Genomic DNA, 509,254 nt, shown 5'->3' with positions numbered 1-509,254 from the left:
CATACGACAAAATAACAACTGAACTCAGATGTCCAAGTCCGATACCACCTTACATACATGTGACAAAATAACAACTGAACCCAGATGTCCAAGTCCGATACCACCTTACATACATGCGACAAAATAACAACTGAACCCAGATGTCCAAGTCCTATACCACCTTACATACATGCAACAAAATAACAACTGAACCAAGATGCCAAAGTCCAATACCACCTTACATACATGAAACAAAGTAACAAATGAACCCAGATGCCCAAGTCCCATACTACCTTACATACATACAATAAAATAACAACTGAACCAAGATGCTAAAGTCCTATACCACCTTGCATACATGCAACAAAATAACAACTGAACCCAGATGCCAAAGTCCTATACCACCTTACATACATGCGACAAAATAACAACTGAACCAAGATGCCCAAGTCCCATACTACCTTACATACATGCAACAAAATAACAACTGAACCCAGATGTCCAAGTCCTATACCACCTTGCATACATGTGACAAAATAACAACTGAACCCAGATGTCCAAGTCCCATACCACCTTACATACATACGACAAAATAACAACTGAACCCAGATGTCCAAGTCCCATACCACCTTACATACATACGACAAAATAACAACTGAACCCAGATGCCCAAGTCCCATACCACCTTACATACATACAACAAAATAACAACTGAACCAAGATGCCAAAGTCCCATACTACCTTACATACGTGTGACAAAATAACAACTGAACCCAGATGTCCAAGTCCTATACCACCTTACATACATGTGACAAAATAACAACTGAACCAAGATGCCAAAGTCCGATACCACCTTACATACATGTGACAAAATAACAACTGAACCCAGATGCCCAAGTCCAATACCACCTTACATACATGCGACAAAATAGCAACTGAACCAAGATGCCAAAGTCCGATACCACCTTACATACATGTGTAAAATAACAACTGAACCAAGATGCTAAAGTCCTATACCACCTTACATACATACGACAAAATAACAACTGAATCCAGATGTCCAAGTCCGATACCACCTTACATACATGCGACAAAATAACAACTGAACCCAGATGTCCAAGTCCGATACCACCTTACATACATGCGACAAAATAACAACTGAACCCAGATGTCCAAGTCCTATACCACCTTACATACATGCAACAAAATAACAACTGAACCAAGATGCCAAAGTCCAATACCACCTTACATACATGAAACAAAGTAACAAATGAACCCAGATGCCCAAGTCCCATACTACCTTACATACATAACAATAAAATAACAACTGAACCAAGATGCTAAAGTCCTATACCACCTTGCATACATGCAACAAAATAACAACTGAACCCAGATGCCAAAGTCCTATACCACCTTACATACATGCGACAAAATAACAACTGAACCAAGATGCCCAAGTCCCATACTACCTTACATACGTGCAACAAAATAACAACTGAACCCAGATGTCCAAGTCCCATACCACCTTACATACATACAACAAAATAACAACTGAACCAAGATGCCAAAGTCCCATACTACCTTACATACGTGCAACAAAATAACAACTGAACCAAGATGCCCAAGTCCCATACTACCTTACATACATGCAACAAAATAACAACTGAACCCAGATGTCCAAGTCCTATACCACCTTGCATACATGTGACAAAATAACAACTGAACCCAGATGTCCAAGTCCTATACCACCTTACATACATGTGACAAAATAACAACTGAACCCAGATGTCCAAGTCCCATACCACCTTACATACATACGACAAAATAACAACTGAACCCAGATGTCCAAGTCCCATACCACCTTACATACATACGACAAAATAACAACTGAACCCAGATGTCCAAGTCCTATACCACCTTACATACATGTGACAAAATAACAACTGAACCAAGATGCCAAAGTCCGATACCACCTTACATACATGTGACAAAATAACAACTGAACCCAGATGCCCAAGTCCAATACCACCTTACATACATGCGACAAAATAGCAACTGAACCAAGATGCCAAAGTCCGATACCACCTTACATACATGTGACAAAATAACAACTGAACCAAGATGCTAAAGTCCTATACCACCTTACATACATACGACAAAATAACAACTGAACCCAGATGTCCAAGTCCGATACCACCTTACATACATGCGACAAAATAACAACTGAACCCAGATGTCCAAGTCCGATACCACCTTACATACATGCGACAAAATAACAACTGAACCCAGATGTCCAAGTCCGATACCACCTTACATACATGCGACAAAATAACAACTGAACCCAGATGTCCAAGTCCTATACCACCTTACATACATGCAACAAAATAACAACTGAACCAAGATGCCAAAGTCCAATACCACCTTACATACATGAGACAAAGTAACAAATGAACCCAGATGCCCAAGTCCCATACTACCTTACATACATACAATAAAATAACAACTGAACCAAGGTGCTAAAGTCCTATACCACCTTGCATACATGCAACAAAATAATAACTGAACCCAGATGCCAAAGTCCTATACCACCTTACATACATGCGACAAAATAACAACTGAACCAAGATGCCCAAGTCCCATACTACCTTACATACATGTGACAAAATAACAACTGAACCCAGATGTCCAAGTCCTATACCACCTTGCATACATGAGACAAAGTAACAAATGAACCCAGATGCCCAAGTCCCATACTACCTTACATACATACAATAAAATAACAACTGAACCAAGGTGCTAAAGTCCTATACCACCTTGCATACATGCAACAAAATAATAACTGAACCCAGATGCCAAAGTCCTATACCACCTTACATACATGCGACAAAATAACAACTGAACCAAGATGCCCAAGTCCCATACTACCTTACATACATGTGACAAAATAACAACTGAACCCAGATGTCCAAGTCCTATACCACCTTGCATACATGTGACAAAATAACAACTGAACCCAGATGCCCAAGTCCTATACCACCTTGCATACATGTGACAAAATAACAACTGAACCCAGATGTCCAAGTCCTATGCCACCTTGCATACATGTGACAAAATAACAACTGAACCCAGATGCCCAAGTCCTATACCACCTTGCATACATGCAACAAAATAACAACTGAACCCAGATGCCCAAGTCCTATACCACCTTGCATACATGCAACAAAATAACAACTGAACCCAGATGTCCAAGTCCTATACCACCTTGCATACATGTGACAAAATAACAACTGAACCCAGATGCCCAAGTCCTATACCACCTTGCATACATGCAACAAAATAACAACTGAACCCAGATGCCCAAGTCCTATACCACCTTGCATACATGCAACAAAATAACAACTGAACCCAGATGTCCAAGTCCTATACCACCTTGCATACATGCAACAAAATAACAACTGAACCCAGATGTCCAAGTCCTATACCACCTTGCATACATGTGACAAAATAACAACTGAACCCAGATGCCCAAGTCCCATACTACCTTACATACATGTGACAAAATAACAACTGAACCCAGATGCCAAAGTCCTATACCACCTTACATACATACGACAAAATAACAACTGAACTCAGATGTCCAAGTCCGATACCACCTTACATACATGTGACAAAATAACAACTGAACGCAGATGTCTAAGTCAGGATACCACCTTACATTCATGCTACAAAATAACAACGAACACCAGATGCCAAAGTCCGATACCACCTTTCATACATACGACAAAATAACAACTGAACCCAGATGTCCAAGTCCGATACCACCTGACATACATGCGACAAAATAACAACTGAACCAAGATGTCCAATTCCAATACCACCTTTCATACATGTGACAAAATAACAACTGAACCCAGTTGCCCAAGTCCCATACCACCTTACATACATGTGACAAAATAACAACTAACCCAGATGCCCAAGTCAGATACCACCTTACATACATACGACAAAATAACAACTGAACCCAGATGTCCAAGTCCCATACTACCTTACATAGATACAACAAAATAACAACTGAACCAAGATGCCAAAGTCCCATACTACCTTACATACATGTAACAAAATAACAACTGAACCCAGATGCCAAAGTCCCATACCACCTTACATACATACGACAAAATAACAACTGAACTCAGATGTCCAAGTCCGATACCACCTTACATACATGTGACAAAATAACAACTGAACCCAGATGTCCAAGTCCGATACCACCTTACATACATGCGACAAAATAACAACTGAACCCAGATGTCCAAGTCCTATACCACCTTACATACATGCAACAAAATAACAACTGAACCAAGATGCCAAAGTCCAATACCACCTTACATACATGAAACAAAGTAACAAATGAACCCAGATGCCCAAGTCCCATACTACCTTACATACATACAATAAAATAACAACTGAACCAAGATGCTAAAGTCCTATACCACCTTGCATACATGCAACAAAATAACAACTGAACCCAGATGCCAAAGTCCTATACCACCTTACATACATGCGACAAAATAACAACTGAACCAAGATGCCCAAGTCCCATACTACCTTACATACATGCAACAAAATAACAACTGAACCCAGATGTCCAAGTCCTATACCACCTTGCATACATGTGACAAAATAACAACTGAACCCAGATGTCCAAGTCCCATACCACCTTACATACATACGACAAAATAACAACTGAACCCAGATGTCCAAGTCCCATACCACCTTACATACATACGACAAAATAACAACTGAACCCAGATGCCCAAGTCCCATACCACCTTACATGCATACAACAAAATAACAACTGAACCAAGATGCCAAAGTCCGATACCACCTTACATACATGTGACAAAATAACAACTGAACCCAGATGCCCAAGTCCAATACCACCTTACATACATGCGACAAAATAGCAACTGAACCAAGATGCCAAAGTCCGATACCACCTTACATACATGTGACAAAATAACAACTGAACCAAGATGCTAAAGTCCTATACCACCTTACATACATACGACAAAATAACAACTGAACCCAGATGTCCAAGTCCGATACCACCTTACATACATGCGACAAAATAACAACTGAACCCAGATGTCCAAGTCCGATACCACCTTACATACATGCGACAAAATAACAACTGAACCCAGATGTCCAAGTCCTATACCACCTTACATACATGCAACAAAATAACAACTGAACCAAGATGCCAAAGTCCAATACCACCTTACATACATGAAACAAAGTAACAAATGAACCCAGATGCCCAAGTCCCATACTACCTTACATACATACAATAAAATAACAACTGAACCAAGATGCTAAAGTCCTATACCACCTTGCATACATGCAACAAAATAACAACTGAACCCAGATGCCAAAGTCCTATACCACCTTACATACATGCAACAAAATAACAACTGAACCCAGATGCCCAAGTCCTATACCACCTTGCATACATGTGACAAAATAACAACTGTACCCAGATATCCAAGTCATATACCACCTTGCATACATGCAACAAAATAACAACTGAACCCAGATGTCCAAGTCCTATACCACCTTGCATACATGCAACAAAATAACAACTGAACCCAGATGTCCAAGTCCTATACCACCTTGCATACATGTGACAAAATAACAACTGAACCCAGATGCCCAAGTCCCATACTACCTTACATACATGTGTCAAAATAACAACTGAACCCAGATGCCAAAGTCCGATACCACCTTACATACATACGACAAAATAACAACTGAACTCAGATGTCCAAGTCCGATACCACCTTACATACATGTGACAAAATAACAATTGAACGCAGATGTCTAAGTCAGGATACCACCTTACATTCATGCTACAAAATAACAACGAACACCAGATGCCAAAGTCCGATACCACCTTTCATACATACGACAAAATAACAACTGAACCCAGATGTCCAAGTCCGATACCACCTGACATACATGCGACAAAATAACAACTGAACCAAAATGTCCAAGTCCAATACCACCTTTCATACATGTGACAAAATAACAACTGAACCCAGTTGCCCAAGTCCCATACCACCTTACATACATGTGACAAAATAACAACTAACCCAGATGCCCAAGTCAGATACCACCTTACATACATACGACAAAATAACAACTGAACCCAGATGTCCAAGTCCCATACTACCTTACATAGATACAACAAAATAACAACTGAACCAAGATGCCAAAGTCCCATACAACCTTACATACATGTGACAAAATAACAACTGAACCCAGATGCCAAAGTCCCATACCACCTTACATACATACGACAAAATAACAACTGAACTCAGATGTCCAAGTCCGATACCACCTTACATACATGTGACAAAATAACAACTGAACCCAGATGTCTAAGTCAGATACCACCTTACATACATACAACAAAATAACAACTGAACCAAGATGCTAAGGTCCTATACCACCTTACATACATGCAACAAAATAACAACTGAACCCAGATGTCCAAGTCCTATACCACCTTACATACATGCAACAAAATAACAACTGAACCAAGATGCCAAAGTCCAATACCACCTTACATACATGAAACAAAGTAACAAATGAACCCAGATGCCCAAGTCCCATACTACCTTACATACATACAATAAAATAACAACTGAACCAAGATGCTAAAGTCCTATACCACCTTACATACATGCAACAAAATAACAACTGAACTCAGATGTCCAAGTCCGATACCACCTTACATACATGTGACAAAATAACAACTGAACGCAGATGTCTAAGTCAGGATACCACCTTACATTCATGCTACAAAATAACAACGAACACCAGATGCCAAAGTCCGATACCACCTTTCATACATACGACAAAATAACAACTGAACCCAGATGTCCAAGTCCGATACCACCTGACATACATGCGACAAAATAACAACTGAACCAAGATGTCCAAGTCCAATACCACCTTTCATACATGTGACAAAATAACAACTGAACCCAGTTGCCCAAGTCCCATACCACCTTACATACATGTGACAAAATAACAACTAACCCAGATGCCCAAGTCAGATACCACCTTAATTAAATACGACAAAATAACAACTGAACCCAGATGTCCAAGTCCCATACTACCTTACATACATACAACAAAATAACAACTGAACCAAGATGCCAAAGTCCCATACTACCTTACATACATGTGACAAAATAACAACTGAACCCAGATGCCAAAGTCCCATACCACCTTACATACATATACATACATGTGACAAAATAACAACTGAACCCAGATGTCTAAGTCAGATACCACCTTACATACATACGACAAAATAGCAACTGAACCAAGATGCCAAAGTCCGATACCACCTTACATACATGTGACAAAATAACAACTGAACCCAGATGCCCAAGTCCGATACCACCTTACATACATACAACAAAATAACAACTGAACCAAGATGCTAAGGTCCTATACCACCTTACATACATGCAACAAAATAACAACTGAACCCAGATGTCCATGTCCTATACCACCTTACATACATGCAACAAAATAACAACTGAACCAAGATGCCAAAGTCCAATACCACCTTACATTCATGAAACAAAGTAACAAATGAACCCAGATGCCCAAGTCCCATACTACCTTACATACATACAATAAAATAACAACTGAACCAAGGTGCTAAAGTCCTATACCACCTTGCATACATGCAACAAAATAATAACTGAACCCAGATGCCAAAGTCCTATACCACCTTACATACATGCGACAAAATAACAACTGAACCAAGATGCCCAAGTCCCATACTACCTTACATACATGTGACAAAATAACAACTGAACCCAGATGTCCAAGTCCTATACCACCTTGCATACATGTGACAAAATAACAACTGAACCCAGATGCCCAAGTCCTATACCACCTTGCATACATGTGACAAAATAACAACTGAACCCAGATGTCCAAGTCCTATACCACCTTGCATACATGTGACAAAATAACAACTGAACCCAGATGCCCAAGTCCTATACCACCTTGCATACATGCAACAAAATAACAACTGAACCCAGATGCCCAAGTCCTATACCACCTTGCATACATGCAACAAAATAACAACTGAACCCAGATGTCCAAGTCCTATACCACCTTGCATACATGTGACAAAATAACAACTGAACCCAGATGCCCAAGTCCTATACCACCTTGCATACATGCAACAAAATAACAACTGAACCCAGATGCCCAAGTCCTATACCACCTTGCATACATGCAACAAAATAACAACTGAACCCAGATGTCCAAGTCCTATACCACCTTGCATACATGCAACAAAATAACAACTGAACCCAGATGTCCAAGTCCTATACCACCTTGCATACATGTGACAAAATAACAACTGAACCCAGATGCCCAAGTCCCATACTACCTTACATACATGTGACAAAATAACAACTGAACCCAGATGCCAAAGTCCTATACCACCTTACATACATACGACAAAATAACAACTGAACTCAGATGTCCAAGTCCGATACCACCTTACATACATGTGACAAAATAACAACTGAACGCAGATGTCTAAGTCAGGATACCACCTTACATTCATGCTACAAAATAACAACGAACACCAGATGCCAAAGTCCGATACCACCTTTCATACATACGACAAAATAACAACTGAACCCAGATGTCCAAGTCCGATACCACCTGACATACATGCGACAAAATAACAACTGAACCAAGATGTCCAATTCCAATACCACCTTTCATACATGTGACAAAATAACAACTGAACCCAGTTGCCCAAGTCCCATACCACCTTACATACATGTGACAAAATAACAACTAACCCAGATGCCCAAGTCAGATACCACCTTACATACATACGACAAAATAACAACTGAACCCAGATGTCCAAGTCCCATACTACCTTACATAGATACAACAAAATAACAACTGAACCAAGATGCCAAAGTCCCATACTACCTTACATACATGTAACAAAATAACAACTGAACCCAAATGCCAAAGTCCCATACCACCTTACATACATACGACAAAATAACAACTGAACTCAGATGTCCAAGTCCGATACCACCTTACATACATGTGACAAAATAACAACTGAACCCAGATGTCCAAGTCCGATACCACCTTACATACATGCGACAAAATAACAACTGAACCCAGATGTCCAAGTCCTATACCACCTTACATACATGCAACAAAATAACAACTGAACCAAGATGCCAAAGTCCAATACCACCTTACATACATGAAACAAAGTAACAAATGAACCCAGATGCCCAAGTCCCATACTACCTTACATACATACAATAAAATAACAACTGAACCAAGATGCTAAAGTCCTATACCACCTTGCATACATGCAACAAAATAACAACTGAACCCAGATGCCAAAGTCCTATACCACCTTACATACATGCGACAAAATAACAACTGAACCAAGATGCCCAAGTCCCATACTACCTTACATACATGCAACAAAATAACAACTGAACCCAGATGTCCAAGTCCTATACCACCTTGCATACATGTGACAAAATAACAACTGAACCCAGATGTCCAAGTCCCATACCACCTTACATACATACGACAAAATAACAACTGAACCCAGATGTCCAAGTCCCATACCACCTTACATACATACGACAAAATAACAACTGAACCCAGATGCCCAAGTCCCATACCACCTTACATGCATACAACAAAATAACAACTGAACCAAGATGCCAAAGTCCCATACTACCTTACATACGTGTGACAAAATAACAACTGAACTCAGATGTCCAAGTCCTATACCACCTTACATACATGTGACAAAATAACAACTGAACCAAGATGCCAAAGTCCGATACCACCTTACATACATGTGACAAAATAACAACTGAACCCAGATGCCCAAGTCCAATACCACCTTACATACATGCGACAAAATAGCAACTGAACCAAGATGCCAAAGTCCGATACCACCTTACATACATGTGACAAAATAACAACTGAACCAAGATGCTAAAGTCCTATACCACCTTACATACATACGACAAAATAACAACTGAACCCAGATGTCCAAGTCCGATACCACCTTACATACATGCGACAAAATAACAACTGAACCCAGATGTCCAAGTCCGATACCACCTTACATACATGCGACAAAATAACAACTGAACCCAGATGTCCAAGTCCTATACCACCTTACATACATGCAACAAAATAACAACTGAACCAAGATGCCAAAGTCCAATACCACCTTACATACATGAAACAAAGTAACAAATGAACCCAGATGCCCAAGTCCCATACTACCTTACATACATACAATAAAATAACAACTGAACCAAGATGCTAAAGTCCTATACCACCTTGCATACATGCAACAAAATAACAACTGAACCCAGATGCCAAAGTCCTATACCACCTTACATACATGCAACAAAATAACAACTGAACCCAGATGCCCAAGTCCTATACCACCTTGCATACATGTGACAAAATAACAACTGTACCCAGATATCCAAGTCATATACCACCTTGCATACATGCAACAAAATAACAACTGAACCCAGATGTCCAAGTCCTATACCACCTTGCATACATGCAACAAAATAACAACTGAACCCAGATGTCCAAGTCCTATACCACCTTGCATACATGTGACAAAATAACAACTGAACCCAGATGCCCAAGTCCCATACTACCTTACATACATGTGTCAAAATAACAACTGAACCCAGATGCCAAAGTCCCATACCACCTTACATACATACGACAAAATAACAACTGAACTCAGATGTCCAAGTCCGATACCACCTTACATACATGTGACAAAATAACAATTGAACGCAGATGTCTAAGTCAGGATACCACCTTACATTCATGCTACAAAATAACAACGAACACCAGATGCCAAAGTCCGATACCACCTTTCATACATACGACAAAATAACAACTGAACCCAGATGTCCAAGTCCGATACCACCTGACATACATGCGACAAAATAACAACTGAACCAAAATGTCCAAGTCCAATACCACCTTTCATACATGTGACAAAATAACAACTGAACCCAGTTGCCCAAGTCCCATACCACCTTACATACATGTGACAAAATAACAACTAACCCAGATGCCCAAGTCAGATACCACCTTACATACATACGACAAAATAACAACTGAACCCAGATGTCCAAGTCCCATACTACCTTACATAGATACAACAAAATAACAACTGAACCAAGATGCCAAAGTCCCATACTACCTTACATACATGTGACAAAATAACAACTGAACCCAGATGCCAAAGTCCCATACCACCTTACATACATACGACAAAATAACAACTGAACTCAGATGTCCAAGTCCGATACCACCTTACATACATGTGACAAAATAACAACTGAACCCAGATGTCTAAGTCAGATACCACCTTACATACATACAACAAAATAACAACTGAACCAAGATGCTAAGGTCCTATACCACCTTACATACATGCAACAAAATAACAACTGAACCCAGATGTCCAAGTCCTATACCACCTTACATACATGCAACAAAATAACAACTGAACCAAGATGCCAAAGTCCAATACCACCTTACATACATGAAACAAAGTAACAAATGAACCCAGATGCCCAAGTCCCATACTACCTTACATACATACAATAAAATAACAACTGAACCAAGATGCTAAAGTCCTATACCACCTTACATACATGCAACAAAATAACAACTGAACTCAGATGTCCAAGTCCGATACCACCTTACATACATGTGACAAAATAACAACTGAACGCAGATGTCTAAGTCAGGATACCACCTTACATTCATGCTACAAAATAACAACGAACACCAGATGCCAAAGTCCGATACCACCTTTCATACATACGACAAAATAACAACTGAACCCAGATGTCCAAGTCCGATACCACCTGACATACATGCGACAAAATAACAACTGAACCAAGATGTCCAAGTCCAATACCACCTTTCATACATGTGACAAAATAACAACTGAACCCAGTTGCCCAAGTCCCATACCACCTTACATACATGTGACAAAATAACAACTAACCCAGATGCCCAAGTCAGATACCACCTTAATTAAATACGACAAAATAACAACTGAACCCAGATGTCCAAGTCCCATACTACCTTACATACATACAACAAAATAACAACTGAACCAAGATGCCAAAGTCCCATACTACCTTACATACATGTGACAAAATAACAACTGAACCCAGATGCCAAAGTCCCATACCACCTTACATACATATACATACATGTGACAAAATAACAACTGAACCCAGATGTCTAAGTCAGATACCACCTTACATACATACGACAAAATAGCAACTGAACCAAGATGCCAAAGTCCGATACCACCTTACATACATGTGACAAAATAACAACTGAACCCAGATGCCCAAGTCCGATACCACCTTACATACATACAACAAAATAACAACTGAACCAAGATGCTAAAGTCCTATACCACCTTACATACATGCAACAAAATAACAACTGAACCCAGATGTCCAAGTCCTATACCACCTTACATACATGCAACAAAATAACAACTGAACCAAGATGCCCAATTCAGATACCACCTTTCATACATACGATAAAATACAACTGAACCCAGATGTCCAAGTCAGATACCACCTTACATACATACGACAAAATAACAACTGAACCCAGATGTCTAAGTCAGATACCACCTTACATTCATGCGACAAAATAACAACTGAACCAAGATGCCAAAGTCCCATACTACCTTACATACATGTGACAAAATCACAACTGAACCCAGATGCCAAAGTCCTATACCACCTTACATACATACGACAAAATAACAACTGAACCCAGCTGTCCAAGTCCAATACCACCTTTCATACATGTGACAAAATAACAACTGAACCCAGATGTCTAAGTCAGATACCACCTTACATACATACGACAAAATAGCAACTGAACCAAGATGCCAAAGTCCGATACCACCTTACATACATGTGACAAAACAACAACTGAACCCAGATGCCCAAGTCCGATACCACCTTACATACATGAAACAAAGTAACAAATGAACCCAGATGCCCAAGTCCCATACTACCTTACATACATACAATAAAATAACAACTGAACCAAGATGCTAAAGTCCTATACCACCTTGCATACATGCAACAAAATAACATCTGAACCCAGATGCCAAAGTCCTATACCACCTTACATACATGTGACAAAATAACAACTGAACCCAGATGCCCAAGTCCCATACCACCTTACATACAAGTGACAAAATAACAACTGAACCCAGATGCCCAAGTCCCATACTACCTTACATACATACAACAAAATAACAACTGAACCAAGATGCTAAAGTCCTATACCACCTTACATACATGCAACAAAATAACAACTGAACTCAGATGTCCAAGTCCGATACCACCTTACATACATGTGACAAAATAACAACTGAACGCAGATGTCTAAGTCAGGATACCACCTTACATTCATGCTACAAAATAACAACGAACACCAGATGCCAAAGTCCGATACCACCTTTCATACATACGACAAAATAACAACTGAACCCAGATGTCCAAGTCCGATACCACCTGACATACATGCGACAAAATAACAACTGAACCAAGATGTCCAAGTCCAATACCACCTTTCATACATGTGACAAAATAACAACTGAACCCAGTTGCCCAAGTCCCATACCACCTTACATACATGTGACAAAATAACAACTAACCCAGATGCCCAAGTCAGATACCACCTTAATTAAATACGACAAAATAACAACTGAACCCAGATGTCCAAGTCCCATACTACCTTACATACATACAACAAAATAACAACTGAACCAAGATGCCAAAGTCCCATACTACCTTACATACATGTGACAAAATAACAACTGAACCCAGATGCCAAAGTCCCATACCACCTTACATACATATACATACATGTGACAAAATAACAACTGAACCAAGATGTCTAAGTCAGATACCACCTTACATACATACGACAAAATAGCAACTGAACCAAGATGCCAAAGTCCGATACCACCTTACATACATGTGACAAAATAACAACTGAACCCAGATGCCCAAGTCCGATACCACCTTACATACATACAACAAAATAACAACTGAACCAAGATGCTAAGGTCCTATACCACCTTACATACATGCAACAAAATAACAACTGAACCCAGATGTCCATGTCCTATACCACCTTACATACATGCAACCAAATAACAACTGAACCAAGATGCCAAAGTCCAATACCACCTTACATACATGAAACAAAGTAACAAATGAACCCAGATGCCCAAGTCCCATACTACCTTACATACATACAATAAAATAACAACTGAACCAAGATGCTAAAGTCCTATACTACCTTGCATACATGCAACAAAATAACATCTGAACCCAGATGCCAAAGTCCTATACCACCTTACATACATGTGACAAAATAACAACTGAACCCAGATGCCCAAGTCCCATACCACCTTACATACATGTGACAAAATAACAACTGAACCAAGATGCCCAAGTCAGATACCACCTTTCATACATACGATAAAATACAACTGAACCCAGATGTCCAAGTCAGATAACACATTACATACATACGACAAAATAACAACTGAACCCAGATGTCTAAGTCAGATACCACCTTACATTCATGCGACAAAATAACAACTGAACCCAGATGTCCAAGTCCGATACCACCTTACATACATGCACCAAAATAACAACTGAACCCAGATGCCCAAGTCCCTTACCACCTTACATACATACAACAAAATAACAACTGAACCAAGATGCCAAAGTCCTATACCACCTTACATACATACGACAAAACAACAACTGAACTCAGATGTCCAAGTCCGATACCACCTTACATACATGTGACAAAATAACAACTGAACCCAGATGCCCAAGTCCCATACCACCTTACATACATGTGACAAAATAACAACTGAACCCAGATGCCCAAGTCCCATACTACCTTACATACATACAACAAAATAACAACTGAACCAAGATGCTAAAGTCCTATACCACCTTACATACATGCAACAAAATAACAACTGAACCCAGATGTCCAAGTCCTATACCACCTTACATACATGCAACAAAATAACAACTGAACCAAGATGCCCAATTCAGATACCACCTTTCATACATACGATAAAATACAACTGAACCCAGATGTCCAAGTCAGATACCACCTTACATACATACGACAAAATAACAACTGAACCCAGATGTCTAAGTCAGATACCACCTTACATTCATGCGACAAAATAACAACTGAACCCAGATGTCCAAGTCCGATACCACCTTACATACATGCAACAAAATAACAACTGAACCCAGATGCCCAAGTCCCTTACCACCTCACATACATACAACAAAATAACAACTGAACCAAGATGCCAAAGTCCCATACTACCTTACATACATGTGACAAAATCACAACTGAACCCAGATGCCAAAGTCCTATACCACCTTACATACATACGACAAAATAACAACTGAACCCAGCTGTCCAAGTCCAATACCACCTTTCATACATGTGACAAAATAACAACTGAACCCAGATGCCCAAGTCCCATACCACCTTACATACATGTGACAAAAAAACAACTAACCCAGATGTTTAAGTCAGATACCACCTTACATACATGCGACAAAATAACAACTGAACCCAGATGTCCAAGTCCGATACCACCTTTCATACATGTGACAAAATAACAACTGAACCCAGATGTCCAAGTCCGATACCACCTTACCTACATGTGACAAAATAACAACTGAACCCAGATGTCAAGTCAGATACCACCTTACATACACACGACAAAATAACAACTGAACCCAGATGTCCAAGTCCGATACCACCTTACCTACATGCGACAAAATAACAACTGAACCCTGATGCCCAAGTCCTATACCACCTTACATACATGCGACAAAATAACAACTAAACCAAGATGTCCAAGTCCAATACCACCTTTCATACATGTGACTAAATAACAACTGAACCCAGATGCCCAAGTCTTTTACCACCTTACATCATTCGACAAAATAACAACTGACACTAAGATGCCCAAGTCCGATACCGCCTTTCATACACGCGACAAAATAACAACTGAAATCAGATGCCAAAGTCTGATACCACCTTTCATACATGCCACAAAATAACAACTGAAATCAGATGCCAAAGTCTGATACCACCTTTCATACATGCCACAAAATAACAACTGAACCCAGATGTCAAATCTGATACCACCTTACATACATGCACCAAAATAACAACTGAACCCAGATGCCCAAGTCCCTTACCACCTTACATACATACAACAAAATAACAACTGAACCAAGATGCCAAAGTCCCATTCCACCTTACATACATGTGACAAAATAACAACTGAACTCAGATGTCCAAGTCCGATACCACCTTACATACATGTGACAAAATAACAACTGAACCCAGATGCCCAAGTCCCATACCACGTTACATACATGTGACAAAATAACAACTGAACCCAGATACCCAAGTCCCATACTACCTTACATACATACAACAAAATAACAACTGAACCAAGATGCTAAAGTCCTATACCACCTTACATACATGCAACAAAATAACAACTGAACCCAGATGCCCAAGTCCCATACCACCTTACATACATACAACAAAATAACAACTGAACCAAGATGCCAAAGTCCGATACCACCTTACATACATGTGACAAAATAACAACTGAACCCAGATGCCAAAGTCCTATACCACCTTACATACATACGACAAAATAACAACTGAACCCAGCTGTCCAAGTCCAATACCACCTTTCATACATGTGACAAAATAACAACTGAACCCAGATGCCCAAGTCCCATACCACCTTACATTCATGTGACAAAAAAAACAACTAACCCAGATGTTTAAGTCAGATACCACCTTACATACATGCGATAAAATAACAACTGAACCCAGATGTCCAAGTCCGATACCACCTTACATACATAAGACAAAATAACAACTGAACCCAGATGTCTAAGTCAGATACCACCTTACGTACATGCGACAAAATAACAACTGAACCCAGATGTCCAAGTCCGATACCACCTTACCTACATGTGACAAAATAACAACTGAACCCAGATGTCAAGTCAGATACCACCTTACATACACACGACAAAATAACAACTGAACCCAGATGTCCAAGTCCGATACCACCTTACCTACATGCGACAAAATAACAACTGAACCCTGATGCCCAAGTCCTATACCACCTTACATACATGCGACAAAATAACAACTAAACCAAGATGTCCAAGTCCAATACCACCTTTCATACATGTGACTAAATAACAACTGAACCCAGATGCCCAAGTCTTTTACCACCTTACATCATTCGACAAAATAACAACTGTAATCAGATGCCAAAGTCTGATACCACCTTTCATACATTCCACAAAATAACAACTGAACCCAGATGTCAAATCTGATACCACCTTTCATACATGCGACAAAAAAACAACTGACACCAGATGCCCAAGTCCGATACCACCTTACATACATGCGACAAAATAACAACTGAACCCAGATGTCCAAGTCTGATACCACCTTACATAAATGTGACAAAAAAAACAGCTGAACCCAGATGTCCAAGTCTGATACCTCCTTTCAAAAATACGACAAAATAACAACTAACACCAGATGCCAAAGTCCAATACCACCTTTCATACATGCGACAAAATAACAACTGAACCCAGATGTCCAAGTCTGATACCACCTTACATAAATGTGACAAAAAAAACAGCTGAACACAGATGTCCAAGTCTGATACCTCCTTTCAAAAATACGACAAAATAACAACTAACACCAGATGCCAAAGTCCGATACCACCTTACATACATGCGACAAAATAACAACTGAACCCAGATGTCCAAGTCTGATACCACCTTACATAAATGTGACAAAAAAAAACAGCTGAACCCAGATGTCCAAGTCTGATACCTCCTTTCAAAAATACGACAAAATAACAACTGACACCAGATGCCAAAGTCCGATACCACCTTTCATACATGCGACAAAATAACAACTGAACCCAGATGCCCAAGTCCTCTATCACCTTACATTCATGGTACAAAATAACAACTAACACCAGATGTCCAAGTCCGATACCACCTTTCATACATGCGATAAAATAACAACTGAACCCAGATGCCCAAGTCCTATACCACCTAACATGCATGCCACAAAAAACAAACTGACACCAGATGTCCAAGTCTAATACCACCTTACATACATGCGACAAAATAACAACTGTACCCAGATGTCCAAGTCCGACACCACCTTACATACATGCGACAAAATAACAACTGAACCCAGATGCCCAAGTCCTATACCACCTTAGATCCATGCGACAAAATAACAACTGAACCAAGATGTCCAAGTCCCATACCACCTTTCATACATGTGACAAAATAACAGCTGAACCCAGAAGCCCAAGTCCCATACCACCCTACATACATACAACAAAATAACAACTGAACCAAGATGCCAAAGTCCCATACTACCTTACATACGTGTGACAAAATAACAACTGAACCCAGATGCCAAAGTCCTATACCACCTTACATACATACGACAAAATAACAACTGAACTCAGATGTCCAAGTCCGATACCACCTTACATACATGTGACAAAATAACAACTGAACCCAGATGCCCAAGTCCCATACCACCTTACATACATGCGACAAAATAACAACTGAACCAAGATGCGTAAGTCCGAATACCACCTTTCATATATACGAAAAAAAACCAACTGAACCCAGATGTCCAAGTCCGATACCACCTTACATACATGTGACAAAATAACAACTCAACCCAGATGTCTAAGTCAGATACCACCTTACATACATACGACAAAATAACAACTGAACCCAGATGTCCAAGTCCGATACCACCTTACATAAATGTGACAAAATAACAACTGAACCAAGATGTCCAAGTCCAATAGCACCTTTCATACATGTGACAAAATGACAACTGAACCCAGGTGTCCAAGTCCCATACCACCTTACATACATGTGACAAAATAACAACTAACCCAGATGCCCAAGTCGGATACCACCTTACATACATGTGACAAAATAACATCTGAACCAAGATGCCCCAGCCAGATACCACCTTTCATACATACGATAAAATACAACTGAACCCAGATGTCCAAGTCAGATACCACCTTACATACATACGACAAAATAACAACTGAACCCAGATGTCTAAGTCAGATACCAGATGTCCAAGTCCGATACCACCTTACATACATACAACAAAATAACAACTGAACCAAGATGCTAAAGTCCTATACCACCTTACATACATGCAACAAAATAACAACTGAACCCAGATGTCCAAGTCCTATACCACCTTACATACATGCAACAAAATAACAACTGAACCAAGATGCCCAAGTCAGATACCACCTTTCATACATACGATAAAATACAACTGAAACCAGATGTCCAAATCAGATACCACCTTACATACATACGACAAAATAACAACTGAACCCAGATGTCTAAGTCAGATACCACCTTACATACATGCGACAAAATAACAACTGAACCGAGATGTCCCAAGTCAGATACCACCTTACATACATACGACAAAATAACAACTGAACCCAGATGTCTAAGTCAGATACCACCTTACATACATGCGACAAAATAACAACTGAACCCAGATGTCCAAGTCCAATACCACCTTACATACATGCGACAAAATAACAACTGAACCCAAATGCCCAAGTCCAATACCACCTTACATACATACAACAAAATAACAACTGAACCAAGATGCCAAAGTCCGATACCACCTTACATACATGTGACAAAATAACAACTGAACCCAGATGTTTAAGTCAGATACCACCTTACATACATACGACAAAATAACAACTGAACCCAGATGTCCAAGTCCGATACCACCTTACAAACATGCGACCAAAATAACAACTGAACCAAGATGTCCAAGTCCAATACCTCCTTTCATAAATGTGACAAAATAACAACTGAACCCAGATGTCCACGTCCTATACCACCTTACATACATGCGACAAAATAACAACTGAACCCAGATGCCCAAATCCCATACCACCTTACATACATGCGACAAAATAACAACTGAACCAAGATGCCAAAGTCCCATACTACCTTACATACATGTGACAAAATAACAACTGAACCCAGATGCCAATGTCCTATTCCACCTTACATACATACGACAAAATAACAACTGAACTCAAATGTCCAAGTCCGATACCACCTTACATACATGTGACAAAATAACAACTGAACGCAGATGTCTAAGTCAGGATACCACCTTACATTCATGCTACAAAATAACAACTAACACCAGATGCCAAAGTCCGATACCACCTTTCATACATGCGACAAAATAACATCTGAACCCAGATGCCCAAGTCCTATACCACCTTACATTCATGCCACAAAATAACAACTGACACCAGATGTCCAAGTCCGATACCACCTTTCATACATACGACAAAATAACAACAGAACCCAGATGCCCAAGTCCAATACTACCTTACATATATACAACAAAATAACAACTGAACCAATATGCTAAAGTCCTATACCACCTTACATACATGCAACAAAATAACAACTGAACCCAGATTTCCAAGTCCTATACCACCTTACATACATGCAACAAAATAACAACTGAACCAAGATGCCCAAGTCAGATATCACCTTTCATACATACGATAAAATACAACTGAACCCAGATGTCCAAGTCAGATACCACCTTACATACATACGAAAAAATAACAACTGAACCCAGATGTCCAAGTCCCATACTACCTTACATACATACAACAAAATAACAACTGAACCAAGATGCCAAAGTCCCATACTACCTTACATACATGTGACAAAATAACAACTGAACCCAGATGCCAAAGTCCTATACCACCTTACATACATACGACAAAATAACAACTGAACTCAGATGTCCAAGTCCGATACCACCTTACATACATGTGACAAAATAACAACTGAACCCAGATGTCTAAGTCAGATACCACCTAACATACATACGACAAAATAACAACTGAACTCAGATGTCCAAGTCCGATACGACCTTACATACATGTGACAAAATAACAACTGAACCCAGATGTCTAAGTCAGATACCACCTTACATACATACGACAAAATAACAACTAAACCCAGATGTCCAAGTCCGATACCACCTAACATACATTTGACAAAATAACAACTGAACCAAGATGTCCAAGTCCAATACCACCTTTCATACATGTGACAAAATAACAACTGAACCCAGTTGCCCAAGTCCCATACCACCTTACGTACATGTGACAAAATAACAACTAACCCAGATGCCCAAATCAGATACCACCTTTCATACATACGACAAAATAACAACTGAACCCAGATGTCCAAGTCCGATACCACCTTACATACATGTGACAAAATAACAACTGAACCCAGATGTCTAAGTCAGATACCACCTTACATACACACGACAAAATAACAACTGAACCCAGATGTCCAAGTCCGATACCACCTAACATACATGCGACAAAATAACAACTGAACCAAGATGTCCAAGCCCAATACCACCTTTCATACATGTGACAAAATAACAACTGAACCCAGATGCCCAAGTCCCATACCGCCTTACATACATGTGACAAAATAACAACTAACCCAGATGCCCAAGTCAGATACCACCTTTCATACATACGACAAAATAGCAACTGAACCCAGATGTCCAAGTCCGATACCACTTACATACATGTGACAAAATAACAACTGAACCCAGATGTCTAAGTCAGATACCACCTTACATACACACGACAAAATAACAACTGAACCCAGATGTCGAAGTCCGATACCACCTTACCTACATGCGACAAAATAACAACTGAACCCAGATGCCCAAGTCCTATACCACCTTACATACATGCGACAAAATAACAACTGAACCCAGATGCCCAAGTCCTATACCACCTTACATACATGCGACAAAATAACAACTGAACCAAGATGCCCAAGTCCTATACCATCTTACATACATACAACAAAATAACAACTGAACCAAGATGCCAAAGTCCGATACCACCTTACATACATGTTACAAAATAACAACTAACCCAGATGTCTAAGTCAGATACCACCTTACATACATACGACAAAATAACAACTGAACCCAGATGTCCAAGTCCGATACCACCTTACATACATGCGACAAAATAACAACTGAACCAAGATGTCCAAGTCAATTACCACCTTTCATACATGTGGCAAAATAACAACTGAACCCAGATGCCCAAGTCCTATACCACCTTACATACATGTGACAAAATAACAACTGAACCCAGATGCCAAAGTCCCATACCACCTTTCATACATACAACAAAATAACAACTGAACCAAGATGCCAAAGTCCCATACTACCTTACATACATGTGACAAAATAACAACTGAACCCAGATGTCCAAGTCAGATACCACCTTACATACATGCGACAAAATAACTACTGAACCCAGATGTCCAAGTCCGATACAACCTTACATACATGCGACAAAATAACAACTGAACCAAGATGTCCAAGTCCAATACCACCTTTCATACATGTGACAAAATAACAACTGAACCAAGATGTCAAAGTCCTATACCACCTTACATACATGTGACAAAATAACAACTGAACCCAGATGCCCAAGTCCAATACTACCTTACATACATACAACAAAATAACAACTGAACCAAGATGCCAAAGTCCGATACCACCTTACATACATGTGACAAAATAACAACTGAACCCAGATGTCTAAGTCAGGTACCACCTTACATACATACGACAAAATAACAACTGAACCCAGATGTCCAAGTCCGATACCACCTTACATACATGCGACAAAATAACAACTGAACCAAGATGTCCAAGTCCAATACCACCTTTCATACATGTGGCAAAATAACAACTGAACCCAGATGCCCAAGTCCTATACCACGTTACATACATGCGACAAAATAACAACTGAACCCAGATGCCCAAGTCCCATACCACCTTACATACATACAAAAAAATAACAACTGAACCAAGATGCCAAAGTCCCATACTACCTTACATACATGTGACAAAATAACAACTGAACCCAGATGCCAATGTCCTATACCACCTTTCATACATACGACAAAATAACAACTGAACCCAGATGTCCAAGTCCGATACCACCTTACATACATGTGACAAAATAACAACTGAGCCCAGATGTCTAAGTCAGATACCACCTTACATACACACGACAAAATAACAACTGAACCCAGATTTCCAAGTCCGATACCACCTTACCTACATACGACAAAATAACAACTGAACCCAGATTCCCAAGTCCTATACCACCTTACATTCATGCGACAAAATAACAACTGAACCAAGATGTCCAAGTCAATTACCACCTTTCATACATGTGGCAAAATAACAACTGAACCCAGATGCCCAAGTCCTATACCACCTTACATACATGTGACAAAATAACAACTGAACCCAGATGCCAAAGTCCCATACCACCTTTCATACATACAACAAAATAACAACTGAACCAAGATGCCAAAGTCCCATACTACCTTACATACATGTGACAAAATAACAACTGAACCCAGATGTCCAAGTCAGATACCACCTTACATACATGCGACAAAATAACTACTGAACCCAGATGTCCAAGTCCGATACAACCTTACATACATGCGACAAAATAACAACTGAACCAAGATGTCCAAGTCCAATACCACCTTTCATACATGTGACAAAATAACAACTGAACCAAGATGTCAAAGTCCTATACCACCTTACATACATGTGACAAAATAACAACTGAACCCAGATGCCCAAGTCCAATACTACCTTACATACATACAACAAAATAACAACTGAACCAAGATGCCAAAGTCCGATACCACCTTACATACATGTGACAAAATAACAACTGAACCCAGATGTCTAAGTCAGGTACCACCTTACATACATACGACAAAATAACAACTGAACCCAGATGTCCAAGTCCGATACCACCTTACATACATGCGACAAAATAACAACTGAACCAAGATGTCCAAGTCCAATACCACCTTTCATACATGTGGCAAAATAACAACTGAACCCAGATGCCCAAGTCCTATACCACGTTACATACATGCGACAAAATAACAACTGAACCCAGATGCCCAAGTCCCATACCACCTTACATACATACAAAAAAATAACAACTGAACCAAGATGCCAAAGTCCCATACTACCTTACATACATGTGACAAAATAACAACTGAACCCAGATGCCAATGTCCTATACCACCTTTCATACATACGACAAAATAACAACTGAACCCAGATGTCCAAGTCCGATACCACCTTACATACATGTGACAAAATAACAACTGAGCCCAGATGTCTAAGTCAGATACCACCTTACATACACACGACAAAATAACAACTGAACCCAGATTTCCAAGTCCGATACCACCTTACCTACATACGACAAAATAACAACTGAACCCAGATTCCCAAGTCCTATACCACCTTACATTCATGCGACAAAATGACAACTGAACCAAGATGTCCAAGTCCAATACCACCTTTCATACATGTGACAAAATAACAACTGAACCCAGATGCCCAAGTCCTTTACCACCTTACATACATGCGACAAAATAACAACTGACACCAAGATGCCCAAGTCCGATACCGCCTTTCATACATGCGACAAAATAACAACTGAAATCAGATGCCAAAGTCTGATACCACTTTTCATACATGCCACAAAATAACAACTGAAATCAGATGCCAAAGTCTGATACCACCTTTCATACATGCCATAAAATAACAACTGAACCCAGATGTCGAATCTGATACCACCTTTCATACATGCGACAAAATAACAACTGAACCCAGATGCCAATGTTCTATACCACCTTACATACATACGACAAAATAACAACTGAACTCAGATGTCCAAGTCCGATACCACCTTACATACATGTGACAAAATAACAACTGAACCCAGATGTCTAAGTCAGATACCACCTTACATACATGCGACAAAATAACAACTGAACCCAGATGTCCAAGTCCGATACCACCTAACATACATGCGACAAAATAACAACTGAACCAAGATGTCCAAGTCCAATACCACCTTTCATACATGTGACAAAATAACAACTGAACCCAGTTGCCCAAGTCCCATACCACCTTACATACATGTGACAAAATAACAACTAACCCAGATGCCCAAGTTAGATACCACCTTTCATACATACGAAAAAATAACAACTGGACCCAGTTGCCCAAGTCCCATACCACCTTACATACATGTGGCAAAATAACAACTAACCCAGATGCCCAAGTCAGATACCACCTTTCATACATACGACAAAATAACAACTGAACCCAGATGTCCAAGTCTGATACCAACTTTCATACATGCGACAAAATAACAACTGACACCAGATGCCAAATGCCAAAGTCCGATACCACCTTTCATACATGCGACAAAATAACAACTGAACCCAGATGCCCAAGTCCTATATCACCTTACATTCATGCGACAAAATAACAACTAACACCAGATGTCCAAGTCCGATACCACCTTTCATACATGCGACAAAATAACAACTGAACCCAGATGCCCAAGTCCTATACCACCTAACATTCATGCCACAAAATAACAACTGACACCGGATGTCCAAGTCCGATACCACCTTACATATACTAGTATACGACAAAATAACAACTGAACCCAGAAGCCATAGTCCGATACCACCTTTCATACATGCCACAAAATAACAACTGAACCCAGATGTCCAAGTCCGATACCACCTCTCATACATGCGACAAAATAACAACTGACACCAGATGCCAAAGTCCGATACCACCTTTCATGCATGCCACAAAATAACAACTGAACCAAGATGTCCAAGTCTGATATATACCACCTTACATTCATGCGACAAAATAACAACTGAACCAAGATGTCCAAGTCTGATACTACCTTTCATACATGGGACAAAATAACAACTGACACCAGATGCCCAAGTCCGATACCACCTTACATACATGCGACAAAATAACAACTTAACCCAGATGCCCAAGGCTGATACCACCTTACATAAATGTGACAAAATAACAACTGACACCAGATGCCAAAGTCCGATACCACCTTTCATGCATGCCACAAAATAACAACTGAACCAAGATGTCCAAGTCTGATATATACCACCTTACATTCATGCGACAAAATAACAACTGAACCAAGATGTCCAAGTCTGATACTACCTTTCATACATGGGACAAAATAACAACTGACACCAGATGCCCAAGTCCGATACCACCTTACATACATGCGACAAAATAACAACTTAACCCAGATGCCCAAGGCTGATACCACCTTACATAAATGTGACAAAATAACAACTGAACCCAGATGTCTAAGTCTGATACCACCTTTCAAAAATACGACAAAATAACAACTGACACCAGATGCCAAAGTCCAATACCACCTTTCATACATGCGACAAAATAACAACTGCCACCTGATGCCAAAGTCTGATACCACCTTTCATACATACGACAAAATAACAACTGACACCAGATGTCCAAGTCCGATACCACCTTACATACATGTGACAAAATAACAACTGACATCAGATGCCAAAGTCTGATACCACCTTACATACATGTGACAAAATAACAACTGAAAACAGATGCCCAAGTCCGATACCACCTTACATACATGCAACAAAATAACAACTGAACCCAGATGTCCAAGTCCGATACCACCTTACATACATGCCACAAAATAACAACTGAACCATGATGCCCAAGTCAGATACCACCTTACATACATGTACATCTATAAATGATAGAAGAAACGTACCACACACCACACGGGTGCCAATCAGAAATGAACTATAAATTTACAACCATGCCGATAAACGGACCAACTACAGCAGACGATTATATAGAGTGTGTCTTTGTATGTTGTGATGTTACACTATTGTTTCAGGTCAGGATGAAGGTTGGTACTCATTAAAATGTTAAAACTGCTGCATTTGTTTGCACCTGTCCTAAGTCAGAAACCCGATATTCAGTGGTTGTTATTTGTTGATGTGGGTCATAAGTGTTTCTTTTTTTTATATGACCTTTAAAAAAAATTTGGAGGTCGTATAATGCTATGATGTCATGGTCTTCGTTGTCCTAAGACACATTTGGTTTCAGGACAATAATTTTATTTTAACTGAATGGATCTTGATGATATTTTAAAGGAAGATTCAATGCCAAAAAAAAGGAAGGTTGGGATTGATTTAAGGGGTTATGGTACCAACAGTTTAGGAATTAGGGGGAAAAACAACACCCAAAACAAGCATTTTTGTAGTTTCCAGACAACTTGTCTATAATTTGTGTGTGAGTGTATGGATCTTTCTGACATTGTACCACAATTATATGACATATCACAAAAATTTCAAATTTCAAATTTTTGGAAAAGTTTCATGAAGAAATCTCCAATTGTACAGTTTTTCACAATAGATTTTTTAAATCTTTGACCACATTTATTTTGTGTCAAAAACATATATTATAACAAAATGTTTATCACAATCCAAATTTAGACAGTATAAAGCTTGAATATTTTGTCCATATTTGCCTGAACTGTTTAAAAGGGTTCAACCTCTGCGGTGGTATCAGTGTGCTCAGGAAAAGTGAGGCCTTACTGTAACCTGATAATGGTTTACATTACAAATTGAGATTAGGATGGAGGGTTGTCTCATTAACACTCATACCTGATAATGGTTTACATTACAAATCGAGACTCGGATGTAGGTTTGTCTCATTAACACTCATACCTGATAATGGTTTACATTACAAATCAAGACTTGGATGGAGGGTTGTCTCATTAACACTCATACCTGATAATGGTTTACATTACAAATCGAAACTTGGATGTAGGTTTGTCTCATTAACACTCATACCTAATAATGGTTTATATTACAAATTGAGACTTGGATGTAGGATTGTCTCATTAACACTCATACCTGATAATGGTTTATATTACAAATCGAAACTTGGATGTAGGTTTGTCTCATTAACACTCATACCTAATAATGGTTTACATTACAAATTGAGACTTGGATGTAGGTTTGTCTCATTAACACTCATACCTAATAATGGTTTACATTACAAATTGAGACTTGGATGTAGGTTTGTCTCATTAACACTCATACCTGATAATGGTTTACATTACAAATTGAGACTTGGATGTAGGTTTGTCTCATTAACACTCATACCTGATAATGGTTTACATTACAAATTGAGACTTGGATGTAGGATTGTCTCATTAACACTCATACCTGATAATGGTTTACATTACAAATTGAGACTTGGATGTAGGTTTGTCTCATTAACACTCATACCTGATAATGGTTTACATTACAAATTGAGACTTGGATGTAGGATTGTCTCATTAACACTCATACCTGATAATGGTTTACATTACAAATTGAGACTTGGATGTAGGTTTGTCTCATTAACACTCATACCAAATCTTCTTATATCTAAAAACACTTAAGAATGTTGGAAAATTTGACATGAATGCAGTCAAGTTTGGTTAAATTAATAGTATCATAGAAAAAGAGCTACTGGACATTAAGCAACCAACAATCAATCTATCAGAGAAGAAGATTTATGTAAAAGTTACAGACAACGATGGATGCCAAGTGATGAGAAAAACTTGGTTGGCCAGGCAACAAATACAAATAAAATGTCTCATACGATAACAATTTTTATTGATAATGATTTCTTCTGAACATAATGACATTGCACAATTGCCCAAGGATGAAACTAGGCACACTTTTTCTGCCAATTCTATATTGTTATAAAACAATCAAGGTTATGTATCTATTTACAAATTAAAATGATTATAGACTAGAAAACAAATGGTTCAATACATAAAACAATCTGTATTAAAATATAAATGATCTCATCTTAAAATTTATCTATAAAATTTAAAATTCATTTAACAAACTTTGGATAACAAATTCTATCTCTCACAATAAACAATAACACAGTAATTGGAATAGTTAAAATCAAAGAAGCTGAAAGTATTGTTGAAAGATTGAATATATAATAATGTGTGGTAAACACTTCATATCCATATTGTATATACATTTACCAGATGGCATGAAAGCAAAGTTACCATGGAAAATAAAGTTAAAATGTTCATCAAAAAATAAATATTCTATATTTAGAATTATTTTGTTTTCCCCATAAGGCATTACATCAAAAAACTTGGGTAACAGAAAACTAGAGGTTCTAAAAAGCCTGTCGCTCACCTTGGTCTATGTGCATATTTAACAAAGGACACAGATGGATTCATGACAAAATAGTGTTTTGGTGATGGTGATGTTTTTGTAGATCTTACTTTACTGAATATTTTTGCTGCTTACAATTATATCCATTCATAATGAACTTGGCCCAGTAGTTACAGTAGAAAAATTTACAAAAATGTACCAAATATATGTAAATTGTTAAAAATTGACTATAAAGGGCAATAACCTAATAAACATTAAGGGGTCAATTGACCATTTTGGTCATGTTGACTTATTTGTAGATCTTACTTTGCTGTACAATTATTGCTGTTTACAGTTTAAATCTATCTATATTAATATTGAAGATAATAACCAAAAGCTGCAAAATTTGGTTAAAATTACCAATTCAGGGGCAGCAAGCCAACAACAGGTTGTCTGATTCATCTGATTTTGTCATGATAAAATTGGTCTGAAAATTACAAGGCAGATTATAGATCTTCACCGAAAGAACAATTTTATCCCCTTCAGATTTACTCTAAATGCTTTGGTTTCAGAGATATGAGCCAAAAACTGAATTTACCGAATCTACTATTTTTAGCCATGTTAGCCATCTTGGTTTGCGGATGGGGTCATCAGGCACATTTTTCAAACTAAAAACCCTAATGATGATTGTGGACAAGTTTGGTTTAATTTGCGTCAGTAGTTTAAGAATTTTATTTTGGGGAAAAGCCAACAAAAAATTACGAAAAATTGTAAAAAATTGAACATAAAGGGCAATAACTCCTTAAGGGTTATCCTATACGATACAGTTTTGATCCCATATTTACATTTTGATAAAAATTTCCATGAAGACTATTTTTTACCTAATTAAATCAAATATGTAATAAAAAATATACCTTCAATTGCTACTTCTTGAGTAAAATGCGGTCGAAATTTTGTATATTTGCTCAAAATTCGGATTGTGGTCGTATTTTCACTTTCGAAAGAAAGACATAACTTTTTTGTTTTATAAGATAAACACAAATTGTTTTTTGTTAAATAATTTGTAATTTCTGTATTTTATAAGAATCCTAAACATTTATACATTTTTTATTCAGAAAGAACTCATATTTATCAAATGTGCATGAATGTAGAAAAAAACATCCTTTTTGCTGTATATTTATTCAATTTAAAAAAATTGCACTATGTATTTACGTTTTTATGAAAATTGGCTCACATAATCTTCTCGTGCAATTAAACCAAATGGCATTTTCTAAAAAACGGGTCCATAAACTCGTCTTCAAGTTAAATAAGTTTGAATGATAAAAATCAGTCGAAAACTGAATCTTTTCCCAATAAGTCATAGTTTGACGTAGAGAAAATAACAATTTACGTTAGTAAGTTAAATAAGTTTGAATGATAAAAATCAGTTGAAATCTGAATCTTTTCCCGATAAATCATAGTTTGACGTCGCCAAAATAGCAATTTACATTGGCAACGTTATTACCTCCCCTGTAACTGTATCGTATGCCCTTAAAGGCTCAACTGACCATTTTGGTCATGTTTGATTTATTTGTAGATCTTACTCTGCTGAACATTATTGCTCTTTAAAGTTTATCTCTATCTTATAATAATATTCAAAATAATAACCCAAAAACTGCAAAATTTCCTTAAAATTACCCATTCAGAAACAGCAACCCAACAACAGGTTGTCTGATTCATCTGATTTTGTCCTGATAAACAATTTAACCCATGTCAAATTTGCTCTAAATGCTTTGGTTTCAAAGATATAAGCCAAAATCTACATTTTACCCCTTTATTCTATTTTTAGCCCTAGCTGCCATCTTGGTGGGTTGGCCGGGTCACCAAACACATTTTTTAAACCAGATTCCCCAATGATGATTGTGGCCAAGTTTGGTTAAATTTGGCCTAGTATTTTCAAAGAAGAAGATTTTTGTAAAAGTTAACGAAGATGGACGACAGACCACGGATGACAGACACCAAGTGATGAGAAAATTTAGCTTACTTGGCCCTTCAGGCCAGGTGAGATTAAAATAAGTTTTGTCTCTATTTTTAAAATTGTAGCTCCACATTTAAATTTCAGGTGTTACAGTCTTGGATGGAGATATATTATGTCACAGATTAATCTATTTAAAGACTCTTTTTTTATTAAATTTTAAAAAGATAGAAAAATAAAGATGTCCTCCAGTTGAGATGAATGAATATATAATAGACATTTTTAAAATATCTGCCTTTATTTTTATAAGCAAAGAGTAGTCATTTATCTATTCACTTGAATCTGAATTATTTAATAACTGTCCAAATTGGTGGAGGAAAATAATATAAAATTAAATCCATATAATTAATATGATATCTGCCTCTAGATATTCATGAAGAAAAAAGATAGAGCACTGACTTTTGTTTAACATTATAAGAAAGAACATTTAAATTATTCTCCAATCTTTTTTATTAATGCATTATGATTGCATGAAAAATTTCCCTGTTTTAGCAATTATGTTTTTTTCTTATATTTTTCGTATTGTGCATTATTTTTAGGACATAATTATATCATGTCACACATGCAACCTGTTCTTTGCACAAGAGTAAAGCCTGTCAAAATTCAAACTTGCAAAAATGGTTGTAGGAAAAATAAAAAGCTTACCTTTGTGGTAAACTTCCTAAATATGACTTTTTTATAAACCAAATATTATTTCTTGACTATAAAGAAGTTTTAGTTAAATCTTTATATTATTCATCTTGTAAATATGTAAAATAAGGCTTCTTGCATGAATAAAAGTTATAATTACTCTTTTCTGTTATAAGTACAGCACCACATAATATGACATGACCTGAATATATTTATAGTATAACTAATCGCCGTATTTGAATATCAAAATTTAAGACAACGCGTGACCGAACGACGCATGGATTAAACGAGTGCGCAGCACGAGTTTAATCCATAGCGGCCTTCGGTCACAAGTTGTCTTATTTTTGATATTCAAATACGGCGATTAGTTATACTTTTTATTACATTGTCAAATGGCTTTTTTTATGAAATTAATGTAGCAAATGTAAGGGACTATATGTTTTTCCTACACATTTACAATTTGTTTTGATCCGACGTTATCGACGTCTTGACAACGCCTATTGTTGTATGACGTCAGAGAGTGAAATAACCACGTTTATTTCACATGTGAAATTATCGGTTTTTATTTAACTGGGAAATCAATGTAATTTATTGCAACCAATGTAATAATTATAGTATAACTAATCGCCGTATTTGAATATCAAAAATAAGACAACGCGTGACCGAACGACGCATGGATTAAACGAGTGCGCAGCACGAGTTTAATCCATAGCGGCGTTCGGTCACAAGTTGTCTTATTTTTGATATTCAAATACGGCGATTAGTTATTCTTTTTATTACATTGGCAAATGGCTTTTTTTTTATGAAATTAATGTAGAAAATGTAAGGAACTATATCTTTTTCCTACGCATTGACAATTTGTTTTGATCCGTCGTTATCGACGTCTTGACAACGGCTATTGTTGTATGACGTCAGAGAGTGAAATAACCACGTTTATTTCACATGTGAAATTATCGGTTTTATCTAACTGGGAAATCAATGTAATTTATTGCAACCAATGTAATAAATATATATAAACAAAAGCTTATTCCCTCATCAGTTCACTTATCTCAAGTTTTATTGGATATGATCCCAACCAAACAAAAACTGAAACCAAAATTTTTCTCCAATTTCTCATGTGAAAAAAATAATATTGAAATAGAAAACACATTTTGATATTTCATTTGATCACTGGGTTTTCACATTTAATGAAATACATTAGAAAATGAAAAGGTATTATACAGAGCAATTGTTTTAAATAATATGAATCACTTTCCGATATCCAAAAACATTGTGTGCCAAAGCATAATTACACATTGAATATATTTGTTTTCACATGAAAGATGTATATATATACATGTATGTATAAAAATTCGTAATTTAATATCACTAAAAACATAATCTTCTGTAGAGCTGTGCTTAAGATTTGCACCATTTGCATGCATGGTGTAATTTTTGTTATCATATACCAACTAGCTGTTTCCTTAATTTTCCCCAATTTTTCTTTGATGTAAACATTGCACAATTCTCTACTTTAGTGACCTCTAGTTGTGTTTATCAAAAAACTTATTACAGGTACATACTCAAATAATCAAATGCATTCTGCAAAATTTCTTGTACAAACTACAAAAATTAGTGGTTCCTTGGACCATGAGAAATCAACTAAATATTTGGTCCAGTTTTTAGTTAACTTACAAATTGAGCAATATAATTATTTTTTGGGTGCTAATGAAATACAACCTAGTGAAGCAAATAAATACAGAAGATTATAATATTGGCACAAATTGATAATGAGAATAGCGTTTTATAAATTTGATACAACTAACTGCTTTTCTTGATTGACCTTCGTTAGAAAAGCTCTAAACAAAAAAATTAAACCCAAGAATCTGAATTTGCTAAGAGTTACATTGGTAAAAATTTTAAAAGGTCACATGATGGTTTTAGCCATTTCTTATCTTCATTATTTTCAAATCATTTCAAGGCTTAAAACCATTAAAAGAAATCAAAGTGCTTGTGAGCACTGAACGATACAGAATACTTTCATTTTGCAATTTTATCAATTTAAAATAAAACAGTGAATTGTATTTAGCTACTTAATTATATATTAGAGTTTGAGTTATCTTCCTTTGTTTTTGATTGTAATTTGTAGTTGATCCTATTTAGAAAGCCATGTAATTCTCAAACAAAAACTTTTCTTGACAAGTATTGTAATTCAAATACACTTTTAAATATCTAAGTATAAAATCATTTATCAATTGCATTACATCGACTGGGTATAATATATGGAATGAATACTTCACTGCACGGTTCGATAGTGACAAACCTTGGAAAATATTGATAGCAAGTCAACACCATAAGAGTTTAGATTGCATTTTTATTCAATCTTAACCCCTAAAAAATTACTTCAAAATAAAGTCTGTCATTAATCAAATAATGCTGAACTTTTTATGTAATGTTACCTCAACGTATAAGCTAAGAGTGAAATTTCTAAGAGCACAATTATTTGTTTACATTTTACCAGCAACTTTTTTTACCCTTTTAACCTCAATCTATGATTAGAATCTTGTGTGTCTTCTGATTGAATGATATAGAATTGGAATTACTTTTAATCCTAAGCTTATACATTTATGGTTTAAAAAAATCAGAAAAATAAATTTCATACTTTACAAAGTATAGAAAATATATTCAATTTTTGAAGGAGCCTTTGAAAATTGCCTTTTTATTAATTAAAAGAAAAAAAGAATAGGCTGTACAAAGCTGTCAATTCTTGTAACAGGAACTGCTATACACTTTTTGTAATTTTTGTAGTCTTGAAAAAATCAAATGTGGAACACCCACGCCACCAAATGGAAAATGCATTACAAATAATTCTGTTCTTGTAACCTTTTGTTTTGAAACATACAAGATAGGGACACCAGCAAATCATTTAAAAAAGAATAACTTATAAAGATGAATTTCACAAAACTGTGAGCTACACCCAAACACCATTTGGATTTTTGGAAACTGACAATATTTTGCTTAGAGGACTGTCAATCATCTTCCTCCCTACACCAAGATTTGGTGATTTTCTTCCTTCCAGTACTTTTAAAACCACTGAAATTAAAACAAAAAAAATATAAAATAATGTCCTTTGTCACATATACATTAATGTGCAGATATTCTTTTAATTTGAAAATCTTGAAAATTTATTGCAAATTTGTTTCTCAGCATTATATGGTCACTATATGTTTTATTTAAGCTCTTGCATTTCACACACACAATATTAACAAAGGGGTTACCAAACAATGTACATTCACCAAACAATGTACATTCACCAACAGTCAGTGTGTTTTATTTGCCACTTCTAAAACTGTCTTTCTACAGAAAAAAAGTGTGGATCGATATCTACAAGTGCATGTTAGAGCCTAGTTTATAAAAATCTTTTAAAGAAGGACAAATTAAGTAGAAAATGTTTCATTTTTCAACTTTGGTTAAAGCCTAAAATAGTACATTTCTAACCAAATCCGATGGCACAATTTAGAATAATTTCTTACTTTGTATATATATATATATTTCAAAGTCATTTTAAAGACACATTTAAATTTTGCAACAAATCATGTTCACAAAACATTTACTTGATGTTTATGGTTCAAATTTAATTGTATACCTCAGCACTTGTTTATCTATTATAAAATGTATACAGTAGTCATGCATTACACAAATATATTTAAGTTATGAAAGCAGGAAAATTGAGATATTATGTTCGGATATATACAAATGGAAAAGGAATAATTTAGACACAAACCATGCATTAATTTAAAATCTTGAGGTCATGTAATACATTTAAAAACTTCTGTTCTTGAACATGTCATAAGGGAGGATAACAATCAACACTTTAATCAAACCAGTCAGAGTTGGAGTTAATTTAACTAGTCAGAGTTGGAGTTAATTTAACCAGTCAGAGTTGGAGTTAATTTAACCAGTCAGAGTTGGAGTTAATTTAACCAGTCAGAGTTGGAGTTAATTAAACCAGTCAGAGTTGGAGTTAATTTAACCAGTCAGAGTTGGAGTTAATTTTCTAAAGATGTATTAATTGACAAAATGCAACAAAAATTTCCTTACAAAGAGAACAGGACATGCAAGTCACAATGTGACTGTTCTAATAATTGTTGTCTCACAGTAATGCTAACCAATGCATGAACAATGCTTATTTGTACCAAAAAGCAAGAAGCTTTGATTTGTTGTTGACAAGAAATATGATACAGACAGATTGACAGAGGCAAACCTGATATAATTTGTTTGTGGGTTTTAAATTTGTACATGTATTTTTAGGAAGGCATAAAATCATATAAGTATACAATTTACTATATCTACTTCAATATCAACCAAGAAAATTATCACACACTTCAAAACAGCAGTTCCATCTATACGCAATGATCTGAAAGTTTTAAAACAACTTATATTTCATACATGAGCTTGTCTCGCTCAATCTTATTGTGTTTGTCCAATATAGTAGCCATCTTAAACAACTAGTCTTAAATCCTAGGACTAACCTAAAATCTAACACTTGATGAAATCTTAAGAACTGATTGGAATAATAAGACATATTGACTGTGAACTCTGTTCTGGAAATGTAATTAAAGAACTTGGTTTGTATTTCCTAACTCTGCTCTAAAAGCTACTTATATTCAAACTCTTATACATGTTATATGTAAAGAGTTGTTATTTGCATCTAGAAAAGTTTCTATTTTGTGACAACATTGAGCTGTTGACATGAAGTGTGTGATATCTAACCTAATATACACACCACAAACAATTGACTAACACCACAATTACCTTTATCCTGGGATACCCTAACAAAACATAATGATTTCTTTACTAAAACATGCAAACACGGTTTCTACACACTCATAAAACTAAAATAAATAAGGTTTAAGGTTCTTAAATGAAGGAAACATGCCCTTTTTTCATTTTAATGCTGTTTTTTCTCTGATGAAACTAGCATTCTAAAAAGCATGCATGAGAAACAAAATGAACAAAACAAAACTTTAATGGCATTTCCAATAATGCAGTTTGAATAATTGTAACAAATATATTTGTCATGCATTACAGAATATGGTAGTACATGATCTCAAAAATGTACGAGAAGGTCAATTTAAAAGCAAAATTGTTTCTAAAATACTGGACAATCAAAGTTTTATTGATTTCTTTTTATTTGTAGATTTATTATGATATTTCTGTCACTTTTAGTTTTTACAATAAATGCCAAAAAATGCAAAATTTAGGGAAACACAATTCTGAGGGCAACTACTCTTATAAAGGAGTTGATCAACAATTTCCTTTATATCTTTCTTATCATTTTTTGCTTTTTACTATTTCTTTCAATCTACTATGATTTTGAAATTAATGGTTGCATCTATAACATATAAGGTATAAAAATCATCAATTAATGGGCAATTGACAGTTTCATATATTTCAATGTTTTGTAGATTAAGAATAATAGTAAGAAGTCAACTAACTATTTCATTAAGTCCACTCTTTTTTACTGCACAGAAATCTTCAAGCAAAAAATAATGGGGAAAATGTAATAAATTATAATTGGTTAAAAATTTTGTTTCGCAATTTTTTTTTTGACATCCTTTAGTTGTATTATTTTCTAGGTACAACCCTGGTAAATACCTGGAAAAAGTTTATGTTCTGTAAAAAAAACAAGTTCAAATGAATATCATTTAATTTATTACCCTCTCCACTGTCAGATGGTTTCCCTTTATCACTCCCCATTGGTGTGACTTGTTTAAATTCTCTCATGTTGACATCTTTCAGTTTTTTCTCTAATTGTACTACATCTTCCTTTTTTCTATCCAACTCTTCACTCAATTCTTTCAGATCATTTTCAATTTTGACCATCAATATTTGATCTGCCTCCCCTGTATCTGACAAGGTTTTTATTTCAACTTTTACTTTCTCTACTTCCTCTTTTAATTGTTTTTCTTCTAATTCTTGTTTTTCCTTCTCTTCTTTCAATTCATTTTTCTCATTTTCAATGTCTTTTTCAAGGGAATTTAATTTATTTTGCAAATTCTTTAATTCTGACCCCACTTTTGTAGTCTGAGATTTAAATTCTAAAATTTCACTTCTAATTTTTGCTTCTGCTTGTCTCTCAGCTTGTACTAAGTCTACCCATTTTGTAGATTCTAATTTCGAAAGTTCAGTTTCAAACTGTTTTCTCTTTTGTTCCAGTTTATTTTTGTCTTCAGCAATCTGTATCAGTTCATTTGCCTGCTCTACATCTTTATTCTCTAACGTTGTTATTTCTGTAAATAAAAAGAAACTGATCTTTGCTGCACTCTAAAAATTGAGGGTTGATAAACCATGCATACAGTAATAACATGTGCACATGATTTTTTTTTATATGTTGTTGTTATATCTTATAATCAATTTTTTAATCAAATGTAGATCTAAAATTTTGAATAAAACAATCCTAGTCAATTAAGATTGGAATTGAGTGCATCCAAATGAGCAGTTCGAACTCACAACCTCAGTGTTGACAGAAATAACTACTTAGACCACTTGCGGTTACCAAGAAATGAGCAATGTATACAATGTATTAGAAAAGTATTGTTTTTTGACCCATTTTTCCAAAATGGTCAGAGCCATAATACCCAAGATCAATCCCAACCTTCCTTTTTTGGTATGGAACCTTGTTGTAAAATTTCATGGAGATCCAGACTTATACTCTTATTACTGTCCTGAAACCAAAAAAATCTTTTTTTTGGGGGTCATCAATGATGCTAATTGGCCATTAAGTATTAAACATTTTTGGTCATAGTAATATCTATGTCTTGCATACAGATACATTCATTACTGTAAGTCATTATAATTATCTGTCTATTCTTGTCCTGAAATTACAGTGTTTTTATATCACAGTAAGCCAAAGTTTTTTGTCATATATTTTCTTTGACCATATGAATCTATAACTGATTTGTTACTGCACATGACTTCAGTAATTATTGTTTACTTGAATTGATGAATGGAACATGTTTAACCTCACCACATTATGTATGTATGTGCCTGTCCCAAGTCAGTAGCCTGTAATTCAGGGGTTGTCGTTTGTTTATGTGTTACAATTTTGTTTTTCATTCCTCTTTTTATATAAATAAGGCCGTTAGTTTTCTTGTTTGAGTCATTTCAAAGGCTGTTAAAGCTGATTATGCAGTATGGGCTTTGCTCATTGTTGAAGGCTGTACCGTGAGTGACCTATAGTTGTTAATTTCTGTGTCAATTTGGTCTCTTGTGGAAAGTTGTATCATTGGCAATTATACCACATCTTCTTTTTTATTTGTACACATGAATTTTAGTAATAAGTCCGTACCTGTATCTAATAACTGATTTGAACATATAAAGTAGTTATTGAGTGTATACCATAATACTCAGTATAGCAAGACATTTTTGTGGAGGATTTAATTTTGTTTATTTGGTGGAAAGAATGTATCCACGAAATTTAACCTACATATAATATCACTTCCATTTACTTGAAACCATGAAATTAAATCCCCCATAAAATCATATATAGAGACACAAGAGTGCACACTGAAATGTCTCGCCTTCTTTACTAATCATTGATATTATGTTGATACTCCTAAATATAAAGCTTTATTACGACTGTCACATAAACTTAACATTAACCAAGAAAACTAAACATTAATCAATGAACCATGAAAATGAGGTCAAGGTCAGATGAACCATATGCCAGGCAGACATGTACAGCTAACAATGCTTCCATACAACAAATATAGCTGACCTATTGCTTATAGTTTTAGAAAATAGACCAAAACACAAAAACTTAACACTGAGCAATGAACCGTGAAAACCAGGTCAAGGTCAAATAAAACCTGCACGACTGACATATAGATCATAAAATATTTCCATACACCAAATATAGTTGATCTATGACATATAGTATTAGATAAAAAGACAAAAACTCAAAAACTTAACTTTGACCAATGAACCATGAAAATGAGGTCAAGGTCAGATGACATCTTCCTGCTAGACATGTACACCTAACAATCATTCCATACAACAAATATAGTAAACCTATTGCATAAAGTATGAGAAAAACAGACCAAAACACAAAAACTTAACTATAACCACTGAACCATGAAAATGAGGTCAAGGTCAGATGACACCTGCCAGTTGGACATGTACACCTTACAGTCCTACCATACACCGAATATACTAGACCTATTGCTTATAGTATTTGAGATATGGACTTGACCACCAAAACTTAACCTTGTTCACTGATCCATGAAATGAGGTCGAGGTCGAGTGAAAACTGTCTGACGGGCATAAGGACCTTGCAAGGTACGCACATACTAAATATAGTTATCCTATTACTTATAGTAAGAGAGAATTTAACATTACAGAAAATCTGAACTTTTTTTTCAAGTGGTCACTGAACCATGAAAATGAGGTCAAGGACAATGGACATGTGACTGACGGAAACTTCGTAACATGAGGCATCTATATACAAAATATGAAGTATCCAGGTCTTCCACCTTCTAAAATATATAGCTTTTAAGAAGTGAGCTAACACCGCCGCTGCCGCCGGATCACTATCCCTATGTTGAGCTTTCTGCAACAAAAGTTGCAGGCTTGACAAAAACCACGAAATTTTAACCCCATGAAAATTAATGTATCTACAGTATATAACTGACTTGCACAATTGAATCTATTAATTATTGAATACCTGAATCTATCACTTCAAGCTGTGATTCCTGATGTTTAATTCGCTCTTGTTGTCTCGTCACAAGCTCTTGCATTTTGACAAACTCTGAATCAACTTGACAAACTTCCTTAATTGGGGAACTTGCAAGTTTCCCCCCAGGCATATAGTATTCTTCAAGCACTTGATCCTTTTTTTTACCAGAGTACAAGTCAGGGAAATTGCTATCTAAATCATATTCTACGACATCAGAACTTTCCTGTTCTGGGCTATATACACGAAAATCTAAGTCTCCATTAACTAAAGCTTTTGGACTAATAGGAGATTTTTGACGAGGAATAACTGGTGAAAATGCTGATTGTCTATTTCTATTATACAATGAAAGACTTGGACTTTGTCCCCTTGAGTCTGTTGGTGAAACAGGCGAAGCTGTTTTATTAGGAGAATTTCTTGCAGGACTACTTCCTGTGCGTGTGTGCACTGGTGAGTATTTGATTTGATGTGGTCCTTGATTAGCAGATTTCTCTAATTCTCCATTAAGATGTTTGTGCTTTCCTGATATGTCGTTTTTCTCTCCATGATGAGCATGCTGATGTGTATGATTAGCAGATCGATCTAAATAATCAAACTTGTGCTGATTTGCATAATGAGTTGTCTCCTCCTGAGGTATATGTGGGTGAGAAGGAGGGTAATGATGCTGTGCAATCTGAGGCTCTGACACATTTTGATTCCTCGAAATATTTCTAACTTGGCTGTATGGGTGATGACTTGCCTGGTGAGGCGCTGGGGGAGGTGGGTTAAGTATCAATGGGGGTTGTCTATCTACTCTCTGTTTTGATGAATTCATAAATCTGTCAGTTGGGGAGCTCTGTGTCAATGAAATATCACCGATATTCTCCTTCTCTGAAATGTTTTGAAGCTTACATGAATGTTTCTGTTGTTCGTTTTTCCGTTTGACAGATGGGTTTGTAACATTATGTGCACCACTAAATGTTAATGATCTACGAACTGGTCCATCCTTTTGAACCGGTGGGGTAAAATGATGTTGAAAGTTTTCTTTGGATTTCACCTGGTCCTTTTGTAAATCCTTTTTAGTCTGATCAGATTGCTGAAGAAGTAGCTGCACTTCATTAGCATACTCTCCCCATTTTTGCAAAACCTTCACCGGGAATTCTGCTTTGTTAAGAGGGCGCTCACTGTCCCTCCACTTTTCAATCAATGTGAATGTTCCGGTTCTTCCCATAGCATGAGCTAGTGCTATGACAATGTCCTGACAAGTTGTATTTTCAGTAACACCACATACAATTCTGGGAATACCATCCACTCTCACTTTTAACTCCATTTTAAGAAATAAAAAGAATGTTTAAAAAAGCCTATGTTACTTAAAGTTACAGGTGTTAAAACAACAGTTAATAAAAACACACCAATTATGTAAATTGTATAATCAGGGATAGTTATATTGTATCGAAACAAGTAATTCCTTCTGCAATAATTCCTTGTACAGTTTTCTGGAATATGATGTTTCCATAGCTTTAATGTCCCAAACTGTTTTACTCAGTTAACATAACTCTGCCTTGATTATCTAGAATAAAGAAAACATACAGGTTTTAAATGTCTACCCCAAACAATTGACAATACGATAGTTATTTTATCTGTTCATATAAAGTTACCTACTTTCAATGTCAAATACCTTACATATTATAATATATATATTTTGTGTATTTATCATGAATAAACAGACAATATTCTAAGCATGTCTAAAACAGACTGCCAATCAAGAATAAATAGAAAACTATGACTTAACTAGATATGTACGTAACAATTAAAACCCCCTCCTGACCATAAGAAACAATTAAAATCCCTCCTGACCATAAGAAACAATTAAAACCCCTCCTGAAAGAAAGAGAAACACCACTCCGACTGTATGTACAACTAAGATTAGATAGAGGAGCACCACTCTAACTGTATGTACAACTAAGATTAGATTGAGGAACACCACTCCGACTGTATGTAGCACTAAGATTAGATAGAGGAACACCACTCCGACTGTATGTACAACTAAAGATTAGATAGAGGAGCACCACTCCAACTGTATGTACAACTAAGTCAGATAACTGAGAGTACTCTCAGATCTGTAGTTTCTTTTTGTTGTCGGGATGTACAAGTACCCGGCCACGTCCACTTGTATTTTTGTCCATCTAATGAGTTAAGCCTTTTTCAACTGAATTTTATATTTGGTTCTTATGTTGTACTGTTATACCACTGTCCCAGGTTAGGGGAGGGTTGGGATCCCGCTAACATGTTTAACCTCACCACATTATTTATGTATGTGCCTGTCCCAAGTCTGTAATTCAGTGGTTGTCGTTTGTTTATGTGGTACATATTTGTTTTTCGTTCATTTTTGTCGAGGGGCTTCGACTTTAGTTGAAAAAGCGAGACTAAGCGATCCTACATTCCGTTGTCGTCGGTGTCATCGGCGGCGACGTCCACAAATATTCACTCTGTGGTTAAAGTTTTTGAAATTTTAATAACTTTCTTAAACTATACTGGATTTCTACCAAACTTGGACAGAAGCTTGTTTATGATCATAAGATAGTATCCAGAAGTAAATTTTGTAAAAAAATAAATCCATTTTTTCCATATTTTACTTTTAAATGGACTTAGTTTTTCTGCAGGGAAACATTACATTCACTCTGTGGTTAAAGTTTTTAAAATTTTAATAACTTTCTTAAACTATCCTGGGTTTGTACCAAATTGGACAGAAGCTTATTTATAATCATTAGATAGTATCCAGAAGTAAATTTTGTAAAAAAAATAAATCCACTTTTTCCGTATTTTACTTTTAAATGGACTTAGATTTTCATCCAGTTAACATTACATACGTGGAAAGACTGCAGTTAAAGTTTTTAAAACATTTATAAGATTCATAAACTATGCTGGATTTTTACCAAATTTGGACAGAAGCTTCTTACAATCAAAAGGTTGTATCAAGAGGAATATTTTTATTGATTTTTTTTCCTCATTTTTGTTGAGCCTGCGATTTACAGCAAAAGTAGGCGAGATACTGGTTTTTGCGGAACCCTTACAAATTTTTTTATATAAATAAGGCCGTTAGTTTTCTCGTTTGAATTGTTTTACATTGTCTTAGTTGGGCCTTTTATAGCGGACTATGCGGTATGGACTTTGCTCATTGTTGAAGGCTGTACGGTGACCTATAGTTGTTAATTTTGGTCTCTTGTGGACAGTTGTCTCATTGACAATCATACCACATCTTCTTTTTTACATATAGATATATATGTAAGCTATGCTAAATAGGCCCTACATAGAGAAAATCAAACTCCTGATACACAAATCAAATATTGCAGGCTGAAACAAACAAAAGTCTAATTGTTTTGGTGAATTATTATTTTTAATTTGCTACCATATGTCATAAATAACAATTTTGACATCAGATGACCATGAGGGCATTCCACTATTTTGTTGCCACAGACATTTCTACCCACTTGACTTTTGTTTTTGACTGATAACTGGACACAAAATAACATTCCTTATAATGCTTGTTGTACTGTTTATCAATTTCATCAATAAATATTCATGAAAACAATTTTTAAGAACATAGATAAATGATATGATAATTGTTTGTGGTGAGAAATATATAAGTATATAAATAACAAATCAAGTATTCCAAAATTTGTGTGTGAAGAATATCTCACATTTTACAATTTCTACAAATAATTGTTCAACATTTTGAGAACATTATTTCTTAAATGGAATTTAAACAATTAAACTTCTTATTTTTTCATTGTACAAAACAACCACATGTTTTGTACTGAATAGGTATTAAAACAGATTAAACAACATTTTATAATATTCTGAATTTATTTTTTTATTTAAAATAGGCATACTCACAAGGAAATGTTCCTAATATCATTCCATAGTATAACAACAATAAAACTTGAACAACTCTAGTTTTAGTATATCTTTTATCTTATCCCTAGATTTCTGCTCAATATAAACTTCCTTCATTATCTAAAATTCTATCCTAATCACAAGTTAACTTTTGACCTTACAACCTTTTATCTCATAATAGTGTAAAATTATGTAATTATTATTTGACAAAATGCAAATGACAAGGAAATGACAACACAAAAATGAATTTGACAGTTACTATGAGAAGGGCACCATATTATAAGATCATTACAGTATATCACACAACATTTATTAGTTTGAATAATTATACTTGACTTCAAAGTATATTCCCAAAGAAACTAATGTTTAAATATACCGGCTACCTTTTTCGGGGAAATCTCTAGAAATGGTATTAACTGATTGTCATAACCTTTAGGTTACAAGCTCGTGATTTTGAATCACTCTGGCTATTCATTCACAAACCTTTAGGTTACAAGCTCATGATTTTGCATCAGGCTATTCATTTACAAACCTTCATCATCTCTTTAAACAGTTGGATAATTGAAGATAGAAAAAGTTTCAAAGAAAACATTGTTTTTTATTTATTCAATATATACCTAAAGGTTTGTTTCAAAATACTGAAACAGTATTCCATGTCATAACATCATATATAAATATATTATATCCTTCTACCAAAAAGTCTTTTTTTTTCACTAAATACGGTACTTTAAACTTTATAAAGAACATTTTATTATCTACCCTTGAAATCCATACTAGTATTAAATAGCCTACAAGCCTATTTAAACATTTCAATGATCACTATCTATAGTTAAAGGATCTGTCATTTAATATCATAATATGAACTGTATAAATTTGAACTGCCGATGTCTACAATACCCCACGTCACGTGAACTGTATAAATGCAAACTGTAGATGTCTACAAAACCCCATGTCACGTGAACTGTATAATTGTGAACTGTAGATTCTACAATACCCCACGTCACATGAACTGTATAAATGTGAACTGTAGATGTCTACAAAACCCCACGTCACATGAACTGTATAATTGTGAACTGTAGATGTCTACAATACCCCACGTCACATGAACTGTATAAATGTGAACTGTAGATGTCTACAAAACCCCACGTCACGTGAACTGTATAATTGTGAACTGTAGATGTCTACAAAACCCCACCTCATGTGAACTGTAGATGTCTACAATACCCCACCTCGTGTGAACTGTAAATGTCTACAATACCCCACCTCGTGTGAACTGTAGATGTCTACAATACCCCACCTCGTGTGAACTGTAGATGTCTACAATACCCCACCTCGTGTGAACTGTAGATGTCTACAAAACTCCACCTCATGTGAACTGTAGATGTCTACAAAACCCCACCTCATGTGAACTGTAGATGTCTACAAAACCCCACCTCATGTGAACTGTAGATGTCTACAATACCCCAGGTCATGTGAACTGTAGATGTCTACAATACCCCAGGTCGATGTGAACTGTAGATGTCTACAATACCCCACCTCATGTGAACTGTAGATGTCTACAATACCCCAGGTCATGTGAACTGTAGATGTCTACAATACCCCAGGTCATGTGAACTGTAGATGTCTACAATACCCCAGGTCATGTGAACTGTAGATGTCTACAATACCCCACCTCATGTGAACTGTAGATGTCTACAATACCCCAGGTCATGTGAACTGTAGATGTCTTCAATACCCCACCTCATGTGAACTGCAGATGTCTACAATACCCCACCTCATGTGAACTGCAGATGTCTACAATACCCCAGGTCACTACTAATTAGCACAAAAGCCATTAATGTTTTAACAAATCATTAAGACTGTTAGTAGTATCCAGTACATGTAACAATTAAGATATTTATTTGATGTCAAAATTGGTGCATATAAACAATGATATTTATCATAATTAGATTAAATTATACATAAATGATTCAATTAATCATGGTAACAATGTTACATGTACATGCACATTTTGCTGTGGTTTTCTTTATACAGCAAATGTTAGGGGTGACATTCAATCACCTTGTCAAATCTCATCACAGTTCACATGCAATGGAGCAAAACATCTGTCAAACTGTCAAATGTTAAAATCAGTTCAGTAGAAAATAATCAAAAGGTTGCCTTTTAACTGCAACTATAAGCAACAAAAATATGCCTCGCTGATTCTAAATATTTTGACTATTTTTATGTACAAATCAAGTACCAAAAATATATTTCTTTGATTCTTTGATTCCAGAGAATGACTGTCCACTCAAGCCCATATCCTAGCTCAAATGTTAATATACTAGTATTACAAGCGCATTACATTTGCACACTTTTGGGGGAATACATTTTTTTACGTTTGTGAGCAACTTTTGATTACATTTGCAGGCATTCATTTTACAGGTTACAGAGGTAAAATTACAGATAATTCATAATTAAGACTTAATTGTGTGTATCTATAACTATCATCATGATAGTTTCATATAATTGTTAATTTAAGTTTATATATCAAATTCTAAAAAGTGAGAAATTCTGTAATTAGCTTAAGACATATGTAACCTAACTGTGAATATTTCATAGTGAATAATTATAGAAGTATACTATTTCCTAATTTTACTGAAATAGTGAAAGGAAAAAAAAGCATAAGAGTATAAGATTGTTTTACATTCTGAATACACAGAAAGATTTAGTCGTAGTTAGTGAGGTGTCTTTTGTTATCTTGATTGAAAAATTCTAAAGTTTGTTAAGAAAATACACAAACTTGCATTTTACCCTTATTTTCTATTTTTAGCCATGTCGGTCATGTTGGTTGGCAGACACATTTTTCAAATAAGATACCCCAATGATGATTGTGGCCAAGTTGGCTAAATTTAGATATATATGTTAAGTAGAAATCTGTTAAAATCATTTCATTACCTTAATTCACCTGATAACAACATAGGTAATTACCTACACAAATGTCATGTTACTTTTGAACCTCCACATTGAAATGACTGCTATTTTAGAAATCCTGTATGGTTATAACAGAATATAATTACAACTTAGTGTCATAATTCATTTAGTTTTTAGTATTTTGTCTACACAGTGTATTATATCTCTTACATAACATTCCTTTGTCATCAAACAACAGTCCATATATAAGTTATGGCCAATGACACTTTTGTGAACTTTTGTCTCCATAAATAGTAAACTCTTGATAATTATTACAACAAATATTTTTCAATAACTGTTTCATTTTCTGTTGTTTTATATTGATTAAAAATATACATGTATCTATATGTTTCTTTACCTTGGACTAAGAACAATAGTAGTAGTATATCAATAATCAATGTGTAAGTCTGAAGTTTATGTTTACACAGAATGTAATTATATTTACTTTTCACAGTTTTTTTGTCTAGACCGACTCCTACAAAGTTATTGTTATGATTTTGATATTTTGTTACAAAGACATCCAATCTGCAATCCCAGGCAGGAGGATTTTTTTTGGATCGGTTAACTAAGATGACATGTTATCTATTTTCTGCACTATTCAAGCAAGATTTTTCATTTTCATTAAAGCATTAAGGGACTGATTATTTATTTTCACAACAATATTTAAAATATTCGAAAACATACAATTTTTAAATTATTTGTTTATAAATTATAAATGATACATGTATAGTTAAGTCATCATGTACCATTTAATCAGAATTAATCATCATCCTCTGCAGAAATGAATCTTCTATATTCCCAACTGCATATACATGTATTGCTTCCATACACTATATTAAAGATTGATTGTATCTACCCTATTTTAAAAGTATTGGCAAACATGGTAAGCGGAGCGGAGCGAGGAAATTTTTTTTTAAGGGTTTTGGAGCCACTGAAGGCACAAGAAGCTTTAGAAGAAATAATGCAAAATCATGCTTTCTGGGTGTTCCCCAGACCCTTTCTTATTTTTGTTCTCAAAGCAAAATGTATATATTCAGTGTAAGACTTAAGTTTTTAGGGACAACATCAATAGACCAATATGCATGATAAAGCAAAAATGTAATTCACATAGTTGAAGTCTGGGGTTTGCTTCTGTTTTTTAAACTTATGATCAAGTTAATAACAAAATTACTAAATTACAAAAGGAATGCAACACTAACAGAATACAGAAGGGCAATCAATGAACAAAAGACAAATAAATAAGAAACATTGATCAGGAAAACAGAACTTGTTTCTTGCAAGGCACTCGACGTGAAAACAATTTGATATGGAGCGTTTAGAATGCTGTGGAGGTCTGTCTCCACAAATCACATTATAATAAATCAGTTGACTCACGGTGAACAGAAGACCAACCGACTAAAATGCTGTGGAAGTCTGTCTCCACAAATCACATTATTATAGATCAGTTGACTGTGAACAGAAGACCAACCGACTAGTATGCTGTGGAAGTCTGTCTCCACAAATCACATTATTATAGATCAGTTGACTGTCAACTGAGTGTCATGATCTCATTCTGTGGCCAATATTCTGACACTTTAATATCAGTTTATAACCATTTAAACGACAAAAAAAAATTAATCAGATGATCAGGACATCAGCTTTTTGTTGGATACACAATTGGAAGGTGATTAAAATATTAAATGCTGAATTTAATCATAACCCATATCTAACAATTCTTTACTGTTTTATCTCCTTCCATACAATGATCTACATTTGTTACATTAATATTTATATCCTTTTTTGTTACTTTTGGCAAAAATGTGACAAATCAACTGTTTTAACTCATTTTACTCCTTATTTTATTACCACTTTATAACAACAAAACTTACAAGATTTTTTCATGCCATGAAATCTACATTTTGTGTGCAAACTACTTTATATTTACATTATTTCTGAGTTTGAAATTTAATCAATTTAAATGAAATAAACAGGGACTTATTTCCTTTGGAAAAGGTCAAAAGTGTAACTATTATGAAACTTAAGTCCACAACCTTTAATAAACATATGTAGGACCTTAAATAACCTGTTTAACTCAACTTTAAGTGACCACAAGAAAAGATAAAATAAATACATTAACATAAAATTGGCCATAACAACATACTGATTAAGCCTGTATTGGTGTATTTAATAAACACTACAATATTATTTATTGTCAATGCAGAATGATATGTATTTTCAATAATTTTGGCATCTGATTTTTCAGCTATTTGACTATATGTTATTGAAAAGTATGATAAACACATACATTGTAGTATTCATTTTTTTTAACACATCTTGGTGTAAGCAGAGGCAGATTCAGGGGAAAAGGAGGGGGGTGCCTGGCCCCCTTTCATGGGGAAAAAATTTGGTTTCTTATATAGGGAATCACTGAAGCGTGACTAGAGTGGGCCCCCTCTTATGAAAAATTCTAGATCCGCCAGTGGTAAGGCAGGTTGTTACATTATCTAGAATGTCTAGGTTAATATTTTTCTGACTAATCCAAATCCACCTTCTTCCAAAAGTTCCCATTTCGATAGATATAAGAATAGTATGAGTGCCAATGAGACAACTCTCCAATCAAGTCACAATTTGTAAAATACTGGTAAACCATTATAGATGAAAATCTAGTTATAACTCTTGAGATTCCCCTCAACAATCTCAGTTTCAACAGATCTTTTTAAAATTAAACCATTATGACCAGTTGCAATCAAATATTCAATACACCTATAAAATATGTGTAACATAATGACTTATAAATTTCATTGCATGTACAGAAATGGCAAAAGTTCCGAGATTAAGACAACAACTGTGAACAAATAATTAAGGTCAACAAAATTACAGTTTAAAAACAAAACTTAACAAAACATACCTATTCTCCCTGGTATGTGCAGAAGTATTACCATTTCATTTTGCATCAAGGAAAATTACAAAAATGTCAGTAATTCATATATATAAAATTTTGCTGTAATTTAGGTTATTCTATAACAGTGCAATTGTATAAAGCCAGGTGAGAATGTTTTATTATAGCAAGGAAGTTAAAATAATATTTGTGAAAAACTTCCTCTTGAAAGGCAATATCAATGTAATTCTGTTTAAGATACAATATTTGAAAAATCTTTTTAAGTTACACATTAATAAAGTTTTAATTCAAAGTTGTTCATGCTTATATAATAAGTTGGTTCAAAGTTTTTTTTTCATCGCACACTCACTGTCTGATCATGACTTAATTATGTCTTTGTAGACCTTTGTATGCAGGAATATAACTTATAACAATCAGGTTTTGTAATTACATATATAATGCATGAATAAATGAAGGTGATTATGAGTAAAACAGCAACCCAATGCTCAAGTTTATATGACAACAAACAAGAACACACTTTTAATCAAAAGTACTGAAGTACTGAACATTGGATGACAGCAAGTTCTTGTGGATGGTCAAAAGCACTTGTTTCAGAAAAAAATCCCATCAAGTTAGTTTACACTGTAACAAGAGGCAGATAAAAAAAAATTATGATAGTTTACACTGTAACAAGTGGCATATAAGTCTTTAGACTTTATTCTACCCTCAAATTAGTTTACACTGTAAAAAGAGGCAGATAAAGATATAAAAAAGAAGATATCTGCCAATGAGACAACTTCTCATAAGAGACCAAATGAAGAATTTATAGTACTCTCTAAACAGTTTTCACTGTAGTGAAAGGCAGACAAATAATACAGGTAAATCTTTTCAATTATGTAACTAACTTCCTAAGATTTGTATTTTTGCATCATGATTACCGTGAGGGAATTGCCTAGATTTCCATTACGTAACTTTCTTGTTGGGTTTGTAACCAATCTATAAACATGATAAATATGTGGACATTATATCACATCTTCTTTTTATATATTAGTTGTCGGACTGGGTTTTGGTTATTAAGATGACCTGACTGGTTCCCTGAAATCCTTCGTTCTATTTTTCCGCTTCAATTTAACGGGTTTCCGTTTGGGAACAGTTTTTACGTACCCATATTTTTGTTTATATTGTAGGGGAAAGGATATAGACATGGAATTAAATGCAAAATATTATTTGTCGCCAACTGGGCGATCAGGATGATAAATATACTTGTCCGAAAACCTAGTAGATTGGGCGATTGAGCAACTGTTAAGTTTATAAGTCTCTGTAGTCAATTTAAGTTATTGTCTGGAAAACCAGAAAATCCTTGTTTTTGGCTCCTTAATTGTCCCATATTTCTAAACAGTTTGGGTCAATCCAAAAAAATCAATCGCAATCTTCCTTTTGTGGTATAGAACCGTAATTGTGGTACAATTTCAAAGAGATCCATAAACTTACTCTCAAGTTATTGTCTGGAAACCAAATGTCTTCGGTTGACAAAAACATCATTAAAGGACCAATTTTTGAAGTCCTGAATAAAAAATTTGATAACTTTATTTGACTCCTTTTAGAATGAATATTATTTGTTTTCAGAAAATTAACAGGGAAATTTACTCACTCTAGGCCCTTCTCTTTTTATGGATAAAAATAAAATTGAGAATGGAAATGGGGAATGTGTCAAAGAAACAAATAGTTTGTTTTTACCCATAAAATGTTTCATACATTCTGCCTGTTTACATGGTGTAGCTAAAAAAAATTCCAGACATTTTAAATGGAAAAGTTATCCACTATATATATTCTTGACTATTTTCACATTATCTTTCAATATTACCAAGCAACATAAATATATACATTTCATAAATTTGCATAGATAATTTTTATACTATGATAGAATCAAATTTCATCTCTTATTAAATCATCTGACCCAGACATGTTATGCATGATCAACTTAAGTTAAAAAGTTAACTACATGACAACAAATGTTTTATGAACAAAAGTTTTCCTTTTTTTACATAAGAGTACAAATGCATTAACAGAATGTTAATTTTCCTTAGAATTGCAAATAACTTTAAAACTGCCAGCACAGAACAGAAATCAGGTGTCCATAGAATGATGAACAACTGTAAAACTTATATCATCACATAACTAGAATAAGTTAATTAATACAATGGTGAACAACACAAAAACTAATATCATCACATAGCTATAATGTGTTCATAGAATGGCAAGACCTCCTTACACTGATATAATAAACTGCAATGTGTTCATAGAATGGCAAGACCCCCTTACACCATTATAATCACATAACTACAATGTGTCCATAGAATGGCAAGACCTCCTTACACTGATATAATCACATAACTACAATGTGTTAATAGAATGGCAAGATCCCTTACACTGATATAATCACATAACTACAATGTGTTAATAGAATGGCAAGACCTCCTTACACTGATATAATCACATAACTACAATGTGTTAATAGAATGGCAAGACCCCCTTACACTGATATAATCACATAACTACAATGTGTTGATAGAATGGCAAGACCTCCTTACACTTATATAATCACATAACTACAATGTGTTAATAGAATGACAAGACCATCTTACACTGATATAATCACATAACTATAATGTGTTCATAGAATGGCAAGACCTCCTAACACTGATATAATCACATAACTACAATGTGTTAATAGAATGGCAAGACCTCCTTACACTGATATAATCACATAACTACAATGTGTTAATAGAATGGCAAGACCTCTTAACACCGATATAATCACATAACTACAATGTGTTAATAGAATGGCAAGATCCCTTACACTGATATAATCACATAACTACAATGTGTTCATAGAATGGCAAGACCTCCTTACACTGATATAATCACATAACTAGAATGTGTTCATAGAATGGCAAGACCTCCTTACACTGATATAATCACATAACTACAATGTGTTCATAGAATGGCAAGACCTCCTTACACTGATATAATCACATAACTAGAATGTGTTCATAGAATGGCTAGACCTCCTTACACTGATATGATCACATAACTACAATGTGTTCATAGAATGGCTAGACCTCCTTACACTGATATGATCACATAACTACAATGTGTTAATAAAATGGCAAGACCCCCTTACACTGATATAATCACATAACTACAATGTGTTAATAGAATGGCAAGACCTCTTTACACTGATATAATCACATAACTACAATGTGTTAATAGAATGGCAAGATCCCTTACACTGATATAATCACATAACTACAATGTGTTAATAGAATGGCAAGACCTCCTTACACTGATATAATCACATAACTACAATGTGTTAATAGAATGGCAAGATCCCTTACACTGATATGATCACATTACTACAATGTGTTCATAGAATGGCAAGACCTCCTAACACTGATGTAATCACATAACTACAATGTGTTCATAGAATGGCAAGACCTCCTAACACTGATGTAATCACATAACTACAATGTGTTCATAGAATGGCAAGACCTCCTTACACTGATATAATCACATAACTACAATGTGTCCATAGAATGGCAAGACCTCCTTACACTGATATAATCACATAACTACAATGTGTTAATAGAATGGCAAGACCTCCTTACACTGATATAATCACATAACTACAATGTGTTAATAGAATGGCAAGACCTCCTTTTAAACACTGATATAATCACATAACTACAATGTGTTCATAGAATGGCAAGACCTACTTACACTGATATAATCACATAACTACAATGTGTTAATAGAATGGCAAGACCTCCTTACACTGATATAATCACATAACTACAATGTGTTAATAGAATGGCAAGACCTCCTAACACTGATATAATCACATACTACAATGTGTTCATAGAATGCATGACCTCCTTACACTGATATAATCACATAACTACAATGTTTTAATAGAATGGCAAGACCTCCTTACACTGATATAATCACATAACTAAAATGTGTTAATAGAATGGCAAGACCCCCTTACACTGATATAATCACATAACTACAATGTGTTCATAGAATGGCAAGCAACCCTTCAACTTGGTTTTTTTAGGAGCCATCATGTTTTTATACAAGCAGCTGGTCAGTAAGATAGTTTGAACTGTGAGTCAATCCTTAGTGTACAAACTAAGTCCATATGAACAATTTTTAAATTATAACTTCACAATGTTACAATAATCAAGAAACACATTTATCTTCATACAAAAGTATATTTTTGTTCCCAAATCTAAAAAAAAATTCTTTCAACTTACACATTTATGTTTTTATTGCTTATATCATTGTTGACTAAACTCCTCGTATACAAATGTACAAAGCAATGTTAAGAATCCTCTAAAAAACACATGTTTGCCACACACATATGGTCAGATTACAAGACAACTGGATAAAAATAACACAGGTATATAATATCTTATGTCATTTTTTGCAACAGTTATGAAATAATTTATTACATTATGTTTTATCAGCTAGCTAGGTCATCTTTTTTTGCAAAATAGTAGCATGAAATTTTATACTGAAACCCTTTTGAAATGTTTATAACTGTAACAGTTTTAAGGGATAAACAAGTTTTGTTTTTGTGTATTTTTATTCCAGCAAAAACTTGTATTCTAATATGCATATTTAGGTGTGGTTAAATATGAAATGTATATCTATTATTTATATTTTTAAAGAAAACTAAGCATGCTTCATGAATAATACATTCTTATACATGTATTTCACAAACTTTACTGCATTCAACATGTTAAAGTGATTTTCCCTAACTATTTTAATATAATTTAAATTTCTACATATGTTACATGTACAAATGGCAGGTAGTTTCTACAAATTAAGAACTTTACTAAGTTCCTCTTTTAACCCATATAAACTAGCAGAAAACTACCCTTCCAGATCATTGTTGTTGCAACAGCCTGTAAAACTGTTAAAGGTTTCACATATTTTGTCTTAAAGAGAATTGTTGCATGAATGAATAATTGAATGTGTGGAAAATCAAATAAGGAACAATAACAAAACAATAAATAAGGAATGTGTCCCCATGGATACAGATGATGCCCCCGCTTGCATACAACCTTATAAAGAACATTAGATAACTCAAAAACATAAAAAGTGACACTGCCCAAATTTGTAAATGATCTGAATTTTTATGGAAATGAGCAATGTGTAAATATTTCATATTATTCCATATTGGTATTATTTTAGCAGGTTTCTCTATATGAATTGGATTTTGAATACAAAAGCATATTCACCTGAGAAAGTGTTATTCACCTGAGAAAGTGTTATTAACTGCGCTAAACGTCACGCGCTTTTACATGCTACGTTATGGTAAAATGTTTCCTGTAAAATTTGTTTTGGTATATGTTTGTCATCAAATTCATTTCCTTTCCTCCGAATATGAAATAAAACAATTACTGTCTTTTGTTTCGGTAAATATAGGGTTTAATTGACTTTTGAAAAACTGATATTCACTTCGGCCGTCGGCCTCAGTGAATATCATTTTTTTCAAAAGTCAATAAAACCGCATATTTACCTCATCAAAAGACAGTAATTGTATAACATTTGATTGATGCAAACTAAAGTAAAAGAACAGAAACAAAAAATTCAGCATTGTTTTCCATACGTAAAGGGGCATAACTTTAGAACTGTAGACATGACACCACCAAAATTCGGACTTAATCTGTGCTTTGTGGTTATGGATTTTTAACCTTTCCTAAGATAACATTCCTTTTTGATAAAGTTATTGTGTTATTTTTTTTTTAATCAGAATAAAATAGTGAATTGTCACATACAATATATTAGTAACATTATTATAATAACATTCACTACTTACACTTTTACACAGTATTTGAGTTAAAATCCATAATTTCCCAACCTTAGTACATTGAAAAATGTCCATATTTTGGCCTGAAGGATCACAACCAAGTTTATTTTATATCATTAATCATTTTAGGTCACAAATTTGATCTATACTGATTAGTTCAGCAACTCTGTCGAAAAATCAAAATAAAAAATAACCTTAAGGCACATTCTTGTTTTCTAGGTTAAATATATAAATGTAATTAAATATTTGGTAGGCATTCTAACACTGCTTTTTCTTTTCTTTAATGCAGCCACATTGAGTGATAGATCCTAATATAGTATACAAACCCTTATATAAACACACAGGGTCATTCTTAAGTATTTAATTATTTTATTTAAATTACCTTGAAAGTCATGTATTTCCTGTTCTTTGTTTCTTCATTTTAATAATCCTTTAAAATGATCTGAAAATTATAAAATAAAAGAAAATACCATTCAAAATGCCAGCTTTTGAAAAAATCAATTTCCTGATCGAATGTATATAAAAAGTTAGATGACAGTTTAATAACTTTTATTCCTTTAAAGACACATTTATAGTCAAATGACAATACATACATAAGGTGTCATATAAAATTTCCTTGTGACCTTGAGGTAATATGTGTCCATTACAAACATATGTTTTCCTTTCAACACATTTTCTATATTTTATAGCATTTCAATGTCAACTTTTTAATACACAATAATTCTGCTTAAAGATTTGATTAATCTAACAACTGAGTTGTAAGCCAACTGCATATAGATATCAAAACTCCATGCTACTTAAAGGGTTGACAACTCCAAACTCATACCAACCTTCATGCAAGGATTTGTACAGTCAATCCTTGTTTTCATGCAATCATAATTTTCCCAATTTTGCATTTATATATATAATCAATATCAGAAGTTAAAATATGCTAAAATATATTTTCCTTTGTTTTGTAGAGACATTGGAAGCCTAGTTTTGAGGTTGTAGCATTAATATAAGATAGGATATATAGGAAGAAGGAGTAGACCTAATGTTTTAGATGTACTAGTAATTAATTAGACAATTCTACTTGAATTAATACACATGATTTTCATGATTTGAATTATCTGAAGTATTTTGGGGAATATACAATATGACTAAAAAACTTTGCATTAATTTTTTTTTTTTTTTACTTTGGTCCAATGCATTTGATATAAGTAATTTGTAAAATAAAAATGATATAAAAATGTTGATAATATTTCATATTTCATTAAAATATTGTAGATTATTAAATAAAAAAAATTCCTTCAATAAATACTTCAGATGTCACACAAAAAGAATCTTTTTTTTTATAATTTGTTTATTTTGTCATACAAACACTTTAAAGATTAAAACAAATCAAAGAATTCCCTCTCCAGACTGCTTTATCAAGTTTTTGATTAATCTGACAGATTTGCCTGTGTGAAGTACTGATATGGAAGTTTTAACATGCTTAGGAATTGAACTTGTATATAAAGTTTAACTTTTATTGATAATAATATACCAAAGCATGTTCCCAATATTTTCCGCATGCTGTTTTGGAACATTGGGATGGTGATTCATTTTGGTACAAGACCTTCCCACTCTCTTTAAAAAATTACCAAGTTTACAAAGCCTTATAAGTCACTCACTTCCTTATTTTGACAGTAGAGACCTATTGTGATATAATTGAGAGCTGTACAAGAACAATTAAAGAACCATTCTGATTTCCCCTGTGTTACTCATATTTCATCTATAAAAGAACAATTTAAACTAACTATTTTTGTTTTTTCAAACAATTTTTAATTATCTTATAGAAATGAAGACAATAGAACAAAAATGCAATGCAATTTTCTTTCAGAATTAATTTTTCCAAAGGGCTTCACTTAATCATCGTATTTGTTCAAGACATTACTAATATAAACTGGTGGTATATATGTTTCATAAAATTTTATCAAGAATTGTAAACATGAGAGCATTAATAAAATTGAGAATGGAAATGGGGAAGCAATTTTCAATATAACTAATACTTCTTAGCTCTATAGCATAACTCTTGTCATCATTGAGTGGCACTGATTTTGAAACTTGTCCAAGACATTGCTTGTACAAACCTATGATATAAGTTTCATAAAAGAACTAGAACGAATTGAACACATGAGAGTGCAAACGATGCAATTTTTCATATAAATTCATATTTCCATGGAGCATAACTCTTTAAATTAAATTTATCAAAACTTCCAACAATGAATAAAACCAATACCCTGAAAGTATTTCAGTTGAAAACTACTATTAAAGCTGTGAATCAGTAAATTTACAACACTATTAAATCCAAAAACCAAACACAATAATATACCTGTACTTGTCAAAGTTTGTGAGTGGTATAAATTAATTTTATTTCCATATGATCTTGCTACATTTCATCTATGTAGATAATGTAAGTCCTTTATCTGATTAATTATTATTAAAGAAAAACCTGCGTTTACTTCTGATGTTCATCTCTGAACCCTCCACTTTTTCCAGTTTGACTTTCAGTCATCCTTCTCAAGTTTCTACCTTTATATGGTTCAAAATATTTAATAAAATTGAAATCAAATTTCAATGTGTATTCCTATTTTGTCCTTTAATGTCTAACAGACAAGTTATCCATTCCCTTCCTATTGTTGTGGTTACATTAAATCATCAGAAAACCTGTGTCTGCATAAGTTATCTTTTCTCTGATACACACCATAAATGATTAGTACACTTAATTAACTTGTTCTGATAAAAATGTGCAATTAAATTTGACAGCAATGACAGAAAGTACATGTGTTTGCATAATTTATGGCATCTATTCATACAGGTAATAAAATCTTAATTAGTTTTTTCATGTGAAATTATACCTACCTATTTTATCAAAATGAAATGTGTATTCCTGCCAGGTAAATTAAAGTGGTTCAACACAAAAATTGAATCATTGTCAAAATACTTGCACATGACTAAGATCACCCACCAGATGTCAACTAGCCTCTGTTGTATGACCAAGTCCATTGTGGGAGTTAATTACTTGTACTGTTCCAGAAATCATGTTCTACACTTGTTATTAATATATACATGTATGAAGATAAACAACCCAAAATAAGTCCAAAATGTATAAATAAATCAGTCACAAAGACTTTCTCAAGTCCTAATTTTGCATTTAAACACAAACCAACCTGAGAAACTATTGTATGTTAGTTTACGGTTTGGTTCACATGAATAAGAAGCCTCAATCATGTATATATGTTATTCATACAATTTATAAATACCACATTCCGATTATTACGATAATTATACCAATCATTACAACAGGGCTTTTATCATTTGAATTTTTTCTTGTAAATAAGTCAGCAATAAAACTTATGGTCATTGATTTGATGATCAAAGAGTTTAAAGATCATCGATATATAAATTTACTATTCCATGAGAAGTCAATTATATTTATTATTTAAGTACATCATGAAAAATACTCATTGTAGAATCCTTCAATACATTCAAATATATTATGCAGTCTCACTGCATGTAATAGCCATGGAGATCAAAATTCGGCTAACTTTTCATGTAAGTTCATCCATCAAGTTATTCTGAAATTCTATATGTACTAGTTAATAATACATTATGAACTGAACCAAGAGAAAACAGAAGTGATATTATTTTCACAAAAAACTTGTGTAAAAGAATTTTCGAATTGTCACCTGTTATTTAATGGAACAATAGTAAGTGCTGCATCTGTCGTCAAAAATCTTGGTGTTAATTTTCATAGAACATTAAGCATGGAAAAGCAGGTCAATGGCATCACAAAGTTGTGCTACTTCCAAATTAGGAACATTGATTGAATTCAGCAATATATCACAGAGGATGCCTGTAAAACTTTAGTCTGCTTGCTAATGTCACTTTACGTCTAGACTATGGAAACGCTCTGCTATATGGAGTAAATGCCTGTTTAGTCAATCAATAAGTTACAGCGAGTACAGAATACGGCAGCCAGGCTCGTTATACGTTCCGAGAGACATGATCATATAACACCAGTTCTATATTTGTGTCTCTTCATTGGATCCCGGTGCAGTACCAAATTCAATATAAACTTCTTTTGTATACTTTCAAAATCCTACATGCATGGCCTAGTTTAGTTTAAACATATTTTATTGTTCCAAAAAAGACAAATGGATTAGACACAAGTTTTTCAACTTAGTAACGTCTTCTCTGCATGGCCTAGCACCCGTCTATCTTGAGGAACTCATAAGGGCCTATCAACCATCAAGATCTCTTAGTTTGGAAAATGCAATGCAGCTTATACAACCTCGTGTATGCACCAAAATCTATGGAGAAAGACGTTTCGACAAAGTTACTGCGAGCCTTTGGAACAATCTTCCTAGCCATCTAAGACATGAACACTCAATCGAACTTTTTCAGAAAAATTTGAAAACCCATTATTTTAGACTCCCTTTCAATGATTACATTTAACTTTTCATACTGACAATGACTTTTTTAACTTTGTTCTTTTCCTTTTATTTCATTCTTATTGCATTGATTGTTTTAATGTTTAACACCTCTTATAACTGCATTGATTGTTTTATGTTAAGCGCTTAATTAAAGTAATTTCAATTAGATAATGCGCTATATAAATATTGTAAATATTATAATAATAATTATATCTACATTTGCTATTTTATTGTCAATTACCAACACATCCTTTTGTCAATCATATTTCAAATACTAATTTATCATTGATCAGCTTCTGTTAAATCAATTCATTAAATAGAAAGATTAATGGTGCATATAATTAACAAATAAAACTCTTGTAAATGAGCCAAACACCCGATATATCAGATGTAAAGTAGTTATCATGATGCTTCAAACTTGGATGTTTGTTGTTAGATCAGATTAGTACAATTATAACAATCAATACATATAGGAGCTTTATCGGGACTCCGGGATCAGGGATTTTTAAGCTTGGAATTCGAGATTGACCCTTCAGGGATCCAGGAATTCTTTTTTTACTAATTTCAGGATGTTGGGATTTAAACATATATATTTTAATTTCGGGACCTCAGGATTTCGTTTTTTTAAGCCCAGGAATACAGGATCAGGACCCCTCCGACCCCCCTTTTCATGTACATCATTGTAACATGTACAAAATAGGTACAAGTTTTAATCAACTAACAATAAGACATTCAAAAACTGTACGGGAAATAGCTGAATATGCATATCATGTATCATTTTGTTGAGGCAAACTAAAGTTAGAGAACAGAAACCAATACACTGTATTATGATGTATGGAAGTACCAATGAACCAGGTAAAACTTGTAATGCCCCTTTGCTCCGCAGGGGCATAAAAATCTCTGCAACTATAAACTTAATATTTATGTGTGAGTTATCTTTTATGAAATTTATATAAATTGTTAATATTTGTTTTGTTCAGGGTATATTCCTGTTTTCTTTAGAGTATATTCCTGTGTTCAAAAGTACATACCTTCTCTCAGATTTGATAGATTCCATGTCCAGTGGCCAAAATCAACTGAATCTACATAATCAACTGTGGTCAGTTCATCTTCATAGAGTACGTCCTTTACAGCCAACTCATCTTTAATTTATTGCCTCTTAACTTTCAGGTAAAATCACTGTACAAATATAAATAAGGTATTAAAAGGTATGTGACCTAAATACTGCACAAATAGTGTCACATGTATTTATATCCATGTATGATAAAATAGAAACAGATTAAGGATAGATACACACATAAGCTTAAGTTCTTATCTTCTTGACATGGGTACTTTGTGGTTTACATTGCAAACTTTAACTGCTTCCTAGTTTTGTTTACAGTTAAATTCAAACCATGTCCTTTAAACGCAAATCAAAAGAAAACAAGACATGCTTATCTGACTTCTGAGGGTTTTATATAATACCAAAGCCCTCAGTATTGAAGAAAGCTGAAAAATTCATGACTAAATGTTCTACGGTAAAAATCTACAATCTAATAAAAACTGTGAGCTGCTCACTGATGGTACCCTTGCTGCAAGTGGATAATTTTAATAGTGTAAAAATATGGAAGTGTTACATTAACCGCAATACAGACAGGATTAGTGTTCAGGGTCAGTTGACCCTGTCGTGATATAAATAAATATTCTAGATGATTCTTAAAACCATTTTCCTCACACATTCACATAATAAGTATGACTCATGTATTAATTGACTGCTTTATAAAAAGACAAACTCATTTTTTTCATGATAGACTTTTAAGGGAAGAAACTAGCCCCCTACTAAAAGAAACACTAAATTTGGCAAAAACTTTACACAATTCAGTTAATTATTCTTGGTACTCCTATATCATGTCAGAAGTCAAAATGATTTAGAAATTGTTAACCAAAATAAGGATAAAAATAATAGGCTAATACATGTATACAAACAAAATTTAAAAAACCTCAATGAAAATTTATATAATGATAAAATATTAAATTTACAAGAGAATAGTCAGATAGTAACTCAAACTTTTTAAAACAAAAATAAAAAAACCTATAACTTTGAACCATACCTACTTTCTCAAAACTTTGAACATAGACAACTAATTTGTTAATTTAGAATATTTAAGTGAGATACAGGAAAATTTAGGCTATGTAAGCATTGTGATGTACTAGATGATGAGTTTCATATCTTTTTTAAATGTAAAATAAATAAACAATTAAGAAAAGAATTTTTAAATGAAAATAAATATAACTAGAGGCTCTAAAGAGCCTGCACATGTCTCACCTGTATTTACTGATGCTTTGGAAATCATGAATAAGATATCATTAGATACTATATATAATACTATCTAAGATAATAGCAAAAAAACTGCAAAATTTCCATAAAATTACTAACTCAGGGGCAGCAACCCAACAACTAACTGGTTGTCAGATTTGTCTGAAAATTTCAGGGTAGATATATCTAAATCTGATGAACATTTTTGCCACCAGTCAGATTTGCTATATAAATGCTTCAGTTTCAGAGATATAAACCAAAAACTGCATTTTACCCTATGTACTAATTTTAGCCATGTCTGCCATCTTGGTTCGTGGACAGGGTCATCAGACACATTTTTTAAACTAGATACTCTTATGATGATTGTGGACAATGAAGTTTAGTTACATTTTGTCTTTATAGTTTTAAAAAGATTACAAAAATTTAAGAAAAATTGGTAAAATTGACTATAAAGGGCAATAACTCCTGAAGGGGTTACTATTTTGGTCATTTGACTTATTTGTAGATCTTACTTTGCTGAACATTATTGATGTTTACAGTTTATCTCTATCTATAACCAGAGGCTCTAAAGAGCCTGTGTCGCTCACCTTGGTCTATGTGAATATTAAACAAAGGAAGCAGATGGATTCATGACAAAATTGTGTTTTCGTGATGGTGATGTGTTTGTACATCTTACTTTACTGAACATTCTTGCTGCTTAAAATTATCTCTATTTATAATGAACTTGGCCCAGTAGTTTCAGTGGAAAATGTTAGTAAAAATTAACAAATTTTATGAAAATTGTTAAAAATTGACTATAAAGGACAATAACTCCTTAGGGGGTCAATGGACCATTTCGGTCATGTTGACTTATTTGTAAATCTTACTTTGCTGAACATTATTGCTGTTTACAGTTTATCACTATCTATAATAATATTCAAGATAATAACCAAAAACAGTAAAATTTCCTTAATATTACCAATTTAGGGGCAGCAACCCAACAATGGGTGGTTTGATTCATCAGAAAATTTCAGGGCAGATAGATCTTAACCTGAAAAACAATTTTACCTAAGTCAGATTTGCTCTAAATGGTTTGGTTTATTTTAGTTATAAGCCAAAAACTGCATTTTACCCCTATGTTCTATTTTTAGCCATGGTGGCCATCTTGGTTGGTTTGGCGGGTCACCAGACACAATTTTTAAACTAAATACCTCAATGATGAATTTGGCCAAGTTTGGTGAAGTTTCAGAGGACAATATTTTTGTAAAAGTTAACGACGACGGACGACGACGACGAAGCCGGACGACGCCGACGCCGGACGACACCGGACCCCAAGTGATGGTAAAAGCTCACTTGGCCCTCTGGGCCAGGTGAGCTAAAAAGGGCACAATGTCCTTAAAATTACCAATTATGGGGTAGTAACCCAACAATGTGTTGTCCGATTCATCTGAAAATTTCAGGCCAGATAGATCTTCACTTGATAAACAAGTTTATCCCATGTCAGATTTGCTATAAATGCTTTGGTTTCAGAGTTATAAGCCAAAATCTATATTTTACCCCTATGTTCTATTTTTAGCAATGGCGGCCATCTTGATGGTTGGCCGGGTCACCAGACTTATTTTTTAAACTAGATACCCCAATGATGATTGTGGCCAAGTTTGGTTAAATTTGGCCCAGTAGTTTCAGAGTAGAAGATTTTTGTAAAAGTTATTGACGACGACACCGGACGCTACCCAATGCCTTTTAAGCATGGGCCAGGTGAGCTAAAATTAAGGGATTTTGGAAACAAGGGAGAGGACTTAAACTGTTTTCAAGTACCTATGAATTTTGATACCTTTTTTGAAATTCTCCAGACACAAAATCTCACAAGCTCTAATGCCCGCGATTTCGCGGGTGTGTTCTAGTAATTATTATAAATAAGAAAAGTTCTACAACTCTGGAATGTCACATTAGATTTTTTTGTTGAATTAAATGCAGAAAATTGATGCACCACGGTTATGCCAAAGAAATAAACAATGTCCTAACAAACAAAAAACAAGGATTTATAGCACTTAAACACCTAAAGTATACATCATTGCAGGCAAACTGTTTAGTCAAGTATTATTTTGGTATTGAATACTGGTACTAAACAGTGCTATACTTAAGAACTCTTTGACATCTATACTATTTATATTTTAAAAAAGAAAAAAACCTTAAGGTTGTTTTTTTTCTTCTAAATCTACATTAAATATGAACGTATATTTGTTACAAGTATTAAAATGCTTACGAAAGAGCTTATTCCTAAATAAATATCTTACATCAAATATGACAAGCCAAATGAATGTTTCCCTCTAATAATCATATGAAATAATAACAACACACCTAGAAAAACTGTTGTTACTCCAAATCCATAAAAGAAACCAGCCGTTTGAAAAACAAAACCTTAAAACAAACATAAAAGTTTCTACATCTCCATAGAAGGTTACTGATAATCCTATTACAATGTATTATAAAGTGAAAAGTATAAAATCTTCTAATAAATCAATGACCTGATATTACCAATTGATTTTGTCATTTATTACATAATTAATTTTCAATTGTTCAGCTTACTAGCGAGCTGTCAGCTTTTTGACTACAATATTATTTAATCTTATTAAGTTAATCCAATTAAAATTTAATTGGATATTTTTATCCTTTTTGTAAGGTGATATAGAACTATATAAAGTTTTATCATAAAGTGCTTTCATAATTCAAAACAAAAGAGTGTCCACCATGCTCTTGCACTGCACTATTATTAATATAGTAGAATAGAAGGATGAACTAATTGATGAAAATTATATTTGTACATGTAACTGTTATATGCAAATACATTGTAAAATTGAGAATGGAAATGGGGAATGTGCCAAAGAGACAACAACCCGACCATAGAAAAAAACAACAGCAGAAGGTCACCAACAGGTCTTCAATGTAGCGAGAAATTCCTGCACCCGGAGGCGTCCTTCAACTGGCCCCTAAACAAATATATACTAGTTCAGTGATAATGAATGCCACACTAATTTCCAAATTGTACACAAGAAACTAAAATTAAAATAATACAAGACTAACAAAGGCCAGAGGCTCCTGACTTGGGACAGGCGCAAAAATGCGGCGGGGCCAAACATGTCCGTGAGATCTCAACCCTCCCCCACACCTCTAGCCAATGGAGAAAAGCAAACGCACAACAATACGCACATTAAAATTCAGTTCAAGAGAAGTCTGAGTCTGATGTCAGAAGATGTAACCAAAGAAAATAAACAAAATGACAATAATACATAAATAACAACAGACTACTAGCAGTTAACTGACATGCCAGCTCCAGACTTCAATTAAACTGACTGAAAGATTATGATTTCATTATATGAACATCAGGCACAATCCTTCCCGTTAGGGGTTTAGTATCATACAATCATAACATATATGAGAAGAACATAGCCCGTGTACATGCATTAATATAATATACATTGTATAACAACACACCAGAGTACATGTATTCTGATTTGTATCCCTGACCATAATATAATGGTTATTACGATGAGGTTGAATTCCCTGTCATTTATTTATCATCTACACATGATCTTGTCTCAGAAAATAAATATATCTACCGGTACATAAACCCCACTTTCAGGTATAGAGATGTGATTTTTTTTCAGAGACAAGTGCTTGTGACCATCCTGAAGAACTTGCAGTCATCAGATGTTCAGTACTTCAGTACTTTGATTATAAATTGTGACTTGATACCATTGATAGAGAGTTGTCTCATAGACACTCATACCACATCTTTTATCTCTAACTTGTCTCATTGGTGATCAAACCACATTTCTGTATTCCTTTTTATTAATACTACATTTTGTCCATTATTGAACATGTGCAAACTCACTCAGAAAGTCTGAGGAAAATTAACTGTCAAAAAAACATTTCATGAAACAAGCAGTTACATCTACTTAGTATTTCATGGAACCTGCCTAAGATATATATGATCACTGCAATACAATGAAAATATTTGAAAATCCTTAATAATTCTAATTGGTTTATGGGCTGTTTTTGTTAAAGATTAAAACAGATTAGAGGCTATATAGGATTATAATGTTTGGAATGTATTTTAAAATATGAACAAGTAATGTAGTCACATTTTTGAATGACAGCCAATAAAATCATAATCTGACTGGCAAACACTTGGGTTTTCAAATAAAATGAATAATGTATATTATTTCACTGCTTCCAATCGCCTCTGACAAAGAGAATAAAACTGGCAGCATAATTATAAATGTGGCTTCACCTGGAGCCCAGGACATGCTTCCTGAATAAAAATGCCAATTACAATCGAATCGATATAGAAAAAGTATTCGCATAGATCAACAATTAAAGCCAGTATTAATACCTTATAACCTGTCATAATAGGCGAAACATGAAGATGTCAATGTAAAGCTTTAATCCGATCATCACAGTGCCAGAATACATGTATATATCTTGTTTTTCCCTTTTTTCATGATTTCACACATAATTTCTCCTGACCACTGTCAGACATAAGGCAGTGTTCTCCCCAGGCCCTTAAAGGACCACGGGCCCGCGATGTATAATTTTTGACCGTGGTGCTATCGATTTTGCCGCGATGTATAATTCTTATCCGTGGTGCTAAAATTTTCAGGTGAAATTTGACCAGTTTAAACCAGTTTAAACCTAGATTGTTTATACCACGTGATCAATTTACCTTATTGAGGTCAACCTTGTTGATTGGAATTAATAAATGTTACCAGGTTACATACACTTGTAACATAATTGTTTTGTGTCTTAATTAAGATTTGATAACTTTATGATCACAAATAACTATTCACTCAGCTTGTCTGACAAAACAGCCTTTGGACATGTATCTGAGTAATCTCGGTCTAATATCACATGACCCAATTAATTTAAGTAGATAATTCAAGTTTATTTACAATTAATTGCAATCTAATTTATAAATCAAATACATGACTGTACCTTCAAACTGAATATCTTTATCCCAAATTAATGAATAAAAGATGTAAACAAGGTTCACAAGCACATGTTGAATCTATTTATATCTACTTCCTGTCATTTTGGCGGGAAAAGTAGGGAGACTTTGTTATTGACATTGAATATGGTTACTTAGGGATTTTTTTTTAAATGAATCATGACAAACAAAGATAAAGGTTTTAGTGCAGCATTTAGGTTTTACAATGTATCTTACCACCAAACACAAGAAAGGTTAATATTTACATGAAATTTATATTTTATTAAATATGGCAAAATGTTCAAAAGTTTATATATTTTTTTAGCAGAAGTTAAGATAGTAACTGGTTCAAATATAAATAAAACAATATAAGTTCTTGTAAATTTTAAGTCTCCATAAGACAGAAATCCTTTCATATATATATACAACAATTTTCTTTCTAGAAACTAGAAAGTTTTTTAAATTGAACTCTTAAATGATATTTTATTTTTATTGATCATATATCTATTTTATAAAAGATTAAATAACTATAATTATTTTATAGTAATGAATCATGTTTTATTCATTTTAAAAAGATATTCAAGTATACATGTTGTTTATTGATTTACTTCTTTTTTACCAATAATTTTATAACTCAATGTCTACATAACACATGTACAGTACCATAGTATTAAAACAAAACAAAAGACTTAAAAACAAAAGTAACTAGAAATATAGGTAAGCGACGCAACGCGACACCACACATTATACAATTATTTTACCAAGAGCACGCGTTACCCTGGTGCTATCCAAAAATCCTGGGGAGAACACTGCATAAGGATCATCATAAGGAGTTAAAAATATGGCCGTGTTTACACCTCAAAATTTACAATGAGTACTGACAAACTGATAATGTAGGAAAGTTTTCAGGCATGATAGGAACTTGAAATGTAAAAGTTATATGAAGTATGCGTTTCAGAAAATTCAAAACTAACCAGAATTTTGATGTGCAGTTTTTTTTCAGCTTGCAGATGATAGCAAAATAAACTAGAGGCTCTTAAGAACCTGTGTCGCTCACCTTGGTCTATGTGCATATAAAACAAAGGACACAGATGGATTCATTACAAAATTGTGTTTTTGTGATGGTGATATGTTTGTAGATGTTACTTTACGGAAAATTCTTGCTACTTGCAATTTACAAAAATTTACAAAAATTTACCAAATGAATGAAAATTGTTAAAAATTGACTACAAAGGGCAATAACTCCTTAAGAGGTCAACTGACTATTTTGGTCATGTCTACTAATTTGTAGATGTTTTTGCTGAACATTAATGCTGTTTACAGTTTATCTTTATCTATAATAATATTCAAGATAATAACCAAAAACGGCAAAATTTCCTTAAAATTATCAATTCAATGGGGGCAGTAGCCGAACAACCAGTTGTCCAATTCATCTGAAAATTTCAGGGCAGATAGACATTGACTTGATAAAAAATTTAACCCCCGTCAGACTCGCACTTAATGCTTTTGTTTCAGAATTATAAGCCAAAATCTACATTTTACCCCTATGTTCTAGCTATGTTTAGCAATGACAGCCATCTTTGTTGGTTGGCTGGGTCACTGCACACATTTTTTAAACCAGATACCCTTATAATGATTGCGGCTAAGTTTGTTTAAATTTGGACCAGTAGTTTCAGAGGAAAAGACTTTTGTAAAAGATAACAAAATTTACAAACAAGAGGCTGTCACAACGACAGCAAACCGGATTTATTAACATTTATTTGTGTCCTGGCAATATCACAAGAACCATTACTGATGAATGGTGAAAGTGAAAATCGTCAATATCAAATTTGACCTCCATTTTGTCATCAGTATCAACATATTAAAATTTGAAAAGCTTAGATTGAATGGTTCATGAGTAAATGCAACAACCTGAATGGAAACGCCATTTTACGATCTTTCAAGAACCATAACTCCTGAACGATTAAAGTCAAAATCGTCATTATTGAACTTGACCTCTATTTTGTCATCAGTAACAACATATTAAAATTTCAAAAGCTTTGGTTGAATGGTTCATGAGAAAATGCACGGACACGACGGGAAAAACCATTTTTCAATCTTTCAAGAACCATGTAACTCCTGAACGGTAAAAGTCAAAATTGTCATTATTGAACTTGACCTCCATTTTGTCATCAGTAACAGCATATTAAAATTTCGGAAGCTTTGGTAGAACAGTTCATGCATAAATGCACGGACACGACTGGAAACTCCATTTTTCAATCTTTCAAGAACCATAACTCCTGAACGGTAAAAGTCAAATTTGTCATTATTGAACTTGACCTCCATTCTTTCATTAGTAACAACATATTAAAATTTGGGAAGCTTTGGTAGAACAGTTCATGCGTAAATGCACGGACAACTCCATTTTTCAATCTTTCAAGAACCATAACTCCTGAACGGTAAAAGTCAAAATCGCCATTATTGAACTTGACCTTCGTATAGTTGTCAGGAATAACATATTAAAATTTTAAAAGCTTTGGTTGAATGGTTCATGAGTTAATGCACGACAACATTTGATTGCCGATAATGACCACAAATGGCAAAATTTCCTTAAAATTACCAATTCAGGGGGAGCAACCCAACAACCAGTTGTCTGATCTGAAAATTTCAGGGCAGATTGATCTTGCCTTGATTAACAATTTTACATGTGTCAGATTTTCTCTAAATGCCTTGGTTTCAGAGTTATAAGCCAAAAATCTACATTTTACCCCTATCAGTCAGAGCTCAGACATAAACAGGTCAATTTCTGTATTTGACTTAAAGAAGTCAAAACATGTATTTATTATAAAAATGTGTTTTCAATTTTAGACTTATCTAAGTCAGAAAATGACAGACTTGTTTAGGTCTATTTCTGTTGATGAAAAAACTTAATTTTAATTTGTGACCAAAGTACACCACCTATGACAGCAAAAACCTGTCTGAGAGTTCACAAGGACTTAGCTATCTATATTTAATTATTTAATTGAACATCATATATTAAACACAGATGTTTTACCTCATTAAGTGAGGTTCCAGGTGGTTGCATTGTAAGGTTAATTAACATTATCTCCGATTTTTTAGACTCTCATTCATATTTTTCTTTAGAAGACAAATTTAAAGCATTAATTTGTCTTTCAATGTAGTCATTATTTGATTTAGATGCATGACCTTTTTATAAATATGCGTGGGTCTTAAAGTTAACCAATTTTGGTAACTTATCGATTTGTAGGAGTCAACATTTGCAACTTGTTGATTCTGGTCAATTATTTCTATCTTAACAATATTTGACTTATTAAAGTCGTATTTTGTCTTGCATTAAAGGGAGACAAATCCTAAATCTTACAAATTTAGACCTCTATGAGTCAAAAGCAGATTCAGACTTATTTATGTCTGAGCTCTGACTGCCTATGTTCTATTTTTAGCCATGGCGCCCATCTCGGTTGGTTTGCGGTGTCACCTGACACATTTTTAAAACTAGATACCCCAATGATGATTGTGGCCAAGTTTGGTTAAATTTGGCCTGATAGTTTCAGAGGAAATTTTTTGGTAAAAGATTACAAAATTTATGAAAAATTGGTAAAACATGACTATTAAGGGCAATAACTCCTTAAGGGGTCAACTGACCATTTTTGTCATGTTTACTTATTTGTAGATCTTACTTTGCTGAACATTATTGCTGTTTACAGTTTATCTCTATCTATAATAATATTCAAGATAATAACCAACCAGGTGCTCTGCTGGGTGCAGCTTTATACGACCGCAGTGGTCGAAACCCTGAATAAGGGCAAATTTGGTCCTAATATTCAAGCTTGATACTGTCTGAATTTGGATTGTGATCAAATTTTTGACATAATATAGGTTTTTGTCACTATATAAATTCAAAGATCTTACAAATCTATTGCACAATACTGTGCAATTGAAGATTTCTTCTTTAAACTTTTGAAAACAAGCAGTGTAAGGGAGGTTATCAAGTAATCAAACATAACAGTATTCTTTAAATTTTAATTGCATTACCTCCCTTACACTGCTTTTAAATTGTAACCAGAAAAACCCTTGTTTTCCCCTTTTTTTGCCCCTAGTTGCTTAATTAGTTGAGCCATAACCCCCATAACCATCCCTTTGTAGTATGAAAACTTGTGGTATAATTTCAGGAAGATTTATACAACACAAGTTATTGACTGAAAACTACAAAAATGCTTATTTGGGCCCCTTTTTTGACCCCAAAAATTAAATCCAAACTAAATCAAAGCCTCTTCATTATTGGTTAGGAAACACCCCATTTTATAAAGGCTGGATCTGCCCAGGAGTGAGGTAAAAAATTATGCTTTTCTTGTCAATATTTTTGCTATTCACAACAATTTATTGTCTTGGGTTATAATAGAAACATTCAGTTTATATTAATCTTATTGGTGCAAACATTTTTTTCAATATTCAGATTTCAGAAGCAAATGGTTTTTTTTTGTTTTTTTTTGAAAACTAAGAAGTACTCCATTTATATGTTGTTGCAACCTTAAAGTATGCATATAGTTCTGTCACACTGTGATTTAGTGAAGTTTGAAAGATTTAAAAAAAAATATCTGGTGTGAAATAACTTCATGAGTATCAATTTAATTGGCCCAACTTTACTGGTGAATTTTCCAATGCTTTATTAAACATATTCAAAGGGAGTTAGCTTAAACTTTTTCCCATTGCAGTCAGTTCACTTTACATTGAATATGCTGCCAATGATAATTTCTTTTTTCAAAAATTACATCACACATTTTGGCTTATTGTAACTTTGGCTGTTACCTTAGATTTTAAGAAATGATATATGGACCATAATTTGGTATTCGGTCTTTGGTTTCTTTTTGTATCTTTTTTTATAAGTTCTAAAACAACTTTTATTCTGTGGGTTGTGTTGGTGTTAGAATAGTATTAATGGAACAATTGAGTTTTTCAAGAAAAAATTAATACATTTTGATTCACCGTTTACGTGACAGGAAACCAATCTTTATTTTCTTTTTTTTGCACAATATATTTCAAAAGACATAAATGAACACCATTACTAGTGTTACTTGCTTCATGTTTATATTTAAAATCTATTTTCGATGTTAGATTAAAGTTTTTTTTAAACGCGACAGGAAACCATAAGAAACCGAAAGCATTTTTTTAGTTTTATTTTATTGCAAAATCTGCTTAAAATAATCTGAACAGTATACTTTTTCTTAAAATCCATCATTAATGTAACAGTATTATAAAACTCCTAAATATGTGCTTGTTTTGAAAACAATTAGTACAATTTATTCAGAAATTTCCATATTTTCTTCATTGATACAGGATACAATAATCGTTGTATCTTGATGTTTTAGCCAAAAAAATGTATTTATATTTGGTTTTGAAATTCCAGTTATATACAATATATTCCAAATCATTGGCAATGTAAAATTCTTTAAATCCAGTAAAAAAAAAAACTTTGAACTTGGAATTAAAATCTTTAAAATAGGCACCATGTGATATTTGTGACCTGTACACCATCTACTTTAGTGGGCTAAAATCAATAAAGTACTTCCTTTCAAGTCATGCATGGTAAAAGTTAACTTCTCCTTTGACAAGTTTATTGCATTTCTGAAAAGTGTTTGCAGAACATGAATAAAAAAAAATAATTAAAAATTGTGACAAAGATACCAAATTTGTACATTCCAAGTGTAACGGTATTATAATTAACATGATTAACATGTATTTTTTATTAAATTATCTTAATTCACCTAAAATATCCAGTAATATTTACTGCTGAAGCAAAATCAATCCAACGAGCATCGGCACAATGATAAGAGACGTAATTTCGATTGAATTTTCCAAGGACCCTTTACATCATTATCAGGAAACGAAGTGTGTTATAACATCGTCAAATCTGAAATCGATTTTGTCAAGTCATTGAGCATTTATTTTCACACAAGATCGATTGTAACATTATGCACATAGGAAAAATAATAGACCCCCGGCGCAATTTCTTTGAAAATTGTATTTTCCTTTTTGTAACAAGACGAAACAAGTCTACAGATTATGTTTGCTAACATCCCGTTGGAAACAAAAACATTGTTTAGACCTAGTATTTCGTATATCCGGCCGTAAGGGCGTGATCACATGTTAGTCACATGTTTCACGTATGACCGGAAATGATTAGAACTTAACGACAAAAACAATTTTAATAAAAAAAAAGGAAATAACTGGACTTCTGTTTCATGTGAAATGTAACGCATAACGATAACGTCATTTTCTAACTTAATTATTACGAAGAACAAAACTAGAATGTAAATCATCTCTGATTTACCTGTTTGAACATCTCGCGAGAGTTCATATTTGCATATTGATATAAAGAATTCTGTTACAACAACATGAACAAAGCAGATTACATCATCTAAAATTTGCGTTACGAAATCGGAAACGAAAGTAACGCCAGTGTTCTTACACCTGCTACAGAAATACTTATAGTTCTCTGCATTTTCTTCTGACTATTCTTATTAGTCGATGTTCTTTATTATTTGAAAGCAAAAGTTACGAATTTGCCGGTGACGATTATCTATAAATCAGTCAGCATTATGCACTTCGGAAGCGAAAAGTAACGCGAGAAACGACACAAAAATACGGTCGTATAATCTTTGAAATTTGTTAATTTCAATTTTTTTTATAGGGAAGAGTAGCATACACTTGTATGTTGATAAAAATAAAGGCATCTTTAGATGTAGTTACAACTTTTCTTACAGAAATACACATTTTTATCACTTTTCTATCGTTATAGGAAACGAGCCCAATAGCAAATTATGGTCCATATATGATAACTATTTCATATTGAAAATATAAACTACAATTCAAAATTGGCTCAATACTTAAAAATATTTCCATATTTCATCTCAAAATGTTTTGATCTTTTAAACATTAAAAGTTGTATTCTTCCATGCCTTGTTCAAATTTACTTCTTGATTAAAAATCTCTTTATTTAAGAATTGAATGCTTCTTTTTGTAAGGGACGACATCAAAAGATCAATGTAAGATAAAAAACTTAATTCAAATAGTTCGGGGGTAGGGGGTTGAACTGCTGCAAGATGTGGTTATCCGACATTGATTTTTACATATATCTATACGGGTCAATCAATTTTCCCCAAATCAAGTTAAGAGGGGGGTGGGGGGTAGGTGAAAAAACTATGTGAATTAAGTTTTTTATCCTTCATTGAACTTTTGATGTCGTCCCTAACTTTATTGGGGTGTAAAAGTGTTGACCGAAGTACATTTTGGAGTGGTCTAATGAAAGTAGTTTTACTCTTTTCTCTCCTGTAGTTTCTATTTTCTTTAGAAAATTGATAACGTTTTAACTTCTTTTAAAATTACTGCAGTATGAAAATTTACAAGTTAACAGCCTTTCTTGTTACTGTATATGTGCTGCTTATATATATAAACATTGTAGCACTTCACAGTGACTAGATAGGGTTGCAGCTTTCAACATTTTTTTGTAGCATATGCAGTAATAAACACTTGCTTTCAATCTCAGAAATTTTGCTTTCCAGTCTTTTGAAATGCCTGTTCAACATCATTGAATAACATTATTGTTATGAAGTCTATGTGCATCTTTACTGTCAAATTTATTATTCATTATCATTATATGGGATTTGTATCTTATTTTGCAGTTAGCTAAAAAACTTATATCTTGTGGTAAACTTTCAATATTAGGAAAAATAACTCTGTAAAAAATATCTATCAATTTCAAGGAGAATACAAAAAAAAATAGAACACTGAGACAGATTGTGTGCAGATGTCAATTGTCCATCTATTGTCCATTTAAATTTATACTACTCACAACATGTATTATATATTTTAAAAGTGGAGATTCTCAAACCGCTTTCACAACTTAGTTTATTTTGGCACCCTCTGCAGGAACAAAAAAAAATGAATAGCAAAATCTAGTAAAGTTTATAATTTTCTCAAACATAAAAGCAATTTAGTCTTAGATGCATGATTTTTTTTATTAGTTGTTACAAGTATTTGTATACTATACAAATCCTTGGTTGTTATATATAGTGGCTTTGAACTAGCTGTCAGATAACTGCGAGTACTCTCAGATCTGATCCTAGTGTCTTTTATTTGTCGAGATCTACAAGTACCCGGCCACGTCCATTTGGTGTTTTTTTTCCATCTGATGAGTTAAGCCTTTTTCGACTGATTTTTATAGTTCGTTCTTATGTTGTACTGTTATACCCAGATTAGAGGAGGGTTGGGATCCCACTAACATGTTTAACCCCGCCACATTATTTATGTATGTGTCTGTCCAAAGTCAGGAGCCTGTAATTCATTTTTTTATATAATTAAGGCTATTAGTTTTCTAGTTTTAATTGTTTTACATTGTCATATCGGGGCCTTTTATAGCTGACTATGCAGTATGGGCTTTGCTCATTGTTGAAGGCCGTACAGGGATCTATATTTGTTAATGTCTGTGTCATTTCGGTCTCTCGTGGACAGTTGTCTCAAAGGCAATCATACCACATCTTCTTTTTTATATTCAAAATTTATTTATCTAGTTCCTGCCATCCCTTAAAGCTTTTGTGGTTGCATAGTTTTGTCTGTACTCGAGAGTAAAATTTTAGTTGTAAATACGGCCATATTAGCCTAAAGATTATGATGAACCTTAATCTGTGGGTCTCCTTGGGGTCTAAGGCTCTTAGTGGGACGCGGGATTGTCTATTATTTGTAGGTGTGACCAGGAACATATATGTTAGATATACTGTTCCCAGGTGTGACACATGAAACTCAAATTATTGTGCCGTGAAAACGGGAAATGAAGTCTAGCGGGACATGGGAAATTACAAAAAAATGAGAATTGCTTATGTACATAGTGTAAGCTTGATACGGGAATCTGACAAAACAGTTTGCAGGATCCGGGATCAGAGTCCCCCTAATCTGTTAATGATACCCTATTAATGATAATCCATTTTGCATGGTGGTAACGATAATTTTTCGATAATATATATAATAACCACTGCCACACCGTAATCAAAACCTTGCTTTTATTTTACTTACTTTTGTGAGTACGGTTATTTCTATACAGATAACTATTTATAATTGTTCTCACCTGTAGGCTGTATATAAAAACAAGCAGGGGGATATATGCAAAGGGAAAAGAAAACAAAATATTATGCTCGAGACATTTCATTCGAGACCCTCTAAATTTTTCCATACTATTAAAAGGACAAAAATCAAAGTTTGGAAACACAATCAAAACTATTTTGTCACATAAAAAAAAATCCATCACCTTTTTTGCGGCATCTTTAATTTGGTGTGGGCAACGTTCAGTACAATTCCCAAAATATATCACCAACCAAGAAAATATACTATAAATGTACAACGACAAATTATAAGCCCAACTAGTACGGACAAGTCAAGAGATGTTCCGAAATCTGTAAATATTACCTTTTCCACCTGGACATATAGTTCCTATATAATAATGTTAACAGGGGCGGATCCAGGATTTTGGAAAGGGGGGTATTACAATGATTTTTATAATTGTTACAATAATGTAAACAGGGGCGGATCCAGGATTTTGGAAAGGGGGGCGAAGTTTTTAACCCAGCAGGCAGGTTGCAGTCTGGTCTTGAAAAAAGTATTCAATATATCAGTTCGGCGAAACAGATATGACGGCCAGACATGCAAACTCTTGCCACAAAATAAAATATGCCTGTTTTTATACGCCCGTCAAAATTTTGACGGGACGTATTATGTTATACAAATATCCGGTGTCCGTCCGTCTGTCTGTCCGTCTGTCTGGCCGGCGTAAACATGTCGCACCGTAACTTGAGAACGACTTATCCAAATTTCATGACACTTATTATAGTTGTTTCTTATGATAGTCAAATGATCTGTATACTTTTTGGTGAAAATAAGATTAAAACTTTTTGATTTACAGCACTTTGTAACTAAAACAGGGGGGTGATTTTTTCACATGTCGCACCGTATATCAAAAACGATTTTTGATTATTGCTTAAAACTTTACACACTTCTTAGTTATATTAATCTTAAGATCTGTATACTTTTCGGTGATGATTCAAAATTTCATTTTTGAGTTATTGAGTATTTTGTAAAAAAGGGGAAGGTTTTTTTTTTACATGTCACGCCGTATCTCAACAAAGGTTTATTATAATTGCTTAAAAATTTACACACTTCTTTGTTACATTAATATTAAGATCTGTATACTTTTTGGTGATGATTCAAAATTTTATTTTCAAATTATTGAGTATTTTGTAAAAAAAAAAAGGGGGAGGTTTCTTTTACATGTCGCGCCGTATCTCAAAAACAATTTATGATTATTGCTTAAAACTTTACACACTTCTTTGTTATATTACTCTAAAGGTCTGTATACGTTTTGGTTTTGATTCAAAATTTCATTTTAGTGATATTTAGATTTTTTGTAAAAAAAAAGATGGGAGGGGGAGGGGAAATATGTTCCGCCGTATCTCAAAAACAATATATGGGTATTGCTTAAAACTTTGTCAGAAACTATTTATGATTGTTGCATAAAACTTTCACACAAAACGACGGGCGTATCATGCGCTCATGGCGCAGCTGTTTATTATTCATCATGTTCATTGAATGCTTAATAATTCTGTTGGAAATTTTCGTTTCTAATAGCAAAAATGTGGACAAGATTTTTGTTTTCAATCCAAATACGACCAGAATTTTTGTTTGAGGCAAAAATCAGAATCAATTTTTTCTCTCCAATATCTAAGACTTGTCTACTCAAATCAAATTGTTCGTACATTAGACTAAAAATGTATGTAGAGCTTATACTGACTGGGGATCATTATTCAGTTATGTTATTTTAAAATAGGCTGGGACGTTTGGGGTTAAACATGTTTTCGTAGGTGTTTAATATTGATGCGGAACTTTTTTGTCATGAGAGTGTAATAGTCTGTATATATAGAGTATTACTTTCTGTTTGGTGGAATAATGAAATAGAAGTCAATACGTTCTTGCTCAATCATGTGTCGCTTTGAAGGTGTCATGATTATCATCCTCAGCAAAAGCAATGTGTTACTGTAATTTGAATATTAAAATGACTGAGCGACGATTTTTTCGATGCACTGGTCAACTCCACCATAGTGAATCATAGACACATGACTTTGATAATCAGTAGATTCCAGCGAAAAATACCTTTATAATTAAAGAATTGTCGCGTACAAATAAAATAAAGAGTACACGGGAAATGGCAAAGTTCACGAAGTCTAGTCTGATTAATCATTTTACAAAAAAAAAAAAAGTCCAAGCAAAGGGGGGGGGGGGGGGGCGTACGCCCTCTACGCCCCCCTCTGAATCCGCCACTGACTGTTAACATAAACATGATAAATCATAAATATGAATTTAACTATTTCAATCCTTAGATGTTAATCCACAGCCAGAACATAGCCATACACATAAAAAGTCATAACAATATATCTATTATTAACAGGCAAATATTTCCAACGTCTTAAATAAAACTTCAAGGCAGATAGATATTGACTTTATTAACAATTTAACTCCTTGTCAGATTTGCTCTAAATGCTTTGGTTTCATAGTTATAAGCCAAAAACTGCATTTTACCCCTATGTTCTATTTTTAGTCGTGGCGGCCATCTTGGTTGAATGGCCAGGTCATCGGACACATTTTTCAAACTAGATACCCCAAAGATGATTGTGGCCTAGTAGTTTCAGTGGAGATTTTTGTAAAAGATTACTTAGATTTATGAAAAATGGTTAAAAATTGACTATAAAGGGCAATAACTCCTAAAGGGGTCAACTGACCATTTCGGTCAAGTTGACTTATTTGTAAATCTAACTTTGCTGAACATTATTGATGTGTACAGTTTATCTCTATCTATAATAATATTCAAGATAATAACCAAAAACAGCAAAATTTCCTCAAAATTACCAATTCAGGGGCAGCAACCCAACAACAGGTTGACCGATTCAACTGAAAATTTCAAGGCAGATAGATCTTGACCAGATAAACATTTTTATCCTGTCAGATTTCCTCAAAATGCTTTGGTTTTTGAGTTATAAGCCAAAAACTGCATTTTACCCCTATGTTCTATTTTTAGCCGTGGCGGCCATCTTGGATGGTTGACCAGGTCACGCCACGAATTTTTTAAACTAGGTACCCCAAAGATGATTGTGGCCAAGTTTGGATTAATTTATCCCAGTAGTTTCAGAGGAGAAGATTTTTGCAGAAAAGATTACTTTAATTTACGAAAAATGGTTAAAAATTGACTATAAAGGGCAATAACTCCTAAACGGGTCAACTGACCATTTTGGTCATGTTGACTTATTTGTAGATCTTATTTTGCTGAACATTATTGCTGTTTACAGTTTATCTCTATCTATAATAATATTCAAGATAATAACCAAAAACAACAAAATTTCCTCAAAATTACCAATTCAGGGGGCAAAAACTCAACAACCGATTGACCGATTCATCTGAAAATTTCAGGGCAGATAGATCTTGACCTGATAAACATGTTTACCCCCATGTCAGATTTGCTCTAAATGCTCTGGTTTTTGAGTTATAAGCCAAAAACTGCATTTTACACCTATGTTCTATTTTTAGCCGTGGCGGCCATCTTGGTTGGTTGACCGGGTCACGCCACACATTTTTTAAACTAGATACCCCAATGATGATTTTGGCTAAGTTTGGTGAAATTTGGCTCAGTAGTTTCAGAGGAGAAGATTTTTGTAAAAGTTAACGACGACGGACGACGACGGACGCCGGACGCCAAGTGATGAGAAAAGCTCACTTGGCCCTTCGGGCCAGGTGAGCTAAAAAAAAGTAAAACTGTATGAATAAGATTTGATGATAACAATTACTTCCTTATAACAAGGATTTGTTTAGTAATACAAATCCTTGCTTATAATCAGCAATAATTTTGTCAACAGAGTTATTAACTATATCATTAGTACCTAAGTGAATAATGATATGAGAATATCTACCCTTAAAGGGAAAATTCGCGATTTTTTACTTATGGTTTAAATATGTTCATTATAACATAATATATATATTCACAAAGTTTTATCGCTATATGTGCAGTAATAAAGGAGAAATTCAATAATTAATGAAAAAATATTGACTACTTCCTGTAGGTCGTGACGTTTTCTCCTGGTTTTTGCATGCCGGGATTTAAAATACAATCATTAAAAGTCTTGGTGTTTAATCATATTTTAACGTAATCGTAAGCGCGCAGATGACTTATGCTATATCTAATAACCATCCGATAATAAGAGAATAAAACGCACAGACGTGTAGTTGTACACATTCATGAGATAAATTTTCTATATTTACCGTATATATTTCGATTTATTTTTGTAGACAGCACAAGAAATTATTATTATTATTTTTGCTTTAATATATGCTTTTTCAGACCGATAAAGTGAATAAATTAAAGTATATAACTTAAACTGTTAAGACAATATATATAGGTTTACGCTTATTTGCGTTTTACTATCTACGGTGCTATGACTATGGATATACGATGTGTGTATTATTCTCCGACAATACCTGTGAAAGGCCTGTATAAAGGTGAAATGTCAGATCGGTAATAAGCTTGGCCTCTAGGGCACACCGTGCCAGGTGTGACTGTCTATTCGAACCAGTGAATTATACGACAGGAGGTCGTGTTTAATACACAAATTTAAAATACATTTTCAATGTGTTGACAAATACAAGTGAATCGCTGTGGAATTATTTAATTATATTTGGTGCTACTATTTAATTTGAATTTAAATAAATTTCAAAACTAAGAATGAACCGGTTAAAGTCTGCAAATTAAATTTAGTTGTCTGAATGGATGATATACACTTCTATCATTTATTCGGTCTCTAAAAACACCGCAAAGGACCTCCTTTGTGCACAAAGGAGCACTAAGGACATCAAAGAAGTTTAATAAGAGCACAAAGGACCTTAATTTCCCTTTAAAGCATTAAAATATTATAATTTCTGAAGAAAAATGTAAAAAAATTAAAATAGTTTCAATAAAAATTGCGATTTTTATGATGTACGATTTGGTATAATCACCGGTATCGGTATGGAACCGACTTTATATCCGGGCTATATGATAGCTCATGTATATGTGAATTTTTAAATAGTTTTAATATGATATTAATGATAAAAACGTCATTTATTATTTTTAATATTTTGTTGTAATATTTTTTAAGAAAAAAATATGTATTAAGTTAAATTGGTATTAAAGTTGAAGATATACGAACTGCACAGTCATGTGTTCTGTAATGGGTACGGATATGCATAATATTACGACCCTTTTCTATAAGATTTTACTTATATAGTAATACATTCATGAATTAGAAAATATTGAGAAAACACAAACATATGATATAAATACAGACTGGGTAATAAACCGAACAAAAATAAAGCAAACATTGTTGGTCAAGATTTCGACTCGAGCATTAATAAGGATTGTTTCATGAAGACTTGATAGCACTTGGGATGAAACAACGTTATAAATTCTTTACAGTTAATTATTAGCGTTAAAAGACTGTCTTTAAAAACAATTACATTCAGAAAATAATAAAATATGTATTTTTAAATTATAAATATATTTAAAAAAACAAAAGAAAACTATAGACATATGCACAATAATAATATACCTACGGGTCTCGAGGCCAATACAGCAAACCTTGAATCTATACCAGTGCCAATACATAAACAGCCAGTTAAAAACACTATAAAAACATAGTGTATTTTGAAGTTTATGAAATACGGATTGACAAATTTAAACTAATTACCTACCTTTATAATTATTGCCATAGTATTCCCTTTGTGCCTTTAGAAACGTTTTCGTCATAGCAATACTGACATATTACCATACAATAAGAAAGCTAGCTGATGATGAAATATGAAAGCAAAACATCGGTATCCTTACATAATTTTCGTAGTTTTGGTAAGTCTGTTATCTTAAAATATATTACAACAACAAAATATTAAGAATAATAATTGACGTTTTTATCATTTATATCATATTACAACTAAATAAAATTTTACATACATGAGCTATCACTTTCCCGGATATAATGTCGGTTCCAATCCGATATCGGTGATAACATCCAATCGTACATTATAAAAATCGCAATTTTTATTGAAATTATTTTTATTTTTTTACATTTTTCTTCAGGAATCAGAATATTTTTATGCTTTAAAGGGAATTTCAGGTCCTTTGTGCTTTTATCAAACTTTTTTAGGGTCCTTAGTGCTCCTTGGTGCTCCTTTGTGCACAAAGGAGGTCCTTTGCGGTGTTTTTAGAGACCCTCATTTATTTATGTTTTATAAAAAGGGAAAATAAAACTAGTTTGACAAAAGCAATTTATTTGCCTAAATAGGCAAAATATATACGGGAACACTTAAATTTAGACATTTGAAAGCCATGACCAAATGAAAAAAATTTACCTGTATATTAGTTTTACTTCTGGCGTTTGGCATTAGATTTTAGCTGATACTACTATAACACATTGTCTCAGACTTTAGGGGCTTTTTGAGGTCGGAAGGGTTAATCCTATGAAATAATATAGATTATCTGATATCATTTGGATAATGGAAGGAGCTATACTATAAAAACACATAAATTTATTACCAATACACTCGATATCAAATGTTGTTAATTTTGCTGATTCAGTTAACTTTTACTTACTTATTTTTTTTTTCTCTTTTGATTTGAGCGTACTTGTTTTTTATATGACAGTTTTTTTTTCAGTTCTTTTTTTCTCGTTAGACGCAAGCAAACTTGCGCAGTATATTCTACATTTGTATAGTCCGAAGTTTACTAATTGGTATTCTTATTCCACATGTAAAATAAATGAACTATTATGAAAAAAAACCGGCATTCATTTTGAAATAGCACTGTTTTCTGAAGTCACATACATGTATCTATGTGAGGGTAAAAACGGGACGAACTGATTAATAAATAACGGGACCGAAAATTGTATATAAAACGGAAGAATAGGTGCTGAAATGTAAATAAAAGTAAAATTGAAATTAGATAACATGGGGATTTGGTCTATACCAGGAACATATATACTGTTCCCAGGTCTATACCTATTCTTATAACCAATCTTAAATTTTGTTAAATTCTGTACACAGGCTGTATATCACGGACAGTTTTCTATTGGTATGGTATATTTTTATAAATTTTACCTGTGCGCACCTGGTTCGCTCGCGATCACGCACGTGATTCATTGACCTTGTTCATTGTGTATTGAATCAAACAAGCCTGCCAGGAAGTCGACCGTTAGAATACCCGAATATGTCACTTTTACAATACCCCGGTAATTACCATGATGATTACAAGAGGACAAGTTTTAAAACGTTGGTCAAGTTAGGTAAAAACCCAAAATAAACTAAAAATATACGTTAGAAACAAGCATTTAAAAAAAAAATTTCAAAAGAGATAAATCTCATTTTATAATTCATCCACAATAAGTATCTCCCAACTTTTTTTCACTTTATTGAGACTACTATAAAATTATTATAGCATAATTCCTATACAATATTTGATACTGTATCTCGGTGCCAAAAATGTAAATTTAATGACGAGCTAAAACCAATATACGATCTTATAAATATGTCATCTACAGCTTTTTAATCTGACTTCAGCATTGGAAGCTGAATATTATTTAACCCTCTAAAAAAATTAAGATGTCTTGTAAAGTATTTTTTGAAATATTCTTATCAATTTTAGTGAAGCATTACTTGATTTGATGATCTTGAAAACTATGTAGACTTCTTCCATTACTTGGTCGGGTAGAAAATCCATCAGCTTGACAAGTCATTTTAACACTGATTAACGGACATGTCATGCTGCGTACTAGGACTTTGTGGTAATTAGATATCCGTGGTCATTAGTTTTCAAGATGGCGTCTTCCCGAGAATTGAGAGTCGATTTTAAAAATCTAATAACTCACTCATCTAGACGAATAAACCTTTAATATTTTGGGAATATGCTTATTTATTTAGGATGAACATAATATCAAATTTTTATTTTTTTGCGAATTTTCCCTTTAATCGTGTTTCTTAAAGAATTTATCCTGTTTCCTCTGATCGCGACCAAATCCATGCAAAATATATGTCATCCCAATATTCCCTTATTATAGAGTCTGTAAACACCAAAACCTTCATACGATACATGTAGTTTTCATCCCGTATTTACATTTTGATAAAAATTTCCATATAAGACTTTTTTTAACCTGATTAAATCAACTATGTTATAAAAAAATATACCTTCATGTGCTACTTCTTGAATAAAATGAGGTCGACATTTTGTATATTTGCCCAAAATTCGAATTAGTGGCCGTATTTTCCCTTTCGTAAGAAAGACATGACTTTTTTGTTTTAAAAGATAAACACAAATTGTTTTTTGTTAAATAATTTGTAATCAGTTCTGTATTTTATAAGTATCCTAAAAATTTAGACATTTTTTAATTCAGAAATAACTCATTTTTATCAAATGTTCATGAATGTAGAAAATAACATCATTTTTTGCTGTATATTTATCCAATTTAAAAAAAATTGCACTATTTACGTTTTCATGCAAATTGGCACACATAATCTTCTCGCGTAATCAAACCAAATGGCATTTTAAAAAAGAGGGGTCCATGAACTCGTTTTTAAGTTAAGTAAGTTTGAATGGCAAAAGTGCCGGGCACCACCCCTCCTAAAACTATATGATGAATATGAATTTGGATTTCTTCCTAGCTGTCTTCAGAATGACAGATTTCAGTTTTCTCTGAAACTGTGCATAAGAGAATTGTACCAACTTCGAATTCTTACTTATAACAAAGGAGGGGGTCATTATAGATCCCGACGCAACGTTAGATATTGCTACTTCCACAAAAAATAGCGCTAAGTAAATATTTGACGGGGAAATTTTCTTTAAAGAAATGCTGAAATAAATATTTCAAATCATATATGAAAATAAAGATTATAAGGTGCCAGCTTAAAGACGCCCCGGGTGCGGGAATTTCTCACTTCATTAAAGACCTATTGCGGTGACCTTCTGCTGTTGTCTGTTCTATGGTCGGGTTGTTGTCTCTTTGACACATTCCATTTCACATTATGATAGAGAAAGAATAAAAATATAAAATTCATAGGCTTCGGAAGACACAGATTATTATCAGAAAAAAAACCCAACGTTTACTAAGCGGTGTCCCTTGTAACAAACTCGAAACATAAAACTCGAACAATTCGCTAAATGTTCACGGAACTCTTCGAAATTTTGCATGAACGTTCTATGACGTGATATATTTCAGTATTGATTTACATGGATGTCTCCATTTAAAACTTTTGCATAGATATTTTGAACAGAAATAAATTGAGCTACATCATCAATTCAAAACAATAGGTTTACAATGTCTTGCGGAAATGTTCGAGTTAAACTTTCATGCCATCACAAAACTTTTACGGCCAAAAACAGAGATTTGATTTCATGAAGATTTCTTTTAGGCTTTGATTACTATACCAATAAAAAGTACTTTAAAAGTTCCTTCCTCCACTTAATGTAACTTGGCCTGCTTTCAACAAAATGAAATCGGATGCATATATTACAGAAATGACACATCTAAAAGACGATAAAAAAAGTAGTAAACTTCAGTATCATAACTATAAGCTATTGTATTGTCTCGTGTACCACTGCTTGAATAAAATCATACTCGGGTTGAATATTTAATGCAGCAATACCATACTTTTACACCATAAATATAATTCTTAATAGATTCTACAGATTTAAAAGACCGACTGAGAAATTGTGCATAACAACAAATAGTATCCAAATTATTCGATCTGATTACTCTAAAGAATTCTAATGTAATGACTATAGCCTCTGAGTATAGAAAAAAGACTAAACGGTGGGGTGAACACAAATCAAAATCAGTTAACCGAGAATATCAAACGAATGACCAAAGGGGAATAACTAGAACATTATTCGCATCATAATTACCAAGGATTTGTGTAATTACTAATATTTTTTTTAGAAAAAACAAAATATGATACAAAGGATATAAAATATCTATAAATATTTACCAACTGTGATTCCGGTAAGATATGTTCCCATGAACATACATAATATATTAGCAAGTCAGTAATAAATTAATTGAATCATGATCACTGAAATTGGTGAGGGTAGACTTTTTTGTTAGAATATTTTGGAACTTTATACACACAAAAATGCAAATGAAAAGGAACATGCATGAACCAATCTAATTAAAATATATATCTCTGATTTCGTTACATATGAGATCAAACAACTATATGTAGTATAACCAAGGATTTGTATAGTAATACAAATCATAATCCTTGGTATAGCATAGTATAACAAAATCAGAGATTTACATTTTTTAAATTAGATTGATGCATGAACAAAACATGTAAATGTTGAATATATGACGTTCTTTGTGATATGTTGGCATATGATGGAGCCGTTTTGATGCACATAGCAGTCCCATTAATCTGCAAATAATTATCTCCATCAAAGTGAAGTTGTTTTTTTTTAGTACCAGCGTGAGCATTTTGACCAGGCCGCTCAGTAGCGTGTGGATAATTTACTGGTCTGGAATTTTAAACTTATTTACATGCATCAATGACATCTGCATGTGGCATATTTGTGTGGAGGAAGTTACTATCCATAGAAACAAGTGTTGTGTCGGTGGGAAGTGGATTTAAGGCCGGCATTTTTCTAAACGGATAATCGATTGTATCTTTAATGTGAGATGGTAAGTCTTCAACATGTTGACGAAGATGAAAGTCTGCCAGGTCACGTTTGGATTATCTGGTTTCAAATATTCAACAGTTGTGCTAATATTGATTTATAACACAATGTTGACAAATGTTATATGATTACCTACTATATAGGTCTGTTTCTTTTAGTTCTATGATACATCGTCGTCAATATAGTTTAATTTAATGCAACTGTCATACAAGTGAGAGGTTTAGCTAGCTATAAACCAGGTTTAATCCATAATACATAAGAAGATGCCAGTGTTATCAATTAATTTGACTGCTTTTGATTTTATCATCTGATTAGCAAAATTAGTTTTCCACAATTGTTCCTCGTTTTTCTTTCAGTTGTTTAATGAGGGAGGATAGAACCTTTATAGGGAGTACGGGACCGGGTGTTTTTAGGCTCGGGATTTCGGGATTGACCCATTCGGGATCAGGGAATTCTTTTTTCGAATTTTGGGATGTCGGGATTTAAATTTATTTAAATTCGGGACCTCGGGATTTCGTGTTCCCAGTTTAATTAAATTCAAAGTTTTTAGAGTGAAATCCATGGTATTCAATAAATACATAAACACAAGCTTTATTGAGATGTTCAAATCGACTGATTAACAAGATACACACACGCACATGCATGCATTTTTTTTAATTAACTGTATTTAAACTTAACTATTGTAAAATTTTAGCGATATCTGTAATTTAGTTCTTTTTTTTTAGTTCGATCAGGAACATATGTTCCCAGGTTCGATATTACTTTTTTCTCCTAATAGTTCAAAAGAAACAAAGAAAATACATGGTTCTTTCGAAAGCAGATTGTAAGCTTAAATGAACCCCATATTTAATTTTATTTTTCAATTAAGTATATATATGATAAAGCTTATTTGTAGAAAACCCTTTTAAAAAAAAAATACACCCGCGAGCCTGCTTAGTTCATTTGTTTCGATTTGCCCACTGGTGACTGAAAGTTGAAACAATTTTAATATATCTTCTTGCGATTGTAGCCATATTTGCATGCAATGATAGGTGAGTTGCCAAACACTGGCCAATTGCAAAACAAGAAAGGTAAAAATAGCATTTCCTGTTGTGTACACACCTTATGATGACGTAATTCACAGAAGGTGTTAGAGAAGACAAGTGAAAATTGTGTAATTATCATGATTATACATTTCAAATTCAATTATCACAATATACAACCCCACAGAAACATAATATTCAGTAACTACCGTACAAACAACTTGAATCAAATTATTTATTAACCTAATTACACTGTTTTATAGATTATAGGCTTTCAGAAAACAGAACTAAAAAAAAAAATGAATGAATATTAAAGACGTTAAACGGTTAAAATAGCTATATTTTTTCTTCTATACTACAGGAAACTGGCTTAATAGAAACCCAATCTTTGTGCTATGTTGATAATTTCATATGTTTACATTAGGTAAAAAAAGAAGAAGAAAAAAAAACTGCATTTAAAGGTTCATCTGAGACTAATATAACACTGTTATCATGGTTATAGTAGTCTCAGGGTTCATCTAGACCAGAGACATAATAATATTATAATGTATTATATGTCTCTGTCTAGACTATACACTTTAACAGATATAATAGCTGTGTTCATATCCTAATTCGATTAATTACAGCGCTAGCGTTCCCTTACTTTAGTCTTTAGTTGTCCTCCAGCTTTCGAGACGCGACGGCCATACTTCCATGACGGCCCTAGGATGTGTCGGCCATACCGTCATATCGTCCATGGGACATATCAGCCACACATTGTGAGACGTATCGTCCACACTTTTATTTTTTTTTTATTTAGTTTATCATGTTTATTACATAAAATATAATACAAAAAATAAGTATTTGTTCATAATAATAACATAAATATGATTGTGTAGTACTTTTTTTCTGTACAGAAGATTTTATTTATTCTTGTAAGAGTTATCTTTGCTTGATCATCGTCGCTCGTGTTTACAACTAAGTCTTGTTGCGGCCATATTATGTAAGTATATTGATTATTTCTTCATTATCAGTTATTATATCTGTAAAAATTAAAATATATATTATTCTAAACTATAAAAATCTTCTCATCTCAGTCTTGGTGAAATTAAAAACAGGACTCAGTGTAAAGGTTAACTCTAAGGAAGGCAATTCATCAAGTTCGAGTTATATTTGTCATGATCATCAGACACATTGTTTAATAATTCTGATTTTTTTTACTTTCTTATAGTTTAGAGTCATTCTATTTGCTGAACATCTTTCCAAGACAGAGACTACTGCAGAATTTTCCAATAACATAACAAATTACCCGTAAAATCTGACAGGAATGTGCACCCGATTGGCTAATTACATGATAAAAGATGGCCAGTTTCATTTTTATCATACTGAATGTTCTTGTTGCTTTGTTCATTGTGTTGAATTGTGTTGAATACTATTTGTTGACAATTTAAATGTTCTCATTTTTGTGCATTTGTTGATGGCTAATTGTATTATGGGCAATCATACCAATATACTCTAGTATAAGAAACAAAAAGATGATATTTTTTTTTAAATATATTTTATTTATTCATTCAGTCATACAGATAAACAAATATACACCAAACATATAAACCTTCTTCATACATACAACATACATAAACCATTCATATATACATTTCGTTCATACATGTAGGACATTCATCTTATATACATTTTTTAAATTAACAATCTCATACGTTTTCTCTCATATGCTCTTGTCACTCATTCATTTATTCCACTGCATACACATGTCTCCCAATATTCAAACATTTATATTCACACTTGCACATATATAACCTATATCATAAAGCACTAAAATACATAAACATGCAGTTATAATAGTCACAACATAAACATGCAGTTATAAAAGTCACAACTGAAACAAAACCCCTAAAACATACCAAAATGCACTATATTACCATCATGAACTCATTAAAGTTACTATTTTAACAAAGCACTAGTATACACATAATAAGCACAATCAATATGTTCATCAAGTCACTACAATTAACACTTAATCAGACTCGTAGTCGGAATCTTCAGAGTCGGACTCTGGGAGGGTCTCTGGTTGAGGAACAGGTGGTGCATACAGATAGCCTACGGAACGGAGAAAGTCGGATGTTCTGATACTGTCTTCCTCGTACTGGTCCCACAGTGAAGTTAGACGGCCTTGAAGCTGCTTGTATGTGTCTCGTCTCTGGAGCCTAAACGAAAAACATATGTATAAAAGTCGTGAAACAAAATATAATTGTGTATTTTTGCACAAAAGAAAAGTAAAGAAAAAACGTCAAATATAATATTAAATTATAAAAAATATTGTCAAAATATATAAATTCACATTAATATTTGTAACATTGTTTGATAATTGGCAATCACATAAACTAATTAAAGGATTAACACCTCCGTAATTTGTTTACTTTGCATTAAACAGAGACACGCGCCCAATGATTGGATTAATATGATTTATGATCGGTCTTTTATAGGTAATCATACATTGTCATAAGTATAACAGTTTGAAAACAAAATGTATCAAATATGACCGAAAGTACGAAATATGATTCAAAGGAAAAACTAAATTAATAATAAATTTGTAAATACCTGTATTGCAAAGCCTGTGTTGCCATTTATCACAATCTTCACATTGGAGAGCATGTTGTCTTGGTCGGACTTGCTGGTCACATAGCACACAAGGGTACGACATGATGAACAGCAATTTCCCAAATGAGTGCCACCGACATTTCTGGTTACTTTTATAAAGCAAGGTCGGTACATCAAAAAGACTGCTCAAACAGCTTGTATTTTTACAAGAATTTCACTACCAAATGTATGTTTTCACTCCGCTTGAACTCAGCTTGGAAGTTGTGTTTTTATAGTGATCTTGAATTGTATTTCCTTTACAATTTCTTGACAAAAGCATTATTAATACTTGTGTTCATCAAAGAGGTAATAATAAGCAATCAACAATCTTCTTAAATTTCCAACTTAATCATTACTTGATTTCAGCTGATTACCTTGTTTTATATTTCAAAACTTAACTCATTGTTTTAATTATGACCGAAATTAGTCTCCCATTCGGATATAGTCATTAATATTTGTTCAATTCGTTCTATTTGCTATACGCAAGATTTCAAATTCAATATTAACTTTGAGCCATACGGCTCATCAGTATAATCAAGTACATGTAGTGTATACATATGGCATATTACAAACAATATAAACAATATGTATAATAAACAATAGGTGACGTCAGAAGTTTCATCAGACAATAATTCTATTAATTTAAAAGTTGATGGCCTAGACCAGTAATATTTTTTAATATATTTTTTTCGCAAATCAGTATATCTACTACATTGAAGGATAAAATGAAATTCATACTCTATTACTCCTAAATCACAAAAAATACAATTTCTTTCATTTCTATTAGTACCAAACAATCATTTAGAAAACAATATGATATTTTAATATTTTATTAGATTAAACACATTCATTTACGTAAATATATAATGAGTAAACAAATGATATAACAAAAATTAAGATGAAAAATAAAGTAAAAACAGTATAGTTTATTTAAAAGTTATAATAACCATCTATAAGTATCAAAATAATTCATCTATAACATTTAAAAAAAAAAAAAAAAAAACCATGGACGATACGTCTTTACAAAGTATGGCCGTTTTTGTACTATGGCCGTTTCATCTTTTCGGGGTATGGCCGTTTCATCCTATGGCCGTCATGGTAGTATGGCCGTTACGTCTTGCATCGGTCCTCCAGACACTAGCTGGTCAGAGGAGTGATTGTAATTTAACAACTGGATTATTCTGTTTACCCAGGCAATGCCAGGCCGACAGAGTTTGATTAAGATTTCATGTGACTGTTTATTTTTACACCACCTGTCACCGTCACCGTCCTGTGGTGAGGAAAGAAAATGTTTTAAAAAAACACAAAATAAAAACAACTTGTATATATCTATGTATGTGCTATCAGGAGTTAAAACTAATTAAATAGAATTACACAGTTTTGTCTGTATTCAGAGAAAATTTCATGGTTTATAAACATAAACACAGCCATTTTTGTGGAAGTGTATAGATGAACCTTAACAATGTAAATACTTCACATAGACATGATAGATATAGGAAGATGTGGTGTGAGTGCCAATGAGACAACTCTCCATCCAAATAACAATTTAAAGACAATAGACAAAACTTTATTAATAAACCCAGGGGTTAAAATTTTTTGTTACAGTTAACTAGCCCAGGACTTATGGCAGCAGGTTTTTACTAGCCCTGTTGGAAGAACTTGCTAGTCCATCAAAACTGACCTGCTACCCCTAGTATGCCTTAAAAATCAAGAGTTTGCTGCATAATACAAAGTGGGTGTCCTTTGTTTTGAAGGAGACATTATACACTGTATTTAATATTTTTTGTTGAATTGCTATTTATTGTTGGTGCTTAACCTAACTTAGTTGTTCCCACATTCAAAGCAGACTTTTTATTGGCATGCTTTGGGCAACTAACGGTAATATTCACCGAGCATTGTCTGTTTTTTTTTTTCATTAGCAACAGCCAACCTTCGAGGGGAATCATTGTATCCCAGTTCTGCCAAATTCTCAGGAAGTAAATGCGTGATTTTTTGGCCAAATTGTAAAGATCAAAGAGAAAAAAACAAAGGAAAATGCCGCCAAATAAGCATGAAAATGTGTGAGTCTCGCTCTAAAGACTTGGAAGGTTTACTGTCTTGGATACTATAATTTGTTTCCCACTTTTCCCGGTTGTATTTTTCATTTTGGGGGGGGGATGAATTTTCAGTCTCGTTACCCCCTCCATCTACCATTTTTTGTTTTGAAACTGATGAAGTTCATAGGGTGTGTGCGACTTGGCAGCCCTGCTGTCCTGGACACTCTAATTTTTTTCCGCTGCTTTTCCCTATCGTATTTAGCATTTTTTGGGGATGAATTTTCAGCCTCGTTACTCCCTTCATCTACCGTTTTTCGTTTTGAAACTGACGAAGTTCCAGGGGTTCCCGTACTAAAATATTAAGAAATAATTTGTTGCATGGTTTCGTGCTCAAGAGCTTTGCGACAAGACAGGTCATTACCGATCAATACATCATATCCCCAAATACCGTTAATTGAAAATCTCGGCATAAGCAATGTACAATACCCCAGGCTATGTATGGTATGAGAAATCGATATTTAAAGTACGAGACATGATACTGGGCCACCCAGAGTTATTTGTTCTGTTTTTAAAATATGTACAACAGGACCTGTACAAACCAGTTCAAATTCTTGGAATCCCTGATTACTTATTAATTGAATCGGATTGGCTAACATAGAATAGTAATGAAGGAATTTTCCACTTTTGGAAACGTCAAGATTTTTTTGTTACTAGTACGTCGGGCATATCGGGTTACACATTTTAATTGCCCGAGGCATAAATGATCTAGTCCCGGGCGTCGGGCTAGTGGATTTTTTAACCCCTGAAACCTCAGACACATAGGTATAAAAGTAAACCATTATCATGATTATAGGTCAATGTATGGCCTTCAACATGCATACTGTCCATCAGAACCTTTTTATCAATGTTTACTATAATCCTTGCAATCTTGGTAGTATAACCAACCCTCAACACAAGAAAGTATTTGAAATCAATATCTCTATTTTATCATGTTTATTGAGTTATATAAATTAATGATTGTCCACTGGATTGCTCATTCATACTTCATTGTAGCAGTCAGGATATTTATAGACCTTATTGCTATTCTAAAATCTGCGCCTCTTGAACTGTTGGCGTCACACAACTATCCCTGATGTTCTTCTCATATATCATGTATATGTTATTATAGTAACACAGGCTCTTTAGATCCTCTAGCATGTCTAGTTTTTTAATATCCCTGCTGAGAGGTGATAATCAGGGAATTTAGTTTTACTCTTACATTGTATGATGGTTGTAACTATAATAGGGTTATCTTCATGATGAATTAGGGTAATAACTCTTGCCAATTGTCGTTATCAGTTATTTTTGGTGCATGAAGATAAAATGTAAACATTGTTTGAAATGATAAAAAAAAACAATAGATTTTAAAAAATCAGGTCAGTGTTGATATTTCTGATTTTGATATTTTTGATCTGTTTACTTATGCTGCTCAGTACGTAGTTGTGGTTCTTCATTGATTGATAAATGATGTAAAAATTTATGTGTTTCTATTTTAAAATTTCTTGATTTACCATCTACATGTGATGGTCATTTCCTTTTTTAAACGTTGATACATTAATTAACTAACTTACCAAAATTGAGGTCAGATTTGATTAACGCGATTCCATCTTGCCATTCTGGAGTACTATATATAGCTAGTAAAGGTCCCTTTTAAGTTGCATCAGTTTGAAATATTTATCATCAAAACTGAGGTAATGATTTCCCTTATGCCAGCTGGCTGCAGTTTTTTTGTCTCATAGTTAAAACAGTGACAATTCAAAATGCAGTGGTCACCAATGCCAACCAAAAGAATTTTAACTTACTTCAATCTAACAGCTGAATAGGGAGAAGTGGAGACCCAACAGAGGATCAATTTAAAATGCACTATTTTAATCAAATAGAAAAAAGCCAAATTGACTGGTATTTGAATAGTATATATATTAGCAATCTTTTTTTCAGAATAAATGTGAAGGCAAAATATGTAGTATGGGCAATGGACACAGTTTACCTGATCCTGAAAGAGTCTTTAAAAAACTTCATTCACATATTGGTATTATCAAAAGGATAGCACATCTCTCATATGAAGATTTTCTCAAGTCAGTTTTAGAATTAAATGAAATGTAAGTAAATTGTAAAATAGATATTAATCTGTACAAGAAATGAAACATTAACTGAACTAGCTGTTTTACAAGGACATAAAATGATAAAAACAGTCAAAAGTATTTTAAGTGTACTGGCATGATCACACCAACCAGTCGATATTATAATTTTGAAAGTATTGTACAATTGTACAGTATGACTCTCTAACATACATTATGATTTGCTGTGTGGTCAATTTTTATAGACTCTTATATAATTTTCTGAATGACCTGTATTTGGTAATAAACATAAATCATGTAAATAATCCGAGCGAATTATGTATTTCCTTCTTTTCCAAAGATCTGATTTGGTTGTTGTCACTCTCATCATTCTGGAGTTATGTCTCTTTATAAGTAAAAAAATGCTGAATTAGCTGTTTCACACTCTTAACTTTATTTATCGTGCCATGCAAAAAAAAATTAGATTTTTTGAAAATTAGATGAAATGGTTTTGTGCAGGAGAAAATTTTACAATTAACTGTAATCACTTTTTTGTTCTTCAATAACATATTGATGATTTTAAATTTAAATGAATGTCTTACATAGTAGATTTTCTTAAGGAGTTTCTTGGGAGTCAAACAAGAAATTGGAAGACTTTATAAGATAAACCATCAGTAAATTATTTTACATAAATACATTGTACTATATATATGTTGTGATGTGTAAATGAAAACAAAACACAATAGAGCATCACAAAAAAATGAACAAGGTGATGAATAATGATATGATATTTGTTTTCCAGAACCTCTTCATTTAGTGACCAGAGAGGTAAACAGTTGAAGTTTTCTGTACAAGATGGTACAGATACCTCAGTGTTCTGGAAGACTACAGTCAGGATATCCTGTAAAAAGGTTTGACACCATCATCCCATTTACATCTCACATTGTACATGTTTACTTCAAAACAATTTAATGGGCTTCGATGGCCAAGTGGTCTCAGTAGTTCTACTACTGTAATCACTAGCCAGTCAATACTGAGGTTATGAGTTAAAAATCCTCTCATGTGGGTTCACTAGATTCCAATCTTAATTCACTAGGATTGTCAGTTTTTCTATTGAAGGTCAGTGGTATTCTCTTGGCATTCCAGCATCCACCACCCATAAAAACTGACTGCCACAATAAAGTCATAAAGTGGCGCTTAAAAGAGAACACCAACAATTAATCAACCAACAAAACAATGTTAGCCATTGGTCATTGTCAGTAAAGAAGGAAACACAATATAGCCACGTTGGTAAAATTGTTGAAAAATATAGGATTAGATTTTACAAAACTAGTGCTCACCTAATTTTGAAATTTGTTCAACATATATTGCTTTATGAGTAGATAGATTGATTGATTGCTTTAGGGTTAGAATAGTGTTACAATGAATGTTTTTTAGATGCATCACTTATTCATCTCAAATCCTTTTCAAGTATTGTAAAAAGTCGAGTGTTAACATTGTGTGTTAATTTGTGTCACAACGTTTTTATACGACAGCAAAAATTAAAAAATTTTGGTCATACATAGGTATCACATTGTTGTTGTCGTCGTCAGAGTCATTCAAAGACGGATGGTTTCCAGATAAATATAATGATTTAATCATGTATCTAGATTTTTAATTTTGGGTCCCGTTTTTAAATTGGTCTACATTATGGTCCAAAGGGTCCAAAATAAAACTCAGTTTGATTTTAACAAAAATTAAATTCTTGGGGTTCATTGATATGCTGAATCTAAACATGTATTTAGATTTTTGATTAATGGCCCAGTATTCAAGGTGGTCAAAATCAAGGTCCAAAATTTAACTTTGTTCACTTTGATTTAAAAAAAAAATTGAATATTAAAAAAGAAGATGTGGTATGATTGAAAATGAGACAACTCTGCACCAAAATGACACACACACTGTACAAATGAATATATGGGGTTCTTTGGTTTGTTTAATCTAACCATGCATTTAGATTTTTGATTTTTCTGCCCTGTTATCAAATTGGTCCACATTGAGGTCAAAAGGGTCCAAAGATAAACTTTGATTTCATAAAATATTGAATTCTTGGGATTCTTTGATATGCTGAATCAATCCATGGCCATGTATTCATGTATTTAGATTTTGGATATTTGACCATAATAGGTAAAATTAATTTATTTTAGTTCATTAGACCACATTCATTCTGTGTCAGAAACCTATGCTGTGTCAACTATTTAATCACAATCCTAATTCAGAACTGTATCAAGCTTAAATATTGTGTCCATACTTGCCCAAAGTGTTCAGGGTTCACCCTCTGGTCATATAAAGCTGCGCCCTGCAGAGCATCTGGTTTGATTGAGTTACCAAGCCTTCAAATTGATATCTTATAAGTGTGTCTTTCTATGTTGTGATGTTATACTATTGTTTCAGAAAAGGGAAAAGATTTGGTACCATTTTAATGTTTAATCCCACTGCAATTTTTTGCACCTGTCAGGAATCTGATGTTCAGTAGTTGTCGTCTGTTTATGTCACTAATAAATTTTGGGGCCATTTATAGCTTGCTGTTCCATTTGAGCCAAGGCTCTGTGTTGAAGGCCCTACCTTGACCTGCAATGGTTTACTTTTATAAATTATTACTTGGATGGAGTGTTGTCTCATTGGCACTTAGGGTATACCACATCTTCCTATATCTAATATAAAAAGTTTTTAAAAAAAATGAATTATAGAAAATTATCTATCCTTTACTTCAGTCAAATAATTTTTTGTTGGAGTGATTTTTTCTAAAAACATTCTAATTTCCAATATTTATTAGTATTGTTAGATAGTGTTGATAAGCCTGTTGTTTTCAGTGTTAGACATCTTCACTTCTCCTTGTGTTTCCAATGTTTTTATTTTTGGTAAATGTTAATGCAGTTTACAGTGCAAGACATTATTTAATACATAATCAGTGTTTATCATGTTTATACGCCTGACAATTTTATGTGATATATGAACGAAGTTATGCCCCAAAGTCTACCCAAATTATTTTGCCAGGAATTCTACTCAAACCAGTTCTAGGCAGCCTTTAACTTGCAGTGAGGTGAGAGTTGTAGGCTTCACTGTGAATTTGAGACGAAATACAATAATAAAAGCACTGCTTCTTTGCTTTTTGCTGAGAATGTACTGATTTAATGTCATGAATGGATACCTTTATTTGTTTTATTTCTATTATATGTTAACACTAATAAAAGTCAGTTTGGTTAGTTTTATATATTGATAACAAAATCAATGTTTATACTGATACATATATTTACGTTAATTTTCCAGGTTCATGCAATCAGAAATCATATTCTATCAACTCGACTCCTAACCTTAAAACAGTACATAGAAATATACAAGGAAATAACAGAACAAGTATCAGCCTTGCCAACAGATAGAAGTCGTGTGGATATATGTGCTTCAGTCATATTTGAACAGTAGGTATTAAAATATAGATTCATAAATGCCAACTTATTGGGCTCAATTATGTTTAATTCTTGTATGGAAATATTCTGAGGGCAATATTTAGAGTCTATCTATAAAATCTATCAGTTAAATATTTAAATGTTTTCAATATTTTGCTCCAGAAATTTTAATTTCTTATAGATGGACTTAATTATTTTGCATATAGTTTTGGAGGAAAAATGTTTGTCCAACTTTCTGGGTTCTATCAAATTGTTCAGGGCATATGATACAGTTTTGATCCTATATTGAAATTTTTCAGACAATTTGCATAAAGGCTATTTTTCGCATGATTAAATCAAATATGTAATAAAAAATATACCTTCATGTGCTACTTTTTGAGTAAAATGAGGTCCAAATTTTAAATATTTGCTAAAAGTTCGGATTTGTGGACGTATTTTTCCTTTCAACAGAAATACATAACTTTTTTGTTTTAAACATGCTGTTTTTTTTTAAATTATTTTGTAAATTCTGTTTTATATAAGTGTCCCTTCAATTTGTTCAATTTACTATTTACGTTTTCATGTAAATTGGCACACATAATCTGTTTACCTTATCAAACCAAGAGGTATTTTAAAACAGTTGGGTCCATGAACTCGTTTTCAACTTAGATGAGTTTGAATGATAAAATATCAGTCGAAAACTGAATCTTATCCCATTAACCCTTTCATGCCGAATGTATCCTTTTGGCACACCCACGCGCATGCCGAATGTATCCTTTTGGCACACCGGTGTAGATGCCGAATGTATCCTTAAGGATACATAGATTTCTATTTTTAGACGGTCACAGTGCAAACAGTAAAAATAATGTTTAAACATGTTTCTTGGCCCCGTTGCTCCATGGATGTTATGATAAACACCAAATGCATTCGATATTTTAGTATCGGGCGTAAAAACACTGTTAAAATATGTCTTTTTCAAAGATTGTTAAGAAAAAAAAACCTCGTGAAAAACAAAATGGCGGAATCATAAACAATCGTGGTCAGGAGTTTCATTTCGAGTTGAAACATTTAGAAAACTTAACCTGCGGTCATGAAAGTCGTTTAACTTGTACAAAAGTAGTGATTGTCCGTATATTTTGGAGTTGTGAGAAAGTTTATATTTGTAAAACAACCTGAAATCAAAACTTTGATTGTCGCCATCAGGTGTACGACTGTAAATTATTATTTCTCGTTGCCGTTTGACAGTCAACCTTTCATTACCAATTGAGTCGGAGTTTTTTATCATCGTTTTAGACACTCTCATGAGTCTGTAGTGCTACGGATTTTATTTCTTTTCATTGAAAGGCTGTACTGCAGTATGTAGGTCGACAAAACGAAAGTCAACTTTCATTAAAATAGAACTGGATATTGACAAAATTGACAGCTGAGTCTATATAAATAGTGCGGTTCATAAACACATGTGTTGTTACATCTCATAGCTTTATTATTTTACATAAAAGTGGTTTCGAAAGATGAGACAATATTCTGCAATCTTATTCGTATTTTGATCGAGTGTAAATTAGTTTCCATGGTGTATCTCGTCTTGTGACAGAGGTTTTTAAAAGTCTTGTTCAGCATACAAAATTTTAAAAGTTGTTTTGAAAAACAATGTTGACAGAGAGTAAAAAAAACCTGAAAGATGCCGAGATGATTATTTTTATGTACAAATTGTTTTCTTTCTCATTTAAAAAAAAAAGAAAAACATTGTCAAAGGGAAGTGAAAAAAAAAATATTTGTTTTAGAAGGGAAGGGAAAATTATTTTTTTCAGAATTGGAAAGGGGAAAAAAAAAAAAAAAAAAATTGTCTCTGCTGAAGGGAAGTGATTTTTTCCCAAAAGTGAAATAACAAAAGGTGTTGTCTGCTGTTTCTGATTAATCTTGAGATGGCATCATTTATTATTGTAAAATAATACTGTTCCTGTATGTTTCTGAAAACAATTACATGTAATAGGGTTAAATTTTTTGTTTTGGAAATTATGAGGAAGAACTCCCTCCCCCCCTCATGTTGCACACAAAGTTTATAATAGTATAACAACCTCAAGTAATTTTTATTCACTTTTTGACAAACCATTCAATTAAATAACCCAACAATATAAACAGAAAATTAAAAAAATAGTTTCCATTGTCCTCACTCAGTTTCAAAATCAAAATTTATGATATGAATCCTCCTATTCAACGAGTATGCAGCATTATAAACTAAAACAAATTTCATGGCTTCCAAATGTTATTACAAACTATATCAGCTCCCTGATGTAGCTTTCCATCAATGAATTTTAAAACTGCATTTTGCAGTAAAACATGTACATGATGTATTTTAATCCCTTTTTGGCACTAGTTTTCAACGACTTGAATCTGTGTGTACATATCATGAGTTTAAATAAAACAGTACTCAGTAGTTGTCTGCATATATTATCTTCTTAAAACACCTCTACTGCATGTGATTAATAATTTAACTATGATGAAAATAAATTTATAAAATATTAATTGGCAGCTTTTGGTATTTATTTGTGCTGCTTCAACAAACAACAGTTGATGTATTTGTCAATTTTATGTTATCTTATACATCCTAAATTGTGACTACATAGTTCAGATTTTAATTTCAACAATTTAAAAAAAATAAATTCACTAGGCTCTTTATCTTGAGATACAGTTGAATATTTTCTTATTTGTAGTACATTTATTTATGCTTTTTATATTATACAACCCCCATGACCCAAATCAAATATGTCATAGTTTGACATCGCGAAAATATCAATTTATGTTAGCAACGTCATTACCTCCCCTGTAACTGTATTGTATGCCCTTAAGTCTTTGAAAACCATGATAGATAAAAAAAAATCTGATTGGTGCAACATTATATAAAATAGAATTTAGAATTGAAGCAGGGAATATGTCAAAGAAACAACATCATGACCAAAGAACAGAAAACAACCCAAGGCCAACAATGGGTCTTCAAAACATCAAGAAAATTCCACACCCTAAGAATGGCTTCAGCTGGCCTCCAGTCAATAATGTTATACTTGTTCAGCTTAATGGACACCACACTAAACTCAAATCCTCTTCTTATATAGGAGTTATTGATTCAAATGAATATTGTCCTGTTTTTGTCTTATATCTTAAAAAACTGTAAAAGATAGGCTCAAACTGTTTAGAAGTACTTTTAAGAAGAATTATAAAAAAAAAATTCTCTTATGGTTGTGACCTGTTATCTATTTCTAGCATGTATTGATATATCTCATATCACACTGTACTGAGTGTGATATAAAAAAGTGATACGGAAATCTGCATCAATTTGATTGGATTATCCAGCATCTCAAGTCAAAGTATAACATTTGCATTGGTTATTAGTTGGTTCAATGGTGGCTTTCAAATGTTAAGACAATGTACATTGTGTCCATGGCAATAGACATTGTGATTTTTTCAATAATATACAAAGCACTGGCACATTTCACCTGACAATCTTCTTTTTGTCAACAAATTCTATTATATGAATCTGTAGCATACAAATAGTCTTAAAATGTCTGATTTTAAAGTATTACACTGTAAAAGGACACATGACCTCATACTGGAATGTACAAAAGACTAGATCAACATTTTAGGAATTTCGATTTACACATTTGGAGTATTGACCATAAGAGAAATAGGTTTTCTATTATATGACTTGTGAAAATTAGATATATCCCTTGATATCAACTCTTGTTATTTCATTTAAATAGTAATAATACACGCTCTTTTATTATTATATTGAAAATTGAATAACTCATGTCCATCTAAAGCTAATATCCCTTTCTCACTCTTATGAAACCTGCAAGTATCAGAAGCATGTTTATCTATAACATCAGTAATATTTGTCAGATCAGGAAATGACGCTGAGGAAGAGGAGGAATGTTGCATATGTATGGAAAGTAAACCAGAACTGATACTCCCATGTACACATAGATTCTGTGAACAATGTATAAAGGAATGGTAAGTACTGTGAATTCATTATTATTTGTTGGACACCAATTTTTCGTGGATTTGGTTGGTACAGATAAACCACGAAATTAAATATTCAGCGAAATACAAATTTCCTATATAGGCTTGTAAACACACTATGGCAAAACCAGAAGTTGGTTTCCATTCTTCTTAGCTTAGATTGCCTCAACCAACTGGTACGAAACTTATACACAATGCTTATTACCACAAAATACAGATCAGGTATGAATTTTGGTGGGGTCTATTAAACCGTTATACAGTTACGGTGGCCCTTTACAATTGGGCAAATTGCAAAATTTTTCGTTTTTGTTCTCTAACTTTAGTTTGCTTTAAACAAATGGTATGAAAGTTATTCACAATGCTTATTACCACAAAATACAGATCAAATAAGAATTTTTAAAGTGTCAATTTTATTGTTCTAGCGACATATCTCTTTACAAAACTAAAAACTGCTAAATATTTCATTTCCATTCTCTAACTTTAGTTTGCCTCAACCAAATGCTATGAAACTTATACAAAATGCTTCTTACAGCAAAATACAGATCAATTATGAATTTTGGAGGTGTTGCTTTAAACATTCTGGAATTAAGATCCCTTACAATCGGAATAAATTGCTTCGATGAGCGCAACTGGATACAACTGCAGATGTCCAACCCTGAAAAGCTGGGGTCAAAAGGACACAATATTCATGCTTGATACCGGTCTGAATTTGGATTGTAATTAAATTTTTGACACATAATAGGTTTCTGACACAGAATAAGTGTAGTCAAAGAACTGCAAATTGGTTATATGATTTGAATTTATATTCTATTTTTTTGCTTTTGTGTAATACGCTATGCTGTTGAATATTAACCCCCCCCAAAATTTTTCTTTTCATTTCTGAAATCTGAAATGAGAAATATTGTTCCCCTCTCCAATTTTTTTTCACTTCCCCCTTTAACTTATTTCAAAAATAAGTTCTTTCCCGCAAGAAATGATCAGTATCTAAATTCAAATTTTTAATGGAGTTTGCCATTTAAATACATCATAAAAGTTTTAAAATATAAAATGGCAAACACAGTCATGGCTAAAATTTCTAGTAATTAATAGTAACTGCTAAAAATAAATTGACAGCTAACAACTTCAGGACAATCATCATTTCTTAATTCATAATTTACAAGCAGTGTAAGGGAGGTAACCAAACATTGTTATTTTAAATTGATTTTCATTACCTCCCTTACACTGCTTTTAAATTGTCTCAATTGTCCTTTAACCAAAAAAAACCTTGTGTTTCCCCTTTTTTGCCCCTTATACCTAAATGGGTTGAACCATAACCCTCCAAAGTCAATTCTTACCATCCCTTTGTAGTATGGAAACTGTGGTATAATTTCAGAGAGATGCATATGTTACAGTGAATTTGTTTAATCAGTGATTTTGAAAAATCCCTGGAATAATTAGTGATTATGTAAAATCACTGACAGTGATGTCAGGGATTTTAAAAAATCACTGAAAATATTGCTAGGGGTTTTGTAAAATCTCTGATTAAAGGTTTAATCTTGAGAATAGAAATGTATTTTTCATATTAAATACAAAAAGACCAATGATTTTGAAATATATTTGACTAATAAATAACTAACTTAAAACTATTTTACAGAGATTATAAATGATAATAGAAATTTACTTATTTTTGAATGATGAATATTGTTTTAGTACTTTTTTTTGCATCTCTACATTCGGAAGAACTTCATACATACAAATATTTACTTTTAATTTGATAGATAAAAAATGGAAAAAGTATAAATACTTTATGAAACATGTATCTGGTGGATATGATGAAGTAAGAAATTCAAGTACAAAACAAACTTTTGTTATCTCTACTTATCTGTTGTCTTTTTGTTTTACTATATTATTATTTTGTGGATATGAATGACTTTTATAAGCTGCACATTAATAATACAACTTATTTGCTCTTTATATATTAATTTCCATGTCACGATAAGATATGCATGTAATCGCAATCAAAGAAAATTTCGGGCCAATCATACCAATATTTCGGACCTAATTTCTATTTCAAAAAACAACGGCAGACATTATCTGTTAATGTTCGTTACCGGTTAATAAGTTAAATAAAATTTTGGAGGATTGCAACACAATTTCATATAGCAGTCCTAAGTATGAAATTGTTCAAATTATTATGGCATATTGTTATTCTAAATTACTTCCCAAAATTGATCGCCCTGAAGATCATAAAAAACATTTTATTAAAATTAAGTATGTCAATAAAGGCTTTGATTTTGTAAATATTGCCGGTATATTTAACGACCATTCTGTTAAAGAACAAATTCCTGGATATTTTGACAATACTGAGCTACCTCTTATTTGTTATATTTACAAGAAATCTACCCGGAAATTTTTGTTTAATTATAGTCAATTGTGTAAAGATGTTAATATCAGTGAAAATACACCTACTTCATGTAATTGCAGTAATTCCGAATATATTTATGGACCCATTTCCCATGTTATAACAGGAGATCTTAACATAGTTCAAGACCGAGAGTTAAAATCATTCCTCAGTAAAGGACCTAAATATCGTCCCCCGTCAATTATTAATTGGAATGAGTGTCGTAATATCATCCACGACTCACTCCATACTTACTGTATGAAATGGATAAAACGGGAAAAAGCTGACAAAAAATCTTTGGACTCTTTTTTTAATTCAGTAATGAAGATAGTTGATATACGTATTCAACATTTTAAAGAACATTTTACTATAAACAATAACAACAATAAACCTATTTCTCGTATCAAACATAAACTAAAAGAACTAGCCAAGGAATTTGTTTTTGTCCCGGCAGATAAAGCTGCTAAAAATATTATTATTGTTTGACGTAAATTTTACATTGAGGTTCTGAAAAAGGAAATCACCAATTCACCAACATTCCAACTGACTCCATTTTCAGAAAACGAAATCTGTAACAAACATAAACTTTTAGGCACCGCTTTACAAGCAGAGCCAAATACAATGAAAGTCCCAACTATGTATTGGCTTCCGAAGCTACACAAAACCCCTTACAAATATAGATTTATTTTGTCTTCAAGCCATTGTTCAACTACTAAATTGTCTATTCTTCTTACCAGCACACTTGGTACAATTAAAAACCTGATAATAAATTGTTCAAATAAGGCCTTCGAAAATAGTGGAATAAATTACTTTTGGAGTGTCAAGAACTCGTTGGAAGTACTTGATAAATTGCATGCTTATATTGGTGATTTTGCATCTGTTCAAAGTTTTGATTTTTCTACCCTGTATACCACATTGCCTCACATTCTCATTAAGAAAAAATTCACACACCTAATTAAATGGGCATTCAAAAAATCAGAATGTGAATATACATGTTCAAACTCTTTTAGGTCATTTTTTAGTAGCAATAAACAAAACAACTATGTTAATTGGACATGCTTTGATACTATATATGCCCTTGAATTTTTACTAGATAACATTTTTGTTCGCTTTGGGGATTCCGTATATCGTCAGATTATCGGAATTCCAATGGGGACTAACTGTGCACCACTTATTGCGGACCTGTTTTTGTATTGTTATGAGTTACAATTTATGACAAAAATAAGCAAAGACCCATCGAAACAACATCTGATAAACAAATTTAATAATACTTTTAGATATTTGGATGATATTTTGACTCTCAATAATGACGACTTCAGTATGTATATTAATGAAATTTATCCTGTTGAACTTACTTTAAATAAAGCTAATACTAACAATGACCACTGCCCTTTTCTCGATCTTGATATCTATATCACTAATGGAAAGCTGAATACTAAAATTTATGATAAAAGGGATGATTTTTCATTTCCTATCGTTAATTATCCATTTTTAGATGGTGACGTTCCCTTGTCACCATCTTACGGTGTTTATATATCTCAACTTGTACGATTCGCTCGTGTATGTAACAATGTTTTAGATTTTAACGAGAGAAATTTATGTATTACTGAAAAATTATTACACCAGGGTTTTTGATATCACAAACTAGTCAAAACATTTACTAAATTTTATCATCGGTATAAAGACATCATTCGTAAATATAGCTCAACATGCAAACTTCTAATACGTTCAGGTATTTCACATCCAATTTTTTATGGTAATATTCTTTATAAAGCACAAAGGTGTCAGTATTCACCTCAAAAACTTACAAAACCTTTGAATAGACTTATTAAGAAGGGATATAATTACGATACTGTTGTCAAGTCATTAAAGATTGCATATTTTGGCGTTAATATTGAGTCACTGATAAGGTCTTTGCATCGGAACTAAACACATTTATTCTAAAAACAGTTGTTGGCATGACACGGGTTATGTTCTTCTCATATATGTTATGATGGTATGATACTAAACCCCTAAGGGGAAGGATTGTGCCTGATGTTCATATGATGAAATCATAATCTTTCAGTCAGTTTAGTTGAAGTCTGGAGCTGGCATGTCAGTTAACTGCTAGTAGTCTGTTGTTATTTATGTATTATTGTCATTTTGTTTATTTTCTTTGGTTACATCTTCTGACATCAGACTCAGATTTCTCTTGAACTGAATTTTAATGTGCGTATTGTTATGCGTTTACTTTACTACATTGGTTAGAGGTATAGGGGGAGGGTTGAGATCTCACAAACATGTTTAACCCCGCCGCATTTTTGCGCCTGTCCCAAGTCAGGAGCCTCTGGCCTTTGTTAGTCTTGTATTATTTTAATTTTAGTTTCTTGTGTACAATTTGGAAATTAGTATGGCGTTCATTATCACTGGACTAGTATATATTTGTTTAGGGGCCAGCTGAAGGACGCCTCCGGGTGCGGGAATTTCTCGCTACATTGAAGACCTGTTGGTGACCCTCTGCTGTTGTTTTTTATTTGGGCGGGTTGTTGTCTCTTTGACACATTCCCCATTTCCATTCTCAATTTTATGTAATATTTGCCAATGGATCATTGTGACATAGCTTAAACAAATACATGTCAAACTCTTTCCATATGTGTTTCTCACCCCCCTACCCCCTTCTTAACTTAATTTGGGAAAAATTGATTTACCTATATGGATATATGTAAAATCGATTTTAGATTAACAAAACTTGCAGCAATGAACAAGCCAAAAAATAAAGAACTTATATTGTTTCTTTTCTGTGGGCTTTTAGTAAAAGGTTTAAAAATTGGTTCCATATGTTACATTTTAATGTTTCCCTCGATTATTGAAATGACTTTTTTGCTCTTGTTGTAAATACTGATTTTTCTACAGTTTGTCATTTGTTAAGGGCATACGATACAGTAGAGATCTCTGGTTGATTTTTTCCTAAAATTTTGATAGTAGGTCAATTTTAATGTGTACTTTCCAAATATGAAAAGAAAAAAGTACCTTCATGACTTACTTTTTGAGATAATTTGGATTGAAATTTGCATATTTGGGAGAAAATTCCAGAAAATCCATAAATAATGACTTTTAAAGAAAGTAACAATACTTTTGAACAAAAAGTCATAACTTAACCGGGTTTTTTGTAAAACGTTCCCTTGATCCATGGCATCTACATCACATGCTGAAACAAGTTAAAGGTTAAACCAAATTATCATTTTCCGGAATAAGATTGATATATGCAAAATTAAGAAATTGATAAAATTGAGAATGGAAATGTGGAATGTGCCAAAGAGACAACAACCCGACCATTGAAAAAAACAACAGCAAAAGGTCACCAACAGGTCTTCAATGTAGCGAAAAAAATCCTGCACCCAGAGGCGTCCTTCAGCTGGCCCCTAAACATATATATACTAGTTCAGTGATAATGAACTCCATACTAATTTCCAAATTGTACACAAGAAACTAAAATTAAAATAATACAAGACTAACAAAGGCCAGAGGCTCCTGACTTGGGACAGTCGCAAAAATGCGGCGGGGTTAAACATGTTTGTGAGATCTCAACCCTCCCCCTATACCTCTAGCCAATGTAGAAAAGTAAACGCATAACAATATGCACATTAAAATTCAGTCCAAGAGAAGTCCGAGTCTGATGTCAGAAGATGTATTCAAAGAAAATAAACAAAATGACAATAATACATAAATAACAACAGACTAGTACTAGCAGTTAACTGACATGCCAGCTCCAGACTTCAATTTAACTGATTGAAAGATTATGATTTCATCATATGAACATCAGGCACAATCCTTCCTGTTAGGGGTTTAGTATCATACCATCATAACATATATGAGAAGAACATAACCCCTGTCATGCCAACAACTGGTTTTTGAATAAATGTGTTTAGTTCTGATGCAAAGACCCTATAAGTGAATCAATATTGACTCCAAAATAAGCAATCTTTAATGACCTGACAACAGTATCGTAACTATATCCCTTCTTAATAAGTCTATTCAAAGATTTTGTAAGTTTTTGAGGTGAATACTGACACCTTTGTGCTTTATAAAGAATATTACCATAAAAAATTGGATGTGAAATACCTGAACGTATAAGAAGTCTGCATGTTGAGCTATATTTACGAATGATGTCCTTATACCTATGATAAAATTTAGTAAATGTTTTAACTAGTTTGTGATATCGAAAACCCTGGTGTAATAATTTTTCAGTAATACATAAATTTCTCTCGTTAAAATCTAAAACATTGTTACATACACGAGCGAATCGTACAAGTTGAGATATATAAACACCGTAAGATGGTGACAAGGGAACTTCACCATCTAAAAATGGATAATTAACATTAGGAAATGAAAAATCATCTCTTTTATCATAAATTTCAGTATTCAGCTTTCCGTTAGTGATATAGATATCAAGATCGAGGAAAGGACAGTGGTCATTGTTAGTATTAGCTTTATTTAAAGTAAGTTCAGCAGGATAAATTTCTTTAATATATATACTGAAGTCGTCATTATTGAGAGCCAAAATATCATCCAAATATCTAAAAGTATTATTAAATTTGTTTATCAGATGTTGTTTCGATGGGTCTTTGCTTATTTTTGTCATAAATTGTAACTCATAGCAATACAAAAACAGGTCCGCAATAAGTGGTGCACAGTTAGTCCCCATTGGAATTCCGATAATCTGACGATATACGGAATTCCCAAAGCAAACAAAAATGTTATCTAGTAAAAATTCAAGGGCATATATAGTATCAAAGCATGTCCAATTGACATAGTTTTTTTGTTTATTGCTACTAAAAAATTACCATAAAGAGTTTGAACATGTATATTCACATTCTGACTTTTTAAATGCCCATTTAATTAGGTGTGTGAATTTTTTCTTAATGAGAATGTGAGGCAATGTGGTATACAGGGTAGAAAAATCAAAACTTTGAACAGATCAAAATCACCAATATAAGCATGCAATTTATCAAGTACTTCCAACGAGTTCTTGACACTCCAAAAGTAATTAATTCCACTATTTTCGAAGGCCTTATTTGAACAATTTATTATCAGATTTTTAATTGTACCAAGTGTGCTGATAAGAAGAATAGACAATTTAGTAGTGGAACAATGGCTTGAAGACGAAATAAATCTATATTTGTAAGGTATTTGGTGTAGCTTCGGAAGCCAGTACATAGTTGGGACTTTCATTGTAAAGCGGTAGCTAAAAGTTTATGTTTGTTACAGATGTCGTTTTCTGAAAATGGAGTCAGTTGGAATGTTGGTGAATTGGTGATTTCTTTTTTCAGAACCTCAATGTAAAATTTACGTCAAAACAATAATAAGTTATTAGCAGCTTTATCGGCCGGGACAAAACAAATTTCATGGCTATAGTTCTTTTAGTTTATGTTTGATACGAGAAATAGGTTTTTTGTGGTTATTGTTAATAGTAAAATGTTCTTTAAAATGTTGAATACGTATATCAACTATCTTCATTACTGAATTAAAAAAAGAGTCCAAAGATTTTTTGTCAGCTTTTTCCCGTTTTATCCATTTCATACAGTAAGTATGGAGTGAGTCGTGGATGATATTACGACACTCATTCCAATTGATAATTGACGGGGGACGATATTTAGGTCCTTTACTGAGAAATGATTTTAAATCTCGGTCTTGAACGATGTTAAGATCTCCTGTTATAACATGGGAAATGGGTCCATAAATATATTCGTAGGTACTACAAAATAGGAAGTAGGTGTATTTTCAATGATATTAACATCTTTACACAGTTGGCTATAATTAAACACAAATTTCCGGGTAGATTTCTTGTAAATATGACAAATAAGAGGTAGCTCAGTATTGTCAAAATATCCAGGAATTTGTTCTTTAACAGAATGGTCGTTAAATATACCGGCAATATTTACAAAATCAAAACCTTTATTGACATACTTTATTTTAATAAAAAAAAAAATTATGATCTTCAGGGCAATCAATTTTGGGAAATAGTTTAGAATAACAATATGCCATAATAATTTGAACAATTTCATACTTAGGACTGCTATATGAAATTGTGTTGCAATCCTCCAAAATTCTATTTAACTTATTAACCGGTAATGAACAGAGTTTTGTTAACAGATAATGTTTTCCGTTGTTTTGTGAAATAGAAATTAGGTCCGAAATATTGGTATGATTAGTCCGAAATTTTCTTTGAATGCGATTTGTTCTACGGCCGTGAGAACGTTTTTTACAAACAGTTTTAGAAACTATATCCAAAATGTTAACAGAATCGGTTCTAGATATATTACCAATTCCCATGATATTATCATTAAGACCGAGAGGGTAGACTGTTTGTGATTTTTTAATCCAATTTAATTCAATTATTTTCCGTGATCGTACAAACTTTGAATGAGATTCACCAGTCTGCTTATTTACTACTTTTAAAGGTTGAACTGCTAAATATTTAAAAGGATGGTTGTGCTTCTTAAGGTGTTGGTAAATGATACTTTTGAATTTATTGGGTCTTTTAAAATGATACAGATGTTCTTGAGTGCGTTTAGATAAATATCGTCCAGTTTCTCCTAAGTACTGAATACCACATCCCGGTTTGTTTCATGTGAGTAAATAAATAATACTGTTTGTTTTTCAAGTTATATCAGTTTCAAAATTCAAAGAAAATGTGCGACCATTAACCGTGGACCTTACCGTATTGTTGGTGGAAAGACGGGGACATGTAAGTCATTTTTTGGCATGACACTTATCGATAGAAGGTTATAACCACGATTTTTATTGTTAAAAATGTTAGCGATGGTAGTTTTTTTAGATAACTGATTTTGAAGATTGAGACGTGTAGATACCCTTTGAACAAGTTTAGTGTTTAATATTTTTCCATTTCTAAGCTTCATAATTGTTTTTTGGTAGTGAATTATATTGTAAAGGAGCAAAGACTGGCGTCCAGAATATAAACCAGCATACAATAATTTGAGCTATGTAAAATTGATTAATCTGTTCGGCTAAAAATGTCAAACGCTATCAGTATTAATTACCCGAAAAAGATATTTTTGCGTCTTTTCGGAAGTGCAGATAAAAATTGATCGTTGATTTTTTTCTTGAAATTTTGGTGGAGTGTTCTTGAAACAGTACTTGATTGATTGCAAAAGAAAAAAATATGGGTCCATGTGCTTTATAATTTTTTCATTAAAAGCTATATACCTTAATTTTTTACGACGTCTGTCAGTATGGCGCTAAATTACGTTATAAAAAAGTTGTAATCGCACCAACGTCGTGTTATCATTCCCGCCGTACACGACTATGCTATCAAGTATATGAAGATGTTTTCCAAAGCGTTGATACTTATCATAAAAATTCATAAGATGCTTATTCGTAAAATCGCTAAACATTTGTGCTAAACATGAGGCTAAACATTTACGAAACGGAATTTAGACAGGAACCTTTTCATAATAAAAAAAAGGATATAAAAAGGATCCCAGCAGATTACTTTGTCAGATGTACGGCAAAACAGAAAAATCGTATAGAATATATACAGGTGCAGCTCTGTCCGACATTAGTTTTAAATTGCTTCATGTACCGAAAGAGGATAGCCAACATTATTGCAAAGGCCCTGACATGGCAAAATGTGAACCAACTATAAATTAAGTGAGGTGATACTATTAATTAACAACCGTATAACCTTCAACAATGACAAAACCTGTCAGCTTTAAAAGGCCCCAAAGTATTTGGATTTTTTTTCTTTTTACATTCAAAAGATAATCATCTTTCAAATTTAGATTATAAAGAGTACTTCTTGTTCTATAGTTTGAGCTGTTTTGTGCAATTTCATGTCATAATTGCCTCAGTCGACTGAAAATGAAGTTATAGTATAACATTTCATAGGAAGTACAGCAGCTAGTATTAGAGAATAATATTCAAGGATGTATTTATCAATAGATAATTTGCATTACCTTTCATACGGCGTAACTGTATGAATACTGACATACTTGTTTGTTTAGAAGTAGAGCTATATTGAAAATACTTCATTTGTTCTTCTGTCTGATCATCTAACTATAATTGTGTTACTTTTCTCAGAAACAACGCTACTGCATGACTTCATATTTGCTCATCAGCTTGACAGCGACGAGTTTTAACATGTGTATACTTTTTGATCTCATCTGTCTGTCTGTCTGTCTGCAATTAGTGTACATTTGTCGATACTTCAAATTATATCTCTCAATACATTGAAGTATACAAAAGGGAGATACTTATACAAATAAGAAGACGTGGTATGATTACCAATGAGGCAAATCTCAACCAGAGACCAAGAGACCAGATTATTGACTTCATTATCAATGAATAAAAATAAATGTTCTTGTCATGAAAAATATTGCACAGCTGTACCCCACACCGTAGTAATGACTTTTGTGTATTGATTTCAAATCTTCCAACACTAGACACGATTCGGCCACCCTACGCGCCATATATTTTGTTAAATTAAATATTTGCCGTTGGACGTTAAGCAGCTATTAATAGATATAGGAAGATGTGGTATGAGTGGCAATGAGACAACTCTCAATCCAGATAACAATTTATAAAAGTAAACCATTATAGGTCAATTTACTGCCTTCAACACGGATCCTTGGCTCACACCAAACAGCAAGCTATAAAGGGCCCTAAAAATTACTAGTGTAAAACCATTCAAACGGGAAAAGCAACGGTCCAATCTATATAAAATCTATACTCATAATTAGCTATTGCAGTTTTTGGTCATGTTTGTGCTGATATCAAAAATAGCACGTCTTTTTGTTCCGTAATATGTCTTATTTGTTAAAATGTTATTCAGCATGTTACAGTTTAAGCAACGAATAGTAGGATTGCTCTGAAATCTGCAATTTTTCTTTCTCTTAGTAAGTTGAGCAGATTCCGTTTGGCCGAACAGTTTTGGCAGTTATTCAGTGCTTTTGCCAGACTAAAAAGCTTGACAATTTTTATTCCGTCTTTCCATGTTATACTGTCAGAACTCTGTTCTGTGTCTTTTACCTTTTCTTTAATTTGTCATGCAAAGTTGTATTTGATTTATTTTTGTTCATCTCCAGTATTTCCTTTGATCTCACTGCTCTTCAGTGGATTTGGCCATCTTTTAGAAACGACATAGCCGCTTTTAAAGCAGGTACTTTTTTGAAATTCGCGCAACCTGATTATGACGTCAGTGAATATTCCGCAATATATCACTTCATTTAAAGCGACGTCGCGAAATGTTAATGTTCTTATTAGAAACATCGCGAAATTACAACATTCTTGTAACCATCGTCTCGAAAACAACACGAAAAGTTTTGAAAACATTATTTTCTGCCCCTGCTACTGTATAATATTTCCTTAAGGGGAAATTGCTCACTAAGTAAAAACTTAACCTCAAACTTGTTGAATGTTACTGCTGTTAAAGAAATTTTAATCAAAAATAATTATTTCTTTCACAAATTCACTGAATTCAATCAGGGAATCTGTAAAATAAATCTTAATTCATTCAGTGATTTTATAAAATCCCTGGTCATAATCAGGGATTTTATAAAATCACTAATTAGTTCAGTAATTATACAAAATCCCTGAAGTTTCAGGGATTTTACAAAACACTGATTTTACAAATTTGCTGCAACACATACACTTGAACACAAGTTATTGTCTGGAAACTACAAAATGCATTTTTGGGCCCCTTTTTTTACCCCTGATTCCTAAACAGTTGGGACCAGAACCCTAAATCAATCATAATCTTTCTTTAGTGGTTATAAACCTTGTGTTTAAATATTATTGATTTCTACATACTTATACTAAAGTTATTATCAGGAAACCATCTGTCTTCCGATGACAACAACATGATCGATACCAATATACGACCAAATGTTTTTATGCCCCACCTACGATAGTAGAGGGGCATTATGTTTTCTGGTCTGTGCGTCCGTTCGTTCGTTCGTCCGTCCGTCTGTTCGTTCGTTCGTTCGTCTGTTCGTTCGTCCGTCTGTCCCGCTTCAGGTTAAAGTTTTTGGTCAAGGTAGTTTTTGATGAAGTTGAAGTCCAATCAACTTGAAACTTAGTACACATGTTCCTTATGATATGATCTTTCTAATTTTAAAGCCAAATTAAACTTTTGACCCCAATTTCACGGTCCACTGAACATAGAAAATGAAAGTGCATGTTTCAGGTTAAAGTTTTTGGTCAAGGTATTTTTTGATGAAGTTGAAGTCCAATCAACTTGAAACTTAGTACAAATGTTCCCTATGATATTATCTTTCTAATTTTAATGCCTAATTATATTTTTTATCCAATTTCACGGTCCATTGAACATGGAAAATGATAGTGGGAGTGGGGCATCCGTGTACTTTGGACACATTCTTGTTTAATTAATGCGGTGGTATAAAAATAGCTGAATTTTTTTTATACATAGTACTTTTACTTATGTTTTTTGTATACAGGAATGTTACAAGTAAGACTTGTCCAATCTGTAGAGAAAGAGTAAACAGTGTGGAAGATACTTGGGTATTAACAGAAAAACCAGATACAACAGAATATGAAAAAGATGTGAAAGGTTACCTGGTCAGTCTGGCAGACAGAAAAGATTCCTGATGACGTTGGATACTGCTGAATACTTATTGTGATAAACAGTAGATTTTGTGTGTGTTAGAGATGTTACATTTGAAGGGTAATATTGTGTCTGATTGTATTTAATCAATTTACCAGTTACCAAAAGACTATTGTTATTCAATTAACTGATTTATTAATGGTCTTCCAACTAGCAAAAGTTTGCTGACTGCACTTATTTAGAAATAAAAAGATATCAGACGCCAAGCTATTTATGATGTACTATGATTAAATCCAAATATAAGAAATAAAAGATATGATACATTAGTTAGAGCCATTGCATAACGAGAAACTTTTGAGTCATTGTTGCTTGCATTAATTATTTTCTTACATTGACAGATTCCTAATTATATGCTCATTTATGGGATGTATTATGGTATACAGTTGTCAGCCCGTCGTCAACATGTGGAACATTAACTCCCTTTCTATTTTTATAAATTTTAGATTTTACATTTCTGAGTTGCAGGGTTTCATTCATGAAAATGGGGGGATTTTCCAGTTTTCGGACAATAACTCAAAAATGCTTTCAGCAATTCTCATGAACCTTTGGTGAATTGTTTATATCTATTGATGTATGCTCCTGTTGGATTTTTCATAAATTTCAAATATGACATTTAGAAGTAATTAGACCTCATTCTTTGAAAATGTGAATGACTTATTATGCTCATGGCACAGCTGTTTATTTTTATCTTCCTTTCCAAACACAGTACAAATATGAATAAAATTTTCCATAATTTATAGCAATAATTTAGTTTTTGTAAATAAAACTAGTTAGTCATACTCTATATACTCCAGAATGTTGGTATACAAAGTAAATTACAAGGGCGGATCCAGCCATCTTAAAAAGGGGAGGGGTCCAACCATATGTCCCCATTTAAATGCATTGATAGTCTAAAAAAAAGGGCGGGGTTCCAGGGGCCGGATCTGCCACTGATTTTATCTGTTATATTCCATCGGTTGAAGCTTGTTTTAGTTAAAACATTAAGCATTAACAAAACAATTGTGAAATTGTATAGATAAAACCATGAAATGAGGCTTTTTGATATATTACTGATCATCATATGATAGGTGATTTAGCCTTTATTTCTAAACACAATCTTGTTCTAACTTGGCATATATAATTGCTTGATTTCAGACTTATGTCTATTGTCATAAATTTTCCCCAAAAAAGATTTTCTGAAATTAACAGACTAATTTAAACAAAGTAATTTACCTAGATGATCACCATACATTTTTGGTTACTGTACCTCAGCTATAGATTTGGACAATTATTTGTGTTAAAATTGTCTATTTTATGTGTTCACTTGATGTATCATGTATGTTACTTACAGGAATATAGCTCATTTTTTGCATAGACTATAACAACGATCCATATTCTTTTATTATATACAAGTATACTAAGAAGAAATTCAAATTTTTCTTAGATTTTCAAATATTCTACAAATTAATTTACAGTTTGAAGAGTTTAATGACAGTTATTTCATGTAGTTCATTAATACTATCAGCCGTCTTGATTTTGTCATTTCAATAATTATTGAAGACCATATATCGATGTATAAAAATTATGCAGATAAAAATAAGTGGTCATATTTGAGAGAACTATTTTCTTAAGAATATTTTCTCATGTCGTGCCAACATCAACATAAAAGTGCAGGAGGAGTTTTTATCCTACTCACAGTGTGTGTTTATCATAGAGAAAGACATCATGTTTTATTTATGCAGTTTTGTATTGAAAGATTTGTTTTTCATACAGTACAACTGCTATAATTATTATACCCTCACATGTTTTAATACAAATGTTTTCTAGTATAAGGTTAGTACATGAATATTTTAATGTAAATTATGATTACATATTTCATGTTTATTTTGATTAGAATTTCTTGTTGTTGTTCAAAAAAGAAACTTCATACTATTATTGATACTGGCACATGCATATAGTTTTAAATCACATGGCCATAATTATATACTTTATCAATATCCTGGTGTCCATTGCCTGTCTGTTATTCATAATTAACTTTTCCTTTTAAAGTTTTAAAAATAGTTTGCAAAACTGCATTTGATGAACCATTACCTAACCTGTATTATCAACAACAATGGTCTTACATCTGGGAAGGGTTCGAAGAGTTTGAAAAGTCCAATACCTTTTCTAGTCGTATAAGAAAACTGTTCTTTGCCATTTAGGCCAATAACATTTTGAACAGTACTTTCTTTGTTAAGCTACACTTGAAAATGTTCTTTTGAAATAGTTTGAAAGTCATTAGCATTATGTTTAATAAAGAAATAGTAAAGGTTTCCAGGGAAAGTTTTCTACAGATGCTCTTTCTTTATCTTAAAAATAAACCTCTGTCCACGTTTGATAATCTGATCTTGACAGGTACTTATTGTCTAGATTTTCCGAAATTTAAAAAATAAGTTGATTTCATTTCTCCCTTGAAAAAGTGAATTGCTTTGAATTCGTTCAAGCATGTAGCTATCTTGATTAATTTCAATTAAAACATAGTTATCTGACATTCAGCATTACAGAAAATGTATTAATATAAATAAAAAATAAAAAAAAACACCTAGTGAGGGCAATCCTCTTCACTTACCCAATTAAATCTTTAAATATGTAAAAATGTTCAGTGAAATGAATATATAACAAAATGACAAAAACCTACCTGTGTGTACACATAAACAGTTCTATATAATTCTGATTGTAAAATGAAGTTTATGAATAAGTTGTTGATTATCCTGCATGTATTGTTTGAAATTCACAGACTTGTGTAGTTCTTTCACTTTTTTTCTGTTTTTTTGTCGAATAAATTTGTCCCAATCCAGCAAGAATGTTCACATTGAACAAAATGTATCAAAAAATTTACATTACATTTTAAAATACACTCCTCACAATTTTTGTTCATATTGAATCAATTTAAGAATAGAGGAGGAAATTGTATATTGAAAGAAAAAAAAAGATGTTGATAAAATGTTACAATTAATATAATAGGCAAATCTAGAACAGAGTTTCAGAAGTCAAAATTTCTTTTCAATTTTAAAAAAATGTAGATGTTAAGCAACTTAATTATTCTAATTATATCAAGAACTGGTATCAAAAATAGGTTTCAAACTTTTTCAAATAAGATCCATAGTGGGGTCAAATTTTTTTTCTCGGAAATGCTAAATGTCAGGTTTAATTCATTTTTTCTGCAAAGAAAAAGAAATCTATATATACTGTTCAGTTGTTTTTTGATGCCATATTCAGTTTGATCAGATACAGATTGGTGTCCATATATATAAGTAAGGACCTGACTCATTGTCTATTTTTATTTTAACAAAGATCTGGGGGCTGGCCGCTGGGGGCCATGGATAACTACATGGTAGCAGACTCTTTTCTATGAGTTGTGCTTCTGAGTGTCTGTATGCAATAAGTGTACTTTTTGTTTTTAACCTTTAGACATCTGCTAGTTATCTTGAAGATGTGTTTGTGAAGTTTTCATTGACTTACTTTTTCTTTGTTATTGATCTATTTTACAATTAAAGTTTTTGTGACTACGTTAATTCTAGTATCATGTACACATATCTGTGATAATTGAATTTGTAGTTAATAATTTGCTGTAACTGGCATTCTTTTTGTTGTATTTATTTATTTTGTGTCTCAGTACATGTATATGCATTTTTCATTGGAATATTAAATATATTGTAATTCACATTAATTAAACAAATAGAATTAAAGTTTCAGTATGACTAATTTTTTCTCTTTGGTTTCTTATATCAATATAGGAAGATGTGGTGTGAGTGCCAATGAGACAACTCTCCATCCAAATAACAATTTATAAAAGTAAACCATTATAGGTCAATGTACGGCCTTCAACACGAAGCCTTGGCTCACACCGAAAAACTAGCTATAAAGGGCCCCAAAATTACTAAAACCATTCAAACGGGAAAACCAACGGTCTAATCTATATAAAAAAAACAAGAAACGAGAAACACGCATAAACCACATAAACAAACGACAACTAATGTACATCAGATTCCTGACTTAGGACAGGTGCAAACATTTGCACCTGGATTAAACGTTTTAATGGTACCAAACCATCTCCCTTTTTCTGAAACAATAGCATAACATCGCAACATAGAAAAACATAAGATAAAATATCAATTGGCAGGCTTAAATCAATCAAAAAATGTAAATTAACACACTATGAAGGAATAAATTTGTATCGAGTATAGTTTACAATTTGAACCTAGTTATACAGGGTTTTCTTATCAAGTTGAAAAATATTTTATTGAAATTGAAGGATGGGGACTATCACCCCAACAGTATGAAACAGCCTTATAATCATACCTAACCATAAAGGCTGTTGTCATAATCTTAAAAAAAGTATTCTCCTGAAATTACTGGGTTTAATGTAAGAAAACTTTACCTGAATATTTTGTATCGAGTATAGTTTACAATTTGAACCTAGTTATACAGGGTTTTCTTATCAAGTTGAAAAATTTAAAGATAGAAAGCACTATAAATAGTAACAAGAGGCTCAAAAGAGTTACTCAGGTCATGAAAGATGTTCCATTTTTATACGACCACAATTTTTTTTTCTTTGTATATTTGTATTGCATCGTCTTTGTTGTTGTCATCAGCCTTGTCTTAAGACATTTGGTTTCCGGACAATAACTTTAGTATATTAGACAATAGAAATCTATTAAATTTAAACACGAGGTTTATAACCACAAAAGGAAGGTTGGAATTGGTTATGGTCCTAACATTTTAAGAATTAGTTGCCAGAAAGGGGCCAAAATGGTTCATTCTCATTTATCCAACTTTTTAAAATTATAGGTAGTACAGGTAAAAAAAAAAGTTGGATAGATGAGATCAAAGGTAATTAAGAACAAAGGGTTTTTCAATTAGAGTTTGGGTTAAATGACAGGTAAAAAATAAGACTGAAAATTATACCAGGATTAAATTTTCTGTAGTATTATTTAGCATAGCATGTTAAAATATGCAACTGACATTAATTTTAGTTAATGTAATGTAAATCATTTGAAAGTATTTTAAAGTTTTTTAACCGTTAATAAATGGGAATTGGACAGAAAACTATGAGTTGCACTTTTATTCATGAAGAGATTTGTCAATGAGATAGAGTTTGTTTTGTGTAATAGATCCTTTTCGTTCATTTGTTTTCTGTTCTTCTGACCAAATGATCCAAATGGGACAAAATATAAGTTGATTACGTATTACTTCACAAAGACTGAACTGAACAAAATTCACGCAACATATATATTTATAAACAAAAGCAAAAGCAATTCAAGCACAATGGTTATAAAATGTAATTAGAGGAAAAACAAATGCGTGGATAGGCTGATAGAACACAGTGCGTTGTCATAGAAGGGGATAAGTCTGACTTCATAAATGTAGCGTCTGGAGTCCCACAGGGATCTGTACTAGGACCAAGCCTCTTCCTCTTTTACATCAATGACATGCCGGAAGACGTTTCATCAACAGTGAGGCTATTTGCAGATGACACCATTGCGTACCTCACTGTATCATCAGAAAGCAACATCCTACAAGAAGACCTAAATAAGCTAGCAATATGGGAAGAAAAAATGGATGATGCAGTTCCATCCTGACAAATGTGTTCTTCTGCCAAATATCTAGGAGTCACCAGAACATCTGATCTAAAGTGGGGTGCTCATTAAAATAACATCTGTCCGAAAGCGAATAGGACAATAGGATTCCTAAAATGATATCTAAACATAGCTAACAGTGAGATCAAGGAAAAGGCATTTACAGTTTTAGTAAGACCAACAGTTGAATATGCGAGTTCATTTTGGGATCCTCACCTACAAAAAGACAAGCATAAACTATTTAGGATTTCATTTAAATGTTTAACAGTATTTCGTTTTTTATTCTTTTTTAAACTTATATAAAACTTATATTGGTAAATCTTTCAATATATTTTTCTTTTAAAGATTTTAAATAGGATTTCATAAAAAGGTTTAATAGTATTTCATTTCTTTTCGTTGTTGTATTTTTTTTTCTATTCTATTATTTTCACCATTAGAATATATGTTTTGTATCACATGTATTTGTCTGCCTCTTGTTTAAGTGTAAAACTGTCATGAGAGTTTAACGAAAGTACATTGTACAGATTTGTACTTCCTATGTTCCTACACTCTAACAAGTAATGTTAATTGTAAGTTGAATCAGGGTATAATTCCATTTTTTCTATAAATGAACAAATCATATACTTAAAAGAAAAAGAAAATAAAAAAATGGGGTCACTGTTCTGACGCTCACACTCTGGCTTCAAAGATATATAAAATCTCAAATGAGGAAGTAAATGTTGATGCTGAAGATAAACTAATACAACCAGACAGATTATTAAGATATGTGAATTCTCACTCTTTCCAAATACCAGCATGCAAGACCAGCACCAGGAAAGAGTCTTGACTCGTTCAAGAGCCTACTGCATGCACATTATATTTCAAGTCCCATGTTTTTATTTGTACCATGTATAAATATTATATACAGCACAACATTTTTCTTTTTTGTTTAAATCATTTTTGGACTTGTTAAGTTTGCAAGCGCACACTAAACAGTAACAGGATAGTCATCCTAATGACAGTGGTCACTTAGTGGTAGAAGTATAAGTAGTTTCATAAAATGTTTATATAAAAATATTACTGATTTGTGGGTTTCTTCTGTATAAATGATGAAACATTTATTTACTATTTAAAGTATACTAAATTTTAATTAAAAGTAAAATGTAACAAGTGTACTATCGCCTATTATATATATTATATATATTTTAAATAATATAAAAACATACAGGAACAAATTTACTGTCAAATTTTAGAAAGACACCTTATTATTACTAAACAAACAACCCAATAATTAACAAAAATAAAAAGTTGGCTAAATGAGAATACCTTATTTTAAAAAGTTGGATAAATGGGAAGACACCGCCAAAATATGCATTTTTCGAGTTTCCAGACAATAACTTGTGGAACAGTGTATGGATCTCTCTGAAATTATACCACAAGTTTCAGTACCACAAAGGGGGATAGGATTGACTATGGAGGGTTATGGCTCAAAACTTTAAGGAATTATGGGCGAAAAGGGGGGAAAACAAGGGTTTCCTGGTTAATGGACAATTGCTTAAGACATCTAAAAGCAGTGTGAGGGAGGTAATCCAAACACAACATTTTTGATACCTCCCTTACACTGCTTTTAAATTATGTATAAAGAATTGTTGTATTGTCTTGAGGTGATTAGCTGTCAATATATTTTTAGAAGTTACTTTTATTTAAATGCTGATTAAGAAGTATTAATTTTAGCCATAATTATGTATGTTATTTTCTATTTTAAGACTTTTATGATGTATTTATGGTTGCAAACATCATTGGAAATTTGAATTGAGATAATAATCATATCTTCAATGAAAGATTTTTTCGGGGGGAAAAGAAAAAAGGGCGGAGGGGGGGGGGCATTTTTTTATTTTTCACAAAAATAAAAGTGGGGGGGGGGATGAAATTTTTTTTTTGTGGGGGAGTGGATCAATTCGCACAAGCATGTTGTAATGCACAAAGGCAAAAAAAAAAGGGTGTAATTTTTATTATACAACCCACAATTTTTTTTAGGATTGTATAATGGTATGATGTTGTTGTCGTCTGCTTTGTCGTCCGAAGACACATTGGTTTCCAGACAATAACTTGTGGATAAGTGTATGGATGTCTCTGACATTGTACCACAAGGTTCCATATAACAAAGGGAAGGCTGGGATTGAGTTTGGGGTTAATTGCCCCAAACATATAGGAAGTAGGGGCCAAAAAAGGGCAAAAAGAAGAATTTTTCTAGTTTCCAGACAATAACTTGTGTTTAAGTGTATGGATCTCTCTGAAATTATACTACAAGGTTCCATACTACAAAGGAAAGGCTGGGATTGAGTTTTTGGGTCATTGCTCTAAGAGGGTGTCAATAAGTTGGTGGGGGGATTTTTTTGTTTACAATTTTTTTTTAAGGGATTCATATTTTTTTCAAAATTTTTCAAATTTCGAATTTTTGAAAATTTTTCAAGAAGAAATCTTCAATTGCACAATATTGTGCAATAGATTTGTAAGATCTTTGACCATATTCATTTTGCGTCAGAAACCTATATTATGTCAAAAATTTGATCACAGTCCAAATTCAGACAGTATCAAGCTTGACTATTGCCCCAACTGTTCATGGTTCGACCTCTTCGGTGGTATCAGACTGTGATCAGCGAAGCATTTTATTTAAAGTTAAATGGTCGTTCTCTTACAGAAAATGTGTAACATTATATCCTTTCCTCACTGTTTACTATATTATAATTTCGTTTAAGGAACCCTTTTGTCCTATTAGCCTTTTGACATGTTGTTTAAATGAGCTCCCCACTTTCGATCAGATATTTACCATGGAGGATGTAATTAATGTGTTTAAGGTCCTTCTTTTTTTGTGATTTTCAGAATAACACATGTTCTTGCATGTGTTTGTGCTGTATTTTTTTCACGTAGTGTTTAAGCGATATTTCTTAGCATTGCCATAAAGCAGGAGGTTTTGCATGCCTTTGAACCCGGTTTAAGTCACCAGTTTTTATACGACCGCAAAATTTGAAAAATTTTTCGTCGTATATTGCTATCACGTTGGCGTCGGCGTCGTCGTCGTCGTCGTCGTCGTCGTCGTCGTCCGAATACTTTTAGTTTTCGCACTCTAACTTTAGTAAAAGTGAATGGAAATCTATGAAATTTTAACACAAGGTTTATGACCACAAAAGGAAGGTTGATATTGATTTTGGGAGTTTTGGTCCCAACATTTTAGGAATTAGGGGCCAAAAAGGGCCCAAATAAGCATTTTCTTGGTTTTCGCACTATAACTTTAGTTAAAGTTAATAGAAATCTATGAAATTTTGACACAAGGTTTATGACCACAAAAGAACGGTTATGATTGATTGTGGGAGTTTTGGTTTCAACAGTTTAGGAATTAGGGGCCAAAAAAGGGCCCAAATAAGCATTATTCTTGGTTTTCGCACAATAACTTTAGTTTAAGTAAATAAAAATCAATGAAATTTAAACACAATGTTAATGACTACAAAAGGAAGGTTGGTATTGATTTTGGGAGTTTAGGTTCCAACAGTTTAGAATTAGGGGCCAAAAAGGGACCCAAATAAGCATTTTTCTTGGTTTTCGCACCATAACGTTAGTATAAGTAAATAGAAATCTATGAAATTTAAACACAAGGTTTATGACCATAAAAGGAAGGTTGGTATTGATTTTGGGAGTTTTGGTCCCAACAGAATAAGGGGCCCAAAGGGTCCAAAATTAAACTTTGTTTGATTTCATCAAAATTGAATAATTGGGGTTCTATGATATGCCGAATGTGTCATGACTGTGTATGTAGATTCTTAACTTTTGGTCCCGTTTTCAAATTGGTCTACATTAAGGTCCAAAGGGTCCAAAATTAAACTTAGTTTGATTTTGACAAAAAATGAATCAGTTAGGTTCTTTGATATGCTGAATCTAAAAATGTACTTAGATTCTTGATTATTGGCCCAGTTTTCAAGTTGGTCCAAATCGGGGTCCAAAATTAAACTTTGTTTGATTTCATCAAAAATTGAATAAATGGGGTTCTTTGATATACCAAATCTAACTGTGTATGTAGATTCTTCATTTTTGGTCCTGTTTTCAAATTGGTCTACACTAAAGTCCAAAGGGTACAAAATTAAACTTAGTCTGATTTTAACAAAAATTGAAATCTTGGGGTTCTTTGATATGCTGAATCCAAAAATGTACTTAGATTTTTTATTATGGGCCCAGTTTTCAAGTTGGTCCAAATCAGGATCTAAAATTATTATATTAAGTATTGTGCAATAGCAAGTCTTTTCAATCGCACAGTATTGCGCAATGGCAAGAAATATCTAATTGCACAATATTGTGAAATAGCAAATTTTTTTTTAATTAGAGTTATCTTTCTTTGTCCAGAAAAGTAAGCAAGAAATATCTAATTGCAAAATATTGTGCAATAGCAAGATTTTTTTTAATTGGAGTTATCTTTCTTTGTCCAGAATCAACTTAAATCTTTGTTATATACAATATACAATGTATATTCACTTTTTACTACCAACTGATAAATTAAAATAATCTTTAGTATTCAGTGATAACAAGCAGTTTTTTTACATCTTAATATTTTATGATGTATTTAAATGAGTAGTTATTGTTGCAAACTCCGTTAGAAATTTTATTTGAGATTAGTTTTGGAATAAGGGAAAGGGGGATGTGATTAAAAAAATTGGGTTCATTTTTTCTCATTTGAAATTTCATAAATAAAAAATAAAATTTCTTCAAACATTTTTTTGAGAGGATTAATATTCAACAGCATAGTGAATTGCTCTAAGAGAAAACAAAAATTTTAAGTTCATTAGAACACATTCATTCTGTGTCAGAAACCTATGCTGTGTCAACTATTTAATCACAATCCAAATTTAGAGCTGAATCCAGCTTGAATGTTGTGTCCATACTTGCCCCAACCGTTCAGGGTTCAACCTCTGCGGTCGTATAAAGCTACGCCCTGCGGAGCATCTGGTTTTTCTCTTAAAATGTCCTGTATCAATGCATGAATATGGCAGTTGTTATCAAATAATTGGTTTCTGGGTGTGTTGGCGTATGTTTTTGCTGAATTTTGGTGTTCCTGTTGTTCCTTTCTTTTCGTCTTATAGTTGATGTGTTTACCTAGTAGGTTTTTCTCATCACTTGGTGTCCCTTTTCTGTGGTCGTCGTCCGTCGTCCTTAACTTTTACAAAAATCTCCTCTGAAACTACTAGGCCAAATTAAACCAAACTTGGCCACAATCATCTTTTGGGTATCTAGTTTCAAAAATGTGTCTGGTGATCCGGCCAACCAACCAAGATGGCCGCCTTGGCTTAAAATAGAACAAAGGGGTAAAATGTAGATTTTGGCTTATAACTCTGAAACCAAAGCATTTAGAGCAAATCTGACAAGGTGTTAAATTGTTTATCAAGTCAGTAATTATCTGCCCTGAAATTTTCAGATGAATTGGGCAACGGGTTGTTTGGTTGCTGCCCCTCAATTGGTAATTTTTAAAGAATATTTGCCGTTTTTGGTTATTATCTTGAATACTATTATAGATAGAGACGAACTGTAAACAGCAATAATGTTCAGCAAAGTGAGATCTACAAATAAGTCAAATGACCAAAATGGTCAGTTGACCCCTTAAGGAGTTGTTGCCCTTAATAGTCAATTTTTAAAACTTTTCATTAATTTGGTTTTTTGTAAATTTTTAACCGGATTTTTGTGACAAAAATGTCGGTTATTGATTTGGGGATGTACGACGGGCGGGCGGGCGGGCGGGCGGCAATCAAATGTTGTCCGTGCATTAACTCATGAACCGTTCAACCAAAGCTTTTAAAATTTTAATATGTTGTTACTGACAACTAAATGAAGGTCAAGTTCAATAATGGCGATTTTGACTTTTACCGTTCAGGAGTTATGGTTCTTGAAAGATTGAAAAATGGAGTTTCCAGTCGTGTCCGTGCATTTACGCATGAACTGTTCCACCAAAGCTTCCCAAATTTTATTATGTTGTTACTGATGACAAAATAGAGGTCAAGTTTAATAAAGACGATTTTGACTTTTACCGTTCAGGAGTTATGGTTCTTGAAAGATTGAAAAATGGTGTTTCCATTCACGCTGTTGCATTTACTCATGAACCATTCAAATTAAGCTTTTCAAATTTTAATATGTTGATACTGATGACAAAATGGAGGTCAAATTTGATATTGACGATTTTCACTTTCACCATTCATCAGTAATGGTTCTTGTGATATTGCCAGGACACAAATAAATATTAATAAATCCGGTTTGCTGTCGTTGTGACAGCCTCTTGTTACAAAATATTTTCCTCTGTAACTAAAGGCCCAAGTTTATTATAGACAGAAAATTGTAAGTAGCAAGAATGTTCAGTAAAGGAAATACAAACACATCCTCATCATCAAAACACAATTTTGTCATGAATCCATCTGTGTCCTTTGTTTAATACATGTATGCACATAGACCAAGGTGAGCGACACAGGCTCTTAAGAGCCTCTAGTTTTTTTTTTACTGTTATAATTATGTCTTTTGCTGTTTCAAAGTTCCCAGTATTTTGCATCTCTGTTTATATTTGGAGCCCGTAAAATTCATCTTTACTGGAAAACGCATCTTTGAAGTGCTGATTTAATATATTAGCTTTATCCAATGAATCTTCGTGAAGTAGGCCATCTCAGTTCTGATGTCAATGGTAGTATGTTATTTCCATCTGCTGTTTTTTGCGTTTTTGTATATGACGAGAAGTACAGTACTTTAAGAATATCTCAAAATGATCATGAAAAATAAGGGAATAAAATCAGTCACTTATGTAGACTTGAAAACACAATTGCTGCATATCGAATGACAGGATTCCTATTTCGAAGACAATTGCAGGATAGCTTTTTATTATTAAACTTCTTGAGATTGGTGCATAGAAAACAATAAACCAAAGAGTTTCATTGATAACTTCTTTTAATCAGAGACATATTAAAATATAATCATACTATATGTCTATGGTTTTCATAAAACTATAAGTTTTAAATATACAATACAATAGTGTAACAATACAATACAATACAATATTTTTATTTTCCAAATTAAAGGGCCCATTAAGAGCATAACATTAATTACAACATGACATAAACATTACAGAGTGATAAAGAAACATAAAATAATAAAATAATAATTCAAATGCATGAGGAAAGAATCAGTGGTATAACTGCCACTGATAAGTTCATGTTAACTTATCTGTGTTGAACTGGTATATGATCTTATTTTTTCTTCAGAAAACGTTGATAGAGTCAAACCATCTGTTAGCGTCATCTACACATAATTAACTTATTAAAGGAGGCTTCATTCAAATAATGTTGTTCTACCTGTGAACTCTGAAAAGATCAAGCGGGCAGAAATATTCTTTAATGACAAAAAAGGTAGGTTTTTTTAAAATAATTTATTGTAAAATTGTTGTATTGTCTTTAATTTTGCGGTAAAAATTTTGATCTTGAACATGTTGAATGTGTATACCAAAAAAAAAAAGAAGATGTGGTATAATTTCCAATGAGACAAGTCTCCACAAGAGATCAAAATGACAAAGAAATACGCCTTTATTACAATTGGCATCTAATCTTTAACTAAAAGAAACACAACTGGTATTGATTTTTTAAAGTCATATGAAACGAGTGACTGGTGAAAAATAATGTTTATCTAATTCTTGAACCAATGCATGTGTATATCATAAACTTAGTCTTTTGTGTACGAATTTATCTTTTTTTACGCAAACATATCGTATAATCGTCGATTTTTTTTTCTCTCTCTGACTGTTATGAGATGAAAAAATAGCCGCTCATTAATTGTCGTGTTTTGAAGCTGTAGTTTACCGATTGTCACCTTATAGTAAACAATCAACAAAGAAGCTTGGCTATTGAGCACGTGTATAACATGTACAATGTACAATCAGATAATAGTTTATTTTAGTGACAGATCCATGCGTATTGCGATCACCGGATTTTTACGAGGAGGGTCACGCTAAGATCACTTTACATACGGATAATATGTCGGCGAATTGCTTCCTGGAAGCAAGCAATTTAAAATAGTAAACTTCTTGTGAATGTGGACAGATTTAAGAACTTTCTTCAGAAAAAGTATATGTACATAAGTTTAATAAAGAAAACTATCCATTTAGTAAAAAAACCCAACATATTTTGTTTTTAATTTGAGGTTTCATATGACTTTTAAAAAAGCACAAATTATACTTTGACCTGCAGCCTTTGTAGGAAGATTTCACCAGTGTTCTTGATTAATCCACGGTGTATGTATCTTTTCATGCAAAAATTAATCAAAGTACTGAAGTACTGAACATCGGATGACCGCAAGTTCTTGTTGATGGTTAAAAGCACTTGTTACTTGTATCAGAAAAAAAAATCACATCTCTATACCTGAAACTGAGGTTAATGTACAGAGGAAAAATATTTCTGAGACAAATTCATGTGTGGATGATGAATAAAAGACAGGAAATTCAACTCACCGTTTTGGAAATCAAGGCGACAGCAATACATCGGAATGCCCTCACAGACATCGCGATGACTGAAATATAGTATTAGGCACATGTCCGACTTAAATGGCATAAGCTAAGAACGACCATTTAACTTTCAGGTAGGGGTGGGGTTGGGGTATGTTTTTAAAAATATTCTGATCCCCAATTTGATGAAAAAATATTCTTTTAACTCAACCCCCCCCCTTTAATTTAAATGGTTGCTCCCTTTAATATATTTAAGTTTCCATCAGGTCGTATTACCTACGGAATTCTCCGAAGATCATCTAAATATCTAATAAGAGGGCGTTTAAAAAGTTTTAAATATCCAATGATAGAAGTATTAAAACTTGTTCAAATAGTAAAAAGGAAAATCACAAAAAGGAAAATTCAAAACGGAAAGTCCCTAATCAAATGGCAAAATCAGAAGCTCAAACACATCAAACGAATAAATGAACTGCCGTATATTTTCCTGACTTGATACTGGCATTTTCTTAAGTAAAAAATGGTGGATATAACCTAGTTGTATAGCTAGCTAAACCTCTCACTTGTATGACTGCATAATATTCCATTATATTGACAACGATGTGTGAACAAAACAAACAGACATAATTGGTAGAAATGTCAAATATAGGGGTACATCAGTCAACATTGTGTTATTATCTTAATTGGTATAAAAACAAACAAATATGTAGACAAACATTTACCATGCCCCATAACACAATGACGAGATACATTAGTACAAAGCCACGTTATATTAACAAAGAAACACATAAATGAATATAGACAAAGCATATTAGCAAAAATAAAAGATAAGAATACAAAAATTATCATAGAACAATAACACAATGACGGGATTTATAAGTACAAAGTCACAAAGAACACACAAAAGGCAAATAGACAAAGAATATAAGCAAAAATGAAAGACAAGAATACAAAAAATAGAATAGAAGTTGAAAAATAACACAATGACAAAAGTACAAGTACAGAGCCACATCAATTGAATACCACAATGACAAAAGTACAAGTACAGAGCCATATCAATTGAATACCACAATGACATAAGTACAAGTACAGAGCCACATCAATTGAATACCACAATGACAAAAGTACAAGTACAGAGCCACATCAATTGAATACCACCAAAAACACACACAACAGAGAAAGTAATATTCATAAAGATGATGAACAACGTCAGTACCCAGAATCTTTACTTCAAATCCATCGCGTATTATTTGTGAGGTTGATACAGAATATTAATAACAAGGTCTTGGCACATTCCGATGAACTTTTCTTTAGAAAAAGGACGACTTTCTTTGACATACCCCTGGTTTATCAACTTTCTGCTCAGACACTGGTTACGTTTTACAAAGTCTGAGTAGTTGCGAATAAGTCGGAAAATGTGTATCCCATATTCAGATGAAGTTGGTATATTGCTATTCAGATGGGGGAACTTTCAAAATTAAAATTGTCTCGTTTGTCATAGATTGTGGTTCTGAAATGACCGTGTATGTCAAATTCGAGGTACAAGTCTAAACATGAAGCGGAGGAAACCGTGTATGTTGTTGATAAAAGTTTGAGGAACATTGGATTACAATTTTTGTTTTCAGAGATTCAATTTAAGTGCTAATTCTGCGTACTGACTTTCTTCAAATTTTGATCTTGCTAAAATTAATAAAGAGTCCGAAGTTTCATCATGATTAGGACGTAACAAGCTTCTACTGCAGTGGTCTCGAAAAATAATAAATATATAAAGACAACATGCATTGTCATGTATATTTCCTTGAATCCATTTTATTATAAATTACTATACATTCGAACTTAAAGTGTCTTTTCAGTGGTGGGTGAAGAGAGAACAATAAAAGAGACGAAAATATCAATGGTTTGTACATGTCGATAACAGATCAAAGGTTAACCGTTATCGTACGCTTTGTTTAAAATAATATGTAAATAACGCTACATGGAAATAAACATGCTAATGCATGTTGTTCAATTTTTATTATTTATCACCGAGACAATTAAATTGCGTTACAATCTGATTGATTAAATCAAAGTACTGAAGTACTGAACATCGGATGACCGCAAGTTCTTGTGGATGGTTAAAAGCACATGTGACAGAAAAAGATCACATCTCTATACCTGAAACTGAGGTTAATGTACAGAGATTTTTTTCTGAGACAAGTTCGTGCGTGGATGATGAATAAATGACAGGAAATTCAACCGCACCGTAATAACTATCATATTGTAGTGATACAAATCAGTATACCTGGGACTAATACTAATATAATAATAGTCCCAGAGTATAATCTGGTTTGTTGTTATATATTATATTAATATAACAGTTGCATGTATATATAATTTTCATCCATTTGTATATCATTCTATTCTACTATTCTAATAATAGTGCAGTGCAAGTGCATGCATGGTGGACACTCGTCTGTAAAAAAAGCCATTCATATTTTCAGGCAAAAAAAAATTACAGAGTTACCGGTCCTTGCCGGGAGTGTCACAAAACGTTCTTGAGATATTCTTCCGAAAGCTTTAACACAATTTTTCGGTACGTGTGCATAGATATTGTCAATGATTTTTTACTTATATATATATATATATATATATACAACTCGTCTAAACATCAACCCAACAATGTTAGATCTGTAAATTTGCTTTCGCAAATTTTTGGTTCTTCCCTCGCCGGGATTCGAACCCATGCTACTGTGATATCGTGACACCAAATCGCCTGCACTGCAGCCGTCCCGCTAGACCACACGACCACCTGGGCTCTCAAAAAAAAGAGCTTTCGGTGGGCATGTGTTACCTTTCCACGTCAGTTTTAATCTAGCGGCGTACTACAGTACATGATATATAAGGCATGAAGATGTTATTGTTACAGATCAGCTAAATTATCTATAGTAAAGGATCCTACAAATTAATGTAAGATACAGTCACAGAAAATAATTATATTCATAAGTACGTCTGAGTCAGTGACAACCCTACAACAGATGTATCCATCGGATCGCCATCAATGATGGTGATACATGGCTGTGTACATAATGTATATACAACTCGTCTAAACATCAACCCAACAATGTTAGATCTGTAAATTTGCTTTCGCAAATTTTTTGTTCTTCCCTCGCCGGGATTCGAACCCATGCTACTGTGATATCGTGACACCAAATCGCCTGCACTGCAGCCGTCCCGCTAGACCACACGACCACCTGGGCTCTCAAAAAAAAGAGCTTTCGGTGGGCATGTGTTACCTTTCCACGTCGGTTTTAATCTAGCGGCGTACTACAGTACATGATATATAAGGCATGAAGATGTTATTGTTACAGATCAGCTAAATTATCTATAGTAAAGGATCCTACAAATTAATGTAAGATACAGTCACAGAAAATAATTATATTCATAAGTACGTCTGAGTCAGTGACAACCCTACAACAGATGTATCCATCGGATCGCCATCAATGATGGTGATACATGGCTGTGTACATAATGTATATACAACTCGTCTAAACATCAACCCAACAATGTTAGATCTGTAAATTTGCTTTCGCAAATTTTTTGTTCTTCCCTCGCCGGGATTCGAACCCATGCTACTGTGATATCGTGACACCAAATCGCCTGCACTGCAGCCGTCCCGCTAGACCACACGACCACCTGGGCTCTCAAAAAAAAGAGCTTTCGGTGGGCATGTGTTACCTTTCCACGTCAGTTTTAATCTAGCGGCGTACTACAGTACATGATATATAAGGCATGAAGATGTTATTGTTACAGATCAGCTAAATTATCTATAGTAAAGGATCCTACAAATTAATGTAAGATACAGTCACAGAAAATAATTATATTCATAAGTACGTCTGAGTCAGTGACAACCCTACAACAGATGTATCCATCGGATCGCCATCAATGATGGTGATACATGGCTGTGTACATAATGTATATACAACTCGTCTAAACATCAACCCAACAATGTTAGATCTGTAAATTTGCTTTCGCAAATTTTTTGTTCTTCCCTCGCCGGGATTCGAACCCATGCTACTGTGATATCGTGACACCAAATCGCCTGCACTTTTATCTAACGACAAAACATTTTTGTATCACTAATATGTGGTTTGAAAAAAAAATATTTTTAGGATAATCCATTGAAAAAATAATGTTATTTTGCACTAGATAATGTCCGCAGATCTATAAATCTTATAGATCGGTTGAAAACCCAAAATTAATTTGCATAATGGAAATTTAGGCGATAGCAATTCATCGGAATGAACAATTAGAAAAATCATGTAAATATCAGTACTTAAAGGTATTTGTTTTGCGTCTGGCGCAAATGTAAAATTTAAATTCTGGTATCTATGCCGAGTATAATTTCAGAGCGTGCACCAAAGACTTAGTCCCTGCAAGACATCTCGAAATCTCCCTTTTATCCATAACCAAATTTTTGAGCACGCCAGAATATCGTTGTAAAATCATAACATTAAAATGGGTATTTTTTTTATCACAGTAAATAAACACCAGAACGCTTAATTGTATCAAAAGCATGCAACTGGTATAACACGACGATTCCCTGGTAACTATAAACTCGACTTTGTCTTTTCTAAATCAAATCACTGCCGTATTCACTGTTGCATTGATGCACTCAGTACTGTTATCTAACACAAGATGAATGATCCCAAAACAATTAATTTTCAAGTCAGGGATAATACTATACATACAGATTAACTTCAAAGTTTCAGTGTTAATTATGATATTGATTAACTTTGTTATATCGTCTGTTGTTTATCAAAGAAACAGCTCTAGTTTTTTTTTTTTTTTATCGTAATTTGTTCTTGCTATCATTCGACACATAAGTAACAATTTGGGAAAAGATCGAAATGTCGTTAGGGATCATAGTTTTGAATGTTGATAGTGAAATTAACAAATGTCGGATCTAAGAGAAACAGCTGATAATTTGTAAAACAAATCTTTTTATGTTTGTAAATGAACTTTCTTGACGGCTTTTGAAAACGCGTGTAATTTATCATCCATTACTTGGTTTTGTACGATTCTTCTCCCAGAGGTCAAAGCGCCGTACACCTTGTCTACACGCACTCGAAATATTCGATGTATTTTTTATACGACCGCAAAATTTGAAAATTTTTTCGTCGTATATTGCTATCACGTTGGCGTCGTCGTCGTCGTCGTCGTCGTCGTCGTCGTCGTCCGAATACTTTTAGTTTTCGCACTCTAACTTTAGTAAAAGTGAATGGAAATCTATGAAATTTTAACACAAGGTTTATGACCACAAAAGGAAGGTTGGTATTGATTTTGGGAGTTTTGGTCCCAACATTTTAGGAATTAGGGGCCAAAAAGGGCCCAAATAAGCATTTTCTTGGTTTTCGCACTATAACTTTAGTTTAAGTTAATAGAAATCTATGAAATTGTGACACAAGGTTTATGACCACAAAAGAACGGTTGGGATTGATTTTGGGAGTTTTGGTTTCAACAGTTTAGGAATTAGGGGCCAAAAAAGGGTCCAAATAAGCATTATTCTTGGTTTTCGCACAATAACTTTAGTTTAAGTAAATAGAAATCAATGAAATTTAAACACAATGTTAATGACTACAAAAGGAAGGTTGGTATTGATTTTGGGAGTTTAGGTCCCAACAGTTTAGGAATTAGGGGCCAAAAAGGGACCCAAATAAGCATTTTTCTTGGTTTTCGCACCATAACGTTAGTATAAGTAAATAGAAATCTATGAAATTTAAACACAAGGTTTATGACCATAAAAGGAAGATTGGTATTGATTTTGGGAGTTTTGTTCCAAACAGAATAAGGGGCCCAAAGGGTCCAAAATTAAACTTTGTTTGATTTTATCAAAATTGAATAATTGGGGTTCTTTGATATGCCGAATCTAACTGTCATGACTGTGTATGTAGATTCTTAACTTTTGGTCCCGTTTTCAAATTGGTCTACATTAAGGTCCAAAGGGTCCAAAATTAAACTTAGTTTGATTTTGACAAAAAATGAATCAGTTAGGTTCTTTGATATGCTGAATCTAAAAATGTACTTAGATTCTTGATTATTGGCCCAGTTTTCAAGTTGGTCCAAATCGGGGTCCAAAATTAAACTTTGTTTGATTTCATCAAAAATTGAATAAATGGGGTTCTTTGATATACCAAATCTAACTGTGTATGTAGATTCTTCTTTTTTGGTCCTGTTTTCAAATTGGTCTACACTAAAGTCCAAAGGGTCCAAAATTAAACTTAGTCTGATTTTAACAAATATTGAAATCTTGGGGTTCTTTGATATGCTGAATCCAAAAATGTACTTAGATTTTTTATTATGGGCCCAGTTTTCAAGTTGGTCCAAATCAGGATCTAAAATTATATATTAAGTATTGTGCAATAGCAAGTCTTTTCAATTGCACAGTATTGCGCAATGGCAAGTAATATCTAATTGCACAATATTGTGAAATAGCAAATTCTTTTTTAATTAGAGTTATCTTTCTTTGTCCAGAATAGTAAGCAAGAAATATCTAATTGCAAAATATTGTGCAATAGCCAGATTTTTTTTTAATTGGAGTTATCTTTCTTTGTCCAGAATCAACTTAAATCTTTGTTATATACAATATACAATGTATATTCACTTTTTACTATCAACTGATAAATTAAAATAATCTTTACCATTCAGTGTTTTTACATCTTAATATTTTATGATGTATTTAAATGAGTAGTTATTGTTGCAAACTCCATTAGAAATTTTAATTGAGATTAGTTTTGGAATAAGGGAAAGGGGGATGTGATTAAAAAAATTGGGTTCAATTTTTCTCATTTGAAATTTCATAAATAAAAAAGAAAATTTCTTCAAACATTTTTTTGAGAGGATTAATATTCAACAGCATAGTGAATTGCTCTAAGAGAAAACAAAAATTTTAAGTTCATTAGAACACATTCATTCTGTGTCAGAAACCTATGCTGTGTCAACTATTTAATCACAATCCAAATTTAGAGCTGAATCCAGCTTGAATGTTGTGTCCATACTTGCCCCAACCGTTCAGGGTTCAACCTCTGCGGTCGTATAAAGCTACGCCCTGCGGAGCATCTGGTTTAAGCATAACGCGGTCACAGACGACGTATTGTACTATATATTCTGTTTTAACACATATGTGTTACAAAAACGTTGGGTTTTGCATTTTCAATAAACGCAAAATTGTCCTACTCATATTGCTGCCAGGGGCATTGGTTATTGTGACCCGTTTAAATGACGAGATGCCTTTCCATCCTTTATATCGATGGCGGACAATGATGATGTTTGTATTGTAAACTATGATTATTCTGTAACAATGGACACTAGTAACAATATTATCGATTTAACCCCAGTTTGCCAAATTCTTGCTTTTGCGTATCATCAATAATTCAGATGTTATATTCCGCTGATCTACGAAGGCTACACAAAGAGCAGGCGACGCGGTCAATGATCACAAGGAGTTCAAGCCCTCGTTTGGGAGAAAATCGGCATGAATAATTCGAGTTATATCACCATATTCAAAATTAAGGGGAAATGTTACAATAAATGTGTATGCAGTTATCCTGGTATCATCCCTCCGCTTAAGCCTCGTGCAGAAATTGAAGTTACAAGATGAGACCAGGGCAAATATGGAAGAGGGCATCTTATAATCTATTAGTAATAACTGTCTACACATGACTCTTTTATGGCACGCCGTTTTTATATTTATTCAAATTCGAAGATATCTTTTTATTTAACAAGATATCTTATTAAGTATTAAGATATCTTTAATTTTTATAAGATATCTTATTTAATTTGAAAGTAAATAAGATATCTCTATTAGTTTATAAGATATCTCTATTAGTTTATATAATATATCTCTATTAGTTTATAAGATATCTCTATAAGTTAATAAGATATCTATATTAATTAATAAGATATCTTATAAAGTATATAAGATATCTTACTTCTTTATAAAGATATCTTTTAAATACATACTTTATAAGATATCTTATTAATTAATAGAGATATCTTATAAACTAATAGAGATATCTTATTAACTTATGGAGATATTTTATATATTAAATAAGATATCTTTATAACCAATTAAATAAGATATCTCTAAAAGTTTATAAGATATCTCTATTAATTAATAAGATATCTTATAAAGTATGTATTTAAAAGATATCTATTGTACTCTGATTCCAAATTACATGACGCCATTGATTCCTTAACGGCAATGAGGGTATTTGTATAGAAAATTACGAGAATTTTGCTAAAATAGCCACTAGTAACAATGTCGAACTATCTAAATTGTCGATTTAGTTATGGCAAAAAAATCGCTTTTGTGAATTGCCATATTAAAAATTAATGGGAAATGTTACAATAAATGTGTACGCAGTAAATGAAAAAGACATAATGCACAATGTGATACTTTTTTTTAAAGATTTTACCTGTTAGGGATAATTAGAGAGTTATAATTGAACGTTTTTTTCTGTTTTCTGCAGAAATCAGATACGACGTCGCGTACGGTGTTGGTGTTGGTTACGTTATTTTGACGTTATTTTTCATGCAATTGCATAAATAACGTCGTACTTTTTTCTATTTCGTGCAGCTCAATCATACAGCATAATTTATATGAGCGGTTTGCTTGACTTGCTACGTATAGAACCGAAATGCAAAAGCGGCACATATTTTTTTTTAAGTACAGTTAAATTAAAACGGAAAATAATATTCATTTACATTAGTATCCCCTTGGAGCAAAGATATTTTCTCTTTCTTTTGATTGAAACAGGATATTTTTTCTTGATACTATCATCAAATTGAAAACAACAACATATATTAAAATACAATGTACAGGCGAATGTGCACCACAATCTAGACAAGCTAAAGAGAAAAATCAGTTCCTACTGCAACTTTATCAACAGTATTGTACTGATTGTGCATGGGTTTTGTCTTCCAAATCTCACGCATGGGTCTTTGTTTTTTTAATAAAAAGTGTGCAAACAAAATAAAAATTGAAACAAATATATAAAGCAAAATGCAAGGATGAACTTAAGGATGTTTCATTAATACTTGTATGTGCCAATCGAAATTGATAAAGAAGCATGCCAGCATTTTTTATCCTTGCATGTTCCTATGTCCCTAAAAACACACTATCCATTCTTTCTGATTTGAAAATGTGCAATATAAATTGATCCTTTTTCTATTTTAATCGTTCGTTCTAAGACACCAGGTCCCCGCATGTACTGAATAGAGAACATTCAAACTAGTCCCCCAAACTACCTCAAATAATAGATAAAAGGGGAGGGAGAGGGTTTCAGAAACATTAAACCTGTTAAGAAAGTTTTGAATAAGCATTCAATGACATATTTGTCGCTGGACGTCAGATAAACAATGAATCAATACACAAAAAAAATCGCCAATTTGGGTTACGCAATGTTTCAACCAATCTCATTATTATAATTAAATCATACTATTAGTAGAGAAATTCACAATTTGTTATTTCTAATTGATAATTTGTTTTATCATATACTTAGACTAAATAACAAATGATTTTTACTGTATGATAATAACATCAAATTTACGTAAATTCCATATTTTTCGAATTGGTGCTTAGCGGGCTGATATGAAAAGTTTATCACATGCTTCGATTGTTATCACATGCCTTTCCGTGACGTTATCACATGGCATTCCGGTGATACTCGGCAAATTCCGGAAAATACACATCAATGCTACGATTTCAGTGAAAAACTTTACAAAGTAGTGTGCAAAACTATTATTTGAATACTGGAAAGTAAATTGTGTAAAATAATAATAAAAAAAAAAAAAAAAAGTTATTAAATAATTGCATTTTTTAAGTTTTTCTGAAACATTATTCAGAAAGTTACTTTTAAAAAGTTGACTTTTCCAAAGAATGTTCATTAAGTATATTGTAGAATTATTTTTTTGTCGATTCGTCCATATCAAAATGTGTTTTTTCTCTGTTGATACTTTTAATATGAAATTTTTCTATCATATGCCTATATGATAGAAAAATTTCATATTGAATGTATCAAATTTTGGGTCCGACGTCCGTGGACTTTTTACTCTTTGAACTTCTTTTCGGGAACCATTTTCTATCATATGCCTATATGATAGAAAAATTTCATATTGAATGTATCAAATTTTGGGTCCGACGTCCGTGGACTTTTTACTCTTTGAACTTCTTTTCGGGAACCACGTTAAAGGATCAATATCTGAATCTTTTATTTTTCTCTACTGTTGAAGCATATGATAAAAAGATCATATTAACATGTCATTTTTCATATCGCATGTAAAATCAGCCCTCGGTCAATATCAGCCCTCGAGCCATGCGGCTCTAAGGCTGATATTGAACCTAGGGCTGATAATACATGCGATATGAAAAATGACATGTAATAATTTGATAATATCAAATTGATAATCTGTTATCTCAAATTGATAATTTGTTATATCAAATTGATAATTTGTTATATCAAATTGATAATTTGTTATATCAAATTGATAATTTGTTATATTAAATTCATAATCTGTTCTATCAAATTCATAATTCGTTATATCAAATTGGAAAAAGTTAATTAGCATGGCACGTAAAGGCTTCCGCAATTTTCGACGTTAGGCACTACGTGTCAAGTTTAGAACGTAACAGCAAAACAAGTAAAAAAGCATGGTGTGACATTATGACTAGACAAAATTAGTCGCTGACTGTGTCGTTAATACTTCCGACATGTGATCGAAAATGGGTTAAAAAAATCCCTGAACAGTAGATTTTAATGTTTTATAGTATTTTTTGTGCTATTATAATTTCAAATTCCCCCCTCCAAAACTGTATAATATAACTAAACATACTTGTAACAAAAATGTAAAAAACGGCGTTTTGTGACATTTTGACTAGACAAAAATAAAAAGATCGCGTTTATTTTTTTTTTCTCAATATTTTCTCTTAAAACTTCGACACAACTTTTTTTCCTACACTTAAAAAAAAGTTTTCACGTTTGAATAAAATTTCATATCGTAGAAAAGACTGCAACTGCCTATTACTTTTCATAAGACACTTAACTAATACGCCAAAACGTCAGAAAACGGCGAGTGTGACATTTCAACGGATTTAATTAAATAAACAACTTAGGACATAATTTAAACAATACTTACTAATTGAAGACATAGAAAGTTGTATATTTATTGTATAATTTTGACACAGGAAGGGTGGATATGTAAATTGTGGTTTGGATCTGTAGCATTCGTTCGAATTTTGAAGAGCTCCAAAAAATATGCGAGATTTGGGTTTTGTGACAGAAATACAAATTTCAAAAAATCATTAATTCTGCCACGATCTTTTGAAATGTTGTAACACACAACTTTTTATGTTTTTTCCTAATTATATAAACGGAATAAAAAGATATATCATTTTCGGAATAATCTATTTGAATTACCTTTAAAAATCACTCTTAACTTCACCCCTATCCATATTTTTTCAATTTTCGGCTTGACCACAAAACATGGTCATTCAATGACACAAGTATACACATGGACTATTCAATGACACAAGTATACACATGGACTATTCAATGACACAAGTATACACATGGACTATTCAATGACACAAGTATACAGTTAACGTGTGATAAAGGTTACGAGTGTTGAAAAATATGTTCCTTATCTCCAATTTTAAAGAATTATAAGGATTAAAAGGAATTTGTTGGTGTATAAACTGGACCAAGTAACTAACAAACATATCAGAAAAGTCTGGACTATTATTTGTTTGTGAGTGACTTGGTCCAGTTTATACGTTTACTCCTATAATGTTTTAATAATTGAATTTTGTCTATAGACATGACTTATATATTGGTATTTGTTCTATTCACTGTAACAAGAAATAAGTTCTCTCTACACCGTACGTTAATAATATAGATAAAGGCAACAGTAGTATACCGCTGTTCAAACTCATAAATCCATGGACAAAAAACAAAATCGGGGTAACAAACTAAAACTGAGGGAAACGCATCAAATATAAGAGGAGAACAACGACACAACACAACAATGTAACACACAGAGAAACGGACCAAGCATCAGACAAAATCCCACGAGAATAACAAATATAACATCAAAACCAAATACATGAATTTGGGATAGACAAGTACCGTGACACGTCTTATCGCAATGTGAATTTACACTTAAAAATAAGAGGAAACAAACAACGCAACGTTAAAATGTAACACACACAGAAACGAACTATAATATAACAATGGCCATATTCCTGACTTGGTACAGGACATTTTTAAAGGAAAAATGGCAGGTTGAACCTGGTTTTGTGGCATGCCAAACCTCCCCTTTTATAGCCATGTGAAATATAACATTAGAATGACAACTCAACACCACAGGACTACAATATAAATAAATTGGAGAATACAATTGACAAAGAAACACACGAACAACAGCCAACAAAAGGCAACAAGTTGAAAATTTTAATACGACAGAAGTGCATTTTATCCACACAAGATCTACTAATGATGCCCAGATACAAAAGTTTGAAATCCGAAACAAGTACAAAGTCGAACAGCATCGAAAATTTTAGGTGCACAATTAAAAAAACAAGAGACACAAAAGCATCAGGTAGCACTCCACAGTTAGAAAATAAAATTAAAAATGAGCCACAAAATGTTTTATCATCTCCTATTCCTGGATTTCTAATACATTAACCTAACTGTTTGTGTTGTACATGTGCATATGTATGTAATCAGTATATTCCATAGATTTGATTTTCAAAAGTTAAAAGAGTGAAAATTAATTCCTTTTATGTGTATCCATGGCAACATTCTGCATTTATTTACCATAAAACATTGCAAAAAGGGGGGTGGACATGTCACATATATATCCCCCAAAATTTGGATCAAACTAGAATTTCAATGCCTTTCAGTGATACCTTTTTAGAAACTGTTTTCATAAATCTTCATAATGATCAAATAAAAAATGGGTGTCTTTCGCCTCATTTTTTCGTAAAATCCAATCACAAAGTTCGTGCGATAAAAAGTTGGAAAAAAACATTACAATAATTGCCGGACCAATGTATGGTAGGGACATGCAAATACGGACTGTCATACAGAAAACAGCCTATATTACATACATTACATAATCTTGATGTTCATATAAACCCAATACAAAGGCTATTTTAATACTCAGCTATCCAAAAATGAATTTTATTGCACACTAGCTCTCATATTTGAAAAATCCACAGGGGCCAAAATGCACCTAACTGTTGAGTGCTACCTCAGACAAAGATGCAGACACAGGTCTATACAACATCAACGAACCGATAAACAATATTTCCGCGAATCACGCACGATATAAAAAACTAAATATGGAACAAACACGAATATCACAATAACCCTAAAATAAACTCGGATGATCCATGAAAATAAGCAGTCCCTCCCTGTTTCACTAATGAAAACAGTAATGCTATTCGTCATATTGTTGATTAATTCTTAGATTAAGACATTACTGTTGCTGACATTACTCTGATAAGAACGTCAAAAAGGGATTGAAAAATCTTAAGTGAATAATTTGTTCTGTTTCATAATACTGTCTTTGTTTTACATCATTTCCACCTTCATTCCAATGTAACTGGGCAGACAACACTTCATTACATCATCAGCTTTATCAGCACCTCTGGTATTTGAGTTATGATGAAGCATTGAAACAAACAAAAAATCAGGCAATTAAATATCTCTCACTGCATAAACTACTGTATACAAACGTATAAATATGACCTTAACATAAGGTGTTGAAAACCAATCTTTAACTAACATGGTAGTAAAACAAATATGAAAATAAGAAGATGTGGTATGTTTCAGTTTGTTATAAAACGATATTGTATGTTGAACTATATATAATGGGTTGTTTTCAAATGAAATCAATGCACTGATGTACTGTTCACTCTAATATCCGGAGAATGTACTGTTTACTCGAGTGGTCCGATGAATGTAATTATGTACTATTCACTCGAATGGTCCGAAAAAGGCACTCATATACTGTTTCCTAGAAAAGTTCTAAACATGTAATGATGTACTGTTTACTTGATTGGTTCGAATAATGATTATGCATGTTGTACTAGTGCACTGTTACTCTCATATTCATGATTTTTTTATTCAATCATTTTTTTTCTATTTACATACTTGTGTTTTTCCTTGAATAATCATAATTATTGCGATAATTGGGACATTGAATTTAAATACTAGTAGTTTGAAAAAACGAACGAAGTGACCTTAATTCTTTCAAATAGTTTGATTATAACATTTCAATCTATCACTAGGCTTTCGAACGTCATTTTTAAAATAACGTATTTATCTACTGTTTGTCTATGGAACTTTGGCTAATTGATTGGTTGGTTAAAAAGAAACTTAGTAATTGTATCTGTTCTACAAACAGTTACTAATTGAATTTATTTTCTTTACGCATATTGTTTGAATATTGGTGGATAATATATAAGAAGATGTGGTATGCGTGTCAATGAGACAACTATCTATTAAAGTCACAATTTGTTAAAAAAAAACATTGTAGGTCAAAGTACGGTCTTCGACACGAAGCCTTGGCTCACACCGAACAGTAAGCTATAAAGGGCCTCAAAAATGACTAGTAAAACCATTCAAACGGCAAAACCAACGGTTAAATCTATAATGTATATACAAAACGAGAAAAGAGAAACACTTCTGAACCACATAAACAAACGACTACTACTGAACATCAGGTTGCTGGCTTAGGACAGGTGCAAACAGATACAGCGGGTTTAAACGTTTTAACAAGTACGATTCTTCGCCTTACCCGAAACAATAGTGTAACACCACAACATAGGAAGATCAATTGAAATGGCTTAACTCAGTCAAAAGACATGTAAACACAAGTGAATATTCACTGAACGAATAAATTTGACCTATAAAACAATGTAAATACAAAATCAAGAAAATAAGGGGTGAATAAATAAAGGCAACAGTATTATACAGCTGTGAAATGTTAAATAATAACAGAAGTAAACCATAACATTGTTATTTTTCTTTGCCAGCCATATTGGGCCTTTCTTCTGGCGGTCGACTTTTTCGACCCTTAGTGAAACCACAGGCGTTTGAGACATGTACATTTTACTTATTGTAGCTGAAATGATAATGTCTTCTTGCTTCTAAATATATACGATCTTAATGTTATTGTAAGATTGTACCAATAGAAGCAAGAACACATTAAATATATATAAAAAAAATGAAAATACCCAAGAAAAGCACGTCAAGTTACTTTTACGTAAAATTTACCTTTATATGACTTTTATATTTGGGAACTCATAATTATGCGACATCTTTACAGCGTTAACCAGGTGCTCCGCAGGGCACAGCTTTAAACGACACAAATGGTTGAACCCTGAACAGTTGGGGAAACTTGGTCACAATATTCAAGCTTGATTCTGTCTGAATTTGGATTCTGATCAAATTTTTGACATAATATAGGTTTTTGTCACCAAATAAATGTGGTCAAAGATCTAACAAATTATTGCACAATACTGTGCAATTGAAGATTTCTTCTTGAACTTTTCAAAATACGAAATTTGAAAAATTTTGAAAATCAAGAAAGCCCTTCAAAAATTGTAAACAAAAAATCCCCCCAAACTTTTTAAAACCCCCTTGGAGAAATAACCCTTTAACTCAATCCCATGCTTTCCATTGCAGTATTGAACCTTGTAGTACAATTTCAGAGAGATCCATACACTTAAACACAAGTTATTGTCATGATTGTTTGGGAACTAAAAAAATGCTTCCTTTTGGCCCTTTTTGGCCCCTAATTCCTACATATTTTGGGCAATTAACCTAAAACTTAATTCCAGCATTCCCTTTGTTATATGGTACATTGTGGTACAATTTCAGAGAGATCCATACAATTACACATAAGTTATTGTCTTGAAACTAGAAAACTGTTTGTTTTGACCCCTTTTTGGCCCTTAATTCCTAAACTTTGTCCCCATAACCCCTAGAATGAATTCAAACCTTCTACTTGTGGTTTTAAACATTGCGGTATGATTTCAGAGCAATTGAAATACTTCTACACAAGTTATTATCCTGAAACTAGAAAAACGCTTGTTTTAGGCACCTTTTGGGCCCCTAATTCTTAATCGGTTGGGGTTATTATCCAGAAACCAATGCGTCTTCGGACGACGACGACGACATCATACCATTATACGATCCCAAAATTATTTTGGGGTCGTATAACAAGCATCGGTTAATTATCACTACACGTGTGCATGGTTGCCGGACCATATGAGTATATACACATCTAAAAGTATTTCTTCTGGGGTTTGGTAGTGTCTAGCTGTTATGTCACGAAAATAAATGTGATAAAAATCAGTCTATATAAAACTTCCAGCGAATAAGAGATAAATAAATCTCAGTTTTGAAGACCACTAAATATATGCAAGGAGGTTATATGATAAAACATAAATATTTACTTCACGGCCGGAACAGACATGCTTTGAAATGCATGAGTATATTTAATTTATATTCCAAAGTAATTTACAAGATCTTTGGGAGTCTGTATATATACTTCTATTGAGACTCGGTATACCCATTCCATACGTTTGAAACCCCAAGGGTGACTGGGGTATAGAAATATGGTCACCTGGTCTTCTCCCGACCGGCAGTAAAACGCTTGCTGAAGTGGGGCGTCCGTTTGGCTGTGCGGGATGTATCAAATTTGCAGTCACGTCCGTCAGAAGGGGACGTTAAATCCGATGCTTCGTGTAAAGAGAGTGCCACGCTCTTTGCACGTTAAGAACCCTTGCAACAACTCTTTGAGGGGTCCGTAGGTGGCCTGTTGCAAGGCAAAATTTCTGTCCCTATCCAATAAACCCTCATTTTCCAGTGGCAGTCCAAATTTCCCCGACCATCATCCTAGATGGCCTCTATTACAACAACCTACCTATTGTATTTATTGTGAACTTGTTCTCGTCCTGAATATGCATGAAATATTTGCCACTGGACGTTAAGCAACCAACGATCAATCAATCAATCCATACGCTTGACCCTACCATGAAAGTATTATATTGACAGTCAATATAATACTTCCATGATTCTACATAACATAGAAGAGGAAATTCTTATTTATATCTGATGGCACTTTATTATAAGACCAACATAGCTCCAATCGTATCTTGTTCGTCAATTTCAGAGAGGTAAAGAGTATTTTAAGAGGCTTTTAACCAGTATAAATATTTATAGCTTATACTGCATGCGAGGAGTTATTTATATCTTGTCCACTTGAATTAACAAACAATTTAACAGTTTTGTTTGACATGCGTTAATTAGAACCAACATAAATAGAAATCATTAAACGGTACCAATTTTATTGCACCAGATGTATTTCGACAATAAATGTCACTCTCAAAGCAATAACCAGAAATACATTTTTTTTTAAATCAGTTTACAATGTAAATTTTGATATATTTTTGTTGGTTATCTTATTTAAATGTCAAATATTACTGTAGCAAATGTATTGGCAGCATATTTATCGCGAATGCCGTCGTTTTCGCAATTACGGTTGCACGCATGTGGGGAATAAAATTGTTTAATATTTGCGGGCATAATTTTACAGGTGAACTAAGGTAAAAACTACTTGATATGAAAAAAATACAAATATGACTCTAACTTGCAAATTTTCATAATGATTATAGTATTAATGAATGGGTTTTTTATTATGGCCCTGTTATATGTCCAAGGTCTGTAATAATGGTCGAGGAAGTCTGTAATGGCCCGAGGCAACGCCGAGGGCCATTACAGACATCCGAGGCCATTATTACTGACCGAGGACATATAACAGGGCCATTATAAAAACACCCATTTCTTAATACATTTATTAACCAACTGAACAAAAGTGTATGTGTTGCTGCCAACTTAGTACCCTCTTACTCTTTTAATGACAGTTTAGTTTGAAAAAAAATTATTTGTACTTCACCATGATAAAGCTTTTAAATATACCAAATATCCAAGATATTAAGTTGAAAGAAGTTATGTGTTGAAAAACAGGATGAACAGTGATCCCTTTATATGGTTCTTTAATGTTGGTTGCTGGTTACTAAATAAAATAAAATACAAAAAGGTATTATACTCTTTACAACTTAATTTTATTAACTTTATTAAAAACCCTAACTGGGCTTAATACAGTCAAACTGGGCATTAATACAGGGCCATTACAGAAAAAACAGGGCCATTACTGAAAAACAGGGCCATCACAGAAAAAAACAGGGCCATTACAGAAAAACAGGGCCATTACAGAAAAAACAGGGCCATTACAGAAAAACAGGGCCATTACAGAAAATATGTAATTTTTAATAAACAGTCATTTTTGGCTATAATGTACTTAGTTGGTTAATAATACTATATTATTAACTGACTGTTTCTGTATTGGCACTGGTATAGATTCAAGGTTTGCTGTATTGGCCTCGAGACCCGTAGGGTCGAGGGCCAATACAGCTGTCCGAGAATCTATACCAGTGCCAATACAGAAACAGCCAGTTCATTACACTTTTATTATATAATCCGACTTTTCCGATACAGACTTGTTCTGAATGCTGTATTACATACATCAAATGTGAATATAGAGTCAATATTTCCAATACGGACTGACAATAATGTGAATATAGGGCCAATATTTTCAATACGGACTGGCAATGAATCCTGCATTACATGCACAATATATATTTACATGTAATTCAGGATTCATTGTTGACATCAGTCCGTATTGGAAATATTTGACCGGGCCGAAAGCAATATAGATCACGTGATTTTTATGACACATGCCGTTTTGGTAGTGTTAGGGCTGTTTTAATCGTATTATTTAATAAATATGACTGAACTTGTTAACTTTCATAATAAATATAAATTATCAATTTTGAAAATATTTGTTGATTCAAAATAAAAATAAAATGATTATAATTTATTATGGTTATAACTATTCCATAAACAGGGGGTGCATTACGGTGATCAAGGCCTGAGAGTAATTAAGCAGAGCCTGCTTTTCAAATTACACATAACGAAACCCACCACAAACAGCGGGTGAATTAAGGTGATCAAGGGTACGTAGATCCTGCTTACACAACACGAAACCCATCATAAGCAGGGCGAATTAAGGTGATACAGGGTTAGCATATCCTGCATACACAACACGAAACTCATCATAAGCAGGGTGAATTAAGATGATACAGGGTTAGCAGATCCTGCATACACAACACGAAACCCATCATAAGCAGGGCGAATTAAGATGATACAGGGTTAGCAGATCCTGCATACACAACACGAAACTCATCATAAGCAGGGCGAATTAAGGTGATACAGGGTTAGCAGATCCTGCATACACAACACGAAACTCATCATAAGCAGGATGAATTAAGGTGATACAGGGTTAGCAGATCCTGCATACACAACACGAAGCTCATCATAAGCAGGGCGAATTAAGATGATACAGGGTTAGCAGATCCTGCATACACAACACGAAACCCATCATAAGCAGGGCGAATTAAGATGATACAGGGTTAGCAGATCCTGCATACACAACACGAAACTCATCATAAGCAGGGTGAATTAAGATGATACGGGGTTAGCAGATCCTGCACACACAAAACGAAACTCACCCGCATTGATGAATTGGAAAGTCAAGTTGACAACGCAATCATCTATAGAGATGATGACATTTAAATCAGTTCTCCTATTGCTCAATTTCTAGTATGTGTTTAACCAATTTTTGAAAGTTCAATTGTAATAGATATAGGTAAAGTGTGTTTAGTTGATACTGTGTTTTTGTCCAAATACAATGACTAAAGTAGGGTACACAAAAGAGCAACCTAAATTCTGGAATACAAATACTACCGTGCTACCTACAAGATTTTACAAAAAGTTGTGTAAAATTTTAATATTAACGAAACGAGAAAGATGAAATTTTCATTTTTTTCAAAGGAATTTGGCAGAAAACTCATGAAAGCAGATAAAATTAATTTATGAAACCTAAACACGCAATTTCCAAGGTGTTTCCATATCGTTGGAAATTATCAATATCAGGCCAAATATTGAAATAAAAAATAGGCAGTTGCTATCATGTGTGTAGTTCAGTTACCCTACCTACTCTACTTTTTTTTGTCTTAATAATAGCCTACATACATTGTTTTTGTGTGTCATTTTTTTCATTTAGCACTGTGAAAGTCATCTAATGTACGAATTTGGATGACTTTATATGGCAATTTAATTTGCGGTACACGAAGACAAAAAACAACATCCACAATTCATTTATATTAAAGACGTATAAATAATACAACAATACTATGGTAAGAATCCATGGATGGTACCCGCGGGATTAGAACATTTTTTTGGATTTGGTTTAATAAAAAAAAAAAGAGAATTACCTTATTTTGAATATTTTATACTGCCTTTTTGTAGAGAGCACTGACTAAATGAAATCTCTGTCATTTGTCGTTTTTCGCAACTAAAGTAGGTACCAGTATAAATAGATTTGAATGTGAATTAGAATTGCCTTCCACTGTAATTTTTTTAAACATGTATTTTATTTATATGCAAGTTTTATTTTGTATTAATATGTATATTCTGGGACTATGAGTCCCAGGTTTATGCGGACAAATTATTGATACGCACTGTCAAAAAAAAATTGCGCCAACCAAAATATAAATAGTAAACTTATGGAATATGATATATTATACAAAGGATTAAAAAATGTATTTAGTATTTTATCTGTTTTTCAGTATTTAATTTTAAAGTGGGTCGAAGTTAATTGCCATTAGCAATTATTAATCATAACCTAGTAAAATCTAAATAAATTTGTTTTCAGCATATTCAAAATGTACCTTCCTTAAACAGAAGACTGGGTTCTAACTTCATATTGAGATTATAGTTATCGCCAAAACCCTTAACATAGACCTTGATTGCCAAAACCCTTAACATAGACCTTGATTGCCAAAACCCTTAACATAGACCTTCATCGCAAAAACCCTTAACATAGACCTTGATTGCCAAAACCCTTAACATAGACCTTGATTGCCAAAAACCTTAACATAGACCTTCATCGCAAAAACCCTTAACATAGACCTTGATTGCAATTAATAGATCCGAAGTGATGAAGAAATTTAAAGCCAAAAATGTAAGTTTGTACCTTCCAAAAAAAAATTTACGAGATAAATGCAGTTCTACCAAAGATTTGTAGACACATTTAATATGTACCCGCAGTAGAGGATATGAATTAAGGGATCATTGAATTGTAAACATGTCCGTTTATATTTCGGTCCGTCTTCCTGAAACTTGTTTCTGTTCTCTAACTTAAGTTTGCCTCAACCAAATGTTATGGAACGTTTACACAATGCTCACAATCACGAAGCATGGATGAAATTTGAATTTAAGTGGCGTCATCTTTACCTTTTAAAGTTATCGTTTCCGTTCTCTCATGCACTTAAGTTTTTTTCCCACTCCATGCAAATTGAGAGCCCTCACCTAGCACGTTTGTTTGATTTTGCAATTACGTGCATAAATTCAGACTTTCATCGATTTATGATGTCAGCAAATCATTGAAAATGCATAATTTTGATATTGTTATCAATAAACATGTTACAGTATTGATAAATGATTTTTAAATCCCTATCCATTCCAAGCTAGTGATTGATAGCTGATAACGATGTTAAAAGTAAGAACATGGTTTTCATGTCAAATGTGCTGTTCTGGTACTTAAAAGTTGCTTTTGACATCTGTAGTTCTCGTTTGATGATTTCCATGCACAATGTCATCCAAATAAAGGAAATAAGATGATTGTTGTTTTATGTATCATCTAGCATAGTGTTTATTGTTTTGCTTAAAAAAAACTGAATGAACTTTATTGGCTTATGATAGATTTTATATATCATTATAGTTTAAACAATTAATAGTTATATTGAATATCTCGAATCTTCATGATTTTGTACTTTTTAATCAATCTTTTCAGAAATACTGTTTAAAATTATTATTCCATGGATCAATATCGGTATAAACCATTGAAATAACTGAAAAGAGACGAAGAGTTTTGAAAACGTCATATTGAGAATATTTTACTCCTCGGATATGCTTTCAAGATTTAAGTTTAATGGAACGTGTTTTGTAGTCTTTTCTTGTAAGGTATAAAAAGTATGGGGCGAAATACACCAGAGGGACAGTCAAAATCATAGATAGAAAATAAACTGACAACGCAAGGGCTAAAAAGTAAATAGACAAACAGAAAAATAAAAGTACACAAGGTACAACACAGAAAACTAAACACTAAGTAACACGAACCCCACCAAAAACTGTGGGTGATCTCCAGTGCTCTGGAAGGGTAAGCAGATCCTGCTCCACATGTGGTATCCGTCTTAACTTTAGAACCGTAAAATACTACAATACAATGAGATATCCAATGTTCTACAAATGTTCATACTTTTTTTTTATAATTTCCAATCCAAGAGAACTTTTGTTTATACTTTTTACAGTCTAAGTTGTTTTAAAAATAAATACTTATGTGTTACGCATACTCCAACAAAGTATGAGACAGTTTTTTTTTTGTCTTTATACCCATACAAAACAAAATTCAAACATATCACTTATTTATTTTCAATGTTTTATTCGAGAACAAGCTTTTTCACCTTTGCTTACATATTTTCATTGATCACCAGCACCAGTCTGGATTAATCAAAACTGTAGCAAAGAATATTCTGTCACAGGACAACCTTACCCACTGTGGTGAGGATAGGTCTTCATGGTAACAGCGTACACACAGCGTAACAATGTAGTAACATAAATATATATACTTTTCAAACTCACCATAAACCCCAATACTTGTTTAGAGGAGTGCGTGGTAGAATTTGAATACTAACAAAAGTGATAGCATCCATACAAACAGAATATATATGCAAGGATTCAATTTGAAATTGTAAATTAAAAAATACTGCAACTCTTTGAAATTATGTTAATCAATGAAACACGAATGAAACGATCTATTGATAAATGTATATGATCTATAAGCAGATTGCGATGTCACTTTGATGTAAACATGTCGTATTAGTTATTAATATATTTGACCAACTATTGCCATTTGACACAGTTTTTAGGTAAATTTTTCAACATCTATTATTGTCAGAAAGTTTGAAGGGTTAAAACCAAACATATCAGACACAATTCAAATATGTTTTTTTCACATTTCAAATTAGACTAACATATGGCTTGTAAAAGTTTGGTGGTTGTAATTTTATTAGAGATTTATAATACTTTGTAATTTCCGAATTCCCGGGAGAAAACACACGCTCTCCTTTAGGACAATTTCAACAACATTATATAGATTTGAAAAAGACGGACATAATTGTTGTTGCCTACGTGCAATCCAACAAGTTTTTCGCTGACTGACTGTTTAAATGATTATTTCGTGACTTTGAATATGAATGAAGGCATTATTCTATAAAAGATATTGTCAATGCCATTCTGTTGAAACAATTTTTGTATAGTCAAGCCTGATTGTACATTGAAAAGATATGGTTTGCCTAAATAATTTTTATGATACTATTATGTAGATCCCTCACTTGTAATTATTTTTAGATACAGTTTTGAATTGCAAAAAAATAATGGTTATTTTACTTTTAAGTTTCTAAGTAGAACGGCAACGATTGAGACAAAAAAGTAATAAGATTTTTTGATTTTTTTGTTTCAAACACTTTTCAATGCGAAATATGGAAATGATATCTTGCAGCTAATTTTGTAAGATAAAAACATGGCTGGTGTATCAATGGCTTGCAAGTCCGTATTCCAGAAACTCCTTAGCTAGGAAATCAAACAGACATATATATATAACTCTTCTTTCTACGATTGCACGTGCTTGTTTGTTGTAAACCAAGCAGGACGATTCTTTTATTTACTAATTTCTGTAAAACTGATTACATTAAGCTTCATTTAGTTCAATTCATAAAAAAACAATGTCGAGTTATATTAAAATAGACAGGTAACACATTTGAATGTTGAATGTTTTTCGCGTTCTGATTCTCTCCATAGTACTAAGGCTTCTCAGTTGTGATTTTATTAATATGTAAGTTTTGGAAAGAGTTACTTTTGTAATGCCTATTTTTTAACATTTGAGAAAGAAGTGTTTTAAAGGTTTTTCCAAGGTTAAACAAATCAGGGTAGGGATAACAGTAGGGAAATACGTTAGGGAAAACAGTAGGGAAATACGTTAGGTAAAACAGTAGGGAAATACTATAGGGAAAACATTTTCCATTTTGTCTTGTTGAGACCTTTATATATAATAGATAAGTATGTCATTTTGTCTATTGACGAAGGTCTTGTGGTGATCTATAACTGCTTTAATCTGGTTCAGTTGGATTATTGTCTGACTGACATATTAAAAACATCATACATTTATGTCAGACATAAAAATGTAAAGTATATTTTAAAAGTGCCTGCACACTAATGTTAATCACGCGCTTGAATATCATCATTCATAACAGCCAATTACATATTAATTATACCATTCGTATAAAAAGGTAAGAATATTTCGATGTTATAATATAGTGTTGGCACCTCTCAAGTTAAAAGTCATAAATACATTAGCAGCAGTGTCATGATTTATTGTAAAATGCAAAAACTATTGTAATCAAGATAAACTACTAGTAAAATCATTACCCAAAATCTGATTCCAAGTAAGTTTATTGTTTGTCGTAAATATCTATAGTGTTAACTTCGGTGCAACTATGTTCATGTAAATAACTATAGTGTTGAATTCGGTGCAACTGTGTTCATGTAAATAACTATAGTGTTTACTTCGGTGCAACTGTGTTCATGTAAATAACTATAGTGTTTACTTCGGTGCAACTGTGTTCATGTAAATAACTATAGTATTTACTTCGGGGCAACTGTATTCATGTAAAATGTAAATAACTATATAGTGTTTACTTCGGTGCAACTGTGTTCATGTAAATAACTATAGTGTTTACTTCGGTGCAACTGTGTTCATGTAAATAACTATAGTGTTTACTTCGGTGCAACTGTGTTCATGTAAATAACTATAGTGTTTACTTCGGTGCAACTGTGTTCATGTGCAACTGTGTTCATATAAATAACTATAGTGTTTACTTCGGTAAAACTGTTTTCATGTAAATAACTATAGTGTTTACTTCGGTGCAACTGTGTTCATGTAAATAACTTTATCGCACCGCGGGTAAAATATCACATTGTGATTGGTTTAACGCCGTCACGTGGTGACCCTCTATGAGACCGTATGGAGTTAGTAGTTTTCATAGGGGGTTCATGACGCGTTAATGGTGACGTCATCTATCGATGTTGTGTTTCATTGTTTATTTTTCAACGTAACGCAGCAGAAAAAGTCCAGCGTGCGATAAATTCGTTATACGGTTAACTACTGACCCCCTACGGACCATAGAGGGTGAATAAAATCCATAGGAGGTTCGGCCACCGGCCTCACCCCCTATGAATTTTACTAACCCTCTATGGATCCGTATGGGGTCAGTAGCGAACCATATAACTTATAATAGTGTTTACTTCAAAGCAACTGTGTTCATGTAAATAACTATAGTGTTTACTCCGGTGCAACTGTATTCATGTAAATAACTATAGTGTTTACTTCGGTGTAACTGTGTTCATTTAAATAACTTTAGTGTTTACTTCGGTGCAACTGTGTTCATGTAAATAACTATAGTGTTTACTTCGGTGCAAGTGTGTTCATGTAAATAACTATAGTGTTTTCTTCTGTGCAACTGTGTTCATGTAAATAACTATAGTGTTTACTTCGGTGTAACTGCGTTCATGTAAATAACTTCAGTGTTTACTTCGGTGCAACTGTGTTCATGTAAATAACCATAGTGTTTACTTCGGTGCAACTGTGTTCATGTAAATAACTATAGTGTTTACGTCGGTGCAACTGTGTTCATGTTGCTTAATCTTTATAGAAATAAGGAGATGTGGTATAATTGCAACGAGAAAACAGTGACGATAGTTTAAATAATGTGGATGTAAGGAACTTTTGGTCACAGTGAGTCATTCAACAATTAACAAATCCATGACAGCAATAAAAGACTCCGTCTTAACAACATGTGAAACATTTGAAACAATTTATACGAAAAGAACACAACCTTATTTATAATAAAACAATGTACGAAAATACAAATATGACTGAATTACGAAAGACAATGACAGACACAACACACCCATATAAAAGTACTCGCAGTTACTGAGAGCTAGCATCACAATGATAGACACAACACACCGATATAAAAGTACCCGCAGTTGCTGAAAGCTAGCATAACAATGACAGACACAAAACACCCATACAAAAGTACTCGCAGTTACTGAGAGCTAGCATCACAATGATAGACACAACACACCGATATAAAAGTACTCGCAGTTTTTGAAAGCTAGCAGCCCAATAACAGACACAAAATACCCATTTAACAGAACTCGCAGTTATACTGAGAGCTAGCATCACAATGATAAACACAAAACACCGATATAAAAGTACTCGCAGTTACTGAGAGCTAGCATCACAATGATAGACACAACACACCGATATAAAAGTACTCGCAGTTACTGAAAGCTAGCAGCACCATTACAGACACAAAACATCCATATGAAAATACTCGCAGTTACTGAGAGCTAGCATCATGTTTTTCATCTTTGGTGTTGATGCTGGCTAAAGCTAGACACAAAATACCGAATAATGCAAAAGTATACTGAAAGCAAGAAACCTTTGTAGATTTCGGAAAAGAGCAGGATAATGCGGATAAAAGGCAGCACTCGCACCCGCAAAGTGGAAAGGGATAAAAATAAGTTGCAAAACTTGTTTCCAATCCACTATAAATAAATTTGTTAAAAACTCAAACAAGCATCACAATTATAGACACAAAACACTGATATGAAAGTAATGGCAGTTACTGACACCTAGCATCACAATTAAAGACACAAAACAATGATATAAAAGTACCCACAGTAACTGAAAGCTTGCATTACAATGACGGACACAAAACACCGAGACAAAGGTACTGGCAGGTACTGACAGCTAGCATCACAATTATAAACACAAAACATCGATATTAAAGTACCCTCAGTTACTTAAAGCTAGCATTACATTGACGGACACAAAACATCGAGACAAAGGTACTGGCAGGTACTGACAGCTAGCATCACAATTATAAACATAAAACATCGATATTAAAGTACCCCCAGTTACTAAAAGCTAGCATTACAATGACGGACACAAAACATCGAGACAAAGGTACTGGCAGGTACTGACAGCTAGCATCACAATTATTAACATAAAACATCGATATTAAAGTACTCACAGTTTCTGAAGGCTAGCATTACTATGACGGACACAAAACACCGATATACGAAAGAGTACAGGCAGGTACTGACAGCTAGCACACAATAATATATACAAAACATTGATATAAAAGTACTCGCAGTTACCGAAAGCTAGCAGCACAATTACAGACACAAAACACTGATATAAAAGTACTCACAGTTACTGAGAGCTAGCATCACAATGATAGACACAATACACCGATATAAAAGTACTCACAGTTACTGAGAGCTAGCATCACAATGATAGACACAACACACCGATATAAAAGTACTCACAGTTACTGAAAACTTTCATCACTATGATAAATACACAATCAAATTGAAATATAGATCTCTGATTACGTTATACTACATATGAGCTTATGTTGTATAACGTAACCAGATATCTATATTTTAATTAGGCTGATAAACACAAAACATTGATGTAAAAGTAATGGCAGGTACTGAAAGCTAGCATTACCTTAATAGACACAACAAAATAAAAGAATCTCTTGTGGAGAATTGTCTCATTGGCAATCATACATTCTATTTTATATTTGCTCTGATCTAAAATACTAATAATAATGACTAAGTCTTAAAATGAAGCTATTTCGACAGTTTTACACTAAACTGTTGACCTGTGAAGTATTGATGCAAGTACGTAGGACAACATTCAAAACTATGAATATGGAAACCTGCCAGACAAATTAATTGTCTAACGAACATCCGAGGGATATTATTTGGTCGAATTATAAGACATTTGTTTTTTAAAATTTTCGAATGCAAGGGTCGAAAAAGTGACACTATGATACCATCACGTTTGCTTATTTCTGATCAACATTACGGTATTGAACTAAAACTTCAGACATTTATTACTTGATCACCTGTTTGAAAATGAGCCATAATTTTGTTGAAATCGAAAAGTAAACAAATGGAGCTTTGATACTGTGATTCAACGTTATCTAAAAGATTTTCGTTTTAAATGGCCCTAGTGTGAAACTAATTTAGAATAAATTGGTCCTTTATCTTTGAAGTTTGTTCTTATTGGATTGATAAGAAAACTGGTTTTGAAGGACATTTCATCGATTTAGGACGACTAATTTTGATTGTGTGTAACCATCTTTTAGTTATAGTCAATGGTGATCATCTTTTGTTCATTTCACAGCTATACCTAGTCTATATCTATGTTTTGAGAGATTTAGGATGTCAAACGTCTTGACTGACAGCTTTACCTAGTCTATATATCTATGTTTTGGGAGATTTAGGATGACAAATGTCTTGACTGTCCTATTAGGATACATCATATTCCTTCGATATATGTTTTAGTTGAGACGTATTTGTGATACGTTCCATTCCCTTCTAAACAATATTAGGTTTGACCAGGAAGGCAAAGAAAAACTATTTTTATGTATAAGTTCATAGACCGAAACAAATCTTTTCAGACAATTAAACTCGTCAAATCATGTATAACACACAAAATTTCTTATGTGTCCACGAAAACATTTAGTATTTATAACTTAGAGTACATTCCTAAGTGCTCTATTAAATGGTAGTTATTTGCACTGTTGTAACTTGCGAACGTGAAACAAAACATGAAGTACCTAACATATCATAACTATCATAACTTTGTCTGCGTTTTAAATTTAGCTAAACGGTTGTATTGTTTTTTTTTATCACATCAAATTTGTCGTTTCATTAAACAAAGATCCTTGTGTGTGGCTTCTTAGACTGGAGTTTACTATGATTACAAAACCATACATTCTAAAGGAAATGAATCAAACGGTATATCAATTGGAAAAATCTAAAACAAAGAACAAACACGGTATTGATATCTATTATTGGAATACACGGACATTGTACATGCCACAAGAGACAAACAACGACTGGATATCAAATGCAGTGCTAATGTGAAAAACATGATTGCATTGGTATCTTTTTGTTTAATAATGTATCAACAACCCCTATATGTATAGATTATTACATGGCATTTTTCATATTAGACCTTTATCGGCTTTAGTTCATGATATCAGCACAAGAGCCGCAAAAGACATTTAAATACAAGAAGAAAGTGCAGTTGAATTCAACAATAAAAAAATGTAAATCAAGAGATGACTAAAGCATCACAAATATGATGAACAAATTGGTCAACCAAAGATAATAGGAAACAACAGGGGCTGCTATTATTCAACAGAGTTTTTGAGAGTCAGATAAAAAAAATGATATATATATATATCACTTTTAATACATTAGAAAAAAATCCTTATGATATAAGTTAAAATTTAAGATAGTAATCATTTTCTATTTCTACAGTTCAGTGATTACTATGACTACAAGTGAACTGATTTTGACATACCTTGTGCAATCTGTTAACTAGCGACGTATTTGTTACGTTATATATATTAACAATGACTTCATGATTGTCACAGTTGCCGGATTTGTAATAACATAAGCAACACGACGGGTGCATGACATATGAGGATCAGGATCTGCTTACACTTCCGGAGCATCTGAGATCACCCCCAGTTTTTGGTGGGATTCGTGTTGCTTAGACTTTAGTTTTCATGTTGTGTCCTCTGTACTATTATTTGTCTGTTTGTCTTTTTAGTTTTAGCCATGGCGTTGTCACTTTATTTTCAATCTATGAGTTTGACTCTCACTCTGGTATCTTTTGTCCCTCTTTTTTAGCACCCTTTATTTCATCTCATTTAATATTTTTTTGTGCATACAAAATGTAAGAAATGTTATAGTAGCTAACTGAACATAAAAAGGGTCAAGAATGTTAAAAAAGTGATGTGCAAATAAAAACACAAAACAATGGTTCTTCTAATATAGACGAGAGTGGGTGATAGGAGAGAGTGTGTGATAAGAGAGAGAGAGTATGTGATAGGAGAGAGAGAGAGTATGTGATAGGAGAGAGTATGTGAGAGGACATAGTATGTGTGAGAGGAGGAGAGTGTGTGCAAGTGAGAGGACTGACTTAGTGTTAAGGTGTGTTTTAGAGATAGGAGAGAGATATAACGACGATGGTGGAATTCTATACTTCCATTCAAAGCCATATTTTGTAAATATTATAATGTCATTCTATTAGTGTAAGAAAAATACATTCCATCAATTGTAACTGAAATCTGTTTGTTTGTCAAGGTGTTTTCTTCAAATGGGTTTGGTTGGATACTGGATACAATTTGCTTATGAGCAATTGGTGGTCGAAATTAAGAAGTATTTCGAAAATATTCCACGAAATGCGACTAAAACCGTAAAAAGTAAAACAGTAAAAAGGAACCGAGTACAGAATTACGTGTCAACTCCAAATAAAATATCAACATTCAGACTTAATTAACCGAAATTTAGTTTGCTTGTTACTTAAAATATCTTTATAAAGTAGGTTGAATTTAAAAAACAGACTGAATCTTAAATCTGTTTGCATAATATGTTACCCTTTAATGTTATATGGATCTTGATGTTATCAGTATTTACTTTTTGCTAATGAAAAATAAGATCACTGCAGCAATTCCTCTTTTCCACTGATATAAAAGATATAATTTATACTTCTAAATCTAACCGCTTCTCTGAGACTTCTAAGGTGATTTGTCAAGATTAATACGCATGAAATTTGTACTTTACATTTGCTTGTGATTGATCTTGGAAGTCTCTGATGATACAATTCTCCACTTATCCTAACTTCCGTCGATTTAAAGCTTGACATATAGTATTAAAACTTGTTTATTATTGAAATATCTCTTTTCGTTAATTTGACCGTTTAATTCACGATTACCTTACATTTCCTTTCATGTACAATCAATGAATTTTAAGAATTTGTAACTCCTTTCTTCTTTTAAGGAAGTCTGAATAGAAACCTTAAACTCCAAAATATCAAGACACATGTAAAATGTGTTTTTTAAAGAATGAACAGGGTGTTGTACGGAAAAGAGAGACGAAAGGTAGCAAATGGATATTCAACTTACCAGTTGGCAAACAATTAAAAAAACGACGAAAAGACAAACAACAGTACACAACGCAAAACATAGAAAAATAATGACTGAGCAACACAAAACCCCCTAAAAACCGGAGTTTAATCTCCGGCGATTTGACAGATTAAGCAGATCCTGCTCCACATGTGGCACCCTTGTATTGCTCATGTTAGAAAATAGCCGATCATAAACTGAATTTGATAGGTCAAAATGACGGGATTTTGGCTACAACAATTGGAAAATATCCGTCGTCAGCTGTGACACAGATATTTTATAACGGCCAACTATGACTTGGCAGAAGCCTGTAATTCAGTGGTTGCCATTTGTGGCTGTGTTACATATATGTTTTTCATTTATATTTTGTACGTTAATTATGCTGCAAGTTTTCGCGTTTGAATTGTTTTAACATTTGTTATTTCGGGGCTGACTATGCGGTATGGGCTTTGCTGAGTCATTGTTAAACCGTACGGTGACCTATAGTTATTAATTTCTGTGTTATTTGATCTCTTGTGCAGAATTCCCTCATTGGCAATCATACCTTATCTTCTTTTTTATATGATGTAACAGTCCTAATGGGAGAACATTAACCAAAAACAAAGGCTTACACTTACAATAAGTAAGCTATATTAGTTTCACTTAAGGCTTATTGTGAAGAGAGAGTGGTTATTTTTGTCATTTCTACAAAATAAAGTGACTTTCCCTTTAGTCCCGCAAGTCTCTAGGGACACGTTATGCAATACACAAATACAGATACGTTGTCGAAACTGTAAACCAGCGCAGGAGTATTACATTTCTAGCACTGGACTTAAAATCAGTCGTGCTCGATTCTGAAATTATATATCCCTATCTGCATCTGCAAGTATATGAGGATCCGTACGATTCAACTAAAAAAGGTCAAATGTGATAAGGCCATATTAAATGGATTTTAAAGTTTTTTTATATATGTTACAGTAATTACTAAATAATTAAGTAAATACATGTAATTACTAGTCAATTTAGGAATTACAGGCATGTACCGATCGTTTCAATTATTACAGGTAATTACTGATTTTTTCGTAATTTTTACAGCTATTTGCTGATTTTTTCGTAATTTTTACAGCTATTTGCTGACTTGATATTTTTGCTGTAAAATGTTAGACATAAATCCAGAAACCTAATAAGAAACTCACAAATTACGTCAACCAAACATGCATATTGTCAGCAATTAACCTATTTACACTATGAATACAAGTTACTAATTATGACCTGACAAACTGTTCTTGGTCACTTGTTTTTATTGTTGAAAAATTAGATTTCTTGGATATCCAACTTATGTATGAACACTCGAAATGGGAACAGTAAAGTTATCAACAACTTGAACAGGTCACACACTTTAGTTTTTTTGGACAACCATCTGTTTGTCCTGTTTGATAATTTTAAGCCAGTTGTATGGCGTTGAAGTTGAATGTAGTCTGAACGGATACAAATATCGCAACATACCTCTAATGTTGAATCTGCTTGAAAATATGCAGAAACGTTGTTGCATTCGTGTTCTTATTGTTGTAAATGGACATCTATTAGAAAATCTTGTGTTTAAATACTCTGATAGCACAAATAGCATGTGTATGTAGTATAAATCACATATCATCAACCATAATGATATATAGACAATAAAGGTGTGGTCAAACACATAAAATGATTAAAACTACCTTTTCATCAAGTCATACTAAAACAAAGTAGCTAGGCAGACTACAAAATTAGCAACTGCAATTAAATGTGTGCAGTTTTAGAAAAATTCTAGAATCACCCTACTTCAGATCACTTCAAGATAATAAAAAATGTAAAAACAAGGAATATCAAGAATAAACAGATCATAGGTATCTCGTAAGGTAATTTTAGAGGGATTTCTGTAACATATACATTTTGAACAACAGTTTACTGCAGTAGTGTTTATAGTAAAAATTGTTTCTACTGTGAGGATTTTTTTTTTTTTCATTTCAATTTTATCAATAAATCTTCATAAAAAGAATGTTAACTGCTTTTTAAAAAATATAAAAAGAAAGATAATAAAGTACTCCAAGAATAAATGGTTCTCTATGTAATTTTTTTTTATAAAGTTAAGCAATAAACATGTCTGAAAAGCCTATCATGGAGAATACTACCTATTGTCCTATTACATCATATCTTAGTAAAACGATCATTAACTATGATTAGCATTCTAACACATATTATGATAACTACTTCAGATTACTTCAAGATAATAAAAAAAATGTAAAAACAAGGAATATTAAGAATAAACAGATCATAGACATATATCTCCCTTCTGCCAATGAAATTTAAACCACCTGAAACAGCAGAATGCTCGTTTCTTAAGTAAAAACGATTTGTTATACTAATCTGAGAATTATCAGTGAATTTCATGTAAAAGTTTTAATCTGTAAGATGTGAATGTTTTATAAACACAGGTGGAACAACTTTGCATGTTTATCTATTTGGTTTATTCTAAAAGACATAATCTAAGCGACTACGTTCCGATTTCGTTCGATTTTTTTTTACATCAACGATTACAGTTTAGGAGATATTGTCCATTTACGTCTTAAAACAAAATGAAGAAATAACTAGATAGAAGGTGAAATGCAAGTTAAGATGTCTCTAACCTAAAAAAAACACCCTGACAATAGTGATCTATTGTTTAAATAAATCATCGGTTTTATGATAGCGTTAAGTGTTAAACAAACTTGTACCGTTCCGATTGAGTAATTAGATTGATTAACAGATTCATTCTTTTGTGAGGAATTATACATTTGGTGTTATTTCCATAAAAGGTAAGTTTTTAAAAACATTTTTTGTCTTAAAGTCACTTGTCCTGTTAAAGATTAATTTAGAAATATTGATAAGGACTCCAGCCTTTAGGGGTGTTGTATAAACGTTTTTTTTTTTATGTCGGTACAAGACGCCCTACCCTTTATGTACTATAGTTGCTTTTAAGTTATACGAAATTAGAATCTCCCTTTTCGGCTTATTTTCGAGGTTATATTTCTTCTAGGACAGGGGAAGCATTGTCAGTCACACTTATTCAGTTACAGCATATATTGTAACATTAGAACAAAATTACAACGTTAAGTCTGGGTTCGAACCCGGGACCATTGTCACATACATTAAGCATACGCTCTGCCATTTGCGATTTATGTATAATTTAGAAACGAAAGTTGTTGATGCGGATATATTTTAACTATAGGCAAGGAGATGGAATCTACACGCGTATGACATGTGTGAATTAATGCGGTTTCCGTGAGAAAATATTTTGATTGACAAGAAGATTATTATTTATGACCATGAAACAAGGGAGAAAAGGTTGTTTTTAAACACAATTCAACGGTTAAAATGTAAATCATTTATTTTTGAAAATCTTTAACTTTGAGATTGGGAAAGGCGAAAATACATTGGAGAGAAGTTACACCTTCTGCAGACCGACTCTCTATCTTTACCACTGTCTGAAGATAGTCCCAAGTCTGTTGCAATATGTAATTCATTACCTTTTCCGTTCTGGTAGATCCTGAGATAGGAACTATTAAAGACTTTCATCTGTATTGTTTTCTAGGTTTTGTTTGCAATCCAATATAAAAATCTTTATGCAAAGATCAATTAATACTTGACTTTTTGATGAATATACCCTTGAGAGTATAGTAATGACGCAATGCGGCGTTCATGGATTTGTGATTCGTTATACAATAAAGAAATTAGACATATATAGCAATTCTTTTATTTTGCTTTATGTTTCTAAACCAAAAAGCATAGATAATTACAGATGATAACTTTGAAGATTTATTTAGTTATGATCTTCGACAGCATGATAAAACGTTATCTGAAACAACAAAATCTTTAAGAGGCACAATTGTTGGGAAAATTGAGGAAAAAACATACAAATATAAGTGTTGACATGAAACAGATGTATTTTTATATAGCTAAAATCTCGGTCATATATTTAACATACTTGAATATTATATGTAAGTTAATATAACAAAACCTATTGATAGATTGTGACTTCCCATTTGAAATGCAAATGAAAATTTTCATTTTTCATTTGCATATTTAAATATTTTTTTTGTGTTTTAACACCACTTTTAAGCACCGCTTTGGGCTATTTCGTGGTGGCTTGTTTTTCATTTGCAAGCAAATTCTATATAAATACTCACTTTTGGTGAGGTAAACACAAATTAATATAAATAAAAGTAGAAACGAACTCATTCATTTGGATTTTTCTAGGTTTGTTTAATTTCATATTATATATTAAATTATATGTTAATCGTCATTTTTACCTGTATAAGAATGATATTTTGTGGATCGAATCGGTCAATCAAAAAAATTGTTTCACTTTCAATGTTGACATTCTTTTCTTTTAAATAACTCAACATGCACAGTGCATGCGTTATCCATCTCTAGATAAGGGGTTAAATTTGACATCAATACGGATTCAATGAGGTCGAAATATTCAGTTTCAGGTGAACAGTTCAGCATCACTGTTTCTTAACTTATCTTCACAAAATTGAACCATACTGGCTTCCTGAAGCGAATAATCATTTCCCTATTTCACTTTCATTTAATGAATGGCTATCCGCGAACGGATTATGTAATATGTGAAGAGTTAAAAATTAATTTTATGGGTCAATGAATTCAAACTAAATTATTGCCAATCATTATAAACCAGACACAAGTTGGTTCCTTTTTCCTTTTTCCTTTTTCGATATTCAAATTTTGAAAAATATTTTAAGTTCAAACTGAATTTTTTTTTCCTTCAAAATTTTTTTTCCCTCAAAATTTTTTTTCCTCAAATTTTTTTTTTTCCGCAAAAATTCTTTTTCCTCAATTTTTTTTTCTCAAATTTTTTTTTTCCTCAAAATGTTTTTCCTCAAAAAGTTTTTCTTCAAATTTTTTTTTCGTTTCCTTATTCGTTTTTTTTTTACCTTTTTCGATTATCATCCTTATTCGATTTCCATTTCCTTATTCGATTTTCATTTCCTTATTCGGTTTCTTTTTCCTTTTTCAATATTCATTTCCTTATTCGGTTTCTATTTCCTTATTCAGTTTCTATTTCCTTATTGGATTTTCATTTCCTTATTCGATTTCCATTTCCTTATTCTATTTTCATTTCCTTATTCGGTTTCTTTTTCCTTTTTCAATATTCATTTCCTTTTTCGGTTTCTATTTCCTTATTCGGTTTCTAGTTCCAAATTGGATTTTCGTTTCCTTATTCGATTTCCATTTCCTTATTCGATTTTCATTTCCTAATTCGGTTTCTTTTTCCTTTTTCAATATTCATTTCCTTTTTCGGTTTCTAGTTCCTTATTCGGTTTCTATTTTCTTATTGGATTTTCATTTCCTTATTCAATTTCCATTTCCTTATTCGGTTTCTTTTTCCTTATTCGGTTTCTTTTTCCTTTTTCAATATTCATTTCCTTTTTCGGTTTCTATTTCCTTATTCGGTTTCTATTTCCTTTTTCGATTTTCATTTCATTATTCGGTTTCCATTTCCTTTTTCGATATTCAAATTTTGAAAAATATTACAAGTCCAAACTGAATTTTTTTTTTGGTTCAAATTTTTTTTTCCCCAAAATTTTTTTTTCCTCAAAATTTTTTTTCCTCAAATTTTTTTTTTTCCTCAAAATTTTTTTTTCCTCAAAATTTTGTTTCCTCAATTTTGTTTTTCCTCAAAATATTTTTCCTCAAAAAAATTTTTCTTCTAATTTTTTTTTCATTTCCTTATTCGTTTTCTTTTGCCTTTTTCGATTATCATCCTTATTCGATTTCCATTTCCTTATTCGATTTTCATTTCCTTATTCGATTTTCTTTTCCTTATTCGGTTTCTTCTTCCTTTTTCAATATTCTTTTCCTTTTTCGGTTTCTATTTCCTTATTCGGTTTCTATTTCCTTATTGGATTTTCATTTCCTTATTGGATTTCCATTTCCTTATTCTATTTTCATTTCCTTATTCGGTTTCTTTTTCCTTTTTCAATATTCATTTCCTTTTTCGGTTTCTATTTCCTTATTCAGTTTCTATTTCCTTATTGGATTTTCATTTCCTTATTTGATTTCCATTTCCTTATTCGATTTTCATTTCCTTATTCGGTTTCTTTTTCCTTTTTCAATATTCATTTCCTTTTTCGGTTTCTATTTCCTTATTCAGTTTCTATTTCCTAATTGGATTTTCGTTTCCTTATTCGATTTCCATTTCCTTATTCGATTTTCATTTCCTAATTCGGTTTCTTTTTCCTTTTTCAATATTCATTTCCTTTTTCGGTTTCTAGTTCCTTATTCAGTTTCTATTTCCTTATTGGATTTTCATTTCCTTATTCAATTTCCATTTCCTTATTCGGTTTCTTTTTCCTTATTTGGTTCCTTTTTCCTTATTCGGTTTCTTTTTCCTTTTTCAATATTCATTACCTTTTTCGGTTTCTATTTCCTTATTAGGTTTCTATTTCCTTTTTCGATTTTCATTTCCTTATTCGGTTTCCATTTCCTTTTTCGATATTCAAATTTTGAAAAATATTACAAGTCCAAACTGAATTTTTTTTTTCCTTCAAAATTTTTTTTCCTCAAATTTTTTTTTACTCAAAATTTTTTTTTCCTCAAAATTTTTTTCCTCAAAATTTTTTTTTCCTCAAATTTTTTTTTCCTCAAATTTTTTTTTCCTCAAAATTTTTTTTTCCTCAATTTTTTTTTCATCAAAATTTTTTTTCCCTCAAAATATTTTGCCTCGAAAAGTTTTTCTTCAAAAATTTTTTTTCGTTTCCTTATTCGTTTTCTTTTTCCATTTTCGATTATCATTCATTATTCGGTTTCTTTTTCCTTATTCGATTTTCATTTCCTTATTCGGTTTCTATTTCCTTATTCAGTTTCCATTTCCTTTTTCGATATGCAAATTTTAAAAAAATATTACAATTCCAAACTGAATATTTTTTTCTTTCAAAATTTTTTTTTTCTCAAAATTTTTTTCAGAAGACTTTTTTTGTTTCCTTATTCGTTTTCTTTTTCCTTTTTCGATTTTCATTTCCTTATTCGGTTTCGATTTCCTTTTTCGATATTCAAATTTTGAAAAACTGAAGTGGCTGCTATTTTGATCGGCTGCTAATAGGCTTTAATTTGGTGTATAATATGAGCAGATGGGTTAAGGCAGTCCGTTCAATTATTCAAAATAAGCCATTTCTCAAAGTTCATGCGTATTTTGATATTTAAGTCCGTCGGTACTCTTCTACTAGAGGTTTCCCGATTTGCTACGTATCTGGTACGGTTGGTACGTAACTCAACGGTTGGTGCTGTTTTGGAGAAATCATTTAATGAATGAGGTCATTTCATTCATCATGATAACATCAAAAGAATTGAAATGCATATCAGCAAAAAAACTAGCTTCACGTTTTATTTGAACTAGAACACTTTGTTTATGATTCCCTATGAAATTATTTAGTGGTACATAAGAGAATGAATCAAACAGACCTTAAACGAACTGAGTTGACATGACTTTAATATTCTAAATATAGATTTGCGTTTGTGATTGGTATTGGTATTATTCTTTTGTTTCTTATCTATATTCGTTAGCGTGTCAAATTTGTGTTAATTTCATTGTATAATTATTTCTTGCATGATTTTGAAATTAGACATTAAATATTAAACAATAAATTTCAGTCGTTTCATCAAAAGATTTTGTTTTGATAATTGGAAACCTGAGATTTTGCATTGACTCAGTGAGAAAAGGACACTCTTCTCATGCTTTTATTTTATCAACAACTTGAGACTTTTTTCTTGAAATGCATTCCAAATAAAAGTAACTGACAATTTATTGATAAATAAGACATATTTGCCTATTCTGTCGTCGATGAAAAACACCAATATAAAAAGGAAGATATGACATAATTGCCAATGAGACAACTCTCCACCACAGGCACTTGTCTGAGGCAAGTGCATGTGTTCTCAACATGAGACCAAATGACACAGAAATAAACAACTATAATAGATCACCGTACGGCCTTCAACATTGAACAAAGCCCATCCCGCATAGTCCGCTTTAAAAGTCTCCGAAATGTCAAGTGCTAACAAATTTCAAACAAGAAAACTGACGGCCTAATTTATGTACAAAATATGAACGAAAAACAAATATGTAACACAGCAACAAACGAGAACCACTGAATTAATTTACAGTTTCCTGACTTGGGATAGGCACATATACATACATAATGTGGCGGCGTTAAACATGTAACTTTGACAGTGGTGTAACAGTACAACATAAGAGCGAACTATAAAAATCAGTTGAAAAAGACTTAAGCCTGACTTAACTCAGATCATGAGATACAAATAGAAATACACCTTGCTAAAACACAGAGTGTACGTGGCCTGGTACATATCTGAGAGTTTTTCCAGTTATTAACAGCTAGTTCAAAGCCAAAAACAAATAATAAACGAAATCATGCATCCTAGACTAAATAATTAATCATCATAGAATTAAAAAGACTAGAATAATTATTAATTAAATTGTACTGACATTGTATTCTTTAAATATCTTATAAACGATCTTTTAATTGAAGCTTTCCTTCCACCTTTATTGGTTAAATATCGCATACGTGTGTATTACGATTTATTTTGAAAATGCTGAAAATATATTGATTGATTGATTGTTGGTTTCTCAACGTTCAGTGGCAAATATTTCATGAATATTCAGGACGAGAACAATTTGACAATAAATACAATAGGTAGGTCTCGTAATAATTGAGGCCATCCGGGATGATGATCAGGGAAATTTTGACTGCCACAGGAAGATGAGGGTATATTGGATAGGGACATGAATTTTGCCTTGCATCAGGTAACCTACGAACCCATTAAAGAGTTGTTGTAAGGGTTCTTAACGTACAAAGAGCATGACTTTCTCTTAACACGAGGCATCGGACTTAATCTATCTTAAATATGTATTTGTTTCTAATAAAATGCATAGTTTCAGCTTTCGCGTATGCAGTACGGATATGTTGTACTATGTTTAAGTGGAAACTCACAATTGGTTAATTTAATAGACCTTCACAGTCCTTGTTTCACAGTTGTAATACAACAACTAGAAGTTTTTAACGACCTTGACTGGCTATTAAAACATCCAATTGTTGTATTAGAATTGTGAATTTAAAAGACCACAGTCCTTGTTACACAATTGTATTAAAAAAGGTTTTGTTTATCATAATATACATTTTCAATAAGGCCGATTTTATATGTTAAAATAGCTCTTATTCTATCATGGTTTTGAAAGCCTACTTCAAAAAATTGCCAACTTATTCAATTTAAACTGTTGTATCTGTATAACAGGCGATTATTTGAAAAAAATATGAAAATATTTTATTTTTAGCTTGTTTATGTCTGTGCAATTTCAAGGGAAATAAATCTTAATCACAAACCGTTCGTTGCAACGGTTACTACTTGCAACGGTTGTTTGAAAGCATAATCGAGTACACACAATGTCGTTTGTTATGAACGTTGCGAAATATATTGATTGTATACCTTTTGTTCCTCTCTTAATACGCTTTCGAATGAGGTATAAAGTTTATCTGTAAATACGGGCTGAAGTGTCACAGCAGTCCATTCAATTATTCAAAATATCCATTTCATTATTCAAAATTGGCTATTTCCTAATTTTCACGCGTGTTTTGGCATTTAGGTCCTCCGTAACCCCTCTAATGGTCATTGCCGCACATATTGTTTATTATCAGTGTATTTCTCTATCAATAAGCTTTTTATTGGTGTATAATTTTTATCGTAATTAGGAGCTGACGGGTTGCAGCAGTCCGTTCCATTATACAAAATAAGCTATTTCTCAATGTTCACGCGTATTTCGATATTAAGCCCGTCGGTACTCCTCTTATATGCGTTGCGGAACATATTGACTATATACCTTTTGCTCCTCTCTTAATAAGCTTACGAATGAGTTATAAGGTTTATCTATTATTCGGGGCTGAAGGGTAACAGCAGTCCATTCAATTATTCAAAATATCCATTTCATTATTCAAAATTGGCTATTCCTTAATTTTCACGCGTGTTTTGTCATTTAGGTCCTCCGTGACCCCTCTAATGGTCATTGCTGCACAATCAACTTGTTATATCTTTAATCAGAGGATGAAGAATAGCAAAGGTCCAGAGAAAATAAAAAAGACAACGTAGAGTATTTTAATTTTGAGTATATATATATGTTTTGGTATTCAGGTTGTTCATACATGGAATTTCTTTTAAAAATAGTTAAGAAAAAGCCATAAGTTTATATCCTCCGAAACTAAATAAATAAATGAAATTAAAGATTTACAGAGTGTTTTTTTTATAATAATTTGAATGATCGTTTGATAACACTAAAATGACGAATTTAAAAATACGGAATTTAGCTACAGTGTCAGTTATTTTTATTTCACTATTCACCGCTCCAACTTGAATAATGAAACCTAAACAATTTCATCATTCATTACTTAACATTGAATAGTGAATAGTGAACTAGTTCATTATTCATTATTGAATTTTGAATAATGAATAATGAATAATGGACGTACTTCAGCGCGGTAAAAATGACAAGTATGATGGATTTTTTTCTGTGCCCGGTAAAAAGACCACCTACATAATGTAGTGTTCTAGTACTTCCCAGATCTATGGACAAACCGACAGGCAGGACGGAACACTCTTAGTTAATCATATGTACATACCACCTAAAACTTCATTTTGAGGGATTATATATATACATACAACCTCTAGTAACTTACCCTGTATTTCACTTTAAATGTGTCTCGTTTTATACTAATGTATAAGTGAAATAGTCGGGCAATCCATGACAGATTTTGCCAAGTAGCCTTTGTCAGCTGTTCATATTAAATTGTTCATATTGCCTCGCATATGTGTGTCTTCTATGCCACATACAACTGTGACGATATTGACTTTAGCAAACAATTCTGCTCAAACCGGTGCTAGGGACTGTCTTTCAACTTTCATTGAAACGAGCATGATTTCTCTGTGTAAAAGATCTCAATGTATTTGTCAAGAGAACAGCAATAAAGACGCTGTTTCTTTACTGCAAATGTATTGTGTATATGTCTTGATTTTGATGTCGGGCAAACTTATGAAAGAAAACGGAAACACAAAAATCAGTATTTTTTTTTTTAATTTGTTAAGGCGCATAACTCTAGAATGGTATAAATGACGCCACCAAAATTCAAATGCGATCTGTATTTTGTTGTCATACGGATTGTGTATAAGTTTCTTAACATTTTGTTGAGGCAAACTCAAGATAAAAGAACAAAAACTAATTTCTTGACGTACGTACATACACACAGACAAAGCTGGAAAAACTTAATGCCCCCTCCACTATAAGTCATATTTCATTGAATAACCCGATGTTTTCATCACTTAGTCACGATGATTGCTATCTATATCCTATTCTTTTTTTATTTATATAAAGTTCCGGAAAAAATTTCCCTAACCGATATTAATCAGAGTCTTTTAAAAACCTAGAAGGAATTTCGATCTATATATAGAAAATTATTGACCTGGCTACTGAGGTTGTCATTTGTCGCTTCTGTAAAAGGAATAAAAAACGGGGCATGTAATATCAAAATCGGGAATACGCTGGCATTTCATAATCTATCATGTATTGTTACGTAGGGATATTTGTTCTTACGAAACAGCTTATAAATGCACATCTTATACAGGGGCAGATCCAGCCATTTTAAAAAGGGAGCGGGTTCAAACTATATGTCCCTATTCAAATGCATTGATCGGCCGAAAAAGGGAGGTTCCAGCCCCCGAAACCCCCTTCTGGATCCGCCTCTGTTACAACATTTTGATGTCTCATATAGACTTTCCAGTTCGTTTTTTATTGTATACTAGAAAGATCTCATTTTTGTCTGAATTGGTGAACCCTTTTTTAACGATAAAGAGTAATAAGGAAATGCGGAAAATTGAATAAGGAAATAGAAACTGAATAAAGAAATAGAAACCCAATAAGGAAATGGAAATCTAATATTATAACAATGAAATAAAAACCCAATAAGGAAATAGAAACCGAACAAGGAATGAAAATCGAATAAGGAAAAAGTTACCGAATAAGAAAATGAAAATTGAATTAGGAAATAGAAACCGAATAAGTTAATGAAAATTGAATAAGGAAATAGACACCAAATAAGAAAATAGAAACCGAATAAGTTAATGAAAATTGAATAAGGAAATAGACACCAAATAAGAAAATAGAAACCGAATAAGTAAAAAGTTACCGAATAAGGAAATGAAAATCGAATAATGAAAAAGAAACCGAATAAGGAATGTTATTACATTGGTTGCAATGAATTACATTGATTTCCCCAGTGGCGGATTTACGGGGGGGGGGGGGGGCACAGGGGGCATGTGCCCCCCCCCAGTTCAGGTCACCAAAATTTTTTTTTAACATAATTTTATTGCTACTGAATCTTCTTAATATCTAGAGCGGAAATGAATCACAGCTTGATTTGACTTCTTATACTGGCCGTTAATTAATTCCGGCGTCCACATGCGTGATTTATGACAACTTTATATCGATGGGTGTGTAAATATTGACACCTTTGTGTGTTTTTAATTTCTCTTTGCAAGCTTAAATTATGGAAAATACATTTACATGTTGATTGGAATGGTACGAATTTTTATTGGTTTATAATACAATAAAGATTAAAATCGATTACCATGCAGGTGAAACTTCTGATCTGTGTTTTTAAAGAATAGGTACAAATTATATGTTTATGTGCATAATGTTGGTATACATCTATATTTAGGTTCTTAGTTTCTCTCCATTCCAAAATACAGTACTCAAATTACCACTTTATTTAGAATTTATTTTTTTTCTCTCTTCAAAACGGTCTTTTTGTGAATTTATTCAGCAACAAATCAAATCATTTATTTTTTAATACCATACACGTTTGTTTTTTTAAATGGAATGGAATGTCCTATTTACTTCCCTCTTATTTTCAAGGGAAATCGACAATTTGTCAAACCCCCTTTTTTTCACCGGTCTAGGAAAAACATGATGAATTGACATTTTCTTATAAAAAAATCATTAATAAAATGCTAAATTATCTTCCTAAGATCTATTTTGTAACTGAATCTGGGACTTAATCATTTCTTTAAATGCCCGAGCATACAGTTATATTTGTTTATTTTGATTGTTTCAATTGCCATGTACATGTATGAGGCTAAAAAAGGTCACCATTTGTAAGGATATGAAGGTGTTTTACAGATATTAGAATAATGTACAAAAAAGTAAGTCTGGAAGCAAGGCCAAAAAAATATAGAGGTGATGGAGAAAATATTGATTGATTGTATGTTGTTAATAACGTCCAGTGTCAAATATTTGATGCATGGAAAAGAAAGTATAAAGTGAAATAGTAAAAACAATAAAAAAAATCTAGAAATATAGAGATCTGACCCTCCCCCCTTTTAAAAAACAACAACCAAAAAACAAAACACTCACACTCACACTAACATATACCGTATATACATCTCTAAAAAAGCTAAAATTTGGGTTTCATGGTGCCCCCCCCCCCCCCAGACATCAAGGTTCTGGATCCGCCCCTGTTTCCCAGTTAAATAAAAACTGATAATTTCACATGTGAAATAAACGTGGTTATTTCACTCTCTGACGTCATACAATAAGTACCGATTATCAGGTTATCTGCATGTTGATATCGTAAAATATCAGCTGCGAGACATAATATGAAGCTTTTTGTCGAGTGAGCGTAGCGAACGAGATCAACTAGCCTTCATATAATGTCAAGCAGCTGATATTTTACAATATCAATATGCAGATAATCTGATAATCGATTTATCGGGCTATATTTGCGTGTTTTGGAAGTGTTTTCTTTGTTGCACCAGCACACAAAAGATGACTTGATAAGTTCGGGTCAAAGTTATTAACGTCGGTTCCAACATTATGACGTCGCTGATATGTCAGGGTCAAAGTTATTAAGGCCGGGTCAACGTATTTGACGTCACAAAGACATGATACGGAATAATATTATTAATTTGTATATTTTAACAAATTTGATTCGTTTAGGGATAGTCACATGTTAAACTATATTTTCGAAGGTAGAGAGAAAACGGCGGATAGCAAAAAGCATATTGTACGGCAAAAAGCATATTGCACGGTTATTTTTAGAAAATATAAAAACCGATAAACTTTGTGACGTCATGTATTGAATTTCAGGATATTGTTAAACGATCTTAACGTTTTGAAACAGATGATATCTGTGATCGATTATTTGACGGAAAAAATCTTCAAATACTTAAGATGACAAACAAACAAAAAAAAAGCAATTGAAATAACAACTAATATTTTGTATTGTTAAGGAGACAATATGATATCTATAAAATTCCAACAAAATCAAATGACGATTTTGATACAAATATGGTCGGAAATTAATAATATAACAAATATAGCCTTTGTATGAGGTCAATACAGGATATATCGACCCAAAGAAGTATATCGACCTCGGACTACGTTCTCAGTCAATATACTTCTTTCAGGTCAATATATCCTTTTATCATATGTTTAGTAGTAAATACAGTAGTTTTGCATGTTTGATAAATAGCCTGCTGTTTAATCCGTATCGCGCAACTTTGGTGCGCACCCTTTATCGCATACCCTTTATCGCATACCCTTTATCACACCCCTACCCTTTATCACACCCCTACTTTTTTTTTTTTTTTTTTTTCTTACATAGTCAGTTTTGGATTTTTTTTTTGCTTATGAAAAATTTTCCTCAAAATTTTGTTTAATGACGTCATTGTTTGGTATGTGACGTCACGAATGTCGTTTTCATATTGTATGTGACGTCACGAACGTCAAGTTTTCATATTTTTGGCACACTAAATGCAACTATAAAAAATACAAAAATAAACAAAGTATTTTTAAAACAACAGCACGCAAATTGTAAGGTAACCAAGGTGCTTCGGATTAGTAATTGAGCAGTTCTTTTAAGGCCTTTGAAACAAGACAGAAGTAGAACTGAAGGTAACCCAGTGCTATGGAACAGAAAACAGTTCATATAATACTCTTCTGTTGAAACATATGATAAATAGAGAATATCATATGGCTTTTTCAATATCACATCCGTATCAACCCGAGACACCAATATAATCCCAAGAGCTCTGCTCGAGGGATTATATTGGTTGAGGGTTGATACGGTGTGTGATATTGAAAAGCCATATTATATACACTTTATTATATACATAAACTTCACGTAGATTTTTTTATGTGACATGACGTCATACATATGAGGTTTGAAATGACGTCATACAGATTATAGGTTTTACATGACGTCATACAGATAAGGGGTTTGATAAAGCCTTTGCAACAGTGACTGCAATCGATGACGTGACGTCATATAGATTAAAGGTGTGATAAAGCTTTTGCAACCGTGCTGATATCGATATCATCACGGGTGGCTGATACAGCAGACTTGCCAATGATTGTATTACACATACAATTTATCTGTATTTACTACTAAGTATATAATAAAGCGTATAATACATGGCAAAATCCGTATCATATTTCGTATTATCCCGAGACATCAATATCAGCTCGTTTAATCCATGCGACGTTCGGTCACGCGTTGTCTTATTTTTGATATACAAATACGGCGATTAGTTATACTATATATAATCGAAAAAGGAAAAAGAAAACGAATAAGGAAACGAAAAAAACTTGTTGAGGAAAAATATTTTGAGGAAAAAAAATTTTGAGGAAAAAAAAATTGAGGAATAAAAATTTTGAGGAAAAAAAATTTGAGGAAAAAAATAATGAGGAAAAAAAAATTGAGGAAAAAAAATTTTGAAGGAGAAAAAAAAAATCAGTTTGGACTTGTAAAATTTTTCAAAATTTGAATATCGAAAAAGGAAATGGAAACTGAATAAGGAAATGAAAATCGAAAAAGGAAATAGAAACCGAAAAAGGAAATGAATATTGGAAAAGGAAAAAGAAACCGAATAAGGAAATGAAAATCGTATAAGGAAATGAAAATCGAATAAGGAAACGAAAATCCAATAAGGAAATAGAAACCAAATAAGGAAATAGAAACCGAATAAGGAAATAGAAACCGAATAAGGAAACAGAAACGGAAAAAGGAAATGAATATTGAAAAAGGAAAAAGAAACCAAATAAGGAAAAAGAAACCGAATAAGGAAAAAGAAACCGAATAAGGAAATTGAAATTGAATAAGGAAATGAAAATCCAATAAGGAAATAGAAACTGAATAAGGAACTAAAAACCGAAAAAGGAAATGAATATTGAAAAAGGAAAAAGAAACCGCATAAGGAAAAAGAAACCGAATAAGGAAAAAGAAACCGATTAAGGAAAAAGAAACCGAATAATGAAATTGAAATTGAATAAGGAAATGAAAATCGAAAAAGGAAATAGAAACCGAAAAAGGAAATGAATATTGGAAAAGGAAAAAGAAACCAAATAAGGAAATGAAAATCGTATAAGGAAATGAAAATAGAATAAGGAAACGAAAATCCAATAAGGAAATAGAAACCAAATAAGGAAATAGAAACCGAATAAGGAAATAGAAACCGAATAAGGAAACAGAAACCGAAAAAGGAAATGAATATTGAAAAAGGAAAAAGAAACCGAATAAGGAAAAAGAAACCGAATAAGGAAAAAGAAACCGAATAAGGAAAAAGAAACCGAATGAGGAAAAAGAAACCGAATAAGGAAATTGAAATTGAATAAGGAAATGAAAATCCAATAAGGAAATAGAAACTGAATAAGAAACTAGAAACCGAAAAAGGAAATGAATATTGAAAAAGGAAAAAGAAACCGCATAAGGAAAAAGAAACCGAATAAGGAAAAAGAAACTGAATAATGAAAAAGAAACCGAATAAGGAAATTGAAATTGAATAAGGAAATGAAAATCCAATAAGGCAATAGAAACTGAATAAGGAACTAGAAACCGAAAAAGGAAATGAATATTGAAAAAGGAAAAAGAAACCGAATAAGAAAATGAAAATCGAATAAGGAAATGGAAATCGAATAAGGAAATGAAAATCCAATAAGGAAATAGAAACTGAATAAGGAAATAGAAACAGAATAAGGAAATGAATATTGAAAAAGGAAAAAGAAACCGAATAAGGAAATGAAAATTTAATAAGGAAATGGAAATCGAATAAGGAAATGAAAATCCAATAAGGAAATAGAAACCGAATAAGGAAATAGAAACCGAAAAAGGAAATGAATATTGAAAAAGGAAGAAGAAACCGATTAGGGAAAAGAAAATCAAATAAGGAAGTGAAAATCGACTCAGGAAATGGAAATCGAATAAGGATGATAATCGAAAAAGGAAAAAGAAAACGAATAAGGAAATGAAAAAAAAATTAGAAGAAAAACTTTTTGGGGAAAAATATTTTGAGGAAAAAAAAATATTTGAGGAAAAAACATTTTGAGGAAAAAAAATGATGAAAAAAAATATTGAGCCAAAAAAATTTTGAGGAAAAAAAAATTTTGAGGAAAAAATAAAATTTGAGGAAAAAAAAATTTTCAGGAAAAAAAAATTTTGAGGAAAAAAAAATTTGAAGGAAAAAAAAAAATTCAGTTTGGACTTGTAATATTTTTCAAAATTTGAATATCGAAAAAGGAAATGGAAACCGAATAAGGAAATGAAAATCCAATAAGGAAATAGAAACCGAATAAGGAAATAGGAACCGAAAAAGGAAATGAATATTGAAAAAGGAAGAAGAAACCGAATAAGGAAAAGAAAATCGAATAAGGAAATGAAAATCGAATAAGGAAATGGAAATCAAATAAGGATGATAATCGAAAAAGGAAAAAGAAAACGAATAAGGAAATGACAAAAAAATTTGAAGAAAAACTTTTTGAGGAAAATTATTTTGAGGAAAAAATTTTTTGAGGAAATAAAAATTGATGAAAAAAAAAAGTTGAGGAAAAAAAATTTTGAGAAAAAAAAATTTTGAGGAAAAAAAAAATTTTAAGGAAAAAAAATTTTGAGGAAAAAAAAATTTTGAGGAAAAAAAATTTTGATGGAAAAAAAAAATTCAGTTTGGACTTGTAATATTTTTCAAAATTTGAATATCGAAAAAGGAAATGGAAACCGAATAAGGAAATGAAAATCGAAAAAGGTTATAGAAACCGAATAAGGAAATAGAAACCGAAAAAGGAAATGAAAATTGAAAAAAGAAAAAGAAACCGAATAATGAAAAAGAAACCAAATAAGGAAAAAGAAACCGAATAAGGAAATGGAAATTGAATAAGGAAATGAAAATCCAATAAGGAAATAGAAACCGAATAAGGAAATAGAAACCGAAAAAGGAAATGAATATTGAAAAAGGAAAAAGAAACCGAATTAGGAAATGAAAATCGAATAAGGAAATGGAAATCGAATAAGGAAACGAAAATCCAATTAGGAAATAGAACCCGAATAAGGAAATAGAAACCGAAAAAGGAAATGAATATTGAAAAAGGATATTGAAACCGAATAAGGAAATGAAAATCGAATAAGGAAATGGAAATCGAATAAGGAAATGAAAATCCAATAAGGAAATAGAAACTGAATAAGGAAATAGAAACCGAATAAGGAAATGAATATTGAAAAAGGAAAAAGAAACCGAATAAGGAAATGAAAATTTGATAAGGAAATGGAAATCGAATAAGGAAATGAAAATCCAATAAGGAAATAGAAACCGAATAAGGAAATAGGAACCGAAAAAGGAAATGAATATTGAAAAAGGAAGAAGAAACCGAATAAGGAAAAGAAAATCGAATAAGGAAATGAAAATCGAATAAGGAAATGGAAATCAAATAAGGATGATAATCGAAAAAGGAAAAAGAAAACGAATAAGGAAATGACAAAAAAATTTGAAGAAAAACTTTTTGAGGAAAAATATTTTGAGGAAAAAATTTTTTGAGGAAATAAAAATTGATGAAAAAAAAAAGTTGAGGAAAAAAAATTTTGAGAAAAAAAAAATTTGAGGAAAAAAAAAATTTGAGGAAAAAAAATTTTGAGGAAAAAAAAAATTTGAGGAAAAAAAAATTTGAAGGAAAAAAAAAATTCAGTTTGGACTTAATATTTTTCAAAATTTGAATATCGAAAAAGGAAATGGAAACCGAATAAGGAAATGAAAATCGAAAAAGGTTATAGAAACCGAATAAGGAAATAGAAACCGAAAAAGGAAATGAAAATTGAAAAAAGAAAAAGAAACCGAATAATGAAAAAGAAACCAAATAAGGAAAAAGAAACCGAATAAGGAAATGGAAATTGAATAAGGAAATATGAAAATCCAATAAGGAAATAGAAACCGAATAAGGAACTAGAAACCGAAAAAGGAAATGAATATTGAAAAAGGAAAAAGAAACTGAATTAGGAAATGAAAATCGAATAAGGAAATGGAAATCGAATAAGGAAACGAAAATCCAATTAGGAAATAGAACCCGAATAAGGAAATAGAAACCGAAAAAGGAAATGAATATTGAAAAAGGATATTGAAACCAAATAAGGAAATGAAAATCGAATAAGGAAATGGAAATCGAATAAGGAAATGAAAATCCAATAAGTAAATAGAAACTGAATAAGGAAATAGAAACCAAATAAGGAAATGAATATTGAAAAAGGAAAAAGAAACCCAATAAGGAAATGAAAATTTGATAAGGAAATGGAAATCGAATAAGGAAATGAAAATCCAATAAGGAAATAGAAACCGAATAAGGAAATAGGAACTGAAAAAGGAAGAAGAAACCGAATAAGGAAAAGAAAATCGAATAAGGAAATGAAAATCGAATAAGGAAATGGAAATCAAATAAGGATGATAATCGAAAAAGGAAAAAGAAAACGAATGAGGAAATGACAAAAAAATTTGAAGAAAAACTTTTTGAGGAAAAATGTTTTGAGGAAAAAAAAAAATTTGAGGAAAATTTTTTTTGAGGAAACAAAAATTGATGAAAAAAAAAGTTGAGGAAAAAAAATTTTGAGAAAAAAAAAATTTTGAGAAAAAAAAATTTGAGGAAAAAAAATTTTGAGGAAAAAAAAATTTTGAGGAAAAAAAATTTTGAAGGAAAAAAAAAATTCAGTTTGGACTTGTAATATTTTTCAAAATTTGAATATCGAAAAAGGAAATGAAAATCGAAAAAGGTTATAGAAACCGAATAAGGAAATAGAAACCGAAAAAGGAAATGAAAATTGAAAAAAGAAAAAGAAACCGAATAATGAAAAAGAAACCAAATAAGGAAAAAGAAACCGAATAAGGAAATGGAAATTGAATAAGGAAATAGAAACCGAATAAGGAACTAGAAACCGAAAAAGGAAATGAATATTGAAAAAGGAAAAAGAAACCAAATTAGGAAATGAAAATCGAATAAGGAAATGGAAATGGAATAAGGAAACGAAAATCCAATTAGGAAATAGAACCCGAATAAGGAAATAGAAACCGAAAAAGGAAATGAATATTGAAAAAGGATATTGAAACCGAATAAGGAAATGAAAATCGAATAAGGAAATGGAAATCGAATAAGGAAATGAAAATCCAATAAGTAAATAGAAACTGAATAAGGAAATAGAAACCGAATAAGGAAATGAATATTGAAAAAGGAAAAAGAAACCCAATAAGGAAATGAAAATTTGATAAGGAAATGGAAATCGAATAAGGAAATGAAAATCCAATAAGGAAATAGAAACCGAATAAGGAAATAGGAACCGAAAAAGGAAATGAATATTGAAAAAGGAAGAAGAAACCGAATAAGGAAAAGAAAATCGAATAAGGAAATGAAAATCGAATAAGGAAATGGAAATCAAATAAGGATGATAATCGAAAAAGGAAAAAGAAAACGAATAAGGAAATGACAAAAGAATTTGAAGAAAAACTTTTTGAGGAAAAAAAAAAATTTGAGGAAATTTTTTTTTGAGGAAATAAAAATTGATGAAAAAAAAAGTTGAGGAAAAAAAATTTTGAGAAAAAAAAAATTTTGAGGAAAAAAAAAATTTGAGGAAAAAAAATTTATAGGAAAAAAAAATTTTGAGGAAAAAAAATTTTGAAGGAAAAAAAAAATTCAGTTTGGACTTGTAATATTTTTCAAAATTTGAATATCGAAAAAGGAAAAAGGAAAAAGGAACCAACTTGTGTCTGGTTCATTATAAATAAATGTCTATCAAAAATAAGGCTCAAAGAACGTTTTATATTATTTATATTAACAATAACAACGTACACACATGTTGGCGTATGAATACCCAACGTCAGAGTGGGCGTGTCGCCAGAAAAAATGACAACATTGAAAATTATAGTAATACTTTTAATCAATCAGAAAACAGTAAATGCACCAAATTTAATTATAAATGATTGATCAAAAGAAATACATTTCAGATTTTTTATATATCTCGTAGCTAGTGCCCCTTGAACAGAACATACATTTATATATACCTAATCTTTTTGTTCTTAGTTGATCTAAATTCAGATTATAAATGAAAGATTTGTCACTGGACGTTAAGCAAACAGCAATCAAACAATCAAACTATATTGATTTGAATGATTACCCGCTGCATGGGAAAACACATATACCAAAAGTAAAAATGTATAAATTAATGGCTATCTGGTTAAACATGCTATACATTTAGTTGTAATTTCATCGTGTTGTTCTTGCAAGTGTATATGGAATATATCAAATTATATTATAGACGTCAAATACCTCCTTTAGAAGTGTAGTAAAACATTTGAACTTTATTATAATGCAGGAATCCGATTTGTAATATTACATACTTTTTCTGATATAAGTGACTTATGAATGTCGCTTTTAAGAATTTGAAATAAGAAATATGTCAACTAGGTGTTATTTATCAGACACCAACTAATAAATCATTACTTATTTTTACAAATTAAATCAAATTATGATAAATGCAAATGATATGTTTCCGACAATATGATATTATACAATTATAGCCTTTGTATGAGGTCGAAACAAGGATGACCCGAAAGAAGTATATTGACTGAAGACGGAAAGTCGAAGGGAAGGGACAAAACAAAAAATCACTAAAGATCGAAGTCAACATAATTAACAAATGTACCAATACTCAATACAAAGGTCATGATAATAAAACTCGAAGCGAGAAATTTTCTGAGGTCAAATTATCGAAATATTCTTCTAGAGTGGGTGCAATGAAGATATCTCGCCAAGCCAAACATTGCGAGAAATATTTTGTGGTAAAATTAGCGAGAAATTTAAGTTTCAAGCAGAAAACCGCCTAAATCCTCCCCTGACAACAATGTTAAATCGCCATAATAATCAACATGTTCAATATACAAGCTAGTAGACTAGTATATACACCTCATGCATGCAAATAAACTCATCATAGATACCAGGGCTAAATTTTATATATACGCCAGACGCGCGTTTCGTCTACAAAAGACTCATCAGTGACGCTCGAATCCAAAAAAAGTTTAAAAAAGGCCAAATAAAGTACGAAGTTGTACAAAGTTTATAGTTATCAAGGGTACCTGGATTATAATTTCATACGCCAGTCGAGCGTTTCGTCTACATGAGACTCAAAAGTGACGCTCAGATCAAAAAAGTTATAAAGCCAAACAAGTACAAAGTTGAAGAGCATTTAGGACCCAAAATGCCAAAAAGTTGTGCCAAATACGGCTAAGGTAATCTATTCCTGGATAAGAAAATTGAAAGTTTTGTAACAGGAAATTATAAAAATGACCATATAATTGATATTTATGTCAACACCGAAGTGCTGACTACTGGGCTGTGGATACCCTCGGGGACGAAACGTCCACCAGCAGTGGAATCGACCTAGTGGTGTATATAGTTATCAAAGGTACCAGGATTATAACTTTATACGCCAGACGCGCGTTTCGTCTACATAAGACTCATCAATGACGCTCAGCCAAACAAGTACAAAGTTGAAGAGCATTAAGGACCCAAAATGCCAAAAAGTTGTGCCAAATACGGCTAAGGCATTCTATTCCTGGGATAAGAAAATCCTTAGTTTTTCGAAAAGTTCAAAGTTTTGTAACAGGAAATTATAAAAATGACCATATAATTTATATTCATGTCAACACCGAAGTGCTGACTACTGGGCTGGTGATACCCTCGAGAACGAAATGCCCACCAGCAGTGGAATCGACCCAGTGTTAGGACGAGGGAAATGTGATTGGTTGACCAATAGAAGGGCGGAGCGACTGACGCAATGTGAGGCGAGAGGAGACATATGATAATAGCTCACCTGACCAATATTATATTTTGCAAACGAACTTGAATTTCTATTTTTACTAGCAATTTTTAATTGTCTTTTCATAATTTTCTGATTTTCGGAAGTTGCATATGATTCGCCGAAAATCTCTAAAATCAGAGTGAGATGCTTTTACGAAGTTATGTATAATGGGTTTATCAAATGTGTATGCTGTTCATAAGTTCATTTGCGAGCTTATTATCTGTTAATACGATAACTGTACAATCTTGATATTTTCAAACATAAACTTTAACTCGTTTACGAAAGTAAATTTGTGATTACATTTTGCGAGAAAATATAATTATGAAGTCCTTTTCTTTCTATTGTTTATGGTCTCTATTCTGTCAAAAATTGATAAAGGTAAATAATAGCCTCTTCGTCTAATAGAGAAGTGATTACACACACCAAATAATTAATTATATTTTTCATCATAATTAATTTAATTGATATTGTATTGACTTTATGACCGAATATTTATATGTAATACATTGTATGCTTTTAAAATAACATATGCATACAAAACTATGAATATCCATGAATGAGACAACAACCACACATAGCCATTACAAATCCAATTTAATAGGTAAAACAACGTCCTTCAACAGTTTATAGGTTACAATACGTCCGTCAACAGTCTATAGGTTACAATACGTCCGTCAACAGTCTATAAGTTACAATACGTCCGTCAATAGTATATAGGTTACAATACGTCCGTCAACAGTTTATAGGTTACAATACGTCCGTCAACAGTCTATAGGTTACAATACGTCCGTCAACAGTCTATAGGTTACATTACTTCCGTCAACAGTCTATAAGTTACAATATGTCCGTCAATAGTATATAGGTTACAATACGTCCGTCAACAGTCTATAGGTTACAATACGTCCGTCAACAGTCTATAGGTTACAATACGTCCTTCAACAGTTTATAGGTTACAATACGTCCTTCAACAGTTTATAGGTTACAATACGTCCGTCAACAGTCTATAGGTTACAATATGTCCGTCAACAGTCTATAGGTTACAATACGTCCGTCAACAGTTTATAGGTTACAATACGTCCTTCAACAGTTTATAGGTTACAATACGTCCGTCAACAGTCTATAGGTTACAATACGTCCGTCAACAGTCTATAGGTTACAATACGTCCGTAAACAGTCTATAGGTTACAATACGTCCGTCAACAGTTTATAGGTTACAATACTTCCTTCAACAGTTTATAGGTTACAATACGTCCTTCAACAGTTTATAGGTTACAATACGTCCTTCAACAGTCTATAGGTTACAATACGTCCGTCAACAGTCTATAAGTTACAATACGTCCGTCAATAGTATATAGGCTTCAATACGTCCGCCAACAATATATACATCAACATAAAATGCGTGTATGGGGCCTTTTATATGTTTTTGTAAACTCTTTTGGGTTTAAACAAAATATTGCAGTAGAACTATATTATGTTATCAATAATACGTAAGCAAGTTATATATCGCGTGGTAAAAAAAACGGTTATAAATGGGCATTCGTTGATTCATAGTTTTCTATGATGGTTTAATATGCTTTGTGGTACTGTTAAAGTCCTCCACAATTCCTCTAAAGTCCACAACAAATTACCGCTAAAGTCCACAACGATGCTAAAGTCCACAAACTTTCCGCTAAAGTCCACAAAATGAGCTCCGCTAAAGTCCACAAGAAAACGCCGTTAAAGTCCTAAATAACAAACATCCGCTAAAGTCCACAAAAAACACCGTTAGAGTCCATACATTTTTTTTTAATTGATAAAAACATCAATTCGGTTTGTTTTTTTAATCCCGTCAGTAAAATACAAAGCATGGACTTTTCTTCTCGGTCATTATTTGTTACTAAACCTCTAATGGAAAGGATAGTGCCTGATATTCATATGATGAAATCATAATCTTTCAATCAGTTTAATTGAAGTCTGGAGCTGACATGTCAGTTAACTTCTAGTAGTCTGTTGTTATTTATGTATTGTTGTCATTTTGTTTATTTTCTTTGGTTACATCTTCTGACATAAGACTCGGACCTCTCTTGAACTGAATTTTAAATATGCGTATTGTTATGCGTTTACTTTTCTACATAGGCTAAAGGTAAAGGGAGGGTTGAGATCTCATAAACATGTTCAACCCCGTCGCATTTTTGCGCCTGTCCCAGGAGCCTCTGGCCTTTTTTAGTCTTGTATTATTTTTTATTTTAGTTTCTTGTGTACAATTTGGAGTTGAGTATGGCGTTCATTATCACTGAACTAGTATATACTTGTTTAGGGGCCAGCTGAATGACGCCTCCGGGTGCGGGAATTTCTCGCTTCATTGAAGACCTGTTGGTGACCTTCTATTGTTGTCTTTTCTATGGTCGGGTTGTTGTCTCTTTGACACATTCTCCATTTCCATTCTCAATTTTAGTTTGATAAATGAAAAAAAGTACAGTATCTGTATATGATTTTGTTCTATTAATTTGATCTTTGTATTTAATGTGATGATGATGGCCAATTTGGACATCATTTTAAAAATGTTCGAAAATTCGTAAGTTATTAATTATTACATAATTACTGCATTCTTGAATAATGTTTTTCTTTTTTCTTCTTATTCTATACATATAATCACTTTTTGACGTGACTAATGTACAAATTAAGCGTTTCTCCCAATCTTTAACATTTGAACGGCATTCATTCGGACAGCAATCTTAATTATAACATTAAACAAAAAAAATACGAAGTGAATGAATCCCAAAAGGTTTCCTATAATTACAAAACCTTTAACCAACGCTTTACGTTATTAATTTCGGTGTTGGCTATAGAAAACAACGAAAAATTATGTGCTATGATTTTCAGAACGGAAAAATGAATCTAGTATAATAAATTCCAAATTAAAAAAAAAAAAAAATTCTATGCTTTAAATTATATTTTTATCGATTAGTATCGGACATCGATGCGTTGAATGGGTGTCTACTATTATTAAGGACAAGTAGTTAAAAACCTTCAAAAAGAGTAAAACAAGATCGATTTCCGAAAACATCACCATCATCTCAAATTCCTTTGCAAAATAAACATTTTGGTATTTTTAACTTTAAAGCAAGGAGTAATTTACAAATCATCAATTTCAAAATAAAGCGATCGCATGGTGGTCTACCAAAATGTCACAGCGTCGCTAATTTGTCGTTCACTATAATATTATAGGCAACGTTACTTTTTTTGCGTTATGGTGATTTTAAAACGCCTCTATTTTACGGAGAGAATACATAAAATATGAATTTATATTATATTTTTGATTTATCTACATTGAAATGTTTTCCTCTTATCAATATAACATTATTTTTTTCAATAAAATCTGATTTGAGTACATTTCAATGAGACATCAACTCAACAATAAATAGAATACTCTTCTGGAGACCAAAGTGGAAATATAAGTATTACTTGCATCATACTTATATCAGTTTATAGGATATTGATTAGGTTTTGACTTATAATGAATTTACGCAAACTTTGGCACAATAGTAATAGTGTATGTGTTGTACTGTTTCAACACTGTTCCAGGTCCATGATTATATAAGCTTTGGATTTTAAATATTTTGGCCACGAGCATCACTGAAGAGACATGTATTGTCGAAATGCGCATCTGGTGCAAGAAAATTGGTACCGTTAATTTTATTCCAGGTTAGGGAAGGGTTTGGCGCCAGTAATGTGTTTAACTTCGTCACATTATGTATGTACCTGTCCAAGTCAGGAACATGTAACTCGTTGGCTGTCGTTTGTATTATGTATGTCATATTATTTTCTTGTTTATTGTTATGTAAATATTTCAGGCCGTTACTTTTCTCGTTTGAATTGTTTTTAACATTATTTTTTTTATTTCGGGCCTTTTATAGCTTTCCGTGAAGTATCGATTCTGCTCATTATTGAAGGACGTACGGTGATCTAAAATAGTTGTTAAATTCTCTGATTGAGATTGAATCGTCTCATCGGCAATTATACCATATATTTCTTTTATCATTTAAATTATTTCCGAGGCCTGGTTTGCCGAGCGATTTAAGAGGTATATCTACAGTAATCACAAGGATGTTAACAATGATGTTGTAAATTTGATGAATCCCGGTTAAGGCAAATGTGTTCGACTCTTATCCTTATCAACTACTTCGTAATTGACCGCACTCCCTTATTTACTAACTTACTTACTTACTTACTGCCCTTGTACGCCATTGGCACTCTCTTATAAAAACAACAAATTGTTGTCGTATTCCTAACACTCACTTCATTTGAACTTTGGTGGATAGTTGTCCCATTGGCAATCATACCACATCTCCTTATTTTTATATTGACTGCTTCCATACTGTGTAAGTGTGTACTTTGTACTGGGTACCGTGTACTATGTATTTGTTTTCAATAAAAAAAAAATGCATACAAAATCTATTTAACTTGGTAAAATGTTTTTAATCACAAGTCATGCAAAATTACTTAAAGATTTTAATATGTATAAACTCACAAAACACTAAATCTGTCATACAATAACCAATAAGATTGTATTAAAAAAATCATTAACATAATGATTCCTTGAAAGTTTATAATTCGTTAAAGTTTCAGCTCAAATCTTCATACAAGACTTCCATTAGGCTTTTCAAAATACTAATCAAAGTACTGAAATACTGAGCTTCGGATGACCGCAAGTTCTTGTGGATGGTCAAAATCACTTGTCTTAGAAAAATCATATCTCTATACCTGAAACTGAGGTTAATATACAGAGATAAAAAAAAATCTAAGACAAGTTTGTACGTGGATGATGAATAAAAGATAGGAAAATCAACCTCACCGTAATAACTATTATATAGTAGTGATATAAATTAGTCAGTATACACTGGTTTGGTGATTAATATTATATTAATATAACAGTTACATGTATATATAATTATCATCCATTGGTTCATCATTGTATTCTTCTATTCTTATAAAAGTGCAGTGCAAGTGCAAGGTGGACATTCTTCGGTAAAAATTCGATTTCTAAAAGATTGGATATGAGAAAGAATTCATATTTTCCCGCAAAAACAAACTTCCATGCAGAGTTACCGGTCCTTGCTGGGATTGCCCCAAAACGTTCTTGAGATATTCTCCGGTATGCGTCCAAGTTTAAACAATTTTCGGTACGTGTGCATAGATATTATCAATGATTTTTTACTTATACATATGTATCTAACGAAAAAAAAATTTATTATTTATTTATGTTATAAACAAAAATATTTTTGTCAGTATTCATTGAAGAGATGTATTTATAACAAACGATAAGGAATGTTACTTTTGCACTCCTTTATGTTTTTGTATTTATTTTGTTAATAGATCGGTTACAAACCCAAAACGAAAGTAACGTAATGGAAATCTAGGCGATAGCAATACATCGAAATGCCCTCACGGCCATCGCGATGTAAAAAATGTATCCTAAAAGAGAATAAAGAAAGGAGATTAACTCTGAATGCGATATCATGAACTTTGATGTGACGTACATTTTATCAATAATTATGATTATATGATAGTTCCACAATTGTTGGTGTTCGGGTTCAATGCAAGATGAACGTTCGTATTGCCTTTTATATCCTATTCTCACACCCTCCAATGCTCATCTGCATATATTGTTATTAGTTCTGGATTTCTCAACACACAAATCAATCGGTCAGTGAATGTAAAAATCATTAAAAAAAATATTCAAAACTACATATGACGGTATATACAGTTGGATTTTCACAAACCATTTGTTGAAAGACGCAGATTTGTCTGAATAGATATTTGTTTATTAAGTCATAATTTTCTTCGGTTATTTTAATTTGTTTTTCTGCTGATGCAAATCAAACTTTTTGATTAAATATAAACTTTGTACTATATCATGAGAAATTGATTATTAACGCGTCAAAATAATTATATTCCCAAATAAACAAATACACTAATGAGAATTCTGCTTTCATTGGTACCAATTTTGATTAAAATCTGGCATGAAATAGTCCCTAAATATTTTTAATGAAAAACGTAGATTTACATGATACAATGATGATATATATGTCGTGTACATGTTGCGATTTTGTACAGGTTATAACAATCAATAGGCCAGAACGTGTTTTTTTTTCTTTAGAGGACAATAATCTCAAAGTTTCAGAAATGTATGCTTCGTGACTTATGTTGGCATAATGTGTTTTTATGTAATTGTATGTTTTATGCAGTGCATCATGACTTACATAAGTGTGACACTATTTACTTAAAGTACACATTTCCTTTTTTTGAAATTTTTAAGATCAATGCCTTAAAATTTTGCGTAATATTCCTACCCCTCGTTTTATAGCATGCAAAAACTAAAGCAATGGCTCATATGCCTACTCTGTAAAAGCAAGAGAGAGCTGAAATTGTTTTCATTTGACCACGCTTCATTATAAATATCATTGAATCTACTCTTCAACATGTTTGGCCTTTAGCATGGCTTATTTATACCTCACGTTATTATTTTTTTGAAAAAGTATAAGAGCATTGCATGAGGCGAATGTCATTTTCATGTTTTAAATATACATCCTCTACTTTGAAAGCAGGTATTGGCGGTCTTTGGCTGTTGTCTTCTCTATGGTCGGGTTGTTGTCTCTTTGACACAATCCTTATTTCGAATCTCAATTTTATTTGTAAAGAAATCTATCCTGGCTATCCTCTTACGTCTTTTAGTGTCATCTAGAATGAAAGTATTTTACTATTGCATTCAAGGTGGATACTCACAATTATAATTCATCAGATTAGAATACTGAATAGTGTTTGTTGACTGCATGTGCGTTTTAAATGGTATAAAGAAAGTATTAAAACTATGCTTCTGGGACCAGTTTCATAAAGCTGTCTTAGGACTAAGACATGTCTTGGGATGGTCTTATGACATATCTCACTTCTAAGCGGGTTTCACAAAGTATTCCTAAATTACAACAGCTCTTAAAATTGGTCTCAAAGTTAGACTACAAGAGAGGTGTCTGATGAAGGTCTTAGGATTAGTCATAAATTTATTTATATAAATAACACTCATTTATTATCTTATTGTCAATTCTCATTTTCTTGCTAAATCTTTGTAGGTTGACGGATAATTAGGAGTTTAAAACTTCAATATATTGATTTTAAGCAATGATGCACCATTTTATCCTTGAACCTTTTCACAACCGATACAGTGACAACTTTAAGTTTATTTTTGCTAAGATCATCCTACGCCATCTTTAAGACGAGTTCTGAGATATGTCTATAGATTGTCATAAGAAGATCATAAGATATGTCCTAATATATCGTATGGCAGGTTTTAGGAATGCTTCATAATACCGACCCGTGAACATTAACTATATCAAAAAATAAAATAGCACACAAACATAAATAAATAATCAAAAAGTGATGAAAATCTTTATTGAGGTTAATAACATCTGTTGCAATAATAGAAGCATATCTTTACTTTTCAAATTTGTACAAGTTAAAACCATTTTTAAGCAAAATTTTGTACAGGTTATAACATGTACGAGGTACTTTTGTACATGTTATAACTTGTATTTTAGAATTATACAAGTTATAACATGTACGATATTTTTGTACATGTTATAACCTGTACAAAATCGCAACTTGTACACGACATATACATGTATAACAACAAATTATAGTTGAAACATCCTTCTGACCATTTACTGGATTGACGTTTTTTTTCTATTATAATTCTATTTTAAAAACATATATACGTATGTGGGTCATCATAAAAAAAGTGCAAATTTCGACGAGGTAATATTTTGAAAAATTATGTCATTGTTTAAAACATTTAAATGTGTCCCGCTATTCTATAATATAGTAGCAACGATATTCAGAAATATGCAATGGGAAAAATGAAGAGTTTCTTCAATTTTAACAATTTTAGGTCATCCTTTGAAAGAATATTGTCAATGGTGTTGCCAATTTAAAGCATACATTTAGGTACTAAATACTACTGTTTAACATCAAACAACTGTTCCAATTTGTTGTTTAGGTTTACATTACCACTTATTGACATTATTCATATAGCTGTGCATTCTATTTAAACATAAATTTCAGAATACATTGTCTTAATTATGGCCGTTGTAAATACTAAAAAATACACTTAAACTGAATATATGTGAATTGTATAAGATTAAATGATAATAATATACCTAATCCTTCGTACTCGACCTAAAAACACTTTCAATTATGAATAAAGATAAAAAAAAAAATGTCGCATTTTTATATAGTAACAACACTGACCCGTCAGTAACTCCAATGACACAAAAGTATCACCAATGACATCACATTTCAAATTTTACCTTTATCAAGTACTGAATACAAAGCCAAGATCACCGAGCAAAAGAAAAAGATGACAAAATAATTCTTAGGCTAAAAAATCTCAAATTATATAACATAACATCCATTACTAGAAATGTCAATAGTGTTACTAAATAGTGTCATTGGTGTTACCAGCATACATCCGTTTGTGAAAACTGTGTATATGTAATACATGATATTGTTAAAACATTGTTAAATAAGTATTGTTTTTCATAAATAATATGATGTTTAGCTGGTTAAACATGTAAGAAACACAAAACAATGCTGATTGTCATGATATATTCAGTGGTGTTACTAAACTGGTCAATGGTGTTATTTTATCAAAATGGTCCTCACCATTGACAGTACCACCAATGATTTAAGGTGTATTTTAAGATTCAGTTACGAAATAAGTGCTCCATTCCCCTATTCTATATGTTTTTACTGGTGCATGTTTCTATAATCAATATGTTTCATTATTCAAAGTTAAGGAAATCTATTCAAAAAAGGATTTTTATAAAGGGTACACCATGGACACTATTCCCAATTCCGATATAACCTTTACTTACTTTTACGATTTTTTCACTCAATCTTCAACATACATGTAATTGTTTGTTTTCTTTTGCATAAAATGCTTACAGGTAACATTGCTAAGGGAGAAACTGTTGTAAATGCCCAAATCTTGCGAAAGATAACTCTTATCCTACTAATTTGTCCTTTGGTAACACCAGTGACTTAAAAAATGTTACATTTCCTTTTGGAGAAAAGTTTTATTATAAAACCAACATACACCTCCCAAAATCATTAAAAAATGTTTGTATGTATCAAAATGCAATAAAAAGTGATAAATCATAATAACAAATGATATGAATAATAGTCCTTTTTCAAGTCTGAAAGGATTTATAGTAAAAAATAACAGTCAATTCTGGCTATCTTCAAGGGTTTAAGAAAACAATAAGGATGTTTTTATAACATTTCACACTGTAAACAGTATATTGTGCATCACAAAACATTCATATCTAACATATTCAAGTGTTATTTTGATATATTTTCATGTCTGTGACTTAAAAAGACCCAATAACATAGTTTTGCATGTTTTTTTTATAATGACCCATGTACTTCCAATAACTTCAATTTCAGCGAGCATTTGAACTCAATTTCAATACAGGAGCTTAACTGATAAAGTTATAATGTAGCTCCACTTTTGTATTCTGTTAAAGTTTTTATTTCATTTTTTAACTATTGATATTTGACAAATCAACTCATATGGTCCAAATACACGTGTAAGGTCGAGCTCGTACCTAGACCGTACGAGTATAGTCACTATACTGATACGGGTCGAGCATGCGTTCGTGTATACTTATACGGTCCGGACCGTACGCGTACTCATATTATCTGGAACATACACAATGTATATCCTGTAGCATTGTTGAAATAAAATTGTTTATACTTGTCATCATGGTTAATACACAATATAGAACCGCATCCGCGTATAATTTATTCAATTCATCTTTTACGCATTCTGAAACAAATACATTTTCCTTTTAGAAAAAAAAAAAACAAACATGCAAACCAATGAGTGATGGAAATCTGCTAAACACTACAAAATGCATGAATGTGTGGAATTCTGTATCAATATGTTGATTTCAAACAAGAAAATTATGGTTCAAAGTCTATTTTTAGATAAACGGACCGTTTTTGGCTGCTGTGGAGCCTAACAGAACGCTATGTTTGAGTGTCTTGTGGATGTACAAATGTTTACTTAAGAATACAAAAAGCGCACCATAGCTATATCCCTTTTCAGAAATGTTGTCTGTTTGATTGATAGAAAATCGCAATACAAAGATCAGATTTATGCCGATGGGGATCAAAATTAGATAGTGTAATCTTTTCATTTATCAAAAATATAATTCAACTTAAAAAGAAATACTTTCCAAGAACAAAAGTCCATGCTTTTCATTAGATCTAGACTAAACGGGAGTAAAACAAAACTGTTTGGACTTTAACGGTGCTTTTTTGTGGACTTTAGCGGAACTTGTTAGTTAGAACTTTAACGGCGTTTTCTTGTGGACTTTAGAGGAGGTCATTTTGTGGACTTTAGCGGCGTTATGGACTTTAGCGGTAATTTGTTGTGGACTTTAGCGGTGTTGTGAACTTTAGAGGAATTGCGGACTTTAACGGTGCCACAATGCTTATAGATTGTTTACTAAACCTTTGAAGCAGGGATTTAAGTATCTCACAATATCACAAATTGATCCAGCTGTTTTACTTAGTTTTATATAAATATTGAGATTTATTGTAGAAGTATGATACCATCTGCAGGAATTGTATTAAAACGTTTTTCCCGAATCAAGCTTTTAACGATACTATCATTTATAAAGCTAACTTTATTAAGAATTTACCGCAAAAGTTAGTCTTTGCTTTAAAAGAAAGTGACAATATAAAGCACCTTATATTGAAGTACAAAAGAAACGTTGAAACTTTTTTTTATACTTTTCATACAAACCGTTGTCTTACTATAAGTTTGTTGAAAATCGAAGTCAAACTAGAGGTGTTTATCAATTCTGCCAAACCTCCCATGTTCTAAAAGACAATATCTACCTGAAATAAAAATTGAAGTTTATATAAATTCAAAATCTATGCTAGCATCTTTTTGTCGTATCGGTTTTGGATACGCTAACGACAAGTTGTGTTCTATTAGAAGTTCATGTCAGACTATTCTTGTATGCATTTTTCAAAGAGGTAAAACAAACAGATGTTACAAAAGTCAAAGTCAGTCGTAAGAGGAAATTATTTTAGAATGCTGCTCTGATTATAACTTCGAACTTTGTGTTAAACAGTATAACATTGTTTATTTTTGTTGGTATATTATTGTTTTTAATACTGTCTGTATACAGTTAAGTCCCAGTCACACTGTCATGTTTTACTACGTTTTAAAATGCTACGTTTCAACTATGTTTGGAATAAAAATGCCCCGTTATTTAGAAAGCTAGGTTTAACTAGGTTTGTGCTACGTTCTTATCACGTTTTGCGACGTATTAGCACGTGTAGACCTACGTTTCCACCACTCATTGATACGTTTCGGTACGTAGTTAGCACGTTTTGTTACGTTCCGCTAAGCTTTGAAACGTATTTACTAGGTTTTAATTTTCGCTAAGTTTGTTGTTAAATTTTCAAAACATACGGGACAGGTCCCATTTTAAACGAAGGATCACTACTTTTGGATACACTTCGTTACGTATATTCCTGTTTAGCTACGCTTTCAAAACATAGTAAAACGTAGCTCTTGAAACATGAGTGTGACTGGGGCTGTAAGCACTTTTATTCATTAGTTTTTATTGCATGTTCTTTTATGCACTTTTTGAAAGTCTACTGTTTGGTAATATTATTATACCTCTTTTCTTGTGTATGTTTCAAGTCTGGTACCTCGTTAATGTTTGTTTTTTTTTGTCATATTTTGTCTGTTCTATTTTGATAATTTGTTTTATATCGAGATTGTTGATAGCTTCTCTTCAATCAATCAACAGTTTTTTGTAAGGCTGATGACCGTAACTGCATTCACGGTCATTCCAAGATGTCAAATGAAAAATTAGGTCAGTATCTGTATTGGCTGTTAAAGTGTTTTCTTTAAAAAGCATACATTGATGTAAATTTATAAAAGTTTCACACGAAAATCACAAATTACTACCGAGAAATGTGTATGAAACAGGAAATTTGATTTGAAAAAATAGCTCAGATGACCGTTAATTACAATCGAAATCAATCGAGATGACCGTAACAGAATCAGCGATTCATAACAAGGGTGACCGTAATTGTTTAAAAGATGACCGTAGTTTGTAAAAGGATGACCGTTATTTTTTAAAGGTTGACCGTCAATTCTAAGAAACATCCGTATTAAAATTACGACATTTTTGTATCAAATGATTAATCGTGTTTGTATAAAACGTATTTATAAGAGAGCATTATCATATAGGTAGAAGAAAATAAGACGAGCTTCAAATACATAGTTCACCATATGTATTTTTTAAACGAAAGAGGGTATTATTTTTTTTTTTATAATTTTTTTAAATGAACACATGAACAAGTGGGGAAATCATGCAACAAAAGCGCGATTAAATGACACCATACAAGTATAATAAAACAAATGCCATGCACAGACTTTAACTATAAGCCAAAAGATTTTTTTATTTCTGGGATTCCTTTTAATAACATAATAAATTAACCTTTTTAAAAATGCCAATGCATGTACACCCACTGATATATATTGTCTTTGATTGGTCTTCCATTTTGTCTTGCAAGTAAAAATAACTAAATTAACAGAAAATGTTTTTAAAATACTTCGACCAAACTAGTGAAGGTGAGCTCCAGCAAAATAGATCCTTAAAATAGTCTTGTACGAATAGCGTATCACAAGGGGGAACCTTGTCAATTTGTATATACAAAAAAATGTTATACAACTCGTCTTAACATCAACCCAACAATGTTAAATCTGTAAATTTGTATGGCAAATTTTTTGTTTTTCCCTCGCCGGGATTCGAACCCATGCTACTGAGATATCGTGACACCAAATCGCCTGCACTTTAGCCGTCCCGTTAGACCACACGGCCACCTGGGTACATGATATATAAGGCATGGAGATGTTATTTTTACAGATCAGCTCAATTATCTTTAATAAAGGATCCTACAAATTAATGTTAGAAACAGTCACAGAAAATAATTATATTTATAAGTACGTCTGAGCCAGTGACACCTCTACAACAGATTTATCCAAAAAAAAGTTTTATATATATATATATATATATATATATCAATACAAATTAAGATTTTAATATGCTTCCTCTGAAACCATACACATGGGCTCGATTACCGGATATTCATATGTTTATTTAATGTTTTTTTATGCTCCATTTATGAGCAGTCTGTTTTCTGGTATGTGCGTCCGTTCGTCTGTTCTTTCGTCCGTCTGTCCCGCTTCAGGTTAAAGTTTTTGGTCGAGAAAGTTTTTAATGACGTTGAAGTCCAATAAACCTGAAACATAGTACAAATGTTCCCTATGCTATGATCTTTCTAATTATAATGCCAAATTACAGTTTTACCCTATGTTCAAGGTCCACTGAACATAGAAAATGATAGATGAGGCATCCGTGTACTAGGGACACATTCTTGTTGCTTTAACAGTTCGTCGTTTCATTGTCAAATTGTAAAATTTTAACGTCGTTATAAAAAAAATCATTGTTTACGAGAAATATGCAATTTACTATCATTGTCATGAACTCAAAATACGGCAAATAGTTAAAAAGAAATTGATGAAACATATTTATATCCGCTAACCGAGCCCCTATTGAGACAAACTCAACAAAAAGCTATGCATACAGATTTGGATATTTCTTAGAATTGAAGGTCATCCTTTAAAAGTTATAGTCATCCTATATAAAGTACGGTCATCCTTTACAAGTTACGGTAAGCTTTCAAAAGCCCAGTATTCAGCACTTTTTGTGCTGACATGAATTGTCATTGATATGGTTATATTTATAAATTTACTGTTTACAAATTTTTGAATTTGTTGAAATACTAAGGCTTTTCTACCTCAGGCGTAGATTACCTTAGCTGTATTTGGCAAAACTTTTAGGAATTTTGGTCCTCAATGCTCTTCAACTTCGTACTTTATTTGGCCTTTTTAACTTTTTTGGATTCGAGCGTCACTGATGAGTCTTTTGTAGACGAAACGCGCGTCTGGCGTATATACTATATTTAGTCCTGGTATCTTTGATGAGTTTATTTACCAATCACGGTCATCCTTGTTATATATTACGGTCATCCTTGTTATATATTACGGTCATCTTGTAAATATTTTGATGATAATTAACGGTCATCTTAGCGATTTTTTCAAATCGAATTTCATGTTTTATGCACCTTTCTCGATAGTAATTTTTGATTTCCGTGTGAATCTTTTATAAATGTACATTGTATCAATGTATGCTTTGTTAAGCCTTACCCCAGTGATACATGCGATGTATAGTAAACCCACGGCCGACACTCGGCTAACCGAAAGTTTGGTCGGTTAATCTATATTGAGTATGCGGCTATATGGGCGGTAGGTCTGTTAATCGGGTTGGTTATACGTCTGTTAAGAGTAAAATGCACAATTTAATGTTAAACTCTGTTAAATATACAGATTTTTTGGCAAATTATACGAACCAAATCAAAAAAAGAAAAGTGTGTGACAAAATGATGTATATCATAGAACATTTTCCACCTGTAAAAAAATGTCATAGTCTGCGCAGTTTTCAGTAAAACTAAAAGGCGTCGCGCAAGTATGCAGTATTTATGCTTATACGCATAGCAATTTTTTTAATAAAAGGCGAAACAAACAATTTTAAATATCTTTTAAAGGACATAAAATAGTACTTTGGTTCAAAAAAAAATTGGCATTAGTAAATATTTCATAATTGTAAAATAACGTGAATAATAGCACGTTTTAGGGGAAAATATGTGAATAAAGTCTGTTAATGGGTTGGACAATTAAAATTGTGTCAGTTAAGAGTTATTTAGCCACGACAATAGTTTTGCTACCTTTATATTTTCCCATTGAAAAAGAATTAAGAATGAGATGTTCTTGAGTAAAAAAAACCATGACAATACGGTGCAACAGTATCCTTCTAGTAAGAGCATTTTGAATTTGATTTTCTTTGCATTTTATTGAAGGGTGTGTCACTTCAATATAGCGTGAATATGGCCACTGGAATATGCATGAATTTATGTGTCTGTTCAAAGTAGCACGTTCTAAAATCCGACTGAAATTGTCTATGCACATGCTATTTGTCACTGGACGTTAAACCCTAATTCGTCAGCATCATCCAATTGATTCTTTTCTTCTATTACTTCATCATAAGTTTTTTTTACAAATCATTCTAAAGAAGTAAATGGAAAGGAGCGAATTCCGTTTAGTTACTTTCTACATAAATACAGAGGAACTGCAGTTGTCCGCATGTAAACGGCTAGCACTTATCACCAATTTGAGAACATCGCAATCCGTTACTGTTTCAACACCCAGGGATGTTTCATGTCTGTATTCTTAAATAATAATAATTTTTTTCTCTGTTTTTTTAGCAATGCATCACTCTCTACTGTCCTTATATATTAATCTATATTATGCGTCTCCATCCAGATTTTCGTGTATACCATGAGGGTCTAGATTGGGGGTGTTGTTTATTTCTGTATTCTTTAAATTTGTTAGTCACTTTTATAATCCTGGTACTTTTGATAACTATTCCCTAGATTTTATTTATTTTACTCATTATTCTTTCTCTATTCTAGCATCTCAATATATTTTACTTACTGTTGTTTGGTTACATTACGACGTTTATCTCTGAATTATATACAGCTGGTTACCAATGTAGATGACAAATTGGTGTCATTCATGACAATTAAACAGAACCCACATGATATATGCGACTATTCTTGGATGAAATTGATATTGCTTTAATATTACACTTTTTGAAACCATTTTTATCAATTTTCAATTACCATTGTCTTAATTGTTCATTGTTCATGTGTTGTTACCGTTTATTTATGTTTCATTGTTTATGTGTTGTTTCCGTATATTTTAGCCACTCGTCTTGAGCCTACCCATTTGATCCGATAATACCCCATATAGCAATAAAATTATACTTTTATTGTCATTCATAACTCTTAACAGACCAATTAACAGACCGGGTTTTATACATCCGACCCATTAACAGACCAGGTTTTAAATAAAAATTGATTAATGTCACCAAAATACAGATTTTCGTGTAGATTGTTCACACAATGATATTAATATGGTTAACGCACATAATGGCTGTCTTTTTTCGACGTTCAAAATATTGCACACAAGTAAATTCAACCAACGTGTCATTTTGTGTACATTTTGTGTGTGTAAAATGTGTATAAATTTATTGATGAGTAATCCGCCTTTTCATTTTATAGATCGTTTATCGAAGCTAGAAAAAAAATAATTACACCACTGGATTCAGTACATTGAATTGTTTTGTCAGACATAAATAATTTTTATGATAAAAGTATATTTAAAAAGTTATACAATGAAACATACTGAACGTGCAATGATTTTCTCGATAACACCTGATTAACAGACTTTAGCCAACCTGATTAACAGACCAACCGCCGATATAGCCGTATACTCAATATAGATTAACCGACCAATCTCTCGGTTAGCCGAGTGCCGGCCGTGAAACCTGTCTATTGTTGAAGATTATTTGTTGCTATCTAGATGTTGTTGCCTATTCGTTTGATTTGTTTTATCATTTGATTTTTCTATTGGATAAGGGACTTTCCGTTATGAATTTTCCTCGGAGTATTTTTGTGATTTTACTTTTGGCTATATGTGTTGTTTGGTACTGTCCTGTTTAATCATGAATACTTACAATCTAGAGCTATAATTCTATATCAGACGCAAAGCTGTAATACATCGATATGAGTACACACTTTTGCATTGAAAATATAAAATATAACGATGATTACGATGATAAAACCAAAAAGTTAAGTGATCAATTCAATCATTAAGTTTACGGTTAACAAGTCATTACATAAATACGCAGAGTACAAGATATAGTAGATTTATAAGATAATAGTTTTCCCCTGTATTATGTAACAAGTAGACAAGACAACAAACAGCGTTCAAAAATAATCACTTCAAAGAGAAGTTTTCACCTGTAATACAGATAACTATAATTGCTAGAGCTCTTTATCTGTCAGTAAAATTGAGTTCGTTGATTATGTTGGATTTGCTTGCAACCCACGTTATTATGGTTAATGTTGAACTAACCTACATTCTTGTTTGTTTCTGCATTATTCCTAACTACCCAACATACACGTTTCTAGCTAACTAGGGGCTTCGTTAGTCAAGTAGTTTGCGTTGTGCGATCGAAACATCATAGAAGGTTGTTGATTTTTGCCAGGCACTCTGGTTTTCTTCATTATTTAAAATTGACCCCCATGATAAAGCAAATATAGCTAATAACCAACAATCATTCAATCAATCGACCAATCAATCAATCAATCAATCAATCAATCAATCAAAACTACAATATATATACAAAATTAAGTCCTGGTATCTATGTAAGTTTATTTACAACCACTGGGTCGATGCCACTGCTGGTGGAGATTTATTTCCCCGAGGGTATCACCAGCCCAGTAGTCAGCACTTTTTTGTGCTGACATGAATTATCATTGATATAGTTATATTTATAAATTAACTGTTTACAAAATTTAAAATTTTTGAAATACTAAGGCTTTTCTACCTCAGGCATAGATTACTTAAGCTGGATTAGGCAAAACTTTTAGGAATTTTGGTCCTCAATGCCCTTCAACTTAGTATTTATTTGGCCTTTTAAACTTTTTTGGATTCGAGCGTCACTGATGAGTCTTTTGTAGACGAAACGCGCGTCTGGCGTATATTAAAAATGTAATCCTGGTATCTATGATGAGTTTATTTTTTAACTATTAATATCAACAAGAGTTTACTCCTGTGAAAATAAAGATTTCCAATAAACGCATCTAATGCATCTAATGAACATATAGTGTTGCCTTTCAATGTTTCCAAAGAACCAAACAGATAAACAGATACAAATAGCTATAAATCAATTTGAAAGACATAATCAATATATAGAAAAGAAAGGTAATTGACTTCTCTAACATAAAAATTCAAAGTGCTGAAGTACTGAACATCGGATGACTTGTTTGGATGGTCACAAGCACTTGGCTCAGAAAAAAATCACATCTCTTTACCTGAAAGTTGGATAAATGTAGAAATGCATATTTTTTTCTGAGACAAATTTGTGCGTGGATGATGAAATATGGCATTGAATTCAACGTCACCGTGACAACTATTATATTGTAGTGATACAAAAATCAGTATACTCTGGTTTGTTGTCATGTATATATTATATAATATTATTGTTTGTATATGACAGTTAAATGCATATATATTTTTCATCCATTTGAATATCAGTCTATTCTACTATTCTAATAATAGTACAGTGCAAACCATGGTAGACAAACTTCTGTAATTCGATTTTTGTTATAGATTGGATTTGAGCAGACATTCATATTTTCCAGCAAAATGTTGAATCATATTGCCATAATTTTTGCTGTGTACAAACTAATTTTTTTATTAATATCTTTTAATATTTTAACGAACCAAAGACAATATAAACCCTTATTTTATTCACTTTAACTAATTTTATTTTTGAATTATACTCTATCATATTGAAAATATAAAGATATCCGCTTTTATAGTTATTAAAGTAAATATTTTCAAATTGCTCATCCGATAAGTGGAGTGCTCCGAATAAATACGGAGGTACATACCTGACCAGAACAGAACAGATATTCTTCCGAATGCGTTAACACAACTTTTCTGTACGTGTACATATTTATTAGGATGTTTTACTTGTATATATATTTCTTACGACAAACATTTTCATATTATTAGATCAAGTTCGAAATTCAGTGCCGATCAAGTAATTTTAAAAGAATAATGTTCTTTAATAAACATTAGTTATATGAGTACTTCCCCGTGTACAGTTCTTTCCAGAATTTTACTATATCTATTTCAAAGATTTATATCAGTTAAATAAATTCGAAAATCAGTTCCAATCAACTATTTTTGAAAGCCTTAGGTTAGATTTTAATTGACTTTTTTTTTTTTTATAGAATATTGCATTGTAATCCCTCCAAATCATTTTTTTCAAATTAATGTTGTGAAATTTATATCAAAAATTTATTAGAGATGTTTATTAAAAATACAGTCAGATGTAGATATCCGGACTAACAGGAACGACAAATACATATATATATATATTTACACATAACAAAGAAGCGAAATGAATAAATTACATAATATGAAACAGTATGAATATTTCTAACAAAACTAAAAATTGACCCGTTAGCAAAAAATCCGTGCAATCTGTAAAGTTGGAATAACCACATGGTCACATGAACAGTATCAAATGATAATGGATATATAGTATGATTTAAAAAGAAAGTAGCAGTTTCACCACTTTTGGGATGAAATAGAAAGGTTAGTCAATAAATTTAAGTGGCTACATTTGATCATTCTCAAAAGGTTTGTTGATATTTGTGTTGATCCTATAGTAATTAAGAATGTATACATTTCTTATTTCAATAAAACCAGCCTTGCTACAAAAAACTATGCAATGCTACTTATTTCAAGGACAAGCTTACTTCTTTCAATTACGGGAATTCTATTCTATTTCCCCGTATTAATCGGAAACTTAATGTTACAAGTGCGAAGTTTGCAAACATAAAGTCTCTTAAACTTCTAATTCTAATTAAAAATGATTCGATACAGAAGTCAGGTAAGCGTTTTTTCAATGCTTCAAAAGGCCTTTCTAGTTCTACTGTTAAAACTGAGCCCTCAGTGAAATAACCTTCTCGTGTTGATAATTTTGGATTTTCAACGGGTCATAATTATATAATATGATACCTGCCAGACATATATGTACACCTTAAGCCCCAGTCACACTGTCACGTTTTATTCCGCTTTAAAGTACTACGTTTCAACTACGTTTTGAATAAAAATTTCCCGTTATTTTGAAAGCTAGGTTTTACTAGGTTAGTGCTACGTTCTTATCACGTTTTGTTACGTATTAGTACGTATATAAGACCCATGTTTCCAGCACGCATTAATAATAATAAGAATAATAATAATAATAATAATAATAATAATAATAATAATAATAATATCTTTATTTAAAGAGAGTAACTCATTTGGATTAAACCAATTTTCAATAAGACTATCTACATACAATGTTAACAATATGAAGAAAACATAATGAATCTACTACTACATACATGTGAACAATAGACGTACATAAAGTAATATAACAACAACAACAAAAACACATATGGTATACATTGTGGCTTAACTTATAAATTTAACATTTTAAAAATAAAATGACTTGTAAGAGTTTTTGAATGCAGATACACTTTTTGATTTTTTAATTTCACTGGACAGTGAGTTCCACACTTTTGGACCACTAAAAGAAAAACTTGATTTGTATAGTTCTGTATTTGATTTAGGGACAATAAAATTATCCGATAATGAAAGTCGAGTATTGTATGACTGTTTACTACTTGTAGACACAATAAGATTTGATAAATATTTTGGTGCCAGTGCATGTTTTGATTTATACATTAATAATGATTTGTGGTAAAGTATTCTCTTAGTAACAGGAATAATTTCAGATTCCTTAAACAGTTCAATAGATGGTTTACGAATATCGTGTTCGTTTAAAATAATTCTAGCTGCCCTTTTTTGCAATTTTGGTAAACTGTCAACTAAAAACTTGTTACAGTTTCCTCATACTGGACAACAGTAATCCAAATGTGGAAGAATACACGCTTTGTAAAATAGAATTCGTGCATTGTGATTCAAGTATTTCTTGATTCTTTTTAATAAAGCTAATGAAGAATTAACTTTTTTGATTATATGATTAATTTGATCATACCAAGAAAGAGTGTTTTCAACAAAAATACCCAGGACTTTTCATAGTGACTTTCATTAATCTTTTGGCCATTAATGGACACATTAAATGTGTCATTACACATCACAGACATTTTTTTAACCTATACACATTTTCTTACTTTTTGACACATTAACTTACATTTTGTTTTCAATAACCCAATGACAAATATTTTCTAATACAACAGTGAGTGTCTGACTTATATATCTTTTGTCTTTTTCAATTACAAAAATAGTGCTATTATCAGCAAAAGATCAAGATTATGATTAGGATTACACAAAGGCAAATCATTAATAAATATTAAGAATAATATTAAGAATAATATAGGACCTACAACGGACCCTTGAGGTACACCTGCTTTTAATGTGGATACATCTGGAAAAGTATTTGAAATTGATACGACTATCAGCTCAATACGAAGTAAACCAAAGAATTGAATTATAAGAATATTTATATTTTTGTAATTTTTGAAGGAGCAGTTTATAATTCAGAAGATCAAAAGCTTTACACAGATCTAAAAATACTGCCCCTACTAAATTTCCTTTATCAATGATTTTCACCATTTAGCTAACAAAGAAGTCATAGCAGTTTGACAGGAATGGTTTGCACGAAAGCCTGATTGCATGACATACAAAAGATTATATTTGTTTAAAAACGTGTCGCGCAAGGATCTTAGATAGTAATGGTAAAATTGCAATAGGTCTGTAGTTAAAAACATCATTTTTTTAACCTTTATTTTAAAATACTGGTAGAACTTTATACGTAGTAAGCACGTTTTGTTATGTTCCGCTAAGCTTTGATACGTATTTACTAGGTTTCTACTTCGTTTCAATTTTCGCTACGTTTGTCGTTGAATTTTCAAAACATATGGGGCAGGTCCCGTTTTGAACAAAGGATCACTACGTTTTGATACGCTTCGTAACGTATATTCCCGTTTCGAAACGCTTTCAAAACGTAGTAAAACGTAGCTCTGGAAACATGACAGTGTGACTGGGGCTTTACACTTATTTAATACCCATAATATAAATGAAATATTCATTCGTACACACAACTTTGCGGTACGTGTGCATACATATTAATGATTTTTATACTTATATGTTATATATTTCGCACGAAAAAACATTTCCACATTATTTATTTATGGTATTAAAAAAAATTTCATAAGTATTCATTGAAAAAATGAATGTAATACAAGCGATAAGAAATGTTATTTTGCACTCGATAATATCCGCGGGGAATATTGGAACGGCATTCTTTTATTGTTTTACGATTATATTATACCGTCATCCTAGAACTAAGTTTTTTTTGTAATTATGCGTTATTTCATGGACATTTAGTTAGTCCACGGATAAATGTTTAATAGGGAGAAGGTTGATAACTCAAAACACTAGTTAAACCTTGATACATGGCAGTTGTCTTTTGTCAAATCTTGGTGATTTTTGTCACTGTTTTAGCATTTTGTGTTGATGAAAGGGTTTGACAGTGTTTATCACTTTACGTCCCCTACAAACGAAGTCAAAGGGGACTTGAGGTTTGCACTTCGTCCATCCGTCAGTACGGCAAATCAGTTTTCCATACTTTTTTCTTCATGCTTGAAGATATTGAATTGATATTGCTCTATTGTTTTATCGTGACAAGTGTTCGAGATTTTTGTTCCTGTCTGGAGATTTTGTGCAGAGTTATGGTCCTTTGATTTAAAATTCACTAAAATAATCAGTTTTCCGCACTATTTGTTGTCATTCTTGAAGATACTGATTTGTTAATAGGAATTTGATTTTTTATTGATTTGATTTTAACCAGTTACAGTTTAAGTTTGAATTTTTGTGTCGGTTTGAATATGTTTTTTTCAGATTTGTCTTGGACTTAAAAAAGTCACTTAAATAGTCAGTTTTCAACACATTTTTTCGTCATGCTTTTAAGATATTGACTTGATATTTGCTATATAGTTACAGCATGACAAATTGTAGATCAAGTTAGAACTGTGTTCAAATACAACCGTTAGGAACTATGTATAGCTATGCAATACTCACAGAATACTTGTGTTTTAATACTTTTGTATACTAGAGTGACTTAGAGCTTGTTATATCTGATGGACTTCTTTAAGATCTATTGTGAACGTTGTTTTGATGCTTCTTCATCTGATGATCCTCCCACATCATCTTTCTGATATGTTCTTGTTAAATAGAAAATAAATAAGTAAGTTTTTCTTCATATTACCGAAGCCATAGAATTTCAGTAAATTTGTGAACAGAACAATATATCTGCAATTATTATTGTCAAGTCTTAAGGGTAATAGACTTCTGTGTCTAATAAAGCAGGAAAAAATAAAATGGTACGGAAATGATTAATAGCTACAATTTGTTTATTGAAGGGTAAACTATTTCCCCTTGCTTACTTTTAATTTGTGCATTGAAGTGCATCATTTAGAAAATGTCATGTGCGTGATCTCCCAATAATGTTAGGTAAACACTTAAATATAGTATGATAAGTTTCGCTATATTTATTCAGCAGAAATGTCTCTCAACCAACAATCTTACACAATAATTAAACAAAGTATCATCTTATATATGGCCTTCACCATCTGAACATTTACAAGTGCGTTCATGCATTTGCGCTTAGGATTAGGTTTCATTATACGTCTTCATTTCTTGTATATTATTTTGCACTGAATTGAAGTAATTTAAAGTGTAAAAGGCGAAAAATATTATAAAATTTAAAGAAGCACCAGTAGGTGAGCATAACTTAAGTTTTTTAAAGATTATTATGAGATCATTCTAATTTTACCTAAAACATGTGAGCGAGATCGATTATGTTAAAGATTATGCTTATAATACAATATGATATAAGGATATATACATAGAACAGTATTATGACAACGTATTTCATGTTTTTGGGAAGGCAATTAATTGGCAGAAAAAGGGTGTCATCGACTTAATTTTGTCAGGATAACAACCTCTGTTTCGTGTGTTTTTTCTTTAAGAAAATGAAGATTATTTGCTTCTTAATTTAAAGTTAAACTAGCTGTCAAATTCATGTTCACCGATTTGACTATTTTTATATTTGATTTATAACATACTCAAACGTATATATAAAAATTACACTTGGTCTGAAATAAACAGTTAACAAAGCATGTACTCGATAATAAATTATGTATCGGAATTTCGTGTGTATTTTAGTCTAGACGCCATTTTATGAACTATCGAGATAACATCCAAATACTGCCGACATAGCCCGATGTAAAAATAAAAATAAATGTAAAATAGATAGGGACCTCGTGCCATTAGATATTTATAGGTCTGTTTGATTTCATGATATAGGTTTTAAAAAAGTTAATAAATTAATGTCTTTACCAAATATATATAAGAAAGATTTTTTTTATGAATCGAATCAGACAACGGTATGGTTCACCTTTGTTTCACTGTCAATATTGACATTCTTTTCTTTTTAATGGCTGAACACGAAGTATGAATACGTAACCAATATTTAGAAAATTGGTTGAATTAAAAGGTCACATGAATACGGATTGAATGAGGTCGAATTATTCACTTGCAAGTGAATAATTTATCAGCGATATTTCTTTGCATATTTTGACAATATTGAACAAAATTGGCTGATGAAAAACGAATTATCATTTCTTTATTATACCCCGCATAAAAGTGGGGTACACTGTTTTACCTCTATCTGTCAATCCATCCATCATTCGGTTCGTCTCATGAATATTTTTGTCGCATCTTTCTAAGGAACTACATTATAAGCATTTCTGAAGTTTGGTTTTTCAGGGTTTATAAGTCAGTTATACTGTTTGATGCGTTTTCAGATTCATCACTCAACAAATGACTGTTTACCGTTCACTTGTATTTTACACATGATATCCAAGTTGAAAACTTGAGTTGAGTAGTAGCACACAGTTTCACTTGTTATTTTATTATTGATTGAACCAAACGAGTTCATATTCTATTTTTTTTTGGATATCTCGTAACTAGTGCCCATAGCTTAAACAGTACATATTTTGTAAATATCATACCTAGAACCATAAAACAGAAGCGATAGATAATCATACCAAGGTCATAATCACACTCATAAGTCGAAAACTGACAAAGTGAGAAAGGACAGTATACAAAACACAGCACAGAAAACTAAAACCAACCTCACAAAAAATATGTTACTAAAATCTAGAATATGATATATGCACTTAAAATCTGTGTTTGATGTTTCAAGATAAATGTTATTTATACATACTTTTCATTGAATAAACAACTACAGTACATCAATGATATTTCTTTTTCATTAGCTTCTTTGAATGTAAAGACTGTATGGATGAAAACATATTTTATTTAATACTCTTGCTGAGGTCTAGATAATAACATCATACTATCGAAACTAGTCAGATGAAACAGCATTCACAGTTGTTTTTCTTAAAGCCATTTCCGACTGTATATGTTTTACATGAAATTAAATACTCATAGTATGAAAGTTTTACATTGTACATTAGTGGCATTCGAATGTTATAAGGCGATACATAAATGATTTGTCATCAGTTAAATAGGTACCAATTGTAATCCACATATTTTTTAGATGTACATGTCATTGAAGGTATTTTGGATCATTAGACTTTTTCAAAAAATTCTGGTTTTGTAAGATATGTATTGGTTGGACTAACATGAAATAAATTGCGTACAGAACTGCTCCTTCTGATATAATTTCCTCTTACAATCAATTTGAATATTTCTGTTAAGTATCAACGTGCTTCTTGTTTTAAATATATGAGTATTTTGTGATGTCTGTTTACTATCTTATTGGAATATGCCAAACATCGACTGTAAAGGGGCACTAGCTTTCAAATTTATGTTCACCGATTGGAATTAATTTTTCATATTTGATTTATAACAATGTTAAACATTCATCCAAATTATAAAAAAAATAAACAATTTACGGGCATGGGCTCGATGAAATGTAGCTTCGTTTCGTGTGTATTTTAATCTAGACGCCCTCAAAATAACTATCGAGTTGACCGCCAAAGTCCTCCGATGACAATGTGAACAGACATATAGATATAAATAGATTAAACATTTGGAATTTTCTTTGTCTGTTTAATTTCGAATTATAGATTAAAAAATGTATGTTTATCAGCGTTTTCACCTGTAGAAGAATGATTTTTTTTGTGAATCGAACCAAGTCAAAAAGCCTTTGTTTCACTTTCAATGTTGACATTCTTTTCCTTTAAATAGCTTTACACGAAACATTCATCTTATAATGTGGGTATTTAGTCAATACTGTTTGATGTAAGTTTTTTTGAAAGCTAATATAGATAGGCTGATCTGCTGTATCAGTGAAATTGATCCGGTATATCTTCAATGGATTGAAACCAGGAATACTTTGAGAAAAAAACCACACATGATATTTTCCAATTCATGTCCTACCCGTACAATTATGTCTTTGATAAACACATAATTAGATAAAGATATAAACTAGATTCGAAAAACGATGACATTATTGACTGGAAATGTTTTGAAATTTTCAAGGTTACAATTTTGTGTTGTCTACCAGTAATTTTAAAGCGACTTTCAAAGATGAATAATATATAACATATTCTTATAAAACATGTGCAATGATGTGTTTTCTTTAAATTATATTTGCTAAATAGTCTGCTAAATAATTTACTCATGTCACTGAGAAAATATAAACTACAAACGTGATTTACCATGTAATATTAGATTTCATAAATTTATTTAAAACATCCAAACTCTCATTTGCACAAAAACATTTATCAATTACGTCATTTGCACTCTTTTTTAGACTGGAATAGCAACATTCTAGACTAATTTTGGAATAATTACGGATTTTGTTAGATGCTGTCAGGAAAACGGATTTTTATTTTACGTATACGTCATTTTAAGGTGTAATATATTGTACTCTGTTTTATAATTAACGACAGTAAAACACTTCATTAATCTATCGTGATCAAATAGAATCGAACAAAATATTGACGCAGAGACTATAAAATAGGGACGGATTTATCTTAAACATATTAGTTGGTAAAATAATACGCGATTCGAAAGAGCAATTATCACAAAAGTGATATGTCTTTCAGACCACTATGAACCAATATGCAATTAAAAATATACCAAAATGTTACTACATGGAGAAAGTCTTACTTGTAATACCAGACGAATTTTTCATTTTAAAGTGATATGTAATAATAGTTACTGTGTTTGTAGATAATTTCAATTCACCAAACTAAAATTAGTCTACATTTTAAAGTTATAAAGAGCTTTCTTTTACATTTAAAGACAATAACTCATTTATCTCAGTTATCTCTATTATTGTTGACCACTCAGGTGTACAAAGTAATTTTACATATATCTGAGTTTAACGAGTTTGTTGAACGAACGCTGAATGCACATATTTTAATTGCAGCATTTATGTTAAATAGACTTTCCGAAATTAACCATTACGTTATCCATTAGTCACTGCAAAAATGTCCATGCCCTAAAACTTCTCTTTTCTCTCTGTCACTTTTTTGTTTTATAACTGGACGATCTGGAATTGAACATTTATTCAACAATGATATAAGAGGACAAAACAATATACATACATTGCCGGAAACATATAGTTGTATTCCCTACAAAACATGAGTTCAAAGAGACTCACCCCCCTCCCATTGGATTTATCTCCATTTACTACTTGTAATTTGAACTTTTTAAATTTTTTTTCACCTATAGTGAGTTCTAGACTATTGTCCCTTGATGCATCTTGCACGGTAGCAATATCAATTCTAGCTGCTGTGCATTAGTCATGAGGAGAATCACTATTGGTGTTATCTAATAATATCTGTACTGTAGCTAGTTCTTAATGATCTCCCCTTGATGACCTCTGCATTGTTGTGATGTGAAAGTCCCTCACTGCTGTGCACTAGTCATGAGGAGAACTACTACAAAATAAGAAACTATATTTCTGGTTCTATTTTCCCCATGTTATGTCATATTTCTATTTTTTTGTTAAATCGACAGCATTACACATTACACTTCATACTATAATTATATCCAACGTTGCTCATATTACCACTTTATTACTTTGTGTATTATGTACTGTGTATCAATAATGTCACTCAAAACTTGTTTTATAATAATCATTCAATTTGTATTATGATGTGTATGTATCTTGCCCGACAAGTGTCCATGATTGGTGATCATTGGTGAAAATAAAAAAATAATGTCTGATAAATAATATTGTGTATATGTAAATGCATGCATGCTAATCAGAGATCATGATGAGCTAAAACACTGTAAAATAATTTTTAACCAGTCCACGTTATAAAAAACTATATTCACCCGGAAAATCTCCCCTTTCTCGATTCAAAATAGTTCTATAAAGAACTCGTTCGCTGTGACATTAATCTTCATATTTTGATTGGAAGCAGATAATTTACAGTATCAATATTCAGAAAGATGATATTAAACCGTTACATACAATCCTCTAAAGATCCCCAATCTATAACGTTAGAGCTATTTAAGATTAAAAAATACGTAAGATAATTAAATGCTAACTTCATTAGAAGTTGAAAAGATAGAGAAACTTACCGGACCTCCCGTTGTATAACCTAATGTTAAAAGGTTTTAGTGATAAAACTGACTGATGATGACAATTTCTCTTACAATTATCAGGCTGTTGTGATTTAAGAATAAATCTGACACGTTACTAACGAATATAATGAACTATCGTCTGCACACCTGGTAGTTACGATCTGACAATAGATGCTTGTTATACTGGGAAAATTCTATATATAATACATCACATATATATGTAATTGATTTTGTCTTCCTATACTCTATCTGAGGCCCGTTAGCCCGAAAATACGAGACGACTTTTTCTTAAAAGGGCCTTTAGTTTTGATAAATTGGAAAAGTTTTATAAAGAAATCTTAACTTTTATAATGTATATAAATGATCATCTTGATATTGTTTGTTTTGTTTCTTTGTGCCACATGTCATGTAATTAACGCCAATTCTTATTTGAAAATATATAAGTATAATTCGAATTTGAACTTCGATATATTTTAAATTTTCCAGATGCAGTAACATATTTTATAAATTTGGATTTGTGATGAAATTTCAAATGTGACCATGTTTCTGTCATCACTGCTTTTGCATGGCAGTATGCCTCCCTGTACCACTTTGTCAGTTTGTTGTTAAATTGAGAAATCCTGAACCTTTGTTTCCGAAAAATTATAACACTTCTTGGTAAATATAAATAATGAAACTGTTGAATTGCAATCGCATGTTTTGCCCACAATATATTGAATTGACGTAGAACTTCCAAACGGTTTACAGTACTAAATTTGTCCCACACATATGGACACAAATTTTACAATATCTGTTAATACTGTTAACTTTTTCTTTAACGTCATTTAGAAAAATAAAAAATCGTTATGTTGAAAGCGGTATTCACTGTTCCTAAAGTAGGAAAACAAAACCTATAAATGTTTCGAATGTGATAAGTTGCATTCCGTTTTCAATAATAGTCATCAAAGATACCAGGATTATAATTTATCAAAATAGTTATTTAAGCCAAACAAGAACAAAGTTGAAGAGCATTGACTGATTGAGGATAAAAAATTCCCCAAAAATGTGCCAAATACGGCTAAATTTGTCCCACACCGATGGACCTTCATTTTACAATATCTTTTAATACTTCTTGGTACTAAATCAGGAATAAGGTTATAATTCTTTGGGATTGGTTGGGCTTGCTCAGTTTCAAGTCAGATCGAATATTGGAAATCAATATTTTAATTTTGAGTAAAAAAAAAAAGTAAAGAGGTGGTATTACTCGATTTATTTCACTTGACTGGGCGGAGTTTAACCGGTTCGCTCATAATAAACCAGTCCATCTATAGATAGGTGTTTTAGGATAAACTCATCAATGAAGTGTCCAGTCATTGTTTTGTAAATTCCTTTGGTGACACTGATAGGTGATTAGAAATCAGTAATAATTATAACGGCAATCATCCTTATCGCACACATCTTCAAATAGACTGTCCTTATGCAAATTAAAACGTAAGCTCCGCCCGATCAGTTGAATTAACATTGGTAATATTTTATATTTCTGGAGTTGAAATAATTTAAACTTCAATCAGTAATTCAGTAAAAAAATTATCAAAAATACGTATTTATACTATTGTCTTAATGCTATTTTTGGTTGTACCCTCTCAAACATTTTATTTGGTGAGCCTTTGTCAAAGGTTATTCCAGGAGTTACTGCCAACCTGTACTCTATTCAAATTTTGTAAAGTAGGAGAACAAAACCTATAAATGTCTCGAATTTGATAAGTTGCATACCATTTACATTAAACTGATGTTGATAATTTGAAAAGCACCACGCTAAAAAATGTAAGCAATACTAACAAGACCCCCCTTCAAACAAAACTAGGGATGACCTTGGTGCTCCGGAAGGGTAATAACATCTTTCTTCACACTTGGATTTGCAATCACTTAAGCAACACGACGGGTGCCACATGTGGAGCAGGATCTGCTTACCCTTCCGGAGCACCTGAGATCACCCCTAGTTTTTGGTGGGGTTCGTGTTGTTTATTCTTTAGTTTTCTATGTTGTGTCGTGTGTACTATTGTTTTTCTGTTTGTCTTTTTTATTTTAAGTTATGGCGTTGTCAGTTTGTTTTAGATTTATGAGTTTGACTGTCCCTTTGGTATCTTTCGTCCCTCTTTTGTCCCGTCATCATGCCCACTTATTCGGTGATACGTATCATTGTTTGATGCTACAATTGAGGAAACGAAGAGAGATTGTGATTACTTTCGTGACACAGATATTCTATACCAGACAATCAACTTATGTGACGTATGCTAAACGTTCAAAATAATGACCTCAACTTTAGAACCTTTCTTATAATAGTTTCTTTTTCAGCAGCAATGAATAGAAACTGAAAAGTTCACAATTGGGATGTTGAAAGCATCTCCATTGACCCCAAACCAATTTCCATTATTAATTTCTGATAATTTAAGTCGATCAAGATATGAGAAAGACTTAATTTTTTTATTATACGACCGCAAAAAATTTTTTTGGTCGTATATTGGTATCACGTTGGCGTCATCGTCGTCGTCCGAATACTTTTGGTTTTGGCACTATAACTTTAGTTAAAGTAAATAGAAATCTATGGAATTTAAACACAAGGTTTATGACCACAAAAGGAAGGTTGGGATTGATTTTGGAAGTTTTGGTCCCAACAGTTTAGGAATTAGGGGCCAAAAAGGGCCAAAATAAGCATTTTTCTTGGTTTTCGCACCCTAACTTTAGTATAAGTAAATAGAAATCTATGAAATTTACACATAAGATTTAAGACTATAAAAGGAAGGTTGTGATTGATTTTGGCAGTTTAGGAATAAGGGGCCCAAAGGGTCCAAATTAAACTTTGTTTGATTTCATCAAAAATTGAATAATTGGGGTTCTTTGATATGCCTAATTAACTGTGTATGTAGATTCTTATTTTTTATCCAGTTTTCAAATTGGTCTACATTAAGGTCCAAAGGGTCCAAAATTAAACTTAGTTTGATTTTAACAAAAATTGAATCCTTGGGGTTCTTTGATATGCTGAATCTAAAAATGTACTTAGATTTTTGATTATTGGCCCAGTTTTCAAGTTGGTCCAAATCGGGGTCCAAAATTAAACTTTGTTTGATTTCATTAAAAATTGAATAATTGGGGTTCTTTGATATTCATCAAAAATTGAATAATTGGGGTTCTTTGATATGCCAAATCTAACTGTGTATGTAGATTCTTAACTTTTGGTCCCGTTTTCAAATTGGTCTACATTAAGGTCGAAAGGGTCCAAAATTAAACTTAGTTTGATTATAACAAAAATTGAATTCTGGGCTTCTTTGATATGCTGACTCTAAACATGTACTTAGATTTTTGTTTATGGGCCCAGTTTTCAAGTTGGTCCACATCAGGATAAAAAATTATTATATTAAGTATTGTGCAATAGCAAGACATTTTCAATTGCACAGTATTCAGCAATAGCAAGAAATCTTCAATTGCACAGTATTGTGCAATAACAAGAAAATTTCAATTGCACAGTATTGCGCAATAGCAAGAAATCTTCAATTGCACAGTATTGTGCAATAGCAAGTATTTTCAATTGCACAGTATTGCGCAATAGCAAGAAATATCTAATTGCACAATATTGCGCAATAGCAAGAAATTTTCAATTGGAGTTATCTTTCTGTGTCCAGAATAGTAGTTGAATCAACTTAAATCATTGTTTTATACAATATATAATGTATATTCACTTTTACTACCAGCTGATAAGTTACCATTTAGTGATAACAAGCACTTTTTTTTACATTTTAATATTTTATGATGTATTTAAATGAGTAGTTATTGTTGCAAACTCCTTTAGTAATTTTGAATTGAGATCAGTTTTGGAATAAGGGAAAGGGGGATGTGAAAAAAAATGGGGGTGGGGGGGGGGGGGGGGTCTGGGGGTTGTTAAATTTTTTCCCATTTCAGATTTCATAAATAAAAAGAAAATTTCTTCAAACATTTTTTTGAGAGGATTAATATTCAACAGCATAGTGAATTGCTCAGAGGCAAAAAACAAATTTTAAGTTTATTAGACCACAATCATTCTGTGTCAGAAACCTATGCTGTGTCAACTATTTAATCAAAATCCAAATTTAGAGCTGAATCCAGCTTGAATGTTGTGTCCATACTTGCCCCAACCGTTCACGGAGCATCTGGTTGTAAGTTCGATTGGATAAACACATTCAACATAGTCATCAAAAACGGTAAATAAATAATGAGATGACACTTTCTGTATTGCGGAACGTGAAATTAATGGATCCTGCTAGCTTCCTATCAATCTCCCGGTAAACTTCTGTATAAAGTCTGCCTCTTGTATGAAAGGTGAGCCAACATACACGCACGAAGGAGTCCCTCGTTAAGTATCTTTTATTTTACGTGAAGAAAAGGTTTATTATAATTTCGTTTTTGTAAAATTTTAAGTTTACTTAATTAACGGATGAAACAGTGATGTCAACGACTTTTGCAGTTGTTGATTAGATGTAAAAACAATCTCATGCAATCTTATAATTTAGAATTATGAATTTGCGTTTGTTTTTCTCGTGAATTTTCCTGTTAAGTGTTAAAGTATTATATATTATAGCTCTTAGCATGACAGTGACGAATTTACATTAAGTGTCTTCATAAATGGTTTCACGTATCAAATAAAGTTTAAAGAAAACCGAATTCTGTATATTTTTATCAAAACATGGTATTTTCTTTAACTGTAACTTGTGGTTAATATACATTGTTTGTTGTTTAAAAAAATTCACTATTTACACCCAAAACATCATTTGCATATTAATAACCTTAAACATGTTTGACATTTACAATATGACACCGTTTATGTTAAAATATAAAATATAATATTCTCCCACAAAAATGTGCCCCAGATAAGTCTCTTCGATTTTGAGAATGAATTATTTTTCATTCTTTTATGACACTACTCTTTCGCTCTGTAAACACAGCCATTTTCAAATTCCAATAGATCGATTTAAATGCTTTATCAAATAAAATGGCCACCTTTCGAAAACATGTCTTATAAGTCCGATTTGAAGTACAAAGTTCCGAATTTTCCGGTTAAAAGAGTTGAAATAATTATTGTTTCTTATTTAGTTGTATCAAGTGCAATTGAATTTTTCTTTACTGTATTTAGTTTTTTATATTTGACAATTTGAAAGTTGTCAAAATGTTTGGGTTATAAAGTCCGCTTTAAACACAAACAAATCCCAAGAATTTTCCACCTACTAGTACAGACATGTCAGTCGCTGTGTTGTTCTTCTGGACTCCAGGTCATCTAATTCTAAGTCGTCTAGCACTTTGGTTACCTTTCCCCTTTTCCCTTAATATTTAGCCTCCGTTGACAAACTTTGGGACAGATTCGTAGATATCGTCAGAGAAAACTCAGATTACTGAGTTTGCTTTTTTTGATTACATTTAAATGTGAGTTGTTTCAGATCTTCAAAAATTTGAAGTTTTAGATAAGTTTGTTTTATCTGTATGCGTCCATCTCGGCTTGAACAGGGAATAGCGAACGACACCATGAAATTTGTTCTCTTGGATAAACTATACTAGTATCTGCGGATTTTTCTCCATCAGAAACAGCTTTCATTTTGCTCTGAACATTTCTTACCTCTCTTACCTGCCAATGCGTACTTACCTAGATTATGTAGTAATTTTATTGTGTTAAAAAGGTGTCGAATGCTTTTGAAAAGTCTAGAATTGCAACATCAACTTCGTTACCAGCATTATATGATTTCATGATTTCATGAAGTAATGCAATATGACTTATAATTATTGTTGTAATTTCATGAAAAGCAAGACTCAAATCTATGATCAAGAAAGGCTAGTACCATGTGCTTGTTTCACTGTTTTACAGATGAAGACATAATGTTTGTTTTCTAATACGGATTTGTCTCCTTCCTTGAACACGCTTGAGATGTTTGCGTTACACTGTCTCTGGGTAGTGATGAAGTATGTATGGAATTATATGTGTATGTGTATATGAGTCCTGGTTACAATAGTGACCACTTCTGTGTTGAAATGAATTATCATTGATATGGTCATAACGACAAATTATCTGTTTACAAAACTTTGAATTTTGAAATACAAAGGTTTTTCCACCTCAGGAATAGATTTATTTACCTTAGCTGTATTTAGAAAAACTCTTAAGAATTTGTTTACCTAAATGCTCTTCACCTTCGTACTTTATTTGTCTTTTTTCATTATCTTTTCTGATTCGAGTGTCACTGATGAGACCTTTGTAGACGAAACGCGCGTCTAATGCATATACAAAATTTCAATCCTGGTATCTATGATGAGTTTATGTCGTGGTATAGAAACTCATAAGGATTCGATTTGAAATGTCATCGGAACCCAAGCCATTCGATGGGTTTATCATTAGAGCAATTTTCCACTCCTTATCTTATTCCTATGGATATATTTCACCAAATGAGACTAAGCACGGAAATGGAAGTTTCACGATCAACACACAACGGGTGGTTTTGAGCATCTTCGTTTTTAAATGCGTGCACGTTTCTCAGTCTTAAGTATTTCGATGATATCTTTTTCTTTTTATGTGTTCTTTGTTTTTGTCAGTTCGTCTGCGACGTACGAAGTTGAATTTCACTTTGTATGTCCCGCCTTTCTTGTATACGTTATTCTGTTTTCCCTTGACTTTCGTAAACTGAATGACCTGAACTTTTCAGATGTCACACACCTATATATGTATATAGTATTAACGACATAAATGTACGAACTATCATTTAATTTTTAGTATAGTAAATTAAAACGAGCATGCTTAAAAGTATATTTGCCAATTAGTTTACAACATAAACTGTAGCTTCAAGGGATTATACGAGTGTATATAAGCAATACCGTTTATTTATGTTATAAGATATTTTGTGTTTTTTCTTTCTTTCAATGAAAGGTTTGGATAAGAAAATATTGAAACCATCTAACAATGACTCGGCAAAACATTAAAATAACTGTAGTCCAATCAGACTTTAGTTTGGTAACAACGCGGAAATACTTTTGTATGTATCAGGCATTTACATAATATATCTGTTATAGATTAACACGTTATTTATGTATTTTCGAATATAAAAGCAATAAATCATCGTTCTTAAAATGTTTGACTTTCTTCATTTTTGTCAACATTATTTTGCACCCATATTTTCAGAATGCAATTTCTGAATATTCTTCGTATTTACTTATATTACTGTAGATTGTTTAGTGTGTTAGAATATAATAAATATTTATTAAAAAGAATTATATAAACATCAAATTTATTTAATTATTAGAATCTTAAAGTGTTTAATGAAACTATATGCGATTTGATTGTTACTGTTTAACTCCACCTATTGCTTATTAGTATAAAAAATTCTAACCCAACTTCACAAATAGTCAGAAATGTTACTAAACTGCTTTAAGTGAGTATCATTAAATGACGATATTGGTGTTAGTAGTGCAAGAGAGCATGAGTATCAAAGCATACCTACAATAGATTGAGATAGAAATCCATTATCTTAACTTCTCTATTAAAACTGAAGATTTATTTACAGGCATTAATTGCAAAGTCATATGAGAGACTATCAATTGAGAAATAGTAAAAACTACCATCTGAGGTTTCTGGAAATTTATTTGTCTCAACAAACAACTGAACAACCTCTCTCTAAAAATCCTAAAGTAAAACTAGAAAATACTTTCTTTTTTTTTTTTTTTAACTTTTAATGTTTTCAGAAAATAAAGAAGGTTGATAATCAAATAATATTCGCGTGTTTTTGTAGTCTTCGGTTTGTTGTATTTCAAATATTGATATAACCCAATATAAAGTGGTCGGTTTTGAAGTGAATTGGTTTCGAAATGGTGATATAGTTATAATGCAGTAAATACATTTCTCATTTTTTTTTGAAATTTTATACTAGGTATTCAATTTTACTGTGAATATGAAACATAGGGTTGACTTAAAATTGCCAATGATATCTTGTATTAAAAAAACAAGATGTTAACATTTAAGTAAAATATTTGAAGACTTAAAAACAGATTGCGATCTGATACAAATTATCGTTATTTGTAAATTGTTTATTTTAGACTTTTTATAATTTCGGTATACGTTTAAGTATGTTATAAATCAAATATGTGGATTTTTTTTAGTCAAATCGGTGAGCCTGGATTTTACAGCTAATTCCCCTTTAATACATGTTAGAGCTTTCAGATTTATGTATTATCTCCTTTGTCTTTCGGGTAGTGTTTTTGTGGCTATCAGTACCGATCTGATGTCTTTTTACTCTTTAACTGATTTTCAAAGTTTATTCGTATATGATGTGTTGAAATAGTTGTTATAGGTTAGGTGAGGATAAAAACTTACAAACATATTTAACCCCGCCCCATTATGTTTATGCCTGTCCAAAGATTGTAACGTAGTGATTTCCGTTGGTTGCCTTCTGCTATAACTGTTTTTCGTTTGTAGGTTTAACATACATCTGTCACTTGGTTTTATGATTTTTTAGTTATTTCACATTCTTCCAAACTAGAGATTTGTACAGTTTTGAAAATCGTTGATTGCAATTTTTTCCGTAATGTGACCTGTTTATCATTCCTTTGTAATGGGAAGGATGAACACTCGCAAACCGTTTTAACCAAGCCTTATTGCGTATATGTACCTGTCCAAAGACTGAAACCTAGTGGTTTTCGTTGGTTGCTTTCTGCTATAATTGTTTATCATTTGTTGTTTTAGCATTGTTTAAGCATTGATCAGGTCGATGGTTTTATTGTTTTTCAATTGTTTCATATTTTGTCGAGCTTCTATTTTAGCTAACCATTCGTATGGGTGTTGCTATCATTGATTGCAAACATTTCCCGTACAGTGACCTGCAAACGTCCAATTATCTTTTGTGGACAGTTGTCTCATAGGTAATCCTATTACATCTCCTAATATTTATATCAGTCTCATTTATTTGTACTGCCTTATGAAACAAAAAGAATACGTTGTAAAATATCTATCATGTACGTGCTCCTTGGTGTTGATGGTCAATCTTCGATAGTCTATGTTATAATTCCTTTTTTTTCACTGAAGCGATTAAGAGCTTTACACACGGTAATATCCCATTCCTGTCTTTTCCTTTAAAAGATCGTATGTGACTTTCTAGAGGTCTTTTGTGATGTTGTCTAATTGACGTGTACCCGTTTTTCTTTTTATTAATGAATTAGCTTGAAACATGTTAAAACTAAGCTTCATATTAAAACTGTTCAATGTGAAAAAAATATATAATAAAAATATGAGTAGTACTGTATTGTCATTTAAAACTGGCATACTTATACAATAAACTAATTTATTAAACAGACATTTTTAATTGATGATGAATGAATAAACGACGGGTAATTGATTTTAGACATCTGTTCTAATGACTTTTTTTAAACAGCACCAAGTAATTTTCACACATATGATAGTAGGATTTCCAAAATTAAAGTATTCAAAACTTTGTTCTTCTTTTAGATTATTTAACGTTAAATAAAATTTGAGACATGTTTCTGTTTAATGAACTGCATTAAAGTGGAGTGACACATATTTTCTTTAGGTGACCGATCAAGAGAACAAATTATATTCTATTTTAACAAACATGTGATATGCCGCAGATGTCTTACTCGTGTCATTCAATCATCCCACTTGATTTTACATTGCAAATTGTCAATCGTATAAACTCGGCCTATTCCTGAGATCACCTCAGTCACCGATAAATTGACGATTGTAAAATTGTAAATAATTAAATTCATTGATAATCAAATCCCTTTCCTGGGTTGGATTTTAAACGAATGGGTCTTTGATAACTTCCTGTTAGCAGATATCTAGAAATATTTCATGTTATTCTGAGTAAGCGTAAGGATGAAATGTTTACGCAATTCAATAAAAAGAAAGAATTCTGCGGGTTTTTAAAGATAATTGCCGAAAGTAAAGATAGTAACTAATCATAAGTGAAATACTAGTTATTTTTTCCTGGGAAAATTCAGCTCATCTAATTATATGCGGACAAATAATAAAAAAAATTGCCTTTATAATTAATTTTTGCAATATCAATCTAGTTTTTCTAACAATTTTAATAAATCTAATAAGCAATAATAATTATATCTTCACCATGAGACGAAACCGAAGTCAATGTATGTGTCATTTTGGTCTACTGTGGAGAGTTGTCTTATTGGCAATCATACCACATCTTCTTTTGCCATATTCAAGACCGATTCCTAAAACCAGGATAGATGAGTGGGGTGAAATTCTTCTCTGCAAGTCACTTAATCAGTTTATTCAATTATGTTGTCCTTAATCTGAAAGTGTCATATCGACGATCACTTAACTCACCAATTTACACATTCTTTTTAAATATAAAAGATTAACCAAATCTAATGAATACAGTACTACAAATTGTACCGTATACTGTTTAAAATGTTGCTACGACTTTAAAAATTAAGTACATTTACAATTATGATTTTTTTTCTGGAAGGGACTGTGCTGCCTATAGTCTACTTTTTATTTGTCTTATATAATATTCTACATATACTCTTTTTCTTTGGCGTTGTAAAAATTATGTGGATCGGTGATTATAGTCCAGCTGATTCGTGCATTTTTTCAAAAGAATTGTGGGTTTGATGATAAAAGCATGAAACTTTGCACAATGGTAGATCTATATATGGTTGTCAATTTAAGCTATGGACCCACCCTGAAAAATCCAATATGGCGGCCATTTTCAAGATGGCTGCCAATCAGTCAAAATATCAGTTACCAGTTTTAAATTACAGCAAATAATATTCAAATCTAATATTTTTAAAGCATAACAAATGTGATTCAACGTTTAAAGTAAGTCGTGGCGGTATTTAAAACTTTAAAAATAAAATTAAATGACGGACATTTCAAAATGGCCGCCAAAAATGTAAAAAAATAATTTATCTAAAATTAACTAAAACATGGCTCTGTTGATATTAATTTCATTCTTCGAATTGCTATTTGCAGTTGATACTACGTTCTAAGGATTGTGTTTCCATAATACATGGCTTGCACGATATTTTAATCAAATATCCTTTAAATGGGAACATTCGAACGTTTTCATGACGCCTTTATGATTTGTTTGACTGTGTACCATCTAAATCATAAATTATGATTTTAAATAAAGGCGAAGTGGTATGATTGCTTATGAGACAAATCTCAACAAGAGACCAAATGTCACAAAAAATAACAGTTATAAGTCACCAGACGGCCTTCAACTATGAGTAAAGCCCATACCACATGTTCTACCTCTCCTTGTCCAATTCATAGAACATGTATTTTTTTCCAAAAGAAAATTTGTCAATGCTGTGTGATTTGATCCTTATTATTTCATATCTGTGTTGTCTACAAATAAGTTTTTAAAGCAGTAGTATCCATTATACAGAAATGGCAAACCTGATTTCATTTCAAACTTTCACGTTTGGTGAAATATAAGATAACAGAATTAAAAAGATGTTGGTATATCTTACATATACCAACATATTTCTAATTTGATTATACTGGATATGACTCATCAAACTATTTAACCAATAACACCTGCTGACCCTCCTTGAACACCTTAGATCATCTCCTAGTTTTATGAGAGGGTTCATGTTGCTCATGGTGTCTTCCTCGTCTTCTTTAACATTTAAACAATAATATATATATTTTCACAGCAGTTTTAAAAATGTGTGCCTGCAAGTATAACCCATTTAGTCTTTGCACAACTCTTCACCACATTTGAAAAAGAAATGTACATAAAATCATAATCCTCCCACATTTTTATCTACCGCTAGAGTATCTTTCAACCATATTTTATGAGCTCATGCAAAATGCTGATACCTTTGTGATAAGTATTCAATAGGGTATATATCCATTTCTGTAAAAGACTTCCTATGTATGTGCTGTATTTGTGCGGTATTATTAATAACATTCAACACGATAGCCCGGTCTTCTTATTTTAAAAGTGTTTAATTATATTCATTGCTTGATCTACATATACCATTTTCAAATCACGTTTACAACACTAGAACTGTATAGTTAATGGTATATCACATACTATAGCACACATGTACTATGATAAATGGGATAAAAATGCTAAGAACCACATAATAAGCAGCATAATAACACCTTTATACATTAGAAGGGACCTTATTTTAATCTTCTAACATACAAATATCTACTTCAATCATTAATGTTACAAATCAGTAGAGGTTACGTGGACTCAATTTATCTTAATTAATTCTTTCTTTGACTGTAACATAGTTTAACACTGTCTCGTTCCTCAGTGAAAATCATTTTAGGATCTTTGTATCAGAATGAGAAGAAAACATGCTATAACTTCATGGATATATCTTGTTCATGATGCATGAGAGCCTGTGAAAAGAATCTGCTGTTCACGAAAAATTATGTTCAATAACATCTCTCTTACCAATCAAGTAAGCTTCTCAATAATGCCATTACTATAAATATATATATCTAAAGAAAAATGTTCACCATGTTCCACTGTTCCAATTTGACATCAGCACTAACAAAGGAAGATTGATCACAATTAATAATTGATACATGTCAAGGAAAACAATTTACACATTACTGGATTGTACTTAGAGAATGTCGATTTGTAGTGACAGAATTGACCTCTTACTGAAACATTGTTCAATGCGGATGGCCATTTGTCTTGTAGGCTTTAATGCGTGGAATGATGTTAAGACATACTTAATATTTTCAATGTCATCTGCTTCAACCGATCTTTGTTATCATTTTGTTGACTTGTGTATATATACCATGTACAGAGAGAGTTGCACAATTGACTATTTTACCAAATTAGTATACATGTTTTTTTCTGGCCAGACAATTGACAGAGTGCTATCCATATAAAAACAGTTTTACTAGATATAAGTATGAAACGCATAGTTATATTTGGTTAGTGCTAGGATAATTCTAAGTCTTTACTAATATTTCTTGTTAATATGTCATAGCAATAGTACAATCAGTTGTGCTGGCACCTTATATATTGGTCAAAGTATCAGAGAATATAAGAGAAATACAAACATTTCGAACCATTTGGTTAAGACGAATTATTCAAGTTCGATAGAAAAAAATGCTGAAATAAGGCAATGTTTGTCCTACGTGTGTGAAACAATTTCCTAGCTGTAGTTGTTGGCAACTATGTCCATGGCTGGTGTTGTAAAAACACCAGAATTCGAGACAGGTTACACATATTAAATATTGAATAGATGGAATCTTCTAGTTCAGTAACTTTAGATAAATGAATAATTGGATCAAACTAATACATAAACGACATCATGACTACATCATGTCTTTGTGAACTATCTGTATGTGCAGCTTATTCATGTATCGTAGTCATACAAATATGTTGTAGTTGCCCTGTTTAATTGCATCAACAAAATAATATTTGACTAGATCAAGTAACTGCATTGCTAATGGCATGCTCTGAGGTCATGCCAAGCATCATATAACTTCAATTATGTTAAGATTATTACTATGTCCTCTTCCACCTAATCAAAAAGGAGATGTTTGAGTCGAGAAGTTTTCATTCTAGTTTAGATATTTGAAAAACGCCAGTATCTACACGTCATTCCTGTTGTAGCTACATTTCTGGAAGTAGGGTATCACAGTTACGATTTTCTATATTTTCTCCGCAAATCTTTTAATGTTCAATGAGAGAGTCAATGTTGCTTTGCTTAAGTATAACATGTATAAAAATGTGGCATGTAGCAAAGGACACTTAGTGTTACTGATGGTACGCCATTTTGAAATTTAAACTTTGTACATAGACATTATTGTACCAATGATCCAGGACTACTCACATCCCAAATTTCAACATGTATAAGTGATATTTGCTGATTTTGATTTTTTATGGCGGCAATCTTGAAAAAAAAACCGCCATATTGAAATTGCAAGATGTATCCATAGTCTATACTTTTTGAAACACCTCTCACTACTGTCACGCCAAAATTGGACATGAAACTGACCTTATATAAGTTATATATGCAGATTTTGATATTTTATGGCGGCCATCTTGTAAAAAGCCGCCATATTGAAATTGCAAGATGTATTCATAGTCTATACTTTTTGAAACACCTCTCACTACTGTCACGCCAAAATTGGACATGAAACTGACCTTATATAAGTTATATATGCAGATTTTGATATTTTATGGTGGCCATCTTGAAAAAAGCCGCCATATTGAAATTACAAGGTGGGTCCATAGCTAATACGTTATGAAATACCTAGAACTACTACCATGCCAAATTTGGTGCTTTTATCATCAAACCCACAATTTTTTCACCAATCAGCCGGACTATTATAATATAATTGTCTTAAAGTATATGGTGTCACACTTGGGTTTTCAGATTGTTATATAACAAGCAAATGACAGCCACAAGGAAACGATTATGTCTTCTCGCGACATAAGATGTCCATCAATTTGTAAACCAATACGTCATTGTTGTCAATATAAAGCCATATTTCAGTTATCATATTGTCCTCAAGATATCTTATATATGAACCTGAGTATAAATATAAAACCTGAGAATGGAAATTGGGAATGTGTCAAAGAGACAACAACCCGATTTATATATATATATCTGTGACTGTATATTACATTAATTTGTAGGATCCTTTACTATAGATAATTTAGCTGATCTGTAACAATAACATCTTCATGCCTTATATATCATGTACTGTAGTATCATTTACAGATCTAACATTGTTGGGTTGATGTTTAGACGAGTTGTATATACATTATGTACACAGCCATGTATCACCATCATTGATGGCGATCCGATGGATACGTCTGTTGTAGAGTTGTCACTGACTCAGACGTATATATATATATATATATATATATATATAACTAAACATCAACCCAACAATGTTAGATCTGTAAAGTTGCTTTCGCAAATTTTTGGTTCTTCCCTCGCCGGGATTCGAACCCATGCTACTGTGATATCGTGACACCAAATCGCCTGCACTGCAGCCGTCCTGCTAGACCACACAACCACCTGGGCTCTCAAAAAAAGAGCTTTCGCTGGCCGTGTGTTACCTTTCCTCGTCAGTTTTAATCTAGCGGCGTACTACAGTACATGATATATAAGGCATGAAGATGTTATTGTTACAGATCAGCTAAATTATCTATAGTAAAGGATCCTACAAATTAAATATATATATCTATATTAAGTTCTACGTTTTGTCTCAGATTTTATTATTTGACTGCAAAAAGAAAAAGAAAAAAATATCTTGCTTTTCTTTTCTAATACCCGTAACGTTGTTATGTACGTGACTTCATAGAAAAATACTTTTAAAATACAATAGACAACTTTATTATAAATTATAATACTATATTGCACGATTTATTCGGCAAACTAAATTCTCATAAATGACAATCAGCACTGCTGTCATTAGGGAATTGTTATTAAGTACTTACAAAACAAAAATTATTTCTAGTTTATCCTGCACAATGACGATCACTAAGACGCTTGATGAACGTTGATAGTGCAAGGGTACAGGCGACTCCCTCTATCTGGTAAATGACGTCACAAAGACGCGCCTTATTGACGAGTTTCTTCCGGTGACGGATGAACTCGAAAGTGGTCTATTAACCTGTTAAAGACAAAAATGATATAGAACATTCAGTATAATAAATCAAATAACACGTAGCTGAGAGGTTGAAAGAGCAGAACAAGCATTGTCAGTCTGAGTATCGAAATAAAAATGGTTAAGATGTGATCTTATATTTAAACAGCTATATTTGATGGTTGCTGGTAATCATACTTTTTTGCAAATAGCTATCTTACAAATTTGACAAATTCTTTATCAGGTTTTTGAATTGTTTTTTTCGTCTGTCCCGCTTCATGTTAAAGTTTTTGACCAAGATGGCTTTTAATGAAGTTAAAGTCCAATCAAATTAAAACTTAATACAAATCTTCCATATGGTACGATCCTTCTAATTTTAATGCCAAATTTAGAGTTTTGACCCCAATATAGAAAAACGGTGCATGTGGGGCATCTGTATACTATTGACACATTCTTGTTTGTTATATAGCGAAAATTATCACATACATTGCATCTTAACTCAAGATATGATAGTTACATCTTTCAAATAAGATATCCGAAATAAGGCTTCATAGGACACATCAATTACTCGATCACTGACACATATTGATCTAGATCATATGTCCAGGGGATGCATAACCATTTCAAATGTTGAAATCATTTGCTTGTTGACCACATTTATCTAGCTGAACACCTAGTGGTCTAAATAGTCGAACTACTGGTATCACTAGCCTGTAAACACTGATGTTGTCACATGTCAAATACGCTCAACTCCAGTCTTAAGTGAATAGGATTGTTACTTTTCATTACGTAGGACGATGGTCCCTACCGGGCACTCCGGATTCCACCACAAATGAAACTGACCACCATGCAGTAGCACAATATTGTTTAAAGTGTCATTAAGCATATATCAATCTATCAATCAATCAATCAACTGATCATCAAAATGAACACCCTAATGTCATACCATATACTTCAACAAGGTAACGCTGTATTTATGCTATAATCACGACCAACGTAAACTTTTTAACGAAAAGACGCGAGAAAGCAAACATCAATGTAGTTTTCATATTTGACAAACACTCCGATGAAACATTTGAAGGAGTATTGATAAATAGATATATACCGAAATATTTTAATGTATATTACTTCATTAGTTTATTCAGTAAAACATGACATATAATTATCTTGGTTTTTTTAATGGATTCATGTGAATTGATGCCTCATGTTAATGAAAAGAACAATAAAATATATATGCGTACGAAACGCTTTTCTGGATTACCCTTCACCAGGAAAGCCCAAATTCAGAACTTTGAGAGTCAATGATGTTTTTAAGAACCGAATCATCTGTAATTACAACTACCGGGTCGATACCTCTGATGGTGGATAGTCTCCGAGGGTACCACCTTCGCAGTAACCAATACTTCGATTTTGATATGAAAATACGGATAATGTGTTCCTTTGATTTTGCTTTTGGCTATAGTACTGTCCTGTCCTTTTGATTTATAATTCTCTTTATATTTGGATTTTCAAATATTTTGGCCTCCAGCTTCTTGTCGAAATTGGCATATGGTGCAGTAGAATTGTTAGTATTATTATACGAAGAGCTATATGAGAAAAAAACACCCCCAGATATAATGAAATATCCAGATCAATTTAAGGTCAGCTTTATCTGGAATAGTTTGGACCTAAGTTTTATAATGATTTTTCAACTTTATAAAAACGGAGGATTTGAGAAAGGTTCTGAAACAACAAATATGATACAATAAAGTATTTAACAAATATGAAAGAAAAGTAAAATTAACAATGGGAATGCATGTAAAATAAGAAAGAAAACATATCATGACTCTATCAGTTCAATTATTCGTCTCGTGTAACATCATGATCCTGTAAAATTCAACAACATACTCGAAAGTAAATTAGCATCCGATAACATTAAAATTACAAGTTTTATATGATTTGAATTTCATAGAAATGTGTCACTGTGTATGCTTTCATTTTGTCTTTACTTAAATAGCAATGAATACTGATTATATATATAACACAAAACCAACACATATGCTCACACACTAAGACACACACCACCAGATTCTGTGCAATGTCATATTAAGAATGGAAATGGGGAATGTGTCCCAGAGACAACAACCCTACTATAGAGCCGAAATTCTGTGTTTAAATTGACACTCTAAATAGTTAATTTACATGTATCATTAATTATGATTCATGGAAAACCAAATTTGAACCAAAGGTCATGTATAAAAACTTGAAACGGTATAGATGAGATTTCAATTCACTTGTGATTTATTTGACATGTCCTAATTGATCGAGTTGTTTTAATGTACAAAGCTTTTCCTCTTTATCATATGTTTGTTTTACTTTATCTTTGATGACAAACGATAAGGAATTTGTTTTTACTTTAGTGTGAGGGTCATTAGATGAAATTACATTGAATGCTTTTAAAGATGAATAAACGGGGTTTCTGGATAGAAAACATTTGTCAAGGTAATGTACCACATACTTTATATATACTATTACATACTTTGGATTTAGACAATAAACTTATCATGCACCTAAATGCTAGTGATGTGAGAAATATTCTATTGTTTCGGCATCTTGATAATTTCATTTTTTATACGACCCCAAAAACTGAAAAAATGTTGGTCGTATATTGGTATGACGTTTTTGTTGTGGTCGTCGTCGTCCGAAGACATTTGGTTTTCGTACTATAACTTTAGTATAAGAAAATAGAAATATATGAAATTGAAACAAAAGGTTAATGATCATAAAGGGAAGGTTGAGATTGATTTTGGGATTTTGGTTCAAACAGTTAACGAATTAGGGGCCAAAAAGGGCCAAAATAAGCATTTTACTTGGTTTTCGCACAATAACTTTAGTACAGGAAAACAGAAATCTATGAAATTTCAACATAAAGTTTATGACCACAAAAGGAAGGTTAAGAGTGATTTTGGGAGTTTTGGTCCTAATAGTTTAGGAATTAGGGGCCAAAAAAGGTCCCAAATAAGCATTTTTCTTGGTTTTTGCACAACAACTTTAGTATAAATAAATAGAAATCAATGAAATTTTGACACAAGGTTCATGACCACAAAAGGAAGGTTGAGATTGATTTTGGGAGTTTTGATCCCAACAGTTTATGAATAAGGGGCCAAAAGGGTCCAAAATTAAACTTAGTTTGATTTCATCAGAAAATGAAATATTGGGGTTCTTTATTATGCCAAATCTAACCGTGTATTTAGATTCTTAAGTTTTGGTCCTGTTTTCAAATTGGTCTACATAAAGGCCTAAAGGGTCCAAAATTAAACTTGAGTTTGATTTTTACAAAAAATGAATGGGCCCAGTTTTCATTTTGGTCCAAATCGAGGTCTAAAGGGTCTAAAATTGAACATTATTTGATTTGTTCAAATATTGAATTCTTGGGGTTCTATGATATGCTGAATCTAACCATGTATTTAGATTTTGGGTATTGGACCATAATAGGTAAATGTCCAATTTAAAATTTTTAAGTTTTTATACGACCGCAAAAATTGAAAAAAAATTGGTCGTATATTGGTATCACCTTGGCGTCGTCGTTTGCGTCGTCGTCGTCATTGTCCGATACTTTTAGTTTTCGCACTCTAACTTTAGTAAAAGTGAATAGAAATCTATGAAATTTTAACACAAGGTTTATGACCACAAAAGGAAGGTTGGGGTTGATTTTGGGAGTTTTGGTCCAACATTTTAGGAATTAGGGGCCAAAAGGGCCCAAATAAACATTTTCTTGGTTTTCGCACTATAACTTTAGTTTAAGTGAATATAAATCTATGAAATTTTGACACAAGGTTTATGACCACAAAAGGACGGTTGGAAATTGATTTTGGAAGTTGTGGTTCCAACAGTTTCGGAATTAGGGGCCAAAAAAGGGCCCAAATAAGCATTATTCTTGGTTTTCGCACAATAACTTTAGTATAAGTAAATAGAAATCAATGAAATTTAAACACAAGGTTTATGACCACAAAACGAAGGTTGGGATTGACTTTGGGAGTTGAGGTCTGAACAGTTTAGGAATAAGGGGCCAAAAAGGGCACCAAATAAGCATTATTCTTGGTTTTCGCACCATAACTTTAGTATAAGTAAATAGAAATCTATTAAATTTAAACACAAGGTTTATGACCATAAAAGGAAGGTTGGGTTTGATTTTGGGAGTTTTGGTCCCAACAGTTTAGGAATAAGGGGCCCAAAGGGTCCAACATTGAACTTTGTGTGATTTCATCAAAAATTGAATAATTGGGGTTCTTTGATATGCCGAATCTAACTATGTATGTAGATTCTTAATTTTTGGTCCCGTTTTCAAATTGGTCTACATTAAGGTCCAAAGGGTCCAAAATTAAACTTAGTTTGATTTTAACAAAAAATGAATCCTTGGGGTTCTTTGATATGCTGAATTTAAAAATGTACTTAGATTTTTAATTATTGGCCTAGTTTTCAAGTTGGTCCAAATGGGGGTCCAAAATTAAACTTTGTTTGATTTCATCAAAAATTGAATAAATGGGTTCTTTGATATGCCAAATCTAACTTTGTATGTAGATTCTTAAATTTTGGTCCAGTTTTCAAATTGGTCTACATTAAGGTCCAAAGGGTCCAAAATTAAACTAAGTTTGATTTTAACAAAATTAAATTATTGGGCTTATCTGATATGCTTTATCTTAACATGTATTTTGATTTTTGATTATGGGCCCAGTTTTCAAGTTGGTCCAAATCAGGATTCCATATCAAGTATTGTGCAATAGCAAGAAATTTTCAATTGCACAGTATTGCACAATAGCAAGAAATATCTAATTGCACAATATTGTGCAATAGCAATTAATTTTCAATTGGAGTTATCTTTCTTTGTATAGAATAGTAGTTGATAATATATGTTGGAAATTTGCCAGACATGACTATGATGTCATTTTCTATTTTTATTTTCCAATAACTTTATGTAAATAACTTCATTGGAAATTTGCCAATATAAAATGTTGCTGATGAAGCTTTTTTTCCTTATCTTATCTAAAATGTTTTTAGATAATGTATGTTGGACATTTGCCAGACATGACTATGATGTCATTTTCTATTTTTATTTGCCAATAACTTTATGTAAATAACTTCATTGGAAATTTGCCAATATAAAATGTTGCTGATGAAGTTTTTTTCCTTATCTTATCTAAAATATTTTTAGCTTAAAAGTTGTGTCCATACTTGTTCTCATTTCAGATTTCATAAAAAAAAAGAACATTTCTTAAATTTTTTTTTTGACAGGATTAATATTCAACAGCATAGTAAATTGCTCAAAGGCAAAACAAATTTTAAGTTCATTAGACCACATTCATTCTGTGTCAGAAACCTATGCTGTGTCAACAATTTATTATTAGATTTAAATAAGTTTGAAGAAGAAATCTTTAATTGATTTGTAAAATCTTGACAAATTTTTTGTGTAAAAAACCCATATAATGTCAAAAATTTGATCACAATCCAAATTCAGAGCTGTATCACGCTTAAATGTTTTGTCCATACCTGCCCCAACTGTTCAGGGATCGACCTCTGCGGTCGTATAAAGCTGCGCCATGCGGAGCACCTGGTTATTTATATATTGTTTTATATCACATTTTAGTTTAAATGAGATATATTCTTGGTCTGATAAAAAATTTAGATCAGAGGTACAAAAATATTCTACTGAGGGCAGGAGATCCTTGCTCAATATTGCATAGTCAACTGTGATACAGCCATTTTTAGAAAAATATGTGTGATAACCCAACGAATCTCCTAAATATCTACCATTTAAGATCATTAGTCTTGAGGATAAACACATGTTCAGTAAATTATTACCTTGTTGGTTTAAAATATCTAAATTATTTCTTTTAATAGGAGAATCTAGATCATAGTCTTGGGGTAACATATCCTGTAAAAATTGGATACTATTATTTTCATTTTCAATGTAGTCAGCTTGTTCCCCAGTTCTGGCATTAAAGTCCCCAATTAGGGCTATATCCCCACATTGTGAATAATTTGCTATCTCAGCCTCTACATTAAGTAAATCATCTGCAGTGTGTGTTGATGGGGGATGTACACCGCACAGAGATATATATGTGTTCCTGTCCCAAAAAATGTTTTATTCAGTTTAAGCCACATTCTATTTGGTGACTGAGAGCCATCCTTTAGATATTCTATTCCTGGATATATTTGTTTTTTTTATATAAACTATAATACCCCCGCTATGTCTCTTAGGGCTTTTAATTTTTTCCTAGATGTTGAGATTGGTACAAATCCATTTATTTGTGTATCTGCACTTTCCATGTTTCAAGAATTACATTTATATCGGATTTAATATTTTCAATAAAACTAGGATCCATGTATTTATCCCAAAGACCATGAATATTCCAAGACGCTACTGATAAATGCTTTTGTTGAAAAGTCATAATTACAAAAAAAGTGAAACAAGTTTTAAATTCTGGTGGGATAGTTCCAAGAGTTTTACTAAAGTATAACAGTTATCTCCCTTTGTACATAATGTGAATATATTACACACTTAATGTTATTCAAAAGTATACATACAAGTGAAAAATATTTTCATTTAAATATATATGTCAATTATATATAAATATTCTTAAAGTTTCAGAAAAAAATTCAAGCTGTAATTATTTTCAATTAAAACTTTCTAGATGTACAAGTAAATTCAAATGTATTATTTAAATTTTAGTGTAAATATTGTTCGTTTAGTGCTTAGCTTATATATATCTATGTAAACCGAACAATGTAAGTAAATTCTTATAAAATACAGCAAATGTATTTCTTTATCCTTATGAACCATAAAATATGAATAATTTGAAAGGGATCCTATTGATCCTATATACATGTAGGTGAAGGAATAACTACTATTAGCTACCAATATCATGATAATATTGTCTTTGTTTTCTTTCTGTTTCAACAAACATATAAGCATGGGTCAAAGCAAAACATATTGTACTTCCTGTACTACTAAAATAAACAATTCAAAAATAATTAAATCTCATGTTTTCTTTCTTTCTTTTTTTCTTTTTTTTTCTGTTAAGAAACAGTTAAAATATTAGAAGCCTTCAGCACCTCATCGAATCTTTCGACGTCAAGTTATCATTAATTATGAACAAAAATTTAAAAGTACCTATCAAAATTTGATATACATGATAAATACAAAACAATAAATTGTTACAATGCAAATTTAATTTTCAGCGTTATTCATGTTACTTATGATTTTGCAAAAATATCTAATTAAAATACAATTTTCTTAATAGTTGTTTCATCAGTATTTCCATGTTGTCATTTTCATGATTCACATTGTTTCTCTCATCTGATTGGTACGGGTAGTTTTGATCCATTTGAATGTGTCTATAATTTTCCTGTCTATTTTGATATTCCCTCTCATTTGGGTATCTTTGATATTCTTTCTCGTTCTGATGTCTCAAATGTTTCCTCTCATTTTGATAACTTGGATATTCCCTCCCATTTTGATATTGGTTATCATTTTAGCTTGTATTTGAGTATGACTGATGTCGGTTTTGTATTCCATATTGCTGATTATAGCCTCGGTTGTACTGGACTCTTTCTCTCCTTTGTTGATTGTTCCCGGAACTGATTCCTAATATTGGGTTCAAAATTTCCTTTAAATTTCTGACGTATGTAGGGACCCCCTTTTCCAAAGACAGATGTATTCCATCCATGAAGTCATTACGAGTCAGGTTTTTCTGTCTAATGATTGTAAATCCATATTCTTCAGTGTCATTTTCAAGGATTTTATTAAACTCTAGGTAACTAGTAAGTTAAACCATGAATTCATATCCTCCCCGGTAATAAACAAATAAGAGTTAGATGTGAGCTGTTTGTCGACGGACTAAGATGTAAGATTAGTTTTTTTTCCATTGCATTATATAAAACAAACCAAGAATACATAATACCAAATAGACATCTTTTATACAAAACTTCAACAATTATTCTTTAACAAATGTCAAGCTTTAGAAGAGGAGAGAAAGATACCAGAGGAACAGTCAAACTCATAAATCGAAAAAAACAGGACTACGTCATGGCTCTACATCTCCCGAAGTTTAGAAAAGGATGTAGTATTTTTACCAGAGCCAGAAAACTTGCAATTCATTTCGTTAATTTTAATTGGACGTTGAAAAAATATTTTAGTAAATTATGATTCCACGTTTCACCAGCCTTAACATGTTTTTGATATTTGATTTAATGATGATAGCTGTGTTGTATTTTATATTGGCTTTCGTAAAACTAGGATTGTTTTCTTTCGCCAGTATTCGTTAACCTATCTCCACTACGTATTGATTGCTATGTAAACTCAATTTGCGATAGTAAAATCTACTTTTTAAAAGCCCAAGCTGAAAATACAATACAGTTATCTCCTAATAGAACAAATAGTTGATTTTCTAGCATTTCATAACAGATTTGTCTCATATACTTCAATCTTAAATCATTCGATTCCCATGTATTTCCTGACAATAAACCATATCGCGAAGGGTTGCAGTCTTGTAATTGACTGCTCCATAGGCTTAAATGCAAAACATCTGATCTTTGAAAATAAAAAAAATAAAAAATGCTACATAAAAAAAATATTTCATGTTCATATCATGTATGTACTGATGTGAAATTGTGTTTTAAGCGAAAAAAAAAGTGGCTCATGACCGAAGAATAAAAAGTTACGTAACCCTGCAGTCAAAACATTTTTTTTCTACTTTCTGTTTGCTGTTTTTACTAGGTCGCACCACTTCAAGTTTACATTATATCCTTCCACCTTCCTGGATTGATATCCCAAAAAAGATATATATTTGTTTCAATTCAGTATAAACCTATAATCAAACAGAAACAATTGAGTCCAGTTAAAAATTCAGAAAACAATGGACTATTTTGTTTCCCTCCATCTTTTGACATGCACCGGAAACTGGAGTTGTAATACAAGACTGGTGCCTAAATTCGACAGAATGTTTTATTAATCTTATTCTATACATATGTTCGCATTTGTTGATCCTATACCTATGGTAGCATAATAGCGGTAAAACGAATGGTTGTGGTATCCTGATTCTGTCGTTAAACCAATCCATAAAGAAATATAACTTTGAATTGTAATGGAAATTAGAGTATATTCAACAGAACGGTTAATAGGAGAAATAAATTTCTAAAAGAAAGACCGGACAATTATATTCATTTTTCATAAAATGATTTATATGTCATTTTATATGAAAGCCATTCTATTTTCGACAAGATTTACCTTTATACCCCTTTGCATGTACGTCTTAGCCTATTTCTTCAAAAGGAACCAAACAAACAAAGCGGCTGTAAAATCTCCAGAAATGGAGCGATGGAGTATCATTAATACGGTATGAAAGTATGCTTGTTTTATGTGATTCTAAATTAGTTGTAGCTTAAATATAGAAAAAAACGTCTTCCTGGTTTAAAAAAGGGTACCACTGTGCGAAGTAAATAGCGTATTTCAACCCCTGAGAAAAGAATCATTTATTTGGAAAAAAGTTTGAGGTATGCATATTCTTTTAAATCTTGAAAAGCCCTGAACTTTACATGACAGAGACGGTGTACAGCCAGTCGATCACGTATGTGTTTTCATGAGCTGGTGGTTTAAATAGTTCTATTGATCCAAATTATGCATACTAAAAGATTCACTTATGACCGGAAATAATAACAGATAATGTTCCACAATGAAAAGAAAAAAATACGTCATTGCTCATTGTTCCAGCGACAATATTTTAATCGTTTCGATATGAATCCATGTTTATAAGCTCGTCAAAATCTTATTTATATCATGGTAAAGTCAACTAATACAGAAATCGATGTCACTATAAGTTTGATCAGTCTCACACTCGAGACAAAATAGATCATCGACAGTTCCAAGGCGGGTAAACATTATTATTAACCTTATGAAAGGTAGGAATTTAATTACTTTCTATCAATTCGTCTTCATTTTTTTTTACCTTTGTATTTACACTTTTTTATAAATGATTTTAATCACCCTTTTTCAATAATGTTACTATTCCTGTAAATTTACGTTGGCAGCCTAATGATTTAAACTCAGTTTTAAAATTATGTTTGATATGTGGGCAGGTTGATAAACTATATATTTTTACCTAGTGTGCACTTTTTTGATAATGAATATATAATATTTTGCCCTTTCTTTTTCGTCTTTTTGTATGATTGACAATTATGATTGTCTTTGAACTGGTTTTAAGTAACTGCATGGACTCCTATATAGGTATATTTCATGTACGCGAGTTCCTTTTAAGCTCCTTACCAATCTGTTTAGTAAATAGATATAAGAAGATGTGATATGAGTGTCAATGTTTGAGTGCAAAAGCCTTTGTCCAGCTGATGTTTTAGAGTTGGTTCGTATTTCAAGATATGGCCATTTGTATTTTGCTAATTTTGTTATAGATGTCGTGTACAAGTTGCAATTTTGTACAGGTTATAACATTTACAAAACTTTTGTACATGTTATAATTTGTACAATGCAAAAATACAAGTTATAACATGTACAAAAGTACCTCAGACATGTTACAACATGTACAAAATATTGCTTAAAAGTGGTTTTAACTTGTTCAAAAATTTAAAATAAAAAATATGTTTCTATTATTACATCAACCTTAATAATATTTTCATAATTTTTTGTTATTGTCCATTTATGTTCGTTTGATACCTTTTTGATACAGTTAATGACCAGTTAAATAGTTTTGATTAATTACTTAATACTTTTATAAGGCTTTTGAAATTAGTTAATAAACCGGCATTATGCGGTATTCTGTGACCTGGTATTCATACAGGAAAAGACTTAGAAGCTATGTTTGAAGCCAGTTCTGTATTCAATAATACAGATAGTGAAGATCCCTTTTTACCGAGACAGTCTGAGGACTTTATACCGACACTGAAACTGACAAAACAATGTTAAAGACTGATCTTATTACTGGCACAAATACTGAAACTGATGTTGAATTGAATGGTCATGATTTAGCTGACAAGAATGAACAAACCATTGGGTTAGAAACAGAAACAGTGGTACTTGAATTAATTTAAGTGATGTTAACATGGCTAATGAAGCAAGTTTGAGCTTGACCACTGTGTATCATCGCCACCGGGAATTGGGTACTGAAACGAATTGCTTCTGAAACGATTTAAAGATATATAAATCTTTACTTTTTTAAACCAACAAATAGCAAATTACTACAAAATTTTGTGTTATACTCCAAAACGGTGCACTTAATACCAGAAAATTTCGAGGTCAATCATCCTCCGTCCCACCGTGCTACTGTTCACATATTTACAGTACAGCAACTTGTTTTCCATCTGTATGTCAACTTGATAGTTTTGTTATATGTTGATGACGTCCTTTTCAAGACTTATAACATTATTTCTTAGAAAGGACCGCATTTACATATATAATAAAACTAACAAGTTTAAATATTTCAATTATAAATCAAATATAAATATAACTCGCCTAACAGCATTATAGATCATGGTACACGTATCATACACATTGTTATGAAGGTTTCAATCATACCCCCTTGTATTCTCCTATATGATAGTGTAGGTAAGCCGAGTTTTTAAAGTCTCTCTGAGTCTTTGAGACCTGGTAGGTGTTTTGTTACCCGTCTTTTGACTCTTTTTATTTTATCAATATCGTTTTTCTTGTATGGAGACCATATACTGAACTAGCATAGTCAAAATGAGTTCTGACCATGGTTTTATACAATGGTATGACTGTCTCAGTACCCAAGTTCACTTTTCGCTCTTAAACCTTTGCTATTGTAAGATTTAGTAGACTGTGATTGTAGAGTGGTCAGTGTTATTTGATTTCTGACATATTTTCATGTATTTACATTTTATTTTTCAGGGTGAAAATTCAGTAGCCATTTGTCAGTTTTTTTTCTTTTGCTTTTGATTATTGTTCTTTATATATAATAAATTTCAACCTTGATTGTATATTCTGCTTTATTATAATTTTCGAATTTTGTACAGGTTAAAACCACTTTTAAGCAATTTTTTGTACATGTTATAACATGTACGAGGTACTTTTGTACATGTTATAACTTGTATGTTAGCATTGTACAGGTTATAACATGTACAATATTTTTGTACATGTTAAAACCTGTACAAAATTGCAACTTGTACACGACATATATATTTCAATCATTGCTCGTTGTTTTTATCGTTTGAATTGATATAAATGTGGAAACTTGTCATTTAATATAGCTAACAATACGGTATAGATTCTGAACAGTTTAACGGCCGTATAGCGACATATAGCTTACTATACTGTATAGATTCTGAACAGTTTGACGGCCGTATAGTGACATATAGCTTACTATACTGTATAGATTCTGAACAGTTTGACGGCCGTATAGTGACATATAGCTTACTTTACTGTATAGATTCTGAACAGTTTGACGGCCGTATAGTGACATATAGCTTACTATACTGTATAGATTCTGAACAGTTTGACGGCCGTATAGTGACATATAGCTTACTATACTATATAGATTCTGAACAGTTTGACGGCCGCACAGTGACATATGACTGGTAAATCTACATTATTTTGTATCTCCCGCCTCTTTCTTGAACATACTTATTTTTGCTGATCGTTTTTGTTAACTGGACCTTCGTTATCATTAATAAGACTTGTTTTCTCAATAGAATAGTATACACCTGTTCTTATGGTTTGTTTGTTCATTCAGTTTAATGTTTCCTGATGTCGTGTGCGTTTTAGATACTTTTTATTTCTTCAATTTTGATATGACGTCTACTTTTTTTCTCTATAGTAAAATTATAAACTGATTATTCTTTGACAAAATCCCATTAATATACGAAGTCGTTAATCACAATCACCAAACTCAGAATTAATTTTTGAGTTAATTTGATAATGGGTTTAAAGTTAACTTATTTCACATGTTAACTGTTTTTTAAAGTGAAATTTCATGTTGATTTCAATTTAGAAAAATAATATTATGAAGCAAAATAAGCCTTTGATCCCAGGGGCATATTTTTATTATCTATTGTCATAAATTGATTTAATAATGCCACAAGATAGGCTGTCCCTGTGTATACACATATTTACGTGTAGTTGGAACATTTATTTATATAATAACCTATTTTTGTCGTCGTTCAATTAATTATTCTTCTTGGTCTGACATTTTTTTTAACAATAATTTGTATAAAAGTTCCGAATTTGACTTGAATAAAATGTTAAACAAACAAAATAAGACCAATTTGAACTGACGTGACAGAACACACAATAATCTATTGAACTGACGTGACAGAACACACAATAATCTATTGAACTGAAGTGACAGAACACACAATAATCTATTGAATTGACGTGACAGAACACACAATAATCTATTGAACTGACGTGACAGAACACACAATAATCTATTGAACTGACGTGACAGAACACACAATAATCTATTGAACTGACGTGACAAAACACACAATAATCTATTGAACTGACGTGACAGAACACACAATAATCTATTGAATTGACGTGACAGAACACACAATAATCTATTGAACTGACGTGACAGAACACACAATAATCTATTGAACTGACGTGACAGAACACACAATAATCTATTGAACTGACGTGACAGAACACACAATAATCTATAGTAATTATCAAGAATAAAGAGCTCAACGCTGAGAAATCCCTGTGATTATGGTCACAAAGTATTTTAAGTAAAACAGACTATAAATTAATGTCAAGCCATTGTTTAAAAAATGTGCTACGTTTCGCTAACGACAGATGAAGGATTGGAAGATAAGAATTAACTCCTCATAGAGACCATTATTCAAATTTGGTACTCCAAGCGTGCGTTTCGTCAACAACAGATCCATCAGTATCGCTCGAATCAAAAGGTTGAAAAGGCCAGATAAAGTATAAATTTTAAGACCATCAAGGAATCAAAATTCTGAGAGGTTTCCCAAAATGTAGCTATGGTAACTTTTTCTTGTGTAAGAAAATCCTTGGTATTTCAAAAATTTTTAAGTTCTATAAATATTAATTTTATAGTTATGACCATATCAATGATAATTCATGTCAACTCTGAAGAGCTGACTTCTTGGCTGCTGACCACATTAGGAAACCCCCCTCCCGGCCGAGGCATCAGCCCAGTGGTTGTTAATAAACTCATGATAGACAACGGACACTCCCTCAGTTTAGTACTGTATAACTGAAAAGTGCTATAACTATAATAAATATGATTTATATAACCAAGTGAATTGATTCGTTACACTTAAAAGAATGATCAACTCCGTTTTCTTAAAAAATACGATTTCAAAACAATAAGAAACCATAATTTCGCTTCAACTCATTAGGAAGTAAAGTTTATGAAGAGCATACAAATTCTAGTGACATACATCTTCCGTATTGTGTTGTAAGGAAGAAAAAAGAAGTCTTTTTAATCGGAAAATATTTAAATCGCATTTGCTCTGGTCTCTCTGATTACCCATCTGCCTGAAAACATTTTTAACAAAGTGTTTAACTTGAAGTGATATTGAAAATGAAAATCCTACGTTTAATCAAAACAGTGTCAATATATAATTATATAGATCAGGCTAAATTCAAGTTAATAGTCTATTAGTCTTGATATCTGAAACTAAGTATCGTCTATATCTGCGTTTATGTAAAATGAGTCAATAATGTTAAGTTTACACTTATAATCAAACAATCTATAAATCAGTATGGTAAAATCATAGAAAGCTCTACGTTATATTTCCAGTACTTTCTCACTGAGGTCTGCTGCCATTGGATATTGAACTTAAAGTACTGAATTAATGGATTAAACTGAATGTTTCTTTAATAATTGTGCAAGATATAAAAGTCTATACTACGTATAGATCTGTTTAACTCACTTACGATTCATAGTTTCCTTTATGGACGCTTCTCCTTTAATTTTAATTCAAATTCTATTGTATTGCTGTCACTCGTAATGATCCGTTAGATGATTAGGTTACTGAACACATTTAAAAAAGTTTCTGTATTTCTATCGCATATTTTGTTTCGACGGTTTTTGTTCTAATGTCTGTTTATACCTTAGCGTCAGATATTTTAAATACTAGTACTCAAATAAGTATTTAACTTTCATAGTGGTTCAAAGCTTGAATAGTAACTACCTCTTGAGTTCAGAATTTATTTACAGCTATAATGATTTTTCCATGCTGTTTTTTCTAGCGTTACCAATGCGTTCATTCTTTTTCTAACGTGAATACAGTGTCACGACGGTCTTAAATATTAAAGACATTATTTGATGTTTCTAGTATACAGTATATCATTATACGACCGCAAAAATTGAAAATTTTTTGGTCGTATATTGGTATCACGTTGGCGTCGTCGTCGTCGTCGTCGTCGTCGTCGTCGTCCGAATACTTTTAGTTTTCGCAATCTTACTTAAGTAAAAATAAATAGAAATCTATGAAATTTTAACACAAGGTTTATGACCACCAAAGGAAAGTTTGGATTGATTTTGAAAATTTTGGTCCAAACATTTTAGGAATTAGGGGCCAAAAAGGGCCCAAATAAGCATTATTCTTGGTTTTCGCACAATAACTTTAGTATAAGTAAATAGAAATCAATGAAATTTTGACGCAAGGTGTATGACCACAAAGGGAAGGTTGGGATTGACTTTGGGAGTTGAGGTCTGAACAGTTTAGGAATAAGGGACAAAAAAGGGCACCAAATAAGCATTATTCTTGGTTTTCGCACCATAACTTTAGTATAAGTAAATAGAAATCTATGAAATTTAAACACAAGGTTCATGACCACTAAAGGAAGGTCGGGTTTGATTTTGGGAGTTTTTGTCCCAACAATTTAGGAAAAAGGAGCCCAAAGGGTCCAAAATTGAACTTTGTTTGATTTCATCAAAAATTGAATAATTGGGGTTCTTTGATATGCCGAATCTTACTGTTTATGTAGAATCTTAATTTATGGTTCCGTTTTCAAATTGGTGTACATTAAGGTCCAAAGGGTCCAAAATTAAACTTAGTTTGATTTTAACAAAAATTAAATCCTTGGGGTTCTTTGATATGCTGAATCTAAAAATGTACTTAGATTTTTGATTATTGGCCCAGTTTTCAAGTTGGTCCAAATCGGGGTCCAAAATTAAACTTTGTTTGATTTCATCAAAAATTGAATAATTGGGGTTTTTTGATATGCCAAATCTAACTGTGTATGTAGATTCTTAATTTTTGGTCCCGTTTTTAAATTGGTCTATATTAAAGTCCAAAGGGTCCAAAATTAAACTAAGTTTGATTTTAACAAAGATTGAATTCTTGAGCTATTTTGATATGCTGAATCTAAACATGTACTTAGATTTTTGATTATGGGCCCATTTTTCAAGTGGGTTCAAATCAGGATCCAAAATTATTATATTAAGTATTGTGCAATAGCAAGAAATTTTCAATTGCACAGTATTCAGCAATAGCAAGAAATCTTCAATTGCACAGTATTGTGCAATAGCAAGAAATTTTCAATTGCTCAGTATTGCGCAATAGAAAGAAATCTTCAATTGCACTGTATTGTGCAATAGAAAATATTTTCAATTGCACAGTATTGCGTAATAGCAAGAAATATCTAATTGCACAATATTGTGCAATAGCAAGAAATTTTCAATTGATTGGAGCTATCTTTCTTTGTCCAGAATAGTAGTTGAATCAACTTAAATCATTGTTTTATACAATATACAATGTATATTCACTTTTACTACCAACTGATAAATTAAAACAATCTTTACTATTCAGTGATAACAAGCACCTTTTGTTACATTTTAATATTTAATGATGTATTTAAATGAGTAGTTATTGTTGCAAACTCCCTTAGAAATTTGAATTGAGATCAGTTTTGGATAAAGGGAAAGGGTGATGTGAAAAAAAGGGGGGGGGGGTTAAATTTTTCTCATTTCAGATTTCATAAATAAAAAGAAAATTTCTTCAAATTTTTTTTTGAGAGGATTAATATTCAACAGCATAGTGAATTGCTCAAAGGCAAAAAAAATATTTTAAGTTCATTAGACCACATTCACTCTGTGTCTGCACTTGCTATCGCCTCGGACCTTGACCTCACTACTCGTGCAGAAAAAACTATCCGGCAACGGTTGTTACCGGCCTGTTTCTTTGTTACCTGTGTATTATATCTAATACATATCCTAAATAGTTATAACAGCCATATAAGGGTCTACAAAATAGTCATGTTTACAAACAATTTGACATTAATACGGATTCTTGGAGTAATTGGTATAGTTGAATCAACCTTAGTATTCTATTAGTTCGTTCACTTCTTTCAGTTCACATTGCTCAGCTTCTGGCTAGGTCTGAATTATATTGATGAGGGTTTACCTTGTGAACAAATTTGAAATTATGTCTCTTCTGGTTTGATAATTCTTTCATGGTTTTTACGATACCCACGCCAACTACTACAGGCATTTTTGTAAGATAAATCAGCCTCTGTTATAAGGAATGACTTGTTATTTGGTTCGAAACTTTTTGTACTTGATTTTTATCTCTACCTGGGTAGTCACCTCCTGTTGATAATAGTTTGTTTTATTTTTATTTAACCACTGAGCATAGTATAAAAAGTAAAATCACAAAATTCCAAACCACGAGGAAAATTCAAAACGGAAAGTCCCTAATCAAATGGCAATATCAAAAGCTCAAACACATCAAACGAATGAATAACAATGTCGTATTCCTGACTTGGTACAGCATTTTTCTTTAATAATAATATCGAGTGGAGGGGGTATACTTTGCCTTTACGTCTCGTGCAAAATTTTGTTCAAACATTGATTAAGATTACTTTTGATTTAATCCGACTTTTTCTATTTAAGAATGTCATATCATAGTGGTGCATTTAAATACTCTTTGGAATTTTTTCAGGCAAAACAAATGTAAATGTTATGTGATAACAGTGTAATTCATGAAAGTCTTGACCTTTCCATTAATATAATACAAACAAAAAATTGACTGATTTTGACTTCAATTAGTATCATAAGACAGCAAACATTTTAATAAAGCCGTATTATTATTGTATTTTCAGATTAAGTAATGGACGGTAAAGGCGGTCAATAGAAGGAAAAAGGAATGTGAAAAGGTAAGTTATCTTTTATTCAAATATGTTGTCTTAAAAGCTAAAAGATAATGCAAGATCATATTATTCATCAGTTTTCTAATTATGAATACACAATTGCGAAGTTACTTATAGTTAAAGACGTATCAAACTTATCAGAAATATTAAAATGAAATATTGTTAGCATTTGATTTTATTGTTAGATTTTTATAGAATACATTAATTATGATAATAAACCTTAACTTAGTGTTAACAGCCTTTGTTTAACCTAACTATATTTTACCCAAGTAAATAAGTTTATAAAATTTACAAGTATTGTTTCCCCAAAATGTGCAAAGCAAGGAAAGATGAGCATTTTATTAAATTTGTCACCAAACTAGATAGTCTTTTCACATTGCGTTTTTCTAAATGCTATTTTATTTTATGCATTCCTTAAGTGTATATTTCTGCTCACGAGTATTCTATAAATGATATATGACATATCTTCTTGGAGACCTTGAGGCAAATTTCAATCAACGAGTAAGCTTAGAGATTGCTTAATTTCAGAAAGATACTGACTTGATTATCACTGATTGCGTGCAAAATGTTTTAAATTGTACAAACTTGTGTTGTACCATATTTCCGTATTTTTCTATTGCATCGATAATCCTTTTAAGCATGTAAAGGAATGCAATACATAACGTAACAACGATTCTTTACTTCAACACAACGATTCATTTATCTTTAAACTTTTCAGTAGGTTTACCTGTCTTTATTCTCGAATTTAAGTAACAAGTTTCGAATGCATAATGACAGGCATTATAATATCATCATATTCATGCCTCGATTCACATCTTTTACACACATTTATGACATATAAGTACTTGTGTAATTTATGGAAACACATAACAAATGGTATTTCAATATAACCATACTCAATTTATCATGACAAACAAATCATTTGTTTGATGACATAATCTGCCTTTCACAAGATGGTTTAAGAAAATATATCTTCAGATACCAATTTTGAATAGTTTTGATACTAAGACAATTGTTGTAAAGTCACAAATTACTGAATTGACACCACAATCCTACAATAAACAATAGATAATTATTTATCAACAAGCAAATATTTATAACTGAATATGTTACAGTAATTTTGTAAAATAAGTGATGTTTTATCTTCCGAAATTGCTACTGGAATTCTTAAAATCCTTGATTTTTACAATAGATTTTTACAGACTCACAAAAGATAATTAACCGGTTTTTTTTTATTTACTCACTTTAAATTCAGGGATTTAAAAAAGTACTTTTAATTAAAGCACTCTGGTAGTTTTCTTGAATTTATCTATCTTAAGATCTTAAATTTACATTCTTATTCAGTCAACCTTTATTGAGGAGGATTAAAAAAAAACATAAATATTGTCTTTAACTGCACTTATAATGGTGTTTTTTTTTTATAAACGAAGAATTATATTAATCCAAAACAAATAGGTGAAAAAGTATAAAAATACGTCTTGACCAAATTACTTGCTTTAAGAAGTAACAGACAGGACAAAAATGAGACACACATTTCACCTCAGCATGAATAACGTAGATTATCGCTATTTTTTGCATTTTTCCTTTGATCTTTTTTTGTGATAATTTTCATATCATGCTACTCGCTTGAGATGGAAATTTATCGCTAGATACTAAGCAGGCACGTGGCGTTGCTAACGAAATTGACATGAAATTGACAACGTCGTCATAGGTAAAATAGCGATAAACAGATTATCAATGATCATCTCAATTCGATTGCCTTTCTCGCTTTCGCCGTCCCGTCTCAAGCGAGGAAATCAATCTCGTTGAGATGATCAACGATAATCTATAATTATCTGAAGCTATTGCAATTACGAGGAAGCACACACATTTTCAAATACGGATCAAATATCAAAGCATTTTCTTTTTTATGTAATTAATTGCAATCAAAATCATACGTCAAGTTATGCATGTATTTGCATGTTTGAATATCTGAAATGTAGGTATGGGAAACTAAATCTGGGGATTGTTAATTTTTATCATTCATTTATGTTTTTCAAGTAGTCAAACTATCTGCCGAATGTGTTTGGCAATTTTCATTAAAACATTTAAAACTGTGGTAGTGTAAGAAACAAAAACTGAATATAGAATAACCTTGGCTAAAATTAGATAAAATTGAGAATGAACATGGGGAATGTGTCAACGAGACAACAACCAGACAAAAGAGCTGAATACAGCCGAAAGCCACCAATGGGTATTCAACACAGTGAGAAAATCTCGCACCCGGAGGCGTGCTTCAGCTGGTCCATAAACAAAAATATGTACTAGTTCAGTTATCATGGAAGTCATACTTAAGTGCCAGTCTTTGTAAGAATCAGGCAATTTAGGTAAAAATCAAAACATGATCAGAAAAAACCCACCGAGCTAATCATGCTATTCAATACTAACCATCATCCTGAGTTAAAAATAATTGGTCTTTCGTTTGTGTGTGTCTAGTAATATCAAATAACTTGGTTAGAAAATTGGTTAGAATGATAGCAAATTACAGAGTTATCTCCCCTTATTCGTTAATTTCTAGTGCATTTCAACCAAATTGTATCTTCTATTACCAGAACAGAAAACAGAAATGAATGTTATTTTTGTGCATAACTACATTTTATGAACTGTAATCAATGTCAAATTGGGGAGGGTTTTTTGGTCATGTTTTCACCACTGCCTGATTCTAGGCAGACTTGCACTTAAGGGGGTTCGCGGGTCTAAATCATTTATATAGGATTTCTCTATATTTTTCTATAAATGAACTCTATCTTATAGTTAATAGAAAAATAAAATAAAAAAATGGGGTCACCGTTCATTTGCGCTCACAATCTGCCTTCGAAAGAAGCATACATCTTTGTAAAAGTGTTTTTTTTTTCCTGTTGAACTAATAGGAGAAATAAAGGTAATATCGAAATAAAAAAAGAAATTTATTTCAGAAATCGCTCAAATTTTACAATAATTTAGTTTAAGTACAGTATATATCGAAATTATATTAAAAAATATAGGTCACCGATGAGTTAAAAGAGATATTTCAATTTTAAAGCCAAAAAATGGCATTTTTTCACCAAAGGGAGATAATTTGGAACTTTTTCAATGATGTTTACATTTTAAAAGTCATCTGGGGCCAACACGAATTAATTGTTTTGAATGTTTTTTGTACCATATGATAAAGTAACAACTACAAAAGGTAATAAATAAAATTTGTAATGAAAACCAAAAGTTTAATTTTTTTCTGAAATTTTTATACCCTCGAGCCTCCTTAACTCTGAAATATAAAAAAAAGAAACTCAAATTAAAAATCATACAAGACTAACAAAGGACAATGGCTCCTGACTTGGGACAGGCACAAATATACAGCGGGGTTAAACATGTTTTTGAGATCAGTACCCTCCCCTTTACCTCTAGACAATGTAGAAAAACAAACACACATAATTATGCTCATTGTGTAACAACATACATAATTTGTAAGCTGTGTAACAGTAATATGACCTTTGTTCGGATATGTTCTTTACGTCGTAACTACAATCCCCTTCCCTTTCATGAATGTGACCTACCGAACTAGACTATTTACCGGATTTGTTATCACATAAGCAACACGACGGGTGCAGCAGGATCTGGTTACCCTTTCAGAGCACCTGAGATCGCCCCTAGTTTTTTTGTGGGGTTCGTGTTGTTTATTCTTTAGTTTTCTATGTTGTGTCGTGTGTGCTGTTGCTTGTTTGTCTTTTTGATTTATAGCCATGGCGTTGTCAGTTTGTTTTAGATTTATGAGTTTGACTGTCCCTTTGGTATCTTTCGTCCCTCTTTTGTTCCCATTCACTGTATCTTTTTAAAATCGATAAAGTTCTGTTGAAAATATTTTTCAAACATATTATTTTATATTGGAAATCAAATCTATATGTTAAAACATTTATATGGTTTAAACCGGATATCAAACACTATTTTCAATGGTTGTATAAAATTTTCAACAACTTCAGAGATTGGAATAAATTTCAATTAAATATACCGATTTTACAAAGCATGTGAATATTGAAGGTAGTTTTTTTAGTACAAAATGTTAATATTCTAATTCGTTAAAAAAAAAATCGCTTAAATCTATAAATTGAATTAATTTAGAATAGGTTTTCTTAAAGATTGTCAATATTGATTTGAAAAATAAATTTAAATCGCTTTTTAACTAAAATTCCAGATTGCATTTATTAACAGATTCTCGGGTTAGAAGATAATCGGAGTTATCCTTCTTTTTATTGCGAACTAGTTCTTGGTATGGTAGTAAGATTAGTACTTTGTCCAGACCCAGTTTCGTATACAATTCTGTTTGAAATGTTAAAAAGATATCAACACCATATTTATGTTATCAAGGGTGAGATATGAATTTCTCTTAGATGAATACACCCAGAAAATTTGTCATAAATATTTGATACTACTTAATAATGTTTTCCTGACCATGTAAGGTCACTCATTAGACTTAGTAATCTTACTCTTCTACTATTACTATTATGACCTTCATTTATATCAGCATACTAGTCTTAGTATTAATTCGCATATTCTAGTGCTTATCAAGACCGTTCTTGTGCTTGTTAATTGACGTTGCATTAATAACTCTTGAATTAAATGTTTTGACAGTTTTTTTGTCTAAAAACCTTTTAGTTTGGTTGTTGTAAAAGGCATATCTTCACGAACATATGTACTATGTATTATTTGTGTCTCAACTATGTCTTTTATCATTCAGTGAGGTTTTGCCTTATTCATCATCTGACTGATATTGTTTTCAAATGATAGTCCTGAATGAACTATTTTATGCTACATCCTTTCTTTCCTTTTTCAACTAGTATTCTAACCAAGTAACTGGTAGTGTGCATAGCGCTATAATTCATTTTGTTTAAACTGACTGATTAAAGATTATATTGGACTGACTCAAGATTCCACGGTTTGATCAAAATAATCAATCTCTGATTATCAATTCTGTTTTGGTATAAGAAAATTGTCATTTCAAAACGACAGTCCGCTACATCTGAGAGAAAGATACGAAAATGAATTCATGATACTTAGGGACGAACCCAAAAAACATTTTGACCTCAGTTCAATTCCATTATATAATGTCAGCCAATAAGTAAGTATCAGATTCCAATCGCAAATACTTGGATATTTCTAAATATATTTTCGTCCTATATATGAGCACAGAGAGAAAATCCATAGTGCCAAAAAACTGACAAAAGGGACCATACCAAAACTCAAGCATGATCTGATGAATTCCTATGTTTCGAATGCAAAATGTAGCTGTGTCTTATAACACATAGTTTACAATATCTAATTATTGACTGGGCAATATAAAATATCAAAAATGTTGCATAGACTCTTTTAGTATTAATAATACAGAATTTTCATATTGTATGAGGATATACAGGTATTTCAGATCACATGAGGATAGGCCTTTGTGAATCACTTGAAACTGAACTGGGGGTAGTGTAGGGGAATTTTAAGGACAGTAAATAAATATTCTGTACCTCATAAGGATTATGCATTCAGGGATCTCATGAATATCCCGAAATATTGTCAGATTTGGATATGTAGTATTACTATTGATTCAAGTTTAAAGTATCCTTAGTAGTTCAAAAAGAGTATACTCATGAATAGGTGGCGATCACAAAATTTGTTTTCGTGATTTGTTCTGTCCTTAAGCTTATGGCAATATATTGAAATTAAAATAAACAAAAAAAATAAAAACGTGCAATTCTCGTGTATATTGGTATCATTGTGCCAAGTATCAAGATTGGATACTTCGTGCGTACGTTCCATGCACTTATGTGCATATGCATATAAAACATTAATCCTGGTACCTTTGTTGAGTCGTATAATGTGATAGACACAACATTTCATGCTAAACTAAACACTAACATATATTATGTGAATGTCATTTGTTTAAAACTACTTTATTTTTATTTTTATTTTTGAATAATATAGAGTCAAACATATAAATATAGCTATCAAACAAATCAATCGTTGAAAATTAACCATGATTCCACTGTCGCTGATGAGTCTTTTGAAAACAAATGGTGGGTCTTGCGTTCAAAATTTTAATCCTAGTGCCTATGATGAGTTTATTTCATTTTCTTTTTTAACTAATTGTTTGAACGATTACATAGCTTATCCCTATACTGTTTATATACATGATATATGCATATAGACATCATTGAATATCATTCATTTGTGGTTGATCAATCATTAAATCAACCTCATCAAAAGTCAATAAATGTTTAATATTCATACATCTGAAAAAGCAGTACCAACGCTGGAAGACGTTCTGTTGTGTCTCTATTTAAGATAGAACTGTAATATTTATTACTTTTGATTGATAGTTAGAGAAAAGATATTGTTTAGATTTTGAGAAGTGAACGAGGGAGTACATGTATTCAATATCAAACGAGACAGTCGATTGTCGAAAAAAAACCTTTAGTCTTCTCAAACATGTTTTCAGGTGTCAACATCTTTTAAAATGTATCACCGAAAATCGCGGTTGTAAGTTGAACCCAAATGAATAAAAAAGCACACAAGGTACCAATTTTACTGCACCAGATGTGTATTCAAAGCTCATTTTTTTATTTCTATGATTTGTCTCTTAATTTATTTACGATATTGTTTGATATTCTTTTCACCTTATGTTGAAGATTTTGATCAAAGCGCATGTAAATGCATCGTCAATGTATGTTATACTCTTCTGTATAATTGATTGATTGATTATTGGTAATAATTTGCACCTTCTGACAACACTGATAAAATTGTATTGTCGAAGGAAGCCGTAGTGTCATGAGAATGACCTTCTTCAGCAAAAATGGCAATCATAGTCATTTAAGATAAAAAAAAAAAAAAAAAAAAAAAAAACTAAAATAAAAACAAAATCAAAACAAAAAAATAATAAAGAACACATACCTGCAGTTGTGTGCGAATTTCAAAATTGTAACTGCCAACAATCATTATAAAAACATTATTTTTGATAATTTTTGTATCTTAAGTGTTCAGAATGTGTGCTAAGAATTGTTCGAAAAACTAAGGATTTTCTTATCCCAGGCATAGATTACCTTAGCCGTATTTAGCACAACTTTTTGGAATTTTGGATCCTCAATGCTACTCAATTTTTATACGACCGCAAAAAATTAAAAAAATTTTGGTCGTATATTGGTATCACGTTGGCGTCGTCGTCGTCGTCGTTGTCGTCCGAATACTTTTAGTTTTCGCACTCTAACTTAGGTAAAAAAGATTAGAAATCTATGAAATTTTAACACAAGGTTTGTCACCACAAAAGGAAGGTTGGGATTGATTTTGGGAGTTTTGGTTCCAACATTTTAGGAATTGGGGGCCAAAAAGGGCCCAAATAAGCATTTGCTTGGTTTGCGCACTAAAACTTTAGTTTAAGTAAATAGAAATCTATGAAATTTTGACACAAGGTTTATGACCACAAAAGGAAGGTTGGGATTGATTGTGGGAGTTTTGGTTCCAACAGTTTAGGAATAAGGGGCCAAAAAAGGGCCCACATAAGCATTATTCTTGGTTTTCGCACAATAACTTTAGTATAAGTAAATACAAATCAATGAAATTTAAACACAAGGTTTATGACCACAAAAGGAAGGTTGGGATTGATTTCGGGAGTTGAGGTTCCAACAGTTTAGGAATTCGGGGTCAAAAAGGGGCCCAAATAAGCATTATTTTTTTGTTTTCGCACCATAATTTTAGTAAAAGTAAATAGAAATCTATGAAATTTAAACATAAGGTTTATGACCATGAAAGGATGGTTGGGTTTGACTTTGGGAGTTTTGGTCCCAACAGTTTAGGAATAAGGGGTCCAAAGGGTCCAATATTGAACTTTTTTTGATTTCATCAAAAATTAAATAATTGGGGTTCTTTGATATGCCGAATCTAACTGTGTATGTAGATTCTTAATTTTTGGTCCCGTTTTCAAACTGGTCAACATTAAGGTCCAAAGGGTCCAAAATTAAACTTGATTTTAATAAAAATTGAATCCTTGGAGTTCTTTGATATGCTGAATCTAAAAATGTACTTAGATTTTTGATTATGGGCCCAGTTTTAAAGTTGGTTCAAATCAGGATCCAAAATTATTATATTTAGTATTGTGGAATAGCAAGAAATTTTCAATTGCACAGTATTCAGCAATAGCACGAAATCTTCAATTGCACTGTATTGTGCAATAGCAAATATTTTCAATTGCACAATATTGCGCAATAGCAAGAAATATCTAATTGCACAATACTGTGCAATAGCAAGAAATTTTCAATTGGAGTTATCTTTCTTTGTCCAGAATAGTAGTTGAATCAACTTAAAACTTTGTTTTATACAATATACAATGTATATTCACTTTTACTACCAACTGATAAATTAAAACAATCTTTACCATTCAGTGATAACAAGCGCTTTATTTTACATTTTAATAGTTTATGATGTATTTAAATGAGTAGTTATTTTTGCAAACTCCATTAAAAATTTGAATTGAGATCGGTTTTGGAAAAAGGGAAAGGGGGATGTGAAAAAAGGGGGGGTTAATTTTTTTTCATTTCTGATTTCATAATTTAAAAGAAAATTTCTTCAAACATTTTTTGGAGAGGATTAATATTCAACAGCATAGTGAATTGCTCAAAGGCAAAAAAAATATTTTAAGTTCATTAGACCACATTCATTCTGTGTCAGAAATCTATGCTGTGTCAACTATTTAATCACAATTCAAATTTAGAGCTGAATCCAGCTTGAATCTTGTGTCCATACTTGCCCCAGCCGTTCAGGGTTCAACCTCTGCGGTCGTATAAAGCTGCCCCCTGTGGAGCATCTGGTTTACTTATTTGGCTTAATAAATATTTTGATTTGAGTGTCACTGATGAGTCTTATGTAGACGAAACGCGGGTCTGGCGTAATAAGTTATAATCCTGCTACCTTTGATAACTATTTACACCACTGGGTCGATGCCACAGCTGGTGGACGTTTCGTCCCCGAGGGTATCACCAACCCAGTCGGTAACACTTCGGTATTGACATGAATATCAATAATGTAGTCATTTTTACAAATTTCCTGTTTACAAAACTTTGAATTTTTCGAAAAACTAAGGATTTTCTTATCCCAGGCATAGATTACCGTATTTGGCACAACTTTTTGAAATTTTGGATCCTCAATGCTCTTCAATTTTTTACTTCTTTGGCTTAATAAATATTTTGATATGAGCGTCACAGATGAGTCTTATGTAGACGAAACGCGCGTCTGGCGTACTAAATTATAATTTTTTCATGATGTTGTCGTTATGCAAATACGCAAGGATTGATTAAAATATTTTGTTATTGTTATAAGCACTTCAACTAACCTCACCCACTTATATCTCACGCATATAATGAATATATTTTTATACATTTTATATAATTATTTACATATTTATATTATTATATGTATAATTGATTTGATTTGAAAACGTACAAATACTTCATTATATCAAACGTATCATTTTGTCACCTTTGAATGATTTGTGCAAATTTGAAAAGATTTGATGTCAATTGAACTTCAATTCGATGATAAATTATTCGATATATTCGACAGGATATTCACAACAAAGTCATAAATAAAAATTTAATTTAAACAGTAAACTCTTCAGTTTTCAAACATTGGAAATTTGCGTAATTATTTTTAATTTTTCATTTTTGCAGCATATAAACGTAGATACATTTTTCTATCTTTATTTTTATTTTTGTATGCTGTTATTGTTTGCCCATAACAATCATATCTTTTTTTTAATTTACATTGTAATAATAGAGACACTCAATAATTATAAACTTGTGCTATTTGTAAAAAAGATATTGTAAAATTGTAATATAAATAATGAAATCCCGGACTTCTGCGAATACGGGATTCATCTTCAATACGTTTATCTTATACTTCCCGTCAAGGATAAAGTCAAAGTTTTTTTTTAAATTTTTAATACCTTTCTTCATGAAGACAGTTTTTCCAGGACCATCGTCAAAAGAAAATGTCGAGGCGCAGAAGTATCCTTCAAAGACGTTATCTGAATTCCTTTTATTTCCCATTTTAATTTAGATGTTTCGAAATTATCATAAGAAGATCATTATAGAGAAATTGAATCAATACAGGGATGGAAAGTTGAAGAAAGATAGAAACAAGCGTTAGCCTTTCAAAAAGGCTATTCGACTCTTAGCTGATGAAAATGGAAAGTGCTCTCGCTTTGTAAATTAATTCATTTACTAGAATAGCCACGTGCATCAATCAACAAATTTTACCACACACGTGAGGTCACACGCTATGAAGTAGTATCGTTTAACGTTTTTGTTTACTCCAGAAGATTCGACTATTTATAGACAAAGGTTACCTGTGTAAAATCTAATTGCTAAAATAGAGAGGACAAATCCGAAACTCTACAGGATTGAAGGACATTTACTTGGTTTGGATTGTCCTAACCAATCAATAAACTTTGATTATTCACGTCTCGTAATATCTTCCAATCAGGTAGCAAGAAAAATTCACGCACTAACTATCCATTGTTCAATTCTTAATCTCGAATCCTTGGAGTCGAGAATAACCATGGCTAAAATAACTTTTAAAATCATTGCCCTTCGTTGTTCTTCAAGTAGCAATTCATATTCTTAAAATCATTGTAATGACACTAAGAGAGAAAAATTCAATTTTAAACATTAAACATGAAGTGTAAACAAATACAAACCAATTAACGATTATCGTATTATAGTTTGATGTAACATATTTGCCTTGAAGTATTCTTATAAACCACCATCTCTTTTTCGACTTTCATAGCAGCGAAGTTGTTGATATATGATAAATTGTAAATTGGTATGGACTATCATTTACATCATGGGTTTACCGAAACATGGATACGAGATGCATTAAAGGCAGTGAGAACTGAACACAGATTAATAAGAGAATAATTGAAGATTGATAGATAGTTTAAGATACATATTTATTTTCCAAGTTATTGTTGATTTTACCACAGAAAATGCAGGGTTTTCCGTGATATCTTAAAACAATCAATGATGTACTAAGATCTTAAAAAATAACTTTAAGATGCAGACAAACTTTATCATTGCAAAAAGAATAGAAGAGAAAAAAAAACGATCAAAATTCCACAAAACATTGCTTAGAAACTAAGATTCCAAAAACCCAAACCGCAACAAAAACTTTGGTACTACAGGAGAACAAATATTATCTTTTCCACAAGTAACACCCGTCCGTAAAAACCCGTAGGAATATATGTCGCATTCGATGATATTATTATGGAAGTAAAAACTTTGGCTCATTAACCTGTTATCAAAACCCCTCATTTAATGATATCATGATAGAAAATCAAAATCAAAATGGAAAGTTATATGGTAGGAGAGGGTTTCATCAGGCAATGTTCTGTCTCCTTGTAAATCAACGAAATAAAATCCTTATGTTTTAGTGTAAAGTAACTATTTCATTACCTTAGTTGTATTTGGCAAAACCTTGCCTTCAAATTCGTACTGTATTTGTTTTTGTTTTGTTTTTTTAGCGGAGCTGTTGAGCCGTTTGTAGACGAAACAAAAGTTTCATGTGTTATTTTTACATAACTTGTTGCTAAAACACAAGCTCGGTGACCTATAATATTTTTTATTCTATTATGAAAAGATGTACTTTACCAAAACAGAACACAAAAAGTTAAGCCGAAATGTGAGTAAAACATAAAAAATTTAACAAGTTATATCACAAGCCTTATGTGAAGAACATAAACATTGCTTTTACTTTTCCTGAAACTCCACTATCGTCACAATAAATGAAAATCCAACCTTTATAGAAAATAAAGAACGTCCTTTGAGACTGTGTTGGTGATAATAAGTTTGCTTTTAATGACATTGGGAAATAGGCATGAATTTAGACATCCCATATGTACAAGCGGTATTAAGGAAAACCATTTCTATTATTTTGAACTCATGCCAATGCAATATATCAAGAGATGTATAACCAGAACAGTTTAATGTGTACATGATGATACTTTACGCTGACCATGTAAGGTGTGTATAGTTTTGACCAAAATGGTAACAAATAATATCCTAGACACTAGTAACGGTTAATGATTCATTGAAGGCAGTCATTCTGCAAACATATTAGAATTGAGACAAACAACGTTTTTTCTGTTGTAATTTATTTTATTTTTTAGATTATTTCATAGAAAACGTATTTTGTTTTTGAAGAAATAGAATTATGTTTCATGGTTTTTAAACTTGCTGGATTGCTTTGGTGTCTTCTGCATCATGTGGCGTATACGTATCGCAATTTACACGAAACACTCGGGCATACTCACTCTATCCGGACGCAAGGATGTTATCCTTAGGAACAAAGCCCCCCCCCCCCCCCCCCCAACAGAGGAACGATAAAAAACGACTAAAATCGACACTGCACGCTTTTTATTATCACAATCACTACTACGAAGTGTTGAAGTTCATTAGATACATATTTCGATCTGTAGATGAATAAATTAGTCGCATTGATTTGTAGATTGACTCACGGTGTCTAATTCCTGATTTGGACATTTGGATTTGAACATTTTTTTGGAAAATTTATATTATATGACTCATGTAGATGTTGAAGTGTTTTTAAATTAGCTTCAGTTTTTGGGAATGAACATTCCATGATAAAGATAGACCCAGAAACGAGTTTTACATACACCGAATTAAGAGTGTGGTTTAGCATAACTGATATGAATTAAAAGCAGGAGACGTCTAGCCTCTCGTCGCATCAGGTCTCACTCCTTTTCAATTTATGCGATAATCTAGATTTTTATTTCTAGCCAAGCTGGGACTATATGATAATACCGAATTGTGATATTGTGCAGAACTGTGCTTGAAAACATAACCCAATAAAACTTTGTACATGATGATGTGTGTACTGATATATTATTTTTTCAAATTCTGTCATTCGAATTCTTTCTCAAGTCTAGTGAGAATACTGCTACAATACCAGAATGATCAACAATTACACTCTTATGTGTGAGTATTAGTTGCAGTTTACTCCATTTTCATGTCAAACTCAAATGACTACATTTATTATCTCCTGTATTACATAATTGAAAACACGCTTTATTACTCAGCCCAATGAATATGTAATACACAATTCGCATACTTCAATAGTTTACCTATGTTTACGTTGGATTAACACAACACACAATTAATCTGTAAACTGTGTGTCAAAGAAAGATCAATAAGATTTACTTTTATGAAAAAGCAGCATGGTGTATTTTTACTTGTAAAAGTAATATAAAAACCATTTGATACTAGTCAATAATTTTAAGATAATCTAAGTTGCAAATATCAGTTATGTTTCAAAATAATGGATAAAATTGCAGAACTCTATTTTGAACATATTTGGCAATAAAATATATTTGTTCCATTGTATTGTTATTTAAAAGCATCTGGTACATGTGCACAAAATATTAATTTCACATGGACAAAGCTCGACAATTTAGATAAAAATTTGTTATTTTTTTGTTTAAATTCTTTGCCAAACCCGTATATTGAAAAATGTTTACAAAAGATATGTAGAATAGCAGTGCTACACACTTAAATGATAAACTATTATACCTATGTCGAGTTTTATGCTACATAAGTCACAGGCTCGACAAAAAGTTACAGGAACACGTTGGAGGAATTTATGTCAAACTTAAATTCGGTTGAAGTTTGTTTTACTTTTGCTTAATAATCAACAATTCATAACAACCTAAAATAATGATAATTGTTAGTATTCTTTTGAGATCACACTTTATTCTTATTCGTTTTCAATAAAAGAGGGACGAAAGATACTAGAGGGGCATTCAAACTCAAAAATCGAAAATAAACTGACAACGCCATGGCAAAAAATGAATAAAGTCAAACAGACAAACAATAGTACACATGATACAACATAGAAAACAAAAGAATAATTAACATGAACCCCACCAAAAACTAGGTGTGATCTCAGGTGCTCCGGAAGGGTAAGCAGATCTTGCTCCACATGTGACACCTGTCGTATTGCTTATGTGATAACAAATCCGGTAAATAGTCTAATTCGGTAGGTCACATTCATGGAAGGGGAGGGGGTTGTAGTTACGACGTAAGGAACATATCCGATATCATTTGTGAAGCGGTTATTCCGTAACGGTCAACCAACTCGTGATGGCGTCCATAAAATTTACGAAGGAAGGATTTCAACTTCATCATTTGGAACTCTTGGTTGCTCCCTTGTGAGTAGCAACCCTCTATCAAGAAAATGATAGGAAATGCAAGCACGGGAATATAGTATAGATTGGGAGATATATACCCCGTATGCAGGTGCTGCTGGAATGTTCCTACTTAGAAATGGTTGCTACTTAATAATGTGGTAGGAATTCTGATATGCAACTTGCGACAAATAAAAATGTATTTATCGACGCCAAAATATTGAGTTTGTGGAAAGATTATTTTAAAGGGGACTAGTTCCGCTTTTCCAACTACTATATATTGATTGATCAGTATGAATGTGTACTGTAGATGTCATATTCGGTGTTATTTGTTACCCTCCCCCTTTTCGATTGTTAGTTAACTTTAGTAGTAATTTGGAAGTAAAATGAATTTATAAGTCAACGTTGAATCGCTGAGTTTGATTTTGAACATGCATATAGTTAATAATTATTCGATAAGGCTTGTTGATTTTCACACATTTGAAGTAAAATGATTATTGCCAATGATACTATTAATAGCTCTCAAAGAAGATGTACTAACGTCACAAACAACTTTGTTGTCCTTTTTTATGGCCCACCTAGGGGCATTACGTCTTTCTGTCTATGCGTCCGTTCGTTCCTCCGACCGTTCGTCCGTATGTCCTGCTTCAGGTTAAAGTCCATTCAACTCAGAACACAAATTCCATTTGATATGATCTTTTTAATTTTTATGCCAAATTAGAGTTTTGATCCATATTTAATTGTCCACTGAACATAGAAAAATAATGTTCGAGTTGGGCATCCGTGTACTATGAATACATTCTGGTTTCATATATTCGTTTCGCTGTTATATTTTTAAAACAAAACAATAAACGTGATATCGTTGTTGAGAATTTACAACCACTGGGTCGATACCACTGCTGGTGGACGTGTCATCCCCGAGTGAACCACCTTGTGAGGAGTTAAGTCCAACAAAACAAAATTGTGTTGACTCGTAATATCATTGAGATAGATTGGTTTTTTTTCTGTAATTCAACTGTTTATTTAATATGAAGTATTTGAAACACTTAGATGTATCTCTTGCAGATATATATCGCTTTTGATGTATTTTTCGGAATATGTTCATACTATTCAGTTTTGATTTGGTCTTTCAACTTTATTGATTACAGCGTCAAATTGTCTTCACTGACGCACGTATCACATATGCTATTAAAAATTACCGTGAAATGTTTCATTCGAGACTCGTACAGTTGCCTTTTCATAATTGACATATTTAATTAAAGTACTGTGTCGGTGCAATAAGAATGATTTGTTTCATCATATGAAACGGATGCGTTATTTTCCAATATAAATGCGATAAATGAAATAAACGATTTACAAATGTGAATTTAGAAATAGTTTAATCCTAACATGAATAGGAACACTATCTTTATAAAAGGCCATTATTTCAAAGTACAAAAATAGTTAGGAAATTATCAATACAAACCGGATGTTTTGCGTGATGTCTTTGGATGTTTCAATAAAGACATTATATTTGTGATTAGGACAGTAAATCTTTCATTATTGAAGGGATCACGAAAGTATATTTGTTTTCCTACCTAAAAGATTACAACAGCTTCCCATAAAGGTTCCTTAAACAAATTAAATAAAAGTCAAATTCATATGTATTAAACCTTTATTATTATCCTAATAACTCCTTAGTCATAGATAAAATTAAAACTGTAATTACTGGCAGTTTATTTTAAACATACGTATTGTATTAACTTTAAAAATAGGTTTATAAAGATCTCAAAGGAAAGAACCTTTGGTTTCTGAAAAGATATGTGTTTCAATCTTATTGGTATTTTGCTTTTGCTAAGATTTCAAGCAAAGTAAGAAAAAGGCTTTGTATTCAATGATTTAACACCAAAATTATCATAACCCTTACAAGTCTCACTTCTTACCTTGTGTGAAGGCCAATGTTCTGTTTTCTATACTACTTGATTGTCTATTATAGTCTTTTGTTCCTGAGTGGATTCTTAAGAAAACTATTTAATAACGGTTCGAATACCGGGGAATTAGTTATTAGGTATTCAAAGATCATCAATTGATTTCTCTTTGATGGTAAATGTTATTGAGGATCGGTCACTTGTCATCTGTATTTTATAATTTGTGTGTTTATAGTTATCAAAAGTACCAGGATTATAATTGTATACGCCAGACGCGCGTTTCGTCTACATAAGACTCATCAGTGACGCTCAGATCCAAATAGTTAAAAAGCCAAACAAATACAAAGGACTTCATATTGCAGTCTTTATTAAGTTTCAGCGTCACTCGAGACCAGTTTAGGCCGTTAATAAATGGTTTAGTGATAATAAAAGGTATGTGCTCAGGCCACATTCACAGTAAAATGAAGTTCGTGTAAAAATTGAAGTACTAAGTCTTGTAAAATGCTATATTTTACCTCCTTTTGTGAAGAAACTTTATATATATAAACTTTAAAACAACGATATTTGGCACAACTTTTTTGGAATTTTTGGACGTAAACGCACTTCAACTTTGTACTTGTTTGGCTTTCTAACTATTTTGATCTGAGCGTCATTGATGAGTCTTATGTAGACAAAACTCGCGTCTGGTTTATCAAATCATAAGCCTGGTACCTTTGGTAACTATTCATATAAAACATTACCGTCGAGATAGAATGTGATTAACTGTATAAACTCTGATTATTATTATAGCATTTTTTTCTTAAGGAAATAAGTCTCGAGGAAGCACTATTTTCTTCATATGACATCGTTCATTTTGTAACAATCTTATACTATTATGATTGAAATCAAGATTTTTTTGCAGAACATCATTAATTTCCGGATACCAAAGTTACGAATTGACATTTTAAGAATGAATTTTACTGGTGTTTTTCTTACATATATACCTTATTTAAAAGAAAAACAGAAAGATTTTGTACAAGTGCTAATGAGACAACTCCCTACCAAAATGCAAATGACATAAAAACTTTATACCTCAATGTCATCGTACAGTCTTCTTAATAACCATACTTACACTCAGACAGCTTTAAAAAACCTCGAAATGAAAATTATTTAAACAATTCAAACGATAAAGCTAACGGCTTAATTGATGTACATAACGATGAACAAAAACAAAAAAAGAGATACATCTACAAACGAGAACCACTGAGTTAAAGGCTCCTGACTTGGAACCAGCACTTTTTTGTGAGCAACAAACCCTCAGCCTCCTTTACCTTAAACACCGTTGTAACAATACAACATAAGAACAAATTCAAAATCGAATTAAAATATCTATTGTCATATATAAATAAGAACAAACTATAAAAATCAGTTGAAAACGCTGTTGTAACGGTGTAAGTTATATAAGATAACCAATAGAAAAAATATCTTTCTATAGAACACATCAATATTTGAATCGATATCTGGATAAAAGTAAAGTGCGACAGCTTACTTAAAACAATCATGTCAACCGTTTTTTCAACAACTTGTTACAAGGTTATTTGTTGCTTGGTCTTTAGTCATTCTAGATCTTACTTTTTTAATTCTCGAGATGTAAAGAAATATTATAATGTCAGAAGACAGTGAAGTAGTGTTAAAAGCACGTAATATACAATGACTTACCAAGACGTATGTTATGTAGGTTATAACATTGTTAAAAATATTTTAAAAAGAGTCAGTTTCTCAAAAAAAAAACCTTACGACTAAGATCGAAACCGATTCTAGCTCTTTTTCTACCTGTCCAATTCGCAAATAACAGCAAGTATGCTGCAGTAAGGTTTTTGTGAGTTTGACTTTGTTGTAGCATTTATTTTAATGAGTATCAAACACCGTTACAAAAAAGTCATTACAAATGCAAAAAAAAGACGATACATCTATTTATACATAATGCATATTTGATTTTCAGTTTGTTTACCGGTACAAGTCAGTTGATTTGATTATAAGAAAGGATGGAATCGAACAACATTTTTATCGAGTAAGATATCAACAAAAATTCACACCAATACAGAGTAAGAATGACAACGTTTTTGTTGCATTATAGTTTTACCAAACATTAAAGATTTTTTACCCCCTTTGTCCTCTAACCTTGAGACATTCATTATGGAAAAGTTGCAAATAAAAAACAAAAGTGACATTAAATCAATTATCTCTGAGTTGAATGGTGGTCTAAGATCAAACTATTCAAATTTTATCGAGTGTTACCAAAATCAGAAATAAAAAATTCCATTTATTTTGTTTATTGCTATAGATATTAAAATTCTGCACACAATTTTTCCAAATTGATTAAAAAAAAAGATGGATTTCAGTGAAGATATATATCTTATTCTAAACTCGTTCGATTCAACCCGTATGGATTGACACAGAGTTGTACATTAGAAAACATAATGTTTCTCAACATTTATCAATTAACATTATAAAATTCCCAGATGTTATACATTCACTCCTCCAACAACATCAATAATGGTTTTTGACTGGGATTCTTGATCCCCTCGTAAGAATACATTATTATATTATCTATGAGCTTGTATTCGGTAGCAATATTTGATTTTGACGTTGAAACCTTACATTAAGCTTAGTATATATTATCTCGCTCAGAAACACTTGACCTCGGTCAACCATCGTCAGTCGTGGGTCGTCTTTTCTTTTTTCAAATGACTTCTCCTTTGAAACAATTACGCCAATTTCATCAAACTTAAACTGCATAATGTATTACAATGTAGGTATCTAACATTCAATTTAACGAACCAATTTAACATTACTACAATTGCTAGAATTCGAATACAGAGGCAAAATTGAAAGTAGTTAATATTTTTTTTCACACCCATATTACAGAGAAAAAAGTCAAATGTGTATATTAAAATACCAGAGTCTCAAGATTTAAGTATCTTTTGTTTCTGATTTTTGATGAAATTAGTTTCTCTGAATTGTAACATGTGAAATAAACTCGATAATTTCACTCTTCTGACGTCTTATAACAATACGTTGTCGATGACGTTTCAACAAAGCAAAAAGTTAATCCGTAGAAAAGGATATAATTCCTTGCATTTTTCACTTTATTTCAGTTAAACAGCTCAGGGTCAATGTTCTAAAAAGAATATAAGCATTCCATGAATTACAATATATTGGAAAACTCGTGAATCCGTGAATAAATGTGTTGTAAAGTCATGTATTTAATATTTTTCTATATAAAATTCCTCGATCATTAATTAGTCCAATACCTTGCTCTTAAGCATATATAGCCAAATAATTGAAAATAATACTATTGATTGAAAAATATGTATTTTGCCGGGAAAGCATATGAAAATGAATTCTAATTTAGCCTAATTTTGACAGGTGAGAGTCATTTGCACCTTAATGCCTCTCAGTTTTCATTTATTGGCCTAGCCTTAATAATAAAAAAAACATCTGAAATACAGCAAACAATAATCATGGTGTCCAAACATTTATTTGATAAAATAAAAATTACTAACGTTTACTGATGTCCAAACTTGCATCATCACTGTTGTTTACTTATCGTCAGTCAGCAAGTACATGAGTGTTCGTTCAACATATTCCATTTCATGTTTTATATAACACTCTTACTAAATTGTATAAATTCATCTTACTATGCTTTATTAACACATCATGCATAGGCCACACCAATTTGATTTATAGTTCTTCGGACAAAAGCTATAAAAATTAAAAACCAATTGTTCAAAGGAATTTTGAAAAGAAGCTAGTTACTTTATACTGATGTGATACATAAATAGTTTCAATATACCTTTTAATGAAATAAGGGAGATAATTTGCTACTGATTGTGAAGTAAATTTCTTCCTGTCTCATATGATAGCTTCTTGCACACTGATTCCAAAAATATATAGTTTCTATATCATTTTGCCTCAAAATCAGGATATTTTTTACACTTCCGGTTGATCAAGTCAGTTCGAGTCTTGAGTACTAAGTAAATGAATTCAAATAACAAAATGTATTAATTTTTAGTACTTTTTCATGATAAAAGTGCAAAAATAGCTACTTCCGGTTTTCTCAAGGTCACTTCCGGTTGACATTTTCAAGGTCATATGTCACCCAACCTTTTGTAAAAGGTCATATGGCATTATAATGAACCAAGTTGAAGAAATAGTCAATTAACCTTATAATTGAACATTTCAGGGACAGTAACTCCTATAAGATGCCATTGGATTGTTTCAGACCAAATGTAACATATCTTCATTACAATAAAGCAAACATTTTCCACTTGTTCTTTTATATATATCTTTAAAAGTGTTTGAGAAAAAGCAAAAATAAGCCATATTCAAAATTTAGAATATGACCTTGACCTTTGACCTTGACCTTATTTTCATTTTTTTTAGCCAAGGATCTCAAATTAAAAGATCCTAGGTCTCTATCACTTATAGTTTACAAGATAGAAATTCATATCACTTATATCAAATGCATTAGGGGAAATAACTCTTATATGGAGCGTTCATTTCGATTTGGTAAAAATGGAACAAAGCATGCGAAGGATATAAAGAGCAATTTTATAAAATAAATTTGTCGCTTTCTTTTACGGTTACGGAGGAGATGTGGACACAAGGAAAACAGTGTTTTGGATAACTCCTACAAAGAATAATATTTCTTATTTAATAAAACAATTGTAGTTACTTTCTTGAGAGTTGTTATTAAGCACATTGTCAGAAGTAGGTTGTAAAAAAGAACAATTCGGTTTACACAGTTTAAAAAGCGGCGGTGTTTTAGAAGCTGCACATAATCGCATCCCTGAAAGATTATTAAAATCACACGGTCGTTGGAAGACGGATTTGGCTAAAGATGGTTACATAAAAGAAAACCTTAAAAATAGATTGTCAGTTTCCAAAAGTTTGAATTTTCAGGAAATAGCAAGCAACATTCCTTCAATTCTCTCCGCCTTGACGAAATCTTCAAGACAAAATCGTTTATCGAGAGGGGTTCCTTGGAAGCCGCTTTAAAGTTGCTGGGGGAGTCGGAAAAGGCCCTGAAAGAGCGTAATAAGGTAATAAGGATCGCCGACAAGTACGGGTGGGATACCGTCGAGGAGTACATGGACGACCCTCTTACAGACAATTCAGAAGATGCCACCAAGTTGCGTCAGGCAGAATCTAGAGCAAAGGCAAAACGCAGAGACAAAGCGCGTGACAAGCAGAGGACCAGTCCGTACAGCAGACGTAATGAGTTCGGCAATGACAAGGGAAATAGTGATCTTTTTCTTAGGCCTGGCACATCACATCCAGAAGACTCATTTAAAGGCAGATCTTCCAACAATTCCCAGAATGTCTACTCCCAGTCTGAATACTACGGTGGAAAGAAGAGCGACAAGTGTTTCTATTGCAACGCTGAAGAACACTTTGCCTACCAGTGCCCAAAGAAAGCCTCAAGACTCCAGTCTGGGAAGCAGTTCTAAAACAGTTAAGTACATACCTAATTTAGTAGAACGGGATTATGAATACAAAAATTAAAGCAGTTCATCAAGTACTTTTTTAGTTTGAAGTCTTAATCATAATTTAGCATTTTGGAAAGATACTTTACAAGCAAATAATTTCGTTTTAAATGTTATTTCATGCGGTTATTTAATTCCTTTCTTTGAAAATCCATCTACAGCCCAGTTAGCTAATAATATATCAGCTATCAAGCATGCTTGTTTTGTTGAGACAGCGATCAAAAAGTTACTTGATTGTGGAGCCGCAATAGAATGTAAGCATTGTATTCCTCACGTGGGTAACCCATTAACGGTATCAGTAAACGTAAAAGGTAAAGAAAGGTTAATCCTTGACCTACGCCACGTCAATCAATTCATTGAAAAAAGAAAATTTAAATTTGAAGGAGTTTCCGATGCTATGAATTATGTAATTAAAGACGGTTTCATGATTAAATTTGATCTTAGATCCGGGTATCATCATATAAGTATACACGAGGACCACAGAACTTATTTAGGTTTTTCTTGTTATTTTAAGGCGTTACAAAATATTTCGTTTTTTCCGCTTTACCCTTTGGCCTCTCCACAGCTGCTCACGTTTTTTCAAAAGTTTTACGTCCTCTGGTAAAGCATTGGCGTTCACAAGGTTCTAGAGTAGTCATATATTTGGACGACGGTTGGTGTATGGAACACGATTTCGATGCTTGTAATGATTTGCTGTTAAGATGAAACAAGATCTGAAATCTTCCGGTTTCTTTGTAAATAAAGATAAAAGTATTTGGCAACCCACAAAGAAGCTTATATGGTTAGGATTTGTATGAATTTAAACACTCATACTTTGGAGATACCCTCGGAAAAAATCCAGCGCTTTAAAAACGATATAAATTCTTTACATTCTGTTTCACCTACAGCCAGACAACTAGCCAAAAGTACTGGTAAAATTGTTTCATTTATGCCTAGCTTAGGAAATATTTGCAGGATAATGAGCAGAAATATGCTAATGTTAATATCCACTAGCCGGTATTGGGACTAACAGATTTTGCTAACCTCGAACGCAATTTCCGAAATTAATTTTTGGCACACTAATTGTGAATTATTACCCTCCAAAACACTTTTTTCGAATAACTTTTTGCCAGATAAAATAGTTTACACTGATGCCAGCAGTTTTGCAGCGGCAGGTTATACAGTTGAGACATTTAAGAAAGTCGTCAACAAAATGTGGACATTTGAAGAAAAACAAAAGAGTTCTACTTACAGAGAATTAAAAGCCGTTTTGATAACTTTAAACTCTTTAATGAAAAAAAAAGATACCAAATCATAGTCGTTTGGTAAAAATTTATACAGACAACCAAAACGTTGTCAGGATTATTACAGCTGGGAGCATGAATGCCGAATTACAAGTTTTAGCAATAGAAATATTTAATTTATGTGTGCAAAATAACATTTCAATAGAAGTCGACTGGGTTCCAAGAGAAGAAAACAAAATAGCCGATTTCTATTCAAAATTTTTTGATTTTGACGATTGGCAAATTTCACTATGGGGCCCTTTTACTTGTGATGTTTTCGCCGATTTTAATAATAACAAAGTACCTATGTTTTTCTCAACCCACTGGTGCCCCGGAACAGGAGGTGTTGACGCTTTTGCATACGACTGGTCTTTGTATAGTTGCTGGATTGTTCCGCCTATTAGATTGATAAGTAGGTCAGTATTACATTTGTCAAAGTGTCAAGGTAAAGGTGTGTTGGTTACGCCGAAATGGACATCGTCAGTTTTTTGGCCAATCATATGGTCTTTAAAAGAAAACTCGTTTCATTCATTCGTTAAAAGATTCATATAATATAATCAGCCCAGAGGATTTTTTCAAAAAGGATCAGATCCTAATAGTATTTTCGTCGCAGATCGTTTGTCTTTTATTGTGTTAGTATTATATTTGGATTTTACTACCTAACATGCTTCAGTTATATAACCGACGCAATAGTGATCAGCAAATACACCCGTTATGGGTATTGTTAGTTTTGCATCCTGTGATGGGATTTTCCGTGACGGAATAAAAATTGCAATCATATATTTTACGCGTTATTGGTCTTCCCGTGAAGGGATATTAAAAAGAAGGATTTTCCGTGAAGGAGTAAAAATCTTATCCATATATAACCTGTTATGGGTTTTTTCCCGTGAAGGGATATTGAAAGGAGGCTAATGTATTTAATTATCATTGTGCCCGTGAAGGGACATGATTTCTCGTTTTGAGATTAACAATTTACTTGCATCCCATGAAGGGTCTATATTTTATAAGTATTTTCCCTGAAATAGGGTTAAATCTTATGGACGACTTATAGTTCGCAAGACGCATTAATAGCTATAATGTTATTGGGATTTTCTTTTTAGTTTTTGTTGTAAAATAATTTTTTCTTTTTTAAATACTTTTATTGTTGTTTATATTTGATAATCGTTTTGTTGAATTGAATTTTGGCTAATTAATTTTTCGTACATTTATTTATATCATTCCGGTTCTTAAGTTTTGTTGAAAATGTTTTAAATATCTTTTCAGAGATTTCAATTTTCGTATTGGAAAGATTTGCAATCAATTCAAACCCCGTCATTACGTGACTTTGCTAGTAAACTCTTATTCTTTTAAAAGATTTAGCGTTTGGTGTTCAAATTACGATTTATGTCCACTGCCAGCTTCAGTGATAACAGTTGCAGTTTATTTATCATTTTTGATACAATCCGAAGTTTCATCTTCTGTTTTAAATGGCGCATTTTATGGAATAAAATGGGAACATGATTTAAACCTGTATAGTAATGTGTTTACAAGTGATTTTTTGTCAATAGTTCTAGAAGGTGGAGTCAGACTTTTATCAAAACCAGTTAACAAGAAAGAACCTATCACTCACGATATAATAAAGAGAGTCATAGACAAGTTTGGTTTATCTACTAATTTAGCAGACTTAAGAATTTGCTGTTTAGTCCTTTTGAGTTATGCGGGATTTTTAAGATACAGCGAACTTTCTCATTTAAAAGCTTCGAATTTACGATTTTATGATTCGCATGTCGAAATCACCATAGTATCTAGCAAAACCGACGTTTACAGACAAGGCAATGTAGTTGTGATAGCAAAAACTAACTCTGATTTATGTCCAGTTGCAATGTTAAAAAGATATTTGGAAGCAGCAAATATTTCCATTTCTTAAGATGAGTTTATTTTTAAAGCTATTTCTTTTTTAAAGTCCAGGAATATTCATATTTTGTGTAAAGCTAACAAACCATTGTCATACACACGAGCTCGAGAGTTGTTATTAAGCACATTGTCAGAAGTAGGTTGTAAAAAAGAACAATTCGGTTTACACAGTTTAAAAAGCGGCGGTGTTTCAGAAGCTGCACATAATCGCATCCCTGAAAGATTATTAAAATCACACGGTCGTTGGAAGACGGATTTGGCTAAAGATGGTTACATAAAAGAAAACCTTAAAAATAGATTGTCAGTTTCCAAAAGTTTGAATTTATAGTTAATTATGAAATGTCAATAGCACGTACAATACACATTTATACATTTATACTTTTACCTTTGTTTTGTCGAACTGCTTTGGTGCATCTCTCAATTCACATAAGTCTTTAGTTGTCTTTGAAGTAATCAGAAAAGTTTTATGTTCGGATGAGCAAGCGGAGGAGAACATAATAATATTTCTTATTTAATAAAACAATTGTATTCACTTTCTTTGCGTAATAAGAAGTAATTCGGTTCTAGACCTTTATATAACTATTTTGGCGCCTTTTTCTAATTATCGAGAAAACACCAAAGCGAGTTCTACAGTTATATTTAGATATTATATATTACAATGTTTTTGTATGGAAGTTTATTTTTTTCTTGTTCTAATTCATATTATTTATATTTGTAGATTGTGTGATTCCAGAATTGTGTTGATAATTTGGACTTTGAAATAATTTAATACAATTTGGACTAATATATTGGATATGAATGAAACATTTTTGTTGAAAAAAGTTTATTAAAACTGCTTTGGTGCATCTCTCAATTCACATAAGTCTTTAGTTGTGTTTTAAGTAATCAGAAAAGTTTTATGTTCGGATGAGCAAGCGAAGGAGCACATAAAATTATTTGGTTACGCAGGGTAAATTTCAAAGGCGCATAAGTTCGATATCATATACCAAATATCTAAGCGACATATTGTGAAACAAATATTTACTGCAAGAACAAAATTAGGCGGAAGAAAAAAAGAAAAAAGAAAAAAGAAAAATAATCAAAAGAAAAACAATAGGTCTTACCACAGAAAAGTGGAAAGACCTAAATATAGGGCGAGCAAGCAATTTTTTTTTGATTGTATATATATCTTGATGAGTTTTGTTGAGGCGGGTGCCTTACAAGTGGAGCGAGTGGTATATATTTTTTTAAATTGTGCAATTTAGAATTTTATGTACATGTTAAAACTGGGTTACTTAAAAGAAAAAAGGGGAAAAACATGCTCTTATGCATACAATTCAATGTGTTTGTGCCTGTAGTACAGTCTATACCATACCCAACTTTCTGGTTAGCTTACGTTTAGTTTAATTTTGATGAACAAATAAGCTTCCACTGCGTGAATTTTCGTTAAAATTCATACATGTGTTTATATTAAGGAAACGTAGCGGATGAAGTTTAGCAAGAGGAGTTATGTTAGTTAGGTAAATATATTGTTTGAAATACAGTTAAATTATGTGTACATATTTCAAAAAATGCCCTTGAAAAATATTAAATATCTTTGAAATAGTTGTTTTCATTATATGGTAATGATTGATTATTGGCTGCTTGACATCTAGTTTGAACTAGTATACATAATAGGATCAACATATTGAGTGAGGTGAATATTTGAACAACATTCTTAGTAAAATAGTTATATAGCTATGCATGTACATCTCAGTGTAATGAAACAGTCCTTTAAAATACCTTAAGTCCATTAGCCTCATTCAATTACATATAGATATAGGAAGATGTGGTGTAAGTGCCAATGAGACAACTCGCCATTCAAATAACAATTTATAAAAGTAAACCATTACAGGTCAATGTACGGCCTTCAACACGGAGCCTTAGCTCACACCGAACAACAAGATATAAAGGACCCCAAAATTTCTAGTGTTAAAGCATTCAAACGGGAAAACAAACGGTCTAGTCTATATAAAAAAATTACATAAACAAACGACAACTACTGTACATCAGATTCCTTACTCAGGACAAGTGTAAACATTTGCAGCGGGATTAAACGTTTAAAAGGTACCAAACCTTCTCCCTTTTTCCTGAAACAATAGTATAAAATCACAACATAGAAATACACATGATAAAATATCAATTGGAAGGCTTAACTCAATCAAAAAACGTAAATTAACACACTATGGACGAATAAAAATCTGTAATACCTGAATGTAAATACATAGTTAAATAAAAAGTTAGGGTCATGCATTGTTCTGACTTGGCACAATACATTTTCCTTTTGTCCCTGAAACCTGCAATGTACATTTGTATTTCAAACTTTAAGTGGTTGCGCCAATAATGCATCCCTAATTATTATTTGCAGGCCAATCACAATACCACTACTTTGGTCTTGAACGTTGGAACTCCTAAATGTTCCCTTACATAAAAGTTCTGATTGCATATGTCAAGAGACTAAAAAGGGGATATGTGGTTTTTACCAAAATAAGATTAATCTGTCATATTTTTTTTTTAAATCATGTGAATTTAATATTAATTTCATCCAAAACAGATAGCTCTAGACAAAAGCTGGGGTCGTCGGACAACAACACCACTGATATATTTTGGAAGAACAGCCGTAGGACGTCAGAGTAATTTCGGCCTATGTACGTTGAAACATGATCGGGGACTGATGTGACCGTGGTCACCTAACTCAAGATTTTTTTTTATTTTGTCTTGTAGAACAGGTCTTCATAGGTAAAACGAAATGCATTTCAAATAACTGTGTGTTAAATAACTTCTTGTCTTTGGCCATGATCTGACACAACTTCATGTTGCCATCCCGATTTTTAACTTTTATTTACAAATCGCGTTTGAAGCGATCGGAGTAATATATGTACAAAGAAAACGTCTATGAGAAAAAAAATGTCAAGGATAAACTAATTTCGGAGCGGCATGCGTCCCAAAAATTGTCGGAAGCGCTTATTATTTTTTTTTTATTGAAAAGTCGATTTCTCAAACACAGGAGCGGGAACATCCAATGAACTATTAATCAAATTGGTGTGGTCATATCATATCATTTCATACTACATGTATATATCCCTATTACATATCACACTAAATTACAATACTTTATAAACTGCCCTTTATAATTGATTGCGTGTTGTACAAATCCTTGTCGTAACTGGGTTGATATAGGTTGCATTGTTAGTTATAAATAGGTGTGCATCCTTTAATTTCCGCATAAAAAGTAAAATTTATCTGTAATTTGTTGTTAAATTTATAACAAAAACGCACATTTTCTAATTATCACTTGGAATGTAGAGATGCAAGAAAATAAAAGGAATAAACGATGGTAAAAATTTATTTATGTATGATCCCTTGTTTCACTTTGAATTCTTTTAATGAATGAACGTCATGATAGTCACATGTGCGCTAAATCAAATAAAAGTAAAGTTAAATGGTTACACGAATACAGATTCAACCGAGTTGCAAGTCAATAATACGTCAGCGATGAAATTGAGACATACTGACTGATAATAGCGAGAAATTGTTTCTATATTGCGCTTTTGTAATATTTGAGATATTTTTTTTGATAAACTCATCCTATTAGATACCAAGATTGAAATTTTGTATTTACACCAGACGCGACTCGTCTACAAAAGACTCATCAGTGGCGCTCGAATCCAAAACACTTAAGATGGCCAAATAAAGTACGAAGTTAAAGAGCATTGAACACGAATCGTTCCTAAAAGTTTTTTCCAAATACAGTTAATACCCGAGGTAGACAAGACTTAGTATTTCAAAAATTCAAAGTTTTATAAACAGTTAATTTATAATCATGACCATATCGAAATACCATATTGAAGGATCAAAATGTCGATCTCATTGGTGTTTACCCTTATTGGCATTCTTATAATCGGCCACTTTTGCTATGATATATATTGGATTGTTGTTTGAGCCACGTTGTATCGATTGAAATTAGATGATAGTTGAACACGAGAGTTGATGTAAAATATGACTGTTAAGCTTTTTCTACGCATGAAATTATATTCATAGAATAAGTGATATTTTCTATCTGATTTTGAGCAAAGGGTTGTGCCAGTTCAAAGGAAAAATTAACCGACTTTTCCAAAATGTTTAACACTGCAACTTGGGAGCCTTATAAAAGGATGGAAGATAAGTTTCATTTGGTAACTTTTGAATAACTTTCATTGTAGTATTCAAACCATATAATATTAAATAATAGCTTGACAAAAATAGAACCTTATGTTTGAAGTCGATACGAAAATGTAAAAGGGCTTATTCCTCGCCCAAACACGTTTGTACGTTTCATACTAAAAAGTCGATATTGTTTTTTACATTGAACTACTTTGATGATTGAATATTGTATATACCTCGTTGAAGTATATTCAGTAGTCCTGCATGATAGCCACCACTAGATAGAGAGGTATAGTCGGAAGTCCTGCATGATAGCCACCACTAGATAGAGAGGTATAGTCGGAAGTCCTGCATGATAGCTGCTACTAGATAGAGAGGGTTTGTCATACAAGAGGATAGTGTATTTTACCTGGTTGAAGTATAGTCGGTACTCGGTAGTCCTGCATGATAGCTGCCACTACTGGTTGAAGTATAGTCGGTACTCCTGCATGATAGCTGCCACTACAGTTTGAATTATAGTTGGTAGTCGTGTATGATAGCTGACACTTATTGTTAAAGTAAATTCGGTAGTTCTGCATGATAGCTGCCACTACTGGTTGAAGTATAGTCGATAGTCCTGCATGATCGCTGCCACTACAGTTTGAATTATTGTCGGTACTCCTGCATAATAGCTGCCTCCTCTGGTTGCAGTAAAGTCGGTAGTCCTGCATGATAGCTGCCACTTCTGGTTAAAGTATAGTCGGTAGTCCTGCATGATCGCTGCCACTCTTGTTTGAATTATAGTCGGTAGTCCTGCATGATAGCTGCCATTACTGGTTGAAGTATAGTCGGTAGACCTGCATGATGGCTGCCACTAAATATAAAGGTATATTCGGTAGTCCTGCGTGATTGCCACCACCACTGGTTGAAGTATAGTCGGTAGTCCTGCATGATAGCTGTCACTACTGGTTGAAGTAAAGTCGGTAGTCCTGCATGATAGCTGCCACTACAGTTTGAATTATAGTCGGTAGTCCTGTATGATAGCTGTCACAACTGGTTGAAGTATAGTCGGTAGTCCTGCATGATAGCTGTCACAACTGGTTGAAGTATAGTCGGTAGTCCTGCATGATAGCTGCCACTACTGGTTGAAGTATAGACGGTAGTCCTGCATAATAGCTGCCACTAAATAGAGAGGGTTTGTCATACAAGATGCAACATACAGATCGCAAACGAATTGTTCAAAGGAATCATCAGAGGTTAATAGAACGTGTTATTCTTAAACAAGAGAGTTCGAAATTATAGTCACAAATGAACATGGATTCCTGTTTAAAAATCCACAAATTGTGTCACTATCATACGGTTGTCAGCAATACCTAAAATTATCACTATAAAGGTTTTACTAAATAATTGATTCAGAAGTACATGAGAAAACAATTATGTCATTGCTGTCTAGTATAGCCGGAATCATACCTTTTCTGAATTATTATGCTCATCAAGGTAATTGCTATAGTTAGATTATATCCATGTGTTATCAAATTAAACCGTGTTCGTGCTCATTGTCGTGCTCATTGTCTACCTCCTCCACTCATTTAAAACTTGTTTCTTGTTTAAACAAAGAGCCAAATAGTTGTTAAGACCATATGCTAGTGGTACAATTTGGGGATTTGTAAGCAATTAGGAATGTCCTTTTGATACGTTAAGAGTTATTCTAATGCTAATACGCCAGACGCGCATTTCGTCTACATAAGCTCATCAGTGACGCTCAGATCAAAATAGTTATTATGTCAAACAAGTACAATGTTGAAGAGCATTGAAGACCCATAATTCCAAAATGTTGTGCAAAATACGACTTATGTAATCTATACCGTAGATAAGAACATACTTTGTATTTCGAAATGTTCATACTTTTGTAAATAGGAAATTTATAAAATGACCACATAATTAATATTCATGTCAACACTGAAGTGCTGAATACTGGGCTTGGTGATACCTTCTTTAATTTCGGACTCTCTTGATAATGCGTGCCACGGTTTTTTTCTCAGTTTTGAATTTAATGTGTAATGAGAGCTTCTTCCCTTTATTAAAATAAACTATCCTGTATTCAGTCAACCCCATATGAATACATGACCACGTCGTCCAGAAGAGGAGCGCAGTTGGTTCGCAGGGTAGTTTTTTGAAAGACACGTCCTTCAAATGGCACAAATAAGTTCTCAATAAAAAGGTAAAACAGATTGGTGATGTCCGTTTCGAGAACATTTTGCATTTAATTATGAATACTAGTGTAACATATAAAGATGTGAACTGTTTTTATATCATTGCAAGATGAAAAACACTAAGATTGTTTGCAGTCTTTAAGATTAAAAAAAATCAGAAATAAAGGTAACAGTAGTATACATTTTCAAGAGGCTAAAATCAAATAAATATAATAGTCGACACAACATGCAAACCACAAAACAAAATCGAACATATTCCATCAACGACCACATCATATAAAAAAAAAAGTGACGCGCTTACGAAACTAACATGCAATCTCGAACTTTATACAATTATTTTATAATATTTTACAAAAAAAGACACCATCGCTAAAATATAAAATAAAAAAATGTATCGCACGGAAAACTAATTCTTTAGCGACATAGACTTCGGAACAAATATGATATATTTTTATATAATCAAAATGTAAATCGTTACATATTTCACATCTAGATGCTTAACTTTCAACGAAAATAGAATAGTATTTGACCACTTACCATGATTTATGTTGTTATGTTTTTATCTAGCTCAAAGTTGTAGTACATAGCCTATACAAACTTAATGGCCCATGATAATTATGTTGTTGCAGTTTTGATGGTTTGAAAATAAATTATACCATTGTGGATTACATGCACTTTCAATTTGTCTCTACATTATGTTTCTTATCATCTGGGAGATATATACAAAATTACGAGTGACATTTTGAAATTATTTAGCGTGTGACAACTGATCTTTTCTATAACTGATCACAATTATCTATATAGTTTTGCAAAAATTGTAGAAAATTGTTTGTATGATGCTTCTGTCAAAATGATAGTATGTGCAAGGCATTTTTATATGGTTTTGTTACTCCTTCTTCAATGTTATTATTATTATTATTATTATTATTATTATTATTATTATTATTATTATTATTATTATTATTATTATTATTATTATTATTATTATTATTATTATTATCATCATCATTGTTTTATTATTGATAACTCAATCGCAACCTGACAGATGCACATGTGAGCACAGATCAATGCACAATCCTTAATTAACTAAAATAAAAGATTTAAATGAGCAAAATATTTTTAAAAAGATCAACAAACTCAAATCACGACAAACAGTCATGCTTATAACAGGAAAGTCCTTAATGGTTTCCTTAATTTTTCATGTTTGAACTTGTAATCAAAACATTTTACGGTGAACGTTGTACAAAATGGCATCAAAACGCTTATACAGTACTTTTTATATTATAATACCATTCTTTATGAACTATGTGTTAAGTATGCTTTTCCTATCGCTTTTAGATAAAGAGGTTTTGTCTTGAAATACGATAAGTTGTCTGTGACTTTTCCGTCGAAACATCACATTTGTCATAGCATTCTGTCTTCAATTAACAATACTTGATTGTGTTGAATCTTGGAGATGGTCATATAGGTGTACGGTTTATTGTGATGATGCGACAAAGATATTTTAGAGTCAAATGAAAATAGCAGATTAAGACGGGTGCTGATTGATTTAAAATTTGTGTCATATACTATAAGTATAAAGTATAATAGTATAATTTAAAATATAAAAATATGTCGCCTGAAAAAGGAAGATGGAAAGACATAACCGAAACAACAAAAGTAAATAATGAGACATAAGTGTACCCGTCTTGTTACTGATGATATAACCCAGCGCTAAGTCCAAACCGGTAAATGTCATTAGGATAACACAAATCTGGCTACTGTGAAACGTATCGAAAATCATATTTGGAATGTATATTCATTAATGGTCAACAAAATCACAATACCGTCCGTGAAACATTCGGCTAAAGGACTTCAACTTAATCATCAAGAACTATTGTATTAATTGCTTCATTGCTAGCAACAACACTATATTTAACGCTCTTTGTATCGGAAATATACCCATTTATTCTAAAAATCAAGTGTTAGCATGTAACAGGTTGTTTTCTCCTCGTTTATTTTTATAAAGTGAAACTAAACCCTTACCATCGGGACTGTGCTTGATTTCCATATGATGGAGATATAATCTTTTAATCAGTTTTATTGAGGTCTGGAGCTGTCATATCAGTAACTGTACTAACAGTTTAACCCCGTCGCATATTTTTAACCTGACCAAGTTAGGAACCTCTGACGTTTGTGAGTCTTTTAAAAAAAAATGTTTTTTTACATGTTTTTGGAGGTTATTTTGACGTCCATTTTAGATTCTTTTAGGTGCCAGCTTAAGCCTGACTGCGGTTGCTTGATTTACTCGCTGTACATGGGGTTAAGACCCATTGGTGGCCATGTGCTGTTTTCTGTTCTTTAGATGTTTTGTCTTTTTTACACAATTTCCTTTTCATTCTCAAATTACACGACAATTTACTATGTTTATCTCTGTTGAGTGCATGGTACTATGTTACTTTCATTATAAAGGAGACAACATGGACATAACAAATAAATATGGCTGGTGTCTCTTGCAATATCAGATCAATTTTGAAAACAGCATCAGAAAAAATATTTAAACATACTTTAATTTATATTGGCTTTGTGCATAAGAAATAAGATACTCGAAAAGCTTAAAGTTTGTTAAAATAGTTTGATGCAATGTAAAGTCAATATCACAAATTACGCATTCTACTTGTTTTTACGAACAGCCTTTAAGTTATCAACCCCATATCCTGTGTTGGTAGGTGTAACAACACAAAATAAGAACAAAGTGTAAATATCTGTTGGGAAGTATTTAAGTCGTTATATCGGCACTAAACACAAACACGAATAACTAAAAGACACAAAGTTCCAACAAAACAATATGTTCATTTTCTAATGCCGAATCTGAAAGACAACTATCAAAATCAAATTATTGCAATTTGTCCCTTGTATAGTTGGTAATTTTAGAAGTGTCTTTTTGATTTTTATGAATACATGGATTGATGTCCGATATTAGCGAAACATTGCGCAATGCATTCGAAACTTGAATAAATATGATGGTTTGTCGCTCGGTAGTAACTGAGAAAAACAAATATTGATGAAACTAAATTTAACAGAATAATGTCTCCTCAAATAACAACATAAAGGTAAGCAACAGTTTGAATTGACATGATTATACATCACGTATTTTGATATTTTGATCTGACATTATTATAATTTGTTTTGAAGAATTAACAAAGAAATACAATACATTCAATTAGCAAAGATTAATATGTTAAATGCAATGTTGAAACCTAAAACCAATAGATCTATAGGGATTCATATACAATACATATGTATCATAGGAGTATATATAAACGACAAAGAATATATATGAAGTATTTACAAATTTATATTGCATCACGTTACAATTTCGATTTCGAAAACAATACAAACCAAAGTTTATTAAGAGCGTATAAATAACATCATAAAAGATCATCTGCTCCTCGTAAATGAAATAACGCTGTTTGATTTAAATAATTTTCAGGTTAAAACAGAAACGTGTTTATTTTACATTATTGTTTTATAATATGAATGATAACAAAATATTAGAGTAGATTTTTGTAGCACAGAGTAATCTATGATATTTCTGGCGTTATTTATATTTATACTTTAAATTGTACATATAGCCTGATTCAGTTTCTTCGGTTACCCGTTTAGTTTAGACTTTATAAAGAGAATTGTCATTACTCATAAAAAGCACAAAAGTCATTCTACTGGTTATTACTTAATGGAGTTAATATATCATGGAATGTATAACAATAATGTTTAAATCAGGAAATCAGAATAGCAAGACATCTTTATTTGTAAATGGTTTAACATTTTTAATTGTAGGGGTTTGCTAACAATAAGTGTTTGATGTAGTATGGTATAAGAATATTCGATTACTTAGAACAAGTAAAGTCAATTAATAAAAGATCTAATGACTACATGTATTACATATACGTTGTCTAGAACAGCTATTCAGTGCAATTATTCGAGATATAATATATGGCATGCAAAAATAGGCGATTATTCGACTAGATCCGTGATTTATACTTTGTGTAAGTGCATTTCGAAGTATCAAATCTCTGGGGGTATTCAGTTATGAATATCTATTTAAAAATAGCATTAGAAGATAGATTAAGGTTTGTGTTACATATAAACTCATCATAGATACCAGGATTAAATTTATATATACGCCAGACGCGCTTTTCGTCTACAAAAGACTCATCAGTGACGCTCGAATCCAAAAATGTAAGGCACCGATGAAAAATTTTCAGTGAGAAAAGATATTTCATAAAGGTTTATGCTTATGTAAGTGATAGAAGTTTTAGTAATGTGTCTTCTGACTTCTTAATCATATGAAGTTTTAATAGTTGACGACGGTTATTACAGTCATTTATCTTCATCTATCGATTTGTTGATAGTTTATCTCCCCTTACAATGTATATGGCTTTAATGTGTTGGTCATCTTATCCTACAAGACATAACACAATCAATAAATGATAAACTAGTTTAACAAAAAATGGTCTCTTTAATTAATCTCTGACATAAATTGAAAATACTACATACATCTGAATACACCTCACAGATCGTTTAAAATAAGTCGTAACTGGACCATACATTTTATGAAGTTACTTTAAACTACTATGAACAGAAAAATACTAAGAAATACCGAACTTCAAGGAAAATCCAAACAGAAAGTCCTAACAAATATCAAAATAAAAACGGAAAGTCCCTTTACCTCAGGAATAGATTACCTTAGCTGTTTTTGACAGAACTTTTAGGAATTTTGGTCCTTAATGCTCTTCAACGTCTTACTTTATTAGGCCATTTTTTTTTCTTTTTCGGATTATAGTGTCACTGATGAGTCTTCTGTAGACGATACGCGCGTCTGGCGTATATACAAAATTTAGTCCTGGTATCTATGATGAGATTATTTACAAATGGCAAAATCAAAACGGAAAGGTTTACCAAATGGCAAAATAGAAATCTCAAACACATCAAATAAATGGAAAACAACTGTCATATTCCTGACTTGGTAAGGATTTATCTTATGTAGAAAACGTATGATTAAACCTGCAGAATATTCTTGTTCGATTTAATATTATACAGCCTCTGTTATTTTCCATATTTTAAACAGGTGCTTGATACTGTTTTACTAGAGATCGTTGTAGTAAAGATAGCAAAACATGGATATTAAAACAAGGTTACTTTCAAGGAATACTCTTAATCAAATAAATGTTTTAATAAAATTTTCAAAAAGGTTTTAGGTACACAATATTATTGTTTATTTTCAAATTCATTCTTTTTTTCGAAGAGCATTTTTCTATTTTCAATAGCAAAATAGAAATACTTGGACTTTTTTTTTTTTTTTTTTTTATATCAGAAGTCCATTACTAGCTATAGACTTCTGGTTATAAATATATAAACCGTTATATGAATATGTAAACCCTTCATATATACATTCTGTTATAATGTAGATTGAAATTGTTTATATTGATGGGTCCTAAATATTTAAAATAGCTCAAATTCATGTCATCAGTTGACGAGAAAATTAGCATTTACCTTTACCAATCTTTAGTGTTTTGGTATTAATTATAAACCTGCTATATTAATAATTTGACAGTTCAAGTCACTTGTTCGTTGAAGCTCTGAAGTGATCAAATATGTGATTAACACACTTTGTATCGACTACTAACAATAACTTCTGTCTATGTGATGCTCATTCAGAATGCCCAATACTAATCATGGATTACTCCTCGCTATATAACTTTGTCACTAATAAGGACATCTTTGAAAAGTCAATAACATTTTTCATATATCTGCAGGGATGTCACATTGATGTACATTATGTGATTAGGGAACTAAGATTCAAAACAAGGTAGGAGAGTTCTTGTACTTTTTTTTGTGTTAAACTGGGATTTGTGAAAGGGTATATAATCGCGGGTTATTGATACACGACATGGAGTCTTTCACTTATAGTTAAGTAAGCAGAAATCATCCGTTAAGATTGTTTTAACGTTTACAATTGAATTAATCTGGGAACAAATCTTTTTTAAATGTTTAACATTAAAACAGAAAGTTACACAATAATAAATAGGTATATTATTTAAATCCTCTTTTATATATATTGAAATTCAATAGCAATAATTATGCATGTGTAAATAATTTTAAAACTTTTGAGATATTATTATATTTCATATTCAAGAAATCACTTTGACTTATTCAATAGTTGGGAACAAAACTACTTGATTTTATGATATGATTATCCCAAATACCTTTTGTTTCAAAGCACCATATATTTTAATTGGTGTTTGTATGGAATATTTTGCAAACTTAAGTTTATATGGTTACTTTAGCCAGTTCAAACGGGAAAAAAGGGGGAAATTTTATTGATTTACTTCCTATGAAGGGTTTTCTTATACGCAATGAAATATTATATGAAGTTTTGTCTGCAGTACTGGACAGGATAAATCTTTACTCATGCCAATTTTTTTTTATTTGAAACAAAGATAAATCTCTGCATTGTTTTTTTTAAAGTGCATAGTTAACTAAGACTAATACGGGAAAAGTCAATGATGGTATTACACCTAAACAGATTTATTATTAAGATATTCAGTAGTTTATTCTAACTTTGTGTATTCATTTCAACCTAAAAAACGTTTATGAATGTACAGTGATATCGCTTTAAATATATGTGCAAACTAATTTTAATTCCTTGAATGTAATTTCATCTTTCATCATAAACATTTAAGATATAAGTATATGTTGGTTTCATTTTAACTTTATTATGTTTTTAAAGAGTCTGTATTTTACTGTGTTGACATGAATTATCTTTGATATGGTTATAATTATAAAATTGCTGTTTACAAAACTTTGAACCTTTAAAATAGTAAGGTTGTTCTACCTCAGGAATAGATTACCTAAGCTGTATTTGGCAAAACTTTTAGGAATTTTTGTTCTTCAGTGCTTTTCAACTTCGTACTTTATTTGACTTTATTAACCATTTTTGATTGGCGCGTCCCTTATGAGTCTTTTGTAACAAAACGGGCGTCTGACCCAAATAAACAAATTCGTTCCTGGTATCTTTGATGAGTTTTTTATTATGTCTTTTAGCATTTATTGTATCCTTGTTGTTTCAAACTTGAAGTCACAATATACCGATAATGCAAAGGCAAATTTCATCCTGATATTTTGTATGAGTCTTTTCTTTCATTGTGGGGATTTTGTATTTTTAATGTGTTATTGTCATATATGTTCACATATTTCTTGAGCACATATTAATGAACATTATCGGACTTAATCATATTGATTTCAAGTTCAAAAAAGTTAACCCTCATGAACCTACTCCGCACAGTTAGAGAGAAGCTAGGTCAAGTTGCACTTCGTTATTTTATATTGTACATTACTGTGGTTTGTCCATAACCTTAATAATGAGATTCGTGGCATTGAAATGTGATACGTGGACGAGAAATTGTAGAAAAACAATTCAAGTAAATTCTTTTGATTTGGTAAAAGTTAAATTCTAGACATATAGGTTCAATTTTGACCTTAAGGAACAATTTGATATAAGTGCCCGGTCTTTAGATAAAGCATGTTAGCATGATCAAGCATGTCCAAGGATGATATCCAGACCACCTGCAACTAAATATATTGTGTTTTTTCATTTATGTATTATATATTATACACTTTTTGTGTGTGCTTTGTTCTGAACTTCAAGGGATATATCCATATTATACACTTTCTGGATGTGCATCGGACTAAACTTCAAGGGGATATATTCATGTTATACATTTTCTGGATGTGTTTTTCAAGGGATATTTCCATATTACTAGTATACACTGTCTGGGTGTACATTGTTTTAAAGTCAAGGGTATATATCTATGTTATACACTTTCTGAATATGCATTGCACTGGATTGCAAGGGTATATCTATGTTATTTTGTTTTAGAGTTTGACTGTCCCTTTGGTATCTTTCGTCCCTCTTTTATACACTTTCTTTGTGTGCATTGCACTGCACCTCAAGGTCTGCATTGTACTGAACTTCAAGGGGATATATCTATGTTATACACTTTCTTGGTGTACATTGTACTAAACTGCAAGGGGATATATCTATGTTATACACTTTCTGGGTGTACATTGCACTGAACTTCAAGGGGATATATCTATGTTATACACTTTCTTGGTGTACATTGTACTAAACTGCAAGGGGATATATCTATGTTATACACTTTCTGGGTGTACATTGCACTGAACTTCAAGGGGATATATCTATGTTATACACTTTCTTGGTGTACATTGTACTAAACTGCAAGGGGATATATCTATGTTATACACTTTCTTGGTGTACATTGCGCTGAACTTCAAGGAATATATCTATGTTATACACTTTCTTGGTGTACATTGTACTAAACTGCAAGGGGATATATCTATGTTATACACTTTCTGGGTGTACATTGCACTGAACTTCAAGGGGATATATCTATGTTATACACTTTCTTGGTGTACATTGTACTAAACTGCAAGGGGATATATCTATGTTATACACTTTCTTGGTGTACATTGCACTGAACTTCAAGGGGATATATCTATGTTATACACTTTCTTGGTGTACATTGCACTGAACTGCAAGGGGATATATCTATGTTATACACTTTCTGGGTGTACATTGCACTGAACTTCAAGGGGATATATCTATGTTATACACTTTCTTGGTGTACATTGTACTAAACTTCAAGGGGATATATCTATTTTATACACTTTCTGGGTGTGCATTGTATTTAATTTCAAGGAATATATCCATATTATACACGTTCTGGATGTGCCGTGATCCATATTATACACGTTATTGATGTGTCGTGATCCATATTATACACGTTTTGGATGTGCTGTGCACTGAACTTCAAGAATATATCCATCTTATACACTATCTGGATGTGTACTGTATCGAAATTTAAGGAATATATTCATTATTTACTTTCATGGTGTGTATTGTATTGAAATTCAGTGAAATATTATAAAATGTAATTCTAGATGTGTATTGTACTGAACTCCAAAGGATATAGAACTGAAGTTTAGGGGGTATATCATTAAATGACTTATCATTTCCTAACTTAGTAATGAATGTATATTATACTATTTATATGCTGTACATGACTTTCATAACTTTTACTTTTTACAGGATTTAAATATCTTCTGTGAAATACTGATATAAAAAATGCTGAAACTAATCAATCATTTTATTGATAAACTTCATATAAGTTACCACACAATCGAAAAATTCTGTGGAAAAATAACGTTTTTACGTGTCTCAATAATAAATGAATGGTCAAATGTCGTGTTATTTCAAAACATTTTAAGATAACAAGTATTGAGGGAACACCACACGGATCCCATCAAAATAATTACTCGGTAAGTTGGCAGAATGACAGCAAGCAAAAACAAGGCAGTCAAATATGAACGCTTTTTAACAGACATGCTTCGCCCTAAGTATTTCATTATAACACCAGCTTGATTTTGTGGGGAAAAAAAAGATAACAGAAGCTAAGTTAGATTTCCCAATTACTCGGCCAATTACAATGTAATTATTACTAATGTCACATTTACCGGGAACATGTTTGCATTATTAAATATTATAAAATGTGCATGTATTTGCTTGATTTCTTCAAAATTTATACATACATAAATCATTCTGTATTTGTATTTCATTTATCCATTTTTTTCTTGAAGTTTAATTGGTTTAGATAATTTGAGTCTTATCTATGCATACATATACATAATTTTATTCGGGTAAACCAAAGTACAATGGCATAAAAACATATACAAATATATTTACATACATAGTATAAAGTATAATATAGATACAAGATAGAGTCATAAAGTGGATTTACACAGGAGACTTAATACATTCATTGAAAATCGACTAAATTCGCACTACATTTTAGCTTCATTTAAGTTGCTTTTAATAAGATCTTGAAGGTAAAAATAAAAGGTTTACATACCGATGCTTCTAAAGCGTTTATCTACTTTCATCTATTGATGCATTTTCTGTTACAATAGATATAGGAAGATGTGGTGTGAGTGCCAATGAGACAACTCTCCATACAAATAACAATTTAAAAAGTAAACCATTATAGGTTAAAGTACGGCCTTCAACACGGAGCCTTAGCTCACACCGAACAACAAGCTATAAAGGGCCCCAAAATTACTAGTGTGAAATCATTCAAACGGGAAAACCAACGGTCTAATCTATATAAACAAAACGAGAAACGAGAAACACGTATATATTACATAAACAAACGACAACTACTGTACATCAGATTCCTGACTTAGGACAGGTGCAAACATTTGCAGCGGGATTAAACGTTTTAATGGATCCAAACCTTCTCCCTTTTTCTGAAACAATAGCATAACATCACAACAAAGAAAAACATACGATAAAATATCAATTGGCAGACTTAACTCAATCAAAAAAGTACATATACATTATTGTTTTAATTTTACTTCTATGGATATATGTTTAACGTCATGGGGTGAATGTTGCATGTAAGTGCACACTTTTATGTGTAAAAATGAACTCGGCTTTGTTCTAGACCGACACAAATTTCAATCCGCCGTACATGTAATACATTTTGTGATTTAAGCTAACAAAGCAAAATAATGTTCTTAGATCTTATAAATGCAAATATGAGAGAAAAGCAGGAAGTATTGATTCTCGTATTTGTATTTTAATATTAAAGAAAAATTGTATTTTAAAATATAAGTAAAATTCTTACACTTTACAATTTGGGATTTATCAAAAATGAAAATACTATAAAAAAATCGTGTTCTCTTTCAGACAATCAGTGGAGAAATAAATTTGTTTAGTTTTGTCGGAACTATTAAATTGATGTATCGTATTGCCTTTGGTCTACTGCCCAAAAATTGTTGCTATATGGAATAATATTCATGTGAGCAATTCAAATGAAAACATTAGAGATTTGATGAAAGCGAACTTTTATTCCGTGTAGAACAACCAATATATAAAATGCACTTATGTATTTGTACTCGGCACGTGTATGTATATAAACGATATACGGTAGGATGGTAGTAAAACTGTGAAAAGATTCCAATAAAGGAACGGACTTAGACCTGAACATTCAAATTGTGTTTTAAATTTTAAAGGGGCACTATCTGCCATATTCTTTTTCACCGATTTGATTCAAATTCTCATATTTTCTTTATAAGAATGTAAAACATTTTTCCAAACTATCAAAAGTATAAAATAAACAATTTACAGGACATGGTCTCAATAAGATATAGCTTCGTTTCGTGTGAATTTTAGCCAAGACGCCATCTAATTAACTATCGAGTTGACCTTATATAACTATATAAGCGATGTAAACATAAACATAGATATAAATAGAGTATGCAACTCGTGCAATTGGATTTTTATAGGTCTGTTAAATTTTGTGTTATAGATTTGTGTTTATGTTTATCGTCGTTTTTATTGTCGAGCCTGCAACTTTTGTTGCAGAAAGCTCGACATAGGGATAGTGATCCGGCGGCGGCGGCGGCGTTAGCTAACTTTTTAAAAGCTTTATATTTTAGAGGGTGGAAGACCTGGATGCTTCATACTTTGTATATAGATGCCTCATGTTACGAAGTTTCCGTCAGTCACATGTCAAATGTCCTTGACCTCATTTTCATGGTTCAGTGACCACTTGAAAAAAAAGTTCAGATTTTTTGTAATGTTGAATTCTCTCTTATTATTAGTAATAGGATAATTATATTTGGTATGTGCGTACCTTGCAAGGTCCTCATGCCCGTCAGACAGTTTTCACTTGACCTCGACCTCATTTCATGGATCAGTGAACAAGGTTAAGTTTTGGTGGTCAAGTCCATATCCCAGATACTATAAGCAATAGGTCTAGTATATTCGGTGTATGGAAGGACTGTAAGGTGTACATGTCCAACTGGCAGGTGTCATCTGACCTTGACCTTATTTTCATGGTTCAGTGGTTATAGTTAAGTTTTTGTGTTTTGGTCTGTTTTTCTCATACTTTATGCAATAGATCTACTCTATTTGTTGTATGGAATGATTGTAAGATGTACATGTCTAGCGGGCAGATGTCATCTGACCTTGACCTCATTTTCATGGTTGAGTGGTCAAAGTTAAGTTTTTGAGTTTTGGTCTTTTTATCTAATACTATATGCCATAGGTCAACTATATTTGGTGTATGGAAATATTTTATGATCTATATGTCAGTCCCGCAGGTTTTATTTGACCTCGACCTCATTTTCACGGTTCATTGATCAGTGTTAAGTTTTTGTGTTTTGGTCTATTTTTCTTAAACTATAAGTAATAGGTCAACTATATTTGTTGTATGGAATCATTGTTAGCTGTACATGTCTGCCTGGCATGGTTCATCTGACCTTGACCTCATTTTCATGGTTCATTGGTCTTTGTTTAGTTATCTTGGTTAATGCTAAGTTTATGTGAGTTTTTAATAAAGCTTTATACTTAGGACTATCAACATAATATCAATAATTAGTAAAGAAGGCGAGACATTTCAGCGTGTGCACTCTTGTCTTTATAAGAACTAGAACACACCCGCGAAATCGCGGGTATTCAGCGCGTAGTTTAAAGTATGTAAAGTGTTGTTGGAAATTTTTTGTAAAATATTGAATTACTTGAGAATTTCAGCAAAAGTATCATAAGTCATAGGTTATTGGTGACAGGAAAATGGTTTTTTTTATCCCTCCTCCTTTATTTCCAATATTCCCAATTTTTGGTTTTCTATCAATTTCAATATGAACATACATTTAGTATGTTATGAACATTTAAGTAAGGAGCCTGTAATTCAGTGGTTGTCGTTTGTTTATGTGTTACATATTTGTGTTTCGTTCATTTTTTGTACATAAATAAGGCCGCTAGTTTTCTGGTTTGAATTGTTTTACATTGTCAGTTCGGGGCCTTTAAAGCTGAGTATGCTGCTCGTTGTTGAAGGTCGTACGGTGACCTATAGTTGTTAATTTCTGTGTCATATTGGTCTCTTGTGGAGAGTTGTCTCAACATGGCAATCATACCACATCTTCTTTTTTTTAGTAATCAATGAATTTTGTAAAAGATTTAATGACTGGAGAATTTCAGAAAAGGTATCAAAAGTTGACATGAATATTTTTAGCGCTTATCTGTATATTATGAACATTCATTACAGTAACTATATAAATATAGTATAGTTACTTTCAATTCTAAGTTTATTAATCGATTCATGGTTGTCATTGATATGGTATACAGACTCTCTTTATTTAATAATCTCTGTGACCGCCGTAGATAGTAAACTCGAAAATGATAGCAGATAGAATTCTGAAAATACACTTTATTTTTTTGTATATGTATGTTCAAAGTATACAGAAAAACGCAAACCGGAAGTCTAATCTGACTTAAAATTTCGTCCAATGACGGGACAATATCAGGATACCTTTTTTCTCGTTTTTCACCAAAAATAACTCAATCTGAATAATCATATGAATGGATGACAAATGCGACTATGCACTGTACGTATAGGACACAGAGGCGTGTTGAATAATTTATTGTGAAAAGAAGAGAAGCGACACACAAAATGAGGTCTTCGCGTTTAATAGTATAGATGTTTTTTTGTGGATGGAATCAGTCAATCAAATTATTTACCTTTGTTTCACTTTCAATGTTGACATTCTTTCTCTTTAAATAACCGTACACGGACATTGCATGCGTTATTCTATCTCTTTCTACGGGGTCAAGTTGGAATTCACATGAACACCGATTTAATGAGGTCGAATTATTCACTTGCAGTGAATAATTCATTTTAAATGTTTATTAGCTTAATTTGACAAAATTGAACCATTTTAGCTGATAAAAGCAAATTATTATTTTACTATTTCACTTTCATTAATGATCAAACTTTAGATTTTTTATATATTTCGTAGTTAGTGCCCAATAGGTAAACAAATGTGTCTCTATAATTAAGCAACAGGCTCATTGTTTTTATCAATATCAATAAATTTGTAAATTATATAAACTAAACCAATATAGATAACATGGTGATAATTTAGTACTCCAGACGCGCGTTTCGTCTACAAAAGACTCATTGATGACGCTCAAATCGAAAAAGTTTATAAGGCAAAATGAAGTATAAAACTAAAGAGAGCATTAAGGGACAAACTTTCAAAAATATTTGCCAAATACAGCTTCGATTATGTATTTCTGGTGTACAAAATCTTAAGTATTTCGAACAATTCAAACTTTGGTAAACAGTTAATTTATAAGATATGACAACTACTGTGCTGGTGTTATAAATGTATATGCGTGTTTGCTTCATGAAAAATATACCATAAAATCCAGATGTGAATTGTGTGTATTATATTCCTGTCAGTGGAACAATGTTTACTGTTTTACAAACGTAACAATATTGGCTCGCACTTCTTTTTATCAATTCTCACTGCATGGTGAAGTCCAAATGGTACTTGGTGAAAACAGTTTTTGATGTGGGCTTTCCTTTACAATGTATATGTCTTTTTATTGATATTAGAAATAACGCTATATTTGTTTTGTAAATTTCCATTAAAGGACGATTCCAAGCGAGATTTATTTGATGCAGCAAATCTTTAATGTAGGTTTTATGTTTCTTAATGATAATAGGAAATTATCGTTTTCTATTTGCAGACATTAATATGTTTAGTAATGCAAGATCTTGTCATTTCGTTTTGAATAGACGTCGACGTCAACTTTAATGAAAATGTGTACATATAATTTTAACAAAGGTATTATAATGTTTTATATGCTATAATGTTTCTTATATTTTTGAGAGTAATAACTTTCAATTATTTCTGCATATTTGGAACTTTTATACGATCGATATTGTTAAGAAATAACAGACAATATTTGTTAGGAAATAACAGACAATATTGGATAAAAGCTTTGACTACACAAGAGCATTTATTAAATGGCATTATCGTTAACTTTGAGACCGTCTAGTTAATGTATGGATGGAGACCAGCAAGGAAAGTGCCTTTTCTTTGATCAATTGGTAATTCCCTTGTGTTCTCCGACAATTTTATCGAATAAACAGCCTTTCTATTTAAACTGATGAACTTTTATTTTAATTCCATCGTCACTGGTGAGTCTTTTGTAGACGAAACGCGCGTCTGGCGCAAATAAAAAAATCAATCCTGGTCGATAATGAGTTTATTTTTCTACATTTGCTCGCTTGATTCAATTTGAACAATTGAAAATAACAAAATGAATTAAGGTAAAAGTTATGATTAAAAAAAGTAATGCACAAAACATGTTTATTTTGCAACAAAATTCTAAATGACAAATGAATCCGATTCAACTTAAGATATGAGAAATTCTCTAGAGCATTGTTTCTGGTTGGTACAGAGGTTAGTGAGTTTTGCTCATTGTTGAAGACCACGTATTGTGACCTGTACTCGCTTAAACCCACGTCCTTTCGACTTTGGTGAAGATTTGTCTAATTTGTATAGTCATAAAACTTTTTCTTGTTTTATATGGCTACAGGTTTTAAGCGCATTTCTAAGATATAGCTGATACCCTTTGAAGAATTTTACAGTCTTCATGAAAATAAATTATTTGTTTCCTCATATGATGATTAGACTAATATCAACACATCATTTGACGCTGCTATCGGATCGTTATTAAAGGTTTGTATAAAGCTGCCTTGTAGAGCTGATAATTTACAACATAATTATGATCATTAGCATCCAATCCCGTGATGTTATTGTATTACAATCATGTTAATATCATGACTATTATAAAAAGGTTTCGCTGAACACATAAAAGTCATCACTTTGACCTATGTCACAATTAGAGTCGTAATATATAATATATTTACGTATATATCTAACCCTTATCTCCCCGAGATTATCCTATATCAGGACAGTTTTATAATAGTTATCACATTTGATCTTATTATGCGGATAATTGTGTGCAATTGATAGATCATTAACTCGTCATCATCGCTCCTTTCAAAGCTGTCGAGTAACGGTATTTAGTATTGTTACGTATGGTACTAATTTCATTGTGTACAATACCTACATTGGTGTAAGTGCGCACTGCGCCTGTTTTATGTTAGCGGCATCATACGGTGAAGTTCAAAAGATTGGAAAGCCAAATACAGTTATTTAGAGTTTGTATGGGCATCAAATTTAGAAGCATCGCATAAGGTTATTTGCAGCTTAGTTTAAATATAATTAATTAATAATAAACTTTATTGAAAAGCACTTTACGCCCATATGGACCAATGGCTTAAAACATTATACATAATATACAGTTTACATAGAACAATGAAAATAAACAATGGACACACTTTGAACTATAATTTGTCTTTTTTTTTAAATCAATATATATATATATATATATATAAGAGATATATAGTAACATAGGTTACTTACTAATTCACAGTATAATCCGTACTGCATCTTATCGTGTTTCTTATATGTTTGTCTGACTTTTCTTGTAATTCAGGGGATCATATCTCATTGTTATATTTGCCTAGAATTATTGTCAATCTTAACAAAGCAGTATTCGACCTAACAGCAGTAAATTCTAGACAAATGCATTGTTAATCATGTGTAATTGGACATATTCACATTGAATTATCTTCGAATTGACAGTGTGCTATTATGTCTGACGATATACTGTTGATAACGTTAACATACGATGACAGATGGCTATATAACAATATCATCTACAACTATTTCTAGTTTTAAATTAAATAGACTGAAGATAATTTTAAATTATCAGGGTACTCATCGCAACCAAGCAAATATAGATGTATCTTATGATTTTAATAATACGAGTTATTTTCATAGAGCTATAAATATATTTTCATCATTAAATATCTTTTTTTACCTGAAATTATTCTTGATTTAATCTCTCGGCCATCGCAATGGAAACTCATCCCTTTCCAATATCATGCATTATTGTTTTAACACAAATAGGGGTTATCATAGAAATTATTATGAGTTAAGTAAGATGAGAGAAGCAAGCTCTATAACCATTAGCACTGTTTTCTTTATACTTATTTGATAAGGAGGCACGACGTTTGTCCTCCTACTAAGCGTCTGTTATGTAGAGGTATAACACAATTAAGAAAGAATGACATTCAAACTGACGGAGAATGTGCGTCTGTCATGAAGAGGTATAACACAATTAAGAAAGAAGGACATTCAAACTGACGGAGAATGTGCGTCTGTCATGTAGAGGTATAACACAATTAAGAACAAAAGACATTCAAACTGATAGAGAATGTGCGTCTGTCATGTAGAGGTATAACACAATTAAGAACGAAGGACATTCAAACTGACGGAGAATGTGCATCTGTCATGTAGAGGTATAACACAATCAAGAACGAAGGACATTCAAACTGACGGAGAATGTGCGTCTGTCGTGTAGAGGTAAAACACAATTAAAAAAGAATGACATTCAAACTGACGGAGAATGTGCATCTGTCATGTAGAGGTATAACACAATTAAGAAAGAACGAAGGACATTCAAACTGACGGAGAATGTGCGTCTGTCATGTAGAGGTAAAACACAATTAAAAAAGAATGACATTCAAACTGACGGAGAATGTGCATCTGTCATGTAGAGGTATAACACAATTAAGAAAGAACGAAGGACATTCAAACTGACGGAGAATGTGCGTCTGTCATGTAGAGGTAAAATACAATTAAAAAAGAATGACATTCAAACTGACGGAGAATGTGCATCTGTCATGTAGAGGTATAACACAATTAAGAAAGAAGGACTTTCAAACTGACGGAGAATGTGCGTCTGTCATGTAGAGGTATAACACAATTAAGAACAAAGGACATTCAAACTGACGGAGAATGTGCGTCTGTCATGTAGAGGTATAACACAATTAAGAAAGAAAGACATTAAAACTGACGGAGAATGTGCGTCTGTCATGTAGAGGTATAACACAATTAAGAAAGAAGGACATTCAAACTGACGGAGAATGTGCATCTGTCATGTAGAGGTATAGCACAATTAAGAAAGAAGGACATTCAAACTGACGGAGAATGTGCGTCTGTCATGTAGAGGTATAACACAATTAAGAAAGAAGGATATTCAAACTGACGGAGAATGTGCATCTGTCATGTAGAGGTATAACACAATTAAGAAAGAAGGACATTCAAACTGACGGAGAATGTGCATCTGTCATGTAGAGGTATAACACAATTAAGAAAGAAGGACATTCAAACTGACGGAGAATGTGCATCTGTCATGTAGAGGTATAGCACAATTAAGAAAGAAGGACATTCAAACTGACGGAGAATGTGCGTCTGTCATGTAGAGGTATAACACAATTAAGAAAGAAGGACATTCAAACTTACGGAGAATGTGCGTCTGTCATGTAGAGGTATAACACAATTAAGAAAGAAAGACATTAAAACTGACGGAGAATGTGCGTCTGTCATGTAGAGGTATAACACAATTAAGAAAAAAGGACATTCAAACTGACGGAGAATGTGCGACTGTCATGTAGAGGTATAACACAATTAAGAAAGAAGGACTTTCAAACTGACGGAGAATGTGCTTCTGTCATGTAGAGGTATAACACAATTGAAAACGAAGGACATTCAAACTGACGGAGAATGTGCGTCTGTCATGAAGAGGTATAACATAATTAAGAAAGAATGACATTCAAACTGATGGAGAATATGCGTCTGTCATGTAGAGGTATAACACAATTAAGAAAAAAGGACATTCAAACTGACGGAGAATGTGCATCTGTCATGTAGAGGTATAACACAATTAAGAAAAAAGGACATTCAAACTGACGGAGAATGTGCATCTGTCATGTAGAGGTATAAAACAATTAAGAACAAAAGGACACTCAAACTGACGGAGATTGGACGTCTGTCATGTAGAGGTATAACACAATTAAGAAAGAAGGACATTCAAACTGACGGAGAATGTGCGACTGTCATGTAGAGGTATAACACAATTAAGAAAGAAGGACTTTCAAACTGACGGAGAATGTGCTTCTGTCATGTAGAGGTATAACACAATTGAAAACGAAGGACATTCAAACTGACGGAGAATGTGCGTCTGACATGAAGAGGTATAACATAATTAAGAAAGAATGACATTCAAACTGATGGAGAATATGCGTCTGTCATGTAGAGGTATAACACAATTAAGAAAAAAGGACACTCAAACTGATGGAGATTGGACGTCTGTCATGTAGAGGTATAACACAATTAAGAAAGAAGGACATTCAAACTGACGGAGAATGTGCATCTGTCATGTAGAGGTATAACACAATTAAGAAAAAAGGACACTCAAACTGACGGAGATTGGGCGTCTGTCATGTAGAGGTATAACACAATTAAGAAAAAAGGACATTCAAACTGACGGAGAATGTGCTTCTGTCATGTAGAGGTATAACACAATTAAGAAAAAAGGACACTCAAACTGACGGAGATTGGGCGTCTGTCATGAAGAGGTATAACACAATTAAGAAAGAAGGACACTCAAACTGACGGAGATTGTGCGTCTGTCATGTAGAGGTATAACACAATTAAGAAAAAAGGACACTCAAACTGACGGAGATTGGACGTCTGTCATGTAGAGGTATAACACAATTAAGAAAAAAGGACACTCAAACTGACGGAGATTGTGCGTCTGTCATGTAGAGGTATAACACAATTAAGAAAAAAGGACACTCAAACTGACGGAGATTGGACGTCTGTCATGTAGAGGTATAACACAATTAAGAAAAAAGGACACTCAAACTGACGGAGATTGGACGTCTGTCATGTAGAGGTATAACACAATTAAGAAAGAAGGACTTTCAAACTGACGGAGAATGTGCTTCTGTCATGTAGAGGTATAACACAATTAAGAAAGAAGGACATTCAAACTGACGGAGATTGGACGTCTGTCATGTAGAGGTATAACACAATTAAGAAAGAAGGACATTCAAACTGACGGAGAATGTGCGTCTGTCATGTAGAGGTATAACACAATTAAGAAAGAAGGACATTCAAACTGACGGAGAATGTGCGTCTGTCATGTAGAGGTATAACACAATTAAGAACAAAAGACATTCAAACTGATAGAGAATGTGCGTCTGTCATGTAGAGGTATAACTAAATTAAGAAAAAAGGACATTCAAACTGACGGAGAATGTGCGTCCTGTCATGTAGAGGTATAACACAATTAAGAAAGAAGGACTTTCAAACTGACGGAGAATGTGCGTCTGTCATGTAGAGGTATAACACAATTAAGAAAGAAGGACATTCAAACTGACGGAGAATGTGCGTCCGTCATGTAGAGGTATAACACAATTAAGAACGAATGACATTCAAACTGACGGAGAATGTGCGTCTGTCATGTAGAGGTATAACACAATTAAGAAAGAAGGACATTCAAACTGACGGAGAGTGTGCGTCTGTCATGTAGAGGTATAACACAATTAAGAAAGAAGTTCATTCATATTGACAGAGAATATGCGTCTGTCATGTAGAGGTATAACACACTTAAGAAAGAATGACATTCAAACTGACAGAGAATATACATCTGTCATGTAGAGGTATAACTAAATTAAGAAAAAAGGACATTCAAACTGACGGAGAATGTGCGTCCTGTCATGTAGAGGTATAACACAATTAAGAAAGAAGGACTTTCAAACTGACGGAGAATGTGCGTCTGTCATGTAGAGGTATAACACAATTAAGAAAGAAGGACATTCAAACATACGGAGAATGTGCGTCTGTCATGTAGAGGTATAACACAATTAAGAAAGAAAGACATTAAAACTGACGGAGAATGTGCGTCTGTCATGTAGAGGTATAACACAATTAAGAAAGAAGGACATTCAAACTGACGGAGAATGTGCGACTGTCATGTAGAGGTATAACACAATTAAGAAAAAAGGACATTCAAACTGACGGAGAATGTGCGTCCTGTCATGTAGAGGTATAACACACTTAAGAAAGAATGACATTCAAACTGACAGAGAATATACGTCTGTCATGTAGAGGTATAACTAAATTAAGAAAAAAGGACATTCAAACTGACGGAGAATGTGCGTCCTGTCATGTAGAGGTATAACACAATTAAGAAAGAAGGACTTTCAAACTGACGGAGAATGTGCGTCTGTCATGTAGAGGTATAACACAATTAAGAAAGAAGGACATTCAAACTGACGGAGAATGTGCGTCCGTCATGTAGAGGTATAACACAATTAAGAACGAATGACATTCAAACTGACGGAGAATGTGCGTCTGTCATGTAGAGGTATAACACAATTAAGAAAGAAGGACATTCAAACTGACGGAGAATGTGCGTCTGTCATGTAGAGGTATAACACAATTAAGAAAGAAGTTCATTCATATTGACAGAGAATATGCGTCTGTCATGTAGAGGTATAACACACTTAAGAAAGAATGACATTCAAACTGACAGAGAATATACATCTGTCATGTAGAGGTATAACTAAATTAAGAAAAAAGGACATTCAAACTGACGGAGAATGTGCGTCCTGTCATGTAGAGGTATAACACAATTAAGAAAGAAGGACTTTCAAACTGACGGAGAATGTGCATCGTCATGTAGAGGTATAACACAATTAAGAAAGAAGGACATTCAAACATACGGATAATGTGCGTCTGTCATGTAGAGGTATAACACAATTAAGAAAGAAAGACATTAAAACTGACGGAGAATGTGCGTCTGTCATGTAGAGGTATAACACAATTAAGAAAGAAGGACATTCAAACTGACGGAGAATGTGCGACTGTCATGTAGAGGTATAACACAATTAAGAAAGAAGGACTTTCAAACTGACGGAGAATGTGCTTCTGTCATGTAGAGGTATAACACAATTAAGAAAGAACGAAGGACATTCAAACTGACGGAGAATGTGCGTCTGTCATGTAGAGGTATAACACAATTAAGAAAGAATGACATTCAAACTGATGGAGAATGTGCATCTGTCATGTAGAGGTATAACACAATATAGAAAGAAGGACATTCAAACTGACGGAGAATGTGCGTCTGTCATGTAGAGGTATAACACAATTAAGAAAGAAGTACATTCATATTGACGGAGAATATGCGTCTGTCATGTAGAGGTATAACACAATTAAGAAAGAATGACATTCAAACTGACAGAGAATATGCGTCTGTCATGTAGAGGTATAACGAAATTAAGAAAAAAGGACTTTCAAACTGACGGAGAATGTGCGTCTGTCATGTAGAGGTATAACACAATTAAAAACGATGGACATTCAAACTGACGGAGAATGTGCGTCTATCATGTAGAGGTATAACACAATTAAGAAAGAAGGACATTCAAACGGACGGAGAATGTGCGTCTGTCATGAAGAGGTATAACACAATTAAGAAAGAAGGACATTCAAACGGACGGAGAATGTCCGTCTGTCATGTAGAGGTATAACACAATTAAGAAAGTAGTACATTCATATTGACGGAGAATATGCGTCTGTCATGTAGAGGTATAACACAATTAAGAAAGAATGACATTCAAACTGACAGAGAATATGCGTCTGTCATGTAGAGTTATAACACAATTAAAAAAGAATGACATTCAAACTGACAGAGAATGTGCGTCTGTCATGTAGAGGTATAACACAATTAAGAAAGAAGTACATTCATATTGACGGAGAATATGCGTCTGTCATGTAGAGGTATAACACAATTAAGAAAGAAAGACATTAAAACTGACGGAGAATGTGCGTCTGTCATGTAGAGGTATAACACAATTAAGAAAGAAGGACATTCAAACTGACAGAGAATATGCGTCTGTCATGTAGAGTTATAACACAATTAAAAAAGAATGACATTCAAACTGACAGAGAATGTGCGTCTGTCATGTAGAGGTATAACACAATTAAGAAAGAAGGACATTCAAACTGACAGAGATTGGGCGTCTGTCATGTAGAGGTTTAACACAATTAAGAAAGAAGGACTTTCAAACTGACGGATAATGTGCGTCTGTCATGTAGAGGTATAACACAATTAAGAAAGAAGGATATTCAAACTGACGGAGAATGTGCGTCTGTCATGTAGAGGTATAACACAATTAAGAAAGAAGGACATTCAAACTGACGGAGAATGTGCGTCTGTCATGAAGAGGTATAACACAATTAAGAAAGAAGGACATTCAAACGGACGGAGAATGTCCGTCTGTCATGTAGAGGTATAACACAATTAAGAAAGAAGTACATTCATATTGACGGAGAATATGCGTCTGTCATGTAGAGTTATAACACAATTAAAAAAGAATGACATTCAAACTGACAGAGATTGGGCGTCTGTCATGTAGAGGTTTAACACAATTAAGAAAGAAGGACATTCAAACTGACAGAGAATATGCGTCTGTCATATAGAGGTATAACACAATTAAGAAAGAAGGACTTTCAAACTGACGGAGAATGTGCGTCTGTCATGTAGAGGTATAACACAATTAAGAAAGAAGGACTTTCAAACTGACGGATAATGTGCGTCTGTCATGTAGAGGTATAACACAATTAAGAAAGAAGGACATTAAAACTGACGGAGAATGTGCGTCTGTCATGTAGAGGTATAACACAATTAAGAAAGAAGGACATTCAAACTGACGGAGAATGTGCGTCTGTCATGTAGAGGTATATCACAATTAAGAAAGAAGGACATTCAAACTGACGGAGAATGTGCGTCTGTCATGTAAAGGTATAACACAATTGAGAACGAAGGACATTCAAAGTGACGGAGAATGTGCGTCTGTCATGTAAAGGTATAACACAATTGAGAACGAAGGACATTCAAAGTGACGGAGAATGTGCGTCTGTCATGTAGAGGTATAACACAATTAAGAAAGAATGACATTCAAACTGACAGAGAATATGCGTCTGTCATGTAGAGGTATAACACAATTAAGAAAGAGGGACATTAAAACTGACGGAGAATGTGCGTCTGTCATGTAGAGGTATAACACAATTAAGAAAGAAGGACTTTCAAACTGACGGAGAATGTGCGTCTGTCATGTAGAGGTATAACACAATTAAGAAAGAAGGACTTTCAAACTGACGGAGAATGTGCGTCTGTCATGTAGAGGTATAACACAATTAAGAAAGAAGGACATTCAAACTGACGGAGAATGTACGTCTGTCATGTAGAGGTATAACAAAATTAAGAAAGAAGGACTTTCAAACTGACGGAGAATGTGCGTCTGTCATGTAGAGGTATAACACAATTGAGAACGAAGGACATTCAAACTGACGGAGAATGTGCGTCTGTCATGTAGAGGTATAACACAATTAAGAAAGAAGGACATTCAAACTGACAGAGAATATGCGTCTGTCATGTAGAGGTATAACACAATTAAGAAAGAAAGACATTAAAACTGACGGAGAATGTGCGTCTGTCATTTAGAGGTATAACACAATTAAGAAAGAAGGACATTCAAACTGACAGAGAATATGCGTCTGTCATGTAGAGTTATAACACAATTAAAAAAGAATGACATTCAAACTGAAGGAGAATGTGCGTCTGTCATGTAGAGGTATAACACAATTAAGAAAGAAGGACATTCAAACTGACAGAGATTGGGCGTCTGTCATGTAGAGGTTTAACACAATTAAGAAAGAAGGACTTTCAAACTGGCGGATAATGTGCGTCTGTCATGTAGAGGTATAACTAAATTAAGAAAAAAGGACATTCAAACTGACGGAGAATGTGCGTCCTGTCATGTAGAGGTATAACACAATTAAGAAAGAAGGACTTTCAAACTGACGGAGAATGTGCGTCTGTCATGTAGAGGTATAACACAATTAAGAAAGAAGGACATTCAAACTGACGGAGAATGTGCGTCCGTCATGTAGAGGTATAACACAATTAAGAACGAATGACATTCAAACTGACGGAGAATGTGCGTCTGTCATGTAGAGGTATAACACAATTAAGAAAGAAGGACATTCAAACTGACGGAGAGTGTGCGTCTGTCATGTAGAGGTATAACACAATTAAGAAAGAAGTTCATTCATATTGACAGAGAATATGCGTCTGTCATGTAGAGGTATAACACACTTAAGAAAGAATGACATTCAAACTGACAGAGAATATACATCTGTCATGTAGAGGTATAACTAAATTAAGAAAAAAGGACATTCAAACTGACGGAGAATGTGCGTCCTGTCATGTAGAGGTATAACACAATTAAGAAAGAAGGACTTTCAAACTGACGGAGAATGTGCGTCTGTCATGTAGAGGTATAACACAATTAAGAAAGAAGGACATTCAAACATACGGAGAATGTGCGTCTGTCATGTAGAGGTATAACACAATTAAGAAAGAAAGACATTAAAACTGACGGAGAATGTGCGTCTGTCATGTAGAGGTATAACACAATTAAGAAAGAAGGACATTCAAACTGACGGAGAATGTGCGACTGTCATGTAGAGGTATAACACAATTAAGAAAAAAGGACATTCAAACTGACGGAGAATGTGCGTCCTGTCATGTAGAGGTATAACACACTTAAGAAAGAATGACATTCAAACTGACAGAGAATATACGTCTGTCATGTAGAGGTATAACTAAATTAAGAAAAAAGGACATTCAAACTGACGGAGAATGTGCGTCCTGTCATGTAGAGGTATAACACAATTAAGAAAGAAGGACTTTCAAACTGACGGAGAATGTGCGTCTGTCATGTAGAGGTATAACACAATTAAGAAAGAAGGACATTCAAACTGACGGAGAATGTGCGTCCGTCATGTAGAGGTATAACACAATTAAGAACGAATGACATTCAAACTGACGGAGAATGTGCGTCTGTCATGTAGAGGTATAACACAATTAAGAAAGAAGGACATTCAAACTGACGGAGAATGTGCGTCTGTCATGTAGAGGTATAACACAATTAAGAAAGAAGTTCATTCATATTGACAGAGAATATGCGTCTGTCATGTAGAGGTATAACACACTTAAGAAAGAATGACATTCAAACTGACAGAGAATATACATCTGTCATGTAGAGGTATAACTAAATTAAGAAAAAAGGACATTCAAACTGACGGAGAATGTGCGTCCTGTCATGTAGAGGTATAACACAATTAAGAAAGAAGGACTTTCAAACTGACGGAGAATGTGCATCGTCATGTAGAGGTATAACACAATTAAGAAAGAAGGACATTCAAACATACGGATAATGTGCGTCTGTCATGTAGAGGTATAACACAATTAAGAAAGAAAGACATTAAAACTGACGGAGAATGTGCGTCTGTCATGTAGAGGTATAACACAATTAAGAAAGAAGGACATTCAAACTGACGGAGAATGTGCGACTGTCATGTAGAGGTATAACACAATTAAGAAAGAAGGACTTTCAAACTGACGGAGAATGTGCTTCTGTCATGTAGAGGTATAACACAATTAAGAAAGAACGAAGGACATTCAAACTGACGGAGAATGTGCGTCTGTCATGTAGAGGTATAACACAATTAAGAAAGAATGACATTCAAACTGATGGAGAATGTGCATCTGTCATGTAGAGGTATAACACAATATAGAAAGAAGGACATTCAAACTGACGGAGAATGTGCGTCTGTCATGTAGAGGTATAACACAATTAAGAAAGAAGTACATTCATATTGACGGAGAATATGCGTCTGTCATGTAGAGGTATAACACAATTAAGAAAGAATGACATTCAAACTGACAGAGAATATGCGTCTGTCATGTAGAGGTATAACGAAATTAAGAAAAAAGGACTTTCAAACTGACGGAGAATGTGCGTCTGTCATGTAGAGGTATAACACAATTAAAAACGATGGACATTCAAACTGACGGAGAATGTGCGTCTATCATGTAGAGGTATAACACAATTAAGAAAGAAGGACATTCAAACGGACGGAGAATGTGCGTCTGTCATGAAGAGGTATAACACAATTAAGAAAGAAGGACATTCAAACGGACGGAGAATGTCCGTCTGTCATGTAGAGGTATAACACAATTAAGAAAGTAGTACATTCATATTGACGGAGAATATGCGTCTGTCATGTAGAGGTATAACACAATTAAGAAAGAATGACATTCAAACTGACAGAGAATATGCGTCTGTCATGTAGAGTTATAACACAATTAAAAAAGAATGACATTCAAACTGACAGAGAATGTGCGTCTGTCATGTAGAGGTATAACACAATTAAGAAAGAAGTACATTCATATTGACGGAGAATATGCGTCTGTCATGTAGAGGTATAACACAATTAAGAAAGAAAGACATTAAAACTGACGGAGAATGTGCGTCTGTCATGTAGAGGTATAACACAATTAAGAAAGAAGGACATTCAAACTGACAGAGAATATGCGTCTGTCATGTAGAGTTATAACACAATTAAAAAAGAATGACATTCAAACTGACAGAGAATGTGCGTCTGTCATGTAGAGGTATAACACAATTAAGAAAGAAGGACATTCAAACTGACAGAGATTGGGCGTCTGTCATGTAGAGGTTTAACACAATTAAGAAAGAAGGACTTTCAAACTGACGGATAATGTGCGTCTGTCATGTAGAGGTATAACACAATTAAGAAAGAAGGATATTCAAACTGACGGAGAATGTGCGTCTGTCATGTAGAGGTATAACACAATTAAGAAAGAAGGACATTCAAACTGACGGAGAATGTGCGTCTGTCATGAAGAGGTATAACACAATTAAGAAAGAAGGACATTCAAACGGACGGAGAATGTCCGTCTGTCATGTAGAGGTATAACACAATTAAGAAAGAAGTACATTCATATTGACGGAGAATATGCGTCTGTCATGTAGAGTTATAACACAATTAAAAAAGAATGACATTCAAACTGACAGAGATTGGGCGTCTGTCATGTAGAGGTTTAACACAATTAAGAAAGAAGGACATTCAAACTGACAGAGAATATGCGTCTGTCATATAGAGGTATAACACAATTAAGAAAGAAGGACTTTCAAACTGACGGAGAATGTGCGTCTGTCATGTAGAGGTATAACACAATTAAGAAAGAAGGACTTTCAAACTGACGGATAATGTGCGTCTGTCATGTAGAGGTATAACACAATTAAGAAAGAAGGACATTAAAACTGACGGAGAATGTGCGTCTGTCATGTAGAGGTATAACACAATTAAGAAAGAAGGACATTCAAACTGACGGAGAATGTGCGTCTGTCATGTAGAGGTATATCACAATTAAGAAAGAAGGACATTCAAACTGACGGAGAATGTGCGTCTGTCATGTAAAGGTATAACACAATTGAGAACGAAGGACATTCAAAGTGACGGAGAATGTGCGTCTGTCATGTAAAGGTATAACACAATTGAGAACGAAGGACATTCAAAGTGACGGAGAATGTGCGTCTGTCATGTAGAGGTATAACACAATTAAGAAAGAATGACATTCAAACTGACAGAGAATATGCGTCTGTCATGTAGAGGTATAACACAATTAAGAAAGAGGGACATTAAAACTGACGGAGAATGTGCGTCTGTCATGTAGAGGTATAACACAATTAAGAAAGAAGGACTTTCAAACTGACGGAGAATGTGCGTCTGTCATGTAGAGGTATAACACAATTAAGAAAGAAGGACTTTCAAACTGACGGAGAATGTGCGTCTGTCATGTAGAGGTATAACACAATTAAGAAAGAAGGACATTCAAACTGACGGAGAATGTACGTCTGTCATGTAGAGGTATAACAAAATTAAGAAAGAAGGACTTTCAAACTGACGGAGAATGTGCGTCTGTCATGTAGAGGTATAACACAATTGAGAACGAAGGACATTCAAACTGACGGAGAATGTGCGTCTGTCATGTAGAGGTATAACACAATTAAGAAAGAAGGACATTCAAACTGACAGAGAATATGCGTCTGTCATGTAGAGGTATAACACAATTAAGAAAGAAAGACATTAAAACTGACGGAGAATGTGCGTCTGTCATTTAGAGGTATAACACAATTAAGAAAGAAGGACATTCAAACTGACAGAGAATATGCGTCTGTCATGTAGAGTTATAACACAATTAAAAAAGAATGACATTCAAACTGAAGGAGAATGTGCGTCTGTCATGTAGAGGTATAACACAATTAAGAAAGAAGGACATTCAAACTGACAGAGATTGGGCGTCTGTCATGTAGAGGTTTAACACAATTAAGAAAGAAGGACTTTCAAACTGGCGGATAATGTGCGTCTGTCATGTAGAGGTATAACACAATTAAGAAAGAAGGACATTCAAACTGACGGAGAATGTGCGTCTGTCATGTAGAGGTATAACACAATTAAGAAAGAAGGAGATTCAAACTGACGGAGAATGTGCGTCTGTCATGAAGAGGTATAACACAATTAAGAAAGAAGGACATTCAAACGGACGGAGAATGTCCGTCTGTCATGTAGAGGTATAACACAATTAAGAAAGAAGTACATTCATATTGACGGAGAATATGCGTCTGTCATGTAGAGTTATAACACAATTAAAAAAGAATGACATTCAAACTGACAGAGATTGGGCGTCTGTCATGTAGAGGTTTAACACAATTTAGAAAGAAGAACATTCAAACTGACAGAGAATATGCGTCTGTCATGTAGAGGTATAACACAATTAAGAAAGAAGGACTTTCAAACTGACGGAGAATGTGCGTCTGTCATGTAGAGGTATAACACAATTAAGAAAGAAGGACTTTCAAACTGACGGATAATGTGCGTCTGTCATGTAGAGGTATAACACAATTAAGAAAGAAGGACATTCAAACTGACGGAGAATGTGCGTCTGTCATGTAGAGGTATAACACAATTAAGAAAGAAGGACATTCAAACTGACGGAGAATGTGCGTCTGTCATGTAGAGGTATATCACAATTAAGAAAGAAGGACGTTCAAAGTGACGGAGAATGTGCGTCTGTCATGTAAAGGTATAACACAATTGAGAACGAAGGACATTCAAAGTGACGGAGAATGTGCGTCTGTCATGTAGAGGTATAACACAATTAAGAAAGAATGACATTCAAACTGACAGAGAATATGCGTCTGTCATGTAGAGGTATAACACAATTAAGAAAGAGGGACATTAAAACTGACGGAGAATGTGCGTCTGTCATGTAGAGGTATAACACAATTAAGAAAGAAGGACTTTCAAACTGACGGAGAATGTGCGTCTGTCATGTAGAGGTATAACACAATTAAGAAAGAAGGACTTTCAAACTGACGGAGAATGTGCGTCTGTCATGTAGAGGTATAACACAATTAAGAAAGAAGGACATTCAAACTGACGGAGAATGTACGTCTGTCATGTAGAGGTATAACAAAATTAAGAAAGAAGGACTTTCAAACTGACGGAGAATGTGCGTCTGTCATGTAGAGGTATAACACAATTGAGAACGAAGGACATTCAAACTGACGGAGAATGTGCGTCTGTCATGTAGAGGTATAACACAATTAAGAAAGAAGGACATTCAAACTGACAGAGAATATGCGTCTGTCATGTAGAGGTATAACACAATTAAGAAAGAAGGACATTAAAACTGACGGAGAATGTGCGTCTGTCATGTAGAGGTATAACACAATTAAGAAAGAAGGACTTTCAAACTGACGGAGAATGTGCGTCTGTCATGTAGAGGTATATCACAATTAAGAAAGAAGGACATTCAAACTGAAGGAGAATGTGCGTCTGTCATGTAGAGGTATAACACAATTAAGAAAGAAGGTTATTCAAACTGACGGAGAATGTGCTTCTGTTATGTAGAGGTATAACACAATTAAGAAAGAAGGACATTCAAACTGACGGAGAATGTGCGTCTGTCATGTAGAGGTATATCACAATTAAGAAAGAAGGTTATTGAAACTGACGGAGAATGTGCGTCTGTCATGTAGAGGTATAACACAATTAAGAAAGAAGGACATTCAAACTGCAATACATTATATTTCAAATTTTCAAGGCAATCTTCGCATTCGGATATTTTAATGTACACATCAATGGAAAATGTTTTGGTTTGGATGTTAAAGATAAAGATAAATTCGGTAAATTGCTTCGGGCGCGCAAAATTTACCATGGCTACTTTCTTTTATTTAAAGGTAAATAAAAGTTAGTTTGGCCTATGACGTATTACCATGTGCTAAAGCAATAAAGAAGCACTGTAATAGCACATACCTCGATAATGTTTAGTTCTTATCTAGAAGAAGAAAAGAAAAACCAATTGTAATTGCTATATGTAAGGATCCGAGTATAATGAATAATGTAATTGAGCTTAGATTTACGTCAATGGAAAAACGGTATTACCCATCCGTTACACTTTTTGTTGCACTGATGCACTAACTGATTAAATATTAAAAAAAATATACAGATGGTTTATGAATATTGATTTATTGATTATCTGACATAAGATTTATGAAAATCGTAAATCAGTTGGAGAAAACATTTGGCAAATATTGATATGGTAGACCTTGAGATATAAACTTGATAATTGCTTTATTCTGAAAACAAATAAGTCCATGAGATGAAATATTTCTTTAAATAAGTTCTTAATGACCCCGTTTACACTTTTGAAGAAGTCCAATTGTATCTACTACCGATTGATACTTCTCGTGTACTAGAAGATGCCCGGTAAATCCCAATACTAAACAAACCGCGGTACAGTTGGGCGACTTTTGTGAAAATAAAGATTTTAAATTTCGCGGGCAGAACGTCGACTGAGCTTGCCTGTTTATTTTACATTGATTAGATGTATTAACAGAGGGGGTGGTGCTGCGATCTCACTAAACATGTTTAACACAGCCGCATTTTTTTAGCCTGTCCTAAGTCAGGAGCCTCTGGTGTGTGTGGGTTTTCTAGCTGCATTGGTGGCCTTCTGCTGTTATCTGCTGCTTGCTCGGGTTGTTGCAGTGTCTCTTTGATGTATTCCCTATTTCCATTCTCAATTTCAATAAATTGTTTACGCACATAAAATGCTTTTATTTGTACGTTTTGTTTGCTGATGTATTACACAGTCCTGTTTTGACGGGTTGTCTTTAAAGGCTTATAGACATGCAGCGGTTACTTGATCGTCTATTTAGTTATTTCAGAAATATTCTTTAAATTTAAAATTTTTAATTAAAGCTTAAATAACGCATTTAGATATTTTGTAACACAATCTATTGCATGTCATCAAAGCGCACATTTAAAATTAAAACGTATCTAAATAAACCTATGTCAGTATTTGATTAACCCAATTGAAAATCAGCTTTGTCCTTAAGTTGAATTATGTACGTAAATACGGAGTAGTACCATTCGTCATATTACACCCAAACTGTTGATTCATATCAATGTATTATCTGTATCATTATAACAATGGTTAGATGCATTGGAGGTGTTCAACCATGAGGGACAGAATTACTATTGTGTATTCTTAATTTACTATTATTCTGATAATATCAGGTAAAACCGTACGACAGTATTAGTTAGTTATTCGTCACATAAAAACAATTTTACGGAAGAACGATAATGGTGTGTTTACAAAAAAACAAAAAAAGATTTGTAAAATTTGGAATTTTCAGATTTAGAATAAGTAAGTTCATTCATTTATATCATTTAATATTAAAAACTTAATCTCTAAAAGACCAAAGAGGGAAAAATTGTATATCTAAACATCTGGAGATCATTTAAGCTCATGCATGGTAATAGGGCAAGGACTTATATATACAGTAAGGTCAAACATAACAAGTTATCTGTAGAAGGCAGCTAACGTCTAAATTTAAATCTGTGACATAAAAACAAACTACAAATATTCGAACTTGTTGACATAAAATTGAGAATGGAAATGGGAAATCTGTCAAAGCGACAACAACCCGACCATAAAGCAGACAACACAGCCGAAGGCCACCAATGGGTCTGCAATGTAGCGAGAATCACATGCATTTGTGGGTTCGTGGTCTAGCAGTTAAGACTGATGACCACAGTGCTGAAGGTCCCGGTTTCGATTCTGAATCGGGGCGCTGGAAATTTTAGAACATCACAAAGTGATTTTCACCCTCCCACAAACTTTTTTGGTACCCAGACCGGAGTTTAAACTAAAATGGGTACTTTGGGGGCCTTGGTTGGTCAAAGTTGTCCCCTGCTTTGACCAGGACATCAATCATCTGATAGCTCTTCAGTTTGTCTGTTTCCGCCGAGTGGTTCTTTCTGAGTAAGTACTTCGGCTTCCTCCACCATAATAACAGACTTCCCGGTGTCCCTTGTGTTGGATGGGGATTGATTGTCCTTGTGAAAAATTGTAGTAGTTGTACGTTAGTGACACATTTCCATTAATCCCGATGCCACTGTACCCTCGCAGCTTTCGAGGGATTCTTCGGAAAACGGAGGCATTTACCAGTATATATACACACACACCTGAATACATTGGCCTACATGACCCTGGCTTGTCAGAGGTACATTGTACATAAAGTATACAGAATATATATGAAAGAAACGAGTGTTTCTTTTTGCACTAGAGCTGAGGTGTACTCAAAAGCGAAAATTGTAAGCAAGCATTTTAAGGATGTCTGCTGGTCATGTTTTTGAATTCTTGTCATATTTTCGATTTTCTCAGGTTTTATCCATACAAATGTATTAAAAATTTTTTTACACGAGACCCCACTTTTGTCTTCATAAATCTGTTCAATAGATCATTTATGACCATTTGAATTTTTGTCATGAAATCCTTGTTATTTTTTCTTGGTTTAAAGGGTAAAAAACAATTCCAATGTTAACAAATAGTAAAGTCTGAAGAAAACCCTTTTCCCGCCATCTTCTAAATGTCTCGTATTTTGAAAACTACACACGAGACTATCGATTTTATTACTTTATTTTGTTTAAATATCAAAGTTGTTTTCATTTTAAGCAATCACATGAAATCCTTGTTATTTTAAATTAGAGCAGCAGACATCCTTAAGCAAGTTTGTAAGTTGCAGTATTTAGGACATGACAATAATGTGAAAAAAAATCAAATTATGGAATTGCAACAATTTATCCGTGCATAAACTGGAAATCACTGGACCATGAAATTTTGAAAAAAGATCTCATAGGTGCTCTTTTCTCGATAATTGTTTGAATATTAACTTCGAAGTGTGTGGTGCTATTACTTAGACAATTTATAAAATCGAACAAAAAAGATTGAAAAGATATTTTAAATGAACAAAAATACTGAAACGTGTTCTTCAAAAGTTTTTGTTTTACTAGAATAATTCCGAAATACCAAAATTTTCATTGTTATCTATTTACTAGTAGGTGTTGTAATGAATCGCGATACTCTTGAAACAAATATATATTCGGCAAACCAAAACAAACTCTTTTGAACTGCAAAGCAGGACAAATTCTGTATACCGAGTGAGGTATGCAGTTCGAAATTCTTATGATAGATTACATTATTATGTATAAAACTGGAATGGTTTCGCAATAATTTTTAATCTGCTCTCTATTTCCCTTATTATTTTTTTCAAACATAAATGAATGCATGATTTATCATTAAATAAAAGAAATCACTCTTTATTGCATTACCCTGAATATACATTAAAAGTCTGCAACTGTACGTTAAGCAAACTTCAACTATAAATTCTAAATGTATATCGTTTGAAATTTTTGTCATTTCTTGCACGGGATCATACATGAGTGGATAGAAACTTACACTCTTATCTTTATTCATTTTATCAAATAAGAAGAATTTGACAAGAAAAATAATAATAGCTTTTTAAAATTTCAAAAAATCAACTTTTAAATTCCGTACAAAGTCACATATACAAATAAGGAGATGTGGTATGAATGCTAATCACGGTGGGTATGGTTGTCCTGCGAGAGAACGTACTGTGCTGGTGATTCGGTCCTGACGGGTGCTGGTGATCAATGAAAAAATGTAAACAAAGACGAAAATGATGATTTTTGACGTTTTCACTCATAAAAAATGGAAGAAAACAGTTGAGATTTTTCAATTTCGTTTCTTATGGGTTCATATATGAACCATTAAAAAATGACCCTCTAAACTGTTTCAGTAAGCGTAACACAAAAATGCTCATTTTCTGAAAATCTCGAACTGAAAAAATAAAACAAAAATGCTCATAGAGTCCGCTTTCTATACCGCAATCCACACTACAAAACAATTTTGTGAAAAAACATTGCAATTTATTCAAATTTAGCATTTTCTCAATTTATGCATGTCCTGATTCTGTGCTGGTGGGTCCTGTCATTGTGCTGGTGGGTCCTGATACGGTGCTGGTGATTTTGGATAAGAAGTTGGTCATATTTGAAACAAATGTTACAAAATCAATAAAATTAGCCAGATAGCTGTTGCCAACAGGATCTATGACTCCTATTTTAGCTCTTGTGCATCCATTTGGCTGTTTAATATGTGTTTTCAAATGATCTGAACTTGTATTACATAATAACATAAAAGGGCAACATCTTTCGTCCAATATCAGATAACAATATATAGTATCTAAAATAAGTTAAAAATTCCACAATACTATATAATTCATTTTATGTGTCAATTTGTTTGAAAAAAGTCGAAAAGAAGAGACTTTTTTTAATGTCATGATTATATGTCGCTTTCTAGATCTATGCTTAGCATTTATATCAGATGACATGGACTCCTCACCCTGATGACCCTGCTGCCTTTCATAACTTTATCCGTATACATATATTAATAGATAAACAAAAGGCTGCATGCAACACGTATTTTTGTATTTTAAATGATTCGTTGTAACGAGAATATTTGTGGTGAATGGAAACTGTGAGGGTCACAATCTTAAATTGCTTATAAATGTTGCTGGAACCAGTTTCGTTATCTGCTCTGGTGTGGTTGAATTTTCTGAAATGTGCAAGGTAGATAGACATTTTGATTTTTTTTTTACTCGGTAATGAACCATTGTGTTTATCCCATGCTAAACATAACAAAAATCTCTGTACAAAGGTCTGTGAATTTTCTACAAAAATAGTGATTATTTTCACTAAATTCTCTTTTTCTACTAAATTCAATAATGAACTATAAATAATAATGCTTTGCAAGACGTTTCCCCTTGATATATGTACAAAATAAATCTCTATTATTCATTGTCTGTGCTGTTTTGATACTATTGCAGTTTGCACATTTCGGAATTGACAGGCCACAGGAGGGGTCATAAACCGTACACGAAAAGATAAAATATGGATATAAGTACTTAATTTGCATCTTTGAACCCCACCCCGGCTTGTTTTTTAGGAGCCTGGGGTGTCTAAAAATGGCCGATTACAGACAGCCGAGTACGCATTTTACTTTCCAGGCGTGTTATTGTTGATTGTTAAAGTCCTGAAAACGGATAGATGGAAACAAAAATGTTTGATATATCTGGCTTTAGATTCAGTTTTTATTAAATATAAATTAAGGCTACATTTTAATATAATAATTCTATGAATTCACAATATAAAAAAATGCAGAAAAAAAAATGAATGCAGTGAAATATCTTAAAAAGGAGTCATTACTACAGAGATGGTGTGTTTGACACACAAAACTTAAAAGCTAAGTGATATTACCAATATTAAAATTAAAGTGTATTTTAGTTGGGTATTTTTTTCCATTTACTCATTTTCAATTATAATCAAGGCACATTTTATTTTTATTCATCAAAAATATTTATATATAGAAAAGAAGGACACATTGTTCACTTCCTCCCCCGTAATTCTTTATCAAAAATATTTATTTTGAAATGAAAAAAGCTAAGAAATCTTAATTTTATTAGTGTTCTCTAGGTTATCTCGTCTTCATTCTCTGACATATTCTAGCCTGCCCTTTCATAAAATAGTGATTTTTTTTAGTGTTCTACCGAACTTTCGAAAAAAAATAATACCTGATAACCGTTTAGACAAAAAAAAAATTGTTGGAAAAATCTTACAGCAAGTGATTCTTAATAGCTATAAGATACATTTTTCTTTTACAATACAACTTTTAAATCTTACGGGAAACTATTCCAAGCTTTCACTGTAACCTCGCTCTAACATTCTCCCCATCCCCCCCCCCCCCCCCCCCCCCAAACAAAAACACCAAACAAACAAACCCGCAATACTATTGTAATTCTTATAGTCAGCACTCAATTGTTCACAAACAAATGTGTTTTAAGCTGCTAAAGACATGATTCAAACGCTCAGAAAGTCCTTTGTTCTATATTTTTGCTCTCCATTTTTATGCAAAACCTTTTACATTTTTATTTTATGGGTTATTGTTGAAGGTCGTACGATGGCGTATGGTTGTTAACACATACTTCCTTTGGTTTCTTATGGAAATTTGTCCATTGACAACAAACATACCACATCATCTACTTTATATAAGTATGGTAGAAATTACAACATATTTTGGTGATCTTGCAAAAGGATCGTAATCCCGAAAATCGTAAACATATTTTCTTATCTTAAAAGGGGGCAAGAAGGGTTCCATTAACAGGCCAATAAATAAGATTACAGTTAGTTTAAAAAAAAATTAAAAAATGGGGGTATTTTTTCTCTCATTATAACAGTAAACAGATTCACAAAAATGTCAATTTCAAGAAAGCAGACATCAGCTTATAAGTCAATAACAGTACAGCATCAATGATCTTGAATATATGCCACGTTTAACTAAAATATAAAAGCACAGAACCAGGACATAGGAGCACAGAACCAGGACCGTTTTTCTTATCACCAGCACAGCGTCAGGACAATTCCGTTTAACGAACATGCACGACTTTTGCAATATAATATTGTTGTAATATACTTTGCATGGTACTTATGACACATCAGAGAAAAATTAAGCAACAAAACAGTCATTTTATTGCCGTTCTGATACAATGTAAACAAACCCACCAGCACAGAATCAGGACCCACCAGCACCCGTCAGGACCAAATCACCAGCACAGTACGTTCTCTCGCAGGACAACCATACCCACCGTGCTAATGTAAAGGAAGTTCACATAGTGTGACAGTTTTTGGTAAAAGATGAAATATTTTCTAGCAAACTTTACGGTATGGGTTTTGTTCATTAAATTTGGTATTTGAATGACCATTGGCAATCATACCACATCTGCTTATTTTTACTCATATTTATTCTTCTGTTAAAGCTCATAAACTTAAAAATGCGTATTTTGGGATTTAGCATACAAAAGATATCCATGACACACACAAACACACACACGATTGTTAGTTAGTATTCGTATCCGTATAGAAAATATGACTCTTTGGGCATGACCTCTGTTTTCAAGTTCATATATAAGTCAAATTAGCTAAAAAGTGAATCAACAGTGATCATTATCCTGCAACTCTGATGTTTATGAGTCCGAACATCGCTCGTGGAGAACCATGCTTGACTTCGATACTTCTTGGCATTAAATGGCAATGTGCCTTTCGAATGTCAGTGGTTATATCCGAGTACTCAGATAAAGTTAAGCCAAAGAACAAGAGATTTACTAGAATTCTTAAATCTAAGATAATTTTCGAAATTTTGAAACAACAAAAATCTTTATTTTCATGCTAGTACTGGCTGCTTCAATTGCTGAGTATGCACTCGGAGACTAGCAGCTTCGTGGTCAGTACTGAAGACATTTTGGAACTGTTTGACAAGATGGATAAATATATAAGCAATACAAATAAAGTATAAAGTATAAAGTATAGATAAATATAAATAAGTACTTCTATAAGTTGACGGTCTGAGTAGGTTTTACTTTTATCCATAAATTCAAAAATGTCAATATTTATTTCTAATCGCCATAGGTGACCTTTATCATCCTATGAGTTTTATTAAACACTTATTAATTTAAAGAAAATATATAATCAAGCGACTTTCTTTAAATCATGTTGTTGATGACTTTATACAAAGGAGTAGGTTCAGTAAGACCCCTTTTTGGCCCCAAAATATAGCAGTTTTAGAAAATTGTGAAAATGTAATCTTTAAGCTATATTTTGGAAAGTAAAATGCTTCTGCTACATAAACATGAGCTTTTTTTTACAATACAATGCACTAATATCGCGTTCTAGCATCATTAAGTCATTCTAAATTACTGAAATGTTTAAAATGTTAGCATTTTGGTTAATTTTTAGACGGTTTCCGTCTAAAATGAAGGTGGCCGCATTCGTGTTCATTCATAATATTGAAATGTAAGTTGTATTTGATGATAATACAAAACATATATAAAGGTTGAGGATGAACACGGATGCGGCCACTTTCAATTTTGACAAAAACCATCTGAAAAGTTTTTGGCATATTTGATAGATTTTTCATATTTAAGCTTGGATCAGAGCGTTTTAATGACTAAATCAGTGAAAATCTTTCACATAAACTAATCGAATCAATTGAAATAGACACTTAAATGTTTAAAAAGTGTCCAAAAATTTTCGTTAGATGAACTTGAAATTTGAGGCCAAAATCGGCCCTTACCGGACCTACTCCTTTCAGATGAACGGGAGAGGCTATTTTTTTTTTGTATCAAATGTACAGTATTGCGATAGCATAGTTATAATGTAGATGAATAACGCATTAATTTCAATCAAATATGATTTTAATGACGGTGTATTATCAGTGAGAACGAAATTATTATTACTTTTTTGCTGAGAAATAAAAGCATTTATACGTATCTTTTATTAATGGGGTTCTATAAAATGACTAATACGAACTAATATATATAAGTGAAATTAAAATTCTAAATTAAAAGCTCTATGAAGTCGGCTTAATAAAGTTGATTACTTATCATCAACGCACCTTTTAAAATATAATTGCAACCTTTAATTACCAAACGAAGCCTTGCTTAAACTTTAATTAAGCGATCTTACGAAACGTTTCACATGAAAGTTTAACAGTCACGTTCCAACAATCTGTACATCCAAAGGTTCCTGAACCGACATTGTCATTTATTTCCACGATAATGAATTATTTGATCTGTAGTTTATTTTTGCTTTGACACAAATTGTTCTAATGTGTACTTTCCGTAGCTTGACGATTTTTGTATGCATCTGTTTAAGTTAATGTTAGATCATGGTTTAAAAAAATGATGATATAACTATACTGAGTTCACATTCGATTATATAACAACATGTATTTGAAATGATATGAAACAGACGCCTTAAAATAAAATAAAAAAATGTACATATCAAATTGTATATCTTTTGCGGACGAAACGTGCGTCTGCATTATATATAATCTTAATCCTGGTATATCAATGTCATTGAGTTTATTTATAATCAGACTTGTGGACCAAATGGGACTCTATTATGGTGTAATCATTTCTGCACAACAAAAAAAGCTCTGAAACTGGCATCATCAAGTCGCTTGATTTTGATTCAATGGGCAGCAGGACGGATGACACTGGAGAGGGAATATCCTTTTGGAGTAAGCCGGTTACAGCGAGATTTTCCCTTCTCAATCTTCAGTCTTTTGTTCCGTATTTTGAAATAAAGATAAAAAAATATTACAGAAATAACACACACAAAAATTCCTTAAACGGTCAAACTGGCTACACCAACGACAAACAGTTACTTATCTGTATGTATTATAATAAAGGCCAGTTGTGTTATCGTTAATGTGGGAAATATATTTCTCAAAAACAGTAACTGCACCCCTCATCACATTTTTACATGCAGTTCAAGTGTATTTGACTGAATTATAATCTAATTACGTACAGTAGATAAGCATTACTATAAATATATTCAACTTATAACCTTATAAATTAGGTACATTTGAAAGGAACCTACTCAGTGGTAAAAGTTGAATAGAAAACTTAATTAACACGTGATTTATATATAATGTGTGCAAGACACAGAGCGGAGAAAACTTAATTAACACGTGATTTATATATAATGTGTGCAAGACACAGAGCGGAGAAAACTTAATTAACACGTGATTTATATATAATGTGTGCAAGACACAGAGCGGAGAAAACTTAATTAACACGTGATTTATATATAATGTGCAAGACACAGAGCGGAGAAAACTTAATTAACACGTGATTTTTATATAATGTGTGCAAGACACAGAGCGGAGAAAACTTAATTAACACGTGATTTATATATAATGTGTGCAAGACACAGAGCGGAGAAAACTTAATTAACACGTGATTTATATATAATGTGTGCAAGACACAGAGCGGAGAAAACTTAATTAACACGTGATTTATATATAATGTGTGCAAGACACAGAGCGGAGAAAACTAATCATTATATTAACGTCAAACTTTCGGTTTAAGGTATGCCTGACAGTTCTAGGGTAGGCTGTTGTTTCTGAACCATTCATATGACGTTCTGGAAATTATTTCTTTTATTATATATCTCGCATGAAAGTCGTTCTCTCTGGAAAAGATTCATTTTCCCATTATTTCAGTGTTTGTATGGTGAGAGACATTTTCCTAGAATTGTGTCGAAAAAAAACAACTGTAGGGAGCAGTGTATATTTCTCTGCTTTTTTGTTAATTTATTGAATGTATCCACTATTAAAGTACAAAAGTAAATGCTATAGTTTATTTTTTATCATTTCAGGAATATATTCCGTATGGAGATTGAAATTATTGGAAGAACTTGTTTTTTGAGGTACCTTCTGAATAAGTAGCAATGTATGGATTACTGATAAGTTCCGTTTCAAGCTACATTAAAGATACGTATGGGGAGGACAAATGGGAAGAAATAAGGAGGCATGCACATGTTACTTCACATACCTTTGCAACACACGACAGATATTCCGAAAGAATTATCCCAGATTTGGCAAATGCAGCCAGCCAAGTGCTGAATGTATCTGCAGAAAATTTAATGTATAATTTTGGTGTCTGCTTTGTGTCATTTGTAGGGCAATACGGTTATGATAGGATTTTAAAAGTCTTAGGACGACACATGCGTGATTTTCTTAATGGTCTTGATAATTTACACGAATATCTGCGTTTTAGTTATCAGAAATTACGAGCACCATCTTTTTATTGTGAAAATGAAACCCAGCATGGTCTTACGTTGCATTACCGGAGCAAAAGGCGAGGTTTTGTTCATTATGTCAAAGGCCAAATTGTGCAGGTCGGCAAGCAGTTTTATAATACTGAAGTTAAGGTTGATGTTATCCTAGAAGAAGACGATGACATCATGATACATGTAGTTTTTGAACTCCATTTTGACAACACTGCCTACACAGAATTACTGGAAAAAGAAAAGCGTAGACTAAACTCAGATCACAGTCAAATACAATCAGACTTCCTATTCGACCTTTTTCCTTTTCACATGGTTTTTGATCGCAATTTGACCATAAGAAATATAGGCAATGGTCTATATGCAGTTTTACCGTCCATTCTTGGTCGACGTGTAAACAAAATGTTTACACTAATACGCCCCCTTGTGGAATTTAGATGGGAAAGCGTAAGTATGAATCAAGTCAGTATCGTTTCTTATTATTTTCTTTACTTTTTCTATTTTACAGTTTGTATTATAATGTTTCAAGTAATTGTTATTGACTGCTTTTAGATGATTTGTTATACAAATGGAATTTTGAAGCTTATTTTATGTTCGATAATTTTTTTTAACTTTTGTTTAGGGATAGCACACCGTTAAGATATCAAAGTGGTATATCAATAATCTTGCAATTACAACTGTGCAAAATTCAAGTATTTAGATGAAAAAGGTCCTCTTTTGTGTAGTATTTACTGTTTGCTAGTACTTTCTGCATATGTAAAATTAATTCGTCTTTTTGCATGTATGCAGTTTATATAAGTCCGTTATACAGTGTACCCTTTATACGTTAGACATGAACCATATATACAAGATGTTTTTTTTGGAACAACTTAATTAGAGTCCAGAACTTTGGACAGCAAAACATATAAAATATTAAAAAAGTGTGTTTTGTTAAAAAAAATAATCAAAGAACTTGCCCATTAGTTTTAAAAGAGGGACGACAGATACCAGAGGGACAGTCAAACTCGTAAATCGAAAATAAACTGACAACGCCATGGCTAAAAAATTAAAAGGACAATTAAATTATATTAGTTGTTGCTATGAGGTGTCTTGAACTAGCAGCGTCGTGTTAGCTTTTGATTTGTGTATAAAGCCTCACTTTGACTTTAAAGAATAACAAACACAATGATGTTGCTTTGCATTTGGTTTCATCAAGTGTCATATAAATTTGGAGTCGTGTTTCAATAAACAGTATCCGTTCCTTTTCATGTTGGTCTTTAGTTTTTTTATGTTGTGTTTTGTGTACTGTTTTATGTCTGTTGATCTGTTGCCATGGCGTTGTCAGTTTATTTTCCACTTTTGAGTTTAAATGTATCTTTTTGGTATCTTTCATCTTACATTTTCGACTATCTGTTTCACTTGTTTTTAAAAGATATACATTGTCTCATATTTTGTAAAATATTTCACAATTGCTGATAATCTTTCTCTACTTTACCTACATTTTACACTTTGTTATCACCATACATTACCTATTGTTGTTAACTTCTATGTAATTTCTCTGATCGAGAGTTGTCCCGTTGGCACCCATACCACCTCTTCTTATTTTTATACTTATGACTGTTATCGAAAAAATGATCATGAATGATGATGTTTTACCAATTTTTGCATTGTGTCCTTGTAACTTAAAAGTAATAATAGGTAGAAACTTGAATAAGCAAAAATTATCAGCAAGACATGATCTACATTTAGGACAAGGGGGGTATTTTCAATTTGTTTGCGTTTTGCCTTTTTTAGATAAATTATAAAAGATAAATAAAACCTTTAAATAACAAAAAAAGACCAGCCATGCAAGATAAACAAACAAGTAAATTCTTAATCGATATTTTAAGTAGAATGTCTCTCTTCATAGGAATGATAACCCTTACATGAGAATTGTTTATCCTCTTTTGTGTTTTGAGCAAAAACTTAAGAAGATAGAGAGAAATTAAAAAAAAAACAGATCAGTAATACAGACTCAACTCAGAAGATTTTTTTGTTATGAATTCTATTCTTGTCACTATGTTGGAGAGATTTCATTGTTAATTGTGCATATGGACCTAGGTGAGGGACACAGTTTTTTTTTAGCCTTTGGTTTTGAATAATGTTTGATCTCTAGCGCACCTGTTGGAGGTTGTTCCAAACAACGGAATAGCTAATGTATCATACTCATTCACAGCATGTAGGTCATTTGTGTCACTTTTGAAAAAGAAATTTAAGTTATTAATCAATTAACAGTTAAAAAATATTCTATGTTAATCGTCTATTTGTTTATAAAACTGTGTGTATTGAAATGAAATCAGTATTATCAACCTATTCTCATTGTGTACTTTGCCTATTCTTTTTCAGATAAACTGTCCAAAATTTTAAGTTAGATTGGTAATAGACATATGTAACAAACCGGGACGTGGGAATATGGTCTTATGAACATTTATAAACCATCAGTGAATTATAATAAATTCATTCTCTCCAATTTTCTTTTAAATTACATGTTCAGACAATTATTATATGTTTTTGTATTTCATTTATTTTCCATTTCAGATACAAGTTCATACAAATAATGTGTTTGAATTGTTGTCGGTGTTTGGCGTGTCTAGGAAAAGTTACTACTTTCCTACTAAAGAAGAAGACCAATCAGGTAAGATCAATGTTTATCATGAATAGATAGTCGCATAAAGTTTAAAACATAATTGGACGCAAAAGTTATGGTTGCACGCGCGTTTTTGGTATGGTTCATAGCTTTACACAAGTTCACCAAAGTCACACAAAGTCACATAAAAAAATACAAATTACTTAGGATAGCTATCAAAATTAAACTTGTTTTCAAACTTGATAGCTGCAGAATGGGGTCAAGCATGCTAACAAGTTATCTTTCATGTCAAATTGTTTGAACATAAATCATGGAATTCTCTGTGTTTGGAAAAAAATCATAACCTACCTTACCTCAATTGACGAACAGCTGCCAAAAGTGTAACAAATACTGACCGATTAATCTTTCTTCGATTCAGTTCCGAACTGCTTTTTGTACACATTGTCAAAAAATGAATTACCGCTTCCCTCAAATTACAACTGAAGTAGATGCAGAGGTACAGGGGTCTATTCATGAGGGGTGAGTATATTCCCTAAAGCGTAATCTAATAGTACGAACAGAGCGGGGCGAAAATGTTTTGCTAAAAAATGATATATTATCCAATCAGTATTATAAACAAGAGTTCCCTCAACCAACATACATAGCTAAACTCCAGACTTTACACCGTTTTTCTTTATTTCTGATTGCCTAAGGTATTAATTCTTTTAAAATAACGGTGTTTCGGGATTTTTTAGATTGGCTCACTCTATAAGTGGCATACCTTGGGTCCCTTTTCAAAAGTCTCCCAACTAATGCCGGGTTTCGGCAAAATATTCTTTAAGATTTCTGCTGCGTTTATACGCAATGATAGGCACTTTTTTTCTTCTTTTTTTTTTAAGTCTTGAGTTTAGGTATGTCTGGTTGAGGGAACTCTTGTTTATAATAAAATGATATATTATCCAATCAAAGACGTACGCCTTCTATCCAATGAATCCACCACTGGAGGAATTTCTTATTTTGAAAAATTTACACAAATTAACCAATGTTTGCATATATTTTAGCCACTTTTATTTGGTGTGTCTTAACTTGATTGCGCTGATAATAACATGTTTTTTTGTTTTGTTTCATATATTTTACATCTATCGGAGATTAAGATTGAAACTAGCATATACGTACATTTTTGTTAACATGCATGATATCAACCATCGCAAGGCAAATAAGTTGGCTTATACCGCAGTCACACTAGGTCACGATTGAACTATGATCTCTGGAAAAAAATGCAAATTTTAAAGATCGTAGTGCGATCGTGTAGAACGCAGTAAGGTCGTGGCACGGTCATTGTGAGGTCTTCGTAATCGTGAAGAGCATGGTCAACTTTGAGAATGTTCGAAACAATCGTGATGCGGTCGAGGCGAAATCAGGTCGTAGTGGAAGCGTAGCGAGAGCGCAGTAAGGTCGTGGTAAGATGACAAAGATCACTGTATCATAGTAGCGAGAGCGTAGTTAAAGCGCAAATCTTGTTGGAGAGATTGCGCTACGATCTCACAGTGACTTTACTACGACCCAACTACGACCATCACGTTCCCCTGGGGACCCAACAATGCGCCTACTACGTCTTTATCACGTTTATACTACGCTGTTCAAAACCATAGTATGAGTCGTCCTCATCACGCGTCTTACGACCCGACTACGTTCATACTACGACCGTTTTGGGTTCTAGCCATGCTTATTGTCATTGTCACATAAATTTACATTAAAGCTCCTAAGGTTTTGCTTGTCTGTATGTAAATTTGACCTCATGTCCCTAATTTCCAACAGCTCAACCATGCTTGAAACATCTTTATCATCTTCACTATTGTTCAATAAAATGTCGTCATTTGATCTGGATCGATCAGCAATACTTTGTGATTCAGGTTGGATTAATTGATCTGACATCTCTACTGGATCAGGATTCATATATACCAGAGACCCCGCTGACTCTGAGTTCTGGTAGATTTTGGTTACATGTCTGTGTTGTGTTCGAGAATTCTACCCATAATTAATGACAACCAGAAGGAATGGAACAGTATTCATATGGATCATGGTGTTGGCGTTATTGCTGAGAGCGTAGTAAGATCGCAGTATGAATGTGGTAAGATAGTAGAATGATCGTGGTAAGAGCGTGCTATAATCTCAGAAGAAACGTGATAAGATCTCGTTGCAATCGGATAAATAGTGGTATGCTCTTTATGAGAACGTAATACTACTAAGCGTAGTAAGATCGTGATAATCGTAGTGAGGTCGCAGAATAAGCGTGGTAAGAATGTGGTATAAGCGTAGCAGGATCGTTGTAGAAGCATAATGATGGCGTAGTAGCATCGTGAAAACAACGAAAATCTAAATTTCAATCTGCTCTTACCGCGATCTAACCACGATCTGAATTTATTTTAGATCGCGGTGAGCGTGGTGCGATCGTCGTCTAGTGTGACTGGAGCATTTACTTTATTCTGAAAGGCGTTCACATTTTTGTATCAGTATTTTAACAAAAACTTTGCTTTGAGCTAATCAGTGCCCAATTCTATCTCGAACTTTAATAAAAGACAAACATCATTTACAACATGGGTATACTAATGCAGGTTATCATGTACGGTAACCATACAAATTTTCAATTGCGGTTATTATTTATAGCCATATTGTTCCGTATAATGTAGTTTTTTTTGTGTGTAGAATATGTAATATTTTTCTGCGTGTAGAAAGTATCAACATTATATATGACTGACACTTTTGTATAAGCAATAAAATACATTCGACATTAGCTTCAAGATGATTTTCTACTCACATTTGTCTTTTTTTTCCATAACAGATAATACAAATTTGAGGAAAGAGTTCAAAGATTTGCAAAAATTGTCATAAAAAATATCACCGATCGCGATTTATTTTCCTCCAATAGTTCAGCTTTTATACATAAATATACCTTCTGTTGAAATATCTTGAACGTCGGAGAACCAATTAATTTTGTAAAAAGGGTCGACTGAGACGAAGAATAGGAATTTCTGCTTCCACTGGAAAATGAGGATTTGTTAGATTGGAGTATGGAACTTTTCTAAAAAGAGTTGTTGCATGATTTCGAAAAGAAATCAAAATACCAAATGCAACATCATTATATGAAAATCATTAATTGTACCGTGACTTTATAGGAAGAAAGTAGGCACCAGTGACTGATGCTTTTTGTCGATTAACTCAATGTGTAATAAGCTTTTTGGTTTTCTTTTTAGATTTACCCAAAATAAACTTCTACCTCCGTTAAGATATTTCAGTGATGAAAACAACCTGTGATTTTAAGTTAGGTGTGCTATTTTATCCCCGGCTTAGTATACATCTAGGATTTTGATTGGTTAACGCACGTCGTTACAAAACTCATAGCCCCTTGGTGTTGCTAACCCATATCCCCGGACGTTGCTAACCATTATCCCGGGGAACTTCACGCAAGTTTTCCTTAGTTCCATGATTGCTCCTTGTGAAATATTATGGGGACGAAGTCCCCAATAACAGAAGAAAATTCAATAAAAAAAAAAAAAAAAAAAAAATCGGGAAAATTTTCCCGATATTTTCATTGTACAAATGAACTCAAAATCGGGAAATTTTTTTTTTTGTCGCGTTTTTGAATTTCCGGATCTGCGCAGAAATCTACAATGTACAGTACTTCCTTTTTCCGTTCCGTTTGTATGAAACTTTGAGTAAAATATATATTTATCAGTCTAGTATAAAATAGAAAGGGACGCAATACCAATTTCATTTTTAATAATTCCTTGATATGAAAAAACGTTACCTGATGATAGCGTTTCTTTGTTTACATTGCATATGACGTCATAACTTAAATAACGTCACAACAGAACCAAAATCGGAAACGTTACGATATTTCCGTTTCTTTTTTTTTTAACAAATATTTAAGTTACAAAAAAATAATTCATACAGACTTCGTCCCCATTTACAGGAAATGCCTGCCTCATATTAAATTCTTTAGATTATCCATGATGTTTGTAATTAAATATTTAATTCATTAACGAGTTTGTCCTATTATACTGATCATGTACACTAATTTCATTAAATGCATCACTTGACTGCCACATTTTCAAGGAATGGGACTAGTGACCTAGCTATGTAAATTACCCACGTTGACGTCACACCATGTATGGCGTAACGCTCACATCATTGAGCGCCAAATTTGACTCAATCCAGTTTCTCTGTCTCCGTATTAAAAACGTCTTATATTTGACTACCTGTAGGGTTCTACCAAAGGAAGTAAGTACCCTACACCCCGTAAAAACCCAAATTTCAATAAAACTTTTTTAGATAATAAAAAAAAACGTTGTTTTCGTGTTACACTTTGTACCCGAATTTCAATAAAACTCGCCCAATTCGGACTAAGACCGGGGATAAATTCGTTATCTGGGTTCATATCCGTAGATATGGATATTTTAACACCCTTCAGTACCCTGTACACCCTTCGGCTACGCCTCATGGTGTACTGGTGTTAAAATATCCATATCTACGGATATGAACGTAGATAACTTATAATAGCCGTCTTCAAATTAATAAGATTTTAAATAACAGTATTGGTATTCAAGATCTGATCAACAATTATTGCTTCGTGTTGATGTATTAAATGATACCGTATCCTCTGATAAAGGTTAAACATGGTGTGTCATTTAGGTTGAATTTTATAACCCTTTAGACATTGATATGGCTACTCTACTGAAATGGTGAATTAAGTTTATCAAAATAGATTAGGGTTTTATTGTTTTGTTTGTTAACAACTGTCCAAACATAGGAAGTGTCAAATTAACCTGGCGAGGTAGTTCATTATTACATTGTTGAATAACATTATTCTAGTGGGTAAAGTTCTTAAAGCGTTTGTCTTGTCTTGAGTAGATTGATTTGTCACTGTCAGTTCAGTCGAATCTCATTGTTAACAAAACGTTTAAACACAAAATCGATCGCATTTGTAAAATGTTAGTAGTGGAGAGATGTAGATACTCAAATCTACACAAGCATTTAACTTATTAAAGCAATATCAATAATGCACCACCTGGTAGTAACAGGAAAGAGTTTTTAACTGACTTTCTTTTTGTATTTTTTCATCATTATATCTCTCGCTCTTTCCCACGAAAAGCAAATGTACACTTTTAATATACATTTATTCAAATATAAATTCAGTATGTATTGGTACATTTATACAAGCCTTTTATGTTGTGGTTTTGGTATTTTCTAAAGTAAAGCGGAAATTATCCGGATATTAGAATAACATTTTCGACTTTCAATTTTAGACTAGCTTTATATAGTAACATTATATGGTTACGTAAATGCATCCATTGATTAAATTTCTGCATTAGAATAATTAAATTATTGACTAATGGTAAAAAGCTTAACTTTCGATTAATTACTGTAACTTAAGTAAACTTTTAACATTATATTAAAGACAAGCCAAATCAATTACAAATATCTTTGATCACATAACAGTATAAAATAAATTTCAAACTTCATTCAATTTTAAGAAGCATTTTCCGTTACAACTCTCCGTAGGTTTTTCTCAGTTTTTGTCTGGTAACCAATACTTGTAAGTTGTGTTCTATTTGACTTGGTATTCATCGACGTTAACACTTAGGTCTCTTTACATATATATATATATATATATATATATCAGACGTACTTATAAATATAATTATTTTCTGTGACTGTATCTTGCATTTATTTGTAGGATCCTTTAATATAGATAATTGGGCTGATCTGTAACAATAACATCTCCATGCCTTATATATCATGTACTGTAGTACGACGCTATATTAAAACTGACGAGGAAAGGTAACACACGGCCACCGAAAGCTTAATTATAGAAAAGCCCAGGTGGTCGTGTGGTCTATCGGGACGGCTACAGTGCAGGCGATTAGGTGTCACGATATCTCAGTAGCATGGGTTCGAATCCCGGCGAGGGAAGAACAAAAAATTTGCAAAAGCAAATTTACAGATCTAACATTGAGATCTAACATTGTTGGGTTGATGTTTAGACGAGTTGTATATACATAATGTACACAGCCATGTATCACCATCATTGCTGGTGATCCGATGGATAAATCTGTTGTAGAGTTGTCACTGACTCAGACGTACTAATAAATATAATTATTTTCTGTGACTGTATCTTGCATTAATTTGTAGAATCCTTTACTATAGATAATTGAGCTGATCTGTAACAATAACATCTCCATGCCTTATATATCATGTACTGTAGTACGACGCCAGATTAAAACTGACGAGGAAAGGTAACACACGGCCACCGAAAGCTTTATTATAGTGAAACCCAGGTGGTCGTGTGGTCTAGCGGGACGGCTACATGATTAGGTGTCATGATATCTCAGTAGCATGGGTTCGAATCCCGGCGAGGGAAGAACAAAAAATTTGCGAAAGCAAATTTACAGATCTAACATTGTTGGGTTGATGTTTAGACGAGTTGTATAAATATATATATGTATATAAACGAGTCTAAATTGAAAACTACGTTCAAACCTATGATTGCGTTGGATAAAAACCGCAATTTTTATACGTGTTCATGTAAAACAAATTTCATTGTAGAAGGGTCTAAATACAGCACAAATAACATTTTCCAAAAGACAAAAAAAAGTGAAAAAGTATATTTAAACAAAACGCATTTGACTAACAGGTCGAACAACTGATGTTCTTAAACCCTGCTGACTGCCATTGGCGATTGTATATATATATATATAAATAGCAGTTTTCTTAACTTGAAGCAATACTTCTCCCTTCATGAGTTATGACGTATAAAATATTCAATGAAGTACACAAACTGATATATAAGTATATAAAGCGAGGTTATTTCGTGTAAACAATAAAATAGTAAGAATAACTGCGAGCTTTTAATTATAATAATTGATACGGTATGATTTTGATTTTTGTTATACTTTGGGTTTTTTAATACAGTATACCGTTACTATAGAGTAAAGTTGACATCCTCTTCACTTTTTAGTTTTGTCAATCTCTTTTTTTTCTGCTGATTGAAAGGTGCAGGGTTTATATCTAACAAAAAAGGTAATTCATAAAATTGAGAAAGGAAATGGGGAATGTGTCGAAGCGACAACAACCCGACCATAGAGCAGACAACAGCCGAAGGCCACCAATGCATTCATGTTCCTATCACAAACCAGGCATCTCATTAATGGTTTTCTCGTATATTGTGATCTTTTGTTGGAAATGTACCTATCAAAGCATGGAAATTGGTTATTTAAAAGTCTTTCTAGGCTAAACCTTTGTCCCTAGTGATCTTTTTTTTTTTTGTGTTTTTACAATAAGTAAAATTAAGAATGGAAATGGGGAATGTGGCAAAGAGACAACAACCCGACCATAGAACAGACAACAACAGAAGGTCACCAACAGGTCTTCAATGCAGCGAAAAATTCCCGCATCCGGAGGCGTCCTTCAGCTGGCCCCTAAACAAATATATATACTAGTTCAGTGATAATGAACGCCATACTTAACTCCAAATTGTACACAAGACACTAATATTAAAAATAATAAAGACTAACACAGGCCATAGGCCCCTGATTTGGGACATGCGCAACAATGCGGCGTGGTTAAACATGTTTACGAGATCTCAACCCTCCCCCTATACCTCTAGCCAATGTAGAAAAGTGAGCGTATAACAATACACACATTAAAATTCAGTTCAAGAGAAGTCCGAGTCTGATGTCAGAAGATGTAACCAAAGAAAATAAAAAAATAATGTTTTAGAACTAATTACTGTATAAATACAGGGCATATCAAGACTGGAGATGTAAAATTTGAAAACGATGATATTAGATTGTGGACGTAACATGGAAAATGACAGTTTACATTCACATATTTCTAATAATTAGCATACTATAATTTTCATCCGAATGTATTTGTAACAACATATTATGGTTCCCCTTTATTATTCTGTGGTCAGTGTGCTGGACGGCTGTTACCGATATGTACCTCAAATTATAAAGAAATACTTGCATTCAGAATATTAATTCAAACCACTTGTGCCTATTCTCCTCCTATGAAGTGACGGGACTATTAATAAACACTACATATTATGCACTTTATTTGGTATTTGACCCAATATGAATTAAAACAAATTAAAACAAGATTGAATGAGATCGAAACGGGGAATTTTTTGTATGAAATAAACTTGATTTTGTAAGATAAATTTTCCTTTTCACAGAAGGCACTTCTCAAGCACAATCTGACGATTTCCTTGAAGACGACGATGGAAAGTGTTTACATTTGAAGGGGCAGATGTTATATATGAAAGAATGGGACCAAATAATATTCCTTGGTATTCCAGTGTAAGTACGCATTTTAACATTTGTATAGACCTATTATGTGTTATGACTGTAACTATTTAGTAATTATATAAGAGATTTTAGCATCCGACATTTCCATGGTTTTAAGTCAATCTGTTTTATAAAATTTTCTAATTATGTGTGTATACAAAGTCACGACAGAAAACATCCATACGAAAAGAAGCTTCAATCCTTAGAATATAAATTCATCCTGTAAACCCGTCAGGGCAATGTTGGTTATTTGTCAATCATTTTGCAGTGATAATACAGAATTACGCAAAGTACTTAATAGAAACGAAAACTGTTAAATAGATCGCAGGTATCTTGTCATTACAGAAGTAGACGGGATACTTTATTTGAAGCCAAATTTGTATTGCCTTACATAAGCTGAAATAATATTATTGAAGAATAATTCTTCACAGTTTATAGTTTATTATAGTTTTGTAATATAGATATAAAAAAATATATTTGATTCAGTGACAAGTAAAACTGGTTATACTTATCTATCATCTTATAGAACTATATTAGTATAATTTAATTTTCGATGTAACGCGTCTTCTGTCTGGCTGAAGTCGTTTTGATTATCATATCATAGACACAATTTTGTCATGTGACTATGACGTCATCAACGTATTTTCATGATTTACGCCGGTTTAAAATGGAATTTAGAATTGAATTATAAGAAATAACTGTAGTATTTTGTCAGTCTATTCGAAATAACATAAAAATGTGGTGCCCACTGTTAAATAACCCGATACGAGCGTTATTCAGTGTGCACCACATTTTTTATGTTATTTCTTAATAGACAGAAAAAATATTACTGTTATTCATTAAATAATACAAGAACTTTGTAAATTTCGTGCTTCCGATATCTTTTTCTTGGTGAATCTTCATTAACAACCCTAAAAGGAAAACACAAAAGCCATAAAGACACTAAACATTCTTAGAGTTAATAGTTATCAAATTTAATACGCCAGACACGTTAACACTGCAAGGACTTTTTTGTGTGTTTTATAATGGATGTCCTTTCTGAATAATCACTTCCCTTTTCATTGAATGTGACCAACATAATTATGCTAATCACTGGGTTTGTACTTACATATAAGCAACATAAGATGGTGACAGAATCTGCTCATCCCCCAGGAACACATGATATTACCACCGTTTTTCTTTGTATTTTTTTGTTTGTTTGCTCACTCTTTGGTTTCCTATGTTGTGCTTTATAGACTTGTCTTTTGGTAGTTATCGTTTTTCGTATTTCATGGTCAGTTCGTGTTCGACTAAGAAGTTCGGCTTTTGATGTTTCTTCCTACCTTCTTCGGAAATGCTACCCTGTTTTCAGGTCAGTAATGTTTTTATAAACTTTATTGGTATGGGGGGTAACCGGTATGCCAACTCATGTCGATTAGTACATCGCATATCAATTATGTGATAAGGAGGCTATTAAAAAGAACAAGATTTTCATTTGATCACAATAGCTCGAGTTTAGGAAGTACTAGCTGTGCACCTGAAAATACAGTAATTTCCATGCAAAACCTCTTGACTATTTTTGTGCAGCCAATTGTACAGCCAGATTTAAGTGATTTAATGTTTAATAAAAACAAAAAACAAACAACAATAAAATTAGTAAACACGACGAATATTTCTTTTTAAACATAAGCCTAGGTTTCACAACTTCATTTTTATTAAATTATTTGTATGGGGATGTATACATTAAAAATTCGGTATTTTCCCCTTCATTTTGTGCACGGATAAAATTAAAGTTAAATATATCACATGGGATAATCTCGGATATTTCATACCGTTGTGAAAAATTTTCTCAAATCAGAAATAACCTTTAAAAACAAAATGTAAAAGTACACGAAAGGTTAATAACTATATCTATCAAATGTCGAAGATGTCAGTCATCTTGTGTAATTACAAACGATTCTATTTACGACTCAAATAACTAGCTGGTTAACCCGGTTAATTTTTAATTATAAGTCATGTCAGGTTAATTTGATAAGTTCAAATACCTTTTTACAAGAATGTTGTTTTTTTCATTTAATAATATCAAATACATTTTTAATAGATTTATGAGGGAGAATTCGAAAAGTATTTATGTATAATATGTTACTCCCTAGTTATTGTTAGCATATTCAGGTATTGGAAGTAATAACTTACTATTATTTAGTAGTCGAACAGTAACTCATGACATGTCAATAACATCCGTTTCATTTACATAATTGTGCTTAAAGGGGAAATTACGATAGCAGTTTTTCTCCGTAGGCGACAATACTACCGTTTTCTAATTTGTTATTTTTTTATGATTAATTGAAGTTAAGAAGTTGTATGGCCATCTTCCAATTCAGCTTTTTAGTAGTTTCAATGTAGAGCAATTGTCATTTTAAATCTTATTTAGAGAAAAGCTTTTTCGGGGTATTCTACAACAAACATAGTGCCATTTAAATTTTTCAGAAATTATATAGTAAAAACCTCACCAATCCAATTTGCAGCTTTCTAAACATGACTTCCTCTTACTTAACACCAGGAAAATGATATACCACTTTTCCCCCTGAAGGTACTGTAAACTTTTTTTCCCTTAAAAATAGTGGACTCCAAGGAAAATTCAAAACGGATGACAAATCAAACCAATAGAAAACAACTGTCATATTCCTGACTTGGTACAGGCATTTCTTTATATAGGAAATGGCGTATTAAACCTGGTATTTAAAATTTTTAAAAAAGCCACGTGAGACACGTGGAAAATATCATGAATATATCTTTTTGAAAGAAATATAGGACATTCAAATATGGTGGATGGAGATGCAAAATTTTGTTATTACCTCTTACAAATAGTTATCAAAGTACCAGGCTTATATTTTTTTTACGCCAGACATGTACAGTGAATGATGACATGTCAATGTACAGAATCTGACCCCTAGCATATCTACCCTCATGCGCCACTGCTGATTAGAAACAGGTTTATGAGGAACATGAATTACCTCTATTCGGCTTTCAATTGATTCGTTAATTCGGTAATTATTATCCACAACAGCGATATTCCGTAGTATCAATGTGATGATTAACAGAAAATAAAGATTACTTCTTTTCTGTCAACCACTAGCTTAACTAGCAGAATATAAACAAGTTTTCTGAAATATATCAGTCAAGAGCAATGTTAAAATACCTTTCCTATGAAGTGTGAACAACAACTGTAATCGTTCGAACAAGGTCCACTAAGAAATGCAAAAAGATCCAAAAAAAAAAAGAAAGGAATAACTCGGGTTATGAATAGTAGAGAACATAACGTTTTACTATATGTATTTCTAACTGCAAACCATTTTGGAAACATCCATTTATTTTAAATTAATTAAGACATTCATGGGGAAAAAATTGGAGAATCTCTTATGTTTTGAGTTATGCATCACATTTTTCTACGTTAAGATCCACACATAAAGATGGTGCACACCGCGATATAGCTATTGTATATTGATAAAAAGGACGAGCTCAAAATGCATCATTTAACTCATCTTGTTTTTCTATCTACCTTGAGTATCAAGTGTTTGTCAGAACAAACACTTTTTTTTCAATTTGTTGAACGTTTTAAGAAAACATGTATTTTTTATACAAAATTCCCCTAAACAACCTGTATAAAAAGCTGGTGAACATTGTTAAATTTGTAACGTTTATCAAACAAATAAATGTGTTTATTCCATTTATGTAGATATGAACCCCAATAAAGAGTCACGTAAATGGGACAAAACCCTTATATCATCCTTTATAGTACAAATCTGTTATGAAAGAAAAAAGTGCAACTGACGTCGAGATTTATACCAAGGAAAAATGTAATAATAGATAATATGGCCGTACAATTTACGAGTGGGAACTTGTATATATATATCCTTTTGACAATTGGAATCACCAAATTAAGTCTTTTCTAATTATTTTAGCTGTCAATAGCGTGCTTATTGTGTGTCATGTGTTTTTGGAGATTTCCTCCGAGACTGAATCTGACCTATAAATAATATTTAAAGATACATCTGCATGATTGAAAATGAGAATTTGACATATTGTGTAGATGGTAAACGTCTTCTAGACTAAGTATTCAATTTAGAAAAAGTAAAAAAATCAGAAAAAATACTGAACTCCGAGGAAAAGTTCCTAAATCAAATGACAAAATCAAATGAAAAAACACATCAAACGAATGGACAATAACTGTCATATTCCTGCCTTGGTATAGGCATTTTCAAATGTAGAAAATGGTGGATTGAACCTGGTTTAGTTTATTCTTGTACCTTCACTGTCTTTTATATATATATGCTCTCAATATTTTCAAAGATAAGTCAAATATATGTGGTAAGGTTGTTGCCAGTATCCCCATAGAAAAATTATGAAATTAATGTTTGACTTTCAAGTCTTCAAACTAAATCCATTTGAGTTGAACTAAATGAAAGTTTGGTTGGAATATACGATTTATTCATCTGAACCTGACAATACTCTGGGATCTAGGACTGGTACTTTTGTCTTTTTCATCAATTATTTTTTTTGTGCTGAATACTGATCTTATAAGTCAAGTCCTTCTCATTTGGCTTTTACAATTTGGCCTTACCAGAATAAGCAGCTGTGGTATTATTTCCAATGAGACAGCTATTTAACAGAGACGTATCTTCTTTTCATTCTTTTCTCCGAGCGGTTGGTCGAGAGAGAAAGAAAAGAGATACCATACGGTGCGAATGTGTGCTGAGAATTAGGTATGTGTTATGCAATATATACTTAACTTGTAGGAATAGATTAAACCAAATGTATGTATTTGAACATTTAGCAAAGAAATGAAGTACAGTATAGTATTCAAACGATGCCCATAAACATCCTTCATGAACAGATACATAGTTGACATATAGATATAAAATTTAAATGATCCAGACAAATTTGACTTGGGTGCATTTATTCCGTGCGAGTGGATACAGTTACTCTAATTTGAAGATTCGTTCGGTAATGCTTTCATTCACGATATTGAAATTTGCTTTTGTCATGGTATAACCAATGTCTAACAAAAATTAATTTGACAATAATTACGCGAATTCGTAAGCAAAGAAAACAACAAATAATTAAATATTGGCTAATATCCATTTGACATTTAATTGAAAAGTTTTTGAGCATTAAGAAACAAATACCCAGCGGATTCTTTGAAGTAAAAATCAAAGATAATGTGGAAAAGTGCAATAAGTATTGAACGTGTTGAATGGTATAGAATTTTACGGCCGGTAATAAAAAGTAAGGTATTTTAAACCAGTAACTCGAAAAGATGAAAGCTTATTCCTGGATATCTTGAGTTCACTAGGTACTAGTTTTTTGTGGCTTTTTTTATTTCATAGAAATTTAGGGGGGAGTATACACAAAGAGTTAAAATATATTAACATATATATGCGCTCTTTTAAATGTCCAGTGGAAAATACAATGATGCATATTATTTTTTTTATTTATATAAAATGATTTCTAATTACTCTTCTTGATACACTTCGGTACTGGCATGAAAATACGGATTTTTGGTGTAATTAAAATTTGCTGTTACAAAATGTTAAAAATTATTATAAATTAAGAAATGTATCTCCCTCATGCGAATCTCTGTTTCCTTTCACGGATTCGGCTATACTTTTTGGATCTTTTGAATTACAGCTCTTCATCTTTTATAAAAGCTGTGGATTTCAAATATTTTGGCCAAGAGCATCACTGAAGAGACATGTATTGTCGAAATGCGCATCTGGTCAGGAAAATTGGTACCGTTAATATTATTATACTGGAGCTATGCGCAGAATTGTATAACAAGTTTTTTTCTCTATTTGGAAGTCAATCATTGGACCTTATTTTAGGCATATTTTTCACACTTCGAGCTGACCGGTTTCTTTGAGAAGAATCAACAATACAAAGTTATAACTCTGTAGCTATTTCAAGAATGGCCTTCGTACACACAACCAAGAATACTTGCTTATTTTTTCCTTCATCTGAGTAACTCCAGTTGATTTGCCAAAATAACATCTGTCACCTTTAAATCATGCCAAATTTCTATTTTAAGGTTTTATGAAGCTTTAAAGTAGTTATCCCTCAAATCTTAATAAAGCCTTTTTCCGTTTTAAATCCATTCTCATCTGGTAGAAACTGATATATGTAATAGATCATATTTGACATATTTGCCTTTCAATGCCTCTTCAACAATGGCTGGTTCCATGTTTGATAAACAACATATATTCATCATTTGTATGTAATTAAGATACCGGTGATGAATCATTGTATTTTTGTACTTGAAATATATTAGTTTATCCAAATTGGTATTCCATTTATTCCAGAAGAAGTTAGCATGAGTTTCATGGAAGCAGATTTGATATAAATAAACATTGTTCGTTTTCATCATCTGAAAGTACCACCAGAGCATTTCAAGATATTTTCGTCAGATAATGGTTTTCAAATTAATAGAAATAAGTTATGTGATCACTATTATATTTTCAACAACAACAAAAAACAAAACAAAAAAAACTATTCAGGAGTTCGGGTTTTTGATAGGCAATTATTTATGTTGGAGATCTCAAATCTCCCTTTTTTTAAATTTCGAGCACTTGAGTCACAAAAGATAAGATAAAGAAAAATTCAATAGACATCAATACTTATAAATCACTTAACTCTTATTTAGCCTTATAGTGGATGATAAAAGCAAACGTAACAATACTAAGCACTTTTTTCGGATAATATTCTTCTTCTTCTTCATCTTCTTCTTTGTCGTCTCATTCTTCATCTTCTTCTTTTTATTCTCATAATATGTGACAAATGATATATGATATGTACATGTCATAACGGTGTTAGGAATTTTGGTCCTTAATGCTCTTCAACTTCGTACTTTATTTGGCCTTTTTAACTTTTTTGGACTCGAGCGTCACTGACGAGTCTTTTTTAGACGAAACGCGCGTCTGGCGTATATAGAAAATTTAGTCCTGGTATATATGATGAGTTTATTTACGACCACTGGGTCGATGCCACTGCTGGTGGAGATTTATTTCCCCGAGGGTATCACCAGCCCAGTAGTTTTTTGTGCTGACATGAATTATCATTCATATGTTTATATATATAAATTAACTGTTTACAAAATTTAGAATTTTTGAAAAACTAAGGCTTTTCTACCTCAGGCATAGATTACCTTAGCTGTATTTGGCATAACTTTTAGGAATTTTTGTCCTTAATGCTCTTCAACTTCGTACTTTATTGGACTTTTTAACTTTTTTGGATTCGAGCGTCACTGATGAGTCTTTAGTAGACGAAACGCGCATCTGGCGTATATAGATAATTTAGTCCTGGTATATATGATGAGTTTATTTACAACCACTGGGTCGATGCCACTGCTGGTGGAGATTTATTTCCCCGAGGGTATCAACAGCCCAGTAGTCAGCACTTTTTGTGCTGACATGAATTATCATTGATATGGTTATATTTATAAATTTACTGTTTACAAAATTTAGAATTTTTGAAAAACAAAGGCTTTTCTACCTCAGGCATAGATTACCTTAAGTGTATTTGGCATAACTTTTAGGAATTTTTGTCCTTAATGCTCTTCAACTTCGTACTTTATTTGGTCTTTTTATTTTTTTTTGGATTCGAGCGTCACTGATGAGTCTTTTTTAGACGAAACGCGCGTCTTGCGTATATACAAAATTTAGTCCTGGTATCTATGATGAGTTTATTTACATTATAGCTTCATATGAGCATAGAATTGTTCTCAACGCCGTTATACCTTGTCTCCTTGATTTTGATAATGTAAAGGATTGATCATACGCACGAAACTTCATTAATGGGTTTCTGAACTTGAAATACAAAAATTACATAAACTTAAGACTTTTGTTTAACGTGAGCTTGTACTGCCAGTTAGAAAAAGTCGAAAATAAACTGACAACGCCATGTTCAAAATAGAAAATGACAAACAAATAAACAAAAGTACATATAACGCAATATAGAAAACGAAAGACTTAGCAACACGAACCCCACCAGACAAAGAGGGGTGATCTAATGATCCGGAAGGGTAAGCAGATCCTGTTACAAATTTTTTACCCGTCGTGTTGCTCATGTTATTACAATCCGTATTAAGTATAATACGGTATGTAACATTCGTGAAAAGGGATGATTTCAATTGCATCACTTGGAATATAAATATGGGAAAGTTCACAGTTGGGAAGCTGAAGTTTTCTTTTCAACCGAAACTGAATTCCTAAATGTAAGTCAAAATAAGAGGCATACTTAAGTCAGCACTTCGGTGTTGACATGAATATCAATTATGTGGTAATTTTTTTTTTATATAAATTTCCTGTTTTACAAAACGTTGAATATTTCAAAAAACTAAGGATTTTCTTATCCCAGGCATAGCCGTATTTGGCACAAATTTTTATAATTTTGGATCCTCAATGCTCTTCAGCTTTGTACTTGTTTGGCTTTATTACTATTTTAACATGAGCGTCACTGATGAGTCTTATGTAGACGAAACAAGCGTTTAGCGTATCAAATTATAATCCTGGTACCTTTGATAATTATTTACACCACTGGGTTGATGCCACTGTTGATGGACGTTTCGTCCTCGAGGGTATCACCAGCCTAGTTCAGCACTTCGCTGTTGACATGAATATCAATTATGTGGTCATTTTTATAAATTTCCATTATACAAAACGTTGAATACTTCGAAAAACTAAGGATGTTCTTATCCCAGGCATAGATTACCTTCGCTGTATTTGGCACAACTTTTTGGAATTTTGGATCCTCAATGCTCTTCAACTTTGTACTTGTTTGGTTTTATTACTATTTTGATATGAGTGCACTGATGAGTCTTATGTAGACGAAACGCCCGTCTGGCGTACTAAATTATAATCCTGGTACCTTTTATAGATATTAACTGTATTTGTGCCTTGTTCCTCCCTTAGACAAAATACATTGAACAGCCGTATACTACTGTTGCTTTTATTTATCCACGTTGGCCAATCTTCTTTTTTTATGAAACAAAACAGGACCAACTCTTTCAATCTGTCGTAAAGTTTCGAATGGGGAATACTGCTAACCAACGCGGGCGACATGTCTAAAAATAGAACAATGGAATAAAAAAAAAATGTGTCTGTTATCTTCAAAACTGCTACCTATAGAGAAGATCTGACTGGGGCAGAAATATTAAGAAATATGAGAATTATCTATCGTTCATTTAAAATCAAAACTGTCAAACGACTTAACCTGAATGAAGAATAACTTACACATTTTTTTAATCATTTTTTGCCTTAAATTTTGAATTAAATTAGTAAGTGAGAACCTTTAAAATACAAAAAAAATATACATGTATCAGCAATACAGAATCTACATATAAAAAAAAACATGATGCAAATCGTCAGATGACGCCTCATTGAAGTTATTGCACTTTAATGTCGATTTTTATAAATAATTGTTTGGGTGTTTTTGTCATATATCTAAATAATTATTATTGATAAATAGAAAAATAGAAACAAAAATAAGAACTAATAATTAGCAGGACAAGATCTAGGCAATAGTAAATATGTTTGTTATCATTGGACGACTCCTTTTCTGAATTATTGTCCTTTAGAGTTAATTTTTATCAACTTTTTGCGTTGTTGTCTTATATCTGGATAAAAACAAACTAAAAAAGGCATAAATGATCAGCGAGACAAAATCTTAAAATAAGATAGTAATTCTCAAATCAACCATTTTTTACCATTTATTGTGCGTTTTTGTGTCAAAACATAGAGTCTTGCGGCATATTTTCAACATTTAAATGCCCCGATTTCTTAGAGTTTCAACTAAAATGTATCAGCAAAACAAAGACACGATCTACAATTAAACAGGCGAAATTCTGCCGTAATCTTAAGTAAACTCATTTAAGGAGTAATTGCCATGGAATGATAATTTTATACCATTTTGTTTCGTTTGGGCAAAACCTGAAGGAGATAGAGAAAAATAGTTCCCAGAAAAAATATAAACAATATAAGATCAACAAAAAAGAGATTTTTGTCATGAATTCTATTCTCTTCCATTTTGTTGAAGATGCATATAGTACTAAGAGCGACACAAGCTCATTAGTGCCTCTATTTCTAAGTAGTTTGTTCATGACTTATTTCTGGACATGACAGTTTACATGTAATACGGCATAACGAGGGTCGTTAGTTTATAAATTATTATCTTATGAATAACTAAATCATTAGTGGTAATTAAGTAAAATAAAAACTTCTTCAGTAGAATATTAATGAATACTTAAATTAATAAAGTCACACGTCCTTAATAGTTATCAATGACTGCTACATATTTTAATGGGTTTCAGAAACATATATAAAAAAAACTTACTCTTTACTTTATTTTGATAATTTTTATACTTTTAAATTCAGAATACAGTTTCGGATACATGAATTATTTAAAGTGTTAATGATACAACTTGGCTTATACCACTGTTGGTGGAATGTTGGTCCGTGATGATATCAGCTGCTCAGTGGTCAGTGCTTCGGTACTCACATGATTTATAAACTATTTTTTAACATTTTTCTGAAACTCCCCGATGATTCATTAAGAAATTATTGATATAATCAGGTTCTAACTCCCTCATCTAAAGTTTACCTTAGAAGAAAAATCTTGTTTTTATCTATTATTTTTTTGGCTTTCAGTTGACAACTTGGTACACAGTGTGTTATATTTTTTTTATTAATGACTTGACTACCCTTTTCTATTCAATTACGTGATAAGACATAATCCTATAAATGGTTTACGCAAGTGACAATTAATTATACACAATAGAACAGCGTTTTATCATACGAATGAAATTGCATTTTGCGTACTTTTAAAATATTGAAATAATCCAGAAGTGCACGTAATTTAAAAATTTAGACCTGTAAAACTGTAAAACAAAATCCTGTAAGAATGATTAATCTGACCTATGGTATTAGTTTTAAAATAGAATTTTAGTTATCCAATCATATTTTGATTACGTTAAAGTCACAACGATTGGCCTTCTTATTTTCCTGATTTCTACAAAATAATAACTTAATCATAAAGCCTATGGTTGATTTGGTTGCTCCAGTATACTGCTTAATTAAGTATTCATTAACAAAAATGTTTTTAACAATGTATCACACGTTTTTTTCCATCTCTTTAGCAGCAGTAGTTTTTCCATGCTTAATTGGACCTGAGATGATTTGCTAGATATTTTTTTTTTAAAGTAGAAAATCACATGTCTTTCAGTTTCTTCTCTGGCCAAATAAAAGTCTATTTTCAATTCAAAGATTGACATTACGATATGCTAACTTTTTAGGTATTTCACATCCAATGTTTTATGGTAATATTCTTTACAAAGCACAACAATGTCAGTATTCACCCCAAAAGCTAAAAAAAATTTTAAACAAACTTATTAAGAAAGGGATATAGTTACGATACTGTTGTCAGGTCATTAAAGATAGCATATTTTGGCTTTAATATTGACACACTTATAGGGTCTTTGCATCGGAATTAAACACATTTATTTTAAAACCAGTTGTTGGCATGACACGGGTTATGTTGAAGAAATTATCTTTCAATCAGTTTAATTGAGGTCTGGAGCTGGCATGGCAGTAACTGCTAGTAGTCTGTTGTTATTAATGTATTTATGTATTATTGTCATTTTGTTTATTTTCCTTTTGTTAACTCCTCTGACATCGGACTCTGCCTTCTCTGAAACTGAGTTTTACTGTGCGTATTGCTGTGCGTTTTTTTTCTACATTTGCTAGACGTTTGAGAAGGGGTTTGAGAACTGAAAAAACATGTAACGGTATTTTTGCGCCTGTCCCCAAGTCAGGAGCCCTTGGCCTTTGTTAGTCTTGTATGATTTTTAATTTTAGTTTCTTGTGTATAATTCGGAGTTTAGTATGACGTCCTTTATTGAACTAGTATACAAATTTGTTGAGGGGCAAGCTGAAGGACGCCTCTGGGTGCGGGAGTTTCTCGCTGCATCGAAGACACAATGATGGCCTTCGACTGTTGTCTGCTTTATGGACGGGTTGTTGTCTCATTGACACATTCCCAATTTCCATTCTCAATTTTATTTGAATTAAAAATGTGTAATATGTTGTCAGGTTGAAAGATAACTGTGGTATAAATAAGTTAGAACTATAAATCTGCGGTTCGACAATTAACCCTTTGTTAAGAAGGCAGAGAAAGCTTACGTTTCATTTTTTTTCAAATCAGACAGCCTGGTTGCTACGTAAAAAATAAGATACGATTTGATCGGATAATAATGGGTTCTTACAAACAACTAAAGACTTTGCTTTAGGTGGCCAGATAGTTAGAAGTACGTTTCCGACCCAACCCGTTACAACTTTAGATTTTTACATTTCAGTAATAATTTTGCACTCTTATATTCATCCCACTCCCTTTACATGTTACATTCTACTAACTGAAAATAGAACATAATTGTTAGAATGTGACCGTTCAGAATATGTGTCAAATACTTGTCGCTGCTTGTGAAAATAACAAAGTAACAGATGCAACTGTTAGTAGAATAAAAGTATTATTATAAATAAGAAGATATGGTATAAGTGCAAAATGCCAAATAAGACAACTCTTCATCCAAGTCATAATGTATAAAACATAAAAATACGGCTTTCGTGAAGTCTTGGGTCACTCCGAACAGCAAACTATTAAGGGCCCAAAATAGCTAGTGTAAAAAAATTCAAACAGGAAAACCAACGTTCTAATCTGTATAAAAAAGGGAAAGAGAAACACTTACGAACCACACCATTAAAAGACAACCACTGAACAACAGTCTCTTGACTTAGGACAGTTGCCTTAAAATGCAGCTGGTTTAATACACGTTTCTTTTAACTAACCTGAGACAGTAGTGTAACATTACAACATAATAAACACACTATAAACTAACAATTGCTTTACTCGATCAAAAAAATGTAAATGCCTATATAATATTGACGTTACAAGTAGTACTTACAAAAAGATGTAGTGAGTCTGTGAATAAAACAACTCTAACCTAGGACAACATGACATTAATTAAAACGACAATATGTATATTTGAATATATTAATTTTGTAGTTAGGAGTACGGCAATAAACATTTTCACAAATTTGTTAAATTTGTTGTTCAGAGAACCAGTGCATAGGTACACATTTATTGTCATACTAAATTAAGGTGGTACATATTAAAAATAGCGAGTCAAGATATAACACAACATTAGTATACAATGAATTACAGAATGCATTACAAATTGTGTCAACGAGTCATGAATTGTGCAAAGCTGAACTAAAAGTATCGATAGACAGTAGGATTATAAGGATTTAACCTTATAATAAAGATGCATCATGTTGTATATATCTAATTCAACCACTGAATTAAAGTGGATGTGTGTTTCTAAATTCCCCAAACCATTTTAAAAGAATACAAATTGAGTTTTGTGTTGATGATAAAACCAATGTTAGTTCTAATGTTAACCAATATCTAAAGATCTTATTACATCATGAATCATATAATCTGTACTGATAGGTGAGTTTAAAGGTTTAATGAGTTTACACGGATCACATATTTATTTCCGCACTTTTTGTACATTATTACCGTGATAAGTTTTCTACAGGTACAGCCAAAATCACTAATCAAATATTGTATCTGTTTAAGAAATAAGTAACTGTTTAAGGTAGATACTCGGTATATTTTTTTTGGGACAGACTTTTCTTATACTTTGCCAAAAATGAATATTTTACTATACCTTTTTCAAAAATATACAAAAAGTATGGATCATCGTATTATTTTTCACGCCTTGAGTCGTTGACAATTGTCTAAATTTGGTTAGATTATTCATGAAAAAACACATTTATGTGCATAAAAGAAGATAGGTTTTATAATATTTAATCAAGAAAATGAAAATAAAAAATGGTGTCACAGAACTCGTTTTCTTCCTACAAGGAAACCAAAAGCAGTTATCTCCCCTTAAATGACTTAGTTCTAACACACAACATTTGATATTTGTTTAAATATTTAGAATAATACAAAACAGCACCAAGTTTTCTTTATATAGATAAGACATCTAGCTAATAAATCTGTCTCAAAATTTGCAGATTTGGGCAAAAAAATAGACCGATTGTGTACTGTGATTGTAATATCCAAATTTGTGGTATACCATGAATTTACCTTAAAGTAATGTATGGTAACGCAATTTCTGACTTGATTTATTTGAAATAAATGCTTGTCACCTAAACATTGTTTCCCAGAAACTAGTGTACCAAGGTTTATTTATATTTGAAAGCTCGTCTCTTTGCATGTTCTACTGCTCCATTGTGATGTGTTGATTATTATTCAATATCTGTGTCACAGATTGCAAACTTTCACATTTAATCAGATGTCATCTATCAATATATGTAAGTTATAAGTCATCGGTTGTTCCTAAAGCCCTGGTCACAACGAACCCACGACACATCTATGCAGCGCCACGACATGAAATTTGGCAAATCGCGGGTCATCTGTGATCGTTGTACGACAGTTGCACGACAGTCTCACGATATTTTCAGCATCGTGGCGCTGTCGTGTGTCGTTGGACGAGAATTGGACATGCATCTTTTTTGCTCGACGATTTTTTGTCGTGTCACTGTCTTGTGGCTGTCGTGAAAGTATCTTTCCACAGTCGTTCGACTGTCGTGCCATAAACACTTTGTCGTGGGTACCAAAATAACCTATTTTAACAAAAACAATCGTATGATTGTCGCACGACTGTCATACCACAATATCACGACTGTCATACCACAATATCACGACTGTCGCAAGACACTCGTGATACAGTTGCACGGTTGTCTCAATATTACCAATTTCGTACGATGCTTGCACAACATTGATTGTATGTCGTACGACAGTGTTACATTCGTCGTGCAACATACTTTCGTTTTATTTTGAAAAATGCAATTCGGCGTGAATGTTCGTAGACTTCTCCCCGTCCCCCGTCACAGTGACGATTGCTTGATTGATTGTTAGATGTTTAACGTCCAGTGGCAAATATTTAATGCATATTCAGGACGAGAACAAGTTCACAATAAATACAATAGGTAGGTCTTCTAATGATACAGGCCATCCGGAATGATGGTCGGGGAAAATTTGGACTGCCACTGGAAAATGAGTGTAAAGAGCGAGGGGCTCCCTTTACATGAGACATCGGATATCACAGTGACGACATTATCAGCGTAGTCGTCTCCAGCAGTTTCCGAATCGTTAAAGCTTGTGGTAGGGGGGTCCTTCGTCTGGTCAACATCACCCGCGTTTACTGATACCACCTTTCTTTTGTTGATTTAATTTTCTTTTCGGGTGCATCCTGGTTTAAATTCTATACACAAGTATAGTTTATTTGGACCGAACTTAAAATGACATTGAACAATGGCAAATGGTACGCAATAAATCGGGCCTTCTTCATAGACCCACGACTGTTGTACACGTGCGACAGTCGTTCGACAGTAACACAAGCATCCAATGACTTCAAAACCTGAAAAATAGCACCAAATAACTCGCGATTGTCGTACGACTTTCGCACGACATACTTGCGATAAACACACGACAGTACTATTAATTTTTTTTTTGTACAGTACTCATCGTGGAACCATCGTGGACATGTCATAGCTGATGTGATCACTCAATATATTTTTTTTACATTTTTCAAGACAGTGCCACGACAACTATTTTATAATATTATCTTTATTTGCAAAACATACAAAAACCAATTTTGGTTGTGGCAAATACATTGACAAAAAAACATAATGAAACATAATGAAAACTCGACAATATTATAAGAAATATGATAAAAACAGTTACTGTTCTCCTTTCCTCAGTTCTAATGACTCTTTAATAAAAGAAACAACTGCTTTTACATCATTTGGTGTTGATGGATTAAGTATTATTACGAGTTTATCAGTAAAATTAAGTGTATTAAAATTTACATATTTTTGTATATAATATTTTAGAAAGATTTCTCTTATATTTTTATTTATTTTACAGTTGAAGAAAAAATCAAATTCATCGTCTAAGATATTACATATTTTACATTTTCTTTCATTTCGTGGTATTTTGGTATATCGTCCAGTTTCTATGAAGAGACAATGTTCGCTTATTCTAAATTTGGTAACATTTTTCTTGTCTCTTTACTTGGGTGTGATAGGTAGTATTGCATTTGGTTATTTATATTAGATTTAAGAAATTTATATAGATATATTTTATTATTTTCATTTAAGTTATTTATTTTATCATCAATAACAGTTTGATAATAGTTGATATAACTTTTTTTTAATTGGGGTTTTAACATTTTAGTCTGTTTTAAAGTTTTAGTTTAATGTCAATATTTATATCTTGTGACACATTTTTTGCAAAAGTATACCAAGAGTATGTTCCCTTGGTATCTAAACTTTTAGTTAATTTTAAGGCTTCATTAAGAAGTGGCTTTAGATTTTCATTATTTAATCTAGATAGGTACATCATAGTTTGGGTTTTTATGAAAGTTTCTAATGGCAAAAGTCCTAGTTCATTTCTAACAGCTAGATTTGTTGAGCTTCTTTTTGTCCCCAGTACTTGTTTCATAAAATGTAGCTGGGTTTTTTCTAAAACAGTTTTATCAATAAAATGAATAGCATCTTGTGTTGAGCTATTTCTGTTAGCTCGGAGTTTAGCTCTATAAAATTGAATATAATTGTCCATATAGCATATTTCACAGATTTTCCACGACAAAAAAATCGTACGATCTGTGGATCCGGGGCTTTACATGATAAATCGAGAATGAAATGAGTTAAACCAACTATGTATTTTCTTGATGGTTACAAAATATTAAAGTACTAACATGATATTTTAAAATTATTTAATTGTGAATATGTGATATATTTCTTCTTGTCTCATTAATTTCAGTGGTTGATGGGATTACATTCTATGTTGGCGCCTTTTCTGAAATAAATAACTGTACAAACATATTTCAATGAATGGTTATAATAGAAACTTCTTATCAATAGTACAATGATTAATTAAATAACTTCTTTATTGAAATATCTCTGCGTATTTCTTAAGTCAACAGGGAAGTTATTTACATTTAACTACATTTGCAGCAAGTCTGTAATCGTCATGAAAAATTGCTTCGTTCAATTATTTTTGCTTCAAACGGCTTTGGATTTTGTTTAACTGGAATAAACTTTTATGTTTATCAACACGAACATTCGTACAACACACACTGACTGAATTTGTCATTTTCACAAATAATTTCCAGTTTGGTAAATTAAAAAAATCTTCAATTGTTTTTATTATCTCACCTAAGTATTTGCATCGAATCATAAAGCTTACATCATTAAGTCATTTTCAAACGTAAAATAGGTAATTTTTGTGATGTTACAGTTAAATAGACCAAACGGTCACCACTGAATATCTCCTCATTGTCTAATGTAAGAATATATTTAGTTTTTGCTAATAACTTTTTACTTGTTATTTTCAACCGTGTAAATTTATATTCAGACTTCAGAATCTAGATGCAATGTTTAGGGCTGGTTTGTTCATCAATGACCTCAGTTTACATGATTCAAGTCGTGACCTCGTTTTGGCGGGTACACAACAATCAGCAGAATTGAAATTGGCTCTCGATCAGGTTAGTATAAGTCCAATAGTGTTGCACCTTATTGTAGGATTGCATCAAAGATAGGCTTTTAGAAACCATGAGCTTAACTGATCTAAACTCTAAGCCTTCCGATTTCTCTTGTACACCACCTCCATACACATCTGGTACCACTGATCATGTTTTAACTGGACCTTGCCATCGGTAACAATTTAAAACCATTATATAGTTGTTGGTCTTCATAACCAATCAACCGGCAGAACTTCCGGCAACTGATCGAAGCAGTAGTGGACTTTGCCAAGCAAAAGGATTCAGTGCGATCCAGGTAAACCTTAACTAGACACTTATCTAAATGTATTAAACCTGTTAAGCGATGTAATCAGAGGCGAATTATAAACATTTGTATCATGAGCACATGGGCTTTAAAGGAAACTGATGTTGGGATGCTTTTTGACTTCTCAATGAAAAATGTGTTGTTTTTCCAGCAGAAAACGACTCCCACAATTTATTTTTGGATGTCCAATTATAGAACTTGAAAATCGCAGCAAATCTGGCAATTCCATATATACCCCTACATCGTTCACGAATACGGAGATTTTAGAAAGTCATGAATCCATACTTTTTCTTTTGATATGAATATAAAACAAAACAATTCACGTCTTTATAAAGGTTGCCTAAATTTTCCAAAACATTATCAGAAAAAAAATAATCAATAGCTTGGTGTGTAGAATAAATATATATCAAAGCGTAGGTAATTTAAATTCAATTTAATTATAAAAAAATTTTACACTCGACTTTTCTTGTTAGTATTATTTATAGAGCAAACATTATAAAGGATTGTCCTTTAAGGTTTATGTACCCTTCTGTAGCCATTTTTGTACGAATTTTTCAAGCTTCAATTGTATCAAAACTACAGATATAATGAATAATAGGTATAGGCCATTTAGTACATGTTCCAAGGGGAAACTTGATGTAAAGCCTTATTTTTTACTGTTTCATTGCATTTGATAGAAAAAGAGGACTTTGTGGCAAATAAATCAAGAATTTTATAGAAAATCCACAGCCTAATAAATCAATAAGAGAGTTTTGTGTACTTGAGATTTAGTACGTGCGAGCATTCTTATTCTATTTTTTTTTAGATTTTCTGATGTCAAGTTATATATCACTGGAGGAATAAGACTGTGCCCGCAAACTGAACTTTCAAACAATTTTTTTATTTTTGTATTTATTTTAGAAAAAATATTAAAAAAGAACAGAAAATCATAAAATCATAACAGTGATATTTTTAGCAATAATATATAAACAGATACTTTATACTAGAATAAATATGCTTACGCTATACAATCTTTTCACCGATATTTAACACTAGAAGTAACCGGTTATTTTACCAAGCTTTACACCAAGTGAGTTATATAGAAACATATGATTGTCATTTTTATTAACACAAATTTCGAACAGGAACAGCAAAAGAGTAAAATTTTGGAGGAAAGTATGGAAAAGCTAGACGCAGAAATGAAACGAACTGATTCCTTGTTGTATCAGATGATCCCAAAACAGGTAGCAGACAGACTAAGAAGAGGGGAACCAGCTATAACAACCTGCCAGGTAATATCATCAATAAATCAAGAGTAAAAAACATGTATGCACTTTAGATAAATTGAAAGATTGGTAGTGGTTGGATGCCCTGTCCGCACAAAAATGCTCTGACATGAAGAAACTGAATAATGCATTAGTAATTGTTAGGAAAAAGAACTATTACACATATAAAGTTGTAATATGAATGTTTTTTGTCATAGATAACAGAAAAAAATATGTACTTAAACACAAACTTCATTTTTAAGTCATGTCGAACAAAGATAAATATTATTTAAAGTAAATATGATAATGTAAGTCAAATCGTTGAACACTAAGAGATAGACCAATATTAGGTTAGTTATTAAAAATGTTCACTGTCGAAATTCAAAATAACTGCACTTTCATAAATGAAGTTTATTTCAATTGAGGGTATAGTGTATTACACAATTGTAGAAAACTACTGATGGTTTCATGTTCTTGTTTTATAGATAATATCATTTTGAAAATAACTGTTTTTAGTTTAATACAATGGAGATGTATCCTGATTTTTCTTATAAAATTTTTTTTTTTAACTTTTGTATGAAAAATATAGAAGCAAAATATTGATTTGGTTTATTTTATAAAAAATGTTTATCAGACGTGGGTTTAGAACATATTTTTAAAAGAAGAGGGGTCTTTGGGAAAACAGTTTACATGAATAAATCTACAAAAAAACCTTCAAACGACTTTTACAATACTTGAAAAACTGAAAAGGAATATCTGTAAAGATCACACTGACGAATAAAATGTGATTTGCATGAAACTCAGCTGTCATCTCAAGTTCTAGTTATCGTATATTTCACTCTATGTACATAAAAAAAAACACAGAATTAGCGAAGCAGAACATATTGATCAATAAAAATATAGTGTTTAGGTAAAAACGTCCTTAGTTGAGAGTTGATAAAACAAAAGAATTAGAATATTTCACCAAGAACATTTTTAAAGACTAAAGGCATACTATATGATTTAGTACTTATTCCAAGCCTTACATTATAATTGATTGATTTTTATATGATATAGGTGTTTGAGAATGTGACTATTCTATTTAGTGATGTTGTTGGGTTTACTACAATATGCAGTCGTATAACACCAATGGAAGTTGTATCAATGCTGAATGCTATGTACACGTGCTTCGATCGACTGAGTGAAACACATGGTGTTTATAAGGTAAATATACATTTATAAAGAACACATTATCTTTTCCCTTGGATTTTGATTACAACAGGACGAGAACAGGTAAGGTAGAGTTTGAATAAAACGATGACCGTTATGTCAATGTATAATGAAATGTGAATGAAGCAGTTCAACATTTAAATTGAACATTTCATGACAAATAAGAGTTATTTTTACTAATGTATGTGATTTATGATCAATCGGTTTTTAGGTAAATAAAAGCATCTGTATTTCTTGTGGGTGATATCCTCATCACTTTTGGGTTGATAGTATAAAGCTGTTGATCTATTTACTCACTCCTGTAATATGTTTCAACAAACGATTTTCATATAAAAGTGCTAACACAAAATTTGCCTGTATTTATGAACTATTTTTCAAAAATGAATATTAGAGTCTAAGATTAGAGTTACAGCAGATTTCAGTCAGTATGTAGCTAATGGTAATATCTTTGGTTAGCTTGCTTGTTAGCTGAACCGTGAAGTCATTGTTAGGTAAGGTAAACTTCCCTCCTTTAATAGTAGACTAGCCCAACAGATGAAAAATCTATCTCTCTGTAGGACTAAGCTACTTTAAAAGGAGGGTAGTATACCTTACCTAACAATGACTTCGCGGTTCAGCTAACAAGCAAGCTAACCAAAGATATTACCATTAGCTACATACTGACAGAAATCTGCTGTAAATTCATTTTCATTTTTAATTTCTTTCGCGGTTGTTGAACACCCACACACTAATATGTAAATTGACATCGTAGCATGATAGGTAGTGGTGTTTGACATTGTTTTACAAAAACGAATCGAGTTAAATGTTATTAATTAGTTTATCCATCAAAGTTTATGCAGCAGTGTTAAAGTTCTCATTTTCTTAGAATGAATCATACTTCTAAAATATCTATTTGAAAATGTATAAGTGCGGTTTGACCTCAAATGATTAAACATGTGGAGACCACACTATGTTTTGTGGTTATTCACGATAAAAATGTCAAGAATGTCAATATTCTGTTTGATGTTATTCCGTAAATCACAATGTGTTACGGAAATAAATAAGGACATCATATGATTGATTTTCGTGTTTTGTCTATAACACCTTGAAGGGAAACTACCAAGGGTCAGTGTGAAAATATACGAGGTATCTTAATCATTGTTATTCTTACGTGAATGATAAGCAATGAGAGGCTCTTGAGATAGTTTTATAGGATAGAAAAATTACACAACCAAAAAGCAATGGACATGTCCGTTAACATCTACAATCAAATGAGCATCTGTGTTTTTTTGCATTGATCAAACCTCTATATCATGATACTTTATTTGTTGAATGTACTTTAATATGATGAAAATTATTAACGTTTTAAATTAAAAATCTGTTGTTATGATGGTTTATTTTGTTTTTTACTCATCTGGGAAATGTAAAGCCAGTTTGGCGACTTAATGCTCATTGTCTAGTATGAAAGTAAAGTTATAGTGATTTACTAATCTAACTAAATCTTTAGTTTCAATTGTTTCATATGAAACTATATAGAAATGTATATACTAAATGTCCAAAGGGGTCAACAGACGTGAAAGGCGGGAAATTTGGATTTCCACCGATAATATGTTATTTAGTTTAGCGACGAAAACTTTGTTGTTCAAAACATCCCTCATGAACCCTTAAGATATTTATAGGATTTATTTCGTTTAATTACAACGATTGTCAAACAAGAGACATTTTATTTACATCTCAATACTAATCGGGGCAGTCAATAGTTATATACCAAAAGTAAATACTTGGGGTTCAAAATATGTCTACTTTCTCTGAAGAAGAAACAAGAGTCAAGTTTTTTAAATCAATTGTTTAGGGCATATGTTTAATTATATACCTATTTTCTTTCAGAACGATAGGTCCTTCTTTTGATTAATCAACCCGGACGAAACCAAGTTTCAATGAAATTTGCTTCAAGGCCTAAAATAATGACCTGTGTAAGGATATTATTTTCTCTAATTAAAATGCAAAGTATAATTTACTTAAACATTTAATTCTTTTGATAGTTATCGTGTGTTGTTGCTATAGTGTGTGATAACATTGTGTGAGGGAATTCGACGTTTGATGTACCACTGTTCACTCCAGTGTAATTTATGACAATACCACTGCATCAATCAGAATTATTTTTTTTGCAGTGTTTTAAGAAATGATTTCGCTTTGTTGTCGCGTATTATTTGTGAAACATTCAATGTTTTAAAAAGGCGAATTTTCTTTATAAAGTCAATGATTATGTTGACTTTTGAAGGCCAAACTTTCTACAGCCTTAAATACGCTAATGAAAGATCCAAAAACTATACCAATACATAACGACATGTTTATGAAATTATAACAAATCTATTGGTTAACAAATTTTTACTCGTTATTGCAAAATAAAGAACTTAATATATCTGACATTTTCTCCCTACCCAGTTTACCCCTATACATTTTTATGATGTGGACTGGTCATTGTTATTGAATCGTAGGCAATTTGATTGGATTAAGTTGTTATTAGTTTACCTTCAAACTTGTTTATGCTTTTCATACATGACTATTGATTAATTAGAACGTGCATGAATGTGTACGGTAACTAAAATGACCTTCAAACTGGACACTGGACGAGTCAATATTATGTTTTATCAATGAAAGTTAAGGTATGAAAGGTAAGAATTGCCACTTATTCGATTTTCACAAAATTTTCGGAATATACAGTTGAAAGGTTATTTTTTAAAAGCCTATTGGGAAGAGTAAAGAGAAAGTTTACAAATAATACGTTTTGTTCCATTAAACAAGTCATTTTCGTAAGAGAAATACCGAAATATATTTTATGCACGACTACGGCAGGTAAAATTATTATTTATCATAATAAAAAAAAGCATTTTTCAGTCTCATTGGAATATGTTGATTACAATTAATCCCAAACTTAAGAAGTAAGTAACTAAAGTCAAAATATGTCCGATCTGCCTATTTCTGCACATCAAAAGTCAATACGATCGTTTTAAAGTCAATTTCGTCTACCTCACAAAATCTTGTTAGGCACTTTAATAGGGTTTTTACTTTTTAATTTTCAATCTATGATAGGTTTAATGCAGAAACAATCATTAGACTGAAATACCAAAACATCGTCGTTGACGTACATTTTAACTTTCGAAACAAATAATGTGAATTTTTGTTAATTTATCGCTACAGTTAAGGGACATTATGTGAGATGAATTTTATAATGCGAAACTTTTCACGACACTTTTATAACAAGCCACAATTAACACATTTGTGTGTAAGATTTTGACAATCTTATTGATTCACACTGTGTTGGAAATCATATACTTTAGATGTTCGTATTTTGTTTTAAGATTTTGTTTTCAAATAATCGACCATAAATATACACTTTTAAAAAAAAAATTATCTTATGGTTTGATCTCGTATCATATATATATATAAAACAAAATAGAAAATGGGGTGTGATTTCCATTTTCTTATCAAATGATGTATAAGTTTTATACTTCAACAATGAGCAAAATCCATACAGTATAGCAAGCTATAAAACGGCCCATACAAGATAATTGCTAAATAAATCAAACGAGCAAATATAGAGTCTTATTTATGTACAAAACAATAAACGCAAAACAAATGTGATATACAACAACAAACGCCAACTACTGAATTACAGGCTCCTGACGACAGGCAAATACATAATGTTGCGGGATTGAACATGTTTGGGGACTTCCAATTCTCCTCCTGACATGGGACATGATGTTACAGCACAACAAAATATAGAAGTATAAAAATAAGTTGAGAAGGCCTGACGCGTCAATTTTACACACAACTATAAGACTTTAGACACAAAGTATACATACCATAGTACTCGCAGTTTGTTACTGAAAGCTATTTCAAAGCCTAAAATCACTATTGAAATAATCTAGGATATAAAATATCAAATAGTTCATATCCTATGGATGTAGCAGAAAGATGTCGCCAACAGTCAGAAGAAAACTTGATCTTGTGCAATGTTTGAAATGCGATGTAAAAATATCCGCAAATTTCTGTTTCTGTACTTCAAAGATAATACCAGTCAGCAGTGTTGATGTACACATTGGTCGATTTCTTTTGATGATTCTTTAAAGACGTAGCGTACCTACTATCATCTAAAATCATTATCTATCGTAAAATGGTGTTTTGTCTATTCCCCTCTTGGAATTAAAAAGAATTCATAAAAATCGAAAACACATCATGCAATCAGTTTGCCAATAAATTGTTTTCATCAAATGCAATTGAACAATGTGGTCTCTACATTTGCCTCAACTGTAACATTTTTATTAAAGGACACCAAATTTCATATTTCACCAGTCAGAATGATTACGTCTGCTGTGTTGTTTAGAGTTACTTTTGTCTATACACTTTTAACCCTGGATGTGATTATCCTGTATGGCTTTATAGAGTAACTACTCTTATATTTTTGAGATATTACTATCTTTAAAAACTAGTAGTTATTATCGTTTTATTGCCTATTCCTAAAGGAAAATGTTTATTCTACTTTGGCGTTGATTTAGATAGACATCAGGTGGCAGGAACGCACTATATTTATACTAAATACTTTTGTATGATTTTATTTAATGCTAAATTTTATAAATGCAAAGTTAAATTGAAAACAAAAGTAAATTGATTGTTCTGGTTGCTTTATCTTGGTATCTATGATGAGTTTATTTAAATATGAATGTGCGTATTACTTGATTTATTTCACTTCACTGTGCGGGGTTTAACCGGTTCGCTTATCATATCATAGACTAATCCATCTATAGATAGGTGTTTTGGGATTCATGTAAACTCATCAATAAAGTGTCCAGTTATGGGCATTGATCCGGTTAAAATGAGTAAACACTATATGTGTATTCGCAAAGTAAATAGTGAGACACAGCCGTTGATTTAATTGTCAAACGGAGTTTTAAAACATGTAATAATTGTCACATTTTGGAAATTGTGGAAAAGAAAGTATAACTATGATGCAAGTTGTAAAATATGCATGCATATGTCGTAAATCTATAAAGTTTTTACATACTTTTTTTCTTCCTTTTATTCCGAATGTGTTTTTAGGGGTATAGGGACAAGGGGATGAGGTAAGTTGCAAATAGTACTTCGACCTTATTGATTTCCTTTATTGAACATATCAAGCTTTAAACCGAATAATACAATAGCCAATACTTTGAAATACCTAGCTATACCACATATAAATACTTTTATTTTTAATTTATTCTGTTCGTCCCATATCATACACTCAGTTCTTTTGTAAATCCGTTTGCTGATACTGATAGGTGATTAGAATTCAATAATAATTATAACGGCAATCATCCTTATCACACACATCTTCAAATAGACTGTCCTTGTGCAAATAAACACGAAAGCTCCGCCCGATCAGTTGAAATAACATTGGTAACACAATAATGGTCTGGTAATAATTTATGAGAAGCTGGTGTTTCCTACTATCAGACAGATAGGCTAACCGTTCAAGATAATTTCAATTCAGTCACTTTTTCATTATGATTTATTAAGAGATAGTTTATAGATCATTTTGTGTATCCTTCAACTTTTGTCAGAGAAAACAGTAACAATAACAATATATCTGAAAACAATTGCCCTTAAGTAATAGAAATAAAAAAAAATTGATGACAAAATATGTTAAAATATCTGACAAAAACAAATTCAACAAGCTCTGACTCATTAAAACTATTGCGATATCATTATGACGTCATAACTGTGCACTCTAATAGACAAATAATAATTTAACTAATTTTTGAATTAATTTAAAAGGTGTTGGCTTTAAACAAAATTGGCCATCGTGGCCATACTCCTTTAATTACGTATAATATAACCAACAGGTCAATATTACCTACATATTACACTTCATTCTCTTACATCAATTCTGACATCAGATACAAAGTACCTTTCAATCATATTATTTTGTGTAGTAATGCATCATGAGCAGCATCCTTAATCTGACTTACCTTTTACGTTTAACTTACTTTTATTCAGTTGTAAGTCTGAGTTAAATTGGACCTCAAGTCAGATAACATGGTGTTATTATGAGTTGTAGAAAGTGTTCAAGTGGTGTTTTAACAAAGCATGGACTATGCCCTACATATTATGGTTCATTGATGATTTCATTTCCTATATGCCAATTGTCTGACAGCAGTATGACTTTGGGTAAAGGTACATTCAGGGGAATATGCAAAGCTTTACTTAAAAGTGATGATTTTGATTTTGATTTATGTTTCATTGACTAAAATTCAATTTTATTTCAGTTAAGTTTTCAAATACTATGAATCTTTAATACATTTCAGTCCTTTTCAAAACGTAGTTGCATTTTATCACCATTGCTGTTTAGAGTAAAACTGTTGTTAGTGAAAAGACACAAATATTATCTTCCAGTATTAGAATCGAAAAAAGGATATATTTTTTAACAGTTTGTGATAGTTGTTTTTACATTATCAGGGATTACTCTGAACAATCGATACCTATAGAAGTATAAATGTAAATCCATATTAGCCTAATTCAAAACTTAAAATTGGTAAATTCCTGAAACAACATAAAGGAGAGGCGAAAGATACCAGAGATACTTTCAAACTCATAAGTCGAAAATGAACTGACAACGCCATGGCTAAAAAGAAAAAGACCAACAGACAAACAATAGTAAACAAAACACAATATGGAGAACTAAAGACTGAGCAACACGAACCCCACCAAAAACTGGGGGTGATCTCATTTGCTCCGGAAGGGTAAGCAGATCCTGCTCCACATGTTGCACCCGTCGTTTGCTCATGTTAATACAAATGCGGTAATAAGTCTAATTCGGTAGGTCACAAAAGGGGACGGGATTGCAGTTACGATATTAGGAACATATTCGCTATCATCTGTGAAACGGATATTCCTTAACGGTCAACCAACTCGTGATTTTGTCCATAATACTTACGAAGGGATGATTTCAACTTCACCAATTGGAACATTTGGTTTAATAGGTTCCGTGTGAGCAGCAACCCTATATCAAGAAAATCATGAAAGGAAATTCAAGCCCGGGAATATCAACTCAACTCCCGTATGCAGGCGCTACTGGAATGTTGCTACATAAAAATGGAAAGTTCGCAAATGGGAAGCTGAAATCATCTCTTTTGTCGTAAAGTTTTGATTTCAACCGACCCTCATTGTCAATTTGTAAATATAAGTCAAAATATGAGGCAGACTTAGCTGTATCTGTTGTATCCTTTATCTCAAGTTCGATGGGATAGATGCGTTCAACATCCTCACCAAATTTTGAATTATTTAGTGAGAGAACATCATCTATATAGCGGAACGTAATGTTAAAGGTTACTTCTAATTTATTTTCATTCTTCAAATATGTTGTCCATCAAGAAATCTAGCATCTTGATAATGTCAGTGATTTTTAAGAAAGGTCAAATGTTTTAATACTATTGCAAAATGAAAGAGTCTTAGATTGTATGCACTCAAATGATCTTTGGAAATTTTTAGTACACACATCTGATTCACGCCACCTCTAAAAATAGGCAATTTCACAATAACTTTGAAGCCCGGCGTTGATTGCTGATCAAATTGATGTTAATAATTTAGAAGAGGTTTCGCGGAGCACTTGGAAGACAGTTGTTTGTAAGGACACTTATGTAGTTTAGGTATCCAATACAGTGATGGAAGATCCAGTTTTTCATCTATTGTTGAAATTCCCAAGGAATATAGAACAGACCTAAGATTATTCAGATTTCCTCTTTAGTAAGTGTCGTGGGAGTATATGTTGAGTTTCAAAGTGAATTGGCAAGACCTAATTCATTTATCAAGCAGTTAATGTAATGTGATTTACACACACGAATGATGTTTTTGGGGGCTTTATCTGCGGGGACAACAATATACTTGTCATGGAGGTAGGACAAGTGTTTTCCAACATTTGAGTCTGAAAAGATTGATGTAGCATGGGTAGTTAAGACCCATTCAGTTTCTTAATTCTACTTTGTATCAACGACCTCACAGCCTTAATCCATTCGGAAAGAGTATCTACGTCTTCTTTCTCGATTTCAAACTATTGCCTGGCATAATACTCGACTCAATCCATCAGTATTTTGAAGTTGTGTTTCCCATTGATGGATTGAGGCTCACGATATTTCGGGCCTTTGGATAACACATTTCGCAGAGAAGTGTTATTGACAATGTTTGGGTCATCAGTAATAACGTGGCCAGCCGGATTTTATATGAATGGGGAACAAGCACATGTGCATTCAGGAGGTTTAGACTTGAATTCGTCAATATTGAGATCATGCAAGACGTGTTTGCAATTGAAAGTTTTAGTTGCAATTGATTTGGTATAGGTATTAGAAATGATAGGTACAGACTGGTCTTTCAAATAGGGAGGTATTTTCGAGCGAACTCGTTTATGATGAAGAATATTGCCTAAGTTGATGGCATCGAGACCTTTGTTGGCAAAGGAAAGTTTAAGAAAGGATCTTAACTCCTTTATACCTTTTCCAATGCAAACTGGTTTGAAAAGTTTGTGACTTGCAGTAACCGAATTGATAGCTGTAGTTTCCAAACCTAATTTTTACAGAGAACGAAGTTTTGAAAGGGGTAAAGAATAAAGCTTCATGCGAATGGGATGAATACCTAACGTGTTTTGTATCAATGGCAGCAGGTCATAAATATAGACATCATGGAGAGTAGATGATGTATAGTGACCATAACCATGACTGCATCTACGTCGAGGAGTAGAGTTGAAAATGTTCCTCACATTCACCGAGCTACAGGAAGGACTAGATAAAATATCTATACCATCAATTTTGTCATTACAACCATATGGTGTCGCAGTTCCCAATTGTCGAATCCAGTAGTCTTTTTTTTTTGTCTACGGAGAGGTGTTCCAAATTGAGGATTGTCAAAGTATGATTTAACTATAGTCTTTTTACACCAATAACAGGTAGAAACAATTGGCGATGCTTACATGGTTGTAGCCGGCGCACCAGAAATATGCCCTGACCATTCCGCCAGGATACTTGATATGGCTCTAGACATGATTAACGCCGTTGTAGATCTCAGGGATCCTTCTACTGGTGGATCAATGAAAATACGAATCGGTAATGTCATTGTTTTGATCCTTTTAAAGGATTCTGAAAAAATAATTTTGTTTCTTGCAGAAGTTATTAATTCAAAAGTGACATTTTTTAGGATGAGTTATTTTTCTCGTATATTTTACAGAATAAAATAAAATATCAACTTCTTTCAAAGTTTTGATAATCTTAATAAGAAATATGATATCTTCTAGTATACTTCTTTTTTTACATCCGATGTGGTTTAATACATTTATTATGATAAACTCAATATATGATGGGAGAATGCCACGCTCAACCAAGTAAAAATATCTTCGAATGCTCTGTAGTATACATGTAGGGTAGACCGAACCACACATCCTCTGAATATTCATTGTATTTCTTTGGCAGTCAATATTACACGCTTTTTTATCTAGTACTCTCGCTTCCATATCAACTATAAAACTCAGCCTTATGATTTTCTTATTACTGTCATTTAGGTATCCATACAGGAAATGCAGTTGCTGGTGTTGTGGGTATTAAGATGCCAAGGTACTGTTTATTTGGTGATACCGTTAACACTGCCTCTAGAATGGAAACCAGCGGAGAGGTAGGATAATAAGTTCAAAATAATATAACTAGTGGTTCAACCGTAACAATGTTTGAAAAAATAACACTCTTTATTTTACATGCAAGAATGTGTATTTTCAAACAATTATTGCACTAAAAGACTCTTAAAAGAATATTTCGGTTGAGTAGATTATTTATGGAGATATGAATGACCGGTTTGCATTGCTCTTCAATACATATAGATTCTACCACAGTATTGAGCGTGATACGATATTCGTGTTGTTTATTCTTTAGTTTTCTATGTTGTGTCATGTGTACTATTGCTTTTCTGTTTGTCTTTTTCATTTTTAGCCATGGCGTTGTCAGTTTGTTTTAGATTTATGAGTTTGACTGTCCCTTTGGTATCTTTCGTCCCTCTTTTATCCGCTCGACTAGGTTAAATTTTCAAATTTAAAAACGCGTGGCTCGGTCTATTAAAGTAGATACAATGTATTCACTGATAAAGTTCTTTTCAACATTGACCAGACAAATTTCTGCTTCGCCAGAGTTGTCTCCCTATTATTCATTTTGATCAAAATTGTGCATTTCCTCAGTGTAAACATGGCTTGATTCTGTTTTGGTGCTGATACATTGCTGGTGATTTGTGACAAGCCGTTAGTCCTATTTGAATCAAACGTTACAGAATCAATACAATTGAGCAAAAATATGTATTCAAACGGATTTGAGCCTCCTTTTTATGCTCCCGCCGTAGCGGAGGGGGCATTAAGTTTTACCCTTGTCCGAACGTACGTACAAAAGTCGGTTTCTTTAGTTTGCCACCACCAAATGTTATGAAACTTTTACACAATGCTTATTACCACACACCATAGATCAAATTTTAATTTTGGTGGCGTCACTTAATATGTTCTAGAGTTATGCCCCTTTACAAATGGAAAAATTGCTAAATTTTTCGTTTCCGTTATCTAACTTTAGTTTGCCTTAATCAAATGTTATTAAACTTTTACACAATGATTATTACCACACACCATAGATCAAATTTTAATTTTGGTGGCGTCACTTAATATGTTCTAGAGTTATGCCCCTTTACAAATGGAAAAATTGCTAAATTTTTCGTTTCCGTTCTCTAACTTTGGTTTGCCTTAATCAAATGTTATCAAACTTATACAAAATGCTTATTACCACAAAATACAGATCAAGTTCGAATTTGGGTAGCGTCACTTTTACCGTTCTTCAGTTGTCTCTTTAACGGTTCTAGAGTTATGCCCTTTACAAATGGAAAAAATGCAGAATTTTTCGATCCCGTTCTCTTACCTTAGTTTGCCTCAACCAAATATCATGAAACTAATACACAATACTTATTACCACAAAACTCAGATCAAGTACAAATGTGGGTAGCGTCACTTTTACCGTTCTTCAGTTATGCCCGTTTATAACTTTATATGATATGCAAGCGGGGGAAACGTCTGTGTCCCATGGACACATTCTCTATTTATTTTACTTTTAGACATCTATTTGACTGTATAATAAGTTTTTTTTCTCAAATAATCGTAACTTCATACTACTTAAAAGGACAACATATTCAGTTCTATATCAGATGGAAACAAATTTAATTAAAATAGTTTTATTAAAGTATTATAAATTACATTAGTTTATAACAAACAGCAAGCACGAGAAACACGAGCCAAAAATCATACAATACATAGAATACCTGTCTTAATTCGCAATGCGACAAATTCCATCCAATGGAAAACCATTGTTAACATTACAGGTATTCTAAAACACGTGTTGATGTAAACAAACACGTGTTTTACCAAAACAAATACATGTGCTTCCTTTCTATTAATAAATATATTTATCAACCTTAATGTTACTTGTTATGAGCAGCACGACTGATGTCAAGTGTAAAGCAGAAAAAGCTTATTTTCACGGAGCAGAATAATTTCCGTATTTTAATGAGATGTGTGTTCTTCAATATTTAGTTATCTATGTAATTTGTAGACCGATTAACTTTATTGCCTTGGCTTTGATTTTCTTCTTTTAAATAGTGTTAATAATATAATTCAAATTCTGAGTTTTTTATATTTCATTGTTCAGAAACTTGACAAATTTCTTGACAGTTCTGTACACCTAGTTTATAATTTCCTCACTAATTCATAAAAAAAAAGGTAATATGTTTCTTATTTTGCAGTGTATGAAAATACACGTTGGTGAAACAACATATCGATTTGTGCAGGATGAAGACTATATACTTCACGAACGAGGAACAATTGACGTGAAGGTAAAACATCTCAATATAAGAATGAGCAAAAATGGTTTCCTAACAACGTATCTGTGAGCACTGTTGAATATATACATATGTGGTCTCGTCTATTCTTAAATCCATTTCATAATTTGTAAATTCTGAATCATTTTTTTTCTGTGTTATAGGTTGGCGTATATGTTTTCCTTACCACAACATTTGTTTATTTTTTATATAATTATATACAAAACGGGCTATGGTTCTTGGCTATCCTGAAGTACAATGAAACATGTATCTTACATTCAAGCAACACAATTCATTTCAAACATGTAGGCTTAACTGTTGTGTTAAGTCGATGATATCATATGATGTGATCTTTTTTTATATTTCATCCTACTTTATCAATTTCAGGGTAAAGGAACAATGAAAACATACTGGTTGTTAGGCAAAGGTTCTGAAGTAAACGAAAATCTAACTGGACAAAGATCAATAACTCCAGATGACAATATATCTATGTGTCCGATGGCTTCAATTGTCATGGAAGAAATGTCTCGAAGGTCATCATCACCGGATGTTAACTTTTCAAGGTCTCTTGACATTTGTGCAATGTACTCTCCTGTATCATTTGATGATATCCATCGAAATAAAATTCCAATTACCTTGCGCAAAGAAATGCAATTTAAACGGAATAGCAATGAAAGCTCGCCGAATAAACTAGCCAGAAACGAACAAAATTGTAAGACTAATAGACTGAATATTCATGAGAACAGTCCAGAGAAAATTCGGACAGACCTAACAAAACTTAACAATGTGAACGAAAACAATTTGAATGGTTTGCTCAAGAATGGATTCTTGACAGAAAAGGTAAATACCAATTTTTCTACACCAGAGGTCAAGAAAGAATCGAATATTACAGTTGAAAGTCACATGAAGAGAAACAATAATAAGGAAAAACTAGACACTAAAAGCTACCAAAGCAGTACATGCAGTATAGTATAAAAATAAGTATCTCCAGTGGTGATGAATTGTTATCAAACGGTTGGTAACAAGATGAAATGCGATTAAAATTATAACAATTGGTGACAATCCTGAATTACTGTTAAACTCGGGGATTATTTTCTATATATGTTGTAAGATGTTTAATTGAAAACCCATAAAAAAGCGTCATTGATGCAAACAGCAGTTAGGTAATATGTTGTACAATGCCACCGTTTTTGTCTAAACAATTTCCAGTTTTGAAAACAATACACAGTGAAGCTGCTTTTAATGATCGCATGATTTTTAACAGCGGGTGCAATGATCATTAACGAAAGTATTAATTGTAATAGCTTTGATTTCTAGTCATGAATTTGGCTATACTTTAGGTCCTTTGTGGTATTATCAGCTCTTCAACGTTTGTATAATGTTTTTGAATTTGAATATTTTGGCCTAGAGCATCACTAAAGAAAAATAAAAGACTATAACACTGACGGTACCAATTTAACTGCACCAGGTGCGCAGGTGGCTGATGCAGTACCGTTGGTACCGTTAATGAAGATTCTTTCAAAAGAAACAGACGTTTCAAATATCTTACATCCTGCTTTTTCATTTCCTATACTCTTTGAAGATAACAAATCACACTAATGTAATACCACAGTAGAATGATAAAAAAGTTTCTATTTTTAATTTAAGTTAAATAGAAATTAAATTTTTACAGTTAAACTTTAATTGTAAAATTCAATGCAATCCTTGAAAATTTTGCAGTTGGTTTTAGAAAATACTACATTAATTCTTCTTAAATCAACATTTGGTATTGCTTGGTTGTCTCAACTAATCTGAAATATATCGTGTCATTTTAGTTAAAAAGAAAATGTTGCCGTATACGCTGCAAAATATTTGGGATACAAGCATTTACTAACTAAAAGTTGTATCTTTTTTATTGAATGAAATTCATGAAACATGAAACACTTATTAATAGTCATCAGTTTAATCGTTTAATAGTAGATAAAATCCCATCAGGTTTGATTGCGGATCACAATGTTCATGATGTTAGAATTATTGATGTTAATTTTTATTCATTAAATTGTCATCAGAAATGTGTTTTGTTAAAGAATGAAACAATATGTTACGAAAACGTTTATTGTTTGTTCAGTACATATTTTACTTTTTTTATACAGAAACTAAACTTCTTGTTTTTATTTTTTTTACGTGTTTTTTTCTTCTAAATCTAAATGATCTAGTCATCTGTGTGTGTTTTTGTTTGCTAAATCACTATGATTTTGTTTATGATTTTATACCAAGCGTCTTTCAAATTTTAGCTCACCTGGCCCATTGGGCTTAGTGAGCTTGTCTCATCACTTGGCGTCCGTCGTCCGTCGTCGTCCGTTAACTTTTACAAAAATCTCTTTCTATGAAACTACTTTGACAAATTTAACAAAACTTGGCCACAATCATCATTGGGGTATCTAGTTTTAAAAATATGTCCGATGACCCCGCCTGCCAACTAACATGGCCGCCATAGCTAAAATAGAACATAGGGGTAAAATGCAGTTTTTGTCTTATATTTCTGAAACTAAAGCATTAAGAGCAAATCTGACGACGGGTAGAAATGTTCATCAGGTTAAGATTTATCTGCCCTGAAATTTTCAGACGAATTAGACAACATTTTGTTGGATTGCTATCCCTGAATTTGTAATTTTAAGGAAATTTTGCATTTCTTGGTTATCATCTTGAGTATTATCATAGATAGAGATAAACTATGAATAACAATAATGATGTGCTAAGTAAGATCTACAAATAAGTCACATTACCAAAATTGTCATTTGACCCCTTGAGAAGTTATTTCTCTTTAAAGTCAATTTTTAACAATTTTTTTCGTAAATTTTTTATTTATAATTGACTACGAGGGTCGGTTGATACAAATCTTAACGACGAAAGAGATGATTTCGGCTTCTCAATAGTGAAGTTTTGGGCATCTGAAATCATCACTTCGTAATTTGTACGGACGCCATCACGAGTTGGTTCACCGTTATGGAATATCTGTTATATAGATGATATCGAATATGTTCCTTATGTCGTAACTACAATCCCGTTCCCTTTTCACGAATGTGATTTATCGAATTAGACTTTTTACCTTTATTTGTGACATTTTTACCGATTGTGTCTGTTTGTGTTGTTCACGCATCATTATCAATATTATTAAATTTGACGCGACTGTCGTACAAGTGAGAGGTTTGGCGCTGTTAAACCAGGTTCGGTCCACCATTTTCTGCATTTGATGATGCCTGTGCCGGGTCGGGAATATGACAGTTGTTGCCCATTCATTTGTTATGTGTTTTGTCATTTGATTTTGCCATGTGATAAGGGACTTTCCGATTGAGTTTTCCTCGGAGTTCGGTATTTTTGTGATGTTACTTTTTTTTGTGATCTTTTACAAAAATCTTCTCCTCTGAAACTATTTTGACAAATTTAACCAAACTTGGCCACAATCATCATTGGGGTATTTAGTTTAAAAAATATGCCCGATGACCCCGCCTGCCAATCAACATGGCCGACACGGCTAAAAATAGAACAAAGGGGTAAACTACAGTTTTTGGCTTATATCTTTGAAACTGAAGCATTTAGAGCAAATTTGACAGGGTAAATATGTTCATCATGTTAAAATCTATTTGCTCTGAAATTTCAGACCCGTTGTTTGTTGCTGTCACTGGAATGGTATTTTTAAGGAAATTTTTGGTTATTATTATAGATAGAGATAAACTGTAAACAGCAATAATGTTCAGCAAAGTAAGATCTACAAATAAGACAATATGATCAAAATTGTCAATTGACCCCTTAAGAAGTTATTGCCCTTGATAGTCTATTTTTAACAATTTTTCTTAAGTTTCTGAAATCTTTTACAAAAATCTACTGCTTGGCAAAATAGAATTAAACTTTGCCACAATCATCAATTGATTGAAAAATGGATCCGATGACCCTGCCATCCAATTAACATAGCTGCAATGGCGAAAAATAGAACATAAGGGTTTACTATAGAAGTCTATGGGAAAATTGTAAAAAAAAAACAATTTCAAATGGTCACAACTTGAAAACTAATTTAAATAACTATAAGGGGTCTTCAGTAACTATTGTAAGACTACAATGGGATGACCTACTTTTAATTTAACTACTGGGCCAAATTAAACCAAACTTGGCCTCAATCATTATTAGGGCAACTTATACTATTTATTATGATTTTAACCTTATTTTACATAATTTCCAAAACCACAGTAGATACAGGTGAGCGACACAGGCTCTTGAGAGCCTCTAGTTAATGATATTAAAAAAATTTAATATGCAATTCTGTATCAATTTTAGCATTCTTCTAATTTGAATAGAATAATATGATTGTACAGTGGAATTGATGAACGATTTGACACGTTTATAATTCAACCTTGAAACTATTTATACTGAGGGTGTCAAATGATATATGTACGTCTTAATTTGTAACAACCGTGTACTGTGTAGAAAACGCAGATGAATTCTACACACAAAAAAACATCAGAAACTAAATTTCGTATAACCCAGTTGGCCTCGTTGTTAGGGTGCTTGACACAGTGCAGTGGGAGTTGCCCTAATTTGAAAGAGATTCAACTGCTGCAGGAAAGACAAAGTTTTGCTATATCAAATTTGTAAATCAAACATTGTTACTTTTTATACATTTTTATAAGCCTATTTTATATTTCTAAATATTGTTATCTTCATTTTTATCTTTTAAATGATCAAAACTGTTGTTGCCTGAACAATGCAGCATAACTGTAAGCGATATATCCGTACTACAGGATGAATACACACAAATGCAAAAGTGATCGACGCGTGACTGCAATGTACAAATCATGAAAGAATTTTTACTTTTTACTGTTTAAAGCAAACAATTATAATGTATGTATTACAACCATGATCTACATGTTTATAAGTGTTAATTTTATTGATATTCTTTTTTAACTTGTGAATTATAATTGGTTTGAAAATATTTAATTTGCTTTTCATACCACGACTGATAAATTACTTTTTAAAGAGTTGTATCATGAATTACAAAAAAAAAATTTAATTATATTTTGTAACAAATGTCTCTGATATTTATATAGAACATTGTGAACAGTTGAAAAAAGGTTTGAGACTCTTTCTGTACCTATATTGTAGAAGTTAATTCAATTAGTTTATCCACATTTTTCAGGAGAAATGTTGTTAATCGTGTTGTGTGGATAATTAACAGTACTTGCATTAAATATAACCTCTTGTAACCTACTGCTTAAACACTGACAAGAGTTTGAATATACTCTGTCGTGTATTTTTCGTTCACCTTATATTTTATTTATCTTTGTTTGTTATTAATTAATTGAAAAAAAAAATGAAAACAGCACTAAAATTTCATGCTTCCGAAGCGCTTTTCTGGATTTGAAACATTATTTATAAAAAAATCTTTGATCTCACGTCCTCTACCAGTCTTTATATATTAATCATATTTCATCATATAATTCTTCAGTAGATAGTTGCTGCCTACCACGAAGATGAAGAACGGTTTTTTTTTCATCCCTTAATCTTTATGATCGTAATTAATAGTTTTAATCTCATTCTTTTTCTCTTTCTGCTTTAATGAATAATCATGGAATTTAACACGATATGGAACATGGATGCAACATGTACAACAGCAATAACGTATTATTTGAATTTGAATGAAGCTTTGGTCGTAAATGTAGTCCATGTTGCTGAATCGTTGTTTTGGAAATATTGACCAGTATATAGGTTAATAAGTATGTTGCAATATTCTCACCGTCAATGATATAGTCATTTAACTTGTTTGAAAAATATGACGTCAATACACGGGTACAAATCTATGGCTATTCATTTTCTTTTATAACAAAAGGACAGTTCCAAGCTTTGTTCATCATTCGTCGTATCGTTGTCAGTTATGGAATCTATTTGCAAAAAAGTATATTTACTTGAGAAAAACCTTGTCCTAAGATGATACTAATATCATCATAAAGCATGCAATAAATAAAAACAATGTCGAATGCCTTGGTTTTATAGTGTTTAATTTTTCATCAAATGATAATATTATGTTATACCGTAATTTTTTTCTAATTTGTTAGAATTCATTTCTACATTTGAAACGTGAAAAAATAAAGAAATCATAATGTAATCAAGTGAAAATAGATATCTAAGTAAAATGATTTAGTTTCATAAAAAGTTGTTATAAACATGATTCATTCTAACACAATAGCAATACATCACTATTCGACTTCGATTCACATTTACTTAAATGCACGATGTCTACAATCTCAATGTGCCGATTAAGGAAACATATATATATAATTCCAATGTTGCAGACTTTCTTTTCATTTCAGTTTTGTTTTTTTTTATAGGAAGAAAAAATTTTAAATACGTATAAGTATGTTGCCGTCCATTTATATTGTACATAATAAAATTGAATATAAGTATAATTTCTTCAGTCTGTGTTTAATGTTGTGTGTTCTTTCTTGTTTGGAGCAAAATAAATATGGCGTTGATAGAAAAGTTCAGGAGATTCTGTAACAAATAATTAACAAAAAGAAAAAAATTAACAATGCTATAATACTAATAGGCGAACAAATAGATAAATGGATAATTATATAAATAAATAAACAGATAATATACAAATGAATAAAATTTTGCTGACGATAATAATCCGAAGCATTAAACACTGAACCATATTGTTTCATTTAATTTTTTGACCCATTCATCATGTGAATTAATGTACCTCTTATTTTATGAACTTTTAAATAAAAAATCTACGATATACCATGAACACACGGATCCTAACCCTTAGAAAATGCCAGAGGTAATAAATGCTTCATCTTCTTTTCATTACATGAGTTTTTTTTACCATGACAAATATGTTGTTGTTTTAGCAGATAAAGCCTCAAACAAATTAATTTTAAATACAAAAGGTATAACTTGCAATGTTTCACTAAAGAACTTGGTATTCACAGCAAAACTGAGAATCTCAAATATACCCCTGCACATTTCCCTTAAGTGTAGATTTTAGAAGGTCAAAAATATGTCCTTCTCCTCATAAGATTTCACATAAAAAAGGACGATGAAAATGATTATACTGGAAACGTTTCTTACTTAAAATAATAAAGAACGATATATAACTAGGTCGTCAAGATGTTCGACTAAACAGCAAATTTTATTTTAATTTTTATATATTTTATTTTTTTATTTTTTGGCTTTACACTACCATCTCAATACTCAATTTAAAGATCGACTACATCGTCTATTTAATCAAACATATTTTTCTACAAAAATTGGTAAACGTAGATACAATTTATTTTATTAAAGTCCGGAATATCTTACTTTGCGAGGAACAACACTTATTCCTACAACAAATACACCCAAAATAATATCATAGAATATTAGACATTTTGATCGACAACATATTTGTTGAGTTTATTGGATTGATATTTTAGCAGACAGTAGACATTTCAATAAGAATTCATTGTGTACCGCTTCTTTAACTTCACTTTCATTTTTATGAACTTCTCTCCTAAGTACCCCATTGTCAGTAATATATGACAGTTGTTTTTCACTATTTTGTTGATTGACAACTTTTGAATTTGTCAGTTTTTGTGGATTTCTCCTTTTTTTACTTTACCTTTGAGCTTGGTACTCTTGTTATTCCTTTTTTTTTACTTTACCTTTGAGCTTGGTACTCTTGTTATTCCTTTTTTTACTTTACCTTTGAGCTTGGTACTCTTGTTATTCCTTTTTTTACTTTACCTTTGAGCTTGGTACTCTTGTTATTCCTTTTTTTACTTTACCTTTAAGCTTGGTACTCTTGTTATTCCTTTTTTTACTTTACCTTTGAGCTTGGTACTCTTGTTATTCCTTTTTTTACTTTACCTTTGAGCTTGGTACTCGTGTTATTCCTTTTTTTACTTTACCTTTGAGCTTGGTACTCTTGTTATTCCTTTTTTTACTTTACCTTTGAGCTTGGTACTCTTGTTATTCCTTTTGTTCAATGAGTGGTTACATCTCATATATCCTGGTGAATTTGAGATTAAGATTGCAACCGAAAGTAGGTCCGCTTGATATCTTGATCTGTTCCTCGAACATTGACACAGATGGAATACTTTGAACTAGAATCTACGACAGGCATGATGATTTCTACTTTCCGAATGCGAAAGTCCGATTGTATATCAATTAAAAATAGGCCCAAAAGGATACCACAAAGGAATATTCAAACTTATAAGTCGAAACCAAACAGACAATGTCATGGCACACAACGAAAAATGACGAAAAGACGAACAACAGTAACCAAACGTACGTACGTATATACTCGGTGTCTGATTCGGTGGGCCACATATAAGGAAAAAAAGGACGGGATTGTTGTTTCAATTAGAACATATCCGTTGTCATCTTTGAAATATCTAAAATATTCCATTACCCTCACCTATCCCGTGATGGCGTCCGCAAAATTTTCGTATGAATGATTTGACCTTCACTTCTTTGAACTCTAATATATATGAAATTATAAGTCATTAAAAACAATTTTTAATGATGATCAACTAGTATTCTTCCACCAAAAGGCCTTTCTTATGTCGCACATCATTGACATATACCGAACACTTTTACTCGAGAATGTCTCTGATATAGACATGGAGACAATTGATAGTCAGACACGTTTTATTACATGACATGTGCAGTCTTCTTGGTTTGTCAGTCCACACCAGTCGATTTGAATTTGCGTCAGATGAAGGTAACGAGGGTTCCAGATAGAACGTTTCAGTAGACAGTGCATCATCTTTGGCGTCAGTTCTACCTTCAATTAAACCAAAGGTAAGAAGAGTTCCTGTTCGTGTTCCGAATGCTTTCAAAAACATTTCGAATTGTACTGAATAAATGGAAAATACTTCTGATATTCTTTGGAAAATTTTGCGCTCCATATCTAGACATATTGGTAACTTTCCTGTTCAGTTAGAAACATTTGACCATCAAGTCATTCCATTTTGGACCGGATATAACAGCACTCTTTCTGAATTCAGACTTGAATTTTCTGTGGTGTCGAACGCCCTAACAGTAGACGCAAAACCAAGTGATATGTTAACAGTTCATACGACTATGAAACAATGTTCAAATATAACAAAGTCAGTAGGGCAGAGATATTCTATTCAATCATTCGACCAACAGCTCTACGCATTTACGAAACAGCTGCACTTAAGTTCTCGTGTGATTTTACTCTTCTTCGCCATGATCAGTACCCGATGCTGACTTCAACGGAGGATAAACTTTATCTAGTGGGTATTTTTATTGACCAAACTGTCATTATGGAGATATCTTTCACAGGGTAACTCACTAGAAGGATTTATTCAACACACATCAAAACTTATTTTCCACCTTACTGTCCAACTTGTACATAAAAGTCTTTTAGATAATTTGCTCGTTTAATAGTTGTCATTGACGTTAACCGTATACACTTTTTGTTATTGTCAAACATGATAAAAAGGCCTTTTTTTACCTATGACTTCAACGTATGTTTGTATGCAGTTCAGCATCAGTCACGAGTAAATGTTAAGATATACTTATGAGTGCATTCTTTGTTTCATTTTGCGAACTTTGTTCGTAAGCTTTGCACGTGTGTGCGTGAAGAATTAAAAAAATATGCCTTCACTGGGACCTCTCGAGATGAAACCTGAAGACTTCAGTTTAGCAGGGGCGTAACTCTAAAGATGTTTTAGTCGTTTTTTGCAAATAACATCATTGTAAAAAACTGTGTTTTCCAATAAAGCAAAATGTTTAAATAATGACCCAGATAAGCATTCGAACGAATAGTGACATTGCAAAACATAGCAGGTATTTTGCAATTATTGAACGAAGAAAACACCATTTTCGTATAAAAATTAATATCCTATATAGTAACGGGTCGTGGTAAAGTTAAACCACGAACTACACTTATAACCTTTGTAAAGTATTACAAAGAGTAATGACGTAAGCAAATGGTAACTTCACAACCGGACGTCCTATCCAATCTCCTTATTTGCTATAATCCCTTCTTCGCCTTGTCATTTGGTAAATAGTCTTCCCCTTGTTTTAGGGTTATTGGCTATATCAATCCTACCATTTTGTAACATGAAAAGTCATTTAGATTGTTAAACATGATCCATATCCAGCGGCAAATATTACAACACTATCACAGATAACAGGTATTACATCAACAAAACAACATTATTTAAAGAATACATGTAATTGGAACATGTATCTGCGAATTTAATTCAATTATTCATTCATTCAAGACCAAAAACCTAGCAACCAAATTGTTCGAAAGCATTGAAATACATTATTGGGGAAAAAGAAAGATAAAGCAACCGTCTATCATCCGTGGTTCAGGACTAATAACAGACACTAAACTAATATCTTCTATCTTTGTCTAAATAAAAAACCAATAATGTTAAAACTTATTTGAAAAAAGAAGCTGGAAGTGGGGAAATAGTATTTTTTTCTCTTTCCTGACCTAATTAGTTTAAACATATTTTATTTGTTTAAGTACAAATTGGATAAGACACAAGTCAAACAGACTTATGAAGTCTTTTCCATTTAACATTTATAGCAATATAATACAAAAATATATGTATGAGCATGCATGTATAGAATGGTATATCTATTTAAAAAAATACATACATAAATAAATAAATGAATATTTAGAAAACAGAAACACAAAAAAAATAAATTAAAAATTAAAAAAAACGAAAAATAAAAAAGGGGGAAGAATTTTACTTAGATGATGATATGTGTGTGATCATGGTTTGCTATCTAGACAATTTGAAATCTTTCCGAACTTTTAATAAACTCAAAGATATTTTTAAAAATGGTTTGGTTTTGCTCTAGAGAAAGAAGACAACTACCCGAGGTTAGTAGTTCTGTGTTAATTTTACAATTATTTGGAAGCCAGTGCAGACTTTCAAACATTTTATTTCGTATGTCTGAATATAATATACATTTAAAAAAGAAATGATAGGAATCTTCACGATTAACACCACAGCAGCAAGAAGGGTCAGAAATAATATTGACCCTATGTAGATCATAGTTTAAGGATGATGCAAAACATCGTAGTTGGGTGAGAATTCTATTCAATTTTCGATTTTCAAATTCATATTGCTTCGGTACAAATATATTACTCTAAGGATAACGGTTTTTTAGTTCAGTTTTAAATTTATTAATTGATCACGAGTTGAATCATCAAGATTATTCCAAAGACGTATGGTTGATGGAATAAAAGAATCATTAGTTAATGCTAGTCTGCAGAATGGAATAATGATGTCATTTCCATTGCGGAGAGGATAGACCGTCATACTTTGTATTTTTTGGGGAATTAAATTTGACAAATATTCTGGAACTTTATTATTTTGAATATTATAAAACATTTGGATTTTTCTTTTCTCTCTTCTTTCAGCTAATGTTTCCCATCCAAGTTTTTCATAAATAACCCTTGAGCTTGTGAATATAGGTAACCCCGTAACTATCCTAGCAGCTTGGAGCTGTAATTGCTCCAGTTTATTGACATAACCTACCCCAATATTATCCCAAACCTCACTTGCATACTCAAATAAAGGTATTATAAAAACTAAATAGAGTTTTTCTAAATTTTTCCTGCTCAGTTTATATGTCAACTTCCTTAGCATATTTATATGTTTAGACGTGCTTAAGATAATATTATCAACGTGGGCATTCCATTTAGCATCATTGCTAAATGTAACCCCTAAAAGTTTATGGATATTTGTAATAGGTATATTTTTATCATTGAATATAAAGTTCATTTCTGGGGTTTCAACATTAGAAAATAGCATAATTTCTGTTTTATCTGGATTAAAAGACATTAACCATTTTTTTTACCATTCGTTCAGCTTTTCCAGATCATGGTTTATCACAGTTTCTATCTGAAAAGCATCACGATCCGCACAGCTGAACTATGTGTCATCTGCGAAGAGTCTGCACAGAGAAATAAGTCTTTCTGCAATATCATTAATATATATTATGGGGACGAAGTCCCCTATTACAGTAGAAAATTCAATAAAAAAAAATAAAAAAATATCGGAAAATTTCCCGAATTTTTTATTGTACTAATGAACTCAAAATCGTTCAATTTATTTTTTTTGTCGCGTTTTTTGAATTTCCGGATCTGCGCAGAAATCTTCTTCCGTTTCCGGTCTTGTTTACATGAGACTTTGAATAAAATGTTTATTTATCAGTCTAAGAAAGGAACTAATACTAATTCATTTTAAAAAAAAATTTGTTATTATAAAAACGTTACATGATGACAGCGTTTCTTTGTTTACATTGAATATGACGTCATAACTTAAATAACGTCACAACTAAAATCCCTAACTACAGAACCAAAATCGGAAACGTTACGGTATTTCCGTTTCTCTTTTTAACATTGTTGATTTAAAAACAAAATCATAGACTTCGTCCCCATTCACAGATAATGCCTGCCTCATATTATGGGGACGAAGTCCCCTATTACAGTAGAAAATTCAATAAAAAAAAAAAAAAAAAATTCGGGAAAATTTCCCGAATTTTTCATTGTACTAATGAACTTAAAATCGTTCAAGTTATTTTTGTTTTTGTCGCGTTTTATTAATTTCCGGATCTGCGCAGAACACATAACTCTACTTCCTTCTTCCGGTCTTGTTGTCGATAGACTTTGATAAGTCTAGTAAAATATAGGAACTCAAGGAACACAATACCAATATTTCATTTTTAATCATTCTTTGTCTTTGGTATGAATAAACGTTACCTGATGCATTGCGTTTCTTTGTTTACATTGAACATGATGTCATAACTTAGATAACGTCACAAGTAAAATCCCTAACAACAGAACCAAAATCGGAAAAGTTACGGTATTTCCGTTTCTTTTTTTAACAAATATTTAAGTTACAAAAAAATTAATTTAAACAAACTTCGTCCCCATTCACAGGTTATGCCTGCCTCATAATCGTCCCCATTCACAGGTTTCATTCATAATATGAGGCAGGCATAACCTGTGAATGGGGACGAAGTCTGTATGTATTATTTTTTTAATTCAATCACATTGATAAAAGAAACCGAAATACCGTACGTAACGTTCCCGATTTTGATTGTGTTGTTAGGGAATATTAGCTGTGACGTTCTTTAAGTTATGACGTCATATTCGATGTAAACAAAAGAAACGCTTTCATAAGGTAACGTTTTTTCATATCAAACAATTATTAAAATTGAATTTGTATTGAGATCCAATCTTATATTTTACTAGACTGATAAATATAAATTTTTTCAAAGTCTCATGCAAACAAGACAGATATCTGCGCAAAAGCGGAGAAAACCGGAACAGGAAGTAGATCTGAAAAAAAAAGTTAACGATTTTGAGTTCATTGGTAGAATGAAAAATTCGGGAAATTTTCCCGATTTTTTTTTTTTTTTTTTTTTTTTTTATTGATTTTTCTACCGTAATTGGGGACTTCGCCCCCATAATATGAGACAGGCATTACCTGTAAATGGGGACGAAGTCTGTATGAATTATTTTTTTGTAACTTAAATATTTGTTTAAAAAAAAAGAAACGGAAATACCGTAACGTTTCCGATTTTGTTTCTGTTGTAAGGGATTTAGTTGTGACGTTATTTAAATTATGACGTCAAATGCAATGTAAACAAAGAAACGCTATCATCAGGTAACGTTTTTTCATATCAAGGAATTATTAAAAATGAAATCGGTATTGCGCGTTCCTTCCTATTTTATACTAGACTGATAAATATATATTTTACTCGAAGTTTCATACAAACGAGACCGGAAAAAGGAAGAACATTGTACATTTCTGCGCAGGTCCGGGATTTCAAAACACGACAAAAAAAATTTGAACGATTTTGAGTTCATTAGTACAATGAAAAATTCGGGAAATTTTCCCGTATTTTTTTTTATTGAATTTTCTACTGTTATTGGGGACTCCGTCCCCATATTATAAAAAGTAATGGTCCAAGGACCGACCCTTGAGGAACTCCAGCTGAAATACTTCAAAGTTTTGAAGAAGATTGCTTGATAACCACTCTTTGTTTTCTATCACTTAAGTAGCTTCTAAACCATTTTAACAGATTTTCATTTATACCATAAGCCTCCATTTTATGTAATAAACCATCATGCCAAACTTTATCAAAGGCTCTGGAGAAATCGCAAAAAACTAAACAACTTATCTCTTTCTTTTCAAGTGAGTTCAATATGCAATTATATATTTCTAACAGTTGGTGAAAAGAAAACCCGATTGATACTCATAAATTAATTTAAATCTTTGTAAGTGGTTGTAAACATATTTATATATATGTCGTGTACATTTTATTATTTTGTACAGGTTATTACTTGTACAAACATTGTATACAAGTAATTACTTGTATGAAGCCATCATACAGGTTATTACTTGTACAAATATAATTGTATAGGTAATAACCTGTACAATTTTTGTGGAGAAAAAGATAATAACTTGTACAACTCACTATTTTTTAGTGATATTTGTTTCTTCTTATTTAAAACTCTTATCTTTGAGTTTGTTAGTCTGGATTTTTTTCAATTGTTTATTAGTATTGATTTTGAAGTTTACAGACGAACGACCGACGCAAAGAAATAACATAAGCTGACATGACACCTTGAGCAAATTTAGGGAGCTACCATTTGATTTTTATGGGGGGGCTAGGATGAAAAATTTTGTCCTGCATTTTTTTTTAGCTGTAATCTCTGTCCTGCCTTTTTATTTTTCACTCTAATCGGTCCTGCCTTTTTTTTTTTAGTTTATCCTGATTTTTTTTTACCTAAATTGTCGTCCTGACTTTTTATTTTTGCAAGTGTCACATCCTGCCTTTTTTTTTACTCAAAACTCCTGTCCTGCCTATTTTTTTCAAATTTCATCCTAGCCCCCCCCATAAAAATCAAATGGTAGCTCCCTTAGCTAAACAGCTTGATGCAACTTACAGACTTCTGGGGAAAGTGACAACGCCGTTAAAAGCAAAAATAAATTGTAACCTTCTACCATTTATTATCAAATATAAATCATTACAAAAAGAAGCACAAATAAATTGTAACCCTTCTACCATTTATTTTCAAACATAAACCATTACAAAAAGTTGCATACATGATATCATATATTGGAAACAAAGGTCAAGCCTAGTAGATTAAATATCTTATTTGTTTGCACACGACAAGGCAGCATGAAATCTGGAGTTACACAACAAGTTCAATCTTTTGTCTTTACATTTGCCTGTCTTACAGCCACCACGACAGCTGAAGTGAACATGGCCTTGGCTAAAACTTAAAGAAAGCAATTGTACATCTTTCCTGACGTTAACCTCAGCGTTTGCTCTTTCGACGGATCCCCGACTTTGAGGGTAACGTGCTCTACCATGCACCAATTTTAGCTCTGGCCAAAGAAGTTTAAGTTCTGTAACTACATAAGACGTACATTCACTTCAATTATCATTTTGCAGAATATGTGGAGCTCCGAAAGGTAAAAAAAAAAAACGTCAGTGAGTTTGTAAGCCATTCCAGCTGCTCTTTTTTGTCTTTTAATTGTGCAGTACACTATATTTGGTGATCCTGGTAGTGCATGATCCACTTTTATTTCAAAACACACTGTTTACACATGTGAATGAAAAGTCTGATAATTTCTCTGCTGATATTGGATTTTTTTTTAACTCCTTATATAGCCTCGCTCCATGCTCAACTCCAGAATGTGCAGGTATAATCAAAGGGTAAAGTTTATCTGCTGTACAATAATAAATTATTTCGTCTCCTTTGCGAATAACTTTTTCAAGTCCTGCTATATATATCACCATATTCAAAATTAGAGGGAAATGTTACAATAAATGTGTATGCAGTAATCCTGGTATCATCCCTCCGCTTAAGCCTCGGGCAGAAATTGAAGTTACAAGATGAGACCAGGGCAAATATGGAAGAGCGCATCTTATAATCTATTAGTAATAACTGTCTACATATGACTCTTAATATTGATATGACGTATTGATAACTGTTCTAATAACTGTCTACATATAACTATTTATCACATACTTGTAACGAAAACATTGAGTTCTGCATATGTTTCACCGCAAATTTGTCCCACTCATAATACATAATACTGCCCGGGGGAAAAATTGTACTCTGATTCCAAATTACGTGACGCCATTGATTCCTTAACGGCAATGAGGGTATTTGTATAGAAAATTACGAGAATTTTGCCAAAATAGCCACTAGTAACAATGTTGAACTATCTAAATTGTCGATTTAGTTATGGCAAAAAAATCGCTTTTGTGAATTGCCATATTAAAAATTAATGGGAAATGTTACAATAAATGTGTACGCAGTAAATGAAAAAGACATAATGCACAATGTGATACTTTTTTTAAAAGATTTTACCTGTTGGGGTTAATTAGAGAGTTATAATTGAACGTTTTTTTTTTTTTTCTTTTCTGCAGAAATCAGATACGACGTCGCGTACGGTGTTGGTGTTAGTTTTGGTAACGTTATTTTGACGTTATTTTTCATGCATTGTATAAATAACGTCGTACTTTTTTTTATTTTGTGCTGCTCAATCATACAGCATAATTTATATGAGCGGTTTGGTTGACTTGCTACGTATAGAACCGAAATGCAAAAGCCGCACACATTTTTTTTTAAGTACAGTTAAATTAAAACGGAAAAATAATATTCATTTACATTAGTATCCCCTTGGAGCAAAGATATTTTCTCTTTCTTTTGATTGAAACAGGATATTTAAAAAAAAAGTTTAAACCACTGTCTTTTCTGCTGCTTTTTCTTTTAGTTTAAACATATTTATTTATAGTGGATTGGGAAACAAGTTATTACAAATTATATTAATCCGTTTCAACTTTGAGGATTCGTGTGCTTCCTTGTAGCCTTAGCCTGCTCTTTTCGAAATCTAAAATGGTGACTTTTATGTGCAAGAGATATTGCTCTCTCTTAATAAAACACGGGTCAGTCATTTATCGCCCCCTTAATTCCGACGGACTATCATTGTTTCACAAGACCATCATACTCGCAAATGGTGTCAAGGGCTTATTCTTTTATTCGCTTTTGATAATTTCCGAATAAAAATTTTATTAGTTGAATCGTTTGTTTCATCGCCTGTATTAAATGTTAAAAGAATCAACAGTTGAAAGCAAACTCAAAGTTAACCACCATAAAATTAATTTAATCAAATTTGCCAATTTCATAAACAAAAAGATATTTAATCTCAACTATGAACAAAAAAGCAGAAGGGTGCATATAATTTTAGCGCAAAACTACTAGGGGACATTTTAGCGCAGACAATAGAGCCCATTTTACTGCAGGATTAATCCGTTTAGCTGTATTTCGATAGCCCATTTTAGCGAAAACTTTCCTAGTTGAATAAGACTAAAACCACGAGCATTAATTTATACTGGTTTAATATTAAAGTTGTATGTATATATATATGTTCACTTTGGTTCATCATGGAAATAAAAGTAATTCTATAGTTGTCACTCAGCTATTTACGTTTTTCTTGATACTATCATCAAATTGCAAACAACAACATATATATAAAAAAAATACAATGTATAGGCGAATGTGCACCACAATCTAGACAAGATGAAGAGAAAAATCAGTTCCTACTGCAACTTTATCAGTATTGTACTGATTGTGCATGGGTTTTTTCTTCCAGATCTCGCGCATGGGTCTTTGTTTTTTAATAAAAAGTGTGCAAACAAAATAAATATTGAAACAAATATATAAAGAAAAATGCAAGGATGAACTTGAGGATGTTTCATTATCCTTGTATGTGCCCATCGAAATTGATAAAGAAGCATGCCAGCATTTTTTATCCTTGCATGTTCCTATGTCCCTAGAAACACACTATCCAATATTTCTGATTTGAAAATGTGCATTCTAAATTGACGTGCTTCTTTCACTTTGTAAACAACACCGTGATAAAATTCTCCATATATCTATACTTAGCGCAGACTCAGAGATATACATAATAATGGCTGTTACAATATACTTCCCACGTAAATCTACATGTATTGGAACCTATTTGTAAACCATTTGCCGATTTTATTTTTTTTTTAAATTGCAGTTAAAAAAGACAAAATAACTTATTCTACTTCGGATGCATAATAAAAAGAAGTAATGCACAAGAGCTCGGAGAAATTAACAAAATAAAAATAAAATAAAATTCCGCGAAAGTCTTTTAATGTTTTTGACGTCATACAAATGAAAACGCTACAGTTGAACGTTTTCTGAAAAGTGAACCATCGAAATTCGTATAATATTGTATTAAAATTGATTTGTAAGGTAGGTTTTGTTTTATTTTCTATTCTATTGCATTTTTCGCATATTTACTGATTTCAGCAAGTCAACATGGCGGCTCCTTAGATTTGACGGTAGCTTACGAGAAAAACATGTAAATTAAAAATGGCAAATGTTGGGTTTGTGAATTTAAAGAATTAAACAGATTTTTTTTTCTAGCGGTTATTCACTTAACAATCCATGCAATTTACAGATTTTATGAATATTTGAGCTTTATCGAACCGGGAGTAAAAAAAGAACAGCCACACACACAGCATACCTACCATTGCTTCAGTTTTTTAATGACCGTATTTGTCCTATTAGAATCGCTCAGGATAAAATTCGAATATCACGGCCCAGGCCATGTGTAAATTTCCACCAATCTATGGCTTCCATGAATTATTTCTTAAATATAAATTGATCCTTTTTCTATTATAATCGTTCGTTCTAAGACACCAGGTCCCATGTACTGAATAGAGAACATTCAAACTAGTCCCCCAAACTGCCTCAAATAATAGATAAAAGGGGAGGGAGAGGGTTTCAGAAACATTAAACCTGTAAAGAAAGTTTTGAATAAACATTCAATGACATATTTGTCGCTGGACGTCAATGAATCAATACACAAAAAAATGCGCCAATTTGGGTTACGCAATGTTTCAAACAATCTCATTATTATAATTAAATCATACTATTGGTAGAGAAATTCACAATTAGTTAATCAAATTGACAATTTGTTATTTCTAATTGAAAATTTGTTATATCAAATTGACAATCTGTTATATCAAATTGATAATTTGTTATACCAAATTGATAATCTGTTATATCAAATTCATTGTTTGTTATATCAAATTCATAATCTGTTATATCAAATTCATAATTCGTTTTATCAAATTGGAAACAGTTAATTAGCATGGCAAGTAAAGGCTTCCGCAAGTTCGACGTTAGGCACTACATGTCAAGTTTTACAGAACGTAACGTCAAAACAAGTAAAAAAGCATGGTGTGACATTATGACTAGACAAAAGTAGTCGCTGACTGTGTCGTTAATACTTCCAACATGTGATCGAAAATGGGTTCAAAAAAATCCCTGAACAGTAGATTTTAATGTTATATAGTATTTTTTGTGCTATTATAATTTCAAATCCCCCCCCCTCCAAAACTGTATAATATGACTTATCATACTTGTAACAAAAATGTAAAAAACGGCGTTTTGTGACATTTTGACTAGACAAAAACAAAAAGATCGCGTTTATTTTTTTTTTCCAATATTTTCTCTTAAAACTTCGACACAATTTTTTTTCATACACTTAAAAAAAATGTTTTCACGTTTGAATAAAATTTCATATCGTAGAAAAGACTGCAACTGCCTATTACTTTTCACAAGACACTTAACAAATACGCCAAAACGTCAGAAAACGGCGAGTGTGACATTTCAACGGATTTAATAAAATGAACAATTTAGGACATAATTTAAACAATACTTACTAATTGAAGACATAGAAAGTTGTATATTTATTGTATAATTTTGACACAGGAAGGGTGGATATGTAAATTGTGGTTTGGATCTGCAGCATTCGTTCGAGTTTTGAAGAGCTCCAAAAAATTTGCGAGATTTGGGTTTTGTGACAGAAATACAAATTTCAAAAAATCATTAATTCTGCCACGATCTTTTGAAATGTTGTAACACAACTTTTGATTTTATTCCCTTATTATATACTGAATAAAAAGATATATCATGTTCGGAATAATCTATTTGAATTACCTTTAAAAATCACTCTTAACTTCACCCCTATCCATATTTTTTTTTCAATTTTCGGCTTGACCACAAAACAAAGTGAACTTTTCGTCCTGGTCAGACGCGTCCAGTTAACGATGACGTCATAAATAAAACATACACCATTAACACCAAAGTCTACCCTTGCTAGGAGTACAACTTTTTTTTAATAAGTTTAAAAAATGACAAGAATAACTTCAAAGCAACGCTGATTATATGTCGCGGTGTTACTTGTCTACACGCTCAAAATCAGTGTTATTAGGGATCATTCGAGTAACAAAATGAATAAAAGTATTGATTTTAAGGCATATTCCATTTCTACTTTTAATTACGCACATTTTGATATAATGACGTCGCGTACGGTGTTGGTGATAATACGGGTTTTGCTTTCCAGTTCGCCTCTATTGCATTTGTTAGAAGTTTCGGAATTGATAACTATATAAATGTATACATCAAAATGTGCGTTATTAAAAGTAGAAATGGAATATGCCTTAAAATCAATACTTTTCTTCATTTTGTTACTCGAATTATCCCTAATAACACTGATTTTCAGCTGTAGACAAGTAACACCGCGACATATGATCAGCTTTGCTTTGAAGTTATTCTTGTCATTTTTTAAACTTATTAAAAAAAAGTTGTACTCCTAGCAAGAGTAGTCTTTGGTGTTAATGGTGTATGTTTTATTTATGACGTCATCGTTAACTGGACGCGTCTGACCAGGACGAAAAGTTCACTTTGTTTTGTGGTCAAGCCGAAAATAGAAAAAAAATATGGATAGAGGTGAAGTTAGGAGTGATTTTAAAAGGTAATTCAAATAGATTATTCCAAAAATGATATATCTTTTTACTCCGTATATATTAAGGGAAAAAAATAATAAGTTTTGTTACAACATTTCAAAAGATCGTGGCAGAATTAATGATTTTTTGAAATTTGTGTTTCTGTCACAAAACCCAAATCTCGCATTTGTCTTGGAGCTCTTCAAAATTCGAACGAATGCTGCAGATCCAAACCAGAATTTATATATCCACCCTTCCTGTGTAAATATTATACAATAAATATACAACTTTCTATGTGTTCAATTAGTAAGTATTGTTTAAATTATGTCCTAAATTGTTCATTTTATTAAATCCGTTGAAATGTCACACTCGCCGTTTTCTGACGTTTTGGCGTATTTGTTAAGTGTCTTATAAAAAGTAAAAGGCAGTTGCAGTCTTTTCTACGATATGAAATTTTATTCAAACGTGAAAACATTTTTTTTAAGTGTATGAAAAAAAATTGTGTCGAAGTTTTAAGAGAAAATAGTGAGAAAAAAATAAACGCGATCTCTTTGTTTTTGTCTAGTCAAAATGTCACAAAACGCCGTTTTTTACATTTTTGCTACAAGTATGATAAGTCATATTATACAGTTTTGGAGGGAGGGAGATTTGAAATTATAATATCACAAAAAATACTATATAACATTAAAATCTACTGTTCAGGGATTTTTTTTAACCCATTTTTGATCACATGTCGGAAGTATTAACGACACAGTCAGCGACGACTTGTGTCTAGTCATAATGTCACACCATGCTTTTTTACTTGTTTTGACGTTACGTTCTGTAAAACTTGACATGTAGTGCCTAACGTCGCAAATCACACGGAAGCCTTTACGTGCCATGCTAATTAACTTTTTCCAATTTGATATAAAAGATTATTTAATATAACAAATTATCAATTTGATATAACAGATTATCAATTTGGTCAGTATAACAAATTATGAATTCGATATAACAGATTATCAATTTGATATAACAAATTGTGAATTTCTCTACCAATAGTATGATTTAATTATAATAATGAGATTCATTGAAACATTGCGTAACCCAAATTGGCGCATTTATTTGTGTATTGATTCATTGTTTATCTGACGTCCAGCGACAAATATGTCATTGAATGCTTATTCAAAACTTTCGAAACCGGTTTAATGTTTCTGAAACTCTCTCCCTCCCCTTTTATCTATTATTTGAGGCAGTTTGGGGGACTAGTTCGAACGTTCTCTATTCAGTACATGGGACCTGGTGTCTTAGAACGAACGATTATAATAGGAAAAGGACCAATTAGTATTGCACATTTTCAAGTAAGAAAGAATGGATAGTTTTATTAAAATATATTTGTGTTTCTAGGGACATAGGAACATGAAAGGATAAAAAATGCTTCCCCTTCCTCAAAATCCTGGCATGCTTCTTTATCATTTTCGATGGGCACATACAAGGATTTATGAAACGTTCATCCTTGCATTTTTTTTTTATATATTTGTTTCAACATTTATTTTGTTTGCACACTTTTTATTAAAAACAAAGACCCATGCGCGAAATCTAGAAGAGAAAACCCATGCACAATCAGTGCAAAATGGATCTGATATATCAAATTTATAAATTTTTATTTCAAATCATCATAATTTGTTATATCAAATTGATAATCTGTCATATTACAATTTATTTGTTATATTAAATTGAAAAAAGTAAATTTGCATGGCCCTCAAAGACTTCTGTAGCAAATATCTTATCATGCAAAACCATAACATTTTTTATATTTTTTTTTTTTTTTTATACAATATCTTAACAGATTCTTATCGAATCTAATTAAAATTAATATCTATATCGGTTTCGGCGGAGGACAATTTAGCGCGTTGGTAGGACATTTTAGAGAAAAAAATCTAACGTTTTAGCGCCAAAGTAAAGCCCATTTTAGCCCAATATTTTTAACCCATTTGAGCGAAAATGTAAATGCTTTAATCCATTTTATGATTTAGGATTAATGATCAATATTTTTTTTAAATAGAAGCCAGACAGCACAACTAAAAAAATATCATGTCCATTAAAATATAACAATAAAATTTTTAAATCAAATTTTAAAAGTTCGTTCTAGCCTGAAACCCCATGTACAATACTGTTTATAATGTTGCAGTAGCAACTGATTTTTCTGTTTACCATGTCTAGATTGTGGTGCACATTCGTCTATACATTGTATTTTTATATATGTTGTTGTTTGCAATTTGATGATAGTATCAAGACAAACGTAAATAGCTGAGTGACAACTATCGAACTATTTTTATTATTTCCATGATGAACCAAAGTGAACATATATATATATGTTCCAGACCATATGAGTATTTGGACCGTACGCGTACGGTCCGGACCGTATACGTATACTCGTACGGTCCGACCATACGCGTACGGTCGGACCGTATGAGTATACGCGTATGGTCCAGTACGAGCTGACCATACATGTTATTAGATCATATTGGTTAAATTTTAAAAAATTAACATTAATCAAAATGTTTATTTTCAGATTTACTAATTTAATATTATTACAATTACACGGATAAAATGAACAAATGAACAATTGAAATTAAATATTTGTTTCAGTAATTGTATATCTTGATCCTAATTTTGGTAATCTCAACCAATGTTACTACACTTGCTTGTAACGTACTAATATTTTTTACATTTACATTTTTGCAGTTCGTGTATGTTCCTTAGCAAAAATATTTTTTGGTAAAGTTGCTAAATATTCTAAAACAATTGTCCTCCCACATTATATTTACTTCCGATATTTTCAATTTTAGTGATCATAGTTCAATTATTTTACTGAGTGATCGACATGTGAAATACGAGAGATTAACAGATTCAATTAGCGGGAATTTTTTAAATCATTAAAATATATTGTTGTTTTTTTTCAATTACAATTAAACTTTTTTGTATCTATTTGAGAGTTAAGTTATATTGATCTGTTATATGGATCTAATTAACTTTGACAACTTCTTAATATTAGTCAGACCGTACGCGTACGGTCCGACCGTATGAGTATTTTGAAAAAGTACGCATACGGTCCAGACCGTACGCGTACGGTCCAAATACTCATACGGTCTGGAACATATACATACAACTTTAATAATATGAAGCCAGCATAAATTAATGCTCATGGTTTTAGTATTATTCAACTAGGAAAGTTTTCGCTAAAATGGGCTATCGAAAATACAGCTGAACGGATAAATCCTGCGCTAAAACGGTCTATCGAAAATACAGCTGAATAGATTAATCCTGCGCTAAAATGGGCTATCGAAAATACAGCTGAACGGATTAATCTTGCGCTAAAATGGGCTATCGAAAATACAGCTGAACGGATTAATCCTGCGCTAAAATGCGCTCTAATGTCTGCTCTAAAATGTCCCCTAGTACATGTAGTAGTTTTTGTTGATGAAATTGGCAAATTAATTTGATTAAATTAATTTCATTGTGGTTAATTTTGCAGTTGCTTTCAACTGTTGATTCTTTTAACATTTAATACATGCAATGAAACAAATGATTCAACTAATAAATTTTTATTCGGAAATTATCAAAAGCGGATAAAAGAATAAGCCCTTAACACAATTTGCGAGTATGATGGTCTTGTAAAACAATGATAGTCCGTCGGAAGGGGGCGAAAAATCATGACTGACCCGTGTTAAGAGAAAGCAACATCTCTTGCACGTAAAAGTCGCCCTTTTAGATTTCGAAAAGAGCACAGGCTAAGGCTACAAGGAAGCACTCCCACCCTCAAAGTGGAAACGGATTAATATAAGTTGTAAGAACTTGTTTCCCAATCCACTATAAATGAATACGTTTAAACTAAAAGAAAAAGCAACAGAAAAGACAGTGGTTTAAACTTTTTTTTTTAAATATCCTGTTTCAATCAAAAGACTGAGAAAATATCTTTGCTCCAAGGGGATACTAATTTAAATGAATATTATTTTTCTGTTTTAATTTAACTGTACTTAAAAACATGTGCCGCTTTGGCATTTCGGTTCTATACGTAGCAAGTCAAGCAAACCGCTCATATAAATTATGCTGTATGATCGAGCTGCACAAAAGGAAAAAAAGTACGACGTTATTTATACAATGCATGAAAAATAACGTCAATCTAACGTTACCAAAACTAACACCAACACCGTACGCGACGTCTATATACATTTATATAGTTATCAATTCCGAAACTTCTAACAAATGCAATAAAGGCGAACTGGAAAGCAAAACCCGTATTATCACCAACACCGTACGCGACGTCTATATCATTCAATAAATTGTTAGTTTTTGTTGTTGAAATCGGGTAATTGAGCATCAACATCTGCTAGCGATGAAATGAAACAAAAATAATTATTTAGAATGTCGCATTTTTCGTCGTCTCTATCGGCGAACTCCTCGAAACGATCATCATTAAGAATATTTTTTAATGGGGGTATGTTATTAGATCCTCTGTTTGGCTTAATCAGCATCTTCATAATTTTCCAATAAGTCTTAGAATCTGAAGCATTATCTAGTATTATATTTTCTCAAAATTTTCTTTCGCTTCTTTTTTCATATTATTCACTTTATTCCTCTGTTTCTTATATTTATTAATATCCGTTTCTTTTTTGGATTTGATTGATTTTTTTCGTAATCTATCCCCTTTTCGAATTTCTTTTCTGATATTACTGTTAAACCAGTGTTTGTCATTGCCACGTATAGTTACTATTTTGGTTGAAATGCTCTCTCTTGCAATGCTTTAAAGACGTTACGCGCGATGTTCTTACATGTAAGCGTAACACAACGTCGCGAATATTTCGTAACGTTCAAACCAAAAATTCGACTGAAACGTTGTTTTTAAGCAAGTACGACATTTTTTTCCATTTTAAATAAATGTTTTTTGATTCTCAAATCTGGACTCCCAATTTTTTCCCCGTGGGACAGATTTGCCTTTATAGTATGGAACGCTTTATTTTCTATGACGCCATCATAACGTCATCAAAAGTGCATTAAAGAGTGGAGGAACCTTTCTGTTAAATAATGGAAAAAAAAACGTTTTTCAAAATATTAAATAGTTTAGACGAAAGTCATAGTTTAGTGGTTACAAAAAATGAAATATGTTACGCGGGACAACCTAAAAATAGCCGGTTTTTTTTAAATGAAGCTTGTCGTATGCAGCATAAAACATAGTTTTTTTCGTTTTTATTTCAAAAAACATTATTTTTTAAATTACGTACAATAGCAATGAATATGATATCACAAAATTATATATTTTGGACTTGTATCTTGCCAACTACATCGATTTTCCAATGAGGTATGAACATCGTGCGTAATGTCTGAGGATTTTTTCAGTGAATATAGTGACCATTTCGTCTACTTCCTCAATATTGAAAAAGAGTTCATTCCATTCAATTGCATTCAACATATTTGAAAACTGTCAACACCTGTTTTTTCATATAACCATATTTCCCGTTTAAACGACTTTGTTTCGGACTTTGAACATTATAAAAAAATAACAGAGGCATCGTGATCACTGATGTTAGCCAGGTACATTCAGTCCATCAGAAAAAGAAAATTGTATAGCATCACTTATATGATCGGATCAAGCAAAGTACTACTGCGGTCAGTTACCCTTTTTGGTTTATTTATTACGTATTTTAAATTAAATTGATGAATTATATCATATAACTTATTATTATTATACGAAAATAAATCTGAATTCAAGTCTCCAGAAATCACAATGTTTTCTGTATACTGATAACCAAGTTCAATAGCATGATTTAGCCGTGTCCAATATTCAACACCTGGCCATTCCGCTCGATAAGTACAACATAATAAAAAAGTTTGACCTTTACCTCTGATCTCCACCCAGATAGTTTCGTCAATGTGGTTTTCGAGTACACCTTTTCTGGTAACTGATATATCATCTTTTGTATAAATGAGTAAGCCTCCTCCGGCGTTATTACGATCTTTACGGAATATATTTTGTGAAAATGAATCTATCATTAATTCTTTGTTATTTATGTTTGAATCTAAGTGCGTTTCAGTGACAATATCAAACTCTAGCCTCGGTCACACCTTACCGGATAGCACGAACGGACGCCTAACGGATGAAAATAAAAGTTGTCCGTTGACGAAATTGTTATCCGTTGGGAGTCCGTTGATGTAATGACCGAATAAAACGGACGTGTAACGGACGCATAACGGACACACACCGGATATGCAACGTACGAGAAACGGACACGTACCGGACAGAACGGATGTCGAACGTACATCCAACGGACGAGTAACGAATAAAACGGACACCTAACGGAAGCGTACCGGATAAAACGGATGAACAAGATAATTTATACGGAAAAATCAAAGGCGACAATAATAATACATGTAAATTGCATAAATATTCAAAATGTTTCTGTGTAACTGGTTTTGGTTTGTTCTTCAAAATTTCGCCAAAGGGCAGTGTCTGGCCTGAATAAGAACTGCTTGATTGTGAAGACGTGCCTATACTCTAAGATCGATTATGAATAATAAGAATACATGAATCTTAAGAAATCTGACATACCAATAATTGGCTTTTCTGACGCAAAATTTTCAATTAGCATTTATCCGTTTCAGATCCGTTTATCATCCGTTTTATCCGTTATACGTCCGGTAGAAGTCCGTTTCTCGTCCGTTCAACATCCGTTTATCCGTTAAACGTCCGGTAGAAGTCCGTTGGTGAATTTATCTTCCAGACCTCCAACGGATGTATAACGGACACGTAACGGATACAAAACGGAAACGTAACGGACGAGTACCGTACAAAACGGACGTCTAACGGACGTTCAACGGACATTTTATCCGTTGGACGTCCGTTCAAACTTTTGAACATGCTCAAAATTTTCCACCAGACAGAACGGACGTCAACGGATAAAACGTACGCTTAACGAACATGCAACGGATATGGACGGACGTCTAACGGATAAGAACGGACGCCTAACGGACATGAACGGATTGAAAAAAAAGTTATCCGTTAGGCGTCCGTTCGAGCTATCCGGTAAGGTGTGACCGAGGCTTCTTCTGCGAAATTTTGAATGAACTCAATCTTATTTCGTAAACTACGAATGTTAATATTGTATATTGATATGGAGTTATCAGTTTCACGAGAAAAATCATTTTCATGTTCATTTGGACCAGGATTAAATCATTTTGTTCAACGTTTTCAATTATAAGGATGAAATGTAACACAAATAGAAGGAATAAAACATTTATATTTTGGATCAAGGCTTTGGAGAAGCGACAAGGAGACGACGAGAAATGAACAACGACAATTGATAAGTAGAATTTCCGAGAAAGTTTTCTCCGTTGAAACAAAAATTATCTGATCCGGAAAAATGAAATTTACATGAATTAAATAACCCTATGGCTACCCTGTATTGTTCAATACAGTTACCCATTAGGTAAAAGTACAACAAACAAAAACAATTTATAAGACAGGTTGCTACGGAAGCCGATAAGGGCCATTCAAAAAAAAAATTTATGTCGTAATTACGACATATCATATGAAATTACGACATATCATGTCGTAATTTCATATCATGTCGTAATTTCGACATAACATGTCGTTATTACGACATCGCTATGTCGTAATTTCGACATAATATGTCGTTACAACGACATCGCTATGTCGTAATTTCGACATAACATGTCGTAATAACGACATCGCTATGTATATAAAAGAATATGTATTATGATTGCCAAGATACTAAATGACACAGAAATTAATAACTATAGGTCATATCATAATGCCCCCAATAATTAGAAAAAAAAACGTATTATCAGCTATAAAAGAGGGACGAAAGATACCAGAGGGAGAGCCCCCGAAATGTTGTGTGGCAGACAGTGTTATCAATTAATTGTTAGCTCCCTTGGTAAAACTCCAAATTTCATATTTAATGTATTTCACTGCTTAATTATTTACATGAAGTTAAATAAGTATATATTTGTTAATTGCAAAGCTATTTGTTAATTGCAAAGCTTTATATATTTGTTAATTGCAAAGCTTTTGCTATTTGAAATCATTGGTTAAAGATATTTATTTATATTGTAAAGTTTAATATTTGTATCGTCGCAAAATCTTTAGTCACCTTCCAATCCATTCCACGTCTCAGTCATTACCGCTGAACGGACGTGCTGGGCCAGCTCTCCTTTACCCGCTATCTTCGATGAGGGTTTACAGTTAGATATCAACGACTTACTACTTAAGATGACAGAAATCAATCCATGCCGTACAGATAGACGTAGTAGTTGGCGTACCTGCGTTAACATGCACTCCAAAACCATTGTATTATGGGGAGTGTTATGCCGATTAACGCCCGAAGGCTGTATCCTAGGCTGTTGGGTGATACGACCTTCATTTCACTGCCTCACGGCTTTGGTCCTGATAACGCTTCCTGTCATCTTTAGAACTACGTCCGAGATCATCTAACAGTACTCTATCATCGAGGCTAGCGGGCTGCCAAGCTGACCAAACTGGCCCTGAAAGCAGCCGTTGTGAAGAAGTAAAATCCAAAATAGTAAACAAACCAAAATCAACTCACCAAAACCAAGATGGCGGCCTCCATTCGGCGTCCTTACTACTTGTTCCTGACCCACGGCAGAAATTATTCAAACGCTCACCAATCGCCTTCGGGCACCGAGCCGACCGTGCGAGGGCTGTATAGCCAGTCAAGGTCGTTAAACACCACCACATATAGTCACCTTCTTCGGATACCTTCTGTGAGAAACTTATATATTTTACAGATCCCATAATTCGTTATCTACTGTGGAAGGGTGGAACAGTTAATCATGGTCGATATGGACTTAATTTGGTGAAAGAATAATATATGGAATTATATGAGGACTGAGTTTGAGTACTACCAAGGCAAGCCAAGCCTTCTATCTCCCTGTAAATAAGCGCAAACTCCATGGCTTGTTGTAATAATTAAGTATTGATTGCTCTGTGTCTACTGTCAAACGTTGGGCACGATGTTCCTACAACACGACGTTACATTTTAAAAAAAGCGGCGTCGAAGAGGGTTTTTGACTTCGATTATTTTTTTTTATATGTTGGTTGATTCTGGTTCTGTTCGTTTTGTGATGTCATTTTATCATAAATTACCTCAAGTTGTGGAAATCGATTTAATAATGTTTACCCTTTAAGTTATTTCAACTAAAAATGCATTACTGTCGCAAGTAATGTAGGAAGGAAAGATGGGACGGAAATAGATATAGGAAGATGTGGTACGGTTTTCCATAAAAAAAATTCTTTTAGATGTACGAAACTTTTGTCATATGATGTTTAACTTTCAAGGTGCATATCATCTGTCATTGTAAAATTTCTATATCTTAATTCAACCCCAATACAAATATATTTGATACTCTGCAAGTAAATCGAACATTTTTACCCTTGGTTAAATTTGAATAAAATTGTATTTTCCCTAGCACATAAGTTGTCGAAATACACCCCTTCAATAACTTGGCTTGAGAATTATTTCCCCAAGTCATCTGTAGTGTTTAACTTCTGATATCTATAATACTAAAATTACGAGGTCCAATTTGTCAGCCGTCATCACGTAAAAACGACGAATCAAAGAATTCAGCTTTATATATAACTAATATAGTACAAAGGTGTAGATTAAAAATTACACCACTCCAACTGTGTTGATACGTTTTCTAATAACTGATATCAGAAAACGTATCAACACAGTTGAACGAAATGCAAAAACGAATGAGACCAACATACAAAAATCATATGCCAAAATTGTATCTGAAATGCAATCTGACGAATTTCTACGCTCGAACATAGGCAAATCAAAAACACACGAATCAGTCTTAGATGTATTACAAAAATCACCGGAAATAAAGGAACCCGAAGTTGAAGCGTCATTTGTTAAAAGGATAACACTTGCACCAAAGAACCCTGCAAACGAAATCGACTCTACACAAAAGATTGATGTACACTTTCCAAGATCCGTATGTAATCCCCCAACTTCCGAATTTAAAGGTGTATCAAGAAACAAGAAGAGAATATCCCGATTTTATGTTGGCGGAATCGATAAACGAACTTCATCCAAAAATGCAATGCGTTCATTTTTAGACAGTCGGAACATTAAGGTGACTTTCCTACGATATTTTGACAAACAGTACAGACGGAGTGCATCTGCTCATCTGAATGTCGCAGCTGAAGATGAAGCTCTGATAAAGAACCCTGAATTCTGGCCAAAGGGCATTTTTGTTAAACCATGGTTGCCATGGGAGCAATTTGCAGCAGAACGTTCAATTCCGGTACCTGACAACAAAAATCATGGATACGACTAGTTTAAATTTCATGTGTTGGAATTGTAGAGGAATCTTTTCTAGCATTCCATATCTCTCAGAAGTCTTACGTAATAATGATGTTGACATTTGTGCTCTGTCTGAGCATTGGCTTCGATCATATCAATTGCATATACTTGACTCAATAGATAGTAACTTTGTGTCTATCTCGAAAGGCGTGGACGAATCAAATATTGAATCCTTACGAGTAAATGATAGATCAGGAGTAGCATTCTTAGTCTCGAAAGTCATTTATCCATATACGTCGGTGATAGACTGTAACAACTCTAGATTCCTTGGTATTGAAGTTAATATTCCAAATTGTGAAACATTTTTTGAGTTTTGTGCGTACTTACCTGCATCTTCTCACTCAATTGATTTCTTTCGTGAACATGTCGAATATATGTTTGAACTATATACTACTTATCAGGAAATTGGGACAGTAGTTTTATTGGGTGACTTTAAAGTCATATGAAACGAGTGAGTGGTGAAAAATTATGTTTATCCAATTCTTGAACCAATGCATGTATATATCATAAACTTAGTCCTCTGTGCACGATTTTATCATTATTTTCGCAAATATATCATATAATCGTCATTTTTTTTCTCTCTGTTTGTTATGATTTAACAAATATGGCTGCTCATTAAATGCCGTGTTTTGAAGCCGAGTTTTACCGATTGTCACCTTATAGTAAACAAATCACAAAAAGCATGGGTATTGAGCACGTGTTTAACATGTATAATCAGATATTTGTATATTTCAATGACAGGTCCATGCGTATTGCGATCACCGGATTTTAACGAGGAGGGTTACGCTCGGGTCACTATGCATACGGAAAATATGTCGGCGAATTGCTTCCTGGAAGCAAGCAATTAAAAATAAGTAAACTTCTTCTAAATGTGGACAAATTAAAGAATTTTCCTCAGAAAAAAGTATATGTACATAAGTTGTATAATGAAAACTATCCATTTAGTTATAAAAAACATATGCATATTTTTTTTTTAATTTGAGGTTTCTTATGACTTTAATACGAAAATCAATGGACCAAGATACACGTTTTCTTCAGACCAAAGAAGTGATTTTTTTCCGTTCACTTATGATTGAACATAACCTAGTGTCTGTAAATATGGAGGCGATTTGCACAGGACCCGTTTGTACGTTTCAGTCGCATCATGGAGGTCTGGCTACCGGAATAGATCATCTTATAATTAACGTTGACAACATTGAAAACATTCGGAAAGCGAGTGTCTTAGACAATCATACTTTTTGTATCTCTGATCACCATCCAGTACTATGTACGTTCGAATTTCGTGGAAAGGGAGCTAACTTACAACCTCCAGTGTTTGTAAATCGTCCAAAAGTGGCATGGGACCGTGCGCGAAATAAAGGCGCAGTAACAGACTATTCTTATGCAGTATCTCAAAAACTGTGGACTTTAGAGTATCCTAGTGGTCAAATTAACGAAACAACGATTGAAAGTTATTACGATGAAATTATCAATTCTATAAAAACTGCTGAGATTGAAACTTTATCACACATTAGTTATAAAGGTTACATGAAACCATACTGGAATAACAACCTTACTTTTTTACGTGACAACATGAGATCCGCCCAAAAAGAATGGATAAATCAATGTCATTGCCATGACACCAATTGTAATGCATTTGTGACATATAAAAATTCAAAAAGACTTTTTCGTGCTGCACTTCGAAAAGCATTTGATAAGTTTGAAAGTTCAACTGCACGCAGGTTAGAAAAAGAAATCGATATAGATCAAAAACATGCATGGACCATTTTAAACAGACGAAAGAAGAAGTCTTCCGGATGCATGTCGCTTAAGAAAGATGGCATTCTCTACACTGATTCTGACGATATATGCGATATTTGGTATGAATATTTTTGCACTGTTTTTTCGCCTACAAACTACAAAGATTTTAATCGTCAAAATGAAATTTCTGAGAAGGTGAAGGCTATCAGAAATAGTGCTACTAAAGACACTTCAGCCAATTGGATTACTTTTGAATTTTCAGAAGTACATGCCATATGTAATAAGCTAAAATGTAACAAAGCATGTGGTCATGATGACATTGCTTACGAACACCTGCGTTTCGGTGGCAAACTGTTAATGAAACACTTATGTTATTTATTCAATCTGATTCTGCAATATGCCTACGTACCAAAAGAATGGCACAAAAGTATGATTATCCTCCTATATAAAGGTGATAACAAAAGCCGAACTGATACAAATTCATATCGGGGAATTTCGTTAGTACCAAGTATTACAAAAGTATTCGAAAAACTAACCGACATCAAGCTCTCCAGCATACGAACAGATTTTCCAAACGGACAGCAAGTAGCGTATCAAAAGCTCTTAAGCAGCCTCAATGCGTCTTTTAATCTTCAAGAAGTAACTCTTCATCATATTTAAAAGAATGGGACTATTTATATTGTTTTACTAGACAGCACGAAAGCTTTTGATACTGTTCCGCATGATGGACTTCGTTTAAAACTGCACGAGTATGGAGCTCATGGTAAACTTTGGCTTTTGCTTGATAATATGTATACTAATCTGTATGGTGCCTTGTCTTCAAATGGTAAATTGTCTAAATGGTTTGAACTAAAGCGTGGTATTCGCCAGGGAAGTTCCTTGTCAGCTAAACTGTACTTGATCTTTATAAATGACATTATAAACGAACTAGAATCTTCAAAAGAAGGTGCATTCTTTCATGATCTTAATGCTAGCTCTCCAGTTCAGGCAGACGATATTGCTATTATTGCTACAAACTGCGTTTCGACACAAGGATGGTAACAATATGTGAGAACTATAGTAACATGTGGGGTTTCACGTTTTCACCAGCAAAAAGCAAATTATTACAATTCGGTAAACGCAGAACTTCTACTCCAACATATCTATATCAAGAACCGATTAACTATGTAACTTCTGCTCGACATATTGGTATTCAACTAGATACATCTTTAAAAACAATGGACAGAACTCTTAAAGCGTGTCGCACCTTGCGCTCGACAACGACATCATGCAGTTATACGCCTTGGAATACATCCAGCCATTGTAAATCCAATTGTATGCGCAAAGATTATACGTCAGCTCTGCTATCCGAAAGCACTATACGGTTGTGAACTCTGGGGAAAACTTACCTGCACTGAAATACTGATGCTTGAAAGAACTCACCACTATATTTGTAAATTTATACAAGGTTTACCAAGAAGAACAAGAAGCGACATGTGTGTGTCATTGTTAGGATGGCTTTCAATTGAAAGTTTTATATGTGAACGAAAACTGTTGTTTTTTGGAAGAACATGTCGCCTTCCTTACTCAGCTGTCTCATTCCGTATTCTTCTCCGTAGACTCATTGATGCTAGATATAATCAATATGACACCAGATCAGGTTTCGCTTGTGACATTATTGAAATACTCAAAAAATATGGTTTATCGAAATATCTAGATCAGTTTCTCAATGATGGACATTTCCCAAGTTCGGCAATTTGGAAATCGGTAGTCAAGACGTCAATTTACCAGGTTGAGGTAGTAAAGTGGCATCATCGTATGGCAGTAGATCCTGATTTTGTTGTTTACAAAGACATTCACTCGTTTTGTGTACCGCATGCGGCGTGGAGAGTAGCACTACGTCACCCACTGATGCGCAGACAGGCCCATTTTGTAACATCAACGTGCTGTCTTATACGCGAGAACTTACAAAACAACAGAATACTGTGCGATAAATGTGGTAAACTTTTTGATGATCCTTGTACTCATGCGATACTATCATGTGACTATACAGTTAATGGTCGAGATCAATTTTGGAGGAGTGTTATAGACATAAACCCGATTCCATTTAGTGTTCACCTAGGAAATATGACTGACAATAAATTGCTTAATTGTATTCTTGCCTGTGACACCGATTTTGATCTACAGAATAAAGAACGTGAACAGTTTAACTTTACGTGTGTGAACTTAATCTACAATTCTTGTAAATTGTTACAGAACCGCAACTGCTGCTAGAAGTACATAAACTATCTTCAAACTGTAATGAACATATGTAAATAATTGAACTTTTCGTCGTCATCTCTTTATTGACTTCTCTGTGTAAATCATAACTCGTGTTGTTTGTATATGATTAATTGTAATTGTCTTTGCTTTGTTTCATACTCTCCAATAGGAGGCAAATAAATTATATATATATTACCTATTGCCTTATTTGTACGTTCCGTATCTGACAGGCGCACCACCAAACGGTGTATTCAGGATTAATATGCTATATACACGGGTCATATTCACAGGGTTGACACTACTAGATTGTCAAATTGTTACCTATTGTAGCATTTTAATCAGTAAAACTTTCTAAGATAACAATACGAATACTAAAAATCTGGACTAAAATAAGGCGGATAGGTACAGTTTTCAATTTGTATCTTATAATCGGCATGACTTTATCAGATGACAATACTAATATTAAAATAAGGCTTGCGCATAGTTATATACTTTAATTCAGTCACGGACCCGCGATATCACGGGTGTGTTCTAGTACATTTTAAAATATAGTAATCTACTCCTGGATCGTCCGGGAAAACGGCTTATATAATCCCGGGTTTTTATTAATTCGATGAAACGGTTTTCGTCGCGGTTTGGGATTTGTCTTTCAATTACCTCTATTTCATGCACAAGTTTATATTGACGAAAAGTTCCGGCTTTGCTAGTACAGGAATTAATTTCATCACGACAATTATAACATTAATAGCAGAACAAATCGCGAAGTAAAACATTCCTTGAACTGGTATAAGTCTTTTAATATTGGTGACTGCACCTTACTGAAGTCAGAAGTGACGACTTTAAATGATCTATTTCGGAGTACTTCCACAACATAAATTTCAATTCGCATTATACATTTAGAGGACTGTCTTGGTGTCTCCAATTTGTCTTTGCAAAACTTGGACGAAGTTCATGTAATGAGATGTTTTCCCCATTTCACCATTCTTTTAAATAAATCGTTAAAAGCTACAAACGATTAATAAAAATTGCAAAATTTAACCTGTGTCGAACCTATGTCTCCGGGTGAAGTCTATAGCAATATGCGCTATTCTTTTTTTTTCGGCAGCAATCATCAACCTCTTTTGCCAAATTTCATAATGAACAATGAGGCAAATATTTGTACTTTTGTTAGATATTACAATTGTCTTACTCTTTTTATTCATTTTCTGCTATATCTACTTACAAAATTCACTTTCAGTCGTTGAGTTAACGAAAAACGTCGTTGGACATTTTTCTTATTCAAGCTTGGCAAAATAACGGCTTCAACGCCACAAAGAACCGACACATGTCGTTGTTCCTGCCAAGAATGAAGAAGATCAGAGAATAAGAAAAAGGATCACTATACATAAGAGTTAAAACAGTTTTTCATAAATGTGACGTTGGACATCCGTTTTTTTTCCACATAGCTTTGTCTAATCCTCAAATATCCTAGATATCAATTAGTATATAATCAAGAGCTGTAAAAACATAATTTGAAACATATATTGAATTTGTTGGTTCGTGTTTTCTAACATTTTTATTTCGTTTTGCGGATGAAATTTCGAAGATTTTGTTTTAAATCCTAGATGTTGTAGGAACATCGTGTCCAATGTTTGAAAGTAGAAAAAGAGCAATCAATACTTCAATTCATCCTTATGACAATAAGGCATGTCGTTTGCGCTTATTTTTATGGAGGTGGAAAGCATGGCTTCCCTTGGGGGAACTGAATATCAGTCCTTAAATAATCCCACACATAGTTCTACCAACAAGTAGAAGATTTACTGGAATTTGACGGGCTCTACACCCCTGCTACAGACGGTATCTTAATAACCTAAAATGGGATCTATAAAATATATAAATTTTCACAGAAGGTAACCAAAGAAGGTAACCAAAGATTTTGCGACGATACAATTATCAAACTTTACAATATGAATAATATCTTTAACCAATGAATTCAAAATAGCAAAAGCTATGCAATTAACCAATAAATATATACTTATTAAAAGCTTCATGTAAATTATTTAACAATGAAATACATTAAATATGAAATTTGGAGTTTTACCAAGGGAGCTAATAATTAATTAATAACACTGTCTGCCACCCAGCATTTCGGGGGCTCTCCCTCTGGTATCTTTCGTCCCTCTTTTATAGCTGACTATGTGGGGCTTTTCTAATTATTGGGGGCATTATGATGACCTAGAGTTGTTAATTTCTGTGTCATTTAGTCTCTTGGCAATCATAATACATATTCTTTATATACATAGCTATGTCGTTAGCTATGTCGTTAAAACGTTTTTAACGACATGTTATGTCGAAATTACGACATAGCTATGTCGAAATTACGACATGCTATGTCGTAATTACGACATAATTTATTTTTTTTTGAATGGCCCTTATCGGCTTCCGTAGGTTGCCATTCAGGTTACACAAAAAAGGTAGATCACACTCATCATCATCCAAAGTCATACAGGTATTAAACATATATACACAAAGAAAATAAAAGTACATTGTAAGACAAATTAAATTGAAGGAAATCATTTTCGATTCATAAAATGGGAAAATTAGTTCACAACAAAATTTAAATATAAATTCCGGGATTTATTTTTTTTAAACAAAACCACCCCAAGGGTGACTGGGGTATAGAAATATGGTCACTTGGTCTTCTCCCGACCGGCAGTAAAACGCTTGCTGAAGTGGGGCGTCCGTTTGGCTGTGCGGGATGTATCAAGTTCGCAGTCACGTCCGTCAGAAGGGGACGTTAAATCCGATGCCTCGTGTAAAGAGAGTGCCACGCTCTTTGCACGTTAAGAACCCTTGCAACAACTCTTTGAGGGGTCCGTAGGAGGCCTGTTGCAAGGCAAAATTTCTGTCCCTATCCAATACACCCTCATTTTCCTGTGGCAGTCCAAATTTTCCCGACCATCATCCTAGATGGCCTCTATTACAGCAACCTACCTATTGTATTTATTGTGAACTTGTTCTCGTCCTGAATATGCATGAAATATTTGCCACTGGACGTTAAGCAACCAACAATCAATCAATCAATTTAAACAAAACTGTTCAATACTTTATGCTATCATCTATAGCAAATCTTTTTGATTATAAAAAATATGCTCTTATTTGGTCTCTGGTGGAGAGTTGTTTCATTTGCTATTATACAGCATCTTCTCACCGTTATTTTTCTTATTCTGATTAAATCTAGTTCCAGAAAAAGGCCCTGAACAGGACTAAATATTAAAAAACGAGAATGTGTACATATTACACGGATGCCCCACTCGGGCTGTCGTTTTATATCTTTAATGTGCCGTGAAATTGGGATAAAAACTCTAATTTGGCACTTTTTATTATCTTCGTCGATGTAGGAAGGATCTTGTTGTTTGCTTCATGTCCAGTGGCAAATATTTTATAAATATTCAATGAATTAGTACAGATATATCTAATAAAAAAGCAGTCAAAGTAGTACTTTGTCAAGAATGAAGGGCAAGAAATTGATTGTATTTGTATTTATATTACATATGTTTCTCTGTAAACTTGAACTTAGTTTTCAGAGAATACAATATCTATCTATCTAACTTGCATAGAGCATAACACTTTCCATACATGAAGCATCAGGTTTACTGCCACAATTTTGACAGGATATTTTGTGTGAGCGTATATATACATCAAACTATGCAAAACGGATGACATCCTTACATTTTTTTTTTGTATGTAAGGGGGAGGGGGGTCATACCCAGCACAAAGACACTGGGATAATTTATTAGAATACACCTGGATACTCCAAGTGGATAAGCTTGAATAAAATTGAGAAAGGAAATGGGGAATGTGTCAAAGAGACAACAACCTGACCATAGAGCAGACAACAGCCGAAGGCCACCGATTGGTCTTCAATGTAGCCAGAAACTCCCACACCCGTAGGCGTCCTTCAGCTGGCCCCTTAAAAAATATGTATACAAGTACAGTGATAATGGACGTCATACTAGACTCTGAATTATACACAAGAAACTAAAATTAAAAATCATACAAAACTAACAAAGGCTCCTGACTTGGGACAGGCGCAAAATTGCGGCGGGGTTAAACATGTTTATGAGATCTCAACCCTCCCCCTATACCTGGAGCCAATGTAGAAAAGCAAACGCATAACAATACGCACATTAAAATTCAGTTCAAGAGAAGTCTGAGTCCGATGTCAGAAGATGTAACCAAAGAAAATAAATAAAATGACAATAATACATAAATAACAACAGACTACTAGCAGTTAACTGACATGCCAGCTCACGACATCAATCAAACTGATTGGAAGATTATGTCTTCATCATATGAATATCAGGCACAATCCCTCCCGTTAGCATGCGAAGTTAAACCTTTAATCGCATTTCATATAATCCTTGACCAAAGATGTCGGAATCATGCGAACCCTCCAGACAAGATTATCATGGGGTCAACACAGAATCAAAGTACTGAAGTACTGAACATAGGATGACCGCAAGTTCTTTTGGATGGTCACCAAAAAAATCTCTGTACCTGAAAGTGAGGTGAAGGTACATAGATTTATATTTTTTTCTAAGACAAGTTCGTGCGTTGATGATGAATAAATGAGAGGGAATTCAACCTCACCGTAATAACTATTACATTGTAGTGATACAAATTAGTATACTCTGGTTTGTTGTTATATATTATATAGATATTTGTATATAACAGTTCCATATTTATATAATTTCATATCTATCTGTATATCTTTCTATTCTACTATTCTAATAATAGTGCAGTGTAAGCGCATGGTGGACACCCTTCTGTAATAATTTGATCTTTCTAATAGATTTGATTTGAGTAGGCATTCATATTTTATCGCAAAACTTTCCTATGATATTCTTCGTCATGCGTTAACAAAAATTTTCTGTAATTTTGATTTGTTATAATATTGATCTATATATATATATATGTTACAGTGCATTTGTATAATCAGTGATTATGTAGAATCCCTGAAAATTTCAGGGATTATGGAGAATCACTTGCCAGTTTAGGGATTATATATAATCACTAAAATTTTCAGGGATTATGTATAATCACTAGAAAAAACGTCAGGGATTATACATAATAACTGAAATGAAGAAATAGTTTTATTTATGAAGAAAATGAATAAAAGTCAAATATTGTATGCTATAAAATCATATTAAAACAGCATTACACTGTATAAACATAAATTGTAAAATGTTAAGCACAAAATATCAAAATTATAACTTTATTGATTGTTTAAATGTTAGGCACAATGTATTAAAATAATATGCTTTACATCTGTAATTACCACAATATCCATATTTTAGAAAACATTTACCTTCACATATCGAATCAGATTTTATGACCCGCCTAAGAGAAATAAAGTGTTCAGTAAAAGCATCTGTAGGTACCCCAAAATAAGAGAATAAGCAACCTCGAACTGGTTCTTGCAAGACCCCATGTTTTTTTGGCCAGGCAATGTCCTTTTTCCGACTTTTGGTGAACAATTACAATTATGTTTTTTTGGGATTTCGTTTCCTTTTTTACCGTGTGGAATTGCTATGAGAATATTACACCAAATTCCAGCTTCCTCTACAATTTTGTTCTAATTGTCAATCCTTAGTTTTTCTATACATTTAGATGCGTAAGTTCTCTCGGTTTGAATTTCTTGTTCATTTGAGGAGAAAAAGAACAAAAAAACACCAAAATACAGATGTTCCATGATCTTCTTCACCATTTGTTTTACATGTACCACAAAAAAAACATGCTCTGTAGATTTACAAATAGAACATGAATATCCATTTGACGCTGGCTTTTAAAAACAAACAATATATGTTAAGTTATTGCTATAAAGGGAATCTTGATATTATTAATTTTGAAGTCGTCAACTTTATCTCGAAACCCTGTATGGTTATATCTTTAAGACCATCCTCTGTGTTTAAAAGCAAAATTATTTCATCTGGCAAGGAATATGAAAGTAAAAAAATGATAATTTGATAGATATAGGAAGATGTGGTATTAGTGCCAATGAGACAACTCTTAATCCAAATAACAATTTATAAAAGTAAACCATTATAGGTCAATGTACGGCCTTCAAAACGGAGCCTTGGCTCACACCGAACAACAAGCTATAAAGGGCTCCAAAATTACTAGACGTGTAAAACCATTCAAACGGGGAAACCAACGGTCTAATCTACATTTTATATAAAAAAAACGAGAAACATGTATAAATTACATAAACAAATGACAACTACTGTACATCAGATTCCTGACTTAGGACAGGTGCAAACATTTGCAGCGGGATTAAACGTTTTAATGGTACCAAACCTTCTCCCTTTTCAAGTTCTGAAACAATAGTATAAAACATCACAACATAGAAAAACACACGATTAAATATCAATTGGAAGGCTTAACTCAATAAAAAAACACAATAATTAACACACTATGAACGAATAAATTTGATCTGTCTATATATTTTTTTATCAAACAAAGAATCCTTAAATTATTCATAATCCCTGAAATTATATTAGGGAATTTGTAGAATAATTATTCAAATGTTCAGTGATTATGTAAAATCACTGGTCATTTTCATGAGTATATATAATTACTAATGATTTTAGTGATTCTACATATTCCCTGAAAAATCAGGGATTCTACATATTCCCTGAAAAATCAGGGATTCTACATAATCCCTGATTATACAAATTCACTGTAACATATATATATCCCAAAACAAAACATTTTCAAATTATTTATTTACATGTATGTTCTCGAAAATAATTTCCATGCATATTTTTTGGTGAAATTGATGTATAACAAGCGATAAGGAATGTTATTTTGCGTTTAGTTATCAGTCAAAAACGAAAGCCACGTGGGTAGAAATATTTGTGGCAACAATACACTGAAATGCCCTCACGGTCATTCGATATAAAAATCGATTTCACGTAAATACTATTTGCACCATTTACTTGAGTGTACTTTTTTTTGTGGTTTTCTTATTGGTCAGTGCCATACCGGTATGTTATTCATAGACGTTAAACCGAGAACATAATAAGAAAAACATAATACCGTTAATAGGTTTTGCATCCAAGTTGACCGAAAGGTAAGAAAGTTCACTGTTTCAGTGAACTTTCTTAAAAATATAGAGTATGTGGATAAGAGGAGACATTTTTTTGTCACGATTAGGCAACTTACAGACCACTCGTGCAGGGTGTGTACGCTACTTATATCACAAGCCTTTTAAATGAAATAAAACATATAAAAAAAATAGTTAAATGAACAAATTAAACCTAAACAAGATGTAGTCTTGATTGATTGTTTGTTTTCGACTGAGGTTTTCGACGTATTGCATTGTCTAGAATGCACAACCGCTGGAAAAAGTTAACACTATTATTATAAAAATGTAAACAAACTCTTTGACCATTGTAGTGTCGAGTCGATTTATAAACCAATGAAAGCACCCGACATATCAATTACGTCTAATGTGTATACTAACGCACCCGTTAATATACGTTTGTGAATACCACGTTAAATTTTAACGGACGTACCCGTATTAACGTCTCCGTTAAGTTATCGGGTCCGTTAGTTCACAGAAGCTTTGTGGACTAGACAGGGCCTCTAAAACTTTATCTGCAATACTTTTCCTGGGTGCAGGTTCTTTTTTTTTCCATTTCCCGAAGATCACCAACTGAGTTTCGACGCCTTATTTGTCGTGTTGTTTGTTTTTGTGTTCCTGGGAGAAGCTCCGGACTTAAGAGTTCTTTTCGTTTGTTTGATGGTTTAGTTGCTGGAGTGTTAAGAGAAATTACAGGTTGTGAACTATAAATCAATGGTTCATTGTTTTGATCCGTGGGGGGCAGACATATTGTTTGTCCTTTGTCCTTGAATGTTGACCAAAGAATGTATCGATAAAGTAAACAAATAATTATAATTTGGCTGTAGATGTTTATTTAAATCATGCAAGATTCACTCTGTTGTTGTTAGTGTATTCAGTTTTGACCCGTTATATTTTAGTTATCCATCGTATTGTCCCATTCCACAAGAGAGATTTTTTACACGTCCATCTGTATTAGCGCATGCCCATTTTCCTGGCCCTATAGTAGAGCTAGGCAATATAGATAGTAGAGTATATACTTAGGAATACACAATTTTGTCAATTGATTATGTGGTTCAGCGGTAAGATGCGCGACTGACAGATAAAAGATCCCATGTTCTCACTTCTGGAGGTTAAAATAAATAAATAAATATGTACTATATTTAATGTAACTTAACTTAACTTTAATTTAATTTTAATTTCGAAAACGTAACCACAAGTAACTCATTGTTACTATACTATATATAAAAATATTAATTTTCGCGAACCATTTAGGTCACGGAAATTCCAAAATATGGCATCAGTAAGGAGAGTTGTGCAAATAATGTGAATACACAGAACCCCCATCCAAATTATCTCCAGCTAAAAATATTCATCTTTTTCTATTTTATATGTACTAACAATGTTCCATTTTTCTATAATTTCGATTAAAATATTCCAAAATCTGAGTAAAATTAGATAGAATGCCCCAAATAAACATTGTCTGATTGGTTGAAGTACTGTGGCGTCGATGCTTAGCATAAGCCTCGATGTAAAGCACACGCTTCACAGGAAGAAGGAGAGTTTTACAAATAATGTGAATACACAGATCCTCCATCCTATTTTTATTTTGATGGAAATGTTGCAGTGTTCATCATTTCTGTTTTGATTCTGCTCACAAAATTCCATTTTTTCTATAATTCCGATTTAGATATGTGGAACCCGCAATAAAAATAGATGGCCTCAATCACGTGGTTTCAATGATTTTAAAATAGCAACGCAAAAAATTCCATAAATCATGTTGTACTTTGTTACCAATCGGAACTACTCGGCCTTTCTGGTTGCACGAAGTGAATAGCCGAGTAGTTCCGATTGACGATTGTTACATAAGCCGAATCACACATACGATCTTTGCGCTCAAATGTAGTTCTTGGTGAAGTATACAGGTAACTTCGTTTACGAAAATTTATACACACTTTTTCATTAACATATTATCAGACTTTTGCATATTCACGTTTTTTTATGCTGAACTGTAGTCGAATTCAATTCTATACATTTTTTTTTACGTGAAGCAGTAGGAGTAAGAATATTTATCGCGCCAATTTAAGCAGTTTCATCACGAAGAACAAAATTATTTATTGTTATTTTCGTGAAATTTTAGTCATATAGTTTATCAATTAGAGAATTTTTTGTAAGTATTACTTATTCATGTTAAGGTTCTACTGATGTGCTTCTCTAGACCTTTTTGACGGTCCGTTTTATCCCATTTATCTCAATACTATCTCCGATGACAGAAATGTCAACTCGACCTATTCGTGTCGAAAGTGAAAATCCATCTATTTGATGAAATAATTTTTTCTTCAACGGTTCATGCATTATTTTTGTATTATTTGATAATCAATCACATTCACGTTGCATGTTTGCATGAAAATGGTTATGTATTGGTGAATTGTAAGGGCGATGCAACATGCGAGGTCAGTGCGCGATCACGTGACATTATTATTTGTAAACAAACATGCTCCCCGTGTAACACGTGTCTGGATTATCCTTTCAAAGTGTTGTGAATTTTTCAATCACTATTTTATGATATATTTCTTTTTGTTTTTAGGTTTGCATATTAGTAGTCCAAGTGAATTAGACATAGTTCTGAGTCGTGTGTGGTTTTTTTTTTATTGAATTAGAAGGTAAGTCTACATAAGTTATATTTAACTTAAGTTTAAAAAGATGACTCCACTTTCACTCTATATTTAAAACCCGCATACTAATTTAAACAGCATTTGCTCTGCTTGAATGTTAATTTGCCCCTTCCCCGTCATTTCCCAGTGACGGATCCAGGAATTTTCATATGTGGGGGCCCACTGACTGACCTAAGAGTGGGCCCGCTCCAGTCACGCTTCAGTGATTCCTTATATAAGCAACCAAATTTTTTCCCAAAAAGGGGGGGCCGGGCCCCCCTCTAAATCCGCCTCTGTTTCCCTTTTAAATTTGCGCAAAAGTCATACTTTCAGTCCATTTCGTTAACGGCTGATTTGTGATTTTACCATCTTAACTGCAATTTTCATATTGAACACATTTGACCATTCAGTATGAGTTCCCAAGTTTTTGACTTATATGAAGGAGGCTTTAGGTCATGTTTTCCTAAACACCTTATTGCTATTTGTCTGTCTGGATTGTTATACCCATAAAATCAGATAGTGATGAATATGCAAGTTTTCAACAATCCCAGAAAATACACCTTATTGCTATTTAGTCCAATCTGGCAAAACCAGTCACATGTAAAACTTCCTGTTTGGGTCATGCGGCTGAAAATAGAGGTTTTTCAGTAGAGAGCTGAGGGAGGAAAAACTTTAGAAAGCGATTATCAAGAAACTTTAATATAGTATGATCCACTTTTTTCGAAGTAAAAATTATTTTGTTTTAAGTATTTACGGTAAGTTAAAAGGGTTTTCATTAAAAAGTATTGTGCATGGTGAATTGTTTCAACGGCCCCCAGATAGCTTCAACTGGATGAAAAAGTTGTGTAATGTTAGAACTTATGCTTATTGAAAATTGTACCAAAAAAAACGTTAAGTAGGCGGTACTAAGACTGGAAGAAAATTAAGACGCTTAACATTTTTTTATATGACCAGAACAATTTCTTTGCGTTGTATATAATGCTATCATGTTGTCTGCGTCTTCGTACTGAGACTTATTTAGTTTGCTGCAGTAACTTTAGTTCTGGTGAATGGATCTCTGAAAATTTTATACTTGGAGGTTGAATACCACCATAGGAAGGTGGGGATAGAACTTGGGGGTTATAGTCTCAATAGTTTTGGAATTGGGGGCTACAAAAAAAAGCCGAAATGAGCATTTTTCTTGGTTTCCGCATATTTACTTTAGTATAAGTTAATAGAAATCTGTGAAATTTAAACACAAGATAATAATGAACATAATGGAAAGGTACATCAATGGATTGTTTTTATACGCTCGTCAAAATTTTGACAGGACATATTATGGTACAGAAATGTCTGGTGTCCGGCTGTCTGGCGTAAACATGTCTCACCATAACTTGAGAACGACTTATCCAAATGCCATGAAATTTAATATAGTTGTTTCTTATGATGGTCAAATGATCTGTTTTTGGTGAAAATAAAATTGTTGAGTTACTGCACTTTATAACTAAACAGGGGGGAGGGGGGGTGTCTTTATCACACTGTATCTCAAAAACCATTCTTGATTATGACTTAAAACTTTAAACACTTCTTAGTTATATTAATCTCAATATCTGTGTACTTTTTGGTGATGATTCAAAATTTCATTTTTGAATTGTTGGGTATTTTGTAAAAAAGGGGGAGGTTTTTTTCCATGTCGGCCATATCTCAAAAACAAATTATGATTTTTGCTTCAAACTTTACACATGTCTTTGTTATATTATCCTAAAGATCTGTATACTTTTTGGTGATGATTCAAATTTTGAGTTATTAGTATTTTAAAAATGATTTATGATTACTGCTATAAACTTTACACACTTCTTTGTTTTATTCATCTAAAGATCTGTGTACTTTTTGCTGATTGATTCAAAATTTTATTTTTGAGTTATTGAGTATTTTGTAAAAGAGGGGAGAGATTTTTACATGTCGCACTGTATCTCAAAAATAATTTATGATTGTTGCTTAAAACTTTACACACTTCTTTGCTTATATTAATCTAAAGATCTGTAAACTATTTGGTTTTAATTCAAAATTTTATTTAAGTAATATTTAGTTTTTTGGAAGAAAAAAACCCAGGTGAGGGTGGGGGGGTTCACATGTCCAGCTGTGTCTCAAAATCAATATATGGTTTTCGCTTAAAACTTTCTCAGAAACTATTTATGATTATTGCATAAGACTTCCACATAACTAATTTTGCTACAACCAAATGTCCTGAAACTTATACGCAATGTATTTTATCATAAAACACAAATCAAGTTGATATTTTTTTGGTGTCACTTTATAATCATTATTGAGTTATTTCCCACTATAAATCCAAAACCTGCAAATGTTAAATGTTACGAGACCTTTACACAATACATACTGATTACTACATAATAAGTATGAAATTGAGAAGTGTCAATTTAATCATACTTCAGTTATGTCCCATTGAATGTTGTGTTTAAAGGGGTCGACATCATTTGAGTCAATGGGAACGTTTAATTCTTCATATATTTAAATTCTGCTTTGAATATTGACTGCTTATTTCTGAATCTATTTTAAAAACAATATCCTATTTATCCTAGGTGTTGCAGTATTGTTGACCATATTTATATGTATATGTAGTAAAGTGAACGCAATCCTCTTTCCGAAGGTAAGAAACAGTTTACAATTTTTATCAGTAGTTTAGAATTGTTGAGTAGTTTAGAATTGTTGAAAATTATGAAAAGATGAAACATGCATAATATGCCTCCCTCAGAAAATTTTGCATGTGTACTATAGTAGTAAATTAGCTATGTATTTTCCCCCTCAGAAGTGGTATTAATTATGAAGTATATTGTACTTCCAGTTAACCAAATCATTTCAGGCTTCAAACAGCATTCTTCCTGTTATGCAGCTATTTACTTTATATAATTTTATTAGGAAAAAATTAATTTGCATTGAAACATCAAATACCTTAATACCTTGCAATTTCTTACGCAATTCCCTTGTCAATACATATATTAATCTTGGATTATTTGGTTACACGCCTTCAATCATGGTCTATTGACTTCGCCATAGTTTCTGTTCACAAATTTGTGAAATCACAAGTTTAAGTAGAACCAGTATAAAGTTTTACTTGAATCCAGTTATACGTCCATACTTCTAAAAGTTGGTTTCTGTTCCCCAAGTACAGTTTCAATGCCTTAATCAAATGTTGTTATATGTATATAAACAAATCTCATGTCGATATATAACATGTACAACAATCAAACATCAACGCACACCAAACTGGCTGTAGTTGAAAAACATCAAAAGGGAAAATACAGTGAAATTTGGAGAATTTATATAATCACATGTACATGCATTTGAAATATATTTAAAATAATTTTTTTCAATGTTTTTAGTTTTAGGTTCCACCTAGCTACCATATTAGAAAACTGGGATTTAAACGCTAGTCTATTAGAGGGATATTTCCAGTGGCGAATCCAGAAATTTTCATAAGTGGGGGCCCACTGACTGCCTAAGAGAGGGCCCACTCTGATCATGCTCCAGTGGTTCTCTAAATAATCAACCATTTTTTTTCCAGACAAGGGGGGGGGGGGGGGTGGGGCTCTTAATTCGGCTTTGATTTCATTGGTTGTAATTTTTATTTTATCATGAATCAGATTTGAACAGGACTTGGGGAATGAAGGTAAAGACCGAATGTCAGTTTTAGTCTTATATATGTACTTTAATTTTAGTCTTACATGTATTTATGTGTACATATATCACTGATTCAGTGGCGATGGTGAATAGCTATATATAGACACTGACAAGTCTTAGATAACATTTTATAGTTTTGAATGTTCTTCATCAGTTGACTAAAATTAGGTGGAGGTATGTTTTTATTTCCAACAGAGGGGCACTCATGCTCAACCTATATCAGTTTGTGCATGAAGCAATTGATAGTTGCCAGACACTGAATGATTATACCACAAATTTGTGAGAAAGTTTTAACCTATGCATATATACTTTAAATACGACAAAAAAAAAATCATGTCTTTTTCAGGACTTCTGATCCAACCATTTAGAATGGCATGTAATTGAGATATGGTTCTGGTTGATGGATGTTCATGAAGGACCTGTAGTACAAAGTATATCACTGGATTGAGCTCTCTGTCAAAGTGTATTATTAAAGTGCTTTGCTTTGAGCTCGGTTCAGTGTTATGCAATTCATTCTTTGTGAAATAAAGATTTTACAGACAACTCTCATGTACAAGGATGTCTCCAAGTATTATCATTTCTATGTACAATGTAAGTAACAGGGAGATAAAAGTATTTTTTTTTTGTTTGAACCAAACATTATTTGTCCATTGACCAAATTTGTTTTGCTTTCACCAGCTTTGAACATTTTTGAAGGAGATATTATCAAAGAATTGATAGAAAACAGCACAGAAGCTTACTTTCTAGCTCATCAGGGCCAAGCATCATGTTAGGCATTGTCATTACTAAAAACCAATAAATGTCTTCTAATCTGAGAATCAATTCAACATTTTAAAGTGTTTTACTAATGATACTAACAAGCCACCACAAAGATATACTGAGTGCCAATGAAAACGCAACACTTTTGTTTTTCAAAAAAGTCTGATAATTTTTATTTGTTTTATATTAGAACTTTGTAAAGTTGGTTGAATATGACTTTAATGACAATCGTCGACAACTTTACGGTTGGGTGATTTTTGGAACAAATGCGAAGTAAGGATTATTTTGAACGGACATAAACCGAGTTCACCGCTTTTCAACATGCGCACCATTTCCACGATTTTGTCATTTAAAGCTTGGCTAATGTCATGAATTTTCCCGCCCTTATTGTAAGGAAACTGCAATAAACATCTGAGTAAATGCCAGGACTTTCTGACAACCAGCGACATGCAGTTTCGAGCATGATCCAATGAAGCCTTTCACAGCATACAATAACCCAAATCATCCACAAATTCAACAAAAATGGATCAGTTAATGATAAGCCACATCCCGGGGTTCAAAAAGCAAGAAACGCTCAGCAAAACCGATACATTTGGTCTTTAACATATCCGATATCGACTCTGATGGATGTCCAAAGGTCACGTGAGTTCAATGGTGGTCACAGTAGATCCTATGGAGCAATTTCAGGAAAGCACCATTTGCGCAGAAATTCAACGGTTAAAGAGGACCACAGCCGACATCTAAACGGCTGTCTGGTGTAAACATCGAATTCTGTAGACCAAAAATCGTCAGTGGTGGTTACATAGACGTTTGGCACTCGCCTTGGCCAAAAGTCGTGCGTTTCGCCAGATTTAGGTCCGATAGAGCAAATTTTGCGTCAGATTTGGCATGATTTAGACGATGAAAACCACCACCAATATCATAAAGTCAGCTTGAGTTTGCTTTACAGGACAAGTGGAATAACATTCCTCGACATCACATTAAACGTCCGGGATGATCAATTCCACGGCGCTGTCGAGATTGCGCTGCACAACAGGGTTGTAACATTTTTTGTTCGGACTGTGATTTGATGATTCGACATTGGATGTTTTGTTTATCTATTGCGTCCGAAAGATGGCAATGAAACATTTTTGTTTGATATCGATCTATTGTTAGAATTGTTAATTTTCAAGAACAATTCATTTTGAAAGATTATGATTTCTAATATAAATTTTATTTTTGAAAAACCAAGTGTTGTGTTTTCATTGGCACTCAGTATATATAAATAGAAACATACAAATAGTTAACAAATACATATAAAAAAAGATGTGATATGATTGCCAATGAGACAATTCTCCACAACAGACCAAAATGACATAGAAATTAACAATTACAGGTCGCCGCACAACCTTCAACAATGATCAAAGCTAATGCAGCATAGTCAGCTATAAAAGGTCTCAAAATGACAATGTGAAACAATTCAAAGGAGAAAAATAACAGGCTTATTTATGTACAAAAAATAAAGAAAAAACGAATATGTAACACATAAACAAACGACAACCACTGAATTACAGGCTCCTTATATCATGTTCTCAGATATCATCTCCCAATTTAAAAAAATCACGAAAAATTGAACCTATTATGTGTTGCTCTCCTAGCTATAAAATGTATCCAAAATCAAAGATGTGGAACATATTCTATCATAATCATTTGGTATTACTAATGCAATTAATGTCTCTTCCATGCCTCTCTTGAACATAAAAACTAAACTAAATATAAAATAAACAATACTCCTAATGCTCCGGTTGGTTGTCATTGTGCAACACAGTTAATAACACATATAGGAAAATCATAGAACTACATTTATCATAAAACACTGTCAAACATCCAAAATACTATCCACACTCATCTGTGTCCACACTTGTATATACAAAAATATATTTATATTTAAATATATTTCTGTGCATAACTGCACTCTTGTTTTTTTTACTTTGCCGTTAAACGTGCATATTGAATTTCTTTGGATATTTTTGATGATGGGTTGCGGTAAATTGACGTAAAACTTATTTTCCATCTTTCTGTCCAACTTGTACATAAAAGTCTTTTAGATATTTTGCTCGTTCCATAGTTGTCATTGACGTTTACCGTATACACTTTTTGTTACTGTCAAACATGATAAAAAGGCCCTTTTTTCGTACCTATATGACTTCAACGTAAGTTTGTATGCAGTTCAGCATCAGTCACGAGTAAAAGTTCAGATATACTTCAGAGTGCATTCTTTGTTTCTTTTTGTGAACTTTGTTCGTAAACTTTGCACGTGTGTGCGTGAAGAATTAAAAAAATATGTCTTCACTGGGACCTCTAGAGCTGAAACCTGAAGACTTCAGTTTAGCAGGGGCCTAACTCTAAAGATGTTTTAGTTGGGTTTTTTTTTTGCAAATAACATCATTGTAGAAAAATTGTGTTTTCCAATAAAGCAAAATGTTTAAATATTGACTCACACAGATAAGCATTCGAATAGTGACATTGCAGAACATAGCAGGTATTTTTGCAATTATTGAACAAAGAAAACACCATTTTCGTATAAAAATTAATATCCTATATACTAACGGGTCGTGGTAAAGTTAAACCACGAACTACACTTATAACATTTACAAAGTATTACAAAGAGTAATGACTTAAGCAAATAGTAATTTCATTCGCGATTATTTGTATTCCAACCGCAAGGCCCATCCCATCTTCTTTAGTTGATATAATCCCTTCTTCGCCTTGTCATTTGGTAAATAGTCTTCCCCCTTGTTTAAAGGTTATTGGCTATATCAATCCTACCATTTTTTAACATAAATAGTCATTTAGATTGTTAAACATTATCCATTTCCAGCGGCTAATATTACAACACTATCACAGATAACAGATATTACATCAACAAACCAACGTTATTTAAACAACACATGTAATTGGAACATGTATCTGCGAATTTAATTCAATTATTCATTCATTCAAGACCAAAAAAACTAGCACCCAAATTGTTCGAAAGTATTGAAATACATTATTGAGAAAAAAAGAAAGATAAAGCAACCGTCTATCATCCGTGGTTCAGGAAAAATAAGACACTAAACTAATATCTTCTATCGTTGTTTCAAATTAAAACAAAATCAATCATGTTAAAAAATTATTTGAAAAAAGAAGCTGGAAGTGGGGAAATAGTGTTTTTTTTCTCTTTCCTGGCCGTAAAGTAGAGCTAAGCAATAGAGTAGAGCTATATACTTAAGAATACACAAATTCGGTAATTGATTCTGTGGCTCAGCGGTAAGATGCGCGACTGACAGCTAAAAGATCCCATGTTCTCGTCTCACTGCCGGAGGTAAAAATAGATAAATAAATATATACTATATTCAATGTAACTTAACTTTAATTTAATTTTAATTTCGAAAACGTAACCACTAGTAACTCATTGCATATACAAAAATATACATTTTTATTTATATATATATATATATATATTTGTGCATAACCGCACTCTTGGTTTTTTTACTTTGCCGTTAAACGTGCATATTGAATTTCTTTGGATATTTTTGATGATGGGATGCGGTAAATTGACGTAAAACTTATTTTCCATCTTACTGTCCAACTTGTACATAAAAGTCTTTTAGATATTTTGCTCGGTCCATAGTTGTCTCATTGACGTTTACCGTATACACTTTTTGTTACTGTCAAACATGATGCTAAATAAGGCCCTTTTTTATGCCCCACCTACGATAGTAGAGGGGCATTATGTTTTCTGGTCTGTGCCTCCGTTTTTCCGTTCGTCCGTCCGTTCGTTCGTTCGTTCGTTCGTTCGTTCGTTCGTTCGTTCGTTCGTTCGTTCGTCCGACTTCAGGTTAAAGTTTTTGGTCAAGGTAGTTTTTGATGAAGTTGAAGTCCAATCCACTTGAAACTTAGTACACATGTTCCCCATGATATGATCTTTCTAATTTTAATGCCAAATTATAGTTTTGACCCCAATTTCATGGTCAACTGAACATAGAAAATGAAAGTGCGAAGTTCAGGTTAAAGTTTTTGGTCAAGGTAGTTTTTGATGAAGTTAGAGTCACAACTACTTGAAACTTAGTACACAAGTTCCCTTTGATATGATCTTTCTAATTTTAATTCCAAATTAAAGTTTTGACCCCAATGTCACGGTCCACTGAACATGGACAATTATAGTGCGAGTGGGGCATCCGTGTACTATGGACACATTCTTGTTTACCTATGACTTCAACGTATGTTTGTATGCAGTTCAGCATCAGTCACGAGTAAATGTTAAGATATACTTTAGAGTGCATTCTATGTTTCATTTTCGAATTTTGTTCGTAAACTGTGCATTTGTGTGCGTGAAGAATTAAAAAAATATGTCTTCACTGGGACCTCTAGAGCTGAAACCTGAAGACTTCAGTTTAGCAGGGGCGTAACTCTAAAGATGTTTTAGTCGTTTTTCTGCAAATAACATCATTGTAAAAAAATTGTGTTTTCCAATAAAGCAAAATGTTTAAATAATGACCCAGATAAGCATTCGAATAGTGACATTGCAGAGCATAGTAGGTATTTTGCAATTATTGAACAAAAAAAACACCATTTTCGTATAAAAATTAATATCCTATGTACTAACGGGTCGTGGTAAAGTTAAACAATGAACTACATTTATAACCTTTGCAAAGCATTACAAAGAGTAATGACGTAAGCAAATGGTAACTTCACACGCGAGTATTTGTATTCCAACCGCAAGGCCCATCCAATCTCTTTTAGTTACTATAATCCCTTCTTCGCCTTGTCATTTGGTAAATAGTCTTGTTTAAAGGTTATTGGCTATATCATTCCTACCATTTTTTAACATAAATAGTCATTTAGATTGTTAAACATGATCCATGTCCAGCGGTAAATATTACAACACTATCACAGATAACAGGTATTACATCAACAAACCAACATTATTTAAACAATAAAAGTAATTGGAACATGTATCTGCGAATTTAATTCAATTATTCATTCATTCAAGACCAAAAAAACTAGCAACCAAATTGTTCGAAAATATTGAAATACATTATTGAGAAAATAAACTAATATCTTCTATCTTTGTTTCAAATTTAAAAAAAATCAATCATGTATTTGAAAAAAGAAGCTTGAAGCTGGGAAATAGTATTTTTCTCTTTCCTGGCCCTATAGTAGAGCTAGGCAATATAGTAGTACTCAGGAATACACAATTTTGGCAATTGATTATGTGGTTCGGCGGTAAGATGCGCGACTGACAGATAAAAGATCCCATGTTCTCGCCTCACTGCCGGAGGTAAAAGTAAATAAATAAATATGTATTAAATTCAATGTAACTTAACTTAACTTTGATTTAATTTAAATTTCGAAAACGTAACCACAAGAAACTCATTGCATATACAAAAATATTTTTATAGATATATATATTTCTGTGCATAACCGCACTCTTGTGTTTTTTTACTTTGCCGTTAAACGTGCATATAATTGAATTTCTTTGGATATTTTTGATGATGGGATGCGGTAAATTGACGTAAAACTTATTTTCCATCTTACTGTCCGACTTGTACATAAAAGTCTTTTAGATATTTTGCTCGGTCCATAGTTGTCTCATTGACGTTTACCGTATACACTTTTTGTTTCTGTCAAACATGATGCTAAATAAGGCCCTTTTTTACCTATGACTTCAACGTATGTTTGTATGCAGTTCAGCATCAGTCACGAGTAAATGTTAAGATATACTTTAGAGTGCATTCTATGTTTCATTTTCGAACTTTGTTCGTAAACTGTGCATTTGTGTGCGTGAAGAATTAAAAAAATATGTCTTCACTTGGACCTCTAGAGCTGAAACCTGAAGACTTCAGTTTAGCAGGGGCGTAACTCTAAAGATGTTTTAGTCGTTTTTTGCAAATAACATCATTGTAAAAAAATTGTGTTTTCCAATAAAGCAAAATGTTTAAATAATGACCCAGATAAGCATTCGAATAGTGACATTGCAGAGCATAGTCGGTATTTTGCAATTATTGAACAAAGAAAACACCATTTTCGTATAAAAATTAATATCCTATGTACTTACGGGTCGTGGTACAGTTAAACAATGAACTACATTTATAACCTTTGCAAAGCATTACAAAGAGTAATGACTTAAGCAAATGATAATTTCATACGCGATTATTTGTATTCCAACCGCAAGTCCCATCCCATCCTCTTTAGTTGATATAATCCCTTTTTCGCCTTGTCATTTGGTAAATAGTCTTGTTTAAAGGTTATTGGCTATATCAATCCTACCATTTTTTAACATATATAGTCATTTAGATTGTTAAACATGATCCAAGTCCAGCGGCAAATATTACAACACTATCACAGATAACAGGTATTACATGAACAAACCAACATTATTTAAACAATACAAGTAATTGGAACATGTATCTGCAAATTTAATTCAATTATTCATTCATTCAAGACCAAAAAAACTAGCAACCAAATTGTTCGAAAATATTGAAATACATTATTGAGAAAAAACTAAACTAATATCTTCTATCTTTGTTTCAAATTTAAAAAAAATCAATCATGTATTTGAAAAAAGAAGCTTGAAGTTGGGAAATAGTATTTTTCTCTTTCCTGGCCCTATAGTAGAGCTAGGCAATATAGTAGTACTTAGGAATACACAATTTTGGCAATTGATTATGTGGTTCGGCGGTAAGATGCGCGACTGACAGATAAAAGATCCCATGTTCTCGCCTCACTGCCGGAGGTAAAAGTAAATAAATAAATATGTACTAAATTCAATGTAACTTAACTTAACTTTGATTTAATTTGAATTTCGAAAACGTAACCACAAGAAACTCATTGCATATACAAAAATATTTTTATAGATATATATATTTCTGTGCATAACCGCACTCGTGTTTTTTTTTACTTTGCCGTTACACCAGGGTTTTCGATATCACAAACTAGTCAAAACATTTACTAAATTTTATCATCGGTATAAAGACATCATTCGTAAATATAGCTCAACATGCAGACTTCTAATACGTTCAGGTATTTCACATCCAATTTTTTATGGAAATATTCTTTATAAAGCACAAAGGTGTCAGTATTCACCTCAGAAACTTACAAAACCTTTGAATAGACTTATTAAGAAGGGATATAATTACGATACTGTTGTCAAGTCATTAAAGATTGCATATTTTGACGTTAATATTGCAATCTAATTAAAAACCGATCTCTCAATGCTCCTGTTTCTGATATGTCGCGTGGGAGATCTAACGAAACCCGCTTTGAGGTCACATGTGAGTGACCTCGTAGGTGTGTCTTTTTCGACCAATGGAATTGAGTCTTCCACGATCTTGGAAGTTTAACGTAAGGCAAAGGGATATAACTCATGTTATTTACGACGAAATCGTCAGTCAAAATAATTCATAAACTTTTTTGATTGGCTTATTAATAGGTCGTCAACTCATTTGCATATCTATATAAATTCATAACTTTTAGTTCACTCACATGTGACCTCAAAGCCGGTTTCGTTAGATCTCCCACGCGACATATCAGAAACAGGAGCATTGAGAGATCGGTTTTTAATTAGATTGTTAATATTGAGTCACTGATAAGGTCTTTGCATCGGAACTAAACACATTTATTCTAAAAACAGTTGTTGGCATGACACGGGTTATGTTCTTCTCATATATGTTATGATGGTATGATACTAAACCCCTAACGGGAAGGATTGTGCCTGATGTTCATATGATGAAATCATAATCTTTCAGTCAGTTTAATTGAAGTCTGGAGCTGGCATGTCAGTTAACTGCTAGTAGTCTGTTGTTATTTATGTATTATTGTCATTTTGTTTATTTTCTTTGGTTACATCTTCTGACATCGGACTCGGACTTCTCTTGAACTGAATTTTAATGTGCGTATTGTTATGCGTTTACTTTTCTACATTGGTTAGAGGTATAGGGGGAGGGTTGAGATCTTACAAACATGTTTAACCCCGCCGCATTTTTGCGCCTGTCCCAAGTCAGGAGCCTCTGGCCTTTGTTAGTCTTGTATTATTTTAATTTTAGTTTCTTGTGTACAATTTGGAAATTAGTATGGCGTTCATTATCACTGGACTAGTATATATTTGTTTAGGGGCCAGCTGAAGGACGCCTCCGGTGCGGGAATTTCTCGCTACATTGAAGACCTGTTGGTGACCCTCTGCTGTTGTTTTTTATTTGGTCGGGTTGTTGTCTCTTTGACACATTCCCCATTTCCATTCTCAATTTATTATTGAATTTCTTTGGATATTTTTTTATGATGGGTTGCGACGGTAAATTGACGTAAACATGAGGCAAACACCCGAATGATCCTGCATGCCATGTTTGCTGATGAAGAGTTGGGAGGCAAAACAAAAAGGGGCGAATAATTATAAAGTAAATATAACTTCGTGACAAGAATGTGTCCATAGTACACGGATGCCCCACTCGCACTATCATTTTCTATGTTCAGTGGACCGTGAAATTGGGGTCAAAATTATAATTTGGAATTATAATTAGAAAGATCATATCATAGGGAACATATGTACAAAGTTTCAAGTTGATGTAACTTTAGCTTCATCAAAAACTACCTTGACCAAAAACTTTAACCTGAACTTCGCACTATCATTTTCTATGTTCAGTGGACCATGAAATTGGGGTCAAAACTATAATTTGGCATTAAAATTAAAAAGATCATATCATGGGGAACATGTGTACTAAGTTTAAAGTGGATTGGACTTCAACTTCTTCAAAAACTACCTTGACCAAAAACTTTAACCTGAAGCGAACGGACGGACGCACGGACGAACGGAGGCACAGACCAGAAAACATAATGCCCCTCTACTATCGTAGGTGGGGCATAAAAACATGTGGTATGAGTGCCAATGAGACAACTCTCCATCCAAGTCACAATTTTTACGAGTAAACCATCAGGTCAAAGTCTCCAGATAGTGTGTGCATTTCTTTCCATTAATGAAAAACACCCAGGAACTGTGGCTTCAAACAGAAACAATAACCAGCAATAAAGAAGGTCGAAGATTCCTTCCTTGTACATATGTATTATGCAATGTGCTGAACTCTGTCATCTGTAAATTTCATGCTTTGAGAAGTTGTGACACCAGTTCATCATTGTTCGGAATCGGAGAAAAAACAGTTTGCAAAATTATAAAGGACAATCTTGGAGGCTTTATTGATTTAGACCATCTTTCAAGCGGTAACTGATAAATCTGTTGGTGTCAGCCGGACATTTGTTGCAAGGCTCTATAACCAGAAAAGGAAAGCTAGATTTGACCACAGTGATTTAAATAATCTCCGTGTAAGGAATGCTAAACAAAAAGATGCTAGCTTAGCCAAAATACCCCAATGCAAATCAATTGTCCTGCCACATGTTCTTAGAGCTTCACTTCAGACCAGTATTTGGACTTCTTCAAATATTGCACAGCCACCACAGAAGTCTCCTTTAGACTTCCGCTGGGAAGAAACAAATGGGTTAGCCCTAACATTTTTTAAAAGAAAAAAATGTCATCCAATTACCTACAGATTTACTTTTTACCTGCAAAGATAAATCTTTGTGCTCAAAAAGGCTGTGTTTGCTTTGAACAAAATTTGTCATGCACCTAACTTGGTATGTGGCAAGGAAGTGAAGCTTGTTGTCATGCTAATACAATTACTGAATCGGATAATGATGGCGAAGAGCTATAGCTATGATTCTTGTAAACACTGTAACGTTTTGATTTTTTACATGCAATTAAAGTCTAGGTCTTTTAATGTAGGTTTTTTAAAAACAAGTTATATATGGATCAAACAAGCATTACTGACTATCTTTTTTTCTAAATAATTAACGAGTATTCGCATTATCAGGATAATCCCAATAATACAATATGTTCCTGCATCAAACAGATTTTGTTTTACACTAAACCAACCACTAAATCAATGTAAGTGGCACCTATGTTTTTTCTTAAAACTTTCATTCGCCTTAGTAGTAACTTTGATATCTTTTGTGTTATAATTAATGTGCCTGACTTTTTAAATACACAATATTCATTTAGTTAAAGCCAGATACTTATTTTCCAAAAATACAGTTTAGATGCAAATTAAAAACACTGTTACAGCACATCAAACTGTAAATAGTTTATAAATATGCAAGTGTTAGGTAAACAGGAATTAGTTGAATGATGAATTTGAAAACGCATCACACAGTATAGCTGTCTTGTATAAATCCTGAAACCAAATTTCAGAAATCCTGTGCCTAAGAAAAATGTTACGAAATTTTCAACTTGGATATCATGTGTAATATCATACAAGTGTTTGGTAAACAGGAAGTTGTTGAGTGATTAATCTGAAAACCTATCACACAGTAAAGAAGACTTATATAAACCCTGAAACCAAATTTCAGAAATCCTTGTATTGTAGTTCCTGAAAAAAAATGTGTTGAAAATTTTTAACTTGGCTATCATGTGTAAAATCATACAAGTGTTTGGTAAACAGGAAGTTGTTGAGTGATGAATCTGAAAAGCATCACACGTTATAGCTTACTTATATAAAGCCTGAAAATAAATTTCAGAAATCTTTGTATTGTAGTTCTTGAGAAAAATGTGACAAAAATTTTCAACTTGGCTATAATGTGTAAAATCATACAAGTTTTCGGTAAACAGGAAGTTGCCAAGTGATGAATCTGAAAACGCATCACACAGTAAAGAAGACTTATATAGACCCTGAAACCAAATTTCAGAAATCCTTGTATTGTAGTTGAGAAAAATGTGACAAAAATTTTCAACTTGGCTATCATGTGTAAAATCATACAAGTGTTTGGTAAACAGGAAGTTGTCAAGTGATGAATCTGAAAACGCATCACACGGTATAACAGACTATTTTAAACCCTGAAACCAAATTTCAGAAATCCTTGTATTGTAGTTTCTGAGAAAAATGTGACAAAAAATATTCATGGGACGGACTGACGGATGGATGGACAGACAGAGGGAAAACAGTATACCCCCCCCCCCCCCCCTTTTTGAAAGCAGGGGTATAATTACCAACATGGAAATTTGAAATGGCAATGATCATATTAATTATTATTAACTTGTTCTATGTAGTCCCTGTCATGATCTAATCTAAATACAAACTTTTACATGTAAGCTATGCATATATACTAGGGCCAAATAATTTGCATGGGAATGAAATATGTCCATTGTTCTACAATTGCATCCCAAGTATCATTGACCTATACCACAAGTGATTCTCTTTTAACTGATCTAATCACATACTTTAACATGAATATTAATAAAAAATCAATGGACCAAAAAATATCATGAAATGAGATGTGTCAAATCTTGTACAACTGCATACCAAATTTAATTGACCCACCACACAGGGTATTTCTTAAACAGACCTAATCACATACAAATACATTGTTGACACCCTACGAGAAACTCTTACTTTTTAATCTTCTAAAGGGAAGACAAAAATCATTGTATATATCTCAATGAGGTAGATATGACGTAAAAGTTAAACATTATGCAACAAAACTGTTGTTTTTATAAACTTGAAATAATGCAAATAAACAAGCACCAAATCACCAGCACAGAACATTATCTCGCAGCAGAAGTTTACTCATCATGTTATTATTCATTAAGCTTTAGAAATGAAAGACAAAACATTTCAATAAATGCTTTAAAATGCATTTAATATTGCAACATAATAAAGATTCATGAAAATACATGTGACATGGAATTTGATAAATAACACCATCTTTGAAAAATCTAAATTTAACACAATAAACTATCATACAGCAATATCAAAATATCATTATGTTTCATATTAAAAATACTATTAGTTACATAGTGTGCTAGTGACCTAATACCCCATATATACTGTATTACGTCACTAGCACACTATGTAACGAATCTATCTTACTGACCAGGGCTCACGCTACCAGGCGACTTGGGCGAAGAAGTCGCCTTCCCGACCGTCACTTCGCTTTCCTCGACCCCCAAAAGCGAAAACAAGTCGCCCTGTTCTTGACGACAGTCGCTTTCAGTCGCTTCCGTCATCGGACATTTTCAATTTTTACCAAGTTGATGAAACATCAAATTTTTATTGATAATTAAAGAATTTCAGACATAAACGATTCATTATCTTTTGAAAAGAGGTTGAAGCATTGTCTTCGCAGTGTGTAGCAGGTTATTTGATATAAATACAACTTTTTATCACTTCGTGCATTTCTGCAAGTACCGGTGCTTGTTACTCGAAAACGTACATCAACCTCAATTTCGGCGGCAAAATAAGTTTGTTACTTCATTTAAACGTGATAAAAGTTGCCTCCAGTAAATTTTAATCCATTTATTGCATTAAAAACGTCATGTTTCTTTCCAAATAACTTGTCAAACATCGTTTATTTTTGTAAATTTTCTTGCATTCGTCCGCCATTGACCGATTTCTAATCTACGGATCTGAACCGGACCAGCTATGACCGAAATCCGTACTTTTACAATAATTACTACGGACGCACGGATGGAACAGCTGACAGAAGAATATTGATCCCAAAGGGAAAAATTACGCATTCCACACGCATTAAGAGACTTTTGGTTACATCTAATTGATTGGTGTATATAATTCCTTATATTTTTTATGGATTGTTTCAAACTATTGATTAAAGTTACTTAACTCTGAGACTATTATACTAATATCAATATATTATGGCCCAGCTTAATAACTTTTATATTTTTTTTATGAGAAACACTGAATGTCATACACAAGATAATTTTTAATTAAATTGTAATTGATATATTATAATTTCTTTACATTTTTTTAAATATTTTTTATTTTTTTAGTGCTAGATATTTAGTTGGTAGTTTCTCACAAGCTTAAACAACTTTTAATTTCAAATGTTACTTTAATTGTAATTTTTTTACTCAGATATGAATTGAACAGTATAAAAAAAACATTATTTACATATATGGCCCTTTATACTATTGTAAAATCCAAACATTGTATCGCACAGCGCGAATGAGCACTTCTCTTTCAAATCTCACCACTTCTCCCTATCAGTTTCAAAAAGAGAAGTCACTTCTCCCTATAATTCTGAAGTAGTGTGAGCCCTGCTGACTATCTTAAGGTGTAAAATTTAGACTAGTGACCTATCAAAACGAGCAAGTCTTCAATACAGTTAGCATTAACATGATTAAGAAACTACTTCCTTTGATCCTACAAAAACAGATGCCAACATTGACAACTTGTTAGATTTAAATGTGTTTTATGAATTTATTACACTTTATCATCACTTTCTTCGTCTGTTGAAACCCTTACTGTTTTGTTTTTCTAAAGGGACGTAACACCACTACTAACCGTGTATGAAATAAGCCCCACCTCCTTATTACCTTATTTGAAATATAAAGGGACTTAACTCCACTACTAACCGTGTATGAAATAAGCCCCGCCTCCCAACTAACCTAATATTAAATATACATGGTTTCCACGAGGACGCTTTTAAACAATCATATTCCTAGAAATGTATAAGAGGTAAGATAATTACTTTACATGCACATCAACATAAAAGTTGTCTTGCCAGACAATAATTATATCATAAATAAGTAGCTTCACTAATTAACCTGATAAGTCAAGAATATAATAATATAAACTTTGAATCAAAAGTGTGACAAGTGGGTCATACAGAAAAGTCAAATATATTTCAATAACCACTGAAAGTACACACCAAAAACAGGCAACATGAACAGTGACAAATGTGGAGCAGGATTTGCTTACCCTTTCAGAGCATCCAAGATCATCCAGTTTTTTTGGAGGTTCAAACTGCTCAGTCTTTTATTGTTTATGGTTTGTGTTGTAGATTGGTGTCTTATTGTAATTTTCATTTGTATTCAACAGGACATTGTCGGTTTTTATGAATGAGTTTAAATATAAAAATACCTTCTCAAGAGTTCTAATGCAACTGGGCTGTTTCTTAGGTCAGATCAGAATGTTATGTTTCTATGTCAGGGATGAAATACCATTGCATCAGCACATTATGTATTTAGAGCTTCCATTACCGGTAGTTTAATACATTTAATGGATTTTTTTCTAAAACTCAATTATTTATGCAGCCTTATTGCACTTATCTTGGAATTATAAAAAAAGGTTATCTTTGTCACAACAATACAGGTTAGGAGACATCAAAATTAATGCAATGCACTTTTTATTGTACAAAAATATAATTTACTGCACATTTCCTCTATACTTATCAATAATGTAAATTTAAATACGATAATTTCCAATTTGAAGTATATATCATGTGCACTTTAAAAGTAATCAGAAATCTATTTTACCAATGGTGAAAATTAGTGTACTTTTTGGAATTCTAAATCCTCATTGTTTTTTTCTAGCTAATTCTACAATAAAACGAGTTTATCAAAACAAAAAAAAACAAAAAGATATCAACATATGTTCATTACCAAAACAAACAAAAATACACCTCAGTAAATTGTTTTTATAATTAAAGAACAATAACATGAATAACTAAATTAGTAATAAAATACTCAGCATTTCAATCATTCAGAACAAACAACTTAAAAAGATCATGAAGATGTCTTCTCCAGTAGAAAAATGGTAATATAAGCACTAGTTGTTGGTTTCTTAATACAGTCTGTTTTATGTGTACCACATTTTGCAATATGTATTTCCATTAAATAATAACTACTGTTTATGTACTTTTTTCAGGAGTACTTTTTTTCAGGAGTACTTTTTTCACAATCTTGGTATTGTTGATGAATTCATGTGTATTTCATTTCACGGTATTTCCAAAGATATCTGAACCTAAATAGCTGCTTTGTAATTCTTAAAATTTCATTAATTGGATCTTCATTTGTTTAACAATCTTTAAAAAAAATAGACAAAGATTATTCAATCTTTACATCAACCTTAAGTTTTGATAGATGTTTAATAAGTCTTTATATACTTCAATAGTAGTCAGGCTTATTTTTCACCTTTTGTTTTTTATTCTTAATTAAATTTCTATAACGTTAACTGGCGTTGTTTGAACAGTTTCACAAAGTCAATTGAGGTTATCTAAGGGCAACATGGTAAACACGCATGAATATTTGTTAACTCCAGTGATATCTATTAAATGGTTGTTACATTCATCAATAACTCGATTTAATTCACATATATTCTTTTTTTTTGGAAATAAATCTACCGCTAAAATTTCTGGAAAATAAGTACATTTGCAGTACTTGTTATACAAATGTCTACCCCTTGAATGATGCTTTTCTATTGTTTTGAGTTTTAACACAAATAGGAGATTTTAACATGGATGTGTGATTATTCTACTATAAAAAATAATACAAATGAATATGTAATACATTGATATTGTGTCTGTCTATATGCACTTCTTGTGACATGTAAGGTAACACATTTATATACAGGTAATTGGTATTCCATATAATTGCACATTGTCTTTATCAAAACACATTCAAACATTCACCACTACTCTGCAAACTGGACATGTAGCATTTACCTAAAAAAAAAAGCAAAATTTAAATGTTTTTAATAAATCTATTGTTCACAACAGATGTATATATCTATATTTTTTTCCACAAATAAAAACAAGAGAGCCATGCTAAAATGTTCACCATGCTTTTATTATGATTGGATTATTTTTGAAAAACTGTAAACTTAAGTTTTAATTACAAGTATAACATACACTTATGATTACCAATGATCCATAAAAATGTGGTTTAAGATCAGATGAACAAGGGTTTCAGGAAATGGTCATATTTGCCAGACAAGTCCAAAACTGAAAGCTATTTCTCGTAAACTACAGATTTGGATTTCTGACAAAAGTCATATCATTGAGATAGCCATTTTTAAAGACATTTTGCATATATGTCTTTGTTTTCTTATCCCTTTTCTGTAATAAAACTCCCACTCCAGTATAGTATGATAATCCTGAAGGCCCTCCTAATAGCTATATTAATGCCTCCAGGAAATATTTGCTAAGATTGTTTATCAATTTCAACTGCAGTTTAAATTCACTCCTGACTGATCACAATCTCAGAACATTTTTAATATTATAAAGAAATTCAAATTAAATGACAACTTTCTTCATTATTTAAATAATTTTCAGAAGGCAATCCTGACATGTACACCTTACAATCATTCCATACACCAAATATAGTGGACCTGTTTTGTTCATCATAACATTTGAGATACAGACTTCACAAGGAAAACTTCACCTTGGTGCTATAAGTAATAGGCCATTATATTTGGTGTATGGAATGATTGTAAGGTGTACATGTCTGTCTGTAGTATCTTAGAAATAGACACAACCATAAAAACTAAACATTTTCAATGACCATTAAATATGTCAGAAAAGACCTTTGGGTTTGACAAGTACACCTTACAATCATTCTATACCCCAAATATAGTTTACCTATTGGTACAGTATACAATGTAGCATCTGAGATACAGACTTGACAACGAAAACTTAACATTGATCACTAAGCTATGAAATGAGGTCAAGGCCATGTGAACAATGCCTGATTTTGGTCTAGGTTTTCATGTCTTCTTCATCTTTATTTTTTCAGTGGTGAAGACTAGTACTGAGATTTATATCCAGTTTGGTATTCGTTTGTATGACAAAAAGATTTTTGAAAAAAATTTAATGACACATAAAATATATCAAGTGACATTTACAGCTGGTTTAGAGCCAATGAAATAAACTTACACCAATCCATTTATCTATAAACTTACACCAATCCATTTATCTATAAACTTACACCAATCCATTTGTCTATGAAATAAACTTACACCAATCCATTTATCTATAAACTTACACCAATCCATTTATCTATAAACTTACACCAATCCATTTATCTATAAACTTACACCAATCCATTTATCTATAAACTTACACCAATCCATTTATCTATGAAATAAACTTACACCAATCCATTTATCTATAAACTTCCACCAATCCATTTATCTATGAAATAAACTTACACCAATCCATTTATCTATGAAATAAACTTACACCAATCCATTTATCTATAAACTTACACCAATCCATTTATCTATAAACTTACACCAATCCATTTATCTATGAAATAAACTTACACCAATCCATTTATCTATGAAATAAACTTACACCAATCCATTTATCTATAAACTTACACCAATCCATTTATCTATGAAATAAACTTACACCAATCCATTTATCTATAAACTTACACCAATCCATTTATCTATAAACTTACACCAATCCATTTATCTATAAACTTACACCAATCCATTTATCTATGAAATAAACTTACACCAATCCATTTATCTATAAACTTACACCAATCCATTTATCTATAAACTTACACCAATTCATTTGTCTATGAAATAAACTTATACCAATCCATTTATCTATAAACTTACACCAATCCATTTATCTATGAAATAAACTTACACCAATCCATTTATCTATAAACTTACACCAATCCATTTATCTATGAAATAAACTTACACCAATCCATTTATCTATGAAATAAACTTACACCAATCCATTTATCTATAAACTTACACCAATCCATTTATCTATGAAATAAACTTACACCAATCCATTTATCTATGAAATAAACTTACACCAATCCATTTATCTATGAAATAAACTTAAACCAATCCATTTATCTATGAAATAAACTTACACCAATCCATTTAGCTATGCATGGAGTATAAACTTACACCAATCCATTTATCTATGCATGGAGTATAAACTTACACCAATCCATTTATCTATGCATGGAGTATAAACTTACACCAATCCATTTATCTATGCATGGAGTATAAACTTACACCAATCCATTTATCTATGCATGGAGTATGGAATTCATGAAAGCAAGGCAGGATTCTAAGCTGATCCTTGTCCTCAAATTCACACATACAGACAAGACATTCCTTTACTTCCTCTCCAGGACACACCTGGTACTTCCTCTCAGGTAGTTTGGTTACTTGCTGTTTAGTCAAACCTCGTTGTTTTACATCACCCAACATTTCCGCCAGATTCAGCAACTCCTACATAAACATAAACAATTACCTTTTAAAAAGAATAAAAATCTCAATCATTGGAATTTTGACTACATAGGTACAAATAATCATAACAGCCTAGAATAAACCAGCATTGATAACCAGTCAAGGATATAACTCTATAATGTAATTAGAGAAAAATAACATACATTTGATATTGTGGACTAAAAAATCAAAGAACTGTGATAACATTACATATTTCAAAGGGACAATATATTTAAATAGTTTTTTTTTAAATGTATACAAGTTCTATTGAAATTATCATCGTCTTTATGTATACTTAACTATAGAAAGATATAGCAGTTCATAGTTTGCCAATCATGCATAGTACACCTATGTTATTACAGAAACAAGAATGTGTCCATTGTACAGGGATACCCCACTTCAATCTCTCATAACTTTTAAATCATTTCAAATAGGGGATGTGTTTTTAAAATTACTGTACAAGAAGACAATATTTTTCTCATAACTTTAACAGAGGGGATGAGAAGTCAACCAAATATCTTTTTTTACTTTATACTTTTTTAAATGTGGAACAAACAAAACAAATGATAATTGTAACCTCGTAGTCCTGTCCTTCAGATGCAGAAACATTGAATGCTGGGAAGAAACGGCGTCCTCGTCTGTTCTGACCCCTGACCTGAAAAATATAAACCAAATGCACAAACTTACTTATATTCTATGACATATATAGCTATCAATTGACATCATCAAAAATACATTTCTGCTAAATCTACCATTCTGCTCTAAAAAAAAATAAAAAGCAAAAATTCTAATACATTTTCAACAGACAGATCAGGATTACAACTCAGATTGGTGTTTGCATTGCTGTTACAGCTGAAAATATGTTCAACCTACAAACTTTGTTGATTTCAATTCATTTCAAAAAGTGGTCCTCAATTAACCACATGACAACTAGGATCATGTTAGTTAGGGGAGGGTTAGATGCTTGTTTAACCCAACCACATTATGTATGTGCCTGCTAAAAGTAAGGAGCATGTAATCCAGTAGATGTCAGTTGTTGCTGTATATCATATATTTGGTATTCATTTATTGTTTTATCCGGCTGTTAATTTTCTCATTTAAATACTTTAACATTTGTCATTTCAAGGCCTTTATAAATAAAAGCTTGCTATGTGGTTTTGGGTTGATCATGTTGATGTTCATTGTTGAAGACTGTGCAGTGTCAATAGTTGATAATTCCTACATCATTTGTCAGTTGGAAAGTTGGCAAACATAATACACCTTCTTTTTTTATATTAACAGACATGTGCATCACTAGACACACATAAAGGAAGACCTTCCACTCATATAAGAAGGTATATACAAATTAGGTAAACTTACAGGAGATGTACCGTAGTCATCAAGAATAGACATCAAGTGTGCTTCCATTCTACCTGCAAAAAACATTTAATATAGAATTAATATACCATACCTATATGTGTGACAACAGAAAACATTTACAAAGAAAAGTTATTATGCAATTTTATGGACTGTATGATGACACCTGCATCTTTATTTGTATCAAAGTATACAGGAAAACATTTTGCAAAGGTGGAAATCAAAAGACTTCAATCCTACCTTAACTTTAATAGTGATTTATTGTCAACTTTTATTTTTAAGTGTCTTACTAATTGAGTCATAAACAAGAATGTGTCCATAGTACATGAATGCCTCATCCACACTATCATTTTCTGTGTTCAGTGGACCTTGAAAATGGGGTAAAATCTCTAATTTGGCATTAAAAACTAGAAAGATCATGTCATAGGGAACATGTGGACTAAGTTTCAAGTTGACTGGACTTCAACTTCATAAAAAACTGCCTTAACCAAAAACTTTAACCTGAAGCAGGACGAATGGACGGACGGACAGACCAGAAAACATAATGCCAATAAATGGGTCATAAAAATAAGTTTGGTAAGATTATATGCATGATAAGTGAACAATTTTATGTAAAGCAAGCTTTATGTGACTTTCTCCAAAGTGTTTTTTTAGACAATCCTTGGAACACAGGTTTTTTTTTTGGCTGTGTTGAAGACCATGGGCTGTTTGTTTTCTTTTTGGTTGGGATCAAGGGTCCGGGAACGGTCATATATGCCAGTCTTGACCTAAACTGAAAGTATTTTGTCCTAAATGAGTAATTGGGATTTAGGACAAATTTTATTTTTTTACAGAAACAATTTCGGTCATTTTAGACATTTAATGTCATTTCGTTGAGATCGAGTTTCTAACATTGTCCAAATCGCCATTTTGAACTTATTTTTTGTTTGTTATCCTTTTCCTGTTATAAAACTGCCACTCCAGTAAAGTGTTATAATCCTGAGGGCCCTCCTAATAACCATAGTAATGCCTCGGGAAATATTGGCTAATGATCGCTAATCTCTTTACCTGTGTTTTTAATTAAATTTTCTATTGATCACAAGCTCAGAACTAATTTTTTAAAGAAATTAAAAGTTCATAACAACTGTCTGCATTATTTAATTACTTTTCTCAGCTAAGACAATTGTCAATTCTGATTTAAAATTAAATTAAAATTAAATTAATTTACGTAGAACAAAATATTGTTTCACTACAAACACACGTGCTATGTTTACTAATATGCATGCTTGAAATGCTCTTCCCAAAATTAGACACTAAATCGTAAATTCAAAATGATTTCATGCTAAATTAAACAAGTCCAACTATTATAATTAATATTCAAACACTATTCAAGGTAAAACAGTTAAAAAGCTGACGATTTCCTGTGAATTTGATAAACAAAACTAATCCCGGAAATGAGTCCGGAATTGGTCGTTTTACTATTGTCGTAAAACATCCGGTTATAATTTTGTCTTAAAAAATGGAAAGAAACGTAAGCGAAGTTTGAGAAATTTACCGTTTTTCATTTTTAAACTGTTGCCTTCCTTTTATTGCTCAAGATCGATTTTAAGGAAAATGGTAGGGAAATTTCTGAAGTAAATGCGATGCAACAGTTAAACAAGTTCGTTGATGCTACGAGTATGACTGTATGAGCATAATACACACAATCTTTGTTTGAAAAAGGGCACCAACTTTTAAGTTATCCGAAAATGACCGAAATTAGGTGAAAAAATTTCCGGATCCTTGGTTGGGATGCATTATATATTAACACTAATCTTATATGTGCAACACAAAAAAGTTGCGAATTTTTTTCAAGAGAAAATTAGTAGAAAAGTGTTATTTCCATTCATAGATAAAAAAAAAAAAAACAAAAAAAAAACGATTTTGTTGATGAATCAAACTGTCGTCAGATCCATACAGAATACTCTCAATTCAGGGGTGTTCATTACACTACTGTGAATTCATTATTATCCAATGGATTCCAATTTTTGTGAAATTCATGGGTACAGATTAAACACAAATTCATTGTTTTAACGAATTACAAATTTTCTTTAGACTTGTATGCACATTTTGGCAAACCATGAAATTATATACCCCAGGAAAAAGCAAGTTTTCCTCAATCCACAATAAATAATTAGCAACATTAAGCTGAACCAATGCAACTTAACCACCTATGGAATTGGAAACATATATACTTAGAGCTTCAAGACTGTTAGAGTTTCTTTGTCGTCTGCTTCCTCTCTGTCTAGTCCTTGTTCGTGGTGGAGTTGTACTTCTGGTAGCTCGTATCATTTGCTAAATATGTAAAAATAAATCAATTTTGAAAATAAAGATTCCTCTTCAAGTGCCAGTTAATTATCCTTCTCAACTCTAGAATTTTAAATTTCAACACAAAACTTCAGCATGATAATAAATGAGCAACAAATTACAGCACCAGATAGTTCAGGTTTATATTGTACAAGACAGCATAAATTACTTTTTTCAAACTTTGCCAGGCTTGAATCAAAACCAGCCATCAATGAGAAAAGTAAGTAAATGTTTTACAACATAAATGGAACAATATTGATATGAATAAGGGATAGCTGTATTTTGAGTCTTGATGTTTTCCCTAGGTTTCATAAGCATTATTGCAGTAACATGAAGCTATTCATATCCTGGTCCTTTAATCTTCTATTGACTGTTGTCTTATGCAACACATCTCTTTATCTAATCATTGATAATGTTGTAGGACTTCTGTTGCTACTTTTAAGTCAAAGGCTTATGTGTAATTTTATCAAGCATTAATGATATTAAAAATATAAATTAACTTAAATTCTCTCTTCAAGTAAAAAGGATTGTATACAATTTATATATATATTTTTAATTTTTTTAAACATGACACTAGTCATGTGACATGGGGCCCTTATAACTTGCTGTTTGGTGTTAGCTATGCTATCTTACCTCTATATTTGGTGAAACCTCATCAGGAAGATTAATAAAAGTCTCAATATCTGTAACAATAAAAACAAAAAGTCAAAGATATAAAAAATGTTCGATGTTTACGGATTGATTTTTAGTACAGGTATGTGAAACTCTTTTTTCCAGTGGTTGATTTTAAAATGTAGTCTGTCACAGGTTTTGCAAAAATAAAAACAAGGCAAAAAATAATGTATAAGAAATATTGATAAACTTTATAAAGCACACAAATTACACCCATAAGACAGTCAAATGCATAATAACCATTACATGTAACGATAATATAATCATGACATTTACATAAACATACAATAAAATAAATACTAGAAGAATATGTCAGACAGGAATGGCTAAAACTTTGAAATTTAAAAAAGTTAAAAAAGTTTCATAACACTAGAATTGTACATTACTCACTGCCTAATTTAGTTTTGATTTTTTGCATTGAATATGAGTTTCAAAAAATATCCATGAGGCAAACTGAAATTTAAGTGTGGAAACTAGATGGAACTGACAAACAGTATTTCTATGTCCCCCTGCAACAAGTTGTGTGTGGGACAATTCAATAGGAAATATTCAAAATCAATTATTGATTTTAAATGTCTGGAATGGGGAACAAATGAGTAAAGCATTAAATCATTTGATTCTTGCCAGATAGTGAGTAAGATACAGATTCCATCACTAAAACAAGCCAGTTAATATTTTAGTATTTAAAGCACTCAGCTTGCTAAGCTTAAAAGGAGCGGGTACAAAAATTTCAGTCATATTTTGAACATTTTTTTTTCATTACCAATTTTTTTTATTACCCAGTTAGTTGTTACTCTATGATATGGAACAATAATCAACCAAAAAAATCAATTCATTTTGGCCACAGATGACTTTTAAAATGTTATATCATTGAAAAAAGCTCTAAATTATCTCCCTTTGGTGCAAAAATGGCATTTTTTTTTAACTTGTTGGTGACCTATATTTTTTTATTATTTTTTAAAATAAGCTGTACTTATATAGACTAAACAAAGTCTGTAAAATCTAAGTGATTTCTGTAATTTAGTTCTTTTTTTATTTTGATATAACCTCTATTTCTCTTATTACAATGTGTATTAGTTCAACAGAAGTATCTTAATAAAAATGCTTCGATGGCTGATTTTGAGCTTAAAGGAACGGTGACCACATTTTCTTATTTCATTTTTCTATTAAGTATATGATGAAGTTCATTTATACAAAAAAATCCTATATTAAAAAAAAAGGGATTTATACCCTTGAGCCCCCTTAAATTGTTAAAATCTAACTGGTGAGATTGGAGAAATATCGTGATACATGAATAATAGTGATAGAATCTGTTTCTCTTATGATATTTTTTTAGCTTTTGTTTCAAAATGAGAAAGAACGAAGCTGTGTTCATACCTTCCAGTCCATACAGCCTCGTTCTATTTTGATGTGTTCTGTTATCAGACTCATCATCTGTTGTAGGTGTTGTACCACTGCTAGTACTAGTGACGGTAGGGACAGCTTGGGGACCACTCTCAAGGTTTTGTAATGACATGGCAAACTCCATGTCCATTTCTTCCTGAAATAAATACATTGATGTTGTAAAATAAATCTGTGTTCTGTCTGCCCAAAAAAGTCCAAAACCTTTAAACCAGTTCTTCTACCCTTCAAAGCTAAAAAATATTCTCACTTTGCCTTTTTTTAAATAAAACTTCAAATTGTATGTATTTTTGTGTTTCCTATAAATTGTAACCTACTTGGGTCATCACTCTAAATAACTGACACTGACATACTTAATTTGTTTATTACAATTTTAAACTTGATCTCACAGCTCGACTATTTAAAATTGTTTCAATTTTCAGTATAAAACGTCTGTGTACCAATTCATTTGGCCATTGAACACAAGACGATTTTCAGCAGAGTTATTAGAAATATACTTTTGTAGTAACAGTTTGAAATGTTATCAGAGTTGAAGATGACATGATTTATCAAGTTATGTCAGATTGCAATCAATATGAGCATGCATGGATTTTTTTCAGAAATAATTTTAACTTGTATTTATTGTATGTTAGATACATAGTCTTAACTTGTATTTATGTATGCTATGTGCATAGTCTTTTACTTGTATTTATGTATGCATAACCTTAACTTTAACTTGTATTTATGTATGCATAACCTTAACTTTAACTTGTATTTATGTATGCATAACCTTAACTTGTATTTGTGTATGCTATATGCATAGTCTTAACTTGTATTTACTGTATGCTTTGTACATGTTCATTTATACATAATTCTTATATGATTTGCATATCTATAAATACTTGAATTGGATTGGTCAATTAGAATTTTTCTATAAGTTTACACTTCGATAAACCATGTTTCTGAAACTACTTATGTAATCTATTCATGCGCGATACACAAGCTTGCAGTGATCCCGGGATTTTCAGCAAATTGAGATTAAAAAACAATTGCATAACAGTTGTGACTATTTTAGTGCATATATAACAAAAAAAGAAATAAATTTATTGCACTAAAGCTTTGAAAATGTACAAAAATTAAATTTAATAAAATTCCGAGAAATTTCATGAAGGATTTGGCGAATTTTCGTCATGGCAAAACACGACGTCATACGAATGGAAATTTTCAAGGGAAAGATTATTTCGTTACGTGTACGCTTCAAATTCGGATAAAATTTAATTAAAATGAAGTTTTTTTGAGGTAGGTGCTATTTCATTTAAGATTCCGTTGTATTTATCGGATATTTATGGTTTTTCGAAAGTCAAGATGGCGGCGTACTCCTTAGTTACGACTTGCCATTTTGCTTTTGATTGGTAAATATATATAGTAGCCATCAACAAAAAAATGTTTGGCTGAAGAATTATAAGGATTAAACAAATTTTTTTAGAGGTTATTGATGTGTAAATCAAGGCTCTTACTCACAAACTCAACATAAAAGTCCTTCGGACTTTTATTCAGTTTGTGAGTTAATCGCCCCAGTTTACACATCAATAACCTCTAGAAAAAATTTGTTTAATCCTATAATGGTCTCAACTTCTCAAATTCTGTTTATTGTTAATCAAGTCATGTCAGTGCTTGGTCTTAAATTGTATTTTATGTACATTCAGTGCTTGATCTAAAGTTGTATTAATGGTGTGTGCAGTGCTTGTTCTTAACTTGTATTTTTAATGTGTTCATTGTCTATCACTATCAGCCTGACAGTCATTTAAAGTACCTGCAAACGTCTTGCAAAATCTTCGTCATTTTGGTGCTGTTGGACTCGCTGCACTGCATCATTTGTCCTTGGTGTCAACAGATGTGATGTCAACATGAAATCAGAACCATGGCTTGATACACTATCCCGACTTAAATTCCTTGTTCTGGACAATCTCCCTTTAAGATTAATAGATGGATAGATGCATGATACAAATAAACTCAAACAACTTGAAAGTTGTCTTTAAAGTGAGTTATGAATATGATATATAATATTTCAATCAGAGAGAACATTTACACTGTTTACACTACAAATAAAGAGAAGCTTACACTGTTGTTTTGTGTCAAATTCAACAGCAACTGCTGTGTACTATATTAAATTGTCTTATCCTTTCCATGTTAAGATTAATGTTCTTTTTTAATTCATTGACTGTTCTATCATCAAATTTTGCAAGATATGTACCGGTGCAAAAAATATACCTTATTTAAAACCTTAACCATTCACTTACAGGTATATGTATATGCATAAAATTCTATTTACTGTAATATATACATGATATACAACATTGTACTTTGTGTTTTTGTCATTCTTCAAAGGTCTTAAATTTTTTCTTGAAGATGAAACATTGTGAAAAAAATGCAAACCCCAAAATTTTATGCATTCTGGGACAATTAAATACATTGTCTAAAACATTGCAAAAGTTTTGATTGCTTACAAACCTTTGTGACTTCTGGCCCATCTTGATCTATTCATTGGAGATAATAATCTATGATCTCTTGATGGAGGGGAATTACTAGCAGACGGTTGGACTTGGTCAGACATTAGTTCTGCAGGTGATGGATCAAAGTCATCCATTATCCTTTCTGGGCGAAATCTTCTGTCTGCATGTCTCCCTCTACGTATGGAAATTGGCACAGGCAATCTTGGACTGGAAAAAGTTGGATGGAAACCATTTGTGAAATTTGATTGTGCTAATGGAGAAAAATTATCTTCTGTATGGAAAATGACATTGTCAATATCTCGTGGAGGAGTTTCGTGGCTTTCAGCACTTGATATAGATATAGCTGACATATTCTGTTCATTTGAGGTAGAAGTTTGTACAATTTGGCCAATTCTTGATGTTTGCGGGTGCATTTTATCATTTCCTGTACCTGAGACTTTTGAGTTTTGTGAATCAGAAGTTTGTGTGCTTCTTTTCACACCATTTTTACTTTCAAGTCTAGGTGAGCAGAAATATTTCTCCTTTATATCTCTTTTTGGAACAAAATGTTTAAGGCCTTTTGAATCAAGCTCTTTTTTTCCATACATGAGAATTCTTTCACGACAATTTTTTTTATCAATTTTTTCTACTGTCATAACTGTATCCTTGCAATTCTTTTTCTTATCAGACAAATTTCGACCAATAAGTTCACGTAAAGGAACTGTGTCTGAATTATCTAAATTGGTGTCTGAATCCGAGTCTGATGGCCAGCCACAATGACTTAACTGGAATTTCCGCTGAGGTATTTTTTGTTTGTTATATGATGAAGGCAGTTCTGGTGACAAACTATCAGAACTATCAAGTAATCTGTCAATTCGTTCTTTCTCCTGTCTGTCCATTTTAAGTCTAGAAAATTTGTGATTAATACGATCGGAATTCTCCCCGTTTTTTGTAAACAATGACCCATTTTTTTGTCTATCTGGGGTAAATTCAAGAGAATTGTTTTGATCTTTGTGTAAATGAGCAGCACTGTCAGCATCCAGAGCAAGCCTTTTCTTTCTAGGTTCGCATAAACTCTCATTTCTCTTTTGAATTACAGTTTCATTTCTTTTTTTCAACAGTGCAGACAGATGATCTTCACTTTCTTTCACAAGAACCTCAAAATCAAAATTTATATCTTTCTGCTTTTTCCTCTTCTGAGTTGGTGACATATTAGTTACAGAGCCAGTAGGATTATCAATATTGCTCTCAATGTAATCAGTCCACAAATCCTGAAAATATTTATCAGTTTCCATTGTGTGTTTCTTCTTTGTTCCTTCATTTTTATATTGACTTAAAATGCAGGAGTCCATTTTTTTTCTTGAAGCTGCTATAGCACTTCCTTCATGCTTTGTTTCATTAGTACGATCTGATTGAAAATATCGACCTATATTTTCTGTTGGTTCTAGAGATTTCCTAGCTTTCTTTGTAACACATTCAGGTTGAGATTTTCCGTGCTCAAAAAGTCTGTCTCTTTTACCAGAGAATCTTGAAAATACTGGACTATAAATGGAAATATAAATCATAATATATTTCAAAATAATGCATAAAGGGGATCACAAAACAAGTATAAAAATTTCTCTTAAATTTACTAGAATCCATGAAGACCCTTTATATCAACCATTGTGTCAACCAGTATCATAACCTATGAACCCAACCAATGGTTATTGACATTTAAACATGTTTAACCATGAACAGGGCTTTCCAATGAAATTGAAGTAGAGGCTCAATTAAAACTAGATATCATTGAGATGGGAGCCATCTCTGTGGGCCCCGCTGTGAATAATGTGCATTAAAAAATTGTATCTTTACCATAGGACATGGGTTTGTCAACTGAAATCAAAGTTTTTGACCTTGACCTTTGACCTAGGAAGTTGTACATAAATAATGACACACCCTTTGGTGTTGGTTTATAAACATGTCAAGTATAAACTTTGAAATGATAACGGTTCTCAAGATATAGAGCGGACACGATCTTTACCATAGGACATGGGGTTGTCAACTGAAACCCAGTTTTTGACCTTGACCTTTGACCTAGGAAGTTGCACATAAATTATGACACACCCTTTGGTGTTGGTTTATATACATGTCAAGTATAAACTTTGAAATGATAACGGTTCTCAAGATATAGAGCGGACACGATCTTTACCATAGGACATGGGGTTGTCAACTGAAACCAAAGTTTTTGACTTTGACCTTTGACCTAGGAAGTTGTACATAAATTATGACATACCCTCTGATATTGGTTTATATACATTTCAGGTATAAACTTTAAAATGATAACGGTTCTCAAGATATAGAGCGGACACAATCTTTACCATAGGACATGGCAGTGGTCTCGCTAGCCCAAAATAGAAGGGCGCCGCGCCCTGTGTGCCCTCAGCCGCGCCCTGGGTGCCTTCATCAGCGCCCTTCTGCCCTGACGTCTTTTTCCAAAATTGTCTTGTGCCGTTATGGTAAAATTTTGTTTCATCGATTTCTGATCTCCAAGTTAATTACAGATATGACACCTGTGTGATTGCCCCCAGTTAATCATGTCATTACAATCAATTACAATGATAAAGACTTCAAAGGTGTTAATAACTAGGTAATTTAATTAGGACAATGTATCTTTTTGTCATACTTTTGATGAATGTGTCAACGGGTGAGTGTGTTTAGCTTGGGTCGGCATTTTCGATCTCCAAGTCACAATGGAAGAGCGTATATAAATGAAGACTTTCATGACTTTAGAATTGAATTAATATTTAAGTCATCAAAATAAAACTTTGCCTTTACAGAAATGCCTTCCATCTCAACTTGTTAGCGACAAGCACAGTTTTTAATTAACTCAAACGTGGTGGAAATTGATTTTGGAGTTACTTCCCCTGTTTTAGCTTATTACAAATTTGTGCTCTAAAAATATTATCTAGTATCAAAAAAAGGAATAAATTACCAATTGAATATATAATAACATAATAATGTTACCTTAAAGATATTAACTGTCTTTGAACATATTAAAAAATATATATTGCAATTTCTACTTGATAATTATACTTTTAGCAATCCATGTTCTAAACATTGTTAAATTAGTAATGCTCTCAGTTTCTAATCAAATGATGTATTAAAAGCTATAATTCCTATGTAGATAAAAATAAAACCACATATTCTTTGACAATGGGTAGAGTGAAGTTAAACTGTAAAAACATAATATGTTGATGAAGATGTACTATATCATTCATAACTACACAAACAATGAAATAAAGACTATAGTTGAAAAGCATCTTTATTTTAAAAAAAAAACATATACAGTAAAAAAAGAAAGAGATTCGTTAACTCGTGATACACACAGAAACGTAGACAAAAAAGTGAGCAGTGCCTTTTCTTATCATAAAAAGTGCCCTGCCCTCCACTGGCACCCTGCCCCTTTTGATTTCTAGCTAGAGCACTGCATGGGGTTGTCAACTGAAACCAAAGTTTTTGACCTTGAACTTTGCCCTAGGCAGTCGTTCATACATTATGACACACCCTCTGGTGTTGGTTCATATACATGTCAAGTATAAACTTTGAAATCATAACCGTTCTCAAGATATAGAGCGGACACGATCTTCACCACGAGACACAGGGTTGTCAACTGAAACCAAAGTTTTTTGACCTTGACCTTTGACCTAGGAAGTTGTACATACATCATGACACGCCCTCTGGTGGTGGTTAATAAACATGTAAAGTATAAAGTATGAAATCATAATGGTTCTCTAGATATGGAGCGGACACAAAGTGTTACAGACGGACGGACGGACTGATCACTATAGGGCGACACCGCCTTTGGCGGGGCCCTAATTATAGGTGGCTATAACATGCGTTCAGCGAAGCAAGATGCCCACCAAGCTGTAAGCATGGTGCCTTACAACAGGGAGTCTGGAAGCTCTGGCATAAATAGAGCAAAATCCTGCATTCTCGCAATCTCCTGGCACCTAATTTAATCTTTCAAATGACCATTTTTTATGTATGAAATTAAAGAAAGAAAAAAAAAACTCAAAGAATTTTTTTTTTATGTTAGTTTTTTATTTTCATTACCTTATGCTTAAAATTCATTTACTTTTAAAGGAGTTTTATTAAAGAAATTTTTAAGGGTTCTGCGGAACCCAGTGTCTCGCCAACTTTTGCTGTAAATTGCAGGATCAACAAAAATGAGGAAAAAAATCAATAAAAATGTTCCGCTTGATACCATATTTGGATTGTAGGAAGCTTCTGTCCAAGTTTGGTAAAAAATCCTGGATAGTTTATGAATCTAATAAATGTTTTAAAAACTTTAACTGCAGACTGGATGTAATGTTAACTGGAAGAAAAACTAAGTCCATTTATAAGTAAAATACAGATACACAGGTACAAAATATTAACAAAATTTCATTCTAGATACTAGCTTTTGATCATAAACAAGCTTCTGTCTTAGTTTGGTACAAATAAAAAATAGTATAAGAAAGTTATCAAAATTTTTAAAAATTTAACCACAGAGTAAATGCGTTGTTTCCTGGCAGAAAAAAAGTCCATTTAAAAGTAAAATATGGAAAAAATGGATTTGTCATTTTACGAAATTTGCTTCTGGATACTATCTTATGATCATAAACAAGCTTCTGTCCAAGTTTTGTACAAAACAAGGATAGTTTAAGAAAGTTATTAAAATTTAAAAAAACTACAACCAAAGAGTGATTTAATGTTTTCCCGCAGAAAAACTAAGTGCATTTATAAGTAAAATACGGAAAAAATGGAATTTTGTTTTCACAAAAATTACTTCTGGATACTATCTTATGATCATAAATAAGCTTCTGTACAAGTTTAGTAGAAATCCAGGATAGTTTAAGAAAGTTATTTAAATTTTAAAAACTTTAACCACAGAGTGTATGTAATGTTTTCCCGCAGAAAAACTAAGTCCATTTATAAGTAAAATACGGGAAAAATGGAATTTTATTTTCACAAAATTTACTTCTGGATACTATCTTATGATCATAAACAAGCTTCTGTCCAAGTTTGGTAGAAATCCAGTATGGTTTAAGAAAGTTATTAAAATTTCAAAAACTTTAACCACAGAGTGAATATTTGTGGACGCCGCCGCCGACGAAATGTAGGATCGCTTAGTCTCGCTTTTTCGACTAAAGTCTAAGGCTCGACAATAATCATCCAGTTTGTTGGAAATTTTGATCGATTTATTTTGCATAAAACTTCAAAAGATACTGTTTTCCAGATTCTGAACAATATGATCTACTACACTTTCTTTAATTTGACTAATATTATTTCATAACATAAGTTTGTCATCCTATCTGATTGTCTTCGCGTTTTAAAAGCCAAAAAAAGCCAACGAGTTAATGACCATCAGAACGTCTCTATTGTTATCGTTCAATGACCACCGGAACTTCTCTCTTGTTATCTTTGAAAAGAAACGATGCATTCCGACTTTAAATAGACAACCAATCAGTGACCTGAATTCATGTGAACTATATTTAGCCCAAGGTAAACACTGACTTTTCATCCTTGTTTATCATGACCGCGACTTTGCGACAATATACGTCTCTCGGCTGCCTGTAAACATTTGAAAAAGATATTTTTTTTTTTGAATTTATATTTTTGTCAGTGAAGTAGCTGGCACTTGAAGCCACCGTAAGCGGCGGATTTCCGCCGGCTACCGGCTTGAATGGAAAGCCCTGTTTTAATTGAATTTACATGATGTATTAGAATGAATCATTTACATGTACAATCATTTTGTTGTGAAAAAAAAAAATTAAGTATCTGAAGCCTTGTTTCTGTTTTCGTGTATATTTATATTGACGTTATGTAACACTTATGTTTCTCTTTATATGTATATTTACCGTCAATATAAAAAATCTTTCTAAATTTAGATTAATGACGTCATGACTTCACACATAACAACCAAAGAGGAAGCGCCACAGTAGACAAAAAGAAAAGTTTACAAGAAATTTTATGTTAATTGCAGACGCTACAAAGTATACAAGAAAGCTAATTGCAACAAGCTATGAAGTTGTCCAAAAATATTGATATCTTCCATAACATGTTCAAATTCTGGCAAAATACAATTTAAAAATACACATATTTAAAAGAACATTCAATGACATTTTCCTAATACGTTATTTTCATATGTAATATATCAATGATGGACTTTCACTCAGTTAATATATATATATATATGCCAAAATATGGACCTGTTCAGATTATGTTGACCAAGGACGAAGTTGATAATTGATAACTATTTGTTGATTGGCAGAGGTAGGAGTGTAATGAAATGTCAGGGTGAGTGGTATGTCATTATCTCCTATTATATGTTGTAGGTTAGCATTAACTTTATTATAGATCTAATTCCTGAGCTGCCAACATGACAAACAGGGGAAAAGATAAGTTACCATCATTACCATCATAGACATTTAGAAAAGAGAAAAAAAATTAAATCCACAATGTTCATGATGTTAGTTAAACTACATACATGTACATGTATCACATGTATCAGAAACTCTTGGAAAATCATGGCCAGGTTAAAATTCTCACAAAGCGATAAGAAGTTGTGCATGTTATTGCACAAATAATACCCCCTTGGGAATTCCCCCTCACACCACCAACCCCCTAGAGTAATATTCAACCAAATTTATGGATGAACCAATCAATGGACAAGAATACTATTGGTTACCAACCACTCCTTGAATGTGGAATAATATAATACAATGTTGTTCTGACATACCTTGGAGTGTCTGGTATTATGATAGCACCATTGTTATGTTGTGTTTCAGCAGCCCTATTACATTCTGGTTTTGTGACAGTAAAGGTCCTGTTAAATTTCTTTGCTTGGAACCTCTGTACTACATCTTGTTTTTCTTGGTCTTCCATTCTGTATTAAATACATGTAAACGTTAGGGACGACATCAAAAGTTCAATGAAGGATAAAAAACTTAATTCACATAGTTTTTTCACTGATCCCCCCACCCCCCTCTTAACTTAATTTTGGAAAAATTGATTGACCCATATAGATATATGTAAAAATCAATGTCGGATAACCACATCTTGCAGCAGTTCTTGTTATTGAAAATTAAAAAAAAAATCCCATAGGGTTCTATAGTAAATTCCTCCCTTCTGTTGGCCCCTCACAATACACCTAAATGACTAAATAGACCCCAAGAAGAATTATAATATGGGGGCGTGGTCCCCAATAACAGTAGAAAATTCAATAAAAAAACCAAAAAAAACGGGAAAATTTCCAAAATTTTTCATTGTACTAATGAACTCAAAATCATTCAATTTTTTTTATGTCATGTTTTGAAATCCCGCCTCTGCGCAGAAATCTACAATGTACTTCCTTTTACTGGTCTCGTTTGCATGAAACTTTGAGTAAAATATATATTTATCAGTCTAGTATCAAATAGGAAGGAACGCAATACCAATTTCATTTTTAATAATTCCTCGATATGAAAAAATGTTACCTGATGATAGCGTTTCTTTGTTTACATTGAACATGACGTCATAACTTAAATAACGTCACAAGTAAAATCCCTAACAACAGAATCAAAATCGAAAACGTTACAGTATTTCCGTTTCTTTTTTTAACAAATATAGTTACAAAAAGAATCATTCATACAGACTTCGTACCCATTCACAGGTTATGCCTGCCTCATATTAAGAACTGAGCAAAAACTTTGTTTAGGAGTCTTAATAGCAATTAGAATAATTACAAATTTTGTTATAGTCTGATTTCTAATGCCAAATATGTAAAAGGCAGAGTTTATTATAGTCCAAGTTTGTTGTGGGCTGAGATACCATGATACTTCCGATACTCTCTGGCTTTTACCTATTGCATAAACATTTGTAAAAATCGTAGTAAGCGACGAAAAATGTTCATTTATGAAAATTTTAAACACGGTTTTATTTTTCTCTTCAACCGGAGGAAGGAAGGAAACCTTTGAAACCGGGATTATAGTACTCCTGTTTGGACAAAATGTTGGAGGCACACATATATATGGATCCGACACATGTCTGGAGAATACCGATAAAATCGTAACGTAGAAACTGCTGTCTCGTGTGTAAATAGATTTTACTTTCTGCGTAGCGCAGATACGCGAAGTAGTGTTTGTTCGTCATTTTCAAATGAAGTTGAATTATTTGATTTATCGATGAAAATTCAGTACATAATTTTTAATTCAAGCTGTATGCTATTAAAATAGAAGAGCTCAAAATTTCAAAAGAATCTTTCTATTTTTGTTTTCAAACACCAGTACTACATTATCTAGAAGTAGGACACACTTCCTAAAGTAAGATAGTCTGTCTCTTTTCCGGTTAGAGTCCGATGCCTTAAGAAAGTTTATTGCTAGCAAGCTATAGCAAACGTTCTAAAAAAAACAATTTAATTGCTTGGGAAAAGAGAACAGATTATTTACTGTTCAAGTAGTGGACATGCTTTGAAAGAATGCCTGTATTACCCAAATCAGTCAAAGGAGTAAATTTATCTGCTCACAATATTTTTTTGTCATTTTGGTCATGAATGAACTTGAAGATGATCGATTCAAATAATGGGACGAAAACGTCTGGATGACTTCGACTATTAACCTGACAATTACTTCCGGTTTACTAAACCCGTACGTAGTTAAAACATACAAATTTTACCTTCCAACCTTTAAAACTCACATCAAAATATATGGAATATATCCCTTCAATACATGTAAAAAAAAATGCCTTTTCTGTATTAATCAAAACTCAAATGTTAATTGCGTGTGTCCGTAAACCAGGACACTTTTGACTGTATCAACTGTCAACAGACAACAGGTCAACAGTGATGAAGAGAGACATTGAAATTGATGAACAATTTACATTTTAAAAGATATAAATATGTTAAATTTCATATGCACGTTCTGATAACGGTTCTCTCCTTTCTGTGTTGCATTAATCGAGAGTTATTTGAATCCGAGCGCCTTCAATGATTGACATTCAAGACACGCCTCTTCGACCTTCTTCCTGGATACAAGTCAACAAACTTTATAATTGCCTCTTTCATTGTAGATAAAGCGTGTATCCTGCTATGGTGATATGAATTTGAATGGGTAGATCCAACATAGCAACTTGAGAAGGGTCCTTCCTGTCACCCCTGGGAAATTAAGCCTGAGCTTTGATAATTAGGTAAGTAATCCTATCATGAACTGACAACGATATTATCTAACAGATAATCACTGAAGATTAATTAAGAAAGTAATAGCCTGTTTTGCTCTATTTGATTGTATCCATTCAAATGAACTTCTATAATTAATGGGGTCATTGATGATTTAAATGGCAGCTCACCTAAATGATAAAGATCTGCATGTTTTCAAGGTGTTTCAGACCTGTATGATAATGTCAGAAGTTTTTCGATAGAGTGCCTAATTGTACAAAGATGACCAATGGACATTTCTGAATTCACATGGCATATTTCAATGCATTTTGAAGGACTTAAATATGAAACAGAATAAAATCAAACAGGAAGCAAAACATCACCTTCTGTACCACCACTGGCACCATATCGCAGACAATCATAATTGATTGAAATTCAGAGTTGCTAATTATATATAAATTCACATTGTATATATCATGTATTATCAGATGTTGAAGATTGATTTATTTTGAAGTGAACTGTAATTTTTTTATTTTTATGTTTTTTTGTTTTGTTTACATGCATGACATGCTGAGATCAGTTCAGGGGCGTATCCAGCCATTTTGAGATAGGGGGAGGGTGTCCCAATCCAGGACAAATGGGGGGTTCCAACCACATGTCCCCTTTCAAATGCATTGATCGTCCAAAAAAAGGGGGGATTACAACCCCCGGAACCATCCCCCCCTCCTTGATCCGCCACTGCAGTTTTAACTGTTTAGATATGTATTTCTGTATCTTTTAATATATACTAATTAACAGTATAACAACATACATGTAATTGAATTAATTGAAGTTATTAACATTGCTCAATACACATGAAACAGTAGAAAAAGTACAATTTAGTTTATATAGTAGTACCTATATATATGTTGATGATGAGTATTCAGCAAAATTTTCTGATTATTGGAAATTCACTCTGAAATTATATATAAACATGATAGGCGTTTATATAATTTATTTATTGTGTACATGTATCATTACTCGTAACGATCCAGCGCCCTCGTGGGGAAAATCGTTGACTACTATTCAGATATATATATATATGCTTGTTCCAATAATGATTGAATACTAATAAAAGACTTAATTTTTAGCTCACCTGGCCCAAAGGGCCAACTGAGCTTTTCCCATCACTTGGCGTCCGGCGTTGTCGTCTACTGGGCCAAATTAAACCAAACTTGGTTACAATCATCATTGGGGTATCTAGTTTAAAAAATGTGTGGCGTGACCCGGCCAACCAACCAAGATGGCCGCCATGGCTAAAAAAAGAACATAGGGGTAAAATGCAGTTTTTGGCTTATAACTAAAAAACCAAAGCATTTAGAGCAAATCTGACATGGGGGTAAAATTGTTTATCAGGTCAAGATCTATTTGCCCTCAAATTTTCAAATGAATGCGACAACCCGTTATTGGGTTGCTGCCCCTGAACTGGTAATTTTTGGGAATTTTTGCTGTTTTTGGCTATTATCTGTAATATTATTATAGATAGAGATAAACTGTAAACAGCAATAATGTTCAGCAAAGTAAGATTTACAAATAAGTCAACATGATCAAAATGGTCAGTTGACCCCTTTAGGACTTATTGACCTTTAATTTATAGTCAATTTTTAACCATTTTTCGTAAATCTTAGTAATCTTTTACAAAAATCTTCTCCTCTGAAACTACTGGGCCAAATTAATCCAAACTTGGCCATAATCATCTTTGGGATATCTAGTTTAAAAAATATGTGGCGTGATCCGGCCAACCAACCAAGATGGCCACCATGGCTAAAAATAAAACATAGGGGTAAAATTCAGTTTTTGGCTTATAACTCAAAAACCAAAGCATTTAGAGCAAATCTGACATGGGTTAAAGTGTTTATCAGGTCAAGATCTATCTGTCCTGAAATTTTCAGATGAATCGGACAACCTGTTGTTGGATTGCTGCCCCTGAATTGGTAATTTTAAGGAAATTTTGCTGTTTTTGGTTATTATCTTGAATATTATTATAGATAGAGATAAACTGTAAACAGCAATAATGTTCAGCAAAGTAAGATTTACAAATAAGTCAACATGACCAAAATGGTCAGTTGACCCCTGAAGGAGTTATTGCCCTTTATAGTCAATTTTTAACCATTTTTTCGTAAATCTTAGTAATCTTTTACAAAAATCTTCTTCTCTGAAACTACTGGGCCAAATTAAACTAAACTTGGCCACAATCATTATAGGGGTAACTTGTTTAAAAAATGTGTGGCGTGACCCGGCCAACCAACCAAGATGGCCGCCATGGCTAAAAATAGAACATAGGGGTAAAATGCAGTTTTTGGCTTATAACTCAAAAACCAAAGCATTTAGAGCAAATCTGACATGGGGTAAAATTGTTTATCAGGTGAAGATCTATCTGCCCTCAAATTTTTAGATGAACCGACAACCCGTTGTTGGGTTGCTGCCCCTAAATTGGTAATTTTAAGGAAATTTTGCTGTTTTTGGTTATTATCTTGAATATTATTATAGATAGAGATAAACTGTAAACAGCAATAATGTTCAGCAAAGTAAGATTTACAAATAAGTGAACTTGACCGAAATGGTCAGTTGACCCCTTTAGGAGTTATTGCCCTTTATAGTCAATTTTTAACCATTTTTCATCAATCTTAGTAATCTTGAATTGTTTATCAGGTCAAGATCTATCTGCCCTGAAATTTTCGAATGAATCGGACAACCCGTTGTTGGGTTGCTGCCCCTAAATTGGTAATTTTAAGGAAATTTTACTGTTTTGGGTTATTATCTTGAATATTATTATAGATAGAGATAAACTTTAAACAGCAATAATGTACAGCAAAGTAAGATTTACAAATAAGTCAACATGACTGAAATGGTCAATTGACCCCCTAAGGAGTTATTGTCCTTTATAGTCAATTTTTAACAATTTTCATAAAATTTGTAAATTTTTACAAACATTTTTTACTGAAACTACTGGGCCAAGTTCATTATAGATAGAGATAATTGTAAGCAGCAAGAATGTTCAGTAAAGTAAGATGTACAAACACATTATCATCACCAAGACACAATTTTTTCATGAATCCATCTTCTTCCTTTGTTTAATATTCACATAGGCCAAGGTGAGCGACACAGGCTCTTTAGAGCCTCTAGTTCTATGTTGTGATATTACACTATTGTTTCAGATAAGGGAAAAGCTTAAAGGTTTGGTACCATTTAAAAGTTTAGTCTCGCTGCAACTGTTTGCATCCGTCAGGAATCTCATGTTTAGTAGCTATAGTTGTCGTTTGTTGATGTGGTTCATAAATGTTTCTCGTTTCTCAAAAAAAAATATAGATTAGACGTATGGTTTTCCTGTTTGAATGGTTTTACACTACAAAAATGTAGTAATTTTTTGGAAACCTTTATTATTTATAGCTTGCTGTTCAATGTCAGCCAAGACTCTGTTGTGAAGACTGTACCTTACTCTTTAAAGGTTTACTTTTATAAATTGTGACTAAATGGATTGAGAGTTGTCTTATTGACACCACATCTTCCTATATTTAATTAAGCCAGATTTTGACTACAAAATAATTTTGGGGGTATAACAATTAGCTTGGCCTGACTGTCTTTGTACTTTGTATGATTCACTTCAACTTCTGTTTAACCAGAATTGACTTTTTCATTGCAACTCCTCTATAGTCCTACATTTTTTATCCTGTTACCATGAATCTTAACTAAGTTCATTGTTAGATCCATAAAATACACATGTTCATGTGGATTATTGGTAGATTATTGTTCTGTTATATTAAGACTTGTTTTCAGTTATACCACTTGGCTAGAAATTTTTGAAGAACCAATCATTGTATCTTCTCTAACATGGTTTACAGCATCTTCATGAAACTTTGTACATTTTTAGCTCACCTGGCCCATCACTTGGCGTCCGTCGTCGTCCTGCGTCTGTCATCGTTAACTTTTACAAAAATCTTCTCCTCTGAAACTACTGGGCCAAATTTTACCAAACTTGGCCACAATCATCATTGGGGTATCTAGTTTAAAAAATGTGTCCGGTGACCCGGCTAACCAACCAAGATGGCCGCCATGGCTAAAAATAAAACATAGGGGTAAAATGCAGTTTTTGGCTTATAACTCAAAAAACCAAAGCATTTAGAGAAAATCTGACATGGGGGTAAAATTGTTTATCAGGTGAAGATCTATCTACCCTGAAATTTTCAGATGAATCGGACAACCCGTTTTTGGGTTGCTGCCCCCTGAATTGGTAATTTTAAGGAAATTTTGCTGTTGTTGGTTATTATCTTGAATATTGCTGTTTAAATAATGTTCAGCAAAGTAAGATTTACAAATAAGTCAACATGACTGAAATGGTCAGTTGACCCCTTTAGGAGTTATTGCCCTTTATAGTCAATTTTTAACCATTTTTCGTAAATCTTAGTAATCTTTTACAAAAACCTTCTCCTCTGAAACTACTGGGCCAAATTAAACCAAACTTGGCCACAATCATCATTGGGGTATCTAGTTTAAAAAATATGTGGCGTGACCCGGCCAACTGACCAAGATGGCCACCACGGCTAAAAATAGAACATAGGGGTAAAATTCAGTCTAGGCTTATAACTCAAAAACCAAAGCATTTAAAGTAAATCTGACATGGAGTAAAATTGTTTATCAGGTCAAGATCTATCTGCCCTGAAATTTTCAGATGAATCGGGTTGCTGCCCCTGAATTGGTAATTTTAAGGAAATTTTGCTGTTTTTGGTTATTATCTTGAATATTATTATAGATAGAGATAAACTGTAAAAAGCAATAAATGTCGGCAAAGTAAGATCTACAAATAAGTCAACATGACTGAAATGGTCAGTTGACCCCTTTAGGAGTTATTGCCCTTTATAGTCAATTTTTAACTATTTTTCGTAAATCTCAAAAATCTTCTCCTCTGAAACTACTGGGCCAAGTTCATTATAGATAGAGATAATTGTAAGCAGCAAGAATGTTTAGTAAAGTAAGATGTACAAACACATCACCATCACCAAAACACAATTTTGTCATGAATCCATCTGCGTCCTTTGTTTAATACATGTATTCACAAGGTGAGCGACACAGGCTCTTTAGAGCCTCTAGTTAGATACTAATATGTAGATGTGCATTATGGTAGGATTTTCTAGTTCATTCAGTTTTTGTTGGTTTAATGCCCCTTTTAAATTACAAATTTTTAATATCATCTCAATATGAATCTAACTACAATACATTGTTATATCCTAATATCATGAATATTATACACATATATGCATAGGATTCTCCGGTTCATTCAGTTTTTGTAAGATATATGTTTCTTTGAATTTTGATTTCTCAGTTATCTCTCTTGATCTTTTCACATATATAAAGCTTTTCTGTACATTTCATGTATTACTGATCATTTGTAATGGCAGTAAAAATAATTTATCGGTAAGTTAATTACTGAGAAACAATCAATTTTTCCTCTTTTCATAATATCAGTAATTGTCATTTTATACAGACTGCTAAGTTTGATTTTCCTTAATGTACTTATAAACTACTGAACACACTTTTTTATGCCCCACCTACAATAGTAGAGGGGCATTATGTTTTCTGGTCTGTGGCTCCGTCCGTCCGTTTGTTTGTCCGTTCATCCTTCTGTTAGTCCGTTCTTCCCGCTACAGTTTAAAGTTTTTGGTCAAGGTAGTTTTTTGATGAAGTTGAAGTGCAATCACCTTGAAACTTAATACACATGTTCCCCATGATATGATCTTTCTAATTTTTATGCCAAATTAAAGTTTTGACCTCAATTTCATGGTCCACTAAACATAGAAAATTATAGTGCGAAGTTCAGGTTAAAGTTTTTGGTCAAGGTAGTTTTTGATGAAGTTGAAGTCACATCAACTTGAAATTAGTACACATGTTACCTATGATATGATCTTTCTAATTTTAATTCCAAATTAAAGTTTTGACTCCAATTTCACGGTCCACTGAACAAGGAAAATGATAGTGCGAGTGGGGCATCTGTGTACTATGGACACATTCTTGTTGTGGTGAATTTTCACTCTGATTGTGATAAAGATGGGTGATTCACTGTTGATACCACAGGTGCTGTTTTACATTTACTACGTTAACTTAACACCTCTTTTTTGTCCATATTGCTATTACATGACGCATAACTCCTCTGTTTTGAGCTTTTCTTGAACACTTATAATAAATAATGAACTATATCTTAAAGTTTTTAGGGATCCACATTTTTGTGAATGCGAAAAAGCTCCTAAAGTATGGGTAAAAACTAAATGAACAAAGTTTTATGACAGTTTTGAATAATAAGCCTTTTATACACCCATTTACGGGAGGTATCATAAAATTATAGCCTTTGTATGAGATTGATACAAGGATATATTGACCTTAATGAAGTATATTGACTGAGGACGAAGTCATATCATGCGCTCATGTCCCAGCCGTTTATTCCTTGATGGCCATGGTATTCTATGAAAATTTGAAAATAAAGTTTTTGTAAAATCTGTAAACATTACCAAAAACACTGGACAAGTATATTTTCATAAATTTTGCAATTTCAAAGAACATCATTATTGTAAAAGTTGGTTAAACCTAAAACCTGATCTAAACACTACTCAGGTTGTAATTTGTAAGTCATCATTATGAACCAAAAAGTAGATCTTAATATATTTGTAGGCATAACGAAAAATAAGGGATTAATTTCTGAATGTCAAAAGAACAGTACTGATTTAAGTCAGGGTGTATTAACAAGACATACCTGTAACCATCAGTTTTGTGTTTTGGGTCCTCAATGCTTTTCAACTTTGAACTTCATTTGGCCTTTAATTGTTTTTGATTCGAGTATCGAAGATGAGTATTTTGTTGAAGAAACCTGTCTGGCATACACTATTTTAATACTGGTATTAATGACAAGTTTATTTAATCCAAACTGGAATAAATAACAATCATTATTATATTTAAACATAATTTCCTTTTAGCATGTTTAGCAAATACATTTTGTAACAATCAATCATTAATTAAGAAATTACAGGGATTGTGTTTACAACATGACATCACTACTATTAATTGTTCATGTAATGTAAATGTTTATATGCATACCTAAATTTAAAAGTTATAACTTGGATTTTTTGATAATGTTTGGATCTGCATTTTGGATAACCAGAAGTTAGTGACCAGTTTAATATTTTGACCAATTATACTGTGGCTTAATGTAGTCTTTAATTACTTTTATGCTGACAGTCTTTTTTATGACTTGTTTGGTCTCAGCAAGTCATTTAAAGGCCATCAGATATAAGAGCAATCATGTTAGTTTAGCCTTTATTTGAGATAGATTTAGAAGCTATTGGAGCTTAATTGAAACCTAGGTGGTCAAATGGAGGGAAGAAGTTCAACAACCTCAACTACAAATACAAAATATATGCCGTTAGTCTGGCATGTTTTATTTGACCTTGACCTTGACCTCATTTATATGGTTCATTGGTCAATTTTTAGTTTTTGGTGGAAGATACTTCAAGTCTTCTGAAGGCCAATGGTGCCGACTTTAGGAAATCATTAAACCTCCGTAGGCCGCATTCGTTTCTGTGTATTACAATTTCATAACAACTTCTGATTCCTGACACCGATTTTTACACATGATTAAGTATCTGAATCATTTAATTTGTAAATTAGGATTGAAAAACAATCACTATCGTAAATATGTACCCTTTTATTTATGTAAACTATTAGATTTCATCTCAACATGAACGTTATTTTTAAGTCTGTTTCTAAATTCTTAGAAACTATAAGCAATAGGTCAACTATATTTGGTGTATTGATGATTGTAAGGTGCACATATATTTATAGTTTGGTTAATCTGACCTAGACCTAATTTTCTTGGATCATATTCAGTTTATGTGATACTTGTAGTTAAGCTTTATATTTAGGACTATCAAAATAAAATCAATGGTTAGTAAGGAAGGCGAGACATTTCAGTGTGTGCACTCTTGTTTCAATCTAGACTGATGTAAATGTAAGACCTTGTATATTGATGTACCATTTTGTAGGTTTTAAACCCTGGATTACCATTATGCTAAATAGATATATAAATATGTAGCATTTCAAGGCTGACCTCAAGATCTCAGTTTATAGAAATTAAAATTATACATATTAAATTTTCTTACAACTTGTCCAAACAATTTAATATTGAATTGATCATTTGATCTACATACACATAATAAAGCAACCATTTAAACAGAGATTTTCTGAAATCAATAGACTAACGTAACAGTTTATTATATATCCCGTATATTTGATTTGACAAACATTTAAATCACATATCCATTTTTACTAAGAATTTAAGATAAACCTTCTTGCTATGTATTTTTCCTTCAGTGTTTCAAAGTTTTTTAAAAAGATTTTTAACTAGAGATGATCTGTTAGACTTCATGCCGATATGAATAATCTTGAATTTAAAATATCATCTGTGTGTCACAATACAATCTTTACAGTTGGTGAATAAAAGATAATAAGATTTTTAATGATCCCAGATCAGAGCTGTTATTTTAAATGGTGGGATAGATACCCAAGTAGTTGACATTTGTTTACCATATGAAGTACCGTTACTACCATGCATTAATTGGCTGTTTTTAAAAGACTTCTTGATTTTAATCCTTTATCAGAAAGTGGATTTAATAGAATGTGGAGAATAAATGGAGAATTAATGTCTAACAATTTGATTTTGTGATTTAATGGAGTCACTGTCACAGTATGTAAGTCGTTGATGGATATAATTAGAAGAATCATTTCAGTATTTATAAACTAATTTAAAAATCTTCTTAAGATTTTAAGCTTGAAAAAGTTATTAAATAACTGTTTAAGTACAAACTTTTTTATGAAGTTTTAATTACATTGTTTCCAGATAAAGATATCAAATTAAAATGACATGACTTTTCGGATTTTTAGATTCTAGATTTTTAGAATGGTTTAATGTGTGCAAATTGAAGTTGTTTAACCCCACCATATTGTATGCCTGAATCAAAAATTGTGTATCAAAAATTGAAGTTGTTTAACCCCACCATATTGTATGTCTGAATCAAGTCATATGAATAAAATAGTGTTAAGTTATATTTTTTGCTTTTCCCTCCTTACATTTATATAACTATGGATGTAATTGCTTTTTTGACACCATGTCTTCAATGTATATATATTAATTACAATGTATATATATAACACTGTGCCCCTTCTGTTTTTATGCAGTGACTTTTTTTCATTGATCAAAATTCTTGTTTTTTATATCATGTATATAGTGTTTTTATAAGTAACTTATGATAGATCATCATAATAGTATATTAAAAAAATTATAAAAGATATATATTATGAAATGAAAGTTTTAAATGAGAGAATTTCAGAAAAAAAACTATAGTGTTACATATTTCTTCACATTACATTGAAAATATTCTATCTTATACATGTTACAAATTTTTTTAAACTTTTTTTCAAAAACAATGTGTAAGGAGTAACTGTTTATAAGATTGATTCTTACACTACTGCATGCCAGGTTGGTTAATGTTTGCAATCAAAAGTAAAATTTTCTGTCCATTATCCAAGAATTATTACTCAAAGAAGTGTCATTTTGTAAAATAATTGAGGGTCCTTAAGAGTCTGAGAGATCATTGTGTAATCTCAACCTCAGAGCCTCTAGTTACTAGCTAATATCTCAATAAAGTAGCATATCTTACAATCATTTAATATAGCATGTTCTGTTAATGGTCAAAAGTGGTCTTTTTCAATAGAGCTTAATTAACACTAACGTACCACTGTTAATGATATAAGAAACATTTCATGGACTTAAAAGTTTCAATTAATATATTGTTTTAAAATTTGTATAAAATACCTCTTTATTTTTCAAATTTTAATGTTATTTCATCTGTGGTTGAACAATTTAACTCTTTTGTGTTTTTGTAAATTGGATTTAAATCCAAATTCCATTGAAATTGATCTCATTATATATGTAACATTGTGTAATTTCATTTTATAGCTGATATAATAATCAGATTATAATGTTTTTATTTTTTTATTATTTACAATGTTCATTTTGTTGTAAGTGATTGAAAATTTACCAGGTGAATAATGTTACCTGTGTCCATAAAGAATTTAGCAAGACCTTACTTGCATATATCACTAATTTTATAGAGAAGTCGTGGGACAAGCTCTATGTTGTGCATGCTGTGAATTACATGTTCTTGTCATATTGTACCACATATTTTCAGGGATCAAAAATTTATTGGAAATTAGAGAAAGTGCAGTAAAATAAATTACATGGATTTGTAAGTTTCCAATAATGGGAACACACGTACTGCTTATAGAGAAAGGTGTATAAGTGATAATATCATCTCAGGCTATATATTATAATAGGATTGTAAATTGTAAAGTGGAATTTTGAAGATACCTGCATTAGAATTGATTAAATTGAAGAATTGTCACACAGCTGCATGTTAGGAATTGATTAAGTTTGTAAATTGGATACTTTTTGACAATCTTCTCTTTGGAGTTTTGAGACTCAGATTATTTATAAAGTGACAGCTATTGTTTAATCGAAGGATCAATTTAAAATATAAAAAGTATGTAAATTGAACAAAGAACTTTGAAGTATATTTTAAAGGGTAAAATGATTTGTTGACACACTACTTATTTGAAAAAAAGTTGAATTAAAGTTTAAAATGAGAAAATCTATGAAATGGTTGATAATGAAACATTATTTGAACTCATCATGCTTTTATGGATAGTTGGCTGTTAGCATGGTAATGCTTCGGTTTTTGTGAGTTAATTAAAGTGTTTTGAATTATTGAATATAAGAAATAGATAAAGGTTTTTCTTTGGAAGATATTTATATGTTTTAATTGCCAACAATACACTCAGTCACCAAAAGAACTCTTCAAGTAGATATTGGATTTAAAACAATATTGTCTCTAATGTAGAATTCAGTTGGGAGTACATCTAATGAAGTCAATTGTGTACACGTTTCTATGACAACACATGTCTTTAACAAATAGTTAGCATTGTAGAAATCATGTTGGAGAAAAAAAACTCTCCCTCAAAAAAATCTGTCAGGTAAGAATTTTAATTAAGTTCTATTGACATTTATTTTCATATAAAGATTGATATACTTTACAATGAAAATATATATGTATTTGATCTTTAATGTTAAAGTTTATGAGTGTAATTAAATAGCCCCAAAATCGAATTAACTTTTATTAAAATTCTGAAAATGCTCTAGACAACCAACTGTGTCACCACTAACAGTGGACAAATACATTTAGACTTACTAAGTATGGAGTGTTTTTTTTTTTAATTTCCTAGTGAGCAAATAAAACGATCATTTTTATCTTAGTGGTCATTCAAATTTAACTGATGTAGAAATTTTATTTGTGATGCCTGGCACATTGCACCCCTGTTTTATTGAGCTTAGAACATTGCTATGTTAATTTTTAAACAAAAGAAGGGTGTCATATTTGAATTTTAGTTAGCCAATTTGACATGTTATAAACTTACTACAGGGAAAGACTATTTTGAATTATGGAAAATGCTGTACTTGGAAGTCCAAAATTTGATTCTAAATAAAGAATCTTTTGAAAAAGACCAAAAATTGAATATAAAAAGTCACAATCTCTTCATAGCACTTTAACATACTTAAGCTTCAAACAGCTAGTGTTGATATGTATCCACTTATTTTAAGTAGTTTCCTTTTTCATATGCATATGTCCATAAACTTAATGAATGTGTGCTTCAAAAGGATCTCAACAGTCATTAAATTTTATATGATAACTACAACTAAAATTTCATAACAGATTATAAGCTTAAGTGAATATATGCTTAGGGCCTGGCTGAGTACCAGTAGTTAATATTTCTGAACTTAATTGTTTTTTAAGTAATAAGAGTCAGCACTACCATTTATTTCTTGCAAAATAGCAAGAAGTTTATCATTCTTAAAATTATGGTTTAAAATAGTACCTCTACAGTTTAAGTGCATTCAAAATGTAAAAGAAAATATTGGGTAAACATCTAGAGCAATCAACCAAACAACAAAAAACACCTAAAATGTTTCATGCAGTATTCAACAATAGACATCTGTGTATTTTTATTTAAATCTAAAACGAGCTGAGTGTGTACAAACTGTGTAAAAAACTAACAGAAATAATCTACGATCTTCATCAACTCCATAATCTGCCAATTTTTCAAATTCTTCATGGGGGATTTTAAGTGCAAGAGGACTTAATGCTCCTTTTATATTGTAACAAGTTTTTTAAATACTGCTACTTTGTTTGAATAAGTATGCATGTGCTTAAATAATCTTATTAAACTCATTTGAATACCTGTTTTGAGTTTTGAGTTCATATAATTTCAAAATGCATGTGAACACCTCTCTTTGGGGAAAGCGCCCATTATATTGTGTAAGTTGGCAAGTCTGTAACCCCAAAATCTTCAAATAACTAAAAAAAATCAAGATATGAATCTGATGTTATGGCAAGGTTCTTGAATGTATTTTAGTTTCACTTCATTCTACAGAAAAGCAATGACTGTAATGTTTTATTTCTCTAATGCCTTATATTTGTTACTGATTATGCTTATTATATGATTGAGACTTTTTTACAAGATATTAATTATTTAAATTAATTTCTCAATAAAACTGAAGAATTTCACACTGCAGATATATACCATGTTAACTTGGGAAATCAAATAATCTCCAATGTTGGAAAACGCAACACAGTGTGCTAACAAATCAAATTGACTATATGTATAGTATAATGATTAAGGGATAATTTGGTTTTTGTCGAGCCTGCAACTTTTGTTGCAGAAAGCTCGACATAGGGATAGTGATCCGGCGGCGGCTACGGCAGCGGCGGCGGCGGTGTTAGCTCACTTCTTAAAAGCTATATATTTTAGAAGGTGGAAGACCTGGATGCTTCATATTTTGTATATAGATGCCTCATGTTACGAAGTTTCCGTCAGTCACATGTCCAATGTCCTTGACCTCAATTTCATGGTTCATTGACCACTTGAAAAAAAAGTTCAGAATTTTTGTAACGTTGAATTCTCTCTTATAAGTAATAGGATAACTATATTTGGTATGTGCGTACCTTGCAAGGTCCTCATGCCCGTCAGACAGTTTTCACTTGACCTCGACCTCATTTCATGGATCAGTGAACAAGGTTAAGTTTTGGTGGTCAAGTCCATATCTCAGATACTATAAGCAATAGGGCTAGTATATTTGGTGTATTGAAGGACTGTAAGGTGTACATGTCCAACTGGCAGGTGTCATCTGACCTTGACCTCATTTTCATGGTTCAGTGGTTATAGTTAAGTTTTTGTGTTTTGGTCTGTTTTTCTCATACTTTATGCAATAGGTCTACTATATTTGTTGTATGGAATGATTGTAAGGTGTACATGTCTAGCGGGCAGATGTCATCTGACCTTGACCTCATTTTCATGGTTCAGTGGTGCAAAGTTAAGTTTTTAAGTTTTGATCTTTTTATCTAATATTATATGCCAAAGGTCAACTATATTTGGTGTATGGAAATATATTATGATCTATATGTCAGTCCCGCAGGTTTTATTTGACCATGACCTCAATTGCACGGTTCATTGGACAGTGTAAGTTTTTGTGTTTTGGTCTATTTTTCTTAAACTATAAGTAATAGGTCAACTATATTTGTTGTATGGAAGCATTGTTAGCTGTACATGTCTGCCTGGCATGGTTCATCTGACCTTGACCTCATTTTCATGGTTCATTGGTCTTTGTTTAACTATCTTGTTTAATGTTAAGTTTATGTGACAGTTGTAATAACGCTTTATACTTAGGACTATCAACATGATATCAATGATTAGTAAAGAAGGCAAGACATTTCAGTGTGTGCACTCTTGTTATTATTACTTTTAGTCTTTTTATACGACCGCAAAATTTGAAAAAATTTTCGTCGTATATTGCTATCACGTTGGCGTCGTCGTCGTCGTCGTCGTCGTCGTCCGAATACTTTTAGTTTTCGCACTCTAACTTTAGTAAAAGTGAATAGAAATCTATGAAATTTTAACATAAGGTTTATGACCACAAAAGGAAGGTTGGGATTGATTTTGGGAGTTTTGGTCCCAACATTTTAGGAATAAGGGGCCAAAAAGGGCCCAAATAAGCATTTTCTTGGTTTTCGCACTATAACTTTAGTTTAAGTTAATAGAAATCTATGAAATTTTGACACAAGGTTTATGACCACAAAAGAAAGGTTGGGATTGATTTTGTGAGTTTTGGTTCCAACAGTTTAGGAATTAGGGGCAAAAAAAGGGCCCAAATAAGCATTATTCTTGGTTTTTGCACAATAACTTTAGTTTAAGTAAATAGAAATCTATGAAATTTAAACACAAGGTTTATGACCATAAAAGGAAGGTTGGTATTGATTTTGGGAGTTTTGGTCCCAACAGTTTAGGAATAAAGGGCCCAAAGGGTCCAAATTAAACTTTGTTTGATTTCATCAAAAATTGAATAATTGGGGTTCTTTGGTATGCCGAATCTAACTGTGTATGCAGATTCTTAATTTTTGGTCCCGTTTTCAAATTGGTCTACATTAAGGTCCAAAGGGTCCAAAATTAAACTTAGTTTGATTTTAACAAAAAATGAATCCTGGGGGTTGTTTGATATGCTGAATTTAGAAATGTACTTAGATTTTTAATTATTGGCCTAGTTTTCAAGTTGGTCCAAATGGGGGTCCAAAATTAAACTTTGTTCATCAAAAATTGAATAAATGGGTTCTTTGATATGCCAAATCTAACTGTGTATGTAGATTCTTATTTTTTGGTCCAGTTTTCAAATGGTCTACATTAAGGTCCAAAGGGTCCAAAATTAAACTAAGTTTGATTTTAACAAAAATTAAATTCTTGGGCTTATTTGATATGCTTTATCTAAATATGTACTTTGATTTTTGATTATGGGCCCAGTTTTCAAGTTGGTCCAAATCAGGATTCCATATCAAGTATTGTGCAATAGCAAGAAATTTTCAATTGCACAGTATTGCACAATAGCAAGAAATATCTAATTGCACAATATTGTGCAATAGCAATTAATTTTCAATTGGAGTTATCTTTCTTTGTATAGAATAGAAGTTGATAATATATGTTGGAAATTTGCCAGACATGACTATGATGTCATTTTCTATTTTTATTTGCCAATAACTTTATGTAAATAACTTCATTGGAAATTTGCCAATATAAAATGTTGCTGATGAAGTTTTTTTTATTGTTTTATACAATAAACAATGTATATTCACTTTTACTACCAACCAATCTTTACCATTCAGTGATAACAAGCAAAAAAGGGAAACGGGGATACGAAAAAAAAGTGGGGGGGGGGGGGGGGGGGGGGGGGGGGGGGGGGGTTGGTTAAATTTTTCTCATTTCAGATTTCATAAATAAAAAGAAAATTTCTTCAAACATTTTTTTGAGAGGATTAATATTCAACAGCATAGTGAATTGCTCAAAGGCAAAAAAAACCTTTTTAAGTTCATTAGACCACATTCATTCTGTGTCAGAAACCTATGCTGTGTCAACTATTTAATTTTAGATTTAAAAAGTTTGAAGAAGAAATCTTTAATTGATTTGTGAAATCTTGACATTTGTTTTGTGTAAAAAAAACCCATGTAATGTCAAAAATTTGATCACAATCCAAATTCAGAGCTGTATCACGCTTGAATGTTTTGTCCATACTTGCCCCAACTGTTCAGGGTTCGACCTCTGCGGTCGTATAAAGCTGCGCTGCGGAGCACCTGGTTTGCAATTTAAAGGAGTTATGCAATGTTTTAATCAATTAATTTTTAATCTCTATAGATGAAATGTAGATGTTCATATGACGGGAAGGTAAATATAGAAAAGTCCTAGTTGTTTTATATATATGATTGTTGCTTGTTACATATTAACACAAACAATACTTAATGCTTTGTATGTGGTTTTCACTCTGTTTGTGTGGATACTTGAAATCTGGGTTTTTTTTCCACTGACAGGGAAATTGAATGGTAATGTGGTCTTTGTGAAGTCACATACAATACAGAATGTTTTACATATCCAAGCACATTAATTCATGGTGAAAGTAGTCATACATGTCGTACTTGTTTTTATGCAAAGCTGTAAACACCCATTACTGGTTGATTTTAATTTTAACCATTGTAAATTGGATTTCAGTGTATTTAATTGATGTCATAACAAATTTTTAATGAGTCTTGTTTGCTCAATCTTAGATTTTTTATGGCTTGTTGTGTCGACTGTTGGTTGTCTCTTTGTTTTTACTGTGTTGCTAACGGAGAAAGCATGTTGACTAACCAATCAACTCAGTCAGTCTGTCTGAGGTAGAAAACTTAATTGTTTCAATTTGTTTTTTACTTCTATGAAAGGGAATTGTTTTATATTTGGTCTGTAGCTTCATAATGTTGAATTGAAGTGTGTAAGCAATTTTTCCATCTTCCATGAAGCCACTTCTTGTTTGCCAATAGTTCAAAATTAAAAAAGTTGTAGGAGGGTAGTAATGCCCTTAACTGTTAGTTGTCAAACAGTCATTTTCAGCTTCTGTTAACATCAAAATCAAATTGGTTAAGATTTACTGTGACTTTTATATGGCATGATATGTGAAAGATGTTAAACAAATCATATTTATCTGGGAAAGTGTAGATAAAATTGAATGAAAGCAAAACAGACTTTGAATACATTTATTTTTCATACTTGGCTGACATAATTGACTGCCAGCAATGCACATTTATATATACTGCAACATTAGAATAAAAAAACCAACAATATTCTGTCTTCACAATATAAAAAAGAAGATGTGGTATGATTGCCAATGAGACATACTCTCCACAAGAGACCAAAATGACACCGTAATTAATAACTATAGGTCACCTTACGACCTTCAACAATGAGCAAAGCCCATACTTTGTTTGATGTGATAATCATTAAAAAAATAATGAGTAATATAATCAATTTTTCTACTTTCAGGTTTAGTGATAGTTACCAGGAAGGTTTTGATGCACACAATATAAACACTGCACATTTGGGTGACGGGGATCCAGAGATTGAACGACTAGTTTTACATTCAACACCTGATAGTTCACTGCACGATATACAGCTTAACTTACCAGGATTTGATAAAGAAGATACAAATAAGGAGGACCAAGTACTGACAGCTGATAAAGAATTATCTGACTCTGAGAGATCCTTAGTTGGAAGTGAATCAGAATATAAACATGTTAATAGTTTAAGAACAACACCATCGCCACCACCAATTGAAAATCAAACTAAACTTGTTGGAAAATCATTTGTCACATCAACTCATTATCTAAAGGATCAATTCCCTGGTCCTAGAGGTGCTTATAACCAAAATACCTATTTTGTCAAAACTAGTGGCAATCCTAATCAAAATATAAATAATCGCTATCGCACAAGTGCATTTTCTGGCACCAAAAAGTCATTGACTCCTTTTGAAAAGAAGTTCTCACATTTGGTTTCAGCAAGAAACAACATACCCCAGCCACGGGCATACAGTGCAAATAGTATACGCAAATTGGATAAAACTGGTTCTAGGACTAAGACCATGAGTAATTTCAATTACGGAGGAGATATGTACACGCTGTCTTCAACATCTTTGTCAAGAGCTCAGGAAAAGGAAGAGCTACAAAGATTGAATGACAGATTTACTCAGTATATTTCAAAAGTTAGGCAACTTGGGCAACAAAGTGGACAATTAGATTCATCTTCGTTTCTGAAGTCTGCTAGAATTCTAGAAGAAGAAGTATCCCATCTTAAGAATTTATATGAAAGGGAACTAGAAAGTTTGAGGTAAGTAATTTCTCACATTGCATCTTGAAGCAATCTCATTTCCATATGTTTTAAAATTGATAAACTCGGTGATCAGACTGGAAATGAGGTAATTAGTAACAAGGTCAGATAAAATAGAATTAACTAAAATACTGAATTCCAATGTTAATTCGAAAAGGGGAAGTCCACAAAAAAAAAATCAACTAGATTATGTCAACCAACAGAAAACAACTGTCATGTTCTTGACTTTGTACAGGCATTTTCTAAAGAACAGGTGAATTAAAACAGCTAGCTCAACCTGCCACTTGTATGCTAGTTGTTCATAATTCTATTATAATGAATGAGCAACCTAAACAAAAGTTATTGGTAAATGTGACAATTATTGGGACCTAGCAGCTGTGTAAACATACAATGTACATCACAGACATACAAACACAACAGACTTGAACATGTCAACAAACATACACATAAATCTGACAAAAATGTCCAAAAAAGGACCTGCGGTTGATAATTAATAAAATGACAGCTTCTAGAATCTATATCTCTATTGTTTTATAACAGACTTGGAAAACAAGTACATGTCTTAACTGATTTTCTTCATCTTGACATCTTGACTAAGTCCAAAAGAATGAACGAGCTAGCAGCAAAGTCAAAGACTTTAAATTGATTAAACAACAGGGCATGTGTGTCAATCAACATCAACCTAACAACACAAAAACACATAAAGGTTATGATTCACTCAGTGTCTTCAACAAACTTTCTATACTATATGCCAATCTTTAAATCAGCCTGTAAATCTATTTACAAGTTGTGAATGAAAAAAGGTCTACCAAAGATCTATCAACACCATAGAGAAAGTATGATAAAATATCAGATTATTATTTGATGATTTTCATTTCAAATGGATTACCAACCCTAGATCATTATATAAGCCAAAGAGGTGAATGTTAGTTAGACAAGTATTGTTTTCATTGAATCCTATTCAGATACCAGTTGGAAGATGTTTCAAAAGAAAAGATTATTTTACAACAGCACTGTGGTAAACATCAACAATCTGCCCAAGATCTGGAAGATAGGTAAATATCGGTAGAAAATCAAGAGAGGGGATTTAAAAAAAAACAACGTTTAAACGTAGCTTCGTTTCGTGTGTATTTTAGTCTAGACGTCATCTAATTAACTATCAATTTGACCTCTTAAGTCATCCAATGACCATATAAGCGACGAAAACATAAATATAGTCTTAGTGAGATATAAATAGATTAAGCAAACTCTTGCTGTTGGATTTTTCTGGGTCTATTTAATTTCATATTAAAGATGAAAAATAAATGCTTATCATCGTTTTTTTATGTATAAGAATGATTTTTTTCTGGATGGAATCAGTCAATCAAATAATTTACCTTTGTTTCACTTTCAATGTTGACATTCTTTTCCTTTAAATAACTTTACACATACAATTCATGTGTGATTCATCTGAAGCTTAGGGGTTAAATTGAAGTTCACATGAGTACAGATTCAATGAGGTCGAATTATTCACTTGCAAGTGAATAATTCATAATCAATGTTTTTTTGCTTATTTTGGCAAAATTGAACCATACTGGCTTCTAAAAGCGAATTAGTATTTCACTATTTGCATTTCATTAATGATTGAGCAAAAAACATGATATATTAGATTTTTTATATATCTCGTAGCCAGTGCCCCTTTAATTTGTAGCCAATTTATACTTTCTCTGATAATTTTTTCCTTTTTAAAAATTAACATGTTGTTTCTTAAATCTCAGTTATTTATTTGTCAAAATTTAACAATACATTTCATCCCATCTAATGGACGTATTGTATTTTATGAAACTAAATCCTTGAAATAAACATTGATGTTTTTTTCAATTTCTACAAACTGATAGTAATTAGCTTTTTCCTTTATTTTCAGATTATTAGTAGAAACAGATAGAAACAGAAAACTTGTAGACCAAATAAATAACTGCCAACAAAAAATAAATAATTTGGAACAGGAATTAATGCATGTGAGAACAGCACCCCGATCAATAGATGATGTACCACGCATGCAGAGAGATTTAGATAATTTAACAAGAGAAAACGAAAGTTTTAAAAGAAGGTATGCAAACTGTATTTGTATGGTTTATGTATCAAGCACAAGAATGTGTAAAAATATTATTTTATAAACTCTTATTTAAATTACAACATGTTGAAGTTGTATGATGATGCACCAGGCAAAAACCTTACTGTTTTAAAACTTATTGTGTATTTTCTTATTACAGTGACTTGACTGTTAGTATTGCAACTCATTCAAAATTTTTACCAAATTGTAATTTGTTTTATTAAACCAAATTGTTCAACTGGTCAGAATATTGAACAAATTGTTCAGTCAAAATTTGAAAGTGCAAGGTGATAAAATAAAACATACTCACAATCCTATAAGACTTTAACTCCACTTTAATGATGTTGATACAAAATTAGTCTCAACAGTTTGTATAGGTATATTACAGTCATTACCATGCTTAAGGTGAACTTGTTATTTTGAATTGCTGTAAAAATGTCCAAACTAAGCTTTTACATAGTTTTTCTTTCTAAAAATTCTATATTCATAGGAACCAGATATCATTTCAAATAAAACATCATATATTCAGTAAAATATGTGTGAAATAACAATATGCTATTGATAAGTTTCCATGGGGAGATAACCTAAAATATTTTTTTTTTTTAATAATACTTTATGAAAGAAAAAAATATTATCTCCCCATGGAAACTTCCTACAAACGTATTGCAATTTTACACATATTTTACAGAATATGAAATGTTTTAATTCACAAAATGTCTGATTCTTATAAATATAGAATACTTTTAGTAAGAAAAACTATATGAAAGCTTACTTTGGACATTTTTATAGCAATTCAAAATAATAAGTCAGTTTCTTTAGCATGGAAATGACTATAATTTACCTAATCAAACTGATAGACCTGTGGTGGATCTAGAAATTTTCCTTAGTGGGGGCCCATTGACTGTCTAAGAGGGGGCCCGCTCCAGTCACACGTCAGTGATTCCCTATATCAGCAACCAAATTTTTTCCCAAAAAGAGTGGGGCCCAGGCCCCCCTAAATATGCCTCTGTAGACTGATTTTGTCACAACATCATTAAAGTTGAGTTAACATCTTATAGGATTGTATATATGTTTTATTGTATCACCTTGCACTTTCATGACTTGTCTGTGGTTTTCTACAGAAGTTAGTTCAAAATTTCTAACCAGTTGAACAATTTGATTTTAAAAAACAAATTGCAATTTGGTCAGAATTTTGAATAAGTTGCAATTGGTGGAGAGCAACACTAACAGTGAAGTCACTGTAAAGTCATAGACAATAAAATTCAATTGTACAAAATTGTCAGGAAAAAACTCTGTACAGGGTTACTTGTCTAATCCGACACACTGGGGGACCAGAAAAAAATGTCGGATTAAGCAGGGTGTCAGAATTCTTAGATTTTTCCTGAAAGGATAGGCATATTATAGGACCATGAAAATATGTTGGTTAAAGTAGGATGTTGGAATAGTCAGATGTTAGATTAGGCAGGTTACACTGTACAAGTTTATAGTTTCATTAACTATTTACTGTGCATTTGTATTTAACTATTTACCATGTTTCCTGGAAGCAAACATTTACCTGAAAAAAAGATTATTTACTGGATGCAACCCAATAAAAAAATTATTTACTGGAAGCAACCCAATAAAAAGACTATTTACTGGAAGCAAACCAATAAAAAGATTATTTACTGGCAGTAAGGATTTTCTTGTACTTTCTGTATCATAAACGGACAATATCAAGTTTATTGTCCTCATAGCCAGTAAACAAGAGTATCATATTACATGAATTGACAGCATTCTCTGTATTTTTAATTCAAATTTTTACTTTTCAGATGGGAAAAGGAACAGTTACTTAGACAAGAACTAGAAGAAAAACTACATGCATGCTTTAAAAAATCAGAGTTTGATCACCAAGTGCAGAATGAACAACAATCGGAGCTCCGACAAAGATTGGAATCTGCCACTTCCACTATCTTTGGATTGGAGAATAGAGTTCGTGAACTTAGTAAAACTGACTCCAACATTCCTGACCTTATAAAACAAGTAAGAGAGGCTGCAGAGGAAGAATTACAAAAGTACCAGGCTGAATCAGAACAACAGTATACTAAAAATGTAAGGGTTTTGTCTTGACCAATTTAAGTACTGGTAGAATAAATACAAGTCAGTATGGAATTATAAAAATGTATTTATGTGTAAACTTTAACATTTTTGTTTCTGCTTTATAATGTTGATATTTAAATTATTCTTGTTTCATTAAAATTGACTCCAAACTATTTTATGGCATACCATGAATTGTGAGTTAAAAGTTATCAAAGGTACCAGGATTATAATTTAGAACCCCAGACGCGCATTCATCTACATAAGACTCATCAGTGACGCTCATATCAAAATATTTATAAAGCCAAACTTGTCATCACAATACATGGCTTATGATATTTTGATTATATTTTTACATGAATGTTTTGGCTTGACCTTTTTACATCTCTTGCTGTTATATAATTATTGTTCTTTGAGGGGTGGTAGGAGGGTGTGTTATCACAAATAAAACAATCTTCCCAGTCCCTTAAAAGTTGATTATTAATTCCTGTGCCCAGATTAGTGCAAGTCCTAACTTCCCTTAAAAAAAAGGCCCCAGTCTCAAATTCACTGCAAAAATAAAGGCCCAATCACGACATCCCTTTTTCTTTCTGCCATCTTCTTTGAAAATTCATTATAAAAAAAAGAGTGACTACTTTTAAATAACAAATATTTACATTGTTATTTATCCTTCTAATAGTTGAACTATGTAACTAAGTTAGTTTGAATCTAGAACTTACAGGGAATTTATTTTAAAAAGCATATTCATTTGAACATTTGCTGTAAAGAGTCATTTTCAAATTAATATTTTGTTTTAAAAACATCAGAAATTTAATAACAGTTTAGAATAACTATATTTTTGTTATATGCTGACAAATTACTTTTTATTTACCAATGACCTCTTCCTTCATGACATTATCAGGCAAGGTCACATTTGTCATGATGGTTAAAAAATAGATTATTCAATGGAATGCAAGCAAATTTGATGAGATAAGAAATTTGAATATTGACCAATGAAGATGTTGATTATAATATACCAATCAATTGGTGTGGAGAAAGTATTACTCTGCATACTTAAACATACCATAGATTAATTGTGCCACTTTCATATTTAGTATCAGAAATCCCGACTTATGCGAATGGTAAGTAAGAGTTCTGTATACAGCTTTCTCATCACGATTATCTTCCCATTAATACCAGACTTAATACCAGTTTGACAGGACAGATGCATGCTAATTTATCAATCCCATACAAAATCCAAGGGAATTAATTCAATATGTTATTGCTTTTTTCCATTTCTGTCTATCTCTTATGTAAGTGTAATTGTAACAACTAACTAATTCCAAGTTTGATACTGTCTAAGTTTTAAGAACATAATAACCTAATATAAAACACTTAGCACAAGATGAGTTCTCTTGCATTGGATGTCTTCACTTGTGCATTTTTACAAAAGATGGAATAAAGTTTAAATGACAAGGGTTTACCTGTATGTAGGATGTATACAAATGTTTTCACCATTGGTTTTATAATGCATTTAAACATGTTGAATGTATTACCAATATAACTACTGCATTTTTCGCTACATTGAAGACCAATTGGTGGCCTTCAGCAGTTCTCTATGGTTGGGGTTGTTGTCACTTTGACACATTCCACATTTCCATTCTCAATTTTATTTTAAAGTAAAATTAGATCATAGACTAACCATGACTAAGGGCTCTTTCTCAAAAATTGACTTCAGGCAGAAGTCTTTTTCTATCATGTCTATGGAGGTTTGAAAAGTAAAGGGCTTTTACATTGAAGTTTATGGAAAAAAATACAAAAAAAATTATCTTGTTGACTAGTACTGCTGTACCAAACTTGTTGTTGTTGTAGAGATGATAAGTTCTATATAATACAATTTTCATGATTTGTATTGTTTTCTTTGACCAACAGATATCTGCCTTGAAGGTTCAGATGGAAAATGATGCTAGTACAATAGAAAGACTGGACAAGGAGAAATCTCAAGTGTTGGGAAGTATTGGTGACTTAAAGGCTAGGATTACAAATTTGGAAGGGGAGGTAAGAAATTAATCCTAGATGTATAAAACAAGAAAAACAAAACACTATAAAAAATACTACAAGCTGAAACTATTTTTTTTCATTTAAAAGGCAAATGATTGAATGAAAGAAACAAGGAATAAAATTTACTTAAAAATTTATTAAAATAAATTTTCCTGCTGGTAAACATCTTCAAATATTAGATGCAAATTACAGTATGAAGCTTATTGAACATTATTTAAAAGTGATGTGGCAAGAAAAGGTTCATGGTGTTTTGAATGACTGAAATTTACACACAAAAATTAAAAAATTTCTTTATGGGATTGATCTGAAACTTATTTCTTGATATTGTTGGATGAATTCCTTAAATAGAAAAGGGTTCTTTTTGTACTAAAATTGTACAAGAAGCATTGAGAAAAAAAGTGTGGGTTTTTATACGACCGCAAAAATTTAAATTTTTTTGTCGTGTATTGCTATCACGTTGGCGTCGGCGTCGTCGTCTGCGTCGTCGTCGTCCGAATACTTTTAGTTTTCGCACTCTAACTTTAGTAAAAGTGAATAGAAATCAATGAAATTTTAACACAAGGTTTATGACCACAAAAGGAAGGTTGGGATTGATTTTGGGAATTTTGGTCCCAACATTTTAGGAATAAGGGGCCAAAAAGCATTTTCTTGGTTTTCGCACTATAACTTTAGTTTAAGTGAATAGAAATCTATGAAATTTTGACACAAGGTTTATGACCACAAAAGGAAGGTTGGGATTGATTTTTGGAATTTTGGTTCCAACAGTTTAGGAATTAAGGGCCAAAAAAGGGCCCAAATAAGCATTATTCTTGGTTTTCGCACAATAACTTAAGTATAAGTAAATAGAAATCAATGAAATTTTAACACAAGGTTTATGACCACAAAAGGAAGGTTGGGATTGATTTTTGAAGTTGAGGTCACAACAGTTTATGAATTAAGGGCCAAAAAGGGGCCCAAATAAGCATTATTTTTGGTTTTTGCACCATAACTTTAGTATAAGTAAATAGAAATCTATGAAATTTAAACACAAGGTTTATGACCATAAAAGGAAGGTTTGGGAGTTTTGGTCCTAACAGTTTAGGAATAAGGGGCCCAAAGGGTCCAAAATTGAACATTGTGTGATTTCATCAAAAATTGAATAAGTGGGGTTCTTTGATATGCCTAATCTAACTATGTATGTAGATTCTTAATTTTTGGTCCGGTTTTCAAATTGGTCTACATTAAGGTCCAAAGGGTCCAAAATTAAACTTAGTTTGATTTTAACAAAAATTGAATCCTTGGGGTTCTTTGATATGATGAATTTAAAAATTTACTTAGATTTTTAATTATTGGCCTAGTTTTCAAGTTGGTCCAAATGGGGGTCCAAAATTAAACTTTGTTTGATTTCATCAAAAATTGAATAAATGGGTTCTTTGATATGCCAAATCTAACTGTGTATGTAGATTCTTAATTTTTGGTCCAGTTTTCAAATTGGTCTACATTAAGGTCCAAAGGGTCCAAAATTAAACTAAGTTTGATTTTAACAAAAATTAAATTCTTTGGCTTATTTGATATGCTTTATCTAAATATGTACTTTGATTTTTGATTATGGGCCCAGTTTTGAAGTTGGTCCAAATCAGGATTCCATATCAAGTATTGTGCAATAGCAAGAAATTTTCAATTGCACAGTATTGCACAATAGCAAGAAATATCTAATTGCACAATATTGTGCAATAGCAATTAATTTTCAATTGGAGTTATCTTTCTTTGTATAGAATAGTAGTTGATAATATATGTTGGAAATTTGCCAGACATGACTATGATGTCATTTTCTATTTTTATTTGCCAATAACTTTATGTAAATAACTTCATTGGAAATTTTCCAATATAAAATGTTGCTGATGAAGCTTTTTTTCCTTATCTTATCTAAAATGTTTTTAGATAATGTATGTTGGACATTTGCCAGACATGACTATGATGTCATTTTCTATTTTTATTTGCCAATAACTTTATGTAAATAACTTCATTGGAAATTTGCCAATATAAAATGTTGCCGATGAAGTTTTTTTTATTGTTTTATACAATAAACAATGTATATTCACTTTTACTACCAACCAATCTTTACCATTCAGTGATAACAAGCACTTTATTTTACATTTTAATATTTTATGATGTATTTAAAAGAGTAGTTATTGTTGCAAACTCCATTAGAAATTTGAATTGATATCAGTTTTGGAAAAAGGGAAACGGGGATGGGAAAAAAAGGGGGGGGTTAAATTTTTCTCATTTCAGATTTCATAAATAAAAAGAAAATTTCTTCAAACATTTTTTTGAGAGGATTAATATTCAACAGCATAGTGAATTGCTCAAAGGCAAAAAAAAACTTTTAAGTTCATTAGACCACATTCATTCTGTGTCGGAAACCTATGCTGTGTCAACTATTTAATTTTAGATTTAAAAAGTATAAAGAAGAAATCTTTAATTGATTTGTAAAATCTTGACATTTGTTCTGTGTAAAAAAAAACCATGTAATGTCAAAAATTTGATCACAATCCAAATTCAGAGCTGTATCACGCTTGAATGTTTTGTCTATACTTGCCCCAACTGTTCAGGGTTCGACATCTGCGGTCGTATAAAGCTGCGCCCTGCGGAGCACCTGGTTTAACCTTTTTTCACACTTTATTTGTTCCAAGAATTACATCCATAGGGGACATAGGACCATATTTTCTAAACTCCAACAACCGCTGACTTTTCTTATAATCCTCACATAATTCTAAGGAAAATTCCTCCTCTGCACCCCTTCAATTTATTTTATGATCATTTTCCAACTGCAAATTATTTTCCAGAAATGAATCACTTTTTAGCTTGTCAAAAAATGTACTAAAGTTATCTCCCTTTGTATGTTGTCCCAGTAAGTCTTACATACAAAAATAATGTAATTAAAACAAACAAGTATAAAAAAGAAAATTATATTATCTTATTGATATGTAGTTATCTATAATTCTGTGAAGTTCAGGCAAAGGCTGTTGATACTGTCAGGTAAAGGTGAACTGCTTACTTAAACTCTTGTTTTGGCTTCTTTCATTTATAAAACTGAATACATTGAAAGTGATTTTAACCATAAAAAAGACTATGCAAAACTTGTATTTATTATTTAATGCAGGAAAGTATTGAATAATTATCTTAGAAAACAAACTAAATAAAATATGACATAACGAATGCAGGAAATTAAAACTATATTTTAATCTTTTTCTTTGAAGATAAGAATGATTGATCATCAGCGCCAGTCATTAGAGGAAACACTCAACTCCGAGAGAGCTAGGTCAGCTGACCAGTTACATAGTATGGAGAGGAGATTCCGTGAGGTACAGGAGGTGTTATTTGTTAAGATGCAGGAGGCTAATATATCCAGGGATACCAATATCCCTCTGAAGGCTGAGATAGAGGCACTGAAAGCTTTGTTACAGGAGGAGGAAAGAAGGTATTTATAAAAGTACCTCAACTTCAGTGGTAAATCTTACCAATGCTCGATTGTTAAAAATGACTGACCTGAAATATTTTTTAATTTTCATATGAATTGATCATCTTTCACTTTCAAAGCCTTTTTGTATTGTCATTTAGGGTGACTAAGTTGTCAATTACCGCACTTGGAATTTGGCAGCAGGTATATTATTGTCTGTTTTTACTTGAAGCTGATTTATTTCTTTGAAAATAAGGAGATATGGTTTACTGTTGACTTAGATACCGGTACTTGCATCTTTAGACATAATACAAAAAAATATCACAGAAAATATTTTGAAGCTACAGTGTAGGCCATTAGTTTTCATGTTTAAATTGTTTAACATTTGTCATTTCCCGTCCTAAGTAGCTTTGCCCATGTATTCCACTATAGTTGGTATTCCAAGATTATTAATGAATTTACAGTATTAAGGTGGCTCGGGCCTATTCGAAGTTTCTATCAGAAGTGCCATATTTTTTGTTATTTTATTCTTTACAGAAAGTGAATAAAATTGGTCGAAAAAGAAATAGGGGGTCACGGACCATTTAAGCTCAAAATTTTACTTTTAAACAGGTATGTAAAAGAGACCATTTTTCAATGAAATGATAGGAAAAATAGAGATGTTGACATATTTTTATTGGAATATCAAAAAAACGTTCTATGACACTTGGTCCAAAACTTTATTATAAAAAGCTTCAATATAGCTTCAAAGAATGAGCAAATAAAAAAACATAGGTCACCGATAAGGGGAAAAAAATATTTTGCCTTAAAACCCAAATTTTGGCGGGAAAATGGTGAAAATGGGTGAAATGGCATTTTGAGCTTTTAACAGGTACACATAATAACGAAAAATATTCTTTTAGTGACATAACTACAATGATTTAACATTTCTAATCAATCAAAATATTTTAAAAAATAATATCGAATTTACGACAAATACTTTTCCTGTGCATTATAGTTCATGCGTGAAATTATGCGCAATCGAATAGTCCCGATCCACCTTAAATGATTTTGCCACTCACTTCACAGACACATACATTATGAGAACATAGTGGTCAGGTTATAGCTGTTGCTTGTGCAAAAAAAAAGTAAAATTCAAAACAGAAAGTCCCTAATCAAATGGCAAAATCAAAGGATAAAACACATCAAACACAAAATTCTTTTCTTCATGACCTGTAGGTTGACTGCTCCTGTAGATGTCAGTAGTAATACATTGAAGCAGACGGCCACCTCCAGTAGTGTAACTCACAACTATGCAAGCTCTCCACCACCTCAGCAAACTTCTCAAGTGTTTACCACCTACCAACCACCTATGTCCTCATCTTATCAGTCGTATCCACCACCACCACCAGCTCAATCCACTGCATATCCACAGCAGACTTATCAGACAGAGACGTATCCACCTCAGACCTCTGGTTACCAGGTAGAGACAGTACATGCTACAGAGCCTCTCTACAGTAGTGTACAGAATGAGTATGATGCCAGTGCAGATTTTCCTATCAGTGGCACAAGATATAATTATGAGACAACACCTAGTGTAAACAAGTTACAGATTGAACCGTCACCACCTGTAACCCCTCGTCCAGTTGGACCTGTGGTCAGGGTCAAATCAGCTCCGAGTAAGTTGTTTTTAGAAACAATCAGTAAGTTAATTTCCAATTGTTTCAAACCTTCTACTGTCCAAGCGTTTTATATATCTTTATTTTCAGATGTTGATCAGTCAGATCAGCCTTGTTAATTCCAGGTTGCTAAACCTTTATTTTTTTTATTTAAAGAGAGCTTTTTATTATATTTGGTTCTGGTTTTTTTTCAAATCACAATGGCACAATGTTTCTGTTAGTAATAGTATAATTTTTAAAGTTATTTGATACATTTCAAGAGAATATTTTCTGAATTTGATCTGTTATTTGGCAAAATTTTATCTCCATAATCCATATGACATTTTGTAGGAAGGTTACTCCAGAGGTTTGTAGTATTGTATTCATAGCTTAGTTTGTTTTTTTGTTCAGTGAAGTAGATATCCTTTAAAATATAGTGTAAATTGAAATTATAAGAAGACTAACCTAACAGAACCCTCTTTATATGTTTAATGTTACATATTACAGGTTCAGGCAGAAGTGGACAAAGTCTTGGACAAGGGAAGGACTATTTCGATGAGATGTTTCGAGACTTAACAAGCCAAACCATCAACACATATTCCCGACCAAAAAGTAGCCCCACAGACCGTTACCCTGCGGCAGCTTCTCATGACTACACTACTGCTACTTCTAGGTAAGACATTTGTTTATAAAAGACTGGGTGTAGGTAACACTGTTTTATCTTAGTACAATGGTATCTTAGTTATATGTCAAATTTGTTGTTTTATCCCGGACTAAAGTAGTAAGTATAGGGAAGCCACTCTAGACTCTATGTTATTCAATTTTAAGACTATAGATGAAAGATTCTCATGGCACAATACAGGTCCAATTAGTTTCAATGAATATTTATTGTATGGATTGATACAAGATTTCAGCGAAGATAAGTTTTGTGCTAACTTCATTTTCTATAAGATTTGGAGTTACATCTTTTATCTACATTGGTGTGAGAAAAAAATTAATAAAATATCTGCTTATTGAAAAGCTTTTTTAAAAATGACTCAAATTAATTCTTTCTGATTTACTATCTTAATAATATTTCTTGCTCATAAGAACAAAAAAAACCATATATAAGTTAAGGCAAGCTCTCCTGATCTTTTGGTACAAGAGAATTAAAATATAGCCAATTATATATGACCCTGTTTTTAACTATAAGTATAAACCGTTCTAGTATAACAACAATCATACAAGTGGATGGTTAAGCTAGCTCTAAAACCAGGTTTAATCCACCATTTCCTTTGTGAAATGTTATACTATGTACATATAAAAATGGTTTAAGTGCTGGAATTGCCTGTTAAGGAAACATTGCTGATTACCCATATGTTTATCAGATAAACGGAGGTTCAACATATATTTACTTATAGAAGTTTGGGAGTAGATTGAAGTGGGGAAGAAATGTTTCAAAATTGGATTATTCCGTTAGAAAACATTTCAGGGTTTTTTTTGTTTTTTTTTTAAATTAACTTACTTATAGTAGTGATTCAGTTTTTAGGTCACCTGGCCAGAAGGGCCAAGTGAGCTTTTCTCATCACTTGGCGTCTGTCGTCCGTTGTCGTCCTGCGTCCGTCGTCAACTTTTACAAAAATCTTCTCCTCTGAAACTACTGGGCCAAATTTAACCAAACTTGGCCACAATCATCATTAGGGTATCTAGTTTGGTAAAATGTGTCCGTTGACCTGGCCAACCAAACAAGATGGCCACCATGGCTTAAAATAGAACATAGGGGTAAAATGCAGTTTTTGGCTTCTATCTGTGAAACCAAAGCATTTAGAGCAAATCTGACATGGGGTGAAATTGTTCATCAAGTCAAGATCTCTCTGCTTTTAAAATTTCAGACTAATCAGGCATCCTGTTGTTGGGTTGCTGATCCAGAATTGGTAATTTTCAGAAAATTTTGCAGCTTTTGGTTATTATCTTGAATATTATTATACGACCGCAAAAAGTAAAAAATTTTTGGTCGTATATTGGTATCACGTTGGCGTCATCGTCTGGGTCATCGTCGTCTTCGTCGTCGTCTGCATCATCGGCGTCGTCGTCATCCGAATACTTTTAGTTTTCGCACTCTAACTTTAGTTAAAGTGAATAGAAATCTATGAAATTTTAACACAAGGTTTATGACCACAAAAGGAAGGTTGGGATTGATTTTGGGAGTTTTGGTCCCAACATTTTAGGAATTAGGGGCCAAAAAGGGCCAAAATAAGCATTTTCTTAGTTTTCGCACTATATCTTTAGTTTAAGGAAATCGAAATCAAATTTTGGCACAAGGTTTATGACCACAAAAGGAAGGTTGGGATTGATTTTGGGAGTTTTTGTTCCAACAGTTTAAGAATTAGGGGCCAAAAAGGGGCCCAAATAAGCATTATTCTTGGTTTTCGCACGATAACTTTAGTATATGTAAATAGAAATCTATAAAATTTTGACACAAGGTTTATGACCACAAAAGGAAGGTTGGGATTGATTTTGGGAGTTGAGGTCCCAACAGTTTAGGAATTAGGGGCCAAAAAGGGGCCCAAATAAGCATTATTCTTGGTTTTCGCACCATAACTTTAGTATAAGTATATTGAAATCTATGAAATTTAAACACAAGGTTTATTAGGCCAAAAAAAAATATATGTCTGTTTCCTGTTTCCCGACCGACCCTGACTCAAAGCCCCCGACCCTAGATCTTTTTATTTAATTCCGGAAAAAAATCGTTTCCGGTCCGATCCAGATCCGTATTTTACTATACCCAAACAATCAAAATGGCTGCCCCCAGCACAAATGTGCTACAATTAATGTTTAAAAAATGTCGGCACTGGTAGGATTATTTAATTAAAGCTTCTTTAAAGAGATTAAATGATTTAAGGGTACAGGACCCTAATCAAACATGACATTGAACCATCTGCAAATCTGACACGGAGTGCAAAAATAATAAAAAAAAAAAAAAAAAAAAAAAAAAAATCCTGACCTACCGACCCTGATTTTTTTGCCTTGGCAGCAGGAAACAGACATATATTTTTTTTGGCCTTACCATAAAAGGAAGGTCGGGTTTGATTTTAGGAGTTTTGGTCCCAACAGTTTAGGAATAAGGGGCCAAAATTGAACTTTGTTGGATTTCATCAAAAATTGAATAATTGGGGTTCTTTGATATGCTGAATCTAACTTTGTATGTAGATTCTTAATTTTTGGTCCCGTTTTCAAATTGGTCTACATATTAAGGTCCAAAGGGTCCAAAATTAAACTTAGTTTGATTATAACAAAATTTGAATCCTTGGGGTTCTTTAATATGCTGAATCTAAAAATGTACTTAGATTTTTAATTATTGGCCCAGTTTTCAAGTTGGTCCAAATCAACGCGTCGCCAGTAAACTTAATTTGCGACCATCAAATCCCCAATTGATGCCGTCGGAGCTTAAAATACAATACAGTTATCTCCTAATTTTTGGTCCTGTTTTCAAATTGGTCTACATTAAAGTTCAAAGGGTCTAAATTTAAACTTTGATTTTAACAAAAATTGAATTCTTGGGCTTTTTTGATATGCTGAATCTAAACATGTACTTAGATTTTTAACCGGATTTTTGTGACAAAAATGTCGGTTATTGATTTGGGGATGTACGGCGGGCGGGCGGTCGGGCGGGCGGTCGGTCGGGCGGGCGGTCGGGCGGGCGGGCGGGAATCAAATGTTGTCCGTGCATTAACTCATGAACCGTTCAACCAAAGCTTTTAAAATTTTAATATGTTGTTACTGACAACTAAATGAAGGTCAAGTTCAATAATGGCGATTTTGACTTTTACCGTTCAGGAGTTATGGTTCTTGAAAGATTGAAAAATGGAGTTTCCAGTCGTGTCCCTGCATTTACGCATGAACTGTTCTACCTAAGCTTTCCAAATTTTAATATGTTGTTACTGATGACAAAATGGAGATCAAGTCCAATAATGGCGATTTTGACTTTTACCGTTCAGGAGTTATGGTTCTTGAAAGATTGAAAAATGGAGTTTCCAGTCGTGTCCGTGCATTTACGCATGAACTGTTCTACCTAAGCTTCCCAAATATTAATATGTTGTTACTGATGACAAAATGGAGGTCAAGTTTAATAATGACGATTTTGACTTTTACCGTTCAGGAGTTATGGTTCTTGAAAGATTGAAAAATGGTGTTTCCAGTCGTGTTCGTGCATTTACGCATGAACTGTTTTACCAAAGCTTCCCAAATTTTAATATGTTGTTACTGATGACAAAATAGAGGTCAAGTTCAATAATGACGATTTTGACTTTTACCGTTCAGGAGTTATGGTTCTTGAAAGATTGAAAAATGGTGTTTCCAGTCGTGTCCGTGCATTTTCTCATGAACCATTCAACCAAAGCTTTTGAAATTTTTATATGTTGTTACTGATGGCAAATTAGAGGTCAAGTTCAATAATGACGATTTTGACTTTTACTGTTCAGGAGTTATGGTTCTTGAAAGATTGTGAAATGGCGTTTCCATTCACGTTGTTGCATTCACTCATGAACCATTCAATCTAAGCTTTTCAAATTTCAAGATGTTGATACTGATGACAAAATGGAGGTCAAATTTGATATTGACGATTTTCACTTTCACCATTCGTCAGTAATGGTTCTTGTGATATTGCCAGGACACAAATAAATATTAATAAATCCGGTTTGCTGTCGTTGTGACAGCCTCTTGTTGATTATGGGCCCAGTTTTCAAGTTCAAATCAGGATCCAAAATTATTATATTAAGTATTGTGCAATAGCAAGAAATTTTCAATTGCACAGTATTCAGCAATAGCAAGAAATCTTCAATTGCACAGTATTGTGCAATAGCAAGAAATTTTTAATTCCACAGTATTGCGCAATAGCGAGAAATATATAATTGCACAATATTGTGCAATAGCAAGAAATTTTCAATTGGAGTTATCTTTCTTTGTCCAGAATAGTAGTTGAATCAACTTAAATCATTGTTTTATACAATATACAATGTATATTCACTTTTACTACCAACTGATAAATTAAAACAATCTTTACCATTCAGTGATAACAAGCACTTTATTTTACATTTTAATATTTTATGATGTATTTAAATGAGTAGTTATTGTTGCAAACTCCATTAGAAATTTGAATTGAGATCAGTTTTGGAAAAAGGGAAAGGGGGATGTGAAAAAAAAAGGGGGAGCGGGGGTAAATTTTTTTCATTTCAGATTTCATAAATAAAAAGAAAATTTCTTCAAACATTTTTTTGAGAGGATTAATATTCAACAGCATAGTGAATTGCTCAAAGGCAAAAAAAATATTTTAAATCTCATTAGACCACATTCATTCTGTGTCAAAAACCTATGCAGTGTCAACTATTTAATCACAATCCAAATTTAGAGCTGAATCCAGCTTGAATGTTGTGTCCATACTTGCCCCAACCGTTCAGGGTTCAACCTCTGCGGTCGTATTAAGCTGCGCCCTGCGGAGCATCTGGTTATAGATACAGATAAACTGTAAACAGCAATAATATACAGCAAAGTAAGGCCTACAAATAAGTCAACATGATCAAAATGGTCAGTTGACCCTGTAAGGAGTTATTGCCCTTTATAGTCAATTTTAAACAATTTTCATAAATTTCGTAAATTTTGTAAATTTTTATTAGTTTATGATATGCCCATAGACCAAGGTGAGCGATACAGGCTCTTTAGAGCCTCTAGTTTTAATTTATTTTTGGTTTTAAGAATACATTTATCAAAAATCAAGAAAGTTTTCTGTTTATTATTTTAGGCACTGGTAGGTAATTTCTCATTAGAATCACTGATGCTATACTTATCTTCACTAATGCTTTGTCTCACATATTCAGAAAGTTTCAATATTTTCTCTGTCTAACAGTTTCAAAAATTAAGACAAATTTCTTATGCATATACATTAAAGGGGTGTAATTGTTATCAGCAAAATTTTACAAAATATTTGATCAAAGAATTATGTATTGGTATATATATAGATTGGTGTTAGTTTTTGTTTCCTATTACCAGATGGGATAAAGAACCTTAGCTTACATGTAGTTATTTCTCTTATTCAGTTTAATCATAACTTTCACCTTGAATTGAAAAAAAAACAGTTGTTTCTCACAGATGTCAAACATTTCAAATTAAAAGACTTATGCCCCAAAGTTTTGTTATTATGGTAAAATATTGATAGGTTATGACATTTTTTATTTTTGTTGGTTCTGAAATGATCATCATTTGATAATCAAAATATTTCTCCTGAACAATCTTGTACAAGCTAGTTTAAAAATAATTTTCTATACAAAGTTTATAGTGGAAAAAATCACTGATGAATAACTATATAACAAAATATGATGTGTATATATTTTATGATTTCGTTTGAAATTCTATAAAATCAAATCAGGTATCCATGTCGCAGTAAATCTATTTGGATTAAAAAAGATTGGAAGTTCTGGTAAGAGTTATCCCCAATTTTACAACACAGTTCAAGTTGTATGTTGACATTTGCATTCTTTCATTTATGTTAAAATTGAAATATGTTATCTTGTAGTAAAATTTACATATTCTGTTGACAGCATTGTATTTTATTCAATATCACTCTTTGTATTCTATCTTTATTGAAGCAATCACGTCAGTCTTTGAATCTTATATATCACTGCTACAATTCTTTCTTAAAACATTTCACCATTAGGGTACCTTTAAATCTTTAAGAAACGAATATCTTGAAACATGATTGATTATAAAATTAGGCCATAACCCTGATGCTATTTACTTCAGCAAAGGCTGTAGATCACATCTCAATTTATAAACAAAACTATCATTCAGATTGATATATTTTAAACATTTGATCATTTCACACGAAAACAATTATGTGTTATGTATCAAAATTTGAATAGTAATTATGAATATGATATTTCTTCGCAAATAAATCATTCTAATGTGTTTCTGTGTTTTTTAAGCTACGAGATGTATTATCAGTAAGAATTTTATATCCTTTTCTTCAGATGTTGTCAACTTTATAGAAATATTTCTGAATATACATATCTCTTTTGAATAATCTGCAAATGTCTCCAGCAACTTTAAATTATCCCCCTTGTATTTGCTTAAACCCTTTCCTTTTTTTTAGTTATAGAGTCCTTGCACATTTCCAAAGCATTTGATTGAAGTCTTATCATCTATTATCAACCTTTGAATGTTGGGGATATATTTAACCTCATGGCATTTTTTTTTTATCTGTGTGGCCTCCACCCATCCACATTTTAAAGACAGAATTTGTCCTGACAAACACATATAGTTTGTTTTTTAAATAAGGCAAACAAAATTCAAGAGATTTACAATATTTAGACTAAAGAGGAATAACTGGACTCTTTTTACAGTAGCTATAGAATTGAAGGCACTATTACTGGTTATGTTGGATAGTCAAGGTCATTAAATGGTTATGTTGGGTAGTCAAGGTCATTAAATGGTTATGTTGGGTAGTCAAGGCCATTAAATAGTTATGTTCCGTAGTCAAGGTCATTAAACACACCCAATGTTAGAAAGTGAATGAATGAATCATAGAAGTAAACCACTTCAGTAGCCCCTCCTGTTTATCTATGTATTGTATGCCTGACATGCCTGAATCATAGAGGTAAACCACTTCAGTAGCCCCTACTGTTTATCTATGTATTTATGCCTGACAATGAATCATAGAAGTAAACCACTTCAGTGGCCCCTACTGTTTATCTATGTATTGTATGCCTGACATGCCTGAATCATAGAAGTAAACCACTTCAGTAGCCCCTCCTGTTTATTTATGTATTGTATGCCTGACAATGAATCATAGAAGTAAACCACTTCAGTTTATTTATGTATTGTATGCCTGACATGCCTCAATCATAGAAGTAAACCACTTCAGTAGCCCCTCCTGTTTATCTATGTATTGTATGCCTGACATGCCTGAATCATAGAAGTAAACCACTTCAGTAGCCCCTACTGTTTATCTATGTATTGTATGCCTGACAATGAATCATAGAAGTAAACCACTTCAGTGGCCCCTACTGTTTATCTATGTATTGTATGCCTGACAATGAATCATAAAAGTAAACCACTTCAGTAGCCCCTACTGTTTATTTATGTATTGTATGCCTGACAATGAATCATAGAAGTAAACCACTTCAGTAGCCCCTCCTGTTTGTTTATGTATTGTATGCCTGACAATGAATCATAGAAGTAAACCACTTCAGTAGCCCCTCCTGTTTATTTATGTATTGTATGCCTGACAATGAATCATAGAAGTAAACCACTTCAGTAGCCCCTACTGTTTATCTATGTATTGTATGCCTGACAATGAATCATAGAAGTAAACCACTTCAGTAGCCCCTCCTGTTTATTTATGTATTGTATGCCTGACAATGAATCATAGAAGTAAACCACTTCAGTAGCCCCTCCTGTTTATCTATGTATTGTATGCCTGACATGCCTGAATCATAGAAGTAAACCACTTCAGTAGCCCCTCCTGTTTATTTATGTATTGTATGCCTGACAATGAATCATAGAAGTAAACCACTTCAGTGGCCCCTCCTGTTTATCTATGTATTGTATGCCTGACAATGAATCATAGAAGTAAACCACTTCAGTAGCCCCTCCTGTTTATCTATGTATTGTATGCCTGACAATCAATCATAGAAGTAAACCACTTCAGTAGCCCCTCCTGTTTATTTATGTATTGTATGCCTGACAATGAATCAGAAGTAAACCACTTCAGTAGCCCCTCCTGTTTATTTATGTATTGTATGCCTGACATGCCTGAATCATAGAAGTAAACCACTTCAGTAGCCCCTCCTGTTTATCTATGTATTGTATGCCTGACAATGAATCATAGAAGTAAACCACTTCAGTGGCCCCTACTGTTTATCTATGTATTGTATGCCTGACAATGAATCATAGAAGTAAACCACTTCAGTGGCCCCTACTGTTTATTTATGTATTGTATGCCTGACAATGAATCATAGAAGTAAACCACTTCAGTAGCCCCTCCTGTGTATCTATGTATTGTATGCCTGACATGCCTGAATCATAGAAGTAAACCACTTCAGTAGCCCCCTCCTGTTTATTTATGTATTGTATGCTTGACAATGAATCATAGAAGTAAACCACTTCAGTGGCCCCTCCTGTTTATTTATGTATTGTATGCCTGACAATGAATCATAGAAGTAAACCACTTCAGTAGCCCCTCCTGTTTATTTATGTATTGTATGCCTGACAATGAATCATAGAAGTAAACCACTTCAGTAGCCCCTACTGTTTATCTATGTATTGTATGCCTGACAATGAATCATAGAAGTAAACCACTTCAGTAGCCCCTCCTGTTTATTCATGTATTGTATGCCTGACAATGAATCATAGAAGTAAACCACTTCAGTAGCCCCTCCTGTTTATCTATGTATTGTATGCCTGACAATGAATCATAGAAGTAAACCACTTCAGTAACCCCTCCTGTTTATCTATGTATTGTATGCCTGACAATGAATCATAGAAGTAAACCACTTCAGTAGCCCCTCCTGTTTATCTATGTATTGTATGCCTGACAATGAATCATAGAAGTAAACCACTTCAGTAGCCCCTCCTGTTTATTTATGTATTGTATGCCTGACAATGAATCAGAAGTAAACCACTTCAGTAGCCCCTCCTGTTTATTTATGTATTGTATGCCTGACATGCCTGAATCATAGAAGTAAACCAATTCAGTAGCCCCTCCTGTTTATTTATGAATTGTATGCCTGACAATGAATCCTAGAAGTAAACCACTTCAGTAGCCCCTCCTGTTTATCTATGTATTGTATGCCTGACAATCAATCATAGAAGTAAACCACTTCAGTAGCCCCTCCTGTTTATTTATGTATTGTATGCCTGACAATCAATCATAGAAGTAAACCACTTCAGTAGCCCCTCCTGTTTATTTATGTATTGTATGCCTGACATGCCTGAATCATAGAAGTAAACCACTTCAATAGCCCCTCCTGTTTATCTATGTATTGTATGCCTGACAATGAATCATAGAAGTAAACCACTTCAGTAGCCCCTACTGTTTATTTATGTATTGTATGCCTGACAATGAATCATAGAAGTAAACCACTTCAGTAGCCCCTCCTGTTTATTTATGTATTGTATGCCTGACATGCCTGAATCATAGAAGTAAACCACTTCAGTAGCCCCTACTGTTTATCTATGTATTGTATGCTTGACAATTAATCATAGAAGTAAACCACTTCAGTAGCCCCTACTGTTTATCTATGTATTGTATGCCTGACAATGAATCATAGAAGTAAACCACTTCAGTGGCCCCTACTGTTTATCTATGTATTGTATGCCTGACAATGAATCATAGAAGTAAACCACTTCAGTAGCCCCTACTGTTTATCTATGTATTTTATGCCTGACAATGAATCATAGAAGTAAACCACTTCAGTAGCCCCTCCTGTTTATTTATGTATTGTATGCTTGACAATGAATCATAGAAGTAAACCACTTCAGTAGCCCCTACTGTTTATTTATGTATTGTATGCCTGACAATGAATCATAGAAGTAAACCACTTCAGTAGCCCCTACTGTTTATCTATGTATTGTATGCTTGACAATTAATCATAGAAGTAAACCACTTCAGTAGCCCCTACTGTTTATCTATGTATTGTATGCCTGACAATGAATCATAGAAGTAAACCACTTCAGTGGCCCCTACTGTTTATCTATGTATTGTATGCCTGACAATGAATCATAGAAGTAAACCACTTCAGTAGCCCTACTGTTTATCTATGTATTGTATGCCTGACATGCCTGAATCATAGAAGTAAACCACTTCAGTAGCCCCTCCTGTTTATTTATGTATTGTATGCCTGACAATGAATCATAGAAGTAAACCACTTCAGTAGCCCCTCCTGTTTATTTATGTATTGTATGCCTGACAATGAATCATAGAAGTAAACCACTTCAGTAGCCCCTCCTGTTTATTTATGTATTGTATGCCTGACATGCCTGAATCATAGAAGTAAACCACTTCAGTAGCCCCTCCTGTTTATCTATGTATTGTATGCCTGACAATGAATCATAGAAGTAAACCACTTCAGTAGCCCCTACTGTTTATCTATGTATTGTATGCCTGACAATGAATCCTAGAAGTAAACCACTTCAGTAGCCCCTCCTGTTTATCTATGTATTGTATGCCTGACATGCCTGAATCATAGAAGTAAACCACCTCAGTAGCCCCTCCTGTTTATTTATGTATTGTATACCTGACAATGACTCATAGAAGTAAACCACTTCAGTAGCCCCTCCTGTTTATCTATGTATTGTATGCCTGACATGCCTGAATCATAGAAGTAAACCACTTCAGTAGCCCCTCCTGTTTATTTATGTATTGTATGCCTGACAATGAATCATAGAAGTAAACCACTTCAGTAGCCCCTCCTGTTTATTTATGTATTGTATGCCTGACAATGAATCATAGAAGTAAACCACTTCAGTAGCCCCTCCTGTTTATCTATGTATTGTATGCCTGACAATGAATCATAGAAGTAAACCACTTCAGTAGCCCCTCCTGTTTATCTATGTATTGTATGCCTGACAATGAATCATAGAAGTAAACCACTTCAGTAGCCCCTCCTGTTTATCTATGTATTGTATGCCTGACAATGAATCATAGAAGTAAACCACTTCAGTAGCCCCTCCTGTTTATCTATGTATTGTATGCCTGACAATGAATCATAGAAGTAAACCACTTCAGTAGCCCCTCCTGTTTATTTATGTATTGTATGCCTGACAATGAATCATAGAAGTAAACCACTTCAGTAGCCCCTCCTGTTTATCTATGTATTGTATGCCTGACAATGAATCATAGAAGTAAACCACTTCAGTAGCCCCTCCTGTTTATTTATGTATTGTATGCCTGACAATGAATCATAGAAGTAAACCACTTCAGTAGCCCCTCCTGTTTATCTATGTATTGTATGCCTGACATGCCTGCATGTTTTTAGTACAATTGTTTACTGTTGTTTAGTTATTATCAGTATTTTGTTTTACAAAGTTATCTGCATGTATAATTTAGGACAGAAAAAGTATGAAAAGAATGCACAACCCTTTTAAACCTGCTTGTAATCAATATATCATGAATATAACCCCATTGCTAGATGAATACATTCTTTACATCAAAGACCAAAATCTAACAAAAGAAATACATGTACATTGTTTATCAATAATATAATAATAATTTAATCAGTCTTTATTTAACAATGCTAATGAACAATTTCTGAACCGCACAAAGTTTTTTTATTTTCATTTATTAGAAATTATTTTAAATTTTCCATATACTAGCTGTTTATGAAATTGAACTTGTGCAGAAATCTTATGATTTTGGCTATGAAAATATGATGCCCTTACCCAGTTAGTAATCCAACTACTGCATTGACTCCAATCTTAATTAAGAAATATTGTCAGTTTGCCTTCTAAAGGCTGATCACTCCTGGTTCCTACAAAGATAAAAATTGATCACACAGAAAAAGCCAATAGTGTTTTAAGTGGCATTAAACACTTATCTATCAAGAAATGAACATGATAAAAAATAAAGCCATTGCTTCATGTAAGTTAAGAATTGATGGAGATAAAGAATTTATTGAAAATTGCAGTGTTTAGATCAATGATTATGATTATTCTAATTGCCCCCCCCTTTTTTTTTCCTTAGTTTTTAAGCTTTTAAACCTTAATTTTAAAATTGCAAATTAAATAGAGAATGGAAATGGGGAAGGTGTCAAAGAGTAAAATACAGCCTTAAAGGCAACTAATGGGTCTTCAACACAGTGAGAAAATCATTCAACCTTGAGGCACTGACTTCATCTGGCCCATAGACAAAAATGTGTACTAGTTTCAAACATGGACGTTAAAGTGAACTCCTAAAACTTGCCTTTTCTTTAACTTATTTAATGGTTTTACATACCTATATTTTCTCAAAAGTTTTTGAGATTTAAAGGTAATCATTATAGTGAAACTTTGTTATACCTGATTAACTTGGTATTACCTGATTGATTTGAAATATTTATGTTTGATTATTGATAGCTCATGCATATTTAACTTATAAGTGATTAAACAATTCTATCATTGGAATTACTTTTTGTTTAATTAAGGATTTACACATACCTTAAATTATTCATGGGATTTTTTTTTTTATCTCTACTGCAAAGACAATTATTTAATTTAAGATTTCCTGCTTCAGAATCTAATTTAAGTTAAAAAGTAAGCTTACAATACACAATTAAGAAGGGAAAAGGGGGGGGGGCAATACTTTATTTCAGTGGTTTACCTTGTAAATATATAGTGGATAAAGAGGGAGCTTTAGAGGTTTCTTATTTTATTGCCTTTTTTATGATTTTCATATGTATGAAATGTATGAAGAAGAGAAATGATATTTAGAAAGTAATAAAACAAATGCATTTTATTGAATGAGATTTTCTTGGGGTTTTTTTTGTAAAATATACATATAGTACAACAATAACATTTTTCTGAAAGTAGAAGTTGTGACAATGAAATAGACTATTATTTATTATCATGTCAGATCCTTAACTAATCCTGTTTTTGAAGAAATTGATTTTCTTTCTGAACTTGCTGAAATATGAAATATTTGCCATGAAATATTTGCCATGAAATATTTGCCATCGTACACTAGAAACAAACAACATGGACAATAATTAGAAAAGCCATTTCATGTATACAGAACGTAATAACACATTGAAATAAGATAATCCTTTGTACTAAGTGATTAAATATGTAAGATCCATAAGTACATTGTTCAATCAGTATCGCCAAATTCGATTTGATAATATATTACAACTTTTAAAATCCTATTTGATTGATTTGAATTAAATAAAATTTAAATCTTTAAGCAAGGTGAATTTTATTAGTTGTAGAATGGGTTTTAACTAGTTAAGACAAATAAAAGGAAAAACTGATAAAAACCTGTAGAATTTGACTGGATTATTGTAAAGGGTTTAATGAATTAAATTTCAGATCAGTTTGAATATATGCCTTTGACATTGTAATCAATAGGGTGAAGTTTACATAGTAACCGTGGTGTGGGCCATGGGTCGGAATAATACAATACATTAAATTACTGATTCAATCTTTGTATTGTCAAACTATTGTTTTGATATTTGAGGAATTTTATTTAATAGAAACTGATTTTGTGTTTATCTTCATAAGATTAATAATGAATAATTCTCTTGCTAGTGCTGTTGGGGATGTCAAAATTCTTGATGTGAACCAAGAAGGAAAATATGTTCGACTTGTCAACGAAGGCGGCAAGGTAAGATATTGTTTGTCAATTTAAATTTGTTCAAAGACTTGGTGGGTGTTAATGACACTATATATATATATTCTATTGTATATGCACACTTATGTTTTGACAATCTTGAGAATCGGTTTTGTTAAATGGACAATTTTGACATGGGTTCAATTTAGTCTGTTGATCATTTATTATTGAGGTATTTGCTGAGTTTTAAGAAAATATAACAACGTCATGATCTGTTTTTCTAGTATTAAAATCGATTTTGATTAAAGGAAAATGCAAACATTAACTAAATATAAAATTTCCAAACCCATTTTAGACATGTTAAATATTGTATACCAGTATAAGGTAATTTGAGTACTTTAGTGAATTTGAAAGTTTAATGCAATTCATAAAAAAAATAGTGACAATTTGCCAACTATCCATGAATAATTGATATTGCATAATTGCTATGCATTTCTACATATTTCCAAAACAATTTTTTCTTTTCAAAATTATGTTTCAGTTGTGTGCTTATGAATATTTCGTATTACAAATTATTTAATTTGCCTTTATCTAATCTGGATACAAGACCCTATTACTCGGATAATAAGTATCTATTAAAGAGCTTTATATGAATAATTTATATTCAAAAATATTGAAAGCTTTTTATGAAAAGCCAAACATTAACTATTTTTGTTATCTGCAAGTTGAACATGAATGATAAATTAGTAGGGTCTTAGTATTAAATCTATATTAACAAGAAAGGTATTACAAAAGGTTTGTTTGTGTCTTCGAATTTATATCACATATAAATATACTACCATATATAATGTATGTTAATCATCCATATAGCAGTGTTTAATACAAACAGAGTAATGGTAATTCACATCTACCCTCTAGATTACCAAGAGAAAAACATAGGTATATTTTTTTATTACTTTTGTAGATGGGTTCCATAAAACATTGATAATTTACACTAATTTATAATATACATATATTGTAAGTATAATTGTGATTTAAAATATTTTATCCTAAGTATAAATTGTTCCGAGTTGAGCACAGAGATGTCATACAAGTTAGGAATGATTGGGTCGTTATTTGTAGGTGAAAACATTCAATATTTACTTTGTTCTCCAAATTCTTGTATTTGATATGAATGTATACATGTTTCATTATATTTTAAAATCAGACTATTTACTCTGCTAGTAAGCACTTAGGTTTGAAAAATGTCATAGTAAACACTTTGGTTTTTAAAAATGGCTGACTGTAATGTACATTTTTTAAAATGACTGGTTTATTTCAAAAGAAGCCCAATTAAAACTCAGATCTTAGCTTATTAACTGGCCCTGGCACCTGTCTGACTGAGTAATAATTTTAAATTTTGTATAAAGAAATTTAAATAAAATTGATTGTATAATTCTTTTGACTGGCAGTGATATTATTCATGTTCTAGCAGAAAATGAAAAATATTTTATCACAATAAAATGTATTTGTGATAGTTTACAAAAATACATTTATTCCATTATTTCAATTTTTCATGAGATAATGCTCTAAAGTGGTGCACTCTGCCCTTTAATCCAAGCTAGAACACTGACTTATCGGTATAGTTTTTTTTTCTAGCTGGTGGCAAATAGACATAAACAAAATCAAAGAAAATTTATAAAAAATGCCTGTATTATTTAGTCTTATGTATAATATTGTTAAAACAATACAGATTTGAATATTCTAGAATTATAACAATGTATTGATTAATTCTTATTAACAGTGTTTTTTTTTTATTTATCTTAAAGGAAGTAGAGTTTGGAGGGTACATGATACAACAGAATGTTGGAGGTCATCCTGTTGCAGTTTACCGATTCCCTCCTAGGACGAAATTCACTGGAAACAACACAATCACAGTGTGGTCGGGAAATAATGACCCAATGCTGCATCAGCCCCCGACAGATTATGTTTGGAAAGAGCAAGAGAAATGGGGGACAGGACCAGAATGTACAACAATCTTATGTAAACCTAATGGACAGGTCAGTAGTTAGTTCAGATTTTAAGCATTGTTATGTATGTAATGTTAATGTATTTTTATTTGGTTTTACTTCTATAAAGCTAAATTAAAGGCCCTTAACTTTTGCTTGCTTGAATATATTTAAATATTAGCAATGACACGAGATGTTTTTTAAGCAACACAAAAGAATTTTCAAATGAAGTTGGTGCCAGTTCTATATCAGTGTGTTATGTGAATACAACTAAACACAATTACAGTCTGTTATGTGAATACAATTAAACACAATTACAGTCTATTATGTGAATACAACTAAACACAATTACAGTCTATTATGTGAATACAATTACACACAATTACAGTCTGTTATGTGAATACAATTAAACACAATTACAGTCTATTATGTGAATACAACTAAACACAATTACAGTCTATTATGTGAATACAATTACACACAATTACAGTCTATTATGTGAATACAATTAAACACTATTACAGTCTGTTATGTGAATACAACTAAACACAATTACAGTCTGTTATGTGAATAAAACTAAACACAATTACAGTCTGTTTTGGCTGATTTAAATCAACAGTATACTGTGACAGTTCTTTGTTTTATATGGAATCTTAATTACAGTATTTTATGTACTTGTTTGGTGTATTGTAAAAGGAATTATGCAATAGAAGAATTAAGATAATATGATATACATAGAGAATGACATCTTGCCAGAAAATTTCAAGCAAAGAGCTGATACAGATAATCTTTTTAATTTTTAACGACCTTGACTGGCTATACAGTCCTGACACGGTCGGTTAGTCAATGGTAAATGATGATGGAAGTTATTAATGACCTTGACTGGCTTTACAGTCCTGACACGGTTGGTTAGTCAATGGTAAATGTTGATTGAAGTTTTTAATGACCTTGACTGGCTATACAGTCCTGACACAGTTGGTTAGTCAATGGTAAATGATGATTGAAGTTTTTAACGACCTTGACTGGCTATTCTGTCCTGACACGGTCGGTTACTCAATGGTAAATGTTGATTGCTGTGTTTGTCTGTCGTCTTATTTTAATAAATGAATGTAATCTAAGATTATAATATTTGCTTTTTACACAGGCTATAGCATGGACTACTGCAGCACACAGGTTTACTAAGAATGCATTTGAAGATTCTAAAGCTCCATCAGAAGCAGATCAAATTCTTGGTAAGTATAATCAAAGGGAGATAATTGCAATGAGAGAAATCAACCAAACTACGCTATTAAATTGAATTTAAAAAAAGACATCATCTTATTTGTATGCATTAAAATTTACATTAAGAGAAGTAAGAGTAGATTGAGGTTAGTGTTTAAACAGATTTGATAACTTCTGTGAATATTTACAGTTATAATAATCAAAACAGATTTTAAGTTTAACTTATAATGCTAGGTGGAAGATAGGTTTCTATAATGTTGATAAATTTAAGACTAAGGTACACAAATATTTTGTAGATATAAATGATGAATTTGATCAAGTTAACCAAATTGATGATGAAGGTTTGACAGAAATGACAGTTAACATCAATGAACAAAAACCAGAGGCAGTTTATCTAAGGAGGTATAAAATTACAAAATATTTCTTTGGGTTTTCAATTTAGTTATTTAAGGAATGACTAATATTTTTTCTGTCAATGAAAAACAAACAAAAACAATGTGGTGCACACTAAATAACCCTCATTACATATTTGAGGTTATTTCGAATGAACAGAAATAAAATCCATTTTGAAGGAGTAAATCATGAAAAAAGTTGATGACCGCACGGTCACATGACAAATTATGTGTAGGAACTGATTGACAAAAAAAAATTTCAACCAATCAGAAAATGTGCTATATCCAAAAATTAAATGATGTATAAATAATTGTGGGCTCAACCATTGAACTTTGGAATACTGGTGTAGGCATTATTATCTGTATGGCATTTATGTAGAATATGACAATAAAAGACATACCTCTTTTCATGACAGTCAAACTTTATACAACGGTCACCTGATTTTGTTTACAGTGAAACTTGATACAAAGGTCACCTGATTTTTTTGTACGATTAATCTTGATACAAAGGTCACCTGATTTTTTTGTACGATTAATCTTGATACAAAGGTCACCTGATTTTTTTGTAAGATTAATCTTGATACAAAGGTCACCTGATTTTGTGTACAGTCAAACTTGGTACAAAGGTCACCTGATTTTGTGTACAGTCAAACTTGGTACAGAGGTCATCTGATTTTGTGTACAGTCAAACTTGGAACAAAGGTCACCTGAGTTTGTGTAGTCAAACTTTATACAAAGGTCATCTGATTTTGTGTACAGGTAAACTTGGTACAAAGGTCAATTGTTTTTTTGTACATTCAAACTGGTACAAAGGTCACCTGAGTTTGTGTACGGTAAAACTTTATACAAAGGTCATCTGATTTTGTGTACAGTCAAACTTGGTACAAAGGTCACCTGATTTTGTGTACAGGTAAACTTGGTACAAATGTCAATTGATTTTTTGTACATTCAAACTTGGTACAAAGGTCACCTGAGTTTGTGTACAGTCAAATTTCATACAAAGGTCATCTGATTTTGTGTACAGTCAAACTTGATACAAAGGTCATCTGATATTGTTTACATTCAAACTTTATACAAAGGTCATCTGATATTGTGTAGTCAAACTTTATACAAAGGTCATCTGATTTTGTGTACAGTCAAACTTGGAACAAAGGTCACCTGAGTTTGTGTAGTCAAACTTTATACAAAGGTCATCTGATTTTGTGTACAGGTAAACTTGGTACAAAGGTCAATTGTTTTTTTTGTACATTCAAACTGGTACAAAGGTCACCTGAGTTTGTGTACAGTAAAACTTTATACAAAGGTCATCTGATTTTGTGTACAGTCAAACTTGGTACAAAGGTCACCTGATTTTGTGTACAGGTAAACTTGGTACAAATGTCAATTGATTTTTTGTACATTCAAACTTGGTACAAAGGTCACCTGAGTTTGTGTACAGTCAAATTTCATACAAAGGTCATCTGATTTTGTGTACAGTCAAACTTGATACAAAGGTCATCTGATATTGTTTACATTCAAACTTTATACAAAGGTCATCTGATTTTGTGTACAGTCAAACTTGGTACAAAGGTCACCTGATTTTGTGTACAGTCAAAATTGGTACAAAAGTTATCTGATATTGTGTAGTCAAACTTTATACAAAGGTCATCTGATTTTGTGTACAGTCAAACTTGGTACAAAGGTCACCTGATTTTGTGTACAGTCAAAATTGGAACAAAAGTTATCTGATATTGTGTAGTCAAACTTGGTACAAAGGTCATCTGATTTTGTATACAGTCATACTTGATACAAAGGTCATCTGATTTTGTGTACATTCAAACTTAGTACAAAGGTCATCTGATTTTGTATACAGTCATACTTGATACAAAGATCGGATTTTGTGTACATTCAAACTCGGTACAAAGGTCACCTGAGTGTGAATCGTTTTATCTCAGTTCTTAAAGTTTTATTTGAATTTCCTTTTGTGAAGCCTTGACTTGCAAATTTTTTACTGTATTTTATAGGCAGAAACAGCAACCACCAACCCTGTCACCACAAAAACATCCACATGGAGGTAATCCTATAAAGGAGGTCCATCCTCACACAAGTCAACCACGTCCCCTTACATATGGAAATGACAATAGCAGTGTGAACAGACAGTCTAGGTCACAAACAACTAGACCTGACCCTATTCCAGGTAATGTACAGCTGTGTTAACAGGCAGTCTAGGTCACAAACAACTAGACCTGACCCTATTCCAGGTAATGTACAGCTGTGTTAACAGGCAGTCTAGCTCACAAACAACTAGACATGACCCTATTCCAGGTAATGTACAGCTGTGTTAACAGACAGTCTAGGTCACAAACAACTAGACCTGACCCTATTCCATGTAATGTACAGCTGTGTTAACAGGCAGTCTAGGTCAAAAACAACTAGACCTGACCCTATTCCAGGTAATGTACAGCTGTGTTAACAGACAGTCTAGGTCACAAACAACTAGACCTGACCCTATTCCAGGTAATGTACAGCTGTGTTAACAGACAGTCTAGCTCACAAACAACTAGACCTGACCCAATTCCAGGTAATGTACAGCTGTGTTAATAGACAGTCTAGGTCACAAACAACTAGACCTGACCCAATTCCAGGTAATGTACAGCTGTGTTAACAGACAGTCTAGGTCACAAACAACTAGACCTGATCCTATTCCAGGTAATGTACAAGTGTGTTAACAGACAGTCTAGGTCACAAACAACTAGACCTGACCCTATTCCCGGTAATAAACAGCTATGTTTAGCAGTTTAGGTCACAAACTTCAAAACTAAAAAAAAAATCTTTTAAGCAAGCAGATATAAAAAAAAGAGGTGGTATCATTGCCAATAGGACAACCTTTTCACAATAGACCATTAATGACACAGAAACTAACAGATATAGGTCACTGTATGGCCTTCAACAATGAGCATAGCCCATACCACATAGCCAGTTATAAAAAGACTAAGAAATGACTAATGTAAAGCAATTCAAACAAGAAAACTAACTGCCTCATTTATGTTGATAAACAAGTATGTTACACATCAACAAACAACAACCACTGAATTACAATTTCCTGAATTGGGACTGTCACATACATACAGATTGAGACGGGGTTAGACATGCAGGATCTGTTTGTCATTTAAGTTACCTTGCAAACCAGCATAGTGTGTCATTAAAATTACCTTGTGAGCCAGCATAGTATGTCATTTAAGTTACCTTGTAAGCCAGCATAGTATATCATTTAAATTACCTTGCAAACCAGCATAGTATGTTATTTAAGTTACCTTGCAAGCCAGCATAGTATGTTAGTTAAGTTACCTTGCAAGCCAGCATAGTATGTCATTTAAGTTACCTTGCAAGCCAGCAAAGTATGTCATTTAAGTTACCTTGCAAGCCAGCATAGTATGTTATTTAAGTTACCTTGCAAACCAGCATAATATGTCATTTAAGTTACCTTGCAAGCCAGCAAAGTATGTCTTTTAAGTTTCAAGCCAGAATAGTATGTCATTTAAGTTACCTTGCAAGCCAACATAGTAAGTCATTTACGTTACCTTGTGAGCCAGCATAGTATGTAATTTAAATTACCTTCTAAGCCAGCATAGAATGTCATTTAAATTACCTTGTGAGTCAGCATAGTATGTTATTTATATTACCCTTTGAGAAAGCATAGTATGTCATTTTTAAAAGTTACCTTGTAAGAAAGCCTTATATAAGTATTCATTTAAATTTGTAAGTTTTAAAATACAAATGTATTAACAAATGGCTTTGGTGAATAAAATTTTTAAAAAAAACTGTTATCATATTTCTTATTTTATTTCAGGTGCACCCTATGCAGGTGCTTCAGCACAAAGAATGGGAAGTGCTTCACTTAGAAAATATAGTCCTACACATAATATACGAGGGAATGGTACTATTACAAATAAAAGTGTAAGTCTTGCATGCTGCTTAAACATTTACAAGATGATCATAGTAACCTGAAAATTAAAACAATATTTAACATGTTAAACTAACATGAAACACAACATTTGGATTTTGTTTTTATCTGTAAATTTATTTGCAATGGCTTGTATAATTAGATTTTGTTTTAAAGGGAGGTAATTTCAGCATGAAAATTAATTCAGTGCTTCAGTAGACTATAGTGCTCTTTAGAAATTCTAAAAGACAAATACTAAGCATGATAAGTCTATTCCAGATTTTGAATGCAAATACTTTTTTCATAATCGTCATAAATGCTAGATTCAATTTCATTAATATTTTGAAACAAGAAGATTGAAAACATCAATTTTGATTTTTACAAAAACTCAGTATTAAACTATCTGATGTAAAAAAAAATTCTCATAACTATTGGAATATTTTTCTTCAAATATCTGATAACAGAGGAGATTAAAAACTTTTTAAGTAGATTAAGCATAATGTATTCCCTTTTCTATCTTTCTATTTATAACTGACTATATTATTTGATGATCAGTGAACTATTGCATGGACATTTCATTCTTTTGCACTGCCTGGTTTCCACTTATTCTTTATCATGAAAAGATTTCAACAAATTAATTTAATATATCTAGCAGTTAAGAAAAAATTCAATATATAAATAATTCCTCCTGCATAAAAAAACACTTCATTTAACCTGAGAAGAATTGTTTTGCATGTCAGACATTATTTGTACATTTTTAAGCTTTAAAAAGAAAATTTTAAGGCTGATTCTTGACAAATTTAGTTGGAACAAATTTTATGTTCAAAATAAGATAACATGTACACTTCTTGCTGTTGTTGTATAGCATAAAACAGTCCTTAGTGATACATGTGAAACCCTTCTATTAAAAACATTTTTTTTTAAATCAAAATAAAAGAATACAAAATTTTGCATAGAAATTAAATGCTTTTAACGATATCTATCAATAAAACAATAATAAAGACAACAACACCCATCAATTTCTGCACAGTAAAAGTTCATTCTGGTCAAAATGTTTCGCCAACAAGCTAAAATGAGAAGTCCTGAATTTTATTATTATTTTATTTTACTTATCTAATGAAAGACAACTGTGAATACCTTTTGGTATCCACCCACTATTACCCAACTGCACGATTATCATTGCAGGTGTTGGTTTCCCTTGTTTAAATTCAATATCTATCAATCAGGGGTCCAATTTAAGCTTTTTGTGACCTGGCCAGCCGGACCAGTGGACTGAAAAGTCTACTGGTCTTGCTCCAAATCTACTGGTCCTTTAAGTTTGAATAATTTTCCCTGCCTTTGATTCCTCGGGTGCTTTTCTTTCCTTTATTCCTGTAGATAGTTTTGTACTGTTCTGATTGTTCATGAGCAAGTACCAAGAAACAAATTGAGAGTTCTGGAATTCTCCACCAAAATATATAGTTATTTTCTAATATTATCATTCATCGGACAACTACTGTAGCTGACAAATCTCATTGGTCTAAAGCAAATTCTACTGGATTCAGACCCCTGGATCAGCACTAATTTTCGTCCCCTGCTATCAATTAACAATATATCTGGATAATGTAACTGAATTTTCTCTGGATATGGATGTATTAGGTTCCCTCAACAAACTTCTACTTATAATCTGTATCAACTTCAAAATCATAAAAGGTTGATTTGTTGTAACCTTTCTTAATCACTTATCTTCAAGATGCACATTATTATTTTCTACTGTATGTGTGTGTGTCTGTTTGTTTGTGGATTGATAACAAATTTATTTTGTGTCATTTCTATTTTCATAATACATTAATCACTTGCAAATTTCATTAATAGGCACCCTGAAATATGAAACATAAAAACATCAAATTTCCTATAATGTAACTTTTCTAGACAACCATAAACATTGGCTCCCAGGAAAGTGAAAAATCATAGTTTACATCCACTTCATTTAGACTGGTTGATAGCTGACTCATTGGCAATAATACCACATTCCTTATTGTTATATGCACATCTAATTTTGTTGCTCACTTGTCAAGACCAGTGCCAAGATCTTTATTGATTTGAAATGAGTATTGCTCAGCTCAAACTGATCAACTTCTACAACTTTACCTTATATTCATCACAATACATTCTCATGTTATGTGGGTTTTTTTTGTAAGATTAAAAAAAATCCTTCCAAACATCCTTTGTTCTACACCTACCAGAAATTCAATAAGATGTCAGATAGTCTCATCTTATATCTATTAATCCCAGCACATAATTTATATAGGTGACTGTAGCACATATGAAAAGTTGCATACTGCACAAATTTTGGATAATTATATTCACTAGATATAGACATGTTGATGGAAATGAAAATTCTAGCAATTTAGTCATTTTGAAGTGATTTTTAATAGTGTTTGAGTGTTATTAATTTTTGTTTAAGAAACATATAATGGTTATATTGTTCAATGTACCTTGAGAGGATATTGTTAAGTATGAATTTTTAGGTCTTATGAAGATGTGACAGTAAGAAAAGACTCAGATACAACTTTTTGTTGATTATCAGTAATCAGAAAACAATAAAAACCCTGACTTGGCACATGCACAAGAACGTGACTTTGTCAAATATTCTTTTTTGAAAGACTCCGTGATTTTAAAGTCATTCATTTATCAACAACAACAAAATAAGAAAGCAAAATGTGAAAAACTTCTAAATATAACGTATTATTTTTATTTTGGATATTTCAGAAATCTAGCTTCCTGAATTATCTCCTTACCACACCAGAACACTGATTAAATGTAAAGGTTTTCACTGTTTGGTTGTATGTAATCCTTTATTCCAATCGGTGTTGGTCAGTTTTAGATACCTATTCAAAGGGGGATAACTCATAGAATTTCATGTGACTAAATGGAGATCTTTCTTTAAAATTATGAAAATATTTTTGAGAAGTTCAGGTAGAATTACTGAGCATGAATTATTGTGTTTTTGGATGATTTAGGAATATTTTGGTCTTTTCTCAATTTGATAATTATTTGATCAGCAAGCATTCAATAAATACACAAATAATACTTTGCTCCTTAGTTTCACAGAATAATGTTTATTATTAGTATTTTGTGTTTGCTAGATAACTCTGGTGTTGGAATAGAGGTTTATATAGATGTTTATTTTTCAAATAATGTGTGGATCTTATACATTATAATTCTGTTGTTTTAATTATTTATTGTTTGAGTTTATTAAATCTTGTATTTAGAATGAAACTGAGATTTCAAGAAATGAACGTTAAAATTTTAATTATTGAAGAATACAACTATTAAAAAAAGTCATGTTCCCACATTATTTTGAAAATATCAGTAATTATTACAAATTGGTTTCTTATTGATACATTGTTGAACTTTAACTACATTTTTTTTTAATTTCTGGAAATCTCATTTTCATTGTAGTACAAGGGATGTGTTTCTTTTCACTAATGTCCATGCACATGGTATTTTTATATGTTTAAATGTTAATCAGTTTTGACACAACTCTATTTTTAGGCTGGCTCAATACGTATTGGACAACCATCGCCTTTTCATTCTCCTCTGCAACAAGAGTTTGCCCAAGCTTATGACAACCGATTGACTTCTCTCGTGCGCTTCAGTTCATAATTTAGGTGTGTTTTACACAGCAACACTGATTCATTTTTTCTTTTTCTAATAACAGATTAGAGATCATCTCAAAAGTGGAATTATTTGTAAAATAATTAACTCTCATGAATAGGTATTTTTTACTGCAATCTACATTACCATGAACTTTTTTTAACCATGGTCTCATATTGTAAAATTGTATCAGAATTTAAAGATGAATATGGAATGTCATTCTTAATAACAGACAAAACACAGAATTAAAATGCCTTTTAACTTTGTTTTATTGGATGGGTGCAGTTTTTTTCAAAGTTAAACCAAGATGTACTTACATGTTCCTTTATACTAATATTTATCAGATTCTAATGAAAACCTAGTAGTAACTAGATTTTTATGTAAGTTATTTTTATAGAGAAATACCTTTATTTATAAGTCGACTTTTGAGATGATGTCTTACCAATGCTATTTGCTAATTCTGAAGATGGGCCTAAGTAAGGTTTATTTTGTGTACCTGTATAAATAATGGTCCAAAAGGTAATTGATCATTTATTTATATAAACAACATCAGGGATTTCCTGATAAGATTTTTATTTTAGGGTTTATTTTCTATTTCAGATTTTGATGATTTATTAAAATAAAATGAAATATATTTGTAACTGTGTAAAAATAGATAAAACATATTTTGGAGATTCTTTCTGAGTCTTCCAAAATTTCTGTATTTGATTAAGAATAATGAAGAAAAGTTGTTAGAGATATATTTTTCAGAAGAACATCCTTGAAAAAAGTCCTAAATTTTATTCATGCAAACATTTACTTTAAACTATTTTGGTTGGTTTGTGTTAAGTTTTTGTTGTGTGTTAAAATTTCTTATTATGTGACCATTGTACTAATGTTTCATTGTTTGTTGATATTCATGTGTTTTTTATGAAAGACTGTTACAGTTTGAAGTGACATTTTCACAATGATAAAACTGAGTTTAAAGATTTTTAGGATAAATCAAGTCTTCATTAACTGAGCAAATACAAATACAGATATGAATTTCTCTCAAAGTTTTGTACATCTGTAATATCAAGTATAGCAGACATCATTCAACACTAAAACTAGCGCAGTATGAACAATAGCAAAGTTCTCCAGTAATTCTAATAATTGTGGTTAGACTAAGAATTTCAAGAAATATTTTGTAAAAAATTGTGACACTTGTTATCAAAATTATCTGATCAATAAGATTTACAAAATAATGGCCACTCGTTGATAGAGATAAGTTATACATAAGATATACCAAAATTAACCAAAATTCATATAATGCATTTGTAATAAAAAAAAAAACAGCTGACTATTCTTTTGTTAAGATACACATAAAATACATTTCTGATTTTCAGAATACTTTTATGTTCAAATTACCACTGGTATTCACCAAAAAATAAGCAAAGTCCCTCAAATTGCTGTTTAGAGAGTTGCATGTGATATATATATATATCTTGTTGTGACATATTTCTATCTTTGTTTATCTGCTACATTGTATTGTAATTTCACTTTTTTGCTTAAGCCTGCATATAAGACTGTTAAAAATTGTTCAGGTTCCAAAAATAAATATGGATGATACCATTGACATTACACGAGATTTTCCAGGCAAATTATAGCATATAAATCAATGCTAATGTGTGCAGGTCTAACATATTAAAATACATTAACCAACCAATATAACTGTTAAAATGCATCTGTAATTTAATATCATTGTTTTCATACATCACAAATAGATGATGGTTAAAGCAGTTTCTATACCCCAATTTGTTTTTATAGTAACATGTGTTCTTACTAAGAGTTTTATAAGCTATATGAACAAAATGGGTAAATTGAAATTTCTAGTTGTTTAATTATTGGTTCTACCAAAGTTCCATGTCCTCAGTTAAAAGTAATATGTTTGAGATTGTCATTTCACTGAAGGTTGTTACAATGTTAAAACATAATTGATATATTTACCAATGAGACTACCATCTACAGGAGACAAAATATTGGGCCTTTAACAATGAGCAACATCCAATACCTGGATTCTTAAAAGACATAACAAACTGAAACAGATTCAAAATATAAAACAAATGGCCTGTTTGATTATTAAACAAATATGGCACACTGCAACCGTGGACAACCAATGAATTACAGGCTCCTGACTTGGGATATGTTTCATAGTTTGACAAGTTTTCTTTTCTTCTATAAAAAAAAATTAATTCTCTCATAGTAAAATCTAATATTGATGTTTCTGAATTGTAGAATACAATATACACTATAGAATACACCTATATTGATACAACAATTGTTTGGGTCTTGTTTTTTCTACAATTTTTTTTTGAACATTATCATATAAATACAATATATTGAGATCTTCAAAAAAACAAAACAAGGTTCATTAAAAGAACTGTTCCCTAAAAAGAAAGATATATTTCTTTACTTAATTCTTTTAAATTATATAAGGTATGTTATTATTTGAGTTATGTCTAGAATTTGATGTATGTTTCTAATGTTAAGTTTTTATTTAATTTCAGCAGGAAGATGAACAGAATGAAAGAACTTCAACACCACCGAATCCTTTCATGACTCCACATAACAAGTTCAACAATGGACTTCAACAACTCGCGTCTCAACACAATGTAGACTTCTTGCCACCTATGCCAAGACCACCATTATTTTCAACATGGTAGGACTGGACTGAGGAGAAGATGCTTTAATGCGCTAGGATATAAGTTTATTGCAGTATACTGTTGACTAATAATCTCATTCCATGGTTGTTACCTCATTAATTTCACCTGATTGAGTAAGGCTTAAACAGCAACATAATTTAGAGAGGATTTATTATAGAAATGTAAAACTGATTTCTTCACATGTCTAACTGATATTACCATATGAATGTATTACAATACTGAACATGCACTTGTAATTAGTAATATACATTTACATACATGAGTATTATGTAGACCATATTATAATTTACCCCTTAACAATTTTGGAAAGTCTGTGGTTTAATTATGAAGCCCTTTAAGATAAACCTTATCAGGTGGAACTTATCAAATAATTATTAAAGGAAGAATGCTGCTAAAGAATTCAGGGATTACTTTTATGTATATGATACACTGGGTGGCTAAATCAATGAAATTAAAATAATGCATTTATATGTTTATGTGAAATTTTCCTATGCCAAAGATTGATTTTTAAGGCAAAACAGAAGCTTAAATGCTTACTTTTAATAGCTTTCAGGAATTAATCCTTTTTGTGTCTTTAAATGTGATGATTCTGGAAAAAATGAGTAAACGATTTGGAATAGGCATTTGTTTTAAACATTTAACTGTAGACATGTGTGTAGTGCAGACAGTGATTTTACATTGAACAAAACTTTTTACAGTATATATAATCATTCCAGGATATAACTGGTCTATATATTTATGCTTAAACTTATATTTTAAGATAAACTATTTAATATTATTTTTAACACAGAGGTAAAACATATCCCTTCTAATATAATTAAAAAGTTTTTTGACAGGGTTCATACAGGGTATATTTTGTAAACACATTTCTGTTTGTTTTCTGATTCAATCAGAATATTTCTTTGGTGGTATGGGAAGGGAAAGTCTTTTTTTTTCACCTTGGCTAAATCTTGGCTGATTATCAACCTTTAATATATTTATTTTAATGAATGAAATGAAAGATTGTTGTAATGTTGTCCTAATAAAAAACCTTTACAACATTTAACATTAAATACATGTTTGACTTGCTAAGCCTATTCTAAATGTGCCAAATGTAGAACTGTTATTTTTATATGGTCTTGTACTTAATAGAAGAAAACCTGCTGATTTCTGCATTTAATTGTTTATTTTTATGTAGTTAATTGTTTATATAACATAGTATATTAATTTGTCATCACTATAGAATGTTTCATTGCTTTTCTATGGAGACTTTTTCAGATACAAAATCCCTAGGAAATGTATATTACTGTGAATTACTGATAAACCTCTACATGTAGTTTTGTTTTGATTGTGTATGGAGTTGTTGTCTCTCTCCTGTTCCCCTAACAACCATGATAAACAAAAACATGAATTGATAAGGAAAGTGTCTACTGTCTGTACAGAAAGTTTATCTTATGTGAGAAATAAATGTTAAAAAGTCAATGTATTTTAATTGTTTTAAAGAAATAGTATGTAGGTATTATTAACAGGATTGTAAAATGTGTCATTGTATAATATTATGATAGCCATTATACTTTTCATTGTACATGATTGATTTGTTAACATAAAAGAATCAAATTTCTGTGATTAATGTAAGACTGTGATATACACATAATTTGTTAGAACTGTTTGTAGTTTAGTGCTCATGAAGCAGAATATATTTAAACCAATGTATTATTCATATTGTATTTAATCTGTAAAGAATTTATGCATAAATATCATTTATAAAGTGCAACTTTAGTATTTATGATATATTATTTAATTGAATACACACAATATATTTGTTCCAAGAATAAATCATTTTTTTGTGTTTGCCTTGTTTATATTTTGTAAGTGATTTTATCAATTACATTTCATATGCAGACATAAAAACTTTTTCTGCTGAGAAAAAAGTTATTGGTGAAAAGTTCATATTGAATAGATAACTGTTTAGAACAATCTCTTTATGTTTATAATGTCCTAAGAATCATTAAACACAGGGTCATGCATGATCTATGTAATCAAATCTTTTTTAAGTTTGAAGTTATACGTTAATTAATTTTTTTAAATTATGGGAACTGTGAAGAAAATTTCCTGTAAATTGGGTATCATTGCATTATGCTTGGTGATGTTCTTGATTTTATGTAAGGAGAAAGTGGGACATATAAGGAATCTTATGCATTTTAAATTATAAAAAGACCTGACCAAAATGTTCCATCACGTTCCAGACTTATATAACTTATCACTTTATTGGTAATGGTTGCCTCATTTTTGTAAACAATTGACTTCTTTGATTTCTAAACCAGACAACTTTGAAAGTGTTGACATAAACATTGAGGTCTGTACTCTGTGTTATAAGAATGGGGATTTTCACTTCATGTTACCTCTTCCTCTGCCTATGTATGATACCTTCTGGAAATTTAGGGAGAACACATTCCAGTGTTGTTTATGAATGTAAGTGAGCATTGCATGCTCCTGGGAGCTTACAGTTTTAAATTTTAATTTGCAGATATTTTTATTTGCAGACTATACTCTATTGTTTAAGAAACATTATATCTATGCCTGACATTTGTGTTTTTTCTTTTTCTTTTTCTTTGAATAAAGCTAAATAATTTCATGCTTAAGAAGGTAGTGTTAATTAGTATTTTGCTTTTATATTTTTTTTAATTTGAAAAGTATTTTCTTATGATGAACACTTACAGTGTTGACGTATTATATGTTAGATCAAAATATTTCAAATAGAACATGCTGAAAATTATTTAATTACTATTTTTCATATATAATAAATACAATGATTTGGTCAGTTTGTTTTCGTTTTATATTTGAAAAAGTTTGCATGTGTGAGTATAAGTAAATAAATATTGTGAAATTTTGGCAATGGTTTCAAATATTGTGACTTTATATGTTTTGCAGAATGAAAAGCACATTTAAAATTTTGATACTCAATTTGCATTGGTCAAAACATCAGAAGGATGATTTTCACCATCCCACACAATTGTCTGGTATTCTGATACCCAGACCAGAGTTTAAACCCAAGTTGGCCTAAGTTGTTCCTTACTTTTTGTCCTGGAGATCAATCTACTGATATCTCTTCCATTTGTCTGTTCCCACCATAATAGGTCATTTATATATGTTGTATAGAAGCATTGTTAGCTGTACATGTCTGCCTGGCATGGTTCATCTGACCTTGACCTCATTTTCAAGGTTCATTGGTCTTTGTTTAGTTATCTTGGTTAATGTTAAGTTTATGTGAAAGTTGTATTAAAGCTTAGCTTTATACTTAGGACTATCAACATAATATCAATGATTAGTATAGAAGGCGAGACATTTCAGCGTGTGCACTCTTGTTTACCTCGAAAGGGAGTGTACATGGATTCCACTGTACCCTCACAGCTCTCAAGAGATGCTCCAATAACCGAGGAAATTAAGAGTATTTAAAATTAAAAAAAACATCAATTACAAAAAATGCATTTTAGAGAATTTTTTCTGCCAATATATAGAAGGCAAATGCATACAATGGTCCTCATCTGAACAACATTTACAAACTTGGGATTCATTCGTTTCCATGGATACAGATAGATGGTATAATATTAGTAATGCCTATGCCTAACAGATTGACAAAACTGCAGAGTCATCATACTGACCTAGACTTTAATTTCTGAATTAGTTCCCATGTCAATATAATTCTTTCAGAGTTCCCAGTAATAACCATGTTTTAATGTAACACAGAGGCAATTCATATATAAGATGAACTGCTGAAAACTAAAAATCTTAGAATACATCTCTACTTTATACAAAGTTAAGCTATAAAGTTGCTCTTGCAAAGTTGACACTTATTA

At 32.5% G+C, this 509,254-nt stretch overlaps 5 protein-coding genes and 2 long non-coding RNA genes across 61 annotated transcripts; 4 read left to right on the top strand and 3 right to left on the bottom strand.

The window, feature by feature from the left end:
- Nucleotides 1-28,971: 28,971 nt before the first annotated feature.
- Nucleotides 28,972-77,332, bottom strand: LOC139482274 (calponin homology domain-containing protein DDB_G0272472-like). 6 transcript variants are annotated; one of them, XR_011654818.1, is made up of 7 exons: nt 77,250-77,332; nt 61,901-62,048; nt 56,795-56,854; nt 40,841-42,398; nt 37,836-38,408; nt 33,132-35,208; nt 28,972-32,338 (listed from the first exon to the last, which is right to left on the bottom strand). XR_011654818.1 is itself a non-coding variant. In XM_071266071.1 (7 exons), exons 4-7 carry the CDS (start codon nt 42,156-42,158, stop codon nt 35,200-35,202), a joined length of 1,917 nt encoding a protein of 638 aa, XP_071122172.1. In that variant the 5' UTR covers nt 42,159-42,398; nt 56,795-56,854; nt 61,901-62,048; nt 77,250-77,332; the 3' UTR covers nt 35,092-35,199. The 6 variants fall into 6 exon arrangements, 5 of the variants coding, with proteins under 5 accessions (XP_071122168.1, XP_071122170.1, XP_071122169.1 ...); XM_071266071.1 differs by lacking the exon at nt 28,972-32,338 and adding an exon at nt 36,931-36,947 and having other exon boundaries at nt 35,092-35,208; XM_071266067.1 differs by having other exon boundaries at nt 28,972-35,208.
- Nucleotides 77,333-88,990: 11,658 nt separating this feature from the next.
- Nucleotides 88,991-119,856, top strand: LOC139482273 (RING finger protein 141-like). Of its 2 annotated transcripts, XM_071266066.1 has the most exons (7): nt 88,991-89,061; nt 95,578-95,738; nt 96,499-96,607; nt 99,003-99,151; nt 103,013-103,123; nt 112,157-112,239; nt 115,967-119,856. In XM_071266066.1, coding segments are annotated over exons 2-7 (588 nt in total). In that variant the 5' UTR covers nt 88,991-89,061; nt 95,578-95,604; the 3' UTR covers nt 115,969-119,856. The 2 variants fall into 2 exon arrangements, with proteins under 2 accessions (XP_071122167.1, XP_071122166.1); XM_071266065.1 differs by lacking the exon at nt 112,157-112,239.
- On the top strand, nt 89,785-90,361 carry LOC139482269 (uncharacterized). Its single transcript, XR_011654816.1, has 2 exons — nt 89,785-89,912; nt 90,141-90,361. It is a non-coding gene; the product is annotated as an uncharacterized lncRNA (long non-coding RNA).
- A 9,124-nt stretch (nt 119,857-128,980) lies between the features above and the next one.
- On the top strand, nt 128,981-369,303 carry LOC139482270 (soluble guanylate cyclase 88E-like). Of its 11 annotated transcripts, none has more exons than XM_071266061.1 (13): nt 128,981-129,136; nt 246,952-247,005; nt 283,986-284,038; nt 319,660-320,532; nt 322,627-322,723; nt 330,891-331,014; nt 348,514-348,643; nt 350,069-350,215; nt 351,245-351,391; nt 360,351-360,507; nt 360,960-361,069; nt 363,218-363,307; nt 363,680-369,303. In XM_071266061.1, exons 4-13 carry the CDS (start codon nt 319,732-319,734, stop codon nt 364,265-364,267), a joined length of 2,391 nt encoding a protein of 796 aa, XP_071122162.1. In that variant the 5' UTR covers nt 128,981-129,136; nt 246,952-247,005; nt 283,986-284,038; nt 319,660-319,731; the 3' UTR covers nt 364,268-369,303. The 11 variants fall into 11 exon arrangements, with proteins under 11 accessions (XP_071122162.1, XP_071122155.1, XP_071122157.1 ...); XM_071266054.1 differs by lacking the exon at nt 283,986-284,038 and adding an exon at nt 231,269-231,350; XM_071266060.1 differs by lacking the exon at nt 128,981-129,136 and adding an exon at nt 164,015-164,382.
- LOC139482272 (uncharacterized) lies at nt 189,278-212,610 on the bottom strand. The gene is made up of 4 exons (XR_011654817.1): nt 212,402-212,610; nt 207,716-207,858; nt 195,647-195,741; nt 189,278-189,552 (listed from the first exon to the last, which is right to left on the bottom strand). It is a non-coding gene; the product is annotated as an uncharacterized lncRNA (long non-coding RNA).
- A 57,608-nt stretch (nt 369,304-426,911) lies between the features above and the next one.
- LOC139482268 (uncharacterized) lies at nt 426,912-447,610 on the bottom strand. 2 transcript variants are annotated; one of them, XM_071266052.1, is made up of 11 exons: nt 447,528-447,610; nt 445,764-445,910; nt 439,023-440,545; nt 438,325-438,482; nt 436,509-436,671; nt 435,093-435,142; nt 434,348-434,447; nt 432,138-432,190; nt 431,356-431,433; nt 430,563-430,781; nt 426,912-428,241 (listed from the first exon to the last, which is right to left on the bottom strand). In XM_071266052.1, exons 2-11 carry the CDS (start codon nt 445,907-445,909, stop codon nt 428,197-428,199), a joined length of 2,535 nt encoding a protein of 844 aa, XP_071122153.1. In that variant the 5' UTR covers nt 445,910; nt 447,528-447,610; the 3' UTR covers nt 426,912-428,196. The 2 variants fall into 2 exon arrangements, with proteins under 2 accessions (XP_071122153.1, XP_071122151.1); XM_071266050.1 differs by having other exon boundaries at nt 447,493-447,594.
- Nucleotides 445,204-508,218, top strand: LOC139482265 (lamin-B2.L-like). Of its 38 annotated transcripts, XM_071266040.1 has the most exons (19): nt 447,630-447,648; nt 448,070-448,186; nt 465,183-466,022; nt 466,988-467,077; nt 467,926-468,111; nt 469,923-470,202; nt 472,099-472,224; nt 475,467-475,687; nt 476,885-477,324; nt 477,811-477,976; nt 483,704-483,754; nt 491,554-491,629; nt 493,384-493,614; nt 494,708-494,795; nt 495,081-495,186; nt 497,180-497,352; nt 499,006-499,112; nt 502,636-502,751; nt 505,263-508,218. In XM_071266040.1, the coding sequence occupies exons 3-18, from the start codon at nt 465,778-465,780 to the stop codon at nt 502,744-502,746; spliced, it is 2,697 nt and encodes an 898-aa protein (XP_071122141.1). In that variant the 5' UTR covers nt 447,630-447,648; nt 448,070-448,186; nt 465,183-465,777; the 3' UTR covers nt 502,747-502,751; nt 505,263-508,218. The 38 variants fall into 38 exon arrangements, with proteins under 38 accessions (XP_071122143.1, XP_071122147.1, XP_071122148.1 ...); XM_071266046.1 differs by lacking the exons at nt 447,630-447,648; nt 483,704-483,754 and adding an exon at nt 445,241-445,321; XM_071266047.1 differs by lacking the exon at nt 483,704-483,754 and having other exon boundaries at nt 447,609-447,648; nt 505,266-508,218.
- Nucleotides 508,219-509,254: the final 1,036 nt, after the last annotated feature.

Source organism: Mytilus edulis, chromosome 7 (genome assembly GCF_963676685.1).
Source record: "Mytilus edulis chromosome 7, xbMytEdul2.2, whole genome shotgun sequence".
In the NCBI taxonomy this organism is placed as follows: domain Eukaryota; kingdom Metazoa; phylum Mollusca; class Bivalvia; order Mytilida; family Mytilidae; genus Mytilus; species Mytilus edulis.
This window is presented reverse-complemented; position numbering and strand designations above follow the sequence as displayed.

Coding starts and splice junctions, on each gene's coding strand:
- LOC139482274 (XM_071266067.1), bottom strand. CDS start 42,158: ATGGAGTTAAAAGTGAGAGTGGATGGTATTCCCAGAATTGTATGTGGT. Junction 38,409..40,840: donor GCTTGAAGTGATAGATTCAG/GTATTCAATAAT, acceptor TTTTATTTACAG/AAATAACAACGTTAGAGAAT. Junction 35,209..37,835: donor ACCATCTGACAGTGGAGAGG/GTAATAAATTAA, acceptor TTTTAATTTCAG/TGGTTTTAAAAGTACTGGAA.
- LOC139482273 (XM_071266065.1), top strand. CDS start 95,605: ATGGGCAATGGACACAGTTTACCTGATCCTGAAAGAGTCTTTAAAAAA. Junction 96,608..99,002: donor TCAGGATATCCTGTAAAAAG/GTTTGACACCAT, acceptor TTAATTTTCCAG/GTTCATGCAATCAGAAATCA. Junction 99,152..103,012: donor GCTTCAGTCATATTTGAACA/GTAGGTATTAAA, acceptor AATATTTGTCAG/ATCAGGAAATGACGCTGAGG.
- LOC139482270 (XM_071266056.1), top strand. CDS start 319,732: ATGTATGGATTACTGATAAGTTCCGTTTCAAGCTACATTAAAGATACG. Junction 320,533..322,626: donor AAAGCGTAAGTATGAATCAA/GTCAGTATCGTT, acceptor TTTCCATTTCAG/ATACAAGTTCATACAAATAA. Junction 360,508..360,959: donor ATCAATGAAAATACGAATCG/GTAATGTCATTG, acceptor ACTGTCATTTAG/GTATCCATACAGGAAATGCA.
- LOC139482268 (XM_071266052.1), bottom strand. CDS start 445,909: ATGGAAGACCAAGAAAAACAAGATGTAGTACAGAGGTTCCAAGCAAAG. Junction 440,546..445,763: donor ATAATACCAGACACTCCAAG/GTATGTCAGAAC, acceptor TTCCATTTATAG/TCCAGTATTTTCAAGATTCT. Junction 435,143..436,508: donor GAGGCTGTATGGACTGGAAG/GTATGAACACAG, acceptor TTATTGTTACAG/ATATTGAGACTTTTATTAAT.
- LOC139482265 (XM_071266009.1), top strand. CDS start 459,226: ATGTTGGAGAAAAAAAACTCTCCCTCAAAAAAATCTGTCAG. Junction 495,187..497,179: donor GAGGCAGTTTATCTAAGGAG/GTATAAAATTAC, acceptor TGTATTTTATAG/GCAGAAACAGCAACCACCAA. Junction 497,353..499,005: donor TAGACCTGACCCTATTCCAG/GTAATGTACAGC, acceptor ATTTTATTTCAG/GTGCACCCTATGCAGGTGCT.